Genomic DNA, 576,716 nt, shown 5'->3' on the forward strand with positions numbered 1-576,716 from the left:
TAATACAAATTATTGGCCCATCACAAAATGTTCAATAATGCTATATTTGGAGAGTTTGGTTTTATGCATCTATTATTATTCAATGTAATCAAAATAATCTTCCTTTACACAGGTAAACAAGAAGCATGATAAACAGCAATTGCAACTTTTTTTTTCTTTTTTTTTTTTTTTTTGTCAATGCAGCTTCCCACAAGATTGTTAAGTTAAAAGGCAAGTGAATTTTCTTCATCATAAATATAAATTTTCATGGAACTGAGAAAATTACATATATATAGACAAAGCTAGTCCTATGCCATCATTTAAACATGGTGAATTAGACATTCACAGTAGCTATGGGTCTGAATAATTCACATTGTATTTTACAGATAAAGAAGCAAAGAAAATTATTTAATTAGTGTCAATCAGAGGAAAAACTTAGGTCTAATATCCTCTCCTAAAGACAGAGGCAGGAAGAAACAAAGTTAGCTAAGTAGCATCTGTGTAATAAAGCAAGATTTATGAAAGCTAATTTACATTAATATCCAGTGATATTTTGAATAAGAAATGAGTACATAGTTAAATTTTGTGGCCTTATGAAATAGCCTGAAGCTGGACAACTATACAGATCCCCAAAGAGAAATGAGAAAAGGACAATCAATTCTTAGTTCCACAGAGCTGAAAAAGCTTAAGCATAGTATCCACGAGTGCTTAACTAATAAGAAAGTGGACGATGACATAGAAAGTACTGAGGAAACAGGGTAACAGATACCGAGTCACCTGGACTGTGGTGTGAAAAAGGCACAGATAGAAATCTGAGTTCCAGAACAGCCAAAAGCTGTTCACACAGCTACGTAAAACGAATGCTGCTAAGACAGCAGACCACATCTAGCAAGTTTTAGCTCTGGAAATCCCTGTGGGCTAGAAGTGTCCCTGTTGCTCGTCTATAACTGAATGAGTTAATTCATCTGCGGGGTAGATGAAGAAATATGATACCATTAAACAGGACATAGAAAGTTACCATACATTTACTATTGCAATACTCAATATTGAGCACTGAGGAACTATGTAGAGTACAGAAAAAATAATGGAAAAAATGAAAAAGGATTGAAAATTTTGCAACTCAAAAAAAAAAAGATTCAGCAACTCAACAGATTCCTATGTCAAGGAGAATGTTAAAGGGTGACTTGCTTGGCAACATAAATGTCATAATTCTTCAGAGTTGCAAAAGATCAAATTGTAAGAAGCTTAACTGTCTGAGCACTGGAGCTAGACAAAGTCAGAACAGTGACTGATTAACCACTAGGATAGCTTAATAAGGTTATAGTGAATTCCCATCATATACCATTTTAAATTAGGACTAGAATGTTTCCTAAATCAAATGTTTTATTTGAAGTGAGAAACAGCTTACAAAAGTCCTATGTCTAAGTTATGCTGGAGGTCAGACTAAATGATCTACTCCTCCCATCTGGTTTTGCAGTCTCCAAAAAGAAATCTCATAATAAGCTTCCAAAGGGAAGGAGATAGCCTTCCAAAATGCCTAGTTAACATTTATTTGTTTTTTTTTTTTTGTTGTTTGTTTGTTTGTTTTTTCTGATCAACAAAATGTATTCTTCAATGTTAGTTTGCAGCATACTTTTTTATTATTATATTCTTTTTTATCTTCCTAGTAAATTTAACAACCAGCCTTTAAAAGTTTTCATTGTCTTTAGCAGGAATACTTCACTTGTTAAGTGAAAAAAAAAAAAAGTTTAGGATTGAGACTTTGTGTGAGATTAGATTAACATAACTATTTATTTCCAAAAGGAAAGACCTAAAGGACAATGCCATAACATGTATATCAAGTCACTTGTCTCAGATCCAGAACTAATTACTAATACAAATATTGACTCTGCTCATCCTGCCAGCAATCCAACAAGATGACTTTTACTAAATATTCTGTTGAATCAATCCCAGCTTCAGATCTATATGAGACTGTTCTACTGATGTTTATGTAGACCTCAGGCCAGAACAAATGATTAGCTCCGGCTGCTTCAACTCCTTCAGCAACACAGGATAGCTATAAGCTGGACCCAGTGACCACATTTGCTGAGTTTATTGTTTGTCTCATCATCAAATTCACTGTAAGTGAAGATATACAGAGGCCTTTATTTTATATCTACTTTTTCTGCTCTCAAAGTTTGAATATTTATCTACTCTTAGCAAAAATGAAGGGGGAAAACAGTGAAAAATAAGGGTAATGTTTTTTGTTCTGGAAAGACTTTTTTAGCAGTGCAAGTTCTAGCTGAAAATTTATGAAAGCAACATGAAACTATGTTATAAGTTATGGATGTTTGATAACAGTTCTGTAAAAGAAACAATTTTTTTCTTCCCTACCCTTTATGACAGGTTCCTCTGAAGAAACCAGTTTTCTCTCTTTGGGGGAAAAAATAGGAATTCTCTCATTTGTTCTTAGTTGTTACCAATGTCAGGACACTTCTTAGCCTCTGTTAGTTACTTACATTGCTCCATCTTCTGGATAATACTGGATGAAAACAAAATGATATGACATAACTACACAAGCTAAGAAGGCAACCTAAGGAATACAAAATCTAGATCAGCTTTGGCAATACCTCATCCAAAGAAAACCAGAAAAATTATCCACAAAAGTCAAAACATTTAATCAGAATATTTCTAAGCTCACATACTTTGGCTTTTCTTCCTACTTTTTTTTTTCCAGTGAAACTGACCTAAATCTTTTAAGTAAAGTGAAAAAAAAAAAAAAAAAAGAGTTAAGTGGCACCTCAATCAGGCTTTCTACATTTAAAATTCTTTGATCTCTTAAAATTTTCTCATTTTTCCTCTCTTTTGGTGTTTTTTGTTTGTTTGTTTGTTTGCTAATGTAGCTATGAAATGGAAAAATCCATTATTCATATGCAAGGCTAAATTCCTCCACTTAATTAATGATATTATCATTGATCACTTCTAGAAAAATTTAAATACAGATTTGAATTCCACACAATTGGTTGGGAAATGTTCATGCCTTCAGTTAAGCCCACATTCCTAAAACTGTTGGCGATAATTGCAATGAAATATAGGATGTGCTACATGATGAAAACACATCTGACAAAATTCCATTTAAAGGCTGAATTTTTCAATTTAACTTTGTGTAAGCAATTTGTCAGTGTCTAACTGTTATGGATCTATTTTTCCTGGTACATATTAGCTACCATTAAAAAAAAACAAAAACAAAAACTAAGTGTTAAAAATGGCACACAGAAAATCTTTCTAGTACAGTATTTGTATTTGAAGCTCTGCTTTTCCTTACTCGGGAACACATTGGGAAAACAGCACATATTAGACTATGTAATACTTACTGCTTTCAGAGGCATAAATCCCCATGCTAAGCTAAGTCAGAATTGTTTAGAAATGTCAGCATTCTCTGGAAGTGAATGTGTAACTACTTAAGGCACAGATGCTTAATGTTCCTTAAGCTTATTTTGTAGAAAGTAAATGTTTTCATTTATTTTATTTCTCACTTTGCTGTGAGAGGAGTCTTCTCTTTTCTTTCCGTAGACACTTTGGTATCATCTTAGTTTGTCCATATTTTCACAAGAGAAAGTTTAGTCATTGATTAACTAGAATAACTACCAATTATTTTAGGAGCTCATTGTCTGGGCTTACATGAACATGCATACTTTGGGTTGACTTCATACTCTGTGGAAAAAAATACTTCTAATTGTTTGGGAATCTGCTACTAACCAGATTTTTTAAACCTCATTTAAATAAAGATAATAATGTCAGTGCAAGATGTTTCTTTGTTAGTTTACCTGAAGGACCCTACAGGAGCCCTGTGCTATTTTCCTAGTAGGATCATAGGATGAGAAGGACATAAGAATTTTGTCCCAGATACCAAGCCTGGGCATGAATGTGGCAGGTGTTCATGCGATACTTGTGCTGGACACAAATCAAGCAAAGTGCCTGCAGCACAGTAAGAGATGCTGTTGGGGAGGAAGTGGGTGGTTCCCTTTTGAGAGGGTGTACTGGGTCTGGCTGGGATGTTAACTTTCCCTGCAGCAGCCCATACAGTGCTGTGCTCTGCACTTGTAGCTAGAACAGCAGTGTTATCACACCGGTGTTGTGTCTGCTGCTGAGCAGTGCTGGCACAGCATCAGGACTCTCTCTAACCCTCCTAGGGGGTGGGCAAAAAATTGAGAAGAGAAACATCACTAGGGCAGCTGATCTAAATCAACCGAAGGGATATTCCATACCATGTGATGTCACACTCAGCAATAAAAGGTGGAAACAGGAAGAAGAGGGGAGGGGTGGGCTCTCATTGTGAAAACATCGGTCCTCCTCCCAAACACCGTCTACATACGTTGAGGCCCTGCTTCAAGGATGTGGTCAAGCATCACTCATTTGTGGGAAGCAGAGAGTAATTTCTTTCCTCTGCACTTCCACATAGCCTTTATTTGCTTTGTTTGTTGATATGTTTGGTTTTTTTTTCTTTTTTCCCTTTTCCCCTTCCCTTTTCCCCTTTCCCTTTATTTTTTTTCCCTTTAGTTAAATAGTTTAGCTAATAATAATATTTCCTTTATTATTATTATTATTATTATTATTATTATTATTATTATTATTGTTGTTGTTGTTGTTGTTGTTGTTGTTGTTGTTGTTGTTGTTATTATTGTTATTATTGTTATTATTAATTATTTCCTTTAATTAAATTATCCTTATCTCAACCCGTGAGTTGTTCTTTACTTTACTTCTTCCCCTCCTCATCTAAGGAGGGAGAGTGAGAGAGCGGTTATGGTGTTTAGCTGCCTAGCACGGTAAAACCACCACAGAGGGTTCAAAATGAGTCTTTTCCAAGCAGTCATGTATGTCCATTGGGAGCAGAATGGTATTCTGTAAGGCATCTGTGACAGACCCAGAAATGAGACTGGATATTATGCCAGTTCATTTTCTTTGTAGAAGCAATATAGAATTTGAACTTATCTTTTCATCAGCTGGTAGTGGAGAAGACAGTAGACAATTTATCATGCGGACTGTCTTACATCTGACCCTTAAAATTCACATTGTCCAAATTCAGCACTTTATTTTGGCAAGCAGTTATGTATTCAGCTTTTAGGTCTTTACTTCTTGGACGATTCAGAACACAGTAATTCAGGAAGTAATATTTTAAAACATCTAGTACAAGAAATGGGGCCACTTTCTCATATGCTATTGCAACCATCCAAAGCTATTCCTTTCATGGTCTAAAAGAAAGGGGAAGGGATAGAAAAATGTTCAGAGGGAACTGCCAGCAAATGCCACACATTTTATATTTTGTTTTTCAGTCTTTTTTAGTGTTTAACTGTCCTAAGGTCTGAAGCATTTCATTTAATATGATATTATTAATTTTGGAAACAAAACAAGATCTAATCTTCTTGCCAAGTAGACAGGCCTGGTTTGATATCTTAGTAATGAATAGCACCTTCAGTCTTGACTATTACTAACTTGTAACGCTAAGTTGGCATCATTATAACGTTCGTAGGTCTTTTCTTTCCAGACCAAAAGAATGAAAGATTTTATCAAGGCATGAGATACATTCCAGCAGTATGGACAATTTCTTTATTGCTGAAAGTGTAGCTTTAAAAATCTATAGATCCTACTTATGAACAAAAAATTCCTTATACAGCTGTATTGTGTTGTTTCCACATTTGTTTAAACACAGGAGTCTGGCTAAGGAATATACAAACGATTCATAAAAACATGCCTATGTTACACATGTGTGAACCACATGGAAAATAACACGTGGCTTTCAAACTCAGAGCATGGGTTTCCCTTTTTATAACTATCCAAAGTAGGAATATTCTAAGTAGGGACATTTTTTCAATAATATTTTTGAAACCTTAACCTCAGAGGGTATCAAAAATGTCTCTCATGAGATATGGGGCCACACATATTGCGGACAGCTGTTTGGAAAAGTTAACACCCTCCTGAAAAAGCAAAAGGGATGAAGTCTCCACAGCTCATTCTCTCTGTGAGTGAGAACCATACCTGGAAGACTGAGCAGAGGTGTCCTTCATTTACCTCCTTATCTGTTAACTGCACTTTAAATTCTTGATCAAAATGTAGAAGTTAGCTTATTCCGTTTACACTATCTTACATAAAGTCAACAAGGACATAGAACCAGTGGTTCATACAGTCATTGTCAACAATGAAGATCCTAATTTTCACATATGGAAACATTGGTTTTGAACCTTAGTTCAGTAAAATCAGTGCATTTACTCCCTATTATCTTTGGAAAACATTGGATCAATGTGTCTAGCAAGTTTCTTGCACTGATGTTAGATGTTTGAAAAATACATCCTCAGAGACTAGTGGTGAAAACTTCAAAAAAGTTGCATGTTATTTCTTAATGATGTAACATACAGTTGGTTAGTTAATTTTACTTTTATAAGCCAGAATGTAAGATCACTCTGTTTACCAGTCACAAAATCATGCAAGGACATTAGCTCTAGCAAAGCTGTGCTCATTGTTTAACTGGTAGAGAAGTCAAATAAAGCTCTATCTTGTTTCTTATGCTGTCTCTGTTGAAGCTTTTCTCGAGTCACTTAGCTTTCAGCTTAATATAAGCAGTAAACCATCCCAGTTTGTTAGTTTGTTTGTGCATGTGAACTGGATTACTCTGGGTATTATCTGCATTTGTGTATTCCACAGTGCTATAATGACAGAAATCTGAATATTAGCTATGGCTCAGATATGAATTCTGCATCCACTCCTAGAACCTGTATTCCACAAGCTGTCATGCAATGAACACTAGAAGGTTGTTCCTTGTGCTGCAGTATCTTCACCAGTATTTTGTTTTGTTTTATAAAGTTATACAACTAATAGCAAAGAATCATTATTTTAATGTGAATGCAGACTACCATACAAAACACTTCTTGGCCTTCCACTCTGTTTTTGCTTTTATGAAAGTGCTCTACTACAGTGCAATATCAAGAAAGCTCGCTCTGGAGTAAGTGCAAACTTAAATTCAAATAGCATTAGCTGTAGATTTGTTTCAATTATTTCAAAGGGATCAAAAACAAGCCTTCACAAGGCCAGATACTACATTAATGTGCACAGCAAAGAGCCTCTAGTGAAAAAAATGGGAGGATGGGAAAGAAGGCAGCAAAGATAGAACACGAAAGAATAAGAATAGATTTAAATAGAAAAGGACAGAGAAAAGCTCTTTTTTTTTCGGATAGCATAAATTGTTGATGGGAAGCCAGGGAGAAGGATCTGGATGGACACAATGTGGGTGTCATCACATAAAAAATAGAATTAAAATAATCTCTAGTGTTTCCTTACAGGAAACCCACAGCATGGTGCAAATAAAGTAAAACAATGCTCTAGCGGTCAGAACAGTGACAAATGGTGACCCTGAGGGCTTCTCCTGTGGCTCCTGTTTTGGGACTGGGAACTATGATAACTACTGCGGAAGGAAGGAAGGAAGGAAGGAAGGAAGGAAGGAAGGAAGGAAGGAAGGAAGGAAGGAAGGAAGGAAGGAAGGAAGGAAGGAAGGAAGGAAGGAAGGAAGGAAGGAAGGAAGGAAGGAAGGAAGGAAGGAAGGAAGGAAGGAAGGAAGGAAGGAAGGAGGGAAGGAAGGAGGGAAGGAAGGAGGGAAGGAAGGAGGGAAGGAAGGAAGGAAGGAAGGAAGGAAGGAAGGAAGGAAGGAAGGAAGGAAGGAAGGAAGGAAGGAAGGAAGGAAGGAAGGAAGGAAGGAAGGAAGGAAGGAAGGAAGGAAGGAAGGAAGGAAGGAAGGAAGGAAGGAAGGAAGGAAGGAAGGAGGGAAGGAAGGAAGGAGGGAAGGAAGGAAGGAAGGAAGGAAGGAAGGAAGGAAGGAAGGAAGGAAGGAAGGAAGGAAGGAAGGAAGGAAGGAAGGAAGGAAGGAAGGAAGGAAGGAAGGAAGGAAGGAAGGAAGGAAGGAAGGAAGGAAGGAAGGAAGGAAGAAAGAGACAGTAAAATGCATTTATCCAGAAATCAATAAACCAATAGAGGCAGCTGTATGTAGAAAACCACCCTAAGACAGAGCTTTAAATCACCTGCCACTCTGAGGCCAGGATAGATGAAGTGGTGGCTGATCCCATGTGCCAGAGCTGCCCTGTCCTGCATCATCAGACAGGAGACTGTGCATTTTCTGGTGGAGACAACATCAAAAGAGCAGGCCACATATGTAACTGTTATCATGGAAAGTGTATATTCCCATTGGCTCCACAGTCAGACACTCTGAAGCCATGGAAAATGCCAGAAAAGATAAGCCATACACCTCTTTGTTCGTTCCACTTGTTCAAATTGTTGTCTGCTCTGCTTTGCAGAGTCTTTATCAGAGTCATTTGTACAAAAGGCATCAGTCTGCTTCTGATAAGTATTGCTGATATCATTACTGCTGAAGGATTTCTAAGGGCATTTATTTATGAACAATGAACAATGAGCAATCAGCAGCAGGTAATTAGTGATTTATCTCCTTATCTATTAAGATATTTAGTTAAATTTGGAAGTCCTGCTACATGTTTGTTTTTGAATTAGAATTCCATCTGGTCATAAAAATACTAGCAGAGCTTGGCAAGCTAGAAAAACTCAGTTTCATCTGCTCGTGCTGAACTCTGTCAGGCACCACTTGCACTGTAGGGCCAGGTAGCAGCAGGAATCAAGGAATCATCAATCATTTTAACAATGCTAAATTTTCATAGACCCAAACGCTGAATCAGTGTAATTTCACTGCCTCCCTAATAGCAGAAATACTATTTCTGCCTTGAATACTGGAAGAGCAAATAGAAAGAATTTCCTTGGCCTCAGAGGAGAGGGGAGAAGGGGAAGTAGACCAGATCCCATGTTTTTTGGAGAAGAATTAAAGAGAAGACATCTTTGCCAGTCTCTCAGTGATGGATAACTATGATATTATCTCAAATACACCAGTCACAGACACGCTGTGAGATTCATAAAAGTCAGATTATCTGCTATCCATCTGAATAGTTTTAAAAACTGTATCTGCAACATCATCAAAGAAAAATATTTTTTGTTTGTTCTCTGCTTGTTGGTATGATTTTGGAGAAAATAAAATTGCAATAGAAATTCCCACTGAGCCAAATCTAATTTTTAAGATGCTGTGCCATTTGGTTTCGTTAAGTTGCACTAAAAACATCTGGCAGAAAAGGTTACTTCTTGATCTTTATTTAAAAATAAAAATAAAAATTCTCATCATCCCACTTCATTAATCTTCAGAGACATTAAGATTTGTTCATTTAATGTTATTCAAAAGTACAAGTTGAAGAATGATCAGTGGGGGATTGTTTTGTTGGTAGTTACACAGAGTCAATAATAGTTCTGCAGCTAAAGTTCTTATAATAAACCTGTTTTTTAGCTCTTCTTAATTATCCAAGGGTAACACAGTTCACTAAGCATGTCACTTGGCACAACTCCATGCAAAGCAGAATTTTCCTGAAAAGTTTGTTTATAAAATAAACAAGAAAAATAAGGGGGAGGGGCGGTGGGGCTGAAAGTGAAAGACACAAAGACACAGAGTGGGTTGGCACAATTGCCCATTTTAAGTCAAGCCCTAATCTTAACAGCCAAGGTTAGATGAAGCCATTGAGTTTAGAGCCACAGGACTCTGTCTAGCTCAATGAGAAAATATCATGCTTTCTCACAAAACATGAATCTTAGTAAGGTGCAATAAGGGACAAATGCAACTTGGACCTGTGGCATTTTGCAGAGGCTTTGAGGTTGGCCAAGATGTTCTGCCTTGCAGCCAGACCAAACAAACTCCAGGTGATATATAAATGCCCAAGACATCCTGAATGCACTGTGAGTAATTTTGTAGAATTGACTGATTTTTGGATCCAATTCTTTAAATACAATGAACATGAACCTGCTAGCAACATGATAGCCATTTTTTTTTTGTTGTTTGTGTGTTTTTCGTTTTGTTTTGTTTTTTAAAAGTTTTACTTCTCTTTTATTTGGCACTGCTATGCTTAACTATTACAGAACTCTCACTGCATGAACAGGTGTAAGAGCAAATAAAACCTTTAAACTTTGCCTTTGTTATCAAGAGACCATCTAGTACCACCTGCACTCAGAGATGTTTAATTAAAAATACACGCGTTAATATTTAACAGAGCACTCCAATATTATCCACAGAACTGCATGGGACAAGAGACATTTAAAAGCATTCTCACTCCGAAAGATTTTTTTTTCCTGATCTTAAATTTTTCTTTGACTGGAATTACATGGTAGAGTTGAAGTTGATACATGTCACGTGTTTGCCTCAATAGCAAAAAGTATTTACAAATGACAACAAAATCAGAGCTGTTGTAAGAATGTTTTTGAATTTCATCTTTAATTTCACATGAGAGATTTTCAGATTTAAACAACTTCAACCATTCTGCCCAGATGGATTTTGAATCTGAAATTTTATTGTTGTACAATTAAAAATATTTAATGATATTATTGTGCTTACTGTTTATTAATTTTACTAATAAGTTTTAAGTGAGTCCTATTGATTTTTCCAGGCAAATGAATTTAAATTAAAGAGCTTCTATGCAGAATCAAGAACATTACTCCAAAAAGGATGTGCATTTGACTTCAGCTTTTTTTTTTTTTTTTTTAAATCTAAGCAGTTTGAAATAATATAGAGTTAGCAAAGAAACTACAGCTATTTCTAATTATTACTGTGTCTGACAGGATGCATATGTTTATGAAATAATCTATGCATAACACAAAAAAAAAAAAAAAAAGCTTTTTTTACTGTTTTTGAAATAGTGTTTACATCAAAGTAAAACATATGTGTGATAAAAGAACAAAGCAGAAATCCCTAGTTGCTAGTCTTATTGCAGAACTATATATAGGATATTTACAACATTTCTTGGTGTGGTTGAACTCTGTGTGTCAGGATGATTAATTAACAGACATGAAAAGTTAAACCATGAAGGGCTGGGGAAGATATAACATCTCCTAAACTATTGGGATAGGTAGAGAGGAACATCAGGCTTTGTCAGTGCCTTGCTGCAAAATTTTATTATTCCTCAAAAGGCACCTGGGCCCAAAACATCAAGTGGAAGCAATTTTACAAATCAAAGGAGATAACCATGTGAAAAAATTATGAGTAACTAGTTTACTCCAAGGACCTGTAATAGGATCTGGAGCTTTCATCCCAGCCCAATTAACAGTGACCAAGACTAAGTCTCATCAGGAATAAATCGGACAGATGTTCCCGTCACAAAATCACCACTACAGCTGACACCAATTGACTTGCTTATTGGTCATGTCAACAAAGACCCAATGATTACATGAGTATGAATTATTGTCCTTCCAGAAAGGCTTTAGGATGGCTAAAAAATGATGCATGTAGTGTGTCTAGACTGTGTCTAAACTGGGAACAGACATCGTTTAGACTCCTGTTCGAAGAATTGCAATTGGCCTGATTCTATTATTGGACACAGATATTGTAAATCATGATTTCTGATTTATAGCAGCTTCGATGATATTAATGGAAACTGTTCAAGATAAAATTCATGGAAGGAAGAACCAGGTTATGACACTAGGCAGAGGGGACTCTTCACCCTTTTTCTCACCCAGAAAGTTGCATGCACAGTGTCACCTGAGGGAGGACAGGCTGTACTGCTGTGCGTCTCTTGCAGTAAGAGCTCAGTTGGTAAATCTGATAAGTGATGAAAGAAGTATCTGATGAAAATAATTGGTGAGCAAATGGGAAATATTTTGTTAATGAGCTTTTCATTTCCTCAGTGGGGGAAGACACAAAACAAGTATTGCCCCTCTTACTCTATGATGACCTTTTTTAGCTATTTGCATATTAAAAAGCATATTGTGAATTATCCTAATTTTCCTTCACTTTTTCTTTCTTGTTTTCCATACCTTCCATTAGTTCTATAATTAGAATAATATTTAGTTAGCTAAAATTACATGGTTTAAGTGTGACTACTGTGTCTGGAGATAATGTGAGCAAATGTTGGCATAAAATTTATAGATACAGAAACATAAATAATTCTTTAATGAGTTCTTTCAATCTTAATGTAATCAGTGGGAAACTAAACCAGTTGGTCCCCCCAACCATTGAAATATAAACTCACAGCAGGATTGGTTGATAGCTGAAAAACTTCATTTTGGATAAGAGCCATTTTTAAGAAAAGAGCTGTTTACGTAGCCAGGAAAGTTTGGCTGTAGTGAGTAGACATCAGAATTGTTTATTATTGGAACCCAGAAGCACATTAATTATGTGATTTGAGTGACTGGGTAGCATCAACCCCTCTGGTTTTGCATGTCAGAGTGCCCTCATCTTGTACGGTGTAAACTGACCCGTAAAGTGCACGTTTGTGCACTAAAGGTTAAAGGAGGACTCTCCTCAATCTCCACCCAGGGTCTGCCAGGGTGGCTACACTTCAAATTTATGTTTTAGGGAGATCAGAGCGCTTTGATATACTGCACAGGGCAGCAGCATAGCTTCAATTTCACTTACATGTTGTGATTTCCTATGAAAGATCATCTGTCATGGGGAGTTCTTGTAACACATTTGCAAATAAGGTCAAACAATTTGTTCAGAGGTGAACACGGTAAGTATAAACACATTGTAAATATTTGAGTATGAGTTTAATGGTGTTTGAGAGGCTTGCACAAAAAACCCCACAAATAAAATTGCTATATTTAAAAACAAATTAGAAACTTGCACATTATTTTAGCCTTTGGTGGGCATTCATCATCATTACGGACATTTTTGTTTATTTTGGTTTGTGTTGGGAAAAGAGAACATTTAAAAAGACCCAGCAGCATGCTGCGAGCTGGGGCCTGCTGGGCGTGGGCCTGGCGCTCCAGTCAGCCCCACCATTAGCAGCATCCCCAGCAGACCTGCCTGAGGAGCCGCCTAGGGACTGGCAGTGGCTTCCAAAACACTGATACAAAAGTCCATTAGAGTTACCAGGGAAATATTTTTGGAGAGTTACTATGGTTAGGGGAGCAGGTCTAGTTTGTGATGTTTTGGGGTAGGAACAGCTCAGTGACAAACAATGAAGTGAAGGGCCGACTTTGCTGGCAGCACAGGGCCTGCTCTGCTGTGAATGGTGGTTTTGTATGAAAAATGTCAAGTGATAGTCTGTACTACTTTTCATGAAGGCACTTCATATTTTGGGGAAAATAAGATGAAACCAACTCCCAAAATACCTTATTATTGCTATTTTTAGGACTGGAGAACCACCTGATTTACCTCAGACATTGATCAAAACACTACCAGAGATTTCTTGTGAATCTAGCTCTGATGTGCCATGTCCAGTCTGTCCGTAGCAAAGTCTCCTTACAGAAACACTTATAGCCATATTCCAGCACACTCACAACAGGGAAATTTTCTTGCTCAAGGTCTTTTACGTCACCGCTACATTTTGATATGGCTTTTGGAGTGAAGAATGTAGTAGAAGATATTTGCCAGAGTCTCTCCCCCAAGTTTAGAACCCTGAATAGTTTCCAAGCAAATCTGCATTTGAAGAGTATTAAACCCATTGATTTCTGAATCCAAAAAGGTTTAAAAAAATGGCCTTAGAAGTAAGACTGAGTGTCATGATTTTCAAGTCTGCAATGTCCATTTTCTGGTTGTTTATACAGAACCCAAACCTGCAAATACTTCTGCACATAACATGAGGAACACCATACCTGAATATAGACATTTGTAAGCTTACATCTTCAGCTACCAAGCTGTTTGAAACAGAGAACTATGTTTATGTGGAACAGTATCTAAAACATCTAGCCCATTTGGGTGGCTGCAGAGTTGGGTGTTGGACATGTCTTCAATGTGTGAAATAACACTTTCAGACTACACACATTTTTCTTCCAGACTTCAGCCTTCAAACACACAAAACTCAGCAAGTACTACACAAAACCTTAAAATGGGGCAGTGGGTAATACCTGCTGCTTCAATTTCTCTTTTAATCTTTGCTGAGCTGCTACTCTTTAAATTGATCCTATAGCTAATTTCCCACCCCAGCATTACCAGTTTCTGTGCTTTGTTATTTTTACTTTATTTTGTATAGTTTAGTATAGCTATTATTTTATTGTTTCTTCTCATTTGAATGCTGGAAAACCCATGTCACAGTGTTGCAATATTAATTCTGTGCACCAGCTCTGGTGATGTTATGGCCATGTCACAGCCTGTACCATGTCATGGTCCTAAAGGCAGCTAGAAAGTACAGACAGCTGTAGATAACATGAGCTCCTTGCAGCATCCACTGTATCTTTACCCTGTCCTGGTTCTGCAGTCAACTGAAATGTGCCTGCAGCCATAGACAAACAGAGCTCCAAACCACCCACCAGCTCTGTACTATGAGATTGTTCATGCATGTAAATTGTAGTATATGAAAAATATAAAAACCAGTAGATTAAAATATAAATGTATAGGTAGGACTTCTAGCATCAAAGTGACTTCTCTGTCCAGTAAAATACTAAAAATGGTATGGGTAAAGAATGCCAGATCATTAATCTTACTCTTGATCATCTTGAGCCAATTTCACTCCAGGGTTTCATTTGGTCTTTCCTGAAGCCTTACTATAAATCACATGATGTACAGCACACAAGGAATACTTATTTTGATAAGGTTAAGTCTATGTATTCCACTGCTGTGTTGCCATTTAAAAAAATAAAAATAAAAATCTAATATGGCTTTATAAGTTGCCATGCTCAAATACACTTCGTACCTGTTACTGTATAAAAAAGGGGATTCTATGTGCCAAAATAGCAAGGAGTGTCGGCAGCTGCTTTGACACCTCTACATTAGCATGTTTGCATGTGCGTAACCCATTTCCTTCATGGCTACACCTGGACGAGGGAGCACCGCACAGCCTTTCATGGTTCCTTGGGGAAAGGTGAGCTATTTCATAGGGACTGACCTTCCTGTCAACCTGTGAGACACCATAAACCAAACTGATGGAGGACTGGATTTAACTGTTTCTTCTCAGCCAAGATCACACCATTCTAGAGATTGCTTTGTCCCAGCACAGAAGTGTGATCTGCTGCAGTAATTCTGCCATGAATGAGAGCCTTTCTTTTGAGTCATACACTTTTGTTTCCAGTCTACGGTGTCTTGGCTTACTACTGTGCTGAGGATTATCCCTGCAAAAAGCCAGAGCCTGGAAAACTGACCATTTTCAGCAGCAATGAAACTAGTTTTTTGAAAAGTATTTCCCTCTCTACATATAAAAGTGGTCTCACTACAGTGAGACTAGGTAAAAAATTGTAATAATAAAAATAATATAATAACATATTTTTATACTGTAATGTAATAGGAAAATGTAGTACCAATAATACTATCATGAATATTAGCATTATTAGTAGTAACATAATATTCTTCTAGTTAAAGCTTAATTTTTCTGGATGTCAGTCAAACATAATGAATTAGACTGTCTTGTTTTTCAAGCAGAAAAAGTCTTGATCTTACAGGAAACTTCATGCAGACAGATCCCAAATGACTGCAGAGAGGGTCTCAGTCAGCCTGGGGAAATGACCCAGCAACACAGCTGTATCGGGACTGGTCTCCAAGAACAGGCCATAGGAGACTGAAAAGGGAGAAAAGCTAGTACTTATTGCATATGCACTAGGAGACCTTTGTATCAATAGTCTGGATTCAGTTTTCTCCTCTTCTGCCATCAAAATCCTACCGAAACAACTGCAGGCAGCAACAGAGTCATACAGATACAATTTATGACAGAATTTGGCACAGAGGGTTTATTGCTCCATTCTGATGGGTTGAGGTCTCTCGAAAGTCTGATCAACTAATTCATAAATGCTTTGTGGAGTTGTATAGTTCTGTATTAAGGGAAGTGAGCTAATATCTTACTATTACTTCATAATATCTAATACAAAGTTAATGAAAAAAAGCCTTGGCACTGCAAAAGCTGTGAAACTATATACACTTAAAATAAAATACTGTAACACAAAGTGGCTCTGAACTCTTTCATATTTTTTAAAAATTCCTCTAGGCCTGGAGGGTCTGTGAAATTTTTATCATACTGGAGCACTCAAAAATATAGGATGTCACACACCAGAGGGTAGGCTGAAATTGTCCTTTGCTCATCCTTTTAATATCCTATTTTTGAGTCTCCTGTAGTCATTCTTTTTTCTTCAGGTCCCCTAAAGGAAGACTGTACAAAGCATGAAGAGCTCTGCCTCTGACTACACTGAATTTTATGCTTCAGCCTTTTTTCATCAGCACCGGACACTTCAGTTTCTACATTAAAGCTTAAAATGTTGTGCCCTGGCTTACAGATACAGCCCTCCCTCCTCCCCAGTTGCTTTCTAGTAGTATTGTGATGTGGACATCAGGCTTCAGATTCTGTTACTACTTCTTTAATTCATTGGCTACAGAAGTCCTCAAAAAGTCCTGTCTTGCAAGAGCATGAAGTTTATAGACATACAAGAGTGATAGCGGCAACAGGGCTGGAGTGCATCAGCAAAGCAAGCAGGGTTCGTGTCTGTGAAGAATTTATTTTATTTGCTTTCCCAGCTTTGTTTCAAGGATACATATACCTGAAGGGGTGGCCCGGAATAGATGAGTCAATAGGACATGAATTTTAAAAAATCAAAAGAAAGGACATCTTTCTGGAAAAGTGAAATGGAAATAGGAAAGAGAAGACCAACAAAGCAGAGAGCATGTATCTACCCAAATGACATGAGGAAAACCTGAGGTTGGAAAGACTTTGGAAGAAGGAAGGAGAACAGCCATGCTTTAGCAGGGACAGGACAGGCAAACTGAATGTCCATTACTGCCTCAACTGTTTCCCGTGAAATGAGAGCCAACTTAAACAAGCTGGCCTGAAAAATGACAGCAGTTCAACAGCTGAGTTACGAACTGGTCTTCCTTGCTTCAGGACAACAATTCATGAGACAAAAGTGAAGTGCTTGGTGTATCTTCAGCCATCCAAATTTAATATGATGTTGTAAGCCTGTCCAAAACCTATTCTAAAGGCTGCTCTGAGGGAGGATAAAAAAGATTCTGCCATTTTCACAATGAAAATGAACTTAGCAGAATTAGCTGTTTCATGTGAAAGGAAACCCTGCTTGCCAGAAACAGATTATTTAAAGCCTTTGATTGACCTGAGAGACTTCCTAAACTTTCTTCCCCCTGCCTCCCACTCTCTGCACTATAAGGGTCTATTTTATTTTCCGATGTATCATGGCAATAAATTTAAAACTCCTGGATCTCTCAGCTCACTCTTCCTAGTTGGCGCCTCATTTGAGTAATAGGTCACGAAGTTGACATTCTTGCAGTGATGTATTGCTTGCTAGAGTGGCACTGACCAGGAAAGGCGGGTCAAATATTTTTTTTTTTTAATATAATCTTCTACAGCTAGAGATGAAATTGCTATAAAGAATGGCAAAAGAGCATATCCATGTGATACTCTCACTGGTGAGAGTATCCATAGGGGGAGAGAGAGACAACACCAAGAGCTACAGAGAGCTATATCTCAGGAAACATGGCTTATTTTGGGGACAAGCCAAAGGTAAAATAACAAGTGAAAATAAAATGACAGGAAGATTCTAAGGATATTTTCAGTACCTGATTACCTTCTGTTTAAAGGTTTGGCTCTAACTTCTTTTTACTTGGCTTCATCCAAAATACCCTTCATAGCAGAGAAAAACTGTTACTTCTGGGAAGTCAAAGCTGAGTTCATTAGACTTGGTTTTCTTTTTGTAATTTTGATTAATAGTGTTTCTTAAAGTATGTGCTGTTTCTGTTGGGCCATTATTCCTGATGGCGTGGTCCTGAAGTTTCTTAGATTGTTGCAATTTATTACTTTTTTTTTTTTAAAGTTTAGTGTGTCTTCTTAATTTCAGAAGAAGCTGGAGTCCACACACGCGCACATACACTCACACACACACACACACAAATAACAATAGTAATAATAAATATATATATATTTTTTTTTTTAATGTGCAAGCTACTACCACTCTTCCCAGGTTTATCAGGCTATGTTAACCATTTAAACAGCCAAATTCAGCATGATATATTTTTATTAGTTTCTACTCCTCTTGATGGTATAAAGTTTGTCTGATGCAATTCTATTTGTTATACAATTAGAGTAGACATGCCCTGAAGCTAAAGAACAGAAAGTATTCTCTTTCAAAGTTCTGAATCCCTTTTCCTGTTATTACTTTGCTGTTTTATTATTCCTCAGGCTACATACAAGTTATGTTCTTGCTTTTTACCTCCTCTGACTTTCCAGACTTTTTGCCTGTCTTTCACTGAAAGAAGAAGTTTTGCAAAACTGTCATCAGGAAACTTATACAGCAAAGCTTGTATTGAATGAGCAGGGACACATGTTCTTGTACTTGGTAAGAAAACTTGCTATAGTTTCAGCAATCTGATTCCAGAAAGGAGATTAATAGATCTGACAACTGTCATAGATGAAGGACCATATTTCTGCTTGATCTATAATAGTACTTTTTGTTGTTGTTTCAGGCCCACATATTGTTTATGCTGATCCATCTCTTCATGCAGAAAACCAAAAGTCTATATTTCATCCTGGCTGAAGTCACCCCATATAGCATTATAAAGTTGGAGGAAGAAATTCTGACACCATTATTCATTCATCACTGACACTGGAAAATTATGAGATATCATGAGAATGTCTGAAGAAAGAAAAATGTTTATATTTGACTTCTTGTTTCTTGACCCTCTGAGGTTATTTGCTTCATATTTTCAACTTTTATCCACATCCTGGAAGGCTAACAAGTCACTCTATTTAATGGAAGCTTAAATTCTCATGAACTTCCCTTATTCCAGCAACTAAGGCACAGAAAAAAACAAATCGCTAGTCTTGGTGATAAAACTGAAAAACTTGGCAGCAGCTTTCCCTCCTACTGATTAGCTCTTTATTCCATGAGTAATCTGATATAAATAAATGGAGTAAATCCATTTACCAGTAGATATTATTCACTGTGAGTAAAACCAGCGGAAATACGTCCTGTTTAAAACAGAATTCACTGGAGCAAGCTCCCAAAATGATAGTCTTTGTTAGTCTTATCCAGATACACAATGTATAAAATGTATGCACATACATACACACACACATATCTGTACAAACACATGCACCTAAACTCATAAATATGGCACCAGGTTCTGAAATAAGTAGCAGTACTTGGGTTACAGTTCCAGTATTAGCATACCTTGCTGTGTAAAACACCAAGTAGTTATTTCTGTTAATCTTAAATCAAGGGAACTTCATCTGTATGAAAAGAGAAGAATTTGTTTATGGCTTGTCTCTTAAATGCAATGTAGCCACAGAAAGAATGCTGCTGTGTGATCACAAGGTGGTACACAACATGAGTTGATGTGCATAAACCAGGTTGGCTAGAGGAAGCATTTCTTGCATCTGATATTATAATTACAAAACCCTGTTGTTTGGGCTGCTTAGTTTTCTTGGTTGTATAGATTCTTGGTTGTATAATAAATGCACGTAGCAGCCTCTTCTTTAGACAGACGGCTTCAAATGCCCTCTCTCTTCTGCTTGAACACTGATTCTAACACTACTTGTAAGAACTTGATTTTGTTTGAAATTTCAGCTGCATCTGTCAAATTTATTTGAAAATCAGCTCGTGTTGTAAAAAAAAAAAATATTGTGAAAACACACAGTATGACTGCAGAAAGAGAGAAAACAAAACAAACAAACAAAAAAAGTCAGCTAATAGCAGTAATTCTGCCTTATTTCTGTATTCTATCACAAATCCCCATGAGAAATACTAGCTGGCATTTGTAAATGGCAGCTGCTGCCTGTGAGCTAGCACAATCAATCTTAATGCTACTGCAACTACACACATAAAGAATAATCAGTGTCTGTGAGTCAACAGGCTGAAGCATATACCATTTATTAGTTTCCTCTTAAAAGTATCTGAATAACAACTGACCAAGGCAGAAAAGAAGGCAGTAGCTTCTTATTTTCATGTCATGTCTAATATGATTACAGAGGTTTAATATGGGGTACTTGAAAAGTCTCACCTTACACATTCATCTCACTTTATTGGTTTGATATAATTGAGACAAATTAAACCAACTTAATAGGCTATATTCCATTAATGTCTTAGTCATTTGGAACTTTGATATCAGCTGTACTCTAGAAAAACAATGACTTCTAAACTGATATTTGGTCCCATACATATTTGGTCCAATGCATACATCTTATTTATTGGTAAAGAATAGAGAATGAATTCCCCTGTTCATTTATACTACTGATCATAGGACAAAGTTCTGCAAAATGGTATTATGGAATCTCCATTTAGAAAAAAAATAAAACTGGAAGTTATTTAAAAAAAAAAAAAAAAAAGTGAGAACTTGTACTAAAAACTTACAATCCAAACTTTTAGATACTCAAGTACCACAGAGAAAAAAATCAAATTTTAATATTATTTCCCTGTTTGAAGAGTTACAAGTACCAGTGGATCCCAAATTGAGTACTCTTAAGACTAGACAAAGTGGTATTTCCTTTAATTTGAAGAAATAAATGTCCTGAATGTATTGCATGAATTGCATCTGGAGCCTTCTGATTTTTCTATGGTGGAGCAAAGATGAAAGAAATGGATGGCTGCTCTTTGAATTGATATTCAATATTGTGTGTTTGAAACCACCTTTAAGTCCCATCTAAGCCAGTTGTTTTCAGCTCATGGGCTGTGAATACAAGGGACTTGTAGACTACTGTGGTGTGGAAGGTAGTTATAAAAAATAATGTCAATGGCTCATATGAAAATGTGTTCCCATCTCTCAGGCTGAATAGGACAGCCCATGCATCTGGAAGGCATATTCTTAGTTTAAGCACATAAGAAGCCCACTAATTTGAATGTGGGCATGACAAAGCTTAAACTTAAGAAAGCATATTTTGCATATTTTGCTGATATTTTGTTAACCTTGTCTTTTGGATGTCAAATGCCCGTAGTTGAAATAATCACTCACGTGAATCTTCACATAACTTTAACTGGTTTTGTTATTCTTCTCCAGACGCTTCCTATTCATACCAAGACAATTTATATTAAGGCATCCAAAACTGAACTGTGGTGCAACTGAAAATGTATCATTCCTAATTTTCTATTAAATCATTATTATAGTGAGATATTACTTCTATAAAGTATTTCTCTAATCCATCTCTTTGTTAGTTTATTTTGGAAAGGCATATTCATTAAACTAATACTCACAATGATTCATATCTGTTTCCTCAGGGAACCTTGTTAGATCAAAGGCCATTACGATAATGAGAAGTTTATTATATTTTCTAACACATACTACTTTTCAGTAGAGCTGCCAGAATGCTGATAGATGGATGGAAGAACGAATGCTTTGGTTGAAAACAAGTATGTCTGGGAGTGTCTATGATCCTCTTTCACTGATACGGACTCAGAATCATTTGTTGACAAATTGCATTAAATCTCTTTTTTCCAAAATAGTTCAAATAAAAAATCTGATCAGAAGCGGTTTGGAATTCCATATAAATTATGTTCAAAAGGTTCATTTCATCCCTTATTTTATGCACTTTTTCAAGGAATTCTTGAAAGACAGAGCAGCACAATTTGCCCTTACAGAAGCTGTGTCAGTTCTTCCTTATCATATTATGCTTATCTTAATGTGTAATCTAGTCTTGAAGTAGATTCTATTTGAGGTCTTATCTTTCCCAACTAGAGTAGATTAAGGAGGTAAGTCTTTGTTCATTGAAGTGCTATGACTTTCTTGCTCTCAAATCCTTGGAATTCGGAGACTGAGCCCTTCAAGACCTCAGTCTAGCAAAGGGTTTTATGCACTTGCTTAACGCTGAACACAGTCTCCCTGCAGCCAGCAGCTCCCTCTCTCATGCTTAAAACTACACGTGTGATTAAATACTTTCCAAGCTGTACTGAGCAAGTAAAAAACCTGAACCCCAGGTGAAGAAAAACAGTGGAATGCAACTATCTCAGGCAATTAGCACTTTTTTCCCCTTTTTAATATAGTTTTCATAAATCATATACAACACTCAGATCATTCAGAAGGTTTCTCTTTAAATACCCCATTTCATTAGTTCTAACTTCCTCAAACATAGTTTCTGTCATACCTAAGGAACTGCCAAATGTTTCCAAAAGAAGCACATGATGAGAACATTTCTTGGTGAGAAAAAATGAAAAGAAAACATGTGCCTAACTTTTCCGAGTCTGTTAGGAGCTCTTTCTAAATTTCTCTCCTTTCCTCACATGTACAGCTTTGAAAAGAATCCTACGCCCAACACCAAACTGCCAGAATTAGCCTTTTCCACATTTTTCCAGTGGCTAGCGGAAAATAGACCCCTTCTACTCTACCTTCTGCTATATCTCTTACTCTGAGGTTGTTTAGTTTCACTGTGTTAGCATCCAATGCAAGTCATTTTTGCTGCGTATAGCTGGGTCTTTTAACTGTTGTAAACCCTTTGAAGTTTCCTCTTTCTGCCAAGAGGTCAACGCAGTCTTTCTTTTGCCCCTTCAAAAGGACCTTTCATTCATTCCTGTGTTTGGTCAAGTTGTTGTGGGTTCTGCTCTGGCCTGGCACCACAAGTCCCCCCTACACAAGCAATTGCTGCTTTCGTTGCTACTGCTGTTTGTACTCCTTATTGCTTCTTTCATTTATCTTCACTGACACACCAAAGGAAAGAGGGGGCTGAAAGGGGAGAATTTGGCTGTAAGCTAAATTGATTGCATGTTATATTTCATGGAAGTCTGGCAGGAAGAGTTGAGTGATCTCAGAGTTTCAGGAATATTTTTGTTCCTATTGTGCAAATCAATCACAGTGAGGCTCAGCCTGGGCTGCCCACCCCCCGGCAGTCCACAGCAGAGTTTGCTGCATGTCAACAAAGGCCTGAATAGAACAAAAGTCTCCCAAGTGGACACTGCATTCACTTGATAGGGTCGCATATTACCCAACATTTAATAAAACTCACATGAATTTAAAAAGGATTCCAAGACAGATCAATGACTGGAAAAGGAATCAATTTAAATGGAAGAAGGGATGCCCTGAAATCAAGGTGATGCCATCACATCAAGGTGTCAGTTACTCTGTTCAGGTGTTAAATATCACGGGTATCTCAGGCATATTAGAATGAATTATTGTCCAATAAACTTACCTACTGCTTTCGTGTGATGGCTCCGCCCACCCTGGATCCATATCGTGGATGAATTCATTTTGGATGGGTTGTTTTTTCCCAAGCCTTCATCAGTAATACTGGCTTAACAGGCAGGTTTGGATCCTCCTCAGCTTTACATGTTTCTGTGTGGCACAGGTATAACCCCATCAGAGCCAGTGGCTTCAGGAATGGTGAGGCTCAAGCAGCACGTAGGCAATTGCCCCCTAAGTGCTTGGGCTGAGGTGCCTCCAGCAGTTCCCTTTCTCTGTGCCAGAGCACTGTCTTAAACTTTCCTGAAAAACAGCACAGCTGCCACTCTGCCCCTCTCATCCTGTCTTCTTCTCTTAAGACCTGGAAGTGGCCTCCTGCAAACTGTAGCCACTCTGCTAACTTAGTCTTTCACCAGGCCCTGGTTACTGCTCAAGAAATGAACTCTTCAGTTCTGGCACATGTCACATTTTAGTTTCATGCCTGAAAACAGAGTGAGAAATAATGACTCTGCATTCTTCCCTAGCCAATGCATGGCCTTAGGCTGTCTAAAGAACATAAGGCCATATGATGTGTCACTGCTCAAAAATTTTGAAGGAATTCAAAGGAGTACTTTATGCTTGTTCCTCCCACGTTATCTAATTCACCACTAACTTTGGCAATCACTGTCACAAGTGAGAGCTGAGGGAACACTGAGTCTGGAATCAACACTCATCTAACAAGTTAGTGCTCCTGCACGATACGCAGCAACTTGCTGGCTGCCAGCACCTTATTTTGGACACAAGACAGACCAGAAAGAAAGAATGGATGCAAGAGCTCATGAAACCTTCTGCCCTGGCCCGACATCCATTCTGCAAAAAACTTCATGTGCCCGGTTTGGGTTTCGAAGGGCAGAGCATGTAATCCCTTCCAACCCAAACCATTCTATGATTCTATAATCCTATTTGCCAGAACCTCTTGTGCTTGGGGTTCATATTAATCCCCCCCACTTCAGCATACCACAAAGTATATAAAACATTTGGATTTTTTTTTCTTTTAGTAATTCCTTTCTCAGTACAAATATATGTCCAATTAACATATTTATGAAAGGAGGAATATGCAGATACAATTTTAAATCAATATAAATATGGAATAAGGGCAACATAAAGATCAGAAGAAAATCTATGAAAAGAGACATATAGCCTACTTTGAATATAAGGATTATTTTCATATTTTCCTCTTTCTCTACTAAAGAGCAATCATTTATTTTTAGAAAAATATGCAGGACTGAGTTTTCCAACTGGCTATCCAAATTTTTTCCACTGATTCCATGTCTCTACAGCCAGAAGAGCAATCGTGCACAAAATGAGAATAGACTTGCCCTTTACCCATTTGTTATGCAGATATTCTGTAGAGTAATTTCATCTGGTCCACATAGAAACCCACATTTTGATGTTATTGGAAGGACTGAAATTTTCAGAAGAGTTTAGGGAATGGCTTCCTAGCATGTGACAGTTAGGTGTCTGGCTGCAATAATCACTTCAAAAATCTCAGCCCGAAAAGCCAAGTGACAGCCATCAGTTCAAGGATCCAGCAGAAAAACTGCATTCTTGCTGGGACTTTACAGAAGCAGGCAGAAAGCCACAATTAACAAACCTTTAAAACTGATCAGAATTTTACCATCTTAAAAGTTAGTATTCTGAAGCTCAGTCAGTGTATTTCATAAACACGGAACAAAAATGAGAGCTTTGAACAGCATGCATTTTTTCAAAATAAAGCCTCCAGACCACCACAGCCCTGTTCGAAGCCACCCAATTTGTCCCAGACTTGCATATTAACACTGTAAAAAGAAAACATTATGACCTGGCCCGCTGTTGCATTCCAGCATGGATGCTAACTGTGGAATACATGGATGCTAAACTAAGTGTTGTTACTACCCAAAAGTAAATAATTCACCTAAAATGCACAGCTGTTTTCAAGTTCTCAGTTCTATAGACAGATGGAAGAATAAATACATGGTATATGCCTTTCCTATTAATCTCAGACTTAATTGTTCTGTTCTCTGCCTGCACCATCAGTTACCAAATCAACTTTGTTGACTGGTACTGAATGAGCCATTATGTGCCAAAATACAGAGGTATTCTGCTAAGAAAAAATGTGCATCTGAAGCTCATCTGCTGTGGAAAAAACTTCAGGGAATAAAATAAATACTTCTTTCACTATATATTGAAATCAATTTGTGAAAAATAATAATAATAATAATAGTGAACAAATGATCACACGCATACAAAAAAAATACTGATATTGCTGCCAATGCATTTTAAAACATTTAAACCTGCTTCTGATTATCTAACATGCTTTCCATTTGGCATTTACTGCTTGTGATTATCTTATGTGCTTTCTATTTGGAATTTACCAAACCCTCCAGAGCATGATCAGACGTAAGCTAAAATTAAATGCTTCCTATTTCCACCAAATACTATTCGGATTTTCACTGTGTTGCTCCTTGGTTAGTTTAGTCGGGGAGGTTGGTGGATGGACTTAAACATGTCCTCACCATGAGCTGGCACACACTGGCAGGGGCAAGAGGTGCAGGAAGAGGAGATGGAGGCAGGCATGGGATGCACTCCACATCCTGGAGTACAAATCCCACAGGAAAAACAGCCTTCAGCTTCACTCGGGACTGCAGCAAGCCCTCAAGACTCAGTTTGATGAAAGTAGACTCTTTTCTGAATATATACAAGTTGAACACAGCTCAGTCCGGTTAATCAGATACGCGTTTAATTTTTGGCTGGAGTCACTGGTAAGCTGCATTCAGGTTGTGCTGCTTGGAGAAAACCGGCCAAATGACCTCAGATTGGTTTGGCTCTGCTTCTGCACTGAATGTGTGAACAAATACATCCGGAAGGAATAATTTCATGTTTACTTTGAAATGTATTTCCTCCAGTTTTCCAGTAATCCACTTGCTGCAAATATTTGAGCCAGTAAAGTCTAATCACACAAACATTATGGAAAGCAAACACCAAACAGGTGTGAAGCAAATAAATTCATTTAAAATCCGGGGAAGACATTCCCAGAATTTGACCAATACCATTGCCTATAGCTGCTGAGAGATCTTCATTCCTTTTTCTGACTGAGGACTATTTTCCATAATTAACTGAGATGTTGATGGATTAAGGATTTGATCTTGACTTTTCTCAAGTCTGGGTTGCACTGTAAGGAGTGGGCAGTGAGGAATATTTCTGTCTACTTACGCTTGGGTTTAGCCTGTTGTGAAACTGTAACCTCATGGGGATTTCGTGTGTGCTGAGTCTAGAACTGTGCGAGTATACAACGTTGTTATACAGACTGAAATGAGGATAATTGCAATGATTGCATGGTTTAAATGAGACCTCCTGCATTTGTTGCTGCCTACAAATCAACAGAAATGTTGATTTATTTATTTTCCATTTGAATCGTAGGAGGTAATCGGCTGGAAAATCCAGCGCAGAAGACACAGTGGTGTGGGCTTGCAGCCAGGTTCAACCCTACCCTAGGAACAGCGGGGCACCTTGGTTTTGGTGGTGTCAGGAGGCACCCAGCACCAAGCAGGGCTGGCTGGTGTAAATGAGTGTTGGCAGGGCATCAATACACCCCGAGTAAAGGTGAAATGTAATTAGCCCATATGACTGTTGATGATAATAATTGCAGGTAACTGGCTGCATAGTATTAATCCAAATGGCAGTCACTGTATGTTGAGGGCATATGTTATCTGCAAAGGTTTCATATTTCTTTACAGACTAGGAGTTATCCATTAGTAAAACAGAAAGTGATTACATTAATGTGCTCCCTGCCTAGACTGCCTAGCAAAACATGTTCAAAGCCCTTTTTTTGCTAGAGTTTCCCCACTGCGCAGCACTGCCCCTGCATCTTTCCAACCACAGAAGGGCTCCCAGGAAATGGCAGAACCTCCCAAGTAATTCACTGCAGGGAAGTGCAACAAGTAAATACTTGAACTGTGTTGTCCAATGAAAAGGAAACAAGACCATCTTGCAGTGGGAGAAGGGGCATGAAAAGATGTTAATCGCATGAGCGGTAATCTCTTTGGCTGCTCAGTGTGCCACACTTGGGCTTTGTTTGCCTTGACTTATCTGGCTTACTTTTCCCAATCTGTGTGATCGTGGAGGTGGTGGAGGGCCTCTCTAAGTGTGCACGAGATCAGCTACTGGAGAAGGGCAATGAAACGTTAAGGAGGAAAGGTGGTATCATAAAAAAAAGCAACCTTCAAGGCCACCTATCTAGACAAAAGGGCTCAGACGGGCAATAAAAGCAGAAAATCATTGAGACAGCAATGAATTATGAAGGCTATTAAAACCCACAACTGAATTTACAGAATCAGCTTCCCCTGATGTATTATAAAAATGCTTTCCCCAGGAACTGGAGAGACCAAAATTTCTACTGCAGATTAATTACAGCTTTATTTAGCAGAACTGGGGAGGGGGAGTTCAACTCGGTCAAAATTGCATGTATATTAGTAGTGTTAAACTTTCTGAATTTCAACTACTGCCAGGAAATCATTAACATTACATTTAACAATTTCAGGTACTTCTGGTTTTGAACTCCAATTTTATTATTTATGGAATCTTGATTGCAGAAAAAACATACCCAGCACTTGTATTTAGATTCTGTTTACAAAGGAGCTCTGTGTTCTCCCTGGAACTTGCATAAGAACAGAAAAGTAGATTATGTGGTTTCTTAATAGTTCTTCACAAAGAGTCTTCTGTTTCTAACAAATGGTTTATGCAAATGTATTCTCTGTACTGCTTCAAGCAGTATTCATGGAAAAATGACATTTTGCAATGGGGAACAAATGAATATTCAGTGCGTCATTTCTAAGGTGAGCTCATGGACAACTTGTATTCCACAGCCACTGCCATTCTGCAATTTTGTAATGTTGACAGAGGGCAGAGAAGTATCGACTGGCAGTGGGAAATGCAAAGCGCTGGCTTTCAGCCCTTCCAAGAGTATTCCAAGAACGGCAGTTGGAGATTTTGTATTGAGGACTAGACAAAAATTTTCATGGTAAACTAAAGGGCTGTTTCACAAAGGGGCTGTACGGATTTAAAAAATAAAATAAAATAAAATAAAAAATTAGCTGCTTCTTCGAAGTCACAGCTACTGCTGGACTTTGGAAGGGCAAGAGGGTGAAGGCTTCACAAAAACCCCCCACAGATATTAATCCCTGGTGTGAATGGCACAAAAAAAAGAAGCAATTTGGAACGTACAGACTGTATCTTACAGGGCTTATTCATACAAGCAGGCTTGCTGAAGTCAATGGCTTTGTTTGTACTGGGCTAGGGCTAGCCAGAGAGCAAAGGCTGCATGAGGAGCCCTCGTTTTACAGTCCAGTCCAGAAAGGATGGGTTGGCAGTAGGAATTTGACCTTTCATGATAAAATAGACTTCAGCCATCAGTTCACATAGAAATGCTTTCTATGAATGATATTGTATAATGGTATAGAGCAAGAAACTGAAAGGAGTAAGAAAAGCGAGTTAAAGTAGCTGTACTGTGAATGTTTTAAGCCTCCTTTTCCTCTCATGCATCTCATGTGACAGCAGTAAGCTTTTTGAGTTGAGTCCCATGAGTGAACATAATGGTTTAGGGAAGCCAGACAGGCTTGTCTCTCTCCTTTCTCTTCTGCACTCCTGCGTTATTTAGCAAACGTTTTTCTGGTCTGAAGATAGGGCACAAGTCATTCTCAAAACTAAAGGAATCTCAGCTTGTGCAGTTCCTTGGCTACTTGTATTTTTTCTTACTGGTCTTCTACAATTACCAGAAAGCTGGATGACTATATGTGTCTTTGAAACTCAGACATTTAAAGATAAATAATTGTTCATAAAATTTTCATACATTTTGAAAAGAGGATCAGATCTGTGTTTGTTTAGAGCAAAGGTGGTATTGAGTGTATGTAACAGTAATTAATACCTTTGATCACTGGGCTTTTCAAGTTTATCATATTAAGTGCAACTGGAGATTAGAAAACAATAGCTATTTTATGCATACACGTGTCTTCTAGTAAGTATGATTAACGGGTGACCTCAAAAGAAAGATTTTGGACATACTTTAAAACTTGCGTTCCAAGCAGTGAATTTAACAGCAATGTTGATGGGAAATCAGCTATCTAAAAGAAAAGTTAAGAAAATAAACACGTTAGATATTTCATATACACACGGTTATTTGAAAGCAATAGTCCAAATTTAATGTTCAGTTACGTAAACATTCCTGAATTAGTTCAACCTATAATTCATACATTCAGCAAGGTAATTTTGAACCAGAACTTAACAACTGAGACTGGAGATCCTGCACTACTGGATTATGTAGAATTGAATCTGCCTTATTTATTTTTCTAAACTATTCCTAAAATCAGGAATTTAGTGCTTAGTCCAGATCTAGATAATAGTAATATATGTCATAAAGAATGCAGTGTTATACCTTTTTGGTTCCATCAGCAGGGGTACGTTAGGAAACTTTCCTGACTAACAGTTCAAGAGGTGAGTAATAAAAAAAATCCAATATACACATATCAATACCATCCACTGCAAGAGGTTTACATTAATCTTCAAGGATGGTGAAAAGCCCTACCTTCTCTGCAGAGGCTGAAGCTTAGCTAAATATATGGTTTTGATGTCCTTGTGTTGACTGTATGTGCTAATATCAAGATTCTAAGCTGAGTATTGTTTCCAACATCCCTTGGACCACATTTCTGGCTGACGAACAAACAAATATTGAAAGTAATTCACAGAGGAAAGAAATTACTGAAAACACCAAAGACATGTTCCATTTGTAGATTTAATTAAGATACCATGTCAATAGAAAAGCATTCACTCCCAGAATAACGATTTCCTGCTGCTGTATGTGCATCAAGCCAAAGCTGAGGAGTTTATTTTCAAGGTGGGAGATACTGGATCTACCACAGCTACCAAGACAAATAATATGATGCTCTTATAGAGAAAGACTGGAGTTGTTTTAATAATTTAACCTTGCGAAAATCCTGAAGTGCAGCTTGCCAGAGAGTAGGAAAGTGTCAAAAGGAGGGCCAGGTCTGTGCTTACTCTGGGTCTTTCCCTCAGGGTCAGTTGTTGGCCACTGTCAGATGGTGCAGATGGGGTGGCTGGCTTTGTGGTCAGACCCGTCAGGGGCATTTCAGAGTAGATGGAAGTTGCCTGAACAACAGACTCAGTGTGACCACAGTTATGCCATTCTTGATCGCAGTAAAGAATAACTAATTTCACGTGATCCTTTGAAAGGCAGCAGGACCTATGGAAAGCTAAGTAATGCTCAGTGTGAAGAAGGGTGCTGTATTTTGTGTCATTTGTCCAGTTTTCTTTCTGGGCAACATTCAAAGGAAGTCCAGCTTAGCTCTAAATTATTCATGTGATGAAGCTGCAGCATGCTCACAATGTAAAACCAGGGCTGAGAAAGCTGCAGTGCTCACTGTGGGTCACAGGTGGGAGAGAGAAGGAAATTAGAGAGCAAGGAGTAGGTGGAGAACTCTGACAGCTCCTTGAGGGCACGACAACCCATTGAGACTTGTGCAGCACCCCAATATATAAAGAAAGCCTTTTGTGACATCTGTGTAGGGCCACAGTGAAAGAGAGATTCAGGATGTTGAATCTAGAGCTGATCACTCTTTATCTCATTGGTGCATTCACCTCAGGCTCTGCACAGCACAGGCTTTAGAATGGTTAATTTATTTTTAGCCAGCTGGGTTATTCTCAGCAAGTAAAAATGAGATTTTATTTTGATTTGCAGTTTCCAGGGACTATTCCCCTCTGACAGATAAACAAATAGGTATGTAGCCATCCACTAAATGAAAGTCCTCAGTCTGCTCAAATTATTGCATGTCAGGTTGCAGCTAAAGTCAATATTCTCATCTTTCCATCAGGCTATTTGCTTTTTATAAATAAAACCCTGAAGCAGACAAAGCCAGAAAACACTATGTCCCAATAACTTTCCCCAAACTGGCACAACTAAGTACTATGGTGTTCACAAAACACATTTCTGACACTGAGCTTAACGTGAAGAAAAAAATGGATTAAAATTTGACCAGAATCAACAGCGAAGCTATAACAGAAATGGGAGTGTAAACTCAGGCTCCTATTATTGTAACCTCAAAGTTTCTCTCAAATTCCTTCTTGGAAGTCATGCTTGCCCTACTTAGAAAGATACTAAAATACTTCTTATATAACTGCTCAGGAAAGGCCGTACATAGGGAATAAATTACCAAGCTGGCATTAATTTCATTTTACCCTAATGCTCTGCAATATGACATATTTTACATCAGCTCCACTGCGTAAGGTTCTTCTATCTATCAACTTAAAGAGAAAAGTTTGACATTAAATTTATTTCTTGGATAATATACTGGATGCTTCTGAAGTCTACACTGAATCATGAAGTGATAGTGTCTGTTGAAGCCATCAGTTCTTATTGACAAGTCTGGTTAAATTATCAGGTTGTATGTAATTTTATTTGAGTGTAGGAAAATGAAGGTTATAGCCAAGAGCTTGGTGGGGTTTTCTTTCCTGAGATGATGATTTATTCATTTTGGCTTCAATAGCTACGGTGTCAGGCGTATTTTATATTTTTCCAACTTTGACACTTCAAACATTTGATTTCCCTTTGCAACTTCCAACCTAAAACATGTTTCCCATTATAGATATTCAAGTGACTGCCTTGCACATACTGACTCATGGGGCTGGTTTTTATTTTCACAAAACATATAACCCTATTTGAATAAAATACAGATGGTGTCCAATACATTAAACACAGCAAATTTGCCATTCCTTCCTTCATCCCCTCCATGTTCCGTTCCTCAGATTTTCTGTGGCTCTATGAAATCTTATCAGCCTGAGCCTCAACAATTCAAGAGGGTAAGGCAACAGAAATTTTATGCCATTCATATTTGGTTTGCTACAATAAATAATGTGTAGTTTTAAAATTATTATTTTTCTGTAGGACTCTACACTCAGACCTCTGCTTTAAAAGTGAGACTCATGCCCCTCAGAAGGTATTGAACAGGGAGCATCACATGATCCTTTGGTAGAGTTTGTATCAATGGCACAGAACATGGAAGATGTGGACGCTTGGCATCAAATGACTTCTTTCCAGGTTGCCAGCTGAGGCAGAATCTATGGCTTTTTACAGCATCAAACAATTTGGAAGGAATAAAAAAATGTAATATACTAATAGCATAGTAAATTACCTGAGGAAATTAGCCAGCTGAAACTGGTTGAAGAAAATTTGTTCCTGGTTTGCTATGAAAGCATAAGAACCATAAAATACACATGCACAGTGGTTATTTGGAAAGCACAAGATCTAGATTTTTGAACAAATTCTGTCAGCATCACTAGATGGCATTGGAGGGTGGCTTATCTCGTCATAGCAGAAAGGTAGCTTTTGTCAGCAGTCTACAGTAAGTTATGTTAGGAACACTGGTCGTTAAGAAATTTATTCCAAGCAAGCTGAAGGCATGTTCTGTGCTACTTCGGTGAGTAAACTGCAACACAAAGCAAGAACCAAGGCCGGCTGGTCTGTTACTGAGTTGCTGGAATTTCACACACAAGGAGGCCACTACCTGTGAGCTAGAACTGGAAGACTGAGGCTCAGGCAAAAATAAATTGCAAGGCACTGTAGAAACTGAGAACTGATAGTACATGGGCTGGTGACTGCAGGGAGGTAAGAGTTAATCTGTTCCTGACATTTAGAGTGGGATTTTGGTACTGCATACTTGTTTCTCCACCACACTAAATTTTGACCACCATGCCAATATTTATTACATAAATGGTATCTCTGTTATGTAGTTCCCATATCCCTTTCTGATTACTGTTAGAATTATATATATTTGCCATCCTGTATTGTTTTTGCTTACCATCAGCATCCACTTGGGAATTACTGTTAATTTTAGTCAATTGAATCAGTTGCACCACAACTACAATGATTTCTGAACTGTATGAGTAATATTACACTCATACAGTTCTCTTTTATTCACACTTTTTAGTAGTTGCTAAAACGAACCGAAGAGAAGTCTGTTCTTATGTAACCACATGATTCAAGGAGCTTGGTCTTTAGAAATGAACCATATATCAGAATAATTATAGGTCATGAAACATATGTTGCAATATAAGGCAGCAAAATGTAATTTCTTTCACATCTGCCACCTTGACCCACAGCCTAAGTCATTAAGCATTAATTCTCCAGGAGGAATATGCAGTCTGTTTGCAAACTCATTGCCTATACAACAAAGCAGACATTATTTTTTGCCTATGTAGTACTCTGTCCGCTTAAGATCTGTTATCTAACTTTCATCCTGAATCAGGAATCAGAGCCATATACAGATGAAAACCTGATGTTTAATTGAAGTGTTTTCATTCTTGTAACAGGCATTGGATTTGCCACTCTTGGGACTACAGGCTGGGATGGTAAAATATGTAAAAACGGTAGTGTTCATTAGTAGATCAGATCAGTAGCTTGTGTCCAAGAATGAAGTAAGATCTGCTAATAGGTCATACAAGGTTTTAATAGGTCACGAACTCACACAAAGCCAAGGTCTTGTATGAAACGTGAAGTACATACACTTCTAAAACTGCCGCTGTGCCCCCGGTCATCTGTTTGTCTGACTGGCTGCTTCACATTCCTTCTAGTGTATTTATAGAAGCTCCAATTTGTAAATACTAATTTGAAACGTTATCTTCATACATGCTGGGTACTTCTGAATGTTGAAAATTGAACTGTTGTTAGGACGTACTTGAAATCAGAAGAAGGATGATAAATGAGGATGACTTTAAACCTGTTAAACAGTAAGTGTAAATATGTTACTTACTCCTTTCCTGAGGTTATTTATTGAATACTGTGTCTTTAATATGTTTAGTCTTGCTAAAGCTTCCACCTTAAGAGTAAGGTTATCATTATCCCTCATGGAAACCTACACATGTGCACATACACATGTATGTGTACATATATAGGGGAAAAATCAACGTATTTTTCCCCACTTATGTGGTCAAAGCATTTAGATTCAAGGGACAGGTTTTATTTAGTTCCTACTCCATAGCCGCTCATCTAACAGTCTGATTCTGTTTTTTGAGAACATAAATCAAAGATTAACTGAATTACCCTGGTAAAATCAAGCTAAGTAAGATCAGATTCTGGCTTTATCATTTCAAGTAGTTGCTGGATAGTTTAGTCTTCCTTCTTAGCCTCACAATCATTTGCTAAAAAACTGTGGTGAGCAGGGATTTTTTGTTTACAAGCCACAATTCCTAATAAATGTGTTGTTTGGCCTCTGGCTTGACATCAAAGACACTTTCATAATCAGGATGGCTCCTACTGAATTATATTTCCCTTCAGCTTACATGGCGAAGTGGGGCACCTATTAAACAAAGGCGATTGTTGACCACATGCAACTACAAAGAGAAGAGATGTGATGTTTTGCTTCCTTCGCATTTTTAAAAGGCAGCTCTTAAAACCTTCCATGTCAGCTTGAAAAGAAATACTTGTAGTTACTTGCAAACAATTTACCTGTCAGAGTTAAAATGCTAAAGTCCACGAGGCTGAAGGATGGGTATGGACCCTTCACATACTGGGAGCTCTCAGAGGCAGTCAGCCTGAGTCAGCCTGATGCATCTCACTCTAGTTTAAAACTCGTAAGAGAAAAACACACTGTCTTTTAAAAAGAATTAGATGATTACATCTCAAAAATATTAAACAGACTATGATTGTAAAGTCTTCATATACTGCATGCAATCTTCATATACTGCATGCTTTTCACAAAACTTCCTCTTCTTTGAGTTCCAATTTCTTATTTCTGCGATTGATTGATGAAGATTTTGATTGAGTCTTTTCAACTCAAATCTGTCTGGCTTCTTTCAACAGTGTTTCACATTTTGACCCAAAAGTTAGAGATGTGATTACCTGGATAAAATTGCTGCTGCATTTTTTCCTTTGTTGTTGTTGTTCTCTGGTAGTAGGTTTTATTTAGTCTTTAAAGAAATTATTGCTATAAATACAAGAAAAGGCTCTACATTGAAGTTTCAACACCCCTGTATTCATGTATGCCTCTCTGACAGGCAACATAACATGATTTCTGGTTGTTCACTATCACCTGTAATGCTTTGAATTACAATTTCTTTAAATACTTTTCTTAATCTAAACTATTATCTATAAAAGTGTCTTATTTGCTCTAAATTGTAGCCGTGCCTGAAGTCACGGGGCCTTATAAGCATTAATAGGGTCAGCACCCCACGTCGACTAGTTGAAGTGGAGTAATGGTATGTATTTTTGCCTCTCTAATTGTCTCTGCAATGCATGTCTCCCACATACCCCCCACTGGCTGTTGCAGCAGGGTGTGGGACAGCAGCAGTGTAGCTCTGCAGGAAGTGCTCCATGACCATGGCAGAGAGCCCCCATGGGTAACTTCATCCTTCAGGATACTTGTCCAGAACTGACTGGTTAACCACGTCTATACCTTTGTTCACCTGGTATAAACACGAGTTTGCACTGACTTATTGTAAGCTGTGGTAAAAGTGGTCTGTTAGGGCCAATTTCAGAAGCAGAATGACTTCTTCACCATGCACTGTGGACCTACTATGGTCAGGTTCTCCTCCAGGACAGTGATCCCCAGCGATTACCACACCACGTGCAGTAGCTGTTCATAGGAAGACCTGGCTTCATGCTGAGCTGCTGTCCTGCACCCCACTCTGCCTGCCTTCTTACAAATCTTATGGGAAACTTGGTGGTCACGACTGCAAGCAGCACTAAGTAAAACACCTCTGTGAAGCAGGAAGGGGCAGGGAAAAGTAAATTAAGCAGCAGTACTTGCACTAAACTCCTTTATTTTGTGTTGGAAGAATATCTGAAGTTTTCATTGACTTTGCACTGCACATCTAACCCCCTTTACTCCCTATACAAACTTACCTGAGCTCCTCAGCTGATAACACAGGCTTTCAGGCTTTTTTGTTTTCAGGCTTTTTACCAGGGTGATGAACATTCATAGTCCTGTTGCAAATTTCACTACAGATTTCTCTTAGATTTGGTTTAACAACCTCAGTTTCTAGAGCTGAATACACAAGACCTCAGCATTCTACTGAAAAAAAGGCACATTGGAATTGGCAGAAAAGCTTTGTGAAATGACCAGAGAGATAACAGTAGGCTCACAAATGATACGGGAAAATAGAACACATTTTCAGTCTGGTCTAAGCAAAGACCAAAACTCATAAGGCAATTTTATTTCCCAGGAGACTGAAAGGGCCTGACCACTGGAAGATGGTAGCACCCTTTTCTGCCAAGCAGGTGGGCAAGTCCCACTGGTCTCTCATTGGTGGGAAGGCCTCTCCTCCATGTTTTCCTGGGCAGTGTTACATACCGCAGCTGCCAGTGGCTCCATCCACGCGTTTAGCACGTCTCCACTACATCCCTCGGGATGTCAGGTCAGAGGTGATGCTGAGCAGCGCCTGCTACATTGCCTAAAATCTGTTCCCAGCACCGGGGACAGCGTGACCCCTTCATGGGACCAGCACAGGGACCACGTGCACATCTTGGAGGTGCTTTGAGCTGCAGCCTGGCCAGGGCATTGCAGCCCCAGTCTGGAATGAGTGCTCAGCACAGCCCACAGAGAGCTGCGACTTCATGGAGCTCTCACTTCTCCAGATGAATTCAACATCCTGTTTAGCACTTCATTTTGTATGTAGCCAATTGGTTTTTCGCTGGGTAAATAATCTCTGTTCAGTGTGACACGGACATAAATAAACGTACACGTACACACATGTGCGTGCACGCACACAGACATCAGTCATTTAAAGCTGTGTGGGTGTCTTCTTTCATATTTCTACCTTGTGGCTGGAATAAGCCAGGAAATGTAAAAAGCAGTCAAAATGTTGGGGTGGAGGAGAGAGAGATAGAAATGCCTTTTTCCACAGAAAACACGGTACAGCTCCCAGGCTGAGGGGCACAGACCTGCCAGCTTCTTTTGTGCCTTGCCTCCTCCTCTGTGGCTTCTCAGGGGTTTCCGTGCCACAAGCGCCAGTCAGGCACTTTGCTGAATCAGACCCACAGCTGCCAAAGACACTTTCTCCCCATAAATTCAGACTTCTACCAGTGCTTATTACAGCTATTAAACTCACTCACTGTAGTATCACGCCTCTCTTATTAAGATTTTAATCAGCATTTCCATTGGAAAGCCTTACTCTCAAAGAGTTATAAAACTGCCTGTATAAAGTTGATTACTGCTGTAATCCAGAATCCAGCTTCTTGGCTCATGGCTACGTTTCTTTCTTGCTTACTTGATCTCTGTTTGCAAAAGCTGATGTAAATTGGTTTGGCAAGTTTAATTCCAGAGATAAAAAAAAAATAATCTGACTTCAGAGGTGTTTTTTTTCAGGCGTGCAGAAAATGATGAAATGAAACTATCCTAAGTTGCCTGCCTACAATATTAAGGAATTGCCCTAGATATCTTTTTTCTTTTAACTGTTGATAAATTTTATCTAGGAACATAGCTAAAGGAGTTAAGCTATCCACATTGTTTTTAAATGCTGAGTATTTTTGGAATGGTGTACAGCACTTAATGGGAAGGCAATCACAGAAGGTTAAAGACTTTCCAAATACATACCAGCACCTCAGTGCCAACAACCCAGATCACTTCAATGAACTGTGCAGTATGTGTTGGCATGATTTATGTAGCAATTTTAGAAGAATCTGTAGTGTTTGTTTATTACCACAGTGTGATTGATGGGTTCCTAAGTGCACTGCGACGCAATCAGCTGAGCTATTACAGCGGGTAGTTTGATAATTTGTGAGTTACGGCCATTACAGCATGTCACTTCAGTGAATTGCCAGAAGTCGTTAGGGTATCAGTGACCTCAGAGAAACTGTGGTGAGACAAGACCTGCTGCCAACCATGTCACTATCAGACCATCCCTCCTGTATAATCACTAGGGCTATGAACACTTCTGTCCGGCTTCCCTGCTCTCCTGCCCTCCTTCTCTCTCTCTTCTTGGTAAAGTACAGAAGAAAAAAAAAAATTTAGCACCACTGCTAATTACTTCAGGTTTTGTTTTCATCCTATCCCCTTCCTAATGTTCCTAATGTTAAAAGACTGGTGCTGATATATCTCAAACCACAGAGAAAGAAAGGTTGCTAAGGTGTTGTTTTATAACGGCCACTTCCTTTGTGACAGGCAAGCCCATAAAGCCACTCCTAAACCCATCCTTCGTGGAAGACACTGGTGCAACCTCAGTTTGTTCCTGGAAATAGTATCCCAGGCTTATGTGACTTACAATGCATTACAGCTAAGTCTTCACTGGATTTCAGCATTTATTTGCGACACAAGAAAACTGAATATGAAAGGGATCATATTTATCTTTTATTTTATTTTTTTTTTTACAAAAATAAACAATTTAAGAAACAAAAGCACATTTTTTCCTGGCTGTACAAACTACAAAACAGTATGACATTGGTCACTTTAGCATTTACTTTATTGCTTTCACTGAAAGCAAATTCTCTAGACACACCATGCCTATAAAAAGCATTTTATATAGAATTAAGGCTAGCATTCAATTACCATTATTGAGGTCATTTACTTCATTCACTCTAAGAATTAGCAAGCGGTGCCTTAGAAAACCAAGGATTTGATGATAAAAAAATATGAATAACTGCAAGATATTCAATAAAATAGTCCTGTTCTACCAGATGGATTGCTTTGCCAGTCTGTCAAAGATGTAGCTTCATGAACAATTCAGACTCGATTCAACAAAAGTCTTAAGCACAGGCTTAATTGTAAGCATATGCTTAGGCCTATCCCTATTCAGCAAAGCACTCAGCACTTGGGTAAGTCCCTAGCCTTTCAGTGGGACCATTCATATGCTTATGTGATTTGCTAGACCTACAAAATGGCTCTTTTAAATTAAAAAAATACAAACCTTTGTGATAACATTGGAAGCAAAAAAGAAAATTAGCTACAGTCTTGCAATTCTAAACATAACCAATTCCTTCATTTTGACAAACACGTTGCTATTGCATATTTGATAAAGTTAACATGAATGCTGATTGTCTTCAGTAATTTTTGATATTTAGCTTACAAACTGATATGTTTCAGTTACTCAGTTGTACGTGCCCAAATAAATATCAATGCAGAGGATACAGACTTCTCTTAGAAATGATCAGTTTCCATCCCTGTACACACATGACAGGTCAGAAAGGTCATGCTAACCTTGGTTAGAAAAGCTAGAGCTGCCAGTTGATTTGTAACCAAAATTACATCCCAACAGTGTATCGTATTTTGTATTTTGCTTTGTTTTAAAATCACATTTTCAAAGTGTTGTTTTATTGCACATTCATCCTGGTCATGCAGGTTATTTCTTTAAAGTTTTGTTTAGCACTCTATAGTTTAGAATGAGTAATAGTGCAATTATCTCCCCATCCACAGCCGTTCTGTACATAACAGCTGCCTATATCTATACACAAACAGCTCTTGTCACTCACGCATCAGACCAAGCCACTTTAGCTGTCAGTCTGTCACTTTCACATATGTTATCTTGTCAGGATCAGGCAAGATATGATTTGAGGCCGTCTTGAAGAAGACAAGCTGCCGACCTGCACGGAATAGGAGAGGAGAGGGAGGAAAAAAAAGGTAATTAGAAGTGATGAGCAAAAAGTTGCCTGCTTTACAGTACTGACATTTCATATTCACGATCATCCTGTACACCATTTAGGCACCCTCTTTCTTAACTTCAACTGTTATAAAACTGAAATGCTTTCACTTCAAGGTGCACTGATCTCTCCTGGGCTCTGTATGTTTATTCTTATGTGATTATGGTCAATATATGGCCGCATACAGCTAACAAGGTACAGGAAAGAGAGGTCTGGAGATTTTAATACAAATTTAACACAATCTTTAAAGAAAAAAATGTATTTAAAGACTCTCCCACTGATATAAATGGGCCTGGATTCAGGGCTTAAATAAGGGGCAGACATTTGGTTGTACAGGAGCAGAATCATCTTTGCACACTCAAATCTTTGCTGTACTGACCAGCACAAGATACATTAAGCATTACTTGCTCTGAAATACCTCTTGTTGATCACTTCGTAGTTCTGGGTTTTTACACATTCTGGAGCAAGGCATTTACTCCTCATACACAAAAATAGATAAATAAATAAATCCATATCCATTGAGAACCCCCTGGCAGTGCAAGACATCCTGCCAAGTCCAGCGTGACTGATTTTAGTAAGGTTTCACTCACTGCTGTCCATGGGAGCTGCAGCACAGGTCTTGTACATCTTTGCTGAACCAGCATCTTATTCACATCCCTATCTACCTGCTCTCCCCCAGACACAGCAATTCCTTGGAGTAAAGGCCACAGAGGTATTCTCCACAACTATTCAACCTTTACCTTCACTCTCTAATATTCAGAAGAAACAGTTGCTCTTTACTCCCAGCCTGCCTCCCTAGGGGGCCCCCATAACACTATTTTCTTAGAAGTATCACATGGCAAACAGGATGCCTCAATTACTAACCAAATTTCCATGCTGGACATTGCAGGGACTCGTGTGCTCACATGCCAGGGATGGCACAGAAAGGGAATGAAAAAAATAACACTTGAAATATGGCTGCTATGCCTCATTTGCTTTTAATATCAAAATCTGAGACAGAAGCTGCTCTAAACTTCCTAGGAATTTCCATGTGACTCATTTCCATGAGTCTCAGAGCCTAAATAACTTGCCATGCTGAAATCTGTGGAACAGCAAGGCCTTAAATCAGCTTTCCCAAGGTTTGGCTCACATCAGTCACCCTTCCTCTCAAAGACAGGAGTAGGGTAATTGACCTGGCTCTAGCCAGAATTGCTTGAGATTGCTCAAGCAGGAGAACAGCACTGTGTGCGTGGAGAAGATGCACAGCAGTCACAGGATGGGAGAGTCCACAGGGCACATGTGCACAACCAGTCATCACGGGAGAAAAACCTCATGCAGACTTCAGTGGGGGATTTATCTCATGAGATGACGACAGAAGAGCACAAAGTTAGTCCAATCCACCTGATACACACAATCATGTCTCTTTTTAGCAGACACTTGTAACATTTGTGTTTCTTGGAGTGCTGTGGAGCTCCCTGAAACAAGCCTCGGTCTGGTTCAGCAGCCACGAGCCAGGATCGATGCTCCATTGATGTTAATCAGCACAGACTGGCTGCCTTCAGGGGAACCACACTGAGACTGCCAGGCCCACAAACCTTTTGGAAAGTGTATTTATCTTTTCAAGAAGCATATTCTGGTAGACAAGAAAATGAGTTGTGGTAGCAAATGGGATGTTCCCCTAGAAGTTCCTGTAGTTTCCCAGCTGAAATGCACTGGGCATTTCCACCTCTAACTGGTTCCCACCAGCACCAGAACATCTCCTACACCAGCTGGGAAGTCCCAGCTAGATGCGTGGGAGAACCTGTTTGGTTTCGTGTCAAACTGCAACAACCATATGAATTGGAAAGGTTTATGTAAACCCAGATGTTGGACCATGGCCTGCACATTTAACTGCAGAAAAAGGTCACAGATTTCTGTTGTTATCTCTGTCGCTGTACTTCAAAATAAAATTTTGAACTCCGCGGTTTGGAAACCTATGGTGCATATCCTAAAGCCCTCTGGTGCCTGCTCCTTTGGGTCTACCAGCAGATTCCTGCTCCTCTGAAGGGAAGCAAGGAAATGTCCCACCAAAGACCAAAAGACCTCCATTGACGCATCAGAAACTCTTCTCTCTTGTTGCTGTCAATGGTGGCTTCCACAGTTCAGCACATCATGCTCCACAAGTGGTACTGAAACTCTTGAAGCAACCAGCATGCATGACTCAGCTGCTGCTGCTCCTCTTCAGCAGTACCTGTGACCTACCTGTCCAAGTTGTCTGGTTAGTTAAGACGAAAGCTTTGCACTGGGAGTAGCTGTCACAGATCTCGATGGCTTCATTGACGTCAAACACGGAGAGGAGGCAGCCTTTGTGATGGTAAGATGGCCAGCATCTGTAGTTCTCATCAGGAATAAAGGCTTCAGGCACCCGCCTATACTCTGAAAATAACCAGAGTAGAGCAATCGGTCTGAAAGCTCTAGCAAAGTGCTTGTTCTTAGCAGGCAAGGTTATTTTAACAGCTTAGGAGAGGGTATATATGATGGAAAAGGTGACTGTACCAGCCGCATTTCACTCCCAAACGTGTTTATAGCTCTGCACCTTACTTTCCTTTTACTTTCTTCCTTTCTTCTCACTTTTTTTTCTTCCCCTTTCCAGAAAGTGTCTGTAAATAAACAGTCTGTGCACAAAACGCTTCCCCACCGTGCCAGTGAGGCTCTAGTCTTACCAGGATTTTTAGGGGAAGAATGTCCCATTGAACCAAGAGCATCCACTCGAATGAACCGACTGGCTGTCCTACTTCTCAGGGAGTGAGACTGCGGGGGGGAGCCCCACCAGGCATCCCCAGCCCTCCCTTGCGCTCACAGCAGCATGCTATTTTTCTCCAGCCCCTTTAGAGAGGGGAAGAAAAGACAGCCTTTTAATTAAGCAAACTTTTTTGTTTTGCTTGCTCAGATGAGCACAAAAGGGGAGTTGCTCGATGGGCCCCTGAGAGGAGGAGGGAAAAAAAAGCTCAGGAAGCATGTCGGCATGGTGGCTGCCCTGGCCTCCACGCTGCCTGGTGCTTTGCTCGTCCCCTTGGCTGCCGTTCAGTCTCCCCTGCCTTTATGAGCTCCCCTTGTTCTCTGTTCACAGCTCCTCTCGGTTTCCCAGCCGCTTATGGGGGTTTCTCTAATGAATGAACCAGCAAATTAAACTAATCATTTAGACACATCTCTATTTAGCTTCCGGACATACAAACGGATGGTTCCCTCCTGTCTCTCTCCCCCATCCTATTCAAAAAATAAATACATTCTATATTTCTTCTCATTGTATCTGTTATAGAAACTAGAGATGGCTGCCCTGACTCACAGCCTATTCTTCATTCACTTTCATTTAGGCATTTTCTTCCTGACATTGCAGATACAGCCTGCAAACATTTCATTTTAGAAACACCACCAAGTGCCTGTGAATCTAAACTGCTGGTCTTTCAATTGGGAAAAGAATTGCACACCCACAAGTGCTCATTCATACTGCACAGTCTGACACAGTGTGAAACAAATGCAGTAAGTACATTCTTTTTTAGGCCTGACTCATTAAAATTATCATAAGACACACTCACAAACAGGAAGCAAAATCAGAGCTGATCATGTCCCACTTACATCAAAGGCAAAAACCCCTTTCATTAATTCAGGAAATGCAGACACACTCATGAAGAAAAGAAAAAGACTAATTAGTTTCACATTAGAAACATTCATTTCACCATCAAAAATACATATGCAGTCCTTTTGAAGAAAAGTTGCCACATGCATTAAGCTGCTACTGACTAGCTAGGTAAAGATCCCTTTTTTTTCTAATTGTTGTATCAGCCATATAGCAATAATCATAACTGAATGTAAGTGAATAATGTTCTCTTATCTCTGTATGATTACTGCTGAATATTGATCAGTGCCTTACAACCAAGGTCAGTAAAATGATGTGTGCAAAAATTTGCAAATTAAGCTTGTAAATGTGAAATGACAGAGGAGGACCAGCAATGACTGTAATGGCAAAAGCAGGGTCCTGGCTCACATGGCAGGAGGGGATGCAAACCTCCCAGCTGGTACCTAGGGGCCCAAGCAGCCAAGGTGGATGCAGCAGGACCCTCGGGGGAGCATTCTGTTGCGGAGGAGCAGAGGGCAGGACAGGTGAGGGTGTGCAGACATCCCAACCCAGCAGGGTGCTCCTGCCGCCCCAGGAAGCCAGCACAGGATCCCTTCTGAGATGATCACAGTCAGAAATTACCCGAAACTCAACACAATGCCAGCTGAGTGTTGGTCTGTGGAAACTGCATTTTTCTCCAAAACTCACTTTATCTCGAGTAGGGCAAGGTAGCTGCCTTCGCCCCCTACACACCAAAGGCAAACATCCCTGGAATCTCTTGTTTACGCAGCCACAAATTAGGGAGCTGACCCCTGAACCCTTATTTGCATGAGTTGAGAAGAAGTACACTTTTCTCACATGAAGTGCAACGAGAGAGAAGAAGGACCCTCTTGAAGCATGTCCCTTTGATGGAGATGTGTCCTTGCAATGACCAGAGCCTCCTGCTGCTCCTTATCCCCCACCAGCCCCAGCCAGCTGAGAGAACCCTCACTGTACCAGGCCTGCATCACCTCCTCACATTCAAGTCCAATTTATACCAGAGGGAAATGTGCTTGTGCATGAGAGACCGAAACGCACAAGGAACCCAAACATCAGTACTCATTGCATCAGTTTAAAGAGCTGTTCCCCTCTTACATAAAACCTGTTTGATAAATCACAAACAGGAGGAAAGCTCTCCTGTGCAGTTGCTGTGCACTGCCTTTTGCATCCAAAATGTTTCAGCCCTTTGTTTCTTGTTTTTGGAAGTCAGTAAAGCCTTTGTGGTATGTTGTGTGAAATATACCAAAACAAAAACACTGTGGAACAAAATCGTCTGCTGTTATGAATGCAGGGCAAGTCAGACATCAAGGCCAACCACACCAGATCCCAGTGATGGAGCTGGGCTTCCCCCACACCTTTAAATGATCATCCTGGTCACCCCAGTCCAGTTACTCGCTCAATTTAGCAATTCCCCACTGGGTTAGAGACAGCTCTAGCTCAGGTTTTTGTCCTGCCAAGACCTGAAACTTGCTTAAATGGAGTCCATGGAATTTGAAGGCTCACGGCAGTAAATCACATCATAAAAAGGTCAAAGTTCTGGTCGATTTCCAGACTAATGGTGTTTAAAACCAATAAATACTTGCCTAATACCATAAATGCAGCCATAAATTTACACTTTTGCATATGTATACATAGTTTGACACAGAGTATATAAAGTCTATCAAGGCAAGGAATAGATCAGAGAAATGCACGACACTCCTACTGCTATCGCAACAGATAAACAAAAAGCCTTTTTTCCATCTACTGATTTTGTGAGGGCTGAAGCAAATAAATGTAATGCAGTAAGCCTGATCTTGATGTCACTTATGACAGATTTACTCCAGCTTAACATACGGGAGCTGATTCGCTGCTCTCAGCTAGACAAATAAATCCTACCGGGAAACATTTTTCCTGCCACGTAAACATTTTGATAGTTCAGAATATCTTGCTATACTGCATCTGGGCAAGTCTCAGAAGTTTTGCTTTGCAATATTTTTAATAGTTTTAAAATGTTTTTAGAAGCTTGCTCTGGACAATCAAAACACGCTGTTTTAGTTGGTCCAAAATCTTCTTAAAATTTTCTTACAGTGATAGCCATCCCCACAACAGCCACAGCAGTTTTCAAAATGTGTGCCTTCTCGTGACAGGTAAGACAGGCAACGTAAAACACAATCTGCAGCCTCACTGCCGGTGCAAGAGCTCCGAGAGAAAGCCAGCACTTGAAAATCTCATTCTAACGTCTTTCCATCAAAAATCACCTGTGTTGTCCCAAAGCTGACTATAATCTATAAACATACTCATTTTCACTCTACTAGACTGAGCCATATAAATAACTCCACAAGTATATTATAAACTATGTGAAACCGCCTGTGGTTTCCCCCTTTTAGGTTGTTTGAGTCACCCTAAATCTGACTTTAATCAGTCCTAATGACCGTTTATTTCAGCCACAGCAGCCAGATTGCACTTTTACTACCAACTACAGCTACTCGTTGGAAATTTGCCCAGTTTTCTTTTCTAGTTATCACCTGGCAATACAGCATGGGTCAGCGACATTGATGCAGTAAAGTTCATCCTTGAAAAGAAATCATGTTACTACTCCTTTTCTTCCTTCCTCCGATCCTCAACAATGGGAAAAAAAAAAAAAAAAGCACACTGGCAGTCGAATCTGGATTTTCTTTTAATTGCTTTCTTACAAGCAAGCAGAAAACAGCCTCATCTTGCCAATCATCTTAGTGAAAATAGCACAGAGCAGTATTTTGCTACACAAATGGTCCCACAGATTCCCAGGGAAATTAAGGAATGCAGAATCAGATCCTAAATAGATAGTAATGCACTTATGTTTTTAGCATGTTTCGTTTTCTGCTTAAAACTTCCTCATGCGTCAGTGCCTCACATTGTTGTTCTGACAAAAAGCCTCACGCAGCCTCACGTACTGTTGTGCTAGGGAAAGTCAGTTTTTGTGTACCAGAGAAAACAGCCCGCTAGGTGTATCCTGTGTCTCTGTTTTTAATCATTTCTGACAAACCCCAACTGTTTAGAAGGACAGGAAGGCCTGCCAGGACACGGATTTGCTGTAAGACCGGGAGGTAGCACCGCTGCTCTGGCGTGCGTTTTCATCCTTTGGCTGTTTCATGCACGCAGCCTGCAAGCTAACGCTGCCTCTTCACACGCACCTATTGTGCTCACAGTAGAGCCATATTTAAATAGGTATGTGTGGTGACACCACAGCACAAGTAAATAAGAACGGCATGTTGTGACATTTTATTCCCATTCACATTACACGGTGGGAGTCATCTCCCTGCTGCAGTGAGGAGTCCTGCTGCACCCACCAGCCCCTGCAGCATGCACCGCTCATCCCATGCAGCTCCTGCAAACCACATCTGCCCCAACCACCTATACATGCAATGAAGTTGGTAGATGAGCCTGAAGGTGCATGGGGTCATGTACGTTGGGTATTTGAGCTCAAAGCCAGGTGCCAGGTTGCCCACGTGACAGCCCTCTGCAAGACGGAGGCATCCTGCCCGTGCACCATTCCCTCTCAAGCCCACTACAAAGCAGCCTTGACGTCCCTGGGATTGAAACGCCAAATGCACAAGTGCAAGATAAAGCAGGAATCCGGGCTGCAAGGACTGCCATATGTTCCCAGCTGAGCCTGCAAGCGCCATCACCAGAATACTTTTGGTCTCCGCGTTTTGGCCTGCCGTAGGATATACAAACAGCCTCCAACAATATTCCAGTGACCTTGCAAAATTTCCCTCTCACACATACACATGTGCACAAACATACACACCCTGCTTGACTCCAATAATTCTTGGGTAGATTTACAATTTCCTAAGCAGGTTGCTATAGTGACCCTGCAGAATATTTTCTCAAAACACTGTTGTACTGTAAATGTTTACATACAGTGTAATCCTGCCAAATTGTCTTAAGACAAAGGAAAACATCAAGTGTCTTTGCTTTATGTCCAGCCTTCCAGCTTTTTTAACATTGTGAACGTACTTTCAACTAACAACAGACGCTAATTATGCCTTTCTGTGGACTTGCACACCCTTAGGCCTAATAATGGGTCATCTATTAGCTTTAATGAATAACAAAGCTATCGGATTTACTAGTGTTAGCTGATTTCACGCATTTCTGAGTAAATTCTGAGCTAACTGAAAGGCCGGGGCTTAGCTATAGAGCCAGACACCCAGTTGGTACAAATCAGTGTCACTCGACTGAAGAAATACAAATTTTGATATTGAGGCAGGGCTTTGCTGATCAGCATCAGTATATTTCTTATAGTTTTCTTAATCTTGATAATTAAAGGAACAACTTAATCATTTTAGATAACATATGTCAAAGAAAATACATGGTTTCTGGTTTAATTCATGTTCTTCTGGATTCTAGCAGAAGAGACCAAGAGTCAGCAGAATATAAAAAAAAGTATTTGCTCATGGTGTTTTTTTAAACACTGTAATGTTCCTGTATCAACATTAACAGTAGTGTGATTTATGATTACAGAACACATACATAGCTATCGAATGTCTCCCGTGCCTCTACTCTGTTTCTTAGATACTAAAGCAAAGTCCAGAGCATAATATAATTTACAGCACTATAAAATGTTTTACAACTGGAGCACAGTGAAAGCCTAATATCCAAGACCTTCTGTAATATGACTATGTCATCTTGTTAAACTTTCTTTATGGGAGCACTAGAGTTGAGAATTTTCTTCATGTCACTTCCCCACCGATTATCAATATCACCTTTCTCACTTCATGTTGTTCACAGGAAGAGGTCTTCCTTTCAAAAACATAGGTTCAGATAGATAACAAACTGTTTCCTAAAAGTTTATGTTTTAGTTACAGCCTTAGATCATCTGTCCAAGATCATGATCTCTTCTTTCCTAGTAAGAATTTACAATGCCTCATCCAAGGCAATGCATAATTCAAAACATTTAGACCTAAGACAATTTCTGAAGCACCATTACTTGAATCATCTATGTTTTTTCTTTAAGAAACAAAAAAGTTGCAATTCTTGGATTTGAATTCTACTCTAAGATTTCAGATTAGATCTTACACCCGGAAGGCCTTCTTTTGTCACAACCCTTCAGATGCCAGAGGAGACTAGCATAGTTAATTTTTATCATGTTTATTACTTGAGATAGTAAAATCCTCAGGAGACAGTTGCCCTGTAAGATTTTCATCATCTGAAGCAAAATTGATGTGGACTTGTGCCTGCCAGTCTTGGCATACTGGCATACAGATGCAAGGCTCTGATTAACTCTGATCTGGCCTCAGAACCAAACCATAATCTCTAGTTTAATCTTAACCTGGCACTGGATTGAAAAACACTCTCCTTGAACTTTCATTATGTTGCAGAACAAGATGGGAAAGGTTTAAAAAATCCCGTAACCTCAAAAAAATATTTTTGCTTTGTTTTCAGAGAATAATACAGGGTCCTCCTAGACCCCAAACAGGGCCAAAGCACTACCTCAGCTGACAACATGGGCAATTATCGTGGTTGTCCCTTTTCACCTATCTTCCCCTCCCCTACCCATCAAGAGTTATACAAAATATTCGACCTGTTCCACCATTCAGCCCTAGTTTTGCTGGTCAGGAAGCCAGCTCAGCTGGGAATACCTGCCAGTGGGAAGAGGACGACCACTTGGACAGCAGTCTTTTCCAGCTCCCCTATCATCCTCTTCTGTAATTCCACTGTACCACAGAAGAATTCCTCATTTACTGAATAATCCCTGGACTGAGGATATTAAAATGAATTCTAGCATGGTATTACAAGTCAAATATTAGTTGAGGGAGGAATGTGCTCGGGATAAAAGTGATACGAATGAGGAGGCTGAGAGGGGTATTTTCACCCTCACAGTACAACTTCTTCATACTTTTCTGGCAAGGAAAAGGAACCTTAAAATAGAAATAAATTACAACTCCTTTTCTGTTTGGTTAAAGTAGCTTTAGAACAAACAAGAAACAGGCCTGCACATCTTAAAGACATGTCAGCTAAGTCTGAAAACATATCTCATCTAAATGTAATTTCCAACAAGATATCTGATTTCTCAGGTTTGCCATTGGTTGAGACCTTTTTCATCTCAAGGAATTCAATATTACACTCATGGTCTTTAATTTAGTGCCCTTTTAGACTGGCCAAATACAATACACAAAGTACCGATGGATTTTCTACATCCTTGCTTATGCTGCAGAGTGCTAAAGGCCATAAGCAGTGCCCTAAAAATGAAAAGGGCTACTTGCACAGAAGGGTATTACTAGCCATGAACAAGGATAGTGGATTCCGCATTGTATTCTCCAGGACTCTATGGAATTAAACTAACACAAAAATGTGTAATTATTATAGTAGCCAAATACACATAGAGTGCTGCTCCATATGAGTAGAAACTTACATTTACTAGTGCTGTCCTAACTTTTCCTCCCTGAGACACTTTTATAAACATGACAGACCTCTAAAATTCAAAACTTCATATTGTCCTGATATGGCAGTTAAATCTGGAATCAACCAGTATCACAGAAAAACTTCAGCCCTCCTGGCACTTCTTCAACAAAGGACGTGTTTGTACTATCGATTGTACTGCTGAAAATAATTTTGCTGTGTTGACAGGCATCACTCAGCACAGACCATGATGAAAAGCTGAAAATTAGAAAGTTAAATGAACACCTGCAACAATTTTCCTGCCAATTTTACAACAAAATAAATATTGAATTATTCTGATAAGTGGGTCAAATTCATCCCTGGTGTCATGGCCCTTTGAGGTTAACAGCGCTACGACAGGAATGAATTTGGCTCCCGTGTCTCTTTCACGGAGAAAATGCTTCACTGAACTTTTGAAACCTTCTGTGCCAACATTCATCTTCATTTAGAACCCATCTTTCCTTCTTTACTATGCTTTTGCAGCAAAACAGCAATTTTCCTATCAACTTGCCGTCAATTATGCTGACAGTTTGACATGAATATTGTACATACACAAAAATAATTTGCAAAACAGATTTCTCAATTGTTATATTTAACAGGAATTTCCTTCATACATAATCTTCTTTGACACGTTCAATTCCACAACCTATTCTTCCAGGAAGAACATGCATCCCTACATGTCCCAGCTGTTTAAATTGCATCTTATATACCTGTGGTGCTGCAGAGATTTTATTAGGAAGAAAAAAAAAAAAAAGCTGTATGCAACTTCATTTTGATCCTGTCCTTTTTTTTTTTTTTCTTTTTTATTGCAAACAGTGCTTTTCTCTTGTGCAGCAAGCAAGAACTTTACTCTTCCAATCTACAAGTGCGTAAGTTGCAAGAAACTCCCGTAAGTCTCAGGAAATCCACAAAGGGTTAGGGTATCTTTATGGGATTCTTATTTCAGTCTTGGTTTTGGGGTTCAAAAAACAGAAGAGAATTGTGTGAGTGTGATGAAACACATTTTCTGCAGACCCTCTATGGAGAGCCATGATCTGCTGGGCTTCCTTTTCCCCATATAGCCTGTTTATTTCTATGGATGCCCAACCACCTCATTCAGTGAGAAGGGCTTCAGATGGCACCAAGGAAGCATAAAGCAGACAACTGATTATCATGTGCATGATTTTAAAGGCCTGTAAGCTCCCTGTTTTCTGCACATTTTTTCCTTTCCAACCTCAAATACAAGACAAAGCAGAGTCTCTGATTTCAAGTTTCAAGAAATACTTTACCAGCTTTCGGTATCCGGGTGGTGTTCTGTAGGTACTCTCCACTCTTATACAGATTCAAAACTCTTTCTAACTGAGCAGCTGTTTCATCTATTCCCCAGTGAAGTTCTCCTTTAGAAACACAGAGAAAGCATGATTCAGATGAGAAGCAGCCTTCACAAGGCTAAAGAGAGGCTGCATTCAAATAAAGCCCTAAGCATCAGAGCCCAGCAGTGTCCTACTCCGTGACAATGTTGTGATGTGGACACGAAGTCTATTAGCTACTACAAAGTGACCACCAAATTGGATTTCATACCTGACATGAGCTAGGCATGTCAAAGGCTGGCTCGTCCAGATGGGAAGCCTAGGCCTGCGGGCAAAAAAACGCTGCGGTGAGCTCCCAGCACGGGATGAACCTCAGCCAATACAGGGAACTCCAAAGGATTTGCTTGCTAATTAGTTATAGCCTGGCATCATACAATTCCCTGTGGAATACACACAGTGCAAGACACAAAGCCCCTAGAACAATGCACCAAAAGCTCTCAAATCAGAACTGCAGGCACATGTGGCTACTCTTGTCCCACAGGCACTACCTTGGCTATTAGTCAAGGTCTATGGTAATTTCACTTGCCTCTGGCCTCTGAGGTATAAAAGCACCAACAGTACCATTGGCAACAGGGAAGTATCATGTCTTTATAATTACAATTCCTCTTGCTAGAGGCAGGGACTCCTCCAGATGCCACAAGGAGCTCCACACTAAGGACCGAGCTTTCCCTGTGGGACGGAAGAAATACAGAAATTGCACTCTAAATTCAATTCACTCCTGTGCAGAGGTGTCAGGAAGAAACACAGACATCTGTGAAGCATAGTTAAAACCTCAAAATTTAGAGTTCTGTGGTATATAGAGTCATTCTTGCCTTCTTTTATGGGGGAAAAGTAACCCTGGATATAAAAAAAAAAAAAATCTAATTCCCTTACAGGGAACAAAAAAGCAGTATCTTCTATATCCCCCGTGTGACACATACAGAAAAAAAGAAATATTTGGCATTAACCCATTCAGTGTGGTTACCTGTGGCATTGACTATCTTATCCAGCAATGGTCTCAGCGAGGATGGCGCACTGTGTGGCAGAAGATACGTGAAAAAAAACCTGCAAAGGAAAAGTAATCCATATTGAAAAATATAAAGATTACAAAAATGTGATAACTCCCAAACAACATCAGGAATAAAATTATTATTGCTTGTAAGCTGTTGACCTATACAAGAAACATAATCATATTCTATACTGAAATAAATACATAGCTGAGTATTCACACAGCTGTCTGGCATACCTAGACCATGCTGTTATGTACAAGGCTGCCTTGTAACTATGTGTAAATGTTCCATTAATGCAGAAATTTGCTATGAAGGCCCATGGATTGTGATTCTTTGCAAAGCTGCCCGTATCTTGACATGCTACAAGAATGCTCACAAACCTCAAGGTTTTTTCAAGGCTTAAAAGTGCATAAATCAGATTTCTGCTCATTTGAAATAACTGACTTGTTTTCTTTTCTAGTGTTTTTAGACTGTAAAAATTAATAGTCAGGAGAAAACCTCCTGTTGTTTCTGTGCCACTGCAATTCAGAACATCTTCTCTGTCCTCACCATTTATCTAAATTCATGACGCATTCATGTGGATAGCCATATTAGGATGTATACTCTCCGTTTTAATATTTTTAATTGCAAATGGAAAAACAATATGCCTTTATTTCACATCACTGAAGTATACTTAACTACACATTGTTCCTTTAAATTTCTATTACTCTCCCAGTATTACTAACCATTGCAAACTCAGTGTCATAGCAACGCAAGATAGAGATGGACAGTTCAGGATCTGACAATATAAACAGAACTATCAGACATAAATATTAGGTAATGAGCATAACAGTAACACAATTGGGAAATTGCCCTGCTTTACATCTAACCTGTGAAGCAAAGTAAACGTTTTTTCATATACAGAGACCACATTGTCAAACAGAAACCTACAGTGACTCATACTCAGGAGTGAGACTAGCAGATGTCTTACACAAGCACAAAATAAAAAAATTGAGTTACTGATAGCAAAAATTGATCACAGACAGAGGTATTATTGCGCTGACATAGTTCACTTACACAATGAATATTTCTTTGAGATTTTAAATCCCTTTTAATCCCTTACAAAAATAATATTTATAATTTTCACAAGCAGGTAGATTTTCCTAGCCATGAGTATGAAATAGCCAATATAAATAGACATGGAACCCTAAAGAGCAACATAACATTTGTAACGAACAATTTACCTAGCAAATTTAACCTTATTTTTCTGCTCAGAGAGTACCCATAATCAGAGTCCAATTGATTGTGTACAGCTCTTTGCAAAAACTTGGTAGCTGCCATTTATTTTCCTAAATGCCAGATAGATGCAAGTTGTGGAGCTCGTTGTTTTTCTGTGGCTATACAACTTGTCCTAATGCAAACAACCACATGAAATTCTGAAACATACAGGCACTGGCGCCTGCACAACTTAATTATATGAACATTTATTATTCATAGATTGTAGGGTCAGTGGCATCATTTGTGATCTACCTAACACAGACTGTCAGATTCCTTTCAGTCTGCTCCTACAGCCTTTTCCTCATTTCTTTTTTCTTTGGAGAACTATCTGATCCTAATTTAAGAATTGTCAGTGATGGAGATTATCCTTACTTTTAAAACTGTTCATTGCTTTTAGGATTTTCCCCTGGACATTTGGAGGAAAACCCATAGAGACGGGTTTATGACAGAAGGTAACAATCTGAAAATTAAGATGTGCCAAGGCATGTAGAGATTTTTCTTCTCAAAATATTTCCTCTCTTTTAATTATTTATTTAAAGAAATTGAGTAGGTTGCCTAGTTATCTTTTCAAGGCTAAGGCCTATTATGTTTTAAAATTACAAGGTTTTTATGCATTATTTGGCAGACTTCTGCTTTTGACTTCTACCTTACAACAGCTCAAGGAACCCTTTTGCTGAGCATAGGCAAAGAGTACTCTTAATTTCCACCCGTACAGCTACAGAATGCATGAAAATATGCAATCTAGCACCCTACAACTACTGAATCGAAGATTTTGCCTTCTAATACAAGTGCATAGAGTCTGTAGCCAATGCGTCTTCATTGACAATTGCAGCCTCCTATAGGCTGAATCTGCTGTTGAACAAAAAATGATTGTCTCCATCACGTGAAGTAAAACCAGGGGCTGAAACCACTGGGATACTGTGTGCTGCATGCTGATGTGCGGTTCAAAGGAAATGTGAAGAGCTGTAATAGGAAAAGACTGCTTCCTTCAGTGAGACCGGCAACCTGCCCCAAGCCCACCACACCGCAGACATATCTCCATTTAAGTCTGCAATGGACTGATGCCTATTTAAGGTTTCTTAGCCAGACCAGTAAAATGGTCTTAACCAGAAGTTAGCTAGCTAAGCAGGATCTTTAAGCCAAGCAAATGGATACGGAAAATTTTGCAGGACACACTAAAATCTGTGCTGCACAACTGCAGATGCCTGTCATGTGGTGCAGCCCATTTCAGTGTGGTCAGCTAATGCAACACACATGCTGGTAAGCACCCTGGGACCAAAGCAGAAGACTGTCTTTGGAGAAGAGTCTCCTCGCTGTGGTCTGGCAAGGAGTGAATGGCATGATACTTGAAAGGGAAGTCAGTCTAAGAAATGAGCGCAGCATTATGGTATTGCTTTGAGATTCTCCATCCTCATATCTGGATTCCCTTAAACATTGAAGATGGATGCTTCAGCCAAATGCTTTCTTCCACACAGCTGAGTGGTCCATCATGAATTGTCACCTCTGCACCCCTGTGCTGTAGGCACTAGGAGCATGTCACAGAACCCTGCCCAGCACGGTGGCACTGGGGACTGTTATCACCCTACCAAAGGCAGACTCCAGCAAGGCAGGGGAGCACCGAGACAAAGTGCAAGACAACAGCTGAACTCTTACTCTGCCTCTGAAGCCAGCCCTATCCTAAACTGGTGGTAAAGAATGTATGATAACCTTTATTAACTCACACCAGAGAACAACAGTGAGAATTGCCTCACTACAGAGTTAATGGGCTCCCATCTCTACAAGCACCTCGGTTGTACTCATAAAAACCTGTACTTGTACGAAGAACTCAGTGGAATTAAATCAAAATAAAATTAGACTAAGCGGTGAATCACACTCAAAGCATGCAAATATATTCCCAGTATGAATGCTAGGTTATGGTATTTTCCCAAATGAAACGATTATTCATAGATCTTGGATAACAGATCTGAGACATTTATTTATTGATGTGAATAACCATAGATGCTGCTGCAGGCTTTCTTCCCATTTTAAATTCCCTTTTACCTTATAGAAAACTGATCAGGTACCTGTAAGCATTGTAGAGATTCCTCTTTTCGTTCATGTTTTGGCACCGACCCTCGACAGAACAAGGCAGAGTGAAGTTTCTTGCTGGGAACTCCATAAAGCAATCACTGTTACTGGTGCAAGAGCTTTCTTCAATACTGGCATCATCTAGATCTGTCACCTTCAGCTCCCCATCCACAATCACAAACTGTCGAGGGCGAAAATCCAGTAATGTCACAGAGCCAAGAGGAGAGTGAGCCAAATAATGCAAAAGCCGAACTAAGCTGAGACATATCTGAAATGCAAAAACATGAGTACCTTGTGTTATTTTCTCAGTACAAAGTATATAAATGAAACTACTTTAGCTGAAGATAGATTCATAAATACATGACTTAATATGGGCATTATAACTTATCCTCAACACTGAACGTTGCAACTAAGGTATTTTTCATAGGATTAACATAGTTGATTGTAAAGCCCTTGGAGACTTGAAACAAAAATAAGCTTCTTTACCAGTGCTTTCCCACACTATTCATGAAGCACAGCTCATTGTTGCTATTCTTACTTTTAATAGAAATAAAAGCCTTAACTTTTAATAACACATTACATACAGGCCCTGACCATGCAGCCTACAGTTCTGCTCTGTACAAACTCCAGGTCTGGGATTTTGGCCCAAGTGCTCTGCTCCTGCTGCTCAGGCTCAGACTGCAGAGGGTGTCTGTATTGCCTCCCTATTGATCACGCCTTTTGGCTGCCATTGTAATTGTTGTCTCCTGTTTTCCCTTGTGTTTGTCTTTTCCAGGGGAGAATGAAGCAAATACCCAGAACAAGCAGCTCCATGGCTCCTCTGTAGCTCTAAGGGTGAGTGTCTGCCATGGTGGACCCTCACGTGCCATTTTGAGGCTGGGGTAGGAGTTCTGCACTGACGCTGCACTTTTTAATTGCAAGTTGGGAACTCGAATAACTATCATCAGACAGGAAACTCACTGAACGCTGAACTCAGTTCCCTTACCAAAGTACTGTTTCCAATTCATGCATTCCTTTAAAATCCACCACATAACATATTAATGCAAAAGTAGCATTAATATGAACACAGTTAAATACTGGAATTTTTATTCTATGTATTACACTAATAACAGGTCTTATTCAGTCGAGCAAGCTTTTTGTTGTTTGTATATGATCTTTGTTTTTCTTAAAATACACTGCCAATGCCACATATATTGAAGTAGTCAAATCAAAATTCGATCTCTGGGCATAAACAATATGCTCAGGGGAGCACCTAAACGCATACTTCATAAGAATGCAGAGGCTGAATATGTCTGAAGTTCCAACTCACAGACCACATGTCTGTGGGACATTAGGACTACCCCACACTTCCACAATCACCTCCCTGCTTGACCGGACTGGAACATTTTTATCCTACATAAATGATACCAAAGCTTACATGGCGATGCCTGTAGTGTAAATGAACACAGGCGTAGTGATGAGATGCCGGACCTGACCTCCCTTTCCTCCCTCTGGAAGTACACCAAATTCCTGTACATGCTATCCCACAATACGCTGCATATAAAGGCACATCTAGCCAAAACTAACCTATAATACACATAGCTTTGACTGCCAGCAAAGCCAGAATTTAGCTTGAATAAAAATACAGGTTGTTGTCTGAAATTATCACCTTTTCTCAAACACCAAAAAGATACTGGTCCTGCACTGGCAGGCTCTCTGACCAGACCCCTATGGACTGATGGCCTGCATACCTACTGGGAGTCTGGAGTGCGAAAACCCCTGTACAACAAACCTTGAGCAGACAAGTGACGTCTGTGCTCTGCATCACAGCTCTGCTGAGGGGAGCAGTGCTGCCCTGGGGACAAAGCTTGCTTCACAGTCCTCCAACACCAGGAAATCATTTGTAGGAATAAAGTCAAGCCATTTATTTAGCCCTTTCCAGGACCTGGCCACCAATATGCTTCATGTATCAAGAAGGTATGATTTTATTTCCTCTTTCTTCTCTGTGTTAGTTGAGACCTAGACAAGCTACTGAGCATGAAATTATCTAAGACAGCACTCCTTCACCTCCCTTTGCAAATGCTTGCTCAGAAATATCCAGGCTAAGGGAACCTTCCCAGTTTATTGCCCATAATCTAACGTATCTCTTAGTAATTGACCAGACATGCAGTTGCCATCACAGTCATTATTTACATTCCATGGATGAGATGAGACAAAGGCGAGTCCTCCTTTTAGGGAGCTGTGACAAGCACCTCCACCATTTATTACAGATGTATTTCTTCCAGAAAAAGGGAGCTGAAGTTGAGCTCTCTTGCCTTTCCCAGACGTAATTCAGAAGGCAGCATGGCCAAAGACCATGCCTGATAGACATCTTGCACATAGCCACCCAGCCCTGAGAGAGCACCAAACTTAATAGTACAGATACAGGCTGTAGCACACTGGTTAGTCCCTGAGCACAGTCAGGGAGCACTTTTCATTTTCTGGTACAGATGTAGCCATACAGCTAAAAGTGTTTTAGATGAAAACTGCTTCTGCCTTGAAGTGTCTTGGGGAGTTAACCTTAGCCGATTACACATCTCAGTATACACTGATCGAGACAGCACTGTCTTGATCAAAGCATTGCTGCAGTCTGGCTTCATTTTGGACAAATTAAGTGTGACCTTCGTGCTCCTGGTAAATTGCCAGCATGGTGGACAACCTGGCTTTCAGATTTGTGTACATTGATTTCACTCTCCCCCACTAAAAGACGAACAGAACAGGAAGCGGTAGAAAACAATTATAAAATCAACCTAGGATAATGATCAGGATAGAAATGTAACATACTTCTATTGTTTAAATTCCAGTTGCAGAGCATAATGTTTAACACCAAAACTGCTGGGCCTCAAGCTTTAAAAAGTAAGAAACATTTACAGATATAATATAAAAAGCATATACCAGCTACAAATAGATAACATCGAGAGACAAAATAGCACAACATCTTAAACACTAGGGAAAGGGAGTGTTAAATTCTGTTTCTAAACCAAGACATAATCACAAGCAAAGCAAATGCTTAATAAATATGAATTATACTGCATCATATATAACCTCTGTTTCATGCTGGATGTTCATCACCCTCTTAAAAGTCCTTTTAAAAGAACAGTTGTTACTTACTCGAAATCTGTCTTCCCAGGAAGTCTGTAAAAGCTGAATCATCTCTAACGGCGAGCCTAGTTCAGTGATGGTTGTCAGTGTGTCTGGGATGTCATTGCTATCTTGGTAACAATAGCCATAGAGCTGAAAAAAATCATGAGGCAGTATAAGTGTAACATATCTTGGCACACTTTTACTTTTCTCAGTGGATGAGGTGCAAAATAAACATTTCTTACAAGGCATTTAATTGCCTTAAGTCCTCCCCAACAGCTTTTGTATCCTCTCATTTGAGGAATGCTCCCTTGAAACCCCCAAAGGAAGCTCCTGATTAGCTAGCACAGCCTCTGTAGGCATCACACAGCTCAAGGCAAGCAAAGTGGCCCCTGCACACCCCTCCATACAGGATTTTATCCCAATAAATGATCAAGAAAAAACAAAAAAAAAAGTCCATTAATGCAGAAACAGAACTTTATGAGAGGAAAATTAGCTTAGCCTATGCAATACCTGGCTAAATAAGATAGATTCTTATTTTTTCTTTAAATAATACTGCTTAAAAGACATCACAAAATATATTTTAATTACATTTCTATAGGACTACTATTTGTGCATATAGTGGCAACACGTATTTCAACGAAACACAGCTTGAAAAGCAACTGAAATGCCAAAACTTATCTTTCACCAGCCAGAAACTGCTTCTTGCAATACTTGATGGACTTTCATGTGCAGTACCATTAAAGAAGGGCAAATATTCCAAAACAATACCTGCCAGCAGATCCTTCAATTTAAAAGAATTTAAATGGCAATTTCGGCCATGCTCCAGCAGCACCTTCTTGCATTTGCTCTCCAAGGGCATCCGAATGATTAATTTTCACTTGCACAAATAATTGCCCAAGAAGAACATTTAAAGGTTGTGGGGAAGCAATTTCTTGCTTTATATGGAGAGGGACAGTGTCTGACACAGCTATGGGGACAGGCTTTTACACACTCTGTGCCAATCCCTGGCAGAGAGGCAGTTAAAGGAAACTGATAAGGATCTGATTGCAACTTTCCAGCCAGAACAGCATGCACATGAAATAAAATTAAATGTAATCTCTGCCCCCAGTCAAATAAACCTTACAGTAAAAGAGTCTGTGTGGGGAAAAAAGCACTTTAAAGGACGCTCTTAAAGTGTCCTGGTTCTATTCATTCCTGGCTTTCCCTGAGTAATCTCATTTTTTCCAAACCAAGAAGGTTTGGAAAGGGAAGCTGACAAGGGTCTCCTGTGAACTGGGGGGATGTGGATATGGCCCCAGAGAAGTCAGGCTCATCCAAACAGCAAACAGAGCAAATCCAGCAAGAACGCCAAGAGCCAGAAGAGTGAGTGCAGCCACTGGATAGAGCAGGCTGAGGCTGGCAACTGCCACTGCGAGCAGGTTTGAGTATCAAGCACATTCCTACAACTAGTGACCCTCACAGACAGAAAAGCAAAGAAAGAGGCTAAAGTCAGCAAATACATGATTTGTTAGGAACCACACTGCTTGCTCTGACTATAGCTGTCTGCATTTAAATGAAAAAGTGTTCCAAAAATGCAAGTGAAGTAAACAATTTTTCTTTTTGGTGTAAAAATGGCACTGTATTTCAAAACAGCTGCTTAAACACGGACATTAACCTAAACAAAAAAGAGCTAGAAGATTTTATTCTAAAACATGCCAAAAAGATTTTGGCATCGATGCAGAACAGAGGATTTGTGATGGATGCTGATAGGAACGTTTGAAATGGGAAAACAGACCTTTCTCTTCACTGCCCCAGCTATGACAACAACTGCAACAGCAATAATTTTTTAAGCTAGAGCCATTCAGATGGGACTTGAGTTTGTTCCTTGCCATCTGTGACACAATTTTTGTGCAGCTTATATTCAGAAGTTAGAAATGTGTGTGTGCAATCACAGATGATCACAATGGCACAAGTCTGCTTAAAGCTTCTGAATAAAAAAAATAATTAAATGGAAATGAAAAAAATTAACACACTATATATTGTTTCTCAGAGAATTACAAAATTTTCAGCATGGAGGGATCATGAGCTGGATTCTGCAATTTTTACTAGGTATTTTTCTTCTCTCATGTGTGAGGGCAGACAAAAATCCCACTTATGAGTGTCAGAACCTAACATTTGTTCCTCTATCATCTGCAGAAATTAGCTCTTGTCTGTAGTACACAATACCAAGGGATGACCAAGGGATACAGTCTGGGAAACAACAGTATCTCAATAAATGTTGATTCACAGTATCTGTGAACACAAAAGAGTTACCAGTCTTCCTTAGCCATTCTCAATATTTGTGAAAACTACTCCATAAATAGAAATAAGGAAGACAAGCAGAAATTATATATTAATTGAACTATTAAAAAAAATACTGTGTATACATATATATATACACTCATACAAACAAAATAGATAAATCAGTCTTTCTATGTGCAGATGATCACAAAAGTAGAAATCAATTACAGTACCTATCTGTATCTATTTTATCTCACTCCATGAATTCCCATAGTTATAAAAATTTAGACTTGTTCTCAGGGAGCTGGAACTTTGCTTTAAAGTCTTTCTTTCATTTGGGTAATCAATTTGTACCTTGGCAAAAGTCCTCACTGTCTGAGTATCTGAGTGTTTGGGGTATATTTTACTATATTATTGCCCATTTAATCATTTCAGTCACTGTGGAAGCTTAAACGAGCTGGTCCAGTTTGGTTCTTTATTCTCAAAAGAAAAATTTCTTGCGCGAGTACTGCTGAACTTCATCAATCTTACAGCTAAAAACACAGCGCTGAGTAAGTTCATGTAGGTCTAATTCAAAAAATATATAATCTAACCTGAGCTCTTTATTGCTTTTACTTAAGTGAAACCTCTCCAGATGCAGTGTTATTATATAATTATACAGAGTTATAAAAGCACAGAAGTTTGAGATATAAAGGATTTATTGGGCCACATTTATACTTTTTTGAAATGAAGTCCTGAAACTAAATGCAAAAATGCACATGTAATTACATGGTCATATTTGTATGTGCAATTACCATGATTACAAACTGGGCATGTCCCAACAGCCAATTAAGCATCTAAAATGGTTACATTCATCCCCTCCTGATGAACCACCACCCAGAACAGACGCTACAAAATACAGAATATATATATATAGATGCAAAATGCTCCAGTACTTCTCAGGCCTTTCATTTCAGAAGTTGGCTTATTAGCACACAGACACAACACGTAGAGAGGTATTACCCAAAACACTTTTTTTTTTTTTTTTTCCCTTTTTGTTTTTCATCCAATCCATTTTAAGGTCTGAAATGAGACAAAATGGCTTGTGTTCCAGACAGTGAAGTAAGAAGCAGAGCCGGATGCATAGAATAACAAGAAAAATAACCACATGGGGAAGCTGAATATAGTTGGAAGCCGAAGATGATCCAAAATATCTCCTCTATCTGAAATCCCGTTAGGCCGGACGTCAGTCTCAGTGTCGCAAAGCTACACTTTAGATATATTAGAGTGATGGCTTTCATACGCCTTTGCAGCATGGTTCCAATTAAACGAGTGGAAAGAAATACAATCCCACATCTTTCTGACATATCAAGTCACTGCATTTAAACACCACCCCAATATATTTTTGTGTAGAATCTAATAGCAAACAGTCACAATATCAGGATGCCTTGCTTTCTGTTTAGAAAAATGGAAGCCAAATATGAAATGTTTAACTGTTCTCACATCATATGCCGTAACTCATTTAGGGCAGTCCTATTCACAGCATTCTTCATGAACTGTTTGGGTTTCCTCAGCCACACAGGCCCAGTCCCACATGCCTCCACGCACCCGGTGCTGCCACAGGCCTCAGTGGCTGCAGACATATGGGGACAGCCCCCAGGAAGCTATAGGGCCCCCGGGTAGGAGCCCACGGCCACCGGCTCGGGCTCACCTCCCTCCATAGCCAACACAGGACAGAGGTGCCCCTCTCAGGCAAGCCAGTGGGGGAGGCAAAAGCAGAGGTCAGACCCCGCACAAAAGCCAACAAGCTTACTGTATAAAAACACAAAATAAAGGAGCTTATTAAGCTGTCATCAGTGGGGTAAGTATAGGCAAACAACAGGCCCTCCTGCATCAGCGTAGACACCCTCGCTGGGCTTTCAGAAAAATAAACGCCAGGGCAAAGCCTCGGCCAGAGTGCTATGTGCCATGAACTGAAGGTGCTCAACCAGGACAGATGCCACACCAGTGACCTCCCAAGTGAGGTCCCTGCTGGCTCCACTCCTCCCAGGTTGGGATGCATACTCCTCCTATGCCTTCCTAGTTTTCAGCCCTTTGTGATCACAGGTTTTAGATTGTTTTCTACACACACACACACACACACACACACACACACACAAAATTCCCCTGCTTTCCCATATGAAACACAAGCTCTTCCCCACTGCAGGAACCATAACCTGGAGGCCACCTCTGCCACAAGTAGTACAAGTGACAGGCTCAACTGCATTACACCAGAAGCAATTTCCAGAGGCTTCATTCTCATCTCTTTCAAGAAGGACTTGCCCAAACTCACAATAGAAAAGTGCAATTAAAAAAAAATAAAATATGAAGAACAACAGCAGCCAACACTTTCCACAGCCTGTTTTCCAAAACACATGGATGCGTGGTTACCTAATGATGCTGGTTGCATCAAGATTACATTTTGCAGTGACTTGGGGCCCTGGGGAAATAAAAACACTCACTGATACTGGTAGCCATTTGACAAGCTGTTTCTTTGGGCTGCTACGTGTCAAAATGAGAAAGGCACATTTTAGAAGCTCTTGCTACTTCACTGCTATCAAAATGAACATAATCCTTTTGACTCAACCAATTCCTGTATTCACCTTTCCTTCCTGGAGCACTGGGACAATCCCTGAAGAGCATGACACAGGATTTACCAATACATAATTTGAGACATTTATGTCACTCTACGACCTAGTGATTGCTCAGGCTTTAAATGTTTCTATCTATTGCTGATTGTACACACACATATAAAAATATATAGTTTGTGTGTACATAGATAGATTTTTTTTTCTATATAATATATATACATGCTATTTGCATTTATATTTATCTATATTTAAATAAATATGTATTTGCTACCCCTGCTCATCCCAAAAGCATCTGCAAACCTGTAACATGCCTCTCCCTAAAAAAAAAAGGACAAGTTCCCTGAAAGTCTTAACCTTTATATTAAATATTAATCTAATGCCTACCATGCTGCTACAGGATACATAGAGATGCATGAGAAATTAATGCATTTTCCTCATTGAAATCTAGAAATCAAGTCCTGCTGAGCTTCTCTTGAAAAAGATGTTTATACTGAGAATATTTAACATCGCTCTGGACTGTTGCAGACTGGGACCAAAACTGGATGCTGAAAGCTGAGAGGCAGAATTGCTGCTGCTGCTGCACACTGAAACTGACAGCAAGCAGGGGCAAATTTTAAATATTAACTCTAAATTCACAGCTCTGACTAGGCTTTTATTTATAAACGTGTTATTATTAATAGCACTGAACTCAGAAGAGCTAGAAGGTACAGGAATTCCATACCTGGTTCTGTTACTAAACATGGAAGTACATTAATAGAAAAACTGGAATGCATTATTTAGAAATACACACATATGTATATCTGACCGTATCTACTGGTATATCCACAGATACCTCTATATATTTTGTAAGTATGTGTGTGTATACGTATCTATATATACCTGCTCATCTGACATATATTATGGTGGTTATAATCTTAGGATTTAGTAACGTTATCTCCCTTTTACTCTCCCTGCTTTCCTTATAGCCTGAAGTGGAAAATTCTTCTACTAAAAACATTTATAGCACTTTGAATTTGCATTGCACTGCACAAGCTCAAGGCCCAACCCTGCAAATATTTAGTCACACAAGTAGTCTACTCTTGTAAAGCCTTCCAGTGAAGACAAATAGATCACTCATACAACCACAATTTCAATGGGAAGGCGCTGATATCACTGGAGGCGCAGTTCATTATCTTGTAAATAGCCAGACCAGAATCTACCCTGACCTCCATCCACAGCAGCTGCATTCAGTTCCACTGCCCCAGAAGTTTAACCCTTAATTATGACATTATTTTGCATTACAAAACGATCAAACAATCTCTGTGCACTTTGTGTTCAGAAAAGCTTGACTTGCCAGGATATTCATTAGACCTGCCTGTGCAATTCTTCCTTCTTAGGCGTCTGAGGCATATCAGGCTGTACTTTGCCACGGTGAACTTTAAAATTAGCTTAGGGTCTATCTGTAGCTATACAGTCCAAAAAAAGAGTTGAAAAATCAACTCTATGCATTGTTCCAAATGTGGCCAAAAATGATACAGAGCATGCACGTTCAGCGTCTACTACCTAACTTGACTGGTTCAGCTAAGTGTGATGAGAAATAACAGCTCCTTCAAAATTAGTCCAGAGTCAATATTAGTATTAGCACAGTGCTCATGAGAACCAGTTCTTGTTAAGCTTTGCATGCCCGTCACACAAAAGAAAAATTGCAATGGGAGTTAGATGCCACAGGGCACCCATCTGAGCTAGCAGATGACTGTGTGTGTGTAAAAACCCAGGAAAAAGACCTTGGGGAGAAAAACAAACAAACAAAAAACAGCGTGCATATCTGACACAGGTACTTCATAAACCAGGGATGCAGCACTTCAAGGTGTGGGTCCACCAACACTCTCTATGTCCTTGCATCAAGCAAAGGGCTGGCAAGCACAGGTTTTCCAGGAATCTGGGGTGGTCTAAGTCTTTAGCTCAGACAGATTCCATATGTTACCTTGAGCAAGTTATTTATACCTCCTACATCTTGCACTCACTGTCTATAGTATAAAAGGAACACGAATACTTAGCTTACCTACCTACCCCATATTTGGGGTGGGGAGAGACAAAAACTGCAAAAACCACACACTTTGCCTTGCAATTCAGGTGGCACCACACCAGTCAGAACTGATTTCCAGGGCAGGTTATTCCAAGGATAGAGTGGCCTTGTTGACTCGCTGCCACCCCTCTGAAAAAGATGAGCAGACAGGGAGAACCTGGCCACATCCAGAAAGCCCAGCGGTGGCCACTCATCTCCCAATATCGCCACGCTGAAGGAGCAGTGCTGGGCTCCCCCGAAGGAAACTGGATGAGGTTGCAAGTCATCAGCTCCCATAAAGGAGGCAGAAATTCAAACCAGAGTCTTCTGGAATGATTTACATGGCACATAAAACAGAGAGGCAATCGTAGAAATCATTCAACAAATGATTGGGATTAGTTTTATGAATGCCGTCTTCAAAAGTGAGTGAGGAGGATGTAGCCCTTTTAACTAATTTGGCGGCATGTGCTCTTGCCTTATGGAAATCCCTTTCTGCCAACAGCTTTTGCAAGTTGAACACCCTCTGCCATCCCATGCAATTCAATGGGAAAAGATAGGTTTTGGCGACTCGAGTGTCAAGACGTACAGCTTGCCTTACAGTGACATGAATGGTTAGAGTTGGTCTGCAATTGTATCGGCTCTGTGCTTCCAGCAGCTCTGGTGTTCTTGTTAACAGATCCTTTCTTCACTCTTAAAAGTGCAGGATAACATCTGGGCCTTTTGGGAAGCAGTCTTGCAATAAAGAAGCACTTTGTGTAATTCTTCTTTCCTCGCCAAACCGCATCTGTCTGCTCCCTCTGCCCTTCTCCACTCCACCCCGAGCTCCTTGGGGCTGTGGGGACATGTGTTAGCAGCAGCCAGCTGTCTCCACCGAGCCATCAGTAGGTGGCACTGCCTGCTTTTCTCTCTCCACCCATACAAATGTCCAGTGCTGACATCCCAAATCGACCAACACCAACGACTTCAAAACACGCGCAAGTGACTTAGAGGCCTCGTCTCCTGCCAGGCACGCCTTGGAAACAGCAAGCAGTGACATGGAGAGGACAGGGAACAATGCAGTTCCATCCCTGCTGGGGTGAAGCAGTGGCAGCAGCTTTCCAAGGAGAAGGAGGTGGTGAGCAGCAGTGGGAACCTCCCAGCCACATCACCAGGATTTGGCCTGCCCAGGGCCTGCAGATCCTCTGATTCTAGTGTAGTTAAATGGCTGGCATCAGGCTGGTCTGCCATCGTGTGCAGGGGCCTCACTTTAGTCAGTATGTCCTAAGAGCAGCTCAAAGGAGCTGCTTTACAAAAGCATTAGAGGAAAAAAAATCTCAGCCCCAGACTGGAAGGTTAATTCCCATTAGGTGTTTTGCTCCCGTTAGGTATGCTGCCAGCAACTGAGACACTCTGCAGCCTCACCCCAAACTGAGAAAGCCCCAGTCAGTCACCCACCACCTGGTAGCAGCAGCCAGGCCAGCCATTCTCAGATCTCCCATGGTTAAGGTCCAGCCAGCTGCAAATAAAGGCTGGTGGCTGGGCATCCTGCACCATGGCAGCAAGGTTTGTCATCCGGCTTCCTGCACCATTGGCACCACAAAGGGGACGCGGTGCTCACCCGCAGGTGACAGGGAAGAGGTCCCTGAGCAGCTGTTTTCACCGTGGCTTCATGGCTCGATGTCCCCTTCCCCCTGCATTTTGTGAAAACAACAACGGAGTCATGCAAGAAGGACGACGAAGGACCAGACCCTTCAAGAGTCTTTCCTATGCAAATGCGATTGCACTGGAAATTAATTGTATATTGACTTTCTTCACACTTGGAAAGACTGTCTACTTCCACCTGGAATAAGCAAACTTTATACAAAGCTTCACCTCTTGAATTCTCATGCTAAAACTAAGACCGTGCCCTATCCCACTGACTATGCATATGTATATGGAAGCATCAGGGTAAAAAATTTGTTAATTATCACTTGTAAGGAGAAGAAAATCAGATTTTAAATTAAGTATTTAAAAATATGATCAGCTAGCACGTCTACTGAGTGCTACTGAGCTTGTCAACGAGTGGCGTGTTATTTTTAGTACTATTTTATTCAGTGAATTTTCTAGGGCGATAAATATTCTTCCTGTAATCAGGGCCGTTTAAAATCAATTAGTAACAAATACACTAGTCTGAACGGAATCAATTCATATAGAAACTGCTTTGACATCGGAAGCCGGCTGGTGCCTTGGCGTTGATGCCATCTCAGTATTTCACTGCTCGTGTTAACCTTAAAGGAGAGCTAAATAAGCCAAACGAAACGGCCCTGTCTGCGCAGGCAGCAAACTGCAGGATGTGTTAGCAGCTGTTTTCTCCCATTGTCTTTAGACAAAGCCAGCACTTTCCGTTGAGCTTTTGTGTTTGTTTTTAAGAAAGTGGTAGCTCCCTCTTAAATGAATCATTGTGAGCCTACGCGAGAAGTGCTGATAAATAGCTGTCAGAAATAAGCTTGCACTTTTCCAAACGTCTGCAGTTTCAAACCTTCCTTCCCTGCTCTTCGGCTTCAGCGATGCAAAGGAGGAAAGAATTCCTCCAAAGAACAGCTTCTGCCCATGAATGGCAGCACCCTTAATTCTGATACTCCGGGGCTATAATTACATTATTACAGCAAATCAAACATTGCCTTTGTGTCTTTACAATCGCGCCCATTGTTTGAAATTAACTGCAAATGGTTTGATTTTCTTGCCTTCCTCCAATACGGGCAGGGAGGAATTAAAGCGCACTAAATCATCTTTCGCACTAAATGCACGGAAAGCCGGGCTCCAGGCAGCAGCATTTGAACTTTGCGAGAAAAGAAAACCGCAGCACGGGGGGAAAGGAAGAGCTCAGGCACCGCGCTTGACACGGAGCGACTGCAAAGCAATTAGCGGGCCGCTAAATCCTCTGGTACAATAAATCAGTGACCCGCTTCCCCCTCTCCCCCAATGCCCTTCGTTAGAAAAATCAACTTAACGAACTCCCCTCCCTTCCCCGCTCCCCAGCAAATGCATTTCCACCGCAGCCTGCACCTGCACTTCCCAGCGGCTGCAGCGGGGCACGGATGCTTCGGCGGGAGGGGAGAGGGATTTAGGGGAAGGGCAGAGCACGTAGAAGCAGAGAGGAAGGCAAGCTGCCCTTAATCGGCACTGCCCGGTGCGAAACCACTCTCCCTCTCGCCGGTTTTCCCAGTTTCTTTGGATGGATTTGATTTGCCACATCTGCCGGGGCTGACACATCTGGCTCCATCCCCGGGCGGAGGGCACGGTGGATATGTCAACATGTTGTCTGGAGGCAGTGGTACGTTCTGGAAAGAGCTCTTCCCCCCCGCCTCTATCATATATCGTACAATAATCGAGTGTTTTAAAAGGATGGCTCAAGGAAAAAAAAAAAAAAAAAAAAAAGGAAAAAAAAAAAAAAAGCTGATTTTGACAAGAGACAGGCCAGAATGGGAACTGCTGAGACAGTAAAGAACAAGTCTGTTATCTTACAAACTACACTTCAGGCTGTCAGCTGCCAGAGATTTACAGGAAAAGCCCCTTTCCTCGGACAGAACCTACATGAAACTTCCCTTCCAGCACGAGAAACTCACCGACGTATTCCCTCAAATAGCCGCGGCCCCTGAGCAGGTGGCAGCAGGCGGGCAGGGAGCAGTCCCCTTCCTGCCCTGAGCCGAGCCGAGCCGAACAGGGCTGGCTTGGGGGTGGCAGCCCCCTGCCAGCTATGGGGAACATCTGGCTGGTACCTGGGGATGCAGGGAGCTGCCGGGGGAGGCTCGCAGGGGTAGGAGATGAAGGCAGTGAGCTCCTGGGCTGCAACTGCCCAGTCAAAACCCAGAAGAGAGGGGATGAGATGGTTTGGGCTTCTGAACCGATTTTCTCTCCCTCAGCCTCAGACCCCGACAGCGATTTCTAACCCCAAACAGGGCCCTGGGCCAGCTGAAAACAAGGAGGGTTTCAGCCTTGAGGCCAGCAGGTCCCATTGCCTTTCAGATTTTAACACAGCCATAATCAAGAGATTTCCCGCTGCTCGTCGGTGCCCATTTTTCCCCCTTCTACCTCTCCAGGATGACACCAGAGACCTTTTCCCGGCCCAGAAGGCTGCCCCAACCGTGCCCAGATCCCACCTGAGTGTTTTAGAGTCTCCTTCCCAGGTAACACCTTTTCAAACAGCCAACTCCCGCTCACACCGCAGCAACCTCGGGCTGCCCTACAGCGAGATATGACCAGGGGAAAGGTCGGTGATTTAGGGGGCTCCCCGCTCGCCCCGTAGCCAGGGGGGGAAGGGAGGGGGGGATGACAGAAAAAGAAAACGCCATGACAAAATCGCAACAAAAGAGAAAAAAACGTGTTTGTGATTTAAGCATAATCTATTTTTAAACGGGGTGGCATGTAAGTATGAAGCCCTAATTAAGAAGCACGCGGGATTGCTGCCCGCCGGAGCGTTTTCCCAGCACGGAGCCCGGGCGCACTTCTCCTCCCCGGTGCCTGCGGCAGCCCGGCTCCGAGCCCACCTGCGGCAGGGCCCGGCCGCCCCTTTTCGGGTCCCCGCACCTCACCTTCCGTTCTTCGGGCGAGGAGCAGCAGCTAGTTATAAATTAGTTTCTCCAGAGCGGTGATTTACCCCCGAGGAGGACGCGGAAAAAGACTCAGCGTGGCTACGGGTGCCCACCCAAATGACCCAGACTTTCAAAGCGCACACAGCTCGACCCCAATTGCTTGGCGCTGAGCAAAGAGAAAAATCCCCTTGGTTTTACAACGGTGGGGCGTACCGCCTGCCGCCAACTCAGTCCGTAAGGATGGCTGCACCCGACAAAACTCATCACAGCAACAGAGGAGCACGCCACATCCTCACTGGGAGTGCAGTTTTTTGTATATGGATTTTTTGTCTTCATGCACTGGTTAGAGCTGGCACCGCAGGAGAAAGCATATGGAAATGGAAGGAAGGAAGGAAAAGGAAGGAAGAAAGGAAGCCTAATATCTATTTTCTTGTCGTGGGTAAATCACGGCTCCCCTCTCTTTGAGCAGTATGTGAAACTCGAGAGCTTTGATCGCTGGGATCTGAAGTTCTCGTGGGGGAGCTGGTACTCCTGCTGCTGCTGAAGAAGAAACACAAAACTCCTGTCCTCGATTCAGCTCAGAAAGCGCCTACTGCAAGACCGCCTGTTCCAACGCTCACTTTCTGTCCTCCTGCAACCTTCGCGCTACGCGGAACGCAACGGGGAATTTCCATGGCAGCATTTCCATCCGAATGGACCCGCGGAGCTCCACACCGACACCCAACAGCCCAACTACGCGGCGTTTGGGGCAAGGGATGCGGTGTCAGCCAGGAGCCCAAGGTCCCGGCCGGGAGCCGTCGGGGTACCCCCTCCCGGAGGCAGCGGGCTTGCCTCCCCGGCGCCCTTTTATTCCCACGTCTGGCCAGCGCTTTTCCACCTCCCCTTCCTAAGCCCTCACCCACCGGACAGCATACTCACGGGGAAGAGAGAGAGAGAGGGAGGAAAGCCGGCAGTAGTGGGGTCGACCCTACACCCGTCGGTGGGGTGGGACCGCGCCGGTCCCTGCGCCTTACCCCGACTCGGGGGCGCCCTGTCGGGGATCGGTCGCCCCTGGGGCTGCCGGGGAAGGAGCGGGGGGCCGCGGGCGCCCTACCTGCAGGACGTTGGCGTGGCGCAGCCGCTGCAGCAGGATCATCTCCTTGACGATCTTGTAGGCGGCCAGACGGTAGCAGTCCCCCAGCGCCGAGAACTGCCGCACGCAGTGGGCGACGTCGTGCCCGCCGAAATCCACCGCCTTCAGCGCCACGGCCAGCGAGCGGTTGAGCACCGCCTTGTACACGGCCTTGGTGTAGCCGGAGCCCAGGTACTGCACGCCGCTCACGTCGCGGATGTCGCGACAGCCCAGCAGCGGCGGCTCCAGCGACAGCTCGCCCGAAGCTCGGCCCCGGGGCTGCCCCGCCGCCGCCGCCCGGCTCCGAGGCGCCCCCGGCCGCGGCTGCTCCGCCGAGGAGCGCGGCGGGGCCAGGTCCATCAGGCGCCGCTCCCGGGGCCGCAGCGCCCGGCGCCCCCCCGCCGCCGCCGCCGCCCCCCGGTGCTGCCGGTAGCGCAGCACCTCCTCGTAGCGCTCCCGGAGCTGCCGAGCCAGGGCAGCGGCGGCAGCGGCCTCCTCCTCCTCCTCCGGGGGCTCCGGGGGGGGGCTCGGCGGGGAAGGGGGCGCCCCGTCGCGGGGCGGCGGCGGCGGGGGGGGGTGCTCGGAGCCGGGGATGAAGAGCACGTTGAGCAGGGTGCCCAGCAGGAAGGCGAGGCAGCAGCCAGCAGCCACCGCGATCTTCCTGCGCCTCATCGCCACCTCGCTGCCGGCTTCTCCAGCCTCTCGGGTCTCTCTCCTTTCGCCCCTTCCCCGCGAACCGGCTCCGGGGTTATTATTATTATTATTATTATTTTTTCCGCCCCCCCCCTCCCCGGTTTTGCCGGGGCGCTCAGCCGGACCTCACCCCCTTACGGCGCTCCCGCATGACACTTGCCTCCCTGCTTTTAAGCCTCCCAAGCACTTATTATTAGCGGGACCGGAGGAGGGCGGGGGGGCGGGGGGGATCCCCGGCTCGCTCCCCCCGCTGACGCTCCCTGATTGACAGCCCGGCCCCTTCCAGCCGCCCGGCCGAGCTGCAGGGGGGCCTGGGAATCGTAGTCCCCCGGAGAAGCCCCGCCGGCCTCCGGCTAGCCCGGGAGCCGGGACTACATCTCCCAGGCTCGGCCGAGCCCCCCGGCGGGGAAGGAGCGGGGCGGGCCGCCGGGGGGAGCGGGGCGGAGCGGGGCGGAGCGGGCGGGTGCCCCCCCCCCCGACGGGAGCCGCGGCCCCAGCCCCGCTTTTCGGGCTGGTGCTGGGGTCGGGGTTGGAGTTTTGGGGGGCTGCAGGTCCTTCCCACGCGTGGCGTGGCGCCGAGCATCGCGCCCCGCCGTGGCTGCGCGGGGCCCCCCCGCACCAGGGGCTGCGCGTTTCCCATCTCTTCCCCCCCTAAAATAAAGGGGCCGCGGCTCCCTCCCGGCACACGGCCGGGGCTGCAGCTACAAATCACGGCCTCGCCGGGGGGTAGCCCCTGCCCCGCTGGAAATGTGAATTGCAGGGCTGAGCGCTAATGACACGGTTATCCATCAAGCCCACATTACGATGCTGTTAGCAACTAATTAACAAATACAATCAGCCCGAGAAACTTCCACAAAGGCAAGTCCATCAGCAAGAGAAAAGCCGTAAAAGAGTCAGGCGAGGCAAAGTTCGCCACAATGGGAGCGGGAAATCATTTCCAAGAAGGGAAAGGAGCGGGCCATTTAGGTAATACACATCGGGGGGACACACACGCAATCCAAAAAAAAAAAAAAAAAAAAAAGAAAGAAAAAAAAAAGACAAAAATCGGCCCTGAGGCTCAGACTCCGCTCCGCTGCGCGTTGTTCCGCGGCCGCTGCGCGCCGCCCCTGGCCTCGCTCCGCCCGTCGGGGCGGTGCCACCTGCAGTCCCCGGGGGGCCGCCGGCCGGGCTATCGTTATTTTTTTTTTTTTTTTTTTTTCCCGTTTCTCTAATGGTTTCTGCTCTTACCTAACGGGAGCAGCGCTTTGCCGCTCAGCCGTGCCGGGCTGGCTTCTTCGCAGCTTTCCGCAGCCCTGCGGTTAGTGGGATTTCACGGGTGCAGAGGGGGACGGGTGAATATTATTTTTTTTTGCCAAGTAAGCCGCTTCGTAACAACGTGAAGCGCGTTTGCAGAGGAGCTGGGCCACCTGCAGCCCTCCCGGTGTTGATCGGGACCCCCCCCAATACGCCCGCAGGCGGCGGGAGGCTCGGGTTGCCTCGCCGCGGCCTCGGAGATGCTGCGGACCTCCACGGTGCGGAGGTCGCCCGGCCTCTCCGGGGATGCTAGCGGGCTCCCCCGGGGCCACCGGGCACTCCCAGGGCCACCGGGCTCCTCCGAGCACCCCGAGGCCACCGGGCGACAGCATCCAGCCGGCCACCGGCGTCCTCCCCGTCGAGGTCAGCTTGGGGAGAGGGGAGGCTCGGCCGTCCTCCCGCACCCCCGGGTGGCTTGGGGTTGAGCCCCCCCGTCCTGCTCTGCCCGCGGGACGGAAGTAGAGGGTTTGTCGGCTCCTTGAGGAGGTTTTTAAGGAGACTTCCCCTGCCCTCGGCTTCTCCCGGCAGCGCGGAGGCTGCGCGCCCGCCGGCCGTGCTTGCGCGGGTTACGGCAGCAAAAGCCGACTGCAAAACAGCTGCCCCCGGCGCACATTAAAGCGGGCCACCTGTTTTCCACATCATGCCTCATCTCAAAGCCGGTTTTCTTCATTATATCGCTCCCGACAGATACCATGAAATACATCGCTCATTTAGATATGGGAGCCGACCTCTGGAGGACGACTTGCGCCGAGCGCTTTGATGTCGGGAGCCGGATTTCAAAAGACAGAAAAAAGCCGCTTCCATGGTTCTAATTACCCCGTGCCCGGGCCTGCCGCTGATTAGGGCGGCACGGCTCGGCACGGCCCGGTTACAACGCGCCGCCCGAAAAATAGCCCGGCAAGCAGCCCCCATCGGCCCGGCGGGAGCCGGCTGCTCGGAGCAGGGCGGGCAGGAGGTGTGGGAGCGGGTGCCCCCTGCTCCTGCCCCCAGGCTTTTGCAGGATGCTGCCCTAAAAGCGTTTCAGGGCTCGGCACCACTCGGGCGCACGTCTTATCTGGGCAGCGGGATTGGGAAAGCTGAGTCACTACGGAGGGGTGAGGCCGAAGGGGGTTTTTATTCAGTGTGCAACAGGCTGTGCTTGATTTGGTCCTCACAGCCCCTATTTCTATCGATATTCCTAAAGCAGAGTGATCAAACGCGGAGAAATTAAAACCATGCTACCATGCTAAATAAGATTAAGGTCGTGGCAATATATTGACTGCTCCCAGAGGAAATCACTCTGCTGCTGCAGCATCCAGAGCCCTCCCAGAGGCCAAGCTTGTGCTTCAGGATGGTCAAGAGCCCGTATAGAAACCCTGCAGGGGGTCACCTTTAGTGCCTGTGCTCTTGTCCCCCTGGGCTCCCAGCCTGGCTGGCTGATGGAGGCCATGAACTTGGCTAGGCAAAGCCCAGCCATTCTTGTTTTTAGGCCCCCAAGCTGGTATTTGCAAGTGGATCCCTCTGTTCATCTCAAGAGATCATAGAACCATACAATATCCCGAGTTGGAAGGAACCCACAAGGATCATTGAGTCCAACTCCTGGCACCACACAGGTCAAGCCAAAAATTCAGACCATGTGACTAAGTGCACAGTCCAAACACTTCTTAAACTCTGACAGATGCTGACTCCAGGCCCAAAAAATAGGAGTGCCACATTTTCAAGCATGGGTAGCTTCGGGATCTCAGTTAAAAACCACGGCTGGATACATATTTGTGGGAGCTGGGATATGTCAGAGCTTCTGCTGGGGAAGTTTGTTCTTCCTGAAGTGCTACACAGTCACACTGCTCCCCTTCAATGCTTCAGAGTTAATTTTGTTTTTTGAAAGGACTTCATAAACTTTTGAATTCCTGGTCATCTGTTCTGGCTGTTTACCTGGAAGTGAAGCTTTTTTTTGGAAAGCCCAGCCTCCGTCATGAGGCCTGAAGTCCCTCAAAAACACAAGTCCATGTCCTCATGCCTATTCAGTGAGGGCCCCTCCATGTCCAAACTCTCCGTCATTCCCTGCTCTGCCAGGGTCTTGTCAGCCTTCAGCTCAGGGTGGAAAGCCTCCTTTTCCTCAGGGATACAGGGCCAGAGGCATGCCCTTGCACATATATATTCTGTAGTCTTTAGTAAGTGTTCTTACATGGCAAAATCTTTATAACGCTCTTTACTTTAAAAAAGATCTCCCTCTCTCTCTCTTTTTAAATGTTCCTTCTTTTCCTCTCAGGAAACCCACTCCCTTGTATACTTGAAGCAAGCTGAGATGAAGCCAATTGTATTAGTTCTGGCTGGAACAAAAATGCATAATGAAACATTGAATGTGTGGTGTGAGTCCAAAATAAATGGTCACTAGCAGAGCCAGCAAAAACCTGCAAGCACAGAGTGTCTGAGAAAAGGAAAAGCTTGGATTCTACCTGCGGTTCTCTACAGTTTTTCCAAAGGGAAAAATGAGCTCTGGCTTTAGAGAGCTTGGGAAGAGATGCTGGGGCATCGTGCCTTTTTTGATTGCATTTATCAATGGTGATGATTGTTGCTTTTTTTTTTATTATTTTTTATTTTTTTTTATGTGTGTGAATACAGTATCTGTAAGTGGGTAAAGGTGTTTTATCTCTTATCCTGTATTCTCAAAGTGCAGCAGCTTGGTTTTTATGTGCCAGATGTCAGTGTGCCCTGATTCTTCACCAGGCAGTCAGGATTAAAGCTGCCCTGTATCAGAGAGGTGTTACGAGGATAACTCCATTAATGCGTGTGGAAATCTGGTACTGCAGCAATAAAAGCCCTGTAAATATTTACACAGACAGAGCAAGCTCATGGAAATTTTACATTATTAGCTTAACTTCATTACAAGAAAGTAGTTTAGAAAGTCACTCGTATATGACATGCACTTTTATTTTTAATTAAACATTGACAACATATTCGGTGCTGTTTCAAGCCACAGGATTCAGAGAGCTGCTTGCTGTTCTAAATATTTTACAATCTGTGGGGAAATATCAAGTCTCAAGCAAAAGAAAGAAGTAACATAGCTGCCTTAAGAATAAATCTTCCCAGCCAGACCTTTTACACTTCTAAGAGTTAATAAAATAGTAGGTAAAGGACAACCAGAGGATATAATTTATTTGGACATTCAAAAGCCTTTTGATAAACACCCATACAAGAAACTGTTAAGGAAACTTGGTAACCACAAAGTGAGAGGTAAAGTCCTGTCATGGTGTAAAAAAAAATGGTTATAAATGGGTATGGAATAAATGGCCAATTCTAGTAGGGAAAGAGATTAATAATGAGGTGCCCCAGAGATCAGGACTCAGAACAATATTTTTTAATGCTGCATTAATAACCTGGGGGTGAACAGTGGAGTGGCAAAAGTTGATGTCAATAGAAAAGCAGTTAGCTTAGGTCAGGAGCAACATCAGAAGAGTTTAATAAAATCACAGGACCATGTGCAGAAGTATGAAGGCAGCTTGGAAAGTACCTTCAGAACTTACAGCAGCACTACCACTCCTCGCGGTACACTGGCACCGTCCCCTGTACGGATGTACAGGGTGAGGGTAGGTAAGCTGGGGATGGGCAGGTGTTCACAAGTCTCAAAGTCTGCTTTTTCACTCCTCTCAGTGGCTGCCCAGCTCCCATAGTTTGTAACGCCAGAGGAACATCTGAGCTCCTGTATGGCAAGCCCCTCTACCAGTCTGTGAATGATGTCCCTGTGAGCTTCTCCAGCAACTGTTTAACAAAGGTCGTGTGAGTTCCCATGGCTGATTCTTCTCTGAGGACATGCCAAAGGCTCTAGGTCACCTCTCACTGGCATTTTAAGAATTACTTGTTTGGTCCGATGAGAGTGGCACGGCAGCAAGCTTCAAGTCCGCTAGGTCTACAGACATCAGCTCCTGGCTGCTGCCTGGCAGTGAGGAAAACGAAACCCAGCAGCACAGCTGGGGTGCAGCTATCTGTGTGCAAACAGCAGTCCCAACCTCTAGAGCTACACAGGGTAAATGCACAGGCAGCTGTCTGAATTTAGAGCTCCTGAGCTTTCGGGTGGGTTGTTTACTATGTGGCTTTTTCTTCCCACTGGTTTTGCTCTTGCGGTGTGGCTGCGCCGTGTTACCCCTCGTTGTTGTGAACTGCAGCATCCCAGCCTAGCAAAGGCCTGAAGTCTCACTGCAAGCTGTTTGTTTCAAGTCTGGTGCACAGACAGATGTACTTACCAGCAGTCTGGACAACATTTGATGGTATCTTTGTGTATCCTCATTGCTGCCAGTCCTCTCTTCCAACTGCTCTGTCTTCTCTGCAGTGCTGCCCAGACGCAGCGCCGGCTCTGATGGCTTTTGAAGGCAATGACATTCATGGAAACTCAGACTGCTGTTCTTCACAGGGCTTTATTATTGTTTTGTTTTTAACCAGTGGGTCATTTCCAAGGATACTATTCTGGAAAAGAAAGCAACTCATAAAGAAAGATTTTTAAAAATCCTCTTGATATGACTTGTAAAGTATTTTGAAGTACCAGCCACAAAATAAATTGTTTTTAAATCCCCTCTTTCAGCTGATGATTTACATTACATTGGAACCGCCCCACACCCCATCATCTGGACCCCACTGTAGTTGGTGGGGTGTAAATGCAGCTCACCAGGGGCTCTGCTCCCAAAGGGAACTAAAAGACATAGCACCCCAGGGGAGAAGCAGAAAGTCCATATGCCAGTGAGAAGAGCCTTGTCTATGACCCTGCAGCACCCAGAAGGCAACCCAGGGCCCCTTGCTCTCAGTTCTTGTCCCTGCCAGTGAATCCCACCCTCTTATCTTGTTCAATCCAAGTTCTACATAGCTTGAGTGCACTCTTGGGTTTCTTACTTTTACTTCTTTTACTTTTTTTTTTTTTTAATAATCTAAAATAAGCAAATAATAATAATAATAATAAAAACATACATGTAATATCCATTCAGCCTAATTAACAATAACCCCCAAGTTCAATGCAGAGGAATGGGCTCAATGTGTGAGTAGGCTTTGTTTATGGAGCTTTTTGAACTGGCACCAGCTGAGGACCTGCTCAGAAGTGAAGGAACAGCTTCAATAGCCCTGGGGCTTACGACCCAGCATGTGTGACCAGTGATGCTGCCAAGGATGAGGTAGGAAAGGAGCTATGTGCCAGGGTTGTGTGTTATATTTGTTGCCAGTCCTGGGTCATATTTCTCTCTGACCACAGTTCACTGCGTTGAGTTATTATGGGAAACAAGATGTTCAGGCCACAGTGTGATAAGTACGATGCTACACGAGCAGTAATGCAAGCGTGAAGGTCACTGAATATTTTGGGATTGCTGGTTTAAAATTGGTGTATTTTACCATTTGCACCATCAATTTTCTCCATAAGTAAGATCCAAAGAGAAGCTTTGAGAACTTGTTTGGAGGAATCCAAATACTTCAGAGTCTGGGGCAACTCGTTGTTCTGGGTATGCTGCAGCCTACCCTGAGGCAGAGCCCTGGTGTTTCCCTGGAAGTGGCTGCCCTCTGCCTGCCTCGCTGCCCTGGTGCAGTGGGAGGAACTGCTGCCTCGGCTCTGCTTTTGTTGCTGACCTCCCCGGGCTCCTGGCTGGCCCAGCTGATACCTCTCCTTCACACAGTCTTTGAAACCCTTTCTCGCCCAGCTCCTCCACTGCAGCCTGCCAGGAGGTACAGGGTGCCCCTGCCATGCCCATCCCGCAGTTCACCACTGCCAGCCATCAGGGGCACCGCCAGCCACCGCTGCTGCTCCCTCCTCCTGCCAGCTGAGAAAATGGGAACCATTTTCAACCCCAGTCTCATCCTCTGGGCTTTGAGGACCACGGTGGCCTGAGCCACTTCCAGCAGGGCAGTGCTGATTCATTTCCTCCTGACCCCCAGGACAATTATCAAAAGCTGGCATTTTGTTAATCCAGGCATAATTAATCACCACCAGTGTTTTGATTTTAATTACTCTGTTTCCATAGTCTTTAAGAGCTTTAGGATCTGTGAGTTTTTATATGTGGTTTTAGAAGATACCAATGCTGATATTTTGCCAGGCCATAAAATCCTTTGCAGCAGCAGTAGTTTTTTAGAGGGCCTAAAGTGTTTTGGATTAAAATCAGGACAAAAATGCAAGGGCCAGACTGAAGAGGTACAGAAGGAGGTTGTCTGACTCTCACTTGTTTCAGCAACACAGAGCAATAGGAAGGATTAGGAGTCGAGTATTTTGTGCAGAGAAAATGATTTCTTGCAATCTACCAGTTTGCAAAAACACGGCAAAAAAAAAAAAAAGAAGACCTGAATCTGTAATTTCTTCCTTTGCCTTTGCTATCAACCGATCCCCAAGGATGTTGGAAGGACAATCATAGTAGATTTTGTCAGAGATTTGAGTGTCATTACATGGTACTTTCTATGAGAATACCTGAAACCGCATCCAGGAAAGATGTCAGGTCATTTCACAGCCTCTCATTTGAATAAACAAGATGTTTGAATTGTTTCTCAGAGTCACTAAAAAAAAAAAAAAAAAAAAAAAGGCATGTGAAAATGTCATAGAATTTCCTCTTTTCCTTTCCCACCCAAATACAAAATCAAATAAAAGCAAACACATGGGACACAAATATAGGAGCAGCCTCCTCTGCACATATTCTCTGTGATTCTCAAGCTGTTTCCAGATGTACGGATTACAACTCAACCAACTGCTGCTTCAAGATCAGCCTTAGGATATTGATAGAATGCCTCACCAAGTCAGAAACTGCTGTGAAAACTGATGTGCTTGGAGGTCAGGCTTCCACCTTCTGCTGTGATGCTTCTGGCTGCACCCATTTGGTGACCTGTTGCCATCTCTTCACTCCAGATAGATGATTTTCCGGCCTCCTGAAGTATGGATTTAAAGTCCCTGGAATGTAATGACACATTAACAATTAAATATGCGATTTTTTCTTTCAGTTTTCAGTCTGAATATTTTTAAACCAATGGTTGCTCTAGCGTAGGAAATGTATAACCCTGACAGTAAGAGCAATGAAGGATACTCATGATAGAAAAAAATACAGCATCAACTACAAAATGTGTAAAAAACAACTGCCAGCTAAAGGCAGAGTGCTTAAAAACACTTCAGGGTTTACACACAAAAACAGGTCAGGATTTTTACAGATCATGTAGATGCACATCTCTCATAACTATTTTTGCTAATTGGACATTTCTGTGTGCAACTGGATGCTGGATGAGACTTTTCAGACATAAATACTCAGGTAGTAATACTGAGTACATATGCACTACAGCATCACTGTGCTTGTACAGGGCTCCTGCCCTAGGCTGTAGTTGTTCTTACTGACTTAACACAGTACTTAATATTTCTGGATTATGCTTCAGTGCTGGTCCCATATTTTTGAGTGATACTGATCTGAACAAGACTAGAATGAGGTTCTTAGGTCTGTACAAGAGGAACTTCGGCATTGCAACATCCAACTGCACAGTGTACCATCACTTGCAGGGTTTGCATCTTCATGTCATGCACCAGAAGAGGCCGGGTATCCTAGGAACAAGAATTGCTTACAAAATGAGCTCAGGACAACCATTAGGCTGAGAAAAGAACTGCTTAAGGTCATCAGTGAGAACAGAGAGCAATATAGAGTTAGGTGCCCTGTTTACAGTTAAAAAGAGATGTCTCGGCACTTGGGATTCAGACCCTGAAACACTCCTAGGCAGGAGGATCCTGTGAAAAATCAGAGACCAAGGCTCTGGACTGTGACCTTGTCATGTAACTTGGTGGCTAGGATTGTAACCTGTGATGCAGGAGACCTAGATCCTTCTGCTGCCTGACCAGAGTCTGTCCCTCATCCCTCTCCTCTTGCTGCAGTACTCTGCATGAGAATAACTACTCACATATGGGATTCCCTCCATCATGCCTACTCAGATTAGGCCCTATATTAATAATTATTACATAAACTATTTTGTACTGCAGTGTTTTTTTATCAACCACTGCATAAGAGAATTTGGAATTGGTCCCTGGTTCAAAAAAATGTTGAGCAGAAGAGAAGACAGAGACATGCAGCACATGCATTTCCAGCAGCTATGGCACATCCAAGTCTAAGAACACAAAAGGTGGATTTGAAAGACAGTTTGCTGATGTCGGCTTTGGGAAACTAAGTGCACTGACTCACGGACACAGGGGCAACACAGAGCTCCGTGTGAGGCCAGCTGAGCCCCAAGGATAGTTGCAGAGACCGGCCCTCCCCACGATGCAGGGAGGCAGCTGGATGACGGAGCAAGAGCGCAATGCTGGGTGCTCCCACCTGCACGGGTTCTGCACGCATCCTGAGGAACGGGAGCACCCTGCAGCAGCTTTGTCTGGCAGAGGCTGACATGCCACAGGGCTTAGACACCTCTAGGTTAAGGTTCAAAACGATACCTGAGGATTTTTCAGGCTCTAAAGACCATTAAACAGCTGAATTTGGGGAACTAGTGCTTCTAGAGGGGGGTTAATGACTACATCCCTCTATGGAGGTTTTTTTGTCAGAGCATTTTGCAGATGCCTTGTGGGTGTATCCTCAGTCAAATGCAAACTTTGCAGGGTGTTTTTATGGCAGTCTTTCTCTAAATCATAATAACTACCAGCCAATAAAGTCAACAGTGTTGTTTTGCAAGTAGAAAAGCTGTCTACTTGTTTAACAAAACACTTCATCTTTCCTTCATAAAATATTCCTTGATAATTTGTTTCTATCTGTTCTGAGATTATTTTTTTAATGCTGTTATTAGGGGAAAATAACTTAAAAATGCTTTAGTCCTCAAATCTAGGTCAAGGTCTGGAGCCACATTTGAATCTAGCACAGTCATGTTGATCTCAACTGTTTTTCCAGAAACGCTGAGCATTTTGTATTCTTTGAGCACCCCAATGGGCTGAAAATATTCCTGAGAGATTGGTAGGCTCTCAGCTACTGCTCCAATTCACAGAAATTAAACCTTCCATCATCTGGTTTTTATATTTGGAAAATGTCAGCTATACTTCCTATCACGTATATTGTTGCTCCAATGCACTGAGCCTTCTGTGAATTTCAAAACACATAACTCAGCTCTCAAGCATTTCTTTTGTAAATATTGATAATGGTTTCAAGTTCTTTATTAAATAACTTTTTAATGAGTTTGAGGACAAAGAACTATTTTTTCACAGTCTCATGAAGATAAGAATCATAACATATCTTTCTGTACCATGGAACACATGGTTCTCAATACCTCATTGTGCAGCATAGGTTTTCCTCACTTTTAAAAAGCTTACTTTAACTAAAAAAAAAAAAAAAAAAAAAAAAAAAAAGCCCAGAATTATAAGAAATAAAATCTGACCAATCTGACCAGGTCATTCTAAAATGTCTGAAATCACATGCAAATTCAAATTTTATGTGACAGCTTTGCAGGTCAGTGTGTGCTGCCATTTGGAGCAGCATTGGAAGGTTCCCTTTACTCTTTTAATTCACCAGCAAGAACTACAAAATGCCACAGTCACTCCTGATGTGGTTCAGTGCATCAACCTCTCCTTACTGAGCAATATTTATTGCCTGCATTTTCACCAGAAAGGATCCCTGTGCATACAGACAGGATCGAAGACAGTAAAATATTATGGTGAGGTTCAGCAGGGGAAGTTTCCAGGGAGAGGTTTTTTATCAGTTTACAGGCATGGCCAAAGTACTGCAAGGGAGTTCCTCTTCGGAACAGGCTGTAAACAATTTACATTGGGTAGGTAATAGGAAGTCTTCAGAGTGCCTTGAAAAATATTAACTTATAGGAGTTCTGACCTCTGTCTTCTAGACCTGGCCCAGAGGACTGATGTTTACTAGTAAGCATTCAGCTCTCTAGGAAACTGCATGCTGTCAGGGAAAGTAAAGTTATTATTTTAATACATTTCAATTAAAAGTTGGACTACGCAGAGGTATCCTAAATCAAATATGCTGTACAACTAATTTTCTTTCTAAAAAAAAATGTTTACCTTTGAACTTAAAAACGTTGCCTTCGGGCATATAATATTCCAGCCAGCTGTAGTTTAAATGCATGGTGCGGGTTCCATAGCTTGCTTCTTCATTCAACACTCAAAACCATTCATGTTTCCTAAGCAGAATTAAAAGCCGGCTAGGAACAGATTACCAGTCCCCTGATATTAGCCATTCTTCTCACACATTCCCTTGAAGACTTTCAGGTCTAATAATAACATTTTCCTGTGCTGGTCCTATTGACAGCTTGAAACCTTAATGATGATCCATTTGAAATGTAAAATACTTGGTCTTGTTTGTACATTTATTCAAGGGAATTTGTATTGAATTATATTACTGTGACCACAAAGATAGACGAGGAGACAAACAAGGAATCTTAGGTGATTTTAGAGGGTGTCTTAGGCCTGGCCACAGCTGGAGATGTTGCCAAAGTTACACTTTCCTAGAAGGCTGAGAGATGTCTCAGTCTTTCCATTCTCCTTAGTTTCCACCTGGGGAATTCTTGTTCAAATGAAGTACAAATGGCATGCATTGGCACTGTTGATCGTGTGTGTTTGTTTCTGCAGTTGGGATGCTACCAAAGCCACAGGACATCTCTATTATCAAACGTGTAACCCAAAGATAAGGGTTGGAAAGGAGCTGTTGTTTACTGGCTAGCAGGTTCTTATTTGCATCTATTATTTTAATAATGCTGAGGCTTGTCTGCAGTATTTAGGATGTGTTTGGGTACTGCATGCATTCCACAGGTATCTTTTCAGCCATTTCCAGTTAAGGAGTATATATTACTGGTTTGTGAATTAGAAGAACCATTCCAACTTCCATCTTTGTCATGGTGCCAACACTTGGGAAATGACCTCGTCCTAAGAGCTGAGCACCTGCAACTCTTGTTAAGATCCTCTTAAATTCACCCATTGCTTTTCAGAATCCTAAATGGGCCTCTTACAATCTACCTGCTTCAAATTCCCTGATGATTTATTGGCTCAGAACACAGATTACTTGTCTTGGTATCGGGGATTTCCTTTCTTTTTAACAGGAACATAAAAACACAAAGAAAGCCTAAACTCAAGTAATGTGAAAATGTGTTTGATTCCAACCCATACATCCAAAGTTACAGCTAAATGTCTGACTTTAACTTGAAATGTGATGCCTTAACTCTGCATATGATCTTACGACACATAAAATGTTTGGAAGCCTTTGAAAAAATTGAGATATTCTTGGCTTTGGTTCATTCTTATTATGCTTTAATACATTTATATATTGCTCAATAGATCTTTACATTTATCAAGATTTGGCAGCAATTTTCTGGACTTCTGAAATCTGTGTCATTACTGATTGCAATGGTCATGCACTGTCAGAAGTCTGTTGTGGACTTTGCAGATGCTGGGTCTTTACATGAGAGGATCCCACACAAAATAAATAAATTAATATATAAATAAATAAAAATGCTATAGTCCAAAAGCTTTATCCAAATCTTCCTGAAACCCTTCTGTTCTGTTTTGGTGACATGCAGTACTGAAATTTATTTTAGTGACACTGAGCTGTTCTTGGTGAGCAGTAAAGTACAGACACCTGCAAGTTTGCACTGGCCTGAAGTTGTCCTACTTTTGCCCTTTTAAATTCAGACAAAGCAATAAAATTTAATGTACACGTGCATTTACTAAATTAAAATTAATGGTTTAATTTCCAGACTTATTACTGACCATGAGCTTAAATGAAATTAGTTCTCCTAGAAGAAGTCTAAGTACCTGTAGAAGCGAATACTGTTTTTTAGACACAGTAAAAATGTAACAGAGAACAATGAAAATTTTCTGCTCAACGTGCTCAATTGCCTTAGTGATCTCAGGCTTTTTTACTAGATCCTGTCCAGAAACAGTCTCTAAGCTACATTCAACTGGCACAAGCTTGAACTGAAAGAAAAACATCAGTCTTCTTGAAAGGTTTAGATGTAATCCTTTCTAATGAAGGATGTCTTTCCATTGCTCTACATTCCCCTTTAATTCTATCAGAAGTCTTCTGTAAGAACACCTAAGCAACTTTATACAAATCTTCTTTTAAAGAAGAAGAGATCACGCCTTCATCAAGCATTTTCAGAAATGTTCTCCCAGGGGTGACTTGTGCATTATGAGAGTAAAACTTTAAACCATGTAATTAATTAGTGGTTAGAGCTAGTTGGATGTCAATGGAATTAGAGAGCTTGCAGTCAGACCTAATTAATGTACTCATGTAGTTTGCAGAGGCAGCAAGCTTATGCTTCCATTCAGCCAGATGCTGTGTGACTCCTGGAAGGAGACAGTCCCTTTCCTACAAGCCCGTTAATTAAAAGAAACTCCTTTTCATTCTGCAAAGCTATCTTCAAGCATTTTAAACAATCCAAAAGCTGATATTATAACCTTTTTACTGATTGCTCTTTAATCAGTCTACTTGAAATGCATGGAATTCCTTCAAGGCTAAAGTGGCACGAATGTGTTCTCAGGTAAAACTTTAATCATTAGGAAAAAGCATCTGAACTAAAACGCAACTCGAAAACAGTGTCAAATAACCTTAAACCATAATTTCACTGGGATCCCATGAACTCAGCAGTCAAAGCTAGTTCCACCAAATGCTCCCTTTGCTTACAGGCCTATTCCAAAATTGTCGAAGTATTATTATTACAACTAGTCATAGTGAACGGTTAAAGTGCGATTGCATACTTTATATACATAGTTAATCTGTAGACTGTTTATTCCACTTGCAGCAATTTCTACAGCAGCGATCTTTCCTCAGTTTGTACTCAATATATGTGCTAATAATAGATGAGTAAAGTTGCAAAATATGAGTTGTGTATCAAACTCCCCAGAAACATAAAGAATACATGGCCTCTCCCTGTGCATCTTCTGTCTAACATGTTAAGAGACATGCAAGCAGACTACATCCTTAACAATCAACATCTAGCAGCCTTAGCAAGTTCAGAAAACAACATCTGGAAAGTTGGCTTGGGATATGGATTACAGCTTTTTTGTTTTTTCACAAGGTGTGCAATTGTCCTAGGCAAATAAAGCCCTTAAGCCCCATAAGGAGGTCTAGAGTATGCAATTACTTTAAAGGACAATTTAAAGGACACTGAAAGCCTCACAAAGTTTTACAGCCTTTATGGCAAAATCTTCTGGCTCTTAACTGCCAAACTCAAACAAATGATAACTGTTTGTCTCTTGGGGAAAAAAAAATAAATATCCTGATGAATGTTCCTAATCCTACATATAGCTCAGCACTTGCAGATCTCTGGATAGAAGAGTAGAGGTATTTTTCTTTACTTCCTTCTATTAGTTACCTGTCAGGGGAAAAAGAGTGGTACAGCTCTTTTCCCTCTGATTTTCCCTCTTATTTTCTCCCTGAATATGAGCTCCACAGTGGTGCTGGAAAACAGAAGTGTCTCTATTTTGTAATGCAACAATGAACCGAAGGACATGTTCCTGAACTTAATCACCACATATGTGTAAGAAAGGCAGCATTTTAGCTAGGACCCAGAGGAAAGAAGCCCACGGTTATTTTGCAAGCTGTTTTTGTGTGGAAAAGATTTAAAAACAATGCTGCTGAGCAGCTAATGCCTTATTTACTTTCCCGTTTTTGTTTTAACCCAGACTGTCTTACGTACAAGGAGACTCCAACACACTCATCCAGCATTTCTTGCCTGAGGCAACAAACCTAGCAATTTCATCTATCAGTTATACCAAACCACAGCACACTTTTCTAAGCTTAGCTTGTTATTGTCTTTCGGGCTGCAGAATAACCCAGGGCAATGGAACAGTTACTGGCACTATAAATGTTTTCAGACACTGAAGCTAGTAATATGCAACCTTATTTGAATTAAATTACCTCTTTAAGAGAGTCTGAAACCGGATGACTTCATATAATTCATTATGTTTAAGAAGGCGGTTTAGTGTGGCAAGTTAAAACCCATTAAATTGCTCTGTAGTTTTCTTGGCTGTGGTTGTTTTTCTTAAGTGAAAGTAATTAAACATAAATATTTACTAATATCCCAGGCTGTGAAACTCTATAGCCAGTAACAAGAACAAGGAGAACCGACCCAGCATTGGCTTCCTACATTAATATCCCACGCCGGCTGAAACATTCCTGCTGACTTTTCAACAAATAGGACCAGCTGATGTGGATTCTTCTGATGGGGAATTCAGAAGCTGGGCAGTTAAATTTATTTAAACAAGGGGAGGAAACCACTACTCGGATGCAATTTATAGATAGATAGATACATATACAGGATTAATGCAATGGGCTGTAAGACACTGCAAGTAAATTAGCTTTTTCCCCATTTCCTGTATAAAGACACGCTCCAAAAATCTGTTGATGTCAATGGAAAAAGTCTCCCTGAGTTGCATGGGTTCTTCATCACAGTCTCACTGTAAGAGAGCCCAACCACAGATGCAACATTTCTTTCTCCTGCCCTGGCCACCCCATCTCACTACTGCTAAATCATCTGCCTCCAACCAGCACAAGTGATGTTGTAGGCACACAAGGAACCAGACCATAGAACCAGTACCAGCAAACAGTGCCAAAGGTGGTGCTGCCAGGTTAATGGAAGGTTTCTGTTGCTATAAAAACAAAAATTTCCCCTAGCTGAGCTACTGGTAAGCTGGTGATATAGCAGACATTGGCAGAGGCAGCAAACTACATCGGCCTAAATAGTATAAATATGCAAACAGATATGTTTTGGAAGGGCCTGCCAGGATGCCAGAAAATGGTGCAGACAGGCCCAAAGTGCCCAGTAAGTGTCTCAGTTGAGATTGCTCCAGATGCAATTTTCAGAAACTGGTATATAGGACTTAGCCTTGCAATCATACTCTGTGCTTTCTCTTTGCACTCTGTTTGAAACCTAGCAGCCTCTTGTAACTATTCACGACTCAAATTCAGCAGAATTAAATTATTTAGATGCCATGGTACCTCACTGAATTGATTTATGGACAGATTTTGCCATTAGTATGCATACCAGGTCTGGTTCATGCTTATAAAAAGACTTCTCTTCCCCACCATCTGATGAAAGGACTGATAACGGGCCTAAGCTCTCCAGTGTTGCCAGAAAAATGCAAAACTGCTAGGTGTGAGGAAAGTATCGATGGTGGGCCAGGGGTACTACTCCCAGAGTGAGACACCATGCACTGTGAAAAAGAGCAACAAACCCTTAAAACAGATGGCCCAATGTGACTAGGAATGGATATATGCCTGATCCTAACTGGGGTCATAGATGGGGGAACAGTGAGCATGCAGGGCTGGGTGGCTCGTGTTGGCCATGTGCAGGAGGGCTCCTCAGGCCTGAGGGTGGGTGCTGAGCTCCATCTCCCCCCATAAACCATGCCCTGCCTGTTGAGGAAAGGCAGCATGAGCAGCAAAGCTGCAGTTCTCCCCCCACCAGCCCCTTCACAGAGGCACTGCAAAGGTCCACGTCAACCCTGGCCCAGCATTTCTTTGCATCTCCTGCCAAGCAGGGTGCCAGTTCATGCAAAGTATGCTGCTGAGACACATGGTGTGTTTCAGCCATCGTTAATTCCAAAACCTTTTGCCAAGAAAGAGCTTGTTAAAAGCTGCTTTAGTCAGAAAGATGAAATGCTAAGCTGCCTGCCTTTGCAAGACAATAGCTCATGTGAGAGGCCTGCATTACTAAAATGCAGACATTTTCCTTTGGAATAAGCTGGCTGGATCATTTCAGTCTTTTGGGGGTCTAAAGTGTAAAGGAACTGCCAAAACGATTAAAACCTGAGTTATATACGTGGCTGGGAAGCAATCTGTGTGTTCTGCTGGAGCAGATCAACTCACATGTGCTCCCAGCCCTGGCCGGATGGCTGCCAGGCCTCGCATCAAGCCCTCATGGCTGCTCAGCCCCCAGCAGCCATACACAACTTGTCTCAAGCAACACTGTGGCAAGAGGCTAACTTTTCTGCCAATTAATATTGATAGCAAATAAAACATCTGACATCTGCTGACTCTGTTGGGTTATAAGAAAAAAGTTAAAGCTGCGTTTATTGAATGAGCAGGCCCTTTGCTAATTTATAAATTAGTCAGCCAGTGACCTTCAGTCATACTACCCCAGACTAGATTTGTGTCAGATTTTTGTCATCAATTCAGTAGAATTTGGTCAAATTAATATCTGGAAGGCCAATTGCCAACAAAAAATCAGGTCTGAAAGTGGTAATTCAGTAGATGGCATGTTTCTGTTTCAATTAACACTAAGCAAATGAATACCTAGAGTCAGGCTTAGTATTTTTATTTGAACTCTGGAGGCAGCTTTCCTGAATCTGACAATGTAGTCGTCTCCTTTTAGCATTGGGTATGCAGAGGGCCCCTGGGTGTGAGATGCTTCACTTAGGACTATACTTAAATCTTAACCATTCCTTTTCATACAGGATAAAGATACATGTAGACTAACCTCTGGCCAGCTCACAGACCCATGGAGCAAGCCCACAGCTGCCCTAAAGCCTTCAGCAAGTGGCAGGACAGAGAAGACTTGCATTGAACTGAGCCCTTCAAAGAAGTCTCTGTATCAGCATGGCATAGCTGAACCAACTTGCAGGGCCACCTGCTAGCATAGCTGCCACCTTGCAGGGGAAACTGAAATCAGGGGGCCCAGCCATGTCCCATTTAAAGCACTGTGTTATTTCTGGATGGAACAAAGACAAAAGTCTCTTCGAAGTTTGAGAAGACTTCCTTGCACTAATGCACCAGGCAAATATGGTTCCTAATGCTGTAGGGAGAAGCTGCTTGTTTGGCTCATATTATCATCTAAAGGCTCTAGCAAACTCTTGCTAGGTGTTGTAGCAGTTCTGACAACAAATTATTTCTATACCTTCAGAGGTGTTTCTACATGTTTATCCTTTTCTTGAGTTTTACTTGCTCTGGGTGTTTTGGTTCCCAATGTGTTTCAGCTAAGCAAAGCAATGAGAAAGATAGGGAGGATACACATTTATTTCCATCACACTTAATTAGGAGTTTCCCAACAACCTGTGTGGCAAGTAATAGGCTTAGAGTCTTATTTGTACAGTAACGCTTGATTTACTTGTTACTCCCCTTCTGCCTTTCTTTTACCATGGTGGCACATTATTGTTTCAAACCGCTGATCTTTGCTGTGGTCTCTTGTTTCCCACAACTTGCATTGCTGGGATGTTTACTTCCTGGATTTAATTCTAATTTAGCTACTACACTAATCCTTAAATAAATCTTTTTCAGTTCAACTCTTTCCCTTAACCCTATACACCAATGTTTACTCTAATTTAAATAGGCAGGATATTAGATTAAAGTTAATTGAGGGAGTCAACACACTAGTCCAGTTTCTACAGGTTTACACGCCTGAAGAAAATATTAAGAGCAACCATATAGATTAGTTTTTCTCATAGAATGAGGGAGAATAAGTTTGGAGAGTGTCTTACTATTTAGGTTTTAGAAACCCAAGAAATTTGTATCACATGTTTCTCAAATCATCAAACCTAGGATAATAACAGCACATGCAATTAGGCTGAATTGTCACTTTTTTTTTCCATATTTCAAGGCTGACAATTCAGGAAAGCATTTTGAATACAGCTTGAGGAACTACAAGTTTCTGTGAGAGCAAATGACAGAAAAAGAATTTCCAAGCAGTACAACTAAAATGGGGAGGGAGGGAAAAAAAGAATAAAAGAAAAAAAGAATGATATGTTTCAAATGTTATATTTTCTTAAAGATACAAAACTGAATTTTAAAACAGTTCGTCTAGTATTTCAGTTTCCAACTTGCAAAATATTTATACCAATATTTGTTGGTGCCAGTTTTTACGCATAATGATAAGCAAACATAATATAAATAAATATATAAATAAATAAATCTTAATATAAATATCTAAAAGTCAGAACAATAATATTTTACTCACTTAGATGTTATCATAATTAATACAGACAACTAACTAACTAAAATCCAAAGCCCACTATCCCAACCTTTAAAAATTCTGTCCATAGCTTTTTTTTTTTTTGGGGGGGGGGAGGGGACAGGAGGAGGGAAGGGAGGGTCTAAAGATAACTTTACTCCTCTTTTGGGTGTGCTACAAGCTCTAGTTATTCTCTTGCATTGTGAGGGAATGAAAAGCTGTGATGGTAACTTTTTTTTCTAGTTATTTTTTGTGATTTAACATTGGCTCTGCTACTTCAAGTAATAATTTTCCTGTGTTCTGTACTGCGCAGGCATATAAGAAAATGACTGAGTATCACTGCAGCTGTGTATTTTGCTTCTGTCTATACAAGATTTATCCAAATGCATAGAAATTGAGAGGCTGCAGAGCTACACATAAAATATAGTTAATTCTACTCTATAAATAAACATGGAAGAAATTTCTCCTTTTGAGAAATCAGGATTTACTTTTGACTACTACAGCATGGATTGGTTCCTACTACATTTGGTTCCTAGATCTGAAAACCACACAGAGTTACACTGCTCTCCTTTTAAACTCCAGATGTCTACCTTTCTTTCATGACCTCTCATAGCAAGCTGGGTGCTGACTTACACTCATTAATAACACGATCCAGGGCAAAAATCAGCTGAGAAGGGCAGCAAATCTGTTCTGAACTCCTCGTATCAATTGCTTGTTCGTAGCCAATGCATAGATTTATGCAATAAATTCAGTCACTGTACTATGCTGAATTCTGTTAAACTCCCAGTGCTCTGGGGCAGAAGTTGTAGCTTTTCCCTGCCAGGTAGGTGTTTACGAGCCTGGTAGCACCAGAAGCGTTTCTGGAGCCCACAAACATAATTTAGCTGCAGTAATGTGAAATTACTGAGTCTGTCTCGTGCCGACATGTGTTACATGCAATTGTAAAAAGGAAAAAAGTTTAACAGCTTAGCCACAAAGGAATGTTTATATCTGATTACACTAACTGCTAATTTAATGGTAGTTAATCAGTGGCATGTAACACAAGCCAAGCAGCCCAATGGATTTATTGATGAATGGCTTTTAAAATTGTTGTTAGAAAACTGGTGCATTTGTTACATTAAACAAGCGAGTAAAGAGCCCTATGAAACAGTAGCACATTTGCTAAGGGCAAATTTCTGCTTCAGTTACTATGGTTCAAATCCCAGATTTCTCCAAATTCACATTGAACCAAAAGGCCAGTATATGAGCTGCAGGCTCAATCCTGCACAACACAGAAGAAATTCCTTGAGGGTGATATCAGGAGGTGCCACCTAACTGGGACACTGTGAATTTTCAGGCAAAACCAGGAACCACCCTGGAACCTCTTTCGATCTTTACCTAAATTTAGCCTTTTTTTTTTTTTTTTTTAGGCGGGGGAGGGGAAGACTGGGAAAAGACAACACTGAGACTACAACTTGAGGTTTAAATACTGGAGTGGGATTTTTATTCTGCCTGGTATAGGTGTGTCTCTACCCTTGCACACCAGCTACAGGTCTATAAAGTGCAAGGAACATTTTTCCTTCCCCCTGAAGTCCGCAGGCACTGAGAAGTGGATGCAGCACTAACAGCTGCACAACAACATCATCTCACAACGTGTGAGACTGTGTACACATGGGTTGAGGGGGGCTGATTTAGGGGAAAGGAAAAGGAAGGTATGGCCGCCTTATCCCCTCTGGCAAGTATTGATTTGCCTGGATGCACACCTCACCTCCCCAAATCTGACCCACACAGCTGCCACTACCACACAGCTTGTTTTTCTTAGAATGAAATATGAGCGAAGAGAGCCAGCAAAGCAGAGCTGGAAGCAGATCCCCACAGAGTGCATCCAGGCCTGAGATTAAAAAGCTGAGCAAAAGCTTTTAAAGAAGATCAGGCTGAACCTTCTCACTCGCGGGGGCTTCTCTGAGTGGCTGCTGCTCTCTGCTCCCCCCCAGAGCACTGCAGCATCCTGCCTCAGCCTTCTGACCCTTAGGCCAGCTGTAATCATTGGGAGTTTTTACTCCTGACTTGGCTGGGAAGAGGCCAGCTGCCAAGTGAGAGGCATCTGTAAAGGAGTAAAAAGTTTAAAATTATGTCAGTTATTTATTAATGTGAGACAGTTTACTGAATGCTGCCAAAATTTAAGAGCTTCTGTTTCCCTGAGAGCTTCAGTTCCTTCTTGTGTAACTGTCAGGAGCGTGTCCAACATTGCCTATTTCATGAATAATTTTCTTTTATTATTTAACTGGCAGATTTCAAAGGCAGGCAAAGAAAAAAATAACTACTACATTTGGGCAGACCTGGCAAATGAGGTGCCTCATGACCCAGTGTTGTAACTACGGGGTATTCAAGTAAGGTTCAAGTGAAACATAAAACCCAGCCAAAACTTTGATACCGTATTAAATTCACCCCGATGATATTATTGCAGGGAAAACAGACTAACTAGCATGGCAGTAATTTATTTTTCAGAATTAAGTGTGAGCCAACCCGTAGAGGAGGCAGTTCATTAAACCACCTCTCAGCTTGATGGCGAGCACGGGGAGCCCCAGTAGACCTCCAGTTCTTGATAAAAATAGTATCAGCTATGCTAAACCAGTTGCTCTGTTAATAAAAATCTGTCATTAACGTTATGACTCATCTGATCCTGCATGCCACAGGTATAGAAATGCACATCTGGAAGTGACAAACAAGATAGAGGAGGCAAAGAGAAATTAGATTTGGCAGGCATGAGAACATTACCATAGAGTTTCCAAGTGGCCCTCTCCTGGTGGCAGGGTTGGGCACAAGAAGTAGTCCATTTCTGTGTTGAAGGAAAAAAAAAACACACACAAAAAAAAAAAAACACACACACAACTACACCCACAGGAGATACCTATTCTCTTCACCAGCTCTTAAGAAGGCATAGGTGACTAGGCTTTAGCTAGTTGAGCTGACCAGCAGTAGGGGCAATAATCCTCTTTTGGGTGGGTATTGCTCAAACCCATGTCCTTTTCCTCTGCACTCCTTCCTAGGGCCACAGTTGGGAAAGCACAGGCAGCTGAGGCCCAGAACTGAAAGTCAAAATTCATTTGGAATTAAGAGTCAAACACAAAAAGAACTGATGAGGTGAGTGAAAGATATATAGAACTAAAGATTTAAGTATCAAGACTGCATTTTCCAGAAACAGTAAGAGATTTCTGATTTCCCAGAATCACTTAGAAGAGAAAAACTCAAGCATAGGCATCTCTCCATTTAGCTAGGGATCTGGAGCCAGCTACATCCTGAGTAAAACACACTGCAAATCTGTATTTGCAGCTGAAATAGACCAGTTAAGTGCTTACCAACATGTCCTTTGCATCCCCTGTAGATGGAGACAAACATCAGCTTGGACTGCATGCTTTCTCCTCCACCCTTCCCCATCATTTACCATTCACGATGTGCCAGGCTAATTCCCCATGATGTGTATTTTTGAACATACCATTAAAAAGTTATGGTGCTGGTCATTTCTCAGGCAAGAGGGAATACTCCACACATAGGAAGGTTTGTTGCTTGTTTATTTCCAGAGCTGACTTTTTATTTCTTTCCAGCTCTGCACATATAAAAGAGCAGCAGTGGTAGACACAGACCATGCTGTGGAATTTGTTGCTGGTCTGGTATAAACAGCCCGTCCTGTGTATTGACCTAATGTAAACAGCCAGTAGCCTGTATAAACAACCAGCAGTTGAGCTCAGGCTAAACGAAGCCCCAAACTATGTTTGGGCAGCAAGAAATCAAACATCAATACATGTATTTCCATCCTGTAAACTGTTGTTTCTCAGCTTGCCAGAAAACTTTTTGCAAATTTCTTGGAGTCTGTGTGTCAAGTATCTTGCAGTTTCTCTAAAGGGTAGGGCGCCAGGGGGACACTGCCAGTGTCTAACAGCCTTGTTGTGCACTCAGCTGAGCATCTCCCAAAATTAGGCTTCAGGAAGGAGGAGGAGCCCAGAGGCAGTGGCTGAAGGAGCCTTGGTGAGGGAGGATGGCACAGGTTCAGTCCCAGCCTCCTAAAGACAATTCTGTGAGTTTCAGATCTTCCCACTGGAAAAAAAAAGTCAAACTGATTTTCCAGAAAGCTTTTACATTTATTATTATCCATAGAGCCATCATCTTTAAAGAACTAGACTGTTCTGAGAAGTTGTCTAATTTGTTAGAAGACTAACAAATAGTCTCAGGGTCTAACAAATAGGGGTAGGAGTCTTTGAAAACAGCAGTCTCTGAAATGCATTTTTTCCTCCTTTAGTGAGAGGCAGCTCTCAGTTTCAAAATCCCCATCATTCTTAAAGAAATGTATTAAACAGCCTTTAAAAATTCAGTTCATAGGTCAAGATTAATCTTTACTGCAGATTTGACTACTTAGCTATTTTTCTGTCTTACTCACAGGCAAATTCTGAACTGAGCTGGAATTAAATGGAAATGGTGAAAGAGGTGAAAGGTGCAAAGGGCAGAGTTTTAGAAAAGAGGACTAGGAGGAAGACCCTCACATAGCTATACTTAGTAACTCTAGGGAAGAAAATAAATAGTTATTTTGGGTGGCTGAGAGAAACTACAGAAAGAAAACAAACCTTTTATCTTGAGATACTCCATCTGACTTCAGCCCACCTTGGCAGATAGCTGTTTGCTCTCTAGGAGAAAGGAACCAGATGGTTCTCATATTTCTAATGGCTGCGTATCTATATGACAAACACCATCACGAGGTTAGCAGTAACTGCTGGAAGCTCCATTGGTGCGTGTGGGGGCAAATGATTAAAAGAATGAACATTTTCCTCTTCCCCTCCCACCCCCCCCCCCCCTTTACTCCTCTTCTTTTTGTCTTTTCTTTTTTCCCCTCAAGCCAAGCTGGGATGAGAAACACCCTCCTAACAGGGGCTGCACACCAAACACACAAGCTGCATCTTTCCCCTGGTGGGGTGAATGGAAGACTCCAGTCTGATGTCATTTCACCACTTTTCACTACCATTGAATTCATCACAAGGATTAAGAGATGGTCCACAGACAAGCAGTCTAGTGTAACTCTGCCTCTTGCAAGACTCTTGAGTTTTCACAGACATGAGAGTGAAAATTTTGCAGATTTCAGCCTGAGGTGAACCCTACTGTGGCATAATGCATTATGTTTCTGTACTGCTGAACCATGTAATGAATCCCAGGGTCAGTGCTAATGCAAAACTAGTGGTGATGTGCTAAATGGTTTAACTGCTCATAAAATGGTGGCTAACCACCTGTCCAGTTATTATCGGGCAGAGGAAATTTAGCTGTAGTAATAAAAGTGCACTATATTGAATTACAGCTTTGCTTAAAAGTGGCTAGCTATACTAAAGAAAATGAGAAAGTTAAAATAGCTAATTAAAATAACTACATTACAAATAAAGACTCGGAAAGTAGATTGAAGTCTTCACCTCATTGTCCTGAAGGGGTGTAGTGGGTTTACGTGGCAAGGCTTTGGTAGCGGGGGGCCATAGGGGTGGTTTCTGTGAGAAAGATCTAGAAGCTGCCCCATGTTTGGGAAGGGCCCCATTGTTTTCCAAATCTGAGCCAATAAGCGATGTTGTTTTGCGCCTCTGTGAGAGCATATTTAAGACAGGGAAAAAACTGCTGCGCCACACAGCAGCCGGGAGAGTCAAGGGAGTGAGAAACAGCCTTGCAGGTGCCAAGGTCAGTGTAGAAGGAGGGGGAGAGGTGCTCCAGGCGCCGGAGCAGAAGTCCCCTGTGGCCTGTGGTGAGGACCATGGTGAAGCAGGATGTCCCCCTGCAGCCCATGGAGTACCACGGTGGAGCAGGGTTCCACGCTGCAGCCCGTGGAGGAGACCACGGTGGAGCAGGTGGCCCTGCACCGACGGAGGCTGCCGCCTGTGGAAGACCCCTGCCGGAGCAGATTCCGGGCCGGACCTGTAGCCCGTGGAGAGGAGCCCACGCAGGAGCAGGTGATCTGGCAGGAGCTGCTGCCCGTAGGGGAGCCAGGTTGGAGCAGTTTTCTCCTGAGGGATGGACCCCGTGGTACAGACCCATATCTGGAGCAGTTCTGGAAGAGCTGCTGCCTGTGGGAAGCCCACGCCGGATCAGTTCGTCAAGGACTGCATCCCGTGGGTGGGACCCCACAGCACAGGGGACGAGAGTGACCGAGAAGGAGCGGCAGAGAAGAAATGCTATAGACTGACCATAACCCCCATTCCCCCGTTCCCCTGCGCCGCTCGGGGGGAGGAGGTGGAAGAGGGTGGATGGGGGGGAGGTGCTTTTGGTTTCTTTCCTTTGTTTCTCACTTCTCTAGCTTGTTAGTAATGAGTAATAAATCTTACTATCTGTCTTCTTATGCTGAGTCTGGTTTGCCCGTTACACTAATTATTGCGTGATTTTCTCGTCCTTATCTCAATCCTTGAGCCCCTTTCACATATTTTCTCCCCATTCCTCTTTGAGGAGGGGAGTGAGAGAGCGGCTGTGGTGGAGCTCGGCTGCCCACTCGAGCAGAACCACGACAAGGGGACAGGTTCTCATTCAAGAAAGGGTGTCCACAGTACAAATGACAATTCACACTATTTTAAAGCTACCTTGAACTCTGCTTAACTATTCATAAGAGAAGATTAGAGTAAGTGGAGTGAATGTTAAGAATTCACTTATCCTCAGGGCTGTCCAGATAGCTGCACACTTCAACCCTACTTGGGGTAATAACTGTATTTTCATTACAAATAATAATAATAATAAAGCAAAACACACAAGACTTTGCCTCAGATTGCTGTGCAAACTGAAAGGAATGCTCTGGTAGCTTTCAGAAATGGAAACCCATGACCATCCCACTTTAAATACATTTTCTTAAAATGATAAAATAATGTACTATTAAAATAAGCTTACTTGAATATTAAACAATTGGGGGGGAGGTAAGAAAGAAGGACCTCTTAGTAAATATGAATCCTCACAGGAAGGATAGTTGCTACTGCAATACATCTCAGAAATAATAAGATAAATTTGAATCTTTAGGACAGAATGAAAATTAAGATGCCCACCATATGCAATAGTAACATTTCTATCTAGCATTTCATACCAGCACCCAGTAAGCACATTCCCCGAGGTATACGAGAGAGAAAGCTGCATTTGTTTATGAGACTCTGATTTCCTGGATCACTTCAGATATGACTCTTACAACGCAAGAAGCATCAGATACTGAGCTGCAAGGTCATTAATAGAAATTTACTTAGTTTCATTGCTCAACACTTCACCCTGGCGTTTCTTAAACCACAGGTCAGGATCCCCAACAGATTTAAATGCACCCACAAGGCTTCAGAAACATCTTACAGTTCATATAGCATTATACTTTTGTACAAACACTATTGTTAAGGTAATTTATTACCAAAAAAATTAAAAAGGAAAAAAAAAATTGAACTCTTACTGGCAGCATCTCAGTTCCTCAAGGTCAGAGAAGTGAAATACCAGCTGTGGATACTTCTGTAAATACCTACACTAACCAAGGAGCAACCACACTACTCTTAACCGCTAGCAAAGCCTAGCCCTTCAAGGCCCATGCAGTGAGTATATAAATGCAGATCTATTAATTACAGCTGCTTCCTGTTTCTTCTACATGAAAAGATAGCTAATAATAGCAAGCTCCTAGCAGACTAATAATAAGGGTCACCTGAGAAAAGGTACACTCCAAATAGGTCACATTTGCAAAAAATTTTAAAAAGGTCAGCAACAACAAAACTATCAACAAAATCTGAAAACTTGCATGCTTTTTCTAGTCAGTCTAATAAAATAATATATATTTTGTAGTATTAAATACTCCTTTGAGGAGTTCTTTGCCAAAGATTAGAAATCTCAATTAAGACAAACACCCATACCCACACCATTCTTGAGGGGAATGCAAGCAAATGACAATTTGCTCTTCTCTTTCTATGGGGCGCTGTGGCCAGTGTCACCTCTGTGCCCATGTTGTCCTCCCTTGCAGGACAAAGCACTGTTCTTTGCACCTATTGCAGGGGTGAGCCACTCCAGTGCCAGCCAGATCAGGATCTTGTGCACCAACCTCTCTGACCAGACTGGTACCACAAGTAATTACTCCTAAGGGTAGCAGAAGTGCTAAAAACTGCTTTTATTGGAGCAAAATACACACACAGTGTCACAGTGGCAAGGGCAGAAGTTTGACCCCGGAAATCTTAACAGCACAGGCATGGCCATTTGGGTCTCTGACCATGGAAATAAGCTAGCATAAGCAAGAAATTACCATGTGTAAAAATAATGTTGAAATTTTATGCTTCTAAGCTGGTGGGGTTTTGTACATGGGTTATTAAATCCCAATGCTCACCTCAAGGTCAGTAATTTGGCATTACCAGAGGTGCCAAAGCTTCTTTCAAGCTGAGCTGCTGGCTGTGATGGTGGCAGCTTTCAAGTGTCTTTGGGATTTGACCACTTGCACATCATCATACCTATCCTCATTAATACCCACTGTTTTCATAAATTCAAACTAAAAATATTGCAATGGTTAAGGAATGCTTCCTATCAGCAACATAGCATCCTTCTCCATTTTTAGGAATCAGCTTTGTGTTACCATGATTCTGACAGCTTTAGAGTGATGGACATACAACAAAATGTAATTTAGAAGGAGAAGCAAAGTGGTGTGAGACCAGAAATAACTGAAATTGAAGTTCCAGTTTCGCTAGAAAAGCAAAACTTTTATAATTAAACTCCTTTCAGTATGATGGATGTTTTTGATTTGCATAGACAGCTCCATGAGCATACATCTGGGTAATACCAAACTACTGTCCAGAAAACATGTCAGATGCTTTAGATTAGGGATTATATTTTTAGTCTTTCCTTAGGTCCCTTGTTATACATATCATTTCGCAGCAGTTGATTTGCCAGTTGCCATAAAACCTGTTTAAATATTCTGCATGTCTAACAATATGACCAAAGGAAAGCTGAGCACTGAAAACCACACTGGCCCAGCATGACCTTTTTCCTCTGGAGAGCCAGCAAATGCAGCTCTCATGGTAGCAGCACCTTGCCCTGCTGTGGACTTTACAGAACTGTTGTAACAGTTCAGATGGTTCAGATCTGGTCGTGTATGCATCGTTTCAGAGGTTTAAATGACAGATCCAAATCTCGAAACTCTATACTGAACATGATGCTTATCATATGGCAAAGGAGTAGAGACTATGTTTATTATTAATAGCAGCCCATATAAATACAAGTCAAGTACAGTCAGAGATGCTGCTCCCCACCCAGCATTTCTGTAGATTACATTTGCCTGCTGCTTTTTCCATTACCATTATTCATAGCCCTCCGTTTTGTTCAGCTATGAGTGATGGACAGAAATGGACAATGCACGACAGTTTGGAGTGTGGATTTTAAAACATGTGGGAAGAATAGAAATGATATATGTATGGACACTCCCTCAGAGGGTCTCAGCTCTAACACCACAAAAGAGGGACTCCATGCATTGAGTTCTTTCTGGCAAAGAGGCTGAGGGAAGCAGAAATTAGAGTTTACACTCTTGGAGACTCGGCAGATTTTCACTTGGCAGACACGTGGGGCATTAATGCAAGTCTGGCCAATGTTAGCTGCCAAGCTGTGTCTTCCACCTTCACTGCAAGGAAATAAAGATATATTTTGATCCAAAGAAATATACGCGCATGTCTTTATAGATACACATACATACAATTAACCCATTGTTTTCCTTATGGATAAAATACTGGTTTTCAAGCCTAAGCTTGACCCCTTTTACTAGGCACTCTACTTCATCCTCTAAGGAACCCACAGTTTCCTCTGAAATATTTTTTCTTCAAAGGACATCATCTGAATTTATACATAGCTATGTCTCTAAATATGTATGTCTCATTTTTTTTTCTCTTTCTCTACAGATATATATACACCCACATATATTTAAATGGTCTTAAGTACTTATTGTTAGCTCTTTAGTTGATATGCACCACCAGCACAAGCAGTGGAAATGAATTCTCAGTATCTCATGAAGACCAGACCTTTAAGTATGTAGCTACACATTCAATTCATCTTACTGAATTTTATTTTTATAGGACTCCTATCACCTAATGATGATATATCTGAATAGATATAATGCTTTGAGATAATAAGGCTAAGCTACCACAGTGAGGAATGCAGTATAAATCTAGACGGGGAGAAGAAATAGAATGGGTTAAGTGATGTTATAAAGCTCTTGGAAGACAGGAAAATGTACACCAGTAACTTCCAAAATAGTCGTAAAAACTTCCAGGTTCAAAAAAAATGGTGTTCTTGCTCAGTGGCCTGTCTCCTTTCAGCCTTTCTATTTGTAAATGTTATTGCTGTGTGTGTCTTCATTAGTCTCTTTTGACAATAACCTTTAAGCAGTCAGTGTGTTCATGTGATTTTAATACAATCTGCCTAAAACATTTGATATTCTGTTACTTATAAGAATGGTCATTCTGGTGGGTAAACATTTTAGGCAAAACACATAAACTGGATTTTGTTGAGCTAGCCAGATGCATCCAAAAAAAGAAGATGCTTTGGAAGACAGGCTCAATGAAGATTTCATACCTTAAAATTCCTTTTATTTATAGTCTGTGATTTGATGACACCATTGGATACCAATTATTCCAGAAACTAACGAGCTGTGTAATTTCCCATAAAAGAACAATCTCAAGTAAAATATGTCAGTAAAGGAAACACTGTAATCTGGGGGAATGTGCTGTGTTTGTTTTGTTGTTGTTTCATAAAATAAACAAAAGGAAATCATTTCAAAGCACTATTTTGAAATTACGTATAATTAATTATTAACTATGCAAAGCCTCTCAGCATGAGATAGACTCTCTAAGGAATGGTAGCGTGAGGAGGAAAAATCCTCTCATTTAAACAGAGAGAGAATTACATCCAGCAAATGTTGTGGCCTAGACTCCAAGGACTCTCCCAGGAAGAGTGGGATGCTGTGTAAAAATGCTTTCTGTCTTCTCCCATGACCTTTTAGGCAGCAGGTCTCCAACAGCTGCAGTTCCTTCCTTTCTCTGAAAAGGAGCTACCATCTTCTCAACATGACAAACCCAGACTGGAATCCATCTGTTTGTGCAAGACATGCTTTTGCTGTGCCCAAGGTGAAATAAAGTATACCTGGGACTACTTTTCTCCAAAATTCCTCCAAGCGCAGGCAGCTGTGCACCTGCTGCCTGGCACTGTTGCATATGTACCCTGAAAGGTGCCTGCACCCCAGTCCACCAGCACTGGAAATAGATCACTCAGCGTTGGTTCAGAATACCTTACTGTGTATCTGGATGCTTTTAAGGTAGTAAATTACACCCATAATTGCAGTAGAGAAAAATCACCAGCTTTCTTCTCCGGATAACTTATGGGAAGGGGGTTGAGCCAAAGATGCTCAGATGAACAGAATGCCCGGAGTACAAAGATAATTTTTCCCATTCAAATGGTACAGACCAAAATATTCTCTCAAGCACCTCATTATTCCTATTAAGGTAACATTTTGATTTGAAACATCTGCGGGTTCTTGAGGCCTGAGTGAACTTGACATGCTCAACCTTTGGCAACTGTATTACGCATGGCATGTATGTCTGTATACGTGTGCCTTAAGGGAAACATAGGGAAGGATTGGAATCACTCTTCAAACTGCCTCTGAATGTAGGGTAGCACCAATATTCCAGTCCATGGTCCACAGCAAGTTTGAGGAACACAAGCTATACCTCCAAAAGGATAGCCATAGAAATCATTTCTGTCTTTTCACTCAAAACAGACTGCTGCCCTTCCTTTACCACTGTGAGATGACAGATCCAGGCTGAAGCCCATCTGTCTGAAAAACAAAATAAAACAAAACAAAACAAAAATAACAAACCCACAGATTCCTGAATTTATTTCCCAATTACAGCAGGTATCTAATATTATCCTCCCTTTCCAAGATAACAAAGATTTTAGCTGTAAGCAGGAAAAAAAAAAAAAAAAAAAAAAAAAAAAGAGTAACAGGGAAGAAAAAAAAAACACAAAACTTCTTTCTTACATAGTTATAATTTAAAACCCTGCAAAATGCAGGCATTTCTCAATAACTAACTAGACTTGTCTCTGGTTAGCATAAAGGCATGCCTACTGCAAAGTCTTTGTATAGAAATCCTTGAGGAGGAAAAGATATATTCTCAGCAAAATAAAATGTTGTCAGCTGTTTAAGCCTTAGTGGGAACTGAAAATGTCAAGCTTATACCTGTTAGGCATCATTTAAATTGAAATATGGACCTTCTTCAGTCTTCAAAGTAATGCATTTCAGGTGATAATGATGGATTAACGTTGAGAGAAAATGACCTAGCAGCCTGTTAGTTACTTTTTTCAATTGAGTGGGAGCACACCAAATTTTTCATCGATCTGCCAATTGGAGACAGCTGAGAAATGACGACTGTGCTTACTACAGGGTTCATACATAAATATTCACTGATGAGCACATTAAAATATGGGAAAGCAGAGGAACAGTTTGTTCAAATTCTGCTGCGTTTAGACTCGTGTTCAAACAGCTATATATTTCTAAACAGCGAGGGTTTACAAGTTCAAAGAGCTGCCCCCTTCACAGTCAAGTTTCTTATAAGTTTCTTACAACATCACACAAATGCATTTTACGAGGCAACTCTGTTACTCACAAGATTAATTCAGTGCCCTTTAAACTGTGGGAGTTGTATTCAAATGTGGTTTAGATTAAAGTGATTTAGCATTATTCCAACATCCAACAACATGAATGTATGTTTTCAATGGATGAATCTGAAATCAGCTGTTCTGCATTGTTAAGCCTCTTACAACAAGCTATTTGGATTTCTGGCTGTTCAGCACCCCAAAGGGACAGATTAATCTCTGAACCCTGTGGCTGACTCCTATTTTGGTTTCTCAAGCGTCTGCTGTTCATCTGGGCAGCGCTCAGACAAATAGGACAATTTACAGGAATCAATAACAAGCAATCCCAGACAGTGGTGAATTAGAGATAACTCTCAGCCTACGTGGATGCAGATGATAGATGCACCCTTTGCTTCATAAAAACCTTTGCTGAGGTTGTTGGGCCTGGCTGCTACCTTGCGGTGCTATTCCAACCAAAGTAATCCTCTGTGAGCAGAGAAGAGGCATCTGCAGTTCTGAGGACGCACAGCCTCAGAGAAGTGATGAGGATTTTGCCCAAAATACAGCACGTGCCACACAGTCCGTAACAAAGCTGTGAAGAGCACGTTTGCTTGGGAATGTAGCATCAAGTTCATGAATGCACACTGCGATACACCCCCAGCAGCAGCAAGGACAGAAACACAACAACAAAGCCCTTCATAATGTCATTAGTGATATGTAATAAAGTGGGAACAAAAGGGGTTTTCTTTCTGAAGGGAACAGTTAGCTTTTCCACTTCAGAGACCAGAGAGAGACGACTTCTGTTACTGAAAGCCCTGAAACAGGCAGGAAATGGAGCTCCATGGATCACTCAGGCATGAAGGCTGTGAATCTGAGATCTTTTCCAGAGAGAGAAAGAGATGAGAAAAAAGAACAGGAAAATAAATGTAATTCAATAACTGCTTAGAAGAGAAAATCTCTGCCTCTCCTCGTCAGTGAAACATAACAGTCATAGCAGGTGCATGAAAAGTAAATCCACCACACAAATGTGAAGCAGATAGACCTTACTGATGTATCTGGAGCAAAATATGAGAAGGAGCTGTTTAGATTATTAGAAAACTAATTCACCAATATGTTGATAAATCACTAGTTTGAATTTAAGTTGGTTGTTGTTTGGAGGAGTCTAGTTACCTACTATCATCTTCCAACACTGCACAAATCAATCTTGAGGAGTCCTGCCAGTATTCACGGTCCTCTGGGTGCCTCTGTTCAGCTTTCTGAGGGCTCTGCAAAATGAAAGGAAAAGGTAAATCACTAAAAAAAAATAGCTAGGAGTGGCTACAATGGTTCAAAAAAAAAACACTGCAGTTACAGGAAAAATAACTAGTTTTGCTTTTTTGAATACCTATTAACACAGATAACATTAAAAGTAACTTGCAAGAAATATTTGGATAGTGAGAGCAAGGGGTCTCCACTAGGTCAGAGATGGCACTACTCTTCTTTTCCATCCAGTCCTTTTCCTGCTGTCTATCACAGGTTTGCAGATACCAGAGATGTGTGCAGGTCTGAAGCAGCCAGGCAAAGGTGCGGTGCTCTGATGGAGCATGCAGTGAGGTTCAGAGGAGAGGTACCCAGTCCACGGAGGCACATGGGGTTATGCTGCATGATCCAGAGCAAGGACTCTCTGTGTAGACACAGTTTGGCCTTTTCATGCTCTGGTTAAAAACTAATGGCAAACAAGCTGCTAGTGAATAACACAGACTGAATAGAACATAAAACAAGCTGTAGTGTAGCAACAATCATGATTTATTATCAGAGGGGGAAGTTTTGTACTCTGTACTTTACTGCTATTTTCCCCAAATGTTTTTTTTTCTGTGTAATGAATGATCTCAAATCAAGTTAAGAAAAGTACTCAAACCATGTACAAAGTTCCCAAGATCTCTTCTTGGGTTCTTGCAAGCATCCTTTGAAATAGTGATTTGAATTCTAATAACCCATTATTTGTCAGAGAGTCAGGATATGGAACTGGCAGGATCTTTTTGCAAATTATGGAATTTCTTTAAGATGATGAAGACCTTATCCCACAGCTCTGGAGATTTGCATAGAACATCCTAATCACCCAGTCCTTTAACCTGTGTTGTCCCCATGCTAAGATTTCTGCTACATCCAGTTATGGCAAGGAGACCCTAGGTGACTAGTTGTTACGCTGACATTGCTTAACATTTGGGTAACCTCACTGCTGTTTTGGTATCAGGAGTCTGACCAGGGTCTCCCTGGAGAATAAGGACTCTTTTTACTCAGTGGCTGAAATGCAGATTTTGCTGTCCACACAGCAGGTCCCGAAAACACCAGTAGTACTACAGGGATACCATACCAGAAGACAACCAGCATGTTGGCGGGGCAAAGCCAGTGTCAAAGGGCCAGTGGAGGCAAGAGCCTACAGGAAAGATGTGTGTCAGGCAGAAGCACAAATGATGGGCTTCATCTGAGAAGTCCATTGTGGCAATGAAAACATGAGTGCATGATGTATGAGACGTGTTTTTTTTCTGGGAGCTGCACCAGTTTGGAGGGCACTCCCAGTGTTCTGCTCACACTGCTGGCTGTCTTGACAGGGAAATGCTCCTGGCTCTGCCCCAGTGCCAGGAGATAAGTGAGGTTGCTGTGATGCTTTGGGCTCCTTCCTGAGTGGCATGCCTGGCTTGGAGAGCTTTCACCTTTGCTTTGGAGCACTTCTCCCAGGGGAAAACTACTGAGCTCCAGCTGTGGTTCTGTGGCTCACTTTGGTTACCAGCTGTGATACCTGCAGTGTCAGTGCCAGCCTTGGTGCCTGACCTCAGCAGAGGTCAGATGAATGTGGCTGTGAAAACCACAGCCTGCTCTGGGGAGTGTGAGGCAGCCTGCTGCTTCACGGCTTCAGAGAAGGGAGGTAATAGTACAAGGCAGTCAAGTCAAATATGGGCTTTTCCAGGCAGGCATGCCATGTATCCCGCAACCAGTCTCCCACCACAAAGAGGATCCTGCAAGTTGTCTGTTACTAAATTGCCATCTGTGACTCCACACTTTCCTGGGAGCATTGGCAGCACTTTAATTACTTTTTCTATCCATGGATCTAAAGAAGACCACAATATTAAGTCATGTCCATTTAAAAGTTTGCCGTCTAACCTCTCCCAGCATTATGGATTAGTTATTAATTCAGCTCTGCATTCAGAGTGCCACCTGCCTTCCTCAAAGAGATGGAATGGTAGAAGGACAGGAAGAGGCAAAGGAAACAACCACAGAGCTACATTAACAACTGTGAATGTGAACAAAATGCAACAGCCCTGCTGAATGCTAAAGACAACAAAGGTAAATGCAGAGCAGGGCTGAGCATTGCAGAGGGGAGAGAGAACCACAGACACAGCCCATGGTTTTGCCCCCACTATGTCCAGCCTCAGCTCTTGAGGCAAAACTGCCCCGTAGATGTCAGCACACTTCTTCGGGATTTGCCTGTGATGGTCCCAAGGGCAAGGAGAGGAGCTGCGCTCCAACTGTGACTGAAGCATTAGTTTCTCCAGTAATAGCAATGGGAATCGAGACTACAGTTATTCTCTCCTATTAAGAATTTTCTTCAGATTTGATACAGTGACTTAATGGTGCTCTCATACTTTCATTCCCACCACAGGCACCAGACGAGAGCTTCTGAGGCTGATCAGATGTTGAACTTTCACAGCGGATATCCCCGGAAGAGTGTAGGACGATAATTTTGATACGCTGGAAAATGTCACAGTCTTGAACAGTGATAAAACATGCTTTGTTGGCTGGGCTTGTGTTTGCATTTTTGTTCACATTTCTTACCATGGCTTCACCCTCACCCCGGGTCACTTTGCTAGTGGTTGCGACAGCAGGAGAATTTCTGTAGACCACTGAGCTGTTCACAGCTGGTGCCTTATCACATTGGTGCTTTTCCCACTTTTCCCACTGCTTTCTTTAATGTAGCTTATGTGTACAATCAGGTACCATCAGGATATTGGGCTCTAGCTAGTTTTGTAGCTCCCGTGTTTTTAACTCTCTGGCTCCTTTATGAAACTACCACTTTTGAAAACCTTTGATCCAAAATTAATGTGAAATATGGTCAGCACAAATGTTGCCCTGAAACAATAAGTAAAACCTGTGCCATAAGAAGAGTCTTGCTCTTTCCTGCTGTGTGGATATCCCCATGGGATTCAAGCAGGCATAAGCTAGAATAGCCTTAAGACAGCTATAATATACACCTAGGAGAAGATGGGTCTAAGGGCTAGCTTAGGAAGAGAGAAATTTCAGGACTGTCATAGTTATTGTTTACTCACCACTTCTGGCCCTACACAAAGCACAGATCATATGGAACTAAGGGTGAAAGCCAGAAAATTTAATATAGCTTTAAATTATGGCTAGCAAGGAACACACATCAGAAGTCTGGCAATTACTTCAGTTTACATAATCTCCTCAAAATCCAGCTGCTTAGCAGAATTATCCAAAGTAAACTACTATTGGCATTCCTTTTTTTCTTAACAAAAAAATACATATTTTTAATAACAACAACAACAAAAAATCTCAGTGTGCCAGCTTTGTGCCTTATTGGACATACCTGTTTCTTTTTACGCAAGCAAAACTTCTTCAGTGAGAGACTTGTCTTGGACATGTTCACAAGTATCATGTGAATTTCTGTGATATGTTTTAATTTACATCATTATGCCACCCATTAAAAGATGGGCATTTGTCCTGTACCTAAGACATGTCGAGAACAAGTGCAATAGAATGATCAACATGCACTATTCAATAGACACACAATAGAGGAAGAGAAACATACAAAGTAAACAAAATTTGTTAAAGGCAAGCGCGTCCAAAAGCAATGAGACAAGACTTTGATTCACGTTATTTCCACTGACAGCTTCAAATTGGCTTAGGCTAGCATGTGTCTGAGTCCCGGGCTGACAAGAGGCTGGTGAACCTTGGAAGACCCAGGACTTCTTTTGGCTTTGAATTTCAGTGTGGAAGTGAAACCTGATGCTGGGCAAGTTTCACCTGGTTTCAGGTTTCACTGGAAAAGGGGGAAACAGATGAGTAAATCCAGGTAGCTGTCTGAAGGCAATTACAGCAAGACATGGGTTGTGAGCCGCAGCAGCACAGGGAGAGCGTTCCTATTGCGAATTGGAAAGCATCATCAGATCAGGAGCTTCTGTTTTCCCCGCATGTACGAAGCTGCTGCATCTAATAGAGATGCACAAAGTGTTTTTGATGGTCTTTGACCAAACTCCTGTTTGTATGTGACCTGTCTAAGCTATGGGGAAAAACAAACCAGAAGTGTACCAGAAGGCACAGCCAGACTCTCTGGATTTTCCCACAAATATAGTCTGCCCCAAAGCCTCCTTCCCAAAAAGCTATGGGATGGTAAAGCATTCATACGATAGTAAGATAAATGCACAACAGCTGGAATGTGAGACCTGGCACCAGAGGGCTTTTGCCAACCGGCCAAGGAAAAGTGTGCAAAGCGAGCAGGAATGAAATTACATGCCTCATCTGTCTGCACCACGTAAGAGCGCGAGAGAGACTAACCCAGAGTGATAGATCAGTAATTCATCATTGTAAGGGAAGCAGTTTACAAAGAGCATACAATCCTTGAAAGATGTGTAACACATTGATTGAATTCCCTGCATAATATTTTACCAGTAAGAAAAGCCCCAAAAGAGATTTAATTATAAACCCTGCAAAAAATAAAAAATAAAAAAAATAAAAAAAATATCATTAAGCATTACAGCTGCTTCATTCTACCCTTCCCAATTGCTGATTTTTATCAGCAGATTAAAATGCTTCCAGCTGAAAGACCAATTAGCTGATTCCATGTTTTCTGCCTGTCCTGATCACAGGAAAAGTCTGTAGTCCGAGGGAAGCACAGCTCTAAGTGACTGGAAGGATTACTGCCTACGCTGTATGGTTCACAGTAACAGAGAAGATGCCGACCTGCAGCTTACCCTCTGGCTCTGTTACGTTCACTGGCCACAGTGCCTGTCCCCTGGCTGATAGTGCTCCTTTGTCACCAGTGTCCCTCTTCCCTGTCACACACACACGTGCTCTGCATGCACGGATTCTCCACAGGAAAATTTAGTGGTAAACATGCAAAAGAGCACAAAAATTTGTGTACATGTACGTAGCAGGGTACACTGCAGCCTCTCAGGGAGAAAAACTGTGACTACAGCACTGCAGACATAGGATCACGTCCGAGGGTCCCTTTCTGCACCTGAAAATTTTTCCTACCAGCTTTTATTAGGCCCTTTACATTTTCCAACCATTCTCCAAGTCTGACCATATGAAAATCTTGATCACTGAAAGTTTCACAGAAAAATTGGAAAAATTGACGGTGAGGATGCCTTGCAGAGATCTCTAAGATAACTCACACCAGCATTACAAAAACAATACTCACATAAACCATAATATAAAATATAAAATGCATATAAAAGAGGAAGGAACAACCCAAAACCTGGTTGAGAGGCTGAGAAAAAGAAATAGCAGTCTTGTCACTCGCTTTAGTGGGGGCAGAATTACATCCATGGCCCCATCCAGCTCTGCAGGAAACAGTAAAAGCTTTCTCATTCCAGAGCCTGTGCTTGGATAAACAGACCGTATTGATTTCTTACTGGAACAATGCAATGCTTGCCATCTTCTAATGACCACCAAATAGGCAACTTTCCCTGCACAAAGCCAACATTACACTGCTGTGTCTTTCCTGAAAAGAACTATGAATGAAAAATCTTCAGACTTAGATGCAGAGATGACAGGGATAGACATTTTCCTATCCCCTTCAGTACCCCCAGTAAAACATCTACATATTTATTAAAAAAAAAAAAAAAAAAAGCATCAAATTGTATAACAATTCAGAAAATCACGCATTGAAAAAACTATTTTCTGGCAGACATAGCAATATGTATTTTTTGGACTAACATTTGGTCTCTATGTTTGTGTATATATTTATACATATACATATCAGGCCAAAACATTTACAGCCTGTTTAAAAATATCATCCTGGTTTTAATTTTGAGAAATATTTTGTTTTATTTTTCCTCTGGCTTCTCTCTCTTTTTCTTTTTCTTTCTCTTTCCTTTCCTTTCCTTTCCCTTCTTTCTTTCTTTATTCCTTTCTTTCTTCCTTCCTTTCTTCCTTTCCATTTCTTCCTTTCCTTTTCTTTCCCTTTCTTTCTTTCTGAAGCAGCTGCATTTAGAGCACAACACATCATCTTTAATGAAAAATGGGAAAGCTCCACAAAGGCACACTCTGGACTAAGTCACAGAGCTTTTGACTTAAATTAAGGCCTGGTGCTGTACATATTTTATTTTGTGTTCTGTGTGCAGAAGTGGGTCTGCTGAATGTGTAAAGTTAAGTATGTATTTTCATAGTTTAAAATTAACAAAGCCAGATCCCTAGCATATATAGCGTAGCATTCATTGAAACAAGACCAATATTGCACCAGTTTGGAACACGGCCCAAATCAATTACATGTAACCTGTCTAAACACCTATATGTAATATATATATACACACATGCACTTTATGCATATATAAAATAGAAGCTGGAAAAATATCGATAAAATTATTTGATACATCTGGTCATTTCTGAGCTTTTTCAAACTATACTGTTCAAAGCAAAACCCAAAGCCAGTATTCAAACAAGAAAACACACCCTAAACATCCCTCACTTAACAGATTTGTGGCACATGTTCTGTTCAAGTAAATAAATAATTTGTGTGAAACTTTTGAAATATAATTTTTTGGATTAGTTGAACTTTCCTTTTTGTATTTAGAAGAAGCATAGTTCCCCCACCCCTCAACCCATTCCCAGCATTTTACAGTGAGAGAATTTTACAATGGCATTTAGCAATAGAGCTCTGGTCACTGGATGTACTTCAGTGGTTGTCACAGCCAGGGAGTATCTCATACAGCCATGCTGCTGAGGGATCAGATCACAATTTACTTGAGAGTGCAGCATAGAGGGAACCAGTGCATACATGGGTTCAGTGCTCCCAAAAGCTCCAGCCTAAATATCACTGATGGGTTGGCTGGAATGGGCTCCAAAAAAAAGCCTGACATACCCCAAACACAGCTGGGGCACTACCAGTGCTATATACACCAGGAAAATATTACTGTTGAAATAGGTTCTATATATATGTATATATTTAAATCCTTTAAAAAGGAACAGAATAACATTTAGAAACCACCAGTTCTATATTTTGCCTCAAATCTAAACTTTCTTATACTCTACTACAAGATGTCATCATGACTGAAGCATGGTATGTAATAAGAAAGCAATTCCAAGCTGCCAACAGAGATGATCTAAAATAAGCAGCACACTGTAAATCCACAAATAGAAAAATTAAGGCTTGCATTTAACATTTTTTCCCCACAACAAATCTTAAAACTAGGCTGAAATTCCCTTATCAGTATTGAAGCTGCATACCCTTTATGATGCAGGTTGTGAAACCCTGATCTAAACAAGTCAACGGGCTGAGAGGAAATAGCAGGGATCTCTTCATGCACTCAGCCATGGCTCTGTGAAGGCACACATTTCCAGCATGCAAGCAAAAACCACGTAAAAGTTGAAGACCTTGTAACACCCTATTCATATGTATACCCTAATAGGTAGAGAGGCCACACAAGTCTCTGATTTCAAAATCTGATTATAAATCAGACCCTTATATTTCACCAGTTTTACACGCCATCTGACCAAAAAGCATTTCACAATGGCACTGGCCTTCAAAGCTCTCCGCTGAGAGTAGTTACTGAGCTTGCATAGGCACCAGTCACATCTAAGCCACTTTTGAAAGCAAGATGTAAGAATTTCAGAAAACAAAATATCTTCTAGCTTTTAGGTGCTATCTGTGCTGACTGTTTCAGATAAAAATTTAGTGCTGATAGAAGCCTTTACAAGGATACGTGATTAAAATTTCACTTTCTCTGGAACAGTGCTTATTCCAGTCATTTAACACTTCTTCCTGTGAAAGTCATTCCATTGGCTTCAGGGGACAATTTTTACAGCTCAATACAAGAATGAATCCTGCATTAGCTCAAGATAAAATGTGATCCCTACTCTTTAACTCCCACAAATGTGATGCAGGACAGAGTAAGGCATGCTAGACAAGGTGGTGGTGTCTTCTAGTCAGACCTTAATGTGAGCTATTTTCTGGGAACTGTGTTTAAATTCAAGATAAAAGAGGCTGTTGATAATGAAAGCTCTTTTCTTTTGTACATAATAAAAGAGAGAAAGGTTACAAATTTGGTGGCTTCCAGCTAAGCAGCCCTTTTATACCTTTTCAGCTTTAAGACTGCAGCCCTGCAAAGACGAAGCACGTGTTTGACTTTATTTATTACGCTGACTCCAATGTGGTTACTTACCATATCTAAAAGTTAATCAAATAAATAAGTCTCTGCCTGGTTGAGATTAATTCCCACATATGCGTTGTCTGGGACACACATTATAGTTTATTTTATGAAAACCAACTGCTATTTTAATTTGCTGATTTATTTTTTTTTAAGAATATTGATAGCTGTGCCATTGAACAAATGTAGAAGTGCATCATGAGTAAGAATTTATTCTCAGATACCAGATTTTAGCCCTGCTAACACCAGATCTGTTACCTGCATACAATGTTGTAAGACAGGGAAGAATCAGATGCTGGGTCATTTAATTCTCTCTTATTTAAATCTTGATTCATCATTATGGACACTAAAGATGAAAGTGCCACTGTCCATAGGCATGCAGAAATCACGCATTAAAGATGAAGTTTTAGCCTAGAGGTCTTCCCAACTGCATTTTCTGCTGGGTGCAATGTACTTTGTTAATGGTAGCATTGCTTGCATAAAAAGAAAAATATATATATGTTTTATTTTGTTTCCTCTGATTTTTCTCCAAAAAGAGTCTTTAGTGACAAAGCTCTGCTTTAACATTCATGTTTCATTTTGATGTTCCTGTTCTTCTGTTGCTTATGTTCACCCATCCAATCGCTGGGCTATTTTACCCTCCAAAATTGGATGGCACATCAGCAGCTATTCCCCCTCCAAAAGCTGTCAGAAGCCTGGTTTTAAAATACCACAAGCAGAAAGCTTGACAACTCCAGGGAAGATAAAAAACAAAAGCACAAGAGATGCAAGGCGACATCCCACTGACTTCCTCATCTGTCTGTCAGACAGCAGCCCTGGCACTCGTGAGCCGGGCCACCCACCTCCACCAGGAAAGCCGTGCTAAACGGGGCCACCTCCAACAGGGAGACTGTCACTGGCTCAGTGTGGAGTTGACCCACGGCGACAAAGGGAGGAGGAGAGCCAATAAATCACACGTCAAGCAGGGACGGCTCTCGGCAGGGCTTTCGAGGGAGCTCTCGGCAGGCGCTGTGAGATAAGAAAGGGGTTGTGGCAATCCTAAGTGCTGTTTGTGTGTGTGTGCGTGCACCCACTGCCAGGAGGGAAACACAGGTTTCAAAGACTAAAAAGCAAAGCAGGCAGCAATTTTTCTTGTGAACAGAAAGAATAAATGTTTTAAGGCCTACAAACACTGGAGGCTGAATTAGACCTGCCTCTCCAGCTTTGGACAGCAGCTGAGATCCAACAGAGGAGCCCAGGTTAGCATGTGGCAGATTACGGTAAACGAAGTCAGCTCACGAGCTCCTGGGAGCATTCAGACTACTGCAGGCATGAAATCCTCCTCCAGAGAGAAGCTTTTTGGCTGGTGCTCACCTCCAAACCACTCTCCCATGGAAGACCATAAACCCAGAAACTTCTAAGCCAACAAAGATTTGGCTTGGCCCCATTGTCTTCACATCTCCTGACTTTCACGTGGAAGGTTTTATCTCGGCTAAAGTTGTTGCATCAAACTCTTGACAGCTAAAGTGCTTAAGTTTTACAGATGCAGACTTTTAAAATACAATACACATGGGAATTCATAGGAATAATATATTCCTGATGAGAGTTTTAATATTTGTAAACAACAACACAGGCATATGAAGCAATCCTGAAAAAAAGATACTTGAGATGCTTCCTTAGAACAGAAAGAGGTTAGGAGGGCTGACAAGCAGAAAGAAAACAGCTCCTGGAAACTTTCAGCAGAAATTATGTAAGTAAACAACACTTTGAATTTCTGGGGTTTTGTCAAAAAGTTATTTATTTGGGTTTCATTTGGGGCAACCAAAAAAAAAAAAAAAACCCACATTTTCAGCTTTTGCTTTTTTATTTCACGGAAATCTTTTAAAAATTATATGCATGCATTTCTCATAAGAAAGAATTCAAGAGAGAACTGGGCCCATCTCTAGGGAGTATCAAGGCGACTTAAGTTTCATGTCCTTATTGCATATTGAAAAAGAAAAAAGTGCCTAATGTAATAAGTAAACCCTGATTTTTGCAGGCAATCTTTTCCTTGCCAAGTTTCACACTGGAACAAACTGCAGATCCCCCATATATTTGCTTCTTGTGAATTTTTGCCAAATTAGAAGATATAGTTTGCTTGCAAGTACCACCTGCTGATTTTGTGGAAAACAGGGAAAACTCAAGTTTGACACACGACTTCAGAAAATTTTGCTTTTTACAAACAAAACAGAAAACACTTCTCCAGCATCATCACATCCCAAGCCAATATAATTTGCTAAAAGTTAGAGCATTTTTCTTTTAAATGAAAACACTCTGGGGCTGTTTCCACAGAAACCACATGTGAATGTTTGACAACTTTTGTCTCATACTTTCAGACAGAAGTCAAGACGAAAGTTGTACTTTTCCTTTAATTACTTTAATGTGATATAGGAATTAGCACTTTAAAAAGCACAATTCACTAGTATTTTTCTTATTAAACACTTGTGCAAATAGCCAATGGTAATAGTTTTTGGTTTTGCTTTTTTTTTTAATTTAGTAAACAGTTTAGGTTTTTTTCTTTCATTTAGATGTATTTTGTTCAAATTTGGTTTAAATCTAGTGAACACTTCCATTTCTAGCACTCTAAAGTGCTTCCATAGTTCAGTTAGCTTTCCTCTGTACAGGCACTAGCATTCGAAAGAAGAACTACAGAGTCCCAGCCTAACATGCTAATTGCTTCTGCTACTTGTAATTTATCTTCTTTCTGATGTCCACATAAAATAAATTACTTGTAATGGCAACAAAAACAGCTATCAAATATATGGCACTGTCCCACTCGGCATTGTTAAAGCCTCCTTTTAACAACACAAGCACAGATCCTGTTGGTCTCACCTGCTCAGCTATTAGTTTCAATTTGTCTCCCAGCGCTTGCCAACACGCTGGGGCGTGTGAGCAGTCCCAGAGGACCTCTTTGGAAAATCTCACCACATTCCCACACCTCTGACAATATTTCACTATACCTCAGGGTAATTCTAAACAATCTTTGCATTGTCTAATGCCATCTGTTCAGCATTTCGAAGCATAACTGCTCAGTATTCGCATCGCACGCGTGGTAACCAGTTTCTGTTATACCATACCATTCGTTTTTGTCATACCCTTTCCTTCCAGTTCATTCCTTTTTCATCGCCAGCCAGCACTGCATATCATACAGATGCACGGCATGACAGCCAGGAGGCTGAAGCAGTGGAGGGAGCATCGCGTTGCTCTGTTCTTGCCAGGAGCAGCATGTTCTCGGCTCCCTACCTAGGGGGGACGGTCCCGTATCACTGCTAAGAGAGCTGGCGGGTGTCGCATGACAAATCCCTGCATAGCGAGCCCAGATTACCACGGTCAGTAACAGGATAGCGTGCCTGCCTGAGAGGAAGCAGGCACTGAACCTAAAGCCAGGTAAGACGGTGCCGTTGTAAAGTACTGACCACAACCATCCCCACAGCCAGTCACACCCCGGCATCTCACCCCATGATGAGGGAGCGTGACCAGCCAGGAGCCTATTTCTATGCCCACAGGGCTGGCACTGGACAGGGATGGAAATCCCCTCTTGGCTCCGCTGACGGCTGGCTGCTTGTCTCTAGCCCTGCACTTAATCTGGGTAAATAAATTACATCAGGATTCCTCACTTGTAAAACAAGGATGGTGCATGGCCTTATTTGGGAAGTATTTTGGAGCCGGTAGTGAGGATATTCCAGAAATGCTAAAAACATCGCTATTGCACTTCTGCTGCTGCTTGAATTGGGCTAACATTTTTAATTAAATTATTTTGTTCAAAACCTCCTAGCTTTTAGACTCCTCAGTAGATAACATCAGTGACTCCTTTCCTTAATATTGCATGTCTTCAAGTACTTGCTGATGTCTGAAGTCAGTGCATTTCCAATACCAGAGGAATTAATACAAAGTTCTCCTAATAATTTGAGATCAAAAGCCCTCTGGAAGAGATGGGAGTCTGTCTGTGGTCATGCTTGGATTCAAGAATGCCTAAATATTAATTAAAAAAAAAAAAAAAAAAAAAACCTATAATTTTGAATGTTCGTATATTGTTTCTTCAGCTCTGGAACAAACCATAAATTAATTGAAAGGTCTACTGAATCTGCCTTACCATCATCCTGAACTGAGATTTATTTTATTTTATTTTTATCCCTTCCCAAAACACTGTTCATTCACCTAAAGCCTGGCCATCACTATTTTTGCAAATGAGCACATGTGGTGACATCCATCTCCAGTAACCGTTGACCTCAGGAAGTTAAGAAAACAAACGGTTTCAAAACCACACTGTGAAATATGGCTGCTGAGATCGCCAACACATTCCTCTCATTTTTCATTGGCCTCTCCTGTCGCTGTCACAGGACAAATCACAAGGCAGGAAATGCCAGCCCTGGCTTGATATGGCAAAGACAGACTAGACTTAAGTCTGCAGCTAGGCTTTTTCCATTAAAACCTGATGGCAGCACTACAAGGTAGCACCTGTTGGGCACACCCCAATGCCCACGTTCAGAGATGAGAGGAACTGGAGCCAAGGCTCCCAAAAAGCACTTCAGGGAGCAGTAAACCCCAGGGATCCCAGCAGGTCCCCTGCAGCATGCCCAGGGAAACACCTGAGCAATGCCAGCTTTGGCTCCTTATGACTCTGTGCTTAGGTACCCAGAAGGAAAATTTTATTTGACATTTTTTTTCTCCATTGGCGAGGTTATCATTCATATACAACTGTTTCCATGCATCTGAGTTTCACTGGAATTAGTCATCCAAGATACTGAGAAAGAAAAATCTTTGCTCCTTCCCACTCTGAAATTGTCACTGCTTGCACATGCCAATAAAGGTGGAAGGGTGTTTTCTTCTCCCCCCCCCCTCCTCCCCTCCAGAGGGAGGACTGGGACTCAGGAGCATCTTCCTCCCATTTACCCAGCAGCTTATGTTGCAGCCAGCAACATGCACCAGCAGCTCAAGTCCTGCCCTGCAGTGCCAGGTGCTGGTGGGGGCCAGATTTGGAGCCAGGTTAAGCTGTCCAGCAAGGAGCTAGAGGAGCACTGTGCCTGCCTGCACCAGGAAGGACTGGTGGTCCTGCAGAGGGGGTTATTGGCTTCAGCTAAGTAGTGCTTAATAGGAGCTACTTAGCTTCCCTGTTAGCAAACAGAGATAGCTCTGCTCAGGTGTGACTCCCTGTACCTGGTAAGTGGAGGCTTAATTGAGTCATTAAGGGAGAAGCCTTGTGTATTTTTTTTTTTATTTTTTTATTTTTTGGTGGGGAGGAATCAAATTAGGTTTGTTGTTTAAATTTCATTAATCTGAACAAACAATGGTATTGTTATTACATGACTCCCAGAGGAAATAACAAGAAAGCAAGGCAGGATGGATCAGAACCAGTCCCTGAGTAAGGTGAAATACCTCACACTTAAGAGAGGGGAATTTAGCAGGCAGAGAGGTTCCTGAAGCTGCATTCTAACACAACTCATAGCTTCAGTGGAAGTGTTGAAAGGTAAACAAGCGAAACAAGTGCTCAGATCCATCTGAGGACACGAGTCTTTCCAGAGTCAGACCTTGTCTTGCACAGAGCTGGGGAGTAATGTTCTCTGCAGAGGTGAGGGTCCTGCATCCAGCAATGTCTGCTGTTATAACTGTCATGCCAACTATACTTACTCACAAGCAAAAGAGCTAAAAATAATATCATCAACATTTTAAAATATCTAATCCAAATAATGCTGTTTCTAATCAAAATGTCATGCTTCTTGAAAATACTTCATACTGCTGGTTTGAGTTGGAGAAATAATTTGACTGCCATGAGGCTGATCAGGACAATCAGGTATCTTCCTTTACTATTCATATTCAGACTTATGAGATGTGAAATGCACAAATGTGTATAATTCTGCGCAACCCCCTTGGAAATAAAACATGTGTATTAGCCAACAGCATGTTTTAATAATTAGAGGACAGCAGCCAAGGAATAGCAATAGTGGTATTCAGAATGCATCAGACCCAGTTTATCTTTCCCTTTTTCTTCTTATTTCTCTTGCTGTCATCTTGTCTTTTAGGAGGCAGGGGAAACATTTCTGAGCCTCAAACCTCTGGTGTCTGAGGGAAGTCATCTCCAGCTTCCAAACTGTGCTTCACCCTCCCCAGGTGGGAATGAAGATTCCTATGAAATACTGCAAAATTGGTTCAGAGAGAGACAACAGGCCTGTTCTGCAGGTTTGTGCAACTCCTTTTGTAGGGACTTCTCAGAAACAGGCTAGAGAAAAGCCAAAGGATACAAACATGTTGAATCAGTCTTAAAAATTCAGGACATCAGCCTCAAAAAATATCACAAGGTCTCTGAAAAACAAACCAAAGAAACAATCCCTTCCAATTCTTTCATTCACCTTCCGGTTTTTGAAGAATTTACATTCACATGGCGTATTTAAACATTTCTCCTTAAGTGCAAGATGTGCTTAAAAAAAAGATCCAAAATGACCCTAAGAGATTCTCACATAATTACATATGTCCAGAAATTAAGACTTTAAAAAAGAGGAGAAAATATGGATACCCTAATAAAATCGCAAGCTGTCAGGAACCAGCTCACCCTTTGCTTGGTCTCCTTTTGGTGCAGTTTTGGTTCATACGGCAAACGGTTCTTCTCTGGTTGTTGTCACTAAAATCCACATTCTCTGATTTATTATTCAATGATGACCCAAAAATGTATACCTTTTATTGTGTGAATCCATCTAACAGCGTGTAATAGTTTCTTTTGGGCCACTACATTAGTCTCAAAACTGGTAACTTTCACAGCCTGCTAATTGCACCCTTTACAGGATGATAGTTACAATTCAGATTATTTTTTCTCCTCTCGTTGGATTTAGCCCAAGACCCAGTTGTTCCCTACACATTCAGCTTCTTCCTGTTTCACCTGCCTGCCTTGCTCTCATGGAGCTGGCAGCCTCCAGAGTCTCTGCCGACAATGCTTGTTCATTGTCCAGCTCCTTTGTCCCACAGGTCTGGTCCTGCACTACGTCCAATAATCAAGATTTGACTCACATGCCTTGACCACAATCCTATTGAATCTTTGGAAATATTACTATAAATATCAGGAGGTATTTGGGCTGCAAATAACATGTAATTGGTTGAAAAGACAATGTCAGCATCTTTTACTTTTTAAGTGAACTAATGGACAGCATATTGTCATATCAATGGGAGAAACATAAATTGTTCCGTCCCTCTTTCTGCTGCAGAGCTAGAAACAAAGTGCCTCATCTCTGCATACCTCTCTATGCCCCTCCAGTCCCTTATTTATCTTCTTGTATTGCAAGCTCCCTCATAGTATTCATTACCTTACTCTCTGCCTTTACTATGTTAAGACACCATGAAATCATTTGGTGTTAGATCTCTGGATATTGCTCCATACTGCGACACAATCAGAATTAAAATTGAAAGAAGGTACCTCTTTTTCTCAGATTTCTGAGTGGGAGAAGCTGTTAATTAAAGGTAGTTCAAACAGCAAGAGCCTGATGGAAACCCTTATTTACTGCAATAGCAATACACTTCTAATCCAGCTTTCCCTGCAAAACACTGCACAGCATAAAACAGAGCCTACATGTAACAAACAGTTACAAAGAAAACACATTGACTTCTCTGAGCAACATGAGCTGCCAAAAATGCATTCAGCCTCTGTGGAAAAGACCTTCACCTCTGGATACAGCCCATCAGTGCACACCCTGTTAGCAATTGCTAGCTCTTAGAAAATGACTTTCATCTGGTTGCAGAAAATAAGTATGTAAAAGCAAGTCTGGCAGGCCTCAGAGCTTTATTCACTGCAGTTTCAATTAGATAACCATCCGTCACTCCATTGTGCATACCAGTCCAGTATCTTGATGACACATGGCCTCTACCATACCTGACAGATACTTTGAGTATCCTATCATTGTCACTACGTTTTCCTATCTTTAAGGGAAATACTCGTGCCTGGCATTTTTTTCTTCTATCCTATGGAAGGATGTGGGGGAGGTGCTTCCAGTCTCCCTTGCTATTCCTACAGGCAATCAAGAGGTTTTGTTTTATTCTTATTTCTTTCCTTATAGGATGTTGCAGAGAATGGCTCCCCAAAGTGTTCAGTTATTGCTCACTTGAGCATTGTTCTCACTAATTCAAGCACTTATCAGCACAGAGAAGTAAATATCATGAAAGCAGAGTAAGAGAAAAAAAAAAAAAAAAAAAGAAACTTTTATTACAGCATTTCTACCACAAATGCTTTCTTAAGATTGCATGACCTTCATGCATTCAGCCTCTTTGTCCCTGGTAGCTCCCCAAAAGAGGTTTCCACAGTGGCTGTCCCACCATGTCTTTCTTGTTTTAGAGATGCTTTCAGCTCTCTGCAGGTGGTACGTTACTCCTCTGCACATCAGTGCCAGTTCTAATTAGACATCAGTTTTCCTTACCCAAACTATTTGACAGCTGTCTCTGATGCTTCCTGCAGACTCCACCCACCACTGATGGTGACAGAGTGCTCAGGGACAGAGCTGCAGAGCTGGCCCAATAAGTCAAACTATTGGCCATTTTGATCACAGAGGCTGATATCTTTTAGGTGGTTTCAGACCTCATTCTTTGAAACTAAGGGGTGGCACCCAAAAGTTATTGGCTTTTGCAGGCCTTTATCCTGCTATTCCTATGGCTCCTGCAAAGAATCACTCCTACCAACAGGTCACCAGGAAGAGTACAAGACTCAGCCTACCTCCTGAACAGTCTGTGGAGCCAGCAGCCTGCTCTCACACTGGCTTCTGCAAGAAAAACATACTCTTCTGGTAACACACACGCTATCATGCCATTAACACAAGTTTCATATGCTTTGAAACACAACCATTGAATAGATATAAACTGACCAGTCTCTCATATTTCTGAAAACGTTACTGGACTACAAAAACTCAGACAAGCCCATAAAATACAACTTTTCTGGTAGGTAAGTAATGACAGAAAGTGAAACTTTCTAACTTCAGTAGATCCAAGTTTCTTCTTGACAAAGTCACTATCTGGCCTTTTCCAAGCAGCCTGAAGGAAACACCTCTATACCATGAACAGGCAGATCTTCACACTTACTAAAACATCAGACTTCAAATTTACCTAGAAAGCTATCAGTACAAAATCGCCTTTGCTCCATGATAAGGCTCTTTAATGTAAGCAAAAGCAATAAATGTTCAAGCACTGTTTGTCATTTATTAAGTCCCCAATTCACTTGGAAAAGAGTGGTAAAATCAAATCACAGAGAATAAATATTCAGCTTAGTAACAAGAACTCTGTGAGTTCTGAGAAAATGTTCACACGTGTGCATTGCTAGACAAGTTACTGAAACATGGCCAAGCTGTTTGAAAACACAACAAGCTAAACAAACGCATACACACAAAAAAAATAAAGTTATCTTGCAACCATAGGGTTTGTGTTCTCCCTCAGTATTCTGATGCTAACAGAGAACTTACTAGCCTATGATGGTCACCAGAATTTAGTCCATTTGGACACCTGTCTTAAGAGCATGAGCAGGTGTACTGGAGAGGGCCCTGGTGCCCTTGGGCTTTCCCTTGGAACACGACATAAAGGTGCTGTGCATGACCCCATACATGAAAGAATGGAAAGTCTTTTCTATTCATCTTAACATAGCTTAATACTGGGTACAGATAAATGCAAATAAACAATGTGTTCAAAAAACTATAGATATTTTTGCTGCCACGCTTGTAGAATTAGGAGAATAGAAGTTAAAAAGAATGCTGTGTTTGATTAAGAAGTATCTAGATTTATACAAGTTTCATGGGCTTCTCTCAACTCTTCAACTTACAGGCACTGTAATAGGCAGGTCCAAGTTTGTTGCCTAGTAAGCTAGTTTTTGAGCAACCCTGTGTTCCTAAGATAGTAGGAACGTCTTTAATTCTACACCTTCATGACTGACAGTCAGGATTTAGATGAACAACCTTCCTAATATTGATTCTAGTCTTGGAGAATCAATATGTCTTCCTCCATGCCATCCCATCAAGAGATTTCTTCATCAAAAAATTTTCATCTTCCATGCACTAATTCAGTTCAATTACCATTGAACATGGTAGCCAGTAAGTGCAATTTTAATTTGTCCAGACAGTAAATAAAATTAAGCAATGAGTATTTGGCTAAACCCTAAAGCCAAATGGCTAAACATGTGAATCCATATGGGAATGGCTTGTGCTGGGTAATGGTCTAATCCCAGAATGAGGCTTCTTTTCATGTTATACACTTCACGCTCCCTGCCATTTTATACCTTCTTAATCATGCCCTAATCTCATAATCAGACACAATGATAACCAATCCATCTGGAGTGATAATAGATTTATGGCTCACTGAAAGATAGCGTGATGGAAAGAACTAGGGACTAATCTCCTACATCCTATTTGCATTAACAGGGAAAATGGCAAACTTTGTTCCCATTGCTCTCACTGAGTAATACCAGCAAACACTGAGGAAAAAAAAGATAGTAATCACTGGAAGTACATGAGATTTAAGACCAGTATGCACAGGGACTGAAGGGATAAGATCCAATTTAAAACTAACACAGGTCTTCAAGGCACAGCTATAGGTTGAGATCATGGGGAATAATATCAGGCCACTCTAGTGTTAGCACACAGGATGAGCCAGTCTGTTGCTTGACAACGTATGGTTTGTGTACTACTCAGCCTAATCCCACACTGTGGGCCAACATGGAAATGGTCACTGACTTGCTTCCTACCTTTAGGGTGTTACTGCAGTCAATGGATTAGGGAATAAAAAATAAAATTAAAAAAGGAGCTTTCCTGGCAATAGCTCAGCTCCTTTTAAAAACTGGCTTCTCAATTTTCTTTGATCATAATTTTGTTTGTTTTATATGTTTTTGAAGGCTCTCTGATGTGACAATCCCCTATTCTGCTGTTTGCATCCAGATACAGCTTTGTGATGAAAAGCTTTGTTCTTCTCTAATATTGCAACAGTTGTGATTGTTAATGTACTCTGCTATTCATCTCTGCATGAAGTTATCAGACCTTATTCTTTACTGGCTTCCACTGATGAACATCAGGAATCTTTCCAAAGATATGACACTAATATTGAAGTAAGCAAAAGGAGGTCCAGACTTCGCATGCTTCCCAGAAGCTACTTCAAGATGAGGGAACTTTATATTGTTGTGATTGTCTTTTTGCAATGAATGTTTTTAAAAAAAAGTTTTTTAGGCATTTATAGCTGGCATGCAGCCATTACTCTACATGGAGTCGTGGAGTGGGTAGACAAGGTATTGTCTCACAGCTGCAGATAAAACACTAACATCACAGTCATATTTTTAATATTGTTAACTCTAAGATTCAACCGGTTCTAACATAACAGTTCTTCAAAACATTTTATATGCTGGCATTGATCACAGTAATGCTAATTCATTCCTGTTGAACCATCCAAAGCAGATGACTGGAAGCGATTAAAATCTTCATCTGCCCTCCAGCCCCAATGGTGTCATTCAGGCAAGAGGTTCTGAGCCCTCTCAAACCCACCACGCATTCCCCAAATTGGAAATTTTTGGGGAATAAGCTCTCATTTTTAGCACAAAGCTACTGGATGCCAAGAACTGCCATTGTGCAAATGACATGCTCCAATACTCGTTTTACTGTTCAGATCCCAAATCCCCTATTTCCTGTTGACTCTCATTGCTTAAGCTAATATCATTCAGCCTACTCTTTCAACTGGGTAGAAGGGCTTAGTCAAACCCTATTGCAGGCAGAGGAACACAGTGCACATGTGTAACAGAGTAGAAATTGTTGGCTCAGAGCATATTCATTTGTTGTGTGTAACTCAGTAATAAAAAGCAAATGCAGAGACTTCATTTTATATATAATAAAAATACTGCAATATTTTATGTGTCTCATTTTAGCAGCCCGTTTTTAAATAACAACCTTATTTTTTTCCAATTGCAAATCTCTGAACAGAGGAGCAAAACATTAAAGTATTTTTAGTTTATGGGCTAAACGTCCAGCCCAGCAGTTTGCTAGTAATATATGTATACTGATAATAACCACAACTAGCAGGGGATGCAAAGCAGCCTCGGTTATTTCTCTTTGCTCTGTGAGAACGTACTCCTCCTGTTAAGAATTTAGATGTCAGCCAGGATTTCTAACTGTATCAGTTCACACTTCCCCGAAGAGAAGCAAAATGGTAGATTTTTCTTTGTAATACCACAAAGCCTGTCTGAACACCATGGCTCAACTGCTCAGGGTAACTGAGGAAACAGCACAGAAATTTTAATTTTTCTTTTTCACATAGTAGTTTTTTTAAACATCAATAAACTGAGTACTGCTGGAAATTTGTCATTTTGCCCCGAGAGAAATCAGTACATCTCTGAGCATTCAGGGCATTCCCTCATTCGTCTTTCTCCAATGAATGCCAGTGATGCATTCCCTGGAACCAATGGTGAGGGACCTCCTAAGCTTAAAAAGATATCTCACAAAGTTTAAAAGTAGCTAAGTGGAGATCTCTTTGCATAAACACATCTGTCTTTTCCAGAACATTTGCCTTTTATCTCCTGAATGCACATAGGTCTCTGCAGAGCCTGACATGGACATGACCCACAGTGGGCAGACATCACCCACGGTTTGGGCAAAGACTATGCACAGGGCTCCTCAAGACACAGGCAGGGACATAGAGCACCAAAGATGGACAGACGAAAGGTTCCATTTTGCTTTAGGTAAAAAGTTAAGGGACCTGTGTAATGAATGCACACTGAATGAAATGCCGCTGGAGATATCAACCTAGAGCTGCATGAGATTCAGTATTAATTACAGTGTGTCATAGCAGCATTTTTATACTACCAAATGAATTTGTGGTTTCCACCGAGACTCTCCAAATGATATTGGTATCATTCTAATAAAATCTGTAGTGAAAGACAATAACATCCTAGAAGCAGATAACACCTTCAAAAATGAAATTACCTCAGAAGTGCGAGCACCAGCTCTCTGTAGTTTACTTCTGAATTTCATAATCACAGTTTACACTACTATACCTTTCTTTTTCCCTTCAGCCACTGTATTTCTACTAAGATATATTTAAAGGATACCACAGACATCTTAAAGGAATAACCATCATCCTCAAAAAGTTGTGTCAGTCTCTACAAGAGACTGGATTTGGAGAACTGGAATGAAGTGCCTTTTTCCTTTTCCCAAGACAGTTTTGGAAAGAGCAGGGTGTATTGTTTCCCTCTGGTGCTCCGAGGTGAAGACAAATTAGCCTTTGCTTCTGACAAATTGGTTTCTTGTTTTCAATAATAAAGTATCCTAATTGAAAACGTAAACCCTGATTTGAAAATCCCTTGTGTTTTCACACACATTGCTTTTATCGTACTCATGCTTCTTCACTTCATCATCTTTGCAAAATGTTTATGAAAAGTGAGATGGTCACAATGCCTCCCAGTAAAAGTAATGCTAATCATCATCAACCTGACTTTACAGGTGGGGACAGAACAATGTACTCAATTACAGACAGAAAACAGCTTTTACCACAAGCTTGACTCTTTCCCCTACTGCATACTTCCAAGCAGCAAGGATGCCAGCAAGTCAGCTCCTGGCTTGATTGTGGCTTCAAGAAAAGGGGCTTGGAGGTCTCTACCGGAGCTTACTTTGTTCATAAATATCTGTGAAGTGCTTGGGGATGCAAAGCTTGAGTGACTACCTACAAGATAGTACAAACCAGTAACTCCTCTTCTGAAAGACAGAAGAGAAAGAAGGGTGTCCTCTCCCCAGTGACTTGGTTGATGAGGGGAGATAGGGCATTTCACAAGAGGAGCAACGTCACATCTTCCCTTCCTCTTTCCTTTGAGCCCTGGAAAGCAGTCAGGTAATTAGGCAGTTGTGCTGCCCCTGAGAAGCAATGAACAAACGAGCTAATTAGCCCCAATTCATTGTTAAGCTTGAAACCAACCAACAGCAGCACTTTTCAGAGCAAATTTCCTTGCTGGTGACTTTATTTTGTTACCATTTTTACTGCCATCTAATTGAAGCCACTGATGGCTAATTGCTTCATTTATCATCAAGTTTACAGGCCACACACTGCAAAACTAATTAGAGACCAGACATTGCGTTTCAGCCTCCCTTTGAAATACTGCTGGCATTTACATGAAATTTCAGTTCATTATGTTTTAAAGAAGCCAAGAGAGTGGGAACGGGAGGATTATTTTTGAAAAGCAGCACTGAGATTAGGCAAGCCCAGATAGAGCTCTAGTGCACCATGTACTTTAAGTCTGGGGAACAGGGTGGAGAAGAACTAGCAGTTTTCTCCCCAGTTTCTGATGCTACTGAGTGCAAACCCAAACCCACAGAATGAATGTTGTACAAACACTAGCAGCTAGCTCTGCACATATAGCTCTCGACCATACTGATTTTCACAGGGAAGTGGTGAATTTTGCACTCGAGGTGAGAAATACTGCCCTAAGGATTTAAATCTGACAAGTGCCAAGGTCTTGTGAAGGTTCCTCTGTTTGGCGTGGAAAGACAGGAAGGCAGACTTTGGCATTCACCATGCATTGATTCGACAATAAATCACCCGAAGCCTGCAGACATTTGGCAGGTCTGCAAAGAATTGCTGTTATTTTAACTGAAATCTGATAGATTTTCTACTTTTAAGGTATTTTCAGATAAATGCCTCTGATTTGGAGCCAGCTTTGCTCTTGCCTTGCACAGGTTTCCCCTCTAACTTCACCAGGGCTACACTTTGGACAGAGGTTCACCAGTTCTGGCTCCAAGTGAGAATAAAGCTTATGTTCTCCTTCCTGCTTGTTGTTTGATATTCTCCTGTTGCAACTATTCCTCTTCCTTCCCCTTCTTAGGTCCCCTACATCCTGACAGGCTCATTTCTCCCTAAATAAACTTAAAGCACAGAAGCAAAATTCATTTGTTGCCTGGGAAACACACAATTCAGTATAAGGGGCTGCCATCCTAAGAGAGCTATAGACCTCCAAGGAAGTTTTTATATCAATAATTGTAACCAACCAGAAGTACCAGGTTAGTAAAACATTCCCCACTATGTGCTCACTACTTTTCAAAGTTTTTGATGAGTTCTTCATTTTAACCAGTTATTCATTGTTGTTGTTGTTGTTTTTTTTTTTTTTTAAATGGACAATCTAAGTCTTATTTTCATTTTTATTTTTTTTCACTATTACAGCAACAGAATTTGACAGAGTTTCAGAAGGGAGAAGAAATCCCTGGCTAAGGTTTACTGGTGAACTCTTCATCATATCATCACTCTGTCCCATTAGCTCTCATTCTTCATTTTGATTCAAAGACTCTTTTCTCTAAAACACTTTCTCTGAAACAGTCCTCTCTCTTCTGGCCTTCTAAGTGTCACTAAATATATTGCAATAGTGTATTACTACATTCTGCTTCTGGTTTTGATACACAGTATAAAAAAACCTTTATTTCTCCCAGGAAAATATTCACACTGCTCATTTCCTCTAAGAATTACTCCAAAGGGTGTCCCCCTTTGGGAGGCTGGCTGGGTGTGCTCCAAGACACATTGTCACCCCGCGCTGTGGGGTTATTTTTCCAGTTAAGTTATGATTGTTCTTAAAGGCTCCAGCAATGATCATTTTGTTTCTTTGCCAGAAAAATAAGCTATTTTTAGCAGGGCAATAATATTATATATTGTCTCAGATATGGATGTAGAGCATGTGTTAAGTGCAGTCATGCATCAGTCTCACTATAATTCAAGCTCTGGGAGTATTTTACCTGACATCATGGAAGTAAACTAGGTATCAGTATATGATTATTATTTTTAACAAGGATTTCTTCCAGCTGCTCCCTAACAAAAGCAAGGCCAGGGAGGCACACCATCAGCTAACTGATATCTCAGTCAAGGGCCCAAAAGAATAAATGCAGAGAGAGCCTTGTGCTCATAGCCTATTCTGAAACTGCAAGGAGAGAATCTTGCAATAATCCAAGTAAGCAGTAAAAGATACTTGTGACAAGAACCTAGTCCCAAATTACAGATGACAATTAATTTAAAGTTGATCGTGGTCTGAATTTAAAAGATCATAATGACTAATCCTGGTCAAACAGGATTTGACCTGCCTGGCCTCTCCTGCCAGGCAGAGAAGGACCTGGGAGTGATGGTGGACAGTCGGCTGAATATGAGCCAGCAGTGTGCTCAGGTGGCCAAGAAGGCCAACAGCATCCTGGCTTGTATCAGAAACAGTGTGACCAGCAGGGCTAGGGAGGTGATCGTCCCCCTGTACTCGGCTCTGGTGAGGCCGCACCTCGAGTACTGTGTTCAGTTTTGGGCCCCTCACTACAAGAAGGACATGGAGGTGCTTGAGAGGGTCCAGAGAAGGGTGACAAAGCTGGTGAGGGCTCTGGAGAGCAAGTCCTACAAGGAGCGGCTGAAGGAGCTGGGCTTGTTCAGCCTGGAGAAGAGGAGGCTCGAGGCGACCTTATTGCTCTTTACAGATACCTTAAAGGAGGCTGTAGCGAGGTGGGGGTTGGCCTGTTCTCCCACGTGCCTGGTGACAGGACGAGGGGGAACGGGCTAAAGCTGTGCCAGGGGAGTTTTAGGTTAGATGTTAGGAAGAACTTCTTTACCGAAAGGGTTGTTAGGCACTGGAACAGGCTGCCCAGGGAGGTGGTGGAGTCACCATCCCTGGAGGTCTTTAAAAGATGTTTAGATGGGATATGGTTTAGTGGGAACTGTTAGTGTTAGGTTAGAGGTTGGACTCGATGATCTTAAGGTCTCTTCCAAGCTAGAAATTCTGTGATTCTGTGAAACAGTGGGTTTTCCTGAAGTGGGAACAGATGATCTTCAGGTAGTTTACAAGACTAGCTCCAGTTGTCTTTATCAATGAGCATGCTTTCCTCCATTATTTCTGCAAAAAGTCCACTCTAATCCCCTTTCTTTAATAGCATTATTAGTGCTATTACCACAAGGCCTTGAGAGAGAGTTTATCTCAGCTGAAAACAGGGCTGAGTTGACATCTACACATGGATTCCAGCATAGCCAGAAGAAAATCTTAATCACACTGTAGCCCTCACATGTATGCTCACCACAGCAAGCAACAAGAACAGCTTTAAGAAAATATCATTAAGCATCCCCTTGTGATAGAAAAGCACTTTTCCTAAACTACCTTCATTTTTGGAAGTTTCCTAAACTCTCTCTTCATGAGCATCTAAGCAAGTTTTAGAAGAAAAAAAAAAACCTCTTGGGATTATCAGCCACATAGGGACCTAACCTCCAGTACAAAAGTTTACCATTTTAACATTCTTCTCCAGCATCTAAACTCCATACTGCAATTTGATATCTCTAGTGACAATAAGAAAAGCAGTCTATGTTGCTGCATAAGAAAAATAAACCAGCAATTAACAAGTTCCTATATGTTTCCTGTTTACATAATACAGCTCTTTCGCAGGACAAGAGCCCGGAAGAAACTGATAGGCCTGGAAAAGATTTGCAATAAAAGCTATTTGAAATACTCACCAATGCAACAAGACCAGTTGTTTCCTCTGTGAAGAGTGTAAAAGGATGGATTTAAATGTGGGTTAAAATGCTGTCAGAACTGACTAGAGGTGGCAGTGGGGAGGGGTTTCAACACATGACACTTGTGGGAAAGTTGTTTTGCACCACTGCTAGTGGGTAGGGCAATTTCTTATCACAACTACTTTATTTTTTTAAAAAAAGAAGTCTACATGCAAAGTGTATGCAATTCACAAATGTGTTAAAAGCAACTTTAACAGCATAATAGTAAAGGTATATGTTGATTTGCTGCTTTTTTATTTTTTAAGAAATCGTAGGTGAACTTACTCATCTATTAGTCTTGTCATATCTCCAAAATAAAAAGTTGTAGTAGTTTTCACTGAAGATCACATACATGTGTTGGTATTTGGCTTGCATGCTTGAGAACCTCACTGAACAAAAACTAACCTATCCTTGCTGTTATGCAGGATACTGTGTTCCAAGACCTCCAGTGACACCCATTAAGGTTTACACTTCTCAGAGTTTTCAGCAAATTGCAAGCAATTTGAAACACTTTTTATCAAGTGCTTTCCCCCTCACCCCAGACACATTTGACTTCGGTTTTCCCTCTGAGAAGAAATTCAAAAGATGGATCTCCATTTCAAGAGAAGCCATGAATTGCAAGAGGAGCTTGGAGAGTTCCATTCTTCAGAGAGGACCTCAGGAGCAGACCATCCAGGATCAGATTCCAGCACAACAGCGAGCACAGCTAACGCCACATGAAGAGTCAGCTTTAGTCTCACTTCTGCCATTAGTTCAGTAGATAAACTTTTCTTCACACTTCACAATTCCTCACTTAAAAAGGACTTAGTATCACCAGGCCTTTTTGTAAAAGGCTTCAAGAGGAAAAGCCCTGTACCTGATTTATATCTGATCTTTTTATTATAACTGTATTAGGAGATATTTTAAAATTTTTAAAAAATGCTGCTGGAAATGTTAGCACTAATATTCCTGCCTTGTCTTAGTTTGATTTCAAATAGTTAAAGTCATGAACAAAATTTAATCTAATTCAAAAAATTAACATACATATCAAAATAGCTGTAATATTGGGAGGGGAGAGGGGGAAGGTGGAGAGTCTCTTTATTAATTCAAGAACCAGGAAGTCTTGAATAAAACTACCCAAAGTTCAGAAAAGCTACAGAGCATAATTTTGATGCTCACTTTGTCCATGCTAAAAGGTTTCAAGTAATCAACTTATTTTTAGAACTTGAAATATATTGGGATAAAATTCAACAGTCACATGTCATGCAGGAGAGCAGTACAAGCTCAGGTCAAAAAGAGTGAAGCCCATAGTTGAAGGCATGCTGTAAAATTTCCCTGAATGTGGCCTAATTGAGAGAAACTCAGTCTAAACTGCGAGGCTGGTCCCCATTGATTTCAATAGGAGTTGGGTCAGAGGTCCTACAGACCCCAAGCTCTAGTCCCCCATAAATCTACACGGTTCCATAGACTTAGGGACGGTTTCAACTGTATCTGCTCCAAAACCATAACTTCATGCATCCATGTTAAATTCCTCTTTCCATCCACTTAATTTTTAAGGTTTAATTTTTCATTTAATTTTTAGGCTTTAGCTTTTAAGATACACATTCGTGGACTGCCAGATCTAGACAAAGCAGCTACAAACCTGAGGACAGTTTCTACATTTAGTATCCAAACTGTCATGAAGAAAGCTTTGTCTTGTGGTTGCACAATGGCTTCCAGCATTGGTGGTTTTTCTGTTTGGTTGGTTGATTTGTTTTTTAATCTTTCCAAGTTACTTGTGTTCCACTAGTTGTTATATTTAATCTACATTAGCCCAGCAGTGTTTCCTCTTGCAGTTTATTAAGGACTATTATTAAAAAGCATTTAATATGTACAGAATTATTCCTCAGATGTCCATGCCAAGTTTGCAGACTTTATATTAAGAAGTTTTCAAGTAAACTGCTGGCAAGAAAAGGCTGGATAAACTAAAAATCGGGGAAAAAAAAATCTCTTCCCATGTTCTAGCTCAGAAAATTGTGGAGTACATTTCAGTCACATTTCCCAGGATGCTACTGAAGAGAATGGCTTCAAATAAAAATGATTGCTTAATCTTAACTGTAGAGTTACTACAGGAAAGAGCTATAATCATCAAATTAAACGGGTAAAATTTAGGAAGAGTGTGGGCTGAACCATCCTAGGATAACAGGTCAGTTCTATGATGTGAAGAGGGATATGGAAAAGGAACAACATCATAATAACATACACTTTTAGCGTTTTCCATCCACAAGAATTTCAAAATTCTGCCCAGACTAAACATGAAAGTCCAGGTTCTGATTACTGCTCCCCAGTGTAAACCCAAAGTGATTTGACTGAAGTTATTAGGGTCAACTCTTCATTTACAGAACTGAAACTGAGATCAGAGGTTTGGCCCTATTGTAGGAATACAGTAATAGTTTTCATTTGTGTAGCGGTCTCATTCAAACAGCTATAATTTGAAGCAAATTCATTTTCCAGCATAGAGAGAGCTAGAACTGATAAAGCTGGCAGTCACATATATACGAGAAAGAAGGAAAAGCTGTAATGCTTTATAACATTCATCCAGAGATGTAAAACAGGCAAGTATTCCTACAAATATAAAATATTATTGCCTTGATTCAGATCAGTAAAGAGTTTCTACAAGAAAATGCTAAAATGAAGAGTGGGAGGAGGTAGAGAAATGGAATATGTTGAAACACATAATGTTAAACTACAATATTGTTCTCTGTCCTTTCAAGAACTCTTTTCTGACAAGAAAATAAGCTTTTTTGTGCAGTACCCTTTATTCCCCACCACACCCAGATTCCTTCTGAAACATAGCACATAAAGAGTTTTCTCAGCTTTACAGTCATTGTCTATGTAATTTTATTGTGCTATAGGACTTTGATACAAGAGATCCTTCATATATTTTTAGATTATTTATATAGGCCCTATTCTAAAGCTTTGTTCTCTGGACCCGATCTGATGCCTGTTGAAGTTCCCTAGAGTTTCTCTGGCAATTTCAGTGAGGCTTAGCTCGAGATCTTTATGCCCATAGAACTCGGATAGAGTTTTTGGGCTTCTTCACAAGAGGAAAGCTGCTAGACCATTTTCACACCCTGCAAAAATGCTCCCTTGACTTTTTTTTTTAATCCAGGGCAAAGACCAAGGGTCAAAAGATATTTCATGAAGAGGGACATCTCTGGTTCTGTCTGCTTCTGCACAAAATTGTGCCCTTCCTAATCCAACTGTGTGTCAGCAAATAACTTAAAACTTCCCAGGAGAGTATTTATCTGATGTCAGGTCAGTAAAAGTGGCTTTAGAACTTAAACTGCTGGTATGTAAAGAGCAACAAACCCTGCAGTTTATTTGAGCAATGGAGTCAAAAAGCAAGCATGAACCTGGAGGAAAAATGTTATAAAAAAGTTCACTTTGAATGATTAACATTAAACTATTTGTTGTTATTTAACTAAACAGGGTTTGCACACACCATTGATCAAGACTGAAAAAGTCCTCTTGTATTTCTGTTTTTCTCATTTCGGACAAATAAGGGTCACCACCAACTAAAGTCACCATCTAATAAGCAAGCTGGCTAGTTCTTGGACTTCTGGAATTCATAATTTTTAAACATGATACTGTGGTGCTTCAAACTTATGAAGCTACCAGTCCAAAGTACTATAATCCAAGTTTTAAATTAGGTATGGTCAAGGAAGGGACTTTAGTAATTGACACACAGCCTTTAGAAGTTTTTCCACATCTGATACAAAAATCCTTGTCTAATTAATATCCAGGGAGCAATTCTCAGGCTGCATTACCATATAGCTAAGCCACAAAACAAAGACTGAAAATGCAAGAAAAGTATGTCAATTTATATACAGGCTGTCAAGGGGACTGCTAAAATTGAAGGATAACAGTCCTTCAAGGTGATTTGCAATGACTAATAAATATTAAGATACTATTTCTTTATACTGAATTAAGGAGGCCCCTTATAGTCTGTTCATTAAAGAGAGGCCAACTAAAACCACACAGAAATACAGAGGACTGAGATTTCTAATCAAGCCTTTCTTTGTCTGGCTCCTGTGTTCTTTCCAATCTGAAGCAAAACACATAGTCCAAAGGTCTATTTTATTTGAAAAAAATAAAAATATTCAATAGTCAGTTGAGCAGTAACCTTACCTCATCACTCAGCACGACAATATTTGTTCAAGTGGGGACCGGTGCTTGAGCATCTCTATTCCTCTGAGGAAAGGAGAAGGGAATGATTTTAGCCTCTACCCCTCTGTCAACAGAATTTTACCCTGACTATTGCTAATCTCTACCAACCCCCAGCACAAGGAGCAAGCAGCAGCCCCAAGGAAGGCATAAACAGTCTGTGGCTCTGCTAACCAACCACAAACCTCTGGCTGCTTCTGGTTCATGACTTGGCTCCCCATACTTCAACCTCAAATGAGGTTAAAAGCGTGTGCTTCCTTGAGCATGGTACATTGCAAAAGCAGCCTCTCCTTCCTGAGCAAAGCAAAACACAACAACAAAAAACACCTGCTGCCATTTTTTTGTGTGCAAAAATAAAAGGCTTCCTGTATGCTCTCATAAAAATACAGGATTGCAACAGGGGTAAGGTTTGAACTATATACTTCCATCCCCAATGATATAATTTTGACAAGGCCTAAATAATTCCCAAACCAAAAAGAGATAATGCTAGGGACAGTTAGTTAATAGTCTGTAAAACAAAGCATCTTGAGTTCTCACTAAAGTCAGTGGGAACTGGGGGCACCTACTCCCCTCTCCAGCCAGACCTTCCCCTTAATGCACAACGGGAACTGCTTGGAACAGTTAAGAGAATTTATGAAGTGTATATAAAGAAGACACAGTTCTCCTGTTTATTTCTGTAGCAAAGATGAGCTTCACTTTTACAGAACCAACCATGTTTAAACAGAGAAGGAGCTAGGACCCATGAGCAAAATGCAAAGTTACAGACTGACAGAAAGGGATGTGGATGAAGCCATCTCCTCTCCTACACCTAAAAATCATATGCTTTCAGCACATACAGAGGGAAACATGCACCCCATGCATTTGCTTCCTTCCCTGGCTCAGGTCGTCATCACAAGTAACAAAAGAGAACAACAGATTCTAGCACCTCCCTAATGGTCTCCACCTGTCTCTGCTGCATACAATATAGAAAGAAAAACAGTTCCCAGCAACTCTGAGGATAACAGCATCAAAAAATATGAATGTATAATCATCGTCCAAAAAAAAAAAAAATTTATAAGTTTCTGGAGTACCTTGGTTATTTGTACACAACGAACAAAATTTTAGTTGCTCTGCTCTCTGTCTTTAGACAGGTATGGGAGTGACCTATAGATAAAAGATTTGTTCTGTGCAAGCCCCTAGCATCTTGAAGCAGGATCTTAACTAAAAGATGAATCTGAATTCAAGAGCAGTTTACAAATCTATTTTAAGGGGAATCATTTCTTTGCTCTGCTCCTCAGCACTCTTCACCCAAAAAACATTCTGAAATTCAGAGGCATATATCAGCCAAGCTGGAACTTGCTTTTGGGGGAACCTCTTGTACCAGGTTACACATACACACCCATTTCAGTAGAATTCTTCATTTAAACTAACAAGTAGCTTAGTTACCACTGCAAAGTTCTAAGTGAATACACAGTAGAATTGCTCTTCAGATTATCAGAAAATAATTAAAATGTTCTAGACAATATCAATTCCCTCTTTCAATAACGCTAACTTTGGCTTTCCTCTGTATTTTCTTCCAGTTTCTACAAAAACCCAGCTTTCAAATTTACTCACCCTTGGATGTAGGAACCTACTCTGAGTCTAGATGAAAAAAGAAAAAGAAAAAAATACAATAGGCAAATTGGGATCTATATAGCTTGTGGAAGCCTACTAATTAATTAAATTAAAAATTAAATTAATTAGTATCAATTAAGCACTCAGAACCTGCAAGCCCAACACTGAAGCGACTCAGAGAACTTCCACACCCTTGAATAACCTGGAGCTTTGTCACCACCAGTAATCAGTTGGTGTTTATTATTATTTTCCCCTTGTTATTTTCCCAGTCTGTGGATTTTCAGCACTATAACACAAATAAAATTTTTAACATGCATTGCTTGCAGATCACAGTGGAAATGAGGGGCTGTGTAATCTCCTAACTAAAGCAGAGAATCTATCCTCTTTTGCATTTATAGCCCCATACTGAGATGTCATCAGGGAAATCAGTGAACCTGCCTGGGTCTAATTTATCCTTCATAACACTACCACCTGCCTGTTGCAAGCCCTACTTCACAGTTCAAAAAGTGTTTCAGATGGCCAAATAAAGGAAATACTAGAACTACAAAAATAACGTAGTCAACAGGGTATCAAACCAAATGATGAGTACTCTTTGGCATGAGAGCCAGCAATACTTTTTCATGTGATATGTTAAAGAGCTAGAGCTGAAATCTGGTGCATGGAGTCAGAAAAATAGTTGCAAAGTTGGGTGTTATCTATATCAAAAAGATGTTTTTAAAACCAGGTCTATGGAAAAAGTGAGATGTACTCAATACTGAGATTGGCATCATCTGTTTATAAATCTTCCCCTAGTCGTGCTACAAGCTCAATTAAAAGGGAATTTCCATTGCTTTCACAGCATATGCAAATATCCAGAGCAAACAGGAGAAGGAGGCACAGCAGCCCTTAGAGAAGCAATGGAAGCATCCTTTGCCCACAGCTGGAGGACATCCAGGGTAAAGTTTTCTCATTCATCTCTGTGCTATCTCAGAAGGGACTGCAGCAATTCTTGTGCACAGGCAAATGTCGTGCATTTTCCTACGCGCCAAATACTGTTGGATTTGCCTGGATCAATAGCTAAGGAGGCCTAAATATTTAGCCAGAGCTTTGTCATGGTACAACTTCTTGCTCCAGGCTTGCTGTTCACATTTTCTTAATTTTGGAAAATGACTCAGGTAAAGGAGGGAAGCATGCCACTGTACACCTTGGGCCCATGAGCAACTACAACATTTCTTGATACATCACTGGCAAAGGAACCATCAGTGTTTTCTTCTCCAACATAAGCTCTGTGATGTAGAGGCCTACTGCTCCCCCTCACCTTTTCCATCCCCTATTTTCCTCCTGACAAAACAAGTGACATGACAGTTCTTAAATAAATCAGCCCCCAGTTGTGTTTTATGATGTCATGGTGAGCGCAGGCCTGACCCTTGGTAATCAGCATCTCAGCACACCGGGGCACTTCCTGCTTCAGCTGCTCCAGCAGCCAAGCAAACTTGCCTACACTGCAGAAATGATGTGAATTACCTCACCTCTGTGTATCGTAATAACCCTTACCACACATTATGCCAAATGTTCAGCATTGGGCTGGAAGGAGCCAAAATGCAGACAAAACCCAATAATGTCTAAAACAGAGTTCAAGCGAAGCTGGGTCCCTGCCAGGCTGCGGAGATCGTTCCTCATGTCAGCCTCAGCTCTGACTCTTGCGCATATAAACTAACGAAAGGGGCAGGGAATAAAACGGCTTTTGAGTTATTCTCACAGAGCAGGTACTTAATAACATCCACATTTCCAGCATTTGAATGCTATACTTTTATTAAGCAAAAAACCACTCCCACCAAATATCCCTCAGTTGCAGTAAAGGCTGTGAGCATGATTTTATTTCAGCCTGTGAACAAAGCCATATGGATTTCATCTGAGGGATTTGGGGGTTTTGATTCTTATAAAAGTCATGATGTCAAACAAAACTTCAGATCAGTCCCAAAACATATGCGGTGTGACAGCCAACAATGAAAACTACACAATGACATTCCTCGGCCTAGCAACATCTTCAGGCCCAATGCAAATGTGGAGGGGCTCAAGCTCCCCAGATCTGGTTGGAAGGCAGCGTCTGGCACTTGGGATGTGCCACTACCTGGATGGGAACACATGGTGACAAACTCAGTGCTCACAGCCACGAGCAGTTCTCTACCTTCCTACAAAATTCAGTGTTCTGAAGAAGGGACGGTCCCATCTCCCCCACCATGTATTTTCCAGTTTTTAATATGCCTTCATTCATCTCCCTGACCACAGTCAGCAATGTGAATACCCCTAGTTTTGTGCCGTGCATAGCCCAAAGCCCTGTGAGGTCAGTGGGGACATTCCTTGGAGGGTTTTGACTGGTAATGAGTGAGCATCTCCTGTGCTCTCCAGCTGCTTCCTTGACATCCTTCCAGAAAGAGAAGAGGCCTGCTCCAAAAGTACGTCAGAGTCTTCAAAAGCCAGGTCTCAAGGGTCTATGAGAGGTGTCTCTTAAGCCATGGCTACATCCGGTAGGAGGGTAACAAATAAAGCAAAATTAAATAGCAAAATAACTATTACACAATGCAAAATTACTACCTGGTTTTGCATCTTGTAAGAAGCTTTTTAGAAGCACAGCAACACATTTAGGGTTATTACAGATTCAAAACAAAATTCAGGATATGAAACAAGATCTAGGTTTATTGGCTTTGTGCTTTCCTATTCAGCCCAGCTGAATAAAAGAAAAAAGGAAAAAAAATCCTGTTTACTTTTAATGCCAAAAAATTACTAAAACATTTATAACAGCTGGTCATACTACTGCACAAACCACTCAATTTATCAGCTAACTACCGTATGTTTGAAAGAGACAATGCAAGTTTCTATTCCTAATAAAGTACAAAATATTGATTAGTTCAGGGACAACACAAGAATAAATTACTCACATTCATAATTAGCTTTGCAGTGTCCAGAAATTTGAGGTACTTTTCACACATCACTTATAAAGATTCTTTCTTTCATTTCTATTCAGCTTTACCCCAGGTTTTTTAGAATTATGGCCAAAATAAACAGAATATTTCCTTATAGTTCTCCCTCTTGCTTCCTGCTTATGAAAGAATTTTCACTCACAGCCTCTTGCACTTCTTGGAATCAAATTTCTTCCAGAAATCTGCAGCGCTGTTTTCCCTAGCAGCTAAAATGCAGCATTTTAATTATGAGTATTATTACAGTCTCCCTTTCACTCCCCTGTCCCACATTCCTCCTCCTCAGTTCTGATGGCTGGTCCCTCTCAAGCCAGCTGTTAGAGGCAAAGCTACAAATTTACTGCTGGCTTCCTCACTATAATGTCCTCTCAACACTGCTTTATGAGTGCTGGTCTCTCAAAAATAGAAGAAAGAAAAAGAAAGACCCTCAAATTTGTGACATAGCTCTTCCATAGGGTCTATTTTTAGGTGTGCTTTATAGGTTGTGAAAGGCTTAATCTATCCCCAGGTGCTGGAGCGCTTGTGGCAGTGGCTGCCCCCAGCACAGCTAACAAATACAAGGGCTCAGGGATGTCTGTGCTCACTGAGGCTTAGCCGGGCTGAAGCATCCCATGTTGCAGTCATCAGCGAAGGCCAAGTAGACGACACAATGCACATGTCCTCTACACGTGGATTATGTCCTCTAGTGACTAGAGTAAAAAGGTAATTCTTTAAATGAATTCTAGAATTGCTTATAGGAATTGAAAGAGATTTCATGGTTGAGTGTGAGTTTCCCGAATGCCGAATTTGGGAACAGGGAATTCCTTAAAAGGACAAGGGAGCCCTGCTTCCAGAGGCATAACAGAGTAAGCTGCTGACACCATCTGAGAACTGTCTTCAGATTGAACTTCTTGCCAAGGAAGGACTCAGATAACACTGTCTATATGAGAAAATATTCCAGGCAATATCCCATCACATTTTAAGTTAAAACCATAGATGTTTTTATTTTTATTTTTTTTGATAGTGCTGACAACAGATATATTTTAGCTAATAGAACTATCCAGGATGGAACAGAAGGACACCACAGGCATAATGTTTAATTTCTGGTAATACGCAGGAACAAATTTCTGTCTTGTTATTATTTAATTGCCTGGACTTTCTTTCATGCAATATAAGCGTCTGTGTGAGCTCCTAAGTACACATAAGTACACTGAAAAAACATATGCATATATGTGTATAAAAATGTGTGTGTGTCTGCTTTTGGAACAGACCATTCCAAAAGAAGTCTGAGAATGAGAGTAAGACAGTACAGAGATGGCTGCACTCCATGAAAGGTTCATAAGAGTTGAACACAGATTTTTTGTGTTCTGGTGCTTTGCAAGCAAGTGTAAATTCAATGTCCTAGGGAGGCTCTACAGAGCTGGAGCTAACAAGGTGAATGCATTCAATCGTACAAAGGCTTTTCTTAACCTGTCACAGCCCTTTTGGAGTTATCTTCCAATTCATTGTATTCTTTACAAGAATGTCATGGTACCCATAATTTAAAAGCATTATGTTATATAGTGATAAAAATACTGTATGCCATGCACAGGAAAGTTACACATAAAGCTTGCACCAAATATGAAAAAAATGAAATAATTTCTGACAGCAGAGAGATTAACGGAGGCTTCGGCTTCTCAGAATAATGTATTGACCGAACCTCTTCAGTATCATTTACTTCACCAGTTAGAATGTGCCATTTTGTGTGCATTTTAACAAACTAATAATCTATCATTGAGTTTTATTTTTAGGACATTCTAGTGTGGCATTAGTGTGACAGAATAAAGAAAAGTACATATATTTCATACTTCTTGAATTCAGGTGTTTGAATTTTCCAGGGTCTAAACTTATTATTATATGCTAATAATAATAATAATAATAGCTAAAATGCCCTTATGCTTCAAGGGAATTCTAGCTGTGTTTCACCTCCTTTATGTTCACAGAGAAATTTGTTTTCTGTAAAGATTTGCAGAACATATATCTTGGGCCAGTAGCATAAGTTGTCTTAATAAAAGAATTGAATCAAATGCATAGGAAGCTGAGAAGCAGAGATACTTTATAAACACATAAATCATCCTCCCAAACAAGCAAAATAGAGTTATGATCAATCACTAATCTTGGATAAGTGAATTCAGAATAGCAAGCACAAATTGTGTACGTGCTGTTCCTAGATCAAATATGTTTGGAAACCTCAAAAACTTGAGAATTACAAATGTCAAAAGTAGCATTAAAAAAAAAAAAAAAAAAAAAAAGTTGTTCAAGGGCCAAAAGAAGGTTCACTGAATAAACAGATCACAGTGATTATTATGACAAACTTTAGTCCAAGACATGCTTTAGTCTGGTGATCATTCTTCCAAGAGAGAGCAAGGTTACTAAAACATTTTGTCAAATTGACTGGTATTTTTGAACAAATGGTCACACTTTCGAGCAAGGAATCCTGTCTTGGAGTTTGCAAAAGAACAAAAGTCAAGTTAAATACAATTTGGGAATAATTGCTCCAAGCTTCACTTGCTTATGTTGCTCACTTAAAGAAGGGCTTGTATACCTGACAGCTTATCCCTTTCGCCATCTACACACAAGGTATTTCTCCCTGTAAGGCTTGCCAGGTCTGTATTTGCAATTCATCATAGAGCTACAACAGCAGGCTACCACTGCTTTGAGGGCAGTGATGGCAGGAGAAGTTCAGCAGTTTAAAAATCCAGAAAGGTTTTCCAAGAACAACTGTTCTTCAAGGTTTCAGTTTGAATCACTCTGTTCTATGATGAAATAACTCCAGCCCTGAGAGCCAAAGCACTATCCAACCCAGCCAAGTAAATCCAGTTCAACTAAAAAAATCTTGACACAGTCTTGAATAAAGACCATATATCCTTAAGAAAAAAATTGAAGAACAAATAAGAACTGTGAAGATAAGATTTGTATAGCTGCTGATGAAAAGTCATCAAATTGGTAGTACATGACTGCTACATGATTGAACCCAGCCTTTCTGTCCTACCTGTGCAACTGTTTGATATCTGAGTCTTAAAAGGAGGGCAACCCTCTCTTCCTTGAATTATCTGCATAGCTCTCTAAGGCTAGCACCCTCTGACTCTAACACCAATATGTTTCTCTTACCTTTTAATTTATTCATTCATAAAAACCCATTTTTTTCAGATTCAAAACTTAATTTTCATATGAAACAAAGAAAAACCTGTACTGGAGATATCGTAGTGATGTGGTACAGAAGATCACAAAACCTTGGTTTGATTAAATTAGATTTTTTTTTCTCCTGTAGTACTTTCTCCAAAACTATTTTAACAGGGCTGAAAAATCAATAGATACTTCATTATATATAGGCACATTGCTGAATTAAAGAAAACAAATTCTTTAAAGGTCGTGTGTCTAGATAATCACACTATCTTCTGTAATTTTACATGACTATATGTTCCTATCCCTCCTCTTTTCATTTTGTAGCTTTTCCCCAGTATTATAGTCATCTATTCTATGCTTCCTTCTGTTCCTAGTAGCTGATCTTGCAAATGCTTTCCCATACAAGGAATTCCACTGACTTCAGTGGGAGTCCTCATATAAGTAAGGCTTTTTAGTATTGGACCCTAAGGTCTGCGTTTTTTTGAAGCAGGAAATCCTCTTTATCGGTTTTGTAAAAGATGATAAATAATAGCCCCAAGGGAGACAACTCACAAGAAGTGGATGGCTTAACAAAACTTCCATCTGGCATACACATACAATTAGGTTTCCTTAGACTCCATATTTTTTCCCAGTTTTTCCAGGGGAGGAGGAAAAATGAAGTTTCAGGGGTGGGAAAGTTATAAATGATATTTCATGACAAATATTTCTTAAAGTGGATTTTTTTTCCCTTAAGGTTTCTCTCCCTCATCAGTAAGCGGCTGTGTTTAGGCATGCTTCTTTAACACTATGACCATACTAAACCATTCCCTTTATTTATGGCATAGCATAAATAGCACCACTGTACAGAGCCTAAGGACAGGGCTCTACAACAGATTGTTCGACCTCCTCCTGCAGCCCCAGGAGGCAGAAGAGAGGTCTTTCAAGGGCACCTCCCACGCCACCAGCACTGCCACCCCACATAAGCCAAAATCCTCCGCTCTCTTTGGAACTGCCAACACTGAAAATGCACAAACACGTAGTTAATGATTTTAGCAGAGACTTGATTTTGGGGCCTTGTGTGTCAACTGTTTTCACATTTACCCTCTTCTTTGCAACAACAAGGGCTATAAACTTTAAGGTTGTCTTTTTTTTTTTTTTTTTTTTTTTTTTTAACGAAAGGTTTGGAGAAGGAATGAGGGGCAGTCACATGAATCCTCTCCTGGTGCCCTTGTTGTGTGTGCAGCATTGCCAAGCTAGGAACAGCTCCAATGATGGGGTAATTTGTCCTGTTTTATTCAATTAAGCTTATTTGCATATCTGAGATTAATCTTTTTTCCATTACTCTAGCAACAAATGCACAGCAAGAGACACCGATACACTGAGTAGGAAATCATATGTTTGTGTATGCCCATCACTGAAGTCAATCACAATAAAAGATATGACAAATTATGTGATTCCTTCCCAAAATTGAAGCCTGTGATGTTTATGCAGAGCATAAGGATACTTATGCCTTTAATACTACAAGCCTGCTTTTTATTTACATAGATGAGTGAAACATTGCCCTGGCATTACACAGACTGAAGTGTGCAAATTCTAAACCCTTCCATAGTCCCTGGATATAAGAGTGCATTCATATGTTTGTATTTAACATGAACAAATTTATGATCTGATGTGGATTCCTCTGAGTACAGATGTATTCCAACTATTTGCTGAGTCCTAATTTTAAAGGAACAAATGTGAGTGCTTTGGGGGAAAAATGAGTTATTTTCTATTTATTTTGAGGGTTTTCAATGCAATGCAGGCTCTTTTTTTTATGGGAGGGGGTGCTGAGGGGTGTCTGTGACAGTTCAAAGGACACAGGTACAGAAAAAACAGCATATTAGAAGAAATTCAAGACTTGGAAAATAAAATGAATGCCTCCTGATCTATTTTTTCATTTTTTTTGCAACTGCAGATAGTCCAAGTTTTATGAACACTGCAAATAGAAACATACACTGAAAGGTTGTCTTTTACTGTTGACGCTGCCAAAAGTTGCATAAAGCAAAACCCACAGCATTACCCTCAAAATTATTTTAGACAAAATGGCACGTTTTGGAATCAGGGCTTCTGTAGGAAGGCAGGGAGGGAGAAACAAAAATTATTCGTGTCTCTTGTACCTAACCATGCATCTGTCTGTCTATGGAAGTTTCCCCATACCTTGAGGAATCCCTTTGGACTCAGCTCGTGTTCTCTATTGCCTCTAGATACCCACTGAGGATGTAAAACCTGCAAGGGTTCTGCCTCAGTATGCTCACAATCCCTTTTCCCCAGGTTGTTTCCCTTGATGTTACATACAGGGAGACAAGGGGCACTCTGGCTTTCCCAGTGTCTAGTTAAGTCAATCATCTTAAAGCCTTTTTGTGCTGATAGTATAGCTTAACGGCCTCTCTGCAGACCCCAGAGCATACATTTCAGTATGTGGTTCAGGTTAGAGATAACTACATTAAAATAGGGTATATTTTAGGCTTAGGATCAAGGTTTACATTTGAGGCCAAATCAAGGGAAAAGTCTGATGTTTCAGTAATCATGAGAAAGGTCCTAATCATACTGATATGCTCTCAGTTTCCACATTGCTGGTAATCTCACAGATCAATCTGATTTTCCTGAAACTTTTGCCATCTTGAAAAGGGGGAAATGGAGAAGGGCAGCTATTTGTGTAGTTTTAAATCTGCTCTGGAACAGAATTGAAAAAAAAATCTGAATCCAAACACTTCTTTAAATTGAGTGGGTATTGTGTTCCTGGTTTTTATTTTGTCCTATTTCTCACGCATACAAATACATATTTTTCAATAATCAGTCATCTGCATCAAACTTATATGTCCCAGTGTTGTTTCCTTTGATGTAGTTGGCCAAATTCCCACTGATTTCAGTTGGAGGAGGGTCAGAACTAATGTGTGTTACCAAAAACATGCAAACCCATATTCTGGCTGGCAGGTATTTAAAGAGCTATGGAACTTTTAACAATTCAAAGCGTATAACCTGTCTTTGATACGAGTTAATTTGCCTGCACATCGGAAAGGAAACACACTTCATATCACTTGTCTTCCTGAAATACCCTTTTGATTTAAATGTTTTGTCTTCTGATTTCCATCGCGCCCTTTCCCCAGGAGACATTCTGCTTTGTGCAATTCAGCACCTTCCTCCTAAAGACTCTGAGAAGCAGAGGCCACAAGTCAATGAACTGAACCAGAAAGAATTTTTTGCTGTCCCTCATTATGCTCTTTACTGAACCCAGAGGACATTCTAGTTTCAGGGAGCCAAATTATGAACAGTAATCATGGACCATAAGATCTAGGAAAGAAATGTCAAATGCTAATTTAACAGTCAGGATGGTGGTTTTTGCTGGTGGAGCAATAGAGGACTAACCATTTAGTTAAAGATGGCCTGATAAAGCACAAGGGGTCCTTACCACCAGAATTTTGAAACATGGAAAAAGCCGCTATGTAAGAGGACTCCAGTGCTTTTATCAGGGACAGTAGTACACGAGTGGATGCAGCAGGTATGTGAATCAGACTTTGTTCAACCAAATGCACACAACAGCAAACAGTACTAAAGACGTGCATTTTCCTGTTTGCTAGAGGTAGAAACCCATGGAATGACAAAATGTTTTGGGTTGGAAGGAAATTTAATGACCATCTCTTTCCAACCCCCTGCAATGGGCAGAGACACCTCCCACCAGACCAGGCTGCCCAAAGCCCCATCCAGCCTGACCTTGAACACCTCCAGGGATGGGGCATCCACAGCTTCTCTGGGCAGGCTGTGCCAGTGCCTCACCACCCTTAGAGTAAAGAATTTCTTCTTAATGACTACTTTAAATCTACCCTCTTTTAGTTTAAAGCCATTACGCCTTGTCCTGTCATTACACCCCCCTGACAAAAAGTTCCTCCCAAGCTTTCCTGTAGCCCCCTTTAGGTACTGGAAGGCCACTGTAAGATCTCCCCAGTAAGATCTTCTCTTCTCCAGGCTGAAGAACCCCAACTCCCTCATCCTGTCCTCACAGGAGATGTGCTCCAGCCCTCTGATCAACTTTGTGGCCCTTCTCTGGACTCATTCTAATACTTCCATGTCATTCTTGTGCCCCAAACATCTGCAAATCCTAAATTCAATTTAAAATGGAACTGCTGGACTTTTCTTTAATGGTGATCAAGAAGAAGGTCCACTAGGACTCTACTGTGGCAGTGAGAGATGGCTGAGACTCTAAAAACTGCCCTGAAGATAATTTAAAATTAACTTACGATGAAAGTAAGGTGAATGCAGCCTAGGCAAGTCCAGAAAAGCAGCTGTCAGGAGGCAATAGTTTTGCTAGGGGCTTTTAGGCTCTGTGTTTAATTCCCATGGAAAGTAATTGAGAGATAGTAGTCAGAGTTTAGGTGTCCGTTTATTTTTTCACAAAGCAGAGTTTGATCCCTGTTTAAAGGCCAAGCTCACATCATCTGGAAAACAGGGCTCTTATTTTTGGAGGTAACATACTTTATGTTTCTGGCAGCAGATCCAAGGTAAGAATTTTTCAAGCTCCTTTGTGTTTCAACTTTTTAACTTCAGTTCACTTTGCTACTCTCAGAACACAGCATTTATACGTACCACAAAATCTCAAATTACCTACAGCTTTGGTACATATGTTACCAGATAAATCACTGCAAATACATATATATTCTTGTGTATTACTCTTCCCTGAGGAAATGAGCCTGTGCAATCACACACTTTGTCTCCTTCTAACTTCTGAAATCTTTCCCAAATGTCAACCATATTTGACACAGGATTACAGGTCACAGAGATAACTAACTTTGTAGAAATGCAGTGATAATCAGAAGCCAGGTCAGTGCAATAGTCCAGACAGTGGGGCAAGCAGAGTTCTGCAATTAAGCACTCAGCATAACAGTAGGCACCTGGCCAAAGAACACGCATGGACTGACCAGACAGTTGGGGTATGAATGGCTCCAAATAGATGTGACGTGTATTCTCTCTTCCTTTTCAAGTGTCAGTGTTTTTTTCAGCCAAGAAATTTAATGGACAGAAGTAAATAAATCTGAAGTAAACTGTGCTTCACTTGACCTGTTGCTTACAGAGCAACTTGCTCAGGAAATGTTAATTGATTCTCACTGGAGCTTGTTAGTGCATGTGAGAATTGATTTTAATTATGTATCTCCTTTTGTCACAGCTCTGTTCTATTATCACATGTAGTCGAAAGGAATTTGATATGTGCAAGAACGAAGTATACTGTGCTACCAAATTTGTATTGAGTTTCATAAATGACAGACTTTTTCCTTGTACGGTAAGTCATTTAATGCCTGGTACGAAGGAAGAACAAAACCCTAAGGTATCATATTATCTGTAAAATACCCTGTCTGTAGTTGCATTTTCTTTAAAACTGAATTCAGAAAATAATTAAAACAGATGATCATCTTTCCTGATCCTTCAGGTTTATGTCAAAGGTCAACAGTATGAATCTGTAATGGATTTAACCCTAATTAATTAGCCAAGGTAGAGCACTTGCACAGCAGAATAAATTATATGCTTAAAGAAGACCAATAGCAAATAGTTGTGAAGTCACTTTATATTTGATTTCCCATGAAAAGACATGTAAATACCTCTATCAAGTTAACACAACAAAATGACTATTACAGGGCTAGTCCTAAAATTTATAGCAGTGACACTTATTAACCAGGTATTTCTCTCCAACTTTTACTGAAAGATAAAATAGAAGAAGCATTTTCCTTCACTACTTTTAGTGTATAAGAAGGTGGATTTGAGGATCTTGTCTATGTTTTACTGCACTGCAAACTCTATTGCCATGACATAGAGCACAGAGGGATTACAATGATTATCAAACATCCCTAAAGAAATGCAAAAAATAATTGCAACAAAATTGGTGTATTTGTCCACAGAATAATGAGTTTTATGAGTTTTCAGTGAGAATCTGGGCAAGAAAAGGAGTATTTCAGAGATCAAGTATAACATTAAGAACATAATCCACATTCTGTTGAGAAATGTGTGGAAAAAAATAATCTTAACTTCAGCTGGAGCTAGTTTTTGCTAAAGGAAAATTTATAGGGCAACATTAAAATTTCCTTTTTTGAGCTTCCAGCATATTCTCTACCTTGAAAAAGAGATTTTCCAAAGAATAACACATACATCTAATCATGAATAAATCTAATTACACTAAACAATGCTTAATGTAGATAACAGAACTGTTCTGAAGAATTTGTGGACTTCTGAATCTTTTGTTCTTGAAAAGTTCTTTATAACAGAACTCATTAACCCAAATTCTGCCTGCAAATCTTGACCTTCAAGCTATCATCCTTCTTTCCAGTCTACATTGCAGTCACATAGTGAAAGCAGAAGACAGTTCCTGGACCTTTTCTGCTGGATTCTGGTGTTTTAATTATTAGCTAAAAGAAATTCGAATCATTTTGCACAGTAAAATTCAGAATGCAGTGAGAAAGTCTAAACAGCATTAGCCTTATGCTTTCCTAACTCGGGTCTTTAACACAAAGAATATAAAATCATTTTCAAACTCTCTAAAGAATAATCTGAAATTCATTGAGATCAATGTTACTCCTTTTGGTGACTTTGCTGGGCTGCCTTTTTTCTTTGTTGTGATTATACAAGAGAAAGTCTGCCTTACTTTCATTTTTTTGAGGATTGAAAAGAAGCTGATTCATGGCACATAAATTGCCATAAATCATTATGGCAATAATCATTATTATTGTAATACATATTTGGTTGCTCATGAGCATTCTGTAGCTGTGCAGATTACATAGTGTAATAATTGAAGGAAGAAGAGCCTATCCAATTTTAAAAGAGAAAATGTATAGGTTTTGTTGGACAAAAACCACTTTTACATATGTCATAGAGGGAAAAGTGCTAAATCTACTTGTGCCAGAGCATTATGCAAATACAGTAAAACTTTGAAGATTTTAGGCAATTCACACAGTTTTTCCTAACCTTCCTTTATGAGGATACAGCATCCTTGGTCTCTGAAACCCCTTCTACAAGGCACAATGTATTAAACTTTTTAAAGATTATTTGTGGAAAAATGGTTTCTTTGTCATTCAAGATGTGTTTTTAGGCCTATAATTTCCTTCAAGTGAGCACAATTCCACTAGCAGCAGTATATTATTTTGACAGTAAGTCAGTTGGCATAAGACTTCATTGTGTATGCCTTTTGTTTATATAATCCTTCCTAACAGTAACAAGGTGTTTACTGTTCAGCAAACACATTTTATTTTAACTGCCAACAGTAAAACTGTCTGATAAAGTTTGATTTAGCTAAAGAAAGCAAGTTCTCATTTAGCCCAAATAAATCCATGGTGCTATAGACAGCTGTTTGGAGTACATAATCCCCCGAGCTCTTATAGTGAGGCAACTCTTGCTATTGAATGAGCGAGAGAGAGCAGGCTCAGCTGTTCAGGATGTGCTCCATTACAACTGTAATCTATAGCATCGTACTGCCATATTGTGAAAGCATTACTCACATTCAGCGGCAGTGAAGCAAATACTCCTCTGACAGATGCTCTGCAGACTGACAGCTGACACCCTAAGCTGAGGCCTATAGATTTTTCACTAAACACGTCCTGCAGCCCGGATCGATGTGGCCTGGCTGTCTGCTGCACCCCATCCTCCTGCAAGGAGATCAACATCTAATACCGCTCCTGCAAGATTCTCAGGGAGTTAACTGTCTCCAAGTGGAAAAAGTTCAGATTTCAGAGAAACAATGAACACAGACACTTCTCAAAATAACAGCATTTTGATGCTTGAGAGAAGGAAGAATTCGTAAGCCTAAAGGCATTTTTTCTTCCAGTTTATGGCTGACTTTATCCTGGAGAAATTTGCCAAAGAAATGCGATTTTTAAGGCTGATATTATAAAAACTTTTGAAAGCAGCAGGGGAGAAATAGCTGATCTGTCACATGGAGTCCAAAAGAGATGTTTGTAGTAAATGCAAAACAAAAAAGACTCCAGTATTTGCTTTCTGCCAAAGTAAGAATATGCAGTTAGAATACGTACACAGGCAGAGATCAGGATTTGCGTAGTAAGCCAATGCTGCATTTTTTTTTTTAAGAAAAAGCTGTAGAATTAATCATTTTACCGTAACCACTAACACAATCTTCTAGCCTTAACCTCAATGTACTGGTAAAGTATTTTGCTTCTTCCCACCCCCCCCTTTTTCTTTTATAGGTCTACTTCATTAACACGGCTCCTGCTCCTCTTGAAGTCACCAGCATTACTCCTGTAATTCACTGAGAACAGAAGCTGGCCCATAAAGCCGTTGTGGCTTGGAAAATACTTTCAGGAATGATAATTAGTTCAAAGCTGAAAAGCAGTCACTTACCTACAGTGAATATAGGCACAAGTACAGAAAAGAAGACAAGCTGGTTTTGAAGCATACTGGGGAGATTTAAGTATAATTTCTGTGCTGGAATTTAGTGACAATTGGGTTGTTTTTTATTCTCTTTTATTACTTGTGCCATCTTCAAACGGTCTAAATGCCAAGATAATAACCTTACAATAGATCTGGGAGTTCCTGAAAGGGCAACTATCTCTGCTTCTCATTTTCATCCTGCCACAGAGCACATTGTGTGGAAAGACAAACAGATGTGTATGCCTTCTTGCAGTAGGATTACCAGAGCAGGGTTAATTGTAAGAACTGAAATTTCTCCTTCTGACTGAGCAGCTTCATGTTTTCAGAGTATACCTTGTGGCTGCTTTTCAACATTTAGAGTATGGATTCACTCCTTGTTTGGTGTGTGCATTTAAATTCACATTGCACTAGTGTTTTGTAAATGTATATGTAAAAGGCAAGTGATTATGTGCAAAGCGAAGGAAGGCTACTCATTAAATACACAGAGAAGGGGATATCTGGCAAGGTTGTTGCAAGAGAGAGAGGCAAATAGGCAAGAGTGCTCATAATTTGATTGAGAAACTTAGTAATACCACTAAAAGATCACCTGTTAAAGTTATTTTCTCACTGTTTTTCACAAACTGCTTTTGTGTTCTAATTCCTGAGCACATCATGGTCTGTAGAAGAACAGACACACTGTGTGTTTGCATAGTCTCACCAGAAGTTCCATTCATCTCTGCAATACTGGTGCGTGTAACAATGAAAACGCCATCGAAAAACACTTGTACTGAACATGGTTTGCTCAAAAATGTGAGAAGGTTTTCTCACAGCAGTTTTACTGATGTAATTGAATTTGCATAGAACACCTCAATGTACAATGTTATGCACTTATTTGGACACATGCACCGGAAATTAGCCAGCAAGGATGTCAGTGCATGTCAGCTTAACGGATGCCGTGCTCGAATATGTGGTGCATCTAACTTATAAATGAGGAAGATCTTGTGTAGGAGCACATTGCTGCAAGTGTATGCCATTATTTAATCCATGAAACCATATATTATACACTGTACATTCAGAAGAGAAAGGATTTGTAGATAATTACCTAATCATTGCGCTCATCAGAAAATCAATAGACATTAACATAACATGTTCAATGGATTAGAGAGATCTTTGTCAGAAATGAATGTCCTTGCTTCACATGAATTAATATAGGTCCATTTAGGCAAAACCACTCTATTACACTGCATTGTACAAGAAAATATCAAAATCTCATCAGTGCACATAGCAGAAAGCAAAAGAAATCCCAAATTAAAAACAGGCAAAGAGTAAATCTAGCCACCAGGGAGGTGTAAAATGCAGATGGCTCACAGTCAGATTACCTAAACCATGTATCTCGTCGCAAAATCATCCTAACTGTTCAGAGCAGGCTCTCCATTTCGTCTGATCCTTTTAGAACCAAAAGAAACTGTTTTTATAATGTCCTATCTCCCCTTTAGGTACTATTACTGGGGAGCAATTACATGTTTGATAGTCAGCACCACCTCTGGTGATCATTCTGCTGCTGACACTGAGGCTAACGCACAAACAAAAAACTGTGTCTGCAAATGGTTTAACAAATGCAGTTAAGCTGATAACACAGCCTCTTCAAAATAGAGAAGATGAAAATGTCTGAACTGAACCTAGTGAGCTTTTGGAATTATTTATGCCTTGAGACATACTGTGCCCATGAGTATGTCTGGATCCAGGTCCATGTAGGCTGTCTGCAAGGCATAAACATGTACGAGAAAAAGTCCGGGATAATTTTTTGTTCTAGTTCCATAGCAAGCTAATAATAACAATAATGTTCCCATTTTTACAGCATCTTATAGCTAAGAATTTCAAGATATTTTGCAGTGACGATGCCACTTTAAAAAGGAAGAAACAAGGAAGTAGCTAACTTCTTAGGGTCAGTTTCACCCTGCTCCAGGTATTAACATAACTGTAGAGAGGGTTCACATTGGCTTTGGGAGGAAGGCCCTGTGCTCACATTTGCCAGTGCTCCACCAGCATGCAGGCAGCTCAGCTTGCATCCCCCAGGGCTCCCTGTGGAAGGCAAGCAGCAGGCAATGCACAGCACACTGACCATCAGGGGTTGCTGCATGGTGCTGGTGTGCTCAGCAGAACAAGGAACTCCAACTATGTGCTAAGTCCCAGCATCTTCCTTCCAGGAGGCTACGGAGAAGCAGAGCTGTGAATTATCAACAGATTGTCTGTCCAGTTTCATCTGTTACCTCCTCAGTCCCTCCAGCAGAGCAGAGAGGTTGGTGGAGGATATCCCCACCATGCTGCCTCCCCAGAGGAAGCCAGCAAGAGAACTGGGAACCAGAGAAATACAACTGCCAGCAGCAGCAGCACCAGGACCAGTAGCAACAACTAGTTATGAAACATAATACTTTAGGATGCAAGTAGGGAGAAGATATGCACCAACAAACCCAGACACAAATGAACTTCTTAATAATGCTGCCCCTGGGTCTTTAACTTGCAGCCATTAAGATAAGCCACAAATAAGCCAGTAAAAGTCACCAGCTTCCTACTAGACATAAGGACTTAGATATGGACTATTGCTCTAAGTATCCCAAAGGCTGGGGTCAGGCATTTTACGTTCCTGTCTCACAGATCTTACAGAAAATATTCACACAAGCGTGAAGCACACCTGCAGCAAAACCAAGAAAACCCTCAGCTCCCTGATGTTTTCCAGTATACAAAAGATGTAGGACTGAAATTGAACCATACCTCTGAAGGGCCAGCATCAGCCTTCAGAAAAACTTAGATATTACTTTAATTCTACTTTGGGAGCTGAAATACTTTAAGGACATTGACTGATATTTGTCAGAGGTTGATTTTTATTCTGCTGCAGTGAAATATGCAATCATTAGCAGCAGGACCAAATAGTCTGAACCAGAACAAAATAGCCTGTTTCCAAATACCTCACTGGAGGCTTACTTTTTTTTTTTTTTATAGACTTTGGTAATTACCAAGAAAGACAGGCTCTCTTCATGCTTTAAAGTTTCTTAGAAGCATCTTTATATCCTTTTTTTATAACCACCTACCTCTACCATTATATTAAAGCAAACCCTGCTGAAAGCTGTTAAGAGGAACTTATATAAACTAAATACAGCCTATAGAGATTGTGGAAAAAAATAACAGGAAAGACAGCACACATGACCATAAAATAATTTAACTCTTTTAGAGAAGAATTCAGGGGTATCTGCTTTATGTGTGCACTGCAAACACTATATTAACTGTGGCAGTAGAGGTACATCAAATAAGAACCAGATAAATCATCAAATTCTTTACTGTTAGGATTCTATATTAAATCATGCAATGGGCTTTATATTATTGCTTTTTCAAAATCTCAGTGAATTTTCTGACCCTTGCTTTTGAGATTGTGGACATGTGATTAAGAGCAGTGCATATACAAAGAGCATGCAAATACAATTACGTTTTGCAATACTTTCAGATCTGGCCTCCAAATTCCAGCTTCAGATATGTTTAATACCTATTCGTTATCATTATTGGATGCAGTATCTCTTGATTCTTTGAAAACAATTAGAAGTGGAAGAGACCTGTTATGCCAAACACAGATAGATGTTTATGTTTATATGTGTATATGTTTATACTGTCAAGATAGACAGCATTTTAAAGTCAAGTATCTTTAAACATTTGACAGGATGGGGTGGCTTCCCCAGTTCCTTCAGGAAATTATTCAATTGCCCAAAAGAGCAAAGCACAGGGGAATTTTCACCTGACACTTCATCTAGGTTTTCGCTATCCAAATTGAACAGTTTCATACATGTGGAGTCATCAGGCGATAGCCCCTCTTCCATGCACATTAAGACTGCTGCAGAGAAGATTGCTAAAATGACAGCCAAGCATATTGTGCTTCTTCTGTTGCCATTGCTTCAGCTGCGTAGCTTCCAGAGTGAACTGTACGTGTACTCTCTCAGGGACCTGTAGTTGGTACAAGAAAATAAATATTATTTCACATCAGAAGCAATGGTACTTGTATTTTATATCTCTTGCATATACACGTGCATGCAGAGTGGTAAACCCAATTAGACCAAAGAGGGCATATGCACATCCTTGGAGAGAGAAAGCTCAGTCCTTACAGTGTTAAACATTTTGGCTACAACTGTGTATATGTTTATACAGGCATGTGCATGTGTGTTCTGTCTTCATATGGTGTCACTGCATTCAGGACAGCTGAAGCTATAAGCTTATCCCTTCTGCATATTTATGTGACAGAAATGTGGAAGCTCTCCTCTGATTAAACAGAAGTTTCACAATTCTCTTCATTTCTCTCCCACCCAGAGAGAAATGCATTCTGCACTTCATGATCAGGACTTCAACATTTACAACTGGATCATTTCTCCCTCTGTCTAGTCTAGGATTTCTGAGCCCTTACTTGGAGCACAGCACGAGTCTATTTCTCCCTCATGCAGCATGCAGCCAGAAAGGACAAGCTACAATCCCTCCCTGAGTTCATATTCATTCTCCTCAGAAGTCCTGTATACCAGAAAACAGAAAGTCTTCCACTTTTCTACGGATGTTTTTAGACCCTCTTCCAGAAGCTGTTGGTCCAAACCTGTTTTTTGCTTAAAGTCTGCACTGAAACAATGCAGGGAGAGCAGTGTTTGCTCTCGTGTCTTGTGTTCTATTTTATTAACCTGTGCATTGACAAGGTAAATGCTCGGGCACATGAGCCCAGTTCTAGGATAATAAAATCTCAGATGAAATCACTTCAGACACCAAGGGAAGTCCTGCCACAACGCTCCCTGGGACTGTTTCTCTGTCAGTTGTACACAGTTCAACGTCCCCATCCTCATCTTCACATTGTCACAACATGGGAGAGCTCAGTATGACATTTTTTATTTTTTTTTTTAGTAAATGAAAACACCACTAAAATGGAACTGGGCCAAATTCTCTGCAGTGGAAGAAAGAGGTCATCTGTGTAGACTTCAGGGTATAGCTTTGCATCTGTAACTGTAAAAAATGTGGCCAAATGTTTTCCTGATCTCATTTTTTAAACGTGTTTATTTGATTTTATTTTGCCAGCAAATTTATGCAAGTATGATTTATATGTAATAATCCCCATATTTTTTTAATTACCTTGCCATAAAACCTGAATAACTCCCCCTACTTTGATCTCCAACACATTCTGGAGAATACTGCAGCAGGCATGCCTAAATCAGTTAAGCCATGCACAGAGCTGTTCCTGGAGGGAAGCTTTCCCACATCAGAAGATTGTGTAATAAAACTTAACACAGCTCATTAATTTTCTCTCTTAACCAATGCATCTGACAAGAAGTGACTTTGAAAACCTAAAGGAATGACACAACTCTTATGCTTTGCGTGAAACATCTGTTTCCAGCTCCTTTGCTATTAAATTGACATCTTTTTATTTGAAAAGTTCCTTTTATTTCCCAACTTCCTGCAATTGGTAATGTATATATCCCAAAGAGCTTAAATTCACAGCTTTTAAAACTTGATTAACTAAATGCTGGGTTATTCCTGTCCCAGAGGAAAAAATGCCTCTCTCTGCACAGACAGATTAAGTGGTACAACTCAGTTTTTTAATCAATTATTAAGAATTTGTTTATTCAAGCAATGTCAGACTTCATAAAGCATCAAAACAGACTTCAAATCCCCAAATAATGTAAACACCAGTGTGATTGCATATGAAAAATATTAGCATTCTCGGATCTGGAAAATCAATAGAACGTGAGCATGTCGTACCCTCTCGTCCATGAAGGCCACGGACAATATCATGTTTCTTTCTGACTGTGAAAACCTACAAAGCCAGTTGCAGAAGTCTTGTGTGAGGAGTTGAGGTGATTTTCAGCGGAAGCAAAACACCCTCGTTACTGTGATTTTTCCTTGAAAATCACATCATTCAGCTCCACATCCATATTATGTTGCTCCATTTAGTTTGCAGTTCCTCGTACACTGAGGAAGAGAAGACAAAAAAGGCCTGGCAAGCCTTCCCCAGACCATTTCATGTTATACGTAGATATCAAGCACAGCTGAACTCTGGAAGCTGACTCAGTTCTACTCTGAAGAACAAGACAAATGTATTTAATAGCATGTTGTGTTTGTATAGAAGTTAAGTATTGCTTTGGTAACTCTGGTAAACCAGCTACACCCTACCAACTAACACAATTTTAAGACCTTTGAACTTGTTTATACACTTCAAAAAACTTTAATCTCCAGTGTAGTTTAGGATTAAAAGAGACATCTCCAGGTGGGACAGATTAGAATTCACAAGTAGTGCCACAAACCGAGTACGGTTGCCTTTGAAAGAAATCAATGTTTATGCAATTTTCTTTGCCACATAGTTAGCAAGGAGCACATAGAATTAAAGGATTAAAGATTCTCAGCAAGTGTTTATTAACCAGACATGATTTTAAAGATTAATTGGGCAACACCCTGAAATTACACCTGCCTCAGTAAAAGTACTGAAGTGCACCAAGTCCATGCAGGGGGATTGGGGATGAGGATCAAAATCAGAAGCACCTGAGGAATAGCTTGTTATGAAGAGGAAGCTCTTCCTCCTCTTCCTCTTTCCTGGGCTGTCATCGTGTTTGCGTGGTGCGCGAGTCTGAGCCCAAGGCTCGGCTCCTCACTGTGAGCATGGATGTTGCACTCTCGGTCTTGTTTCTTGGGGAGGAATGCCAAGTTTTGCCAGATCTATTCTTAACCCCTGTCAGTCCCAAGTATGGGCCATGTTATTACACACTCCACAAAGATGGATTGTACTTGGTTAGCATGTCCCTTAAACTACCTTTATGCTGTGGTGCTCACTATCAAAGGAAGCATGAAGGGTTGCAAACAGTGCTTGTATTTTACAGTCCCCGTTAGATAAATGCTTAACAGGAAGACAAAAAGAAGGAAAGGGGAAGAGTATGTCTCAACTAATATTGCCAAGCTATGCAATAAGTGGGAAAATAAGGCAGTATGTGTCCAAGATGAACACAGTTTACACAATTTATAGGAGCAGGGGAACTGAGCAAACAGAGCAAGTCAGAGATTTTTGACACGTGTGAGGAGGAATGCACTCCTTAACCCCTGTGGTATGTTTATTTTGGGGAACCAGAAGATGGCTGAAAGGTACATTATAATATGAATCAACCCTAATATTTGCACTTTGGTGCCAGCTTGGTCCATCACTGGGACTTTTTAAAGCATGGCTTAGGCAAACATACAGGAATAAACTTGCATCTGGCAGGGAGTGGACCACCTGCTCTCTCCCAGCCCTCTTTGCTCTGATTTTGATATTTCTCTCACAACAGCTCAGCATGTTTCAATTTCTATTTATTTTCTCGTAACAGGGATAGCCAGCCTTGCTAATCTACATTTCATACCAACATTTCAACAGGGCGGAACAAGGAGATGACCCAAGGAGCTGCTCAAGAGCTGGTCTAAGCTGCCTTGCCACCAAATCTCAAGGCTCCTGGGTGATACAGCATCAGCAGCTGTAACCCACTTGATCTGTCCCACAGAGGGGCTTCAGGTTGCCCAGAAGTCTCCAAGCACATGACAGTGACCTACTTTGGGAGCCCTGTCTGAGCTGTTCAATCACTCTGACGATGTTACAGATTGGATACCCTTGCCCCATGAAGCAAGTGATGAACATCACTGTATTAGCAGCACAGAAATAAATAACTTGCCCACATTTGCACAGGAAGATTATGAGCAAACTGGTAATAATATCCAGATTTGCTGCCTCCCACTCTGCTGCATGACAGAAATGTGACACACTTCCACAAGCTGTGCCCTAGCCTTGAAGAAAGGGGAAAGAGACAAGCAAAAGTCACACAGGAAAAACAAAACAAAACAAAACAAACAAACAAACAAAAACACTAAGCAGTGTATGGCAGTACAAATATCTCTTCTGAGGCAGTGGTTTAATGTTTGCAAGTATTAAGGAAAATAGAGGAACTGTCCAAACTTTCCAGGAGCAATTTCCCATTAGGGGGTCTGAGGGAAGAGGTTCATAAGGCAAAGAATGAAAGCTTTCATCTGGGTTATTTTTCCAACCATATAAAAAAGATGATAGAAATTGCAATTCAGAGAACTAGTGGAGGAGAGATGGAAGTAAAGACAAACTGAATCATGTTTAATAAAAAAGTTTATAGTCATTGCCAGCAGGATTCTATCCAGCTGGCACATCGTGGTCCTATCACAAGCTGCACTCAGTGAATTAGGGGCTGTGTTATTACTCCAGCAATGTCACCTGCAGACCTATTTAACCTCACTGTAGGGGCAAAATTTTTTCCTAGGCTACCAGATACTATTTTGTCATTATTAAACTTAATTTCATATGTCCTGCTCCTACCTGATATTGTCCTTTATAGTGGAAGAAATACAGGCTGTCATCAACGATGTCGAGGACAATAAAAAAGAAGAGAGAAGAACAACAGTGAAACTGGCACCATGCAGAAAGCCAACCTAAAATTTATGTATGACTTTTTTCCACTAATATTCTGAAAGTGAATCATTGCAGTGCGTACACCTGGTTGTAAGTCTTATATAGAGAGTATGAGAAAAAGAAAATGCTGCCCAGTCTCTTTCACACCTCATCTTAACATTTCTCTCACCACCATTTTCTTTCTCTCCTATTTCAACATTTTTCTCTTCCACAAAAGCAGAAATTCAAAAAATAAATTGCAGTTTTTTTTCCCTTAGTGTATTTTTAAACCCTTATAGTAGAAAAATTCCAGTATTATTCATTGTGCCTTACTTACTGAGACTTTGCATTTCATTTGTATCCAAGATATTTAAGAATAGCACAATCAAAGATACTTAGCCAAGGAAATTAGACGATAAAGAGCACAATATGCAAGACTTATAAAAAGCCATATTGCTGTGCAATGTGACTACATAGAATCAGTTCAATTGACAGGTCAGGAACTATGATACAAGGCAAGCATATGCAAATTATGAGTTACTCCTCAGTGGATATCAGGAAACATGATTAGTTCCAGCACAAAGTTGTCCAACAGGTCTAAACTTATTGGAGAAATAACTTTATTACAAGGCATCATGCATGACTTGGGCATGTAACTGCATTCACAAATGAAGCGAGACTGGCTTTGAGATCCACGTGAATGGAAAGGTTTGAAAATTTGCCAACTATATGTACAGATGATGCCAAGTTACTCTCAAATCTATATATCTGCCAAATCAGTTGCATATACTGTGTATCAGTCCGGTGATACAGGAAGAGAGGCAGTAAAGCCCTGCCTAAGATGTGGGTGCCATTGGAATTTGGCAGCTGTGCTCGAGCTGTAATTGGAACCAGCACTGCCCTGAACCCTCCAGCCCTGCAAACGAGAAGGGAGATGATCTCTGAGGTCGTCTGTGTCATCCCCTTACAGCTCTGGGCTGTTTTCATAATGGGGCCTTTGAACTCTTTGGTGTGTAGGAGCGGTTCCCAACATGTGTCCCTGCCTCTTTTGCAGGAGCAGAGGCACCTCGCCATAGCTCATGGGGGGCGGCTTCCACCCTGGCTTTGAAAGACACCGTGGAGGTGTGAGGTCCTGTAGGCTCACAACTGAAGAGGCACAGCACCAAAATGTCAAATTCCTGTTTATGATCAGGTAGATTAAATGCGCTGCATTCTACTGTGTCACCAATGCTCTATTGCCTACATTTTTAAGCAACTGTAAGGTTAACTTCTCTTGGTACCATAGAACTGTTAACGACTGTGCATTCCTATCTAGGCTCACATTACAAGTACAGCAAGACCAACAACCACTAATAAACATCTTAAGCTGCTCCAAACAAACAGTTCTTGATTCTTTTATAGGACTAAATTATATAAATTAACAAGAAGATGCAAGAAGCAATGCTTATGAAATGGTTTTAATGTGTTTGCTTTGCACTAAAGCACAACAGCTTGTAAAACTGTTTTTACAATTTTTGTGGTAACACAAACCAGGAAGCATTTCAGTGCAGTTAATTCTCTGAGATTGGCTAGAAAAGTACCATCATTTGAAAAATTTCAGTGACCCTTTCTGTTAAGGAAAGTAGTAGTTGATCTATGCCTTTCCTGACTAAGAATGGAATAAAGAAAAGCAATGCTTGATATTGATATAGCTATTAAAACAGCTACGGTCAGCTAAATTTTGTTTTCCATCTGGTGTTTTCATTTACACCTATGAAAAGTGAATACAAAAAAAAAAAAAAAAGGCTACCATTTGGATTAGGTGTTTTTTCACAGCCAGTAAGTGCAGAAGTGTAGAACTCTGCTAGGCAATGAGGAGCTAAGCCAACTCTGCATACATTAGAGGTATCATTTCTCCTTGGAAGGGCTGTCACACTTAAGTTCTCTTCCACACTGTCTCTGAAATCGTTGGCAAATCATATAATCATCTCCACACTTTGGTTCTCCATTTATAAACTAGGGATAATGTCTTCCAGCTTTGAATGTCACAATACTATATTTCTGGAAGAAAGTCTATCATTTGTTTCAGCTTCCAAACCTCTACTCCATGAAACAAATTCTAGAGCTTATTAGAGGCCTTTGTATAATTACCCCCTTCTGGCAGGAAGTCTGTGAATTTGCTTACAAGCACAAAACTTTCCCACCAGCACATTCGTTAAACTGGCTTTAGCTTAGATGGGGCATCACTGCATTTCTGGTATATTATAGATGATTCACCTTAGCAGCAATAACATCTTAGAAGGACCTTTTTGAATTCACAAATTCTCTTCTACTGGCATTTACATCCAAATTTCCAGCTGAGTGGGAAAACCAGAGGAAGCAATGAAGCCAGCAAATGGAAAGCAAGCTAAAGAAAGAAGTAAGCATGACTAGCAACCACGGAGGACAAAATATTAAATTATAAAAATTATCTTTGAGTAACTTTCAGTGTTTTTAAATCTGACAAGAACAAAAGACTTTCCTTTTACTTCCTTGTTCAGCAGTATCACTAGACCACTTGCCAGACATGGTCCGTTCAAGAACGGTTATCCTTTACCCTCAGAATCTTGCTATTCAGGTTGTGTTAAAACCCCTAAGACCTGCTGTACCAGCTCCTGTTTCCTGTCTTCTAAGGTCCAAAGCTTCAAAGCTCCCTTCCTGCAAGCAGACAAGAAACCTTTCTCCATAAAGAATGAATGTGCAGAAGTTTCTACAGAATATAAATGTTAAGAAAAGTGTACAACAGTAGGAGCTATTATGAATGCCAAAATAATAATAATAATAAAGGAAATCTTTCAAACATGATCTAAGCTGACATTAATGGGTCAATGCTTTATATCTGCTAGGTTGTGGCAGAGCTACCAGGACCACAAACATGGCTGTTGTGGGACTTCTCATGCCATTTTTGGAAGCAGAAACTCTGCTCCAGCTGGGAAGGGGCAGAATGCGTTCTTTCTTTCAACTGTATTTTGCCAAGCAAGTACTGCCGTTCTGGCCTTGTACCCAAACTTTCCATGCTGGGGCTCAGAAAAAGCCCTTCTCCACCCAAGTGCTTTCCAGGCTATGTCCTGAGATGTCCCCCTCACAGAATCTCATTTGTCATCCTTGTGTCCTCTCTCATATTACTGTCACTCGGCAGCAAATTTCTGCTCTTACTTTTCAGGGTTGCCAAAGCTTCTTTTCTCCTCAGTTTACTTGTCTCTATTTTAGGGTCTGCTAGGAAACATGAGACATTTTGTACCAACTATGATGTTAACAATTGCAGACATTGCTTTGCTTCATCATTTTAACAGAAAACAGCAACAGCAGTAAATATGATATGACAGTTGTAATGATGAGAATTACTGTCCTGAAAGAGAGCTCTGAATGGCTTATAAAGATCCCAATTTTTAAATGAAAATTAGTTTGTACTCTGAGGCATCTTATCATCACAGGGCAAATTACATTGAGTACTAAAAGAGCACAGGACAAGGCTTACTGTACCTCTGAGCCTGATCTCTCTAGCAGACTTGTACTTAAAAGGGGTGTTCAGAAACTGCGAACAGTTCAGAATAGGGTTAGAGGGATGGTTCTGTAGTTGGTAAACCCGTCTTTTCCTGAAAGACTAGAGAGACTCAAACTTATCCAAGATAATTTAAGTGCTTGACTTGATCATGGTTTATAAGCCCATCCATGCCAAAAATATTTCTCATCTTATAAATCATCCAATCTACTTTAAGCTTGCAGACAAGCATATGAAAAAGTCCAAGCTAGAGCAGACAAAATCAGACTAAAAAAATGTGCATTTTTTACTAGGGAGGTAAATTAGCACTAAAATAGTCTACTTGAGGACATAATATATTCCTTGTCACTTGAAGACTTAATAACAAAACCAAATGTTTTTCAACATTTGGTTGAACTCAAGCCTGTGAGTTTGATGTGAGAACAACTGGAGGAAATGGCTAGGAGGTCATCGTTAGGCTTTGTCCTCTCCTCATATTCTAGGAATCAACACAAAAGCTGCAGTCCTGGGGTGATATTTTCATGCCTTTAATTGTACTTGTCTGCTCAGGCAAACACTGCCAAATTCTACAGATATAGGATAAAACAAATGAGATGGATCTCTGCAAGCATCCCAGTGCAATGGTAAATGAGTTGACCTTGTTCACCGCAGAACTATTACATGAGTAAAGTCAATACAGTTCTGATTAATTAGTGACCAGCAGTGGCATTCACCAGTGGTAAAGGTCACACCTGACATAAGGCTTCTACCAAAACGGCCAGCTGAGCACAGCAGCTCCACGCATGGCACTTGGGAGCTTGGCACTGCACAAGAGGTGGGTGAGCTTGTATTTAGAATCATGGAACCATAGAATCATTCAGGCTGGAAAAGATCATCTAGTCCAACCTCTAACCTAGTACTAAAGTCCACCACTAAACCATGCTATTAGGTTCTAAATCTACACATTTCTTGAAGACCTCCAGGGATGGTGACTCAACCACTTCCCTGGGCAGTCTGTTCCAATGCCACACAACCCTTTCAGTGAAGACATTTCTCTTAATATCCTCCCATGGCATAGCTTGAGACCATTTCCCCTTGTCTTATCACTTGGTGCTTGGAAGCTAGATTACTGAGCTCAGGTCACCTGTCCTGCACTAGCATCTGCTCTCCCAGCCCAGGTAATGCAGACCTGCACCAGATAAGCCTAGCAGGGCTGCCTCAATGACAACTACTGGCTTTGGTCTATGGAGCAGAACTGTCTCCTCTTGAAGTAGCTGTGCCAGCCCAGAGAAGTTATGAAGGACAACAGCCCAACACAACCAGCCTTATGGCACAGCAGACCAGTGGGGTTATGACAGGTAACATTTCTCAAAATCACAGTCCTCTGTTCACTAATATAGGCCCCTGCTTCAAGAATACACTGTGGTACTCACAAGTCTACAGCCTATTTTAGTTTCTGCTTATTTTGATGTTAAGAATGAAGCACTGACTCTGGGTTGACCCTTTGCAACTAAACAGTGCAAAAGTTTACTACAAATTTATGTTACTTGCCAACAATCAGTAAAGAAGTTTTGTACTACACTAGAGGGAGAAAAAAAATGGTACCTCCCAACAACTCCTAAGTCCACAAGCCTGTCAGAAACATTATATCTTGTTCAGTTTGATTAAAGAGTTAAAGAGTGGGCATGTGGGGGGTCTTGTCTGGTAAAGTAGCCTTTGCTTACCAACATTTTATGTTTCCAGCTTTAGAACTCTTAAGAGGAATCAGCAAAAGAAGGTAGGAAGCCAGTGAAAGAGCACAGGTTAGAGTCCAGTATAAATCAGTAAGAGCCAGGGCTGCTGGCTCAAAAATAAAAATAAAATAAAATAAAATAAAATAAAATAAAATAAAATAAAATAAAATAAAATACCAGAATATCTCCCACTTCCACCCACCAACCACCCATTAATCACAACATCCTAAAATCATGGGCTGCTTCTGAAAAATTCTCCTTAGTAAGAAACCCAAAATCTAGGTTAGTACTTCATAACTTATGTGTTGCTCATTTATTTTGACAAGTTCAGTTTAATCCTTATGCATAATTCTTCCTAAGATACTAGGAAATGGAGATGGTACATTTTGTGAAATATGAATAATTATCTGAGGAATCACTACTGCACCCTGCTCTAAAGCCTTTAAGAAATTGAAAACACTGGTGTGTTTGTGGTCAAAAAAATACAGTACTGCACAGAATTCCAAAATATCTTACATGCAAGTATTTCAGTTAGTTTCAGTCCAGTTAAAATCGGTGGACATTCTGCTATGTCAAGACTATGGCTACTTGACAGATGATTGTTCCTGTAGGTGACTTCACCCCCAAAAATTGTACTTTTCTTTCCCTCCGTGTTAGCCAAATGGATCGACTGATTTTTGGGGGTACTTTGTAGTGACATTCTAAAGGCCTGTTATGACTTTTATAGCTAGTTACTTTAACACTGGAATTACACTTAAATGTGTGTCCACCTATACTGTATATAAATTGAATAAACAGTATGTAATTTGCTTCAAAAACACTGCTATCTTGAAGATAATAGAATGTGATTAGAATTTATCCCCTTCTGGCTATTTTCCCATTGAAGACTTACAGCTTCAGCTGGTAACTCTAACCTGCAAGAACTGTAAAACGTTGTGGTTTTGCCAAGTAGGACAGGGCTTAAATTACACTGCAGAGTAAATCAGCCAAAACATTACTAGCTTGTATGCATAGCTCAATCTTTAGGGATTTTTAGGATCATCCACAACAGGCAGAAAGCAGGTTATTGTTGATCTTAGACCATAATTTGAATATAGGAAAATATATTAGATAATTCAGCTGTACGTATCTCTAGAGAAATTAAAATAGAGAAGTTCTTAAACTGCAGTATTAGAAATTTAACTAGACAATAAATCTAAGGATGTGGGGACTGTCAAATGTCTTTTTAATTACCCTGTTCTTGCTCTAACATAAGAATGATTACAAAATATGTATATTTAATTAAAATTTTGGTTAGATCCGATACCAAAAGTAACACTGGAGTTCTTGATCTGCAACTGAGTGTTCATTTTATTCCAAGACATTGCTTAGGAAAACAGCCTCTTCTTTATTGAAGTTTCATATTTTACAAGCAAATCTGAGTGTTTTTAAACTATATTTACAATTTCCTAAACATATACACTGTCCTAATGGGAAAATAAACTCATGATATTATTGTGAGTTAAAGAGTCTGCTACTTGTTTAATATCTTGTTTTAGACTTCCCATAACTAGATATAAACGTCACAAGAAAAATGCAACTTTCATTAAACAAATTGCAAAATAGTCATCCCCGAGAACCCACTGGGGTACGTTTGTAATCAAATAACTTAACTCTCCACATTACTAATGCATATTTCTGGCTTTCTTACTTTTCTTAAAAGGAAACTGCTCACTACTAAAATATAGCTTTTAATTTGTGGAGGGTAAAAATTTAGTACTTAATAAGCATACTTACCAAAGACTTTTAAAAAATTAATAGAAACCAAATAAATCTTGGCTATTAAAAAAACATATTTGACACACAGGTTGAGTTATACCAGCCAGCACAAGTACACAGTAAGATTCCAGATGTGCTATTTTCCTGTACACTGACAGCTATCAAACCCACCCCTGCAATAAAAAAGTCATGAAATGGGTTTTTAATCAGGTCTAGATTTCCATTAGCCCATGAGGACTGATGTCTGTGTGTTGTGGTTTTTATTCTTTACAGCACATGCCATTGCTCTTAATATGTGGGGAACACATATTAAGTCTAAACCTTTTTTTGAGTAACCTCCTGAAATGGATTTTTTCATATCTAAATTGAAGCCAAATAAACATTATTAACAGCTGTATTTTTACAAAGTATTTGAAGGAGGGGTTAAACTCAGGATTGTTCAATTAACATTTCCCAGGCAGCACGTAAGATCAGCATGTCTGATGGATGGACAATGTGGAAAAAAGAAAAAAAAAAAAAAAAAAAGAAAAAAAAAAGGCACTGAAGTATGAAAAAATGTCAAGGGAATTCAAATAACATGATGACTTTCCATACAAATAAAATAAAACCAAAACTTTCCCTTTGCAAGACATTCAGAGTCTGACATTGCATTAATTCACATCTTCCTGGAAACTGTTAGATAGATATCAGTTTCTTCTTATATATTTATTGTAAACATTGGTACAAGATGTTCTGATTGTTTCCAGGAAAATACTATTAGTTACAGTTGTACAGAATCAATTTCACATAAAATCATACAGCACAGCTACAGAGAAAAAGAAATCTGTAGGCATCTACTGTAATGAACTAACCACTGTGGTTTATATCCATTGCAAAACTTTAGCAGAACAGTTGGCACCAGCAAAAATATTGCAAATTAAAGATATTAGAAGAAGCTGTTTAGGAAAAAACATTTAACCACAGTTAAAGGCTAACAGAAAAATTTAAATGATTGCTATTGTTTGTGTTCTAATAGGATGTAATTGACCTCAATCACATAAATAAAACAATCATGCAGACCAATATTTGGACTCATTAAAAAGCTGCCATATTTTATTAATTTGACTAGATGTCTAGAATTTGACATCTTATACCTTTGCAGTGCAAAGATCATTTACAATTACTGCCAAAATAATAGCTTACTTCATGAAAAAAAAGTGATAAGTAACGTGAAGTTTATAAAGCTGCCTGCTTTCCTGATACCCCAGTCTAAGTGTAAATATCCAGTCCTCCAAAAAGCAAAAAGAAAATCTAAAGGAAAAACCTTACTCAAAATTTCACTGTATGAATCAACAGCAAAGCTGAAACTGCCCCTCAGCAAATGCAATATGAGCTTTATTTTTGACGTGGCTATGAAGAAATGTGTTGGTTCAGTAACTTTAAAGAGCAGGTTTCAATTTTGCCACATTAAATCTGTCGTTCGTTCTTTTTTCTTTCTCTTTTTCTTTATGACCAGGCCATCTCAGCAGGCCGGTCAGGAAGGGCAGGGCCTACACTGCTGCCCAGGCACTATGCTCCTCGCTCTGCACAAACAAATTTAAGCAGGTTTCCAGCTGAGATTAAGGAAGTGTCTTCCTTCAAAACCAAAGCAGGCAGATCCTCACCTCATGGAAATTATCACTGGAGTGCCACAGAGAGCAACAACAACTTAACTTGGTTGAAAAACCCTCCAAGGGGACCTGCTCACTCATTATCCTTCCAGCCCACTCATGGCAAAAGCCACTTCTGAATAACACAAAGTTGTACACAGCTGGGTACATTTTCCCTAAGGGAAATTATATATATATATACACACACACACATATATATTAATATATATATATATATATATATATTAATATATATATATGTTATATATATATAATATAAAATAAAAAATACATAAAAAGTATATATGTGTTTCCATATATATATATATGGAAAGGGATTATGTTTTGCTCAGCAAGTTTCCATCAAAATTTAACTTTTTTTTTTTTTTCCCCGGTTTGTCCCCTCTGAAGCATAAAAGAAGTAAAGTGAGTGCAAAACCCTCCTGTGAATATCAAATATGAAGCATAATTCTCTATCCCCATAGGCAGGTGGGTCACCACTGCCCTACGCTTTGTGCCAAGGCAAGCAAATGCAGAGAAACAGCAACACTGGCCTTGCTTTTGTAGGTGGGAGGGCTTCCAGCCCGGGGCACAATGCCTGAAGCCCTAGCATGCACCCAGTGTGGAGCCCTCTCCAAGCTTGGAGGAGTCAGCCTTTCATCTCCCCCCTCATGGACCCCCTTGCCACACTCCAACGCAATTTCACATCAACATACATGACAGCACTTCTGTTCACAACACAGGATGGGATTCCTTCAAGTTTTCATCCACAGCAATGTTGTTGGTTTAGTCTTAGTCAGATCTATATGACTGAGTGCTTCGATTAAGTGATGGAATACCCTAGAAATACTTATGACATCCACACTAATACCAAATGAGTTCATGATGATTTACGTTTATTAGAGAAAAGAATATCAAAAGAATTATTAATAGTGCTACCACAAAGATTTGGAAATGGTTGACAGCCCAAGCTCAGAAACTGAGGAAGTGGATTTGGAGTCTGCAGAGAAGAATATGAGGTTTTCTCTTTTGGTAAATAGCAGCCTGTACAAATACTAAATCAAACAACCACTTCATTAATCTTTCTGTGATTTGGAGGGGGGGGGGGGGGAAGGAGGTTAAGGTTTTTCTAATAAAAGTCATATAAGCCTACTTTGAAATACATTAAAATAATGTTAATATCTGTGCATAGTTCTTACAGAGTCTGAGAGAAATTCTTTCCATTTTTCTAACCTTTCTATTTATTTCATTTGCTTGCAAAGCTAACCTGATTATTGTCTTATTGTCTGGTTTAAATAAACCAGAACTAACAAAATAACAAGAATAAAAACTAGACTAAAATTTAGACCATTCTCTGAAGGAACATTTTGCTTTGGAAAATTATATATATATATATATATATATATTTAGAAACAGAGAAATGTGAAAATATCAAACCATTGAAACACAGCCAAGTTAAGGTTCTCCTGGGCATTTTATACCACTTGGCAAATGTATGTTAACAGTAAAGATGATGAACCGCAAGCCTGAACTGCATAAACTGCATACAGCTATTGCTTAAGCCCAGTATATCATACTGATAAATAAATAAATAAATAAATAAATAAATGTATTTTTTATACTAAAGATAAATCTCCTCTTTCATGATCCCTGTTAAGAAAAGTACACCAGCAGATGAGTGATGAGAACATCATATAGTTGGCGCAACCTTTCTTGTGGAGATGAAAAGCAAAAATTCCCAACCCTCTCACAACCACACAGACTGGATAAGCTGTCTATGGAGAGAAGCATTACAGAAATGGTGCACATTATCTCAAACAAGATCTGAATTACTGTGCCAAGGCCTTGATGTCTTCACAGATTATTATAGCCAACACAGTTTCATGAGGGGAGACCTCATGGTGGCCTGCAGCTTCCTCACAAGGGGGAGCAGAGGGGCAGGTACTGATCTGTTCTCTCTGGTGACAGCAACAAGACCCAAGAGAATGAAGTTGCCACAGGGGAGATTCAGGTTGGATGTTAGGAAAAAGTTCTTCACTGTGGGTGATCATTAAGGCTTCCCAGGGAAGCACTCACAACGCCAAGCCTGCTGGAGTTCAAGAAGCACAATGCTCTCAGACATAGGGTTTGATTTTTCTGCATAGAGCCTGGAGTTGGACTCAATGAGCCTCCTGGGTGCCTTCCAAATAGGGATATTCTGTGCTTCTGTGATCAGTCAGATGGGTATCAGCAAGCATTTCTGGAAGAACAAGAGTCTGAGGATATACAGTAAAACAGATCAAATATATATATATATATATATATATATATATATATATATATATATATATATATGCATAGCATTACTAGTCCTTGGGTCCCACAGAGCCAATTACATTGACATTATCTTTAGAACGGGACAGGATAAATCTGTTTAGACTACCCTTTCTCCCATAGGCATCTCAAGAATTACCAGCCATGATAAACCCCTCTGTGGCTGCTCTTCTTACCTTCATCAAGTTGTCTTTTGGACAATGTAGCAATGGTATGATGAGGCCCTGCCCCTTTGGACTACAGAGCACCTCCCATCAAGTATGTGGCTTGTCAGTAAGATTGGCCTCTTTTCTTCCACACTTACATTGTGAATCCAAACAAATGAATACGTTGCCGGGGGAAACAAAAAACAACAACAGAACACCAAAAAAAACTCCAAGCTCAAAGTACCAAATTATACAAATACTGATGCTTTTCCATACTGACAACAAGCAGTACAGACCAAGACCATCAGCTTTTCTATCCAGCAAAGACTCTGAGGCTGCCCGAGGAGAGCTGCTACTTGGAAAGCATCTGTAGAAAACAACACCTGAAGCAAATCAAGGAGCGCTGTCTCAACCATCCATTGTGATGGATCTATCTTTCTGAAAATCTTCCCTTGTACTTTAGTATCGAATGTATTTTCTGACACTCGCCTGATTTTTATGCTTTGTTTACAGCAAAGTAGCATTACCGATAGTGTGCTGTGCTTGAGAAAGGAAGGCATGCACATGTGCACCTGCTTTTATGTTTTGCAAAGAGCTTTAAGATGAAGCTGATTGTGAAGGCACTGTACAAATTTATACACTATGGCTAAGTCAGAGCAAAAGGAAAACAGGCTGCCTAGATACTGAACTTTCAATTTAAACCACAAAGGTAGACGGCAAGCACTAATTCAGGAACAGGTGGCTTTTTGCTCATAATATTTTATGGCTTTCATTGCTTTACAGTGGAATGAGCTAACCCACAGCTCCCCTCTTGACCTACCCAACATCCTCAAGTTTAGTGAAAAACAGGTGTTTGGTATCTTGGCTTTTCCTGAGCTCTCCCACAATCCAGCAACTCTTTAGTTGTCTACAACTCTTACTTTCACTTGTTGGAAGGCAAATAATGGAAAGCAACAGGTACACGCTCATCAACTAAAAACTTAACCCACAAAAGCAGTATTTGTCTTTTATATCCTGTGTAGGTAAAAATGCAATAAAAGAATACAGAAATTCAGAAAATTCTCATGGAAACTTCTTATAATTGGACAGTATGATGAGCCTGCAGCTGTCAGGGATCAGTAATAAGTGCTGGGTTTCCCCTCTACCAGTACCAGGCCAGAGCTAAAAACTTAAATACAAACTTGCAGACAGTAATTTGGACATGAATATTGCAGCTGGCAAGTCCTTGCATTTCATGTCCCTGGAGCTTTATGTATATATTAGACATTGCCTTCTATTGACACCATTAATATTTGTATTGGCTCTTCTAGGAGCTTGCTGAGTCTTTTGCTGCAAGACAATGCCATGCAATGAGAAAAATGCAGTTAAAATGAATGGAGTAGTCTCATGAAAGCTAAAGCAGTTAAGGAAAACAAAACAAAACAAAACAAAACAAACAGGAATTTGATAGAAAATCCTAGCAGGTAGGTCATAACTCAGAGCAAGAGTAATATAGAGTGACACTCCTCTAAGCTGCCAGAGTTTCCATTTTCTTATATGGTGAAAGAATGCACAGGGGGCACTCACTTTATAGGTTTATCTGCTAAATGAATGCGGAAGAATAATCTTTTCTGAACAGTATTTTTTATTTGGTATCTTTGGAAAAGTCTATTGTTCATTATTTAAAATAAATAAATACATAAATAAATCCAAAGATAGATTAATAGACCTCTAGGCAGAGAAGTTGTGAAATCCATATACTGCTCACCAAGGCAATTTGAATACTTAAGATGCATATTCCATATGGATAAAATTACACAAATTCAAGTTGATACTTATTAGGAACTAAATAGGAGTTATTCATCTGAAGCACCTATGGCTTATGCATTTGACAAACGTGGCTGCAGAAAGAGATGCCTACTATTATATGAGACTGGTATTTTGTTTAAAGCGTTTTCTTGGACTTACTGTTTTTAAACTATGTGATCCAAGAAAAAGGAAAATATCTGCCTTCTTGTGGTAGATCAGTCCATGGGGATCTTTAATTTACTTCTTTTCCAACCTTAAACATTCAAGAGTAATGGAAGTGCAAGCTAAGTAATATTAAAAAAAAAAATAAAACAAAATAAAAATTGAAAAATGTATATACATAAAACAGATCTGTGAAGCTGAAGTGAAATATTTCAGATTAACTGGCTAGTTGATTAATGAAGCCAGAAGGAAAAAGTCCAGATCAACCTTAACATTGTGCGTGTGTGTGTGCAGGCGCGTGTATGTGTGTATGTTTCATGGAGTTCAAGTAACTGATATTTATACACTCTGATTTCTTTTGCCCTCATCAGTAGCCTACATCTTGCTTAGAATTATTTTAGAACTGATTTGTTTTTCTCACAGTAAGTTTCAGAGTTGATGTTTCAATATTTAATCTTCTGTTTGTTTGATTTTTTTCTCCTGTTTTTCAAATTGTTTTGCCAAAGCATTTAAATGACAGTTACAAGTCATACAAGCAAATGCTTAGTTGGAAAAAAAAAAAAAAAAAAAAAAAAGTGTTAATTGAAATTCAGTCTGAAAACATTAGAGATCATCAGAATAACTATGACACCAGTCTCGCTAATAGCCATGAATGAGAAATGTAAACATAATGTTTGTTTCACATGTAGCAAAGCTATAAAGTGTACCAGAGTAAAGAAACCCACTTTGTAAAAGCAATTCATAGAATAAAAATGGACACTTCCATCAGTATGCCAAATAGAAGTTTGTGCATACTTACGTCTGCATTTACACATTGGCACATGTGGGACTGGAAGTCAGGGAACAATGTGAATAACACTGCAAGGGTTGGTTTTGAAAGCCTGTTTTTGGCAGTGCACATTTGTGTGTTCAACTGTGGTTAAAGGTGTGGCAAGAAATAAGTGAAGGGATTGATTTGTGAGTCCCTGAGAAGGAAAATTTTGCAGGGAAACTAATATCTCAGACTGAGACTCAGAAGAGCTTGTGGAAGGAGGGGTGCAGGTGTCTCAAAGCATCCCAAGGGCACCAAAAGGTTTCCCAGGAAACCTGCAGAGGAGAGCAAAATCACAAAGCATTTTAACCAAATTTGTTCACATTTTTGGTGTAGAAATGCTGAAAGACCTTTGTGAAAAAAAAAAGCCTGGAAGAAAAATAAAGGTAGAGTGCAGGACAAGTGATAATTTTAAAAATTTGCTAGTAAAAACTGTTAGAAAGTCTTGTCTTCTACTTCACCTTTTGATTAAATATTTATTTACTAGTTGCACCAATGGGGGCTTAAACTAGATATTAAGAATTTCTTCACAGACAGGGTGACCAAGAGTTGGGACAGGTTGCCCAGGGAAGTGATGAAGTCCCCACCCCAGAGATATTTAAGAGATGAGTGGACATGGCACTAATAGACATGGTTTGGTGATGGGACTTGCTGAATCAGGTCAATGGTTGGATTTGGTGATCCTGAAGGTCTTTCCAAACCTAAATGATTGATTCTGTGATTCTATTATTTTAGGGTCTCTGAAAACAAATATGAGAGAGGGAGCGGACATACTGTACAGATGCACTCCTGGGGAATCTTCTGGATATAAACCATAGGGCAGAATTTGTATGAGATGTCAGCAACTGTATAAACAAGGATCTATGGAAGCTATGTACTGCTCAACAAGGTGTATCTGACTTTTACAATTCATAACCCATTATGGGTGAGGATTGATATCTTGTTTCTTTAGATTCATATTTGAAGTCTTTCTAGATATTTCTACCATACAAAATAAACCCACTCTGCAACTTAGAAGAGCTTTATGAGGCAGAGGAGTTGAAAGTTAACAGCTTCATTTTCTGGTACCAATCTAATAAAAATGCCTGGTTTTAAAATATGTCCATCTTAAAGCCACAAATCAAACATTATAGTATATTTCCTACAAATATTTGTAATTATCATGAGGTAGTACAGGAGCCTTAAGAATGCAAAACAAAAAGAGCTCCTGAAATAAAGCCTATTGACATTACCTCATACTTCATCACTACATACACAATAGTACAATACGCAGCATAACTTCTTGCACATGTACAAACTCAAAAGACCTGATGTGTATAGGAGAATAAATAAATCCAGAAAACTGATGTCTGAGAAGTCAAACCACTTGTTTAAGAGTCTTTCAAATCAGTCTACCCAAAGACATTTTTCTGTCATTAAGGGTATATGCAAAAAAAGCTATTCTGGAACTGCTGTAGCTGAACCAAGCATTGCCTAAGCACTATTCTTTTTTTTTTTTTTTTTTTTTTTTTAATGACCTCCTGATCGTTATACAATCTTGACTAATTTCTGCAATTAGAGAGGCTCATTTTCAGAGACTGAGATGCTAATGTTCTTGAATTAGTTTTTATGGTTTGGAGCTTTTAATTTGAGATTTAAAAACCATCATAGCTCACAAAACCAAATAAACTGCAGCTAATGAAATTCACAGAAGTGAAGTGCTCACAGAACATTTCTCACTAGCTTTCCTGCATGATTTATTGACAGCTGGTTGTAAAAACAATTTTATTAAAGGTCATAATGTTTGGTTAAAAAAAAAAAAAAGTTTAATTTATGGTGTAATTAGCCTTCCTGCAATAGGCATGATGCCAGACCCATCACTTACAAACTTTGGCTTTGAAATAAGCATTTGGTGGTTTTAATTATATCTTTGAGAACATGTTCAAAGGCAAGACCTCAGTGATGTGGTGTTACTTTCTCTCTATAGCCACTTTATTGCCATTATAATGGCCACAGTAATAGATTTATTTGTACTGATGGATATGTAGTGATTGTAGAGCAGGACCCAAGAGGAGCATGGTTGGGACATGCAAGAGGTGGCAGGAGCAGGAGGCAGCCAAGCCCTGTGCTCCCTAGAGGAAGTCGTTTGGGATCTGCTTTGTGTCTGAGCCTGCTCCTAGGAGCCAGGATAGTCTGAGATGTGCAAGAATGGCTGGGCTGTATGAGTAGTTATAGTTTTTTAAGATATCCTTGAAATGTTGTCTTTGCCCTTGTCTGTGCAATGGCAGAAAGCCAAACAGGAGCCCTGGTCCCCCACCTCTAGGGGAGCACTGTTGCTCCTCTAGAAAGCAAGCTCTAGCACCAAGATATGGCTTGTGCATTTTCTTATGATTCCTCATTTTATTCTTCAATTCTCAGATTTACTCTGCTGTGGGTTTTGTTGTTGTTCAATTGTTGTTGTTTTCCTGATTCATTAAATTTAATTTGTGGCAAAAAATGATTTCAGATTAAGGGAAATAGTTTGTCATCTGCCTCCAGTAACTCTGCAGCCTTTCCCATATTAGATAAGGGTTAGACTGTTGGACAAGAATAGAGCCATGAATACTGACCAAAGTACTCACAGACAAGGTGTTAATCACCAATTATCAGCTTGAACCCTGAATTTTTATTTCCACGCCTTTTCACCTTGTTTTGCAGTTATTGTCTTGAAGGCTTCTAAGATCATCAATTGCCATGACAGAAAGCTCCAATACCAACAAAAAGCTCCCAAATCGCTCCCAATTTAATGAGAGTTACTATTCTGAACTTCAGAAAGTCAGAAGTCATCATTGGCTTTTCTTTTACCAAAATCTGGAGTAGGCATTGCAAAGCTGGGAAACAGAGAAAACATCTTGGAGAAGAGTCCCTGTAAGAACAGTTCCTGTGACAAGTGTAAGAGGCCCAGATCCTGCAGTGCCAGGTTAACCTTTCCATCCTCCGAATCGTTCCACACACTGCATACCCTCCACAGCATGTGCTGTCAGGAAATGTTTTAATCAAATGAAAGACAAAAAACTAGCTGGACTTAAGAAAAATAAAAATAGAATAAAGTTTATAAATCTAATACCTAAAAGTCTAAGGCATACTTGCTTTTGACAAAGATCGTCGTACTAGGTATCACTCCAAATCAGCCATTTGGTCTTGCTTTGTCACCCAAAACCCTTTCAAAAACTGACCAACATATCCAGCCACATCTCTGTCAATTTAAAGTGGGGCCCAACAGAAAGGAAGCTCAAAAAGCAAACAGTTTGGCTGCAGAAACTCTCCCAAGAGGGATTTCAATTATTTCCCAGTGGGAGTCCCAAACTGGGCATGCAAAGCCAGAAAAATCAAAAATGTTAAGATAAATCCAGCATTAATTCCACTTCTTGACTAAAACACTGTTGAAAAGAAAAAAGGCTCACAGCTGTGGGGCACCTGAAATCTAACACAGAGCTGTCCAATCCAATTAACATTTTTCCCACTTGTGACTACATTTGAATTCACCATGCAAAACATCTCAGAAAGCTTTAGTAATCAAATCAATATAAACACTGAAGTATGGCCTAAAATTTGTTAACGGTGAATACACACCCATGGAGTTTCAAGGGCAAGTTGCATTCTGTGTGAACATCCTGTCCCAGGACTAGAAGCATTTGGCAGAACAAAGCAACAGCGTGTAAAATTTTGTTTTCAAGAAGCCAAAATCACCCCTGCCAGGCCCTGCCAAACTCAATTCTGGCAGTTTTGGTGGCACTGCCTAATATCTCCTTGGAGAAAATGCCTCAAGGAGGCATTAATGTTGGGCATTAATGAGCGAGATGACTCTCCCCAGGGCTTTGAGGTTACCATTAAGCATGTAAAGCTGTGTCTAGACATAGCTGAAGCCAAAGCAAAAGGTAAACACATCCCTTTCTCTTTTGAAAAGGTTTCTTTGTGTTTTTCCCAACTCACTCAACCATCATTCTATTTCTGTTGCTCTATTTTCTAAGACACGTCATCACTTAGAAGACATGAGCAGGGCCAGGAAATATGAAATTGTTCAAGAAAAGTAGTTTTTCCCTGTGCCATAGAAACCATGAGGCTCAGGCTGGGGAAAAGCAGCCGAGCATTTGAGTAACTTCTCATTAAAGCTCTTCTCTGCTTTCATAGAAAGTCTGTGATCACCAATTAATTCTTTTTATTTTGCTTTTACTAAAATAATGTGATATGGGTTTACAGAATCTCTGGAGAACACGAGACAGCCCTTGTAATTTAATCTGAGAAATACACATACTTCATCAAAAGAGCAGTTGGTTTCAATGATCTACTGAGAGTCCCAAAGGTTTCTTTTTCTAATTTTTGAATAGAATTATTAAATATTATTTGGCAGCATTGTGCTTTTTCTGGCTCAGCTTCTTCAAAACAAAAGTTTTATAATTAATTTTGTTTCAGTCTAGTTGAATGATCTATAGCTAATTCCAATACAGTTAAATCCTTTCAATGCCCAAAGTCTTCTCCTCTTCCTCACCAGTTTTCAACTTTCCCCACCACCACCCTCCACACGTGGGTCAGGTATAGTTCTGCAAGAGCTCAGAATGTTCTTCTACTGACAAAAAAGATATTCCTCAACCTGTCATGGATTGAAGCCCATAGTGAGCTTAACTCTTTTTTTCTTTTATATATATATATATTGCATCACATTCCAGTTTTCAAGGCTAATTGACATGTGAGACATAGCCTAAAAATTATTACAAAATTAAATCAAATGAAATGAACATACATGGTACACTAAATTTAATTAGGAATCAGCTAATCAAGAAAATGGTATTAATTAAGATGTTTCCTATGGAGCCAAGGGATATTCAGAGGTAATCAAATATTACAAAAACTATTCCCTAAATCAAATAATTCCCCATGTCCAAGACTTCCAAATAAATAACCACCAGTTCTGCTGCTTGCAGACATTTAATTATCCTAGCATTTACCAGTCTCAGCTATGTCACCACACAGTTTGTTGCACAGACATTTGCAAGCCTGGCACATCAGGGCCCAATACTAGACCACAGTATTAGAAGTGAAGAAGTCCTTTTCTTTGTGTTGTTTAATTACTGAGTGCTAACACTGCATGCTGAGCACCACTTGGTATTTGGTTTTGCATAATGCATTAACATTACATATTCATATGACATTTCTCTTGGAAAGAGTCCAGTGGAGGGCAACAAAAATTATATGGGGCCTGGAGCATCTTCCCTATGAGGAAAGGCTGAGAGACCTGGGTCTGTTCAGCCTTGAGAAGAGAAGACTGACAGGTTATCTTATCAACGTTTACAAATATCTCAAGTGTGGGAGACGGAGGTATTTGACCAACCTCTTTTCAGTGGTTCGTGGGGACAAGGTGCAATGGCCACAAAATGGATCACAGGAAGTTCTGCACCAACATGCAAAAGAACTTCTTCATGGTGAGGGTGATGGTGCACTGGAACAGGCTGCCCAGGGAGGTTGTGGAGTCTCCTACTCTGGAGACATTTAAGGCCCGTCTGGACGCCTACCTGGGCAACCTTCTTCGGCAGGGGGTCAGACCCAATGATCTCTTGAGGTCCCTTCCAGCCTCTACAATTCTGTGATTCTGTGACATATTAACATTAATACCACCCTACTGCACATTTCAGATAAAGCCTACTGCAATTAGAACAGGTAGCATTAAACACTCATTAAGCCCTAAAATACAATGCTGAAGGAGGTAGCAATAAAGAGAAAATTTGGAGATCTTGCTTTACCAAAATACATTGCAAATAATCTTCATTTCTACACCAAGAAAACAGTTCTGTTTCACACACATGCTGATTCCATTACCTTCCCTGTATCTAGAGAGCTGCAGAAAACAAAACTAAAAGCACACTAACTATATGAAAACAAGATAGCTATTTTAACTGCACACTCTGCAACACTAAGAAATGTTATGTTTGTTCCCAGCATTAAAGACTGATTTACAGTGACAAATGTATTGCAAATTGCACAGTTTATTTTGCAGGACCATAAGAAATCAAGGGGTCTAAAAATTGTGCGCTAAGAAATCATTTAACCTGACAAATACTGATGGTTCAGACCCTTATTTTTTAGAATTTGTTTAACTCAGAGCTTTTCCAGAGATTTTGTTGGAGACAAAAAAAAAAAAGTCTTTAGAGAAAATATTAAAATTTGGCTAGTTAAAATTAGGCAAATTCATGTATATTCAGATTTCTTCTGACTTAGTGCTGCACCCTATACCCAACCTGTTCATCCTCCACATTGACATGTTAGCTGAATTTTCTGACCTACCCACCCCACATAACCTTTCCAACTCAGCCAGCCCTACCTTGTTCGAAGCAGAGGAAACAAGCCCTGACTGTTCCTCCTCTTCATTTAAAAGCCTATTGCTCAACTAGAGATAAGTTTTCTAGCTCGTCTAGCTTCGGCTGTTCCTAACTCCTTTTTTTTTTTTTCTCCATTTGTGCAAACATCTGAACTGCATTCAAGCTATTCTGCAAATGTCTTCCTCCCTCCTTGCCTGCCTCCCTATAAACAGCTTTGTTCTATCATTGTCCTTCAGCCAAAGGCCATTTGCACATGAGACACTGTGTGCCCTCCCCAAATGTTCTCCAGCACTTCTTCAACCTACCCCTGCCTACACAAAACTGAGTGCCAGAATGTGATGGACAAAGGGATTCCCCAAGTGTAAAAGACCTGAATAAGGTCATCCCCAGTGCCAAAAGTACCATGAGAACAGGTGCCAAGCCCAATTTTAGATTTGACCTTTAAGGGTTTGTTAATTCTCACAGCACAGGTAAGTTTTATGATGAAGAGCTGTCATTTAGGGCATAGGCTTCATTCCACATCAACAGGCAAGAAACTATCAGAGAGCAGCTATTTTCAGAGTCAGAGCTGGAGTGGGCTCAAGCACATGATCCAGCACCACAAGATCCTGTTTCCCCAGAGCACTGAGCTGTTCCCCTGCCACAGGCTGACACATCTATTTCAGTTTTGCACGAGTTTTAAACAGTTAGCATTTCTAAATTCAGTGTAATCCCATTTCCTGAAGAACTGTTGCAGCTGAAAGGGGGAATTTTTTAGAATTCAGATCCCAATTTGCTACTGATTGAGCAAATAACTAACAGGTGCCTCATCTCCAAGCTCCACACTGCAAGTCTGTTTCTCTTAAAAGAAGTAGGTGCTTCTACATAAAATGCCCTAATGGTAACACTCCATCACTGATTCAAGAAAAGAAGAGAAACAATTGTTAAAATAGTAGTTCCAACTATGAACTGCCAACAGCTGTCACCCACACTTACCAGGTAGAGTTACAGTATTGTTCCCTTTTAAAACAAGTTTTCATTTCAGTGAACCACAGTGAGACCATTAGCATATAAATCAGCTTTCTCCAAAATGGAGAACAAATCCACAGTAGACATTGGAGCAGCAATACTGAATGGAAATAAGAAAATATCCACAAGGCACACTCTTCCCCTGATACATTAATGTAACTCCTATTAACAGTAAAGGCTACAAAAACTATTTTCTTAAAATGTTAGATCTCAAGAAATCTCATTAGAAATCTGAAAACATTCTTAATGCAGGTGGCCTTCAAAGACAAGGTAGATTAGTGTCTACGAACTGGTAGTTGTGTAATTCCTTATGGATAAGCATGTGTCAGTCAAGCCTATTCTTTAATCCATAAAACTGAAGTGTCATAAAATCAGTGTCATAAACAGTATGAGTACATAAACCTTCCTTCCTTTTCTAAAGAGGGATAGATAAGGTCAAAACATTTTACGTTAACATATTGATTTCATCAAAATGGAAAAAGTTAATACAGCTGAACATAATATTTTTTTTTTTCTGAAGAAAATTCTGATACTGGTTCTTCATTTCAGCCTAGGATAGACTAAAAACAGCTATCACTCCAGTTAAAAATAATACCTTTTAATCAGCCCTATCCATTACTTCTACTATATTTAATATTTGCATCTTTTACTAGTAGCAGTTACTCTTAGCTTCAATCCCATCAGCAAAAACAACTTCAGAATACAGCATATTTGCTAAAAATACCATATGTCTTTTGTCTGATTACTTTTTTTTTTCCTTCTAAAATATGCTGCACATCTTTTATAAACAGTCCTTGAATACTTCATGATAAATGGTACTGCAGTAACAGAGAGTATCATTATTCATGTTTATCAATGGCATGTACACTAGGCAAGTAGTGAAACTCAGTTTTACACACTGGTTTACGGTGAGCACCTATGTGTTATACCATTATCTTACTTCATATAATGCTAGGTTACTATTTTTGTGGAAGAACAGAAGAGATTCAGGCTCTTTCCTGCACCCTGCCACAGTCCAGAGGGTACCTTCCCCAAAGACCCCTGAAGTCAGCAGCAGTGTCATTTTGATAGGCTCTCTTCCTGCGTTCTGGTTTGTTTTTCACTACTTGTTTTACTATTTGTTTTTACTATTTATCTTCCCTAACTGGGGTTAAAGTAACTGATGTTTGTTGAGCACACTGAAGTTTTCAGTGAAGTATTAATATTTACAGAGCATTTTCTTCTTGGTTTGTAGAAGTTGTTTTTGGAATTCCTTTTGTTTTTCTCTTTGGCTCTTGTTCTCTGGGAAAGCTGTCTGAACAGTTCAAACCTACAGTGGAACAAGAGAGGAAACTCAGCTTTTTACATATCACTTGTTTGTGTTCAATTTCTTTACGAAACATCTAAAGCATATTTACATTTACCAACTGTGAGAAGTAGAAATGAATCGTCAAGCCGTGTTCTATCCCTTATGAACTTGGTCTGTGTGAAAGCCACATTAACAACAGTTCCTTCCTGTATGTCTGCTTGCCAGATGGAAATTTATCTTTAAAATCTGTACAGTAGTGTGATATTACTGACATGTTATTTCTGTGCAACGTTGTCTGTGCTATGGAGTTCTCTTGGAGAAGAATAATCAATCCATTTTAAACTCAAGATATAATTGCCCATTAATATCCCCTGATACTGTGAGAGCCTTTAATCATGCCTAAATATAAAATAACTCATACTGAAGTTTGTTTTTTCTTTGTTAATAAAGCAAATAAAAACATTTGCAAAGCAAATTTGCAAACATTGCAAGCCATGAGGCTGATGCAGTTCCCTTAGGAAGACTATTGTATTCATACATTTGTTTGAAGACACTATTTTAATTTACTCTTTTAGGAGAATTAGTTCAACTATTTCATTTTAATTATATCTTATTATATTAAGACTTAGGTAGAGTACTTAATCATTGAAAAAATACTTCATGATATGCAGTATTTCAAAATAAACGAAGCTTCTAGGAAGAGCATTTTTTTTTTATCTTTCACTGTCACTTTCACCAGAACACCTAGTAAGACTAATCATGGATTCCCTATCAAATTAATCACTTTCTGCCTTGCCTTTCCCACTACCCAGTGCTTAATGAGCTCACAAGAAATTTACTCTTTTGTGTATCAGTGAAGGCACTCCTGATTTGTTCTAATGTGAGAGCATCTGTCAGAGTTATTTCTCCTGTGGAATACTCACATCACGAAGAACAGCTCAGCTAACACTCTGGCAGTCTTCTTATACTGATGACCAAGCCCAGGGGAGAATATTTTTTCTTCTGTTCTGGCTTTGCTACAAGAAATCCATCCCATCAAGTAGTGCACAAACAATAGAGTGAAACAGATTGAAGATTGCCATCAACTTCACTGAACAAGCACTAGGCAGAACCACGAATTTCACCTCCTAACAAAATGTTTTGTATGGCTGCATAAATATCTGAGGAGAAAGCCACTAGCTCTGGGATTAAGCCCAGATATTTTTTCATTTCTCCCAGCTGGCGATGTAGTGCTCATTTGACATGATGACACCTGGTACTAAAGGAGTGGCTTCAAAGGATGCACCTATTCATCCAAAGTAGTAGAGACTTAATCATCAGTGTATTTGGACTCTAGCAAAAGCCTGAAATATTTTAACTAATGAGTTAATAAACAACATTCAGCAACAAGAGGGGTTTTGAGAGAAAAAAAAAAAAAAGGTTGTGATTTCCTCTTGATTGGGTCTCACTGCTGACATAAGTCTTCTCTAATATGCAGCCTGGTTTCTCTGTGCAACAGGACATCAACCTCTCCATTCCTCCGTGTTTGAATAGCATCAGAGTTTACCCTAGCCTAAATCTTTTCTAATAATCTTCTCTGGTGGCTCAAATTTCTAGCTCAACTAACAAAGAGAGTTTTATTTTATTGCTTTGTCTTTGAACCTTGAAGCCTTTACATATTTCTTCGGATGAGGTGAGAAGGTGTAAAAGGAGCAGTGTTCTTACCTACAAACATTTTCTCTGGAAAGAAGGGAAAGAATGAAGGGAAGACAGCATTGATTAGAGTAGCTAATGTGCTGATTCCTGACATTTATCGTGCCAGCTGTGTCGAGAGTGAGTTTCACTGCATTTAAGCACAGGAACTATCCCAGACCAGGTACAGGCAGAAACCCTGCACTGCCTTTGTGTGCCTCTTGCTTTTATACTTCTGCTACTTATCTTCTGCAAGGAGAATCAGTGAACAGGACCTCAGGACTAAAGAAAAAAAAAAAAAGATAAAAAAAAAAAACACACACACAACTGAGAATATGTAAATGCTTCCAAAACCAAGCTGAAAGAATGACAAACTATGAACCCTAGTGCCTTTGAGGGATGAATTATGTCCATGCCTTGACTTCAACACACAAACTATCTACACAGCTCAAGGGCTTGCTATCTCACCTATCTCAGGAGATCTACTGTCTCTCTTCCCAGCATAGCTTTTCCCTAATTCAATAAAGCCGTGCTGTCTGGCTGCCCTCTCTCAGGATGTATTGCTGAACATTTTTCCATCCCTCCCTTCTTCCTTCCAAACCCGGCTGTTCCACGGGGCAAAGGGCAGGAAAGCACACGGGCTGGGCCACGTTTGAGATACAGCATTGCAGCTAAAGGAGATGTAAAAGGGGAAAAAAGTTCTGCAAAGTTGCAGATTAATCCCAAACTTTCCCCAAACAACTTTCCTCTGGCATCATTCTGTGCTACAAAGAATACAATAATCAGGCAGAAAGAAGGCTTTCTCGTGAAAGTTAAAAGGCAGAGACTTGTAATAGAAAACAGGTTAGAAATTTAACTACAGAATCATTATTGTACTTCCATAATGCACAAACCACAGCATTCAAGTTTTATATAAACTATCAAAATCTGCATGAGTTTCCCATCACATATGCCAGTAGGAAAGCTTTATGAAAAGCATTTTCCCGTGCACTTATCAATGCTGCTCTTCTTATTATGCCAGTCACGGACTCTTTGTTTAAAGGGCACAGTAGGCATCTTCCTCTGGTTTTATTTTTACTCTTCTGGTGCCCTCCAGATTAATGAGGACTGAGCCCCTGCTCCTGCTGCTGTCAGACCTCTCCTTCATTTTTTGCTGACAGCCAAACCTGCCCTTCCTCCTTTCCATTTGATGTAGAATTTATATCGGCCACATGGGAAAAGGAGGAGCAGCTTCAACCACTGGCTTTAATCTCCACGTGAAAGGCAAGGCAACGATGGGGCAACAAGGAGCATTGAAGTCTTCAGTGTAAATGTTGTTGCTCATTACAAGCTCCCTCTCTAGGGATAAGAAAAAAATCTTCAAAGGGGAACTGCACCAGTCTCACACACGCCGGCGTTCCCTCTCACACACACACGCCTTTCACATCTCATACATGTGGTTTCCACGCAGGAAACAATTACTGTAATTAATAGACCCAAATAACCCCACTGTTCATTTAAAAATGCACTTTAAATTGACAGAGGCATGAAAAAAAGTGGCTGGGTGCTTGGGTCTCATTACCCATGTGGACTAAAAACCTGGTTGTGTACATAGACTGTCAGCTCTGTATTTTTCCAGACCTATCACATCAAATTCAACTCCAGCACAAAATGAAATATGCCCAGGGTTCGAGTGTTCTCTAGGAGGCACTCAGACGCCATTGCTTCTTCCCGCAACACTTAGGAGCTATTTTGTCTGGACTGAAATAAATGTGACAGACACTGGTGGGAGGGGGGTCTTTTGTGCCTTGGGAGGTGGTGGCTGACATTTCCTAGGGAAGATTAAATCAAGGATTCTCATTTGCCCAGCTGGGAGCATTTACATTTGCTTAAATTACTGTTTCTCAAAAAAGCATCAACATACGCTATAATTTTTACTGTGTTTACGTAGCTCTGATTTAGCCACGTCAGACAGAAGATTATGATTTCGTCTTAATTGCCTTCAGTAAGAAGCATGGCACGATCATGTCAGTGAATTGATAACTAATATTTCCACTGGTTACAATCATTTCCCTCCCACGCACTACCTGGCCACAGGTCCCTTTATGTGTGACCACAAGTCTGCAAAGCCACGAACTGCCTTTGGGCAGGAAGGTGGCCTCCTGCCATGCTCCACATCCAGGCAAGTGGCAGAGGGAGGGAAGAGGCTTATGGAGGAGCATCATCTGACTGCACAGCTGTGGAAGCAGGAAGGAGCAAAGGTTTCCCAGGGCCCCCAGTGCTGAGCATCCTCCTCACATGGGCCCTGTCCAGCCCCCAGCCCTTCCATGCTCTGGGGAGACAAAGGAGGCCAATCTTGTTGCTGAGGCTAAAGGCACTCACCCTTGCACAGAGAGCTCTCTGGAGCAGGTCTGGTTTGTTGCGAGCCTGAGATATGGTGACGCTTGCCTGGCTGGAATAAAACAGCAATGTATTCTTTTCACCTCTTGTTTCTTTTCTGTACCAGTGCTGAGGAAACCCAGGCCATTTCAGCTGGTACAACAGCTTGATGTGTTGTTCAGTTCACATATCTCACATGAATCATCCATTTAATTTTGCACTCTTACTTTAGCTTTCCAAAATAAAGAATTTGGGGTGGTGTTTTTTTTTTCTGTGTGTGTGTGTTTTTGTGTGTGTGTGTGTGTTTTATTTTTTTTTTTAAAGGCCCCTGGGAAGAATACGTTAGATTTTACTTCTGGTATTTGTCTTTCATATGTTTCAGTGAAATTAGTTAGATCTGGAAAATGTTGCCCTTTACCTGGTAATTCAGGAAACCAAAGAAACTAATACATTTATCAAATGAGCAGAAATGGCCCTCTGGGTTTCAACAAAGTTTCCTTTTGTTGTATATACTAAATTCCAGTTAATCAATTTTCTACACATCATAATGTTTTAGAACAAAGGTTGAAATGACAATGAAACTTGATTATTATAGCTCATTGCCTGCAGAAGAGAGAAACATTTTATAGCGTCAATGTACACAGAAATAAATCCAGGAGCTCTTTTTGACAAGAAAGACCACAGTAGTTCAGTTCAGTTCAGATGGTTAAAGGCTTTTGTATTGTTCTAGGGGCCAGGAGCAAGCAACACTTTAAAAATACGTATGATGAAACACGAGCATAGGAAGGTGAAAAATTATGTTTTAATTGGCATCAAAGTGAAACTACCTCATAATAGAGGTTGACAAAAGAATTAAAGATGTGCCTAATAATCCACACACACTCCATATGGCATTCTTAAATCTGCCTGTAATTTATGAGTAGAGAAATGCTTTTTCTCTCTCGTTCTCACTTGTAATTTGGACACACATAGGGATACCTGATGGCAAAATAACTCATGTGTTTGTCAGAACAGTAGGTGGGGAACAAAAGGCCCTGGATATATTCACTCATTAGGGGATTCTTTCAATCTGCCTCTTTGCTGTGGTTGCTGAGTTTATAAGGGAAGCTTGGGTGCACTCTGGAAGCTGAATACTGTTGCTTGCTATGGGAGCATGCACTATATATCCTGGTATATAACTGGAAAACAGCAGCAGCTTTGCCAACTCAGTATTTTACAACAAGGCTTACGTGGTTGGTGCTTTTTGGTTGGTGTTTTGTTTTGTTTTGTTTTGTTTTACCACCTTCAGCTTCTAGAAGCAAGAACAGTATTGGGGTTTTGTCTTTATAGCTTTACAGGAATCTACATTTTACCTCATGTGGTAATGAGAAAAACTTGAATATAAGACCCAAACATACCTGAAGGCATCAGAAGCAAAACAAATAAAAGGGATCAATTACACAACTTCTAGCTTCCTAAGAAAATAGTGTTATACATGTACATTCATATAATCCTACCGAACCCCTTCCTAAAAGCATTATAGCCCTCTGACTAATTTCACCCATATTTAAAGGGTGGGAGCAGGTCTGTGCTCGGCCCCACGAGCTATGTCCTATCTACCATTCTTGCCACCAATGACACAAGGCATTCAACCACCTATATATAGGTGGTCGGTGAGGTTAGGGATCATACTGGTTGCATCTGATTGCTGAGATCAGTCACAGCTCATAGGTAAACACTCAGCTTCCTTGTAGATACACCAGATAAAATGGGGTGTATGCACACCCGGCTCTATGCATCTGGAGCTGAGTCCCACTCAAAGGCCCACATCTCTCAGCTATTATATTTCTGTTTTTGTTGCTGTTGTCGTTGTTGTTGTTGTTGCTGTTTGTTTGTTTTTGTTATTTTTGTGAAAACAAGCACTGTGGTAAATACATGTAGTCTTCTAAAGAGAGAAAAGCTCCTTGTAAGGTCTAACCACAGCTTTGTGCATTTATATTAGACAGAGCCACAGGGCTGTCAAGTCCTGCTGCTTGTGAAAGTACATGTTTTGAAATCTCTTAACTCTGTGTGTGTGAAATCTCACCGTGCTACATGATTTTGACACTCTATTTCCAGAACATCAGGTCTCCAAAGATGACATAGCCACTTCCACAGGGGATGAGAAAGGTGTGTAAACATCACTAGCAGGGAGTCACAGGCCTGTATCTGCAGAACTCCGTGTGACAGATGCTACTGCTCTGAAGATGTCAGGGTTAGGAAGAGGAGATGAACTGGTGTGTGGGAATACAGATTGCTTGTGTTCCCCCTGAGAAACAAAGCATCCCCCCTACACCATGCAAACCAGACAACGCGAGCCACAAAAGTAAAGTACACTGACTGCCACCCCATGTCTGTCCTACAAAGGTCCGCATGCACAGCTGAGCTTCGTGCTTACTTAGCAGCATAAAACACATAAGGTATGTATCCATACAAGCCTGGGCTTTCTGCAGCTCCCTGAGCTCAGCGGGAGAAACTCAGGCCCCTCCACATATGTGTAAGCCATGGCTACAAGCCACTGATGGAGGAATATGGGGAACTGAACTTCAGCTTGAGAGGATTCCTCTCCTTTTGCAGAATATTCCCACATCACAGCTGAAGTAACAGCTGCGAACAGTTTACAGAACTCAAATGAAGGAAAATTTATTTACTTTGATTTTTTGTTTTTGAGTTGTTGATATTTCAGTGATAAAGCTGCCATATATAAATACGTGAACAACCACAATGCCTCTGTAGGCTCATCTATAGGGAGGGGACTGTGTCATTTCACTCCTCACAGAAACTTGGATATAAGTTTCATTTTATTACTAATCCCTGGCATAGAGCTTTATCTTCTTATTTTAGTTTCCCTGACTTTCCTATGCAATGCAGCACTACCCATGCAACTCTGGGTTGCCTGCTGATGGGAGGCAGGTCCGCAGGAATGTACTGAGCCTACAGAACAAATTCAGGAGCTCTACAGAACAAAAACTTGCATATACTTTTACTTTAGGGTTCCTGAGTTTTTCAAGAGACATCACTGAGCAAATTTATAGGATTGTTCAGGAGGAGATCTCCATACACTACAATATATTCATAAATACCTTCAAAAAGAAGATTTTATCCCCTGCTGGGTGAAATACACCTTTTTACCTCTCCTTTCCTTTTGCACAAAACAGGGGAAGGATGACCCTAAAGTTCCAAACTGGACTACACAGATAATCATATTTCACTAGATCCTTGTAAAACCTTTTGAACTCTAAAGGCACTGGAAAAGCAACATGCATTTCCTTTGGCCCTACCACTGAGAGGTCAATCAGCTTAGCATCTGAAGGAAAGGAGTGTGATTTAAAAACTCACTATAAATCTATGGAAAGTTCATGAAGAAATAGATAAACTTCAGCCCATCTTCAGAGATTACTGATACCAGACTACAAGGTCTCTTCTCTCCATCCTGGAATCCCACTTTGGCCTGAGAATATAGGACAGGCATAACCTGTCTGAAGCCATGGACCTCTAAAGCTAGTTGCAGTGCTTCTCTAAAAAAAAAAAAAATATGAAAAAGAATTAGGAAAAAAAAAAAAAAAAAAAAAGAACATGGAAAAACTCAGACTGGGACAGCAAAAGGCTTCAGAGAAGGCTGACTGTGTTAATTTAGTATCTGGATAAAAAATCAAGCTGTTAAACAACGAGACTCAAGGAAATAAGTCAAATTCGGGGGGGGAGAAAGACACAAATGACTTAAGGCAAAAAGCTGAACAGCATAGATAATGCTCACTCTACCAAGATAAACAGTTTCAGTGTCTGTATATGGCTTGGCTTTTTCGAATGAGTGTTGGGTATGAAAGGAAACAGGAGGCAGAGGAAAAGAAAGGACACTGCCTACAGGCACTAAGGAAACACACGCAGGAGAGAAGGGAGTTAAGCCTGAGATATGACTTCTTGCATGTCCTCAAAAGTGGTGTTCCACTTCAGCTTGAAGAGCTCCTCTGCCCAACAGGGTGAGGAGGGGGGAATTTAGCAGGCAGAATTCAGATAAGACAACTGTCACATACAGATGCTCAGAAACCTCATCATAAAATCCTCCAGGGTGGAGGAATATATCAGACAGAAATAAGTGCAGACCACTTATTTCCCAGAAAAACACATACAGTAATATTTTTCACAGATCTATTCCTACAGAATTGGCATTATTTATGCAGTAATAGATGAGCACCTCACCAGTGATTATATGTTCAATGTGCAATAAAAGTAATGAATAGAGGTCTAGAAGATATCAGTCTCACCAGCATTGCATCTCTGACATAAATCAGCAAAAGCAGTTTCAGCAGTGAATTTAATTCTGGACAATCAAGAGATATGCAGTAGTACTCCTTATTCACAAATATAAGCAATTCTTTTGCCCTAAAATATGGGACTAGTAACACAAAATACAGTAGCCAAGAGTAGATTTCTTACAGTGTCTATGTATCTGCAGAGAAAAAGGGAGGAAGAGATCAATACATGCACAGTACTCATGTATATATCAGATCTTCTGATCTTATATATCTTCTGATCTTCTTGGACTTGAGCTTCAAGCCTCTTCAAGCAGTATGGTGGAACCACAAAAAGCAATCCTTTCAGGTGTTTCCTTCCATAGGGAAAAGGAGAAGGTTCTATGGAATGACAGATGGAGCAGCCCTGCAATTAGCCACTGTATGGAAATCAACTTAACCATATACTGGGAAATATCCAAGACTGCTTCTAGTGCTCTATATCGTTGCATGGAGGAAGTCTGTTTGTTCTACAAAAATGTGAAAAGATTTCAAACCTAAATTCATCTCTATTCGATTTTGTACCTGGAAGTGTTATTAAGATGGGCTCTTTCCAGAGCTTCTGTCATGGAAAACCTAATCAACATACACCCAGACAAAAATCTGTGCTCCATTTTACACCAAGCTGAAGCAAAGCTGCAAGTACTAAATGATAAAGCCTTTAAAATAAAATAAAATAATAAAATAAAATAAAATAAAATAAAATAAAATAAAATAAAATAAAATAAAATAAAATAAAATAAAATAAAATAAAATAAAAGTGTTAAATATACACAAAGGAGTTTTTGTTCATAGATTATGGGAATGATTATTCTTTGGGACCTCTAGAACTTCAAAGCTGCTGGATAAATACTAAAAAACATGAGTTTTGATGATCAGTAGTTTTCTTCTGGGAATTAAGGATATTCAGTTCTCAGCAGAATGGAGTTGCTGCCACAGCTTTTATTACTTAGGAATGGGTTATTAGCTCCTTTAGCATTCCCTAGTTCCACTAAATATGGTAGAATTAACCAATTTTGTCTGCTCCTACATCTAAAATGTTCTCTCAGAATCTTTTAATGCAGAACTGAAGGTCTGGCATGTTAGTCTGTGGGTAGCCTTTGTACAGTATGGCACAGTCCATATTTCCTGCACTCAAATTCTGTGATCGCCAAGTACTGTGGTGCAGGGCTGAGAATTTATCTTGTAGTTAATATCAATCTTATCAACAGAGGCAAGATATCAGAGAAGCTAGTGATCGACCTGGCCAGGAAGTCCATAAATCTTTCCATGACATTCCTGTGAAATTTCCACCAACACAAACTGCACAGACAGCAAGAGTCCATGGGGTAACTGCAGTAGATATGAAATCATGCTCATTCTTCCATCCAGCACTGCAGAGACATATCATGCTAATTCTTACACATTACTGCTTAGTTATGATCATTCTGTTTGGCTTGGCAAAATAGTTATAAAAACAACAGAGAACTATCACTGGGGAAGAGGGGGGACTTAGATCATGTTCCCATGTCATTTTTCCATGATTTCTGTTAAAAGTATAATTCCTGCTAATAAATTGTTAGGACCTATTAAAACTATGGTACGAAAAATCTGCAAGACGGAGAAAGAGAACATAAAACCCTTCCAGCTAAGATGGAGCTCACATATATAAAACATCCCATTAATACTGCCATTGCTTTGCAGACCCAGTACATTCTGACCTTTCTCTGCTGAAGTAGTCATGATACCTCCCTATTGTGGAATGCATAAAGATACACATATAAAGATATATGTGCATATATATAAAGAATACTCTGTAATGAAAGAGTATTTTGGTACTGTATGAGAGAGATGTGGGGAGCATGCTATAGGTCTGAAACTGGACAAATAGCAGTGAGATAACATATCAGAATGGTATTTTCATATAGGAGAGTTCCAAAGACTCATATTTCATTCTGAATGCAAAGAAAATGGAAGTTCTCTTACAGCAAAAATCCTAGGCAGCACCTATTGCCTCAAGGGGGTTGTGAATCATAGGTGATGTGAAAGCCTATGCTTCACAAGAGAAAATTTCAGTAATATTTATTTTTATCATACTTATCTCAATCTAAATGTGTTATTCTTTATACTATGCAAAGGAATGTGTATGGAAGGAGACTGTCCAAGAAAGAAAAAATAGTTGAAATTTTCACTAACGAGGCATGCAGAGAATAAAAGACCTCAGAAAGGTAAAGAAACTGCCTAGACAAGTGAGCAGCAGAACTACAAGTTTCTTCACAAGCAGTCCAGCATTCCCTGCATTGGATCATTCAGCCATCTACGGAAACCAGCCCCTCTATGGGTAAACTTTGTTAGCATTTCCATCCATCACTACACTGTTCTTTGATCAAGAAAATGAGAAAGCTTTGGGGGATGGGAGAAAAGAGTAGATTTTTTTGTAACAATCCTACTAGCCTTAACTGGTGTATTCCAATATGAACAAGGTCTGTTTGGCTTGGTCTGAAACTCTCAATTCATGCAAACAACTCTTTGAGGTTCCTAAAACTCTTGCATAAAATGTAATCTATACTCTAGCCAACTATTTTACAAATACTATTCTTCAGTATGAAATGGTTAAAAATTGCTAAAATTAATATTATGTCAAGAATCAAATTGTTTAGAGAATCAACTATATCTACATTTTGCTAACAGTAAACACTAATTAACAATATCTGCTAGCATTAACATACATCAAAACTGTCCCTTTTCCTCTGGGCACTGCACTGGAAAATATCAGAACAGCAAAAATATTTGGAATGTTTCTTACTTTTTTTTTTTTATTAATGATAAAATATTGGATGTCAACATGCAATGCTTTGTGCATTGCATCAGACAGCTCTAACAGTAATTGTGATGAATGGGAGTAGAAGGGCCAAGGTTACAGGCATTTAAGAAGGCTCTGTGGATTGAAAATATTAGGATTGATTAAAGGTCAAATACTTTATGGATTTATCAGTGTTGTATACATTTTCTCATGACACAGAATCACTTACACTACCTACAAAATGAAATAGAAAAGAGCTGCAAATCAGATCATTTTTAAGTCTTTAACTTGCATACCGGCTTAGCCACTGAGTGTAATTAACGGCACTGAAATGTTTTGATTAGTCAAGCAATAAGCCAGCCAAGCCCCCACACCCCACCCTCCAGTAATTCCTTTAGCTCCATGCATGCTCATAGGTAACAGTCATTCTCAATTAATATTTAGTGTTTACAAACATATCAGCTGGAAAAAAGATGTGTTATTACAGTGTTATTTAAAAGCTATATTTACTTAAACAAACAAATTTTAGTCAATAGACAATCTCTGACATGATAGTTCATCCATGCAATATCTTCCTTGCTTACTGGGAAAATAATTTGAAATGGATATCTATACATTCATTATCTTTGATGCCAAGATTTTTCTAGGATTCAGACAAGTAAATGACTGTCTCCATTTATTTCACAGTGGAGCTGAACTGGCCTTCCTGAAGTCTGTATGTTGATTAGGACAGCACAGAAGCAGCTCAAAACACAGCAACCTGTGAAAAAAGGGCTTTAGACCAGGAGCTTTCAAACATTATGCAAGACAACTCTGCCAGTTTTGGTAACACCAGGACTGAACTGATAACTCAAACTCCAGAACATAGGTAAATAGGGAACTTTTCAAAACCTTTTAAAACAAGCGATATTAGATCAACTTCAGTGGCCCTATTTCTTGTGCTTCAGAGCCTGGTGGAGATCCCCAAAAGGAGGGATCACTGCTTTTGGTAAGTTCTGCTCAGCGTTGCTCTACATCAGTGGCCCATCAGGGAGCTTTTTGGTGTCCTCTCAGCACAGCACAACCTCCACGTTCAAGACCTGGATTGGGGCAGTGCAAAGCAGTACACTGTACCTTTTGAACCGTAAAAAACTGACAACGCTGGAAGTAGAAACTTGATAGGAATCTCAATCTTGTGCTTTTTAGGATAGTCTTTACAATGTATATGTCATGCATTTGCGCAGCTGACAAATACCTAGGGGCTCTGAGAAAAGAGAGAGGAAGGAGAGGGTTTTTAAGCCAAGCTTTTCTTTACATAGGTCATGATTTCCTTCTGTTCTGAAAGGCACTCACAATGATGAGCTCCTCTCATACTACTGACAGTCGTCTTCACCAAATAAATCCTTCCCAGTTACCTGAGTTTCCCAAAAGATGGCATAAATTGCTGTGTAACTTACTACCTTAGGCTCAACATGGAGAAATATTCAAAGGATCCAAGAGCCTTAATCAAAAGATCCAAGAAGAAAGGCCCCTGTGGGACAGACTACTTGTAGCTAGATTAAGCTCATCTGAGCTGAAAGCATCTTTGTTTGCACGGGGTAGTTCTAGTATTAGCCTTGTGTTCTTTAATAACTGGGCAAACCTTGTTCTCAGGTACACTGAGGGGTATGAGATCCAACCCCAAAGGCTTTGCATTCATGAAAAGGATTGAAAGGGCGGTTTGAAGTGTGTGTCTGTCTCTTCTCTGGGTCAACAGCAGTGAAGAATAGGCAGTGTGTGCACTGGGGCCATTCACAGGGACCTCTAGAAGGGATAGAAGACTTTTTTGATTTGAACAACTTCATCATTTGCCCTTTCTGTCTCCTGCAAGAAGAAGCTGGTCTTCCTGGTTTTCTGAGAGTATGGATATGCATCTTCCAGTAAATACCTGGCCCTATAACAAGAGCTTTGGGATGCTTGCAAGAGAAATAAGAGTTAACACAATAGAACAGAGGAAACCAAGTTTAAATTTTGGTCTCTAGCATGTGCCAAATTGTTGTAATTATGATTCTATTAAATTTGTAGCAAACTCCCAACAGGTGGACACATGAAAATTCAGATTTCTCTCCTAAGCAAGGAAGCTTTAAAGAATAACACCCAGTTAATAGAATAACATTTGATTAAAGCAGGCTTGAATATCCTAGCTGTAAAGATTAAGCACAGACATGTGTGTCACACATGATGCAGTGAGTAAATGATGTAATGTTGATAGACCCATAACAACAAAAAACATTCCAATACTGCAATTTGGCAGGAAGTTTGATACCATGGAAAATACAATCACATGGATATAACTTGCATGGCGTGTGAATCAATGTCCTGTTAAAAATAATATTTATCAGAAACTATCCAAAATATTTAATTACATTTCAAAACAACTGCTTTCCTTTTAAAATAGCATTTCTTTAAGCAGGTTTTTACTGTGCAAGCTAGCTTTCATAGTTGATTGTGTTAGGGCAATGTTATAAGCTGCAAGCTGTTTCACATGTAGTCATTTATCATATCCTTGTCATTTAAAAAAACAAAACAAAACAAAAAAAAAAAAAACAACTTTCTCAGAAAAAGAGGTCCAGCATTATTTTGCTTTTCTTTAAAATTTGAATTTAGTTTATATCACAGGATCCTTGCTGCGCTGAGAGTTTTCAGGGGAACTGAATCATTCAGTGGACATTTGGTGGGTCAGGAGTACCAAGAAAGCTGAAAATTTTAAAGAAAAATTGTAGGTATCTGGAAACTGTGGTAATAATCAACATGGTTTTACCAAAGACAGATCATCCAGACAAAGCTTGTAGCTTTGTTTAGAAAGTGAACCAGTCTCACAGACAAAGGAAGATCTCTCTGTCTAGGCTTCTATAAACATTTGATACAGGGTCAGAGAGTAATTTACTAGGAAAAATGGAAAAATAATCAGGATTAACAGGGAACTAGCTAAGAGGAATGAAGGAATGAATATCTGAGAAGTTTTATTGGCTCCATAGGAGGCTACCCATGAAGATGATCACAGTTTAGTTTTGAGACTGAGTATGTTTGATGCTTGCAGCAGTGTCCTTAGAATAACAAAATGAAACTGTGATGATAAAATTTGCTGATGACTGGCAGTACAGGAGTGTCAGAATGACATCCCAAAAGACCTTGAGGTCATACAGTTAACGGAAAGGAGATTAAATTGCATTGTATGAGATGCAAGATCGTGTATGGAAAGAGAAATAACAAGAACTTATGATGTAAGCAGTGTGTCCAGCTGCCAGAAAGAGGTCCTCTTCGGTTGTTCCTATGGACCTGTGCATTCAAATCAAATACAGAATGCTATTGAGCTGTCACCGCAGTGTAGCCCTCAAAAAAAAAGCTAAACAGGATGAACCCAAGCCTTATCCAGCAAGATATGTCCACAGTGAAACAGAAATGCAGGGGTTGCACAAGCTATTGCAGAGAACGATCAGTGTTAAATCATAATGTAAATTGTTTTTGACAACAGTGCTTATAGGGCTTGCTAAACGAGCCATGGAGAAGGCCTTCTTGCTTCAACTACAGGAAGCACCACGTTTACATGCTCTCATCCTGATGGGGGACTTCAACTACCCAGCTCTCTGCTGGAAAAGCTACATAGCACGCAGTAAGTATGGAGTGTGTTGAGGATAGCTTCCTGGTCCTGGTATTAGACAAAGCAACCAGAGGAGAAGCGTTACTGGACCTGGTGCTCACCAATGCAGATAAACTCATTAGAGGTGAAGAGTGGAGACAATCTGGGCTGCACTAACCATGCACTGGTTAGGTTTGTGATTTCAAGGAATACAGGCCTGGCAAAGAGCAAAGATAGAACCCTGAACTTCTGAAGAGTGAATTTCCAGCTGTTTAAAGACCTAGTGGATGAGATCCTCTGGGACACTGTCCTTAGGGACAAAGGAGATGAGCAGAGCTGGCAACTCTCTAAGGATGTTTTCCTTAGACCACAAGAACTTTTCTTCCCCCTGTGTATGAAAATGAGCAGGGAGGATACACAACCAGGATGGCTGAGCAAGGACCTGCTGAGCAATCTGAGGCATGAGAAGGAAATACCCAGACAGTGGAAGCAGGGACACATGGCCTGGGAAGAGTACAGGGATGCTATCCAGATGTGCAGGGATGGGATCAGGTATGCCAAGGCACAGATGGAAATGAGCTTGGCAAGAGATGCAAAGAATAACAAGGGATTCTCTACGTACATTGATGGTTCTGATGTAAAACAGCTCAACTCGCAGTGCAAGCTTGCAGCCCAGAAGACCAACAGCACCCTGGGCTGCATCAACAGAGGAGTGGCCAGCAGGGCAAGGGAGGTGACTGTCCCCCTCTGCTCTGCCCTTGTGAGGCCCCACATGGAGTGATGCTTCCAGCCCTGAGGTCCCAGCACAAGAAGGAATTGGGGCTGTTAATGCGGGTTCAGAGGAGGCCATGAAGATGACAGGACAGAGATGAAACTGCTTGCACTGAATCAGGTTACCTGGTCACTAAGCACAACCTGTCTACGGCTACACCAAGCTCCTCAGCTGAAAAACAAAGTGTGCCTGAGAGTTTCTCAGTTGCAGGGCTGCTTTTTCTTTTTTACCAGATCAAGCCCATTTAAAATTTAGCTTAGATAAAAAGCCATGTACTAATACCCACAGAGTAATTAATATCTTGTTAGGCTTCAAATACCCAAAGAGCAGGTGGATTTGAGGTATCTACACTAGAGCCAACTTCCAAACTTTAAACAAACTGTAACCCAAAATGCTCAGGGACAGCTCCATAGCTGATATACCACTTGCCACTTTGAGTCCACCCCTGGAAATTAAAACATTCTTTCTCAAACTTTTTTTTTTCTAAACAACAAGCAGGCCTAAACTCAATTTGTTTTCACACGAAGCCAGCTTGGAATATTGCTCCTAAATACTTTCTGTGCATAGCACAGTTAAATGACAAGGACATCCGACTTCCCAGTTCACGTGCCTTTTTTGAAAATGCTCATATACACACCATATTTAAAGGCTTGTGATAATATGAGAAACGCACACTGACAAAGCTATCTGTGAAAAGAAGTGTTTGAGGGTCTGTTGGCTCCTTGCTTTCAGATGAAACCTACAAAACATTCTCATCCCCAGGTGTCTCTTAATGACGATTATCAAAATCCATAAAATGGGCATAGTGAGAAATCCACAACATACATCCAACACTAGAAAGGAGATATTAGTTAGCACAGAGAAACAAGGAGTTTTATTGTCTTGAACATATCATACGGTGTAAGCTTAATTCATTTATTTACTTTTTCTTATAGTCTTATCCTTTTATATTATTACAGCGCTTCAGAAAATCTCAAGGTCCAGGGGGAAGTTTAATGTTTGCTGTTCTGGGATCATTTGAAGCCATGCATTCAAAGAGGACAAAATCACTTTTAAGTCTGCCTGTAGGAAATCTATCTTGGCAACCAGACAACTAGAATTAGTTATTAAAGGCATGTCAAATGAATAAAGACACCTCTGTAAGGAAAACCGCAAAAGCATTTACTTTTTCTAATATGAATAGTGGGCTAATACCAAATCAGCTTTCATTTTCCACTCTCCCTTCACCTCCTAGACCAGAGGTCAGATCCAATAAAGACTAACGCAACTGAAAATCATTTTGTTTTTTTGCATCTATTACATAGCAGATGTATATTAAATAGCACTGCCTGGAAATGAAGCAAACTCACATAATCTGATGTGGCAATCTCCTTGTGGAACTGGTTCACTGCAAGGCAAAGAAGTCTGTGGTATTATTAAAGGTCAGGAGGCACACCAGAAAGTGTGGGTTTTTTTCCCCTTTAAAAAAAAAAAAAAAAAAAAGTAAGCTTTCTAGTTCTGTAATGAAAATTAAGATACTGAGACAACTATGTTCAGGATCAGTCTACCCTTTTCCCTTACACTGAAAATTCATTTAGTCAACTTTGTAGCTGACAGAGTCTGGAGGAGTAGGAAATATTCCTGGTTTTACCAAAGATTTGCTACGTGATGCCTTCCAAATTCCTTAGATCAAAAGAAGGGACTTTGGGATCTCCTTCTTTATGGTGCCTACACCAGAAAGCAAGACCTCTGTGCCATGTAACTGTTACATCTGACCCTGCAACTTTACTTGAAAATGTGTAATTTATGTACATACCTGCTGTTTTAAATCTTCCTTATCAGAATACAGTCAGATTTGACCAAGATCCAAAAGCAAGTGTAATCTTTTTCTAGACTTCTTTGTTAAATGCTGGATAATGTCTAATCAGAAAGGAGCCAGAAAACCCATGAGTGAGCAAATGACTATCCCAATCTGGTATTTGTTGAAAGAAGCATCTACAGATTGTGGTTTTAGTTAGATCCACTTAGTCAGGGATATTTATTTGGAACAAAGTACCCTAAAAAATGCTCTAGCTGTAGATACAAAAATAAACAAACAAATAATAAATTAGGTGAACTGTTGTGACATCAGGTAGCAAACACAGTTACTAAATTTCTCAGAACTGAACACTATCGAAGGCCTTCTTTTTAGGAAAAATATACTACTTCTAAGACATGCAAAATAATTCACCTGCTTAATCAGATACACGGGAAAAATAAAAAACATGGGAAAAGGAAATCTTGTGGATGGAAAAATACTTCAACTACTTATAGAAGAGCTGCAGGATAGCTATCAAATACTCAGAATTCTTTTGAAAAGGAAAAATTCCATCTCTTTAACCAAAAAGAAAACAAATGAACAAACTTTTAATTTACAATTGAGTAAAACACAGCCCAAAGGTGTTTCCACCCTTTCAGCTACACATCAGCTACATAAACCTTTCCATACGTGCTAGGTATTAGCCTCTTTATGACTTCCCAGAGGTTAATTTCTCAACCTTCCTCAGAGTCTTACAGCTCAATGTCATATATGCCACCAATACCCCTTGCATTGTCCCAGGAAGGAAAATCCTCAGCCATACAATGTACCAAGGTAAACATTGGAAAAAATCATCCCTGATTTCTCATAGCATGTGTTGACTTTTCTTTGCATTACACTCACAGCTTAGCTCCAAGGAATTTCTCTATCACTCAGTTCAGATACAGCTAACAGAGGGAATCCATCTGAAATGCCTGTTGAAATTAACTCTTTGGAGCCAGACAAAACTGCCAGGGAGGATATTCTCTAATTCTTTTCTCATTCCTACTCATAAACAGCAAGATCACAAAGTCATCTAGTTTGGCTTTGACTCTTTCTAATGTATGTATACCACACAGCACAGAATTACCTTGGATACTTTGGTATTGAATCTACTGCATTCTGTTTTGCTGACATGTATTCCAGATATCCCCAGTGTCAACTTGAATATGTCAAGAAAGGAGATGTCACCACTTATTTGGTATTTTGTTAACTTTGATGAACTTTTCTGCAGCAATGACCATCAGTCCTGAAGAGGTAGGTTGACAACTGCCGGGCATGTACCTTCACACCTCTCTATTTCCTGACTGTTGACCACATTACCCTAACGCAAGACCTGAGCACTAGAGGCCTTTTTCAGTTGTTTTTCATATCCTGAAATGGCACAAAGTTTCATTTCTGAATCTTAGCTCTTTGCTGACATGGTGCTCACTATAACAAAGGATTTGTTACATACTGCAGCTCCCAGAATGTCAGCAACGGTGTGGTGTATTTACATGAAGACACCACTCTATGGCAATCACCACAGCATATCAAAATAGAGGCCCACTGCTCCTATGTAGGACATCTTTTTCGTGAAGATGAGAAATAATAGCCCAATATTTCAGCAGTAAATCATATAATTATTTAGATTTAAGATATAAATTCCTTCCTAAACCTCCTGTAGGAGGCTGTTTCATGTCCTGAAGCATGAAGATTTAAACCTTCTCTATCACAAATTTGAAAGTACTTTTATTCAGATGAGGCTTGAACATTTAAAAAAATCTAGTTGATAAAGCTTTTTACCTGTTTTGATATATTTTTTGCATGAAAATATCAGGTGAACCATAGGTATGTATAAAAATATAATGTCTTTGGTGACTTTTTTTTTTTTATGGATATCACTGCATATTTACTTGCAAAACACAGAGCTGGTTCTGGATATCTCCTTGTTGCTATAATGAAGATCTCTTTTGCTTTGAAAACATACTCAGAGTCTGTGGCATGCTGGCAGCCTCCAGCACTATTCTGCTATTTCAACTTCAAAGCAGTCACCTTTCAAAAAGAGTGGCTAGTTGTGCTCACAGGGAGAAAACTACTGATGCTAAAGGTGGAGATATCCCATTTAAGCAAGCCTGAAGGAAGTATGTTTACTGAAGGAAAAAAAAATAATCTAAATTTTCTTGTGAAAATCAGTGAAAGGAGTGCTCTGCTTTGTAATGCTGCTCTTTATACAGAGATCTCTTCAAGAAACAGCCATAGTACAAGGCTTCAAAGGAACAGTTGCAAAATTATTTTGATGTTAACATGCTGCTTATCACACACACATTTTTTCTGTCAAACTTGATTCACAGCCGATCAGATATACCGCAGGAAATCAGGGAAGGAAGGAGGGCTCCTAGCATCCCTCCTTCTACTTTCCATAGGGCACAGTACAAGAAACAGCACTCTTTCATTTCAACAGATTACACCAAACTTCCACATTATTATAACTCCACCACTGAGCATATGCTTAATTTCCTGTGCATCCGCAAAGTACCAGTGTCCAACAAGGCTAGGCAATACAGCTTGCAGTATTTTCTCACATACCAAGACAATAAGGAACCACGTAAGTTGTCCAACAGATGTCTGCTGTTAAGATGTGTTTTTAATAACAGAAGGACAAATCTAATAAACTGAGAATTTTTATTATGCGTTTCAAGTTGTTGTCTCTAGTGCTTACAATGGCATTGCATATCTGCTGTAAATTACATAGCAGTAAATTAGAAGAGAAACAAAAGGAGTAGATCCAGAAGGCACTCCTATTCCTCTCATTAGTATTTTGTGGGCTTAGAAACTAAACAAAGTAAAATTAATGTGCAAGAGGGCTTACATGCCATAATGAATTTATAAAATTAATTTCCCAGCCTTCTGAATCCCCTTTACTTTCATTGATGTGTCTCCCTCACAATTCAAAACAAACAAACAAAAAATGTATTACAATCTGAACTGCTGCAAATGAATACATGCTCGAATTTTAGGCTACTCTGTTTCTAGTTTGTTTATTAAAATAAAACCAAATATTTCAGGAGGAGGAATATGTGCTTGCAACAATTTGCTTACAGCATTGTTGATGGAATATGACGCCTCAGAGAAGGCAGTATGGGAAGAATTGGGGTTTAGTCATAAGTACAGAACTGTATTCTACATGATAACATGCCAGACACATGAGTACATAGGTAGAAAAGGAAATCATCAGAGAAAGAGAGTGCAGCATCATTCATTATCAGAGCAGATAGAAGGTGTGCTCACTTTTTCCTCTATAATGAAAGGGTTTTTTTGTTTGTTTGTTTTGGTTTGTTTTTTTACCCAGGTTTAATAAAGAGGTCTTTGTACTTTTAGAACTGCAGAATGATTTCTATTATTCTGATCTCTGTTTTCTTCTAATTTTCACTTAAAACATGAACAATTTGTACACAAAAATATCTGAGTTTTTCTAAATCCATGCATCGTCATGCTCCATACCTACCACCTCTTGCCACTGCCACTGGAAAAGACAATACCTAGGACAAGCTCACACTGCCAATTTGCAAGCTGGCAAAAAGCTGGTAATGGTAACATGAAGCTAGCATTAACACTAACATGATATCAAGGGTTTTATACGCAAAGCAGTTTTTCTCACATTTTTTAATCACAAGTTATGGCTGCAAGAGACTGTGGCTATTACCAAATAGATTCTTTCTGTTAAACTTCCTTTTTATATATTTGAGTCTCTGCACAACCCCTAAGCAATAACATAAAATAGCATAACATAACATAAAATAAAATAACATAAAATAAGTAGAGAGATAAGTGCCACTGCCCACAGCAGTCCCACAGAAGCAAACTTTCCATAGATCTGAAGAACTAGTGATAAACTGTTTCATCTTTGGGTCATACATGCTATATTTCAGGAATTGTGATTCCAGTTTAGCACACGTTTTTTAAAAAAATGGGTTATGTGAATAGCCTAAAATAGCACAGAATAGCATAGAACTTTGTGCACAGAATCCCAGCCAAAGGCTATGATTTCCAGTGCATGCTATAATCTCTTTTATATTTTTGCATTTGTGTGGCTTATTCCTATTCCTAACTGAATATTTCACTTCAGCTCTGTATCAACTGAACATTTCTAATTTTTCATAACAAATGATACAGTATGATTAAGCTGCATTTCAGCTCAGAGCTTCCCTGGTGGTAGTGCACTAACACTGGCATTGCTTGATGCTGCAGGGAGAGCAGAGGGAAGACAACTACTTCAATTCAAACCATGTGAAAGCCAATAGCTGCACGAGTGCCTTGTTCTGCTCGACAGTCCAATTTTGGAAGATTGTTTGAAGAAGTAATGCAATCCATTTGCTCAGTTTCTCAATAATTAGGACTGACAGTCCTGCACTACAACCGCTGTACACAACATTAGTGCTGAAGCTTTACTCACAGTAAAGTATGGTGGGGGAGGTGGCAGTGAACCTTATTTTTAAGTAGCTTGATGCTCTCAAGTTCATTGTTCCTTCTCCCTTGTATGTGTTCCTTCCTTGGGAAAATGTTAGTAGCCTGCCAAAACAACAACAGAACAGGAACATTATGAGCAGAGACCAACGCTGCTGGCAAAGCAGCAACAGCCACATGTGATAGCTGAGAACCCCCAGAGCTGTTTTAGCAGGTGAATTGGAGGGATGACAGCCATGCTTCAGCACATAGATTACAATGCCTGTTTACTTGCTTATATTTTTCTTTCCCATCCTCAGCTTCTTCCACTGTAAAAACAAGGAAACATATAAACTTCTGGCAGGAACACTAAACAGAGTTACAAGAAGGTAAGGGCCTGCACCTTAAGATACATATAAGTACACTGCCCATCTCTTGGGCAGACCCTGAGTCTTTTGCAGGAATAGACAGGCAAAAGGCTGGAAGCTCATAGTGCCCAGGCCACTAGCTAAGACCAGAGCCAGTACTGCTGTATGCTGTACAGCAGTGTAAGAGCAGACCAAAGGGACTCAGCACAGCTTATGTGTACAGCTCCTCAAGCTGCCAGTAAAAACGTAAAAGAAAATGAAATGTCTAAATGTCTCCCTCTCCAGTGGTAACAGAATTTGGTGCTGGAACTGTTAGCCTGGAGAAAAGGAGGATCAGGGAAGATCTTAACGATGCCTATAAATACCTGAAGGGCAAGTGCAAAGAGGACAGAGCCAGGCTCTTCTCAGTGGTACCCAGCACCAGAACCAGAGGCCATGGGCACAAAGCGGAGCACCACAGGAGGTGCTCTCAGCACCAGGCAGCCCTTCTGTGTTGTGCAGTGATGGGAGCACTGGCACAGGCTGCCCAGAGGCTGTGGAGCCTCCTTCTTGGAGATGTTCGACATCCATCTGGACACGGCCCTGGGCAGCCTGCTTTGGGTGTCCCTGCATCAGCCTTCAGAGGCCCCTGCCAGCACGGAGCCCCTGCTCCGTGGTTCTGTGAACAAAATTTGATAGAAACACTCCTCAAACCTGTGTGTAAAGCTCGTTCCTAAAGCCACCCAAACCACACAGAGACTTTGCGTAAGAATGTACAAAATCTATCAACTAGACAGGTCTCAGTTTGATGCCAGTTTGCCCAGTGGTTGCCTAACTAAATCAAAAGTAAGACAAACCAACTTACTACATTCCAAAAGAAGTTCTGTTTCTAAGAGCACACATGAGGAAAGGTAGAAACAATTCCCTATTCAGGTCCCTAATGCTTAATTCAAGTGCCCAATTCACTAATGATGTTGCAGACGGACATAAATTATCTCTCTTTACTCTTGAGTGAATGGAGAGACACAGAGGTTATTCACACTGAGGCTTTGCCTTCGTCACAGAGCAAAGGTTTGTTGTATTTTACTATGGGGTGTACACATCAGCTGCTAGAAAGAAAATCACAAGAAAGAGGCACCATACAGCCCTTACCTATCTGGGAATAAAAGTTAGCATTATGTTGTCTCCACTGGGATTCAACGTGAACAATGAAATGCAGTGGGTAGTAATTATTTGTGGGATGTGTATTTTAAATAGTGAAGAGCAGATTTACCTCCTGATATAGGATGGCTGGATAACAAGATAGCAAAAGCTGCTGTCAAAGTAACCTGAGAATAAACGTGCCTTCTGCCAAGCCCTGGCTGTGATATCCTTATATATTAGTATCATCAATTTTGAGACTTCATTGCCCTTCTACGACTTTCTGAGCAGGAGAGGATATGTGGCTAACCATTCTCCTGTGTTGTCTATTATGTGTAAAACTTGTCCAGAATTATACTCAGTGGTTCCTGATAACTCATTCTGGTGTAAGACCTAGGTATCTTCTGGTTACTACCATTTCTGTAATCATTCTCACCTTAGCTGGTTACACTGATGAAGGCATTGGTTTCAATCTCAGTCTCACTGCAACTCATACTAGAAGAGCCTCATCACTTTCAGAGTTACTACTATCTGACAGTAGTGTAAGTGGAGAGACTTGATTTTGTCTATAACTTAAATATATATATATATATATATATATATATATATATATATATATACACATATATAACTTCTTGGGAAGCATCAGAATCACACAGAATCACAGAATTTCTAGGTTGGAAGAGACCTCAAGATCATCGAGTCCAACCTCTGACCTAACACTAACAGTCCCCACTAAACCATATCCCTAAGCTCTACATCTAAACGTCAAATCTGATCTGAAAGATATAACAAATTTTTTGAATGCAGACTGGTCCCTTGAAAAGATTTGCACACACTTATCACACTACCACTTTGATGGAGCAGTTCAGACATTGAAAACGTAATGTTTTTTGACCTTTTAATCAATTCCATTTTGCAAGTACTCCATCTGAGAACCACAAAGGCTATTTACAGGACCCATTCTCTGGAGCTGATGGAAACTTTCTGTCAAATAAGCATCTGCAGAGACAGATAAAACACATAACGACAGGTTATGTTTGTGGAGAATCTGAATGCATTGAAAAAATAAACCTGGACCTGAAAGCAGATGAGTTAGAACAAAAGGACCCAGGAAATATGTAAGGCAGCAATTAGAGCCGTATTAAATAGAGCTATTATATAGAACTATATAAATATTGAGGAATTTAATCAAACCAGACAGTCTAATCAATGAAAAGCATGCCACATGCTTTCTGAATAATTGCATTTCCCTCCTCCCCACTTAAGGTAATTGCATTCCTACAAAGCTCAGATGTCTAGGGCTACCATCATTTTCATATTTGTCACATGGGACTTCATCCTTATTCTCCTGAAGTCAGCAGCAGCCATCAGTGATTTCAGTAGAATCAGGAAGGACAGTGATGATGGATGAGCAAGTGACAAGTGGATTTCCATCACAAACAGCTCCATCACCTTTTATTTTGTTGCCTTTCCCTAGAAGAAAGAATTACCCCACCTGGTGACATACACAACCTGAGTATTTCTTCGTGGTAATGTGTACTTGGACACCATGCAAATAGGTATCTTGTGCACCACTCTCCTTCTCAATCTGGTACAACTATGTCATTTACTCAAAAGTGGTGAGGAGACAAGAATTAGGTATATATACATCTTAAAGCCAATTTGGACAGAAACATGGAAACAAATTAATTCATTAAACAACTGCACCAATGATAGTTATTTGCCAGTTCTGTATCTACGGTGCTTTAATCCAGTGAGATGGGTGAAATGCTTTAGCGATGTTTCTGATCTCACATCTGAACCAGTACTCATAGGTGTGATGTTAAATTAAGTTAATTTAAGCATAATCTAAACAAAACAAAGGAAAAATAAACAATTTTTATTTCTGTGTATACCTACAGTTCCCAAAATTACAACCCTTGGCAGAAGAGGTTAGGTAAATGCATCTTACACGCCTATCTGTTTTCCCATGTGCCAGTAAATTATGCTAGTCACACCACATGAGGAAGAGCTAGACAAGTACAAGAGCACTACTTTTGTGCATCCTTTAGGATTTTAGGTCCAGTATTTAGAAAGAGTGTAATTTGTTATAAACTCTTGCATGGACATAGGGCTGAGTACCTTGGGCTAGCCCTACTGTAGAACAGCATCAAACTCTCCACGCCTTTGATCAAATACTCCAACAGACAACCCAGCACTAATAATGGGGACACTGTTTGGAATTACCATATTTTCCTGGCTGGCAGCCTAATGCCATTTTCCTGATTGGAGATTACAGAGATTTAATTAAAGCTACCATGTTTTAATAATGAACTCATTTAATACAAAAGCTGCTTTGGAAAAGGACAGTCAGTGTAAATGCCAGTCTGTGTCTGGGACCTTCATTAAGTTCTTTTGTAGCTAAAACAACAACTAGGCCTTTGTTAGTAATGTCCCTGCAACAGAACAGTGGTACTGAAGCTGTAGGAGTTAACTCTTTCATTCTAAATTGTATTATCAATTCCCAATTCAATGTTTTTTTTCAGCTATAGCGAAATAACCTCCAGTGGACATTACACCTCTACCTGACAACTCTCAGCCAAGATCTGAGTTCCAAACTGTTTGAAGGAGTAATTAAAATAGAGAGAAAATTGAAGTGCGCTACTTTCATTAAAGAGAAAAATGCCTCTCTTGTAGACAGTATTATGTCCTATGTTCAAGGTACTAATAGGTAATCAGAAATTCTTTTGTAAATAAAGACTATTTACCCTTTTATTCTCAAATAATAAATGCAATGTCATTGGTATATAAATATGCAGAAAGTAAAGATGCTTCAAGAATTTATATTTAGAACTACCTGTAGTTGGCATATGTACAAAATAGGCTCCAATGTTTAGAAATTCCTTAATGAATGCCATATCTCCTACAGGCTTTCTAAAGCCTGCTCCTGATTTAGATCGAAGATCATTGTGCAGTGCCACTAAGTAACATCCAAACAGCTTCAGTCTCAGCTTCCTCTCATCTATCAGCTGTTTTTCCTTCACTGTTTCTCCACCTAATAATTTCTCTTCTCCTTGTTCCCCATTTGTCTTTTCCCACCAGAAATGGGGAAGATGCATTTTACTTTAAATCAGAAAGCTGCTTCTCTCTGTTTTTTATTTTTTTCCATTATGCCACTCACATCCTGATGGTCTGACAATATACTTATTCCCATATACTTCCCTCATCTGGGTTTGTTTCCAGTAAGCCTCCCAAAAGCACTGTAATATTTACTAGCATACATTTTGGCATACATGAAACGTATGATTGTATTTATATTCATGCCTTTTGCATATATACATCTACAGACCTTGAAAATGTTACAAGTGTTTTTCCTAAGCTTTTTAACAATTTGACCTTATTGGTGTTACCTGCTTTCAATCCCTGCATGGCTCTTTTTTTCATCCATATCATTATAAAAACAACTCAGAAACGTAAAAACAACCAGATGCAAAACACCACCAACCAAAAGAATCCTCTATTTAGATTAAATAGATGGCTTGAAATACATATATTTTGAAATATGTTTCAACTGAATTTTATTATCATGCCCCCTATCAGCAGTGGTATCATTTGCTTTGGAAAGCAGGCTGGTGATTTAGTCTCTGTGGTATTTATAGTTGTTAATACTATTATCAGCTCTTTTATATAAACAGCTATTTGTTGTATTGTTTTGTTTTGTTTTTAACAAAGTAGTCTCAAGCACATCCTTATACATAGGATTTACATGAGGAATGTTCTAAGAGAGAAATGCAACATCAAAATAATGTCAACTGTTTCAAAAAAAGCCCACAATATTAAGTTAAAGCTGAGGTTCCATTTTAATTATTGTCTGGTGAGAGGCACTCTTCCATAGATTTCAGAATAGCTCCTGATCACAGGTAGTAAATGTATAGTGTTAAATAGCTAGAAATACCTAGAAGAACTGCATTTAAAATACGTAAAAGTCAACGTGAGTGGATAGTGTAATGTACATTTTAAAAGACACATATTTTACAGCAGCTTTTAAAGTTCCCTCAATTCAAAGAGAATTTAGAGACTTGATTCCCTCCAAGACACAATAGAAGAAAGACCAATTTAAAGCACAAACTTAAAACCAGGCCCTTAACTCATCACAGAGGTTACTGACCCCCCCCTCTGAGGACCCTTCTCACTGGAAGAGCAAGCACCTGAACTGGGACAGTTGGCTAAGTCTTAAAAATGTGGCCAGAACATAAAATAAAACTTCTGATGCAGCATCCTTTTAAAAAACAATACTGCCTATATACAACCAGTGCTGCCAAACTGTAAAATAGATAAATGCAGAACAGAAGAATACACCCATTTGGAAAATACAGCAAAACGGTATTAAATTGTGTAAAGCAATTAGAACTGAACCTTTGCATTCTTTTCAGATTACTGAACCATGTATGGCTATTCAATTTTTTTCAATTACAACATTGTGCAGAGCTATATATTTCAAAGTGCTTCTCTAGGAACTAATATATAGTTCAACCAGGGTGGTATCCACAGTGTCACCACCAAGGGCAAATGGATAAAGTTACCAGAGGGAATTATTCTTTTGTGGCAGGTTGATTTAGTCTTTTTAAATGACAGCAGCTGAACAATCAACTCTTATTTGTTTCTGTTACTAACAGGGAGGTGTTAGGTGGGTCAGCCTAGTAATAAAGTTTTTCTGTGAGAAGAAACTGCCAGACTTGATAACAAAATTACAGCATTGATAATAGTAGATAGAAAGACCAGGAAGTCCTTGGAGTTGCTCAAATCAGTCATTGGAAATAATCTATCTGCTGTGTTTAGGGACAGCGTTTTAGTCAGCAAAAACAGTTCTTTTACAGTTAATCAACTCTAGTATTACTTCTAAATGAAGGGTGAGATTTGAGAACAGAAAAAGGGGCTTCAGACACCAAGGGATATATAGCTAATATGTGCAGCATTAAAAATTAGTCTAATAGCTAGAGATTTGAGAGGAATAAGTTGTCTTAACTTTGTATACATCATGTGCAATATGGTGCCCTGCCCCTGGGACAGCAAATATCAATGGGTAAAATATTAAAAAAATAAATAATTAAACTCTCAGTAGGATACTCACAAACAGATCATCAAGATGATGGCTGCCAGTTTGTCAGCAGCTTGGAGCACAACTGTCACCTTAACTCTAGTTGAACTCACTGTAACCTGAAAAGCAACAGTCCCAAAGCCTGAGGTAACTCCAAGGAGGATTTCAGTTCCTTCACGCACCGGGCCGACTCCCATCGAGCATGGCAGGGAGGCGATGTGGGGGGACATTTCTGCAAGGCCAGCAGAAGTTCAGGAGTAAAACCAAGCTCTTCTCTGCACCTGAACTCAGCAGGGCTTCTGCCTCAGCCCCTACTCCAGCAGCTCTCCTGAGCTTTATCTGATGTCCTGTAAGTTTGGTCCAACTGGCCTCTGGAGTGGCTGCTCCTGCAGGCCTATACACACAGGCAAGACACTACCAGTGCAAATACAATGCATCCACCTACCGGCTCCCAAAACCTCCTCCTTCCTCCCACGGACCCAGCCAGGTGGCTCACAGGGAGGCCTAAGAGACCCAGCTCAGCTCTCAGGAGCAGTCCTAAGCAAGGCTGAATGTCAGAAACCCTTCACCCCATGCTAAACAGCTATGCCCAGACTATACTCCATTTCCATAGCCAGTGCAGCCCAAGTTCTTCTCCAAACAATACAGTCCAGCTGCTTGGTGTACAAACTCTGAGACGTGTACCTACCAGGCCTTTCATGAACCCTACCTCCACAGCAAAGGAAGTCGTCCTAGAGACAAACCCATTCCCTGGATTACTTCATACCTTGCTGGGAGCTTTCCTCCTACCCAAAAGAGGTGTTCAAACACTTGAGTAGCTTGAGCTGCCTGCTTTTCCATTAAGTTCATTCTCTTGACATGGGGCACATAGTTTTGGCCTAGTAAAAGATGCTTTTTCCCCAAGTACAATTACAAATTTTATACTTAACACTTTTGTACTCATATACGTGTATGCTGAGAAACCCTTAGCTGTAAAACTTCCATTTCACATGTTGCCTGCAGCCTTTTCTGAAGCACCACTGTGTTGACAACATTACCATAGTGACTACATCTAAACTACTGCCGCACTGATAAACGTAACTGAGTTAAACACAGAGCGCTATTTCTACATCTGTATTCTGCTTTGTGTAGAAGTTTTGCATCTACTTCTGGCTTAGGGACTCCTGTGTCATGTTTTATGCAGCTACATAGCTTGGCTGAATCGAAGCTCTTGCCCCTGTATTCAGGACTTGTGGGAGTTATACTGTGTCGCATCCCCTCATCCCCCCCCCCTTTTCTGAGTCAGCCAACAGCTAGCTAAACAGCTAGCTAAATTGTTTCCAGATTAATTTACCTGCTGTGCTGGTGTTCAGTGCTCCCCTGAGGAATTCCTCTTGTTTAGTGGCACTTTTATAACCCTCCTTCTCCACACTGTGCACTCCTCATGAACACTTCCAAACTCTCTCTAGGTGGTGGTAGCTCCTCCAGTTCCTACATCTCCTTCCAAATGCTGGGCATTGTCATGACTCAAAACTGCAGCAAAACAAATAACAGGTTTTTGTGAATTCAAGCTTCAGGTTTTACCTGTCTTTTGATCGTCTGCCTTTTCATTGTAAGGTTTTAGATTTAACAACATATCAGCACAGGCATCTTTTTTTTTGCTCCATAAATGTTGTTCTGCCCAGCAAATTCTGAATGCTTCCCTAGGACTGCTTTCAAGACTCCTGTTTCTCTATGAGTTTTTTGTCCTCGGTATCAACATGGACGTCATCTGCAATTGCTCAGGACAAAAGAGATATTGTTAGAGGTCTGTTTCATGTCAGACAGGACTTTCTACCTGATTGCAAAACAAGCCTACCCATAACACAATAGGCTGTGCCAAAGGACAATATTCCCCATAACCAGCCCAGTGGCTAGCACGTTCACAGGCTTCATGCATCAGTGCTTCTCAGCCCCAGCTAGTGATGTCCTAACCACCACAGTGACTAAGAGTCTGAGGTCCTTTCCCTTTCTTGCCTTTTGACAGAGGATAAACATACCCTGACCTCATAAGATTAAACCCTACATGTGAGATTATCCCAGTGTTGTGCAATCCTGTTCAGGATTAGTCAGAGCCCAGAGAAAGGGAATTATGAAGACTTTCAGTTAAGGAATGCTGCTTTCCATTCACATACTTTTGGACTGTGTGCATAGAATCCGGTCATTTCTGACAGACTCTTTTATTATTTCTCGCCCTCTCCCTCTCTCTTTCTTTTAACAAAACCTCAGGTTTGGACTTGAAAATACACTGAGATTTCAGTGAATCACTTGGGAACTCCCAACTCTGCAAAGCACTTGAAGAATTACATCAGTCTGGAGAATGTAGAAATATAAAGGGTTAAAAAAAGATATTATGAAAGACAGTTATGCTTAAATTGCCTAAAACAGAGAGCTACGGGAAACCTGTAATACTTACATCCATTTTAAGAGCCTGGCCTTACTAGGTGGAATTCATTCAGAGAGGCTTAAGAGGTGTGATGGAGAAATCCAGACTCAGTTATAAAAAAAAAAGGCACAGGCAGTAGACGCTGAAGAGACATGGCCCACTGTGGTGATTCTCCATCACCTGGCTGCTGAGCTGTGAAGCAGGAGTGGCATCGTTCCTATTTAGTGGCTGCAAATATACTGGCAAAACTGAAAGAAAATCAAAGCCTAGGGTGAAAAGGTGGGATCAAAATAATATGAGAAAGATTGAATAGCAGAGATTTTATTGCTTGCTAATGTATTTAACAAACCCAAATATGTGACACACTAGAGCATCCCTGTTGCCTAATTGTAAAACCATATATTTTCCTAAAGCTAGGGAAAGCCACCATAGATATAGCACTATTGTAGTCTTTCCTTGTAAAGCAATTAAATTGCACCATGAAGAAATGTTAACGCTGGAAAACTAAATTTATATAGAGAACTGGGTGTCAACCTGGGGGTTGAATTTACTGCAGGCTCCTAAAGAGAAGATCTTTGAAACCAAACCCAAACTTTATTTAAGCATTTCTGTCTTGTTAAAGTATTTTACAAGGTGTTACCATATCCAGCTGAAGTTCACACACAAATGATGTCATTTGCAGCCACACTTCAGGAAAAACAAGAAATTGTTTAAGAGGAGTTTTATGATAAGCCACATATCAGAATTAAAGATAATGATAATACACTGTAATTACTGCATAATTTTCTAAAATCTGCAAGTGTCAGTAAGCACTGAACAAGATGCTACAACACAGGGAAGACATCAGAAGGGAACCTCAGGAGTAGTTTTTCAATGCATTAACTGCTCTAATAACACTTAACACTGCCCATTGCCATGTCAGATTTTTCCTTGAGCAGAAATGTGGAGTGGAAACATGTGACGGAGCAGTTACAGGAGAAGACTTGACAGGCTGTGTACTGTCACCCTTGGCCAGACACACTTACCCTCTGCCTCATGGTAGTCATAGCTACCTTCTGCCATCGGTCTGGAGCCACCAGCCTGAGCGATAGGGCAGATGCCCGTGAGAGGCATTTGCTTGTGTTACCTCTAGCCACCACACGTGGTAGTAATCTGGGAAATTAACCCACAGCATCTGCAACCCAGCACATTTCATGTTATCTTGTTCCTGTTGTGTTGCTGTGTGGCTGAATTTTTCAGAGGTTTCTGCATCCAGGCTCTGGTGATGGAGGAGTCCAGTACTGAAGACTGATACAGTGTCTGGGTCATAGTCACAACAGACAAATGGCTGCTTTGCTAGCTGAAAATACCACAGAAATGAGAAATGTAATTAAGGATGAGCTCTAACTAGAAAATAAATGTATAAAATACTTTCCTGCTAGTCTGGGTGCCAGCAGGTCTGTTTTTCTTTTGATCTGAAGCAGATTTGCAGGTGCCAGGAACAGTTCAGAGTCATTTTTCTTTCAGATCCCGGTATTGTTCTTCCATTTTGCTCAGTCTGACTGTATCCCTGTAGACAATGGCCATCGTCAAGTCAGACCACACTCAACCACTTGCTTTAAGAGGCTTCTACCTGTCTTTTCACAATTTATCATCTCTCAAGTTTCCACCACTGTAGTTGTTACATATTCTGATTTCATACTTTGTTCTCCCTCTGACATTTTTGTCTTAAGTTTTTTCTTTACATCGGACACTTCTTGAAGAACTCATAAATTTACTGTGTATCTATTTCATTTAAAGCTGTAGTTTCAAGTCCATGAAGTAATGATGTTGATATCACTGACTTGATAAATTTCTCTTTTGATGATAACACGTTTTTTTCCACAGCCAGTGCTGTTGATTTTTTCTAGCACTGTACATATAGCATATCATTTTTATCTGATGTCCACCCTCTCAATAGAAACACTAGCAAAAGCACCTTTCTACATTTCATTTTTTCCCACAGTTTCATTGCCGCTTCATTTCAGCAGTTTGGCCACTGCTTTTCTCCCACAGTGAAGCCACTTTATGGCACCTATCACTTACTGCAAGTCTAGACCAGCTATACCAAATCTCTAATGCATCTGAAGGACATTATCAGTAATGTGAACATCCATACTGTGAACCTAGCCACATGACCAAGAAACAGCCCTTGGTGGGTCAAATGCCATACTTTACAATACAGTAGTCACCATGATGACTTTTAAGACATTTGCTAGACTAAAATTTCATTCTAAATGATAGAGAATGCTTCCCTTTCTAATGAGAACCCTACATTGGTCAAAAAGTCACTCATTGCCCTTACAGTGTTTCTTCCTTTGGAAGAGAGCAAAAGCTGCAATGAGAATTAGAGCTGGAGTATGTGGAAATGGCATCAATAATCTGACATGGTCAATAATCAGTAGAAACAAAGCAACTAAGTTTAGAAAATTAACAGTTATCTCATTGTGTTTTTTCATTTTTTTGTTCTGCCACCATCTTCTTCCCTTACATAGTAGAATTTCTTTTTCAGAACTTTACGTAGAACTGTGGTGTTGCCTGTGAATGTGACTTTTTGTAGCAGTCTCAGGAAGGAGAAGCGAATGTGCATACACCTTAACGTTGTTCTGTACCATCCCAGATCATGAGATTATCTGACAATATTGTATTCCCAGATTCTTTTTTTATTTTCCAAATTATCCAAGACCATATTTTTTTTCAAAAACAGATTGACAGCATGGCATTTATCTGATGTGTTCTGGTCTTTTGAAGGTCAGTAATATGAACACATTCATCTCAATGAGATCTACTGCTGCAAGGTCTCATCCAGCATTACCCCAGTAAAGGGCAGGAAAAAGTGCAGCAGACCAGGTCAAGTCAAGCCTTCAAAGCATGGGGGAGAATAGCTGTGTGCCTTCCAATAAGTTCCCTGCGTGCAAAGAAAAAGAGATCACTAATGCTTCCTAAGAGGAAAGCCTTCCTCCTGCTGCAGTTACAAGAGTGTGTGAGAGAAGGAATAAGGGGGGGGGGGGGGGAGGGCAGGAGGAGCACACAGGATCTACATGCTAGAATGTGCTACAGGCTCCAAACAGACATAATCTGTCCCTTGATTCCAGTCTCTTAATTCATATCTGTAACTTCCATCAACAAAAATCCTGAAATATTTGTAGTAAGCACTTTTGCACATTTAGCTATTAAAATCAGTGACAAAAAAAAAAAAAAAAAGAAAAAAAAAGTCCAAGTTGCACCAGATGCTTCCTCACCATGCAGTGGGTGTTCCTGAAAGGGAACATCAGCTTGCTGCACATTGATTCATAGAGCTGTTTTCACTGACACCATGCTTCCACAATGCTGCATAAATTTTCTGGATGATCTAAATCAAACAGACTTCCCAAATTACTTTGTTGCATGCATGGTGCAGAAGAAAACAAACATCTATATCTTCATTGTTTTCCTATAGGAAAATCAAAAATGAAATAATTAGATTTATTAATAAATGCAACAAGGCATTTAACTCTCAGTAATTTTATTTTCTACCGCAAGAGTTCTTGCAAATCATCATGTAAGATACATCTACTCAATTACTATCAACTTGTCTATGGAAAAGGCTTATTTATAGACACATGACAACTAGCATACAGGCGAATGCCAACAGAAGAGGGTTATCTTGGTTTGTTTGGCAGGGTTGGATGTTCTTTTTGTAATGGTGGCTTTTTAAAAATAATAAAACAGAGCTTTCCTGGCAATTCATATGCCTATAATTCATAAAACCTGTAGTCTGGTAGTCTTAAATGGCTATCCAGGGGTTGAAATAAAAGGAAAATGATCCCTCTGCCACTGAAACAACACAAATTTGTGGTCTGTGCTACAGCTTTATTGGTTGGAAACACTCCCAAAGCTAAAAGAACATGAATTATATTTAATTTTGCTAAGTAGACTTAATATCCAAGATGTGCCTAAAATAATTAGCTAAATTTAAAGTTATTTAGGGCAACAAATTCAAAGTTGTTTGAACTTAGGTTAAACATTAGTCTGTGATGCTGTATATGCCAAACAAACCACAATTGTGAAATATTTCACTGTTTTTATTTTTTTTTTTTTTTTTTAAACTTACCACAACACATCAGCTTCTCTGGAAACTGCAACACAGAGCGTGATGTTATGCTTCTCAGATTGAGGAAGTGCTCTGATTGACTGATGATCATTTTAATATGGACCTTTAATCTAGTTAAACCACAGAGCTCAGCCAGAGCAGATGTTCAGTGTGTTTCTGAACTGACAGCCCTATCTCCTTCAGCAAAAACATATACACTTTTACTCCACTCCCAGAATCTCCAAATACAGGATTTTAGGACACACCAACCTAAGCTGTAGCTAAGACACAGCTGCACTCCTAAAAGCAATTAGATACAGTTTTCCTCATCTGGGCTTTCAAAATTCCCAACTCAGGCATTTTGTTATAAACAAGCATCTGGTCGTGTCTCAGTAACAAAGAAAGATAAAGTGTTTTTGACAGATCTTTGCCCTCTGGTCAAACTTTGCTTTTCACTAGTGTCTTTCATTTACTCCTTTTTGAAGACTATTTGCACAGGCCTCTAACAGGATGTCAATAAACAGATTCACCGATATGGAGAAAAGTGATCCAATATAGCTTTTAGAGCAAAGAAGGAAAATTGGGAGCCTGTAACAAACAAAAAAAATACATAATCAAGTACAACAGATCAAAGCTGATAAGCTGCCATCCCTCCACTCTCAGCCATGTTCTCTCACCACAAGCATCAGAGGTTTCTTTCCTTGTTAATGATGCAAAAAAACAGCTGGCATTTTAAACTTCACCCTGCACTACATCACACGAATTAAGAAATGTAAGATCATGCTAAGCCTCTCATTTACTAAAGACCATTCACCAATACAGCAATGTTGTAATGCTGACATTTTACTGACTCTCCCTCTTTAGCATGTAGGCTAGACAGGACCAATGTAAGTTGGGTACCCTTGAAAAGATGGGTGACATCAAGCATACACCAGTTTCTTTAACAGTGTGGCAAAATGCATGAAAATAACATGTTGAATCTAACTGGATATTAATTAAGGATCCTATCCTTAAATAGCTTCTGAAAAGCACCTTACAATCCTACTTCCTTCTGACGCTAAGAGGAACTGAGGGAATTCATCAATCTGAATCTTCCAGAAAACATCACTGGGAGAAGTTTTATTTACAGTGAAGTTGCTGGAGGTTGCAAAGAGCTTCTTGAATGGACTGGGAGACGTCACCGACATGCAAAGTGTGTTGGGAAGCAATACTCATACTGTGCTATGGTCTCTTTCAGGCATTCTGTAGGCAGAGTAGGAGTGGGGAGAAGCCCATATGAGGTCAATTTTTAATTTTCCTGTCAGAGCTTTCATCACATACCAACAACTATCCACCTGGCTCTTGGAAGTGTTTGGGAAAAAGAGAAAGAGAAGGGAAGGGAAAGGGGGAGAGAAGGAGAGGGGAGGGGATGTTGGCACAGAAATTCTGGCATCATTTGTAGACAGAGCTCAGCTGGAGAAAATGGATTATGTCTTATTCAGCCTACCAAAAAAAAGACTACACACACACAAATTTCTCTGCTGAAACTGCCTTACTGGCTGCTTTCTTAAATCTGTCTGCAGATGCAGCCAGAAAAAGCAGTCTTTTTATGCAAAATCATACTCTTCATATCTCCCGTGTTTGAGCTGCACCAACATATTTTGTTTTCTCTTCAAGAAACAAAGCAAATACTTTGCAGCAGCAGATAGGCTAATGGTAGTAATCAATCCAATCTGTGATACGCAGTTCTTGGAAGGTAAATATATTCTTCTTAAAACAACAAATGAATGATTTTCTTTGCATACCCTTTTCCCAAAAGAAGGGATAACAAAACTCTTGCATTGGCATGATACTGAGATTTCTCTCCTGGGCTCTGTAAACAATACATTATAAGACATTATCCACATGTACTGCAAATTCAGCCTGTTTTTATGACTAGGCTACTACCAGAACATGAATGATAAGCCAGTTTCTTCCATGTACTCCTGATATTTCTCCTTAGAAAAATCAAATTTCACTAACAATGAAAACTGATATTTTAACCAGAGGTGATTTAGCCTTTGGGGCTCAGTGAGCAACATCCAACTATCTGTAATATTACACTGTTCTGCAGGTTGACGGCTCATATTTGAGCTCCAAGTGACTGAAAATAAAACAGCCTCCAATGGCTCCCTAGTCATAAACAGGAAGAAAGGGGGGGGGGGGGGGGGGGGGGGGGGAAGGAAAAAAAAATATCTACATGGACTGAGGACTGCTATTTCCCAATAGAGTAATATTCAGCCAGGATTTGGAGGTTTAGCTAGTCCTGCACAGATGCCCATTCACACAGCTAATTAACTTAAAAGCTCATACAGTAGCAAAGCAATTTAATTCCACGTCTTGAAGTTATTATTCTCACTGAGCTAGACCAAGAGACCATAGATACTAACTCCACTACTGGGATGGCTGCTTTCTGCCAAGTTGTGACATTTGTCTTTTGCACATAGCGCAACATAGCATATAGGCAGCTGACCAGTCTCCAAACAAGCTAGCCCATGGGGAACAAAAGCAGTTTAGCTACAGAAGTGTGAAGCCCTGCATACGCTAATATATCCTCATGCTCTGCCGAAGACCTAACTGAGTACTAGGAGGGCTGAATGCAGTACATTAGGAGGTGCATTTAAAGGCAGTTCTGGTATATCCAGATTATCCTGCAGTGTGCAACATCCTATATCACCTTACAACCCTCTGACATTACACTGATGGGCACCAGCTGAGAGCCACAAGTCTTGCTTCCAAAGAAGGCAAAAGGAATTTCTGCATTTTCAACTCATATTTTATATTTCTGAAGCCATAACTAGAGGTAGATGTGTTCCTTGAGAGATGAGAAGCTTTTCAGGGCAACCCCTTTCATATCTTCAGGTATCAAGGCGGGAACACACCTTTGATCACCATGTACAGAACAGCTGACAGTGAGTGTTATTTCCTGCCTGGAAACACAGAGGCTATCACACTAGTTAGCAAAAGTTTTAAAGCTCAGAAATTGCAGCCAGACATCACTATACCCCAGAGAGTTTCGGGTATGTGGTAACACACCTTCACCATTACTAACGCACATACATGCATTAATCTATGGGGCTGCTTCATGAATTATTAGAACTCCTAAATTATCAGAACTGCAGTACAAATGCTCTCATAAACTGTTTCAAACTGAGTTAAAATGCAGGTATTTCAGGATGCTTCCCCAAAGAGAGGAATCTATTCTTGAAAGGAAAACGTAATGCCCTGCAGTATGCCTAGCAAGGACTCCCAGACCTGCAGCTATCTGGTGTAGATGTCCATCACTGGTATTTTGTCAGAACAGGTTACCTTTTCCCTAAGCAGAAAACCCTACTGAAAGCCTTATAGGAAAAAGAAATATCTTCATGTTTCTTGGCTTCATTGCAGTGCCACTGTAGACAAAAGATGCCCAAAGGAACAAATGCCTACACGCGAATAGTCCCTAGTATCTTGTTCTTCCAAGGATTTCTTTTCCTGTCAGTGAAGGCCTCTTAAAATATTCTAGCCATATCTGACTTGCCATCTGCTTGAATAAATTAGCCTTTAAAATTATTTGTCAATCTATCTACATCAGCAACATTTATTTCATTAATTGGAAGAATTAGCTCTTTGTAGCAAGTCAAAGGTTGTGGAGCCAAAATATACTGTACTTTCTCCCAAGTGACCTGGAGACCCTTGGATGAACTCTTGGGGTGCCATTAAAAATGAATAGTTATATAGAAAAAATAGCATTTTAATGTTTATTTAACGTAGCTACCTTTCCAAAAAAAAAAGGGGGGGGGGGGGTACTTTCAACATTTTTAAACATCTGGTTGCCTTATTTTTTAGTTTGTTTCTCCAGTGGTATGAGCAGAACGTCTTCAATTTATAAAAGACAAGTCTACATTCTTATTCGAATGGATGGTCTCAGGTTACAAGCAGTGCAGAGGAGGAGCAGATATATAAATACCTTTAAAAATCATTTTAGGACTGACAAATTTTAGAGGGACAAGTTCTACTGTCACTTACGCTAGTGAGATCAGTGAAGCTAGTCTGGAGATACAGTTGTGTACCCCATAGCAGTCATGACAGATACGTCTGCACTTAAGCATAAAAGTATTGTATAAACTAAAGCACAATGAGTTACAGCAGCTACATAACAATCATTTTCTCTTTTAAGTGGTTAAGAGTTTTATCCAGACACTATTGTACTGGAGAAGAATTTGTTACCGCAAGCCTCCCAAACATCCACACAAAAACATATATATACTTACATACTTGTTTACGCAAATATTTTGTAGAGAAAATTATAACACCAGAAATTCTGGCATACATTATGTGTTTTAGATGTAGGTTATACATTGTGTAATTCAGTCTTAAGATCTATAAACTATCAACTACCAAATCCATTTTAGGCCTGTAAGTAGAAGATAAATAAGATGAAATAGAAGAAAAGTACTTTTTATCAGGAAACACAAGTAATCAAAATCCTTCCCTGTGCCCAATGTCACTTACAGAAATGTTTTGCAGCTATTAAACATTACATTTTTCTTAAAAGAAAACATATTCATATCATATTCACATTCATGAAGAATCTACTATTCCCACCATCTAATCTGACCTCCTCCATAACACAGGCCCAACAATAAAAAATTAAGCTGATAGCTACTATTACAAACCCTAATTATCTATTTGGAATATTAAAGTTGAGAGAGGCAGTACGGAGTAGTGGAAGAGAGCATGGGACTGAGACTCCAGACGTTTGGGGTTTTAGACCCAGGTTTACTATTGCTGTGAAAATTTTGGTGAGAAAGCAAATTGTGCTTCAATCTTCTTCTCTGGGTAATGTGGGAAGTGATTCTGAGCTTTTCATAAAATGCCTTTCAATCAAGTATTGTGTATCAGGTATTTTGATAGACTACAGCAAATCTATTAACTTCTGGTCTTGCTTCAGAGATAGAAAGTGATGGAGCAGCTGTCACAGCCTTACCTCTAATTTCACTCTTAGAACAGCAGCAGCAGCAACAAAGCTTTGTGGTACGTTTCTAAGTTGAATGTGGTCAGCTTCACCTTCTACTCACTGGATCTTGTTTGGCTTTTTGGCTATATAAAAAAGCCTGCCAAAAGTCTTTTACCCATGTAAATAAACTTGAAGCCTTGAAATTCTCCCATTAGTTTCCTTGCTTTATTTAGCTCATAAGCATCAGATTATAGAGTATCAATAGACCTCAAAGCATCCCCAGAACTGTTTTTACATATTTCATTTTATAATCTCCTTTCCTAACAGGCATTTTAACCTGCTTTCCTTACATCTATATCTATGACTGTATTTATGACTATATTTATTTACAAATAATTGGAGAAAAAGGGTTAACTGAATTGTACTGGGCTAACAATTAGCATGGTTGCCTTACTGAAAAAAAAAAAAAAAAAAAAAAAGAGAGAAAGAAAAAGAAAAAAAAAAAACTTTTGACCTTTGAGATGATAACCCTTACATAGCTTTTACATAGCTTTTACAAATTGTTTTTAATCTTTGCAACAGAGTGTTTATATCTGCTACTAATTGCCTTACCCTAATCTGTGAGCAGTTTGTCAGAACATTTAATTTTGTCAACAAAATGTAAAATTTAATCTAGTTACTTGGCAAGATCAGTTTTAATTACTTTTATACCAATTACTTTATAACCTTTAGCTAATTTATGTCCTAAGAAGATTTTAATAATTTTTGTTCAGAAGTAGTGTCAGATTATCCTGACTACAATTACACAGATTATTCTGTTTATTCTCCTTAAACATAACCTCCCATAGCCTTTTATTTTGTATTTGTATTACCTGGAACATTTGTGATGTTTCAGATCTAACATTTATACTGAATTCTAGTAAAATAATTAAAATGGAGTAGTAAATCCACATCACTCAGAATCCCAAGGCCTAGATTTGTTAGTATTCAAAATTTTGTGGCTGTTTTCTGTGAACTTGCAGTTTCTCCAGGAGCTCATTCCTGCCAGAGAATATGATATTTCATAGTCAGCAACACAAGAGGTGCAGAACCATCTGCTTTCTGATTCAGTGCTAATAGCTCGGCTATCATTTCTAGAAAAGAACTAAAGCTCACACATTAAATTATCTTCAAGGGCTTAAACATCTCACATTACTATTGTGAGCTAAAATTGGGTAAATCATTTTAGTTCTCTGTTGTGAAAATGAATAGTCTCTTTGGTGCAGTTATTTGGAATGCTGCAGTAAGTGATGTCCTTCATGGCAATTTAGCATGCAATGCAATAAATGACTTTTATGGCTGGTTAAATTATAAGGCAAGGCTGGGGTGTTTAATAACCACGTGAAGCTGTTTATTGCACATAGAGTCTATTGCCGCTGATACTATATTTTCATAGAAGAAAGCATAAAAAAAGCTTCTTTTTTTAAACACAAAAACTTATTCCATAACCCAACAGTTTTGGGGGCCTTGAAATTCCTCATATAAAGGAAGTGTGAGCCAATACCATATTATGTTCATGCATCAACTGCATTTTCAAAATGAAATTTCATTTTCTAGAAAGTTAAGCACTCTTACCAAAAAAAGACTGAGTGACCCTCCACCACATGGAACAAGGAAGGGAACTCTTCTCTCTGGGCTGAATGGGTGGGTACAGAGACCATTTTCCGCATTGAAGTTTTTGGCAACCAAAGTAACTACCTGCAGATTGGTGCAGCAGAAGTAGGAGTAGGATGATATGGATGATGACTTGTGCAAAGAAAAATAGCACTTTTCTGTAAATTGGACCATACAGCAATCCAGCCTTGAGATGTACTAAGTACCTTAAGGACAAGGGTTTTGTGAAAAAGCTGGGGAGTCTGTGCCATTCTGACACCATTGCCTCTGACAAGCTGTGACCTCAGCTGCATCATTAAGTGGGAAGAGAAAAGTGAATTGGTGTTTTACTAACAGAGCAAGACAGCCCAGAAGTATTGTGGGATATATAACCATACATAACTTTAAATTAATATATAAAGTGGGTAAAGTAAGCTATAAAAGGACATGTTTAAAAAATTATTCTTTGACATTTTTCTTCAACGTGACTAACATCTGTTGGTCATTTTGTCCTCCAGCCCAGGGAGGTTCAGACTATGAAAGAGGTAATGAGCTGCTAGCAAGGCTTCACTTTGCAAGAGCGTTTCTTTGATTTTTTAAGAAAATTTTTTTAGTCATAATTGTAGCTGCCTCTGACCAGTCACAAAATAACAATCATTAATTGGGCCTTTTTCTCAGTCTAGTCTTGCAACCAGCAGACCAAGGTCTTCCAGCCCATCCTCAGCTGCAAGCGGCAGGACAAATGCTGCCACCAGGAGATCCCACTTACAGACAATCTCTGTTTTAGGGCCTGTTGTAATCTCTCAGCTGAAGTAACAAAACCCAGGTGCTGTGCATAGCAGCTGTTTGTCACCCTTTCTGAGATCTTGGCAGGTCTGAAAGTGAAGAGAGATCTGAGACCTTGTGCAGACATAACTAATACATTTCATTCCCAAGAAAATGAAACCACGCTTGGAGTTCCCCTAAGTGATGGCTGTAACCGGAGACACGGCGCTGTCAGCACCCATGTGGGAGCACCATTTGATGGAACTGGGAACCGTTGCGTAATGCAGACTCAGTCCCCAGGGGCCAAATGTGATCCGCCTCCAAAGAATAAAACATTTCTTCCTCAAATCCCTGCTTTTTATGGGTGCTCGATTGGCTGTAGGTTATGCTAAAAGACTAAAATAATAGCACTCAGCTATGCCAGCTGATCCTATCCTACTCACTCAGATGTCTTGGTACAGAGTGGATGAACAATCAGAAGAGAAAATAGTCTTTTACAGAAATATTCCTCTGTCAAAGACATAAGACGCTCCCAGCTTTCTTCTAATATTTTAACCCACCACAGAACAAGGGCTACTCCTTAATGCAGGCAGGGAACCTCAAGGCATTAGCAGCCCAAAGCAAGTTATCAAGGTCCTTCCTACCTTTGCCTCTACTGCACATTTCAGAGCTGTCGACGCAGCTCCTTGTGTGGTCTTGAAACTGATGCTGTTCCACAGCAGCCAAATGAGAGGGGAAAATCTGCTTTTTTATTTATATAAATCTGGCTAAGAGTTTTTATTTATTTAGAATGGAGTTTAAACTGCGCTTGACTCTAAATAAATAAAACACGTTATTTTCCCTCCCTACTGGTTGCCACCAAGCCGTGTGAATTTCAAAGACCACACAGACAGCAGCGGCTGTGTGGTAAGGTGGGGACCAATGCAAAGGGAGGCAGCACACCAGAGGTCTGCAAGCCCTGCAGGTGAAGGAAGCGTTATGAAAGGCACATTATACAAGTACGGATAAGCCTACCTCTGAAAAAGACATCAGTTGCTTGTATATTGTGCTGACGTTGATCCTTCTCCTTCCCTGTCTATGAGTGCATTTCCTCTGCAGGACTGAACAGTACCCAAGTCACTCCTATCCACCACAGTGACAACTCCCTGTGATTTACAGCAGCCCTGTGGAAGTGCGGCAGTGGCAGGACAGGCAGGAAGAATGGCAGGACAGCACATACAGGAGGGTATTTCTCATTTCAGTTTTCAGTTAAGTGGAGAGAAAAGGAAGTAAATATCTTCATGATTTCTTCCAGGCAGGCCATTACTGAGGACAAACCAACTTCTGTCAGATCCTTGAAAAAATAAATAGTGAGAGGGAAGAAAAAAAAAAAAAAAAAAAAAAAAAAAGATGAATGTTCTAGGATAAGGGATTGGACCTTTTTTCCTCTCTAGTTAATCGCAGGCAATATTTTGGTAACACATATGTCTTCTTTTCAGCCTTTAAGTCACAAATTCATTGGACCAGATACAATTCATCTTTGGAGTAGCCCCTGGGATGAATTTAGATCTATCTTAAATGGAGTAAGTTCAGGCGAAAGACAGATGAAAATTGCACAAGACACTCGTCATTCCCTACTTCAGTGGTGAGCTTGATTTCATTGTCAGCAAATATGCTGACACAAAGATGCTAGTTACATCCCACATCTGATAGTTCCTCATTTCTTCACATGGTTAGCAAATGAATAACTTCAGACAAACCCACACTTGATCTTTTGGAAACACCAGCTTCCCAAGGTATCTCTCTGATAGGGAGGCACCTGCTAAAGCTCTCAGTGTTCGGAAGAAGGAAAAAAAGCAAAAGGGAAAAGTGCCAACTTCTCCTAGAATTGAGCCAAAACCAAATGTATTTGTTGTTCCTACACTATCTGATTACAATGAATGCCATGCAAAACCAAGATTTTATGGAAGGCCTCCATTTTGGACCTTCAGACAAACAAAGGATGGATCCATCTGACACTCTGCTTGCCCCTGAACTGCTGCACCACTTACTTAAATTTTTATTTCTCCTCTCCTTCCAACACTTCTCCTTTTAAAAGCCAATACAGAGGAAATCCCAAAATCCATCTTTTTGGCAAGCATCTTATTGCCGTTGGCCAAGGACTCCACCATGCCAAGTTTTCCTCCTCACTTTGTTGTTGTGTTTTGCCAGTTGTTAAATGGAGGAAGAGCTGATTGCAGACAAAGCCATTTTTCTGGTGGACTGTGGTCTGCATTTGGTCCAGAAGGCTTAAACTTGATCTCAGTGGCCCAACAGAGAGACCAGCTTTTGCCTTCAACATTGTAGTTATATTCGCCAATACCAAGCTGAAAAGACAACTGTTGGAACAAGGAGTTGCAATAAATTATCATTCATAGAATGTCTATAGAGCCTACTTGAGAAGGCCTGAATTTGCCAGTCTAGGCAAAAATACAGTGGGCAACAGATTTATGAGGCAGACCTGTGCCTGCTCCTGATTAAAGTAAGCTATTTTACAAGTTTCAATACAATCCTCAGCAGCAGCATCTGCTGACCTGGTGTGAATGTGAACCTACAAATGTCTTTTTCCTGGGATAAACATCAAACACCAGCAGAAGTACTCAGGCACAATTAACAGCAGATACTAAAATTTTCTCTTCTATTTATTGAGGAAGGAAGAGGAATCAGTGAACATATGGAAGAGAGAAGAAAGCCCAATGGGAAGACTGGCAAGGCAGAAATGGTCAAAGGAGTGCAGAAAACTTACTGGGAGGTCAAACCAACTGAAGAGCCTATGTTTTTTCTCCAAATAAGGCAGACATTCAGAGTCCATAGCTTGTGAGGCACTTGGCCAAAGTCAAAGGGAGACATACAAAACCCTACCACAAGACAGACAGAATGAAAGAAAAACATCCATATCTCAGCAGAACAGCCCACTTGGCTCAGCATTTACTGTTGAAGGAAAGGTCAGCAGACAGCCCTTATTCCGTGATGATTGTTGAATATGAAGAGACATGAGCAATGGGCAACTAAAGAGCAGAGAGGACTAGAGTGGCAGCAAACCCTCCCCAGCTGGGAAGGGTGTTGGGCAAAGCACATACCTCCCCGTGCTCCCAAGGATGCTTAAAACCAGAAGCAATACTGAGAGGGCAAGAAACTCGTAGCCCTGTCTGGACTCGCAACCTCCTTCCTAACCCATTCAGTTCAGATAACGGTGCAGCAAAAAAAAGATTTCCACAGAAAGCAGCTTAGCTTTTTAGGCTGTCTCCTACTGGCACGCATGGAGAATGTGTTGCTGCATGCTGAAGGAGGACTCTCAGGCTCCCACGCGGATTTGGGATCGCTGCCCGTCAGTTAACGTACCTGGCACACTTCCACCAAATCTGTTCATCATGAAAGCTCCCTATCCTTTTACTCCCTTATTCTCCTGCTTCTACCATCTGATGTCCTAGGTGTAGCATTTCCTCTGAAGCTATCCCTGCCCAGCAGTACTCCTTTGTCCCCTACTCTCACTTCCTGTGCCTAAGGTGAAATTAGCTTGAGCACAGTCAAACGTAACAGCAGACCACAAGCAACTGGTGCTCAGAATGGCTGCAAACATAACACAGATCTGTCAATTCTAGTCTGCAAAACCTTTTCCTACCACAGCATGGGACTTTGCAGAACGCAGACTGAATTCTGATGCTTGTTCATCCTGAACAAGGATGAATATACCGCCAAACTCAAACCACGAACCAGAGACTCACCATCTCCTCTGCTCTGAGTCTTCTCACTAGATGTAATAGTAGCACCTTTCTAAACTGCACAGATGTGTTCCTGAAGAATTTTTCAAAATACCATGTCCTAAAGGACAGCATTGAGGGTGCGTGTTTTGACCTTTTCTTTTTTTTTTTTTTTAATCTTTATTCTGATTTCTGGGTGGCAAAAGAGAGAAGACTTAAATTTAAAATGCTCTTGAGATCCTATGAGAAACCTCTTTATATTTGTGTGTGGTCTAGCAGTTTTGTCAGTTGTCTGACATTTTAATTTCCTGTTCCCCTCTTCTGGTGGGATTCTGATTTCCTCTCAATTCTTCTCCTTTCTCCATTATGAAAAACCTGACAGGCATCTCCATTCCTACCATCTGTTTCCTATTCACTTTTATAAATATTAAAGCAAATAATTAATTTGGCAAAGATGGATGAGGTAGCCTAGCTCATCTTCTGTCAATATACAACTGCTACTATCCCTTCCCAGACCTTCTACCTCTTAACACTAACTCCTTTGCACCACACTGGCAACTACTATTCATGGTCTAACTCATCAATGAAACCAGTCCAGGTTTAAATGCTTTAATGTTTTTACATTAGAAACAGCCATTCAGAGCATTGTATCCCCATGAAATGCTGTGTCATTACTGTCCAGATGCAAACTACTCTTTGAGAAAGTGTCTTCTGTTGTTTATACAATCTAAAATATGAAAGAACTATCCATGAACAGTGTGATAAACACCCGTGCTGAGCAATAGATCCTCTGTCCTCAGTGACCAGGTGTGCACAGCACACTGCTAGCAGGGATATGGTGTTGATGGGAGCAGAAAAATTGGGTCTACCTTTAACTCTTCTGTTCAGCCATATCAACCAATTCTTTTCTATTCCTGTTTTATATGCCACTGCAGCTCTCAGTGGCAATGGTCCTTGTACCCATGAGATTCCTCCTGAATGTCCAGTTGCCATTTCCACGGGGCAGACACCAACCTTTTCTGCTGTTGCTGCCTATTGCGTGCATGAGGACTATGCTGATCTGTGACAGAGCCACTCAGTGTCTCCATACAAGGAATAAGAAGTCATAACACAGTGCTTAGGAGAATTTCTGCTGCTGCAGGGGCATGTATGTCCTGAGTGTTGAGACCAATTTAATAGAGTTTAATTGTTCTTTAACTGCTGCTGAAAGCTAGGTGTACATTCTGCCTTTAAATTTAACAAATAACTTTTGCTGTGAAAGATCGTGCTAAGCCACAACCCATGCTAACCAGAGACATCACACCTTCTTCTGTGCGCAAAAGTGCTAAAATCCCTTACTTATTATTCACTTATTCCTCACACACTGATACATTACAATGACAATCACATTAATAATTGTCAGAACTAAGATGGATGCAGATATCTTGCAACCATTTCAGCCCTCAGCACAGAGGGGAGCACAAATGTTATCCCTTCCTGTCTGTCCACCCTTCGTAGTTAAAGAACTTTAGCATCAACCCTGTAAGTGCACAGGAACAAGCAAGCCAGGAGACAGGGGTGGTGAGCTGGCACAGCCAGACTGCGCCTGCCGCCCACTGTGTGCTGCTTCTCCCCTTCTGCAAATGACCACAGGATGCTGGCACTCCCCTCATCTCACTTGGCCACCACAGTACTCAACAAACTTTCCCCTGACCAGTTTTCCTCACCTCAAACTTGCAGTTGCAAGTCTGAATTCATCTTCTGGATGTCTTCCAAGATGAATGTGCATGTAGCTTTTCGTTGGGGTAAAAAAAAAAAAAAAAAAAAAAAACTTTTCAACCCATTTTTCCATATCACCACAGGCTGCCCTAGAGATGTCTCCAAGGTAGATATATGGTGAGGTTACACATTCCAAGTCCTCACCGGGAATGGGATTGCAAAAGAACATTGCAATTATTTTAAGTTATGGAAAAAGTAATCAAATATTTCACTCACCACTAAAATGTCATCATTTTATGTATTTCACAAAGAATTCTCTCATTATGTTAGATAGTCCTGGAGAGACTCCAGTCTCTGTGGGTTGCATGCATTCCCCTGTTCTGTTCAGAAATCAAAAGCCTTAGTCTGTTTTTGAAGAAAGCCAAGCCACTTGGTGCCCTGCTACTGACCCAAAACTTAACAGCAATACACCTGATTTCTCTTATAAACTGAGTTGGCCTTTTCTGAAGGTATTCTTCACACAGCTGCAAGCACAGCACTCTCCCCACATGCTCTGATAAAAATAATAATTGCACATGAAGAAAAAAAGAAAGCCCAGAACAATAACTACATCAGCAATCCTTTGAGAAAAATTACTGAGTGCTCCTGAACAGCACAGCTAATCACCAACACTGAATAAAGAAGGCAGCAAGCCTGTGAGACCATTAGTATCCTGACTTTTCATTTTACTAGACCTCTCTTTTTAATTTTGTTACAGCTCTGCAACAGTACAACTGCATCATATGAGCACTGCAGCATTATCAAGAAGGCTCAGAGGCTGAGCAGGATGACTTCAGATATATAACTTATCTACTGGAAATTTGCTGCAATGTTTTCCACAAGATCATCTTTAAATATCCTTCTGCAAAATCCCAGAAGTAGAAGAGAAAATATGTTTAAGGAACAAGGATAACACACGTTCCAGATTATCTAAAGTACCACGGGAAGAAATGACACTGACTGCACCTTAGAAACAAACAACAACAACAACAAAGTCAGATTCTTTTGAAATGTCATAGGTTTCTTTTGAAAATAACAATGCAATGGGACAACACACTTTAGGGATGCACGTCTTGTTCAGGATTACCAGGTGTAAGTAATAGTTTTTAATGCAGCTGGTGGTGCCTTGTCCTAGCAAACCTCTGACTATAATAGAAAGTATTCTTTGAAGAAAACCTCTGATCCTACAGACTCCACTCATACGAGCAAATCCTTAGCCCTGGCCAGTCACACTCCTGTACATGACTCACAAAAGAAAAGGTGTGTGACTGAGAGAAGTTATTAACCCCCTCTAAAGTTGCCTTCAGTGGGGAGAAGGAGAAGGAAGAAATCGTGAATTATTCACAATTTTCAGTTTATCCCTAATCCCTTAATTCTGTCGCTCTGAGAGTAGAGAATTTTACTTAATGTCATTGCCAGAAATAACAAGCTAGAATTGCATGTTTATGAAATGGGGTCTTAGTTACTTATTAGGATCAACTGGGTTTGAATTAATGTTGGCTCACATTCAAGAGCACTGAGTGGACTGAATAAGCATTACAATTTTAAAATTCGTTAATGGTTGTTTGTTGTATATATTTTATATACCAGAAACATCCAGAGATGCTAGACCTTAGCTTTCTTTTGAACATACAGACATAGAAAACCATGGCTAACATAGCATAACATTCTTTTGAATTTGTAGGTCTACTTACACAGTTGATTAATGGATGAAGACAATCCTGAATATAACAGGACACCTCTTGCTTCCAAATTTAAGTTGTGCTGGGGTTGGTAGATATATCACATCATTATCACTTGTGGTTTTGGCTCAGAAGGTAGGTGATAAAACAAAATATGGTGGAAGTAGAGTTTATGTAAAAGTGATAATGAAATGTAAGGAGAAGAGAATCCAGGTCAGGTAAAAATCATAACTGAAACTGTAGATAGCATAGGGCTTTGAAAAACTTACTGCTGAAGGCCGTTGAATATGTGAAAATTACTCTGCATTTTGAACGATGAAAATTGCACACAAAATGCTTGCTCCAGATGACTTATCAATGATCTGACGCTCAGGAAGTACAACCCTTCCCACATATTTTGATGCACATTGCACAGGACTTTTTCTGATACTAATTTTTGTTTGTTTGTTCAAAGTGGAAAAACAAATAATTCTTAAGTTTGCATGACAGCACAGCTATATTTCTGAAGATTTAACCACGTGAGGGATATTGACGTAGAGGATAACGTGTCAGGAATCATTGAGCATAAGAAATAAAGGAAGTATGACCACACTAGCTTTCTGTTTCAAATTAGGAACAAGCTTTTGAAGAAAATGTCTTCATCATCCCACTTACCATGCTTTGGTTTGCACTTCAAACAGCCTTGAGGCTCACAGACTGGGTGACAGAACTAAATGGGAAGCTCCACTCCAGCAGCACACCTACTGCACTCCAGCCACCTAGAAAGAGTCCAAGGTAAACCACCTGAGATGCATTCGGTGTGGACATCAGCTCCTCAGCCCCGAGTGTGCTGTTCTGGAGATCCACAGTTTTTGTGGCGTGGTAATAGGAACACTGTTAGAAACAGATGAGCAAAACTGAGCTGTGCAACCATGAAATTTGATGGTTAGAATGCCCTGAAGTGACACAAACAGAATGTTTCCTTTCCCTCTGCTCCCACAAAGTGTTACATTTCAAGTGAATCATCTACTGTAAGGCCAGTCCCGAAATCCTGACACCTGAACAAAGCCCCTTAAAGCTGATCTTGTCCCTATTGAAGTTTTCTGTCAAATTAGATCCAAAGAAAAAAAGTCACTTTTAAAAACAGGCACAATGCAAAAAATTACTTATGAAAATTAAAACAAACTTACATGTCTGACTGAAAATTACAGCAATAGCAATAACATATGCCAATAGTAATAAATATTACAAGATGTGATTTTTCATCAAAACAGTGGAAATTGACTAAAATGATTGATCTTGTCTGAGCACAGTTTTTCTAATAAAACAAACAAATAAATAAATAAATACATTTGAGTAAAAGAAATCTCTGTGTTATACATAACCACAAAGTAATGGTGAATCAGGCCATGTACAGCCAAACTTACCACAAGCTGTGATGCTTATGCAATTAACATGCTCTGCATCATTCCCCTGAGGACACAGCCCTGTCCTACCAAGTGTTGGCTACTTTTAAGCAGAAGCAAGGGAAAGTCTGACCAGTCTAAGCCCTATAGCCGCAAACTTCAGGGAAATAAATGTCATCCCCCTCCCCTTCTGGTAAGAAGGGAAGCATGATACTAAAGACAGTTTCATGTGCAAGGGCTTTCAGCCAGCGTCTCTGGCAGGAACATTATCATAAGCAGAAACTATTTGGGCCATGAAGAAGCATTCTCCTGCTCTCACAGCCCTACAGCAGAGGACTCTGTAGCAATAGAGAAATTTGCTACTAGAGATGTAGCAGAGCTGAGAAGAAGACAACGAAACACCCTGGTCTAGTAAAGCCTTGCCACATTTCAGGGGTCCCTGGCAGAAGGAAGCTGCAACAAGTTGGGGCTGGCACGGGATTTCCATAGACTGCTGCACTGAACTTTATATGCTAGTTCTTGAACAGGCCAAAACTGGTTAGGTCAAAGCCCATTAAAGATTTTCAAAAGCAACCTGTGATTTTGGACCCCTGGCTTGACTCACTCAACAGACCTGATGCTGAGAACTCAGTATGTTTGGAAAACAATGTCTGCTTGAGGCATCTCGAGGTTTCAGGCATGCCACTTGTTGCACTAGTTGTTCACAAAAGCACATAGAGAAAAGGAGAAAAAAAAAAAAAAGTTGTAAATATCAGATACATTTATTCCTGCACTGCAGGAAACATTGACAGGTAATGAAAACCAGAAGTCATGTTACGGTCCTGTCTTGAACACAACTGTATTATAATTTTAAGGCTATATATGTCCCCCCACCACCACCTTTTTTTCAGCTCAAAATATATGGTTTTTTTTTTCTTTACTTCAGTAGATTAATGGCATCTTCTGAAGAAACAAAGCCAAAATTTTTGGTTCCCTCCATTATTTCTTTGCCTGCTTCAGAACTATCATCTGAAGACAGAAGCCGCAGAACAAAGGTGTTGAGAAGGCTAAGGAAAATAGGAGAAACATGTCAAATTATAAATATGAATGAAAAGTATTAATTAAAGTAGAGTAGTTTTTAAACAAAATAACATTTAGCCATGCAAGGCAAATAAAGGTTGCTGAATAACCTGAAAAATGTAAATTTTACTATTTTTATGCTGCTTTGGGAAATTAAAACATTCCTGTTTTCAGAAATATTAAAACAACAACAACAACAAAAACACTATGTCCATTCAGAAGATTGCATAAAAGATAAACACATACTAAAAAACGGCAAACACCACTTTCCTGAAAATCATTTAGAGAGCTAAAGCCTTTCCAAATCAGATATCCACCCTGAAACATCTGAGCAAAGCAATAGACTTCTTGTGGCTAGAGGATTTCAAGGAGGAATCATCAGACCTAGCATCATTTTGCAATCCCACATAACATTGATTTCTTCATATACTCATCTTCGTTCTCTCATCGTTCTGGCAGCAGTAAATCACAGCAGTTTAAAAGAAGGTCATGTACACATCTTCATATTTCATGCATGATCCCGTTGCACAAGACAAACGATCTGGAATACTTTGCTTGAGGGTTGTAAAGTCATCAGTTCACTTCTGGATTTACTTTAATACATCTCCATGGAATACTTCCATCTTTTTCTCCTTCAGAAGGACTCTGTACACTCATTTGTTCCCTGACTACTTTCAGGAAGGTCCAAAACTCATCCAAAATTTAACAAACCACAAAGCCTTCTCTTACAGGCAAGCACAATACATGAGAACACGCAGTCTACCTCACTCCTGACCCCCAAGTGGAATCTCTAGCTCTCATTTAGGCACCTCTTTTCCCCGTGTAGCTTGTGTGGAGATGTAAGCACCTCAGAATAAGACACCCAACCCACACACAGCTGGCACTGCCACTTCACTGGGAACTTCCAACCTCCACTATTGCCCCTCAGGGGCTTCGGTCCAGCTGCTTCAGCATGCTAAAGCCCAGGAAATCCAGCCTTGAGCCACCTCCCCAGGGCACGCCTGTGCCCTTTCCCTCAGCCCACCAACAGGACTGCCCTAGGTCTTGTAATTCCTTTTAGAAGCCCAGCAGAACTTAGAGAATGGAAAAATGTGGTACTCAGGGACCTGTTCAATCTCAAAAGTGGCCAGGTTATGGTTAGCAGGGACGATGCTGGACTAGAAATTAGTAACTGCAGCTGGATCAGACCTGCCTCCATGCTAAGTTAGTCTGATGCTTTTTCTCCCTCTGTGTCCCAGGAAATCACCATTATTCTGTTTTTCCTACCAACCATGATGCTTCAGCACTTTGTTAGGGAGAGTTGCGTGTGGGGCTGTGCATATATGGCAACAATGTCTGATAGTATCTGAGGCTGCTACAGAAGACACCTCAGATCAGAGCCTAAACCTGAGCATACCTGTCCTTGACATCTTTTTTTTTTTTTTGAGTTCAGTTTTATTTTTGCATCTCTCCATTTTGTAACTGCTAGTCAGAAAATTTTACTCTATGTCTCTGATAGTTTCTCACAATTTCCTACAGTTATTACTAGGGTTTTGTTTGAAAATTTGTTGGCATTTACTGATTTTATGTGTGAGTATTAACTTCTGCCTAACATAAAACAGAAAAAAAAACTGCCTATCAGGATATTTATTCTCTATTTGTTCATAAAAAACACATCTGCTTACATTTTCATTACATTTTTAGACCTACAAGAAAACCAAACTGAAGACAGGGTACGTAATGATCACTGGTACCTAGGCTAGACTTTATGTTAAAACAGAGGTTTGGATTTTATACTTCATGCCAGACCAAAACACTTTGCATGCTACTCACTTGAGCTGCAACATTTATTGTGGTTGAAATTCTAACCCTTCCTCCAAGTGGAACTGTCATGACCTACACGAAAAACCCCAGAGCTACCAACATATCAATCAGGGGATAGGTAGGATCTCTCGAAGAGAGCATGGGCCAAGGGATTGCTCCAGGCCCCATTTTCATGCTCCAGAGAAATGCAATTGTATTGTTTCTGCTACTGCTGCCTGCCGTCTCCCTGCTTCACACATGGTAGAGAGCCCTCTCTGCTCCCACTCTCTCACGCCTCCAGCCAGGCAACAACTTGTAATAAAAAGCTGACGCCAAAAATTAGAATCATAACTGTATATTGAAACACTCCTCTGAAGTGCTTACATCCTCAACACCATATGGATCCAGCAAAGGATCTCAGGGAGAGAGGAGGAGAGAGAGACGAGAGCTTCTAGCTGAGAAGCACGTGGATTCATGCTAGCAGCAGCAAAGAGCTGTTGGAACTGATTTACCGCTAAAGCTGTTAACCAATAACTGACTTTTTCTAATTATTGGTTTCACAAACAATAACCAGGTTAAAATTAGCAATCAGAACATAAACTATTCTGATAGAAAAGGGAGCACCATCCTGTGAAGGCTGGGAAAGAGAGAAAGCTCAGAAGGGGAAGACATGAAAAAGCATCTTGGAGGTGGGAAGTGTGTTTTGTGTTGGGGCAGAGCTGCAGGACACCACGCAGCACACGTTCAGCTCCCTCTCCCACCTCAGGAACTGCCAAATGCCACTGTGGTGCCAGTGGGGATGAGCTGGAAGCCAGAGCAGATAATATGAGGTCTGGGGTCATGTTTTCATAACAGAGAGAGAGATGGAGATTTAATGGCAGCGATTCAAGTCTCAAATACATAATCTGGTTTTGTACAACTTTTCCTTCTCTACTCTCAGTTTGCAATTACAGACCAAAATTAACAACCTAATCTGCCATCCACACATTTATGTTCTCATATTTAACCACTGCACTGAAACCATCTATCAAAAAGCCAAGTTTGTTTTAAAAAATACAGCACCACTGAGACTTGACAGATCAAGAAACAGAGACACAAAGGTAGGAAACAATTTCAAAAGAGGGAGGGATCTGATTTTGGAGCGACCAGCTTATTTATCACAAAGCAGATACTGTTTTGTTTTGGTTTTTATTTTTTAAACCTTTGGTTTCAGTGACTGTAGCCAAATACAGGGGAAAACTGGAGCCTGAATGCAAACGTCTGGCTCCTATCCTTTCCTCAGACCACCATGCTGGATTACCACCACTGCTAACAGCACTTCCACTGAGAATTGGCAGCTGGGCCCCTTGACAAAATATGAAGATATGTTGATGGGCTTTGAGTTGAAAACACTGAAGTATACACGCCATTTAATAAAGAAAAGCATCTAAATCTTTTAACTCAAAAGTTCTACTGGGAAATAAGCAATAGACATTTCTGTGTTGCAAACGTCAGGACTTCCATTCTTCTCCTATAAATCATACACAGGGCTCAGATATGAGGGGGGAAATTCCCAGCACAATCCCTCAGGTCACATGGCACAGAGTTCTGGAAAAGGACAATCCTGATCAATCCATATCATTTTCCAGCCTTTTCATACACCCAAAGAGAAAACAAAGACCACCCCAGGACAGGAAGTGATTTTACTCAGCATAGTGGAAATTAAGGTACAAATTATAGGAAATGCTTGTACAGGAAGAATTTCGTTTCCTACACACTTGGCAGTATCACCAACTAGGAAACAATACCGGCTGTTCAGAGATTGCACCACCCTTTCTAACAACTTTGTGCAGAGGTGTTTCTTCCAGCCTGCAAAATGTTGGATAATTTTGGATCATACTAAATATGAAGGAAGCGAGGACCACTGGCATAAAACAAAAAGGTGAAGATACAATCTCTGTAATGGGAAGTCCCTAGACTGCAGATTACCGGTTATTTCAACAGTTTAACAATGAAAGATCATTCTAATAATGCTCTGTTTTTATACTCCTCTCTGGACATCCACTGCTTCCTGTACTAATAAGGAGAGAATTGGTACTTTTCTCAGATTTTCTTGAATTTTAGGTTTGGGGCATATTTTATTCCTTTTTCTGCAAGTAAAAGAGTTTCAGTTACTAAACAACCAAAATTTCACAGTCATTATTTTCAAAGGACATAGAAAATGAGGCTCTAAAATCTGTATTTAAGTAACAAGCAATTCTTAATCAGAACAGATCCTAATGAGGTTTCCTGACATGCTGCAAGACAAAATAGCAAGTACCAAGACAGTCAGACTGACCTCGGCTGATCTCAGGCAACAGACTCTCACATGAGGCTTCTGGCCCACAGCATCACTTTCCTCCTTCCCTCCTTTGTTTCACAAGATAGGATACTTCACTAAATCTGCAACCTCAAGCTCATTTCCATGGCAACTCGTGGAATAACAGAACATAAGACTTTAATCATCGTTCTCAGACTTCACCAGGAGAGAAGACACCAGGCTGTGAGTCGACAGAATTGCATGACTCACAAATATGAGAAACAAGGGAAAGCAAAAGTGAGATGGTGTGCTGCAGTGCTCAAGGGACGAGCAGGATCCAAACCACGCTGTATAGATCCTCATCTGGATCTAGATCTTGGCTCCCCTATGGTCTGGCAATATTAATAGTCTGTGCTTCAGCCTGTTGCACTCAGATTCAGAAAGAGATGAATCAGAGCTCCGCAAAGACCACGTATAGTCACGCTCTTTGCTCCGCTGAGCCAGTAGCTCAGTACAGAATCAGCCCTAAGAGGCAACGAGGTCCAGGTCAACTGACCCAGCATTCAACTGACCCAATTATTTCTCCTAATTGCACCTCCCGTGGAAATTTTTCCTTATCTGAAGCCCCAGTTGAAAGACCCTCTTTTGAGGGTGTGAGAGACTGCTTATTCTTATGCTTCACTCCTTTGAATGTTTTCATTTCCACTGATAATCCCATTTTATTGCTTGGTTTCTCTTTCTCTCTGAGATAAAGCAGCATCAGCACTAGAATCTTACTGCAGATGGTGACCCGCATTCAGTGAAACCTCTGTGAAATGTTTCCAGAATAACAGATATCACAAGACTTGAATATAAATATTTTTTTCAAGTATTCAATTTTGTAAGTATACATCAAATACTCTGCCTTCAGAAGAAGGTCATAACCATTCTTTGGATGGCAAAATAAATATTATAAATACTAGGAGAAAAGAGGAAAGATGCAAATTGGGATAAACTAAAAAGGTTTCAAGACAGTGAACACTTGAATCAATTTTACAGTTATATCTCAAGAAGAGGCTAAGTGTTCAATCTGTGGGAAAAGCCCCAAAGCAATCTTTGATCATAAAAAGATCGCTGTGCTATATCCCTCGAATAAGTATAATTCCCCTGGTTCAGATCTGCTTGGACTTTGTGTATAGTAGCTAATCTTCTTTGATTTGCTGTGTAAACACAGTTGCACATACCAGGTGGCATTCCTCCATCCTGCTGGCATGGATGTTTCTCCTAAGCTGTTACCAGTGCTTCATTTCAGTGGTTTCATTAGGGGGGGGGAAAATAAAAATGTTCCACTACAATGTTCCTAGGAGCTTCAGGAAGAAAGACTGAGTGCCATGTGAAGATGTGCAAGGGAAGTATGCCAAACCCAAAATCTCTGTTCACAAAGACTGATGAAAATCATTCCTTAAGCTGCAATTCTTGTAGCTTCATATCTGTGGACTTTGTGCCTGTATGGATCCACAGGCACAGGAAAACAGAAAACTATCCAAATATCAATAATATGGAAGTCCTGCAAAGTCACTGAAACCCACATAGTTCCTGTTTGAAAGCATAAATTAACTCTGAAAGCATAAATTAACTCTGATTTGAGAGCCCTGTCAAAAATCTGTAACTGAGCCTGGTCACAATAGACATCTCATATGCCTGAGGAACCTAGCAGCAGTCCTCAAGTTTTGAGGAGATCTCAACATGCATCCGCTCCCACAGAGAGAAGTTGATGAGAGCCCATGCCCCTACTGAACACCAAGCTCTGCTGAAAACCCAGGAGTCCAAAGTGACAGCTGATGGCTTCCACATTCCCTTGAAAACAAAATGAGCTCTTCTGAACTTCCCCCGCAGTGGCAGGCAGCTCAAAAGGCACAAATGATTACTGTTGTAACACAGTCATAAACATTAAAAGTATAACTTGGGAAGGCATTCGGGAAATAAGCTTCAGATTTATCCCTCGTAACTTCAGGCACCACCAGAGAGTGGTCACTAACCGAGTGGTCACTTTACCCTCCCCACAGACTGGAGGAAGGCTGCTAATTGTTGTCATTGCATGTTGTCCCAAGGCAGGTGACAGGAGCAGAGGTAACCATACTGCCATACCTCAACAATGAAGCATGCTGCCTCTTCCAGCTTGCTGCCAAACTGTTACTTTGTAGATTCACCAAGGAAATTTTGTTATAGCCATTATTTTTCTTGAATCTGGAAGGGGACTAGAACACAGACCCATTGTTTTCACCTTGCACATTTGTTAATAAGTGTAAGACCACTGTTATCCCTGAAACAGTTGCAAAAGGATAGGAGATATGACAGCTGGAGAACAAGCAGGGAAGGTATAATGGCTTCCTTACGTTTGACACAAGAGTACAAATTTGAACCAGTGATAACCATGGTAGATGATGGGGTATGTGCGGACAGTTTGACAAAGTAGATGAAAATCTTGACTTCATTACTACCTCTGCTATGAATTTCTTACATTAACTGCTTCTAGTAAAATCTGCAAGAAAAATCAGCTAGTGCTTTGCTTTTGACATCAAGAAGGTTATGATAGCATCTTTGGTGCTTCAGAATTCTTTTCCATGGAAGAGAGATTATAAACTGCTCCCTATTGCCCAGAGGTCTCCACAGATAAACATCAAAAACTCAGATGCTATAGTTATAAGGTCAGACAAGGAAAAAGTTACTATTTTCATTTCTAAAAATTCAATGGAATAAAATAAACACATACTTTATATAGTGCTAATGAGCTTAATTTTCTTTTTATTGTTTTGCTCCCTATAGCATAGTAATTTTGTTTCTAGAGTTTTCTTCAGCTGACAAGAAAGACAGATATCATAAGAGGCAATGTCAGGTTGGAAACAGTCATCTGTTTTCTAGCTAAATCCTCCTCCAAAGACAGCAACTAGCAACTGGGATGTATAGCAGCTGAAACTGTAATGGTGCGTACAATGTTTAATTGTGCATATGTGATACACACTATTTAGCTTTTCCTTTGTTTAATGCAGCACACAGAAATTCCCAGGAGGCTGGGGAGGGTCATATCCATGCCTGAATGAGAAAAGAACATTAAAATTATCATTATAGGCCTTCCTCCCTTTGACTTAGCCGGGTGATCCTTAGAAGATTTAGAGTTCAGGTTCAGTTCAGATAAACATCCAAAAGTTCACAGGTTTACCCAAACTATCTGAATCTCTAGAGCCCCAAAATGAGCTGGAAATCTCCAGAACTGCCTTTCCTTGGGGATTTCCTGCTCTTCCACTTTTGGACTGAAATCAGAAGTGAAACAAAAAGGAAAAAAGCAAACAACCACCTAAAATGCATTAAGCATTTCAGAACCTCAGCACAACTCATTAAGTTACACTCAAAGTTCGAGACTACTCACATGGACTTATCAAGTGTTTTGGTGATCCCTCATTTCTTATTAGCTTTTATGTCTGACTCAGAGCATGTTTACTTTTTCACCTGTCTTCTCTCACTCAGTCTTTCTTACTCTTTTTTACCATAAGAGTTTTGTGAGTGGAACCCAGAGCACATGGTAAAAGGACACTCTGTTCTTCTACACACTTGCAGTACATCTACATGGCACATTTCAGTCTTGCAGGGAATCTCTATCCATCCAAAACTTTTATTAAAGCAAGGGCTTAGGGGTGAAGGGAAGAGACAGGGAGTAGAGTGAAGTAGTTTACAAAGTGCTGACATTCATAGCAGATAGGCCTCTCATTGGCATAGGAGCTGCTGGTTTCCCTCTTTGACACCGATATGGAAAAAAATATCAGCAGCCACACTATCAACAAGAACACAACCCTCTGATCAGCCTTTGTTCGCTTTCCCAGAGCAGATTCCCATCTATGCAGTTAACTGTGGCCATTCATTTTCTCTGTTGTAAAAATGTGTTTTCAATCACCTTTGGGACTGAGACTGATGAACTGTGCTAAATGAAGAGCACATTGCCTTGTAGTACTTTCCATCATCCCCTACACCTGGAAAGCCAGAGAGGGGCATGTGCACCCTGGCCACGACCACTGTTCGCTTGGCATGCTGTGAGGAGCTCACCTCCTCACAAAGCTCTGCAGAAACATCCTCCCCATTCACTCAGCAATGTGCTCTGCCACCTGCATCAGGCTGACGAGTATTCTCTCAGTCATTTCTTATGCTAGCAAGTGGGGAAAAATATGATTCATAATCTAGGCACTGTTGAAGGAGCATGTAGTCCAATCTAAAAGGTGTATATAGAAGTAACACTTTCCCTGCTACATTCATCCAGCTACCAGCAAGGTACCAGCTTAGGGACTTACTAAGAAAGTTTGCATCTGCACCATCATATTTAATAGCTACTTGCAAACCCATCATCTTCAAATTTGCCTAACACTTTTCTGATCTGCTTATGCTTTTGTCCAGGAAAATATTTTGTGGCAATGGAGTCCATGACTTAATCACACTTCCACTTGCCTGACTAAAACCAGCTATCTGAGAATTTAAATGAGTGTTTGTAGCTCCTGTTGAATGAGAAATTCTGTATAGAGAATTCCATCTATTATTCACCTTTTCTATTCTTCATTCACCCTCCTTGCTTTTAGAGGCAATGATCATCCCTTGCCTGCAGTCAGTGTTTTCCAGCCTAGGGAGCTTGTCAAGCTTTTTGTCAGGTAGAAGGCATTCCATAGCATTTTTATGATCCATCTCTGCAGTTTTTCTTAAAAATCCTTTGCATTTTTCAATGACAAGATTTCCAGAGTTGAATGCAGAAGACTAGGTATGACTGCACTGTGGCATAATGCTCTGTGCTTTGACTTCTATTTCCTTCCTACGAAATGCTACCTGACTGTCAGAGCAGTCCATAATGACACCTGAGATGGTTCCCCCCAAAATGGGTATATCTATTTCCTGCATGTCATGGAATAAGTATAATTTGCACTAGTTTCTTCACTCTTCATTTACTGAGATAAAAAAGTAACCTGTGATCAGATTCAGCCATTCAGCATCATAATAGTGCCTACAACTCCCCATGGTTGACTTGATTTTAGATTTTCCTGAATAGTTTTGTATTATGTATTATTAGCAAATCTTGTACTTTCACTATTCTTCCCATTTTTAGATCATTTTTAGAACATTTTTGAATGACATGGAACAGACCTGTGTCAGTAACTTCCCCCTCCTGTGATTACCATTCCTTCATCACTACAATATTCTAGCTAACTGGGGAAGTGTTTTCTACATCATTTTCACCCATTTCTTGGAGGCTTGCCACATCCATCCTCGTAAAAGCATGAAATACCTCTTAACTGACATGGGTTATGAGTTAGTAAAGCAAACGTGTTTCTCTTCCATACCTCATTGCTGTGTCTCAGTAAACGCTATGGTATATGTTAGCTCTTTATGAAAAGACCTTATGCAGAAAGCTCAGATTCCTCTTCCCTCTCCCTTCCCACCCCTCGCTTTTTTGATGTTCTTGGTTGGCTCTTTTGTTTGTTTGTTTGTTTTGTTTTTTGTTTTCTTCAGACCAGTTCAGTGTTTATCTGGGGCTTGCTTTTTATCACCACTGGCTCAAATGCTTGATATTATCCAATATCCCCAATAGTGTTCTGTGTTTTTAGCCCCATCCTTCCTCTTGCACTAGAAGCCCAGAGCCTGGTACAATTCCACACCCTCCAGAAAAAAACTACCAGTTAAACTGGCAGCTGAGACTCATGTTTGCTGCAATTTTTCAGAGAAACGTCTCTTGGGACACGCTCAGCCACTGATGAAAGAAAGGCATGAAATCTACCAGCAGCCCGGTGTCGCTGTCCCCGGTGCGTTGATGCTGGGGGAAGAGGAGGGGCACAGCCAGGAGCACACACAGTACATCTTCTCACCAGATGGTGCATCAGACCTGTTGGAGTTTAACTTCTAATTAAATGAAGAACTAAGGGCCACATTCAGTCACACCATCAGTTTGCTCCAAACCAGATGTCTGCAAGATACCACAATAATTGTATTCATGTGAGCCCAAACCCAGGCTGCGGGTGGCCACTGCCCAAGCCTCATATACAATCTCCACCAGGACAGGAAGTCTTCTCCAACGGCAAGCTGACAGCCCTTTGTTCTGGGCCTCTGTGCCCTGAAAGCCTCCTCTGTCCTCCATGGCACACATGAAGGCCAACACTCCTGCAACACACCCCTGTCTAACCAGGCATAGAAAACAGGCTGGCTGGAAAGGCTCTGTAGGTTTACCCAAAGCTTCCTGAAGCAGCACGCTCCTTGCCAAGGCACCTAGTAGCTGAGCAACTCACACACAGTTTCACAAATTTTTCCCAGCAGCTCAGCACATTGACCAAGAAGCCCTCTGTGCCAAAATCCCAGACACGCGCTGTAGTCCTGGCTCAGAGCAAACAGGCAGGAGGTGTCCAAATTGATAAGCCTACTAGACCTTCAGAAAACACGGATAAATCTATGAAGCCTTAAAAACCCCCTGTATAACATTTTCAGTAGACAGACAGAAGGAAAATTAAAAAAGTTCCAGGCCAAGTCACATGGCAGCCCTAACATCTTTCCTGGAGCCCTGCCTCCAGATCTCCATCAGTGCCGCACAACAATTTCAGAGAAGCGAGGTCCGTAAGGCTCCAAAGAAGCAATAATGATTTATTTGGATAAAACCTGAAGCCAGCAGCCTACCTGTAATGTTATTTGTCGAGCAATGGCAACAGCCTAGTACAGATTTTATATCCTGGGCATTGACTCAGTGTCAAATATTTAATGAAAAAAATATATGTATATAAGAAAAATAAAAAGTAACTGATCCAAGAACTGGCAGTGACTGTACTCAAGGATCCAATCCCCCTCTCGCCTCCAGTCCCCTCCCCACTCTGCACCCTAACTTTCCCCTCCCTCTCTGCCTTTCTCACTTGGAAGATGTTATTGTTTTACATGGCATGTTCCCAACCTCCTAGACCAGGACAGTAAAATTATTCACTGACTTTACTGTACTCTTCTACCAGTCGCTCATTTTTTAAGCTTTCAGCCCTCCTTCCCTCCACCCCCACCCTCCTCCACTCCCCAATGAAATTCTCTTTTCCCTCCTCTCCCTCCCTCTTTGCTGGGCAGAATCTGGAAAAAAGAAATCAAGGCCAAACTCAACAGAACTACTGCTGCGTAATAGCAGTCCTTTTTCACACACAGATGGTCAGTCAGAAGAATGAGCGCTTTATAAGACAGACATCATGCTGGTCTTTGCAATCCTGTTCTCCTGGACCTCAGCAGGAGTTTTTCATCACCAAAGTGGATAATAACTCTGTCAGACACCTCATACACACAGGTATTAATAAAAAAAGAAAATACTGTAGTGACTGATTTTACAAGAAACTGGGAATCTTAACGTGATAGTTAAAAATGCGCATGATGATTACGCACAACCAATAGCTATGTCAACAGGGGTTTATGGCAGGTTGCTAATAAGCAGGGAATGTGCTTATGTATACATCTATGGTTTTGCACTTTATTGACAACATTTCCGCGGCCAAAGTCTGTGTACCATTGCATAGCCATGTACACACACACTGTATGCTTGTAAACACCTAAGTGGCCATGCACATTGCCGTGTTTGCATATGGAAATGCCGTTTGAGCAGGCAGCAGAACTTTACACAATCACCATCTGAAACATGACAAAATGCTAGCACTTATGCATGCCTTTGTTTCTGAAATTTGGCTGAACATACAAATAGGAAAAAGCAATCACGTATTTAAGCCGAAGAAAATTCCTTTTACTCCAAACTGAATTTTGATGACTCAGAAGGTAGGTTTCTAGCACTATTAATTCAATGCCAAAGCCTTGTTTTTTCCTGTGATAGATCCAGAGTGTCAAGATCCCATACAAAGACACAGCACCAGCATTCCCTAACCCAGAAACACAGCTCCCTTTGTTTCAAACAGAAAAATATTTTCAGAAGCTCTTACATTTTCCTACACCAACAAAAGAAACAAAGCTTAAAAACAAAAAAAAAAAATCACTACAGTAAGTTTGAACTAGGAGCTCTGTTCTGAGTCATCCTTTTTTTTTTTTTTTTTCCAGAAATGAAAATTCTTAGCACTTTTGTAGCTAAGCATTTTAAAACTCAAATTGAATGAAATTGTGTGAACTCATTTCATTAGTCATTCCCTTCATTAGCCAAATGAGAAGGGGCAGCACTTAAAGCTTTCGCTCAAAGAAGTTCTCGTGCTAACGTATATGAGAGCTATTCTGACACTACAGTCAAAAAATTGATTCATTAATGGTATAAAAAGAAATTACACCATCATAGAAGCTTAAAGATAATTCAGATGACAAACAGAAATGAGTTTGCTAACATCCTTTTGTTGCCAGCAGACTGTAGCCCACCTAGCACTAAGCAGTTATGGTGTACATGGAAGGAGAAATCCCTGTCAAGGACACATGCTCTCCACAGGTGAAGCAGTACCCAGTCTTGAGCTTTCAAAATCTCCACTCTTCCTTGGGCATGGTGGTAAGACGTATCCTCTTTCCCTGCCTTTGCTACTCTTTTTCCTGTTAGGAAGTCTTCTCCTGTTCCTCCCTCTCCAAGTCTTCATTTCACAACCACTTCTTCACACTACTGAAACTCCCAAAAAATAAACACCATCAACAGCATTGCACCAGTGATTTGTACTCTCCCCTGGGTGCAAAATTAATTCATGATTTTGTTCAGGAGTTGCCAAAGAGCAGCATATTACCAATCACTAAAAAGCTGCATGGACAAAGCTGTGAGCGAAGATTGCCAAGAACTGGGGTTTGCTGTGCCCACCTCCATTTGGTGCTGCCAAGTCCTCAGCTTCATTCTCCAAATGTAATTAAATAAACCAAGTCAGTCTTTTCAGCATCAATCTCATCCATCATAAATTAATCTTAGGGGCATTTTCCCATGGATTCAAGCTGCCTGACCTGGATTCCATGCTTCCTGTTTACACCAAACATAAAAATTAACCATAAAAATTAATAGCAAGTTTTCAAAAGGAGAGCTCACACATATGGAGCACAGAATAAGATTTCAGAAAGAGAGATAAAAAGTGTTTAGCCATTGGGGGTGGAGGGGAAGACAGTTGAAACAGCAAGTCTCTGAGTGTTACAAAAAGTCTTTTAAAACAAATTTATGGTATACTGTGGTATAGCACAAATAGATTGTGTATTGACTTCGAACGCACAAAATCACACACACTTCTGTTTTCAATCAAACTTCTCAAACTTGTAGACACTTTTTAATGATTATTAATGCCACACACTTATACCACATTACCAAAACTCTCATTAAAGGGGGTGAGAGAAAAGAAGAAACTCAACCTACAAACAAGTTTTTCAACAACACCTATCTCATTGACTGAAAGAAAGAGGGGAGAAGAGAGAAAAGTATTTCAGTTGGTTTTTGAAACCAAGAGACCTCTTCCAGTGGTGATTGCATTAACATCTTTCTATCTCCCCTTCACTCCTGCCCTGCTTCTCTCCCTCTGCTGCTCTTGCTGCCAGCAGCTCCCGACCTTGCCCTCCAGAACAAAATGTTCTTTCTCCATCTGGGCCTCGGTCACGTAAATTGCTCTGAATGGCAGGATCCCCAAGCGCTCATGAAGCTCCTGCCAAAGTTAATGAGACTTGGCACGAGGTCTTCTTACAGCGAATGATTTGCAAGAGCAGCACCTCACTCACTATTGGAGACAACACAAAAATCACTTCTCCACCAGCAGTTTTCAGCCTCGGCTCTAATTTCTACATAAGTCAGGAATCTTTTTTGCTTTATACCTGACTTGACAGTTATTAATACTACTGCGAGTACATACCACCTGATTTTATATGATTTAGAAAGAGCAGAGAGAGCAAAGATAACAGTTTCATTATAACTTTTAAGTGCCCATAAATCTTTCTACATCAAACCATTCCCGACCTCCCGAGAGGGGCTCTCCAAATACTGAAGCCATGCCTATTTGGCAAGAACTACAGACAGGGATTTCTTTTTTAGCCTCCTTCGTCTCTGCAGAGGGCAAAAATCTTGGACAGAAAACCTTGGTCCAGAAGCCTTTTTCTTTTCCTGCAGCAGTTAGAGGCAGAGCAATGGTTTTAATAGAGTTCTCTAATGACTCTATTGCTACTTTTTATGACTATTTTTTGGAGCAATAAAGTGGCAGAGGCAATGATATTGAATCATTGACTTTTCTGCAGTGGAGAAGGGAGCATAATGAGTCCATAAAGTTATTTTCATTCAAAAGCCAGCATCCAATGTGTTTCTGGTTCCTGCGACACACGTAAAAATCCCTTCTCACCTGTGGACTTTCTTGGTTCACGTCAAGCAGGCTTACTCTACCCACTAACTGGCGAAGTCCCACCTTGATTTTAACCTGTTTTACAGTAAGTCCAATGACTATTTCTGAGAGCAGCTGTAACAGAGAGGAGATCAGTATCCCCTGACCACCTGAGGGGGGAGTGCAGGAGTGATGGGCACCTCTACAGCCAGGTTTATCCCACCTGTATAGAGCATATATATATATATATATATATATATATGTATGTAGAGCACAATGCAGTTCCCTCCAGCTGATCACATCCCAGGTGGGTTAAATTGTTCCATCCTTCTTGACTGAATTTGAAGAGGGTCAAGGGTCCTAATTTGGTGACAAAGGCAGAAGTGGATGACTCTAGACATTTGCACATGTAGTTTTTTCTAGCATCAGGGACCTTGCAACTGAAAATAATGCAAATACTCATTCGCTACACATCATTATAAAATTTCAGACTGAAACAGGGAGACCCATACAAAGGCTGTGAGATAAAATCCACTGAAGAAATGTGATGTTTTTTTTACCACTGATTTCAATGGCAGTGGGATTTCACTTCTACTTATAGCCAAATGGCTAGGTTGGGTGTGAGATTCCCCTATGTATTCAGTAGAAAGCTTATTAACTTTACAAGAGTATATCAAAAATAGCTATCTTAACTGATCATGGCTATATACTTGTATGTCGTTAACCAAAACCAAATGTTTTCCTCCACAATTCAGTTCTCACTACAGTTGTGTATGCTAGGCTGGAGCAAACTTTGTGACATACTTCTGTGCAATGCTGTACTCCAGCAAGGCATGTCAAAAATGCAAACTGAATAGTAAAATTATTTCTTTTCCAAAATAAATAGTGGTTTTGGTTAATACTGGTACACAAAAGGCAGGTATTTTAAATTAAGGAATCTGGAGGGAATTGGTTCCTCACAAAGCTTCAATTAGCTTTCAAATTATCTCTTTCACAATGTGTACAAATATTGCTAACCAGACTTCACTGAAAAATGGATTCTCAATAATTTTATTTAGCTAATAGTTAACACAAGGATAACAACACACATGCAAATTTAAAATAAAAACATATGTGGGGATTTTTTTTCCAAATAAGGATTTGAAACAGATGTGCTCTTTTAACAGTACTTCTTCACCCAATGCTTTTCTCTTCACTGTTTGTATTTTTAATGTTGTTTTTTTTTTCTTTTTTTTTTTTCCAAAGGTACAGTAAGATATAATCCTAATAAATTATTTTCCCTTTTATCTGACGAGTGAGGTTTTTACATAACATATTATATCTTTATTTCTTGCTGGCATAACTCACATCAATTGGCATTTGCACAGAGAGCTGACTGCAGTTCAAATATAAGCAGGGATATTATTTTCTTTCAAAATGTATTTAAAAACCAACATAACAAAGTAAGTTACAGGATGAAAACAGTATAATACTCCTGTTTGCGCAGTCCTTTCTCTTCACTAAGCCCCTGCTTTTAACAGACACTGCCATCCTATTCCTTCTCTCCTTATGTTTTCAAATAGCAGTGCCTAACACTTAGCGGGAAAAAACTGCTGGAGCAACTTTTCAGTCCCAGAACCAGAAAACATTGGAACAGATATTTGATTCTTTTTTTGCTCTTCAATACTTAATATGTAACATTTGGGGAAGAAAAAAAGGGGAAAAAAAAAAAAAAAGGAGCAAATATCTACTAAAGTAAAATTTCATGGAGCAGCTTAAATATAAAAGTTAATAATGAATCAGCTCCATACCAAATATATTACACCTGACTGTGTTTTCTGAGATTTACATTTCAGGGTATGTTCACCCACAGTGCTCTCACCTCAAGTTATTCAGCAGATTATCAATACCAAGAAAGATGCCAATATTCAAATAGCAACTTACGTTCTTACAACAAAATGCCTTCAGATTTTTTGTTGTTGTTGTTAGGAAATTGTCTCCAGGTTTTTCAGAGACATTTAATTATGGCAAACTCCATTAGCATTCACTTGATGATGAGATGTCTTGGCCCACCCTTATGATACAAGGTGCCCTTGCACAAAAGCACTTTTGGTTCAGCATAATCCAATTCCAAATAACATGTGTATCTACGTGACTTCATATTCAGATGCTCTAAACAAATATTCTCTAAAATGTCCTTCATTTACAAGAGATATACTTAAGGAATCAATAAAGCTAGGCAACATTCCTAAATGTCTACTGAGTCTAAATGGCAGGGTGTGGGTAGCGGAGGACCTGTGTGGAGGAGATCCCAGGCTGCTCACCACCAAGCCCTGCTAACTGAGCACCCCAAAACTTCAGCCTGTCAGGGAAGTCTGAAAAGCAAGTGAGAAGCAGCAGAAAGCCCTTAGGTTGGAGTCCCCACCCTCCTGTGCAGTCCATCACCTCACCAAGGGGACCACAAGAGGCTGTGGTGATGCCTGTGGTGACAGGGCTGAGAAGGAGAGGCGTCAGACTAAAGCCAGGCCTGGAAAAAGAGGACAGGTGCTTCCCCAAGTGTTCATTTATTTGTCTTTTTTATTATTATTATTTCCTCAATACTAAATCAGTAATTAAAAGTTGGCAATAAATTAATAAAATTTCCCAAGTTGAGACTGTTTTGCCTGTGACAGACTTAACATTTAGGAAAACCCTTACATGTTCAACTGCAACTCTGTCACATCCACCATGAGCAACTCTACACTGTTGTCTTCACTTTTTTTCACATGCAACATGTGACAAAGGGGTTTGCTTGTTTAACTATGCTTACATTAAATCTTCTGAGGAAAAAAAAATAAAATTGATTTCTTGCCATTTTCATTGATATTTCTAATAGCTTTATAACAGAATAGCTTTAGTCCATTTGGGCTTTGCAACTTCTTTTTTCTTCTTTTTTCTTTTTCTCTTTTTTTTTTTTCCTAAAAATACATATATATTTGGATTTGGATTTCTTAAACAAACACACACACACCACACCCCCCAAGAAAAAATGATAATTTCATCAAATATCAGAAGATTTTTAGGGTAAATATAATAAAGATATATTTCTGACCCATGTAACCAAATCTCTGACTTCGTCAGGTCTTTGATTCAAAATACTTGACTAAAAATGCCTTTTATATATATATATTTTATACTTAAAATATAAATGAAACAGTGTTGCTGTTGTTTTTTTATTCTTCCTGATGCAGACACCTGACTAAGTTTAAGCCTAACTATTAAAGATTAGCAAAGCTAAAGTGACCAAAACTAGGGTCATATTTAAAGGAGTCTTACAAATATAAATATTAAAATGGACAGAAGAGCCAGGAAAATTCAGTAACTGGGTAACTTATTAAGCCAATGGTTAATTTGGATACCAAAGCAAGAGTTAAAATATTTTGGGAGCTTTGGCATCCTTGAAAAACTGCAGTTTTACAACAATTAGATCGAAGTGGAAAGAGCAAAAAAAAAATAGGTCTGTGTTGCAGACCTGGCACATCTCACTTAATAATCACAATAGAAAAGCAAGCTGCAGTGGCCTTACACCAATCTAAATAAATAAATAATAAAAACTGAGACCAGGAGATGGCACTTTAAAAAACTGCTATCAGTCTCAGGACCAGACTGAGTGAATTACATGTTGGCCTTTGAGCAGCAAATCAAAGCAATCAGCAGAGAAATCCAAGCAGCAATTGAACATTGGCCATTGGAAACCAAGAGCAGCAGCAGTTCACTGAGATTTTTCATTTTTTTAAAGTGAACTCAAGTAAGGCTAGTAAAACTCAGCAATTGCTAACATACTACCATAACTACAGGTTTAATAATGTCTCATAAACTTTTAGAATTTGAAATTCATTGCTGTGCAGCAGCTTTTGCATTCAGTTTGCAACACACCCATTTTCACACTCAAAGACATCAGAAAAGCAGATGAAAGTTTATTTTTCTTTTGATAAAGAAGTTAAGCAGATTTTGGCAGCTTGCCACCAATTTGACCCCATCCCCCAACTTCTCCCCCTGCCTAAACACTATAAATTAATCTTACACTGGTTGAGAAAAAGAAAAAGAAAAAAAAGAAACTGAAAAACTTCCAACATTTGAGTCCTTTGGCTGAACCTCTCAGGGGCATATCCCATGGTGACAAAATTTGGCCTTGACTGTCTCAGCTGGCTTCTTCCCCAAAACTATGCCTATAGAGCAAACTTCTCCCTTAGACTCCAATTCTATTTTCTCTTGGCCTTGATATTACCATCACACTTTCTGATTCAAATTCTCCAGAAATACCCAGTATGACTCTCTCCTTCTGGAGCAGCTGTTGGTCTCCATGCAAACACAGAGGTACTTCACTCAGCTGCTGTCAGTGCAGGTTTCCACTACAAAGCCTAAGGGGAGAGTATGGTTCCTACAGAGTTAGTCTCACAAATTAGCAATTACACCCAGGAATTATGACGGGGAGGGTGAAATCATAGTTGATTTTGACTGTAAGGCAAATTGGAGGAGGTTCCTAACTTTTCTGCATAACAATGAATGTACAAAACAGTAAAAAAATTATACAGGGGAGGAGACTCTGAGACACTTTCCATGCATGTGTGCAATGCACACAGGTTATCCTAGGACAGATTTTCACTTAATCCAAAGAATATCAACATCCCAATTTTCTGAAATGTTAACGAATGTTCTGAAACTTTTTTTTTTTTTATAGTGATTCTGCAATAATTTCTCCCATTGGTAAATCCACAGCTTTCTCAGTAGTGCCAGGACCTCATAGGACAATATAAGAAAAACAGAACACGAACACAAAAGACTTGGATATACATGACTTGGAAAAGTGTATTTCTATCAATCTGCTGCTCTTACCACCTGTTTTTGTTCAAATATTAACAGGTCACTGCTGATTACTTTGGAATGAATTCTTTCCCTATACTTTTGCATTAAATAAAAATGACTGATATACTGACAAGATGCAGATTTATCTGTAGGATGATGAATTGCAGTCTCTATTCAGGGAGAATAGTTCTTTCCATTTTCATGAACTAGGGTCATCCTTAAGTGTCAGGAGACAAGATGCCAAAGGTAGGCTTCTAGTTTCCACACCAGGACATTGTAGTGGCTACTTCTCAATGTCTGTCTTTGCAAGATCTAACTTCCAAGGATTATCTGTAACAAGACACCAACATATAGTTTGAAGAGACTGCCTGAAACATTTTTTCAGGACAGACTGAAAATAGAGGAAAGTTTCAGAGCTGTTAGTAGGTCTGAATTTTGTGAAATAAAAATCTGGTTGTTATATCACTCTATGAAAAAATATTTGTATTGGCTCTGGCTTTAAGGTTACATTTTTCAGCTCATGCAAGTGGCAGGAAACATGTAGAATCTAATCAAGAGCTAGTCCACAAGGCTTGTTAAATGAAACGCTAAATAAAGACTTGTTATGAAAACAAAAAGATGCAGCTCAGGAAATGAGCTTGGTCATCTCACAACTCTCTGTTGTTCTATAGCCAAGCATTGGCTAAACATTAGATTATCATTACAAACAACGTATAGAGAAAAAAAAAAAAAAACTGCATTCAGGATTTACCTTAAATTTCAAGAGCACATAAGTGATTTATGAGCCTCAGCTCTCTTTTCAAATCTGACTTAAATGACTAATTCAGATCTTATTGAAAGCCAGAGAATATAGGCTTCCAAGATGCTTGTGCACTTTTTTGAAGCCTTTAACCTAAAATATAAAATACAATTTTATGGATGAGCCAGAAAAACTTGTAAGAAAATTTTATTTACAAAATGTGAATTCATACTCAAGAAGAATCTTTTCAGTTGGTGCTTCTCTGTGGAGGAAACTATTTTTCAATGCACAAGGTCAGTGTTACTAGAAAATAAATAACATCAAAGAGGCGGAAGAGAACAGGGGAAATTGCTCTGCAGAAGAAAAACAGTGAACTGCAGTCACAAACTTCTCATGAACTCCTGAACTACCAAGTTAACCAAGGTAATCTATTCCTATCCTCCACATTTCTGGTCCAGCCCTTCTTTCCTTTCTTTGGCTTCGTTGCTTTAACTTTCATCCATTTGTACGGGTGAATTACACATTGCCACATCTAATATGATTTCTGAGTGTCCAATGAGGTTCTCAAATTTGTACCCATCAATCTGAGACTATTTCTTCGGATTAGACAAGTGCAACAGCAGTGTCCTGTATTAAGATAGTTGCCTCTGTTTTCACTACTTGACAACATGATTGCATTTACTTTCAGTGGAAGCCTACACAAACGGGTGGCTTTTGAGCTTGGCTCCAGTATGCACTTTTTAGCTCCTAACATGGCAAAATTAATAGCTATTTTTATTTCATCTGGCAGGGAGTTTGCAGTTGATGTAGGATTACATCTCCTGTGACCACATGGTTTCTCAGATTTCCCAACTGTTTAATTGCTATATGCTACGTGAGGTTGCATTTTCAGAGAGAAAAGGAGCTATCTTACACTGCCAGAGCTCTGCAAACCAGCCAGCATTCTGGAAACATAGTCTTTGTTCAATGACTATTAGAAAAAAAATAAAAATAATCAGATTTCAGAGGATATAGAACCATAACAAACAGTTTACGCTTAAAACTTATCAGTCTGATAAAATTAAATTGATTAGTTTAAATCAAATATTAAAATTCAGACCACATACACGTGAACATTATGGAATGATTTGTGTATGTATCTTCCATATTTTCATTGCTGAAAGTAAAGCTCCATAGTCAACTGATTTTGGGAAGGGGGAAAAGGAAGAAGTGGAAAAAGGGAAAGACAACCAAATGAGTTGGTTGTCTGAACAATCAATGAAACCTGGACAATCAATGAAAACAAATCCTTGGTTTGTTTTTACTTTCCTCTCTTCCTGAATGAATTAATGAAACTGTTGAACTTTGGCCTCTTCTCCAGGCTAAAGCAGCAAGGGGACTGAGTGACTTAATATCCCCCGCAGCCCACAGCGATGCTGGTGGAACATTTTGATGTGAGAACACTGTGTGCTCGTTTGGCATTGCACTCCCTAGAGGGAATATGGTAGACAATGTATAGATTAAGTTTAGCTAGAACTGGACATTAAGAAACATATACTTTGTGCCTTGATAGTAAAGGTCGAGAGAGGTCATTCTAAACTTGGTTTCCTTTGTAGGTTTATAAAGACTACTTTTCTCATTCTTTTCTTTCTTTATATGGCATAATTGTTGAATAGCAGACAACTATTTTTTCTTTTTTAGCGATGCAAGTTAAATAACATAGAAAGATTGTGTTAGGAAAATAATCAGGATTCTCTGAAGCACTTCTAAAATCCTTTCTGCATATGCCTAATAATTGATTTCAAGTGCCTGATGAAAAGAGTCAGGCCCCGTGACACAGTTTTTCTTTGGCTTCAAAATCAGAAAAAGAAAAATTTCTGCCATAAGAAAATCAAAACTCTTGGTCCGAAGTGAGAGCTTTCTTGGATTTTCTTTTTCTGCATGACATACCACTATTCAGAGGGATACTCAGCATGGCACCAGCTAATAATAATAACACAAGGATACTGATATTTGGTGGCTGCTTTGCAGACAATAAAAAAGCTCGCTTTAAAAGTGCAGTGCCTACAACAGTTTCAGGTCATTTCCCAACTGGCTTTTCCTGTCTGGTATGCCTTTCAGAGTTTTGGCTGTGTTGACACTACAGGTTAAATGAAACAAAAAAATCCAAACAGAAGCCACAAAACTCAGCAACTCAGCCTTTTTGATCTACCTAAGTGCTTTTAAGCCTGCTCATCACCATGGGATCCAAGTGCCCTTTTTCACATTTCAGTGTTTCCAAAAGGGTCAAGCAATGGTAAGATCATAATGTTTGAGAGGCTGTTACAAGAAAAGAGGCTGTTACAAGAAAAGATTGCTTCTTTAGAGAAGAAATGAGTCCTCTTTGCCAGAAACAAACCTGAATGGGACAAATTAAAGGTGGTAAAGGACAGAATGGCCTTTAGCCAGAATTGGCAAAAAAAAAGATTAATAGAGTTGGCACCATATGGAAACAGAGCTTCCATCAAGTAAAGAGCTGGAAGAAAACATTTTCCTCTCGCCTTCAAGAGCAAAGAGGTCACAATTCTTTCAAAAGGATTCCCTTGGGATAATGTGGATATGGACTGTCCCATACTTCATGGATTGAATAACCATCTGAAAGTGCAATAATTTGAGATAAACTGAGATTAGTTTCTTGCATTGACATCTGCTTGGAAAATAACATGGAAAATCTAGTGCAAGGGTCATTTGGCTTGCTACGTTAATGATAACACTGCCAACATCCAGTACCAAAACAATGAGTAATTTGTAAAGATTTGCCATATTACATCCTGCTTAATAAATCCAGAGGCATGAACATGACAGCATATTGTAATATAGTAACATAATATTGCTAATTTGCAGGGCCAGATTCAATCCAGGCATAAGTAAACCCAACATTGATTTCCATATACATACTTCATACTGAATAAATACGTACTTGGCTAAATACATTCTATCCCAACTATATATGCAATAAAAAATAAAAATTAATAAAGAAGCATGCTGTTTCTTTCTAGTTATTTTTATGTAATCATGTAATAAACTTTTTTTTTCCTACATATTTGCATCTATATTTTGGCAATAAGAAAAGTATACATTTAAATGCAAGGCAAGGTCTCTGGAAGTCTGTCAAGCACAATGCTCTAGTCAGCATAAGTTAACAGCTACAGTCAAGACATTCCTTCAAAAAGTCACAACTTTGGGATGAGGGAATCGTTGCCAAATGAAAGATAAGGCCTGCTTTCATAACCCAATATACCCAATTAATAATGGAGAATACAAACTGGCCAAGGTAACCATAGAGGGGTAGGATAACCAAGCATCAGCTACAGCATGGGGGGATGCAAGTTAATACTAATTTTTTTATTCCCACCAGCAAGTCACTGGACTGATCACCCACCAGTGTGCCTAGAAAATATCTGTCTGTCCATCTTATACTGTTACTCGGGGAGCCAAAATGAGTGTGTGGGATAAAAATCCTGAACTGGGGAGTCTTAATTGCATGGTTTTATCCTATGAGATTCCTAGAGAGAGGGAAGTTTTTGTTTATCAGAGATCATCCATGGCACTGCTGTTGGGATAGGCTAGCCACCATTTTCTTCTCCTCTCTTACAGGATACCTGATGAGACTGTAGCCAGAGCAGGAATTGATCTGGAAAGGCCATTGACTGTGCATAATGGAGGACAATTCCTAGGTGTCCACATGATAAAATGGAGAGGCACAAAAGAAATAGACATAGATAAAACAATTTCCATTCTTGTTCCAATAATGGGTTAATTTTCTGTTTGAAGAGTGAAAGTTTCCTCTAATTACAGTTCCTCAGTAGCAAACATGGGAGAAGTGACACGATGCTATTTCGGTATCCAAGACCCCAGTTTTGGCCATGTAATGAGTGCAGGTGGAGGCAGAGGGGGAAGCTGGGCAGCATGGAGAGATGGCTCGCTAATCCTGTCAGGAGGAAAAGTGTTTCATGTCACTCAACGGCATCTCCACAGGGCAGTTAGGGGAGAAGCGCTGACAGCCTCTGAAAGGAATCATATCCAGTCATCCTCCAGCAGGAAGAGGCTGGCTTTGACACAAAGCTTATAGGGTGGGTGAGATGAAAGCGTGAGGAAGGGGTCTCTGGGCTCCACGTAGGATTTCGCCTTCCTCTGCCCCATGAGGAGAGGGAAGAGGAATGCATTAACAGTCCCAACCACTCTCAGCTAGCCTGTCCTTTCTGACCCCTTCACCAAGCAGTTCTCTATCTCTCTCATTCCCTGCCTTTCAAAACTTAGACTTGCTCACCCTGCTGCCAAAAATAAAGACAGAAATAACATCAGGGTTGAAAGTAGTTTCAACATCAGGAAAAGCTACAGGGACAGACTGGGGATTCTTGCTGCATGACACAGAGAGCATGCTGCACCACAGCACACCAGCAGATGAGTACATTTTGCAACGAGTTGTACAGACTTGTCCTGCTCTTCCTTAGAAAATATTTAGTCGGCTTCTTTCAGTCACTGGGGTGCTTGAACAGGATTTTCAGCAGTACAAGCAGTAAGGAGGCGAAACAAAGAGGTGAAACACCTCCAGAAGTCCCTGGGATGAAGTCCCAAGAAGTCATCAACAGGGTTAAATAATAATGCACTTAAATTGGATAGTAGATTTCTGTAAGCAGAGTCACTATCTCCAATGTAGAAATCAGTAGGCATGCAAACTAAAAGTAATTTACATCCCACCAAAAAGAGAATGTGAAATTAAGTAGAAAGAGTTTCTTCACATCGTATATACCAGTGATGAGAGTTTGCAATGCTTAATCTGATGGAAAATCACCAAAGAACAACAAAGTGCATGTGATCCCCCATTCTGCACCAAGCCACGCCACTCTGAGTGTCAGGGTACACAGCTGTGGCCAAGGACTTAAATCCTCCTGCCAGAAGACACTTAGAGTCATGCTTTTAAAACATGTAGGTGTCTAGGGTTACAGATGAGCTTCTGGATTTTTGCACATGGTATTCTTAACTGTCTCAGAGGTTTACACAGCACTTTTACTGCAGCACGCAGTCTGCTTGCTGCCATTCTCTTGAACTGTGGCAGCAGCCACGTGTCTCTCTCAAAGACTGTTGTCCTCCTCCTCTAGGCCCTGAGCACCCCTTTAAGGGGGCTATAATTCTTGCCTCAGAAAGCAAGTGAACGATGGCTTATTTCTAATGCTGAGTGATAACAGAGAGAGTTGCCACTTGCCCAGCAGTGGGGAGTAATTCAGAAGTCCAGCTGCACCTTCCCTTCAGTTGTGCTTTGACGTCAAGTTTTCCTCCCTTTTGCAGATGAAAGCTGAAAGGCTTTACAGGAGATATGTCTGTTACTGTAATATAAACAATAAATAATAATAGGAAAGCAAAAGTAGACTGATTTATTGAAAGCTATTCACTTCTATAAAGTAAATAACGGAACTTTCAATTTAAGTGGGCATTTTTACTGCCAAATAAATCTCCTCGCACAGATATGAGAGACTTTCATGTAATATACAGAAAAGCAAAAGTTTGAGAAATTAAGATAATGCAAGTGAACACCCAGAGCCAGATTCTTGATGTAACTGCGATTTTATACCACCCTAGGACTGTTTATATAATCACCTACCATTGAATGATAACAATCTACACTAAGATGTAGCAGAAATAAACAAACTGATTTTGAGCAAACAAAAAAATAGCCACAGGCCTATCAGCAAGCCTTTACATCATGCAAAACTCCCAAGAAGTTGGTATTTGCTTTGCCCAAGTAAGGACTTTCCAAGTAAGCCCCTGTATCAAAAGAGAGGTGGCCAGCAGGTCAACGGGGGGTGATAGCCCCCCTCTGCTCTGCCCTCTGAGGCCCCTCCTGGAGTGCTGCGTCCAGGTCTGGGGCCCCCACCACAAGAAGTGTGTGGGGCTGTTAGAGAGGGTCCAGGGAGGGCCACGAAGATGATCAGAGGGCTGCAGCACCTCTCCTATGGAGACAAGCTGAGAGCTGGGGATGTTCAGCCTGAAGAAAAGGCTCCGGAGTGACCTTATTGCAGCTGTTCAGTACTTGGGGGGGGGGGGGGGGGGGGGAGTGTTATAAAAGAGACAGCAACTTTTTACTCAAGCAGATAATGACAGGACAAGAGAGAATGGTTTTAAATTAAAAGAGGGGATATTAGATTAGAGGTTAGGAGGAAGTTCTTCACTCAGAGGGTGGTGAGGCACTGGCACAGGCAGCCCAGAGAAGCTGTGGATGCCCCAACCCTGGAGGTGCTCTAGGCCAGGCTGGATGTGGCTTTGGGCAACATACTCTGGTGAGAGGTGTCCCTGCCCATGGCAGGGGGGTGGAACCAGGTGATCTTTAAGGTCCCTTCCAACCCAAGCCATTCTATGATTTTAAGATATGAAATTTAGGTACTACATCTATTTTTATGCTTCTAAATGCCCTGTTCCAACAAACTTTTGAGTACCCTACAGTTTCCTTGGGTTACAAAAAGAAGTGGCATTTTTCAGCACTGGACTCCTCATTTACCTTCACAGATTCTCACAGAGACGGGCCTGTGGCCTTATACGCATATCCAGAACTGAGTTGCAGGTAGGTCTAGTACTGGCCACCACTTGCCCAGTTGTAGTTGTCCCAAAGCACTAATGGCCAAATCATTGTAGTACAGAGAGCCCCACTGTAAATGAGAATGCAGAGATCTGACGAAGCACAACAAGGATATTCGCACCCGGCTTATTGCCTGAATCAAGTTGTATATTCAGAGCCATCCAGTTTCTAGTGAAGAAACCTGAGTTTCTTACCACTTCTGAGGAATGCTCAGACAGCAAACTGAGATCCTATCCTTAGTATTCTTTGTTGATTTCTGCACTGCCATCTCCATGCCGTACTGTGATAGTTACCACATCATTTCTTTAGTCTACGTGGATTCTTTCAACAATCCACAGAAAAGGGAATGTGAAATCAACCCTCCTGACCTGTCACCAGATCCACCCTATCTATCCTTTTCCAATGAATTAAATACTATTTCTTTCTGATCTCATTTTCCCACAGTTAAAGTACAGTTGACACTCCCTGAAGCAACATAACAAATATGGGTACACCTAAAACACATGAATTTGGGAGTGATATGGAAAGTTTTGTGTATGTGAACATTGAATTCACACACCACTGACTTTTATCTCAAAGGACGGCCACACAAACTGCTAAGCATGATTCCTAAGTGGTGAGATACCACTGCACTTATTAGATTTCCATCTGAACTGATGGAGAGTCTTAACAAACTTATGAAATGTGATATATCCTCATACTTAGCATGAACTTTGACAAGTCACAATTTTAGAGCGCCAAAATTTGAATTTGCAGAAAAGAGATTTGCAAATCTAAAGCCTTTCTAGATGAGCAAAATAAGAGAATAAGACAATGATGGGAGAGAGAGAGGGAGAGGAAAGAAATACCTCCTGTAGGGTTTTTTTTTTTGGGTGTTTTAATAATTTACTTAATTTTATTTTCAGTTAGTTTAAACACCTACTGCTGAGGTTTCTATTTGTTTCCTTAAATATTAGTATTAGTGAACACCTAGATAAGATTATTTATTATCCAGGTAAAAATACTATGAATCTTTAGAAATATATAGCAGCCTTTTTTTATCCTTTGTTGATCTCTTTCAAGAGCTTTCTCTGTTTGGTGAATGCACACAACAAACCCATGTTTCTGTAGCCAAATCAAGTGGATTGTAAACTTCTCTCTAGACTTGGAGCAGGCTTTGAAGTCAGAGAGTCAGCGTGATGAAATTAAAACGCAATAGGACATGAGTTCACTGAGTTCACATACCAGTGAAAATCTGTTTTAAGATTTGAAACTGAAGTTAAAAGCATAGTAAAGATACAAATTCCTGCTAATCTGAAACTTTCTCTTTCTCACCTTGTCATAAAAGCCCTTTGTGCCTGTAACCACAGTCCCTTATCTATCCTCCAGACTCAGCCAAAAGGAAGCTGACACCTCATCAGAAGATATCTAGGGAGAATGGTACTACTCGAATCCTACTTCTATCTTCAGAATGATATTTTAGTCTTCAAGGGATGGCAAAGGATTTCCACAAGCAGATGGATCAGCAGAAAATGTAACTGAACAGCTCATAAACAACATGTCCTTCTCATAACCAGCTAGTTGGTTTTCTGTTTCATGTTCTTACTTTTAAGTACACAGCTGTAACTGTGTCTTTGTCTAATACCTATAAATTTCATTTCCCTAGCTGCTACCCTGGAATTAGAACAGCTTTAAGTAACCATCATAAATGAACATAGGTTTTCACTACATGACCAATATTACTCTTTTTCTGCTGTGATAGTTTCTTAACTTTACATTATTAAATGTTAGTTTTCCCACTTAGAAGAATCTAAGCTCTATAGCCTAAGAGATCAGAGTAGATAATGTCAGTCACTGCTGAATGGAAGAGAGACAACCCTACCTAGGTACTGCGTGGTAGAAACCTGCAATGTGTGTAGGACTTTGCAGAGTAAGATTTAGCAGGCACCAGTTACGTTGCTGTAAAAAATACCCTTTTTCAGTGAAAACATACGCATAGCCCTTTCTTTCCTGCTTCCTAGTTTTTTAGCTATATTCCATTTTTCCAAATGTTTACATAGTATTTCTGCAAAATAAATCTTGGACTTTAAAGATTTTTTTGCTCAGTCATTGCCTTTGACTACTTGTTATATCAGGGTGCACCTTTGATACTCCTTTATTGTTTTTTGTTCCAAGACAAACAGTTCAGCAGGGGACCAGGTAATGGTGAATAAAGAAAAATGCAAAATGAATGGCATATAATAATGTTCTTTATCCAAGAACATCTTTTATTGCACATGCCACAGTCATTAAATATAATGTTCTCTTCTCCCAGTACTTAAGAAAAAATGAGTCTTGGAGTCAGCAAACCATCCAAAGATGTGCCTACCTTTAAGCCTGTAGAAAGTTTTAGAAATGTTAACTGGAGTAGTTGTATGCCTGCAGTTAAGCATCCCTAGAAATATTTCACTGACTTCTGAGCCAAAATGTGTTTGCATTATAGTTTGGGAATAGCAAAGGACAGAGAACAAAAGGAAGAGTTATTCAGAATTTGGACAAATAACTGTAAATACATCTTTTGGTGTTATTAAGCCAATATTGGCTCTGTTCAGAATTCACTGACTGAACACGCAGTCCTAATAATCACAGCTGAAAAACACAGACCATGGACGTTTATTGATTTAGACAAGATCACTCCTCACAGGAGAGAGTGCCTCTAGTTTTACAGACCTTTTAATTCCCTGTACACCATTCCTTTCCCTTTTACAAATCTCCTGCTGTGAAACTCTAATGCACTCTTGAGACACTAGAAATCATGGAACTAACCCTGTAAATTGTCCATCAGCCAAAAGAGGAAGCAACTCCCAGAATCAAGGAGTTCAGTTCATGTTATCCACGTTATGTTTTTGTTCAGAGCATAAACCATATACCACCACATACTGCCAGAATCTGAAATGCTGTTGCAATGCAGATAATACCTACAGATTGTTGTTTTTATTGGTGTTATTCTTTTGCCACATCTCCCCCAAAAAACATAGGTACCTAATATCTAATGCATCTACTGGCCAAAAACGTCATTTCTTATTTTAAGCAAATCCAACATTCCATGCAAATGGAAGTAATTTCTGCAGTACAGAAAGTCCTTTCAGAAAATGCTGAACTGATTAGTATTATGGAAAAGTGGAACTAATTACTATAGTGATATAACAAAAAAACAAAGCTAGAAATTAAAGCCATCCAATTCTTGCAAAAAAATAATGGCCAATTTCCCACACATAGAGCCTTTATGAACATTCATTAAAAGGCAAAAGCAAGATAATCACATATCCCCTACCTAACCCATAAATGCAGGCCTCTGCACATCTTTAAGAAACAGGAGTATATAGAAGAGCTTACACAAAAGTTTCATGCCAAGGCTTGGTTGCTGTTCAGAAACTCACCAAAAGGGCTAGTTTACTCCCTAAAAATTAGGTTTGATAGCACAAAACCTTATCTGGCAGTCAAGCCCCATGCAAGCCTGAGGCAGAGACCTTTCACTGGCCCTTCTCTCCATGGTAAATTTCACCTTTGGAAAAGGGAGGCCATGGGCTTGTCTGAACAACATGTGCCCCTTTTTTGAAGGAACACCGTCAAGGCTGAGAGGCCAACTCATTAACCTATCCCCCAGCAGTCCCATCTGGATGGTCTTATCTGTAGGAATTCAGTCGTTCATTTATTTTTTCAACCACCATTTGTGACAGAGTTTCTTAAAAAGCAGACTCATGACTTATTATTAGCACATGGGCAGGTCAGCACACAGGTTTATTTGCTGTTAACCAACTTCCTACCATGCTGTGTTTAAAACCTCCAAAGGGACTCTGAATAGGTTGTAAATGTAGGAGGTTGAATTCTTCAAGGTAAGAACTTATGATGGTACCACGGTCAAAGCAAGTCATATTTTGCTCTGATAACCCATGAAAATTGCTATGTAAAGACATATTGCTCATACACGTTAACTTCTGACAATTCCCTTTTTAAAGGCACTTTGATAACCAACCTGTAACCCTTCAGCTGTACCACTTAGGAACATAAGCAAATACTGAGCTTTGAAAAAGTACAACCTATCTGGGGGAAAAAAAAAAAAAAAAAAAAAAAAAGAAAAAAAAAGAGGAAGGAAAAAAAAAGTAAAAGAAGGAGATAAGCCAGGGTCAGGAGAGAAAGTATATATCCAAAAGAGTATATATACACTAAAGTATACAAAGAAAAATTCCTACAGGCTATCGAGAGCAATAAATACTTCCATCATTCTTGTCAGGAGTAAACTCCAAGTGCAAAGATAGGACCTGTAGAACCTTGATGCTGGGAAAATAATTTTCTATCTGGAATGTCCGTCAGATCCTAGGCTACTCACAACTTCACCCGTGGTAACACTCAAAGTACCTGTGTGCCATCTTGTTTACGCACACTGCATGCACACAGCTGGCCACCACACCTCAGGAAATTATTCCTAGTGGAGTAAAAATACTGAATCACCTTCCAGAAAAGATTATCCACTTGTTTGCTTTCATCTTGTGCAGAGCACTGAGAAGTCTGGAAAGAGATAAATGCCGGTTATACAGGGATTTACACATTTCATCCAGACAATTGACTTAAATTTCAAGCATGAAGGCAAAATTGATCATTTATCAAGTTAATCTTCATGATGTATTTAGTGTCTAACAATAATACTTTCAATTGCTTTCACAGTCTGCAGAGCACCGGGCAGGGGGAGAACACCTGTTAAGAATCAAGAAATAGAAAAAGGTATGCAGTAGATTGAAGTTATAAATATTGGCCCCAATCCTGCAAACACTTGGCATCCACTGATCATCAGTGTGAATAAAGTTACAACTGACCACCTTCATAGTCTGATCATTGTCTGTCTGTCTTAAGCAAAGACCACCTTCTTAGTTCATTGAGAGGCACAGAAAAGGATTAACCACTCAGCACTCCACTATTTATATCCTAACAGAACAAAGGAGCAAATGAAGATAACTTAATTACTGCATTAACTTAAATTGTTGGGATATCCAGCGGCTTCCTTTCACCATTAGTGGCTTGATGTTTAATTGTTACTGAGAAACTTTTAATTGAATTGTCACTTTTGGTAATACTCCTGCCAAAAGCAAATTTTTTTTAATAATAATAGTAATAATAATAATCTCAGATCAGACATTTCTCTACCCTCAGATTTGATTGTTTTTTAAATCATGAACATCTCCAGCCAGATAATGGTCAGAATCTTTTCTTTCTTGAATGAAAATAAATAAATAAATAACAGTTTCTTACGTAATACTCTGGTTTCAGCAGCACTATGCAAAACACAACTAAAGCTATGAAACCTCTGATCAACACTGAAGACTTGCTAAGTAAACATCTTTAAAGCTGAATTAGTCACTTTCCAGTCAATAGTTCTGCATCTTCAACATCTATACTAAACACTGTCAGTACATTTTGTTTTAGCTGAACTGAAGTATAAACAATAAACAAAACACTCAAAAGTCTACATGGGTTTTAGAGTACAAATCCCACTGACTTTCAGTAAAAGCTACGCTTATAAAACTCTTGAGCATATTTTCAAAGTTTTGTTTTGTAAAAGAGTACTGCCAATTTTTTTTTTTTTTTTTTTTTTTTAAACTTTTGCTTTGCCTTTCCAGCTATCCTTCCTACATGTCCCGGCTAATTTCATTTTTACTGAATCTTTTCAATTTATCTGTCAACAAAGTGGGAAAGCTGCTAATTCTTAAAGGCAAAGGGTCCTTACTCTACCTTTGTAGGTCTAGAAGAGTGGACCTGTAGGCCAGCTTCTTGTCTGGCTGTAATCAACACACATCTATAGTTGTCATTTGAAAGGTGCTGAATTACATTGATACTACATGCTGAAGGGAAAAAAAAATAAAAAATCAACCCTTTAGATCTCTAAAGCACCATCATCTTCCCTCCCTCTAGCTCTACCCTCTGATTTGATGACCTCTTCCAAAAACAGTGGAAGGAGAAAAGAGTGGGGTGGGGGGAACACCATTCAACCACTACCAGGGATCAAGCACAGGAATGGAAGAAGGTTGTTATTTCCCAACCCACGTGTCATGACAGATAATTTTTCATTCTGATTTTTTTACAACACCTTGACACAACAGAATCCTGGTCAAAGAAGCTTTTCAACATTTCTGTAATCCAGTTATTCAATTAACAGACTTGGAAGCCCCACTGAAGTAATCACTGGTATCATTGCAAGAGATGGGGTGCTGTAGCTCCCCAGTCACAGATCCAGAGTAATGCAATTATTTCTGTTTCAAATGTAAAAGATTGGCATCTATACAACAAAAAAATGTAAGATAGTGTTTTAATTATCCAAATGAAAGAGATATTCAGATTCAAAAATAATTCTTGCATGGACTGTCTAAACTCTATTTAGACATGGCATTTCACTTTCAGCTCAGTAAGCCTGAGTACAGATCACTAACACGTGTGAAAGACAGAAATCGCACAGGGACCAAACCTGTAAATTCACATTTGTACATTTTTTAATTCTCTGGGGTTGGTTCTGGATTACTTCTGATAAAAAAAATAAAAAAATAAAAAGAGAAGATAATGATGTCAGAGTCAAAATTCACACATCTGGGTAACAGCAGAGCTGTTTTGTCCATTTATACTCAAGAATGGGCTTCATTTCAAATGGAAAAATACACAGGATCTGTACTAGTTAGTAGCAACTTGAAAAATAGCAAGAAGTGCAAGCTAGGCTATGCAAGGTACATGAAAGCTACTTCGGCCTGACTCGCTTTCTTTTCTGAACTGCCGCTTCGCTAAGTGGCAAGCAGCAGAGGTCAGAGGCCAAATGAAAAGGATAAGCGTCAATGGGAGGCCCTGTGGTGCGACACAAGTGCATAGTGGTATATTGTCCACAGCCCATGAAGAACTTGTCAACAACTCAGTGAGAATCCCTCAAAGGAGCGTCTACTGTTTCATTGCATCCCACTCCCTGGAGGCAGTGGCAGATACCCAGGGATGCAGCAGCTATACAAGCAAGATGGCTCTCCAGGAGCTCTGCTGTCTTCTAGTATTTCTTTTATTTCTCAGCATAAAGACCATCAGTAAAAAACACTTCCAAATAACTAGAAAGTTATACACAAGCATGAACTGTAAGAAACAAGTTAGACTAAAAATGAAGTATGCTTTAGAAATCTAGATGCGAAGAATAAGTAAAATAATATTTGCTAAATTGGCTGAAGTTATATTAAGGCACTATAAAATCTTGTTGTGAAATCCTATTGTCTAGTCTTTCATTTTTCTGTGAAACCTGAACTTACCTAAGTACTACACCAGGCTTTGATGAATCAGAATTTCCTACAAGGAAAATAACTAAGATAGCATCCTTCTCAGGAAAAATTAATTATCGAGTTATCCTTTTGAAAGGCAACATCTCTAATAGGAAGGCTCTCATTTCATTATTTCTAATCACTGAAGTTATCAAGGACAGAATAATGAGCATATACTGTTAAATTGGTCATATTTTTTAATCCTGGTATAGAGTTAATAGAGTTAGCCTACAGAGAACAGAAAAAAAAAATGGCTCACAGTTAAGATGAATTCTTGCATTTCTAAAATAACCAGTTAAAAAGTACACAACACAAACACATTGCCTTTGTTCTGGTTTTATACAAATCCTAAAGCAAGTGAGTAAGAGTCCATGCAAGGGTTTTTAGGCCTAACATCATACAAACAATAAATCATCATCCTTATTCTATTCTTAAAAGAACATAAAGTGAAAAATGTTGAATTGTGTCTATAACAATATAGACAATGAAGAGGTTAATCAGAAAAAAAGAGACCAGAAGAAATTAAACAGCATCTGTTTGTTGGATGAAGCACAACACAAAGTGTTTGTGGATGGACATGCAGACATTTATTCATACAGAAACAAGAGGACTAATCAGAGAGTGAAAATATGAAGAAGAAAATAAAGTTAAAACAATATTTTGCTCTCTTGGCAAGGAGTTTGAAAGAAGTTGGAACTTGCACTTCTGCACAATGGGTAAGGAACTGTAAAGCAGACTGTAAAAAAGTTGTAAAGCAGATTTTGATGAATTTCCTCTGGTTCACAAGGAATCCAACTGTTACGTATTCTCTACTTTATTTTCAGACTCTCCATTAATCACCGTTTAAAATGCAATAAAATATGCATTTAATGAAGATGGTCCTATGGATTCCCACCTGTTTAGATACTACTACCTAACTCACCCTGGAGCACCCAGGAACTAAGTAGGAGTGGAAAATTTCCTCCTGTGGTGTGGGTTTGTAAATATCTCTTGGTGTAGAAATCAGGCAGAGCAGACAAGAGGAACAGCTGGACAATTCCATGTTTATCTGAATGAAATACAAACAGGGTCAGGGGAGGTTCAGGCTGGGTGGTAGGGAAAGGTTATTCACCCAAAGGGTGGTCGGGCACTGGGACAGGCTCCCCAGGGAAGTGGTCACAGCACTGAGCCTGCTGGAGTTCAAGAACCATTCGGACAACACTCTCAGATGCACGGTCTGATTTTTGGGTGGTCCTGTGTGGAGCCAGGATTTGGACTCAATGATCCTTGTGGGTCCCTTCCAACTCAGGACATTCTATGACTATGACAGAGCGGTTCCCGGTATACCAGCAACCTAGCTTCGATGCAGCAGAGAAGTGTCAGGTGGCTGTATTATTTTCAACTGTTTGTAGTGGCCTATGGGTATTTTTTTCAACTCTGATTACCACCCATGTTATTCCAGATCAACTGTTTAGGGGTTACGGCATTAACTGAAACATAGAACTGAAACATAGAAGCTTCTGATCCAGTAGACCAAAAGTTCTCCGTCTTTGGAGCCTACTAAAACCAAGTTTATGACTTAGCGGTACAAGCACTCAAGAACACCTTAGCACTTTCTTTTTTATCATTACAATTCAATCCTGCTTTTTACTCTAAGCTTACCTGGAAACAACCTAACTACAGAGCGGCTACAGAAAGCTGATCTATTCAGAGAATGGAGATATGGTGAGCAGATTTGCCAAGAAGCACAGACCAGCACTCAGCCAAGCTGCTGCTATAGGAGAACGCTTAATATAGGTGTACATGAAGTTTATTGCATTCTCTGCACAAAGCCACACTTCTACCAGCTGTTGTTAGAAACCTGAAGGAAACCATTGCTTTTTTGTCTGAAGGTTCCTCAGAAGAATCCAAAGACCTGGGAAATTACAACTAAAATCATCCTTGGAGGCCATGTGTATTGCTTGTCTCATATGAGTGCATTTCCCATCAACATCAACAGGAAATGGACATGGGAGATGGACATGGAAGCTGTAGACCTTAAAGGATCACTACACTTCTGATTCCTTAATGCCTAAACCCCTAATAATATTTGGGCTTCTAAATGAATTAGACACATCTTTCAAATCCACTTTAAAAACTGACCTTGGTCCTCTTCCTCCTCTCTTCAAAGCTGAAGAAGGCTTCAGCTTGTGCATGCAGAATTGGGCTGTCATGAAAACAGCAGAGGTTTCACCTCTCTTGCAACAAAATGTCTCAGAGGCATTATATTCTCCTTATATGTGACACGATACAGTTGGACTTTGTCCTTGCCTCGGTTTTAAGTAAGAGGTCAAGTTTATTTTTCCTCTCTATTTTCCTATATGGGATTAATCTTTCAGAGGAGAATGCTTATTTTTAAAAAGACAAACTTCTCTGCTTTCATCACTGTGGCAGTCCATTGTCAATCTGCAGCTCCACATCGCTCCCAGTGCTTAAGGAGCTCTTCGTCCTACAGCACAATGGCTTCGGCCCTTACCACGTGCAGTCTGTGTCATGCGTGGCATCCATGGCATGATTCCCTGTGGTTACACTGCACCTGGCTGTGTTACACAGCAGCACACTATCATTTATTGCAGGTTATGGTTCTGAACACATCGGAAATCACTCCTGGGATATTCAGAGTTTTAATGGAAGGAAGGAGGAGGAAACCAGAAACTTTTTTTTCTATAAATCCCACAAAGTATCCATAGCATTCTCGTAAGTGATAGAAACAGTCATTCACAAACCTCAGCAACTGCTAGGGGAGCACAACAGGGAAACAATAAACTCTTCATGTTTCTTTATGGAAAATGGAAGAGAACATTATTTCGAACAAAAGTATAATTAGCAACCTGGTGGGCTGACTCAAGAGAAAACCAAAATGACTTAAAAAATTCACCTGGTAAATCTCTGTTCCTCTGTTCAACTAAGGCTATCAAGCAAAACTCCAATCGTGCATTACTAAAGGCAACTTGACTTCATTGGATGATCAACACAATAAGGAGACATATAAGCAATAAGAACAGCAAAGCAGAAAGAGAAAAACATATGAATTTTATTGATAGACCTTCCAATCCCTGCCGATCACAGTGTGGGAAAACAGAATAATGTGCTGAGCTCTAAAGATGAAAACCACGTTGCAAGAACTAGACATCATTGAAAAACTAAAAGATAAACAACATCTTTCCCTTCAATGGCACCACTACCGTGTGACCCTGAATAAATTATGTGAAAATAGATTTACAGGCTCATGCCCTAAACTTATTCTTCCTCTGATAAGAAAACATGCAAACATAATGATCTGGAGAAGAAAATGAAATCCCCAGGACTGGATCAAATTCAGAATAAAAACAAAGAGGTTCTTCAAAAGCTAATCTCTCAGAAGTCTCTGCACAACATGATACTCTCTCAAGGTGCAGATTTCTCTACCTTGCTGCTTAAGTATGCTTTACTATGCAAAGCATAACAATGAGGAGCATTTTTTTTATTCAGTTAAAAGGTAACGAATTATCTTAAGTCACAAAAGAAGAGAAACCAGATACTAGAGTTTTAAATAAGAAGTGGTAGGAATCAGACTCTCAGACAAACACAGAGATATCACTCTATTAGCTATTAGATATATTTATTACATATATATATATATATATATATATATATTAGTGAAGTAAGGAAAAGAGAGAAATTAAAAGGCATTTCAAAAAAAAAAAAAAGTCAAAAGTTTGAGTTATATATTAATCTAGCATAATGTTTTCTTTATCAGCTATTATGTCAGGCACTTCAGAATAAACATATTCAGATACCCAAAGCATCCTCCCAATTAAAGGAAGTGAACTTTATCAGTAAACTGACCTGTAAATGAAACCAACTGCCAAGGGTGTTCCAGAGAGCATCACCCTAATGAAACTGGAGCTGGCAGTCACCTTCCTGCTGCTTTCTCAAAAGCCAGAAGAATATTAACCGACCCCAGGGATTTACAGTTCCTCCTACCCAGAGCCTCCCCACACCCATACCCTTCCATTCTGTTCTAAGCTGGACAAACCATTCCTCATTCCCACAAAATCTGCCTGCAGAAAGGACACCTTTCTGCACCACCAGTATAAAATGGGAAATGCCCCACTGCAGTTGGCTGCTTGTGGAGTCTGGGATTTGGTGAGGAACAGCATCCAGCTAAAGCTGCCACCTTAGAAATACAAGAACTCTGTCTCTTGCAGATAAACAGCCACACAGAAACCCCAGTGACAACAAACTCCCGGACTTGTGTTTAGCCAGATGGAGACTTTAGGGCTGGTAGCGAAGACAGATGTGGCAGAGAGCTGTAGAAGCCATACATCCAAATAAACCAAAGGAGTTTCAAGTTCATATCCCCTGCAGAATGCAGGCAGCAAGCATGAGAACTAGTATTGCACATGAAGGGGAGATGTTTAAGCCCCCCCTGGCACAAGCTCTGTGAGTTGTCAGAAACCCAGAACTCACATCTTGGGGGCTGCAAGTCCCCATTTCTTCTGTAATTCTGGTTTACAATTTGCAGCTCCTGTATTGGCAGGGTCAAGGACAGGACCCAGAGTTCTGACTCCAAATCCTCAAATCTACCAAGATGTCACTTCTTTCCTATTTTATCCTCCTGAAAACAAGTCCAAGAAGAAAACACCACCAGAACCATTGCTCCCTCACCACAATTAACCGTCTGACAGGCAGGTAGCATCCTTGCAGCCCAGCGTCTTTCAAATGCCCTCTTCCACATGCTGTAGCTTGACAGATGGTGAAGGTAGTAGGTAGGTAGTCCTACCTTTGCACGGACAGCAGTCACACATCACACCCACGTGCCTTTGGGAGCCCCTGAGCACAGCTGGCATGAAAGCAAGGGAGCTGGTTTCCTCAAGTCAGAGCCTGGCACAGACAGTGGCAGAAGAGCACACAATAGACATGAGGCGAGGACTCTTACAGCATACAGCTCTTTCCCTGTTGTGGACCCTACCCTGCATAACCACAACTCTCTAGACAACTCAAAGAGGAAGGTGAGGGCTAATGCAGTACATATTTACTATGCCTTTTCTATGATCTTTGCTACTTAAATTCTGCCTGCCCCTCTACCTTTTGCCGGTCAGCTCTCACGAGTCCCAGTTAAGGACCAGCTCTACAGGGTGTTGAGTTGATTAAATGTCTTTCAGACTAGTTCTTCAGGCATTCATTGATTATAGTGGCTTTCCTGGAAGTCTCTTGAATCAAAACCTACAAGTTAAACCCCAGGTTTATTGCCTCTCCCACATGGTTTCTTTCAATCATCCAACATTATCTCCAGAAGGTCACAACAAGAACTTTATATTTGATGAAATACCCAGTTCTCAGACTAGCTTCTTCCTATGAACTTCTCTGCAGAGCAATCCAAGTTTCTGAGTTGGTATGAAAGACTTACGTAGGCATATCTTGCATTCTAGAGATACCAGCTCAAGCACATGATTGATCCTGTTCCAGCTGGTCACTTAGGTCCAGGTACAAAAATGCAAACAAAAAGTAATGCAGAAAGTTAGTAATTCTGATATTTACAGATTACAAACTGTGTGTCTTTAACACGCTCAAGTTGTTGTGTTGTTGTTGTTTGTTTGTTTTGTGTTTTTTTTTTCCAGTTGGATCTGTGGAAAACTTAAGGATATGTAAGAAGCCTGCAGACTGATATCTCAGCAGCCTATGCAGCTTCTGTTGTTTCCACATACAGATTGTGCAGGAGGTAGCCACTACACATTGAGTGTTAACAGTACTGAAAACTTGGTAATTGGGTAAATATACGAGCCTAGAAAGTGCTAAATTCTTTGTGTTTTGCTATTTACATAAATATGAGGCTACAAAGAAGAAACTCAGAATAACTTTTTCTCTTAATGAAAGACCTTTGTCTCAGCTAAAGGCTCTTTAGGTACATGTACCTAAATTTCCCTGTACTGTGTAACACTGATGACTTTTCTTCAACCCACTTCCAAAAATATTTTTTGCTAATTTTCAGTTTAACTGGTACTTTTATTAGTAATAAATAAACTTCATCCTAATGCATTTCTCATGTAACCAAACAACTGAAAAAAAGACAAATACTGTTTTTATTGTTTCAGAAATAAAAGTGCATATGCATGATGCAAAAAATATATTAAGTAATCCAGTATAATCTGGATAATTATTTTAAATGCCTACTCCAAAACCTTGAATGTGTCAGCCTACAAGTCTACTTCCTATGTTTTTCTATCTGCAAGATCTGCAAGTAATTTAGTCTTGTTTTCACAGAGCGCAAAGACATTCCATTTGTTTACACTAGAGACAAATTTTACTCAATTGACGCAATTCCATTGATTAAATAATGGCTTTCTTCCTCATTTTAGGCAATTTCAGCCTTATATCATGACATAAAAGAGGTAAGTGATTGTCATCTGTGTTCATATTATGTGACGGGCAGATTATCAGGTATGAGCCTTGCTGCCTAATGACAGGACCTTTTCAAGGACTGATTTAAGTCTGAACGCTCATAACCTGTTCTGAAAACTAGGCAGATGATTAAATAAGTCAACAAAGGGTCAACTATAGGCCAACTACAGGTGATTTAACTGGGGAGACCTCTAGCAGGTCAAGTGAAATAAAGCAGATATAATTTGTCCAACGTATGCATTAAAAACAGTGGGGAAGATCAGCTTCTGTTTATCTGCCACCTTTATGATAACCCTTCTTTAACAAGGGTATTGAACATACCAGATCCTCCTTACAGCTTTTTTTTTTTCTTTAAATGGAAAAATCACGCAAGAGTCTCCATATTCCCCCTTTAGCATGGAGATTTATTTTAGAGAGAACACAATGCTGAATTGGCTGTTACTTTTGGAAGATAAGAAAATAAAATCCTTGGCAATCCTAGTAACTAGAGTACCACTGGAATGCTTTCACAGCAATTGTGACATTTTGCACTAATGTGCTTGCGCAATGGAAATTGTGATAGTGTCATTTTGCCCATCCACAGGCTCTCCAAAACCCTCCCGTATAACATAGCATTTTGGGGGGGGTCCTAAGCTCATGCAAGCTATCAGCCACTGCGTGGGAGCCCAGGAATGGCTCAGTGCCTAGGGCCAGCATGCAATGCCCGTGGAGAGGCAGGGAAAGCCTCAGCACAGGAGCAGAGGTGAGGGGGGCAAGCAGAGTGATGCTGCCCACCTGCACATCACCTCCTTCAGCACCCACCAGAAAAGGCCCCTCGAGTCTGATTTCAGTGAAGTACCAGTGACATCTAGTGGGCAGCTTTTCTACAGTGATGTTTCTAATGGGGCAAAACCGGGTAACTTCCCAATTTCTTCGAGGGAGGCAACACAGCAAGGCTCAGTGAAGGTAGATTTAAAAGGGAACTTTGAAGGTTTTCCAGCCCATTCCCCTGTCTAGTGCAGAGCCGACTATACCTGGGTCATTCCTAACAAACGCAAGCACAAACAGATCTTAGAAGCCTTCAGTGATGGAGCCACAGCCCTGCTTCTTCCCGAGCACCCCTGCAACAATTTAGACAGTGAAACTATACTGACCAGCACTACATAAAGTTGTTCATACCTATCTACAATTATAAGCACCTCTCCATATCTAGGTTGAGTTATTTGCTGCAGTGTAACACCCTTTTCCTCCCCCCCAACTCCTGTCCTACCCATGAGAGGCATGAAGAACAGCAAGCACTTACACCTCACCTGGCGTTACCTGGCTGAGCAGCTCTAGCACGATATGCAAGGGGCCTGGACAGGTGAGCTGCCTGCCTCACCAATCTCTGCAACACATGCAACCTCAGCTTCTCAGAAATGCAGGCTTTGTCCATTGCAGGGAGGAAAAAAAAAAAAAAGAAAAAAAAAAAAAGCACATCCCTACCAACAGGTCAATAGGTCAATGCCCCAGCTGAACTGAACTGAAATACCCCTGTTGCAAAGGGAAACGCACAAATCCATATTTATTGATCTCATTTTTTCAGGAATAGTTTCAAAAATAGCCTGCTCGAAGCACACAGCTCACACGGAGATTTTAGCTCCAAAAGCTAAGCTTCAGCAGAGATACGCGCAGCAGTAGCTGGGATCTTACAGTGGAAAATACAAGGTCACTGCAGCTCTAAGTATGATTTACCTGCCTTTGCCTGTATATAGCGTACCAGCAGCTAATCCCTTCCTAAATAACACCGCTCAAATGATATTTTATTTCTTAAACCAAAGTACGGACTTGTTAGGTTTCAGCAGTAATTCCAAACACTAAAAACATCTAAAAGCTACAAAAACAACAGTAATTTATTTTCTGAATAAGATTCTATATAAGCACTTCACAGATACTCCTGAAACTTGCTCGAAAAACACAAAGCTTTCCTAAGCCAGTATCCAGAGCCTGGTGGTTTAGGCTGCTGTGTGTGCTTCACACCACACAGCAACATCTGCTAGCAGTTAATTTGCAAAATGGGAGACTGTCACCACAAAATGTAGACCTTTTAAAATAAACACAAGAAAAATATTACCAAGCAAAAATAAAACTGCATAATAAATATAAGTGGGTGGTAGCTGCACACTGGTATAGAGGATTTTATAGCAGATCAAACAAATCACCACGCTGAAACTGCCCACCACAGTTCCACTTTCAAGAGACTACCGTTGTCAGGCTGAGAGCTGGACCTCTCTCATCCCCCCCTTGCCATCTTTCCCCTGTAAAAATGTCCTAATTACCTATTTTCTTTCATGGGATCAGAACATTAAAACTATTAACCTCAAAACCCAAGTTTCCAAAGTACTCTGTCAGCAAGAAAGGCTCAGTCTTTCTTCTTTATGAACTCTAACTATAGACAAGCAGGGAAATGTGGTCCCAATATTAGATGAAATATGGCTTAAAAGCAAAATCAGAACTCAGTTACAGGTCCTCAGTGGAAGTGTTGTTCTCTGATGGGCAAAACTGCTTGCATTAAATAATGAGAGCTGGAAAAAAATGTAAAGTTTTGCCTTATGTCTTTATATTCCTCAGTATGAACAAGAAAAGGGCAATTCTGCAATTTTGAAAAGAAATATATATATATATATATATATATATAGTGAATAATTAACTTTAAAATGAAAAACAAAAAATCCAGTGGTCCAGGTGGTATGAACGGGGAAAGGTTATATTGTGAGCCTTTCCAAATAAGACTTAGTAGATGTTATAAAACCTAGTCAGGGATCACAAGCTCCACATTCTGCATCCACATGCTGCTGTTTGCATTTAACCAGGAACCCCATTGGCAAAATGAACTTTTCAGCTACCACTATCATTGTGAGAATGGGAACTCCCACATTGCTTTTTCTCACAATTTGGTGCTCTTGGAGTTTCAAGGCAGACTGTTGTGGCATCCTTAGTCATGAGAGAGCACGTTGCCTCACACAGGCCAGGCTTGTACTCAGCACTAACAGTGCAGGCCTGCTGATTGATTGCATGGGAATCTACTCCACAAACTTTTAAGGAGAAGGGTTTCAATTTGTTTTTTGCTAAGGCCTTCAGAAATCACACGAAAAAGAGCAACCATAAAAAAAAAAAAAAAAAAAAAAAAAGCAGAGCATTAAGACTCAACTTGAGCACACAGTTTTATTGTGCACAAAATGATTTGGATTTGGGTAGTAGATTGGATGAAGTTCACACAAAAAAAACATTGGAGAGAAGAAAAACAAAACAAAACAAAAACACTTGTATTATTTTCATTGGGGCAGAATTAAATCCCTGAAATCCCTGCTGAACATTGACCCTGCTGGAGGAGATAGTCAAAAACCCCACAGAGGTGAGCTGACTATTTAACATTTCTTTTTTTTTTTTTTTTTTTTTTTTTTTTTTTGTTTGTTTGCTTGCTTTAATCTTGTTTTCTCCCTCATTCTGCCTTTTTGCTGGAAAAAAAAAAAAAAAAAAATAGAAGATGCAAAGTGAATGCAGGTAGAGCTATTTTCCTGGCTCCAGCACCTGGCTGCTGCTCTCAGCAATGGAAGCTTTGAGCAGAGCTTTCAGGTGACTCTTGGCAGCTCAGGTACTCCCAGCTCCCCACCAAATTTTGGGACTCAACTCATCTCAGGGCGAGAGGTGATGAAATAAAAGCAAATTCACTGAGGCCTATCCATCCTGTCCCCAGTGCAAGGCTGAGATAAGCCCAGAAGTGCAAGCTACACATGAGTGAAGAGGGCCTCTTCCATGGTGGAAGCAGGCATTTCACAGACATTCTTGAGGAGAGAGCTAGAGAGATTTCTGGCCCATGGGTTCTGCCAGGAGCTGCAGGAAATGGCATTCCATGCAGGAGAAAGCTGACTTTGGCAGGCAATTGAACGTACTGCAACTGATAGCACTCAGGTCAGATGTCAAAGGTGGACTGGTGCCAGAATGGTGATATATGGCTGGCATGAAATGGCTTGGGGCGTCACCACCACCTTCCATCTGAAGATATCAAAGACACAGTCAGACATGAACAGATAACATCCACTCACACTTGGAGAAACTGGAATTCCAGTGCTTCCAAATATTTCTATCCCCAAGGTAGTCCCAATGAATTAACCCTTGTAGAACCTGTAAGCATGCAAGTGTACTTGATTACCCACGGGATATAAGCAGGAAAACAGAAAAACAAGATTCTGACAAGAATTTTCACATGTGCTTAGCAACCAACTTTGCCATTTGACTGGATGAGGTATCCTGAAGTTCCTCTTCCTTCAGTTTGGTAGATCTAGCAGACACTTTCCCCTTTGCTGTGGGGAGTGAAAGCTGCCCCTGCCACCCCCCTGCCTCAAAGCTGTGTCTCAGTCCCCCAGACAGCCCTGATTAGCCCAGCCTGATTTAACCATGTTAGAGCTGTACTGTTTCCCTGCTCCTGCTCTTCCATTGCCACAAACGTAGCTACTCCTCCATCTTCATCTGTTTGCTCTCAGGTTAGGCAAGGTCAGAGCATGACGTCCCCTCAGGCCCCTCGACACTTGAAATGTTTATGTGCAGGAATAACTCTCTGCCATTCAACCAAACTGGATTAGAGCTCACTTGACTGAGCCTCCTGTGTTTATTTCATAGCGGTGATTTTTAAACCAGATCTGTCCAAGGGGGAACTGTGCTGTGTGTTGGCTGTGATTTTGCCCATAATCCATAGGAATCATAGGTTAGGAATAACACATAATTTGACTCTTTTACTGGAAGTTGTCACTATCCTTTTATTATTACAAAATAAAGTTAATGATCCAGCCAGGCATTTAACTTTAACAATCTAATTTTAATTGTCCAAAGGGATGGACTCTTTTAGATTGGGCGTAGACATCTCACATCTGTACTGAGAATTGGGAGCCTTCTCACCATAGTAAAAGTGAATCCCTGGTGGCTTATCTGACTTGCAGGCTTTTACAACTCCAGATCTCTATATCCATGCACCGCATTGTTTCTCCAGAAGTTTTACTGCTACATATTTTCATAGTTACAAATTATCTTTCACATTTCTTCTCAGTTATTCAAAGTAGGCAGTTTTCCCAAGTATTTTAAATGCTTTACTCTTATATAGCCTGTTTTGAAACTGGAAGGCAACTATGAAGACACACACAAGTCACTTTAGCTTTTGCTCTTATATTTGATTCACTGTTCAGACTCCAGAACTGTTGTTTTTACGTCTGTCACAGGGTATCTGTCATCACTTGTCTTCAGAAGCCCAGCAGGGTATCTTGAACAATACCAGCCTTGCAACAGGGAAGAAGGTTCCTTTCTTCCCAAGGTTTTAGTGGCAAAGTCTCAAACAACAGAGTGAAACATTGTGTGTCAGAGCCCAAACTGGAGTAGAGAAAAAAAAAAAAAAAAAAAAAAAAAAAAGCAAACAGAAAACAGCTTTTCCACCCACCCACTTTTGCTGCGAGTCCAAAGTCTCTCTGAGTTTATGGCAAGCACCCTGGAAAATATAAGATTTTTCCAAATTAAAAGACCACATGTCCAGACCACAATTCCTTTCTAGACAAAATCATAGAAGCTCCCCTTGCATTCACAGTCTACACCAGTGGAAACAAGAAATGCTTGCTTACCCTTTTTCCTAGGATCCTATGGAAAGAAAGAAGAGGGAGAGAAGGAGCAGCTTCAAGGAGGTCTGCATGGTGCTGAGCCCTAGACGTCACCGCACCACTCATATACAAGCAGCTGCCTTGGGAACACTTCTGTTCTGTTGGTACCTGGCTGTCCTTTGTCTACAAAGAGAACAAAAAACTGTCGTTTTGCTTGGTTTCATACTCCCTTCTCAGCGCAGGGGAAGCATCACTGCACGTTTGGTGGTCTGCCCATAGTACTGCCACTCTCCTAGCTGTTAGGCCTTCTGGCACAGTGATCCCAAGCACCAGAGAGCCATAGGTGCTTATCTCCAGGCAGTGGACTGGGTAAAAGTCAGCTGAACATCAGCCACTTCTCCCACTGTCCACTCTGCTTTTATCTGCCAGCTGGTGGTGGTGGCAGTGCTGGTCACACGAGAAGAAAAAAGCCTGCAGGCATGAGCAGGCCTTGGTTGCACAGCTGCCACCACAGGCCAAAGGAGACACAGGTGCTCCAGCTCAGAATCACCACACAGCTGTGATCCACCCTCAGAGCCACCACGCACCTCCCCTGCCCTTCTTGCAGCTTTGGGATGAAGGAAAAAAGATAACTCAAAATAAAATAAAATAAAAATCTCCTTTTTCCCAGAAAGCTAGCCCAGATGGAAGCCCCTTTCCATAAGCTTTCTCAATCAGGTGGCCATTAGAGCACATTCAAGGTCCGCTTGCACCACTTTTTCATCATACCCAGGATCTGCTGCATTGTGTCTAGGAATTGATAAAAATCAGCATCAGGCTCCCAAATGACAATGATTTCTTTTCAGGGATTTGTGGCTGTCTCAGCAAAGTCTTTTTCAGAAAGACTGAGGAACGTTATATGCATCTATAAATTCCTTGCCCCTTCAGACTAAGGACTACTTCTAGATTTTTTTAAATTACTTTCACATTCTTTGGTTAGGTCTTGCAGGAAAGAATCTAAGGAAGATCTTATCTCAACTTCGGCATGTAATGACCTTGCTGCTCCATTTCATCACTGGTTTTCAGATCACGTTATTAGGGATAATATTGGGAATTATGGGATTATCTTAGACTTCCAATTACATTTTACTTTGACTAATTTATTCTGTCTTCCCTTTCATGAATGTTCGATGTAATATATGAGACAGAGGGTTTATAAGAGTCTAAAAGTATTAAGCTTTCACCTAATCACTATTGTTTGAGGTCTTATGGAAACTCAGTCTGATCTGCAGCTGGGTATTACTAATATCTGACCCCAGACATGTGATGCTACATTAAAAGTGCTAGTAAAGTATCTGGTTAGCAGATTCGTGAAGGGAAAGTTAATGAACTAGTACTATATGTACGCTGCTGTGCATGTAAGTTATATCTGGCTGCCATGTGTGCCCAGAAGCAGTTCTTTCTCCAAGTATGCTGAAAAGCTCTGTCACCGCAAGTCAGGCGCACCCCTGATATTTTTCATAAGGCTCCAGAGGAAATTAATGTTGGTTCTTCAAGGTTATAGCTTTTGTATGATAAAAAACCCTACACCAGCTGTATCATATGGAAAACAGAAACAGATCAGAACAGAGACAGGTAACATAATCCACATGCAACTGATAATTCAAGCACAGGTTTGATGTTCAGCATTTGACAGCATGATAGAGGAGGCCAGGGGGTTACCTCCTTAAAACATCCAGTGTCAGTGGGAGAAACGAAAGCAACTCAAAAATGTGCAGACCGATCATGATGGAAGGTGAGCTATAAAAAAGGAATAATTGTTATTGAAAGTGCTTAACAGGGTAACAAAGCTTTCACGGATCAATACTGAGTCAGAGACAGAGCCCATGTGGTTATCGATAAATGGGATACAAAAATCATCACACATTAACTAGCGTAGGTGTGGAGATCTAGCACAGATCAAGAATGCAAAAGCTCAGCAGACAAGACAGAGACATATCATCACCTCTGGTTTACAGAGGTAGAACTATTGGGCAACATCCTGACAGTATCTTACCCAACACCTTTCAGGCTATCCTCTCCCAAAGTCCAGAAAAAAACATCCAGACTTCCCAGGTTGAAAACCAGTATTTCATTTATAAAAGTTCACCCTTCTTTGACACTTATGCCTAAAACACAGAGAAAATTGGCTCCTACATCATTCATGCATATTGCTTACTGTGCAAACCTTCGTGTTCCCTTTCCCGACTTGTTTGGCTGTCTGGAAAGATCTTGGTTTGGGTTGCTCCCTGCACTACTCTCAGAAGAGAAGGACAAATGGATGGACAGAGGGGGAATGTAGTCAACAGGCCCAGTTCTTTGTTGTAATGGAAGAGGAGGGATAGGTGCTGAGGTTCAGATTTTTAAGGCAACACAGGAGCTGTCCTGCCTGTCAGAGCAGCACCAGCTACTCACAACAAAGCTATGGCTCTGCAGTGAAGTTACAGATACGCTGAAACGTTCTGCCTGAAGTAAATAGGGCTTAAATATCAGGTTAAACATTTATGCACTACAAATGCTTCACCTAAAGTAAATGCAAGGCCTAAAGTAAGACCTGAAACTTTGCAGTGCCTGCAGCAAAGTCCCTAGTGATTTCAGTGTGCTTTACACTAGGACACATGCGACAAATCTGCAGGTATCAGGAGGTTTTTGTTGTGAAATGCGCTGAATGGTGTACTGGACAAACAGCAGACACAACAGCAAGGCGCGCTCTGCCCTTGCCAGAGTTCCAGCTTTACGCACAGGATTGAAAGGCTCGCAGTTAATAAGATGACTGGATGCTTAAAAAATGCCTCAATGAGACACGGAGCTAAAAAGCTTGGAGGTCACTCCTGTGGTGTCACATCAATATAAAACTGGAACGATGCAGCGATGAGTCAAACCCAGGACATACCAATCAACTCACGTAAGAGTTTATTTCTTGACGTGTTGCACATGAGACTGGTGAGAGGATCAAAGTGAACTCCTCAGGCAGCATTTTGGGTAAATCACCCCTTCCACCTTTTAGATCTGTGCTTATTTGCAGGCCCTTTTTCTGGAATAAGGCAAGACTTAACTATACATATGGAGGCTGACTACTTTATGGGAACGGAGGAGGTGTGTTTATGGTGAAATCCATCTTGTGCCCAAAATTCAGCACCAGATTTTTCAGTAATTATCTGTACCAGCAGCTTGTGAATGCACCCCCTAGATCCCAACTCAAATGTTACAAACATTTAAGTAGAGCTGTACAGAATTTGTAATTGTCCACAAAAAAATTCCCCTCAAGGATCCATCATTTCTCCTGTATCCTAATTTGCTATTTTTACATCTCTTAGTTTGTCTCATCAGAATAATTCTTCTTTTAACCAGGTTTCATATCAAAGGAAGTTCTATCTTCTTCAACACACAATTTATCAGAGAGAAAATGAAGATTTATGACATCTCGTCTGCCTGAAACAGGAAATACTCTACCAACACAGCTCAGCATGTCTGCAACAAGTAACTGAAACTAATTGTCCCAAGACATGGGACTCAGTTACAGAGAAGATCCCATACTTCGCCAAATTTATAAATCTTAGGAGTCCAGTTTTCACATGGCTGAAGTACTTCACCACCACAAAACAAAGGCTTCAAACTGTGACTTCCCTATTACAGCAGACAGATGCTACAGCAACAAGCATGCTAGACACACCTGGCTTGGTACTTAGAAGTCACAGACAACAAAATTCAAATCCCCATTCCATTGATTCCAGCTGTTCTCTGTCACCCAGTGCATTACAGCTTCTATCTGCTCCCAAACACACGACTCAAATCATCCATCCTGGTGATACAGAGGCTAGGACAAGTGGCATTCACCTTCCACAAGCTACCAAGCTGCTGTCATGTCCCATGAATTTAAGGTGGAATAAAGTAATATGAATTGATCAAAACTCTGTATTCATACTTATAAGTTACTTACACTTTTTAGCTTTTTGGTTTTGTTTTTGTGTTTTGTTTTAGTCATTCCTACACAAAATGGAGATAATTTAGTTTCTCAAATCCTAATGAAGGACCTCTTGCACCTGATGACAACCTCAGAAACAGAATTGATTCAGGGTAATAGGAATGCAATTCAGACTCCAGAATTCAAACTAGAAACAATTCATCAGGTTTATGCCTGACCTGATGCATGCTTTCCTAGCATTACATGTAGCATCTAAGAATAAAGCATTCCACCTCAAAAAGGAAATATACATACAAATAAAGACTTGTGTGGGAATAGTCCGTGCTGTTTCTCCCTGCTTAGAAGTCTGAAAATGCTGCCTCAACTTTGCGATGCTTTCTCAACTTTAGCTGCACTATGACCTTAGATGACCCAGACTGCTATGAACCTGGCCATTGTGCATTTGATACAGAATACTAAACAAGTGGTGTCATTTTCAGCAGTGCTAAATCCAATCTGACCTAGAAAGAAAAGCCCTTACATCCTATTACTAATCCCTTCGTTTCCATCTAAGCAGTGAAGCCTGTAAGCAAATAGCACCCAGACTTCAAGAAAAGCAGAAACACAAACTGAGTTTCACAGAATCCTGAAAACTCAGACTTCAGGAGATCACTCCACATTACACCAGTCACCACATTATCCAGAGGCACATTCCGATGTATTGCCCAAATGCTTTCAGACCATTCCGTGACTGCAAATAAGTTTTCCTCTCTCCTCGGGGTCTATTTCTTTAGGACCAAATTGGAGCAACAATATTTTCATTATCTTTTCCCAGTCTATTAAAAAAGCACATTTTGCATGAATTTTGCAAGATGTTTAAAAAGTGTTGCCATTTTCAAATATTTTTCTTCAACCTGCCGGACATTCCACTTAGCATTTTTCCCTTAAAACCATGATTCCCAGCCGCAGCCACTTCATCAGCAGAGAAGCAGTTGACTTTCCCACAGTCTCTCCAGCAGTCAGACAGCAAACCTGCACCGAGATGGTTCGATTTCATTGGAGTCAGCACCTACAGAGCAATGTGGTTTAGGTTTCTTTTAAGCATTTAAGAATGTTTTTCATAATAATGCCAGATGGCCTTGCAATCAAAACCTTCACATTCAGCCCTTTGCCTCCAAATTCAGTGTTGATAGTGTGTAGATTTGAATTTGAATGCATGACACAGAAGCCATTTCAGATTTTCTCAAAAAAATAAAACAGATTACCTCCATAGTGACAAATTATCCAACTGCATTAGCTGTTCTCTGGCTTCCACATGCCTCTCCAAATATTATGTGAAGAAAAGAGGAAGACAGAAAAAGAAAGAAAAAAATCTTTCACAGAAGAAATTGTTCCTTAATTACAAACAGGACACCCTTAAGCCAAGAACTGAAGAGAAGGGCAATCTATTCGACCTTTCCAGATCATTTTGCTTTGAAATATGGGGTAGGCAGAACCAATTGATGTGAACAGATTTAGTAAGATAAACACCAATGGTAACTTTTTTATATTTAACAGCACTAGGTCTTCTTTAGGACAAAGAATAGGAACGAGGAAACTTGTTATGTACTTTTGCAAAACGTAGTATGTATTTAAAAAGAAAATATTTGCTTATCAGTTGCGGCTGTATAATGTCAACCATACGGTAGCTACATGATATTTTAACCTTACCCCCAAGCTACAAGGAAATTGAGTAGATAGTTGGTTTTCTATTGTCTTTAAAGTAACTAAACATGAAAGGTCAGACTTATGGAGAACAGTAGATAAGCTGTCCAACAAGGCCAGCAGAGCTGTGGAAACATGCTCATGTGCAATGGATATCCCGATGTTTGCATAGAAACATGCCATAAATGTAACATTTAGCGATGGTTTAAAGTATCCCACATGAATAAGTAGTGGAATTTACACAGGAAGAAAAGGATATGAGAGACTGATTCAGAGACTAAAGAGATGGCTGTGTTAACCCGCTAAGGCCAATTTTAATTAACTTCATGCTCAACTACCATAGTTACTGGTTTTATGATCATGCATCACAGTCAATAGAATTGTATTTCCTTTTAAAAGGCAAATAGAGTGCCTGCACTGAGACATCCAGCCTCAGAACAATATCATGTATATGTTTTAGCCACGGTGTATTTGCCTTTTGTGATGACAAAGTGATGAAATGGAGAAAATGTGCCTGGACTAGATCCAGGATCCTCTGAAGTCAACTGGAATAATAGGTTTCCGCAAACTTGGACCTGAAGCTCAAGAAGAAACATAAGGACAATTTGAGGTGCTCACTATTAAAATTTATCAAAACTTGCAATAACTACTCAAGGGGAATCACGTCACGAGTTTTTTTCATGTCGGTATAGAATAATCCAGTGTTTTGTGGGAGAGAGGTTAAAAAAAGTGTGGTGCTGAGAACAGAAGATGGGTTTTGAGAGCCAGATCTAATTGCCACAGCAGTAGCCACATGAAGATAAAGTGAGGCAGGGCCCATCCCTACAGGATTTACAGCTCCACAAGCCAGGGACTGTGCCCAACACGTCGGGATGGCAGGAGAGGTCAAAATATTTCTCCTACGGAAAGGGTAAACATTTTAAAACTTCTTTCTTTGCATGTATGTAAATATGTAGGTATGGGTCTGTCACAAAGTTATCTTGTGGTTAATTATATAACTTTGTTTTTATCACTAACATCACCGATAGCTGTACTCTGTAAGTTGTCAGAGCAGTACTTGCTAACTGCTGCAGAGTACAGGATTTTTGCAGTGGCCAAGACAACTAACATTGCCACTCAATAATGACAACTGCTGCTCAGTTGAATCACACATTTCTGTGCTTCATGGAATCAAGAGACATATCCTCCACCCAGCTACCAAAAAGAGTCCCAAAACAACACTATTGTAAAACAAGCTTAGTGGTTCCCTGTCCACAACTCCCAGGTCCCCCTGCAGCTGCTCTTCAGTAGCAATAAATGGAGCAGCACAGGACCTCAGCAGAACTGCAGAGCTAGCATGAGGCAGTGAAGCAGCCCAGCCTGGCCCTCAGCCGTGCTCCAAAGCTGTCCTGAGACCTTTTCTGTGTCTCAGAAAAGCAGAACTTTTTCTGCTCAGTGGAGCAACATTCACGGAGGTCAAAGGAATGGGATTCATGGGACACCACTGACTCTTGCAGTGATCCTAAGCCAAAGACTACGCTATACTTCACACAATGGTGAATAGATGTTGGAAAATCTCTAATTTAATTGAGGTACAAGCTCCAATTTGAATAAACTCTGTTTAATCTGATATTCCCCCATTGCGGACTTCCAATACTTAATTTTTAAGAAATGTTATATAACTGCAGCTTTGAGTGGTCCCCCTGACTTCCATAAGGTTGGGGTTTATTGGACACTGGCTGGTTCTCTCTCATACAACATACAGTACCCGTAAGCTTCAGGTTAATTAACTCACATCTGGTTTTCCACAAGCAGAAATACTAAGCTCTTCAGCCAACGGCTCCAACTAGCTTGAAGTGCTTTGTGCTCTCACTTATCTAGGGAAGAAACTAGTGCATCTTTGATTTTTAAATCTATATTCTTAAAGTCTGATGCCTTGTTAGAAGGCCAAGGGTTATTAATTTCAAAAACAGAAGGTAGAGTTCAATGAATAATGAATAGCAGCTGTTGGAAACAAATCTTTGTAGCCCTGGGACTGTCTTTCCCTATGTTACAATTACACTTTGATTGACCTCAACAATAACTAACAAGCATGCCCAGCTGGATCATAAACCAAGTATATACTATGTCCAGATATGGTGTAAAATTTCACATCAATGAAATGCTCACTGTCAGTCTAACTTTGTCCCATCATATGTCAATCAGACTTACAAATAAACTCAATAGAGCTGGGACGCGCCTTTTCCTGGGGAGAAGTTCCTTACTAGCAATGAATTCAGTTTAGAAAAATCGCTAGTACATGGGGATGGCTTTGCCTCTGAAGAAAAGCCTTTTGTCCTGACAAAGTATGGCAAGGGATGACTGTGAGTTATAACTGTGAGTTATTAAAGGGCCTGAAGAAAGAGACCAGCTTCCAGCAACAGCTACATCCCTGCAGTTGGGAGGCTCAAAATCAAAACAAACAAAAACAAACAAACAAACAAACAAACAAAAACAATCTGGGCTGATCGAGCATCTGATGTGTTTTCTGCACAAGTGGCTGTGCTACATTGGAACTTGGTGCCTTCAGGATCCATGTGTGGGATGCCCATGGAGTCCAGCAGGGTTTACTGCCTCCCTCTTTAGGATGGCCACAGTGCAACACCCAAGCTTGAGATTTAAGCAAATGGGAATAAAAATGCAAGGATGAAATCTTTATATAAGCAAAACCAGAAAAATCTGGCTTGTGCTGTCTCATGAAGGGATTACTCACAGCTTTACATCCCATCTTATCTGATAGGAGCTGTTGCCTATAGCCAAACAATATTAGGGATGAGCCACTGGTGAATAAAATACTCCATCCTTGGGATTTAACTACGTTTTCAGCTTTCAAATGCATTATCCTCCTTCTTGAGGTGAAACAAACAGAAAAGCAACATTTCTTCCATTGAATCACTGGACTTCTCATTCTCCCATTTAAAACAGATATATATTACTTGAATTTTTATTTCTATTGCTAAACATGACTGATCTGTTTGCCACCATTTCTTTCTGTCCATGGATTACACTATTACAAACCCCAAATATTTTTATAGGCACTTTCTTAAGGGGCAGAGCAGAGCTTGCAGAAATACTGAGATGCCAAAAAAAGACCAGGTTTAGTTTTCCAGCTTTAATTTCCTTGATGTGCCCTGTGAGACCACGTCATGGTACTTTGTACAACCTGCAGTGAACAACAGTCGGCTCAGCTTGCAAGATGTCCGTACCACATTGCAGAACCATAGCTGCACGTCCTACCTCTCTCCTTCAGCAAACAAGGCCAAGCACATATCATTTTGCAGCTTCCCCTCTCCCGCACCTCATTTAATGAGTTGTGCATAAAACAGACTGCATGATGAACATTAACATGGATTCTGCCTCCCCTTATGCCGGGGTTCCTCTTTGTTGTGTTCTCCCCAACTGATGCTGCTGCTCTAAAATGGCTCCTCAGCGATCTCAAAGTCTTAAAGATTATCTGATCTCAAAAGTTTTTCTCAGAGAAAAGTATTGTGAGCTGCACATTCCCACTGATTTCAATGGAATCAGAAATGTAATTAATTAAAATACATTTGGCAATGCCTCAGTTCAAGAGGCAGGATGGCAGGTATAAATTGTAGCTATGGTATCATTTCAAAAACAGTACCCTGTTACTCCTAACATAAAGGGAACAAACAGAAAACCCCATACCTCATCCCCAAAAGATAAAATTCCATGGTGCCACCACCATCCCCAGCAAAAATCCTGTTCCTCAAACCATTCCCCTAGCAGATCAGCAGGCTGACGAAGAGAGCTCACAGCCCGCACTAACAGTTGGCAGGTCCCAGCCCAGGTGGATGGATTTGGGAAGTAAATTCCACAGCTGAGGTCGGGTGTCTCTGGCTGATCTCAGTTATAAGCGCTGCCTCGCAGGAAGAGAAGCAGTCTCCTGGGTGCCTGCTTAGGGCTTTGCAGGCTAAAGCTAACACCTTGAATTCTACCCAGGATCTTAATAACAAGCAGCAGACCCGACCTAAAGTGTTCTTGGCATGAAGCTCCACTTTGTGCATGAGCTCCAGTTTCCAATGGTCTCAACATACAGTCCTGTATGGACTGCACAACAATAACATAACACAGCCTCAAGGTGTCAAAGGCATGGCTAACTGTGACAAGGTTTCTCCACTGGACAGAAAAGGCACATTTTTCTTAATATCAACATGATTAAAAAAAAAAAAAAAAAGGCGAATATTTCTTCAAAGACTTTTCCCAAAGTGTTTTTATGCCCTGGACACCGCCAGCCTTGGAGCCCTTATAAAAGCTCTATTATGGACCTGGTCTCTGCTTTGAGAGAGTTTTCTGACCCCACACTGATGAAATTAATAAAGTTGCCTAGGTGTGAAAGCAGCGGAGGGGGGGGGATCACATCAGCCCCGGAACTCCTCTGGTGTGAAGATTAGCTAGGATATCCCAGAGAAATGTTAGTGGATAAAAATGTCTATCTTTGTTCTCCACAGAGCTTATTTCTGTCACGCCCCATGAAGGTTTACGGTCAGTTAATTTGTCCGCATTTCAATTCAGGGCTGAGCTGTACGAAGCTCTATTTTTTGGAAAGCTCATTTAAAATCATATCTAATTGAGCTGATTTTCTCTGCATTTCTTATTTTGATACTCACACTTTGACTGTAATAAAATAATTAATTCAAATGATTGTTTAGGACTAGACAAGAAACGAAAATCATACTCTTCTTTGCTCTAACAGACTTTTTGGACCAAAAGCATTTCAGCTGAGATAAACAAATACTGTGCATCCAGTTTGCAGTAAATTGCTGCAGATATAAAAGCAATTCAAGCCCCCAGTAGTCCAGGTGGGAGTGTCCACCACAAGCTCTGATATAACAGACTGCCTGCATTATTAATTTATGAGTAATAATATGCAGTAGGGATGCAAATTAGGCATGCCTGGAGATTTATTAGAATTTCCTCTGTGATAGAAGTGATCTATGTAAGTAGGAGGCTATGTGTTGAATTACCAAGAATGCATCAAGGTATTTTCAGCTAAGTACCTTCTTCACAAGTGGCGAGTCAACAACATAAGGCTCCTGGCCAAAGTAACAAAGCTGCTTCTCCTGGCTAAAAAGCTGGAGATCAAAAGACCACTTCAGTTAAAAAGCCTTCTAAGAGGAAAGGGGTCACAGAAGCTATCTAGGGAGATAGGCTGACAGAAAGACTGAGGTTAAGACTAAGGAGTGGGAAGGGTTCCTCCTCCATTTTATTACGAACAGCAAGCATTAAACAAAATTCAAGCAGTCTGGTACCTCAAAAATAAAAACGTTGTTTCTGAAGTAAAAGAATGTTAAAGTAAAAATACCTCCAAAAATATATTTTTGCTTTAAAATCCATTTATTCTAAACTACTTAGCCAGAAGAGAACCTCAGGTCACTCTCCCTCCCCTGGAAGGAAGAAAAATGAGAGATCAGTCATTCCCACAAAAATGGTTACACTTAGAGACAGATACACAACCAGGGGTTGATCTGAAAATCAGAAAATATTTTTATATTCAGGTGCAGCTTAAAATATAATCAAAGCCTTAACAATCCAGGCAAAGAGATTTCCAAGGTGTTGTGAGCTCCCCACCAACAACCATCTATGACCACTGCTCCTCAGGATATGCTCTCCACAGGCACTTTCAATGTCTGTGTGCTTTCCTGTTTCTAGTATGTGCCTCCAGGATTTTTCTATTCACAGCAATACTCATAGGGGGTCCTCCCATGCCTTTTCCCTTACCTGGAAAGGTATATTACTTGGAGCCCATCTTCATGCTCTCGTCTTCTCTCAATTTTCAAGTCAAAAAGTTCTAGACTACAAAGAACTGTAAAACCAAGTATAAAATGTGAACGCAAGTAGAATACAACTCTTGAAGGATACCAATTATTGCTATGTAACTTCTCAAGAGAAAGACCATGTTTATTCAAAACTAGTGACTGCAAGCTGTATCCAACCCATTCACAAGTTCCCAGAGTCAGAACCCCAGATCTTCAGTGGAACAAGGGTGGGAACAGAAAAAGCATGATTCTGAGATATTTTAGCAATTGTACTGTGCTCCGTATGGTATCAATGGAGCTCCAGGCAGCCAACCTGCAGATTCTTTAGAAAGATAAATGGCCTGGTTTTACTATAGTGAACTCCAAATACTGTGAAGACTATGGGTAAACCATAGAAGATCTTAAGAGACCCCATCACGATCCACTCTCGAAATCTCTGCACAGAGGTGACTATCACTTTGGGGCTTCATTCTAACAGAGACAAATCATTTTAGGTATTATCTAGAGAACCAGAGAATATAAAAAAGGCAAAGTCTTTCTTATGTCTTGGATGTATGGGAAAAAATTGAGGCAGCAAGATTTAGGAAAGAAAGTTGGCAGACTCATGTTTTTGTTCTGGTGAAACTTAACTAGCTTTAGGAGAAGCATTGGTCAGATTATGGGATACTCCCACTGATAAAGAAGATTGTAGAGGAATAAGACAAACATGTGTAATACAGTGACTGCTAAAAAAAGCCACCTTCTTGGAAAGGCATAGCAACGACACGTTGTCAGCAAGTACTAAGCTCAGAAGTCACTTAGATATGGGTACTTAATTAAAACCCAAATTATATTCTTGAGAACTTGAAGAATTCTCTGTTTAGAAAAAGATTTTGATATAGTAAGCCATCTAGAAGACATAAACCTTGGAAAGCTTATAGATAGTCCAGTATCCTAAAGGACAAAGAAAAACTCTCAGGGAGTCCTTATGCAGCCCTAACTGATCATCAGCACAAGAAAAACAAAATGAGTTTATTTGGCTAGGTAATCACATCTTTTAGAAGCAATACTGCTGTTCTGTTCATCATTTGAGCAGAACAGCCGCAAGGATTAGGAAAGATGATGTGCTTACACACATGAAAACCAAACTCTAAGAAAAATAAATGGAATTTATATGAAATACATCTATAAATCCAAACATCCCTTAAGATTTTTTTCCACTCCAGTCATGACAGGCTAGTATTTGTTCCTAAGTCTGTTATAACTTGTGTCTTTGTTAAATTAGTAAGATCCCCCTGCTTTTGTCAACAAATGTTGAGATACTCCAAACTTGAAAGGTCTGTCATGTACGTCCTAATGTGTCCTGTACGCTGTACCCAGCACATTTTACCAACACATACTCCACCTGCATTGTAGGGGGAAAAAATGTACAGCTGTTTGGATTGGACTTGGCAGGACTGGAAATAAACTGTAAATATATTATGGAGATTAACCAATTGCATAGCCTGGACTCCAGAAACAGTGACCTCTATTAAAAAAAAAAAAAAAAGTTTCTACTTGGCAAAGAAAGAATTCCTCACATCAAATCCTATTGAGATGCACCTCCCAGATACGGCCACAACAGAAATACACAATATTCATCATAGAATCACAGCCCCACTTCAAAAGGACACTGATTTTAATTGTGACAGAAGACCAAAATATTTAGGCATAAGAAAGCTATTGATTTTTTCTTCCACTGACAGCAGCAAATATTTTTACATTAGGTCACTGGTTCAAACTTATTTCAACTGTTTGGGCACCATTTAATTTCATAGCCAAGAAACTAAACACCCTATCTTGAAAGTACCTGAAGACAACACACAGAATCTGAGGAGAGGCTTTCCAGTGTTCATAGACTCATCTAAAATACAGTTCATTAACATGAGTCATTAGAAGATAAATAAATAAATGCAGGAAACACCACATTATAATACAGAAATATCTCAAAAAGATGTCTTTCAAGAAAAAAAAATCCAGAACTCCTACCAACTACCTCCAAGTTAAAAGAAAACAGAGGTCATATGTGAATCTAGAGAATAGTAAGTTAATAAAGTATCCTCCTCCAAGCTTCTAGGAGAAGAAAAACAGAAGGGGGTGTTAAATCTTTGAATAAATCTCCAGTAAAGACAGCCAGAAATGATGCTGCTGTCAGCCACATGAAAGAGAATAGAGGGATTTCTCTTTTTAAATTAGTCTTTATTGTCTGCTTCGTAAATCGTGATCACATGTGGTATTTATTACAATGAAATTTTATTGTTGCCATAGCCCTGTTTCTTGCATTTGGTGCATTCTATTAATTTTAAAGAGAAAATGTCCAGAATTCCTTCAGATCCGTGACTGAAACTTTTTGGCTGTGGACATGGTGGAGGGTCACAGTGACAGCCAAGGAGATTGCAGAAAATATGTGTGCATTCTTTAATTCAGTCAATGCAACAGGAAAAAAAAATGTAGATTGCGTTATTCCATCTCTCCATTTCATCCTCGCACAGATAACTTTTTATAGGTGGGATGGGAATTCAAGTATAACGAGAGTTTTCTGTGCCTGTGCAACCTGGGGACTTGCACAGCTCACTCTAAAGCCCACCAGAACCATTCCAGTTCTGCACAATTATTTAAGCCCTTCTACAACTGACCAAACCCTTTACAAACCTGCCAAACAAGCAAAGCCAATTCACAGATTGACACAAATTCACCTCCCCACTGAGGCCGGGAATCAACACACATATAAAACTAAAAAGAAGCACTGATAGCACCATGGATAAACACATTCCTCGCATTTTTTTCAGCTGGAAATTGACCCGCGTTTGGTTTGAATTAAAGATTCATCGCAGTGCAGCAAATAACTAAATGGGAAGATATGAGTCCCTTTGAAGAGCGTGCAAATCAAATTTGGGTGATAATTAGCAGCAGACAATGGAAACTTACTGTTTATTTGCACAGAACCTGATGTTACTGAAATGCAGCTTGAATTTAGGCACGCTGAGAACCAAGTGACTGAGTTTTCAGGAATTAATTTAGCAGCTTAATATCTGAGGTAAAAACAACCATACTTTTTACAAAAGGAGACAGATGTACACGCGCTTAAATATTTCATTTTAGCTACTGTCCCCTACTGTACAGTTACTGCACTTTCAAGACTTTTTATGCGGTAATTTTTTCCCGCAGAATACTCCCCTCTTGGGAAAGTGATGCATAGTGATGCCATAATTGGAGAGGAGAATAAGCTGCTCGCAGTCGAGTTATAATGAAGTACTACCTCCTGTAACGTCTGCCCAACTTAGTCCCTGTTTGTTTAACTTAGTTTGCCAGGGAGCATAAATACATGTGTCATCAGCTGCGTGTTTGGCAAACCGAGCAGTTTTTTCCTGAGATGTGTTTGGCCTCAGCATAAGAGGAAGCACAGTTTTGCAGCACAAGTGAAGATGAGAAAAATGGCTCTCCAGCACAGAGCAGGACAGAGCAGCAGCTCCCAACAGATAGATTTGGCCACAGCACTGAGGGGAAATTTTGGTGTATTTTTCACTTCGCCACTTCTTTTTTTTTTTTTTCTCATTAGTCCAAGCTGCCAGCAAATATAAAAGGCCTGGTTAAGGAAGAAAGAAAATAAATAAATAAAAGCAGTAGCATCTTTGTGATGAGGGGAACTAGCACTAGTGCAATCAGCAGAACAAATTACACAGGCTGTGGGGTGGGAGCAGCATCCCGGGGGTGCTGCAGTTTTGAGAAGCAGGGAGGGCACCTACCCAGCTGGTGTTCCCAGCCCTAGGCCACCTGGCCAAGGAAAGACCACGAAGCTGGACCTCACTCCAGCCCAATCCTGTAGGGCAGCAATCAGAGCTTTCTCTGCAGCACCCCAAGGTGCTGCTGGTGGAGAAGGTGGGACAGTCGCTGCCTGCCCAGCCAGCCAGCAGCACCATGCAGCTTAGGGCAGCTGCCAGAGGCTACAGATGGTACCCCTGAAAGAGCTGAGCTATCCTCCCACATAGGGATGCACAACGTATAGATTCAGCCAGGTGCCAAGGAAAAGCTTTGCCTCCTCTGGACAGACAGCTCACATAAACGGATGCTTAGCACTGCTTGGGGTCGGTTATCTCTGTCCAAGGTTATGTTCGTCAGGATAAATGCAGTTTTCTTTGGGTAGTTTTGGAAGGAGCACCCATATACTTACAATACCCACCAGAGACAGCATACTACTGCTAAATTTCCTTATTACTGAAGCAGAATTATTTCTGTTAACACGAACACTGCACTATCGTGCCTAAGGCCACCGGACCTTTCAGCCTCTGTAGAGTAAATCCAGCCCGGGCACCTGACCGATTTATCACACTAGCAGGTTATCACTCCTCAACTGAGTCCTCATATATTTTGGCAAAATTGAAGGATGTTGCTTATTTCCTTTAGTTAAATAAATACAAATAATACTAGTTAAAACAAATAAACAAACAAAAACCCCATAACACTGACTAAACCAACCAAACAAGTGTCCGCCCCCACCCCCAGAAAACAGGAGCTTTTGTTCAATAAGAACAGGACAAGAACAGGTCCACTGACATTTTCTCTGATGGAAGCAGTGTCTGTGAAGTCTGCACCCCCCTCACCTTCCACTGCTTCTTACCAGGAGCTGCAGCTCCCAGCCCTGCACTTGGGGCAATGTGGTGTATGTGGCTAGGTGGAAACAGCCAGCTCACAGAAAACATTTGGGTTAAAGGAAGCAAAACGGCATTCTGTGTAAGCACCTAACTGCAGCCTCAGACAAACCTCTGCCAATAGTGGTATGGGCATAGTCGATCACATTACAGATGAATAAACGACTCACAAGTACCTCTCAGACCCTTTTCCAGCCTTTCTTCCAAGCAATTTACTATTTTAGTCTGCAGTTCTACTCCTCTGTTTGCATACTATGCCACCTAAAAACATCCCATTCTAATGGCTTTTTATCTTCCTGTTCTGCTTTCACGGTCACCTAAGCACTGAGCAGCTTGAAAACAACCCTAGCACCACTGTAAGCGCCTTGAAAGATAACTCACATCACCTGCCAGCTGATGACCACCTAAACCAGAAGTATGTTGTCACGTCTACATGAATATTAACAGATTTATTTTTATTTTTTTAACAGGACTTAACTGAATTGAATTTTAACACCGGTATTTTCTTTTTCGTGCTGTTTCATTGAGAGCAGAGATCACAGGCAGAGAGAAAAATCAGTCGATTGAGTAATAGGTTTTGAGACAAGGGAGAGGGCAGACAACAGCAAAACGAGCCTCTTGGCAAAAGCAGAGCCCTGAGCAGACACCTAGCCCAAGTTAAAATATCCTCCTTCTTCCCTTGGCAGCAAAGCAAGCATCCTTTGGGGAGCCCTTGGCAAAGGACAATGACTGTAAAATCCCTGTTATGGTTTATAAAGGAGGGAAGCAGCAAGGAGCCCGTTGCACGGAGGGGAGCAGACGCCGGGCTGCAGCACGAGCTGCTTCCCCCACCTCGTGGAGGAGTGGGAAAGTGGTGGGGAAACTGCAGCCACCAGGCTTGCATCACGTCTGGGGATCTTAAATCCAGGGAAATGCCCCTTCCCCAGCCCCGCCACAGCTCCAGAATTTGGGGAAGAGTTTCCTCTTCTGGCTGATCTAGCGTAAGCAGTTAAAAATCTTGGGTTTGCTTTGTTAGTATAGAGCATAGTTAAACTTACAGGAGATTTAGAGAAGCAACCTAGAGGCCACTACTGAAAAGGGATGCTCAGTTCTTTACCTCAAAACTTACAACACTTACAGATTTGTTTCATATATAAATAATAAAAAAAAAAAAAGTGTAGAGTTTCCCCTCATTTGTGGTGATTTATTTTTTAGTCCCACCATGCTCTAGGTTTCAAACCCTTGTACCAGTACGTTCCACTGCTGTTACACCAGCTAGTAATTACTACACTGTTATTATTCTGGAACAGTTTTATTCTTAATAAAAGTTTTTATGGCCTCACTTGGAGTTTTTCTTTGTCTCATTATCTGTCCTTTTTCTCTTGTACTTCAGGTTTAAGTGGTGGTAGCCAATTCACCTTCTCTCTGTCAGTCACTGTTTTGGCAGGTTGCCTTTTATTTGATTCCTTTGTAAACCTGTTCAAACATTTTCTTAATTTCCTATCTTTCAACTCCCTCTCTTTTTGCCATGCTTTTTGGCATGACAGAAAAGAGCACTTTATTCAAACTAACGTTAATAGAATTGTAACACGACCAGATTTTCCTAGCCCGCTTCCACAGCCTCAGACTTTGTTTGCTCTCCGACTGCTCACTTATCTCAATCGGATGTTTTCATTGAGGTGTCTGCACCGACACCCACCCCAACACAAAGCAAGGTACCAGGCAGCTGAACTAACCAAACCTATTAACTGGGTGTTAATTGCATAGCAAGCAGCAGTCAAATTAGGTTTGAAAACCAACACTCCATTAAGACAGCTGGGAAAAATTCACACTTCTCAATGCTATTGTGTCTGGTTACAGAATCTATACATGCTATTTCTTTCTGCAAAAAACAGGCAAACAGGAAAAATAAATGAGCCTGCAGAGTAAATGTTAGCTTTTACCTAGCCTGTAGTGCTTACTTGCCCCCATGCCTTCTTTCTTCTCTCGGGGAGGGAGGGGGAACACTCCCAAAAATATGTTCTCTGGAGGTAGAAGTGATTTAAGCCTAAGCCCACTTACCTGACCAAAGGTAAAGCAGGCCAGATCTCTGCAAGGCAATCACACACCCAAGGAAGGCTTTACCATCTGCACCAAACCAACACCTCGCTGCCCTCACCTGACAGGAGCCTGGCACGGGCAGGCTGTGCCTTCCCACACATGGCACAGCAAACGCTGTGCAGTCTTAAATACAGTTTTTGCAAGAATCTGTTCCAAAACTCCATGCAACCGTACAAACCTGCTACCAATTAGCAGAGCTAGCTAAGTTTCTCTCCCACCTCTGCAGACAGCAGCTCACTGATTGGATTTACCATTTCCCCTGCTGGGGCTGCTAAGTGCCTGGCCAGCTGGATGGCAGACTGCTCTTCGGCGGGATCAATTACAGCACAAGGGCCCTAAATAAATAATGCACTGTGCTGCAGACCAATTTCAAGGTGCGGAAGAAATAGGGGCTTGAGTGCCTGCACACGACCTTCCCACCTGCCGCCTGTGCTCCCAGAGCAGCTGCGGGATGAGGGCAGGCCTGCTCTCAAGGGGGAGCTGGCAGCCACGGCAGTGCTGGGTGGCACTGGGTAACAGGCAGGGACTGCAGGGGACAGAGGGCATCAGTTATCCTTCGTGCTGAAAGCAGGCAAAGCCTGTTAAAATGAGAAGTGTTTGTGCCATGCAATAAACGCTTTAGGAATGACTGCCTGGAGTTAGGAGTTACAGCACGGGCTGGACTCTCCAGCAGAGGATCGATGGCTGGCACTTTATGGCAAACACTCAAGAGCCAGCTCTGCTACGGATGACAGCTACTTCATTGCTGTGTTGGCTTCACAAAGATATGAGGCTCAAACCAGATTCCACTGGACCAGGTACCAAAAATCTGTGAAATAGCTGGTGCTGTGAGCAAACACACGTGGAGTATGAAAGGAGCATCCGACACGAGTCAAGGCACTGATCTGCTCGGGCTTGGCACCAGCCAGCCGTTCCCCAGCAGGTCAGGGAGGCAACAAATTAACACATCTTACACAGAGTACAATACCCAGTGCCTGTGCCACCCTGCACACTGAGACAGGCATCCTTGGAGGAAGAGCGGGCAGTGCTAATTGGGAAGCTGACAGCCAGAGATACTTGCAGGTCCCAAAGGTCAAAATGTGGTGAGTCTGCATAAGCACACAAATGCACAGTATGACAGAGTACTCAGGGCACAGGGCAGTGCTAACTTGACAGCACTTAACCTACGAGTGCATAAAAATGAAAAATATCCTCCCTTTGCAAGATAAATAGCCATATAGGCAACTGTAATTCTGTTCATTTTGTTCCCCCACCTAAATATATACTAAGGAAATGAGTGGAAACTTGCTCTTTTGACACGTTTCTGACACGTTCTCTTCCCAGGTCACAAAGGACTGAAAGCAACCCTTTTTTTTTCCAATACAACCATCACCTGTGTGACCCTCAAATGTTCGATTCAAAAGTGCAGTCAGTGAAACCAAGGTTATAATTAGTGCTACATACTTAAATGTCCATTCTTCACGAGTCTCGCTAAGCATTATTGGCACAGTCACAGAACGGCTGAGGTTGGCAGGAACCTCGGGAGGTCGTCTGGTCCAACCCCCTGCTGAAGCAGAGACACATGGAGAAGGTTGCCCAGGACCTTGCCCAGACAATTCAGCCCCATGAGATTTTTATGGCAGCCTTAAACATCCACTTAGTCAATCGATGTATCAGATGTTGCCAAAATTGGCTCATTTCCTCATTATAGACCCATGTCCTGTAGTTGGTGGGAGGAAACATATGCAATGGTTATTTCAGTGCCCTCAGAGACTTCAGGCTTTATCACTGCAGACAGCAGAGCAAGTACCCTGCCTACCAAGATTTTAAGAAGTTAGGGAAGTAGAAAAAGAAATGTGAACAGAAGACCAACTGTCCCCATTCTGCACAACGCAAAATATTATCTGAGAAAAAAAAAAAATGTACCCAGAATGAGAATTTGTTCTATCTGTATGACTCTGAGACTTAACCTAGTTACTCTAAAACCCACCAGAACCATTCCAGTTCTGCACAATTATTTAAGCCCTTCTACAACTGACCAAACCCTTTACAAACCTGCCAAACAAGCAAAGCCAATTCACAGATTGACACAAATTCACCTCCCCACTGAGGCCGGGAATCAACACACATATAAAACTAAAAAGAAGCACTGATAGCACCATGGATAAACACATTCCTCGCATTTTTTTCAGCTGGAAATTGACCCGCGTTTGGTTTGAATTAAAGATTCATCGCAGTGCAGCAAATAACTAAATGGGAAGATATGAGTCCCTTTGAAGAGCGTGCAAATCAAATTTGGGTGATAATTAGCAGCAGACAATGGAAACCTACTGTTTATTTGCACAGAACCTGACATTTCTGAACTGCCCCTTGAACAGACACACAGACAGTTGAGTATGCTGCTTTCCATTCCCATAGCTCCACTTTCCTCTCTACTTTTCTTTTTGTTCCTAAGTTTTTCCTAAGTCCACTGCTATTGCCATCTTTTTCAGTAAAGGAGGGAAAGCAAGACCCAAGTAAATATCCTCTTTCAACTGTTCTAAAAACAAACAAACAAACAAACAAACAAACAAAAAAAACCCTGACCTTTAACTACTTATGTCTGCTGCTTCTTCTCCTCCTCTCTATACACGTAAGAAAACTGGGTTTCAGGTCACATACTTCCTTTCGACTGCAGCACAGAAAAGTACAACTGTATTTGCCTACAAAATTTGGAGGCTTCTTTAACCTGGTCTCACCATCCGTAGCATGGTTAATTCCAACCTTCAGTCTTGCATTCTTTCAGTGACTGCACCATGGTATCAGAGTTGCGAGAGCTGAACTGCCAAAAAACGGCTATTAGCACCTTCTATTCTGAAAGAGCATGGCAGATAGCTAGATAGATAAATAAATAAATCCAAGTCTTCCCTGTCAACAATCATCTTGCCCTGATATCCACATTAATATTTATTTCTACTGACAGCCAGGTAAGAAAGAAAACACCTTAACCTCTTGGGATAGATGCTAAACACACACTCAGGCAAGTAGCAGGGGGCCGTCTTAGCTAACTAGTCTACAAATTCGAGATGAATTCCCCCCCAAATTACTACGACTCATTTAGAGAAAATGAGAGCACAGATAAACCATTACAATTATTTGTATGATCATCTATGATCACAACAGCTCTGATATAAAATGAGCCATCTCTGACAGAAGACTACTGCAGAAACAGTTGAAAGAGTCTTTAAGCTACAGGTTTTTGAGGATGCTTAGTTACTTAGGGGCTTGAAATTTGACTGCCAAAGGACAAAACAATAGCAAATCAGCGTAGGGCAGGCTTCCCTTTGGGCTTAGACAAATCAAATGCAGTGTAAGTCAACTTTAAAAAGAACAGGTCTTCAACTCCCTCGGAAACAGCTGAAATTTAGGTCTCAGACTGTCTGTCACAGAATTCAAACTGCCCTCCTCATCAGGAAAGAGTAACATTCTTAGAAACTGAATATTAAATATTACAGGTGTCATAAGGTTGTGCATGTCTCCATTGAACGCTCAGAATTTACCTTTTATGGAAGCTCTCTTTTTTATCAGTAGGGAAAGTTTAGCCTCACAGGAAAAGAGAAAAAACAGCACAGTAACAAGCAGACTGCACATCTTCTTCACCTCTTGTATGGAGTATTATCAATGATGATCACTCCGTATCACTAAAACACTTGCAATCCCACAATATTTTAGTCTACTCACAATTTTTAGTAACCTGTTCTTGCTCAATTTAAAACCAGACCTTGCAGACTTGCAAACCTTGGAGCCTATTCTCCTTCAGGTTCATCTGAATTTCTTCCTTTGTGCATAAAGGTTTCCGAGTCCCTCCTTCCTGAGCACTCAGTGTTTAACCCTTCACAGACACAGACTTATTATTTGCTCCTGCTAATAAGGGCCTTCCAAATCCCGTTCCCTAATTAATTTTACCTTGAAAGCAAGGTGACACAGAATTGGTCAACCTAAGCAATATTAACCACGTGCATTTGTATTGTTTGCCTTTTATTGGTATATCAGGTACACCTAGCAATATCAAGCTGTGAGATGTACTAAAGCAGGTTTCTGACTTTGTTCTGCTGCTCGCTTAAAGGATATGCGTAACACACACATCATTCACGGTATATTTTAAAACAATAAATAAAAAAAAATAAAAGATCCATTCAGAAATTAAAATATATACATTTAGTTTCTGCGTATTATTGCATTTCAGAATAAGACTTTGGAAGGAGAAGTTCTAAAGAGAAGTGCAATCAGCTTCAAATTGAACTGAATTAAAAACAGATTATTCAAATTCAGTAATAGTGCAGCAATATTAATTATATTGTTTACATCACTTAGAGAACCCAAGAGGCAAGTGAAAACAGTTTATATATATATATATATTTTTTTTTTGTCAGTGCTGGCCCAGTGGCTGAATGCTGCAATGTAAGAAAAGCAACTAAATACCCATATTTAGAATATTATCCCCTTGAGCTCAAAACAATAATCGCTGAAGCCAGACTGGGCCAAATTCTCTGTCACTTTCTCTCTTTTTGTGTAGGCAAACAAGTGCACGCTGCATGCAGCTCGCTTCAAGCTGCCTGACTCATGAGCAAATGGAACTCATTCACAGAAATAACAATAGCATAATCTGTGATTGCACTTTCAGAAGCTATTTGAATAGTTTAAAAAGCAGGTACCTTTTTCCAGTGTCTCTTATGTGCCATCTGAGAATTTCAAAAGGCTGTACGCTTCAAGTTTCTCTGAAGGAACCGCCATAGCTTGAAGCCAAGGAGAATCCAATTGCTGAGATGAAGCACCAGGCTGTGCTGACGTAGCTCAAGAATGACATATTTTAATGATCTCAACCCCACGCTGTTCCAATTATGCTTCACAATTTGTAATTTCAGAATTTCACTTGAACTGAATGCTGAGCATTTCATGACAGTAATCCAGACAAGATTTTATCCTCATATAATCGTTGGCTATTTTAGCATTTAGTTTGTATCATTTTGGCCACTGTACCACTTAGCACTTGCAAGGATTTCTTACCGTAATTTGTGCATGGTTTCACATCTCAGCATGAACATTTGAAGTCAAAGTTCACAGAAGAAAATAAAGCTCCGTATTTTCAGAACTATGCAGCAATTATTAAACACATATAATGTTTAGAGGAAAACAATTAGCAGTTTGATTATATGAAAACATGTCCTAAAATCGACACCCAAAATAACTTGATTAATTATATCCTGCTGTCCACTTGCATGCTGAGATGTTCACCATTGTAGACTCTGAAAGTCCTTGCATCACTTTCTACCCAAGGGCATAAAGTAAATTTCATTGATTTGTTTGTTTAAGGGAGTATTACCATCATAGCCCTTAACTGAAAATCATTTTTTCCACTGATTTCATTGGACTGGGGATCAGGTCCTAAATGCCAGATTTCTAGAAAGGCCTGTCAGAGGTCTACACCACTTCTACCTCAGTGGTGTCCAGAGACAGTGACAAGACTGTAACAGGAAATTAATTAGAATGAAACATCAGTATCTGAATGAGTTGCAATATTGATAAATAAGTGACAGTGAGTAATTCATATACCCAGGAGTTCAGCACAATTCTGAAAATTTGGCATGACTGCACTATGTAATGATGTAGACTATGCTATGCAGACATAAAAGCTAGCTGAAACATTAAAGCTGTCTAGACATACCAGCACGGACTAATCTTGCTTCTCCTTCAAAGCACTGAATTATAAGATTGCTGTCATTTCATTAATTTAATATAGTTACAAGAATTTACCTCAAATTCAAACACCTCCTTTTCTACACATTTCTTCAAAAAAAAGAAAAAAAAGAATTAAAAAAAAAAGGAAAGAAAAAAAAAGAAAAAAAACAATCTTGCAGTATAAAAGCAGTAGCGAAGAAGACAGAGCACTACACTCCAGACAACTAATAATCTGCAGAAATGATGGCACACACCTAAACAACAGCCAGGATGCAAGGCCAAGCTCAGAGTATTCTCAAGAGGAGCCTTAAATTCTGACTTAGCTTGTTTCTGTATTTGTAAAACACATTTCCCCCATAAATTGTGTCTTACCTTAACTCTGAAAAAGATAAAACAGGGTTTTATGCTACGCATACAACGAGGGCTTTTTTTTTCTTGTAAATCAAAAATACTGCTTCAATGGGACACTTTATGTATCCTTTATCTTTTTCTTCCATACTACAGCAAGATTACTCAAGTTTGCTTGTTTAACTGTTGCAACTGGTTGTTATGGATAATTGTTTCATTTTCCAATTTCCACTACAATAACTAGCTGCAAGACTAGCAGCACAGAATGACAGGTGCATATAAACAAATATTGAGTATACCCATCACTAATTTGAAATCTGCATACAGTTCCATCAGTGCATTACAGATAATGTTCAATCTCTGCCTGACCCTGCTTACTTTATTTTCTGCATTGACTTCCTTTAACCAAAATGACAGCTGATCCCCAAGACAAAGACAATTTCTTGCATTTCTTGAAGCTGTTTCACAAACATGTTGTTGTGAGAACTCCAAGCAACAACATGTACAATTTTAAAGCGAGAAGTCAAAGGCTTACATAAAAAAAAAAAAAAAATCCTAAAGAGGAGAGGAATTTCTCTGAGCTTTAAAATTACTTACATACCTGCTCTTGTGTCAAGCTTATCATGGCGATTTTTTTCTATGTATCCTCAAAATGAAACATGTTCAGACTTTCTTAAACAAGCTACGTGTTAACTTGCATGCCCAGATCTTGAGATATTCTGCCCTGAAGACTGGAATAAACTCAGGCAGCCCCTTCCTCCCTCAAAATGCTATTAAAAGGTGATTAAAAAATATACCACCTTCACGTAACAAAAAGATATTCTGTAGTGAATACAGCTACATAGTAAGCTGCACATCCAATGTTTCACAGCCCAGCACGCACCTGGTAAGCCTACCGGGAGATGCTAAAGAGGAAAAAAAAAAAAGCAAGATACTTAGCCATCCTAAACCAAACAGATTAAAATAACATATAGCTGATTTTATTCATTTTGTTATTGACTGAACCCATGTGAGAAGCATTCAAAATGCAAGTTTATTTTGTCTCATTGACAAAATAACTGAATACTAACCATAAAGACTGCTACCTTTCAACACTGCAGGCCCTATTCCAAGATGAGAGGCAGTGCACTTCAGCAATCCTTCGTTTTCATAGCCTCCGAAAATAAAGTGTTGAAGTTCCACGCATAAGAGCTTTACTAGATCAGAATCTCAGCATGCTTTCTGAAAAATTCAATCATAGCAAGAAAAAGTTCATCACCCCTATAAAAGCAGGAGGAAGCATTACATCATCAGCAACCGAAATGTCTTCTCACAGCCAAAAGGAAGGAATGTGAAATACCACAAACACTGCTATCTGCAGCCAAATGTAACTGGCACTACTCTGAAACCTGCAGCCTGGACGAGATGGCTGGCTGACAAACATAAACCTCTCTTTCTTCCATCTCTCTGAGGTATCAGAAGACGATGCCTCTATTTTGTGAAAGCATACCAGAGAAGGAGAGTGTCTCTCAGCACCCTCAGCGTGGTAAGCTTTCTAATGACAACGTAGCTGGGCCACTGTCAATCATGTTATTTTGCACTCCTGTGTGTAGTTACACCACCACATGAACCAAGCCTTAATAGCAGATGTTCAAAAGTTTCATAAAGAGTAATGGAAGTTGGCCTATTAAATATTTTATAATACATCAGAATTTTTTAAAAAAATAAAAAATAAATTAAAAAAAAGCACAGGAGTAGGAACATTTTGCAACCACGTTACTTAAATTTTAGAACAACCCACTTTTGGTAATGTAAATATTCAACTTGGGTAAATCAAGACAATCACAGATGCACATTTTTCCCAAATCTTTGGCTGTATTGCAATGGTTGTTTCAATTTGTAATCTCCAACTAAACATTTCCTATCCATGGATTAACAATATATTTACTGACTTGTGTCTTTTAACAGTATTTATCCAACATAACAAAATAAACTGCAATTTGTTATACTTTTTTTTTTTTACAAAACATTTTATAAATATTTTTACAAAATGTATACAAAGCAATTTCAAGTGAGACATACTTTACAAATGAAGGTATTTAAGCAAATAAAGTCCATACCACACTGACAATAAGTGACACATCCTCTTTAAGTGAAGTCAGTCTGTAAGGCCTCCCTAATCTAACAGATAAATTATACTAAAATCTTCAAAATGAACATATTTTTCTTAATTGCCAGTTCAAAATTTGTTTTAATATTAGGCAGTATTAAATAACATTGAAATCACAATGCTGATCCAGCAAAATAATGAAAACATGTTTAAAGTCATGCACATTCACAATACTTTGCTGGACTTGATTCCATATGATTAATTTATACTTTTTTTCTTTCAAACACAACAAAAAATACATTTCTTTCATTTACTGCTTCACCACGTACCAGAATTCCTTTAGAACTGAATTCAAAGGAGTAAACAACAGAACATGAACAATTCAACATTTATCTTGCTAGGACTGTTCACTGGGTTCCTTTCGCAAGTAGTTCAGAGAAATGTGTCTGACCAAATCAACAGTGATTGCTTTTTTTGTAATTTGTCATTTTTAATATCCATTGTCCCCCATCCCCAAGTAAGATCCAATAGAAGACACATAGCCTGATACGTCTATTATATATTTGCTGTACAGATGCTGTACCCATTCTGAGGTGGTACAAAAATCAAGTGAATCCATGAATGTGCAACTTTTTTTTTTCCTATAAAAGAAAAAATTAACTAGTTAACATACAGCTGTGTAACTTCCTTCCTAGATAGTTTAGAATGGTTCAATTTCCAAAAATCATAACACAAACGCATCGTGATACACAGCCATAAACATATTATTAAATCTAAAAAGGCAATAGGTGAAGACTATATTGTCAGTTTTGCCAATAAGAAAACAACTAACTGCCTGAGAGTCTATTCTATGGACACCTAACTAAAAATTTAAAACTGGCAATACTTATTACTTTGAATATCTTCTACAACACTTGGGAATGTTGGGATTTTACAAACATGTACTTTAAAATTGGCACAATCTTTTTTAAATGGCAATTAGTAACATACAAAAAACAGTATCTCCATTCACTTTGAAGGGAAAATGAATTTTAAACAAGTTCATCTTTCTCATGTTGCTTTCTAGATTTGGTTTCCTTTAGTGGTCAGACAGTGGACTGTAGCTCAATACTGAGTTGCACTGTGATCTACTATCGCAAGGATCTAATTCTGCTTTCTTTTGCACTATTCAGATGCACTGAGTTACATGATAGCAAAACTCTACCTTTTGTTTTCTTTCCTGGCAATCTAACTGACAACCACAGTTTGTCACGATGAGCCTCTAGATTATGAAAACTGTCATTAGTAAGTCTGGAGAATGGCTGGTTTCTCTAAGAAATTTCTAAGAAATCTCTAAGAAATTTCTCTAAGAAATTGTGGGGAAGGTCTGGGGGAGAATATAAGCATACCTTAGAAATCACAAAAGCTATATCCTCCTGAGCAGACATATGTACTACATGCACGTGACTAACGTCAGCGTACTTATGTGCACAAAAGCACTCATGACCAAAGTAAACTCGGATAAAGCAGCATGGGCAGCAAAAAGAAAGATGGCATAGATTAAAATAAATAAATAAAATAATAAGATTCTATCTTATCAACATGACAGTGAGCCAAATACAAACCATGCAATGGTTTCACTTGGCTCTACAATAGGAGTTAATAATTACACACTTTTAGATATGTTTTAACAATGGGATTGCTGATCGACTTTGGTCTGTACATATCTTGATAATTATGACTGCTACAGTGGATGATTTTAACATTCTCTGACAGAAAAAAGCAAAAAAAAAAAACCAACAAACAAACAAAAATAAACACTGGCCTTTAAGTTTCATCAGAGTAAGGCTAATGTCCTCTTAAAATATAAGCTACAAATATCATAACAGTTCTCAAATAAAAGTGCTTTTGACACTTGGTCTTAAAAAAAACAGCAACAAAAAAAAAAGAAAAACCAACAAATAAAAAAAAACATTTATACCACTTCAGAAAGACTCAAGGCTGACTACATCCAATTATAAAATGCAAAATCTCTTCCTCAAGAGTTAACATATATATGTATTATATATATAAATTCATGGCTCTATCATGGCCTCATCCTGTACACTTTGCCATTCATTGGCTTCCATTCTACCTTCCTTAGTCAAGCATTTATTACTTCATATCATGCCACTGTGACTAAGATCATATAATATCATCCCACAGACTAAACTTACCCACTACAAATATATCGAGTACTAGTTTCTGCTCAGAAAGCAATAGAAAAGCACTTTAAGTTTAAATTATGAAGCCTTGTAAACACACTGATGACATCCTTCCAACTTAAGAATCCTAGAACACAGGTTCCTTAACAAAGCAAATTATCACTTCTGAATAGAGGTACAGTGGGTTTCCAGAACAACTTAAAAATCTGATGATTTGTGGAAAACAAGGGTAGGGGAGAATTGTTGCTTCCATCACTTTTTAAAAACATTTACTTAATAAATATATCCTTTCAAATGACTGTGATTGTCAGTATATTACCATGTTACATAGGGCCTAACGACCTGCAACCTTGTTATGTTGCAGTACTGCACAATTATCAAAAGCACTATCATAATAATACTTGAAATAGTAAGGCCCTAACAGACTGCATTCTAACAAGGATTAACTTTACTTGGATATCTCACTGTAACCACAATGAGTATTGCTCTCAAACACAGAACAGAATCTAGTTTAGAAAGGTTAACCTTAAATGTATGTCAGGCTGTACTTGTGGTGTCATTCACATTTGCTTCTGCTAAGAGAAACATATCTTGTCCATGGTACTGTAACTATTAACACTCTAAGATACTATTTACAGCTGCTTCTAAAATAGAGTCAGTTTCTACAACACCTTCGCTGTGGTCTGGAATAAACTTTTCCAGGCAGTTTTCCTGTGAAGCAATAGGTGAAAAATTAGGAAATTCTAAGTCAACAGAGCCACTACTCGATGCCTCATTTTGTGGCGGTCTCCCAGCTTTTTTAAGTTCCAAGATGTTTTTAAATGTCGTTTCTAAACTCTTACTCAGCAGTAAGTCTTGCTGGGGTTCACCAGAGCCCTTCATGTTATCAGGATGTAAAACCTCATTCTTTGGAGGGCTCCGCAGAGTTTTGTCTTTGAGGGAATTATTACATGTTACCTTTGAGAAAGACTGAACTGTATTCCTTGATATTTTATTGTGTGTTCCATGACTGCCTCTTGATACAGTTTTTGACAAGTCTTCAGAACTCGAAGAATTCTCAATGGACTTGTTAAGATCTTTACCAGCCATCTTTTCTTCAGAAAGGGCCTTGTACTGGCTCTCAGAAGAACAATTAGCTTTCTCAAACTTTAAAGCTTTAGTGAGGCTCTCCGATTTTTTAGAAGAAGCTGTTCCTTCTTGTGGTGTCAAAATGTTGTTAGGCACTAGAGGAAGTTTACTGTGATTTGTGGACTCTGCTGAGCTGGATTTTGGTCGGTCTCTGGCTTGGGTTTTGGTAGTCTGACTTCGAGAAGATAATGTTTTGTTAGACTGATGGTCACTTTTGCTGGTCTGTGCTTCGTCAGCTGTTTTATCAAATTGTTTGGCAGAACAACAAAAATCGGCCTGATAACCATCTGAAAATTAAGTAGCAACATTTTACATTAACTACCTATATACCAAAAGAACACATTCCATCTTTTCCTTAGTACTGAAATTCAAGTAACATCCACAGCCTAGAGATTCATGTCTTTAAGAAACGCTTAAGTGTTCCGCTGCACTAATGCTTTAGGGCAGGAGATTATGACCAAATTTACCAGCATGCTATGCACATAAAGGGCACTGTAAAACCACATTAAAGGCACTTTCAAGCATTCTAAATATCCAAATGTGGTATTAGGAAGATGAGTATTTCAATCTAAACTGCCATATCATACCTCCTCTGAATATTTTTTAAAATAGGCTAGCAATCAGTGCCTCAGTGGGGCCAGAGATATTTTTAAACAACCCACGCTTATGCTGCTTTTGTAAGATTCAGAAGACAACCATCACTTACCAGGATCCACTAGTGCAAGACGCTTCTCTCGGGACAGAGATGCCCTTTCTTCCTGGTTAAACATCCTATCTATCATTACCATTTCTGCAGATGGATTTATCCGCTGCAGGAAAAGGAAAAAACAACCATCTTTGAGGTAACTCATATGTCTGTACTAAATCAAAACACTAATAGCTTAGTCACTACTCAAAGAAAAGAATGACTTTCATTATGTGTTTGTGGAGAACATTCACAATTTCATGGCATCTTCAATGATCTTGACCCTGACTAAAAGAACTAATGAAACTCAACCACAAATTATTATTCACATTTTATGGTATATTTAATTTGTTAAAGATTTGAAAACAGAGAATTGCTATTCCTGTCATAGCAGTTATAACTTTTCACAACTGATTGTATTTACCACTGGACACCACGATTTTTTTTTACATCATATACAGCAACTTTCTTTTTCAGAGGGAAGAACAGCAAAGATCTTGCAATTGGGACCACCCTATCATCTTGTAGCTGCACTTCTCTCCCAGCAATACTAGTACTTTCAACTAGCTGGTGCTGTTGCATTTTGCTGACCACACCGTCAAGCCAGTAGCCCCATCCATCACAGAAGAAAAGTTCACTGGCTACCAAGTCACAACACCAGTAATCCTGAACACTCTTTCAAATAACTTCATTCCAAAATGAGTGAATAGGACACACCATGCAAAATACCAGATGCTAAAAGAACAGATTTTCGCCTCTATCTCCCCCTTTGCATCTGCAATTACTTCCAAATATATGACAGTTACTATCTTTTTAATGGGACTGCCAGATTCTGAAACCATGCTAATTGCAACATTTTTATTAAGAATTCCTGCTTTACTACACATTCCTGTTCCTAAACGATTGATTAAAATGTCTTTTATACCTAAATTCTGTACTTTTCCAGACTCAAAAGCCAGCATGTTTGAAGCCACAATGAGATTCCCTGATCCTTGTAATATACATTCTTAAAGTAAGTTTTTTCACTTCACACCTGGGACTGTGAAAGCATTTAAATTGGAAGCATTTATGATGAAATGTCAGACTCCACCTAGCTTCTAAGGAGAACTAATTATTTCCTAAATTATAATAAATTTGGCTCCAATTATAATATGTCTGGAGGCCTTTGAATGGAGCTTTACAACATTCTTTCAGGCATTATCTCTTGCAGAAACATATCACCTGACTACCACAGCCTCAGAGGAAGAGCAAAGAGCTTTGTTGATGTGTATACTAGCTTACACTTTGTTGATGTGTCTCCAATGTCTATGATATGAGTATATGGCAGCACCCTTGCTTAGACAGTATGTAAAAATAGGGATAAATAGCAACAACAAAATTTATCTTAATGCTAGTTCTCACATTCCTGTATTTTTTACAAACTGAATCACATCCTATAAACATTATTGTATCTGCATTATACACCTTACCATTGCATCTTCTATAAGTAAACATCTGTATTTGTTCAGCATAGCTTGTGTCCTCTTCAGAAGCTGTGTAGCTACAGATTCAAATTCACTGTCCACTAGAAAGACAAGAGTATACTTTCAAATACTGTTCTTCAGTAACCAAAAGGTTTAGTAAAGTGCACAAACTTTGAAATGTTCCTTCCGTTATTACTCTAAATTAGATGAGGAATTCTCTCAGTACATTCGTTACAATTTTATTGCCAATTTTAAAGGAAATTACCTTTCCTTAAGTCTTCGTCTGTTGGCAGCGATCCCTGGCACACATGATATGAAAGGAGTCTCTGAACTGCATCATTTAATGATCTGAACTGACTTTTATCTGGCGTCACAGCATTCACCTGATCCTTCTGTAATTGTTGCAGAATACTACAATGAAAATTAATGGTATCTATAATTAGCACATACGAACACATAATTGGCACAAATAAAAGTTTATACGCTATCGAAAATTAAAGAGATGAAAGTTAAGAGAAAATATCTGCAATAAAATTAAAAAAGAAGAGAATGACTTACAAAGCTCCTTTAGTTAACTGTTTAGCAGCAGGCCTTTTCTGTCCAACTAAATGACCATCCACCTAGGTACAAAATGAAAGACAAATTACAGTATGTGCCCTCCTTTGTAAAGCCTAAGTTTCAACATTTGTTTCTGCCAAATAAGTATTTCAACAGTAGTAACTGCAATCACCAAGCAAGTATAAACACTTAACCATCTCATGTTTTCATAGGGCACTTTATGAAATACTCAACGAAATACTCAGTGAAATACAGAAGTCACTTCTACTGCATCACAAATGTAAAGTTTCCAGGCAATTTCCACTGTGGTGCACATACACACTTCACTAGAGAAGAGGTTTGTTTTCAAATTTAGCAGGTGAAATGGTACAACTAAAAACTTGAAAATATATATATTCTCAAGAACTGTCTGCATGTCTCAGCTGTCATCATCTTCCCTGATTTAAATGAATCGGAGTATCTGTTGAGGAAGCAGGCTAGGGTTCCATATATAAATTTTCTAAAGCCACAGTGGTTGGGAGGGAGGCGAAAGCAGTCCCAGAAATTGTTTCAGCGTCAATGGTGCAGGTATACCTATCAGACAGGTCCATGTAGTCATCTCCTTGCACACTTATGAAGCCACAAGGTTTTGCAGTGGAACACTGCCCTAAGATGTTATGTTTTTTGAGATGGGAGAGGTTCATGTTCCTATCGTATGACAGGCATTACTGCAATCTACATATTGTCCCCAAGAAGCCATTCTGAAACAGCCTTTATTTAAAACTTTTCTTTTTGCATGACACTGATCAACTAGTCTAACAAAACCAGCCACAGAGGAAAAGTTACTTCTGATTTAAAAACAGATTGGGGGAAAGCTCTTTTGAACTGCAACATGATTAGAAGGAACCAAAGAGGATGTGGTGCAGAGCATCCTTCTTAACAAAGTAGGAGTGGCATGAGGCAGGCACAGTGCAATGGTACTTGCTGGTCAAAAAGGCTCTAGCTTCAGAGAATAAAAAGTATTCACCACCACATGAGAACACACATCTGACCAATAATTACAAAACCAAGCTAAACTCATAATTGAGTTATGCATCTTCTGCTCTACTTGTACATCAATCAGTAAGACAACGAAAAACACGTATGCCATACTACATTGAAAGCCTCACTGCAAGGAACAAAAATTCTAAATCAAAGCCTCTGTTGTCTTCTTCTGTGACTTTGCAGTTTAGCTCTATCCACAACTAATCCCAAACTTTCTAGCGTACTTCAGACCCTCACCTCTTGCCCTCAGCTACTCCAGTCCATGAATGTAACAACTGTGTCCTTCCTCCAAAAGTACTTGTATTCCACCTCTAAAAAATCTGTTCTCCCCTTTCAGCCCCAAACCTTGGAAGCAGTGTTAAATTTTTCTACATAGTTGCCATATATAGGAAAACTTCTGGTGGGAAAAAAAAAAAAAACACTGGGGAAAGAAGACAGTGCAGTAAAGAATCAAAAAAAGGCCAGATGGAATTTTTCTGCTACTTCTCAGAAACCATCCCCTCCCAGACAGCTACAGAATAGCAGAGTTTGTAAGAAGTAAGAATACCAGCAGGTCTAACTCATGCTCAGCTAAATGAAGAACTGTGATGTCACATGAAATTATCGTCAGGACGCCACAGAGTCAGACTCCACTTACTGAGTAAATCTCAAAACAGCATTCATAATATCAACTGGCAAAATACCCATTTTTTTTGTGTCAAAGTAAAATTTAACAAGCTTGAGTGCCTTCCTGCATTGTAAAACAACCTGCAAGGACTACTACATTATCACTATGGAGCTGAAGCGTCTTTAACTTCACTGAAGTTTGAAGGGAAAAGGAAGCATATAAATGAAAGTATTTTCTACCTGTACACTCTGCTGAACTGACGATGCTCCTATTCCTTTTTCTTGTGGCTGTGCTGTTCCTAGAGACTGCTGTATGACTTTTCCTCCAGAGTCCTGTCCTATAAAGAATACATTAAAAAGACTCTGTCATCCTATGCAAGAACAGAACAATTTCATGTACCTGTCCTGATCATTTTACTTGAGCTTTTAGCTTTTAGGTGAAAGATGCCTCATATGCTTAAAAACACTAGTGTAACTACCCTGCAGAGAAACCAACACACAAAGATGTAAAAGGACTGATATTCTGTACTGCAAAGTACAAAAAACATTACATATAAGCACCTCCTACCACTGCAGTGGTAAGAAGAAATTCAAGTACTACAAGCATAGGGGCCAAAAAATTTACCGAAAAAAATCACACAGTACTTTTTATCAAGATTTTCTATACTAACCCTCACTGAAGGATATAAACCTAAATATTGTAAAGCTCTTGCAAGTACTTAAACAGCGTAAGTTCTTCTAACTTCACAAAAAAAATCTAAATTATAGCTGGGCAGACTTCCTCCAATTGCCTTACACAGGAATGCAAACAGCATCTTACCCCCCACACACACATTACAACCAACACAATTATTATTTTTCTAAACATATATTGTGCTGATTGGAGAGAATGCCTGGAGAGCTTGCATATCAGCACAGAACAACAAAAAATAAAAAATAAAAAATAAAAAATAAAAAGCAAGTAGATTATGGGACCTTATTCAAAAGGGTTACTAACATACAAAGATATTAAGGTTACTGCATTCTTCTGTTTGCTTTGAAGACATTATAATCTGGCATTGGGTTTGGCTTTTTTAATAGCATGATGCTACTGAAAAAGCCTAGTATTTTGCCATAAACAAGAAATTATCTATTCTAACTGAAAATTACAGATTTATTCAAAAACAAACCGAGTGATGGCAGCCTGCACAAAACGTTGTGATCACTATTTTTATTTCCTCTGGACCTGAAGCAGCCATCACAAGAGAAGCTACAGAAGCGTCAGAGAATTTTGTAGCTGATGTCTGTATTTTCAAAGTGACCTACCTCTACTTTTCCAAGTTGGAAAAAAAAAAAAAAAAGAAAAATAGAAGAAGGTACAGTTTGGGATTTTATAGAGGAAAGCAGAAACTGCTTATAGTACAAATTCAACTTTACACTCTACAAAATATGTGCCATGGTTGAGAAAAATAATAGCACACAGCCAATACTGAAAAACTTAGTTTGCAACTAAAAAACTGAATTCTGATAACCTTTAGGACTACCAGCACGAGCCATCAATGAAAGCCTAACACTGTGAAGAAGCACTTAATTCTGTTGCTGGAAAAAATGAGAAAATGATTTTAAAAAGACCTTAGTTGACCTGATAGTGTGTTGCTCAGAAGACTTGTTAGCTGAGGCTGTCTCAAATTATCCTGCGTCTTCGATGCAGAAACTGGTGATGTCTGGTTCATAGCTTTTTTCTGTGCCACATACATTAAAAACAAAAACAAAATCTACAGTCAGATCTGCACATCCAATCTACACGTCCTTCTTCCACCTCAAACCTGTAATTGGTGAAGCCTCAGCCATCTCAACTTCTCAACGTAAGCTCAAGAATCTAATAAAGTTAATCAGAGAGGAACAGAAACTAAATGTGGCCCTCAGACAGCTCAGCTTTTGAGTCTCAGAACTGCAAAAGGTGACTGAACTGTCTCAACAAAATACAAAGAATCAGTGGAACAAACTCTGCAATGCTTAGTGACTAAGTGATACACTGTTTATGATACCATATAACATTTAAAACATAGGTACAAACTAAAAAGATAACGGTGAACAGTAGAACCTGTTCTCTATACTTAAAATCATTTTGCCATTTCTGGCTCTGAAGTTATAGCAGAAAAATAAAATTATCATTTACAACAATATGAAATACTGTGCTTCTGAAACTGCTGAAATTCACTGACCTCAATACATATCCTATAAATATGAAGATAGAGGAATATGAAGAGAAAGTCAGGCAGGCCTCTACTCATCTGCAAGCAAAGCTTTACAACTTGTGGTAGCATTTTTGGCAAAGACTAAAAAAATTGGTCCCACAACATGTTTGCCTTTATTTTCTAAGTAAAGCTGCTTTATATCCTTGCCTATTTTGGTCTCAGTTGATGAATGCAATGTCTTTGAGAAAAAGAGAAAAAAAAATGGTATTTGGTACAATTGCATTCTGAGACAATTACCAGTATTTTAGAATGACCAAGGGAAAAAAAAAAAAAAAATGCCAGCAGGGGATAATAGCTTATTGCTAATGACGTGACATGTCATTGAATTAAATATTGACAAGGTGAGGAAGTTATTTACGAAAGCCAAGAAATTTAAATTCAATATATTCTGCAACTGCATCAACAGGATAAAAAAGACCAGTTTTCATCCCAAAAGCACAGACTTTGTTTAATATTTATCAGTACTCTTCTTCCCAAGAAAACTTCCGATCTCAAATTTGCACCAGCCAAACCTTGAAAACACATACGTAATTCTTAGTGAGGTCAAAGGACTTGTAGGCGCTAAGAACGTACCCAAGACTTTAACATCGGTCTCTATAGCTAGATTTTCAGGAGAGCCCAGAGTTGTTTAACCTCATGGTGTCCATTTCTTTGAATGGGAACAGAAATACATCAATATACCCATTTAGAAATTATCACTACCAATGAAAACTTCAGAATTAATGAAATCAACAATCATTAGCTCAGTGAAAGACTTTACAAAATACTGGGTGAAATGATGCATACAGGTTACAGTGATTTTCAGCAGTCCCACAGTATTTGTAACAATATAACCTACCAAAATGAATGTTTTCCATATAACATTACCACTTTGTTAACCAGATTTTAGCACAGTTTAGGAGCATTTCTTTGGCCGCACCCCAAAGCAGCTTGCATACCTGACCAAAGGCGAACTGCTGCTGCGTCACTCCAACTGACGTGTGACTGAAGGTGCTGTTAGATTTGGAAGAGGATGCTGGAAGACGATGCGATGCACTGACGGGAACTTGAGTTCTGTTCTGCGTGAGCTGATCTCCCGTGAAGTTTCCCCCTGACGCCACGGACTGAACCGATGGTCCCAGGCTAGGATGTACCGAACCAGAAGAACTCACAGCGGCGAATCGATTGGAGGCTGACATGTTTGAGACTGTGGACTGCCCAGGTGACATCGTAGTGAAACTCGATCTACCTTGAGAAACATTAGCTTGACTGGGTGACAAATGCAGCACTGTTGGCGACGCCTGCTGCAGTGGCACCTGTCCACCAACGATTTGTGAAGTCCCGTGGTTCACTATCACTTGGTTTCCAGGAGCTGTGAAGGTCTGGCCAGAAACAAGCTGAACAGCTGTGTTCTGATTATTCAGCATCTGCCCGGAATACGACTGGTTGGCTCTCAGCATGTTTGTGGAGTTCCTGTTGAGCATTACATGCTCAGCAGACACTTGGCTAGGAACCAGCTGGGAAGGCTGAGTCTGAAGAAGCTGTCCATTTATGGCCTGGACGTGATGAACCGAATTGGAATTAACAGACAGACTCGTAGGTATGAGAAACTGGTTCTGAGGTGCGTGAGGCTGTCCCATGGGGGAATGGATAACAATACTACCTCCAGCATTGCTAACTGTCTGAGGTGTAACTGATTTTCTTGTGTTTTGCTGATTAACAATATTAACAGACATATGGGGACCAACTACTGAACTCTGAGGTGAGTTTGCGGAGGCAAACGGAATCCCTTGCTGCACATGATGCTGCTGTATTCCCAAGTTATTCACATTGTAAGCAGTTTGCTGACCCATCTGGATAGGCTTTGGTTGGATATTAATGGGTACTTTGTTAGAGTTTGGTGCTAAACCTCTTTGAATGATGATATTATGGACAGGTACGGATGTCTGAAAATTTGTGCTGTTAAATGGGACTGTTACAGGTTGTGCTACTGGACTTGAATTTGAGTTACCAAACAGCGAGTTACCATTTGGAGTCTGTCTATGAACCAAGAGGCTACTGCTCATGTTTGCAGGTGTTTGCTGACCATTGCCTTTCAGTATTATCTGAGATCCATCAAGGTTATTAATGGTCATCATGGAAGGTTGATTACTAAACGAACCAATTAGCTGTATCTGCCCAGAACCACTAATCTGGTTGCTATTAGACAAATGCTGGCTGGGAACACTAATTCCGACATGTTGCATAAAGCCATGTTGCACACCGACTGTATTGCTTGCAAAAGATGCTCCAACAGGTTGCTGTACCACTTGAGTAACTCCTATAGGTTGCAACGTCTGACCTGAGTAATTAGAAACATTAGAAGCCTGAGTAAAGGATGCTGATGAAGAAGGATGAAGCTGAGCTTGTGCAAACTGTTGGCTAGAACCTACGCTGGCATCCAAATATGCCTCTTCTGCCAAAGTCTGTTCGGTAATATTGGCCTCCTGCAAGGACTTCTGAAGAATATCAAAAGGTTGATCCTCACTAAGATCAGGTAAAGGAGAAGATACAAGTTCATCTTCAAGAAACTGAAGGCTACTGGACAGCTGCAGTCCATCACTAGGCCCCTCTCCAAGTTGACTGCTTACACCTTTTACAGATGACTTAGGATCAGTGTTCTGAAACAGAAAGCAACAATAAACAAATCATTTTCAGAAATTACCAGCTCTAAATTGTTTCCCCATTAAGCTTTTTCATGCACACAAACTTTTGCTATAAAATTATCTTCTTTGCATAGCATGCTTATAAGGGGAGGTTCATCCCATACAGCAGGCCAGCACAAATGTGTGCATCACTGACATCCCACTCGTGCCCTCATAACAGACTGCTGGAGACACTTCTCCAGGCTCCCAACACCACCACTCGCAGCTCTGCAGCTGCACTGTTTCAAGAGGATCCGATACATGCTCTTGAAGAACCCTTTTCCCTTCTTCAAGCTGAGCACAGTGTGGACAAAAGGGTAAAAGAAAGGAGCTCCATCTCCAGAATACTGCCATACTACAGTTGCACAATGCAAATTAGTGGCCAGTTCAAAAAATTAAGGAACGACGTTAATTCTTTGTTTAGAATAATTTTAGAAATGAAGGACTAAGAAAAACGGTGCTACAGACTTGGCAGTTTATTTTATTAAAAAGATTACAGAGAAGCTATTAGCATTGACACTACACCAAATATTAAGTAGCACCTTGAAAGAAAAATCCTTCAGAGCTACATCTATAAATACTGTGAGATGAAAATATTTTATTTTGGCCTACTGTCAGATTTTCCTGAAACAAAACTATGCCTAGAATCTCTAAGCAACACAAATGTCAGGTTTCTAAGAGGGTAGGAATGACAAATTTAAATGGGATTAGAAAATTGCAATACTTCTAAGTTAGATTGAGTACGCCTTTCTAAATTCCACAATCCTCTTTCAACTATTCAAAAACCAACAGGCAATTTCTTCTTTGGCCAGGACTGCAAAATGTGGGCGTGAAAATATCAGTCACATTCATATTCCGAGCCTTCACTACCTGAAGGTCATAGACATTAGTTTTCACCTCGTATAAACAGGTGAAGGCACTGCAAGCTGTAATTATCACATGCAGTAATGTCCCCACCCTAACTACAGCTCCCCAAGCATACTCAATGTAGAATTTTACCCCAGTCTACCTCTGAATCATCCTGTGTAGTTTACAGAACTTTGGTCACATTATACAATATTAAGAGATTGTTCTTAGAAATCAATATAATATTTTAAAAATATAAACATCAATTACATACATATATGAATTAACAAAAGGCATTAAATTGGTACTTAAACATCACTGGTACTTAAATGTCTTGATGTCTGCACCTCATGAACACCTGAAATTACAAATTAGGTCCTTGAATGTACCTAGCTACCATCAAGCAGAGCACAAACGAATCACTAAATCGGGCTCTACTAGGATTCAAGACTCACATGTTCGTGGGGAGAAATCCTTACTGCATCTGTAATTTGCCTCCAGTGAGAGCAACCAACGTGAAATCTTTCAAGACTGTATAATTTAGAGGCTTCCAGTTAATGCTGTTCCAGTCAGAACTAACAATACAACTACTGCTAATAATAATTACAATAGCAATAGTAATAATAAATAATAATATTATATGTAATCAAGATTAACAGCTTGAAACTCCCTCTCTGGAATGGGAAATCCTGAGGTTCACTGCCTGCTCCCAGGACAGTTTAACATTTAAAAACAGTTTTACATGCATGAGCTGGAAACTAGCGTCTTCCAACTTAACATCTGAATCACTGCTGCCCAGATTCATAAGAGCCACACTGAACACCATCCTACTTTCAAGGAGAAATTAGCACCTCTGCAACTTCATGAATCGGCACCACCAAGACTCTTATGCTCTGTGAATATTCTGCTCTCTGAAACTGTTCTGCTATACCACAGTAGAAAGGTGGAAGAAGTCACTGAATACAACCCAGGAAACAGGGCAATAGCTAGGGAACTCTCTCATGAGAGATGTAACACAGACTTTATGACAGCCCAAGGAAACAAACCTGGAATCAGCAGAGGTGTTCTGTAATCATCCAACTCAGAGGGGAAGGGAGGGAATAAAAGCAGACACTGCCTTCTCTCCCTTTAGTCACCACAAACTTGATCTTGTTTGTGGCATATGTTGGCTGAGAAGGCTGAGGCACTGAACCCCTTGACACTGAATCTGTAATCTCTGCCACTGAAAGGCATGAGATGGGCACCAAGACAGTCAATGCTATGTCATGGTAGCAGTTTTGAATATAAACAAAAGCGGAACTTTCAGTAAACTTTCAATAGCTGCAAGAATTTTGATGACAAAAAGGTCAGAAGCCTTCATCTTTTCAGGTGTCTTAATTTATAAGCAAAGCCTGTGAAACCATCCACCACTGGGACTTTGATTTTAGATACTTTGTCCCTTCACAATGCGCTGTAAACATCTATCTTCGCAATCAAGTCATTCTTCATGCAAGTCAGCACAGGGCTTCTACCCAAGGGAAGAAGGAAGAGAAGAGAAGGTATTGGTATTCATTACAGAGACACAAAAGTACAAGAGCAGAGCACAAAGGGAACGTGTTATGGAGAGCTTAAAAAAAAAAAAAAAAAAAAAAAAAAGGTAAGCCACCCTAGAAACAGACACTAGAAAACCCTGTGCCTCTTATCTGTCTTCTAGATTACCTATCACCCCCCATCTCATACATCAGAAAGCTCTTCTGGCATTCACCTAATGTTTTCGTTTCTCCCAACTGCTATTCCCTAGCCAAAAAATCCATCTTCCTCAGTACTTATTTCCTCTCAAAATCACTCTAAAAGCTCACACTCTGAAAATGCACCAGAAGTAACCCCCTGACCACTTACTTACTCATGCCTATCAGAAGAACGTCTACAAAGAACAACCTGGCTATGGCAACAGCAAATGTGTATGTCATCCTTTCTCCCCAAGAGCCCGGTATATTTTTAGGATGTGTCCTCAAAACTCACCTCTGCCAAGCTGCATGTAGGAAACTGCTGTCTGATAACGGCTAGACTCATACCATGTTGACAACACTGTTACTGATCAGCAGAAAATTGGGCACACCCTACTCGGTACCCCACTTCCCCCACAACTATCTCAACAGGCTTAGCTGTCTTGTTTTGATCTTTCAGCCTGTAAGCTCTGTGGAGAAAGAACTGTCACTCAATTTATGTTTCTCCCACAATATTTAATAATGATAATGAAAGGGGAAGGATAGGGCAAACACATCATATCCTAACACTGTAGGCAGACAAAAGTCACTGGTTCTGTATGAACAGATAAACAGTTTTCAGGAGTCATTTGTGCCAATTATTTAAGGGTCCTACACATCTACAGTATATCCACATTATTCGCTAGGAACATGGGAAAAATGTGCAGAGTCAAGACAACACTACAATAGACAATTACCAAGGAAACCCAGCTGTATATACTGAAATAACTGAATTCTGGGATGAAGACATTATACCTATATTTAAATTTATATTTAAATTTAAAAGAAAAAAAAAAAGATAGAAATGTGGGACAGAAAACATCTCCACAAGTCATTTAGTCCGACCGTATTTAAAACAAGTCTGTTGCCAGCACTCAGTCAGATCAGCCTTGGCTGTGTCTCCACGGATGGCAAGTCCATAACCTCTATGGGTAAAATGCAGTCTAGTGCTGCAATACTCCTCGTAAAGAAAGAACACTGAAGACTACTTACAACACCTAATGAATTTCAAGTGACTTCTCTAACACTGAAGTGACAGGAAGAAAACATCCCCAGCTAGCTATTCAGTCCAAAGAACAGCAACAACAAAAAACCTTAATTAAAATTGCTAGCTCAGATACTACATAGAAGTAAGAAAAAAATTACCCCACAATACACAGGAAATGTATGAATGACTAACTTGAAAGTCTATGCTTCAGCACTGCTACATCTACAATCACTAAACTTACAAGTCTTGTTCACTGAACAGAATTACACTGCAGAATATTTTCATGGCTCAACAAGGTGTTTTTTTGCATATTTGTGAAAAACAGCCCAGTACTGCTATATGTATTCTGGTTAAGTCACCACTGAAAACCTAATAAAAATACTTACACAGCGCAAGGTGATTTTATGCTAGCACTCAAAATTTTCATATGGAAAAGGTCAAAGCCCAAATCTCCTTTATTTGGTTATATAAAAGCCAAATAAAGCTGTAAAAGAAGCATGCAGTTTCAATAAAAACATGATTTCTCTCCTGACCACTTACATTGGAGTTGGCAAAAATTGAATTTGAGTTGGCTACAGAATATTCGGCATTCGTCAAGTCTTCATTGCTCTGGTAAAAGACACAAATCATGTTTAGAAATAATACACACAATTACGGTTATGCATGTCTAGTACACAGGAATACTACTTACAGATTTACTACTAGGTCCATGTAGAAAATAATTCAGTGCCTGTGGGTCCCTTAAGAAAAAAAGAAAAAAAGTTACCACTTCTAGGCAACTGAGCTAATGAGGCTGATTTAACTGAGACAGATACTCTTAATTCACATATACCAGGTTCTGCTGGCTCCCGTGAAAAGCTGAAGAGTTTATACCATCTGAAGATCTGTGTCTTTATCAGTATGATTTGCAGATGCTGATCACATCTACTGTCATTACACAAAGGCATTTCAAGCGATAAACCCACAAAATCTTGGTTGCACTCTACCTCCTTTTATGAGAGTACTACTCTCATTCTCTTACAATTCAGTATTTCACAATGTGTAATACAAAACCTAAGGAAAATACGTGACCAAATAACATGAGAACTACAAGAGGCACCATCTATTCTACTGGGATCAACGATAATGCCTGCTCAGCTAACATCTAAATCAATAGGAAGTTTATAAGCTTGAATCCTTTACAATGTTTTCTGACACCCTATTAACAAAAACCACTTGTTTTTGATAGAGTAACCGTCTCTTCACTTGGAGAAAAAAAGCTGCATCTTTTCCAAGCAAAATCAACCATACAAATAACTTCTTACTGAAATACAGTTTCAGAGCACTTCATGAATTTAGCACTATCACTGAATAGAACTCAGATTTAAAAGGTGGTCTGACAGAATGAGCATTGGAAATTCAAATAAATTAAAAATATTTTAACATAACTGCACATACAGACCTCATAAAAAATGTATTACATGGAATTATTTGGGATTACATGGGAAAATAAAGTGGGAACAAGTTAATTAGTCCTCTGAAAGCACACATACACATGCTCTTTGTTTCATTTGGGAAAAAAAAATAAATTCATTCACAACATTTGATAACCTAACTTATGTTAAACAGGTATTGCTCATCAGGGACTTTATGGTACAATTACATTTACAACATATAAGTGGTTACAAATACTGCCAACCAAAAATATTATTTTCATAGGAGATGCACTGAATGTCAAGAATTAAGAAGAAAGATCACTATACAAGATCATGAGTGTACCGTACTTATAAGTTTTATTGATACATGATCAGGCCATTTAATACCAATTACACTCACTGGCCAAGTCATGAAAAATGCAATTAAAATTGAAGAACACTTCACCACTTAAATATTGTCTTTTGCAACTGATGAATTTTAGAAGGCACTTACCAAATATCAAAGATCTGATGGGAAAAAATGTTGCCCTCCATTCTTCTAGCTGCTTAGGGCACTAATTGCTGCGAGCAGCAGGAAGAACACTGCAATTTCTCAAACACTTATCTGGATAGAGAGCACTTCATTTTCTGGACCACGTGTAAACTTGTACCGGGATCCTCATGATTCACACTCACAAGGCAGCATTTAATTGTCCAAAGCAGCCAATTATCATCCTTATGTTCCAGGCAGGATGTGCTTTCCTTTTTTACAGCTACCATCAGTAGCACAGTATATACCACATGGAATGGAAGTGTGAGCCATTACTGGCAACACTTTTGCCATAGCATCTACAGAGTAACCCCCAAATTATAACAAACACTGCAACAGTATTTTGTTTTCTCTGAAGTTAAAGCTCTCACTGGTTTTGCCAGTTCTGAGCAGGTATGAAGCATAAAAGGCCTATTTATTTGCTACATTTAAGAGTAAAAAAATCTTTTGTATGAAGTTGAAATGATCTGGTAATAGCTGCTACATGACTGATACCACACTAATTTCTGAGTGTTTGAACAAAGTACCAGGTATAAATGCTCAAGTTTCATCTTTTTTTTTTTTTTTTTTTTTTTTTTTTTTTTTTTTTTTTTTTTTACTGTATTACAGGGTATTACCTGTTCTTAAATACCTGACATTAAAGCTAGGCAAAAAGAAAAAAAAAAAAAAAGGGTAACTTGTCATACAAACAATCCACAAAAATCTTGCTTGTTAATTATTGTTTTATGAGATTCCCACAGGAAATACATTATCAACCTGCAAACAAATCTGTGATGGAAGTAAGGAAAAAAATAAAAGTCCCCAATCAAGCATCTTTGCGCAAAATGCTAATAAATCCTGTTTTTTTGTGGATACTTAACAGTACTAGGTAGCAATTCTTCTAGCTTCTTTTTATGTATACATGCTATTAGCAGAAGTTAAGTATTTGTTGAGAAAAAAAATCGAGTTTACTTTTCTATTTAAAATACAAGCATATTGTTAACAAAGTTTCTAGTTTCACTGCTCAAAAAGCTAAGTTGTTTTTTTTTAATACAAAAAGTAATTCTTTGCAATGAACTTTGTAACAGCACCCCTACCAACGTGCTTGTGCAATGACCTGGTATTATCACTAGCTGAAAAGAAACTCCAGCTTCCACTCAACCCTTAGCTGCTCTTGAGGAGGATGCCAACAAGCAGAGTGACCACTAGCACGAACTGTGACTGAAGGCTGTGTTAAACACATATCTCTGCATGAAGGGAAGCATAGCTTTTATTTATTTATTTATTTTTATCATTTCAGCACATCATAGATACTCATTTCATTTGCAAGGCACCTAGAATCCCTTCCTAGAAGATAATTTTGTAAAATGATTTTTCACACCTTTTCTGAAAGAATTGCATAGGGAAAACTTACCCAATAAGATCAAGGAGACAGGATTCATCATCATCATCATCCATGACAACTGAAACAAAACGGAGGAGGGAGATATTTGACACGCATCAGACAAAAGATTGCTTTTAACAATAAAACCATTCTAGAATATCTCAATGATTTGTAGCTAACAATTCATGGGAGTCAGGTGATAACTACTGGTAAGCTCTTATATATACATGCACCTTCTACGGAGGTCCATACAAATTTGAAACATTTATCTCAAAATCACATTGTCACATGTAAGGATCTACAAAACCCCATGCAGTACCTTATCATTTAGGGTTTTTAAAAAAAAGTTAAATTGGAGAAAGACAAATGATTAACCAAGCTGATCACAGAGAACATCCGTGACTTAAAAAAGTAAAGACCAACTCCGAATATATCTCAAGACTCTCACTGAAATCCTTCTATGGGAATTTCTTCCCAGCTATTCCCAGCGAGGATATATATGACCACTCCAGAGCCTACACAGACAGTTACAAATTGGTGGCTTTAACCAGACAAAAAGATAAAGAGATTTGGTCAGTATCATAACAGTGCTTTCATAGGCTAGAGAGAAAACTACAGCTAACAAGCAGCAAGGCATTAGAAAGAACATTGTGTTTTTAGAATGCCCTTCTGAGCTATTGCTAGCCGCAATACACACAACTTCAGTGTCTACTCAATACTCAGAAGTGTGTTTAAATGAACGTGTGATTAATAGTGGAGAGTTCTGACAATCCTTTGAAGAACGGGTGGGGAATTTGTTTGGATTACCGAAGTGATGCAAGCATCCAGCAGGCGCAGCACCTTTTTAGCCTCACAGCATCACAGCCGCCAGCTCTCATGCTCACGGCTGGCTCAGTCTGGTACTGGCTGTACCAAGGATGTTCCCTCACTCTTTCCTCTGACTGCTGGTCCTTTGAAGCTTCTGTTTGCATTACCCTGGTTCTCCCATTCACCCTAGCTCCCACAATTTCATCTGACTGTAACATCTCCTCCCTTTTCCCTGCTCTCAGAACTTCTTTATCCTCCCTTATTCTCTGTGAGATCCCACCTAACCCACCAGTGCAATTACCAACCGCTGCGAGCATTCCCTAAACCTCTTTGTACCCCGGTTTCCATTCAGTTATCCAGCCTCATCCCCACGATATCGTGCAATCAAATCGAACTGATCCCTGCGCATTCCATGTTCGGTTTTCCCTCAGCTCCCCCTCAAAGTCCACCATCAAACTTAACACCCAAATTTACTATGGTTTGGCTTTAATTCCTTGTGCTCCACCTCTTGCTTCTGGCAAAACACAAACTTACTGCCCCTGAGCAGCTCCACACCAATCGCTCTGTGGGCTCCCTCCCCTGCAACGCCCCTAATGATGGAGCTGATGAAGGGACCTGCCATGCAGGAGGCCGAGCACGCCAGGACCACTCTGCCAGCAGAGCAGGAGGCCGGGGGGATCTTCCCAATGCGTATGCACAGGGAAGGGTTGAAACACCTATTGAAAGGGTACAGCAGAGGCGGAGGGTCCATCGCTGTAAGGGTGTCTCAGTACCACTGCTCTGGGAGGACACAAAAACTGAGTCTGTTTTGCCCATCCCAGTAACTGTTGAGTGATCTCCCTTGTCCTGATCTCAACCCCTGAGCCCCTTCTATTGTATTTTCTCCTCCTTTCTTTTCCTTTGAGGAGTGGCAGTGAGAGAGGTGCAGTGGTGGAGCTCAGCTGCCCAACTGGGCAAACCCACCACAGCTAGACAAAATTAGCATTCATGAGCCAATTCTGCATTTTAAGGAAAATGCCTTCTCCCCCGTTTCAGTAGCAAACCTGCTCGCTGCTCCTACCACCAACTGAGCGCTGAGGGAACGACTACAGGACGTTCGATGATGTCCCCGTGAATTTCAATGTAAGTGTGCATTAGCAAGAGCAAATCAGTAAGTGATTAGCATTCTGCTTTAATTGCACTGGCAGTACTATTTGCAGAAAGCTATCGTTTGCTTATATAGCATATACAGCTCCCAAAAACAGGTTTCAAAGGTTCCTGGGTAACTGGGGGAAAAAAAATCTATTGAAAGTCAACAGGATCTTTTTTCCACACTGCAAGCCTATTTCTGAAAATCCCATCCCATGTCACTATGGCAACACTGACACTGTTACTTGAAATCAAGAGGTAACACTACCAACACAAATAAAATGAATTTGCTAAGTTCACCAAACTCTTAAACACTTGCATTTGTAACAACTAGAAGAGAAAAAAAAAATGCATGAAAATGCCAAGGAGATAAAATCCTAATGGTAATACATCCTTTTCACTATTCAGCCCTTAAGCTAAGCATTTAGTTAGCTTAATTAGAAAAAAATAATTTGTTGATGTTTTTCTCATTCCACAACTCATACAAGAAAAATCTACCCAGAGTCAACTGTTACGACAATAAAAAATGATGAGAACAGCTACATTTTGGTAAACACCAAGAATTGCTACCAGCCTCTCCAGAAGCACATCCTTCTAGCAAGTTTTAACAAAATCCTTGCCATCACTAGCAGAATTCTATACACAAATGACAAATTTGTTACCTTTTTTAAAATTAAAAAAAAAAGGTTTACCAAAGAGCTGTCAGTAACGACTGCCAAGCTTTGATAGAGCTGATGAATGTAATACCACAGAGCCAAGGTCACACCTATCGTACTTAGCTCTCGCTACGTTCAAGTCTCTCTGAGCAATCACAGTCGGAAGGGCTGCATCCTCCCAACACCTTGAGAACTGCAAACCAAGCAGAAATCACATCACTGCCACCTCAATATCCCCCCAGGGACAGTGGTGTAACACCGCACCAACGTGATGCCGAGTGGCAGCGCTTCCGTGAACACCCCAGGACAAACATGCAGTTTGAACACCACACTCACAGGTATGCGGTCTGCCAAACAGCAAGCGAGTTCACAGCCAAGCCACAGCCACTCGCTACCTATTAGGATTCAACTCTGTTCTCTCTTTGCTATGTATTCCCAGGATCTACTTCACCACAGAACTGCAGGTTTGAATCTTTTTGACTGATGCTCGTGTTCAATGACAATTTGTGTTCTCCTAACCTCGGGACACCACCAGAAAAGGCGCACAATCAAACCAAGTCCTTCAACGCCCAAAAGCAGCTCCTTGTTCAGTCTTTTTCTAAAAGAGGGCAGGCTGAGCAGCACGAGACCTTGACACAGATTATCATTTCAAAGTGTGTTAATAAACATAAGCCTACCATGACATTCTCCTAACATTTACCACAGCATAAATGGTAGAAAAAAAAAAAAAGTCATTTTTCTTGCTAACTGCCCTTTATCTTTTTACATACAGGTTCAATTTTGTCCTTGGTGGTATTTGTTAACATATAGTGGCCCAAATTAATGACTGATGTATGGCATGGGTATAAACCATATTATACCAAGACAGCATGACAATGCAGCTCGACACAGTGAGCAGAAACTGAAGGATGAAAGCTACACAGCCTGCACCAGCGGTGTGCCAAGCAGAGTGTGCACACGACAGTCTGCTGGGGCACCTGAAGAAAATATTAAAACTTCAGTAGTACCCATATCTAATTCATAAATAAATACACATATATTAGGGGCTCAAATATGTATTACTGATGAGGTGTGTCATCAAAAGCATGTGGAGACCACCAGCACAGGCTCTTCAGGATGGACTCGCTCCTGGATTTGGGTCAGCCACCCACAGGGCCCCCACAACAGCCCCTGCCAGAGACAGCTGGGGCAAGACAGCCACTGGGGCATTCACACAGTCCTGCAGCCAGCTCTTACACTGTGTCCTAACAGGTACCTAATTATCATCAACGCAGTTCAACAGTGTCGTTTTTTTAATTTAAATACAAAGTTCACTTCATCGTAACTAGGACAAACTCAGCCCTGCTGGTGCATCCAGCTAATATACCGATAGCAATCCTTGCTAATTAGCAGTCACAACCCAACACAGATATCCCCTGTAACTTGTTATTCACCAGGCCTCTGCTATTTTGCTACATGCCCCTGGTACTGGAGGAAGGAGAACAGAGCGCACGCTTCCACTTGGGTCACTGGCACCAGGGGGAAACACGCTGCCTGCTTGTAACAACATCCTGACTGATTTGTAGAAAATAACCAAACTTTTCCTTATCGCACGCCCCTGAACAGATCATAAAGTACGCAAAAGTAATAAAGCTGACAATGAACTACCAGCCACACGGGTCAGTCCTCTGAGGGGCTGCTACTGCATGGTCTGAAAGCCTCCCCCTTCCAGCCAGCCCTCTAATCTAAAACGCAGCACAGACCAAGAAGCAGCCCCGCACCCCTCCTGTTCACTTTCCCCAAGTCAGCTCCAGGCATCCAAGAGTCACTGGGAACAGAAAATTGGTCTGACAAAGTACATCGATCTGCTTCAGCTTGGATTAACTTCCCGATTGGGTTCTGGCCTGTCACAGGGCTACCAGATCACTTGTGAGGTCCCACCTGAAATACTGCGTCCAGTTTCGACCCCCGACTTTCAGATAAATGCAAACCCAAGAGTCCAGCCGAGCACCAACACAATACAAGGGACCTAGAGCACAGCACCAAGGAAGTTCTCCCAAGGGAAAGGGGTTTCCTCAGCCTGGCCAGGCGGAGGCTGCGTGCGGCCTGCCACTGGCTGAGGGGCGCTAAGAGCAGCCGAGGCAGCCTCTTCTGCCCAGGGCAATGCAGCACGACCTGTGGGGCTTCCAACTGCATGTAAGGAAAAAAGAAATTCACAAACGAGAAGGCTCAAGCAGCACAGCTGTGGAATTACAGTCCTTGGTTACTTCCAAAACTCACGTGGGCCTGACCAACCCGGCCTAGCCTTGCAGCGAGCGCTGCTTACAGCAGGGGACGGGGCCGGAGAACTTGCCCACGGTCCTCACCAGCCCCAGTTCTTCATCACCGTGCTACACAACCCAAAGTACCCTGCAACACACACGTTTTTTATAGCCTGCACGGTCATTACAAATGGTTTGTCCAGAAACAGCCAAACTAAACTACTCATAGGTACTTCATAGACCGTACGCTATTCTTAACACAGAAGCAATGGCAGAAGTGTTTGGGGGAGGCAGAATGATGCAAAATATGAATCCCAAGAAAGTTTAAACACTTAATTTTTCACAAGGCCCATCATCTTTAGTTGGTCACGAGACACAGATAACCATTTCTACTCTCCCTACATTTCTAAACCTTCCACAGCCCTACAGAGTGCAGAGAAATGCCAGGTACAATCCTGGGCAGCGACCCAAAAGAACCCCTTCCCCAAAACCTGGTGCCAGTTGCTGACATTTCAATACATTTCACTATTATACTAGACATTAAGGCAAAACCACTGTAACTACTTGGCTTTAAATTCACTCCAATTATCTTAACGCTTGTCACAAAGATTTTCCTTTCTCGAAGTCATTTGTAACTTCGTTACCAACTTCATGCATAATTTCACACACAAAGCCGTAAAATATCATCTTCGTGGTTTGTCAAAATCCTAGAAGAGTGGTTACTACAGAAAGGCATCATTTAGAGCAGTAATTCTCTGAAGTGTGATATCATCAACATCAAAACTTGGTAAGCCACAAGTAAATTTATTTATCTGTAAAACCACTGTAAAAAGAAATCAACGAACTCACAACTTGCTTGCAACTCCATGGTATCGGTTCCTGACTGGCAGCACACTGGACCATGAATTTGAGAGTCAACGCTGGCATTTGGAAATCGTTTTAAAACAAGGCAATGACTGCTGTAGCTACAGCTTTATAGTGAGAGAGAATTCAGACAGCGTAAAGCAATGTACTTGGTAGCTACAGCAACCATGGTCCAAGTTAGGAGATAGCCTAATCCTCACAGGTTCCCTAAGACTTTGTACACCACCACTCAGAGAAACTCTAAAGCAATCTCCATTATTTACAGTAATTATAATACAACTGAGCCATGAAGTTGTCTGTACTGTTGTGTTGTTCTACACCACTTCCCAGAATTACAATCTACAGCCCCAACATGAATAATTTCACTATAAATAGCTGGAGAAATAAACTGTCACCGTAAGAGTAATCATCATCAGAATAACGAAAATAAAAGAAGAAATCAAACTTATGGTAATATCCACTGTAGAGAACAGCACTGTAGTGAACTAAATTTCAACATCAAATGTATGACACTTGTATCCCTTATCTTCTTTTTGAATAAAGATAGAAGGTAATTCTACCAAAGACAAACATCCTCCCCTTGTTAATCACATGAAAGAGACCATGGCGGCGTTATGACTGATGCTGCATCGACTGCAGAGGCAAAATGCCCGGGTCTGAAGTCCTTCCCTCACACAGATTTCCATCACACCTCCCACTAGCAGTGCCAGTATTCTGAGGGTATAAAATCAAACCCTTCTTAACATGTATTTTGTTCTTAAATCTCAAGTCCACGCTATTTGGAACAATCTAGTACCTTGCAAACTGGGCGATTTCAGTCTCTTAACTAACCAAGCACGTTTGAAGATCAGCTTAAGGGCTGCTCGCCACATCCGGCCCTTTCAAGAAGCTGATTTTTACCCAAACAGAATACAAAAAACAATTACGAAGAGCTATTTTCACTTCCCCTCTCTCAGTGTAAAAAGTTAGTGCACCAGAATAATGACGCCATACTTAACGAAAAACAAGCAACTGCTGAAAATCTTGATTGCAAATAAGAATCCCTCAGATTTTCCTCAGGCAAAAATACAGAAGACAACTATCCGAAGGTTGTCATTTCGGGACAACAGAAACAAGAGAGCAAAATAAATTTCTAAAACATATTTTACAAAGCAAAAGGGATCAGCAACTTTCTTATAAACCACACAGTGCTTATATCCTATAACATACATATTTCTTATGAATACTCTCCCTTCCAAAAGTAATCAACAAAAAGCAACTATTATGTATTTGCAAAATCTACCAGGAACTGTACTCTAAAGAAAAAACAACAAAGGAAGAAATTTGGGATCCTGAACTAGTATCAGAATGCAATTTGCAAGTGTGGACTTTCTCAAGATATGAAAACATGGTTTCATTCCAGTATTGTGAACTGGGGTAGTACTTTCCAGATGAAGACACAATGCTTGAAAATCAGCTGCGGAGGCCGGAGTTTAAAGCACTGCTATTCTCAAAAGCCTTCTGTATGTGACACTATGGTAGGAAAATTGTAATTTTAAATATTCAGAAGAACAATGTACTACCTCCCTGTGATGAACTATTCCAAAACAGGCGACTCGGATAGGCCACTCAGGACTCGGATAAATAGCAGCACTTAGGAAACACGTAAGTGCTACCACCTCTTCTGAACTCAGTGACCTACACAACAGCACGCATCCCCACGGTTTCTGGGACCTGGCAGGAGACGAGCAGCTGAAAGGACGGGCAGGGTTTTATACAAGTGTTAAATGCCAGCTCTGCATACAAAAGGGCAAAAAAAACACACACTAAAGCACAGCAGTGTGCACAATAGGCTGTTCATTCATCCCGTAAATTTGATTTCCCATTATCATACCACAAAAAATCATTCTTGATTTGAGTTTGGCAAACACCTTAAGGTATTCAGGCTTCCAAGAACAAGTGGCATTTAAATGTATGAAGAAAAAATGGGAATGTTCACTTCAGCTGCTAGCAGTGTGTATGATAGGGAAAATTAATCCAGCCATAGTCAAGCACTCTGGCTATATCCATGAACCCCCAGTGCAGCTGGCCAAAATCTGGTTTCCCTCAGACACACATTACATGTTCAGAACTGAATTTCTCATTTATTTGATCCAAATTTTTCCTAGGGCACCCAGAGCTTTTCCTGCCAACACCACACTCTTGACAAGGCTTTCACCTGAAACCAGATTCTCAAAACGACACGGAGAAAATCCAGAGTTACTCATAGTCTGGAGGTCGGGCTGCTTGCCGGCCCCACGGGACCCACAAGGTTGCACGCTCCACTCAGCCCAGCGGGAACTATCCTCATTGCCGTGCTGTTCCCTACTTGGGGCTCCATCTTCTGAGCTGCTCCAGCACCAAGAGTTCTTTCAACATTTGTAAAACATTTGGGAACTCCCTGGCATCGTCCCACGAGAGGAAGAGGAGGAGGCATACTACTGACCCTAACTGAAGTTGACCAGAGATCGCTATGCCTCTCAGTTACTATGTTTGGGAAATCAACTGGATCTCAAATATGATAAACTGACAGATGTGTAACAAATTCAGCAGCACAGTCCATGACACTGCCCCCAAATCACACTGGTCACGCTGCAAATCTTGTCCCTCTTGAAGCCAATGGAGATTTTGCAGCCCATGTCAATGGGCCAAAGATTTTCTTCTGTAGTCAACATCTCAATAAATTCAAGCTTCAATACTAGATCCTGAAAATCCCTACCAAGAACAAGCTCACAGTAAAATCACCGTGAGTTACACCGGATCAGCCCACGATCCACAGGGCACACGATCAGCCCTCACAAATAGGATCCGTCTCCTGCAGTGAGGTTAATTCACTGGGAGTTCATTAATGAACTCCTGCCTCCACCCCTCCTTCATACCTCCAAAAAAAAACGTGGTTGTATTAAGTTTTGACAGATTTGCCCATTCCTTCTTTCCCTTTTGCTAACCACTTCCTTACTCAAAGTAACATCAGAAACGGCTGGAGCATTTTAGAACTACTGCAAGTAAAGGAGTTAAAGGAACCAAACTGGCAGTCCATTTGTGCTAGTTGATACTTTTTAATTTTGTCCAAAAGTTCAGCGACTCTCCATTAAAACAAACAAATTACAGACACAGCAGATGGCTTTTCCACAATGAAAGTGAACATTAGAAAATAGAGATCCGCCTGTTCATTTAATTACGTGATCTTCTTGAAAAAAATTATCAGCTAAAGTCTCAGTGTTCACGCATTTACATTGATATGAGGGCTCTGCCAATGCTGTTGATCCCAGCTTTATAGCTCCAACAGTGAATTTTGCTGGTTTTCCTCTATTGCAAGAAAACAAAACGTTTGTTTTTTTGCAGACAATTCCCATGCCTGTGCTGGACAGATTATGTCACCGTGTAAAAACCTTCCAACCGCAGATGCAGCTTATTGCCGCAGAACGACTAGAATAAATTATCCCAAGTCTCTGAACAGAATGAACAACATCATCAGAAAGGCTGTTATACCTGGACCAGACGTGTTACTCAGACACGGATGCCACTCTTTCACACTCCCACTGCTACACCTACATTAAAAAGTACCAGCCATTAGGCTTATCGTAAGTGTAACACAGCAGGAAAGGCACAATCACTGACCACTACAGCCCCATTGTAAAACATAACCGCAGTTACGCAGACACAACTTTCTTCCTGGAATCCACGTGGAAGTACACCAGCAAAACTCTGAAAATACATCCAGGGTGTAACACCCAAGCAGCATACCACCATGGAGATACCTGCCAAGATCTTCAACTCTGGATTAAGTATGCTTCACGTGTACGGAAAGCATCTTTTCAATCACAGAATCATTAGGGTTGGAAAAGACCTCCAAGATCATCTGGTCCAACCAACGCCCTACCACCAACGTCACCCACTAAACCATGTCCTTAAGCACCATGTCCAACCTCTCCTTGAACACCCCCAGAACGGTGACTCCACCACCTCCCTGGGCAACCCGTCCCAGTGCCTGACTGCTCTTTCTGAGGAGAAATGTCTCCCCATTTCCAACCTGAACCTCCCCTGGCGCAACTTGAGGCCATTCCCTCTAGTCCTGTCACTAGTTATCTGTGAGCAGAGGCCGGCCTCCAGCTCCCCACACCTTCCTTTCAGGCAGCTGCAGAGAGCAATGAGGTCTGCCCTGAGCCTCCTCTTCTCCAGACTAAACAACCCCAGTTCCCTCAGCTGCTCCTCACAGGCCTTGTGCTCCAGGCCCTTCACCAGCTTCGTAGCCCTTTTCTGGACACGCTCCAGGGCCTCGATGTCCTTCTTGTAGTGAGGGGCCCAGAGCTGAACAGAGCACTCAAGGTGCGGCCTCACCAGAGCCGAGTACAGGGGGACGATCACCTCCCTGCTCCTGCTGGCTGCCCCATTCCTGACACCACCAGGATGCCTTTGGCCTTCTGGGCCACCTGGGCACACTGCCGGCTCATGTTCAGGTGAGCATCAACCAGCACCCCCAGATCCTTTTCCTCTGCACAGCTCTCCAGCCACTCTGCCCCAAGCCTGCAGCACTTCATGGGGTTGTTGTGGCCAAAGTGCAGGACCCACATTTAGCCATGTTGAACCTCATCCCACTGGCCTCTGCCCATTGACCCATCCTGTCCAGGTCCCTCTGCAGGGCCTTCCTACCCTCCGGCACATCGACGCTTCCCCCCAGCTTGGTGTCACTGCAACTTACTGGGGGTGCATGCAATTCCCTTATCCAAGTCATCAATGAAGACATTAAAGAGGATGGGCCCCAACACTGACCCCTGGGGAACACCACAGGTGACCGGTCACCAGCTGGATGTCACTCCGTTCACCACCACTCTCTGGGCCCGGCCCTACAGCCAGTTTTTACCTCAGCACAGAGTGTGCCTGCCCAAGCCATGGGCTGCCAGCTTCTCCAGGACAACACTGGGGGAGACCGTGCCAAAGGCCTTGCTCAAGTCTGGGCAGACTACATCAGCAGCCTTTCCCTCACCCACCAGGCAGGTCACCCGGTCATAGGAGATGAGGTTGGTCAGGCAGGACTTGCCTTCCATGAAGCCACGCTGGCTGGGCCTGATCCCCTGGTGGTCCCACATGCTGTATGACTGCACTCCAGATGAGCTGTTCAATCTCCTTTGCTGGCACCAAGGTGAGGCTGACAGCCCTGTAGTTCCCCAGGTCCTCCTTACGGCCCTTCTTATAGATGGGTGTCACATCAGCAAGTCTCCAGTCATATGGGACCTCTCCAGATGACCATGACCACTGATAGATGATGGAAAGCAGCCCAGCAATCATACCCACCAGCTCCCTCAACACCCTTGGGTGGATCCCATCTGGCCCCAAGAACTTGTGGCAGTCCAGGTGGAGCAGCAGGTCTCTGTTTCCACCTGAACTGTGGGGGGTTTCTTCTGCTCCTCATCCCAGACTTCCAGGTCAGGAGGCTGAATACCCCGAGGATAAGTGGTCTGGATGGCTAGTAAAGGCATGCAAAGAAGGCGTTAAGAACCTCAGCCTGTTCCTTATCCTCAGCAGTCAGGTTCCCCTCTGCATCCAGTAAAGGATGGAGTTTCTCCCTGGCCCTGCTCTCACCGTTGATATATTTGTAAAAACAATTTTTGTTATCCTTAACCACAGTGGCCAAGTTTAGCTCATGCTGGGTTTTGGCCTTACTGATTTTTTCTCTGCATATGCTGGCAACTTTCTTGTACTCTCCTTTTTGAGGAAATACACTAGTACAACTGTTTTGGCTTTGGTGTTTACTTTTTTTCTGAGTACAATTAAACTAAATAAATAAACTCTTCTGAAAAAAGATGCTGGCAGGGGAGGCAGGAAAAATGTACTTCTGTGGGGGTGCCATAACTATTAAGATACAGCAGAACCATACCTGTCAAGTGCACTACTACATAGCCCTGACCTCACCTAAGGCCACAGACACGCTGAGTATTTGTAACTGAAGAATACAGGAATAACATACCACACAAGCCCTCACAGTAAGGACACAGTCAGAATATGTTTAATATGTAACAGTATAACACTAGTGAAGCCAAGGTGCAGCAAAAAAAGCACAACTGGGCCAGGGCATCAACATGGTGAGCTTCTCCATTCCTCAATCAACACAAGCAAGCTAAGAGAAATGCAAGGTGCTATCTGAAACAACACAAAATAAAAACAAGCCCACAACACAAAAAAGATTTTAAAGGTTAGACCCGACCGAAGAAATATATGAGGTCTATTATTTTTGTATATATCTAAATTCTACCTTCCAAAGATCGCAACTCAAGATGAAGAACACTTTTCACTTTAATGGAAGCATGTCAGAACAGAGCGCATACCTGGTTGTTTGGCAAGTATTATATACTGGAAGAATACACACTCGCCATTTTTAATCACATTTTTGTCGTTTCCTCATTACTGTCACACATTAATGAAAATTCCACACAATCAGCAAGTCATTAGTGCATATTACAGGAATTTTATTGTATAAAAATATACCACCATTAAAAAAAAAAATCACTCCTATCTTACTCCCAAGACTACTGTTCGCAAAAACACAAAATAATTGCTTCAAGGTAAACATCATGTATTAAATATTTCTGAAGTATGTAAGCAAATACTACACTCCACACATAGATTTTTAACCAAATTACTGGTTAAGGGTTTTTGACAGGTGTGTCATTAAGAGGGAAAAAAAAAAAAACTAAGACACTAACAAGGTTGTTCTTACGACTTTAGAAAAGAGTTTGTCTGTAGGCAACTTTTTCAGAGTATTTCAAGCAGTAAAATGTGTATTTCACTAGAAACACAAATGAAAATCCTTCAACACCAACAGGTGGAGGATTGAATCCCAAAGGAAAAAAAAAAATAAACAAATAAACCTCCCACTTCCTTCAGAAATGAGCAAGAGGCATGGGGAAGCCCTTCTATAATGTGTCAAAAAGCATAAATGTAAGAATTAAGCAAGCATTCCACACTCCTTAGTGGGCTCAGCATGAGCTGGTCTGGCAGCATCCTTGCTGTTCCTGAGCAGTGACGTTGCTGTTAAGCACCACAACCATCGATCAGATTGTACAGAAACGTGTTAAAAAAAATAAATGAGAAGTTTTGATCAAAAAATATAAGGCTATTTGCAACAGTCTCCCTGAGAAACCTAATAAAATGGTGCTGCCACATTCAAATTGTTTGGAAAATAAATGTAATTTCTGGGGGAGCAAAAAAAAAAAAGGAGCAATAAAAATTTTGGATGGCAAGTTATCAGCCCTAGCCAAAAATTAAAAATAACTAGATAAGTAAAATAAAGTAAGCGTTGTCCAATCACTACAAAGCTACTTGCCCTTGATTTTTTGCAGACATTTCTGAAGGTGTTACAAGCTCTTTTATGATGACTACTTTGCTGTACGCAGTATGTTAGAGCATTTTATAGAGATGGGTTTAATGGTATCACACAATGTTGGGCATCAGATCATCAGAAGGGTTGCCCTTTGAAAAGGTTTGACCTTTTTTTCCCTTTATAAACCCTGAATGCACCTCAAGAAACGTGGATGTTACCCCAGCAGACCGAACTAGAGTGCTGCTTGCAGCAGAGCCCCTGACAGGCGAGGCAGGGCGGCTGAGGAGGGCAGGATGCGAGCAGAGCTGCGCGAGAGGAGCGCAGGGCCCGTCTCCAGCAGACCTCTGCCCACAGGAATCCTCCTTTGTGCCCGCCTCGACGCGCACAGCCTAGAATCCCTCACCAAACCCAGTACATCAGTATCGTAAGGAAGAAAAAAAAAAAAAAAAAAGCAGTTGTGGGATGTGGGGGAGAGGCTTTCCCTGCCAGAGACAGAGAGAAACGGCCCGGGAGAGGCGCGCCGGCAACGCCCCTCCACGGCGCAGCGACCAGCGGCGAAGGCCTTAAAATGGCGCCCGTGGGGGAGGAGAGTCACGGCCAAACTGCGCAACAAACGCTGGCAGGCAGCCAGACAGCGCCATCTTCCCGCCTCGCTCCCACTCCCACACGCACCGGCAGCCGCTCGGCACCGGCTGCCAGCCGAGCCCGGGCACGGCCGCCCCGGCTGCCGGCCGCCCTCTGCCCCGAGCCGGCCTCCCTTCAGCCCCGCTGAGCCCCGAGGAGACGAGAGCAAGCGGCTGGCGGCGGAGAAGCAGGGGAAGGGAAAGGAAAGGCCTCGGCGTCTCTCTCCTTCCCCCGCTGGTTATTTAATAGCAGCCCCAAGTAAATTTTAAGGCGTCTTCTGGGCGCCGTACGCTTTTTGCCCGGTTTTTCACGTTAGCAGATCGCCATGATCCGTAAGTGAATTTTACAATGGGTAGGAAAAGCAAATTAAAACCGGGTACTCAGTAACACTTCCCATAACGCAGCAAAAGGGAGCTCCGAGGACTGCAGAAAATCCCCTCCGCAACCCACCAGCCATTGGTTTTATCCACAAGTAAAAAAATACTTATAAAACGCTTGATCTCCTGCGGAAGACAAACGCAGCCAGCACAAATAAACAGATCCGCATCTACCCAAAAGGAAAACCAAACAGGTTACTCCAGAAAGAGGCGGTTTATTGTTACGTTTAAATAGCCACATTACAGTTAAATATTCTCTCTCTGGAAAAAAATAAAAAATAAAAATAAAAAAATAGCACTACTAAAGACACCGCGGCAGACTCGATCCCGAAGCGGAGGAGCAAGCGCCTTAGCCCAGACCTACCGCCCAAGCCTTTCGCGCACACACAAAAAGGAGCGCCGTCTCCATTCCGGGTTTAAAAGCGGGAGGCACAGAGCAATTCAGAGGAAATTGCAAATAAAGAACCAAACAAATCAAATCAAATCTAGTGGCGGCACCGAAAACGAGGAAACGAGTGAAAAATAAATCCCCAGAAGGCACAAATCTGAGACACGAGCTCAAAGAAATGACAGGATTAGGGTGGTGGCGAGTGGACGGGGGAAAGGAAAAAATCGAGCCAGGGCTGAAAAAGAAAAAAAGGAAAGAAAAATCCTTCCCAGCTCCACAGCCAGGAGAGAGACGAAGTGTCTCCATTTTCCCGAGGAGGAGGAAGAAAGAGTGTTTCACAGACCACAGAGCTTTAGAGAAAAGCAAAGAAACGAGGGGGAAAAAAAAAGAGGGAGGAGATTTGAAAAGATTATTTTTCTTTCTCCCTCACACACTCTCTCTATCCCCCTCTCTCCCGCTCACTCTCTCTCTCACACTCACACATACACACACACACACACACACTCTCTCCCTCCTCTCCTCTTTCCATCCCTCTCTTGATGGCCATCAAGGGGGCGGAAAATAAAAAAAAAAAAAAAAAAAAAAAAAAAAAGACAACAACAACAACTAATTTTAAACCGGCTCAATCAATGAGTCATTAAAAGAGATTTTTCTTCCCTCCTCTCCTGAATTTGCATGGCATCAGCAAGAAAAAAAAACCCACCCCAAACCTCTCCCCTCTCTGCAGCTATCAGCCTGGACCTGAAACCTTATCTCTCCCTTCAACCTCCCCCCCCGCCTTTATTTTAAGAAACAACTTTTTTTTTTTTTTTTTTAAGTGCCCTCAGCAGCCACCACCGCCAGCCTCGCTGCAAAAAAATATATAGTTCATTTCCATGTGAATCCACATCTGCCCAAACAACAGCCACCCACAAAATATCCCTCTTCTTCCTCCTCGTCTCCCCTCTCGCTCGCTCTCTCTCTAGATATATATTTATATACATAGCCCCAGAGCCAATAGCTCTCTGGGCTGAAACCTAATATCCTGGTTTTGGCAACTCCTGGCTGTTAATTTGCTCCTCTTTCTTTTCTGTCTGTCTGGAGATAGATTTCCCCCCTCTCTTTTCCCTCCCCGAAGGAAGGGAGGAAGGAGGTTGTGTGTTTTTTTTTTCCTTGAAATTTTTATCACAAAATTATAATACACTCAAAGGGAAACTCACCGTCATGAAAAAGCAGTGCCTTGTCAACGGGGTTTCTTCGCCATCACATCAGGGGCTGGCAGTGTAGGAGAGAGAGAGGGAGAGCGAGAGAGCGAGGGAGGGAGGGGGGAGAGCGAGCGAGAGCGAGCGACAGAGGGGGAAAGAGAAAGAGAGCGGAGCGGCGCGGCACAGCACAGCACGGCGCGGCACAGCACAGCACGGCACGGCGCGGCACGGCGCGGCACCGCACGGCGCGGCCCCCGCCGCGGCACCCGGCACGGCTCCGCGCCGCCGGAGCCCCGGCCCCGCCGCTCCGCCGCCAGACAATGCCGCAGCGAGCGCGGCGCCACACGCAGCCGCCGGGCGGGCATGCTGACTGCCCGCTGCCGCGCCGCCCGGCCGGCCCTAGCGCAGGCCCCGGGACAGCTGCGGGGTCGGGGCGGTTGTCAGCAGCCCCCCCCCCGGGCTTCAGAAAGCCGTACGGCAGAGCTCAGGTGCTGGGGGTGAGGGAGAGGCCGGGGGGCTGGGGGGTAACCGAGAGCTGACGAACTGGAAGTAAAAGTTTGTTTCGCCCGCTCGCCGCCACGTCGAGGTTGTAAAACCACTGCGGGACCCCCCGAGGTACAGCGCAGGGTCACCTTGAAAGAGCTAGGATGGGACCCTCCTGCGAGTGGCAATGCTTTAAGTCTCTTGGCTGTTTCTCTCATCTCCCGTGGCAGAAACAAAGGGCACGAACTCCAAGTGCTGTAAAAAAGTTTCAGGTAACTTAAATGCTTTAAAAAGTTTCAGGTAACTTAAAAATGCTGGCGCGAGGCAAAGCGTACAGCACCGACCCTTCGCTGCTACGCTTACACAGTTTCTCGCACTTAAAAGCATTAATAGAATAATTTTGTTCAAAGCTTTTTGGTGGTGCAAGGCTAATTCAACAAGATATTCACAGGATTCATTAAAAATACAATCACACATTCTTTACTCAGATGACCTTACAAGCCTTTACATATTTATTGACCTTTACATATTAAAAAAAATATAATAAAAAAAATGAAAACTGACTCTTAGCATGAAGAGATATGTAAGCTAATGCTTTTAAAACACGAATCTTTTTCAAGACCATTTTCCTGCCGGTACTTGTAATTCCCAAAGTCTTACAGAGAGCGGCCTTTTTTTTTTTTTTTTGCTAAAAATAAAGTAACTCTTAAAACTCCTTTGAGAAAAGGGTTTAAAGTAGCATTCTTTTTTATTAGCTTTACAGCTCAAAAAGTACCCTTTTGGTTTTTAAACACAATGACATGAAAACGCAGATGGGCACTGTACTAGGTGGAACTCCTCTAAGAAACAGACAGATTTTTTTATGTTAACAAAAAAAGCACCTACTTTTTATTATTATTATTAAAATCTGGTTATATTCAACCAATTCATATTATAATATGAGAAGCAAAGGTCAAGCCTGGTCCCAAACAGGCGAAATCCAAGACACACCTGCACTTACTTGCATGCCCACCGCAGACTATGTAGGTGCTGTTTCAGCCCGCTCTATAAGCAGAAAGGCCAGGCCATAGCATGAGCCCGGCAGAGCCATCGCGAGGCTGGACAGACTGAGCGCACACACAGCACTGCGGAGCGGAGCGGCCAGTTACAAACTTCACTTTTGATAAAGGCAGCGCAGGTGTGAACGGTCAACGATAGGGATGTGGACACCGCATGTCAAAGAGCTCAGCGTCCTAATTGCTCTTACTGCTGACACTAGCATTAGAAAATCGAATAGGCCACACTTCAGGGACCCGAACTTCAGCACACATTTCCAGGGGTAAAACTCTGCTCTGAATGAAAGCCTGCTCAGCCTTGCTGACTTCAGAGAATTTTGCGCAAGTAAGAACCTTTGAACTGGGGAGACACCACAGTTGTTCTTCTGATTTGGTTAACAGGAAGGAACTGCTTCAGAGGGGCACCACTCCGAGGCAGATAACTGATCGGTATGCTATCAGCCTCCCAGTCCTACAGAAACCACAAACAGGAAACAGGCAATACAAACACGGAAGAGGAAGAAGTAGGACAATGATTTTGCCTCATCATAAGAAACACAAGGAAGCCTCTATAAATTCTCAAAGATGATACCATAATTTACACTTATTTCCCCCAAATGACATTTAAAAGCAGCACTAACAATAATCTTGCTAGGCAGGGACAGTACAAAAATGGAAGATGTGATGTCTCCGCAGTGAGGCACCTGAAGCTGTACCATTTCTCAGGACCTACACAAGTCAGCGAGCTTAAGGTTGAAAACCCTTTACATTGCCATTGAGTGGACAAAGTCAAACCAGAACCCACTAAAGCTTTGTGTGTTTTCTGCAGTAGCAAATTTGCATATAATTCTATATTTACTGCAACTGTTCAGAACCAAATTTGACTAGGTAGAAACAGTTACTTTAAAAAAAAACAAAATCAAGACTTGGACGTGACTTATATCACACTGAAATACACCCTTAAAGCAAAATTACCTTCAGTAAGTTACCTCCAATACTAAGAAGTTTGAATTCGGTCTTCAGCTGCACTGTACTCACTTGCTGGTGTGCAACAGCATTTTCCAAGCCACATTTGTAAAGTTGTGCTTTTGTGATGAGCTACTCATGCTTTTTTTAAGAGGATCACATGATGCATCTGAACTATCATTGCCCTGGGAGCTCCCCCTCTTCTCACTGCCTTACTGCATTAGCGCCGAAGACCCCAATGTGTCAAAACTCTTACACCCCAAGGTCACCTGTCCAGAGCTGTCCTTTCCAACCAGCCCTATTCTCCAAATGGCATGCAATGCACATTCGGTTGCTGTCTCTCTGTAGCTTCCTCAATCACATTCATTCATTCTCTCATTCATTTTCATGTAGCAGTTTCAGGAGGAGTAGGGGGAAATATGGAGAAAGACCAGTGTCAAAAAGGAATAGGAGAAATCTCTGGAAGACAGACGTTGGCGTAGTAATTCTTAAGTACAGCTACCAGGAACACTGTGTGCACCCGTCACACAACATAATACTTGGATATATTTTGACATCAGCTGTCAAATTGTGGCCATGCAATTTGACAACTGCTGCTCTCATAGGTGTGCAAAGACACCAAATCACATTTGGAGTGAGCTGAGATACGTAGCCCTGAAACGACAGAATGTGTAGAAGCGAGAAGTAGGCTGAGTTACTGAGAGGAGGAACATAAGGACGCTCCAAAACTCTCCCCATTCATTCTGCCCTCTGGTTTCTCCTAGGTCAGGAGCCCATTTCTCCACCTCTACGTTACAAACATTCTTATTCTTGTGCAAATCTACATTACCACCCCAAAAGCAAATCCCGAAGCAGAAGATTCATATGAAAGAATTTAAGGACTAAGCATTAAATGAATGAATTCCACAGTCATCCTAAGAGTCCTGCATGAATAGCTGTTTTATAACCTCGACCCACTGCACCCTCTCTGAGCTATATCGGATGGAAAAGAATGTCATTTACTCCACTGCAGTCTTGCTTTCCTCGCACCAAGTGTAGATTGTGGACTACTTCAGCTCTATTTACGGCTCTCCTTCCTCCCATTCTTCTTTATCCCTCCATCCCTTAATATGTTTCTCGTGTGAGCTGATCAGCAGATGCAACACTTCAACTGCATACTGCTTTTAAGAATTACTAATTTAGATGAGCATAAATAACTCTGAGCTTGAAGGCACAGTAACAAATAGGTCATCATTAGAAGCTACAAGCAATACAGAAGTAGAGGTCAAAGCACTTGAAAAGTAGGGCACTCATATAGTGCCAGGAAGGAAGACAAGGAATTCAACTTCGTATGTAAATGCAACATGCCATGTGAAAAATTCAGTTCTTTGATATCCATATGAACTGCCAAATTTTGAATAATTACCACCAGTACTTATAGGACGCACCAGTAAAATTTTCCTAAGCATTACATATTTCAGTTAATCATAGAAAGCATGTCTTCAATATTAGAATCATTAAGGTTGGAAGAGATCTCCAAGATCATCTGGTCCAATCAATCCCTACCACCAATGTCACCCACTAAACCATGTCCCTAAGCACCACATCCAACCTCTCCTTGAACACCCCCAGGGATGGTGACTCCACCATCTCCCTGGGCAACCCGTCCCAGTGCCTGACTGCTCTTTCTGAGCAGAAATGTATCCTCATTTCCAACCTGAACCTCCCCTGGCACAACTTGAGGCCATTCCCTCTAGTCCTATCACTAGTTACCTGCAAGAAGAGGCCAACCCCCAGCTCCCCACAGCTTCCTTTCAGGCAGTTGCAGAGAGCAATGAGGTCTGCCCTGACAACCCCAGCTCCCTCAGCCGCTCCTCACAGGACTTGTGCTCCAGGCCCTTCACCAGCTTTGTAGCTCTTCTCTGGACACGCTCCAGGGCCTCGATGGCCTTCTTGTAGTGAGGGGCCCAAAACTGAACACAGCACTCGAGGTGCGGCCTTGCACAAAACATTACCTATAAAATGAGTGTCGTAATTGCGTAACATAACACACAATAGTTGCTTGACTCCAGTATCAGTCTCCACGTCAAACACAAGACCACCTAGCCAGTACCTGACCAGAAGGGTGATTGGTTAGGGTGTAGGTAGCAAGAGGAGGTAACTAAGAACAAGTGATTTACACCAATACCAGGAGAAAGACAGGTTTATGTGACTGGAGGTTGTGTGAAGGCCAACAGGGCTGTTCCGTGATGAATCATGAACAAATTCTGGAGAGGTAGAACTGAGCTATGAAAGGTGATCAGTAGAAACAAAAATGTAGTGACTGGACCTCTCACTGAAACAAATTACAATGGAAAATTATTAGTGGAACAGATCAAGAATAACTATATCATGCTCCAGGTTATTTAAATGGAGTCTCATTCTTCAGTTTAGAGTACCTTAAAAAGGAGAATTGAATTTGAAAGATTAATAACTCCTACTCCTGAGTTAAAATAATCTTAAAACCTTCAGCCACTAGAGTGTACTGAGAAAAAACACCTCTGAAGAGACAGAGCTTTACTACAGCATCTGGAGAAATAATCTTCAACAAATAACACTGCCAAAATTTGTAGAAGAAATTTAAACTACAAAAGAATGGCAGAAAATTGGGAGGAGATTGTATAGTATTAATAGCTAGTTTAGCAGAGACAAATGGGAACAAATCAGGTAAATTATGAGCACACAGACACAAGGCTTAAACATAAAATATCAGCAGTAGTAGAAACAGCAGCCAGGCAATGAAGCTGACAAAAGGGCCACTCCTTATACAACTGAGGTGCCATGGATTTAATAATAATAATAATTTTTAAAAAATGTTAATGGAAGGAACCTAAGTACAAAATGCAGATCTAAAGCATGAAACCAGGCATTACAGGGATCACAGAAACACAGTGAAACACTAAGTCACTCCAAAAGTATTCGTGTTCAGGAAAGAAATACAAGCTTGCTAAACTATCCTTTATAGTTTAGATAAAAAGGAAGTCTTAATTAAAGACACTATGAATAAAGCTTAATCTAAGTCACAACTTCTGAGAAAAAATGGTTTTACTTGTATACTTATTGAGCCCTACTAGAAACCAACAGTATAAGATTTGGATGTGAATTAAGATTGCTGTATTGTAAGTCTTAATATTATCATTAGAAAGTTCATCAACATGAATGGAATTTATTCTCAGACTTTCTTTAGAAATTAAGGTCAAATGAGGAGGCAGTCCTTCAAAATGATAACTGCCAGATTTTTTCATTGGATGAGCAAAAGGCAAAAAGGCAAAAAAGTTTAGTTTTGTTAACTATGAATAAACTATAGGAGAGCTTACAGAGAATCAGTAAACTTGGATAAAATGATTTCAAGTTCATTCCATTGAAGTTACTCAGAAAGAGAAATGGAATAGGTTTGCAACTAAGATTCACAATTCCAAAAAACTGGAAAACTTTGAAACACTATTGAACCTAAGCAGTCCATGGAACTGGATAGCCCTGTAACTGAACATAGTTTTCTGAAATGCCTTAAAAAAAAAAAAAAAAAAGATATTTAAAGTAAGGCACTGAAAAAAAATCTCCTAGGGAGGAACATCAGAACTAATAACTACCTCAAAGGATGCATAGCATAAGCAGAGAGTCCGTAAGACAGCATCTGTCATTTACATACTTGGGCCTTTGGAATTTAATTAGGTCAATTAGCAAGTTAGGGTCCTAAGTATCAGTTAGAAGCTAGAGCTGGACCAAACCTAAGATCTCTTCTCTTCTTGAGCTTTTGTGTTGAGTGTATTTGGGCCTCACTCTATTAATCTGTTAGTGTCTCTTGCCATAAAATGGTACACTTTGATGTCTGTCTTGGCCTTTGGAGGATAGCTCATTTTCACAGAAATGAATTTGTTTCTTCACCTCTGGCACTGGGAACACCAGGCTCTCGGAAGGGACCAGCTCAGACTTGTTTCAAAACAAGTGCGCCTTGACTGGTCGGAATATAATTAGTGTCTTAAGCATTCCCAAGGATTACATTTCAAAGCTTTTGCATTACTCACTGCAATTAAGATGCACCAAGTAAGTTTTACAGTTGTTGTTTCAACTCTCTAATTAGTGATTTAAAAAGTACACATATTTTACATTGTCTTGCCTTTCCATATGGCCAAATATATAAAAAATATATTAGTCCAAACAAACGTTTAAAAATAAAAATAAAAAAGGTGTGCCGATCATGTTAAAGGAATTTGTTAATGTTTTTTCAAGAGAACACAAAAAAATACAGAGCCTTGACAGTCTGTTTTAGTGAAGCCCCAATACACCATGAAAAACGTAGTAAACAGTATCTTCAATGAATCATAATATAGCTTACATCTAACGTGGCTGATCACAGTGCCAGAAAAGTTCAAAGAGACCGTACTAAAACTGGCAGTGGAATACTACTGGAAGTTGTGGAAGTCAGTGAAGTACCTATTTTGTAGCCAGAAGTAATTACGTTAATCTGCTAATCTCTTCTGGAGAAGCCCAATCGCACAGGCATTCAGAGATCCCATCTAGCAGATAAGAACTCCGTACAAGACACAGGCTGCCGCTTTTCTTGAAAACACAGCTAAAAGATGAAACAGCACTTTTGTGTTTTATGGTGCAACACATGTACAGTACACTCGTTGAGATAAAAAATGACGGTGCTGGCGTATGTACCAATGGTAAGGAACAGCTGTATTTTCTTCCTTCCTCTGTTTGAGAGAATGCAAACCTACATCTCAAGACTACACCACAACTATAAAGTTCTTAGTTTTCACAAGCTCAGGAACCTCGGGTTCAAGAATCCATTGTGTGGATTCTTAACAGACACCTAGTTGCCTATATTGATCTTGAATGTATTTCTTTCTTATTGAAATAATGATGGAATGAGACAGGATGTTGAACCCTCACTCAACCTATGCAATGTGCCTCACTTCAAGAAGACTGCTCGTTAATGCTATTGACATAGTTTAAATCAGTACAATATTTCCAGGTAGACAGCATTCAAGAGTTATATCCATGTGATACATATTTAAACCTAGAAGCATGTGTAGAGTTGCTTATTTTTTGGATTTCCACAGTGCTTTTGCAGTTCCAAGTAAGCATGTGCAACCTGCAATTTCCCGTAAGATAAATAACAGTATATAACCCAAGCAACAGCAAAAGATGTGACTGGAATGAGTATTAACTACTTCCAAAGCAGGGAGGAACTAAAGCATGTCCAGGGAAAAATATAAATAAATAAATTATAGGCAGAACTATGTGCCTGGCTTTTATCCAGTATTCTCAAGCAGCTAGACTGCTTGCAGCAGCTTACCGAAGTGAGTCCAAGCCCAAGCTATAAGGCTGATATTTAGGTGTGGTTACTGCTTGGGAAATTGTAAATCCTCTATTTTCTATGGCTTATATTGGAGCATGTTAAACAGCTTTAAAACATAAATATTGCTGCCAGCAAAGTCAGGAAGAAAATTGTCAGCCTTTGCTTACCACAAAATATATATATATACACCAATATCAATTATACCAAAACCTCAAATTGTTAGCGTGGAAAGTAATTTTGGAGTATCGAGATGAGATGGTTGGAAGAATTTTATTGCTCCTTTTTGGATTTTTCATTATGGTCATACACTTTACTGTCTTGTAGCTGGGGTTATTTTACTTCTAACCCCAAAATAATTTGTGTGCATTACCAATGTGAAAAGATTCCAATCTGTCCCAGAAGCTTCTATTCACAAGTGTACTTGGTCCTCATTAACTGAAACCTCCAATCAGCTCCAGAAAAAAAAAAAAAAATCTCTTTCTGAGTGACTGAATGTCATAAAAAAATAATCATTATACCGCAGCATAAAATAGAGAGTTATATTTTTTGACCAGTGTACATTAGTGTTTGCTTGTAATTTTTTCCTGTATAAATGTATTTTACATGTTGTATTTCATCCGCGTGGTCACATCTCTTTAAGAATAACAAAGCCATACTGCAATAATATTTACACACACTGAAAAAACAGCAGAAGTCTGTTTTTCTATGAATATTCTCATGTATGGGATAAGAACTTGCACCACAGTTACTATCAGTATTATCTACACTGGTGGGAGCAAAAAGGCCTGCTGTGAAACTTACACCCTTTTCCTATGAAACAAGATACAAATAAGGATCGTTTTTGTCTTACAGTGAATTAATTTACATTTACATTACTGTAGGAGTGGATTTGACTACTTAATAGCAAAAGTTCCGAAGACTTACCAAATGTATCATTTAAATATACTGGTAGAGAAAATCAAGTGAGAATGCTTCAAGATTTCCTTCTCTTTTTCATGACTGAGCATTCTCCTTTTCTATGACATAAGAGCTTTTCATTGATATGCCTTAAAGCCTCATACTTCAGAAGCAAAGCTCTGCTCAGGTTAACCTTGCAGCAGTGAGACAGTTCAGTGCCATAACGCGCTGAACACCACATTGCCCACCCTTATCCATCAGCCTCACAGACCATCACCTCCGGCTTGCTGTGGAACAATGTACAAATACTTTGCAATGACCTTGCAGTACTTTGCACACTCTACCAACCAGGCAGCTCCTTGGCATCCCTTAATTTTATATTTTGTGAGTGACAAAGAAAGAATAATCTGTATTTTAGTGCAAGCCCCTTGTGCATTGCAAGTATTACAGGCATTCGCCACCCTTCTTCTGTCACCCTAAGCGGGCTGACGTTGCGTGTGTGGGCACTCCTACCCCCTAACAACGTGGTACCATGTCTGACACGGAAATTAAGCTGTGTTCCTCAGGCAGGTGACGATGGCAAGTTTTAGAGGCTCTCTATGCGACAGAACAGTCCCAACACTTCCAAGCAAAAATCATGAGGGAAAAGCCCCTCAAGCCCTCACGAGAGGGCTGCACATTGAGAATACCCTCTGGGCTATCGTGGTTTTGTACGAATGGGTAGCGTTAGGTCACAGTTAATGTACTGCAGGTAACATTGACGTGCCAGGAGAAGGGGCACACAGTTTGTAGGAGCAGGATTTATTTCCATGTTCTGTCGTGCTCTTACACCCTCTGCCAGCAGCTTGTGTGCCGAAGGGAAGGGAAGGGAAGGGAAGGGAAGGGAAGGGAACGGAAGGGAAGGAAGGAGCCGCCCCCCCCCCGCCCTCCCCTCAGCGGGGCCGCGCCCACCACAGCGCCCCTCCCCCTCCCCCCCCCACCAACGGCCCAACGGCCGCTGCGCGCGCGGCCGGAGAGGGCGGGGCGGGGCGCGGAGAGGGGGCACTTCCGCGCGCGCACGGCGCGGGGAGGGAGGGGCGGGGGGGGCGGGGCCCTGCAGCCCGGCGGGAGGCCTCAGCCCGCGGGGCGCCCGCCGCCCGGACTCACCCATCCCGCAGCGCCGCGCCGGCCCCTTTAAGAACCGCCCGGGGCTCCTCCCTCCCTCCCGCCCCGCCCCTCCCCGCCCCGCCGGCCAATGGGCGGCCGCGACGCCTCAGGGGCTGCGGCGGGGAGGCGAGCGGGCAAGATGGCGGCGGCGGCAGCAGGAGGGGCGGCGGCGGCCGCGGAGGAGCCGCCTCAGGCCCCGGCCCCGGCCCCGGCCCCATCCCCGACCCCGGGCCCGGTGCTGCCGGAGCGGCTGCAGCGGCGCGAGGCGGAGCGGCAGCAGGGCGTGGAGCGGCAGCGGCGGCAGCGGGAGGCGCGGGCGGTGCAGGAGGAGCGCAGCGAGGTGGTGCTGGCGGCGCTGTGCCGGGAGCGGCAGGCCGTGGAGGAGCTGCTGGCGGCCGGCCCGCCCGACGAGGCGGCGGCGCGGCTGCAGGCGCTGCAGAAGCTGCTGACGGACAGCGTGCGCTGCCTGGCGCCCTACGAGCTGCGGCAGGCGCAGGAGGCCGTGGCGCGGCTGCAGGCGGCGCTGGCGGAGCGGCGGCAGCAGCTGCAGCCCAAGAAGCGCTTCGCCTTCCGCGCCCTGCGCAAGGGAGCGGCCCCCGGCGCCCAGCCCGGCCCCGCCGCCGAGCCCCCGGCCGAGCCGCCGGCCCCCGGGCGCGGCGTGGCCGAGGGGGAGCCGGGCGGGCCCCCGCTGTGCGGCTTCAGCGGCGCCGAGGGCCGGGAGCTGGAGCTGGGCCCCGCGGAGCTGCTGCAGCGCGACGTGGTGCTGGCCGAGCTGCGCGGCTGCAGGGTGCGGCTGCGGGGCAACGCCAACACGCTGCGGGTGCGGGACTGCCGCGGCTGCACCGTGCTCTGCGGGCCCGTGTCCACCTCCGTGCTGGTGGACGGCTGCAGCGACTGCCAGCTGGTGGTGGCCTGCCAGCAGCTCCGCACGCACCGCACCCGCGACAGCCGGTTCTACATACAGGTGACCAGCCGCGCCGTGATCGAGGACTGCAGCAAGGTGTCCTTCGCGCCCTACGCCTGGAGCTACCCGGGGATCGAGGGGGATTTCGAGTCGTCCGGGCTGGACAGGAGCAGGAACAACTGGAACCTGGTGGATGACTTTGACTGGCTGGCGAGCGACAAACCTTCACCCAACTGGTGCCTCATCCCCGAGGAGGAGAGGGTCAGCAGCTGGGACTGACCGCGGGGGAGCCGGGTACCTACCGGTGGAGAAATCCTGATGTAAACGCATTGATTCATAAGCAGGAGGAGTTCTGCCCTGATAGGCCATAAAGTGATTGCAGGTGGTATTTAAATTATGAGTTACAATGTACGACTGGCCTCACTAACCAAAAAGCACCAGTCAAATGTAGTTTACTATTCTTAAACAATTTACTGCTATAATCTTTATATTTCACTGTGGAATTAGCCAACTACTGTGGTACCTCATTGCTGAGCATTTTTAATTAACGCGGGGCAAGGGGCACAGCACACAAATAATGGTGAGCCTCTATTAGAGCTGTTGTGCTGCTTTCACTCACCCAGACAGAATCAGAATTACCTGCAAGTAGTACAAGTTGGAGTCAGACAAAAAGACCAAATGCCTAATCTGACCTATTTCTCTGGTGCTGAAACTACTGACCAGTCATGGGTATGGGGGAAGATGACTGGTGAGGCAACAGAGACAAAAGATGAGAGGCGGATGTTCTACAGGTGGGGAAGAGTGTATCAGACAGGTGAACCAGGCTGTGATGTAATGGGGAGCCAGGTTCTGCTGATGGGTGATATCCATCAGTTGTCTTTATTTAGACTTAAGCAAGATAAAGAGGAAAAAGTCTAATGAAAATTGAATGCTCTCCCGCTATGCTAATGACTGGTTGAAACAAGCAAACCTGTAGAGATTACAGAAATATTGAATCTTCGCAGACTGAAAATGCTATGTGAAAGGATGCTCCTTCTGCAAACAGTTTTAACTTGAAACAAAACCAGATGTGGGCAGGCTTCCTAGGGCACGCAGTAGGTGCTGGTGAACATGACAGAAGCCTCAGGGCAGAGATGTCTGGGTGCATCCCACTGGTCTGTGTACCAGCCAGCAGGCTTGGCTGTGATCACAGATAAACGTGATCATCGATCATCTCTCTGCTTCTGTATATCAAGTGCAATGTTGGCAGAGGGAATTAAAATGTGACAAGTGGGATATTTCAGTTCTAAAATAGTACATTACTTTGCATAAAGGCCCTTAGTGCACAGTGACTTTGAGTCCATTTCTTCTGTCATATTCAATTCCAGTAAAAATATCAGTGTTATGATTCTTTTTGTACAGTGACCTGTTAATGGTGAAATAACCAGTATTCAAAAACATCCTTAGCTTGTGACTCCTTACCTTGCCTAAGCAGCAGCTCAGAATTGTGTATAAGAACTCTGCAAAATGTTTGTTGCCCTGATGTATGTGCCTCTAACAGAAAATGAATACTAATTAAACTATCAAAAACTGCATCATTGCCATGAAAAACTTGAAAATTCACTTGAGTACTTGACTGCTTTCGAGCAACAGAAAAAAATTAATTTGTTTTCAACATATTTAATTTAAAGGGGGAAGGAAAAAGGTTTTTTTTAAATATTTTTCACAACTTTTCAGTTTTGTTTACTTTTGTTATGTATACTTTCTGTCTGAACTGGATTTTGCATTTCAAATATATTTGTTTTGGATGGAGTTGTTTCTGGTGATTTTTCCCTACAGTGACAGCAGCATAAATCCATTTAAAGAAAACACCCTTAGTCATGCCTTAATGTACGGAGTTGTTAATGTCTGGTGTCAAAGGGATATGATTAGATGGAGTCCCTTAAATTAGATGGATGTGTTGAAATTAAGTACAGAGCCTGAATGTGTAGTTAATATTTCTTCCCCACGCTTGCTGGTAGTGACAAATCCATCCCTTCAGCATCCTCTAGTCTAGCAGTAGCAAACTGTTGAGCCTGTAAAAACCACAGAGGTGCCTTTGTTCTGCTGGGTAGAGACTGTGTAAGCAGCATGTTCATGTCCTGTGGTGCCAGACAGTGGCTCAGCTGGACAAGTGGATGCTGCTGCTGGGCTGCAGCAGGTGTCGGGGATGTGCGCTTCTCAGAGACCTCACAAACTGGCTTGTAAACATGTAGCTGTGTTAGCTGTCCCTCCTTAGTTCATGGTATTGTCTGGAAAAAAAAAAAAAACAAAAACAAAAACAGAACAAGTTAAAAACACAGAATTTAGACTTGAACTTGTGTCTGAAATCTTTTTCAAAGGTCAGTTACTAAGATCCGAGTTCTCACACGTTCCTCTTCTCAAAGTACTTATGTCAAACCAGAGTTATTAGATAATACCCTTCAGGAATATAACCTTACAGCAAATTGCTGAAGACATTCCAGGCAATTACTTTCCATTAAAAGATTAGCGTTACTTTTGTAATATATAATAGGTAAATTAATCCATTTCTCTAGCATGACACGAGTCAAGAATATGCAATTTCAGAACAGCAAGTATGAGAACAGCTAATTTTTTACACACTTTTATGAAGCTATTTAATATATACACAGGTAATTGCACATTTCCATGCACTTTAAAAAATGTTCATTTCCCAATACAGAATTATTCTAGGAGAAATTTAAGTTCCTGAAACAGAAATGTTACATTAATAGTGCAGGATATGAATGCAAGCACTAGAAGTTTTTTGCTAGTGTATTCATAGGCTGTATCAGTATAGAAATCACAACATTCCCAAGTCTTTTTTATGGAAGAAACAGAAGCACCTATGCATTGCTGTTTACTGAGTTATTTTAACAAATAACTACATCTCCCCACGTAGGAGGAAATCACAGACAGCACAGGCACTAGCAGGTTGTTGTCTGTGTATCCCAGAAGGAACGCTGCTGACAGCAGGAGTTCAGAGCAGGCAGCTCTGGTGTTACTCACCTGTGCAGGAACAGCCAGCCTTCTGCAAGCCTTACCAGGAAGCAAAAGGAGGACCAGCAAGTGCAGTGCAAGTGAGAGAGGAACAGGAGCTGCTGTCCCAGAAGTACAGTCAGCTACTTGAAGAGAAATTCATTTTTCAGTCAAATTTAGCATGAAGTGGGAACTCAGATGTATTGAGAATTGTGTACTCATTCACTTTTATTTTTTTGACAAAGTTATTTAAAAGCATGGTAGAAGTAAATACAAAAATGTTTAACCAGGTAGTTATATATAATAATCATATTTAAAATTTCCCAGCTGTTACTAATTTTTTCCTCTAAGATGGGAAAAAAAATCTTTAGCGATGTACTCAGTGTACATTTTGGAAATAGGACACCAGGGATGCTTTGGCAGCTCTAGACTATAGGGTTGTGTAGAGTATTCCACTGCAACCACTTACTGACTAAACAATGAGCACCGTAAGACTAAGAGGCTGGTTCACAAGACTTGCAGCTTGATTGTATTTGTTTACCTTTTGCCTCAACTGCCAAAGAAGGCATCAGAAAAAAAAAAACTCTTGCTGCCAGCAGGTAAGGCTGAAGCACTTCATTCAAGAGGTCAGAACACTTCTTGAGCAGGTACGTGATGAAATAGGTTCACTGAGAGCACCTGGGGTTTATGATGGGTTTAACAAGTCAGGACCCGCGTGCCATCTTGTCTCTAGATGAGTTTATGACAGAGCAGCTCGTGCATCACATTCCAGCAAACCTCAAAGGCAATAAGGAGCGTGTCACGATGCACCCTGAGCTGTTTGGACAGCGACTTGGCTACCACGCTGTAATTCTGAAGCTTGCACCTGAGAACCATCAGGCAGGGCTGGGCAGGGTTTGTGCAGCAGCAGGTCCCGGGAGGTGCGCCGGGCTGTCTCTGTTCTCCTGGGTCAAGGAGACACAATGCCAGCCTGGCCAGAGCTGCTTTGTGCCTCTGCTAATCGCAGCTTGGAGGAGGAGGGCAGCACGCTCCCTTTCTTCCCTCGGTACAATGAGCAATGCTGACGCTGAGAAAATTGCCCGCCAGCCTCCTGTAGGCCAGGAGCTGGGATTGCTTTGTGTCTAACCTGCTGCAGAGGGCTCGCAAGAATCTCCTCCTCCCGAGGTTATCGTGTTAAGGAGGCTTTGCTCAGCCCTGGGTTGTACGGAGCAGTTTCACAGCTTAGTGGCCAGCCGGCGAACTCAGGCTCACGCTCGTGCTGCGGGTGGTGGGGAGCTGCACCCCAGTCACGTAACCGGCACAACACGAGACTGGAGTGAACGATGTCTCCTCAAGGTCTTCAGCTCTGGTTTGTTTCATCTCCAGAATAAATAAGGAGCTTCGTTAGAAATACATCCCCTATAGTAATAACAGCAACAACTTCTGCTCGGCTTCAGTGGCTGGAAAACAAACGCCTGCCAGGGGCACGGTGTGACTATATCATGAGGATAACAGGAACACTGGCACAACAAAACTAGGTGAAAATTAGCCCTGAACTAATGGTCAGAAAGCTTCTGAACCATGCAGAGCACTGAGGCATGGAACAGTTTTCCAGGGTCATGAGAGCTAACTCTTAAAACATTTCGAAAAACAAGCTGGTTGGATTGCCATGCTCTAGCTGGTGACCTTACAGAAATCTGCAGATAAATGTAACTTTGTTAGCAGCAATCTAACTCAGCTTTTTACAGCTCACGTGTCTGAGAACAAAATAGTTTTATTCAAAAAAGAGTTCTTCAGCACTATGCAGATCTTTGAGTGTTGGTATTTGTTGATGTTTTGGGTTGAGTGGTGAGAAAAGTTGATCCCAGAAAAGCAGCTGAGAGTTTTACTGCTGGTTCCAGTGTGGCAAGCATTTCACCTGGCCATCGCATCCTGAGAGAGGCTGCCCCTCTTTTCTGCCTGCACTGGCTCTCTGAATAGCAGGACCACAAGGGAAGACATAGGGCTGGATAAAGAGAAAATGCCAATCTCATTTAGATGGGTTCTGGGTTCTAGCAAAATTATTGCCTGAAAAAAACAGGTAAGAAGTACACATGACAATTTCTTACATATTTTTACCCATATATTTGAAAGCTTAGATTTATACTTTTTTAATTGATTTAAAAAATATGTTTTCACTATTTGGGGAATAATTATATATAGACAAAGATCAAGTGTCAGTGCCTTTACCTGGAAAAGCTACAGGTGCTACAAAAATACTTCAAAAGCTTCCCGCTAAACAATTCCTCAGTTCTTTACACTGAACATACTGAGCCCCAGGCCCTTCCATATCCACCTAATTCTGTCTTTCCAAGTGGATTTCTCCCAGCACGTGGGAGTGGGATCTGGGGGCAGACTTGCTGGATTTGAGAGCTGCCTGCAGACAAGTACACATCTTTCCCTCCCTTGCATATCACCCTTTTGCTGCTCAGCTCTCCCCTCGTCTCCTACTTTCCATCAGGCCCTCCCCACTTGTGACTGAGGCTTTTTTTTTCCTGTGCAGCCTTCTCATTGCAGATCAGACAGCCACACAAGAGAGCTTATAGGCTGCACTGTTCCAAAAAGCCAATTTCATCATACACAAGGACAGATACAAATAGCAAGAGAAGCCTGTGGATTTTCAGCGTTTCCTTTCACAACATGATCTAATTTATCTGAGTTCAGGTTCCATCTGTTTTGCTGTTTTCCTGTAATAATGGCTATTGTGATCCTTTTGGAAGCTTCTTTAAATTCCCAACATATTTCTTCCCTATTTCTGCAAGTACAGACGTTGATTTATAAGTTATTCTTTCAGCAGTGAGCAGTACATGCTAGGCATCACAATCATACAAATAAATACTCACAATGAGCATCTCGTGGTCCAAGAACAGACTGTGTTTTCTGCACACACTGTGGATGAAGGACGGGTGAAGTGCTGGGAACTGCCCAGAGCAAAATCACGCTGAAGACCCCACCGTACACCCCAGTGCTGTTGGGGAGCCACAGGGGCCAGTGCCCCTCCTCACCTTTCCGGGGGCACACAACAGCCCAGGCACTGGATTTAGCCACTTGCCTCCATTCCCAGCCTCAGGGCCTGCAGGTACTTCACATGCCACAAACAGGGCAGCCCACCCAGTTACTGGCATAACGCAGGAGAGACGAGTCACAAATCAGACTTGTTCCTACACACCACATGGGTATAAACCCAAGCAAAACCATGAACCACAGTACATAAACAAATTGCTTAGCTCCACACAGTAACATCCTATGATGTTTAAAAGGGGCACCTTCATCCTTGCAGTGACACCTAACCACTTCTAAAGGAAGAAAAAAACAAAGCAACCACCAGTAAGAAAGCCAACTGTTTCACATCATAGAGCAGCATGAACGAAGCATATTAGGCCAGGAAATTATTTTTACTACCAACTAAAAGCACTTTAATAATTTAGGCACATAGGGTATACCTGTATAAAGGGAATTTGCCTTTTATATTTCACTTTCATGAAGATTTAGTAAGGAGCATGGTAGGTCCAGGGCTGGGCAGCAGACTGTATAGCTAATAACAGATTGAATCATAGGCATTAAAAACAGCTTATTCCTCCCCTCCCAAAGTTAACTGGTAACATTGTGTGTTACATTTAGGTTAGCTTTTTTGGAAAGGTATCAGTATTGCATTGTTATCAGTAGATATTACAATTCTGGAACAATATTTTGAATTTGAACACTTCCACAGGGAGTCCTAGCAGATCAATAATCATTTAAATATATATATATATATATATTTTTTTTTTTTTTTCCTCTGGAACAGCATATGAATTGTGTGTTTGCGTTTAATATGCAACCTCTGAGGAGACCATTAACTCAACCATCCTTGCTGCAAGTAGCCTTTGTCTTCTATGGATCAGTTTCAAGATTTTCTATTTGAAATAGGAGGTAGTAAACTTACCCAGTTAAAGGCCAGTCCCAGCCAGGGTAAATATTTACAAGAAGAGCGGATTACAGACAAAACCATCTTTCTTTGCCATGCTGTCCACACTCCAAACCACATTTTTTTATGATCCCCCATAACCTTCCTCTTCTCTAGGTTACCGTGCTGAAGACACCCCTCAGTTCACCAGTTTGCTGAAGGTCACGCAGGGCTTGCCACCTCTGTCTGGGATGGGCTGGAAACATCAACTCTCAACTTTTTAAGCACTGACTTCATTTTTATTTTTTACTTTAAGCAAAAGCACATGAATTACCATTGGTAATCCTCTTTAAAACTTATCAGTATGGTAACTCAACTTGATAAACAAGTAGCTTTTACTGCATCAAGTTGTATCAGCCTATTGAAACTACTTAAATAAACACAGCAAACATCCAGCTCTGGGTTGCTTTAATTGTGCTCATTACTCCCAGTGATGACTTTAAAAGAATCACCTGAAGTCTCAGAGGCCTAATTGTGAATCACCTTCCTGGGCATCAGGTGATTCAGGGATCATCCCCCAGAAAGTGTTAACCACTTACAGGTGGTTTATCAGGACCTCTCCTGATACCTTCATTAAGGTGGTGGATTTGGAGGCCCCAATGAGCCCTGAGGCTTATGCTACATGTTCTGTTTCACTACCTGTATTCCTGAAGCAACAGGAAACATCACAGTGCACACAATCCAATCACATAATCTTGATTCATCATATTTACTGTGGGCATCTGAATGATAAATTATTAAGGTAGCAGTGCTAAGGCTTATCTATGCCCCTGAATACAAAGTTCCCAGTACCCAGAGTGACACCAGGCTTACATCTGCTGTGGGCAGTTTTACTATTTCTTGATCTATTAATTGCAGAGCAAAACATGTTTCACTGTATATCCCTCTGATTCATAGTCCTTTTTATTATTATTATTTGTTTGTTTTGTTTTGTTTTTACTTACCAAAGTTTCACTCTGTCATCACTGAAAAGAAAGGGGAAAAAAAAAAATCAGGTTCATTTATATATAATGGACTTCAGGCTGTCAGATAAATACACCCTCCAAACTACCTTGTATTCCCCAGCTGAGCTCCGGAGAAGTCAGTGAAATGTAGCAAAGTGCACTGCATGGGTAGGATAAAAGAAACCAGGAGAGAGGTTATTTCATTGCTATAGCTTTCTGCACAAAAGTACTTAAGAGACTCTCCCAGGAAACAGCCCTTTTCATCCACCTCTCAGCAAGCAGAGAGAACAGCCCCGATGCAGTTTCCTTCCTCCTTTCCCTTACACGCTCACCTATGAGGGAAGCAGTGACACAACCAACCTGCTTTACGAAAAGCCCAGTTACTCGCTGCTCTCCAGGTCCAGACAGGCCAGGGGAGGGCTGTCACTAAGACCTGCTATTGACTTAGCACAGGAAAACACAGCAGCCTGACCCTTCATCATCACTCGAGAAACCTCCGGTATCTCAGGATCTCAAGCAATAACCAAGCAGCACCCATCGTACCAGGCAGCAGCAGTTCTACAAAAGCATTGTTTTCAGAGCACTGTGTTTTACTTTTCCACTCACTTTCCTGCCAGGCAGGCCCCGTGCTGGCAGCGGGTGCCACCACCTTCCCCAGGACAGCCAGGGCACGGGCTCCATCCCCACCCTAGGGCAGCCCCTTTCTCCCTCCCTGTGCTGGCTCCAGCCCAGTGGGATCAGATTTTCCTTTGTTTAAGTTCATTTTTCTTCACTGCAGAGCTTTTCCAAGCGCACACGTGTGTGTTATTTATTGAGTTTCTCTGAACTTTTCCTCTCGCTTTCCCTCCTGTCAAGGCCCGGAGATTGTACAAAGCCTGAAAGTAAATAGAAAATGCCACGCTTGGGTTTTTTAGGTCACTGTAAACGACATGCTTAGCTGCTTCCAGAATGCATAAGCCACGGGATGTCGTCTCGGGTAAACAGGGGAGGATGAGGACTGGAAAGGTGTTTCTGGCTGTAGGTATGAATAAATCAGGGTCACGCAGACGAAGTGTATTTATGTATTCAAAAAGCATTTTTTTTTTTTTATCTCAGAGCCCTTTTCCCTTTCCCTCAAACCATCCATGTTCTTCTGTTAACAAGGATCTTTTTATATCGCTGGGTTTTCGCATTCTGCCAAGCAGCCTATCACAAGAAAGCCCAAATCTACTAAATAGTAAAATGAGGGATTATTTCCACTCATCTGTTGACAGACATTTCTCCAAATTGGATCAAATGATTAAAGGTATTAGAATGACGTCGTGCAGATCCAGATCAAATCATTTGAAACCTTGAGACTGTTTCTCCTTTGCTTGGAAGGAACCACCAGAAATAGTTGTAGGCACTAATTGCCCATTATTCTTACTAATGAGAAATTGTTAATTTGGATCTTTGAGTATTTGCTTGCTTGAACCCACGCACGGGGAGCTCAAGATGGAGGGGCCGTGCAGCATCTCGCTTCAGGCTGTGCCGGTCGGAGCCTTTCTAAACGCCTGAATGGTTCTTCCTCGAATCGCTTACACGGAGAAGAGGGGTTCAGGCTGCGAAACCTTTCAACACCTCACGTATTGCGAAGATGGCACTGCTGAAAGTCAAATTCAACCAGAAGAAACGGGTAAAACTAGCCCAGGGACTATGGCTCATGAACTGGTTTTCAGTGTTTGCTGGAATCATTGTTTTTAGCATGGGGTTGTTCCTCAAAATTGAGCTCCGCAAGCGAAGCGAAGTGATGGACAATTCTGAAAGCCATTTTGTGCCCAATTCTTTGATATTGATGGGTATATTATCCTGCGCCTTCAACGGTTTTGCTGGCAAAATTTGTTACGACTCTCTGGATCCCACTAAATTTGCCAAGTGGAAACCTTTGCTGAAACCCTACCTGGCACTATGTTTCCTCTTCAACATACTCATTTTCTTCGTCGCTCTGATTTGCTTTCTCATGCGGGGCTCTCTGGAGAGCACGCTGGCTCAGGGGCTGAAGAATGGCATGAAGTTCTACCGGGACACAGACACCCCCGGAAGATGCTTCATGAAGAAGACAATCGACATGCTCCAAATTGAGTTCAAATGCTGTGGAAACAATGGCTTCAAAGATTGGTTTGAAATTCAGTGGATCAGCAACAGATACCTGGACTTCAGCTCCAAGGAAGTGAAAGAGTAAGTGACTTAGTGGGGTTTGTATTGCATAGTATCATGATTTGGTCAGCATTAGGCTAAAGAAACATACATCACAACAGATGCTGACTGCAGGGTTTTCTTGTATAAAATGTTTTTCTTTTTTTTCTCTGCTCTTGCCTTAATAGAGATGCCAAATGCTCAGTGAGATTACCTTCTCCTCTGCCAGATTCCTCTAACATTATCCAGAATGTAAAATGCAAAGCAGTAAAATGCAATTCCCACTCTTACATGGTGCAATGTAAACAGACTTAAAAAATATCTTTTTTTTCTATCTTTTACCTCTTTATAAACTCATTACACCAAGCCACACATTCCTACTCCCAAAATCAAGCGTGTGGCTAACAGCAAAGTATCAGAACCTCACTGTACCTAAAGCAGATTTCCACAAGACCTAAGTTCCCATGCAGAGGCCACTGGGTTGACACCGCTTCTAAAACTCCAATTTAGATATTGGTAAGTAATGAATCTCATGAAAAGAAGCAGAAACAGAAATGCTTTACCAATAACTCGTGTGTTTTCAATCCTTAAGATTTAGAATTCATTCTTAAATTCACTCAGTGGATTGCTTCACCACTGTGTCAATTTGGGTCTGTCAGCATCCATCGATATTCCCAGCTTTATATACTGTCTCTTACAGTCAGGTGCATTGTATGTTCTTACACATGTGAAAAAAAAAAAAGTATAAAATCTATATTCATGCTTATTTTTTTAAACTTAATATGAAAACTCACTAGCTTCCTCTATGCTAACCAGAACTGATTGTTGACCAGAACCACCTTAATGGCTCTATTGTCGGTGTAAAGAGGTATTAATCTCAAAATAAGGTTAGGCGCAGTAAGCGCAAGTAAAAAATAAACATGAGAACAAATGAACTTTTGAAATGAAAAAATTAATGCTGAGCATAAATAGCCACAATCTTTTAATAAATTAAGCCGTAGAGGAAGAGATTTTTATTCTGATTTCTTTGGGAATGTCACTCGTTAGGTTGGTACTGGATGGTTACACAGAGAGGCTTGTAAACTAGGAGCCATCTGCTTTTTAAATATACTGAGTATGTTAAAAACGTCTGAAGTACTCTTGAAAAAAGCTTTGTGCATCTCGTAGGATCCCTGCTCGACTGTGTAAATGCTACTTCATTTGTGTGCCTCTCTGCATATTGTTTTGACTAGCTGGTGGTCTGCAGATTTTTACAATTCTCAACCAGGACGGTATAGTGAAAACTCTTACAGGGTTAACCTATCGCACTGCAGGGTTATAACAGATACATTCACTATTTAATAAGGGAGTATTTGTGCTGCGAAGGTATGCCTGTGGGTATAAATAACTACTTGAAAACATAATAAGTTCACCTTGCCAGCATTATATGGAGATTTGAGAGCTATAACTTAATCCATTAGCAGTGGAAGGACAAAGCACAGAGGGAAAACAAGGTTATATTGTCCTTAATAAACGATGTCTTATTTGGGACCGAGGCTCACAGCAATTTCTTTGTGCTGCTGAAACAGGAAATAGGGCATTAAAATTTCACAGATTGATGTTAATGAGTGAATTCAAGGTTTGAGCTACATGGTGAGGCACAAACTCTGCTCGTATTCCTGGTGGGATCTTCTGGCCCCTTTCAAGTCAGTTGCAAAGTTCTCCTTAATTCTAGGGAAGGTGGGAGTCCATCCTCAGCAAAGCAATTTTTAGGTTATTTGTAGAATTAAGGTCTGGTCCAATCTCTCTGGATCTCGTGGAGCATTTACACATCAATGGGAATGAACCGCATTTGGTGTTTAGATGTATTTAGGCGCTGATTGCAAAGTGGAATTTTGCCTCACTGGGCTTTTGTCATCATCTCTCTCTATAACACAAATTTAAAATATTGTTATTAAAAGCTACAAGTAACTCTCAGTGTTTGTTTGTTTGTTTGTTTCCTTTCTAAATCACCAGGGCTCTCCATTCTGTACCATTTTCTAAGTAAAATGGTATTTATTAGAGTTACAGTGCTCTTATTATAGTTTTCTTCTGTAGCCCCAGTGGAGCTACTCATGTTCTAAATATCTCCTGTCTAAACATCTTGATAAGGCACCGGATTAAATGTATATTTATTGAGAGCAACCATGTTCTCAGATGAATTATAGTCGGGAAGCTCCTGCAAGGACTTCAGGAATTTCTGAACATCTTGTTGCTGAAACACATTTCATGTTTTAAATACTGGATACCTTTCCAAGCCAATAATAAATGCATAGCCCCTTCCTGGAGCTATTGTCACAGAAGAGAAGATACTAGATTTGCTGGATCAATGGTTTATCAGGGTATAGTGGGTCCTAAGGCTGTTGTGAGTCACGTCGCCTCCAGCAGTCCTTCCACCCTAGCTATGCAGTGATCAATCACTCTTTTCTGATTGTTTTTCATTAACTTTCTCACTACTTTTCTTAAACATCACATTCTTTGAGGAATTCACTCAAGAGGGCTTGTGTCCATAAAGAAGGGTTACCTATAGATTCAGAGCAACCTTGACATGGAGAAGGGTTTTAGGGAGGAAAACCACCCAGGAGGAATGTTACTCTCTAAAAAAGGGATGCAGAGAAGTTGCATGGCTAGGAAGCACTGTGGAAAATCTGTGTTTCATTTGCTTCCTTCCATGTTCAAGTTCACTGCAGTGTGTCTTTACATGTATGTGTGCATTGACACGTCCTTCTGCCTTTGCCTGCACGCAGTCGAATCAAAAGCAACGTGGATGGACGGTACCTGGTTGATGGCGTCCCCTTCAGCTGCTGCAACCCCAGCTCCCCGAGGCCCTGCATCCAGTACCAGGTCACCAACAACTCGGCTCACTACAGCTACGACTACCAGACGGAGGAGCTCAACCTCTGGGGCCGTGGCTGCCGGGAAGCCCTCCTGCACTACTACAGCAGCATGATGAGCTCCATGGGTGTCGTCGTCCTCCTCGTCTGGCTTTTCGAGGTAACCTGTTGGCACGGTGCCCTCTCTCCCTCACCCTGCTTTGCCAAAGCTTTAACTTGGCCAGACCTACATCTACTTCTGACCCAAAAATCTGTGTACAATACATCAATCACCTGCCACTGTTCTGTGGCAGGGAAATCCCACATAGCAGTGGACATCTTCAGCAGGCCTGGAAGGTCCCAGCCTGGAGATGGGAAGCCTGGTAGTGGGCTGAGTGTCCCCAGAGCAAGGGGAATAAAAGGACCAGCTTTGTGGCCTATGCAGAGAGCTCAGCTCTCCAGGTATATTATTTCTACCCAGGTTCCCACTAGTAGGGAATAGAAAGTACTTGGAGCAGTGCATCAGAAAGAGATGGCATCAATTTGTGGGACAGAAAGTGTAATTAAGTGTTTTATGTGGTGATAAAAATAACACAGGCAGAGTGTCCAGCTTCAGATCAGCATTTGATTTAAAGTCCTCCATCAGTTCCATTAATGGTTTTGGCCACAAACACACACACACACACACACACACAAAGGGTTTAGGCAAAGCAGACAGATTAATTTTATTTTAGTGTACTTCCAGAAGTTGTTGTATATGTGTAAACAGGTGAGAATACTGCCCAGTACAGATGAGGGCACCAAAACCTGAAGTTGTTAAATACTGTCCATTAGATGTGAGAAAAACATGTCCCTCTGCCCTTAGGAGACAGCCAATTTTCTCGCTGTGGTGTTTAATCAGTGCTAATGCGAAAGGAGCATGGGATGGAAGGGGCACGAGGGCTGGCGCGTGAGGGCTGGGAGGCAGAAGGGAAGGGAAGAGAAAGGAAGGGTTGCTGCAGGGTGCTGAGCAAAGCAAGCTGCTTCTGACACTGGAAACGGCTGCTGCCCAACTGCATCGCCTATCTGAAATGGTTTGGCTGTTTTTCTCAAAATTTGGAGAAACACAAATAGAAAAAGATGCACTGTATTTTGTTCCAAGCACAAGTCTACTCCTCCCTGGGAGGAACATGCTTTTTAAAAATAAAACAAACATTTACCCAAATAATCTACAAACTGAGTGGGAAAATAAAACCATCACAAAGTTACTCCATGTTGTGTTATTGTAAAAATAACTACTCTGCACACCTGGTAGATGTCCTACCTACTTGTAGCATCGTTATGCTGGTCAGAAAACAGAAGTTTTTGGCGCCTATCAGCACAGATTCAAGTGTTGAGTCCTTGAGGAGAGGGCAATTTCAGCTGTATGTGAAAATCAGAAGGGGATTCAAAAGCTCAGGGGAAAATTGCACAGAAATACTAAAGCCAGCTGTGAAAAATCATGAGTAGAAGCCATAACATAACTCTGCTGCCTTCTGGGAGAGCAGTGATAGTGATACATTAACATTAATAGCAGCGATAAAAATACAGCATTTTATTTCTAACTTTTCAAATTCCACGCTGGTAGTGTTTTCAGCCTGTGGAGTAATGAGAAATATGATCTTCTCTATTTCCTTCATCCATTTTGAAATGAAATGTGAGATTTTTTTTTTCAGGTAATCAGAGGACATTCAGGGCAAAGCTTTAAAAAAATCTCGCAAGCACTTGCAGTCCCAGGTTATATTAATTGGCCCTCCCGGATATTTATGACTCGCCTAATATACCACAGTAACAGGTCCAGTTCTTGGTCTCAAACTCTCTCTGCTTTTAGGGGAAACTTTGAAGGGAGGAAGCAAAGCAGGAAGCAGACAGCAATTTATCCTCCCTTGGAATACAACCACTTTCTTTAAGTTGCAGTCAGGGTAGAAAATGGTTTTCTACCGAGTAGCAGCGCAGCAGAGGCCTGGGCTCCTGGTGAAGTCAGGCTTCAGCCTCACCAGGGTGGAACACGGTGGGAGTGGGGCTGTGGGCTCTACATGCTGTGTTTCACTTTCAGCCAGCTTGCTGAGAAATTACGGGAAAAATGCAAACACAAAAGTGTGTCCTGTGTTACTTTGCCTCTGGGACTGGTGCAAGCCAGAGCTATTGGCACCTCCTGTGTGGCCAAAACCACTGCAGGGCCTGCGAGGGCTCTGCCAGCAGGGCCTGGGGCACTGAGGGCTCCTCACCACTGTTACCTCCAGGCACCAAGTCTCTGCGGCACTGCCTTGGGCTCTCAAGTGTCTGTACAAACCTGTTTTGAAGTGTTAGGACTTCTATTTGGAAAAACTAAATATATGCAGCCTGCTGTATTTTCTGGAAGTATATTATTATCTGCATACTGCTTTTACTAGCAAAGCTGTAGGCTTCCCTGGAGTGACAATCAGTCATGAGGGTGACAAAAAAAGATCACACGGTGCCCTGGCTAAGCCGCCTCCGGCTAAACCCTGGCAAACAGATGGGCTTGGTTGCAGAAGGTCAAGCAGAGCAAGCCAGGCCATCTTTGTGACCTGCCTCAACCAGCGAAGAGAAAACTGGTGGCTGGAATAAAGCCTTTCAAATCAAGGGTGGGAGGGCAGCAGTGGTCCCCAGCCATGCCAGGGCCTTCACCTGTATAAAATGTGTGGTGCCAAATTCATGTCATGCATGGCACCACAGAGGGAGCACAGCACTGAGCTCTGGGAGGTGGGAGCCCAGGAGAGGCACAGAGTGGGATGTGCACTGCACATCATGTGCCAGGGGGGAACTCAGCACCAGAAGAGGCACACAATAATCTTGAAAACCTGCCCGTAAGCAGCAGGGGAGCAGGGACAAACTTGGAGAACTGAGTAGGATCTACAGGTGTAGATCAAGAGGCTAAGCATGCTGTGGTGCAGGGGGATGCACTAGATGCAGACCTAACGAGCCCTCCCAGCCCTGGAGAAATGTCACAGGCCTGTTCTTCCTGCCACTCTAAAGCTGCTGTAAAATGACAAGAGTTTTCATGACGGTTTGTTCACTGGCCAGGGTAAATCATCACTGAGTAAGACTGGGCTAGCTGTGGGACCCTGCTCTGCTGGACTTCTGGAGGCCATCTGGTCCAAGCCCCTTGCTGAAGTAGGGACACCTAGAGCAGGTTGCCCAGGACCATGTCAAAGCAGCTTTTGAACATCTCCAAAGACTAAGACTCCACAACCTCTCTGGGCAACCTGTGCCCATGCTTAGCCAACTTTATGTTGAAGTAATGTTTCCTGACATTCAGAGGGCACTTCCTGTGCTCCACTTTGTGCCCATTGCCTCCTGTCCCGGCACTGGGCAACATTGAAAGGAGTCTGGCTCCATCTTTGCATCCTCTCTTCAGGTATTTATGTATGTTGATGAGATCCCTCTGAGCCTTTTTGTCTCTGGGCTGAGCAGCCCCAGCTCTTTCTCGCTTACATTATTGGAGGGGTGCTCCAGTCCCTCAGTCATCTTCATGGCCCTATGTTGGACTCTCCCCAGTGTGTCCATGTCTCTCTTGTCCATGTCTCTCTTGAGCCCAGAAACTGAACCCAGCACTCCAGGTGTGGCCTCACCAGTGCTGAGCAGAGGGGAAAGGACCACTTCTCTCAGCCTGCTGGCAACAGTTTGCCTAATGCAGCTCATGAAAATGTTAGCCTCCCTTGCCACGAGGGCACGTTGCTGACTCACGTTCAGCTTGGTGACCAGCAGGACTCCCAGGTCCTTTTCTGCAGAGCTGCTTTCCAGAAGGCAGGTCACCAGCCTGTTCTGGTGCCTAGGGTTTTTCCTTCCCAGGTACAGGACTTTGCACATCCCCTTGTTGAACTTTGTGAGGTTCCTCTCAGCCCATTTCTCAGGCTCATCAAGGTCCCTCAAAATATTTCTACAGACTTAGCTCAACTCTAAGTATCCCTACAAAACTGAAGCATGCTGAGGCATTTTTGAGGTAGCAAACAAGTCCAGCTTTCATTCATAATTTCTCTGATAATGTGATCCGTGCATTGCATGCAGTTTTAAGTGTCCTAGCCAGGATTTGCAAATGGAAAGAGATGGGACAATTGAAAAGCTGACTGCATGGAAGGTTTGAAATACATAACTTACAACATAAATTACTTCAGCAAAACTGATGGTTCAAGGCCCTATGCTATCATATGGGAAACAGATTAATTTAACAGATTGTTGTCTCCAATTTTCTGGACCCTCTTCTCATCTGGCAGAGAAGACAGGCTCAGGTCAGAGGAGGTGATGAGAGGTTGAGCATTTCATACAGCTTTTAGCAAGCCTCTTACACCTGGGGGCTCAAAACTCTTTCTGAGTAGGACTTTTAAGAAAAGGAAGTCTTAAACTGAGAGAAAATGCTACAGAATCTCATCCAAGGGCAGATCAGCTGCTGCCTTGAACACAAGCATCTTCTTCTTTAAAGCAAAACCATATTTAGTGACTTAGAGCCTGAGAGTACATCTAATTTTGCTGTCAAACGGTGGGACTTAGTAAGTCAATCACAAGAAAAAGCTACTGCTGACATACAGTGAGGTAGCACAGGCAGAGAGCAACATGGAAATAAGCTTTTAGGTCCAGACCTGTTAATATATTAACTTTACTCACAATAACCACTGTTACGAAAGATATTAGTACCGGGAGTGAGAGCAGGAAAACTGGGTCTCACTGAAAGGAAGATGTCAAACACTATAAATCTTGAGACTAGAATGATATGACTTTCCCCTTCTTGTGGCCTTTGTAGAGTGGTGCTTCACTTGGTTAAAGTCATTGTCGTATTAGGTAGGTCCACAACAAAATTAGACTATTTCCAGATTCAGGGTCATGAGAACCTTTTTTGAAGACCAAGGAGTCAGGTGTCCTGTCTTCCTATGTTAAAGAGGATGAGAAGTTGCATTTGGATACTGAAGTATTTGGTGAAGTTTGTTAGACCAATGTTTTTCCCTTTTGGTTTGTTTGACCAATGATTTTCCCTTTCTGGCCTTTCTAGTGAAGGTAGAAAAACATCTGAAAATGTTGAGGGTAACCAATGGTAGCTTTAGTCTTCCAAGAGTTTGGAGACACCGATCATACATAGGCAGGATGACCAGGGTAAAAAGTCTAACGACTGGTCCACAGAAACACATGCTTGAGCTTGTTTCAAATGAGTCCAAAAACCCGATGTGAATTTTGCACTTGGCCACGCTATGTGCCTGATACCCAACTTCAAGTCTGCCCAGCTGCCTGAGGCAGTTTGCAAGTTTCCTCCATCTCCAGTTCAAAAGCCTAGCAGCAAGCAGCACCTTGCAGGTCCAGGGCAGCTCTCAGAGGTGCCACCATGTAAACAATTCCAAGGATGCCAACTTCTTTAAACCCATCATGGTTTTGGAAGACCAGATGTAATCACTTCCTTGGGAATTTGGATAGGATAACCAGACGCATCATCCACCATTTTCAGAACAAATCCTATGAGGTTGTTAGCAACAGTAAGTGGTCACTTGTTCTCATTGGTGTTAGAAGATGAGAAACTGACTAAAAACAGCCTCTGGAGGCAGGGTGGAAGACAGGGATAGGAAGCTTTTTCTGACAGTCTCTGTCTTCTCCTTTGCATGGTGCAGACATCGGTGATGGTTGGCTTGCGCCTTTTGCACACCGCTCTGGAAAGCATCCCAAATCCTGAAGACCCTGAGTGTGAAAGCGAAGGGTGGATTCTAGAGAACAGCCTGAAGGACACTCTGAAGTCTGCGTTAGAGAGCTTGAAAAAGATTGGTAAGTTCAATCAGGTGGAAGCAGGCGCCGAAGGGGCTGAAGGAGAAGAAGCTGGGAAGACTCCAGCCATCACAACGGTCAGTTGAGCTCCTAAGTGATGTGGACTTTGATAAAAGAGGAATGAAAAAAACTGAGAACTGTGAATACCTACTTTTTAAAAGCTGTGTATCAACCATCAGAATACACATTGCTACACATGCTTTTTTTATATATATATATTATCTAAATATGGGAGCATACAGCATAGTGCACATTGGGATAATGCATTTATCCACATTACGAGTACACCACATTCATAACTTCTGGGGGAAAAAGACCCCACTAGGACTTGCAATACTCACATGTTCCCTTACCAGGGATGGTTAGTTTTCAAAAAATAAAAAAAAAAAAGCTGTTGTCACACTGATCCATTCCATTTTGTTTTGAAATTAAAAGTGAAATTTGAATGTTAGTATTTTTTCCTCAGGTTGGTTTATCATCATACTCTACGTACCTTAGCTTTTAAAGACAAACAGCTTGGTTTTCTGGAGAATAACATGTTAGAAGTCAAAGGAAGAACAATTTCCAGAATTGTATATAACGTAGTATTTTGACAAACCTCTCATATAATGTGATTTCTTGTTAATGTGCTAAGCAATGGTATTTTCTGCTGTATTCTTAAGGTGTACAGAATAGAACAAATTGCAAACTTATACTGATAATTTATGTACTAAGCAAACATTGTAACTTAATGAAACAGAACAAGTATGAAAACAACACCAAGGTAAGATTTATGGGTTTTGTTTCTGCTTTTTTTTTTTTTTTTTTTTTTTTTTCAGCCAGTATATCCTGAATGAGTGTATTGTAGACTTATGCTTCATCTTGTACTCAAACAAGCAGAAGCTTAGAAGATTCCTCTTCTAGTGGGTGGAATCAATGCTATAAGCATGTGCCAGCTATGGCTATTCTGGATGTTTTTTAAAACTATGTAATCTCATAGCTTTCTCCAGGGTATTCAAGCCCAACTACTTTTAAAATAAGAAGGGAGAAAAAAAAAAAAAAAAAGAGTACTTGGAACTAACACTTTAAATATTTTCCAGGGTCCTAGCAAATGGATACAATTCATCCACAAGTACTCCAAGCCTCAAACCTTGAGGCCAGGGAAAAGCAAGTTTAAATCAGTCCCCAGCATGCAAATTTTGCAACATATATTTTCCCTCATCAGTGACATGGTGCCCACCATTATATCTTTTAAGTCAAAGGAAAGGTACATTTTGCATGTGGTACATCTCTGCAAACGTTGGTCATAGCTGGAGGACTTTTTTTTAATACATAACTGCAACAAAACGTGGAAAGTTGGCTGTGGTGTGCAGCCTCCAGTAAAGGAACAGGGCATCAGCTTGTGTCTTTCTGCAGCTGCCACATAAGCTCAGTTAGGGGGAAAGAAACCAGAGAGCAAACCCCCACCTGTTCCACACACCAGCCCTGACATCTCTGTCCCTCAGCTAAGAGCCACGCTCCACACTTTTTTATTGCTCAGCTGTGCAAAACCTCTCCTTCCCTGGGGTATACCTGGGAGAGTTTTCTCAGCAGGTCCTGTCCACCTGGCCAGTGGCCAGTCTTCAAACAAAGCCATGTTTGCAGCTGCCTCATTACTGCACAGCTCGTTAATTTTCATTTGCAATCACGTGTGCACTTGCCCCAGCAGAACGGCAGAATCACAGTTCCTCCGGCTTCTGCTCAAACTGGTAAGTAACTCTGAGGATGGGCAGAGCAGTCCACAGGTCGGAGGAACGGGTTTGTACATCAAGCCGTGGTCTGCGTCTCAATGGCCAGCTGCACGCAAGGCTCGATTTTGGCAGGTATTTATGGCACCCTTCCGTTTATTTATTTTATTATTTTTTTAAAAAGCTGACCAAAACTTTTAGTTACAACAAGAAAAAAAAGGCTAAGTTGAGTCTGTCCTTGTGCACGTAAGAGCAACTAGAACGAGGGCACCAACATAAAAAGCCAACTTGCAATTCACCACAGCCTATCATCGATTGCTTTGCTGAGGGAAACTCTGCACAGCAGAACTGGGTAGAACAGAGCAGATGCTTTCTTCTTGGTAAGAAACCCGTACAGGCAGCTGCTCAGCTCAGCTGGCCCGCAAGAGACGAACAGGGTTTTCAGTGGCGTATGGCATGGCCACGTTTATCTGAGAAGAGCTTTTTGGAAGAAATACATGATGAATAAGGGCTGCATTACAAGGATTACAGTTTTCCTTGCAAGGCTTCAGTGTGCTGTGATCCACAGCGGTTAATTGACCAGGTATCAGGTTTTTCAAAGTGATGTAGATTTATTGCTGTCCTATAAATTTGGCTGAGGCCATTCCTTTAGACAGAACTCTCCATTTTCTGTGGTCTCTATTTTATTCACCTTGTTGCCAGAGACATAACAAATTGTCAAATTATTCTTTCAAGACCACCTTGGAGGAGCCAGTTCCAAAAGCAACAGTGTCATTGTATATCTTGGAGGTATATCTAAGAGACCATCCAAGACGCATTTAAGAGGAATAAAGCTGGAATTGGGGTTTCATGCACATAAGAATGAATAGTATGTATGCTAATGCTGTCTAAAATAAAGCCTCTTGGTTAATGAAGATCTTTGTAACATCTCATGATTATTGCAGGATTGTAACATGATTGCTCTGTAACATACTACTTGTAATATATCACTCGTCCAATATTAAATATATTTTCTTGTGAGATGGCAAATGCTGTTCTAGATAAAGATATCTCTGCTGCCTGCAAATGTAAGTTTAGGTATTAAAATTATATTGCAAGAAAAATCTCTTTAAAGAAGATGTTTAAATACATACAATTTAATACAGATTTCTTTAATTTGCATTACTGCTTTTTGCTTCTGAATTTATTTTTTGACCCATTTTATGCACTCCTATAGGGAAGCTTTTCACCTTGACAAATAGCTCTGAGAGAAAAACTGCCACTTGTCGTATGATCGAGGTGTGTAGACTCCTAAATCGCTTTCCTCTTTCTAGAAATGGAATTTGGCAGACCGTTTTAGAGCATGGTAGACCATTCTCTTGAAAGAATTACATCATCTTCATGGGTCTGGACTTCAAGAGCTCAACTGAAATCAGTGGCATCCTCAGGATCATCAGGAATCAGCTAAACTGAGTTTATAAACCCTTTTTTTTTTCCACCCCATTTAATTCAAACTTGTAACAGACATTCCAAAGAAAACATTTCCACTATTTTAAATTTACACCTAAAGCTTACATACCCAGACCTGCTGGCCTGAAGCAACCCAAGAACTTCCAGAGCAGTGCCCTGATTTTCAAACCAATAAACTTCAGAAGGATGTGAGCTTAACTCAAACAAACCAGGCCACTTCTTTTTCGGTGCCTCCATATGGATTACTGGCTTAAATCCAAGTACCCATGTCTGAGATCGAACCCCAGGCCTTGTAGTGCCAACTGCTGAGAAATATCATTTATTGTTCAAAACGTATGGCTGCACAGGAACAGCAGCTACGGTGACATTTGTTTGAATGGACACAGAACATTCATTAAATGCTTTAAAGGAGAAAATATAAACAGCTTCCTTAAAGCTATTAATGCCTAAGTAGCCTTAATACAATTGATGAGATTAGCCTCCATGCATTACATGAGCTTGGACATTTTATAATACCAGACAACTGCATGCACGCAGCTTAGCAGAGAGCATGGGAATGCTATATCAGGCTCCTGGGGATTGCGCATGAACCAGTGCTCAGGGGAGGGTTTCAAGGCTGACATAAAGAAAGGAGGATTCCCTAAAACTATTTATTTTCACCTGACGTGTTTGTTCAGTTAAAAAAAAAAAAAAATAAAAAGCATTGTTCATACAAGGATCGAAGTAAAATGGGGACGGATCACAAATACTTATTCAAAAAAAAAAAAAAAAAAAGTAAAGAGCATTATTAGAGATTAGTTAATTAAGAGATAAGGCCAGAAAAATAGAATGGTGACATGTGGTAACAGCCCCCTGCAACAGACAAAGGCTTAGGCAAATGTATTTCTGGCAACAGGAATGCAGCTATTGCAATGAAATCTGAAACACTGAACACTTTTTTTCCTTTTTTTTCTTTCTTTTTTTTTTTTTTTTTAAATATTAAAAAACAGCTCTGTTGTGTTGGGTAACTGACTGAAACACTCCAGTAGTAAAACGCCACCCTCTTCAAGCACCTGCTGTTGATAGGCCCATGTCACTTCACAGGTATTACTGAGTTTCGACCCAAAGCGTGTCTGTGAGGTGGGAGAGCTGCAGGAAGCACCTGCAGAACGTGAAGGTCACCGACTGATTAAGCTCCTTACAGGGCACATTTCCACACCCTGCTGAGAACAACTCACTTGTTCCCAAAGCCAATTTTCCCAGTGCAGAGCCTGGTGTGGGAATCAGGTGTCCCAGGAAAACTCAGGAGAGCAGGGATCAAAGAGCAGGTCTGCAGCCTGTGGCCTGGTTAAAACAGCTCCTCACCAGGCCGCCAAGCCTCAGCAGCTCAACGCTGTGCTCCTGGCACAGCAGGGCCGGGAGCCACAAGCCCAAAACATGGGGACAGACACGTGCAGGTGGGTGAGACACAGCCCCAGCGGGGGACAGGGCAAGGAGGAGCCCAAAGGGCTGGTTCCCAGCACAGCTCTGAGGCGCACAGCTCCCCAAGGGGCTACCTTGGTAGGAGGGTGAAGGTAAAGTTTTGTTCTTTATGAAAGACATCAGATTTTTCTGAAAACCAGGGCAGAGCGCTCAGGGGTTTACCTGCTCAGACACAAAGGCCCAGAACACAGAGGTGTCCTGTTATGATTGCTCTCGGCCTTCCCAGATGAAGTTACCTCTCCAGAGAGCACAGCTCTGCCTCAGGCAAATGCTTTTCAAGGGGGTGGGAGTTCTCCTGGTTTACACCCAGGCTTTGTCTGGCACAAATAACAAACCAAAGATAGAAAACACAGGTGCCAAACACAAACAAGGAACAGATGAGTGAACCTTTCATTAATTACATAACTTAAGAGCAGAAATAGCATTAATTCTGTAATGTTGCTATATTTTAAGTAAACTATGACAACATCTTCTGTTTTAACGCCAGCATTTTACATTAATTAGGGCCTAGAATTTAAGTTCATTCTCCATTTGTCTTTTTTTATTTGTTTTGTTTTAAAAGTACTTCAGATTATTCTCACAATGCTAAAAACGGAGTAAATTCATTTCAGGAAGCATTTGGTTGAGGTGAAGACCCGCGTTGCAATGTCTAGATCCCAAAGCAGTGTTTCCGCCATTCACCACCGCAGCACGCACCTGGCTCCAGTGGACATACTCTGCTCTGTGTCTCCTGGCAGTGTCCTGCCCCGGGTCAGGAGCGCTGCTCATGCAGGCACAGGCTCCTTGGGGGCATGCCCCCTCCTCAAGTATTTTATGGCCGGGTCACTGGTGAGGGGCCAGGAGTGGATGCTGAAGGTGTGAAGAGAAGGAGAGGAGAGACCCTGCTCTGCTGTCACTGCTGCTCCTGCCTCGGCACGAGCCATGCACCAGCACTTTTGCTCTTGGTTTTGCTGTCTTAAATGGGCAGGACACCTTCCAACACCCATATAACCTTTATTCCACACCCGCTCAACCACTTGAAGTATTAACCACGGGGAAAGGTTTGCTTTTAAAATATCTCCCTTACTCTGACAGTACCAGCAGTTAATCCCTCGCCTTCCTGCTGAGCACCTGGCGCACATGCTGCTATCACATCTACCACGCTACTGAGAAAAAAAAAAAAAAAACACACTCAAAATCCCTCCATCCTGCTCAAGCTTGTAGTAAAGATGGAGGAGAGCTTAAAGTTTACATTAGGAAGTAGCATACAGAAGCACAAAGCACTTTGCCTCTGAGTTCATGCAATGGTCTGAGCTCCCAGCTGCCGGAGCATTTTATGAATTACCAAAGTCTGACATTTAAAGATTTAAAATACATGCAGGTGAGACTCCTGGCCCGTTAATAGCATCAAATGGATGCCCAAACATTACTGCAGATTTTTTCTTCTAGTATACTCATGCTGAATTGCACGATCTAAGGACATCGATACGACCACTGCAACAAAATGCAGGCTCCTCGGAGCTGCCCTTATGGGGCGCAAACAGCACTTGTTATGCAGGCGTCTCTTGTGAGAGGACACCAGTGAATTACATCAGCTAACATATTGCTGATCTCCCTCTCTTCGCTATTTTTAAGCAACACTTTCTCTGACTTATTAATGCATTTTACCATCCTCCACGCTCAGAGTGCTGCACGTACAGAAATGTTCCATACGTTACTCCTCAAAACCAGGGCTGGTTTCAAAGCGATTAACCTTGTTTTCCTGAGTCACTGAAGCACCCCCAGAGGTTGCACAGATGGCCTTCCGAACCCGAGCTCAGCTGTCCCAGCCTGCCTAGTGCCCGCTAGCGAGCCTGGCTTTCGTTCAAGGATCCTACGCAAAGGACAGGCTGGAAAACTCACCGCCTCCAAGCTCATGCTGTCTGTAAAGAGGCTGTGGAAATGTATATTCACAAACTGATGAAAGTAACATTTAATCGTTGCTGCCATGGAGACGAAGATCAGTACTTGCCATGTCTTAGCTCCTACACCTGGTGCATTGCGGAAACTCTCCTTTTTCTCCTCCAAGAGAAGAGCGTTTGACAAATCTCTCCATTAAGACGCAAAGATAAAAGAGTTGGGCATTAACATTTGCATGCCAGGAGAGGGGAAAAGGTGGCAGAAGAGCAGAAAAACAGTATAAATATGCAGCAGCTTCAAGATAAGAATGTGCAGTTTTTCATACAAAGATTCATAGATGAAATGTTTAAATTGCTGTGAATGAAGTATGAATAGAAATGTACACGCACAGAACAGCAGAAGAAATCATCAAGCAAGGGTTAAAAGAATGACCCATAGTGATAAACAGGGATGTGACTAGCAGCAGTAAGTTGGTAAACACTGATCAATGCCTGCACATCCAGACCAGGAAGCCTGAGCTCCAAAAAGGCCACAGTACAGTTGACTTTCAGCAGCTGATCTGCACTTCAGTTGGAAGAGGGAGAAAATGAGGTTTTAGCATGTTGTGTGTGCTCTATTGTTATATTCTAGCCATAAAATACTTCAAAACAAGTTAACTTGTTTTGAGATGCATCTCCCCTTTAGTAATCTCATCTTCAAAAGTGGAAAACAACTGAGACTTTGTGCTAGAGATACTTTCACAGCAGGTTGAGCATCCAGCTTCTCCTCTAGGCATTAAAGGCCTAGGATAAAATGGTCAGAGCAATGAAGCCTCTAAACAAAACACTAAGTCATTTAGTGAGAGGCCAAGCCAGGAGCCTGCGCGTTGGTATGGCTTCACATTGTAAGTACAAGCACAGCAACTTGATCATCTCCCATGGCCAGACCGCTAACATCCACCCTCCTAATGACACGAGGTTAACCATGTAGCGTGGTGACACCGAGTCCTTCAGCCCTTCCCAGCACTGGAGTGGAAAAGGAGGCCCAAGTCTGACTTGATCAGTCAGCAGCAGAAAGACCAGGGCGAAGGACACGGACAGAAGCTGGAGGCGACTCGGGGAGAGGTGGAGACAGAAACAGGCTGAGAATCCACCTGCTAGCAGCACTGCACCTCAGCCAACAAATTCCCACTGTAATCACAGGTAAAGTAGTTGGAGAGCTGTGGGGAGCACGGGTTGTTGGCACAAGTCAGAAGGCATCAGCTGTTATCTCAGTCATGTACTTCCACCAGAGTAAGAAAGAGCCTCCTATGGCAGATTAGGGAAAGTACCAAGTGTTATCTTCAAGTTTGAACACAGTAAAAAATGCGAATATGAACCTCAACCTTCATCACTTTATAAAATACAATTTGCAATCCTTTAAAGAGATGATTAGACTTTTTGAAAGGTCAAGAAAGGTTTAGCTGACTGAAGCAAATGACACTAATAATATAATCATCTTAATTTTTTAGCCAGGGAATTGCAGATGTTGCACATCCAGGTATTTGTTAGCTTGTGATTAACAAGGTGACACACTTGAAGGAACAAGGTCAGCAAAATTCTGGAAACAACATTTAAAAATAATTTATTTAATTTCAACGCCAAAAGCATTTATCTGATGCTTTCAGCTTTTTGTTTTCTGTTGTGATTATTTTCTGTTTTGGACGTTGTGTTGTTTTTGTTTTGTTTGGCTGGCTTGGTTTTGTGTTCTCCCTCCCCCAAACACACAATACCTTCTAGACTGTACATGGAATCTGCAAATAAAGTTATACCCAATTTATTACAGATATTATTTCCCTGATACTGAAACAATGTTATATATAAATATTTTTACAATTAACAAACACATGCAAAACAAATCAGAAAGTAGAAGTCTTGAGTAAAGAATGACTAAGCTTACAAAAATTACTGGTGTACTTCGCAATTATTTGCAGTCATAATTTTACCGACCTAATCAATCTCAGTCTGATTCCAAAGAAAAAAAATCCTTCTTGCTGTCGCTATTTTGCTCTGCACAGAGAAATTTGTCAGTATCATCAATTATCTTTTCGATATGCTTACAGGGAAAAGGAGTTTTTCAGTGCAGTAACACATTATCTAAAACAGTGGCATACAGCGTAAGACGACTCTCTGCAAAGGAACAGTAACATCACCAAAAAAAGTGATTTTTAAGTACCACGCGCAGAAAACTGTTGATATATTAACCAGCTTACAGAGGGGAAGGCAAAGATGAAGCATTAATGCCGTTTTGTTTCATGCAACTTCCACGTGTCTCTTCACAAGAAGTGACAATAGATACAGGATTACATCTACAAACGGCAGTAGGGATGCGAGCAGTCTCTGCTGTTTTGAAGAAAAAGGAATCTGCATTGGCCAAATTTCTTTATTTCATATCTTCATTCAAGACTGTTAGCAAACGTTTGCCCTGTACACCATGAATATACAAAATTTATCTGAAGCATTAAATCTGTAAAAATAGAAACAATCCAGTCAGAGCAAGTGTAACTGAAGACAGAGCAGACAGTAAAGGGGTTGCTTATCTGGGCTGAAGATGTAGTCAGAAAGTGAGACTTACCTAAAAGAACCACAGATTATTAAGGAACAGGACTGTGTGAATTAAGATTTAACTAATTTGTCAGAATATAGGAGAGATAAAGGTAAAGAATTTTATTTCAAATCAATAAGCATAATGTCGCCTTTTAGAGACACCTTGGTGGTCTAATTACATACAACTAGAAAACTCACTGCCTTCAGGCACCCTCATATCAAGTGCAAATCTGCGCAGTTATAGAATATATTTATAAAATATACTATATGCAAACATCTTTACAGAGCTTTAAATCAAGCCAAAAAGTAAATATACTTGATGGTACAACAGAAAAAAAATGAACAAATGCAAAAATGTGGGCAGTTTGATTGTGGCCCTTCAAAGCTGGAGCAAACCATTCAGCTCATCTGCAACAAAAAGTAGATAGGATTTGCACCTTAAAAGTTGACTCTTAACAAAAGTGAAGAAAATATCCTCTGTGCTTCTGCAAATTAACAAAATTAGCTTTCATTACATTTTTACGCATTGTCATTATCTTAAAATATCTTCTAAAGCACAATGTCAACCCTTGAATACCTAGAACCAATCACATAATTGACATGAAAGGGTTTCCCAGCTAAATTCAAATTACAAACTACATAATTCTAAGGAGTGCAATGCTCTGGAAAAAAGCTTTAAATTAAATTATTTTACTCATAAAGCTAGTGTTAGGATCTTTTTTTTTTTTGTTAAAAAACAACTGGAAGCAAGAAAGCTGCGAGAGTACAAATGACAATCATTTTAGATACATCAAGTGTAAGAGTGAATTATCCATTGATGCAGACAGAAACATCCATTTGCTACATTATTTGCTTCCTTACTTCATTCCATTGCATGTACACACAGCTTAAGTATTAAAATGCAGAATAATAAATAATAAAACGGCTCAGATTACTAGCAAGGGGCAAAACACAATCTGTAATTGTGCTCTATCTAGTTTCTGTTTCAGCAGTCATTTGCTCTTGTAGTTTATAAGAAAAAACATAGTCAGACTTCCAAAAAGAGTCATTCTTTTCTATCAGAAACTCAAGTTCATTTGCCCAGGTTTTATAACCCAAGAGGTTTCTGTGAAGGAAGCACAGTGCAAATTATATGACTAATAAAACTTGCGTACATAGAAAGAAGTTTACTTGGTTAATGTTAACTGGTGTCTTTATGAAATACATTGTAAAACAAAGATTAAATAAAAGGACTGGGTTTATTTTATTTTCTCAGACCTTTTTTCCTAATCCCTCCTTTGAAAAGCTTATTGGGTTACAAAAGTCTTAAAGTTCCAGTCTTCAGCAGTTAACCATTATAAATGCTGCCAATCAATGCCAACTAGTGTTTGATTTGCTTCTTGTGCATGTCCAATTTCCTCTGTGATACTGTGCTGCTGCCAGAGTTTTTGAATCTTTTTAAATCTTTCTTTGCACAGATGTAAGGGATTTCCACGCCTGAAAAAGAAATAATACTTATCAGAAATGACAAAACACTGCAACTAAGCACAAACACTCAGGCATGACACAAAATATTGAGATAACCCTTTAACGCTACTGCCTCGACAGAACAAACCAACAGATATCTTCATTAGTGAACTGGAACGCTACCCGATCTGTTCTGCCACCCTCACTGCTCAAGGGTTCCCTCCAGCTTTTGGAAATCTCACGTACAGTTCACAGAAATCTGAACGTAGGCTTTCAGCAATCTTTCCATGCTGAACCAGCACATATTCTACCATTTTGACAAATTTCAGAAGTAGCAAGTGTAAACAGTATCATCCCTAAACTATTCTCATGGGAAGCAGAGACAGAAGACAAAGAATCAACGCATTGGTATAAAGTAATCTCACAGTACTTTCACTTAGTATTAAAAGTAGCACAGATGATACAAATAAATACCCTACATATATATACACACACACACACAAACAGTTTTCAGCTCTAGTTTTTAGGCAACTTTATAGATGCTAAAAATTATTTAATTTTTTACACTTCAAGACAATTGTTTTTAACTTAGGAAAGATCTTCCACCAACTTTTAACATAAAAACACAGTACCATTGAAATGTTTGAAAATATTATATGCAGCACATGTCAAAATATAATATCATCTGTAATATTTATTCAAATAAAAAGGTAGCAGAGTATATTTTACAAGCCAGTTAGCATTAGAACTCCTGTCTTTAAAAGGTATTTTTAAAAATAATATTTACCGGAGTCCCTGGTCTGTCTCTCCATAGTCATCAAGATAAGGAGGAGGATAAAAGCAGCCCTTTGTTTTTCCAGCTAAAAATAGCACCTGACATTCCCGTACTCTAGAGAGAAACACAGACAAGATTTTACCTATTGATTTTTAGGCACATAGTTTCTCATACTTTCGTAGATACTGTTTTTCTAATTCTCAACTATCTTCATTCTGTGTAGCCTGCATGGGAAGATTTTTAAAGGTGCCTTTTTTTTTTTTTTTTTGGAAATAAAGATCTTACTCTCTTCCTGTTATAACTCTCAACAGTCATGTATTATTTACAGTCTGTATAAAGTACTCCACACAACCACAAGAAAACAAAGCAATTTCAATTCTCACTAATATTTGCCAAAGTGCAAACAGTATTATCCAACCTTCCCTTGTATGCACATAATGACCTGAGACAATTACTGCAATATTACAGTCCAATGCTGCCAAGAGAACTGCAGATTAATTGTACAGCAAGACAACTAGAACAAATTTAACAACAACAACAACAAAAGGGCCAAGGAATTCACCTTGTTTAATACTTGAGTGGAAATTAACACATAGAACACAAATCTACTTCAACATTAAATATGATTTTTCCATCTTCAAAGAAACAACCTGTGGACATACCAAAGTATAAAGAGGAAAAATATACTCCAATTTTTAGGCAACTTTGTTATTAACAAAAACCACCCCTACGATCAGGTTTATAGAACTATTAATGTCCACACACTGTCTAACCTAGCAATATAAGCAGAGGTATTCAGTTCCTTACCTAAGGAATATGCCCACTCCAGAACCACAAGTGTACGTATGTGCAGTACAGGCTCCAACATCTTCTCCTTCTAATTCAGTTTGACAACAGTAGCTCTGAGAACACAGCATGGTCCCACACACAAGGCACAATGTTGGAGCTCTGCTTTTATCACCACCTGATTTTGGACACCTTTTATTAAGCAAAAAAGAAATCCTGTTGTATGTGTGATCTCTGCATCGTAAGAATATTCAACAGATTTTAAAAACGTTTATACAGTTATACACATCCACCCTTGCAATTTCTATATCACTGAAATACAGCGTTTTTGCTGGAAAAGATGACACTCAGTACTTGCCATTAACTCCATGAGTCTATGAAAGCTTCAAAAAACCTGTTTAAGTTAAAGGTTTTCCAGTTCATCAAAAGGAGCAGAAGACTTTAGGGGTCCTCACTATAATTGCGTACAACTTACGAGAAATTAGACGCTTGGTTAATGAGGCAGCTGTAGTCATCTGGAAGGTCTATTAACTTGTTGGATTCTCTTGCATAGCTAGAACAAAACAATCAAATTAACCACTCAGAGTTTAATAAGCAATACACAGTGATTTCATGGACAATCATGTTTTCTTAAGTCATCTAAACAGCATCTGCAATTAAATTTTTATTTATTTATTTTTTTAAGTTTTTCTCTTCATCACCATTCAAACACTAAGTGGCAGCTCAGAAAAAAGGAACCCACTTCTAATATCTGTTAGACTACCTCCAGTTTTCTTGTACTGTTTTTTTTTTTTTCTCATTTTTTTTTTTAACTGATTTGAGAATGTAGGCAAAACATTTCATATATGTACTTTTAGGAACACCTCCTGATAAGGTCACTCCAGGTGTTAAAATATTTTTTCTGATCCCTTATCAATTTGCTTTACATTTTCCTGCTGTCACTAATATTGAATGGAAAATAGTCTGGGTCTCCAACTTAGGCAACTTGCATCCTGAAACATTCCTGCAATGAAAAGCACCTACTTAATACCAAATATTAATATCCTTAGAAATAAAGTTCCAATGCCAAATAATTTTTTAGCAGATACTGTACATTTTAATATTCTTTGTCTTTACAAATAATACAAATTAGTCTATGAAATGTAAATAGAGATTAGTAATAAGCAATGTACTAGAACCATGCTGAGTAGAAAAAACACTAAGTTATATACAACCTGACTTAAGAAACATCAAAAGGAACGAGTAGAAAAAAAATCTCAATCACAACAACAGAAAATGAATTATGCAATCAAAAGTATTCTTACTGTTTAAGATATTTTGTTAACAGCCTGGTATTTAACAGCTGAAGTGATTAAGTTTTGTCACTTAAAATTATTGCACATTCAATATTAAAAGTGACTTTATGTAATGTGTAAAATAGAGTGAAATGCAGGGGTATGTTTGTAATGACAGCACTGGGACCTTAATATTCACTTATAATTATTTGGATAACTGATGACCACTATTTTTAACCTTCAAAAATAAAATACTACAAATTCTAGGCCCACTACACTTTGAATTCAGAAAACATTTAATGTAATTGCTTAGCAAAGACATGTGCATGAAAAGCAAACTTTTTTTAAATAAGTAACTTGGTGTTAATTTTACTGAATGATTTGTATTATTTAAACAGATTGTGTAAGATGATCTTCAACAGTTAGTATTTTTCAACAGAAGTTATACACACCTGCTTGCAACAGCATACATTTTAAGATCACGTACAAATCTACTATAGAAAATGAAAGAAGAAATGCCATAGCCTCTGATTACTGTAGATCAGCCTAAATAACTAATATTTCACTTTGACATTAAAATGTACTAACGTAACCTGTTATTTCACTTCCCTTACAAAATCTCAATATTTCTTTGCTTATCCACTAACGTAATGGATTAGTGTTTCAGCCACTCAATAAAACAGGACTAATATTATGCTCCTAGAAACATCCTTTCAGAAAAAAAAAAAAAAACACAAAGAAAACTTCAACGTTAAAGTTTCTCCCATCTGCTTAAAATTTCTCCATGTTTACCTGATAGCATGTCTCTTGCCTTCCAGATACCTTTTTACTTCATTGCTACTACACCAACTACAAGAAAAAAAAAAGCCTTTAAATTAAAGAGATAATACATTCTGAAAGGAAGTAAAAATTCCAGAGTATATCTATTCCATAATCTCTACAAACAAAATGTTTTTTGTTTTTTTTTGGTAACAGTTCTTTCACAAATGGCTTTAAAAATCTAATTCACTTCCACTTCAATATACAGACTCCTGGGAGAATACTTACAATATTATCTTGTGCAGAACTTTCTATTATGTTTAAACTAAGCATAAAATCCCACCTTACCTTTCTACCAAGGTGTTCAGAATCTCACTATTTTCTTGAAAAAGGCAAGTGAGGTTGTTTGGCAAGGAAAGATAACTACACAAACGTTCAAACTGGCTTGTTCCATTCACTGTAGGAAAAAAAGGAAAAATCTCATAATCGAGTTTTTTTTGAATGACGTTATCTACACTAAACAAAATACAGCCCAAGATGGCACAGCTGTATTTCTTTTTTTTTTTTTTAAACTGTATTTCTCCATGCCCAAAATGCAGTATGAAGTATGAAAGAACTCTGATAATGGCACCAGACAGCAATGATGGAAAATTGCTGTCTGCTCTAACCTCTGCTCTGCACCTTTTCTTATCATACAGATACAGTTTTGCACTAGTTGCAAGCCTTCATTCAATTAGTTTTTCTCAGAAAAAGTTGAAATGTAATTCATTCTGTCAAAATATTTTTGTGTCTTTTGGAAAGTTGGTTTAGTACAAAGAGCGTTAAGCAGACAGTACCTTGAAGTTCTGAGGGTGCTGGGACTCCATTTAAGTAATGAAAAAACAAAGCAGAACATCTCAGAAAAGGCATGATTCCAGCTTTTAGATTCCTCCACAGGTGCCAGCCTGAGGAAACTTCTTTCAAGGCACTTAAGAGAACACAGAAAGAAAATTCTTTTATTTAATCATTTCATTTTAACAGCCGTATTTACTAAGACTTCAGTCATATTTCGTAGTAATTTATTGACTTCAGTTCAAACAAGAATTATATCTAGTGCTCATTTCCAAACTGACTCTAAGAAGAACGCTAAAATAGATTCATAAAATTTTAAGTAACTTGAATGGTAAATTAAGGCAAATTTTCTTGATATTTCAGATCCCAGCAAGTTTTCTCAAGCCAGTCTTTCAAGTCTGAAAGACTGCCTCTTTACCTTCCTGTACACTGGCAAAGAAATTTATAAAGCGTAAGCACAGCTACTTCCTCTTCACCGCTAGTGTCTTCCTGATCCATGCCATTCTCTTCTGAAAAACAAAGGAATAACAACAAAAAAAGTTACTTCTACAATTCAATCAGCAGGAATGTAAATTTTCAAGTTTTGAGAAAAAGACCAAGACTAAGCAAAACACTCCACTGGCCAACTCTTCTGCAGTACATCATAGTTATCCCAAGTTTTCTGCTGTACTTATGTGGTAAGTATACGCTACTGTCAACTCCATAAGGTGTTGGTTTACTTGTTCAACTTGGTTGGGTTTTTAGTATACTTGTTTGGAGTTCTTGGCTTTTGGCATGCTATACCTTATCCAGTTCCTCTTGCCAGAAGAGGCATTGACTCCTTATTCACTGCAGCTTATTAATTATGGAAAACCTAAGCCAAGTCTCTGCAATAAAACTTCCAGGCACAGCTACATTAGCTGGAAAGCAGGACTCGTGACTAGCTATGCCAAAAAACAAAATAAAAACCTCCAGCATTAAGTAATAAAGACAAAAGAATGAGCTATCATCAGTACCATTAGTACAATTTACCCATGCTTTATATGGACTGAACGAGACAGCACCAACAGCTTTATTTTGCTACAGTAAACTGCATGTATTTTAATTTGCGTGCTAATTACCATTAGCACCTGAAGTGTTTTCTAAGTACAGACTCAAGTAATCATTTCAGTAAAAGCTGAAAGAAAGTAGCATTACCTGTTGATGAGGTAAGTAAAATTTGTATTATGTGTGCCATTGTGACAAGATGAAACAGGTGAAGATCTCCAGTGCCAAGACTAACCCCTGAAAAATCCTGACAATGTATGGCAGGGAAAGAGAGCACCAAGCTTACCTGTAAAAATTAAAAATTAAAAATAAATAAATAGACAAACAAGAAAGAAAACAGATATATTCCATTTCCTTTTGAATCTTTTCATTTTTGTTACTTATGCTGCAGCTATACCCTTTTAAGGCAGCATACACTCATAAGGCTAATTCTGAAGCTAAGCAGCCATTACTTAATGGAATGATCATTATTTTTTTATTTTTTTTAAGGAGGTCCAAAGAGTATATATTTGTTTGTTTTAACCCTGCTTTATTAATATATATTATGGTATACTTACCAATAAATGAAACATGTCGATATCAAGTATGCATGGAAGATTTCCATTTTTTTCATTAGGCACCAGTGCTAAATATGTTAAAGAGAAAAATAAGTTTTACCAATTAAAAATTTATGTATACGAAAACATTTTAGTGTACGTCAGTTATGAGAGCCATCTCCTTGCTTAATATGCTTAAGGTACTTAATATACAGATGTGTCATTTTTGTCCAGAAGTGTGAGAATTCAAGAGTTGTTCAACATTATTGAACAAGATTTTTGTCTACTTGACTACACTGTATTGAAATGAATGAAACAAACCCAAACTAACTACCATAAAGTTAGTGCTGCCATTAATAATACAACAGTGACTGTCCTTAATTGGTACTTTTTCCAGCGGGAGACAAAGTGCAATACTATTTCAAGTTCTGACCCACGAATATGCTCAACTATGAGTGACTGAACAGAAACACAAATCACTGTCACAGAATATTAATAGCTTAAGATCTGACATATTTTTAAACTATTTCTATTAACGAACATTTCATCACCGCTCAGATTTTAAATATCTTTACTTTCATAAGCTTATAGGCACAGACCTCAGCCCAAAATCCCGAAATGTACTTCCATAAGAAAAACATGACCGGAACAAGGGACTTCCAATAAGCAAGCTTTTGTTCAATAGGTTATCTTTATGAATAGCTCACAGAATTCTGACATATCAAAGGATAATGATAGTTCTCCTTATTCTTAACCTTGTAAAATAAAAGACTAGGAAACACTTTTTCCATAAAAACAAAAGCAGTATCTGTACTGTATAGAGGGACTGAAGGGAAGTAGAACTTCAAAGAAAAATTGGTTCAAGATTTAAATACAAAGAAAAAACACCAAACCATGCAGAATGGTGTACTACAAAGTTCCAGTCAAAGAGTTGGCAATATTTTTTTGTTCAGCTATGCATACAAAATGGCTCAATCAATTATACTGCTATGAACTGATATGAAATACTTTCTCTCTCACAAAGCTGTCAACTGTTTGCTGAAGTAGGTAGTATTAATTCCACTAGTAATATCAGTGTATGCGTGCATTTTAGAAATTTTTCTGCTCTACTGACGGTAAATATTAGAAGTATCCTATTTGAAAATACTCCACTTGTTGCTCCTCTTCTCTCAACTTAACTATAATTTCCCTTTAGAAAAGACAAATTCCACCATGGAACTTAACATTTTACACTGGAATCCCACTAATGTTCAAACTACTCTATTTAATTCTCAGTACTGTTATTAACCAGTAAAAAAAATTACTGTGCTGTTTAGATAGCATAAGTCTGATTTCAGAAGTGTCAATCACCTGGAACCTTTAAAAAAGACATCATGTACTCAGCCAACTTCAACATTAGGCTGAGCTTCAGACCTTTCAGCTGTGTTTATAAACGATTCAAACTTGGAACACTTTAGATGTTCTCAAAATTTTCAGCTACTGTAATAAGAACCATCTTATCACAGATTGTACATTTCTAAGGTAGAAAAGTTTGTAGATATATTACAGACCTCCACAAACATCCAACTTCCTTTCAATTCTATATTAACCTTAATTTCTTCCTTTTTAAAATTCCAGTGCATCATTTTTCATTTAAGTGTAAAAGACCACACTTTCTTCTCTTTTGTTTGAGTTATCATTCTAAAAGTAGCAATAAAAAAGCTGGGAAAAAAGATCAGTAGAATTCCTTCACAGTAAGATACCCATCCTTCATCTTAGAACTACAGACTAACAGAAATGCATTTTTTTTTTCCACAGTACAACTAAATATATGGGTACACCTGTGAAAACTGTAGCTTTTGGTCTGTTACTTAAAACCTCTACATACAAAACAATCTTTGTGTAATGAAGACTAACGATCTTCCTGTAGGCATCTTTCTGTATCTTTACTTGTGTTAAAAAAAAAATAGAATAAGGTGGTGAACTTACATGCTAAGAGAGTACAAAAGTGACCCTGTACAGCTGAAAGAGATGAAACTGTCCAGTGAGCTGCTGCAAATCTTGTTAATGATTTAAGGCAGTCATCCTTTAAACACAAAGAAAAGAAGACACTGCAACAGTTATTCAAGTTCTTTAAGATGAAAACAGCCTTTTTACTTACAGCATTTTTTCAGGCTCCTCAGCTGTAGCTTATTGGAGCTGTCTGAGCATCTTTAAGCACACAGCAAAGATACCGATGTTCACGCAAATATACAAGTTCCCTTTAGTATTATTTTCACTGCTACCATGAGAACCCTTACCTTACTGAACAGTGTTTTTATGAAAATACATAATAGCTTTGATAGATAATAGATTGATAATCAGATACTGATTTTGAATAGTTTAATAATCAGATAATGATTGACTAAATAGTAGGATCCAACAAAGAAAACTACCAAATAACCACAACTTAGACATTCTGCATTAAAGAAGCACAATTCTCTTTCTTCACTAATTCAGAGAAGAATTGCTACTTAATCCTTACCTGTCGACAAGGTAAATGCCCAAACAATGGTTTATCTTCATCAGCTAAAATTCGTTCTGGAAAAGACAAGAAGACACCAAAATATATTAGCACTGTTAATCTAACTGAATTCCAAAATACATATATAAGGAGCAGAATGAACACATTAGTACCTATGGTCTGTATCGTGTAAGCACAGCTTCCCCAGCACATTATTGGTACACGTGGATCTTCTTCATTTGGATGAACCTTCAAACCTACTTTGTATGTTGCTGTACCAAAAGTTGTCAACATCTCTTTTATACTCTCAGAATATGGATTCCTAAGACAAAAGAAAACAGTATTACTAATTCATCATTTACCCTGCTGTCAGCATAGTATTTTTAATGATTATCGTTCATCCTGTAGATTTGTAATATTTAACTAAGAACTATGGCGTCTGTCTCTGAGTCTTTGGATTCTTTAACCTCTTTTCTGTGCTAGATACACTCCCCATTATTTTTTGATTGGGCCCAGTCTCATTTTTTAGTGTTAAAAACATCCAGTGTTCAAAGATAATAGTCAAGACTAAATTGTGGGTTACTGATGACAACATCCATCATCAGCTAGGACAAGCATCTTGCATTTTTGTGTGCAATTGACAGATGCGTGTCCATACCATATAAATAATTAACATTTTCTTCCTAAGTCAAGAAGTGGTAGACTGAAATACAAGCATAACATAACAGCTGAAATTACATATTAACATGCTTTGTTTCCCAGACTTTCTTAATGTTTTACTTCTTGTGCTGAGCTATAACAATGACTCCTGTATTACACGTAATACAGAAAAAAACGCTAATCCTGGTGCTGAAATTTATATGACTACAGGGTCTTCTCTGCACACTCGCACTTCACATCAAATTCTAATAAGTCATCTACTACTTGTAATTTGAAGTCCAATACCATCATAATAATAGGATCAACTTTACTAACTAGAGCAAAATTACTATTTTCACCTCAATTATCGAGCTCATAGCTTACACAAGTCACATACTATTTTCACTTTATCATTTTAAGAGGAAACTTTAATGTTTTTTTAAGACATAAAATACATACTTCGGTTTGTAATCTGGTCTAAAACCTTCAGGTAATTGCAGTTGATCCATTTTTTCTGAACTACTAGAATTACCTGTATAAAAAAAAAGAAAGAAAGAAAACACTGATTATTTATCTATACGTAGTTTGCACATTATAAAAAGTTGCAGAAGCACATCACCAGAAACTGAAATTCCAGTCTATTCTTGCCACTTTTCTATCATCTCTCAACTCCACAGTGGTAGAACCGTAATACTGAGTCTTTTTCATGAGTAGAGTAACATTTTCACATATAGATATACACAGTTCTTCAGACTTACTTGAATGGTCTTCATCTCGAAGTAAATACAGTGCTTTCATTTGCTGGGATATTGTTTTGATCCACTGAGAGAGGTTTGGTTGGCCTGAAAAGTCTAACCTGTCCAAAAATATATATAAACAGAACACACATTATTTAAGGACAAATTATATATAGAATATTTCATAGGTATTCCACTATTTTGTTTCTAAAAGATTTGTCCACATTTTTTTTATCTTCAGTTGTTTTCCTGAAGGTCCTACACTTTTTGTTCTCTCATACCATTACAAATCATAAAATAACCAAGAATGATCCATAAAACAAAAGAAGGGAAGCAATCCACTTGATGATTGAAAAAAAATGAAACACTAAACATTTTGGAAGACAAAAATAACTGAAAGAGAATTTGCTATTCCTGAGATTATAACAGCCTTTGGTTCAGGTAGGAGGGTTTGGGGGTTGCTGGTTTTGGTCTTAAACTGCGCAGAATCCTAGAAATTGCTCTAACAGTGAGAGACTCAATCTGTACTTTATAATGTTTGTGACTCCCATTACAGTTTCCACTAGTGCTAAATTTGTTAAAAATTACAATATTCGCATCTCAAACGTACAAGCCGATGCCACAACATAAAAGCAGGACTCATGAAATAAGTTTATAACAAATAAGAATTAATTTTGAAGGTACTTTTCATAGACAAAATACTGAATTTAGTTAGGGATTGTCTGGAGTTTTGGGATTCTTAAGTGGTTTGGGAAATTTGTGTGTTTGTGGGTTTTTTTTGTTTGTTGGTTGTTTTTTGTATGTTTTTTTCCCCTTTTTTTTTTTATTCTGTGTGAAGACATTTATAAAGCAAACAGACCTGTTAAACAAAACTCTTGGTGGAGGAAGCAGAGGAATAACGGTGTTGCTTAAACATTCACAAAGTGGGCAAAGAAATTCACCATTTTCTACATCATAACTTGTATGTACTCGTAATCTTTGTTGTCTTCGTTGCTCTTTTGCTTGAACAGCATCAAAATACCTATAGAGAACAGCAAGATATTAATCACATCAATAAGATATTACTTTAACATAAAAACATACGAATACTTAAAGACACTGGTTTGCTTTTTCCCCCAACCATAACAAAGAATTATCTAAAGGAGAAAGCTCTACCCTCTGGCTGATTACTTATTACCGATTGCAAGCTATCCCCAGTTTTTGGTATCCAAAATCCCCCCAGATCCTGAAGTTTGTTGGACCATCACAATTACATTTTAGCCAGAACTTTAGCAATACCCTTTTATGAGAAAGGTGGGGGAGAAAGTCAGAAAGAATGTTGAACAATTAAACAAAAAAAAAAAAATCCTGTTTCACGCAAAATTAAGGGAGCATTACTCATGTGCATATTCCACTGAAGACCACAACAGAGCAGCACCTGGAACAACTGGTGGTTTATCTCTGAATCTTCTGTGAAAATGAACTGAATACACTACTTTGATATTCAGCTCTGCTTTGCATGCAGCTCTGGGGTCCCTAGCACAAGAAGGACACAGAAGTATTAGAACAAGGTCAGAGGAGGGCCATGAGGCTGATCAGAGGGCTGGAGCACCTCTCCTATGAAGACAGGCTAAGAAAATTGGGGTTGTTCAGCCTGGAGAAGAGAAGACACCTGGGAGACCTTACTGTGGCCTTCCAGTGCCTAAGGGGCCACAGAACAGAACCTCTGCAAGCTCCTAACAGTCCTCACATGAAAGGCAAAACTTGAGATTGGGCACTTCAGAAGCCATGCCAAGGACCAAAGCAAGGGCCTAACTGAAGTCAGAGGCATGAATATCTTGCATTAACCATATAGCACCGGCACCACATAGCTCAAAGCACCTTTTTATCTTTATCCCCTCCCCTCAAAAGGATAAAAATAACTGAAAAAGGTTAAAAACACAGAGCAAGGCATAACAATGACTTTATGTCAAGGATGAGCTTGAACTAGGTCACATATGCTTCTAGTTCTAATGAAACATGATGGAAGAGTTAAGAGTGCAAGGGATGCACTGTCACTTAAAATTTCAGTACAGAGCACAAGGAGCAGGAACATGTCTATTACTGAGTAGCAAAAACCCTAAAACATTTGAACACTGAAGCTCAGATTAGCACGCACCACAGGGGATTATGCACATGGATAAATACCCAAAGGGAATGGAAGCTGTCATGTGCAGCTTCAGATTCTCCATCATTGTGATGTCAGATAGAAAATGAAACTTTTTTTAAAAATGTTTATAATATTTAATTTTAAAGCAGAAAGCTGCTTTCATTCCTTTAAGACATTCCTTTTTAAGCTTACTATTAGGGTATTAGCTTTGCAATTAAACTTAATGCATGCAAATAACATGACATGCTATTTGGACTAAACTTAAACATAGCTTTTTACCTTTGCCAACAATGAGCATGCATGATGTGTCCACAGCTACCTGTGTGCGTTCCACAGGACAGATCTGGGTGCATGAATAGTGGGTCGTATTTTTCTGTATTCAGAATAAAAACAAATAACTTTTAAATTGACATTTATCAAAAAAGACTTAACTGCAGATGTTACTCCCTTCACATTAAAGTTTATCACAAAAGTATAGTTTATTTGATGAACCACAATGGATATTATTAATTCACAACTGAAACTGTTGAGCTCATTTTGAATCTGTGTCATTTTGTTTTGAGTCTGTGTCATGTACTTAGACTTCAAACCAGGTTTTGGGAGCTTCTGGGCCCTGGTAGAAGTGGAAGATTTATCAGCGGTTTTGGTGGTTCAGTACCATTAAATAAGGAGACTGAGAACATTAAACTTCAGGATCAGAATGCAAGATGATTCAGTATTTTTTGCATGTGTTTGCATATATAGAATCCAGAGAAAGCTTCGTAACAATGGCATTAATCAAGAAGTAAGCTGTTTCACAAAGATACCTAAATCCAAGCATTTTTTAAATTATCATTGCTAACAGGCATTACAGATGATAAAACTTCGAGGAAAGAAAGGTACCATCTTTGTGCTTTTACAGCCATACATCAGCGCTTCCTTCCTCTACAATGCTATAAGTGTAGTTTAAGAACAAACTTCTGAACTTGGATGTGTTTGGTTTTTTAATAGTTAAAAATAGTTTGTCATAAATGGCTGTCAGAACTTTTTTTAGATAATGTTTTGCAGTTATTTCATATTAAGACTTAGAACACATATTTCCACATCACTACAAATATGGGAGTTTTGCCACTGATTACAATGAAGTCTTTCACAATTTCACATTCAAGAAGATGACACTACTGCCTTAAGAGACAACACGGTCATTACAGTGACTCTGACATTCATTAATATTAAAAAAGACTGAATACTACTTACCAGGATCTGGAATAATTCTGTTTCTGTTTTTAGACAACACAGTTGATCTCTGAATAAATGCTGCCAAGACCATAGCTCTGCTGTCCACTTTAACTTCTTGTTCTTCCTGACACAGTATACACATAACAACTTGCCTGTGTTCAGCTACTCTAGTTTGCTCTGGACCCAAGGCTGTGAGTTTTGCATCTGAAATTACAGGGCTAGAACGTTCAAAGAAAACTAGTGAGCACATGATTTGGAAAAGAAAATACAATCAGATTATGCTTTAAATGTCATTAGTAAGCATTCGAAATTTATGTTAAATGCTCTGACAAAACATAGCTTTTTGGAGACATAAGAATACATGCCAAAAAGTTATACAAGAACACTTTTCTAGAAAAAAAAATTACATCCTCTCAGTGGTGTATTACCCATTCCAATATAACCAAGAAACTGTATTTGTGACCCTCCATTACCATTATATGGTAATTGCCTGACATAAATTCTGAAAGCAGTTTCCACTTCCCCACAAAACCACTAACATGCTTCAGTTTGTATTTCCGCCTACAAGCAAATTTTCTTCCAGATTCTCAGAGGCATAATGATCATCTAGTTCCAATTTACTATGTTTAATAACACAGCCTTTTCAGTATTATCAACAAATTATTGGATGACTTTATACAAAACAAAATTATTTGCTTGTTTATTTTGAGTACTGTGAGAATGGGAGAGAAGGGAGAAAGCAACATTTTTTCACCATCTTGTCAGTAACTGCAAGGAAAGTGTTCCACTTACTGCTCTTTTTGGTCTCAAAAAACACTTTTGAATAATTTTCCATCAAGACTAAAATAGGTACTTTTTAGTACAGTAACAATAGACCAAGCTGATGTAAAAGTTAAAAGGAAAAAGTTCAAGTAAGATTTCATTACCTATTATCATGTCCTCCAGAAGCTGAAGTATCGAGCTCCTCCAAAGTTTGCTGAAAGAGTTCTTTGTTTTCATTAATGAAGTGCCGTTGCATCTCCGACATCTGAGCCATTATCTTCTCCCTACGCAGTCTGGCAATCTCAGCTTTTCGTTTCCTCTCAGCTTTGTCTTTATCACGTGAACTCTGAAATTGTATTATTAGATCAGTCATTTAAAAAATAATGTTAAAATGGACTATTTATGTTAACTACTGCTATATGTACTTACACTAACATGTAAGCAATTAGAATCTGATAAAGAGACAAGAGAGACTATTGGAGTTTTTGCACCCTCTTTTCTTAGGCTCATAAGCATAGAACAGCTTGGGTTGGAAGGGACCTTAAAGACCATCTAGTTCCAACCCCCGTGCCGTGGGCAGGGATGCCACCCACTAGATTAGGATGCCAAGGGCCTCATCCAACCTGATCTTGAAAACCTCCAGGTATGAGGCATCCACAGCTTCTCTGGGAAACCTGTACCAGTGCCTTGCCACCTTCTGAATGAAGGATTTCCTCCTAATATCTAACCTAAATCTTCCCTTTTTTAGTTTAAGAGCATTCCCCCTTCTCCTATCATTATCTGACTGAGTAAAAAGTTGCTCTCTATCTTTTCTATAAGCCCCCTTCAAGAACTGGAAGGCTGCTGTAAGGTTTCCCCAGAGGGACCTTTCTCTTCCCCAGGCTGAACATCCCCAGCTCTCTCAGCCTTCCTTCATAGTAGAGGTGCTCCAGCCTTCTGATCATCTTTGTGGCCTTCTCTGAGGAGAATCCACATCCTCCTTGCAAACTGGTTTGCCTGATCTACAAGCTGTAAGATAGACTTAACGACTCCAAAGTGACATTTCCCATATTTGATTCAAAACAGCAATCAGAAGCACAGTCCATGGCTAGTCACAACCTAGACATGTTTCAGATCAGCTGTTACAGCTTGTTTTTACCTCCTCCATAACATTTCCTTCTGTCTCAGCCACAGGACTCGTAGAAGAGCTCTCTCTTAGTTTCTTAATGGTATTAAAAGTCTGTAGAAGAAAAACAAAACCTCAGTTTGCAACATGAATATAACAACTATGCATACTATAATGCTGGCCAGATAATACGTAGTGTTAGATTTCAAAAGAGGAAAAAGAGGTAGGTACAACAAATCAACATGGGAAATAAGGAAACCATTGCAGTACAAATCAGAAAGTTTTAACAAATCTTCTTTCCATAGTTTTGAGGAATTATACAAAAGATTTACCTTCAATATCCACCTGATCATGTCCTTGTGCACTTCCAGATGAGGTGCATTTTGCAGTGTTTCTAGCATTGCTAGTATACTAGGGGAATTATTGGGTGCCTCTCCTGGTCCTGAGAAAAATGAGAATGACAATTGATTTTATTTTTACCTGACAAACTAATCACTTGCTACTATTAAAGAAAACAGAATACAACCAACACTTGCATATACTCAACACCTAACGAATTCCTTCAACAAACAGACAAACATGTAAGTTTCATTCCTCCCAATCTTTTTAACGAATACCCTCTACTTCCTGAAAGATTACAGGAAAATGCTTTAGAAGCCTTGCCCACTTTTTTTTTTTTTTTAAAAGGCAGAATGCACTTTATGTACTCCTTGAATGTTTACAACTTGGGAGTTGCCATGTCAAATTCTTGCATCTCCCACCTTTTTCCAATGGAAGCAGCTTTCATATCTTAACTACAGGCACTAATTAGAAGATACAAAAGACAGTAAAGATTAAATGATTAAGAATGCAACTTCTATTTTTGTAGTTGTGACATCTGACCACATACAGCAATCTTTGTTAAGAACATTAATGATGATATTAAGAAGTAGATTTCATGGGAATTACTCTACTTCTGGATTTCTCTTCTCTACTACAGAAGAGATTAGGTATTGCTGTTACCATATCTACCATCACTGCTACAGATATGTGAAGAATACATACATACTCAACTTCTGTTAAATTTAAGAACTGTTTTGTGTACTTATCTACAATATTGGAAACACTTTTTGATGGATTAACAGACATACTCCTCCCGTAAACACCATTCCAGAAGAAGGGAATATAAGGTACTAGCATTTTCAGTTGCTTAAAATTTGCTATGGAAATGAAGACAGACATACTTGATATTTTCTGAGTAAAGGTGAATGTTACAACATTCTCCTCACTGAGATTCTCCAGATGTTGTTTTTCTTCTTGTAGTGCCATTCCAATCAAATGCAAAACCTAGAGAAAAGTTAGCAATTTCAGTCCTTTTCTTAAAGCTTTCATATAATCTCTTTACATTGTTCGGGTAATTCATTAAAAGACAGGGAAGGCATACAGTAAAGTTATATAAGAACACCATAGCTGAAGTTATTTCTATATATGTAGTTCCAAAGCTACATTACATGGGATTAACAGTATGTGTCTACAAATTCTTGAAACTTCGCCAGATATAAACACTTCATACCACTGGTGTCTTTCTGTTTGCTGTGCTGTCTAATCAGTGGGAATTCAGTGGCTTGGGATACATTTCAGTATTTTCTCATATTTCTTAAGCTTTCTTCCTAACAATTGCATGTTACTATTGCAAGTTTCTGGACAGAAGCATGAAGCACTTTTAAAATCCTTTTTATCACGTACAAAATTTAACTGACAAAAAGTTAAAAATTATTTTTTTTTTTATTTATTCTAAGACTCTAGAAACACTATAAAATAATAACTTTTAGGTCTATAAAAAGGTGTAATCTACTACAGCTGATCTAAGCAGCATTATTCCCCCATGTGAATTTTGCTAGAAGTTTAGCCTTCTTCCATTCATTCTAGGAACTGAATCAGAGACAGAGGGGTTTTCTCCTAGTCTTCTGTATCAGAAAACACCATTTATTTCTCATTCATAGTACTATGAATATGTTAGTAAGCAACCCAAATCTATAAACCTATGTTAAAATGCTGAAATCCATGTTCCTCTTTTAGCACATGCATAGTTTTAAAACAAGGAGACATACCCTTTGCAGCATGGACTCTGACCAGGCATAGCCATTGTGCTCTACTGCCCACTGTAGTATAGTACCCATAATACACAGCATGACATCGGACTGCAGAACATTAATCAGACTTGCAAAAAGTGGGCAGAAAGGAGGCAAAGCTGGTGGTGGAAGTGCTGAAAGGGAAATTCATGTTTCACGCTTAGGCATTTAAAATTTGCACCACCCATATAAAACATGAGACTTGCAAAGAGCTTAACATTTTAACCCAGGAAGCCATACAGTTGCTTGATAAATAATACTGCAGGTAATAGGCTGTAACATTCAACATTACTTGAATGTAACAACAGCTGAAGGAATAAGTGCTTCATTAGGCTGTTTCTACTATGGATCAGATTCCTCTCTGTGACCAGGAAGATAGAAAGGAAATTGCTACATTTTCACAAATTCCTGGCTAACCCAAGAACAGAACGTTAGTCTTAAAATTTCAGGTTTGACAGATTTTAAAATATATGGTTTGACAGGTAATTCCTCCCATCTTCTCTCAAAAAAATACCTGTATCTTCTCTGTTCTGTCTTTTCAGCTTTCTCTGTGCTTCTTCGGCCTGAAAGAGAATGATGCCAATACTACTCAAGAACTGTAGAAACATAAAACTAATAAAATAATTTATATTGTCCTTATTATATTGTTGCTGTTTCTTTCCTCTTTTCCTTAGCCTTAAACAAAAGGAACAAGTTTCCATGTCTTTTGAGTTTGTATTACTTTCTACTTGTGAACATCATATAATGTCTGCATCTTTGAAATTAATCTTTCATCTTGAAATGGTCTGCATTCTTTATTAGCATAAAGATCATAAGACAAATTTGAACTAGAATGGTAAATGTCCATAAAGGTAAAGTGAAAATATAGACAGTTAAATTACTTTTAGTTAAATACCATGTAAGAGAACCCGCAGACCAACTCCTAAAGCCCCACTGACTGATTTCAGAAGCTCTGTATAGGACATAAGATCCGATGGCACAGAAATCACTGCAGCATCTCAAATTTTGACAATTCTCTCAAGTAAATTATCTTTTAAAAAAAATACCATCTGATAATACGCCCTCACACAGTAAAGCTCTGGGGAAAAAAAAATATGAAAGGAAACAAATACAAAAGGTTCAAATTGTTAGTTACCTTTGATTGCTCTGCCCTTGAAAAGTGGTAGAAATACAGATTGAAGTTCTTGGTACATTCTGGTTTTAGTTCATACAGCCCTCTGCCAGTTAATCCAGGTTTCCTACCAGGAAAAAGTATTAAAAAAATATGGTGCATTGGTTACTACCATTTGAGCATAAAGGGTTAAATAAAACAGCTAGAATACATTGCTCAATAGGCACTCTAAAATGAGTACTAAATGATGCACTTGAGTAAAATCATGGGAAAAACACCATAGCCCAGACCTCCTTTTTTTTTTTCTTTTCTCTCACTCTCACTAATTTATATATTTAATTTTAAGAAATAAAACATTAGAATAAAGGGAAACATACTTGAAACAGGCCACTTCTTCAATCACACTTTCCATTCCCGTCTCTCTGTTCTCCTATGTTGAGTGGAAATGCAAGACTGTGTTACTATAGCTCTTGGATTAAACCCATTCAAACACCATACGACACTAGATGAGCATGCAAAACACATCCAGTACAAGTAATTTTACTGACGCTCCAGAGAACACTAAAATATGTAATAAAAGATACGTTCATGAATGCTGTATTTGCAAAAAGTATTTTGAAAAAAGCATCCCAAATTAAATATTGAATTTTTACTACTTTTCCTTGTCATAATAAACTTTAGAAGAAAACCTTAAATGTTCCTTAAAATCATACTGCTCCTCTAAATTTTGACTTTTCAAATTAAGTTTAAAGTATTTAGAACAATGAACAATATTTCAGAATTTATCATTAAGAGTAGTACTAATATAGTAAAAGAATATTTTTTGAATTTTGACTACGCCCTGAAATATGTTTAAAGATTACTTAATAAATATCCTAAAGCACATAAGACTGCTATCCTACAAAAGCACTCATATTGGAATTCAAGTAAATGAATGTCCATGCAAATGAAGCATTTATGTTACACAAGTCATTACACTGCTCCTGATTTCATGAATTCTCAATTATTGTCAGGCTCTAAAATAACAGTTTACATTTCTGGATAGTTCCAGCAACCCAATTGCATGCATCTATTTAGAGTTTACAAGCAGACTGCAGATACTACTGGCCAGATGGCCTGATTAAGAAACAGTATTTAAAAGAGAAGAGCTGAAGAAGCCCTCAGGCTCCTGCCTCTTTCATACAGTTTCATCTTCTCCAGCCCTCACCTACCTTCTCCATGACAACTATTACTCTGTACTCATGTTAACTTTACTCTGCATGATCACGCTGCTCCCATTAAGGGACACTAACTCACGTAAAAAAATTCACCAATTCACCTTATAAAATTGAAGGTTTTGTTTTTCAAGCTACTTACATCTTCAGGTAATGCCTTTACTAATTCACTGTGAGCCATTGGCCTGATACTCAGCTGATGGATGATCTCTCGTTTGATTTCATCTGTTGCATTTACCTGTCCTATTCCAGGACTGAATCTTTCTCCTGTAAACAAAATATAATAGTGCTTTATTAGCATTATTTTACTATTTTAAAACTTTTTTTCTTTTGTAATTTAAAAGGAAAAGACTGGAAAATAAGTCTCCTGTTAAATCTTGTGTTCATCCACCCATGTTCAAAAGTTAAGATTACGTTAATGTAAGCTAGTTTCAAGTCTTTCCTCACCAGAAAATCAGAACAACAGCATGTTCAAAACAGAACTGAACTTGAGATAACAAGGAAGAATGCTCATTCCAAACCATTAAACAGACATGAAAAAATGTATTAAATGTATTGTGAACTTACCAACAATCATTATAATGAGGTAAAGCATCTCTTCTATAAGAGTATTATTTTGTTGAACAACATCCTGGTTGAAAATAAAGAAAAACAATTGAATTTACATGTTTCAATTAAAGGTAACAAGTTATTCCATATGCTGAAAGCATTTTCTTGTGCTTCAAAACATTATCTTTTTTCACTCTTAATAATCCAAAAATTAAGCTCTACTGTAATGAAGCCACAACTGCCTTAAAATTCTTGAACAATGCAAAAATTATGCAGCAGTTTCTGACATTTATCATTTCGACATGTAAAATATTTGTGGATTTCAGAACTGGTCAAAATAACTCTCGAATTTTTAGCAAGAAACTGAACAGAAGTAGCACAAAAGCCTTCAGCATATTTTTGAAAACAATTTTGTAGATTTTTCCATAAAAAGTGTACATAAAATACCTTGTTAGTATTTTCTGTGCTAAATCTTTTGCCATAGTCTGGAGTACTAAATATCTGATAAAGTTCAAAGCGACTCAGCATTATCATCAGGAAGTGATTTGGATCCATCATAGACACACCTGTCTATTAAAGAAAAAATGATTATAAACACAAACCAGACTGGGTGTTATTTTAGAATGTATTTTATATTCACATACAGTTCACAGTACATTCTTTGTAAGATTCATTCCTCTTTATCCTGGGCATGGAGATTTAAGCAAGGTACTCTCTTATGACTCCAATAATGCAACTGACAGCTCACATTTGACTATGCAGGGTGATATGCTTTATTAATTTTTGATGAAGCCTTTTAAATGTAAAATATTCAGGGTTATTCCTTCCATATCAATCTAAATAAAAATCAGATCAAGACTTTTGTTTAATTTAGTTTTGTCTCTACTATTCTGTTCCTGCTGATCCAACTTTTAGAAGGCATAATAAGAAGTAGTATATAGCACAAAGACTTAAAATAAAAAAATAAAATAAATGTATTCCAGGCACCAATAGAAGGGCTGGAAGATTTAAACAAGCTTTTCCAAGCATTCTGGCAGAGAAGAATGTTTCAATACAGTCACACATTCTTATTTCCATTTATTTGTGAAGGACTATAACAGTACTTCCTCCACAAATTTTTCCATAAATACACAGATACAGTAAGAACAAGTCCTTTCACACAAAAAAAAAATCCTTGCCATTAAAAGGTTTTGATGAAGGATAAGCAGATGTACACAAAGCCTGCGTCAAAAGACACTTGATAAAATGCAAACTGGTATACGTGGTTACCTGAAGCATTACTATGTCCTTGTCAAACATCTCTCTCCTGCATTTCACATTATGATAGTAATAAATCTGAAAAAAAAAAAAAAAAACAGAAAGATTTACAACCATTATACTCCATCTACACGTATTTTTCATCTAGAAAAATAAACTTTGTTATACAGTATTAGTAAATAAAAAGCTGAAACAGTAATTTGAAAAAATATACAAATGTATTTGGAAGCAGAAAGTGTTTTTATATAGCTGGGTATTGGCAATGTCTAGATTGCATGTGACTAGAAGGAAAAATCACGTGGAGCTGTAAGTTTTTATGTGTGTGTGTGTGTATAAACACTTCAGAGACAGCCCATGTGCTGTCCAACCTTCCATGTGCTGAACTTCCCTCTAGGGGGACACCATTTTTCACCAGAATTACATAGAGCAGACAGGCATGCCTTCCTTCTCTTCACCAAACCAATCAATTCAAATGCCATAAAATCTTCTCAGAAAACATCCTGAAGTAGTTGTCTGAACTTGAGCTCTCCATAATCATAAAAGAAAGGAATTCTAGATTGTGGGAGCCACAGTACCTAAGCTAAATTCATCTCTTTACTTCATGATGGGATTGTGGAATCCCACAACCAGCGGGATTAAATAGATATATTCCTCTATGAAAAGCTATACTGAAATTTCAGATTTGGTGCATGTCTGTAGTAGGTTGAGTGCTGTTATTAATTGTACATGAGTAGAGCTTCAATAATGATAATCACCTTACACTAGTGTTTGGTTTTTTTTTTTAAAGGCAAGAAGCATCAGCAGGAGGAGCAGCTTAAGTCAAGTACTCCTAGCACTAAAGTACACTTTAGATCATTACCCTGGTAGGTGGCACTGACACTACAGAACCCATTTTATAGTAGGTGTGCTTGAAACACCTCAGGATCTACTTTGTAAAAACATTAAAATTAGAGATGGACAGAGACTTTCTCCAGAATCATGAAAGAAATAAGAAATGAGAGAGAATCCAAGGAACACTGCGCTCTGTGCTGGTTCTAACGCTTCTGCACAGCCTCTAGATTTCACTTACCTTATACACATATAGGATTATTACTATTTCTGTTTTTATTTTAATATTTGAGACAAATATTTATGTGAAGGCGATGAAAGTGTTATCAAAGACGCATAAATTAATTCTGCACTTCTTGCTATTATTGGACAGTATACAGCAAAAAGGCTAGCGGACATTAACTGCGCTATACTTACACACAGAGGACTAAATTCAGTAAGAACTGTGGCAATCCTGAGACCACAAAAAGCGGCTTCTGACTGAGACATCAAAGATCAGTTTAAAAACAAATATTCAAATGATACAAGTGCTGATTTAAGTAGTTAACTCTCACAGATCTTACTGAATTTAATGCAAGTAAAGTTCCAAACCAATTTAAAAATGAGAGTTTTTGAGGTCTGAAGTTACCTTGGGGAGCTATCAGAAAACAGTGACTACACAGCTACTACGTACTTACCTGATTAACAAGAGAGAAGCCGTTTCTTCTCCACATCCCTGCATGTACTTGGGCACACAGCACCAGGCATCGGAGAGGATGTTCTATCAACATAGGTGGGCTAAGTTCACTCTGCATTAAAGTAAAATGCAATATTTTGATATATAAGGAGAAAAAAGGAAATGGGACTTGAAAGGGTGAAGGATGATATTTCTAATCATTAAATGGTATGGGAATACAGGAGAGAAGTAAATCCAAAGCACATATTACAAAGACTTGACAAATTTGTTTACAACCTACCCAATCAGCTTTAACCAGCCTTACACAGTTACTGCTCCACAGAAGTATTCCACAAGGGCTTTAGTTTATTCTTAAGGACAGTAGGTTTTGTATTTTAAAACAACATTATCAATAATAACACTGTCATTTTATTTCATTCAAAGGTTAAACATTTCTTCTGTTAAAAGGCAGAGATTTCTTCTGCCGGTTACCTTTTCCCCTCTTTTAATTTATCCTGTTCTTTTTAACTTCCTATTAAGAGACAGTGGATCAGTAAGAACACGCAGGAAGGGAACAAGAAGGGAAGTAAATTACAACCTATACCAAGGAGAAGGGAATCAGGTCCTGACAGTAGTTTCTAAAAACAATTTCTACTATAAAAAGAAGGTAGTGAATGAAGAACCAAATACAAACCTTAAACCTAAGTCTTGAATTACTCAAGAGAGCAAAGCTAATTGTGTATGCTCCAGTCACGAGTATCTAAATATTAATCTCTTAAGAGATAAAATTATCTAGCAAAGATAGTCTCTGTAAACAGCATGCATAGCAAAAACAGTCCTTTGTTTTATTTAATAATATCCTATGCTCATAAAAGCAACGTCACCTTCAGTATTAATTACATTTAATGAATATACTACATTTAATTACATACCAGGGGTAGCAGCTCTGGAAACTTATATGCCACTTCAGTTTTACTCAGCAAAACATGCAAGCCTGTATGAATAAATAAAACACATACATACATATTGCGTACAATATTTACTATAATTCAGAAAGGACAAAAAAAATCACCTCATTTTCTATCAGACCATTTTCTGGACATAACCACAAGCAAGTCTGCAAATGATCACCCTGGAGTTACACAAGTATTTCCTAAGGAGACTTGTTACAAAGCATACATTTTATGGAAAATTTTTCCCACTGTATAAAACTTGCAGTGAAAGAGTTTTGTCTTTCTTTTCTGTGTCATATCCCCTCAGTGATAGCCAAGTATCCTTGGTCTATCAAGACAAGTTATCAACAACAGATATGTCATCCTTCCTACCAATCTTTAGGTTTATAAAATACTGTAATGAGGCCCCTATAAAAGGCTTTCTGCTTTGCTTTAAAGCTATGAGAGTTTTGCTTATAAATCCAAAAATTCAAAGTTATTCAAGTTTGAGCTGCATAATATTTTACTTAAGAACTATCTTTTTCACTTCATTACCTGTTAATTTATTATTATCTGATTCTGTTTAAATTAAAATACATTTTTACTTTTTTTCCTCCCTAAACATAACTGTTCAGCAATTTAGGCCAGTAAATTAGTAGAAAAATTAGGCCAGCAAAGTAGAAAAAAGACATGGCTTACTTTTCTGGTGACACATCTGATTAATCTGTTCTCTAACAGACTGTTGATTAGTCTATTCAATCTGACAGCTAACCATATTTCAAAAACAGTCATCTACAGACCGTATTTTGTTGCATTTCTTTTGCATCATGTAAGTTACAAAAGCAGCTGTAACTTCCTACAACACCCACCGCTGACAAATGCAGAGGCATGAGACAATCTTCCCCAGGCCTGAAACCATAACAACTTCTCCATCACTTGGGAACATTTTGCCTTAAGGAAAGCTATCAAACAGTTAGGAAAAGGCTGAAATGCACCCTATTCAGACTCTCAACAGCTGTTGTGTGGTTCATTATGTACATACAAATGCAAATTATATTTATGCAACATTTTTCATTTCCTGAAATATTTTTAAACTAGTTCATACCTGCAAGTAAACGAGAAACTGGGAGATGAATGCTAACTTTTTCCTGAGAAACACAGTATCTGATGGTCTCAACTGAATGTCCACACATACTGAGAACAATAGGCTGTTCTCCATCTGTAAAACCACTATGACACTGCATCAACACAGTCAAGCATTTCTTGTAAGCTTCAATTAACACTTTTTCCTAAAAGGAAGATCACAGTTTACAAAGATTATAAACAACACAGAGCTCTGAGCAGTAATACAGCTAACAACAAGCAGGTATTGATATATATATTTTTTTAATCTTTATAACAGTCCTACAAAATTAAGATAAGGAATCTGACATACTGATCTGAATTATTAAAGGGGACACAGACCATGAAACTCATCCAGATATGCCTGACAAAACTGACTATTGCTAAAACTTGCAACACAGATGCAGTAAAAACCTGATTTACAATCAGGCAGCATTAGGTAGATCCAGGGCATGCTCCTCTAACTCCCTCTTCTCTGATAATACTAATTATGGCCCAAATGTTGTGATGATCAGTTTTTTGATGCAACTGAGCTCTTTTTGCCTTTTTTTTTTAAGGCTTAACCACATGCTTACATATTGGTCAGTTTAAGTCCTAAAAGACGTGTTTAAATAGAAAAAAAGTGTACCTGCTCACAGAATATTTTGGCTTATTGTGCAGTTACATTGTTTTGTTCAACTGTTACACATATTAATGGTTCATTCCCTCCTCTTGCCACCACCACCCCCATAGCCACATATTCGCATGGAAAAAACAATTCAGAAAAAACTTACATCTAAAGCACACCAGTCCTGCATCATTGAAATAACAAGTGTTAATTTCATCTGCAGTGTAAATGCTGCTTCCCATTCTGGTTCCATTTCAATGTGCTGTCCTACTTGACGAGTTATTGGATCCATACCCTTAAACAAAAAGAGTTGTGCATTTCAACAATATATCACTGAAATAACTTCGTTAGCATTAAGTGTGGGACAGTGGTTACCTGTCCTTATAAATATATTGCTAATACAAGAAAAACTCGGGACCATCTTGAAAGGAATTATAAACATCTAAATAACAATAAAATGAAACAAGAAGTGGAGAAGAATACCGGGACAGGTTTTTCAGGTATTAGCTCTGTTATTAACACCTTGAGTTTTCTTTACAAAGAACATATGCATACATCAATCATCTTACACACCCATTTTGCTTTTTAAATGTGGTTTCTAGGGATACATTAAACGTAGGTAAATACCAATTAAAGATCAAGTACTCAAGTACCTAATCAGATCTCAGTATAAGTAGTAAAAACAGCATAGTCATATACCAGCATGACCATATTAAAAATTTATCAGACTATCACAAGCTAAACATCAAGAAAAGCATGCCACTGAAGTATAGAAAACTGGGAGTGATTCTGACTTACACCTCACTGATCGCATAGTCAGTTTGTCTTTGTAAAAGCCACACTGGTTTTAAAATACTCCTCAATAGAGCACACGAAAAGGTTAAAAAATTCACAGTGAAGGTATCTACTTGTATGGCGCAGACTACATATTCTCTAATAAAAGCAGCAACTCTGATGACCCCAAAGTAGTATATGGATCTTTCACTAAGAGGGAATATTAGTTAAAATGGGATAGATCTCATTCATACAATTGTCTTATCTGCCTGTACACCTGCAAAATATGCCCAAAATGACACTTTTCCTTTTGAACCACTCTTTTTTTTTTACTGCCTTCTACAACAAACAAAAAAAATCAGGAAAAGTTTGGTGAGACATGTTTCAGGAAAACATGACAATTCCAGAAGTTACTAAAACATACTGCATTGTGTTTACAATATAGTACATTAATTTCCTCAGTTTTTACATCATAATAGACAGCTTCCTGCTTTAATCTTCAACACAGTGCAAATTTTGTAATTCACAGATTTACATACCTGCATACACTTGAGTAATTCTAAGAATGCATCAAAACCCTCTAGGAACTTGTGTCTCAGGTCTTCTGACCACTCTGTTGGTTTGCTTATCAACACATACCTGAGTACATTAACAGATACAAGTGTTAATTTGAATCTTCCCTCCTCCCCTGCCACCCCAAATTGATCAAATCAGTATGTAGTTAGTATACTTACTTGAGATCCAAAATAAGGCTCTGAACACGCCTGAATTTGAAAGCCTGCAGAGCAGTATAACGTTCAAACTGAAACCTGCCTTGGATGTCACGGTGTCTTAGATGGTCCATAAAAGTTTTGATGATAGTGGTCATAAGATTTTCTTCTGTTATTAGCATTCGAGCCTACACCAAAGTATATTGAAATTTGCTGTAATTAACAGACACAACTAACAAGAGGTTCACACTGCACCATCAAGTTTATAAAATACATGACATTTTATCCAAAGTAGTTACATTAATAATTAAAACCAAGGAACATAGTAAAAGTCAGTCTTCCAAATATTCACAGGAGAAAAATGTAATCTAGCCAGAAATTATCATAATTCAGATCTCTCCCTCTTCAGATCCCTTCTGTACAGAGATTTGACCATGGTAAGGCTCCTGCTAACCTATGTAATTATGACATAAAACATATTATTATGTGTCTTATAATTAACTTGTACCTCCCTTTAAGTATCTGTTGTGTCTTCTCATGTAATTTAAGTATGAACCCTTTAGGGCAGTGACAGGTCTTCTGTTTTTCTCTTTACAAACTGTTAAGCACTGTGAACAGCAAGTCTTTTGAACTGCTAAGGACCTGTACAGTGCAATTTCCACATGGAAATTATGTGCAATGACCTTTAATTTCCATCAGGGGTTGTCACATATATCCATGTGTTGCACAAAACAAATCAACAGGCATCACAAATTCCGATGCTGCCACATTGTCTTCCACACCCAGCCTAACGTAACCCAACCCACAACAGAGTAGGGGGCACTAAAACGTTACTGCTATCTCCTACTTGTGAACTCTTCCAGAACTTCCTCATTCTGCTGGCTCTCCTAGGTAAACAGTATGAGTCATGGGACCAGAGAGCTGCGATATGTGGCTGGGATATTCAGGAAGATCAGCCCCTCTCGTCTACCACAATGACACTGCAGCTGTTGACTAGAGCTTCTGGGTTCTACAGCCGATAATGATACTACAAATTCAGTTTTTAAAATGCTACTGCAGGGGAAAAATCTAATAGTTACTATTTAAAAAAAATTACTGTAAACAGAACCACCTATCATCCCTCAAACCAAACAACCGCAGCTACTTGAGAGCTCAAATTCAAATTACTAATGTAAGTTTGAAAATGTTACTGGGGTGTGGTGGGTGGTATTACGTTCTTCAATTTTTTCATTCAGTTGAGAATGACTGCAAAACAGGCCTAAACCTAGGAAAAAAATCATTCTTACTTTGTATGGGAGGAGCTTATCATAATTATCATATCATCCGTCTATTCTGTCTTCTGTAAAATTAGTCAATAACAATTTTGTTCTACTTTATTTTTTGCATGTTTTTGAAATAAAAAGGAAATGTTAGAAATTCCTAAAAAAGATATACGTGTATACACACACATTTTATTATTCCATCTGTCAAACAAAAAAGTAACACACGAGCATTTGAATAATCATAGTTGGATAAATCTACCTGTAAGTCTGAGTAACGGCAACATTCTTATTGTTAGCATCAAAATTAAGAGGTAACACAACATTGCCCTGACACATGGAAACAGAATCCTGAAATCCTGTCAGATTTCCATGAACAACATGCCCCCTAGGAAGTTAAAAAAAACAACTTTGCACAGTATCATAAATACTACACTAGTATTAGATTTTAGAGCTCAATTGAATTTCAAAAGATTCAGAAGCATTCATTGTCAAAGCAAATCTGGCTATGTAAAATCAAACTTTTATTTTCAGTACAGCTCCACAAAATTACTTTGTACTACAAGGAAAGACAGACTTATCTGGAGACTGAAGCAAAAAAGGTTATTTTCCCCAAACAAGCGTAAGCTGGTGAAAGACCAGCAGTATTAGTGAATTGGGTGAAACATAGCCTCAAGCACTGCAAAAAGAATTAACTGGAAATCTGAAAGAAGGCATAGAGTCTAGAAGTACCAAAGGAAGTAGTGAATATCATGAGACAATTCTTGCCTGCAGTTAGGTTGACTGGAAAACTATGATAAACAAAGAGGATCATTTATTGGACTGAACCCAAATGGTATGCTCTGAAACTGCAGTAAGCAAATCACAACGTAGATTTCTACAAACAGAAACCATGGCTTGGTATGATGAGAAACGTAAATGTTATGTGTGTGCCTCTAAATAAACATTCAAGTATATTAGAGTATATATATATATATATATATATATATACACATACATACATACACACACAAAAAAAAAAACAACAGAACAAAACAAAGCCAACCCTAAAATAAAAAAAGAGAAATCAAAAATACCCAGCCCATTCTGGGAAGTCAGATCCAAACTTTGCAAGGGTGAACTGCTTTAACTTCTCAACCCATTGCAACATATGTAAACAGTCTGACTCCTGCGCAGCAAGCAGTGCCCTGCATTTCCACAGTAATGTTAAAGAAATCTGCGGTCTGGATTCAAGAACCTCTTAGTGGCTTTTAACAAAAAAAGATTTCCTTTTTTTTTGGTCTTTCAGTACTTACAAGAGAAGGCACTGTGAATATCTGTATCGAGAGGTCAGCAATTGAGAACTCTCTGTCGTGGTCATCTTTCATAAAATCACTCTGCAATCGCTCATAGTTCTATTAAGAAGGAGGCAAAAAGAGGCAAGGAGTGCCAACTATCAGTTTTTAAAAGAAAGACAGGCACTACTCACCAGAGTAGGTACAGTGAAGAGTTGGACAGACAGAGCAGCCACCGATACTGCCCGGTCGTGATCATCCTCCATATAATCTCTCTGCAACTGCCGGTAATTCTAAACAACAAGGGGAAATTCACCTCTAATCCACACTGACCTGATTTTTTTTTATTTAAATGTCTGCTCTGGGAAACTTTAATTCCACGATAAAGGGAAGAATAGCTCTCACAGATTATTATACAGATACCTTGTACAAAGAACATGACAATTTATCTGCTCACGTGTGAGGTCTACTCACTCATTTTCACAATAAAGGCTAATATTTTGTTTGTTATTCAAAAAATTATTTATCTGCAGCAGCGTGAGCAGAATTTTGCAGTGCTGATTTCAGGCATTTTAGCGTTTCTGCAGTAACTAGTACTTAATCTGCATAACAGAATTTCAGCACAATTTCCAAGTAGTGCTTTAACAGCTTACACCTCAAGAATGAGATGCAATTAGCTCTCAAGAAAGAAATAGCCTGCACAGTTGACGGTGAAGACAAAAAACATCTGAACTGCTTTAATTCTTTGGAACGTGGAAAGCTCATTTTCTTCCCAGCAGATGAGATGCCATTATAACTAATATTTTGAAGACAGAAATAAAGTAGTCAGCATTTCATTTCAACTTTCCACATCCAAATAATACTTCTGCATCATTTGAAGTTCTATATGCTAACTAAACTCTTCACTAGACAGTTCAGGTATTTAATAGCTTTTTATAATAAAAATACTTACTCTTGCAAAGCGGATAGCAAAAAGTTTCTTGCATTTCAAATCCATCAGGAGACTACTCATGAATAACTGGTGATATACATTTCTAGCTCCTGTCAAGAAAAATGAACAACACATTACATATCACTACTTTCTATCAATGTATTATGGAAACGTTTAGAAAAGAAAACTTTTACAGGGTGAAGTAAGTCTACATTTCAGAGCAGAAGCTGCTTTGATCAAGTCTGTCAGGTTGTAGCAAAGAATGAAGATGAGCACATAAAACAAAATGCTTCAAGTGGCATTATTTATTATTCCTGTATCAAGTAATATTCAGCTGTTGAATAACCTAAACCTTCAAATATTAGGCAAGTCAGTCAAATAAGAACTAAACTCTACTCGTCAGAACAGAGGATTTGGATGGACCAGGAAAGGGACAAGGGGAAGCAGCTACATGGAAAATCCTGGGAACTGCAATAATTTTTTCTTTGTTGTGAACAACTCTGCAAAACAATCAGCTTATCTAACTCTGAACATGTAGTCTGCTTGAGCAGCATTTCAGAAAATACTGCCAATACAAATACAGATTGACCATACATAGCTTGAAAATAGACATCTGTACCATTTCTTTCTGAAGACCAGTTAAGTCAAAAGCCATTGAAGTATTTGCTTAACACAGTAAAAAAAAAAAAAAAAAAAGGTGCCATTTTGGTAGATATGATATTGGTACTGAGATCCAACAAAGCAGACAAACCCCTAATCAGTCTCTTGTTTATTAGCCTTGACTTCAGACTACTCTGAAAAATAAGACCTAAAAAACCTCTGTCTCCAAACAATCTTTGTTTTCTTGTCTTCTATATAAGTGCACCATGGAGAGACATTATAACAAACTAAGCAATTATATATTATGGTAAAAGTGATCATTAATTAGCAGATATAGTAAGGGAAAAATGTCATGCATAACAATCGTCGGTATTTTCCAAAAGCTGGACAAAACTCACCCTTCCACAGTTTAGAATCGTACAGCATCAGCTTGTCCACAAGGGAAGAATTTTCACCATCTGGCCCCTCCTGTAGACCAACCTGACACAATATTCGACGAAGGCCATCTTAATGAAGAGAACAGGTGGAAGTTAGTAATAGCTTAAAAACTAATTTTGTGTATTATTTTGATACCTGGAAGTTCTTAAGACACAGTAGAAGCCGCATATCCATCTTTTCCTAGACAACTGAGTAACGCTGCATGCTTTGCTGGCAGACACACAAACATTTTATACTTTGCAAGTCTTATGCTAGCTTTAGAGAACATGAATGAACCTTACAAAAACTGCCAAAACAATGATTTGTTTCGAAGTTATGCAAAATGTCCTTCCTTAGGACTGCTGCTGGCTTACTAACCTAAGTAGTTACACATCAGGCTAATTTTCTGGGTCATATTTTTCCTGTTTACAGTTCTATCAAAAGGAAAATATAATTCATATATGACTGCAATTTTTTTAAATATACTTACTAGCTGTTATTATTGTAAAACTTCTCTACATTTTCTTTTTCTTAATGGTAAGGAGTAATAATTGCTATGAAAAGAACATACAAGTTCTACACTCGCAGTCAAGCCTGCATCTGCAAAACAACACAATGCTCATATGAACAGTGCTCAACCTGGCTTTGGACTGCAGGTAATATATATTTACTAACAAAATTACGACTTACAAGCATTAGACACTATCTCTGCAACCTGCTTAGCCACTTCAGGTTCCCAGCTAGCGTGAGCTGGCAGTGGCTTGGTGCCATGAGTCCCGTATCACTGCAAAGTGCAGTTCCGTGAAGTCTGTCAGCCCCCATAACACGGTCGTGTCCCCTGCCCCCACAGAGCTCAGCTCTACCTCCAATCTCCATCTGGCCAGGGAGATTTTAGATGAAACCACCAAAGCATTGCAATTCTATCATCCCACATTGCAGATTGAATGGTAACAGGCTACTTAAAAAACGGAGCAGAATGTGTATGTTTGGGTGCGTTTGTTAAGAAGCTATGGGAAACCAAATACTTGAACGAGCTGCTACCATAACTTTTCAAAAGTTTGACATGTGTGTTTTAAAACTAAATTAATACAAATAAACTACTCATCTATCAAAAATAAAATGATATAGAGCACCCATGCCTGAAATCTTGGCAACTTTTTCAAGTATCAATCTAATAATGCGTATAATCTCTGAACAAATCCTGCACCTATACAGAAGAATGTATACATGGCATTACAGTGGCAGAGAGAGCTCTGCTAGTAATTCTTGTTAAAATTTACAGGTGCATAGCACACATTAACTGCATTGAGTGCACTTAATTGCGTCCAAGTATCTGCTTCTCTACCTATTGGCAGTTTGATGTATTTTCCTTTTACTTCAGCTCATGCACAACATCTTCACAACTTTGACTCAAGACAAAGGAGGAACCACACCAGAACAAACACTGAGCCTTCCCATAAAAGTGATACCGTGCATCTTGATTCCTTTGAAGAAGCCTCTTTCTAAATATCTGATTAATACTTCATTGGTTTCTATACTTATCCCAGAGCAGTCCCCACATCCTTGCATTCTCTCTGTTGTTCTGCTTGCACAGCAACAAACCATAAGTAATCACTTTCATCATCATTCATCAAGTGACTTGTGATTAATTTTGTTTTGTCTAAGCAGACAGGTTATTTTCAGCTTACTGCATTCATTTAAAAAGAACTAGGGACTGAAAAATAGCTTGTCGGCATACAACGTTTGACAGTGATTCTCAGCTCAAAGTTCAACATCAACTAAACAGAAAACAGTATCTGAGAAGACTAACCAAAACTGGTAGCGCTTTTACACAGAAGTCAGAACTGCACTTCAGTATCAGAAAACAGCATCAATTCCACCAAGATATTGTTTTGCCTTATATATTGCATATGTGAAAGAAGCAAACAACATTGTGAAGCAAACTGAATTCCTGAAGCAAATAATCTCTAGCTTCTCAAAAAAGTTCAAGTTTGCCCACCTGAATATCCAATAACACTGCCAAGCCAAGTTAGTAGCTTCAGACCAAAGCTCTGATGAGCAACAATGGATGAATGCATAACTTGTACTTTCAATGGCTTCGTCTGACGACTGGTATTTCTCTTTAAAATGGGAAAAAAAAAAAAAGAAGGTAATGCTTATTTAATGAGGGCTCGCATACATCACCATACAGAAATACAACATGCCTATGATTAATTTCAGTAATTTATAATTTTAATACATATTTCAATGACTGCTATCTGCATGGAGAAGAAGCTAAATCAAAAATCTGAAGTTTGCTTATCCTATTAATATTTTAATGACATTATTACGCAATAGCAGTGTATTTAGGCCAATCCATTTTCCACTCTTCTGCTCTTATCAACAGAAACACTGATCTGCTGCATTTTACTGATAAGCAGTCCCACACATAGCCTAAGACAGCCACGCACATTCGTTCTCCACAACCTAACATGCAAGTCACACAGCAGCACACCAAGAAGAGAATTTTACCATTCACAGACAATTTCCGAAAATGAAAAACAAAATCAGAATTAGAACAAGAATGAAACAATGTCCCTTCATCTCTGTGCTAGTAATGCCTGATTGATAAGGTTACACATAGAAGTCATTTGTTCTTTGGCTGCATAGGTGGCAAGCTAGGTATACGGCACAACTTCATCTCCAAAGATACAATCCTGTTTTCAAACTACTTTAAATAGTACAGTACAGTAACTGTAGTTACAGCATTTCTTTCCTAGTGGTAGCAGCATCGTACACAAATTCTTTCATGTAACTAAGTACTGCACTGCAGCAGTTAAATGAAAATTAAAGAAAAATAATCCCATGTTCTTACATGGAAGAACCTTATAATATAGAGTACAACTATACACACATGCATTCATATATACAAGAAACGCATTTGTAGCTTAGCACTTGGATTTAATCACTCAGTTGCAATTTCAGTGGTTGGGGCTATCACAAAAAGGCAAACAATTTGATATTATAGGAAAAAAATAGTTTAGCTTCACTGATCTGAACTGACATGCAATTAAAAGATTACATTTGAACTTCCTGATCTCTTTTCTGAAGACAGATGCAGTCTAGGAAAAAATTCTTAGGAAATGAGTTAGGGTGCAAGTTAAATTATAGGTATAAAAACAAAGAAAAACAGAGCATAAACCTGTGTTTTTGATACATCTCCTTTGTATATCCTAGTATCTCCAACATTTTCTGTTACTGTAAAGAGCCGTGACAGTAACAGTATCACAAAACTATGTAGCAATACCTCCTTTTGGAAACATGCGGCAAGTAAGTAGGTCATGTTACTTACCACTATTACTGATTTTGCTTGATCACAGTACTGGAAGTCTCCGTATCGCACAGATCTACGTCCCTTGAATTTAGTAAAAAAAAGGTAATGTTAATACTAGGTTCTGACCAAGAAAGTCAAATGCTGTGGTTTACATTGGTATAAAAGATACAGTAAAGGTTTCAGATGCAAGTTGATTGCACTTGCTTTCATGCAAATTTCATTTTTTAAAAGAAGTACTGCATGTAGCTAGATATTTGGGTTTCCAATATGTAACTTGTAGTTTTAAAAAGAAAATAAAACGATGCCATTGTCCTGGTTTCAGTTAGAACAGAGTTAATTTTCTTCCTAGTAGCTGGTAGAATGCTATGTTTTGGCTTAGGACGAGAAGAGTGCCAATTATACCCCGATGTTTTAATTGTTGCAGAGCAGTGCTTATACCAAGCCAAGGACATCTCAGCTTCTTGCTCTGTCCTGCCAACGGGCAGGCTGGGGGTGCAGTAAGAGCTGGGAGGGGACAGACCCAGGACAGGTGACCCAAACTAGCCAAAGGGGTATTCCATACCATCTGACGTCATGCTAAACAATATATAGGGGTGGCTAGACGGGGGAGGGGGCCGGACTGCTCGGGGTTAGGCTGGGCATCAGTCAGCGGGTGGTGAGCAATTGCATTGTGCATCACTTGTTTGTACACATTATTAGTAGTAGTACTATTAGCATCACTGTATTATTATTATTATTTTCCTGTCTTATTAAACTGTCTTTATCTCAACTCACAGGCTTCACTTTCCATTTCTCTCCCCCTTCCCAGAGAGGGAGGGAGGAGGGTGAGTGAACGGCTGTGTGGTGTTTAGCTGCCGGCCGGGTTAAACCACGACAGCCATATATGCAGTTACCTGCTAAACAAAATCTTGTGTGTACAGTAATTCGTGATTTTAAGACACAGCCACTACATTTCAATGCCTTTAAAGTAGATATTAAAGCTAACTGACCTTTTTAACAAATGCTACTAAGGCACGTAGTTTATTTCAAAACGGTAAGGTTTCTACATTCTATGCTGTCATTACGTAAATTAAAATAGAGATAGTTGGTTTAATTTTTGCTGTATTACAGACAGGACAGCTTACTCAAACTGTAGTCCTTGTCTGATGCCAAAACAGTTTCAGGCATTGACTTTTTTTGTATACATACACACACACGTGCAGACACATGAATTCCTGAAGCAAATAATCCCTAGCTTCTCAAAAAAGTTCAAGTTTGTCCACCTGAATATCCAATAACACTGCCAAACCAATACATACAAAAATTTGTATGTATGTAGAAGTAGGACAGATGAGCAGCAGGGAAAAATCTCCAAAGTCCATCCAACAATAAAGTGCATGTGTTTAAGTCAAAGGAATCTTTATATAGGCATTGATATTACAGAAATAGGGTACTGGTAATACAAAAAATAAATGTAGTTCAGCGTTACATAATATAAAGCAGTTGAATTTCCTTTTCCACTGCCTTTTTTTCAGTCTAACCACTTCAACACCCGAAAGTGATGTTCTCATTGCCATTTTGAAAGAGATGCTCCTTGTTGTGTTGTCCATCCCCTGCGTCGGCCCCAACCCCCCAAAAATGCATGAGGAAACAAAACATAAAAGGACACTTTTTCAAAGCAACAGTCTTAGAAGACAAACAAAAAGATGCAGCTGTCCCTAGAAAGTTAGCCAGAGGAAACGAAGCCTTTTTGTAAAAAAATTCACACAAGCCAGACGACGCACAAAACTGGCAGTGTTTCTGAGACCTATGTACTAGGTCTCAGAAATGTATGTAATGATTCTGAACTCATTGTTCTCTCTAAATGCTGTATAGAACACTCTACCTTTTCCTGCCGTTTTTCATCTAACCATTACAAAAAAGAAACATTTAAAAACCACAAATAATTCCATAAGCACAGGAACAAAAGCAGCCAATTATGGATTTTATCCCTCACAGTGGACAGCTGTTACTCTCTTCCCTTGCTTGGAGCAAGTACAATGGATCTTACAATGAAAATTCCCTGGTGTATAGGAAGCCATGAGCTAAAGCTGCTGCCTGCCTTTTGCAGAGGGGCTAAGAAACATTCTGGTATCTACACTCATAAGAGTTACTAGAATACAGTGATGCTGAAATATATATTCAATCTTAAATGCAGTTGGGTTGGTCAATAAGTTAGAGACCTAACACATGTGGCTCGATCACATTAACCATACTCTTTGGGAAAACAAATTAAGTAAGTGTGGACATATAAAATAAACACTAGGGTAAGCATAAAACTTCTAGAAAGGAATTTACTTACATCTCTATCTACTGTCGTTGCAAAACCAATAGCTTCCTTCTGTGTGCAGTTGACAGCTTTCTGAAGAGTATAAATAACTTGTTCATAGGTGTGGACTTCATCATTAAAGAGCATGCAGTAGTAGGTATCATTCTTCTCACTTCAAAAGCAAGCATCGGATTTATGTAATTCAAAGTAATATAGTTTAAAAGATCAACTTGTAATTTAACGTTTTCCACTAAGCAGACAACCCAAGCCTGGGCTTCCTTTGCTACAGAGTTATATTCCAAAAGGACTGACCCTCTCTAACTTTTATAGGAACATGCAACTTTCCTGCAGAATTAAATCCAAAATGAGCAAAACCTTAAGACAGAACTTAGGTCTGAGTAATATTTTTGAGAATTCGTTGATTCTGAATCAGCAGTTTCCTAAGGAAAACATATTTCCTTCCAGTGCAGCTGTGCTCAGTACATTCTCCCATAACTTCCTAGAGGTTTCACTGGTCTGGCATTATTTTAACACACCTGTTTCCCCAGTAGTACTACAAATTTCTATTATTCAACAAAAGCTTGGCAGTCTCTGAAAGAGAACTCCACAATCCTCAAAGCCACAACTTTTTAAGATTACATAGATTCAGTACAATCTTTTGAACCCCATCATTTTGTTAAATAGCAGTCTTCTTCATACAGCACAAAGTTACTAATAAGCCAACACACAAAAAAACTACATATCTATGACTATACTTTGTTATACTATACTACAATATTATGCAATGTTTCAAAATTTGGAATAAATGGCTCACAAAAAGCACAAAATGCTTTTGCCATTAGAACTCAACTTCATTGTCACCACTTGTTTTAGGGTATTGTATTGTAGTAATATTTCCTTTACAATATTAGGAAAACGAAGTTATCACAGACACATTGCTTCATCAACTCCATGGAAAGAAATGGGATGTACCCAGAAATAAAAAATAGAGGAAAAATAAATCCATTAAAACTTAGCCTATAGCCTACAAAATAGTCCTGATAGAATTTTAGGAAAGACAGAAAATAGGCTTAAAGAATTCACATTTTTTCACTTGAAATATCTGCAGGCCTTTAAAAGGCCTATATACTTACATCATTTCTAGGCCAGGCAATTCATTTTCTTTTTCCCATGTTAATATATCTACTGCATATTTAAATGTGATAGCAAAAATATTATAAGCTCTTGCTACCATATCTTCCGGTAAGTGCACAAGAGGATCCTGAAAAATAAGTATAAATAGCAATTGAGAAATTAAATGGCATTCAGAATAGGGAATTTTGTCAAATTCAAACTTCTTTGTGTCAAAGATGATGTAAGCATCTTTAATGGTGCCTTTCTTTAAATAACTTTGCATTTGAAAGGAACAAAGTCAATAATCAGCCTGTTTTCTTTTCGTGTTCTTCACTGAAAATCACCGAAGTGGGAATCTAGCATTCAATGCCCAAATGCTAACTTGCCTATGATCACCCACTTAAGTTTTCACACTTCTGTGTTTTCACTTTCTTTCTCACTTCTGCATACCTTCTAATATAACCAACCCACTTTCAACCTCAGCCGTATCAGAACCTCCTTTTTTCCATAACATCTTCAAAAAATATAATTTGAAATCACTATATTTTGTTCCACTTATCAGTATTAGTAAACTGCAGAACACAAAAAAATATACATTCGTTGCCTTCTTTTATATGTACCAGGCTTTTAGAGGCAGAAGTCTTATCTGTCCAAGACCGTACAACCACCAGCACACTGAGGTCATGAGTTATGATGGAAGTCTCTCACACTATGGTATCTGCCCACACGTCCATCTTGTTCAGGGACACCCATTCCCTTCTGCATGGGAACACACCTCCACTTGTGCCTGTTCTGCACTCTCCAGGGTGCCCTCATTTGACATCTGCAGCAGCCACTATAAACTCAGCCTCCCTTCTCTGCCAGAAAGGAAGGGTTGCTGCTGCTAAGGGAACTGAAAAGGGGAGAAGTCCTCCTCAGCCTGCAAACTCAAAGGAACTTCTTTCTGGAGCAGAAAAAGAGATCCACTGCCATGTTACACACCTGTAATTAGTCGCCTTTCCCACAACAGCAGAAGCTGATATGTCAGCCCCCTGTCAGCTAGCAGATAACATTGCCATTTCCTTCCAATCCATTTCATGGGATTTGTGTACAAATAGAAAACATTAAAAGCCTCTTCAGCAAAGGGTTTCTTCTTCTCCTACTGCTTTACAAATAAAAGCGTATCAAGACACAACCATCAATTCTCAAAGTTTTGATGCTCAAATCAATTCCTGCCTTTTCTACAAACCTGGGAAGGGAAAACTGCATGGCCTGCAAGCCACCTGTTGGACCACATGGACTGATACTGGGTCACTGACTCAATTCAGAATACTATAGAAATCTGTGTAATAGTTAACAGAGAAAGATATGGAGCAGTAGCACAACTTCCGTTGTAGGATTACAGTGTACCACCAAGTTCTATTTCAGTACAGCTTACACTAGATCAAAATGGCCACAATAAACTTTTCAGAAGAAGTCTGCATTATTTACAGCAGGCCCTCAGCAGTCAGCAATTCACCTGTACTGTGAATTGTTGTAAACTCCAGTCATCCTGTACATTGTATTCATACTGTAAAAAAAAAAGTTTACTTACATTGTATGCTGTTTATTCAACCACCCACCCCAACATACTCTAGGGATATTTGGAAGTTTTACAGGAATGTTAATAACCACCATTCCTCTTTTTTGATTAATTTAAAACTTATTTAGGATGTGCAGAGTTATCAGTCACCAACAGCAAAGGCAAACCTTAAACAGCTGCACTGCCTCTATTCCCAACACCTTCAGCAAAGACATCTCTGGGCAAGGAGAAAGCAGGCTACCAGTGCGCTCAAACAATCCTTGATCTGCCTCAAACACAATGCTCCACAGGAGGATCTCGATCCCCATCACTTACGGGAAAGAAGCACAAAACCTGCCCAGTACCTAAAGTTTTTCCATCAATCAAATTACTGCCATCTTTCATTGCCACCATAAGTATCATTGCACACTGCAGTAGCAGCCCACCCAAGATCGCAGAACACGTTTTCTGAGGCTGCCCAGTAATGTAACCTGGCAGGTAGGCCAAGCGGTGAGTCCATGCAGAAATTGCTAAGGGTTGAGACAGTGAGGACAGATTTTACAAGGACTACTGTTACTGCAAATACGGTTAGAGTAGCTTCACTTAAAGCATCAGATCAGAAAAATTCGTGTGAAATTTTTTCTCATATATTCTCTTCAAAAAATGTCACAAATTCTATTGCATAAGAACAGCTTTAAGTGGTCAGACCAGAAGTCCAACTGGACGCTATCACTCCTGAAGCATAATAACAGATACTAAGGAAAGAATATAAGAGCAGAACGCACCTCTGGTCTTTGCTACCTTAAGACAACAAGACTTCCCAAGTCAAAGATGGTAACTGCACTTTTACATACCCATCAGTTATTTTTTCCTCCACAAATAGGTTAAATTGCCTTCTGTACATACATAGACTTTTAGCAAGCACAGTGCTTTCTATGTGGCATTAATTTCAACAGCTTGAATTCATACTCTAAGTAGTGAAACTTTTTTTTTTTTGCTAGCTTCATTTAATATATCTAAGTCATTATGCTATAAGAAATTGTGAAGAGATGTTCTCTTATTTACCTTCTCCATAGGAAACAAGCTTTTGTAGACGTTTATCTTAACTGTAAGGCATTTTTGTAATAGCAAGGTATTTTAACTCAAAATATTTGTGTGCTTTATTTTGTGAGAATCAGAACATAGGTTACACAGATAGCTTAATTTGGCTTATTCACACGATTACATACAATTTTTTTTTCATCTGGAAGGCAGCCTCTCAGAATAAGACAGAAAAACAAAGAAACAGAACCAAAGCTGCAGAGGCAACCAACAACATACAAAATAAAGCCTTCAAGTAGAAAATGTCATTCTAAGTAACTCTAAGTTTGGTAAGACTGTCTAATTCATAGTACGGTTGAATATTTCTATTAAATTTACTCTAGTCTCCTGTGAACGCTCATGTTTTGGCATAGAAGACTAAATATCAGCTCATTGGAATGGTTTCTTATACACACATGTGAACAGTTAATAGTGTTTTGAAACAGGATGTCTTAACTGTTACTACCTCTTCTTCTGCAGTCTCTGAAGTGTTAAGTTCATGCTTTTGACAGTAAGGACCTTCCTTCCAAGCCTCTGTATCACCACAGTCACAGAAACCTCCTCCACTCGATGTTGTCATCTGAAATGATTTTTAAAACAAAGTCATGTGAACACACATATAAGCCATGCATGCACATTAACACAAGTAGTCACAGCTAAACTACAAAAGCATGACCACAACACCTGATAGCTTTTTCCAGTACCCTGTTTAAAAAAGTAAAATCGTGTCTGTTTCTATGATGGCTGAAAGCTTATATACTTCAACCTGCCTATGCCACAAGGAAAAAAAAAAAGGTCCAAACACTCCTATTCTACCCACGTCCAAGGCTGTGTATTAATGTACACAGCTTACAACAGAACAACATGGTAGTAATGTGCAGCTTTCCTGAATTACCTACTTGTAATGCCACCTTTGCTACTTCAGATTCTCACATTTTTCATCTGAGCAAAGCTTTATCATTTCATATAACATTATTAAAAGGAACAGATGCACTGTTTGCAATAACAGGAGTTCCTGGAAAAAACTTACAAACTGTTTGCATCATAAATCTTCATAAGCATAGTAAGCAGTAGCTGAATACTGCAATGATGTACCGTTCACATTATTTTAATAAACTTTTACTTAAAGCAAAGATAAGCTCAAATTAATAAACGTAACAGTTTTTGAACCACAACTATTAAATAATTCATAGAATAATTCTTTCTTCACCTATTTGTGTCAGGAAGGTATATTCTATACATACAAATACACCCTACAGTATCAATAGAGTTGGATGGACATTTGAAATATTTGCTTACACTTTCGGATGTCATCTAGACTTGCTAATTCCCTAAGCAAGCTTGCAGGCTAAAAACCTCCTAGAAGCATGCTGACAACAGCAATTGGGTTGGGTTTCTTGAAGCAGGTTTTTTTTTTTTTTTTTTTTTTTTTCCCTTCTAAATTCTAGCACTCAATGTAAATCAAATCAACGCATAGTTACACTAACAGCAGTGCAGTGAAGCATTGTCAAAAACCGATTTACAGAAAGGCTGCAATTCACGTCCTGGTTTAAAAACACACCAAGGACTTCTAGTTAAAAAAAAATAAAAAAAAAATAAATCTACACTATTAGTAGCAGTAGACATAGGCATCTACAGTTTCAATTTGTTACTTTCACGTTATATTTAAAAACAACTAAAATTGCTGATATTGTAAAGAATTTAATATCAAACATTTAAAGGAAATAATTTTAAAACAATAGTAGTTTAATGGTAAAGGTTTTTCAACACCGTCTAAAAATCATCGTATTCAAAACAAGCAAAAAGCAAGTTTAATGCTGTAAAGCACACTCAAGGGCGTATATTAAAAATAAACACATCCGTAAGTTTAGTTGTTGTGCATAAAATGTCCTTGCTCAGCATTTAAAAATACTAAACTTCAGAAGGTACACTCAAATTCAAACACTCGAGTTCATACAAGATTATTGCACAGACCAACTCCAAATGTCATATGCACCCAATGTTTTGAAACTAGGGATATATTCTGTAAATACACATTTATAGTTTGAACTATAAAGAAGGAGTTTCATAAACATACAAAGACATTAATGACTACACCACATACTCCAGCAGTATTACTAACCCTGTATCGGTGCTCTCTGTGAATACTTCCAAGAAAGCACTCCATGCACAACACACAAGTTGGGTCAACTGCACAGTCTCTGACAACAGGAGAGAGGGAAAAAAAGCATTAAACAAATTTTTAGACTTTTATTACACATTCTACAACAGGTAATGGTCAAATATCACCAATATCAGCCTTCTGACTACTGTATACGTTATTCTGAAAGATGAAAGGGATAGGGTCTCCAAGGAGGGGGAAAAAATTAAAATGGAAATGGAGAAAAAAAAATACCTGCTCTCAAAACGGAAGAGTCTATAGAAAGTTTGTTCGGGTAACATTTATACTTGGTTAACTTAGCCACTGTCTTCCAAGAGGTGAGACAAGCATATATGCAAGTAAACAGGTGGATTACAGCTTGCAGTGCAGACAGGTACACAGTATAAACCTAAGCAAGTTCTCTTGAGTACAGAGTACTAGCACTAACAACCTTCAGCCATCAAAGACTTTTTTTTTTTACTGAACACCGAATAGAAAGACAGTACACAACAGATTACATCAAACGTCTGCTTCCAAGTTTAGACCTACAAGCTCACTGAACAGGTCCAAGAATGCAATTTCCTCAACCAGAAGACTGGAGAGCGTAATTAAGTCCTGTCTACAAGCATGGCTGCATTAGACAGAAGTAATATTTCTATGAAAAAAAGGATTAAAAGAATGAAGGAAACAGTTATGCATTATTTTTAATTACCTCCCTGAAAAAAGCAACACTGAAAATACATGAACTTATATACGGCAACTGCTTTCAAGCCACCTCAGAATTAAGGGACACAGGTCATGCAATGTAAAAGTGACCACCAGGAAAATCAGTGTCTCATGATGGTTATTTTAAAAACAACAATTCAGAGAAATAACTTATTTTGTTCAAAAGATGACACTATAGATCCTATGGAATGTTATTATCAAGAATTTTCTTAATTTCATTTCACTAAATAAATCTGACCAGTTAATCACTGGAAGATAATCAGGCAGCCACAACTTAATATGCATGAAGTACCAAGTCATTTTCATGTTTCTTTCCTCCAGAGGAACCACTGAAAGTAAAAATGTCAAAGCAGAAATATAGGAAGCTCTTCTGTTTTACAATAATTTATGCTTGTGAAACACTGCATTTTTAAAAAATACTAAAGGAAACCACTTATTGCAACAATTTGGAGGAGATTAGTTCTACAAAATTGGGTATCAATTCTTCAGAGCGCTAAACTTATGACAAACTCAGTACCATTGGCAAAGTAATTTCTCAAACAAGTGAGGGGGCTTGATAAACTAAAGCAGAAGCAGAACTGTAAATTTCACAAGTGGAAAGGAAAGCTGCTGCTTTTAACAAATTTTGTTAACTCATAAAACATGTATTCTCTATCTTCAATAGAAGTTTCATTTAAACTCTCATTGTTGCTCATTACCAGCTATAAACCAAAGCAATTTCTTAAAACACAACAGGAAACAGTAACAGGGATCTAAGGAACCCACAAATTTCACCTCCTCCACCTCAAGATGAGAGGCCTGAAAACCCTTCTTAAATGCCTCAACTCCATGATATGCACCTGCCCAATTATTTCTGATTAATGCCATGAAATCACTCAGTTCACCTGAATTACTTTTTTTGTCTTGCATTACTTCTGTAGAGAAATCAGTCCACAATATACTAATTAGCATTTTAACATTTACAATCCCATCGTGTGTTAATTTTTCCCTGGTCCAACCCATCACAAAACACAACCACAAATTTACTTTAAAAAGATATTTGAGGTATTACCTTTTCATTAGGACAGTACATTTCTATCTAAACTTGTTCTGTAACTTCACAAATGAGACATGCTTCAAAATTGCATTTTGAACTACCTGCAAGAATATGTCGGCTCTCCCACTTTAAAAACACGGCCGCAGAGATGGGAAGGCTTGTTCGCTTGCTCAAGCTTTGGAAAACCAAATGCAGGATCTTCGCCACAAAGATACCATTCCATTGGTCCCAGCAAAACGTGTTGTGCCAGCATGTCTTCTCTTTGCGGAGCAGGGTTGGGACCCCTACAGTAAATTTTTGGTACATAATAGGCCAGATGCCGGTATACTTCTTTCTGAAGCTCACTTCCTTGCAGCCATTTCTTTTAAAATAAAAGGAAACAGTAAAAAAGTAACGTCAATAAAAATACCAACCATAGTTCTATCCATCAGGAAGCCTTTTTTATTTCTAACTTGAAAACCTAAAATGGCATTACAAAACCAGAAAGCCTTGCTTCCTTGTAAGTGTTAAACCTAGCAGATTACATAAGACAGACATTAGGAAAGGAATCATCTGTTCACCAGCCTGCACATTTTATCCTTTTGACACAAAGTAGTTTGTTGTTGTTGTTTTCCAAAACACAAGATCTAAGAGTTCAAACTCTTAAAGGTTTTCCAGCAGGATGCGTGACCAGTGAAACGTCCCAGCGCTCACCGTGACTTTTAAGGGTATGCTGGCTGCATTTACGCGGCGCGCAGACTGATGCTGCCAGCTGGGGACACAGAGGCGCAGCGGAAGCCTGGAGTTGGCACGGAGCAGGCAAAGACAAAAAGCACAAGGAGACTGGCAAACACAACATTAGGTAACCATCCACCTCATTTAATTTCAACAAATTAACTAAGAAAATAAGGGGGTCTATTTTTGTTTCTCCTACCACCAAAATAATAACTCATCTGAATTACTATTTCAAGTATGTTTCATGCATGAATTCTCTTGGTCAATCAGTTAAAATCTGTTCTGACATAGATTTTAAAAGCCAAACTGCTGTACCTGCTATAACCTGCCAACAAACAGCTTTCTATTTTTTCCCCCCTGTACTTCACAGCTCTTTCTAGGTGTGTCATAGTGTGTCCCCCATATACACACACACCAGAGGAGTATAAAATAATCCTCAAAGCCAACACTCGTTTTACTCCAGCCTCGTGGATTACATTTTTATAAAGGTCTAAACTGCAAATTAAGGCTGCAAGGCTTTTATAATAAATAAATGGGAGCAAGCATTTACTGCGAGTGTGCACTTTATATCCTGTATGATATAAACAGCCGTAGCATGCCACTTCTCATCGTCATGCCATTTCTCACTCTAAGTATGACAACCAGATACCCCCAGGCAACTCCAGATAAAGAATCCAGAATCAACCTGAAACTGCACATGAAAAGCAAGAATTAATTATACCAAAATAAACAGGTTTGATAATCAAATGCTTTAGCTTGGTTTACTCTGAACTGCATACGATGAACTCTTAAGAAGTTATGCTTGAGATAACACAGTTGTGGTAAGTTCTTCACAAAACAAAGAGTCAGCAAAGCATTTACGCCATTCAGGGGTAGCAGTTTGTGGTATGTTTTGTTTGTTTGCTTGTTTGGGTTTGTCATTTTGTTTTTAATGCACTGCAATGTTTTCGTTTACTATTTTTTTCTAATTCAGGACTTCATATTAAAAAATTTATTTGGCAATACAGCTCTTAGTATAAAATTATGCTTTCCTCACTTCTCCTTCCCTCAGTTTGCCTACTTAAAATCAAAACCAACCGACTAAATCTTTCTGTGTTGATCTTGCTTTGACGGTCAATGCCAGGATTTTTTCCAACGAAGTCCATGGGAAAAGATCCCCCAAACCCCCATCCACCTAAAAGTTTAGAGATAATCTCACCATTGCCACCAGGATGCAGACAATATTGCACCAAAAAAAAGAAAAAAGTCTTTGTTAAGAATTTAATTATTTGATTTTGTCCCCCCTGCTCATGAATCTTTTCATCCTCTTTGATCATATCTACTACTGCCAGGAAATGACCCAATCACAGTGGAACTGACATTGCCTCTCCCATGATTCCTATTAAATAGGAACATTTTGAGATGATTTTCCAGAGGATACGTTAGTAATTACACCTGCACTTTTCTCAGCAAAGTGCCTTTAATTTCCACCTTTTAAATCAGTAGCACATCACTAATTTCTGCCTAGAAAACAGACAGTGCCTATTAGCTGCACTACAAGCTCAGGCAAATACCTGGCCAGAGAAAATTCTTGTTCCTCAAGTAAATGGCTTTCCCATCCCCAAAATTCTGGGAGTAATTGCCTGAAAGTTAGGCGTGGCAACTCCGAGTGTCATCACACCTAACTCTCTTTGTGGATCCAGTTCTACACACAACTGCGCTCACAGTTCTGAATCCTGGCTAGGAGAGTATCGGAAGGCAGGAGGCATGGGCTGCTAGGACAAGGGAACAAATGTCACACCAAGAACCACCAGGAAGGCAACTCAACACGCTGTTGTGCACATGGAATTGCTATTAAACAATATCTATGTATGCACATATAGGTCATGCTGCTTTTCTAAATGACTGCCTTGGAGGTACTGAAGTGCAGTAAAACTACTCAAAACTTTGGCATGTATTCTTCAAGGAAAACAACTTATATTGAGGCAAACTTTCTTTGTCTTCGATCCTGAAGTCACATGTAAGAAAAGCCAATGTTCTGTTCTCCCAAGAAAGCTTTTTCTGAGAAAGGGAAATGTATTTCTCATTTCCTCCCCCCTTAGACTTATTACTCCCTGGCAGTAACTTCTGACAGCCTTGAAATAACCCAAAAAGCATTTTTCAAATAACATTTATGTAAGCAAATATCTAATGGTCCATCAAGTGTTCCTACTAAACCCCTATCTCTGTAAGAGATACTAGAAGAACAATACATGTAATACAAACAAGTCATGAAACAATTCAATTTACTCTTTTCAAAAGCTAAAAGGTGTAATTTAAATTATTTATGTTTTTGCTAGCTACAAAATAGCTAAATAGCTAAGTAACAGCTAAAAATGCACCTGCACTCCAGGTTCATGTGCTGCTACAGATACCGGTAATTTATCACTTTTGATTGTTATTCTGTGGAAATTTATAGTTAAGTTGCTGCAACGAGAAATTGAAATGCAAAGTGCTGTAACTTGCTGTGGACTGGTGTTTGTTTTCTTGGGATTGTGTTAGCAGCAAAACAATGCCAGCAGCAAAGGAGGGCAAAGGAAGTGAAGGGGAGAAAAACAGTGCTAGAAGCCAAGTACCCTGGTCACTTATACAACCAGGCAGCACTGGTTGTGCTTAGCTGCTGACACAGAGCAGAACTGGCAGCTGTAGGTCTACAAACCGTAGTTGTGCTGGAGAATAAAACCGAGAAAGCACAGACTGAGGTTACGATGGCGCCTGTACCTACGCAGCAATCCTGCCAGTGTGCTCCGCTTGGTGGACCTCGGCTTTATCAGCAGCGTGACCCAGAAAAGCAGCCACCGCTCAGGGCGATAAGGCCGCCCGGGCTGCGTTTGTGCTAAGTGCGCACATTTGCCCATTTCATCATCCCCCTGCCTGCGCTTCAGGTACACCGCAGCCGGGGGGTGCGCGGGGCTCCGATGCACGAAGGGCTCTGTACAGAGACGGGAACCGGGGCAGCAGCGGAGGGCTCGGGCCCCGGGGTCCGTCCCCATCCCCCCTCAGGGCCCCCCCAGCGCCCCCACCTCCCCCCGGGCAGACCCCCACGGCCGGCTCGTCCCGCTCCCGGCCGCTGCCCGCGCTCACCGCGGCGATCTCCTCGGCGGAGCACTCCAGCAGGCCCCTGTCGAAGGCCGGCACCTCGGCCTCCAGCTCCGCCGCCATCTTCTGCCCCCGCCACCTCCGCCGCCGCCGTCACGGAAGCGACCCCCGGAACCGGGCCCTGCCGGCCGCTCGGCCCCGGGAGCCCGCTTCCGGTACGCTGCGTCACGGCGCCGCGCCGCGGGGCATGCTGGGGGTTGTAGGCTCGGCCCCCCCCCGGCGCCGCGCTGGTTGCCTGGGGGACGGCGCGCGGTGCTAGGGGCGGGGGGGGGGGAGTGGGGAGAGGGGCCGGCGCCTCAAGGGGGCCGCTGTGGGCAGGCGTGTAGGGATGTACAGACACACTGACACCAGTAAACACAAGTATCTGCACACGTATGTGAGCACACGTGTCCCCACATATACACACACACGTACACATACATGTACAGACACTGCCATGGGTGCACCCACCCCCCCCACACACACACCCCTACACCCCCCCCACACACACACCCCTACACACACCTACACACCCCTACACACCCCTACACACACACACACACACACACACACCCTACACACACACACACATCTACACACACACACACACACACACCCTCTGGTTAAGGCTTGGGGACACACTTTGATCACCCTGACGGCTGACCATGAAAGCAAAGAAAAGGTTCCACCCACAAAAGAAACAAAAATCTGTAAATGAATGAGGCCAACGTGGTGACTATGGCTTTAAGACAAATGTTACCAAGTGCAAAAATTGCAGAAGCTCTAAATCCTCTTCTTCAGCCCTCACGGGTGCCACACACTGCCCAAGCGGCAGTGCTGCTCATTAAGGAAGAGTTCCACATCTGCAACTTAAAAACCAGTCACCACTACCAAAAACAACAAGCAAACATCCCCCTCAAGCCTATTTAGTTTCAGATAATGTGTCCCTGCTTTACACAAGCCTTTCCTGAAAAATGTTGTATCGCTGTTGTACTCGCAGGCTCATCTGCATGTTGGCACCTCAGCGTTGGGCACAAAGTGGGTCTTGCTTCCATCCAGCACTCTCCATAAACCGAAGCGGAGACGAGGAACCTACACCAGCAAGTAGTGCTGGGGAAGTCTCTGCTCCCAACAGTTTACACTCCCAAATTTACACAATGTGGAAGAGGTGAATAAACAGGTAGGAAGTGGAAGACAAACAGAGTTATAATTGCCTAAAGTGCTAGCCAGAGACGGCCGTACATGTTGCCATTGCCAAACTGTACTCATTTACAACAAAATTATGCATTAAAAGTCAGTTCCAGTTAGCAGCTTATATTCCTTAACATTTTTTTAACATTCTCATAGTGCACACGCATAGCTGCTTTTCCCCTTTTATGTCTTACTTCTTCTACTTTCTCCTCACGCTCCTCTCAACTAATAATTTAAATACGAAGTTACCCAAGGGAGAGACATTATCTTCTGTCTGTCTGAACAGTGATAAATGCATCTATGGCCATATATTAATAAAAGAAAGAGGGTGGGCTGCGTGCCATTGTCCAGCTACTCCCAAACAGATTTAACGCTCCTTGCGTCAGGGGGCAGCAGTGCACACTAGCGCATTACTCATACTATATAAGCACTTGTTCCTGAAACCTCAAGGGTTTATAAATCATCACATTTACTTACATATTTTGTTTGTGAGTTCTGGTGAATTTTGAGATGAAGGAAACATACACGTCTGGAAAGGCTGATGGCAAAAAAGAAAAAAAAAAAAAAAGAAAAAAAAAAAGATGCTTTTAGCCAGTGCTATGAGAAAATCATAGAAGGATTTAGAATACTAATTGTATTTAGAATATTAATTTAACCTCCCAGTATTCTACGAATAAGCTTAATTTCCTTTTGTCTGATTGTACCCTTACTACACATAGAGTTCATCTTTTTACTGCATTTATTTTAAAATCATTTGCCACTTTTTGAATGATTTTTCTTAGAATATGTAAAATAATTATCTATTCCTCAGAAGATCAGCAAAGCCCACACTGCTTCTTATTCATGCACTGTTGATGCCTAAGGAATACAGAAGATGACACATCTCTGGAAGAAGGCAGAAGGTGAAAGAAAGCTGTGATTTAATGGTTTCTCCTGCAAGGTGTATAGAAAATGTGGAAAAATCCTGGGGTTTAGTAACATGAAAGGAATTTTATTTTTCCAAGAAAGGTGCAGGACCCAAAAAGACAGCAGGCTGTAAAGCCGTTAATTCAATATGAGTCTAACTAGTTCCTGGCTATAATTTTTTATAACTTTGGGTAGATTTCATAACTTCTAGTCTCTGCCGTTAACTCCATAATAAATGATGTTATTCAAATTCAAGAACAATAATTAAGGTTGAGGACACACACCACCTCTATCTGCTGCCAAAAAGTCTAACTTATTCCAGGATTATTATCAAATAGAAATTGGAGAAAATAAATCTATAGAATGCGATGTTTTAACAAGGATAATATTAAATCTTCATGGCGTTTCTCTGCTCTAGCTGCTGTGTTTCTGGGTTTCACCTTGCTGCCAGCATAAAACACAGTGCACACAGTGCTGTAGATGATGTTTATGAAAGATGCAGATATTGGCTCTCTTTCACATTCTGGCCTGCCTGTTTAAGCACCCGCTTGCCTCTGCCATAAGAAAAACAACAACAACTGAAAGAAAAATGCAAAACAGAACCTAAATGTCACTCTGACTGGAGGTCAATTCATTTGATTAGATTCCATTATTTTTGATAAATGCTGCATCCTTTAAAAACAATGTAAATATAAGCATAATTGAGCAAATATTAATTATGGCAGTGGAGACTGGCAGTTCCTATCTAAAAACTATTTTAGAAGCTACTAATGAAACAGGATCTTCCATACTAGAAGACTGCCTCTCGACACAAGCGCGACAGATGTCATCTGCAGCGGCCAAGCTGAAGTCTTCAACTATGTTGAAGCTTCAACTATGTTGAAGGAGAAAGGGACTCCAGCAGTGCATGCTCCAGAAAGGTGCTCTGGTTACAGAAATGGTCTTCTTGGCTGAATACTGCTTGTGTGGGATCATCTTCAGGGCCAGTTGCAGAGTTCTCCACAGTATTTGAGAGTAGGAGAGGATGAAATCATAAGATAAAGGGACACTGGAGGGAATTTTAAGTGTCTGGATTTCTGGCGTGCTCACTGTACCTTAAATGCAGTCAGTTTAGCATTGCTGTATTAATTTGAATGCAAATAGAAAACTACTGCATATCTAGACTGCAGGGACAGTTTTCTTACAGACTCAGATAGGAAAAAAAAAAAAGCTACTTTTTTTTTCCCACATCTGTGGGGTCTTCTGGCAATCATTAGGAAAGGTAAGTCTTAAGAGGATTCAGAATTGCATTCACCGGGAAAAGGTTCATCTCCTGGTAGAATTAAAAAACAAACAAACAGAAAACATCATTTGAAAAGCATTTCCTTCCATGTCTGCTCTCTAAAACAATGATGTAGTTGTAACTTAATTTCAAAGTTTAACTGTTAAAGCAAATGATCAGCATTTTACTGCATGAAGTTGATGCTACATACCTATATCTAAGATCATAACCCTGCAAAGACATTTCTCTTTAATTTTCCCAAAGTCAGCAATCCTTTTGACTAAATAAAGCATGTGTCTAAGCGTAAGACTCATATTTATATGTTTAATAACAGTAATTTTGATAGAACAGTTTACTTAGTAGATACTGAATGGCCAAAGTAGTGATTTTTACACTGCAAATATGTTTTTTAAAGCCATTATCATTCCCTCCCTTCTTCCTCAGTGCCGGATGAGGTAGGCTTGTAGTCACCATCTCCTACATTGTCTTTAGATAAATTCAGATAGTAATTCTTTTATTTCTGTGCTGCCAATTCCAATGACAAATTATGCTGACCAAAATAGAATTTTGCCTGTGATAATCTTAATTAAAAGATGAATTGTGAATGAGGTGAACAATGACACCCAGTACTTGGTGGATTGATAAGACATAGTTCACTAAGCAAGACATTATTCAGAACAAAAGAGCACACGGTAATCTGCAAACACAGGTTATTTTAAGAATTTGGTTCAGAATTAGAGTATTAAAAATACTATCTGACAAACCGTAGGTGATGCTTTGTTCTTTTGCAGGAAAAATGCTGTAATATCAACCCTTTTAGTAATAAATCAGAATAAGCATATTTATTTTCCCTCCTTTGCCTTTGCATGATCTTAGGTTATGGGTATGTATTTTAAACATGAAAAACATGATAAAAGAAAAATTTTCAAGAGCAGAGTATATTGCATAATAACAGTGAAAAGAAGGCATAGTGGAAAGCACAAAGATACCGTGGCCATCTTCCCCTCTGGTGAGTATGCTGTGCAAGTCTAGCAAAGGCTGTTACATAACTGATTTTTATTGCATTAGGCAACAGCAATATTGCTAAGCAAACCGATGTGCAGAATTAGAAAGCTTCTTCCACGGTGAAAATGAAGAAAAAAGACAGTGAAAGGGTTCTCACTTAACATCCAGTAAGAGGGTAGGGCAAGAGGGTGTGCATCTTCATTAATGTCTCATGTCAGGGCGACAACATGATTTATTCTCATCACGCAGCGTCTTAGAAAAAAAAAATACAGTGCAAATTCAGTCCATGATAATCTTGCTGCTTTCTGCAGTGTAATGTGTCAACCGTATAGAACTGAAGCGGGCGAGTTAAAATGCTAGCCTCGGAGAGAGAATTCGTGGGAGCTAAGATAACAGTCAGTTAATGAGTTATACGGGGAGGAAAAATGAACACAGGAGTGAAGGAAAAAATATACACACAGAAAATTTCCCTGACTTCATGTGTTTTCACTGTAAATTCAGAACGCTGCTGGTGTATATTTAGACACACCAGTAACACAAACATCTCTATGAGCTGGTGCTAAGAAAGCCTATACGTGGTCAATGTTGACACCCAGGAAGGTGGAAGAACCACTTGAAATGTTTGCTGCAGCTAACGCCCTTTCCCCCTGCTTATTCTCCGATGCCTATGAATGTGCAGGCTTATGAAGTGACCTTCCTCTTAACTGGCCTTTCCTTCATGGGGCTTACTATAGCCAAATTTAAGGGACCTAATGTTGTATTACAAGGCATAGGGCACGGTGAGGTGGGTAGGACGAGCAGAGAGGTCAGGATTAAAGGCATGGTGTAAGAGCCCAAGTGCTGCTCGCTTCCTCTCCAGATGGTCCTCACCAGAAGTAGACCTTCAAAGCCACGACCACTTTGGTGGCCACCTCAGAGGAGCCTCAGCCTCCAGCAGAAGAAAAATGTTGCTTTTTCATATTCACAGCACTAGGTGGCAACACGCTGCACAGGCATGGCAGTGCAGAAGTCCTCTGCTGCGGCTTCCACTCCAAGCCCTCGGCAGCTCCCACTCGCTCCAGTCTGCGACCGGAAGGGTGTGGGCGATGGGACTGGAGGAGCCGTACAACTTCAGATTTTTTTCCTCTCAAATCAGGCTTTAACCTCTTGGTGGCTGCTACTGAGGAAATGAAGGGCACTTTCGGAGCGAGCCAGGTGTTAGAAGAGGGGAAACGTGTGGTGAAATTCCTGGGAGCAGCGGGTAGGGCCTTGGGCATGAGGAGCCACCTGTAGAGGTGGCTTGTAGGACCACCTGTAGAGGTGCCCAGTAAAACCACCTGCAGAAGTGACTTGTAGAACAAGCAGTGGGCCCCTGGCAGAAGAAACCAGAGCACACAGCTCCTGCTCCTGCAAGGCCCCGGCCTACAGCTTGGCAGAGGAGCTTCTGGGCGTCAGGAGGAGCCGGACACACGAGGGTGGCTGACGCTCAATGATGTTGTTTGCTCCCGGCTTGTGTGGACGAGAACTGATACCCAGCTGCTGGAGGAAGAGTCCCTGGCTCAAGCTGAAACTGCGTTTCTGTTCAGCTACGCGGTGGATACGCAGAGGAAACGGGAGCCCACGAGCAGAGACAGGGTGGATGAAAGATTTATCTGGGAATATGAAAATGCTTTGAACAAGTGAACTAACTCTTCATTTTTCCCCCTGGTTCGCATAACAGCAGTTTTAAATTAGAACAGGTTGTAACAGATTTAATTTAGATCACCATGGTGCTTAGTGCAATGTTACAGCATTTTTGAGTTTATCTTTCTCCCTGATTTTTAAGGGCTGAACACTTTTTAAGTTGTGAATTTGTTAGGAATGCATTGCTGCTTGGCGGTCCTAACCAATTAGAATTTTTTTTTTTTTTTTTTACCACAACATGATTAATTTTGTTAGATAAAACTACCAAAATACAACCGAAGGTAGAAATAAAAAACATTTAAGTGCTGTACGTCCACAATTTACTCTTCAGAGATGCATTTAACGCTGTCTCCAGCAGAACGGCTTCATCCATTTTCCAAACATTCATTTGTTTATTTCAAGATCAGTCTCAGTTATAAACAGACATTAAATCACCTCCAGGCCCTAATACGTTGTAATGAAGTATTGTAAACCATGTAGTATGTTGGTTTAAACAATGTAATCAAAAAGCAACAAAACCATTCTCTCCTCCGCCCCGCTGCCTGGCTGACTTGTGCTGTCTGCTCAAAGAAAACTTCTTTTGAGTTTGTAAATGTCAAGGTCAACCAGAGGTCAAGTTTGTGCTTTTGAGCCGTGGTTCCTTTCAGGTTATTGGCTTTGTTTTATTACTGAAAGGAGCCATCCATTTTGGCATCTAGAGCAAAGAAGTCATGTAATCCTATTAAACACAAAACCAACACGTACAAATAGTGGGGAGGGGCTGACAATAGCACAAAAGCCCCCTTTTTCTGCCCATGGTTAAGCCTGCACCGAGTAATTAGCGGCCCTTCTGTGCGCCCATCCGTCCGTCTGCAGAGGGAAAAGCACCCAGCCAGCTCCCAAACCACTCGCCCAAAGGCTGGCCATGAGCCCCATGGAGCCACCAGCAGGCAAGGGCTGCCTGTGGCCATGGGGCCAGGACCAGGACTGGGACCAGGACCGGAGCTGCCTGCCCGCTGCTGGCTCAGGCAGCAGCACAATGTGGGACAGGCAGGAGTTGGGCAAAACCCCAAGCGGAGGATCCTCGAAAGAGACTCAAACCAGCAAGGGAGGAGGAGGGACGCATCTGTAGAGAGTTAAGGATAAAAGGAGGCACTTGAGGTTATTAGAAAATAAACTCGCTTTGTTGGCAGTAGAGGGGAGAAGTGGAAAGCCGGGGTCACAGCACGCAAGTGGAGATGTAACTGGATCATTATGTACTGGGCACAAAATCTAAGGCATAAAAAATGAACTACAAACATCTCACTGATTTCCTTATGAAGAATGTTTATGCGTAGTGCAGCGTCAGTAGAAGAGAAAATTAGGAAAGGGAGAGAAGGTATAATCGGAGGTAAAACTGGAGCAAAAGCGATGCAGGATAATTTAAGGAAAACAGTCCTCGCAGTGGTAAGCAAAGGAAAAGCTGAGAATTTTGGTGTTCAATTAGTCACGGCCAGCTGTAAACAAGGGGCTTGCAATGCCATCAGCTCTATTTGTTGCTTCTTTGAGGGCAGTCAGATACAGAACGTGAAAACTACCGAAGCTGTGCAAAACCCAGTTTTCGTAAACAATATTCATAAAATTGTTTTCACATCCCTCAGACGAGCATATAGGTTATCTCAGCCTTAAAATCTGTTTGCTGGCAAGGCAAGACATTACCATCCTAAAGCATATGCAGCATGCGAACTGACTGGATCTATTACTAATAAAAAGAGATGAGCTGATTGAGAGTGCAGATAGCAATTGCAGATAAGATGAAGAACTGTGTGAAACGTAGGCAGAAGCTGCAGAAATGAACACCAAACCAGACATACAATTCAATACGATAAACATTACAGAAGTGGGAATGGGGAGCAGAGAAATCTACATTACCCAGATTGTGAAACAAGCCTTACAAAAAGCCAGGCAGTAAAAGTTTCCAGCCTATCATATTGCAAGGTCAGATAGACAACAAAGATGCTTGGAGTTCAAGCGTGGAACAGGTCCAAGATCTTCAGATAGCCTGTAACAGGAGGGTAAAAGCACTGGCACATCACTAGCGAGGGACCTCCACGCAGGACCGACCCTTACACACAGACTCAAGAGGTTTCAGCAGGCGCTTCAACAAGAACGGCCTCTAACGGTGCAGTCTTAACAAGTCTGGGACAAGCCTCACTCAACCCTGTGCTCACTCCCCGGGCTGAGCATATTTTAAGAAGGCCACAAGTTCAGAATGAATAATTAGGGGCTGATTTTTTTTTTTGTTTGTTTCACCCTCCTTTGTTCCCAGTACATCATTCAAGTAGTGCAAAGAAAGTGAAATACACCCACAACTGCCTATCTGGGGATTTCCTCAACTGATGCACCAGCAGGTATAATTAGCTGCTTTGCCTCCCTCTGGGGTACAGAAGAATTATCAATGTTTCAATCTTCAGCTATCACTAGCTGCCAGATTATTCAGCGGCGTGGGACTCAAAACAAAAAGGCAAGGAGCTGTACCTGTCCTTCCGAGGGGCACAGAGATGTTCACACTGAGAGGATGCGGACGTGGTAAAATATATAACCAGAAAAACACAAATGTACCTCTTGCCTTTGCTAGACTTTCTGAATACAGAGGAATGGATTATGCAGACCAACGGATCGGCTAAAGCAAAGGTTTGGTTTGAGAAACCTCTTTTCCCTCCCTAGAAGCAACTCCCCATATTTCATGCTTTTCTAGCACACTGGCAATACTGTGGGTACCACAGACTAAGGGACGAGCCTTCCAGCCCCTAGGTCACACAGCTGTCACTGGAGGGTTCCCAGGGAGCTCTCAGATCCAGGAGAGCAAGTCAGTACTACACGGGGCTAGAAGAAAGCTTCAGAAACTCTTACAATAAAATTCCACATCTTAGTGACCCAAAAAGAGTCTTTTTTCCCCTCTGAAAACAATCTTGCCCCCGGTTTGCACCATTAGCTCTCTCCACAACAGAACAGACCCAAGAGTCTGAGACGTTTTGTTTCACAGACCTAAGCTTGACCCAACCTTTTGCATCAGGAACACAACCCAGATTGTTTTGGGGACCCTCTGTTTAATTTCCCATCTTCCATATTTGTTTGGAGAGTCACAAGCCATCTGATTGGGATTGAGGCAGTTTCCTAGTCTTTAGAAGCAAAATTTGTCCACCAGAAAACATACTGTAAGGCTCCACATATTTACTTATTCCTAGATTTAATTGTCATCTGCTGCCCTTAAGCTGCTGCTGGCAAAAATTCCATGGCTATAGAGCAAATTGGTTTTCCTCTATTACATGTGGTTAACCTGCTTTATGAGTGTCTCAAAGTTCCCAGTCTCCCTGCCGCTATACAGTAACTCCATCGCATTTTCTGCTTTCTGCTTTTCAGTGGAGGACTCGGCTCCTCAAGTGTTTTGGGGGAAACCAAACAGAAACACCGACACAGAAATGTAAATGTGCTTGTCGTTTACTGTAAGTGCGTTTCCATCACCATAAAAATATGTGCACCAATACTGCTTATTTCAATTTGATGTATAGCGCCTTACATCACTATCTATAAACACACATATTGTATATATACTGGATATACAATATTAGCGCAGGCATGTTAGTTAACAGTATTTTTTTTTAAACCATGACAGCTGTATCCTTACATTTAAAAGGTGATATCTGCTCCCAGCTACCTATGTAAGAAACAAATAAGCAAGAAGCATCAAGACCTAGAGGTGACCTGTAAACATTACTATAGCAGGCTTGTATAAAAATTCAGGTTACATTTCTGAATGGGAAAGTCCAGAGCAGAACATGTGAATGGTTCTTTTCTTTTAAACGAGGCTGACATAGAGTACATTCAAATCTGAATAAAATCAGCAAAATAACATGCTTCTGTGCTGAGGAATACAGAAGAGAAAACTGAGAAAATGCTGAAAGTGGGGTGATAAAAGTACTAAGATATTTCTGATCAGATAGCCTTCTGAGCTCTTTCCAAACAACACGTAGTATGCTATTTACAATGTTGTATCCACTTATGAGGGAAAAATCCTGAAAAAATAATACTGTTGTGTCTGGACTGAAACTCACCACATATACTGGAAACCTTTAATCTAGTTTTTCGCTGTCGATGTGGACTTGGACATGGTACCCATTGTGGTAGGGAACCACACTGACTTAATCATATCTGTATTTAGATATTATCCTTCTGTTACAGAAAATGACCTAGATTAACTGAAATTAGAAGTTAAGATCCCAGGCTTCATTCTACTCCCATCACCCATCTTTTCCATAACTGTTTACCTTTTATCTTTAGAGTTTTTTTTTTTTTTTATGTAACCACTTAATTTTTCCTTCCCATACTCAGAAGGTATGACTTCTCTCACTCAACAAACACCTTGTAAGTTAACACAGCTCTGTGTAATAAGCCATGCTCAAGCCTCTTTTTGTTTATGTCAATTTTACCACGTGACGGGAATTTAAAGCCGAGCAAACACAGTTCATGAGGACTGCTGGTGACACTCAACAGAAGTTGTAGGAAACTCAACTTGAAATCTGTCCGTGCATTTCATTGGAGTTTGAGCTGACGGTGTCTCTCTGTAATGGCAGTTTCCATCTGTAACTGAACTGAATCTTTATCTGTGTACAGGACTGTGTATTTCTTCCCGGCAGAACAGCAGAATGTCATCTAGAAGATGTTTCTTCATGCAGCAGTTTTCAACTCTTACCACCAGGAGTGCATGCAAAGATAGGAGGATAAAGCTTATTACTGCTTGCACATCAGGCAAAGCTCCATGCTCTTCAAACTGGGCATATAACCATAGGGAAAACTTAGACGGCTTTGTTTCTTATTGTACCACTGCTGCTAGTTTCCAGGATGATGGTGGACTATTTCTGTTCCCCAGGTTATCCACCTGTAAAATGAGGAGAGCATTATTGGGTCCCTGATTGTAAGATCCTATCAGACCTACTTATACAAAAACCTGTAATAGCATGAGATTTAAAGTTTAGAATAGTTCAAACCACACCATCAACTTAAAATCTGGAAATTATTTTAAAAAAAAGAAAAAAAAGAAGAGATTTTCAGTTGTGTTATTTTTATGAAGACAAATGAGTTTTAGCTGTTTATACATCCATAATTTATAAACTTACATAATTTATATATGTATATGTTATATACATTTGTAAATTTATAAATACATATGATTGTATATTTTATAAAATAAAACATCTCTTTTTTTTCCAGTGTGTGAAAAACCCACACAAACTTGAACATTACTCACTGGGACACGATCTGCAAGATGGTCCATGTCACTGCATCTCGCGCACACGCACATACATGCCCACACATTGCTCCTGACAGGATGTCCGTAGAGGCAGCTCTTCCAAGAGAAATGGGAACCGACACAAACTGAACAAAACAAGAATGTCCCCTTTAAAACTCCCAACATCTCTAGCTCGCGTTCCTCCCTACAGCTCTCACGCGCTTGCAAAACAGTAATAAAGTCATTGAAAAAAAATCTCTGACTCGGCACTATTTCTGATTTGCATATCTGCAACTTCTTTACCAAAACATCCCTAAAGCACTCTTTCAGGCTTTACTTTTTTTTTTTTTTCTTTATTTTTTTTTTCAGCTTATCCCTGCACGTGACTGAGCTGAGAGGCAGGAAGGCTAAGGCCTGGGGTCCCACAGAAAGCTGCTACGTGTCCCCATCCTGCAGCACCCCAAGTGCCCCCATCCTGCAGTGACCTGGTTCACCCAGAGCCGGACCAAAGCTCCCTCAGGCCTTCCTGGAGGAAGCAGTTAAATGATGTCCTCATATACAAACTGCTCTAAACTGTACGAAAAACTCCACAAAGTGCTAGTGAAGAGAAAACTGTCAATTGTGGAGTTACAGAACTGACTGCAGTACATGCAAAGGAGGCTGCAGTCACAGATCTGGGGGGTTCTCTTTTCCTCCCCTCGTCTCTTTTTCCTTCTTCTTTTTCCCCCTCCTGAAGTGGTAGCTTGCTTCCTGAACTGACATTGTTACAGAGCATCTTATCTGCTAGATGAGGCAGAAGCTATGGCTTCATGACAATTAAAAGCAGTTTAAACCAGTGCTGCTGCAAATCCCACTCTGGGGCGCACAGCCTTCCTTGCTACTCGTCCGGCTGATTCAGTGAAGCAATTCAGGGGGAAATCGCACGGGCTTTCTGTCGGTGCTGGGCACTGATCTGGCTCCCTGTGGGGAAGCACGAAGCTTTGGTGTTGGTGCAAACAGGAGAGAAAACCCCACAGCTGGGGGCAGTGACTTGTGGCGGGGACAGCAGGACTTTAGCTGTCACGATTTAATTTGGTTTGAGCTGTCAAGGAAAGAGACCCACCGGGCAGGGCTTCCACGAGCAATTTAAATGACAGCCACATGCTTTCAGACTTTTCCCTCCTGGACACATTTTCTGCACAGTTCATTCCGCTGCGCAATCAGCAAACCGATCTGGCTGAAAGTGAAGGGGAAAAGAAGTCTTACCTCCAGTCTGTTTTCACGCTCTCAGATCAGACACGAGGCTGCTGGTGAAATCTGTAACTTCACCAGGCAGCTGGGATCAGAGCAGCAGCTCCACTGTACAACAGACAGCTCTCAGCAACCACGCTGGGATGACTGCTTGTCCCACGCAGCCTGCTCCTTTAGCCAGGCTGCAGGACACGTGGTAGTGCTCAGGGATTCAGAGCCCTGCTGAGTTCCTACTAAAAGCTACTCAGCTCCATTACAAACTTGACCTTTTTTTCCTAACTTGCAATGGAAGTGGTAAGAAGTGACACCAGAGAGTCAGAGCTGCTCGATCCTGGAAGCTCTCAATACCTTTCGCTTCCCGGAGAGAGGAGGCATGAGTGAGGAAGACCACGCTTTGATATGCACAAAGGCAAGGAGGATGGAGGCAAGGCAAGGGTAGCAAACATTACCTGAAGGTCTGACAAGCAGAGAGAGCTTCCTGAGCGCTGGGATAACTGGAACGATAGATACACTTGCTGATTTCTGAGAAAAAACGTCACAGATTGTCATTTGTTTTTCTGTATGCAGGTATATGGGATGCTGTGGCTACTTCCCTTATGGTGCACAGGGAACACAATCACAGCAAACACACGTTCAGCTTTTTAAACTTTTCTTGTCCTATTAGTGTCACTCCTTCAAGGCCCCGGTATTTCTCGTCTATAAGAGGGAAGAGACAAAGGTAAACAATTCACTAAATCCATTCTGACAACACCAAACTGACTCAGAAGAGAAAAAAAAAACAGCAACATCATGCTGGAAAGCTGACAAGTTAAAATGAAAAATCAGGTTCAAACATTTAACCATGAAGTGATTGATAATTACATCAAAACAGGGGGTAGCAGGGGGCATACGCGCTATTTCTTGAAATCCCCACATTGACTCTTTTTCAGGAAGATAAACTTTAACTGAGCAAGTTATAAACTCAATTAGAAACACCACAGCCCACATTATGTAGGATGTCAGATTCTGAAAGCAAATTTGCTTTTAATCTTAAATCCTGTATCGGTATGCTGTATGGACCACAGGTTCCTTATTAAAACAAAACTAACCCCACCATGAGTTTTGTTCAACCAACTTGGCAATTAAGGCCCGGTTTATTTATTCATTATTTAAGCTAACGTCCATGATTCAAAATTCAGTCTGGGAAGAGGCATGCAAAATTGAGAAACTGGACAGACACTCGTGTTTTGGCTGCTGTGACTCCGGCCAGTGAGACGCTTGCATACATGTGATTCATTGAGGAGCCTTAAGGGATTTGTTTTAACCGCTCCAGCTGTTGAACAAAGGTAGGTTGCCTTCTACCATAACCATGCTTTTCTTTAGTCTTGTCTTTTTTTCTTTTGGAAAAAATAAAAAGCCCACAAATTCAAGTCAAAGCCTACTAAGCAAACTGGGAAGCATTTGGGAAGATAATGACACAGCAACCCTGTACTGGAAAGGAATTAGCCCAAAGGATGATCGGAGACCTCTGCCACTTCCCATTTTCTGTACTTCTCTCATTCCTAAAACAGCCCTACTTAGAAAAAAATTAAAATTCATTAATCTCTGACAAAAATCTGACAGAGCGATAGCAGTTACCATAAGATGCTTGCTGCTCTTCTGTTGTTTGTAAGCAGTGGGAGGTTTCAAGGCAGCTGAGCCGCCCCGACTGCTCGCTGCTACTGGGGCAAGCGGCTGCCCCCAGTCCCTCCCCATCCCACTCGTGGCCGGGCGCCCCTGCAGCTCCAGCACCCGGCTGCCATCGCACAGAGCTAACTGCTAAAACCGCAGAAAATCAGCCCAGAAGGAGAGGCTTCTTCTGCTTTGGAGAGGTGAACCAGCCTGCCAAGCCAGCGGGCAGGGACGAGGGAGTGAGCTCTCCCTCTTGGGACGGCGGCGAGCTGGCAGTGGGCACTCGGCCAGCCTGGGGCATGCAGCCCACACGTACCTGCCAGTAACCATGGCCAAAATGTTGTTAAGCAAAATCATGGCAAGCCCACAGAATTATCCCAAGGTTCAATACTGAAAATAGGTATATTTTGTTACTCAAAACCGGGAAGCTCAATCCTCAAATCCTCCAAGATTAGAAGACGGATCAGGAAAACTGCAAGCGTCAATTACGGCTTTGTGCTTCTGATGGAGACCAATTCATAAATTGCAGTATGACTACAGAGAATGGGGTCTGGCCCCCACCTTTTTCTTGAAATATTGTCCAAAGCTAATAAACTACTTTATTCCATTCAGAAGTTTTACGGATGTGCTTGTTATGGCAGAGTAATAAGGCCGAGCTTATGGCATGTCAGAAGGCTGCCCGATAATGACTTTCTGTTCCGATTTAAGTTATACTACGTGTTTGCTTCTACTTGGAGAACTGCAACACAAACCCGCACACTTTAGGTAAATCCGGTATCTCCTGGCCAACTCAGTACAGGTTTGTTTGCGTGGATCGGCTGAGCAAGTCAAGATGCTGCGACAAACCTATAGCGTTACATTACATTGCTTATTTTCCAAAGTCATTTTGGAAATCACAAGCAATACGGGCTATTCTGGGCTTCAGACTAGACACAAAAAACAAACAGAGGCAAGGCACATGTTGAGTTGTGGTTTTAATTCTATTTTCAACACAGTTTATATGACTTAGGACTCCAGCAAGCAAACAAGCTAACCATTGAATCCAAAGCTCAGCATAGATTCTGCATAGCTCAGCACGGAGAAGTTACAGTATCTGAATGGTATTTTTCACTTAAGGAGAAATAAAATTAGAAAATGACTAGCTGGCTGGGAGAAAAAAAAAAAAAAAAAGAAAGAAGAAAGACATTTCTCTCTCGACATTTTAAACAACTGAGACCTTTGCATGTAGTACAAAGGAAAAGGAGTTTAACAGCCAGAGGGTGATATCATGCTTCTTCACTCTTGCTCTAATCTACACCGTAAATCAAAACAATCTCATAAAAGGTTAAATTATTAAGAACGGTGGCCCAATGGAAGTGCCATGCAACCAGGAAACCAGGATGACCATAAAAAGAAAATGAGGCTGCTGGTAACCATTACCACGTAGGGCTGAATCAGGAGCGCTAACACCAAAGACCTATTTCTGTTCCTGGTACAAGCCGTGAGAGTTTTACCTTTCCTTTTCTTCCCCCCCTTCCCGCTCCGTGAAGGCAGGGGCAGGGGCAGGCCCCATCCCACCCGCGGCTCCGTGTCTCCCCAGCATCCCGCAGCCCCTCACCCGAGAGGGTGGAAGGAGGGGGGGGCTGGTGCCGCAGCGCGACGCCGGCGGGGCTAAAAACTGAGGGAAAAAGGGCCGCTTTCGGGCAACTCGCGGCTGAAGAAATGAATACACCAATAAATGAATCCACCGCAGCCAGCAAGTTGCAGGGGGCTGGCTGCGCGGCAGCACCGACTCCACGCTCAGCACCACGCCGGGCTCTGGGGGGGGGGGTGGGGGGAGAGGGGGCTCGGGGGCGGCTCACCCGGAGCCCTGAGGGGGGCAGAGGGAGGTTTGGGGGGGCTTTGGGGGTCTCTGCCAGCCGCTGCCGGGGCGGCGGCGGCGGCACCTGCGCTGAGAGGAGGGGCCGGGAGTGGAGGGGGGGGGGCTTGCCGGGCGGCGGAGCGGGCCCCGGGGGCGGCGGGCGCCCCTCGCCCCGCCGCGGGGCCGGGCGGCCGCCGCCGGCAGCAGCGGCAGCAGCGCCCCGACTTCCTGCTGCTGCTGCCGGGCCGGGCAGGGGCCGGGGCCGGGCGGCTCCGTGGCGGTGGCGGTGGCTGTGGCTGTGCCGGGCGGCGGAGGGATCCCGTCGCCTCCCAGCAGCCTCCTCCCCCTTTTTTTTTTTTTTTTTTTTCTGCTTCTGCTTTTTTTTTTTTTTTTTTTTTTTTTTTTTTTAAAGCCTTCCCTCCTCTCTCCTCGAGAGAAAAAAAAAAAAAAAAAAAGAATTTGACAGCGATTTTGCTGACAGCGGGGATTTTGGCGCATCGCGGAGAGAAGGAAGAGAGGGGGGGGCAGAGAAAAAAATAATAATTAAAAAAAAAAAAGAAAGAAATAAAAATTAAAAAGGAAGAGAGAGCCCCGCGGGTGGCGCACAGCGAGGCCGTGCCCGAGGTAAGCGGCGCTGCCCCGGGCCGGGGGGGGTGGTGCTGGGGGGGGAGCGCGTCCCGGCCGTGTGCTGGGCAGCGGGGCCGAGCCGAGCCGTGCCGGGCCGAGCCGTGCCGAGCCGTGCCGGGCCGGGAGCTGCGTTTCCTGGCGGAGCGATATTGGTTTGGGGGCCCAGCGCCGCCAGAAAGTAGGACCCAGCGCCGGGAGGGGGGGTTGGGGGGGGGGGGAGGTGTGTGTGGGGAAATTCACAGCGCGATCCTTCCCTGGGCGCCGCCAGAATGATGGCATGGTGAAAGAGGGAAAGGGAGGGGATTTCAAGCCAAAAAAGAAAAAAAAAAAAAAAAAGGAAAGGAGAGAAACCCGAGCCCCGCGGCCGGCCCCGCGTGCACTTGTTGCAGACTTCACGCCAGGTAGGGGAACGCTTGGCAAGTTTCATTTTTGCATGAGCTGGGGCTTCTGCTGCAAAAAAAAAAAAAAAAAAAAGTTTGCAGCTGACTTCTCGGGCCGCAGCGGCCGGGAGGCGAGGCCCTGCCTCCCTCCTCCTCCTCCTCCTCCTCCTGCTCTTCCTCCTCCCGCGGGGGGCGGCGGGGCGCGGCCCCCACCTGCCCGCCGTGGGGCCGGGGGCTTGGTCCCGGGGGGGGGGCAGCACGGCGGGGGGGCTCCCCCTGGGGGTGTCACAGCATCGGGGCTGGGGACCACGGCCCTCCAGGGGCAGCCCCACGCGTGGCCGTGCCCCCCCCTTGCCCCCGCGTGGCGCTCCCCGCAGCCTCCTCCTCCTCCTCTTCCTCCTCCCGAGGGAGGCTGCGGGGTGCGAGGCTGCGGGGACGCGGTGGGGACGGGGTTTCTGCCCCGCTGTCCCCCTCCAGGAGAGGGGCAGGCAGCGAGGAGGTGGCTGGAGGGGCGCAGAAGGATGAGATTTTCCTCTTCTGTCCTAATTCCGGGGTGTGTGTGTGGGGGGGGGGAGGGGGGGTAAGGAAGAAAAACTGCTAGCCAGATGTTTAAATACCAGAGCGATGATTTGCAAGGGAAATTAATTGGCAGTTAACCAGTTAATAAATGGATAATGCCTACTCATCCTTCTGCCGACTTCGCAGATCGGTTTTCATGCCTACCAGCCCAGCCCTGAATATTCAGGGTGTGAAACTTAGCGGTGCCGGCACGGCAGCCCGGTAAAATCTGACTTCTTGCTGCTGTCCCAGCGCGGCCACGCCGCCCATAATTCCTGCAGCCGCCGCTGACGTCCGTAGATTTTTACAGACTAATCTAATAACAGCAAAGTAGATATGATGACCCATAACTAAACTATTTATGGAAAACATTGCAAAGTGCTTAACTGCGTGATTAACGTGGTGAGCAGGTAATCACCGGGGGTAAAGTTTTATATCTTCGACCGCTATAATTTTGCTGTGTCTGCTGCAGAGACGGGAGTTCACTGCTTCAGCTTGGGCCTTGCCCCCTGCGCTGCTCCGCAGGGCGATGCTGCTGCTCCTGCGAGCATCCCGTGGGGCGCCCTGCTGGGACCTGCCTCTCCCCCTCGATGTGCGGAGGCACCGTCGTGATAGCACGACCTGCTGTTGTGATACCGACCTGCTCTTGTGATACCGGTGCGTGCGTGAGCCGCTCCTGCACGCTATACAGGCTGCCGTTCTCCGTGATTGCTTATCTGCTTCGTGGTCCGTGGGGATGTTACGTCGGCTCAGAATGGAGCCGTTTCCTTAATAAGACATATTTATCTAGAAATAACCATTTCGCTTTGATACCCGCTGGAGTGACGTGGCATCAAGTTCTGTGGTATGTTACCTTCTTTTCTGAGGCTTATCCCAGGCGCATGTTTAACATCCAGGGTGCTACTTCATCAGTGCTCATGGAGGCCTAGATGGTGTGGAAGTTAAGCTGCGTGGCTTTGTAATTAATAATGTCATGTCAAATAGACCGCATTTATTTAGAACTTTGATAAGTGATTTTTTCATACGAAGAAAACGTGTCATGTGCATTTTCCTTCCATAGCTGATAGTGCTTTGGAAAAAGTAAGCGCTGGTGTATGCTGCACGTGAAAATTTTGTCGCAAATAAATGCCTTTATGATATTTTCCGCTACAGTCGATAAGCAGCTTGAGTTTCTGAAGTTGGGAGATTCCAGCAAGGAGCTGGGCAGCGCTGTCGGGGTGGCAGTCAAACCAGTGTGTCTTGAAAAGCTCAAATAAGAGTAATGCAACTTTAATAGAAAAACAACTCAGATGAAGCTGGCCCGAGAGAAGAGTGCAGGATCAGCCTCTTGGCGAAATGATAAGGGCAGCACTTAATCACCCTGCCATCGATGCGTGTCCTGCCCGGGGCACCCGCGGGGAGGGATGGGGCCCAGGGGCAGCCAGGTAGGGATCCTGCCTTGGCCAGGGTTAGCGTAAATAAACCACAGCATGACTAACCTCCCTATCTAACACTGACTCACGTTGCATTTGGTGAGGCTGAAAAAGGCTCCATGTCTTATCCACTTAATGCTCTCGACCTCTGTGTTGCCGCTGGTCACGTGCCTCTGGTTTGTGTTTAAGACCGGAAAGTGAGTCCTTGTTTCAGGTTGCTTCACTTTTGGGTAGCACTCAGCAGGGCTGGGTTGGAAAAGGGAATTCCTAGGCTGGGAGCTCAGGAGCTCCATTGCTTGTACTTCTTCAGGCCATTTTAATTTTTCCAGTCATGTGTTGAGGTTTGTCATTATAAACTGAGATTGTAACTTAGCATCTGGTAGGGAGTGTGAGAAGAGTATAAGGAAAACAGTCACATAATGTACTGCAAGTTTCCTAAAGCAACGTGAGATAATATTCTGCTGTGAATATTTTAAACTCTTTCTGTAATTTTTTGTTTGTTCCATTCTAGTGGGGAATATGTCACTTAGAAACTTGCTTGGCAAAGCGGTGGAGAAGGCGTTCCTCTCCCTCTCCCAGTTCTGTAATGGGACAGTACTAACCTAAAGAGAGGCCCCCCGGTCTGTAGCGTCATTGTGAGATTCTGGTGTTGGAAGGCTGCGTCTCTTTATGATGTGTCATAGCAACTTGTGAGATAAGGCAGTTTCATTTCAGCTTCCTTAGAAATACTAAAAAAAAAAAAAAAAAAAAAAAAGGGCAAGCAGTGTTTGGTGGATGTAAGGTAATTGTTGAAGGGGCAAGAACTTAGCCCTTAGGCTTTTTTTGAGGCTTTTTGGCTTCCAACAAGGGATCATGATCTATCTGGCTTTCCTTTTAGAATCAGAGGGACCCTTTTGCCTCTGGTCCTCCTGTGTGGTGCAGACAGGAGCACCTCCGAGCACACAGGTTAATTCTGCCTGGGGCAGCCTCCAAGCCCTCGCGTGTTTATGTACATCGAGCAGCTCCAGTGGTGGCACTGGCTTCCAAGGAGCTGCTGAGAAGAAGGACCATTGCCGTGTGTGTCAGTGTTTGTAGGAAGGGGGGCTGAGTTTGAAACTAAACTAAAAAATGGAGGCAGTGAGTTTTGCTGCTTGTGGAGGTTTAAAACCTCTTCATAACTTGTCCGGTGCTGAGAAACCTATTATTGTCATCAATTGCAGGGCGGTGAGGGGAAATTGGGCCTTCTAAGATAAAGACAAAAATAGCACGTTCAAATATATTTCAAGAAAGGCGGCTCTTCCTTCAAAGAGTGTGTCTGAGCACGGCTCAAAGGACGGTGGCCAAAGTTGTGTCATTTTTTTGTTTTAATTTTTCTTAACTCTTGAAACCAGGCAGATTGAAGAGATCCAGTGACTTTTGAGCAGGACATGCTCAGGAGTGAAGCCACCTTGCAGATTTTGGGGAGACGTTGCCCCTTAGGCCTTGAGGTGCGTGGTCAAGCCCAGCCAGGATGGCGCCGCAGGCAGCACAGCGTGTCCCATCAACACCGCTTCGTGCTGGATGTTGGCTTCTGAGGGGAAGAGCAATTAGGACAGGTGTTAATTTTCTGCCTCCCCGGCTTTGCTGTGTGGTGGTGTGGGCATGCTGGAAGCAAGGGGCTTGGAGCATCAGCGGGCCGGGTCCGCCAGGCTTCTGGCTATCGGCTCACCCTTAGAGCACATGCCTCGCATCGATCAGAAGAATTGACCCAAGTCCTGTGACATTTCCCGGCTTTTCTCTAGCCCTCAGTTTCAGAGAGTTCTGCTGAGAGAAAGAGGACATTGATTTGTGTGGGGAAAAGCTGGAAAATGTGCTCAGGCTACAACCTGCTGCCTCCGAAAGCAGAAGGCAGGCGCGTAGTTCGTCTCACTTTCTTCTCAGGGGGATAACGGCTTGGGAGGCCCACAGCACGCTCTTAATGGATGCCCCGTTACCCTGTAATGGGGTATTTTTTAGAGATTAGGCTCTACGTATGACAGTGGGGCTGCTGCAACATTTTGGACGAGTTCTGTAGTGTTGGGTGTATTTTGAGGTTCTGACTGAAACAAGTCTTGTGGTTTTAGCTTACTCCGTAACAAAGGGTAACGCGTCTCACACAAACAGCCCACCTCAGTTTTCGTAGTTGACTGATGATTTGCTCTGGAAAGACCCAAAATGCTGATATGAGGTAGGCTCGAAAGGTAGCTGATTCTTTCTTTTTGGCTTGTCTTTCTCCCATTTACAGTTCAAAATTTGCTAGGATTTTGTCCAGATCACTGATATTCAGCTTTCCCTCGGCTGGTCAGTTTACTTTCCAGGAACATGGATACAGATGCTGAGTTTTCCTCAGCTACCACTGAGGCCTTTATAAATCAGCTGTCCTGGGCCTTATCACAAATTTTCTCAAGTCTTTTTAGTCCAGCAAGAAAATGGTTGCTGCCTTTCCCCTCCCTCCTCTTGTCAAGTGCTCATTGTAAGATTTTTGATAGAGACTGCATTGTGATATGTCCTTGAAGTGCTGTGCTGCAAGGTTTTGTTTTGCCTTTTTTTCTTTTCCTTTTTTTTTTCCTCCTCTCTCTCTTCATGTTTAGACTTCATTGCATTTATAGCAAAGCAAGATTGTTGTAGATGCTCTTTTTTGGTATTTGTTTTGTTGTTGTTTATCAAAAATCTTGTGTTCTGTGATGAGGAAAAGCTTTGACTCGGGTACTAAAACCTCCAGCAAATCCTGAAGTGTTAAGGCTGCAAAAATACGGATTGGGGAAGGGTTGCTCCAGCAAAACAGGTATGGGTTAAGTGTTAAATTATCAGCAGCTCTGTTTTAAAAGGTGGGAGATTTTTGTTTGCCCTGTCTCAAGGCTTTCAGGCTTCCTCAAGGATGACAGGGTCTGTCTGAGATGCAGAACTTACACCAGGTACTTTCTCTTTGAATATTAAATCCTAAATGATTCCTTCAGCATAGGGCTGTGAAAAACAAACCCTGTGAAGTAAGTGGCTATTCAATTTAAAATTTGGTAATGGCTGAAAACTTCTCTGTCTTAAAGTTGTTTGATTCTTAGCTGGCAATAAAAAGGTGCTGTACAGACCCATTTTTTGTCTTTGTTCTCTGCCCCCCCCCCCCCCCTTATTCTCATTGATGGGGAAGTTTCATTTCCTTTATTTATATATTTTTAGTGTATGGGTGTTTGGGGGGTGTGGGGAAAGATAGGAGGGAAGTCCGTGTTCTAGTTTTTGTATTTAAAAGAAAAAAAGAAAAAACAAACCTCTAATCCTAATGGGTTTAGCAATGGCCTGAAATACATTCTCCCCTTTAAACCAAAAACTCTACTGGTAAAATAGTACATGTTAGGGGATCGAGGGGTTTTGCAACAGTTCTGTGTGGGTAAGAGTCCTGTCTGAGCTCCAGTTGTATTAACAGGAAAGTATTTTTCCCAGTATTGTTATGTTTCACATGCCAAATCAAAACTAGAAATGCCTTTTCTTGGAAGGATCTCTATTTACATTTGGAGGGTTATGCCAATTACAGCTATATTAACAACCTTTTTTTTTTTTTTTTTTCTCTCTCTCTCTCTCTCTCTCTCTCTTAATCTTACACTTGACCTAAATAGTAACTTCTTTCATTTTCTTAACAGAACATGCAGTACAGTCCTAGCGTGTAGTTTTGGAGCAGCCAGTGGGGTAAACACTGCTGTCCTACGACACAAATGCATATGGGCACTCTTGCAGGATTATGGTTTTAAGGGGGTTCTAGTGAAACAAATGCTCTAGGAGCTTTGCATAAGTTACAATAGCCCTCTGCTATGCATGCAGAATTGAATGCAATTTATCATTAAGTAGGAAGTATATTATTCATATGCTGTAATACTTTCTTCCAAGTGACTCCACTTACTTTAATTTTGAATACAGTTTTTAAATCCCCCAGATTTGGAAATGCTGCATTATAGATTTGTGAAAGTTTGGAGGCATAAGATGAGATGCTATTAATGCTCACTTTGATCAGAGACTGAAGATTATGTGGACAGTGCAGCGATGCATGACGTGGGAATAGGTAAATGGGGATTGTTTGGCAGGAGCGTGTAGCTCCTTGCCATGCCAGGAAGGTTGCTGCTGACCCTTCTGCCTGCTGGGCTTGTGCCCTCGGTGCTGTGTCTCTGCTGCTGCCCTGCAGGCTCCTTCTGGGAGACAGAGAGGGCATGCTGGTGGAAGAGCCTGTTTGTACCAGAAAGTCCACCGACTAGTAGATAGTACTGCTATTTTTTCACGTGGAAATTTCATAGTTGTTTGCTCTTTTTTGAAGTTAAGCCTTGCACTGTTAGCAAGAATAGTGGGGTATTAAATAAGAGTTGGATACTGACTGGTCTGTGAGTGATTCACATCTGCCACAAGTCTTAATACTTAAAGACCCTATATAGCTAAGCTGAGCTTTCTTTTCCCCAAAAATTCAGGCCACCAAAGTCCTGAGATGTTTAGGACGAGTTCCTTAATTATCTTGCTGTTGCTGCCCTTTGGCCTGCCTCTTGCTTTGTCTCATCCTCAGCGTTGGAGCTGGGCTTACCTTGCGGGGAGGTGGTCAGCTTTGGGTTGAGCATGGGCTGCTTTCAGCAGCGAGAGCACCTCGCCTCACTCTCTCTCTGGAGGCTGAAAGTATCACCTTTGCAATGGCTCCTAGGTTGATGTGGGACTTTAAATAAACACGAGCTCTGTGGCCATTACCAAAGCTGTGTCTGCTGAGTGCAGGAGGTTACAGTCCCCTGAACCGCAAGTTTACATTATGTGTAGCTCAAACCCAACTGCTTTGAACACAGCAGTTGGGTTGCTGCTTGTGCCCTTGATACAGCAGAGGGAAATAGGTGGAAGCCGTCCAGTTGCCAACCCTTTGGATTTTGATGGAACAAAAGAAATAGTTAACGCTCACCTACATGGAAGCTTTGCAGAAGCCTTGGTACTGCTGCCTCGCTGGCCTGCCACGCCATTCGAATTCACGCAGCGGTCTCCCACATGGTTATTTGCATCTGTCCTCCTATCTCTGTTTTATATCTGCAATTTCAGTACGTGCTTCCAGAATTATTTTTTTTGTTCATTTCCAATCACTCTTCAAAGATAACTGGCAAAACCAACAGGCTGGTTGTGATTTTACAGCAGTAGAAGGTAGACAACTTTGATCTCCTTGTTAAATGAATTTTCTTCATGTGTGGGCTGGGTGTGTAGTGTGTTGATTTAGTTTTTATTGATCAGTGTAAAAACGTGAATTCAGCATCACAGCAATGATAATAAACAAGTACTTGCAGTGATATTCTAACGAGTTCCTGGCAAAAATAGGGCAGAAAACCATCTCAGAGATTGACATGCTTTAGTGGTGAGATGCTGAACCAAGACACGTTTGATAAAAAGGACTGAGTAAAACTGTTTGAAGTTCTGACTTTCTTTGGCAACACAACTGATGCGAGCAGTAGCATGCCAAACAGGGCAGAACGCGGTATTTTTGTACACATTTGAGCGTTAGCAATGGCTTTCTTGCCTCTGTCCAGAAGGACTCCCACCGTCCTCATCATGCCAAGATAGGGCAGGCTGTTGGAACCAGGTGTCTGCTTTGTTAGAAGGTTTCTCTGGACACAGGCAGCGAAGCACTCGTCACTGAAGTCTTCATCTGCAGGAATGCCCCGCAAAGCATCCGCACATGCTTCAGTATGCCTGCACTTGGCATTGGGTACAGAGGGGAGGTAATGCAGTATTAGGTACTAAACATTAGGTACAGAGAGGAGGGAGGTTGCTGAATTAGCAGACAATTTATGTATGGAAAAGTGAGATTCATATTCATAACTACATTGAACCCATATTTATGAGTATGATAGGAGCATGTCTTCATTTAAGGTGGCAGTAATTCTTCTAAGCCAGCATGTTTGCAGAAGCACGGGCAGGTAGCTTCTCCCTCTTTTTCACTGATGCTGTGTGTTTGCAAGACTGGAAGAAACTTCTCAGTGGGGATGATGGGCAGTAATTCTTTGCATTTTTTCATCAGCCAGGCTTATTTTATGCTGTCAGTGAGTAAACTGGTATCTGAGCTGCATGGATCAAGATAAAAAAGTATTGTTACTGCCTACGTGTGTTTGAGAGAAGTAGAAAATGAGAAGCAAAATTTACCTAAAGAAAAGTGTTTTTTTTTCCAGCACTATGAAATTTTGAAAGAGCTAGGTCGTAATGAACTTTAATACTTTTCTAAAGTTGCTGCTATTATAATGAAAAAGCATGAATAAGAGAACATGCCTTGCAGGTAAAATGAAAAAAGGCTTCTCCATTTATATGCTTGAAAACCAAAAATGCATTGCAGAGGATGAATTTTACCCTTCATTTTGCTTGTAGTAAGAATTAGTCTTTGAAGTTAAAAATGGCTTTAAATTTAAAGAAATAATACACCTGAAGAGGGAGGTACACAGAGAAAAGACACTGGGTTAAGTGCTGTTTTGTTAATGAAAAGTCTGTGTGTTAAGCCAACTGTGGCTGCCTGCCTATTGAGGTTCTGCTCAACGTGAGCAGGGGGTGATAAAACGAGGTGCTAGCAGACATGTATTTCAAAGATTTCCAACTGTCCAAAGGAATTTTAATCTGACTATCGAGTGCACAGATATAAATGAGAACCTAGGACTGCAGAAGTGCAATAATTTATGAAGGGAACGATACTTCCATGCTTCAAGTCTGGTAGCATGTGATTCCTAGGCTAACTACTCGATCGTTAGTTAAAGTAGGGGTTCATTAAAATAACATGGGCTCATCTGGCTTTAAAGACCAGCTCTCAGCCAGTAGGCGATGGTCCAAAACTCATAAGGTTTCAGCGCAGACTTTGTGGAAATGGCATGTAGATGACTGCATAAAGCTGGTTGATGGAGAGGCTTCCGTTGGATTAAGTGTGCTCCAGATTGGGCCAAATTTTTCAATTTTTAGTCATCTGTGGCAATGTCTATTCATATTGTAGTCGCTCAAACTACTTCTGTGACTGTTTGGAAGAAGGTGCAAGATTGGGTCAGTGTATTAAGGCAGCTCTTAGCTGTAGTTATTTTACTCTGTAATAATTGCGTTCTTCTACTTGAAGAGTTGTAATTACAAAGCAGACGATGCGCTTCAATTATGTGAAGAAAATCCTTAAATTTAAGCCCCACGCTATACTTAGCACAAACAGTTTTTCAGGAGGAACTTTTACTTTCAGGTTATTTTGGGAAAATCCGTCCTGCTAAGTATGTAAATTGCAAGAAATGAAAAAAGAGAACAAAAGAGCGGGGCACCTTATTTTAGGTCCCATCAAATGCAAAGTCGAATGCGCCCGTTCTAGCGGTCTGTAGCATGTGTCCGTGTTCTGGGGCTGCTTTTGGTACCGGTGGGCCAGACCACTTGGCCTTGCTGTGTCTCAGCTGCTTTGCACAACCAGGTTGCCAAATGATCAGCCAAAGGTGGGGACTGAGCATTTCCTTCAGTAGCAGGGAGCCAGGGGCCACATGCCATGGGGGCTTGTGCTCATGGGGACCTTTGTACTCATGGGACCTTTTTTGTTCGCTTTATTTGTTTTTCTGCTGCTGCGTGGGCGACTCCATGGTTTTTAGGTCAGTCCTGTGCCATAGCAGGAGGGCTTTGTACCTGCACCTATTGCCTATTAAGGCAATGAGAACCTCTCCTTGAATGAAGCGCAGCCAGACTGCAGATCTGTCTGCAGATCAGAGCGGAGGGGATGGAAGAAGCGGTGTTTGAGTGAATGAACGAACTTTCAAGCTGACTCAGTGATACACGTACAGTATATGCTGTAGAGATTAGTCACCACTTACTGTAAGTCTTTCTTTATGGCGCTTGGTGGACAGGCGGCTGTATCAAGCTGCCGTGAGCGAGCTTTGTAGGCTGGGAATTCAGGTAAATGTTATTTCCACAGTATTTTCCCATTGAACAACAGCAACAACAAGAAAACACAAAACCTGAAGACCTGTAAATTACTGAGCTAAAGGCAAAAGAAATCTTTTAGTTATCTCATAGTGTTGCTATCTTTCTTAATCTCTGAAACTAGTAGGGAAGTGAATAAATTATGCAACAACTCTTTTTTTTATTATTTAGAAACCTGTGCTTACATGTTGTTAGTACTGTTCTGCCCTGTCCTGTGCAGGTTGGTTTGATTTTTGTGCTTTTTTTTCATTAGGTAGGTTTCAAGCTGCATTTGGTTGAAACACCAATTTACATGATGGTAACAGAATAACAATTACAGGGAAGGATATTCATCTGTGAAAAAGCACTATTTTCGTTTGCCAAGTAGAAACTTCAGGAAGATTACCCTCCAGGTTGAATTTTCTCATAAATGTTCCCAAGTTCTGAAAATATTTACTGGCATAATAGGTATGCATAGCACTTAAGGCAAAGTTTGTATTTAAGAAGTGACTTTTTTGTGGAAATGTGGAAAAAGTTTTTTTTTTTTCTTCCTATTTAAAAAATTGAAAATATTAAAAAATATATATTTTTTTAAATGGTTAAATTCTTGTGCAGCTTTTTCTGAATTACCCAAAATTAGTAAGTTGTTTGTTTTGTACTTCCAGACTTTTCTTTCGGTTTGTTCTTTTTTGTTTGGCTAAACTTTATTTTTTCTTAATTTAGCTGGGCATTTTTTGTAATTCTTAGATGCCCTTTCTCTCTGATCCTAACCTGTTTTGCTTGGCTTCTTAAATCTGTCCTTAGAGAACTGTAAATTTCAGCCATGACTGTACCAAAATTGCTGTAGAGTTGTTAGAGCAAGATTATTATTATTTTTTTTGATAGTTTGCTTAAAATTACTTCCTCCCCAAAGAGAAGAAAAAACAAACACGGTGCTGAAGAGTGAGAACCAGACGGTGCTGGCACTGCAGGGTGGGACTGCCGTGGAGCTGCGTGCCCGTACAGGCGGCTTGGCTCCCTGCTCGCCCGATGATCTGATCCCGCAGCGCTGTTGGAGCCCTCTGAAGAGCAGGAACGAAGGCTGCAGGAGTTATTAACTTGTGGGTTATCTCGCACTGTTTATTTGAAATGGAGGCCAGATGATTTACATATCTCTGCATCTTGGATCTGAAAAAAGATCATTTCTTTTTTTTTTTTTTAATGGAAGTGACATCACGGCTTATGTCAGCCGGGCTGCATTCAGGCCTTTTTCTCCTCCCCGTTGGGCTGTTAGCTGAGCGCGAGCTCGACGTCCTGAGTCTTTCCCTACATCACGTGGCTTGGTGATAACTTCATCTCGGTTCAGAGACCCATAACTGCGCTTTTGTACAGTTAAATGTGAGAAATAAAGCTCTGGGCTGAAGCCTTTTGACATCGGTGGGCACAGAGCTTACTTTGTTGGTGGGCCTGGCAACCCTTCAGTGGGGCTGCGCGGGTCTCCCCTGTCTGCGAGTTGGTGTTTTGGAAAGTTGGTTGCTGCCTTTGTTAATGTGAGCCAATTTTTAAGTAAGTTGCTTCCCATGGGAAAAACAAACACATGCAGGAGAGAAAGGGGAGAAACGCGACATCGGATCCATGTGATGGTGTGTGGCAGACGGTGCTGGGATGATGGTGGTACCAAACACACGCAGAGACAGAGCAAAAGGATAGCGATCATCCAGGCTCCTAAATTTCCAGCCACACTGTTCCATGTGCAGAACTGATTCCAGTTACTTATAAAATAAAGTAAACATTATAACAAAACTGTCCATTGCCATGATGGATGTGGAGGTTTGCCTTCCCTCCTGCCTTTCATCGTCTTCCCCCTGCTTTGGGAGGAAGGCGAGGAGGCCTTTGGGCCAGGTACATCAGCAATTTTGCATCAGGCTTGTGGCAGGCAAAAGTTACAGCTGCCCATTCACACACTGTGCATTTTTTGATGCTCCAGCTCTCCTGTAACAGTCCCCGTCAGGGACTTGGCAGAGGAGGAGGTACATGGGATGCCCGCAGGGAGCAGAAGCACATGGCCCTGACCCGCCGTACCCAGGGGAGAGATCAGGGGCTCGTGTTGGCGTTACCCTGCCTGCAGCTATGTTGGTGCTCGCACACGGCGTGGAGGTGGCCTCTGAGAAAAAACTAGAGAAATTACACGTCCCTTGTGTAATTTCGAGGGGAGGACTTCGCCAGCGCAGTTCCCCATACAGCCATATGCTATTCTTTTCTTTTCCATATGTTCTCTGATAATTGTCGGGAACAGGTGCCTGCGAGCCGAGGCGGGGCGGTATTTTAAAATTAGACTTCTAATGGGGAAAAAGAACCGTGTGAGTTCAGTGCTAGCAAAAATGTCAGGTTGAAAATCTTGGCCGCTGAAGTTCATGTTTGTCATCGGGCAACGGGATGGCTCGTAGCAGCGATGGTTCAGCTGCAGAGCTGTGACTTCTGAGGAGGAGTCAGTAGTTCTGGTTTTGGATCTGCTTTGGCTAAATCTGGGAAAAAACACCATTCCTTATGTGTTCATCAGCCCACAGGTTCTATGTTGGGCATGTGCTGCACCCCTGCTTGGTGGCTTTGGTGGTGTGGGCTGGAGGAGACTTGAAATAAAATTTCTATTTTGCTTGTCTCCCACTCTTTGACCCCATCTTCCCCTGTATGTATTGCTGAGCATCCTGAGCTGGTTGTGTGCATGTGTACTGGATCACTGTTGGTTACTACCGTGATAGCCATTTTTGACCCTGGTTTTCCTTCCATCATCTGAAGCAGAGCAACTATTAAGAGGAGGATGTGGAGAGATTTGCAGTCATTCTGGTCTTAAAACAGTGCTACTGCATCCACTGAAAATCATTCCGGGGCGTTGCACAGCAAAAATCCCCCAGTATTCCAGGTACTTTTGCCACGTCATCTTCACATCCCCATAATTAGCCCTCTGAACAGCCATTCCTTTCATGTATCAGCTGGGGAACTTTCAGCCAGGTGTAGCAGATCTCTAGGAGCCCAGCAACTCAGAAGTATCTTGCATGTGAAAATGTCAGGGAAGACATTATACCCCTAATATTTTTGCGGTGCTTTTTGTTTTGTTTTGCTTTGTTTTGTTTTCATTTCTGGTAAAGAACTAGTAAAATATAGAGCACATATGGAAATGGCAGACGTTGTTGTTGGGTTCTTGATTTTTTGTTGTTGTCCTTGTTTCTAAAATTAAGCATACAGGAGTCTGCAAGATCCTGCAAAGATTTCAAACAATATTGTACAGTCATGTGTTCAAGGAACCTTTTTAATCTAGTCACACACACGCACACACACACACAAATACACACATATAGTGAATAGATCCAGGTTTAAAAAAAAATTGCAGTAAGGAGAGATGAACCAAATGGAGAAAGACAAAATACTGCAAAATATCTGTGATTGTACTTAAAAAAAGTTTAGGTTTTGCTGCTGGCATTCTGTTGATTCCTTTTTTTTTTTTTTTTTTTTTTTTTTTAAGTTTGTTTGTCCTTCCCTGTGTAAGAAAAGAACTTGTGGTATCAGCTGTTCTTGTCCTTAGCAAAATGTTGGTAACTGAAATGTGGATCATGTGAGCCAAGGGGTCCCTGTCTGCCGGAGAACTAACCCTGGCTTTTTCATATGGGTAGGTTATGAATCCATTATGGTCCCATCCGTGCACACGAGGAGTAAGTTTTCAGTCTGCTGCTGCCGTATGTTGCTCAGCTCGGTTGCAGGAGGAGCTGTGATCTCACGGCTTGACCACAGACGCGCTTGGTGACGTTCCCATGGGCCGAGCTGGTTGCAGAATTGGGTCAGCAGGACGCTATCCTGGGAAGCTGCCTGGTGCGGGACCCTGCAGGCTCTGACACCTGCTAACTGTGGTAACTCAGGCTAGCTGTTGTTGTATTTACATAACAGCTTTCTTGAATGATTTTACTTTTACATCTCCTGGACTTGAGCTACTACTACAAGACTTCCTCCTCCTTGAGGCAGTTCTGGTGGCGTGACCCACACCACTTCAGAGCAAGCGTTACTCAAGTCAGGCGCTGAATCAAGCTTGCGCTTTGCAGCTGCAAAAAATGTACGGCACGTGATGTAACTGTGGGTGATACTCTTTTAATTGTTTCTGACAGTAAACTTAGTAAAGAGGTCTTGATATGTATATATCTGAGCGTATGCACTGCACATCTGAAAAGCAATGAGCACACATACATATATGCATTATATTGCAATAGTTTTCCATGGGGAGTTCTGTTATTGTTGTCCCTTTCACAAATTGCGAACCTGTAATTTTTCATGGGCTGTTCTTTGGCCCACTCTGCCAGAGAGGCTCCATCTATCATGTTAAAAAAATCAATAAAAAGTCTAGAGGTTTATTTATAAAGTGGAGCGTAGAGAAAAGGTGCAAAAATTCCATTAAAATGGCAGTTTAGCGCTAGCTATATCTCTTTGGGACTAAGCTCCAATATTTTAAACTATTAAAATTGTTACAAAAGTGCTTTTAAAGTACCACAAATCACAGTAAGGCTTTCTAGTTGAAACTTGCCTTTATATAGTACATAGAAGTCAGCTTATGTATGTTTTTGGAATGTCTGATGCTGCCCTCAAATGCCATTTTAGCATCCATTTTAGAGCTTTATTATACTTAATAATCTTATAGGTTTACACTCAAGTGAAAGTACACGGATGTAAGAAGTCAGAATTTATTTTCTTGAGTGTATGTGTGTCTTTGTGCAGATGCAGCTCTGTGCAAGTTAATTATTTCTGAGGAGTCTATAGGCTTCTAATGTAATTCATCAGAATTGCTTGGCTTGGCACATGTTACTTCGTTAGAGGAACTTACAAATTCACATGGCTGTGGGTTTTTTTATTGCATAGCAGTTTTCACCACTGATGTGTTGGTCATCAACTCCATCTTTCCTATCCAAAGAAATAAATGTGTCCTTCTGCTCATAAATGTGATGCTGAAGGGTTTATGGGATAGTATCCGTATGAAACCTCTCAGATATCAGAAGCAGTGGATTTGAAGTGTGAGCTTAACCTCCCCACAGTATCCTCCTGACTTGCTTTAATAGCTGAAGAAGATTGGTTTTGAAACTGTTGAGTTTTAAACAAAAATGATGCTGAAGGGCTTTATGTTGTCATCTTTTTTCCTGGGATGAGGAGGTTTAGTTCCAGAAAAAGATGGCGAATTCTTATTTATAAAGGCTCTGTGTGTTGTGGGTTTTATTGTCTGGTCCCTGAGGAAAGCCTGTGCGACTTGGGAGGTGGTGGAGGTGTGTGGGCCTGGGCCGAGGGCAGGTTCCCCATCTCCAGGAGGGAGCACAACACTCTGTAGGGGCTGCGCAATGAATGTGGCAGGAGGCGAAAGAGAAACCCCAACTCACCAAACGTGTGCGTGGTGTAAATACAGGCCCTGTCACGCGGTCATATCCCTGCATACAACTGAATAACTCAGTCCATCATTCCTGCATTATTCATCCATCAAATTTTCCTTTTCTTACTAAATTACAGCCGCATTCTACCTTTCTTCTTGCTGTCTTTCTCTGTGTATGTTTTCTTCTTTCCTGGCTGTATGAAGTTAGGGTAAAGTAATGATCCCAGAAAGCTTAAAAAAAATAAGACTATTAACATCGCCCTTTTGCTGTTAAGTAACATTTGAAATTTCAAAGGAATTAGCCTATGTAATTACCATGTGGCTAGAAATCTGTTGAGAATTCATACTGGTGTTTGGAAAAGCTTTCCGGGGAGAACATTAAAGCTTGAAAGAAAATGCCTTTTACTCTGTCCCTTTCTCTGGCCTTTTTCTAGGTGAACACTACTAAAATCTGTTTCATAAGGTGTTTTTCTGTGTGAAAGGGAAGACTTTGGTTGTGTTACACAGCTCTGAGTATAAATGATGGTTAGCTTCCCTGCTTTTGAAATAAAGTAAGCAAGTAACGTTAATGAGGATAAAGGAGAACAGCGTCCGTAAAGAAACAGTTTCCTGCAAAGCCCTTCCAGTCTGGAGTCACCAGTCTGCCAGAGACAGGGCTGCAGGTGGGTTAATTGGATTTGGCCAAATTGTGATTGCTGCCACTTGAGGTTGGCTTAGGCTCTTCTGTCCGGTCCCTTCCTCTTCCTCCTCCCTGTCTGGCGAGGGAGCAGTATCTTGGTGCTGTGTGCTGCTGTCTTGCCCAGAACCTGCAAAAAGCCACGAGATGGGGAGAGGAGCCTGGAGACTGATGGAGGGTGTGAGAAGAGACAAAGGAGGGAGATTGAGGAAGTGTTGGGCTGAGGTCTTTGAAAGACATTTGTTAGGCCAGGGTACTGCAATGGTGTGGTGGTTGCTCAAAGTGATTTAGGAAGGGTGGTGCCCTGGAAGGGAAGGGAGGGTCTCTTCTCCTCCAGCCATCCCACAGCTGCTGTGGAGGTTGCTCCCTGGCTGCCTCTCCGGCCTGGCTGGTTCAGTCCATGGTTCCCATTTCTCCGTGGGTTCCCATTTCATAAAATCATGGAATCATCCAGGTTGGAAAAAAACTTTAGGATCAGCAAGTCCATCCATCCATTTCTCCTCCCTCTCCATGTTCTTATCTTCATAAGAGGCTTCCTCCATGGTTTTCTCTCGGTTTCACGGGGTGCCTTTTTGTTCCTCTTTCATCCTGTGTTAGTGACATGGAAGCATACAAAAGATAGGTTATTACAAAATACTTCCACTAGGGTAAGCCTGTTGGGTCCTGCATCTTGGTGGCGTGCTGCTGCTCTGGCAGCATTTGGAGGGGTCTTTTTCCTGCTCAGCTCCTCATCCTTCAGCACGCAGGGCTAGGGTCCTGGGCTGCCATCCCACCTTCTTTTCCTTCTGCGCCTGCTTTTGTAGCATCTCTGGCAGGATTTGTGGTGGAGGATGTGGGACTTGTTGGTTAGAGAATCTCAGTATCCTCCGAGATCCCCCAAAATTCAATCTGTCACGTACACATGTTGTTGGAGAGTCGGGTAGGTGTGGCAAGGTGCTAGGAGAAGGCCAACAGTCTGTGGAGGAAAACTTGCTGCTTGTCTCTTCACCTGTGGCGCTGGCCTTCTGCAGGTAGTGCTAAAACCACCTTTTTTTGTTGAGCATTGACCATTTCTGGTGCTGTCCCTGAGGAGAGAGGTCTTGCCCGGCGCGCTGAGCCGGCCCCGCGACCAGCCGGCGCGTTTCGTGTAATCGCAGAAATCTGTTGGGCTGGGGCTGAGCGGCTCCGACTGAGCCCTGGCTCGTGGCCAAAACAAGCTGTCCGGGTTTGTCTGAGGGGTGGCAGCCGATGGCTTCAGCTTCTAAAATTTCTCTGGGAGCAGCTCTGCCTCTTGCCGGCTGCTTGAGTTTTGTCCTGTCGTCTTCGCGTTGGGACACGGTCCGAACCCTAAAGAAACCGAGCCTTCTGCCTGGCCAGATTTCCTATTCCAGTGGTTTGGGGTGCGGGGGGATTCTCCTTTCCTCATGTGGTGTGGGGGGAAGGGCCTCTTTTGCGGGCTTGCTGTAGGGAGGTTGTGAGTTTTTAGGATATTCTGTGCTTTTTATGGGTGTGGATGCTGAGCAGGTATCCAGTGGCTGCTTATGAGTGGGGAGGGCTGTCCTTCTGCAGGTCTGTCTGATGTTTCACGGTCCGTGGCTTGCTTTTATAACACTCCCCCTCTGAGGTACAGAATGAGGTCGCTATTTAACCAAGCTGGTGTAACTGTGTGCGTGTTTGGCTTCGGGGGGCTTCCCCACCCAAGCTGCTGGTTTTGCTGCTTCTCCGGTGGTGTGTGAAGGCCGGCATCGGCCCTCTCCAGCCTCTGGGCTTGTCTGCAGCAGGCAAGACAGAGCTCTCTAGTTTTTTCTTTCTTTTTTTTTTTTTGGCTGAAGAGAGGAAGTGGTAGATACCAATCTTTCTCTCTCGCACACCCTGCCATGCACATCTTGCTGGTGGCCACCCAAACTGCCCCCTAGAGATGCTACTCTACCGTGACTAATTTCCTGGCTTTTATTTTGAAAACCGAGTCATCAAAGCTTGCACAGATCAGCTGGTGCAAGCTCCAGTCTGCTCTGTATGTGAAAACCTAGAAAGCATACTTCTGGGAAGAGATGTTGGAGACTTTTCTATTTTTTCTTCAAATCACACACACACAAAGGGAGGGCAGTAGTGAATGTTCAGGATGTAAATAATTTAATTGGAGTGTCTTGGTCTCAAAATCGAGACTAAGTGCATCGGGAGTAGTAGATGTAAACTCTGCCAGGTACGAAGACTAACCAAGGCTGTAATCGTTAAAAATTTATACTGCTAATTGTAAATCTATAAAAGCTCTGAGTCTCATTTGTGAGATGATCCACCTGTGAAATAAACACTATCATGTCCTTCCCTTGCTGTTTATACCAATACTTGTCACTAGTATTTTGTGGGCAGCACCACTTAAGTGACTGTGCACGTTAGACATAACTGTTGATAACTATTGGTTAACCTTCCATGAAGAAATATTTTAGCTAATAAACGTACAAGCACATGAATTTAGCCATTCCTTGCATGTTTTCCCAGCTATAAAAATGTTTCAGCAAAGGAAAACATCATTTTTCTCAGCGAGTAACTGCTGCTCAGGAGAGAGTTCGGTGTTTTTTCTGCTTTTTTGTTGTTCTTTAAAGCGCACACACAAGAAGAATGCTAACAATAAAAATCTGTGTTTGAGGTATTAGTGATTTGCTCATGTAGGGTCAGGTATTTTTGTTTACTTTCTTGTGTGCCACTTGCTCAAAACCAAACAAATGCTAACATGCTCTTGGTGTGTATACAACTGCAGATGTGAAATACAAAGCACTGAGTAGAATAACAAAATTAAATTTTAATTGTAGTAGATGCCCTGAATTAACTCAGTTGCCAGCGGAAGTGCATTTAGAAAGATGAAAATTAAGACAGGTCCCCCCTTGATCTGAGCAGAAAAAAAAAAGTCAGCAGAAATCTTCTACAACTATGTTTTTAAAGCCAGTACAATTTCAATACCTGAAAACCATTTTTTCCTGGATTTTGCCTTTATTGACAGAGCTGTAAATGCAGAATAACTTCACTCTACTTGGTAGAGTTCCTGCAGATCTGCATCAGCTTAACAGCTATCAGCTGAGCCTCACTTCCTCGTTGGCCAGAAAACCCAACCCAGTTCTTTTTTAAAAATAAAAAAAATAAAAAAAATGGGGGGAAACTGGCTGGGCATTAATCTTAGATAACCAGGTTCTTGCTTTAAGGAAAAATAATAACAATAATAAAAATCTTTTTCAGACAGATTGTTCCTTAGGAATGCTGGGAGGAATGGTGAACCAGGGAGCTTCCTGTTAGCAGTCTCAGTCCTAGCATTTGGCTCCAAAAACCCAAACCACAGCAACCTCAGAAGGTAACCCCCAGCTTCTCAGAAGGCTGCACGAACCCTGCCCAGAGCATCCTCCGTCCTGCAGCCTCCCCAGCACAAGCAGTGGGGCGAGGAGGCTGGAGAAGCTCTCAGAGCCTCAAATACTATCGGGAGGCTGCTGCTGCTTTGGTGGGAGCCCCAGGAGAGGGAGTGGGATGGTTGGGAAGCAGTGCTAGCTAACTGCTGTGACATTAGGAACCCAGCCCTTTTTTTTTTGTTTTGTTTTCCTTCCCTCTTTTCTTTCCAGTGAACAGCTTTGAGATTGCCTCGCTCTTTAGGAATTGGTTGATACCATTTCATTTGTGGGAGAAGTGAGTCAGCCCTACCCCAGCATAAAGTATTTCACAAAAAAAAAAAGATATATTTTCCTCTTTTCTATACATTTTATGTCTAGATAGTAAATGATGATAATGATAATGATTAATTAGTAAATAATTAGTAAATAGTGAAAAATTAATTAGTAGAATAGTAAATAATGATAATGATTAATCTTTCCTCCTTTAAAATTGCCTTGGAAAGCTATGGCAGTGAGCTGTGACATGGTTGTGACACTTGCTGTCTTGATATAAGCCCGCATCGGGGGCTCTGCTCCTGCTTGTGCAGCCCTGCAATAAGCTCCAGTTGGTCGGACACGTCTCAGTTGCCACGTGCTTGATTTTGATGCTTTCTGGCACATTCTTGTGGTGGGATTTTGCTGGATCAGGACCATGAATGAGCTTCTCAACACGCTGTGGGTCACCCTTGTCTGAGGGGGGTTAAGAACAAAAATTGCATGCAGACTGCTAGAGACATAGCAAGTAAAAGCAGTCCACCTTCTATTTTAACTATGGGTGGTGTAGGTTTTACTGAATTGTTGCTAAAGGAGCTTGGTGAGATTGAAAACGGGCCTGTCCCACCTTTCTCCAACCATCCCAGCGCTGAAGTGCTGCAATGCTGTTTGTATGTTGCTGCCTTTAAGAAAAGTAAAGAGAGACAGCAGGAAATGAGGACGTAAACTCTGCGCGCTTCTCAGAAGCAGAAGGAAAGTGACATCACTGCTTTTCAAACTTGGAGCAAGCTTCACTTCTTGTAGTGGTTCTCGCCATATCCACTTCACAAAGAAAAATGCGTATGTTATATAGCACTGATGTGTCATGTTCTTAATTTTTCACAGTGCTGGTTTATGCAGACGTCTTACGGTAACTGCTTCAGAATGGTTTCTGTTTTATCGAAGACCTGATTAGCTAGGAAGGAATGGGAAATCCAAATCTTAATAACAAGTACTACTGGCAATATTTATTTTTCTCTCCCTATTTAAATATGTTTTCCTTTCTTTTATTTTTGTTTGCATATTATCCACTGAACTATTAGTCTATGAACCAGTTGTAATTTAGAATCCTGCATAGTAATCCATTTCAGCAAAAAAGTGCTGCGAAATTTGCTATTATTTAAAAAGTAAATGTCCTAAAAGTTCTGGAATCTTTTTCTTTTTTCTTCCTCCTTTTGTAATTTTTACTCTGTGTGATTATTTTCAAGGGGTTCTGCTGCCTTCTGAAAAAAATGATGCTCAATGAATATCATGGGATAATACAGAAGCCTGTGTAGGATGTGCACTGACCTACCTAAGAAGCCCAAGAGAGATAATTACAACCTTTCTTAGTCTAAATACAACCGTGCTTTGCAAATGTTTTTCCATGCAAAGAATGTGAGCCAGTTACATTTTGGAGGCTGTATGTATATGGAAAAGGGACTATAAAGTATAAAGGAGATGCCTATTTCAGGCAATTTTTGACGAGTTCCAGATTAAAAAAAAATAAAAATAAATTATAGCATATTAAATTATTAGGCATCTTTATTAGGGTGTGAGGAAGATTTATGCTGTAATGAAATATTGCTGCAACCCAATTTAGAACTTGACAAATCTGGTTTTATAGGCCTGAATTATAAGGGATACCTCATTATTTGAGGGGAAAAAACTTTTATTGTTATTTTTGGCACCCTTGTCTCCTTTTTGGTTGGGTTGTGCTCTGCAGGAGCTGCTCTGGGCAAGATGTCTCAGCTGATGCTTTTTCAAGGGAGCTGTGCAAGATGAAGTCATCATCAAGGATCACATCCTGGCAAGCCTTTCTTACCACATGTGGTCACTGATTTCAACTCAAAACTCATTCAGTCTTTGTTGCTCCTCTGGACCAGAAACATAGGTCTTCTTAAAAGCATGGAGTTCCACTCTGTTGTCAGATATATCAGACACAGCATCAGTATCTGATAAACACATCAGTATCTGCAGCTATGCCAAGTGTAGCTACACCAGAATTACACATATACTGCTTTTTTTTTAAAAAGAAAAAAAAAAGCCTTATTCCTTCTGGGCTGTCTCTCCATTTGCACGAAGGTTTGCTTGGAGTTAATGTGTTTGCTGTATGACCTGGTGTAGGTGTAATGGCTTGCAGTGGACCATAGTATTTGTCAGTCTGCTCAAAATTTTGGTAGCATGTTCTTCTCTGAATGACTTTTGAGACTGCTCGGGCAGTTCTTGTGGCTCATCACAGGTATTCTCCCTGCTGAGAAGTAAAACTGGAAGCAAACTGAGTTGGTGCATTTGACTGGAGTGGAGAACATATCTTTGCTGGAAATAATATTTTTTCTAGAGCAATGAGTTCCTTGTGTGCAGGGTTTCTGTTTCCCCGGCTGCCCTGGCATGCAAAGTGATTGATCTTGAGCAAATGACACACTTGTAGCTGCAACCATGTAGGCACACATTGGTGAGCATGTGACAAAGGAAAACAAAACGCACGGGGCAAGCTCAGCCGGCAAATCCTCCAGGTGTCTTTTTTTCTGCTCCCTAGGGGAGAGGGGCACAAACTTGTCCCTACTCTGCTAGTGACTTGCTTGCTCGGTGGCTCTGCGAGTGCCCTTTTGGTGTGTTGTGCCTGCTGAATGGGATGAGTACAGCGTGTCTGGGTGTAAGTAACGCTTACCTGCGGGAGAGCGCCCTGTCACGCAGAGTGATGAGGATGACTTACTGGGAAATGAAGTCTTGGGAGTCTGAAGCTGGAGCAGGCACAGCTTGGCGTGTGCCAAACGCACGCTGTGTTACGTGCTGGGCTCTCGCTGAACCATTTGCTGAGTTGTAGGGACCCTGCTGTTTTGTTGGTCTTTTTAACCCCCCCCGTTTAGGCATCGGTAGCCAAGTGTTTTGCCTCTCTGTGTAGCCTTAAATTGCACTTTTTTTCTGATGCAGTCATCAGATCAAATTATTTATAAAATGAGGACATCCTTTTGGACTTCAAGTGTAAACAGTCCTGTAAGTATGTGCACAGGCAAGGAGATTCTTGTCTGTTTATCCGCAGTTGAAGCCCAGATATTAATAAATACTAACGTTAAATAGTGCATTTTTTCCCCTCAGTCTGCTTCTGAGTTCTCCCTTTAGGGCTCAGATTTCTTCTCGGGGTTACCCAGAGGAGAACTTCCACCTCGCCCCTGCTGGAGTTACGAGTTGCAGTGCGTCTCTGCTGCTGTCATTTACCTGGAGCTAGGGCAAGGCAGCGAATCCTTTTGGATTTGGGATTCTCAGGTATCAGCAGTGCCAAAGCCGTGGCTGCAGTTGCTGGTGTGTGCATTTGAGGGTCGGGTCTGCCGTTTTCATGCAGCGGGATGATGCTGGGTCTGTTCCCTGGGAATTAACATCGAGAACTGGGAGCCCGCTGAGGTGCCCTCAGATGTTTTGGCACCAAGCTGATGCTGGGCTCTGCTTGCTTGTAAGACACCTCAGTGGGCAGCCGAGTGCTTCAGGGGTGGTGGGGAGGCACTCTGCAGGTTGGAGGTGGCTGGTGCTGCCCCGGTGCTCGCCCTGAGCATCCTCCTGCGTGGAGGCTGCTGGTGGCTCCGGGGGAGACGGGAGAGGTGCAGACGCGGCGCTGTGAAACAGAGGCTGAGAAAGGAACGTCTCGCAGGGGTCTTTAAGGTACCGGCTCCTGCAGGGTGACTTCATGTGTGTTGTGGTGTTTATTTTAGCTCCCTGGCTTGTTTTTTTGGGGCGGGCTTATTTTTTAAAAAAACAAAACTACAAACAGGCTCTTAGCCAATGCCAGCGCAGTTTGCAAACCAAAACCAAATCTGAGCAGAGCACTACTCTCGAGTGAGCTGCGCTAATCGAAGACGCGCTTCAGTTTCCTGCCTCGAGCTTCTCCCCGGCTCTGGTTGGGTGCATGTACGGTACGGCGTGCTGAGAGACACCTTTCAGGCCCATCCCGTTAAAGAAATGTGTGCTGGCAACCGCTCCGAGCTCCGTATTGGATGCGTTTATTGCCTGCCTACTCATGGTTAGCAAGCAGCTGCTTGGAGTCAGGTAGGCTACAGACGAGTCCTGGGTTTGTGAATTAACATCTCAAATGGATCGGTTGTGCGTCCTTCCTGCGCGTTGCACAGATTTCTGTGTTCCTGCGATCAGACAAAATATGTACTCTGACAACAGTAATAATAATCCCCGTAAGAAATGTCACACAGTGCACGTTGTGTGTGAGCAGAATATTTTATGCAGTGAGGATGTCGAACTGATGCAATCCTGAGCACTCCGGCTCTGCTGTTTGCATAAAAGCAGCACCTCAAAGCCCCTGTGATCTGTTCCACCAGCAACGCCGGGGCTGACTTTCACTTTCCTTACTGTAAGGGGATTGGTATAGGAGGGAATTTGCCATCCGCTCTTAGTCTACGTTTTTCCAGACAAGTTGGCCTCCACAAACGTTACAGCCTCCTTTTTCTCTGCGTGGGAGAGTACAAACTGCTGCTGGAGGCAAGGGGGAGAGATTAACATTCATCTGTTTTTTTTTTTCTCTTTTCTTTTCTTTTCTTTTTTTTTTTTTTTTTTTTTTTCATCCCGTGGGCATGGCGGACTTATGAATGTGCTGCTCCTTCAGGGAGCGTTTCTGCTTGTTGCCCTGATGAGAAGGCCGCAGAGGAATGGGTACGGGTGTGAATTTCATGTCACTGGTAATCAGGCACATGAAAAAGCCAAGCACAGTGGCTCTGTGGAAGAGGTCAGAGAGGAAAATGGAAGGACCAGCAAAAGCCTTGGGCTGCTCTCTGAGTGGGGGCACTTGCTAGGAAACCTTTTCAGGAGTTTGTGCATGTTGAGGGTTTAATGGAAGGCCCACCTCTTTGCTTCAGCTTTTCATGAAAAGTGGTAAAAGTTTTATTTTGCCAGGGCTCTGTGTTGAGCAGAGAGATACTTCTTCGATCCTTACTGTGATTTAGTGTTGCATGCATAGCCAGAAAAACTGATGGGGAAATATATATCTATCAGAAACAAAAAATGTTTAAAAAAGAAACGAAAGTCTCCACTGGCATGGAAACCAGAGCTGAGATTATCAGCGCGTGTACAATCACAGCAGTGACTGATAACGCTCACGCAGGATCAGGAGGCTTAGTTTCGCTTTGGCAGGGGCAGGAAAGGTCTCTCCAGCACGTGCTTCTGGACACCCCACTGCGAGGGGAGCTTCCGTCTGTCCGTCCAGCCGTCCGTCCAGCCTTGCCCTTCGGTGTCCTGCTGTGAGGGGCAGGTACTGTGGTGCGTGCACGCCGTGAGGGTGATGCATCTGCCTCTGTCTGCCTCCTTCCGCAGAAGCACCAGCCTCCCCGGCACTCGAATTGCCTGTGCAGAAGCAGCAATAGCCTCGTGGTCCCCAGGGTCTCCCGCTGCTGCCAAATTAGAGTATCTCTCTCAATTAACAGCCAGGCGTTCTTTTCCCCCCCCTCCTTCTCTCCCCCTCGCCCCATCCTAATGGGGAGTGGTTAATAGTTATCATTTACTAATTTAGGGATCTGGAAGGTTTGTTCTCAATGCGTTGCAATCAGGAGAGCTCGCTCCTCGCCCAATTAGTGGGCCCTGCAGCCGGGCGGGCAGCCTGCCTTCCCGCTGTGGGGTGTCCGGAGGCGATGGGGCCGCGGGCCTGGGTGGCCACTGGGGGATTGCAGCGCCTGGGGAGCCACCCCAGTGTCTCGCCTGAGCTGCCAAAGGGGTACGAATGCGGTGGTTTTGGATGGATGTGGTAAGGATTTTATCCAGGGGATGGCATGGGGATCGCTGGAGGGTGATGGGGGGCTGCCATTTAAAGGTTTGGAAGGATGTTGCTAATGGGCATTGCATGAGGTGAGGTCAGTATGAGAGGAACAAAAAAAAGCAACAAAATGAGGTGAGAGAGGAGCAAAAACCCCATTCAGGTAAGGGCAGGGCAAGGGCAGTGCTGCCCCATGAGGGGCTGGTTCAGTCAGGGTGGGTTCGTGCGGTCGTTTCCGAGGCTCTTCAGGAGCATCCTGTGGGGCCGGGCTTCCCCTCTCGGACATGTCTCTGTCCATGTTCCAGCCAGATTTTGGCAAAGTAGGAACAGCACCATCCGCGTCTGACTTTATTTAAAAAGAAAAAAATAAGTCTTGAATGCCAGCCATCTGCTGTTGGCTTCGTATACAGGCCGTGTCCCCTCAGGGGATGGAGGTGGCGTGTCTGGCCAGAGAACCGCCACAGGAGCACGTCCATCATGCCGAAAGAGCCCTGCCCAGTGACAGGGAATTTGGGTCCCTTCCTGCTGGAGGGATCCACAACACGTTGCTTGTGAATCCTTGAGAAGAGATTTGAGCCTCTCTGTGCAGGGGATGCAGAGTGCCGGTGTGGTTAGGAGCTGCCGTACTGGTGATTGAGGCAAGAAGATAGTCGCCGCTTTTCTTCTTGCAGGCTGGTCGTGGGGTGTAATGTTGTTTTGGAAACGGTTTAGGTTGTGGTTTTCTACAAGTTGGCTATTAAAATAGGCCCACTATCTTGATGGGAGCCAGTATGAGCCCTTAGCCTGAAGCAGGAAATGGGCAGACTCGTTTTTCTTTCATTCTTTCATCCCAGTGACCCCCAGCAAATGCCCAGTCAGTGTTGATTTGCTTCTGAAGGTGCTTTTTCTGAAGTCAGTGTGCCTTGCTTTTCTTTGTTGTACTTCCCCGTTTCTTCCTATTATAGAAGTCAAGTGCTGACTCTGTTCCTATAGCTCCGGGTGAAGGTGAACACTAGCAGGGCAGTAGACAGTTAAAAAAAAATCCATTAATTAAAATATTTACATTGGAAGCTGCAAAACATTTGCTCGTTGAGTAAAACAAACTTCCCCATTGTTCTTATACCATTGCTGCAATTTCTCTGAAAATAGCCAGGAAGAGGTTGAGCTGTGAGGAATTTTACTGGGTTGGCAGGGGAGTAGGAGCACAGGGGTGCTCTGCTGGGCTCCTGGTCAGTGGCTCTCTTCTTCCTCAAATCCTTTTGTCCTATGGACAAAAGATCTCTTCTTCACACACACCCACAAAAGAAAAAAAAATACCACAGTGAAATATGTTGGTATGGTGTTTCTGGTGATGCCAAAGCCTAAATGATCCATGTCCTTATGAATAAAAGGTATTTCTCAATGAAGCAAATGGCAACTGAAAAGAGGAAATAAGAGGGAGTAAATTGTGTCAGTAAAAGATGAGGAAATGGTTTTCAGTGTATGACAGGTTTCTTTTTAGCGCTACAAGTCTGCACTGCTGTACACTTCAAAAAGAAGAGCACAGCACAGAGGGGTGCCCAGGCTGGGACCCAGTACCACTGCTCCCATCCCGCTGCTGGGGAACTGGAGGATGTCACCTTCCCCATCACCTGGCGCTAGGCCCCTGCCATTCCCAAAGGGAATTGCTGCCTGAGGGAAACCAAGCCAGCATGCAAAGCAGGCATGTCAGATCCAGGCTTAAAAAGCAGTGTTTCCCTTGCATCCAGGTTTGTGCTTTAGGCACAGGAATGCTCTTTGTAGAGTTGTTGCAGGAAAAAAAAAAAGTAAATGTGAAAATAATTCATTTGAAATCCTTCCATTCCTGCCTTGTCTCCTCCCAGACAACTAGATAGAGAAAAAAGTTGTTTTTTTTTTTTTTAATTTTATTTGTTTCTTTTTTTTTTTTTTAAAGTCATCACCACCACCCTGTTCTCTCACAGAGCATCCAGTTTCACTTGTGCATTTCTGGTCATTTTCAGCTTGGCAGTGGACTAACAGGCTTCTAGTGCTGGTGGGCAGAGCGCTCAGAGTGCTAACATAACATATGGAGGGGTTTGTCTGGTGGGTTTGGAGATTCTTGGTTCACACTTTTTTTTCTAGGCAGACTCTTAATGCTTTTCAAGGTGTCAAACTGGACATCTCCCTTCTGCTGTGTGGGTTTGCTAATTGGATGGATTGCAGGTCATGCCCCCTTAATTTAATGGTGTTGCAGAAGCCTGTTTGTTTGAGCCTGTTTCTTTGAGCCCCAGTCTGTCAGGATTTAGATCTTATTAACTCTGAAGTTGCAGTTTTGTTAGTTAGGTGCATGGCACTCTTTCCTTGTGACCCCAGGTACGTTGAATTGTATTATGCTTACCTAAAAAAATCCTTCTGTTCCTTGTCAGTTTGGTGTGCAAAGGTGGTAAGACGTTACTTGATCAGGGTTCAGCATCATTTAAACTTGTGCATGAGAGCTTTGTTACATCCATGTCTTGCATGCTTTACCATATTTAAGAAGGACTGTGTGTTGACAGTTTCTTGGCCTGCAGATAAAAGGTGCAACATACCCAGGTTTGATACACTGACAGAAAATTGTCTCCACGAAGTATAAGGCTGCTGTGATTATTTCTGGCCATTACCATTGGTCTCATTTTACAACTGTGCACATTATATAATTTGATGTTCATTTAATTTAATGAGAGGATGCTGCAGACTTATTTATGACTTGGTAGGGCAACCTGTACACTTTGGCCACCTCTTTTAACCTTTCTGAAGGAGGAAAAGCATGTTTCTTACAGAACATGTTACAACATCTTTAATACATTTATATCCAGGTTTCCCAGATTCCTGCAGACAGGAGGGCGACTTGCCTGGGGTGTGGATTATACTGGAATGGGAGCAGAAGTTTAACTTTTTTTCTTGAACTGCTTCTCAGCTTTCTATTATAAGGTTATTGAGTGGTATTAATGGAGTTTTCCTTTTGTTGCAGATGGAATTTTGTGACTTGCTGGATTCTGAATAGGGCGAGGAGATGTGTCTGATAAGGTAAGAGAAGAGGGTAAGATAAACATGTTCTTACATAGAACAGTCTCCCTGGTCTCGTGTTCTGGTTGAAGACAACTGTTTCATTCCTTGGCAAAGCCCTGCAAATAATTGAGGTGTTTATTTATATATTTTTTCTGTCTCTGATCTCAGAGCAGGGATCATTTCAATTCTGTACAGCTTCACTAGTCCTTTCTCCTGGTGAAGTGATATACAAAGTCTAGACAACAGAAATACAACTCTTTCAGGCACGAGCTTAGCCAGGTTGGTCATGCTTACCTTAATATTGTAAAGTTTCTTAAAACTTACATGTGAGGTAGAAGCATTTTTGTTTGGGTTCAGGATTCCCCCCCTCCCCCAGGACTTCTGAAAAGTGAAAAGATCTTTGAGCTGTTTTAGCTTCTATGCTTTAAAACTTGTTTTTCCTGTTGCAATATTTTCAAAATTGGACTGTTTTGAATAGGATAGAATGTATATCAGCAGAAAACCTTTAGGTTTGAGTTTGAAACAAGTATTTGCTGTCACTGATATACTGAAGGAAGTAAGTTTGCAGAATTTTAATAACAGCATTTGAAAAAGACTGTGTTCAGATAGGTGCTTTTTCTCTTTCAGTTTCTGCTCCAGACTTTTCTACTGTCAGAGAAGAGTAGATGTCTTTAAAACTAAAAGCAGTGGAATAACTATATTCAGACACCAAACAGCTGAATACAGTAGTAGCATGATGCAGGAATTATCAGTCTTTCAACCTGCAGTCCAGCCTATCACTATGCACCTCATTCATTTATGCATTTCATTTCGTCTCCTGTTTGAGCTCTGTGTAACTTAGGGGCCTCAAAATCCCTTTTGTTCTTCGAGGCTGTTGGTTGGAAAGTGTAGTGAAAACAGCTAAAAATATTATGTCATCGTGCAAGGATCAGGATTAAAAGCCTTTTTCCTTCAATTGAGAGATTTAGCTGTTGCAGACAGTCCTTTTTTTTTTTTTTTCCATTTTAGTTTTGTTTGCTTAGTGGAGTTACTGTTTTGGAGGGTGGCTACCCGAGCAAGAACTGAAAACTTTAGGTGGCTCTCAGCCCAGCGTGGAGTATGCAGGAATCAAAAGCTCGCTTGGTTCTTAGCCTTCTGCAAATATTGGGCATTTTCCCCTTTGTCCATTCGAACCACACCCTTTCATCCCACCACTGAATTACATTATAAATATTTTATTTAATGGCTTATGAGGCCACCTTTGAGTAGACGGTATGTATATAGCTGGTAAAATACAGCTCTTCAGGTGAGAGGTCTGGCAATCTGCAGCGCTATTATGTAAAGCACCTCAGCGCATACCTCGCTTGTTATGTAAACCATCTTCACTCACTCGCACGTGTTGGAACCGGCCTACTTCTGTTCCAAGGGTGGTGAATTACGAATTACGGCTGTGTTCAGGACTTCTTAGAGCGTGTTCAGCCCAACCGTGCGGGCGGCCCGGCTGCCGTCCCCTCATGTGCCCGCCACTGGCATTGCTGTGGTGGTGGCCGCCGTAGGGGAGCCACCGCCTGCGCAGAGCCGATGTGTGGAGTCGAGTGTGGCCTATATGGGTTAAATGCTCGTGTTCAGGTTGGTTTGGTTTAGCAGATTTTGTCGATTTTGGGGAAGAATTTTATTCATCTGGCAGTGGCAGGCACTGCTTTGGTGTGCTCCTCAGCACTCACTCAGCTGCTCGTGTTTTCCTAGGCTCCTCATAATTATTTCGTTTGTCTAACTCAGTCATTTGATTTTTGTTTAAAGTATCGTTCTTCACTGCAAAGTGGATATTCCTGAATGTACGTGCTTTAACCTGAGCAGCAGTTTGTTTTAATGCCTCTCGTAGGGCAAGCTTGCTCTCTCCTTACCTCATAGAAAGCTACCGAGGGAGCTTTGCGTCTCGAGCATGTTCTGCTGCTTCAGGCCTTGACACCTCTTCTTGCCATGGTTTTATTGCCAGCCCCAGGCAGGTACAAATCGTGAGTCAGGTCCCTAGAAATCACAGGACTGGCTTCAAAATGAGATTCTGGGAGAGAGAAGTTAACACTTCCCACTGGCTCTCGTCTTTCACCTCTAGAAGAGAAGATTCTGTCCTGGCAGTGTGTGATGCTGTTTCAGGGTTGAAATTAATCCTGAGCTACAAATATGCCTGTCTCATTCTCATCTTTTGGCGTTCAGAGGGACTTCATTTATTTGTTCCTTCCCTGGCAGCCTGGGGCAGAGAAGTGTCACTGTCCCACTCCCTGTCCTGCCTCGCAGGAAGAAGCGGCTCTCCTGTTCATGCTCCTGCTTAAGGCCATCATTGTCAGGCACCCCTAGTTCTTAGAGCCATCCCTTATTACTGTTAATTTTTTAAACTACTGTGTTCCCTCTCCCCATTTGCTTCTGTGCTTTCATCTTTCCAGACAGGCATCTGGATCCTGCTCCAAACTTGCCCTTAGGTCCTGTCTGTGCCTCGTGCCCAAGCTTTCCCCTGATTACTTACAGTTTTCATGGATATTTCCTAACCCATTCCCTGCTGCTGCTTCTGGAGTGGAACTTAGGAAGTATTCATGAGAGCATCATGAGATGTGGCGAGCTTTTGCTGATGTTGATGGGTGCCAGAACTCTCACCCAGCATTTTCTTTTCTTTCCCCTGTATTTCCCTGTGCCTTTATCTCGCTTTCTTCCAAAAAGCCGGGGACCCTTGTGAACGAGAAGTTGAGCTTCACTCGGGGTCTGCCTGGTAATTTGGATCAGAATCATAAATTCATTCTATCAGAGCTGATCTAGTTTCAGAGGTGCATTTGTGAGCTGAAAATGACTCTGATCGCTGTGATGGCGTTGTGTCATATTGGAAAGGAAATGACAAGGAAGTAACAGTTACCAGGCCTATTTTCACCCTCTGTTAAACTGCATCGACCTGATGGATTGCTGCGCCAAGGCCGCTTGTCTTAACAGTTCCAAATTAGATTACCAATTAATATTGATTATCTGAAAAGCAGTGTGTTGATGTATATTCTGTTATTAATGGCTGGGGCATGCTATGTTCATGCATTTTATAATAGCAATCTGTTTTGCAAACATTTCTGGTTGTTCTTTTTAAATGAGTCTTGGCAGTGAAAACACCAGTTTAATTCAGAGTATCTCACTGAAGTATTTGTGTTCTTTTCTCGTTTTGGGTGTTTTGGTGTTGTTTTTTAGTGGGAGTAACACTTGATTTTGATGAGACCAGATTCAGGCAAAGTCAAAGAATGATTTTTGTCTAAACTGGTGCACTGTGGTTTCTTGCATTAATTCACATACGTGCAAAATTGTGGCATTGCTGCTAGATTACTTCTGCTAATGTCCTCTGACATTGCGTATGAATTATTTTTGTCTCCCCAGAAGCCATCTTAGAAAAATGTTCAAAATAAGAAAGCTTATTTGAATAAAAGAGTAACAGATATTTTGAGTTCCCTTTCTTGTGTTATTTAGTTGTTTTGTCACAGTATGTGGAAAGTACCTGGAAAGTACAGGGAGGAAAATGGGAAATCTCTCATGCATAAGGAAAACCTCTAGATAACAAGTTGGGGGGAGGGAGGGTGGAATATCTACATAAATGTAGACATCAAGGTAAATGCTTTTTCCTTTTCTTTTTCTTCCAGAAAATTTGAATATTTGCTCAATCTGATGTTGCAAGTTGTAAATGCTTAACACTTCTGAAAGAATAAATTACTTCAGTGCCTGACTGTGTAGATAACTGTCAGCTTCAAAGGATGAAGTGAGTTAGAAGGAATGTCTGGAGATCTCGGCATAGGCTAATATTAGGCAGAATACTGAAAGTGGGGGGGAATACATTCAGCTAACATAACAGAAGCCTAGATGTACGTTTATGTATAAATTAAGAGGAGCCATGTTATGAAAAGCAAATTTCTATGGTTCTGCTTTTAAAGTGGAATACTCAGTTCCCCCTTCCCAGCTCTGTCACACTAGGTTTCCCAAGCTTGTTGTTGTAAGAATTGTGCTTCTTTGATAAACAGCGAGATGGAAAATTGACCAATCTTATACTTCTCAAGTTATCTTTACGATAAAGGTCACCTTCCGCTGTTAGAGTAGTGCTGTGAGCTGCTTCGTTCTGTAAGAGGCAGGTAACTTTTTCTGCAGTCTTGACCAAGCAATTAAGAGAAACTGAAATTAGCGCTGTAAAACGCACAGTCAAGCTATGGGGCTAAAATTGAAAGAGCCATTTCAGTTTTTGCTTGAAAAGTGAACTGATCTGCAGTTCCCCTCTGAGCTTGTAAGCACAAAGAAGGAGCAATGTTGGCCTCACAGTTTCTGGGGTGCATATTTCTTGTTTCTCAACCCCTCTGTACCATCTCTGCCATTTGTCTGGTTACTCAGTGAGCTAAGTCGGGGTACGAGACCTGGACCAGCTATGAGCTCCTCCTTCTCCTCAGGGTTATTTTTCTGATCCGTGTCCCTGGGCTCAAACAGGCACAAAGGGGAGCATCAGGATGGACCCAGGGGGCACAGCAGCATCGTCCCTGCTGCTGATGATCTCTGGGCACCTCTGCAGCTCTGACAGCTCGACCAGAGCTTGGAGATGTGGTATGCAGGGTAGGGGACCCTTGGCCTTGGGAGCCTGCTGCGTGCCCGCTCCGCTGGGCAGGGCGGCCGCCGGTGCCAGTGCGTGAAAATAGCGCTGGAAGCCAGGAACTTGTAACTGCAGCTCTGCTAATGACTAGCCTGTGGTTTTGGGCAACTCCCTCAGCCCTCTTTGAGTCAGCTCCCCTGTCAGTAAAGAGGGGATAATACTCCTTTATAACTTACTGCTGAAATGATTAATTGCTGCGCACAGTGCTTCAGGTACCCAGGTCCTGCCATGTATTGTTACCATTGCTGTGGTGAGGCCGATCTCAAACTTTGTTCAGAAACCCCAGCTCCAAAAACACAAAAGTTTTGGGGGGGTGTTTTTTTGTTGTTGTCGTTGTTCCTCTTAACTATTGAAACAGATCAGATTGACTCTCGGTACTGAAGTGCTAACCACCAATACCGGCCATCTGGATCGTGCCCACCTCTCCTCCCCTTCTCCTTCCTCCCCACACCTCCTCTTTTGCCTTTCTTCTCTTCGCATCAGCCGTTTCCTAGATGAATTAAGGACAAATTGCCAGGAGATCTAAAAGGGAAGTTTTAGTTGAGGCTGAAGGTGAAATCCTTCAGTGCTGCTGAGGCAGAGAGGTAGGGAAACGTTGTTTTTTTCTTTTCCAGCCCATTCTGGGTGGCAGCCATGCAATTTCCAAGCTCTGGCTTCTGTTGCCAAGCCGAGATATGCCAGTAACTCACTGGTTCAACAAAAAAAAAAAGAAAGAAAAATCTAAAAATGTTGAGGCGAGCCCAGTGAGTGCAAAGTTGCAGAATTCATATTTGAGATTTAAAAAGAAAAAAATCTCTAGAAATTAAAGAAAAAACTAGTCAAGGTCCCGGGGCTGAGCTGGTGGCCGTGCTCTGAGAACACCAGAAGCTCGCTTGCACTTAGCTTCCCTCAGAGATGTGCTTTTCTGGCTCATGATTGACCCTCAGCTGTGGGTGGGAATGTCCTGTTCCCACTGGAAGAGATGGATGCTGTGAGGAGCTGAGGCCTTGCCCCATGCCACGCGTCTGAAGGTGGGAAGGGAAGGACAGGCGGCCGTCACTGGTCCTTGCTGGGTGGCAAGCTGCTGGCAGCCCAGGAGGCCAAGCCTGCTGCAGCTCCTGTCCTCTGCTGGGCTGCTGTCTTTGTTCTTGGCCAGCATGCCCTGAAATGAAATAAATTGCTCATGATGTGCTGGCATCATAAACGCCAAGGAATGGGCTGTAGCTTTAGGAAACCTATATTCTGTGGAGTACTTTCATAGATGTCTGTCCTCAGAATAAGCCTCTGTTGTCTGCTCATTCTGTCTTAGTGCAGATCATGAACTCTTGCTTGGTAATTTCTGCAGAAAGCCCCCAACTTCTGTTGTTACTTTGCAGAGGTGTCCACTCTCAACTATAAATGACAGAATGTGACATGTTGAAGTTGTAAATTGTGTTCATTTCTCTCTGGAAGGATTTTAGGCAATTCTCTTTTCTGTGCTGTATACATTTTTGCGTACTTTGATTGTAGTAGTAGAGCGTTGGGCCAAGCATTCAGCAGTATGTCGAGCTCTTTTGTGTCTGTAACTGTAGGGGGGATGCAGTGCAGGGCCTTGTCCAGGTGTCCTTGTTTAATGCAAGTTGCTATGAACCGAAGAGTGGGGAGAGGAAGATCTGAATGTTACAAGCTTCGGTGCTCAGATCTGCCACGAGCGATTCTTTGGGAAGCTTGCTTTGTGTCCTTCATCCAGCCACACAAAAATTGGCACCTCCAGCACTGATTGACACTAGCTGGACTGATCCACAGCTCTGCTGCTCTGTCCTGGAGCGCTGGGAAAAGCCTTAAATACTCTGAACGGAGGCCATGGAGCACTCTTAAGACCCGTAATGATGAACTATGATTTTAATATTGTAGTGGTGCATAGGGAGCAGCCTGTGCTTCTGAAGATGTCCTCCGAGAGCGGTTCTGGTAGGAGTTGCTGCAGAGGTCTGCATTTCTGAATGTACGGCGTTGCTGCATGGGGAAGATGTAAATGGCAGAGCAGTGGGGCAGAGTTTTAGTCGGCTGGGTAAGACGAAGTGTTTCTTGTGGATGCTGCGTTTCAACAGCTTGCTGCCGATGAGTTTCTGGGCGCACCGCACACTGTATCAGTTAGCTATAATTAAGTACCGTCAGGCAGAGGAGATTAATTCTGAACTCTTCAAAATGTTTTCCTCTGCCCAGCAGCATCTTTTTGGGGCCTACTTTTGACTAATGTATTCCTTATCTTCTGAGTAAATTTTTGTAGAGACATCTAGCCAGTTTGTCAGTAAGTCACTGATAACCATTATCCTCTTTGATAAGCAAAATACGCTGACTCTTTAACTCTCAATATAAGATGTATTTTCTGAGTCTTTAGCTGTTCTAGTGGGACCTTCTTCTCTGCAGTGAACAGACCAGAAATACATGTTGCTCTTGCTGTTATTTTTCTTAGATAATGCTCTCCCTCCCACCCAGCCTTATACAAAATAATGCTCTTATCCATCCAGCGGCTGGGTTTCCTTGCTTAGCTGCAGGGTCGTGCAGGAAGTTCAGTGTCTAGATTGTGTCTGCCGTGACCCCCAGGCTTTTTAAACAGGATCGTTGCTTTCCAGGATGCAATTCTTGTGATTCTTTTTGATTCCCATAACTTTGTAACTTTTGTGGCATTGCTGTATTCAAAGCTAGTTGTCATTCACGTAAATTATATCTATCAAACAAATAAAAAGCCTTTACCAGAAAGTAACCTGACTCACTTTCTGCTTACGGTTGTTCCAGGTTTTGTGTTCTGTGCCAGTGACAACTGCAGTCATACCTTCTTTCAGGTGCTTGGTACAGGCAATGGATAGCATTGCTTCAGGCCCCCAAAATGCCAAAGGAAAAATGTGAGAGGAAGTGGGGTACATGTTGTCATTAGAGATAATACTTAAAGGATTTTGAATCTCGAAATTGAACTACTTGTACTTTGCAGTTTGGGTTTGTGTGAACATAATTGCAACTTTGAGTTCTTTCTTTTAAATATCGTATGTATGTGGGGGTGTAGTTGTTTTGTTTTTGCTAAGTAGCATTTTTCTGGAGAATTGTATTCATACCACTTGTGTTTTTTTGAAGGTAAAATTTAATGTTGATACTTTTTTTGGTCTAGTTCTTAGGAGATTGAGTACCAGACAGTTGCGCATTACCACCGACTAATAGTCAAAAGGTACAGTCTTGCAAAGACTTGACTAAAACTAAATGAATAGCTCTCAATTTCCTGTGGGTTTTTCTTTTTTTGTATGTCTGTGTGCTGCTTACCAGTAAGGAATAGAGCAACTTTCTGCTTCTGAGATAATGTTATTTCCAATTTTTATACTGTTGAAGTAATTTTTGTTAAATGAGAAGAAAAAAAGTTAATAACCTTGAAAAGGAATTTCTCTGCAAAGTGTGCAATCAGGGTTGGGATCTTTTTTGCTCTTCTGTTTCATCAAGAGGAAAAAAACTGTGGTGCTTTAGTACTTCATTAGCCTTTTGCTTTCAAATGCAGAGCCTTAGCAGTATGCTGCTTTCATGATTCATTTTAGCATTTGCCCGTGAGAATAGTATTTGAACACCTCTTAGAGATGAAAAATGTCAAGACCTTTGTTTCCACGACAGTGTTGTACACAGCTTTGTTTTATTCAACTCACTGCCCATTTCTGAAGTGAGTTGAGGAATCTGCTTGGGGTGGCCCAGGAAGTCTGTGGGAGCTGGAGGGATGGTACCGTCCCACCAAAACCATCTTCTGGTAGCCAGGGAATGCTCTCCTTTGTGTCTGTCTTTTGTAGGCTTAGGTGGATTTTTACCTTTGTTAAACAGTAGTGGTCTCACTTTGATCCTGTGCATTTCATAAACCTGAGTATTACTCCAATTACATGCTTTTTTCTTATAAAAGGAAAAGCGAATGCTTGCTGGCCCTTATCCTAGTCTGTGCTATGTAAGACAGGCAAACAAGTAGACTTGTTGGTGTCCCACTTAAACTTCCTCTAAATTTCTTGAATAGACAAGTTGAAAGAACAAATTATCCCCTGTTCTTTTTCTCTTGTCTTTCTTCTGCTGGATTGCAGCTTAAAATATTCTCTCTCTTAGTAGGCTGAAGCAGGAGTGATGAAGTCTTCTCTAGATGTGTCCTCTCAAGTTGAACTAGCTATACCATTAATCCCATTAACAAAACGCAATTGAAGTAGAACTTTTTGACATGATGCTATTGGGATATCCAGCAAGCTTTTACTGAATGAAAAATGTGAAAAATGTGCTTGGAATGTACTTGTGCAGTTTCCTGTGTAACTTTTGCCTTTGATAGGCTTTTGGAAGGACCATGCTGCCTAGAAAACTTTGTTTGTACCAAGAGAGGCTCTTAGGGAGCCCTTGAGGGGTTGCTGCATTCTCTCTCTCGCCATGGATAAATGCACACTCTGTGGGTCACTTGCTCAGAGAGACCAGCTGTTCCTGAGCTTTGGGTTGAGGGTTGGAGCCAAATGTGTGTTCTTGTTTCTTGAATTTCTGGATATGGTGTGAGGGAGTGAAAAGGACGGCGTGGTGTGCTCTGAATGCCCCAAAGAAGAGTGGAATCTTGAGCCCGTACAGCCTTGTGGCTCAGCCTTGCTGAGAGAACAAAGGAGGTGAAACTTTTTTTTAATTTAGCCTTACAAGATACATAAGGGTCATCTGTCGGTTGATCTGAAGTTCAACCAGCAGCTTCTGGTGAGACCTGTTACTGTGTGAGGTTTGAGTAAGAGTAATAATGGTCACCATTCAGCAAAACCACATCTGGCAGCGGTTAATGACAAGGTATCTTCTGGCATTATAAAAGTGCTGTGTTAAAACAAGGAAGAGGATCGTGTGCCCAGATGCCCAGATGTGTGCCCAGATGATCCTAGTGTTAGAGTCCAAGCAGGTAACGTTCTTTAAGCGCTGGTGAGTCATGGACAGTCAGGGGCTCCTGTGCTGTCTGTCATGTAAGGCAACTCCATGGTCACTTCGCTTGCCTTCTTTGTGTACATGATTTTATTTTTCATTATGGATTAAATTTGAAATTATTTCCTTACTCAGATATTAACATAGTATAAAATGTTAACCCTTTTCTGGTTGCTTGTCTTTTATATATGTTTTTACGTACTTTTTATTAAAGCAATCCTGTTATGTAATTACATAAAGTGTATACGAAGAACAGTTGAATGTGAGAGAGGCAGACTGACCTTCTATGTTCTTCTTCTCCTGTTTAAAACAAATTGAGACTTTTGTGATATTTTACTAGCAGTCTCTTGCTTATCCAGGGAAATTATTTTTAAAGACCAGACCCTGGGAGTATTCTTTTCATTTGGAAGGGGTTACTGTTAGCTTTCCAGGCTCAGCCAATGTGGCTGGTATCGGGGATGTAAAAACATGGCCACACAGGTGGTGAGAATGTTGAGTAAGTGTTTTTCTTAGGAGGAGGTGAAGTTATTTCTTAATGATTTAACTGCTTAATCTTAGGAAGTCCTTGGAGGGGAAATAAAAAAAAGATGTCTGGGAAGTTCTGCCAGAGATTTACGCAGGTGTAGTGAGAGAGGAGAGAAGGGACTATGCTTTCTGAAGTTAAACGTGGGGCAGGAAGTGCTGGAGCAAGCGTTGGCCAGAAATGCTGAAATACAGAATGAATGTGGGGAGGCAGAACACGAGTTCTTTTGGTGGTTGCACTGCCAGCAAGCTGCTTCAGCCTGCCTGTGCCTCCGAGCCTCCACCTGCGTGGAACGAGCTACAAGACATGCCTCACAACTATTGTGAAGGTGCTAAATTAATGCTTTCAGTAGAAGATCACAGAAGGCTTTGAATAAAGCTTTACAAAGTGCAGAGTGTTCTTACTATTAATACCAAATAGTTTGTGTGCATCTCTTAAATGACAAGGAAAATGAAATGTGCCAGATTTGTGTAGCTGGAGAAACATTTGCTCGTTATTTTGGAAGAGCTGGTAAGTGCAGATGGAGAAGAGAGGATTGAATCTAGGTATGGAGGACAAATCCCATGGATTGTCATCATGGATGTGGCTTTGGACTCCTTCATCTTGTTGCCTCACATCTGTAAATCCTTTTGTAGATGGCTGAGCTTTTCTGAGCCCAGTGAGAGGGAATACAATGTTTACCAATGCAGAATAATGCATCGCAGAGGAAGCTGCTGCTGAAACTTCTTAGTTGAAGAAAATGTGACAAACCAGGAACTGCTGTAGTCCTTTTCTTAAATAGGAAATACACGCAACCACAAAAGACAAGTACAGTGCTAAGTGACTGGCTGGAACCTATATTAGAAATTCGGCATTTAAAGAAACAGTCTCTCAGCCTGCTTTGTCATTTGGATCGTACTCGAGAAGCTGCAAAAAGGCCAATATGTATCCTGCCAGCAGAACAACAACCAAGCTGCATATCTGTGGTTGGGTTCTCCTTTCAAGTGACGGCCTGACCCGCTCTGCTCGGTGGAACTGAGGTTTGGGCCCACCTCGTAGCGAGGAGGGACCTTGCGGCCGGTCCTTCTGAGGCAGAGCTGTTCTTGGTCGCAGTTCCTCCATCTGCCCTGCCCAGGCTGCCCTTCTGCACCCACAGGCCTGATGCTTGCAAAAACCTCTTGGTTCGTCTGAAGGCAGCTCATGGAGAATGGGAGAGATGAGCAGATGGCTGGAGACTCATCTGGTGCTTCAGTTATTTTAGCTGCTACCGGCGAGGTGCGGACTTCCTGCGAGCAGGTGAGAATTGAAAGCCCTGCCACCGCCTTGATTTGGATACCAGCACGCTCAGAAATGAGGAAATTTCTACCCTTTGACTTATGATGGGGATCAAAACAAAACACAAAACTCCTATTCAGAGAAGTGAGTCCTCAGCTTGGCTATTTCAGGAACAGCTCCATGATGATCTCAGTGCTCCTCTGATTGGCAAGTTGGCCATCCTTTGAACTCCTGAGCTCTAATGAAGCTTTTTTTTTTTTTTTTTTTTTTTTTTTTTAATATGAGCTCTGGTAAGTATGTTGTTAGCTAATCAGTTAAATATCCTAGGGAAGGCTTTGTGGCTGATGATTAATTCCAGTAATTAATTCTGTTGTTGAACTGGGGTTCAACGGATAACTGTACTGGTTTTACTTCAGAATTGCTAACCCGAGGAGATATGTTGAAACCTTGACTTCGTTAAAAAGTTAAAGCTCTATTAAACTTTAGCCTAGGAAATGAGCCTTTTAGATCTGTGTTGCGTTGTTTCCATGCCCTAAATAAATCCATGTAGGCTGATCAACAGTGGGTACTTCAGTTTTGAGTCAATCCCGGCTTTTCAAGAGTCATCTCGGAGCCTGTAACATCATCTGACGTTTAGCTCCTTTGTGATGTTGGGTTCAGACTCTTCTGCCTCTGTTCCTCTTTGTGCGTGCTGCATTTCTAGCACAGCATCACAGTACTGGTGCCATTTGTCTAGAAGATAAAGGTTTTTTACTCTTAAAATAAGGCAAAAAAGTATAACTGTATTAGTACTTTTGTTTATAAATATGAATTATCCTTTTTGAGCTGAAAGCATAAGAAGCACTAGGTTCTAACAAGTTGTACTGACTTAACTTCAATGGTGGATTTTTTAAATATTCATTAAATGCTTTCCTGTATATAAAAAACAAAACAAAACATTTTTATACTGGAATAATGAGTATCTGATATGACAGCATGGAGCAAAAGTTTATTATGCATATACAGATGAGATAAGTTAACTTGTTTAAACTGTATTGTAGACACAGTGCTCCTGCATTTGAAAAAGTTTCATGACTCCATATAACTATATCAACATGTTTCCATAGTTAATTTCCAGCCTACAATTATATTATCTTTTGTCTAATGGAACATCATCATATTAAGTAAACTAATAACCATAATGTTAATGTTGCTGATGCTTTATTAGATACTTTAAAGAAAAAAAAAAAAAGGAAAACAAACAACAAACCGCAATCCTGCATTCACTTAACCAGGATATATTTTAACTCATGAATCTTCTCTGTGAGGGGAAAATTGAGGTTGCATTTGAAGTACTGTATCAAGTGCTCAGAACGGACCAGTATACATCAGTATGCCGTACTGGTGCTTGTGAGAACATCAAATACATGTTTTCAGTGCTCCTCAACACTTCTGTGCAAGGAGGAACAAATGCTACACCAGGACTTCTGACACATATACGTATGTCTACGTTTATGACACAGATACAGAAATAATGGCAGTAACTATAAAGGGGTGATGAGGCAAATGAATTATTTGGAAAGCAAAGGAAGAAGTAACTGCAAACCTTTAGTTGGTAGAACTGATACCAATTTATTTCAGGATCACTAATCATTATGCTAAACAAAGTTAGTTATTGTTAAATTTGAAAAAGACACCAAAAATCAAGGATATAGTAAATAATGACATGTCCTTTTGTCTCACACAGGATTAATTCCCTTTTTGTATAGGCTTACGTTTATATTATGGCAGCACAGACTGGTCCACCTCTGTATGTTATGCAGAGGGAAGGACTTAACTATGTTCTGCAGGGCAGTTTACAGTGGGAAGGAGTTGGGACGATGGTAAAAAGCTAACAGAATGCAGACACCTTGTAAAGCTGCTAAAAGACTGGATGCAGTCTTTGGACACAAAAGCTAAATGTGTATGGTAGGAGTATATAGTATTACCAGGCTATAATGGCACAAAATCATTACTTGAATACTGAGTCCACTACTTACGTGCCTGCTTTAGAAAAAAAATGCTAACAAAATGTTTTCAGAGAGCTGAGAGATCGATTACAGTTGGAAAACCTGTTTTACTGTTAGATAACTTCTTTTTTTTTTTTTTTAAATTAAAAAGAAAAAAGCCTTGCATGCTTACTTTAAGTGACGTGTCTGAGCTGTATTTTGCAAATATGTATAGAGGGGAGAGAAGGTACAAAGCTCTCCTGTTTAGCAGGAAGAGTAAGTAGCAAGATGGAATAGCTGAAACCAGATGAATCTGGGCTAGTTGTAACAAATTATTAAATGGTGTGAATTTCTCAGCGAAACAACTCCCTTTGGATGTGATGGATACTTTATCACTTGCTTTTGAATCGGCAGTAAATGCTTTCAGCAAGGGGGACTACTGCTGATGGATGTATTCTGAACTTCAGACAGTGATGTACCTGCGTATAGTCCTGTGGCCCACCTGGGGAGGGAAGACCAGCCAGGTGGTCACAGGGGGCTCATCTGTTTCAGGATCTGTGAGAGAGGGATAGAGAACACCTGATACGAAATGACATTATCCTACAAGTCTAGTGTTTGTGTACGTGCTTTTATTTGTTCCTGGTACCACTTGCAGTAGGCTGGTATTTCTTTGTTTTATTGTTTCTTTTCTCTTCACCAAATCTGCTGCTGTTTGGGTTATGACTCAAAAGGAAGAAAACAGACTTGAAGTCCTGCTCACCCACCTTTGTGAAGAGGGGCATCTGTAGTTAAAGGAGAATGAGTTGTGGGGGGGGGTTGCTGGAGTCAGATAAATGAGGTTTTGCATCTGTACTGCTATCATGTTGGGGAAGAACCATCCAGTAAAATAGAAAATGAAATACTGAATGCTCTTTGTAAAGCAGCAGCTGTTCAGACAAACTTATGATCAAGTGCTTCATGCAGCTTTTGCTTGATCTTGTGGGAAATAGGTGTATCTGCATGGGTCATGGAAATGTACTAGGAACCTTCTACCTTTTACATAGGTTATTCAGGTTCATTCTGTGTCAGCCGCAACTGGATTTTTTTTTTTATGGCAACTGTTTGTTTACATGTATAAATAAAGCTTGTATTAATCTAATCTCCTACCGAGGCATATTTCCATCACTGTGTCAACCCTGTGGCACAGTTTGTGTAATAACTGCTGCCCCAAGTTTTCACAGAAAAGCAGAGGTCACATGTGGAGTTTTCTGTCAGCTTCTGCATTTGCCTCTTCAGGTCACAGCAGAGGACACAAGGTAGAGCTGTGCAATGCTACCCAGACAGTGGACTGGAGTTGTCAATCCGGTATTATTTATGGGAGTGAAAATAAAACTGATGCACTATTTAATGTTTTAAATGACTTGCACTGTTTTGTTCCCAGAGTGGCAGTTCTTGTGTAGAAGTCTCGACACAGGAATCTGTGTTGGTGAAGAGACTGTTTGTGGAGAATGAGGTGGTGTGATTTAATGAAAATTCAGTACCTGTTGCGCTTCTGATGTTACAGCATAGCTTTTGGTTCACTGATCTTGGTGAGAATGGCGGAGAAAATGCCACTGCCTGTTTTGTGGAACTGTCTGCGCTTATGACGCATATTTAGCATGAATAATTTATGGTCCTTCATTGCAAATGGAGTGTTCTGTAGTATATTTGTAAATAATGAATTCTTTATGGCAGGACATCTGTGTCTGTGCTCCGTGGATCCTGTGTTACAGAACTGGTTTTCTAAATATGCTTCATGATAAGATAGCTATCCTTTTTCCCAGACTGTAATAAAGTACTTTGTATTCCTGCTCTATTATCCATTTTGACTCTGGCTCATAAATCATAAATGTATAGGTAAAAGTTTGTGCTGTTTGTTGAGAGTTGACATGATGTTGATTTTCTTTTATAATAAGAAGCCAGGTATCCTCAGACATTCTGATTATTTTTTATTTTTTTTTGTGCTGTGTAAAATCAAGTTAGTGGAGGACTTGTGTGCCATATAAATTAAGTTTGCTGCTCCTAACTTTTCTGAAGAGTACATGTTTTTATAAGACAGTGCTTTAATTCTTACTAAGGAAAAAAAGAAAAATGTTTCTGGCAATGCCACAGAGGTAATGAAAATGCTAAGTACAGTGAGCAGTTCAGAATGGTCATTAAAAAATGGGGGGATTGCCTGTTTGTCCCACTATACAGCTTTGGGACTAACTTCTTCAGATGCTTATCTGTATGATTTGAACAGGACTTAGCTGAAGGCTTAATTAGTATTACAATGAGTTATGTAGCAGGAAGGGAGTGAAACTTCTCTGGATTTTTAGGATAGTCAGTGGAAGCACGGAGTATAAACCATCTCCTGCGTACCTTCTGCAAAATGTTATTACTTGACTTTAAGCATCCCTCTTGATTGCTCCTTGCTGAGGGTTTGTGGAAGGGACCTGCTCCACCTGGTCCCTTTTCCGCCATTTCCCAGCACAGTGCCAGTGAGTACTGTTAGTGTATTTGCACGTGCCTTTGCAGGTGAAGGCTCCTGTGTTGCCATCTGTCTGTGATTTGGGACATGAGAAAATGGTCTCAGGCTGTGCCAGTGGAGGTTTAGATTAAAGACATGAGGAAGAATTTCCTCACAGAGGAGGTGGTTACACCTGTGTGTGGGCTGCCTGGAGAAATGGAGGAGTCCCCATGCCTGGAGGTCTTTCAGAGATGTGGATGTGGCACAAGGGGATGTGATGGCAGTTGGTAGATCGGGTTGATGATTGGACTAGGTGATCTTGAAGGCCTTTTCCAACCTGGATGATTCTGTGATTTTTATGATCTCCGCTGTGAGTGCGGGAAAGGGCACTGGTGGCGCAGGAGGAGCTGCCATCTTGGGGGACCACGGCTCTGCAGCCCAGCAGGGGGTCCCTGAAGGGCTCACCCTGGCCTGCACTGACTGAATCTTTTGGGCAACTGTCCTCTCAACCAAGTCATGGAAACGATCCAAGCTGGAAAAAAAAAAAATTCCATGAGGAAAGGGCTCGTGGCCTGGTGCATCGCATGGCCTGCAGACAGTCCCTGCCAGCTGTGGGTCTCTGGTGAAAAATAAAAATGAAAAATAAAATAAAAACCACACACACATTTTCTTTTTGCAAAGAGAAGGAAGCAGCCTTCCATTAAATCACCTCCTGCCTACCCCACCTCCATCAGCGTGTGGTGCCCTGTCCTCCTGTCTCCCACCCGCCACTTCTCCTCCCTTCATGTCTCCCTGGACCGGCTCCCCGGGGCTCAGCACCAGGTACTGGTTGTCAGTGACTCCCTCCCGCCGCTAATTCACAGCCGAACCCCTTGGTTCCTTCAGCAGGAGGAAGGAGCCACCCTCCATGCCTGTCTGCCCCTGCGCTGCCGCAGTTGCCTAGCAGCCAGGCGGCACGGCGAGGAGCGCGCTCGCCCCGTGCTGAATCATCCGCCAAGGGACACGAGAAGACAGTTATTACTGGTTGCACTCCCTAACGTTTTTTTTTCCCTCTCTCTCTCCTGCACGCACGTACATGTGTGCTTGCCCTCACACACGCACAGTTAGCTGCCTCTGCTTGACGGCTTCTTTCCTCCAGTTTCTTGCAAGCTTTAATGGAGTCTGCCACGTTTGGGCAGGGTGCTGAACAGCCCCGTGTGGCATAAAGCAGTGACCATAGGTGGCAGTGACCGGGGCTTGGTCCATATTGTCATAAATAAACTGCAAAAGTTCCCTCGGGTCTCTTGGAAGAGCAGAGCTGATGAGATGCCTCAGCTGACAAGGCTGCAGTTTTGGACATCAGCCTCTTCTTCAGGGTTTTCCATTTTTGGCTGCAGGGCACTCAGCACTTCTCGCCAAGCCCTGACAGTCGCCCTGCCAGGAGCCCACCTTTGTGTGAGGCCTCACCTGCCTGAGGCTGCCTCCCTGAGGCACAGCGGCCCCTGCTGCTACCAGGGCGAGGAGAGAGCAGCGTGTGCCCTGCCTCGGCCACCCTGGTGCCGGCTGGTTGGAGGCTCAGGCCATGACTAAGGAACAAAAACACCCGTGAGTGCTGGGGGGGAGCAGCAGGTGGATGAGTATCGTGTCGCAGCAGCTTTGGTGAATGAGAGGGATGGAGGCACAGCTCTCCAGAAGAGGATGGGAAATACCTGAGCCTGTCCGCCTACAGTTCTCACCAGCCATCATGGTGCTTGATGTGATTTGGCACTTCACGTGTCTTTTCTGGAGTGGACTGCCCATCCTGTCTTCACAGTTCCTCCACATTTCCTTCTTTCCCTCTGAAGAACTGCTCACCCTACCTGCCATGATGCCGGAGTCCAGGCTTTGGACAGGAGTCAAGTTAAAACGAGCCCAGACTAGATCAGTCTTGTCTGTGTACCAAGATGTCATTTGCAGAACGTGTTTTGTTCCGGAGGGTTTTCTGTAAGTTTGAGCTGGAGAAACTAAAGATGAAGAACGTCTGTAATCCCTGGTATATTGAATTAAACAGCTCACTGCTTATCTTGCCGAGGTTGTAACTTGCCACTACTGTTCTGGAGCAGGGACTGTCTTCAAATAATACAGCATGCATGCCTGGCACAGTCGGATCCCTCCCTGTTTCCTTCTCCCCCATGAACATTTATTTCTGACTGACACCTCTGACTAAAGCATAAGTGAGTGATGCAAACAGAAGCTGCTGGGTGTAGTAGGCTAATGTTTAGCTAGTTTCATGTGTCATTATACCTTTTGTTTTAAGGTGGGTTCCTAGATGGCCATGAAACTAGAATTGGAGGAACAAACTTACGATTTATATGAAGAAATACAATGGATACTGCTTGGATTTTATTTTAAAAAGGATAATTGTGTTAATTTGCTTGAGACACAATTATCTCAATGGGATTGATTTGTTTAATTAACTTGGGATGCCTGCAGGTTAAATAGTGAGTATAAATAGGAGGACAATGGGGAATGCATCATTCATGTTTGTATTGCAGAAGCATTGACTCATATGTAAATGAAGTGCTGCAAGCCTGCCAGGCTAACCTAGTTCTGGTGTGGTTTCAAGACACAGAAATCTCACACTGTCATGCATAACACGGGGTTCATACATTCAGGAATAAGTTGACGAAGAACGTGCATTTTAGTACTAATGACAAGAATACCTTGCTCCCTTTGTAAACACCTTGCATGTGAACAGTTTTGTGAGTGTTGCAGAGGAATGGTGTCTGAAGGAGGCCGTTTGTGCCAGACCACTGCAATGGCACTGCCCTGATGCGACCCAGCTGCTGCTTGTGTCTGCCATCTTGCAAAGTAAGTGCAAGTTTTGTTCCAAACTCTTCAGAGACCACTCTTGAGCAAAGTGAGCAGTATCTTTGAATCGGCTACGCTGGATCTAGCATCCCTAGGCTGACACCTCATAGCAAAGCTTTGTATTATCCTCTTGTTCCCAGCTTCCTCTGCCTTAACCGTATGGAAACGGTGCTATGGAAACTTGAAGAACTAGATGAACTTTAAAGTCTCTTCCAAACCAAGCCATTCTATGAAACACCACTCGGCACTTATACTTAGATACTTAAGATACTTAGGTATATTAACGGACCAGGTCTGCAACCTGTGTGTGTCCTTTTCCTACCATTTGGAAGGGCAATACTAGATACTATAAAATGTCGTTTGTCCTAAGGTGGTAGCTGTGTTGCAGCCCCACTGGGGAGATTCTGAACCAGTTCTGTGGTGTTTGGTCCTGCACCATGGAAGTCTTGCACCCTGCAAGTCTTTACCCTGTCTAAAGCAACTTACCTCGTTGTCAGGAGCTATATAAAACTGCAGTCTTTCTCTGAGTCTTTGAGGTCTTCATTATAGCTTGCGGCAAAAGATGGTGCAAACTGAGCACTGAATAAAAATAAAATGAAGAACAGCAGAGCACCACCACAGAGCCAAACCAACTAAACAAACATACATTTCCTTTCAGCAGCTGTAAGTGTATTGCCGTTTCAAAGATGCCCTTGCTTCTACATGAGAAGAGTGTATAGGAGTACTGCAGTCTCTTCCACTTCTATTTTTGTATATCCTTGATAATGTATCCATCTCCTGTTAGTGTAGTTGCTTCAGACTTCACAGCCTCTTCTGTACAGGAATCGTTCTTTGTCCCTAATTATTTTTGTTTCCATTTTCTGAACCTTTTACTACATCTGCTGTCTCTTCTCGAGATCAAATGATAAGAGCTGAACACAGCATTCTGATGGAAACGTGCTACTGACTTGTGCTGTCGCACAACACTGTTGTCAGTGTTTTCCCTTAGATAACCATGTGAATGCTTTCGTCTCTAAAATGGAAAAAAGAATATTTCTCAGCTGTATCTTGGCATATCTAGCAGTGGTTTTCATTTATTTGCTGAAGACTTGATTCAAATATTGAGTTGCTCCAAGTTGCTGTTAAACCCAACAATGAGTTTTGAGCGCTTCACTTTTTTCATTTAAATGCACTTTGCTTTCTATTGATCTGTCGTAGATTTAATTTGCCCCTTGGCCTGGCCTTGTGTGGTTCATCTGGAATTCTTTCCAGTCTTCTGTTTTTGACCAACTGTAAATAATTTTATCATCTGTGGAGTTTCAACTGTTCAGTGGTGGGTTTTTTGTTTTCTTTTTTTTTTTTTTGTGTGTGTGTGTGTGTGAGGGGGTGCCTTCATGTCATTCCAGTTTGTTCAAGATTATATGAAACATTGCTATCCCTGATACAGAGCTGAGGGCGTCTCTCCCATGATCTTTTTTTGCCTTACTGAAAGCTATTTCTTTTGTTCTCTTGTATTTTCTTTGTCTCTCAGCTGCTTTCTAATCTACATAAATGCTCTCCCTAATAAAACTCAATTTTCTTAGTAGCCTAAAAGGATTTCGTCAAGTATTGTTTGCAAGTCAAATTCACAGCCTTTTAAAATCCGTACTTATGTTGACAAGTCCAAAATACTCATGAACAGTAAAGAGAAAAGTAGGAAGGCTTTCTGTAGTGGAGAAGCTAAGCTTGAAAAATCATATCCTGTTGGAAATATTTACATTAAGTGCAGCAAGTCTGTAGCTCATCCACCTTCAGGACACTATTGCCTCTGTTTGCATTGCTCTTTGTTATATCTTAAATGTTTTATTTATGATCAGTCCTTTTTGAATGCAGAAAACCATTTTTCTACATCTTCCAGGCTATTTCCAGTGACAGTAATAGTCCTGCTTTATTCTGTGTCTACCTGAAGGAGAGTTGTGGTTTGATGGGGGATGGTGGTGGTTAGGGTTAGGTGTCTTGGCTTCTAGCTGGAGGTTACTCAGCTTTTCCACCAGACGAGTGTCTTTAATCCAGGGCATTTATATTTTGACCAAAAATGAAAATACTGGAATTGTAGAAGAAATGACGTACTCCTTCCAACGGCCATCAGTCCGCTGGGTGCTGATACCCTGCTTTGAATGGAGGCTTTGACTCTTCTTGGGCTTAACATAGACACCGTTTTGCCCTACCTTATAAATGTATGTTTCTCTCCTTCCTGTAAAGTAGGGTTTACCGGGCTTTTGTCTGTAGTTAAGTTTAGTGAATAATGTCAGTTTATCTTTTTCAAGTAAATACTACGAATGCAAGTAGTAGCGAGAACTCTCAAGCATCTGTGGTTGTTAGGAGGTGTTTTATTCCTCATTGTAGCATCCCAATCTGGCTGGGTTAGCGTAGGATGGTAATACCTGAGGATGGTTTGAGATCTGTTGAGGGAAACCATACATAAAACGTGTACAAGATTTCTTAGAGTTGCTTTGAAGCTCAAGAGTTAGGACACAGCAATTGTTCTTCCCAAGACACGATTTCTGACCGAGGTATGTAGCCTGTAGTTAGTGGGTTTTGTTCATGTAAACCAGTATTTCTGCCTTGAAACCACTGCAGGAAAAGTTCCTTGTACAAGGTTTGTTTTTAAATCTTTTACAGTGTTGGAGCATTAAATAGCTTAACACAGCAGGAGCTTATTCTTTCCAGTCCATAGCTTTCCTTTAGAAGAAGTGGCGCTTTGAAAGTGATGCTGCACAGACGAGCACGGGCATGCACGTGTGTGCACACAACCAGACAGCGGCGTTAGTTTGGCTTTGAAATATGGTGAGAGGGTAGGAACGTGGAGGGAGCAACACCAGGCTGGTCCGATCAGGGTGTCCAGCAGTCTCTGTATTTAACCTCAGAAACCATGGAGTGCCATGCTTTTGTACTTCATGTGTTCAAAGCTTCACTAAGGCAACTCGAAAGACTTGTGCTACCCCATAATATTTATAAATTACAAAGCTCTCACACAGGAAAGATGTAACATGCTTTCCTACAAAATTACAAGCGTGAGTGGTGCATTTTACAGCCGTGCAGGTTTTTTGAAGGTAGGCTCAGAAATCTGAGTAACGGAGTGTAGTGGACTAGCGTAGGCCAGCTAAGGAAAACTGATTGGAAGGAGGAGGTACCTGTGTGACAGCAGAGGCCCTGAGGTGGATTTAGGGAGTTTGTTGGATCAAATTTGGAGTTTATTTTTAAAAAGCTTTCCAGGATAATGTTGAGAGACTATAAAGAACCATCAGGAATGTGAACGAAAAACTGCAAAAGATAACAGGTAGAGAAAAACCTTCCGAGAACAAGGATGGTCTGGAAGAGGATCAAACAAAATGCTTCTCGATTTTCATGTAATGGGCTGTATTTTGCTAGTCCTGAATGCAAAGCTCATCTTTTTTGTTTTGTTTTTACTGCAGAAATGCCTTTTTTTTTTTTTTTCCCCTTCTGTGGTATTTTAGAAAGCCACATCTTCAAGTAGAATTGAGTTTGACTTGCTTTTGTTGTTTCTTTATATTGTTGATATTGAGTTATCTGCTTACTGGATGCATGCTTTTCATGCATACCATCTAAGATGCCACCGAGGGATGGTATCCTTGAGGGCTATTTTCCATGTGGTTCTAAAAATAACATTCCAAAATTGAAAGTGCTTTTTCCATATTATTTTGTAAGGATTAAAATCATTTTTCCCCCTTTCAACTGAAGTGCAGAAAATAGGTTGACTGAAAGGCTGACTATCAAATGAAATTTGTGCGTGTTTTAAATAACTTTTCACATTGAATCTCCAGAGATTTTTCTCCCTGTATCTGCAGAAATGTCAGCGAAATTTATCTTAGTCCAAGTTTTTACCAGGGAGAAATCTCAAAAATGTGCGCATTCATTCCCTCCGCCCTTCCCTTTCCTCAGTTCTCCGCCAAGTTGTGCCTCTTTGCCCTTCCCCTGGGTGCTTCTCCCCAGTGCTGCTTGCCCAGATGAGTTCAGGCCTGGGACAGACAAACACATCTGCTTTCATCAGCCAGCTGTTAACGCTCCTGTGTGTACGGATTTGTGTTTGCAATAAGCCTCCTTGTTTATCGTGGCTGGTTTGTGGAGATGGAAGGAGCTTCTTAGCACTACAGAATATTCTGTGCGAGGGGAGGTTGCTACAGTTAGCAATAACTAGTTCATAAAGTAGGACAAAGCTGTTTTTACAGGAAAACTTGCTCTATTTTGCATCTGTTTCTTTTGAGTGATGAGTGAAAAAAATCATGATTTTTGCTTTTAATTCTGCGAATTCCTGTAATGTTCAGAAAAAAAAATGTGAATAGAACTTACAAGATTATTGCAAGATTATGCAATGGTCCCATATTTGTGAGCAGTTCAGGGGGAAAAAAAAGTCCCTGTTACTTGTACTGTCACTTAAATATGATATGAAAGAGAGACACTTCCCTCCCCTGCTTCCTGCCTCCTTTTATGTTCTTTGCAATATGAATATACTAACATCTATTTGAAAGTTATTTTTGTCACCTAGGCCTTCTTCTTCACATCCACCTCAGAAGCAAGGCGTGCATCTCAGCACTGTGTGTTTGTTTAATTTAAGGGAGAGCAAAACTCATTCAGATGACTGCAAAGCAGGAACAATTGCGTGCCTGAAAAAAAAAACACGATGGCATGCAATTGTTTACCTCACCTGTAAGGTGTTTTGTAATCGCTTTTTTCCCAGATCCAAAAGATAATTTCCTAGGAGATAACAGTTAATAGATGCAAATACTGCGCGAATTATACTCGCCTCAGTCTACCCTGTGCTACAACAAAGGAAGAAAAAAGAAAATGGATATTGGTCCTTGTTCTGCAGTGTGTTGAGGGCCCTTGACTTGCCCTGAGGCAAATAAACAAAATGGATAGATACAATGGAGTAGATTTTTTTTTTCCTCCTTTCCTTCAGCTCCTCACCACTTCTGGTTTTGCATAGATGTGATGGAACTGTTGTTTTTGAGTGTTAAATAATATACATACTTATATAAGAACAAGCTCTATCCATTTTTTGTGGGAGTGGTACTGCGTGCTGGGATTTTTTTTTTTCCACCAGCCACACGACAGCAGCTTTACGGGCTGCTGAGATTCTCACAAAAATTCTCCTTCACGGCGCTGCCCAGTGGAAGAGGCCGGGTGCTCGGCGCCGGGCACCTCGTGCCACTCAGCTGGGCTGTGGCGATGGGCGAATGGCACACGGGGCGCTTCGGTGTGTCCAGAGCTGGTTCTGATGTAGGTAGGGGGTTTTAATGGGTGGCTTTAATGGGGTGGGTGGGCGGTCAGCCTTACTTGCATGGGTGCTTGGGCATGGGACGTGTTTGGGGGTTTCGCTTGGGTGGGTGGGTTTGGTTTGTTTCAGCGTTAAATGATATTCATGGTTCTCCAGCGTAACAACAGAGCAGCGTTGGATCTTTGCTGTTTTTGCCTTACAGGAGCCTTTACTCTGTGTTGAGTGCAGTTGCACTTGCCTTGTTGCAGCCTGCTTTCTTGTAACCTGCAGCAACGTGCCGCTTGTCTTCGTTAGCAGTGGGTTGTTGGACCTCAGCCTATAGAAAACGAAGTGACATCTGGCCCCTCAAAAGCTGATATTGATTAACTTAGAGGGAAAAGGGTTCACCGAACTCACTGTCATCTCAGTTTATGGTATAAACTGCAAAAACCAGCAGTATTAATAGCAGTAGTTATTAGGAGTTATAGTTCCAAGGTCAGGCTCCTGACTTGGTCAACTGATTTCCTTAGCAAGACAGAGGGGCTGTCCTTTAGGGCGGCTCAGCAGGAGCTTCACTTCAGTGCTCCAGGGCACTCGCCTCTGCTGGGAACTTTGTCCTTTTCATTGCCTGTGTGGGGTACCTGGAGGGATAAGCCAACCTGGCTGGCAGTGCTATCAGTGGCATCCACTTCCCAGTGTAGTCAAGTGGGACATCTTCAGAGAGAATAAGGAAAGCATTGGTCTGAAAGATTGTTTAAGTAGCCTGCCCAGTGGAAAATACTTTTTTCAGCAAAGAAATGTCCTTGAAGGAATGCTTACAGCTTAAAGCAGTAAGTCCCTGCATTTCTTTCTTCTGTAAATGCAGCAGGCCTTTGTGAATTGATAGCAATCAGCTCCTAAATCTGCTCACCGGTAAGAGCAAAATACAAACTGAAACTACTCAGTCAAATGGATTGCAGAAGTGACACACATCACTTACTCCTTTTGGTGAAGTGCTCGCTAGCATCTGAGCATCTGTATAAACAGATCCCTTCTGCACCGCTAGCAGCTGTTGATAGGCATTTTCTAGGATATTAGAAACTGCCTCAAAACATCCTGCCAAAGGAACGCCCAAAATGTGCTGGGTTTCTTTTTGTTGTTGTTGTTCTGTTTTGTTTTTGGTTTTATTTTTATTTACTTTTTAGGCATTTATTTCTTAAGTGAACTGACAAACCAGAGAGGAGAGCTTTTGGCGTACTGTGAGTGTTTGATGCAACCTCGTGAATTTCAAGATATGGAAAATTTTGGGTCTGGCGTGATTTGGAAAAGTGCTGCTGAGAGGCCAAACTTATTTTGTTTCCATTTTAAAAATGAAATGAAAAATAGCTCTTAGAGTTTTTCGCTATGATGTTCCATTGCTGAGTAAAAGCATAACATTTGGCCAGGGCCAGTAGCTGTCGGATGGAAGTTTAGCCTGGATGAATTCATTCTCGTGTGGAGGGGTTGGGTGAAATAACGTGGTGCAATTCTACTTTTTCCTATAAAACCCTTTTACTGAACAAGCAGGTCTGCTCTTTCTTCCTGGAGATTGTGGCTGATGAACATGGCAGTAGTGAGGAAAGTTGTGGGTTCATCAGCTGGGGAGGAGAAGGATGCATGTGCTGCAACTCCAGCCTGTGCCTTGGTCATCGGAGGAGCTGTACAAGGTGGCCTGCAGGGCCTGTGAGGCACCTCTTCAGGGCTTTGCTGTTTGGAGACACGAGGCCAGTCCTTGGCGAGCACCTCTGGTTTCAGGGAGGTGTTTCAGCCACCCTTGGGAGGGGGTAATTGCTCGTGACCTGCTTGTGTGTACACTGGTGCCTCCCACGTGTGTGCTTCCACACATCTTCTCCACTCCTGTGCACCTCTCCTGTCCTGCTCTGGCTGCAAATAGTAAAAAGGGGGCTGAGCAGACCCCAGCCTTGCTTTTCAGGGCTCTTTCTCAATCTGTCCGAAATCAGCGAGAGTGGACTTCTGAGCACAAGAGACAGATTCCTATCTCTAGTGGTCACTTGTTGGTTTTGAGGGCAGGGAGGATGCTTTTAATTTTATAAATTCCTGTTGAAGTATCTATGAAGAAATACTCGTATATTTGTGGAAAAAGAACTATTTTAGATAGCTCTTTGGGGTAAATGTACTTGTCATACAACTTTCTTTTTTTTTTTTTTTTTTTTTTTTGCCACGTGGTCTTTCTGAACGCATCTGACATGATCGTTACTCATTTGTGCCATTTGTTTCCTGTCTAATTATATAAGTTAACAAAGCACTCCAGGGTTACCTTTACTTTTATTTGCTTTAGAAATTGTACCATGAAAAACGTTCTCGTCGGGTTGCCTGCTGCTGAACGGAGAGCTGTAAATAAAGTGGTTTCTAATTGAAAGACAGGAGAACCACAGAAGCATTATAATTAATGTGCTCTCTGTTCTTTTTCTTTCTTTCTTTTTTAATATTACCACATGTCTTTTTATAAAGCGAACCGAGTTTCTCTTCCTCCTAGCTATGCTTACCTTGAAACAGTCGCTTGTTACTGAACCAAGTACTCCAGAGCTCTGTTGGACATTTATAACCTTTTATATATCTGCCTACCTCTGGTGCCATTAAAGTTTGTGTACGCTTCTCTGGGTAGCTGAGTGGTGCTAGGAGGCATTCCAGAAGCTGCCCTCTCCCTTTTTTTAAACTTCACAATTCACTTAGGAAGAAGAGCACTTGTGGACAGGAGTAAGGAAGAGGTATTTTGTGGGAAAGCATCCGTGTGAGCATCTTGTGATCTGCAGGCAGATGTTACTGAGAACTGATTTGCTGTTTTTGACTGGTAGGGTGGGCACATTTTGCCACTTGTGTTTTAATGGAATGCTCCATCTGCTGTCTAGCCAAATCTCTTTCTGAACAGGAAGGTTTGTGCCAAAAGTAGCATCAAATCAAGAGAAAAGAGGTAGTGTATTTTCTTCGGTTCTCACTAAATGTTAAAACTCAGTGTATCTGAGCGGGTGGGCGACTCCAGATCTCTTTGTGTATCTGCTTATTTTAAAACATCAGATACATGTAATTCCAGTTGGTTGCTAATTTGGAAACAGAGGCAAGTTCTTTTTGTTTGTAAATGACTGTTCTGTTGTACTTCAGTTCTCCAATTTGGTATTATCTGCTTTATTCAGAGAGTTTTCCTCACAGAGTATCTGATGTGATGAATTCCTGCCTCCTGTGATGAATGTTATTTTTACCATTTTTTCCAAGAGTGGTGCTCTGCCCCTAAATAAGTACATGTGTGTGTTCCAGTGTTAGGAAGATACAGCATGGCATCCGTTCTGAAGATCTAGAATTTGTAATACTCATGCACTTTGCTTTAATCATCTCTGGTTATATAATTTTTAATTTTCAGATTCTCTCTACTGGCATGGCACTATTTTGTTCAGATAACGACAGTCATGAGTCATTCAGCAAGTTATTTGATTCAAATGGATGATTTTTTTTAAAGCACCGTGGGGAGGAAGGGGAAAAAACTCTTCTTACTACTTCACCAGAGACAGGAGTAGGAGCTATCAGGATCTTTCCTTCCCCATGCTTGGTACAAGCTAACAGATGCCAGCAGCCACCTGAAGCCAGAACTAGTCGTCTGTGGTGAACTTTTAAGCATGGGAATGGAGTTAAAGCCCTGACATGTGTCAGGGTTTTCCCTCTTATTTCAAGTCTTATAGTTTAGGACTTTCCACAAGACTTGAACCCGCTGGAAATTGTGACGTTCTGAACTCCAGGGCAAGTTCCTTCCCATCTTAACCCAATACTCAGGAGACTTCATCTGTTTGAGGATGCAACTAAAATGAGACCAGAAATGAATCTGCTGTCTTGCTAATGATTTGTTGTTGTTGTTATTTTTTATTGAGCAACATCATATTGTTAAGAACCTCTAAGAAGCTCAGAAACAGACATGAGGTCTGGCAACTGAATGTATCTGGAAACATTCAGATAGCATGAACCAGAACCCCCTTGCTGACTAGGTGTCCTACGCTCGGGGACATCTAGAGTATGCCAGTATCTTGTGTGTGTGAAAAACCTGTACCTTGTGCAGCAGACCAGTGAAGTCACATCCACGGAGTTAAGCTACGCATTTTTCCCCAGGTTAAATGAGCTATGTAATCCCCCCAAGAAATAAAAATAGTGATCAACCACAGGCTGTAGGGCGAAGCTGCATGGCTGTAGCAATGGAGGAGGTGAGCAGAGCATATTTGCTGTTCTTTGTGCTGTGAAAAGAATGAAGAAATGTAAGCACCACAGATCTTGTCTTCCTCAGTAAATTCATCAGAAGCCTCAAACTAGAGGTGTCTAAGGTGTAGCCATCTCAGGATTTCATGACTTAAGTAGCACTGTGTTGTCCAGAGACAGTTACTAGTAATGGATGTGGCTTGAATTTGTAGCCCAGATTACTGAGAGCAAGGCAAAAACGAGTACTCTTTTGATGATCTTTTGTCTCATGCAGTAACTTTTTATCCAGAAATCAGGACAAGAAGCCTCGTTTCTGAATCTTCCATAAAGACAATTTGATTTTGCAGTTTTTATTTTTTCTAGGTAGGTCCATTGCTTATTAAAAGTGAAAGCATTGTTTTGCATAAGCCGAAATAACATTACGGTTGTTCTGGCCTAATTCTTAGCATCTGAAAGAAAACAAATGCTTGTACACTAGTATTTGGAGGCAGCTTTAAATCACATGTGCAGTACTTTCACTGTGTCTTAGCAGTCCTTCTCCTCCTTTTAACTGAAACATGGTAGTAAGAACTGTACTTTGCAAGATAAAACAACACTTGTAGTGCTGAAGGCTGTAGACACATCGGAGAAAGTCCTTGAATAACATTATAGCCCTCCCTGAGAGGTCTCTGCTTGAGGTCTTTGTCAGGTGTGACCATGGTTTGAACATTTACCTGACACACATGCAGGCTGATGCTTTCCTCCTGTGGATGAGGCCTGGGAGGAAGGCTGTTGAGGCACTGTGCTGGGTTCGGGCACCGCACACGTACCTCAGCCTTGCTGTTGGTAAGTCCTGACTTCCAGTGCTGGGACCTATATAGTTCTTTTAAGAGAGCTCTTTCTAGCTTTTATTTTTCTTCCTGGTAACATTGGATTTATTTTCATGCAGCTATCCAATTAATTATTGAAGTTGTTTCTAAGAGATGCCTTTCTTGAGCTCCTGTGGCTTACATCAGTGCTGCAAAACACCTCGCCGCCCTGAAGAGACTGTGTGGGAGCACGGACCCAAGCTGAGGACCGTGAGGTTTGAGCAAGAGGAGCGATGGTGTCTCTGTGGTGTTGAATGCCAGTGTTGTGCCTTTGGAAGTCAGTCCGAGGGACAAAGGCATGGCTTCAAGAGCTTCAGGCCACACAGTGCCAGCCTCCACCTGGAAGCGTGCCACATGCACTCAGCAGGAATGTTTTCACTGTGGGAGAGGTTCCTGGAGACTCGTGCCTCTGTGTGCCTGCTCACGTGGACTTCGCTCCTGTCTGTCGAAGCTTCAGAGAGATCTTTGGCTGCATCACTTGGCTGAGAGAGGCTGCCTGCTCGTGCTTGGTTGGCATTGTACGAGTTGCTTCTGCTCCTGACTTGCTCTGTATGACTGCAAAGTCTCTCACTTTTAATTTCTGTTGCAGTTGTTTCTTACCTACTGTTTTAATTGTGGTTTGTAAATCAACTCAGAACACGTCCTCCCTCCTCACTCCCCGTCTCCAGCCCCGAGTTATCTTTGCTGGTATTTGTGGTGATGAGGACTGTTAGAAATGGCACTATCTGTCACATACTTCAATCATGAAGGAGTCCGCAGTCAGAACTAAAAATACATGAGGTTCACAGCATTACTTCTCAATCCTCTGGTCATGGTGCATGCAGCTATGGATTCTTGGGCGGTTCCCAAGGATGCATCAGTGGGGAGGTTAGCATCCATCCTGCTCCAAGTCTCAAATTACTTTTCCAGTCAGATCTCTTGGGTAGATAGATACTCCAGAGAGGCTTCAGGCTGCTGTACGTGAAAAGTGAACAGAAGGGAAACCACGAGTGTGTCAGCAGCACCATCTTCTTTCCAGAATCCTGTGATAAATCAGATAACACTGTTCTGAGAATTGCTTGCTTACTAATTATTGAAACAGCATTACCTTTTCTGCATCTTTAATTAGCATTTCAGCTTGAGTCTAGGACTTGATGATAAAGGGGCCATGTATCCCAGAGGTTCAGTAAATGATGAAAAACTGATTTGTGTCTGCTTACTCTCCTCCGAAAACAAAGCTGAGCTGCTCTTGAAGTAGAAATGGTGTCAGAAATAATGTGCTCTAAAGATGGAGGTTGCTTTTATTTTTTCTCCATTTCCCCATCAGATGGCTCGCAGTACATGTAAACAATGCAATAAATAAATACTCTGATAAATCCAATCTTAGCTAAGATAAGCATGGAAAATCCTTTTATGCATTTCTAAATCAGAGGATAAAATGCATCTCCTGCAAACTGGTAGGAGAATTACAGAGTAAGTCTTTAAAAGCATGGTCTGGAGCAGCCTAGATTTCCAGATAGCACACTCTGAAACTTAATATCCACATAAAACAATTGATGAAAAATGTTGATGTAAAAAATATCGCGTATCTATCTGAGAGAAACTTTTTGAGAGAGCTCAAAATCCAGGGCCAGCTCTATAAAGTGGTATTGGGGTGGCAGACACCAGCCGTGTGATCACTGCTGTCTGTTGGAGTTTGAGGCCCAGAACTTGGTACTTGGGCATCCGAATAACCCAGTGCCTGAAGTAAGAGCTCAGGTAAGAGACTTACCTGAGCAGAATTTATGCTGGGCATGTAACCCAGTTTGTTTAAAGATACGGGAGCTTGTTCTGGTGTTGTCGGGGGTCTTTTGCAGACGGTTTAGGGAGATAATTCACGGAGGCTTCTCTAGATGACAGCAGATGGGAAATCACAGATCTTTGCAGAAGTCTGATGGCTCGAGAAGAGAGAGGAACCGGTGAGCAGACTGGGTGGCTATTCCAGAGACGTACCTGACAGGCTCGAGTAAACAGGACTTCAGAATACGTCCCCTGCTACCTCCTAGCAACCAAAACTTTTATGAGGCTCATTCGGCGCAGATCCATTTGCTTGGAGGGCAATTACGTGTAATCCCTGCAAGAATCAGGTCGCTGTGACCTCGGGCAAAAAGGAGGCTTGAAAGGAGAGATGATCCTTGGGCTCCCTGCTGCAGAGCCCCCAGTTCCTCGCCGTTGTGCACAGTGCCGTGCCAGGACACTGGCTGGGCAGCAGGGAAATGCAGGCAGAGCCTTTTGGCTCTTGAATTATCATCCAGGGTAGTGTGTCAGGCGGTTTGTAATATTGCTGAAATGAGGATGAAATGGTCAGGTGTGTATAGTTTTCAGTTACAAGTGTGATGTTTGGTAATGTGCCAGGAATTATGAAGGATGACTTGGTCAACCAGTACGTAAGGTAGAGCCATAGACAACAGGCAGGTTTATCAATATCACCTTCTTGTTACCTGCTTAATTTGTTCCTGGGAGAAGATACAATGGTGTTGAGCTGTGCCTGCTATCCAGAAGGTTTCTTCCTTGGTTCTTGTTAGGTGCTCTCTGGAAAATCCTTCCTAGCATTCTGCTAAGAAGCTAGTTGGCAGTTTTGACAGAAATCTGACTTTAACCATTCATTTATTTAAGTCCCCTTTCTTAGGATACTCTTCTGTGTTGTTTTTTTTTTTTTTGTTTGTTTGTTTGTTTTGTTTTCTCCTCAGTTGTCCACAAAATAAAAAGATTAAAAACCAGAACCAAAAAAATTCCCAAAGCAAAAATAAACCAACCATGTAACCCATGGCCAAATAATTCTCCTTAGTCTTGGAAGGGAAAAATTACCTTCATCTGTGTTTCTCTGCTTGCATTTCTCTCAGGTAAGCGTTAAGCAGGATGAACTTGCTCGTTGTAGAATGTTATTGATGCTGAAGTGAGAAAGTAAACATAAAGTATTCCTGTAAGGTGTCCTGTGTGCTTTGTCACAAGCGGACAAAATTGGAGAGGGCGTTGTGCTGCCAGACATGCATTTAGTGTGGGAGATACCTTGAGAGGTAGGTTAGAAGGACTGGGAGCAGGTATGCTCTGAAAGTTTAGGCAGTCCAAGACAAATTGTAGATGCCCCTTCTCAAAGCATCAGAGGTTGTGTATCTGTGCCAATGGGAAAATCAGGCAAATGTTCACAGCTTAACCTAGGAGATCTTTTGGGAGCGTTCCTTGTTGGTTTTGCAAATATTGAATGCAAAATCTGGATTAGTTACAGAAGTGCATCCTTACATTTTGCTTACTTCACCATTCTCCCATGCCTGTAAGCTAAAGGCACGATGATACCAGAAAACACAGTCCTTTTTCCTTTTTTTGTGGCACTTCTGGTTATGGGGAATACTGGGAGAGGAGCGTGGGGATCAGCAGATAGCACCTTCTCCACAGAAATGTCTGTACAGGGGGAAGAAATGGATTTGTATGGGGATGGCTAAGGACTTTGAATGTAATGAAGAAAAAGATACTTCGTGGAGCTAATACTTGTGGGGAATAAATTCATCACGCAAAGCTGAGAAAGCTCCTGAGTGTCAATGTGCCTCTGAAAATGGTAAAAGTAATTCTAAAAGTTGAATGGCATGGCATTTAATTATGTGAGGAACCGAAGGGGCTAAAAAATAATAACCTGGTATATCAGAAAGCAATTTAAAATGTAAGCTAGGGAAAATGGAATATTTCTGTCACAATAAGATGAATTCCACCACTGGCTGCATTGATTTAGTGCCTAGAGTTTTGTTGCAAACAGATCTGTAACTATGGAGGAAAAAAAAGCAGACTTTTGTTCCCTCAACCTCCCAAGCCAACCCATTGCACTTCTCAGCAGGAACGGAGAGGAAGATTTGGGTAAATACACAAACAGGACTTAAGAATTTAATTAGCTCTGTTGGTTGTTCAATCTCCAGTTGTCTGATTTAATTGTCCCTTTCAAAGGGATCATTTGAAGCAGAGCTCCATATGTGATGTGAATGTCAGTAAACCCAGCTTGTTAGTGTACAGTACGAAGGCCAAAGCTGAATTCTTGTGGGTATTCGCAGCCTTCAATAAATAGTGCGACGGTTCTGAGGAGAGATCGTTCCTTACGCCCACTCGCCCTTAAGATGTTTCCCTTCAATTCAGAAATGAATATTCAGTTAAAAAGTTATTATACATCTTGTCTTTCAAAATATTCTTGGCACTGCATAGGAGTCTGCCTGCAAAGGGGTGGGATTTTTCTCCTCCTTCCACCTTCTGCATGGAAGCGCTGGAACCGAGCAGTGCCTGGTAGACTTATAGGTTTGTCTGCGTGTTTGTTTGGCTTCCTTTGGGGCCTGCCAGCCCTCCTTCCTCGGCGCTGGGCCTCCTGCTCCGGCCTCGCAGGGCAGAGATGGCGCGGCGGCCTGGCGTGATAGCTCCAGGCCTTCGGCTGTGGGGCTCTTGAGTCTGTCAAAGTGAAAGAAGGAGGGCTAAGGCTTGTTACAGGGAGTGCCTGCTGGATGATGTATCTTTTATTTTGAGCGATGGGGGAATTTCATTTAGGAGAGTGGTTGTTTTCCAGTAATTTTGCGAAGGGAAAGTGTAGTTTAAGGGTTTTTCAGGGAAGCGGGGTTGTTTACTGACATCGTTCTTGGCGATGATTTGTTTGAACAGTTTCAGTCGCCTCGTAGCTTAAGTAAGGAACTGAAATCTTTGCGAGAGTGTAGGCTTAGGGTATTAAGAATAACGAAAAGAAGGGCTGACAGAAATGTGTTGCGGGAGAACTCCTTGTACTGAGTGATTGGATGATAAAAAGCCAGAGGAAATTGCTCGCAGATAAATGAAAGTAATGTGTGTGGGAGGAAGGGGGGTCACAGCTCTCCGTACGCCGTGATGAGTTCTGCACCAGGTGTTACTGCTCTGGAGAGGTTTTGTACTTACAGTAGTTCTGTAAAAATGGCAGTGTAATTATCGGTAAAATAGGTGCCAGGACTCATTTGTGGAGGAATAGAAAACAAAACAGAAAGCGTAAATGTGCCTCTGTGTAAATGTGCGATGTTCACCTGTCTTAAATACTGTGTGCGGTTCTGGTAACTCCTCACCTTGCCTCTCACCTCCCCCACTCCACAAACGTTGTAAAGAAGGAAAATCTCAAGTATGGAGTCACAAAACCTAGTAGGAGACCTCAGTTTGGAACGTGTCTGATTAGGAGACCTGCAAAAGCCATGAATGACAAGAAGAAGGGAATGGAGAGTGAGCATCTGCTGTCCTTTCCAGGAGACTAAGGAGCCCTGAGCAAAACGCGCATGAGAGTACTAGGGATTTGGGGTTTTGGATTAGGTATTTTTCATTGTCTTTACCTTACCAGTACGGTGATGACACTTGCATTCCTACACAGCCTTTCTGGGCTCTTGTGTGTTTTTGGCCTGTGGAGAGGAGAAGAAATGAGCTTGCAGGAGGACAGAAGAGAGCTGAGGTGAGGCTGAGGAGGGCAGCCTCGCTGTGTGCTGGAGGAGTGAAGCCTGCTCTGAGAGAGGAGGAAGAACATGGACCTTGGACGCAGGATCACTTTTGCAGAAAGGACTGGGGAATGGATGGAAAGGAAGGAAGCAGCCAAACACAGGAGCTGTAGAAATAGGCAGGCAATCCTCTGCCTACTGAAACACACTTCCAAGGAGGGGATGGAAACAGGAGTGTCAGGATCTGAGATTCTGCTGTCAGCAAATGCCTGTCAAACTCGTGAGCATTGTGCCAGCACTCCATCCCCCAGCAGATGACAGCCTATTACTGGTATAATTTTATTTTGTTCACCTTGACTGCTCTGTGTTGAGGCCGTGTTACTGACTGAAGAACCATTATAACTTTTAGACAACACCTCATAATGGAATATTCTTTTTAAGTGACACCACATAGGTAAGAAGATATAAAGACACTCTCAAGATTAAACACCAGAATGAAAATACGCTTTTATAACGTCATTTTAGACTTGTTTTACATAAATGTACTTTTTGAGGTATCTGTAAACTGAATTGGTTTTTTCCTTACAACATTGCTGCCCAGCTTGGTGCATATGATGGACTTGCTGAGAAGACAGATTAAACATGTGTAGAAGAAAGCTGTGTTGGATCTCCAGTTCATTTGCAGCAGGTGTTTGAAGTTATGTGGTGAGAGATGCAAGAAATGGCAGTAAAGAATATTTTCTCCTGGACAGGATGAGCTGAACCCTGCCCAGGGGAACTGAGCCAGTGCCACAGAGCTGCCATGTAATGTGCTCATTGAAAATGGGCATCTCCTGGCCAGGCATCTGCTACATCTGTGGTGGTCTCTTCCCAGGTTTCAACTTGGTCATCTGTTTTTGTGTGACTGGGAAGCATCTAACTCGATGCCTCGAGCTCAAATCAAAACCGCTTGATCTATAATCTAGTGAATATAATCTAGCGCAGTGCAGTATCTGTTATCTGAAGTGCTGGATCCTACATGTGGAAAACTACTTCGTTTTGGAATTCATAACTATCTGTACTAGAGCATCTCATCTGTAAGATGTGCCATTTGTCTACATTCATTTCCACAGCAAATCTCTTAATGCAATATTGTTGGAGCATTTAGAAGTTGTAGAAATGAGCATGTCAAAAAAAAAATAATTACATGCATGAAGAATCCTGCCCTCAGAAGAGAATTTAAATTTCTAGAGGGCTTTTCTAGGAAATAAGGTGCAGTCAGAAAGCTGAATGCCAGAAAGACTGGAATAGAGACTGTGCTCTTCTGTAGTAGTTAAGCAAGCCAATTTAATGGATGACAATAGTTCTGGTACTTTCAACATTTTGTTGCTGGTTTTGCCACTTGATGTTGTTGCCTTTAGGTATTAGTTGTTACGGTTATGTTCAGTTGTTGTTCATCCGCTTCATACCTTAAGGTGGCTTAATTTCCCTTCCAAAAAATAATTTAAATACTGTTTAATTACGATGGACCAATTCAGATAAAAGGATGCTCTTGGTCAACCTTGTAACAGAAATAATGGCAAACAGAGTGGAGAAAACTCTTGTGTCTCATTGGGTTAGAAGAGGTTTGTTCAATTTGCAGGAAGGTTATCAGCTGGTATCTGTGTATGGTGCGTTTGGCTGCCACTGGGCAGGAGGAGAAGAGAATCACAAATGAGTTGTGTTCTTGTAGGGTCACACTTTGGATGCTCTGATGGTGTGTGGGGAGTCTGAGTTCCCAACTGCAAGTCAGTTAAGTTCCTGATGCCAAATGATATAAAAGTCCATCTTGTTCAAGTAAATATTGTTGTTGTTAAGGTTGTGTGTCCTGTGTCATTGGATTCATTTTACTTTGATAGAGGGTATGTGTACCCTCATCTTTGATCTGTCTTGCTCTTTTTATGTCTAAAATCTGCCAAGCAATAGCAGCTGTAGCATTATTTTTGGAAGCACGTGGCCTGTGCTGGACAAAGACAAGTAGAGTGCAGTGTATTTGCCTGGCTTTGCCTTGGTGCCACCGCTCATCATGGTGGGGCTGTGTAGTGTCTTCTAGACGGAGCTTCGTCTTGTCCTAACCTGCTGCTGGGCCTCAGAGCAGCAGCAGAAGTTCAGGAGGGGGCCAGTGTCCTGGAGCACCATGTAGTCACAGCAGGCTGGAAGATCTCTCTGAAGGCTCTTGACTTGGGGCGTGTAGCTGAGGGGAGCGGAGGTTTGCAGCAAAACTGGCGGCCCAGAGTTGCCACCACAGGGCACTGCTGCAAGGGGTTTGCTGGTGTTTGTGTGATCCCTTCTAGATAACCTGCGTGTCTTTTTGCTTCTCCTTAAGTCTGTTGTGCAAAGGGTTTAGCACCCACTGATTTAGCCCTTGTCAGTTGTCTTCCTGCGATGTTTCTCAGTAACTTGCAGGCAGGTGGAAGCTTTGGGTTTCTGGGGTTTAACATGGCTGGTCTAACTGCGGGTAGCTCCCTGGCAGTTCCCTGGCCTTTGGTGTTTTGTCTACAGTTTACTGCCATCTTCCATTTTATCCCTGGAAAATACCTAGTGTAACTTTCAGCGCGGAGCTTTGCTGATCAATATGTTATAAGCGTAGTCAGGTTCAAGAAATTGCCTTCATTACTATCTTGAGATGAAAAATTGATTTAGTTGCATTCTCTCTGTGCTAATTCGTTGGTGCTTTACATTGCCATAAAAGGTATTAAGAGCTCCTTATTTTCCAGCAGTGTCATCAATCCTAATGAAGAGAGAAGAATGAGAATTTATATTGTGTGTATGGGATAGCTGATCTCTGACTTAGCTCTTCATTTGTAAACGTTGCTGAAGACTTTGCTTCTCTTCTCCTTACTGTGCTTAGGTTATAGCTGGAATCGAGGGGCTGGGATAGGAACAAAACTGAAGAATATGGTGAAGGAATACTAATTTACACTGCTTTTTAATCAACTTCAAAAACGAGATGATGAAAATTTAATGAAAGCTATTGTCAAGGAATTAAAATGTTACTTGTGAATTTGTTTGGTTTGGTCCTGCATTAATTAATACTGGGACTATTTTTAATATTTATCAGTCATTAGTTCACTATTTTTGGCTCTGAAATGTCCAAAGTTTTGTTCTTTACCTGTGGTGTTATGCAGAAGAGCTTTGCACGTGCCTGCTAATTTAAATACAACTGCGTGTGGGTAATCTTGTAGCTCTGCTGATGAATGTGAGTGACTCAGTGGCATAAATGAACATAAATGAGCAAAAAGGGGGTGTAGTGGGAAAAGAAGCCAAAAGAAAAAAAATAATAATAAGGAAAGGGTTTTCTTGGGCATTCCTGTTGTTGCTTTTCCCACTGTCCATAGGGCTGATCTCTGCAGGAAGCTGCCAGGGATGGTCTGTCTGCAGAACACTTTGGCATTTTTAGGTTCAGTACAAGCGCTCATTGTTCCAGAGCAGATGGATAAACTAAAATCAAGCCGAAGCGTGTACTGTGACTGTGGTCACTGCTAATGATAAAGCAGTTATTTTTTAATGATGTTTAAAAAGATCTTGGCAAGTTCTAAACAGCCGTGTTGAGCTGAAAAAAAAAAAAAGCTTTCCCTTTTGTCTCCACTAAAGTTAACCTTGGGTTTTCCATCCACTTCCGAATATTTCTTGTTACAAACACAGGTGATAGCAGTCAGTCCTCTCTGAGACTCATCGTGCATCTACAGGTGTTGAAGACCAGGATAAAAAAAGAAGTTGGCTAAAACATAAAGTAGATGCAGCTTAAAAAAAAGTCTTATGTCAACATACAAGCAGATTTATTAGATTTATAGATGTTACTCTCAAAAGGTGGGCTTCCCTGAGAAAAGCCATCAGCAGATAGGATGCAAGCAGGTAAGATAAGGTGTGCTTTCTGGGACATCCGCAGCCTTTCAGCTCACATGCAGAATGAGATCTGGGCACGCACAAATTGCGGGTACTGTGACTCAGTAACTTCGTATGTGAGAACTCGCTTGTCTCCAAGAAAACCCATGTGTCCCTGTGCGAGGCTCTCAGCATTTACTGTCAGCTGAGGGGTTCTGTAAAAGAATCACCTTGGGGGCTGGTGAGGCTTCACGAGGAGCTCTGTTATCTCCTGCAGTGTGTGTTTTGGTCAGGTGTGTTGGGGTTGTGCCGTGAACCCCCGCTTTCCTTTGGCTTTGGGGGGGGCGTGAGGTGGGACACTGGGGTTGGTGCTGGGCCAGGTGAGGGAGCCACTTGTGTTGGTTTCCCCTGCTGTGGGGGGTGAGGGAAGGACCTGCTGCTTCTGGGGGTTTTGTTTCTTGCTGCGTGCAGTCGTGTCACAGAGCCTGGGACCCATCACCAGAGATATTCAGAGAGCGCCTTCAGCAGGCCTGTCTGACGGGAAGGTGACAAGCAGCCAGTGGGCGAGAGGAGGAAGATGCTGGTTGAGCTCATGGGGTCACCTGTGCCCTTCTCCTGCGAGCCACCGTTCATATGGTTACCTCTTACGGCTCGAGTGACTTTCCAAAACCTCCTAGCAGGGCCTGATGCGAATGGAAAGTTTCCCATTGACATCAGTGAGCGGTGAAATCTCACCTTTGGTTTCCAGGCTGGCCTCATTCAGGGCCTTCCCTAAAAGCCGTCTTGGCAGCAGCACCTACAAAACAAATACGTTGCTTTCATTTAAATAATTGAAGATGCCTCGTCTAGATATCTTGTCTGAACTGGGTGACAACCTGATTGTATCTCCCACACCTTTGACTTTCATTAATCCCTCCCTTCCTTCTCTTGTTTGTGTCATGCTTGCCAGCGAGGTCTCCTCTCCGTGAGAGCATCCAGCCTGCCCTCGGGTTCTGTCAAAGAGCCGTGAGATGCTGCGGAGTCTTTACGGTCTCTGCAGTAGAGACACAACATCTTGTTTTGTTTATTGAGTCAACGTAACCCATTCCTCATTTTTGCAGTAGGCGCCAAGCTGAGTAGGAAGAAAATATGAATTTTCTCTTATTTCAGTCTGTAGCTTGAAGGACCATGAATGTATTAATCCCAGAGATTTGACAACAAAGCAATCCCTTGCTGTCGATATGGAAAAGTAGGTACTTTACTGTTTTTTAAGGGAATTACCAAGCTGATAGATGTCTTCTGCAGTAATGAATTGAAGAACAGAGTAGGATGAAGATACTATACTGAACAGAAGTTAATATTTGGTTGTGTTAACAATAGGATGCTCATTCTTGCAGGTCTGCTGATGATTTGGGATGAGTTGGTAATATTTTATAAGTTAACCATGCAGGAAAAAAATGAATTTCCATTCTTTTGTTTTATGTTTAGATACATCACTTTGAAATCACAGCATGAAAGCAGCATGAAATGTTATGGAGAAGACGGCACGGCAAGATACAGCAGTCTCACAAATAATCAAAAATCAGGTAATGTTGCAACATCACAAGTCCACTTTCTACTAGGCTTGCTTGTTTAATGTGGCTTGGTGCTTTTTGACTATTTCCCAGAATTCGCAGTTCTGAGTCTCTGTAGCTTTACTGATGGGCTTCTTAAATATGGCTAATTGTGTGTTGGCTATTTCCTGTGAAACACTGTTTTATGTACCTCAGTATGTATGGCACAGGAGATCCCCGTGTTTTTACATCTTTCTTAAAGGTCTTAAAGGCCTGCCTTGGCTTTATTGTCTAGTACAAGCAAAGTCGACGTGACCTTAATTAAAAGAAGTGAGTCTGTGGTGCTCAGTTCAGCATAGCTGCTCAATTTTATCAAGTCCCATTGCTAGGTACCAACATGATGTATTTTAGAGGTACTTTTCAAAGGGTCCTGCAGCTGCATTTATGAAAATGTGATTTCCTTTGGGGGAGATGCTGGATCAAAATAGCTGTTCCCTCCCTATTGAAAGCTTAGCCATATGCTATTTCCCACATGCTACTCCTGCCTGTTTTTTTTTCTTTTTTTTTTTTTCCTAATTGTTTATTTGTCTCAGGATGTTTCCTTCTTGCCTGTTTTTGCAAATCCCAGCATATGTTCTCTGACTGCTTCACGGCAGTTACAGTCACAGAAAAAGGCAATCACCTTACAAGCTTCAGAACATAAACACTACAGAGGTCAGGAAGAAATTGGCAAAGTGCATTATAAGGGTGCTCGCCTTATACTAAAATATTGTTTGCCAACTGCTGAGGCTGGAACAAGAGCTGATGGATTGATGTTTGAGTGGAAAGGCATAAATATTCCCCCCTCTCTCAATTCCATCAACAAATTCATCAAATCAACAGTAGTGACTAGACATTGTAATGTACCCATGTCTGGCAGTGGGCAAAGCCTGACCTCTCTCCCTGTGATCTTCATGCTGGGGTCTTGGCAGGTCTGCAGAACTAGGGTCTTTCTGAAGAAAAAAAAATTGCTCAGTTAAGTAATACAAGTAAACTGGAAAATGAAATTGAGGGCAATTTGGATCACAGGACATGTTCATCTTCGAGGAAGCATGTGGAAGAATTGCCCTTGATGTAGGACTCAGCAGAAGGTGATACAATTTCTTAACACATCAGCAGTCAGTAAACCTGAATTGGCTGAAGACATTTCAAATAAAGTTTCATAGACAGCTTCAGCTTTGATCAAATATACAATGATGTATTGGTGAATATTAAAAAACATTGTGTTTTTATCAGAGGTGATCAGCCCCTTTAATAAATGCTGTCTTCTGTAAGCTTTTTAGTTACTTAGTCTTGGGATATGCAATTCAAATGCCCTTCTGGCCTCAGCCAAGGTTTTATATTTTATTTTTACTTTATCATATTATATTTGCACATCATTTAACGTTTGCCATTTTTATGAAATAATGCTGTGCTTGCTTCAGCCACAGTTCTGCAAAACCTTCAAAGTACCTTGAAACCGTAACGTTGCTTAACTGACAACAAAGATGATTGGAGCGCTGAAGCAGCCTTCCTCATTTCTACGGGACCCATGGAACTTTATCTCCCTTAAACTAAACTGAGTTAATGGCTTTATTTAGGAAGTAGCCTCCTCTTCTTGAATAACAAGAATTCTGTTAGTTTTAGGAAAAAAAGTTTTCATTAAATTACCAGTGCCTCAGAATGCATTTTCTACTTATAACTTAGATCAAAAGAAGAGGAAAATGTTTCTGCTTGTTTGTCTTCCTCTCTCCTCCCCCTTTATTCTAGAGACTTTCCTGAGATGATCAACTGTTGTTTTTTCGTTGTTTTTTTTTTAAACTTTATTGAAGTGGAGAAATTGCTCGGTTCCCCTCCCAGTGCCGTTGTTGCTTTCCCCTCCCCCAAGTCCAATGTGTTTTTTATTAAAGTGAATTAGGACATTCTCATTTCTCTTAAGAGTGGAAATGGGAACAGCTCAAATGTGCAGCCACATGAGACTCACCAGCCTTTCCAACTGCACTGCAGAAGGAGCTCAGCTGCAAAGGGAATGATAATTTTTGAAGGATTTGTGCAACTGTTGAAGAATTACCAGTGTTAATAATAAAAAGCAGCTAATCTGTTTTTCCTCTTCCGTTTTGAGTGTTTAGCTTTCCTGATATGCTTTCTATAAAACCAGTGTACTAAGTATTTTGCTTCCTTTCCATCTTTTTGCTTTTGCAATTATTTTATTCCTGTATGCTCTCCTATGTCAGAGTGTTTTTGTGGTGGTGTTTTTGCCTAACAACTCCATCTTTGGGGTTTGTATGCAGATGTGGGGCATGGATTTGAGACCTCTACCATTGAAAGATAGCATTGAAGTGCAGTACAAAACATACAAATAGTTTTATCCAGGACTGGGATAAAGAGGTTTTCAGCATGAAGTATTTGTCCTTGAGATAGCTATATAAATTGTTGGTGGCCCTTGAAATCCACATGGCTGTTTTGCTGCTTGTTCTAACCAAAATAGCTACAATCCTGCATCTTTTAACCCTTATTTCCAGTGTTTGCCTCTCTTTGTTGTTACATCCGACACTCATTCAGAAGTTCTGAAGGAAAAAAGGTAGATGTGATGTTTGAGTTACTATCTTCCTACCTCCCTATCTCCTTTTCTCTCTGCTAATTCTCCCAGCTACCTTGCCTGGCATTAGAAAGTATTGGTTCTGCTTTAGTTCTGTGCCTCTTTCCTCACATGCTTATTTCCTGTGCCAAAAAACTGGAGCTGGGGCTTGAGCTGTAGCTAAACGAAGAGTTATGGAAGCAAACCTCGTGTCTCGGCAGCCTGCAAGAGCACGGGTGTCTCTGAAACATACCGCTCTTCCTCTCCCAGCTGAGTTAAGGCTTCTGAAGACGTAGGGATAGAGCCAGCTCTGTTCCTGGAAGCTGGCTTTGGGAAACGCAGCTGTGTCCCATCTCATAGATCTCTCCTGGGTTTTAAAGGCGCTCTCTCTGGTGGGTTCTTAGTGGTGGTTTTATGCCAGTAGTGCCCAGCTGAGAATCACTCCTGTCTGTGCTATCATTTACTTAAAGGATGGCGTATAGTTAGCTCAGGTGTCGGGGGCTCCTGGTGCTGTCAGTGTTGGCAAAAGAGAGTGTATCAGGGAAGGATCTACTGTGTACTTGTCTCTGTCCTGAGAGAAATCGGAGAGAGAGAGATAGATGATGTGAATGATGGCTGGCTGGATTTAGGAACAGCACAGCAAATCATCTCACAGTTCTGAGTTACAAAGCAAGCCAGTAAAAACATTCCGGTAAAAAAGCTAAAATTGAGTAAGATAAATCCTGTTTTGTTTCTGTTGACGCTAAGTGGTAGGAAAAAAAAATGAAAGAAAGGAAGGAAGGGAACAGAGAACTTCTGGTTTTGGATTTTGACTTATGTGTGGTAAAAACAAAGCTTATGTTCTGATAGCAAAAAGACGGGCACCTGAGAAAGCCCTGTCTCAGCCTGTCTGACTAAAGGGCAATAAGGTGTCATTAAAACGTGACTCTGGTGTTGGAAGAACAAAAAGTAGTGATGCATTTCTCTAAGCAGGCGTGCTTTGAGTTAAATATTATTCAAAACAAACAAACAAACCAAACGAAAAACCAATCAAACAAAAAACAGAACAAACAACCACCCAACAAAGCAAAACAAAGTTGTTTAAATTGCTGAAAATGGTAAACTTACTGCAACTGATGTGTTACAGTCCCTGGCAGCACTGTGCAAATCAGCATCTGCTAATGCTATTGCTTGTGAGTAGCTGCAAGTGCTCTGTCCTGCAGAAGCCAGTTGAGTGTGGAAGAGTTGTTGGTTTGTTGTTGTTGTTTTGGTTGTTTGGTTGTGGTTTTTTGTTTGTGTGTGTGTGTTTTTTTGCTTCTGCCTTCTTATCTAGTCTTCCTTTTTCGGACTAACTGGTAGTTCATCTGTAAAAACATGTAGATTTTTTTGAGTAAAGTCATTGCTGAAAATTTTGAAGTCAGTTGAAACTATAGGATCCAATTCCATTTTGATTTGCAGCCATGCAGCATACTGAGACAGCTTAGATCAGTGCCATAATAATTTGACAGCCTATTAATGAGACTGCTTCCTTCAGCGTGTGCTTGCCTACAGTCTTTTGTTATCCCTCTCCATTAACTTTGTTCTGAAACTGGAGTCGGCTGGCATTCGGTCCTGTTTTTGCAGCCCACACCCAGCACAACTTGCGCGCACTGACTTATTTGGTGTGGATGTCTAGCTCTGAAATTCGTGCTGGGTTCAGGGAGCTGAAAAATGTGACTGTGACTTGATATGTTGTGTACTAGAGTTGAAATTTTCTGCAGGTTTCAGGTTCTGTGTTGTGTGATAGAGCTTTTTCTTTTTTTTTTAATATGTTACAATTATCCTCCCCTTTTTGCTGCCTGCCTTTTTCTCTAGGATTTTCTGTCTCTCCAGTGATACAATTTATGAAGGATGTAAAATCGGATCATCTTTATTGAAGACTGATAACATCAGAATATTCTTCCATTTTCTGTATACCAGAATTAAATTATGGCGCGCTTCCAGGAGCAACTATTGCTTGTATTGCCTTAGAGTTGCCTGTGTTTTGAAGAGGGAGACAGTCGGCGTGTGTAAAGGCATTTCGGCAAGCTCAGCATGTCTGTGGCTTTCAGCCTGTGCAGCTTACAGGGACCACACTGAAACGATGAGAGAAGAGTTGGAGTGAAACCTCGTCTCTGCTGAAATCAATTGAGCTTCCATTAGTTTGAGTCCAGATTCCATCCATAATGTTAAATAGGGCATTTCTCTTTCTAGGCAGTCTGCAGAAATGTTTCTGTCCTTTTGCATTTGTTTTCATGTTTCTTCGTAACGATTGCGTAATTGGGATATATCTGCAATGTCAGAAATGTAATAGGCTCAGAGCGTAAGTGACTGCTGGAAAGGACAGGAGCACACGGCTGCAGGACCGCTCCTACTTTAAAACTCCTGCTGCTTTCCGAAGTTGAGTTGTTTAATTTAACCATTTAGTAGTAAGCTGCTGTTGTGATAAATGGCAATTAGAGGTGTTCAGAAGTGTGTGCTTAACAAAAAGGAGAAAAAAGCCTTTTCTTCCTGTCACTGGAAGGAACAGAAATCATTCAGCACGCTGCCAATGGCTTCTCACTTGGCTAGAGACTAACTTCTGTGCTCCTACAGCCTTAATCATGTTTCGTACAGCATCGGAATACTCCTTGTTAACTTTTAATCCAGCAAACAATGTATTCTGTGGGCTTTTCGTTAAATTTGATTGCAGATACTCAGCATATAGCGTCATGCCCTTGAATTTAAGCCTGTTCAGGTACTAAAAACAACTCTGATGTCTCAGGGTCTGGTTTATTACTGGCTGTGCCTCAAACACGAACACCTTGACCAGTACATGGAGAACCGGGAGAGGTAAACCCCCAGGTGAGAGAGTGCTGTAAGTGGAGTTTGGTGTGGTTTCAAACAGCTGCCCACAGAGCTGCCGTGGCTGCGGGTGGTGGCATCAGCCAGCGTGGTGCTCCTCCTGTGGCAGAGGTTCAGGGACCTGCCTGGCTGCTTGGGTCGTTTTTCTAGCTAAATTGTGTTATTGGCTGCTTTAGGAGTAAGTGCTCCTACTGCCCTAGCCCTGAAGCTCTTGTGGTCTTTTAATTGTCTCCTGAAGATATTTACTCTCCTTCACTGGTTTGTGTCACTGTTAGGTCTCGTCCTTTGGCTAATGCTTGTCACTTCACATAAACTGCAAAAAGAATGGCTAAAACTGAGAGCTCGGTGTAAACTGTAATGCCATCAAGAAGCGAAGATAGGACATAGGTCCTATGCAAAAGGTGTATGAATAGGTCCACTCGTGCCCTGGTCTCAGGGAAAGATGGTCAGAGTCCCAGCCAAGCTTTAGGAATTGGCAGGCATGAAAGGAGATGATATTCCTGTGCAGGATCCCCCCTTCCTCTAAAAGCTGATGGCCTTTCAGTGTGAAATACCACACAAGTGTTTATTTTTATGCCCTTTGAATGCTTTGTGCAGGCTTTGTGTAGTTTCTCTTCATAACTTTTAATAGGAAGTCTTTGAAGTTGGGTTGTGGCTAAAAAAAAATCTTGTTGGCAGGCTGGCCGTTCATTGTTGACTCCTATCTTTTTTAATTGTACATCCATAAAAATCTGGAAGGGAGCGTGCGCGGAGCAAATACGAAGCGACGCATATTTCTGGAAGGGGAAATAAGCTTGCAATTATTCGCTGCCATTATTAGTCACGTGAAAAAGTTACATACTAATGGTTGCAGATGGTGTACACAAAAACTGTCTGTACGCACTGAAAGCCTTCTTCCTTGGGAGCTATGGTTTTCTGTCATACATTGTGCTACAACGGAAAGGGGGTTTTGTGCCCGCAGCTATATATTGCTCTTATTTGCTGTTGCTAGCACAGGACTCGTTAATATGCATCTGGCAATGGTTAAAATTGTCTGTATCTGTGGCTTCACGTTTATTCATCCACATCAAGGATTCTCTTAGGTTAAAAAAAGGTAAGGAGATCGGTACAAAGGAGCCTTTGATGGAAAGTGTTACGTGTAGAAAGGCAGATGTGAAAGGGCAGGGTTGAAGTTGTGGGCTAATATTGTTGTGTTCTTGTTCAAGTTCAGAATCACGGTTTGTGTTGAAACGCACTCGTGTGTGCAGGCACATTGTGCCTCCCTGCATGTGGATGATTGTAGGCACAGCGATCGCGTCGTGTTGTGGGATGGAGAAACAGCCTCGTAACGTGACTACATTTGTGTTGTTGTTGTGCTGTTCATTGAAAACGGTACAGGCGTCGGTGAAGTGTTGTTCTGAATTGCAGTTTGTGTGGTGAGAAAGATAAATGGTTGCATTTAGCATGAATTAGTCTGTTAAAATAATGCAAACTGAAGAAAGGTAAGAGAGGAGAAGAGAGGCTGGAATTCAGTGCTTCTGGTGTAAGGTGAGCGACCATAACAGATTTCCAAGGACTTATTTGCTCTTAGCACTGATCAGATTCCAAACAGGTGAGCAAAGAAAGCTGCAAGCACAGCTGCATTTGGGTAACTGTGCTTGTGATTTGGGGGTGTGTTTTTATTTATTTATTTACTTGTTTTAGGGTTTTTGTTTGTTCTGTCACAGCAATGAGCATTGGTCTTGCATCTTACTCTTCAGTGATGCTTTGTTTTCATTCCACTGGTGGATGCTTCCTGTAGGTACCCTGAAAGCTGTGAGAAGCTGTGGAAGGCTCTGTGCAAATCCTGGATGGCAATTACGTATTATTTTTTTTTGGAGGTCCTTTTAATCTGAGTACTGTCGGCTTTGTTGAAAGCCCTGGTTTTCTTTTACCCTTCTTTTCAGGCCTTTGTGCAGGCGTCTGTTATTTTATGCTAGAAAATGGATGTGTTGCTTCTGACGAGAAAGCTGTAATGCTAGAAAAGGTGATTTGGCTCGATAGTTAACTGTCTGGCTAAAGCTAGTCACAAGAGAGCAATATGTGGCCAGCTATGGCTTGAATGCTCATATACTTCAGGAAGAAATAACTCTTGGTTTAGAAGAACGGGCCTTTATGGGTCTGGCAGAATGATTTTATCAGAGAACTAGAGAAGAAGCAGGATAATGGGATGAGATGAAGTAATCTAACTGCTCTGGAATAGCCCAGCTGCTACAATTTTGCATATGATTATGTGTTTTGAACCAGGAGATTTTGCGGTTTGCTTTGAGGCAGTAAGGAGAACAGTTTATGTGGAAAGCCAGCACTTACCCTGCCTTTCTGTTGCCCCACAGGTGCCTGGCGCGCTGAACCTGTCACCGGTCTGTGTAAGATTTGCGCTGTGGTCCATTTTTTGAAGATGTGAAGCAACGTTGAGTCTGCGATTGGAATTACTGACAGACTGGAGGAAATCTTAGTCCTTGCAATGCACACGGACATGCTGAACTATAAGTAATCCTAGCTTCTCTTCCCCTCCCCTCCCCTCCCTCACTCAGCTATCTCAGGGTTCATAGAGATTTCAATGGTTCGCGTGCCTGTAAGCTTGGAACAGAAGTGACCAAAAATGGGGGACCAGCAATTGTATAAAACTAACCATGCTGCCAACAGCAACGAGAACTTGTACTACCAACAGCACCAAATGAACTCCCTTCCATCGCTAAACCACAGTTACGGGACATCTGTTATGGATGCTCCCCAGGCGTCCCCTCTGTCCCCCCAGTTTCCCCAAGATTCAAGAGACAGTATAGCTTTGCCTGTAGGTTCAAAAAGTCTTGGGTCAATGGATACACCTAGACAAACATGGACGCATTCTGGCTCAGGAAACCATGTCCCAGCGAGGAACAATTTGAGTAATCAAAGCGCAATGTGGAGCCCCCTCGGGCAGGGGGAGTCTCACGACGGATACCAATATCCTTATTCTCAACCCAGCGAAAATCGGTCGCAAAAAATTACCAGTGGGGTCCTGCATAAATTGGACTCCTTTACGCAAGTATTTGCTAACCAAAATCTGAGAATTCAAGTCAACAACATGGCTCAGGTTTTGCACACCGAGTCTACGATGGTGGATAATCCTGGTGACAGCGCGCTCAGGCAGCTGCTGTCCCAGAAGCCAGCGGTTGAGCAACAGCCTGTAACTTCCAGTGTACAAAGATATCAACCAGTGCCACAACAAACGCACCAGAATTTTGCAAGCACACAGCAAAAGCAGCAAATGCAAGTCATGCAGCACCAACAGTTGTACTACGACTACCAGCAGCATTTATCGCAGATGCAGATGCATTCCGCCTTTCAGCAAGGGCAGACGCACGTGCAGCAGGTGCAGTCCCAGCAGCTCCTACCGCAACAGATGCAGCACTTGCAGCAGGCTCAGTACTACGCTCAGCCGCAGCAGGGACATCAGCGGCTCTCGATACAGGAGATCCAGCAGCAGCAGCCACAGCCAACTCGGCAGCAGCAGCAGAGGCAGTGCCCGATGCAAATAGCTCAGTATTACCAAACGCAACCCGTCATGCAGCAGCTCCAGCAGCAGCAGCAACAGATGCAACTGCAGCTTCCTCCGTATCACCGGGAACCCGATCCAAAGACTATGCACGAACCCCACCAGTACCCTCAGGACCCGAGTCATCCTGTGCAGCTCATCCAGTTGGGAGCGGTGCCTCAGTATTGCTACCAGGACCCCCACGAGCAGTACAGGCACTTGTACCCGCAGGGTTTGCTGCAGCAGCAGCACGACCAGCAGAAGCAATACCCGAGTGAGAGCAGAGCTCCCTCTCTGAACTCCCACGTCGGCCTCACGCCGCCAGAGACAGCGGAGGATCCTGCGCGGCCGGAGATCAACTCTGTGGGTAACACTGTCCCTCATCGAACTCTTTTGCCACCCTCGGGAGCTCATCTGAACAACAAAAGCTCTCAGCAGGACTCGCCCAGCGCCGGGTGGCCTCAGGTAGGTGGCATTTCAGATCCCTGCTCAGACAAACTTATTCTGTAGAAGAGCAGCCAGGTATGGAAATGAAACTGCTGCGGGAGAGCTGGGAAGGTATGATGTGAGCAGTGGGCATTGCTTGGGTGATTTGGGGAGCTGTGGTAACAGACTTTGCTGTCTGCATGGCTGGCTTGGCTACAGGCCAGGCTGGCAGCAGCATGAAACCACTGCTGTGGGGCTGCTGGCTCCCTCTGGAGAGGGTTCGGGGAGCTTGGGGTCAGGTTCAGGGGAGGAGAAACCCGGTTACAGCAAGGTCCTCCTGCTCCTTTTTTGACGCCTGAGGGCCTGAATGTGCACGAAGACTTAGCTCCTTGTTTCCAAAAGTAACACTGCTGGGTCAGAGGGAAGGCTTTGAACAGCAGGTGGGTGCAAGAAAACTTGTGCTCGCCATGCTCACAGGGGCACTGATTTGCTGGATACATGTAAGGCTCTCAGTTCAGAGACCTGTAGTATTAAGAAAATCATATGCAAAATGCATGCATAAAGCTGTGAGGATGTTCATTTATGTATTACTATTTCCTGAAAAATTCTTTTTTGCCTTTTTCCCCTCGTTTTCCCTCTCCTCCTTTGATAGCAGGTGCAATTGTCAGACGGCAGACTGCAGCCGCTGTCGCCAGAACAAAGGTATTAATATTTTGTGTTAGTGGTTTAAATATGAGAAATACAAAGCAGTGCTGCAGCTTAAAGGGAGGAGAATGCAGTCTGGGTAGGTCATAGATCTTACTCTTCTAGAAACATCTTTTTTTAGCTTTGTGGATATAAGCTTGTGTGATTTTACACTCCACACCCTTCTAGCAATAAAATCAAGCGCTTTGTCTTTCCCCCCCCCAAAAAAAACAAAATAAAAAAAGAACCAGGCAGAGGAACAGCCTGCACTCGGTGTTGCATTTGTAAGAGAAGGGCGATGATGCATTTAGATTTGTATCTTCAGCAGCAGGGACCTTCTATTTTTCTTAAGGTCTTGCCTCTGCAGGGCTGAGGCATCCATCCCCCAGCCCTAAGCAGGGGCAGTACATCCAAGTACTCGCTGAGTGCTGTCACAGAGGGGAAGTGAGGATCTGTCACAATAGATCTCCTGGCTTCTCAGACTTCTCCATGTCAAGGGTCACCTTATAAAAGCATGTTAGAGGGAGTTCCTACTTGAAGGTTTCCTTCTCCCCATCTTGGGAACAGCTGGCCTAGGTTATCACCTGTGTATTCCACAGTACTCACCCTGTGCTTAGCTGTGGCTTCATAAACATTTAGCTGTAAAATTTTATTGACTTCCTTAACAAAAAAGCTTCCTCTGCAATGAAAGGAACATGCCAACCTGATGTCTCTTCTTCTGTTCCATGCTAAAAAACAAACAAATAAAAAACAAACAATAGTGGCCAGAACAGAGAAACACTTCCTGAGAGAGCTGATGTGAAGAACAAGCTAACGTGTTCAATATGCTTGAAGGAGTTTAAGAGTTTGCCTGCTCTGAATGGTCACATGAGATCTCATGGAGGAGTACGAGCATCTCCTAACTTCAAACAGGTAGCAGTTCATTTTACTTCAGTATTTGACTCTCTTCTTTCGATGTTGATGTTTGCTTGCTTTGCCACGCTTTGCTTTGCTGTGAAAACCTGTTCTCCTTGGCGCTGTTTTATGTCACACCCTGTGGAAGTAGAAATGCACAGAATTCTGCTAATTTACAGGCCAGAAGTCTCGCTTAAAAGTGAGAGAGTGGTGGAGGACAGAACAATGTTTGTGCCTCTTTGTGTCTCTGCACATTACAAACACACGACGAAGTCATGGCACAAGCTTCTGAATTTTTCCCCTTGTGTTTGTTTATTATATTAGAAATATCAGGAACATCAAGTCTTCCTTATTTTCATTTGGACTACTTAGATGACTAAGGGATGTTTATTGGAAGCATTCCCAGGCTTTAATTGAAGGAGCAGGATTGTTGAATCTTTGACAGCTTTCTTCCCGAGTGTTTTAGTTCTATAGGTATCAACAAATACCAAATGAAAAATGTGGGTTTAAATTGTTCTGAATAAAAATAACTTGCCTGTCAATCAGTTTTTCAGTGTCCTGATATTTAAAAAATCCTCTCTTGATGGGGAGAACTACGGGAAGGCAAAGAGCTACCACAGTTACACCATCTGTATCTCTTTGTTTTTAGGTGGGTGATGGGGAATTCTGCCTTTATAGAGATCTAAAAAAAGGGGCACATCTTTATTGCCCATTCTGTGAGTGATCTGTAAAGATGCTTAATGTGGTTGTTTATCACCGAGGCTAAATCCTGTATAGGAGTTGCAAGTAATCTGCCAACTTCGTTCAAGGCAAAGAGTCCAAGAAGCAAGGCTGTTGTGTGTTTCGTAACCCTGGCCACTTCTTTTCAGCCACGGTGCATACGTTGTGTAGTTATCGATCCAGAAGCAGCCCTCCCTCACTCGGGCTGAAAGCCTCTAATTGTCTGTACAGGATGAAGGAGAGAAACCACCACAGCAGCCGCTGCCTAAAGAGGTGGATAGCCTCGCGCCCATCATCATGCCAGTGTCTGTCCCTGTAAAGCTTCTGTCACCCGAGCCCAGCACGCAGCCCTCTGCCAGCACTGCCACAGTCAAAGACAAGCCTGCCAACTCTGTGTCAGATGATGAGATGCCCGTTCTCGTGAAGATGACTTACTCTCCACCGTGCAGTCCCAAAGTGGCCAACCCCTGCTCGTCCTCTGTGAGTGCTGCATTTCTTGCCACTAACCGTGCTGTGCTTGTTAAATCCCTTTGCTTATAGTGCTGCTGTGTTCTAAAATGTCCGTGTTTTAGAGTATTTTCTGGAATCCTAATGATGCCTAAAAAACAAAAAGAGGCCATGGCATTGTATCATTTCTTCCTCGGTCCTTTGAAAATACTAATTTTCTCTTTACTGGGGAATCAAGACTTAGCTGAAAATAAGCCATTTGAAATTGGAATGTGATACTCTTTTTATCCCACTAGAACAAAGGGATTTAGTATCTTTTTACTGTTTTTGTTTTTTCCTTTTCAGGCTGCTTTGTTTTTATGTTATTGCTTAAATTCGGCAGTTTTATTTCTTCCTGTTTTTTGAGTCAGATATATGTGCTTCTCATTTCAGCTGTAGATACGAAGGCACTGTGCCGTACTTAGTGCGTGCTGTGAGCCAATACGAAGCTTGCTGACTTGGAGTTTTAAAACGAAGTCATTTTTCCCTTTCCTTCTGCATGCATCAGATCTAAGGGTTAATCATTGGGAATTCTGACATAGGAAAAATGGCTGTGCTTAGTGCTTTCATTTCGCTCATAAAACTGAAATTGTCAAATAGCACGAGGAACTGATGAGCCCTTGAATGAGATGTGAGAACGCTCTTTATTGTTTTCCTGAAGAGTCCTGGAGCAAGCAGTATTATTTTGTTCACAGTCCAGTCCAGGAATAGATGCTGCTCATTGTTTTGAATCCGTGCTTGCAGACTACGCCATGATAAGGGATTACTGGAGAGTAGAAGTACTCTACTTATCCATAATATTATCTATATAATAACGTGAGAAATATTCCAGTGATTTTTATTTTCTCACCAGTCAGATGGCTAAATGAGGGGACAGCATACACCATCATGGGTGGCTCTTTGTAGTATCTGTATATTTATCCCCCTCCCCTCACCCTTCACTCAGACATGCCCGCTAATTTAAATACACAGAAAATCTTTACTCTCTTCCTCTCAGATGGAAATTTTACACACAAACTTCCACTCTGCTGTGGAAACCAGCATCTCACAGTACTTAGCTTGTAACTTGCCAGTGCAGTTTCTCTTTTCTATTTCTAGTTTCTGGAGAGGAAAGGGACAGTCTTTTCTGAATCCATGAGCTCTGAGTGGGAGATCTTCTCTAGAGACATCAGAGTAGGTGGCTTGGGCTTGTGTATTTCTGCAACGTTTATAAAATGACTGTGATTAAATCTGCCAGAGTTTGGCTAAATGCATGTTCATTCACTCAAAATTAAGCTTGGTAGTCTTTGTTATTGCCCAAGCAAACTAAATTCAGTTTCCTGAATTTAGATCCTAGATCCTGTCTTTTATTTAAGCAGCAGCACTGGAAACATTCAAACACCAGAAGATCTGCAGTTCTCTTTTCTTCTGTAAAGGGATTGTGCCATTGGAGACTAATTTTCTTCTTTAACCAAAGAACTGAAGCCATGTTGCATTTGCACTGTGCTTTGAGCTGCCCAGAAAATTGCTCACAAATTCATGGACTCAGTAGAAGTCAAGCAGTAGAAGGAAGTAAGTCTTCAGCAAGACTATGGGATGCTGGGTGTGGTGAACCCAGCAGTCAAGTGAGGTCCATTAGGGTCTACCCAGAGTGGATTTGTTGAGCTGGGGCAGGTGGAAGCATAAATTCTTGAATAATGGACATCAGTTTCTGGAGCTTCAGAGTAGTGTTGAGGTGATTCTGCACTGAAAATCCATGGACACCAAGATCTCCTTGAATATTCAGTGTGGCCTTTTTTGAAAATAGCGTTGGTGTACTTAGATGTACTTAACTGTTTGAGATGTCACCTTGGCTGGTTAGTTGATCTTACACTAGTGAGAAGAATGCCAGCTCTTTCACATTTAAAGAGCAGAACAAAACAAGCCTTTAATCGAAGACATAGATCTGGACTTATATTTTTTTGGGGGGGGTTGGAGGGGTTGCTAGTTTGTTGTTGTTTTCTTAAGTTTAGAGTCTTTACACTTTCACCTCTGCGAACGCTAAATGTTCACCATCGTGGCGGGCTGTCTGTGACTATAGGTAACCCTCACCCTCTTGCTGTTCTGAATGCTCGTTATTTGTAAAATTCTCTGCAAAGCTGCACTTTTTCTTCTGCTAAAGGAAAAATTTTCTGAAACTTAACTTTTTTGGAGAGCAAAACCATCAACAGCTGTTGGAGAGGATACAGCCATGATCTAACAGAGAGGACAGGACCTCTGTAATCAAAAACATTTCCACAAGCTGGAACACATTAATGTAAGGGATAAAGGGTGACAGTGCTAATGCTTCTTTAACATGATTTTTATTGGGTGAATGTGATTCTCAGGAACCACCCATGGTGTAAAGATATATATTGTATAAACAGACATGGTAGTAATTCTTTTACATAGTAATAGTACTTATAGATGATGCAGACATTCTGGAGTAACCCTGTTTTGTCTGTCAAAAATTTTCTTCCGCTTTCCAGTTTAATCATAGATCTCCAATCTGTGCACCTTAAAGCAGCGTATTTACTACTGTGTTCATCTACCAGCTTTTGTACGTTTTTAAAGCATAATCTGAAAACCTGTTTCTTACCCATCCTCAGGATAGCCAGATCCTAGGTTTGCACAACTGTTGTATCTTCTGCTTTCTGTGATTTCTAGGGATTTAGTATTAAATGATTTTTAACCTTCAAATTTGAGGAGTGTTTGAATGCCTGAATTTCCCAAATGGTTATCTACTACCCTTTTTTTCCTCCAAGAAAAGAGGAGAGAGTTAAATTTAGGATTTGTTGCAGCTGGACTGTGCTCAAGCTGATGGGAATGTAGTGATAAGAGGCGAAGAATTTGAATTTATTACATTTTTCTTCCTTTCCTGCTGCTGAGTGCTGCAGTAATTTCACTGAGCTCATACGTCCTTCCTAGTCAAACAAAATAAATGCATTGGAAAACATCTCGTATAAACTTCCTAATAAACCGTGGCTGGATAGTGAAGCAACTTGCAATAGCCTTTGTGTACTCAGTGCTAATTAAAGTGCCCAGGATGTTCAGGTGGAGCTGAAGGGTGTGGGAGACCCATGGCCTGAGGGGACTGCTCTTTGCACCTTCAAAAGCTGGCTGCAGCCTCTCCAGGTCTGTGCCTCCAGCTCAGCCCTGCTTTGACCCAGAGGGATCCCTGTGGGAGGTGAGGGTAATTCTTCCAGGCTCTCCTCTTTCCTCTGTGGTTTCTGGGTAGGACCAGATACTGTACTGACCAGTACCTGAATAACTGCCTGCTGGTAACAGCATTTCTGTGGCTGTATTCTGTGCCCTAGGCTGCAGGGGATTGCGTTCAATGCAAACCACATGTAAGCATGGCTAAATATTACAGTTCTGTATGTTTTCCTTTAGGAAATCAGCAAAAAACCTCATCAAAGTGCTTCAAAATTGGAAGAAAACTTAAAACCATTGCAGGACAAGAAGAAGTATCGGCACAGACCCGAACCTCTCTTCATACCTCCTCCTTCCTTCAACTTCAGCATGTCCCACTCCGGTGCCATGCTGTACCAGAGTCAGCTTCGCTCTCCCCGCGTCCTCGGAGATCATCTGCTGGACCGGCCGCACGAGCTCCCCCCCTACACTCCACCACCGATGCTTAGTCCCGTTCGGCAAGGCTCCGGGCTCTTCAGCAGCGTCATCACGTCATCTCACAGCACCTCGCACGCTCAGCTGCCGCTTACGCCGCTCACACCCACTCCACGGGTGCTCCTGTGTCGGTCCAGTAAGTGCTGGGTTTACAGGGAGGCAGTGTGTAGCAGACAGCGCCGAGCTCTTTCCTGGTGGTACCACACTGAGGGTTTTATGTGTGAGCACGCGTGTGGCTGGTTGTGTTATGTCACAGGACAAGTCTGTCTTCCTCAGTGGTTTTGCATTGGATTTGGGAGCGGTGGTGTTACAAGCACGAAGTGAACAGAGGGGCCTAACCAGTGAGAAGGGCCGAGATCTTTCACCGTGGGCTGCCTCCAGGAAGGACTGCTGTGCCTCTCCATGCAGCAAGGCCGTCTGAGATGGAGGGAAGAGATTAGTTTGAGCCTTGGGGTTTTGTTTTTCTTTGGTGCTTCAGAAGAAAAGGTGGCTAACCATACCTGATCATGGTGGTAGAGACATGGGCGTGACATTTGTTACCTTTAACGATTTAGACAGTCTTTATGTCTAAATATTGAGAAAGGGTAACTTTTCCATAACAGAATGGAAGAAGCCTCCCAGTTGAAAGGAGGTGGTAACTGTACTCTGAGTCACTCCGGACAGGGTCACCAAAGGCTTGTGTATTTTGTGATGGTTGCCTGTGCTCTCATAGCAATACCTTAGAGCTCCCATTGCCCTTCTTTCAACTCCTTCTTAGTTTTGTAAAATGAGCAGGTTATTAGCACGAAAATGCAAGGAGTAAGCTAAAATCTTACTTACCAGACCACCACCTGTGTCCTGTAATCCAAAGAAAGTGAAGCTCCTGTCACTTTTCCCACTTCTCTCTTGGAGAGGTCGGTAACCTATCTCTCCTCTCATCAGAGCCACTCTGGCTTGGGAGACAAGCATGTGACAAACTCTTTTTAACCAGTGCTGATGTGGTTTTGGTTCCCTGTTCTCCTTTCTGTGCTGCAGTACCACACCAGTGCTGCTCAAATGATGAAAAAACATGCTGGGTGGCTTTTTGTTGGAGGCAGCAAGAGTAAATGCCATAGCCTGTCATGCTTTGGGGTAGGCATGAGTAGACTCACAGATTTATCTTACGTTTTCCTTCCTGTCTGCCTGCTCTTTTTTGGAGAAAATTGGGAAATAGAAATCAGGACTGGCCATCTCCACCTTCAGGAAAGTAGTTTGTGCATGAATCTTTTGTCTTCTCATAACCTCATTAAAATCTAGTTGTTAGTTTCCTCAAAAAACAAAGCAAAATGGAAACTCCTGACTGGAGGGTTGGGGGGGTGGGGTTGCATTTTGATGCAGAATTATTTACAAAATCATTTCATCTCACAAAAGCTGTTCTCGGCGCTTCAGTGAAAGGATGTTTTCAGAACAGTTGAAGTATCAGTACTTCTGACTTGCAGAGGTTACGGTTGTGAGTCGAATAGGACAAAACTGTAGGTCAGGTAGGAGGGAGAGTGAGGAAGAGTTAAAGCAATAGCTTTTCTGAAAGGGGGAAAGACTGCGTGGAAAACAAGCCAGAAGATGTTGTAGCTATGAATGAAGGTACATCAGAGGTGCAGCGTTGATTGGAACAGTCAAAGGTGGAGGGGAGGTATTGCAGAGCTACAGCTACAAAAGCCAAAGTAAGAATTGCTTTAAGGAACCTAAATCATTGTGTGTTCTTTGTGTTCAGCTGTTTTACCACCCTGACTAATGTTTTCCTCCAGACCAGCAGAGTATAGAGAACTGTTAGTTATTGTTGATGGTATGTGCTTTAAAGTGAACTTGTTTTAGCCCCTCAGCTATTATTTAACCCTGTGTATCGTGCCTGACTACTCTTTTACACAAGAAGTACGCCTGATTATGCAGGAACTAGGTAATTTTGAGCCAAACACATCCCAGGTGCTGCTAGCTCTCCCAGATGTAGCCTGATGTCTCACCAATTCCTGCAGGATGTTAATAGGAAGGTGGCAAAACAGCCTGGGTGGTGGAGCATCAGCAGGGATACTGTTGTTACCAAAATACGTCGTAATCACCCCGCACTCCAATCTCTGTTTCAGATAGTATTGATGGAAGTGTCATTCCAGTGACGCCTGGGCCCGGAGAACAGACTGTTGAACCGTAAGAAAAACAATATTGCTTTTGTCACTGCTTTTATAGACTAGCTCCAACCTAGAGTGCGTGCCCTGAAATATTTTGAACCGGGCACGTAGTGTTCAGCTGCCTGGATGCATGTTGGTCTGGATGCGTTTAAGGGTACTCGGCGTGATGGCCAAGGGCTCCTGGAGCAAAGTGCCCGTGGGAGATGTGGGTGTCGTGGTTCTGAAATGCTAGGAGAGGCTTGGTGGGAGCCACTGAAGGTGGAAAACAGTTAATGATGGCTGGAGAAAGGGTCACAAGGAGAACATATGCTGCTCCAGTACTTTTGTATTTTATATATATACATATATGTAGATATATATGATTAGCATGTATATATGCCAGCTTGGGTTTTCTTTATCTGTAAGGTACGGTGTCTCAATATAGTTTAAATTGTGTATGGAAATTCTGGTTTCCCCCCGAGAGATCAGTTCTCTCTAATATTCAAAATACTTATCCCACTGAGAGCAAAGCATTGCGTAAAGCAGTCTGACACAATTTCCTGCCACTCCAGTGTAATAAAAGTTTTGTTGGGAACAAAGTGAACGCTAATGTGACTTCCGTTTTTTTCTGCATGTTGCATGCTTGAATACTTGTTTGTTTGTTTGTTCTTATAGACGAATCAATATTGGGTCCAGGTTCCAGGCTGATATTCCTGAGCTGCAGGACAGGTTGCTAATGGACAAAGATGTGCACAAGGCTACTTTGGTTTGGAAACCATGGCCAGAACTGGAGAACAAAGTCTTCCAACAAAGGGGTATGATGACTTGCTGTTCTAAACACCCATACATCACCCTCTGCCTGCTGAAGAAATTCCCATCAATTTCTCATTTGTATACTGTACAAAACATTCAAGAGAGTGTTAATTACCAAGAACTCAGGGCAGAAGACCAGAACTGCATGTTACAGATTCAGAGCAACATTCTGGGCCTTTAATGTGGATGAAATGTTCTCTGGCAGCCAACAGGGAAAGGTTATTGCTGGGAAGAGATTTCTGGGCACTGCACTGCCTGGGGTAAGGGCAGAGATCACAGGTGAGAGGCAGCTCTTGGTTCCTAGGCCTCTCCTGGGACCATAATAGAGATGAAATTTGATGGTGTTATTGATTACTACAGTCCTGAACAGAGTTTATTCCTGCTCAAGTGTAGTTCATTCATTTCTGTTCCTCTGCCCTGACTGGAGCTTTCTTGGTGCAGCAGCACCGCTGACCATATCTATCTGTGCAAGCCACTGCTCACAGCCAGGTCTCTGCCTCTGGCTTTATAATACTCCATCACATCCCAGGGACATGCTCTGAAAATCCAGTCACGTCCCCTCCTCAGTGAGTGATCCTAAAACCAGGAGAAAAACTACCCTGGGGAGGGAAAACGTGAAAGCTGCTGCCCTGAACTACGTTGTCTGTAGTTACAGAATCATTGGCTCGGGTTGTTTAACTGACTGGTACAGTATTAGCAGTAAAATGTTGACTTGTTTCTAACAGTGGAAGACCTCTTAAATATGAGTTGTTCCAGTGTGTTACCTGGTGGAGGAACTAACTCGGAATATGCTTTGCACTCCCTCTTTGAGGCAAAAGGAGATATTATGGTAAGATAAGCTGAAACGGGAGAGATGATCCTCTTTGCAGATAAATTAGCATGCTTTATTAAATGGATTTAGATATGGTTATATAATAAGGAGATTTCTGATTGATTAGCAGTGACGCTTTAAGCATCCTGTAACATTTTTGGGGAATGACTTTTCCCTTTCATTCTTTAATAAATTTAAATTTCAAAGCAGTCCTTCTTTGAAGGCTTACTGTATATTTCAGATAGATAAGATTGCTTGGTTTATAGCCTTGGGACTTTGTCTCCCAGTGCTTTCTCCAGACCTGATATTTCACAGGGTTTGTGGTCAGAGAGAGCTTAGTCTTCTTCTAGCCCTTATAAAAAAAAAAAAAATATATATATATATATATTTTAGCAGCAATCACATCTACTTGTTTATTTGGTACTGTGAGGTAATTGCATACAGTTCTCATACAAATGATGCATTTCAAATGTTTGCATTAGCTTTGTGACGGGAACATTACTAAGAGGCAAAACATCCCTTTTGCCCAGTGTTAAGGAAAGACAAGGTCCTGCCCCAGTTCCTGGAGAGCCAGTTTAAAATAAAATGCAAGAGAACATGGGCCTGGAATGAATCTCACAAGATAAGCTAATATGGTGTCCTTTAACTTGCATCCCACTTCCGTCAGGCTCCATTAGTTGTATCTGGGGGCTCTGAGACAGGTATCTGGGTCTTATTGTCAGGATTCGACATTTGCTGTATGGGAATATGCATCATCTGGGGGAAAAAAATCAGGAATATACAAATCATCTTTCTCCCTGATCCAAAGGAGAATTAACTATACTTGTTGTCATTCCTGACAGATGGTGACTTAAACAGGTGTTCTAAAACAATGCTACCAAATCAACCATTAAATATTAGTATTAATTAATAGTATCAAGTTAAACACTATGATCGTATTTGTCTGTGACAATCGGGAGGGAGGGAGTTGCTGCAAGCTGCTAATAGCCACATTTATGCTAATGAAGGCTGGAGAGGTGTGCACTGGGTGCTCTTATGTGAGCTACAGTGTTAAAGGGCCTTTGGTGTGAGTTTTGTGTGACAACAAAAAAAGATAACATTATTTAATATCCTACCAAGTAGTCTCCTGAATGCAGTTGTATGCAGCAACTGACTGAATGTGCTAATTTTTTTTTTTTCCTTCTGCTTATTCATTTAGGTTACTCTTGAGAAGCTGCTGTTGAGGAAGCCAGTGAGATTGAAGTGTCATCCTTTGGCAAATTACCACTACGCCGGTAGGTTTCCTTGTGATCTCTGCATCTGCTGGTACACAGAGCCCGAGGCTGGCATCCCCGTCCGGTGTGCGGAATCGCACTGCTCTCTCTGCTGTCTGCTGCAGGGATGGCAGCCTCTGACAGAGGGCGATGTGGACAGTGCTGTGTGGTACATCCAGCCTTTCATTTACGAGTTTTGCAGTTTTACCTGACTAATGACAGACAGAAACCTTGTAGTCATGTTCCTGTGTAGGGTTCTGCAGATTATAAACTGCCTGGAGTATTTTATTTTTTCTTTTAACTAAAATTTAATTCGTTGATCTTCCTTTAAAACAGCTTCTATTCATACATGATTGATTTAATAGCAATAAGGTCGTCTTCCTGTGCTGTGTAACTGTCTGCTGTCATGCCTTTCTCTTTTGATGTGATGGTGCATGATAAGGGAATGTGATAATCATGAGCATCCGTCCAAAAAGACAGTGCTATAACTCTCACCAGTGTCTTAGTGCTGAATACAGAGCCTCTCTTGGCATGGATACAGCCTAAAAGAAACAGGTTTGGGGTGGTGACAGCTTTAACAAACACAGCAAGAACCTCATTTTGGTTTTGAGGCAGAAGTGCTCTGTGACACACACAGGGTGGCGTTAAAGTTATTGGGCTTCAGTTTTGTCACCTAAGCATAGCTCAAGGTAACACATCTCTCCTCTGCAGTCCTCCATATTATTGCTCTGGGCTTTGCAGTGACTGACAACTGCTTTAACACAGAGCAGTGTTTTATTTAAGAGACTTGAGACTTTACCTTCAGTTTAGGCTCAGCAGGAAACAAGCCGAGAATCTTCTGGTGGTCGGTCAATCACAATATTCAGGGCCATATACTCATTTCCAGTTGTAGTCACTGTGCCACATAAGTACAAAAACAAGCTACTTGCTGGCTGTAGCAGCTCACTGCAGGGATTCCCAAGCAGCAAGGACTCTTCTGCAAAGAACTCCTAGTTGAGGCCTGAGAACCAGTACAGAAGTATGTCTGATGGCCACTGGTAACAGGAGTGAATAAAGGTGAAGGTCAGGTTTGAGTCTTGGCTGGGGGAGATGCCTACTGCCTTTGAAGGCAGCTCCACTGCAGTCTTAAGAATGGACGTGGAGCTGGCTGGAGGAGGAGGATGTCAGCCAGGAGCTGTAACCAGGTCCCTGAGCGTTCATGTCTGGAGGGAGAACACCAAAGCACGTGTGTGATGTGGTCCCAGGGAGGAGAGTAGGGGGATGAAGGATATCCCAGCAACCTCATCCTCGGTGAGAGATGGAACTGGCAGAATGAACAGATGAGAAAATACTGCCTGTGTGGCAGAGGGGGGGATAGTTTAAGCTGAAGCAAGTTCACAGTAGTTTCAGAAAGTGTTCTGTTGTGATGCTGGGAGGAGCCAGGAGAGACTTTAGTTTCATCTTTCACATGAGATGATGCTAATCCTTGTTAACTAGCAGAGAGCTCTGGACATTAGAGTAACAGTATTATAAGTAGTATAAGAAATAACTAATTTATTTCTTAAGCAGAAAAGGAAGTTTGTCTGCTTATCACAGCATGAAACAAAATCTCACCAGCCTAGGTTTCACTGCCATAAAACGACAAGAGAAGCATTACTTACTAGTGCTCTTGAATGCAACATGTGATTGCAACTTACATTGACAGCTCAGCTCTAGCACCATGCAGCTCTTGAATAATAGATTTTGTGGTTGATAATCAGGCACTCAAGACGTATGTGGATTTCTCAAAATCTAGTGTGTGAATAGCTTTATATAACTTCAAGTTGTTTCAGATAACTCATTGGGCTTTCTGCTCTGTATTCAGAAATCACAGCTAACAGGCACAGCTACTGTTAAAGCTGGAGTAGACCAAAACAGAGCGCGGCACTGACTCCTGAGGATCAGGTGATTCCACAAATAATAAATATCCACACTCATCCTACGCATTGCCCTAGAATAAAGATGTGAGTGATAGCTCATCATACAGTCACAGAATGGCTCGAGTTGGAAGGGACCTTAAAGACCATCTAATTCCAACCCCCTGCCATGGGCAGGGATGCCAGTGAAACCTTCGTCCTTGAAACCTGTTGGTTTGTGAGGGGAAGCAAGTTGTAAAACTTCAGACGTTTCTGTTGTCCACCAAGAGAGCTGGGCATGTTGACCTCGGGCTGCTTGGAAGAACACCCTAACCTCTGTGTCCTAATGCTTTGCCATCTGCCAGGATGGTGCATTAGGGAAGAGAGAGGGAGCACGTACCTCATACAAGAGGAGCGCTTTTACAGATGTTTGAATGGTTTTTCATTTGAGCAGCAAAATTTCTCAGGTCTGATGTTCTCATGCAGTGAGAATTGCAGGAATCATAGCATCATCCAGGTTGGAAAAGACTTTCAAGACGTCCAACCATCATCTTAACTTGCTGAGTCCCAGCACAAACCCAGGGCCCTTAGTGCCATGTCCATGCATCTCTTACATACCTCCAGGGATGGCGACTCCACCACTTCCCTGGGCAGCCCATTCCAGTGCTTGACCACCCTCTCCATGAAGAAATTCTCCCTAATGTCCAACCTGAACCTCCTCTGGCACAACTTGAGACAGGAGAAGTGGTGTCTGCACTTCAGGCAGTCTGAAAACTTTGATAGGTGCTGTGATGGTGTGAGGCTCAGACCCAGTGTATGTGACATGTAATGGATTTGAGCTGCTTCTCGAGGGGGCTCACAAGTGGAGGCGTGGTTCCCTTGAAACCCACAGATTGGGCCTAAAGACCCCCAGTTCATAGAATATATTTTTTTCAAACTATCAGTTCAATCAGTTCAAAACCAGTATTTTAATATGGCAGATAAAATAGATAATCTCTAAGCATAAAGATCAGCTTTAGAATTTGATCTGTATTGCAAAGTCCAAAATTCTTTCTTGCTGCATTGCAGATCTCTCTCTACACGTTCTGTATATCTCCCTCAAGCTAACAAGAGCAAAAGCGGTTTCCCAGCAACCAGAGTTAAAAACAGCTTTTCTTCTGTTTCTTTTCCTACACAGGATTTATTCTATTAATTAGGTTACTTCCAATTAACCCTCGTAATCTTATAAGGGTCTCTGCTAATACCATAGCTATTGGGGAAACTCTGTAAGGCCTGAATTTGCCATAGATGTACAATAAAATTAGTTCATAAAAGTGATTATTATTAGTATTATTTCAGGAGAGTGGGGTAGAGACAGGAGAGGGTGACTGGAGAGGATTGCTGAAAACTAAAATCCATCCTGTGGTGTTTTCATGCTTTCTAAAATGTTTTAGTAAAGTAGACCAGGACCCTGGACTGGATCAGTGCATTTACCCCTGCTCAAAAGGAGGGTAAATGCAAATGAATGGCCGGCTTTGTAAAAAGGGAACGGCACTGGTTTGGGATGGAAAAGATGGCAAGGCAGTGTGTCAGCAAAAAGATCTTTGGGTGGTAACAGAATAAATAAAATTTGCAGCTTGAAGCTGGTGCTTTTCTCTGACGCTTAGACAGAGAGCTTTAGCATAAATCTCTGTGGAAATAACTAATGCGTGCTTATAGCCAGTACTGGAAAAGCCTACAGAAAACAGGCTGCAGAAAAGTTAATTTGGAGTTTTCAGTATATAACGGAGTGGTGAGATACCTGCTCTGGGCTTTTAGGAGCCTGGGAATTGACACTGAGAAGCAAAACATTTGCAGTTAATGAAAAATGTATATATTCTTTATAGACATAAGTAACCTGCAGAGTTCAATACCGCACACGGTGCCAAGCCCTAGTTAATTGAGTTCAGTGCAGAGGCAAGCATTTCTGTGGAGAATGGTAACATTGACAGGAATATTAGGGATTTCTTTTAATGATGAAACTTTCAGCTACTCTCAGACTGTGGTAGAATCTTCTCTGAGTCATTTCAAAGGCGTCTGCCTTATGGCTTCTTGCATACCCTGCCTTTAATGTATGTAACACCCGCTCTTACAGTCAGGACACGGGGGTTTGATGCAGTAGAGCACTTCTGTGTTCCTTCTGTAGGACTGATACCGAGGAAGCACAAATTCATTTCAGTTTAAGTGTTGATTTCACATCTTCATGGGCAGTTAGGCTGGTGAAGCAAACAGAATAATAATATATGAAAGCTTTCTGTACAGCTTCCATTAACTGATCAGAAAGCACTTTGCATGTATTCCACACTGCCGTGCCATCTCTATCTGCTTGTGGCCTCAGTCACAAAGAATTTCTCTTACCTCAAGCCATACAAGTGAACAGCTGCTAAAGGACCTTTTGAGAGTTGCTGTCTGGAGAACAAAATGCTAGCTGAACTTCTGAGAAGCTGAATATAAAGTGGCATATATAGGAATTAGGCAGTACAAGCATTACATATAAAATGATGAGCTCTGGCTTGATACTTATCCATTAGAGTGAGACCTTGGGATTATGATGGTAGTTGTATGAAAACATCAGCTTTGTACTTCACAGCAGTTTAAAAAAAAAGCACAAGTCAGATGTTAAGAGAATAGAGCACGTGGTGGTGCCGCTGTGCACGTCTGTGGATTATTATCAGCCTTTCTGTTCCCTTTGTCACTAGATGGGGGTTTTGGTACTGAAAAGGTTCGGAGAGGAACAACAGTTGTGACCAAAGGCATTGAAGCATCTTGGCCTCTTCAGGAGGGGAAAGAAAGTGACAGAAGGGACATGAAATCCTCGGTAGCGTGCAGATGCTGGTAGAGAATGGGTTCATTTCTCTTTTCCACTTGAATAATGAGGGGTCATCCAGTGAAGCTAGTTGGGAGCCAGGAATCAAAGAAGAGGAGCTGGATCCTTCATGGAGATGGTTTAGTGATCTGCAAACCCCCCTTGGCAAAGCATGTTGGGGATGCAAGAGACTTAATTAATTGAAAGGAAGAGTGGGTCAGCACTTAGAAGGTTGGTTACCACATAAGCAAATTCCGGCAGATTCAGGAAATCCCCTGAGCCATAAATGGTCAGAGGTTAGGAAGAATTAGGGAGAGGCGTTGTATTTGCTTGCCCTGATCTTACTGTTTCCTAGGCAACTGCCTGGGGCTGCTGCTGGAGATGAAGTGCTGCTGAGGTGGGCTTCAGGCCGGAGTCAGCACAGCCAGACTTGGTTTGCGTGGCAGCAATCGCCAGCCTGTGCTTCAGGTTTCCCAGTTTTTGGTCCAGATATTACTTCAGCATAAAGGTGGAAGGTTTTTGTTGTTTCTAATGAGTTCACTGTGTGTGTTTTATTTTTTTTTAAAGGCTCTGACAAATGGACGCATCAAGAAAGGAGGCTGTTCAAAGAGGCACTGTCCACCTACAGCAAAGATTTTATATTTGTACAGAAAATGGTAAGGTTGTTTCTGTTCTGTTAACTGTTTGCTTCCATCTGCTGCATTCTGCTCCCCTTCATCTTCCCTCCAGTGACAGACCCGCTTACTGCAGGCACAGACGCAGCAGCAGGTAGAAGGGTGCTGTCAGTGGGGTTTTCCATTTGCTGTACCTATGCATGGAACTGCAGCACTGGTAAAAAGATAAAAATAATCTGTTCCTCTTGTTAAATTTAAAAGTTGGCATATCAGAAATCCAAGGCTCCCCAGTTATGGTGCCCCCCAGTGCCTTCACGTTCCCCGGCAGTTTGTTGAAAGCTGCCCGTGTCACAGGCACTGAGCTCACACCAAGGGTTGAAACATGCTCATAAAGAGAGAACGTGTTTGGGCTTAATTTTCACGTTCTGTCACAAAGCAGAAAAGATGAGTTGTGTCTGTCTCGGGGCAGAAGTAAATCCCCTTGCTGTTAGCTAAAATGTTGGAAAACATTTGGGTTTATGGGAACCAAGTCTTAATTCTCAGTGGTATTGTACGCTTGAGCTATAAATGTACTTTCTTGGTCACTATCTGACCAGAGTCTAGAGGATCTCAGAAAAATGTACTGAAGCTGAAACAGTCAACACAAATTTGACTGAAAAGCAATAATTAACAAAATGATTCTGCAAGACTTTTTGTGTTGTATTTAAATTGACTTTATTACTCCATTTGAATGTTTGATAAACAAAACCTGCCTCTCGGGATCTATTAAACTTGTCTTGAATTAAAATGAGAAACTAAGATTGGACTATTTCTGCAATTCCTTAACTACAGGTTAAGTCTAAGACGGTTGCACAATGTGTGGAATACTACTACACCTGGAAGAAAATCCTGCGGTTGGGACGGAAACACAGAACACGTTTAGAGAAAAAAAGAGAGGAATGCATGGTAAATGGAGAAGAATATAAGAAAGTTTAACAGTTTCTAACTTTGAAGTTTGTACTGTTTTGAGCAGGAGGTTGGGCTAGATGACATAGGCCTCTTCTGACCTAAATTATTCCGCAATTCTAAATTATGTTCTGTGTGAGCATTCTGTAATCTCAGCTACACCAAGATTTTGTGTTTCCGTAGTGAGATAAAAGTGTGTTAATCAGTGCATTATCTAACTCTAGTCCAACAATTATGGCTTTGCTACTGATGAAACAGGTAACCATCTGTAAGTTATTCCTCTGTGTGTGTGTGTGCGTGTGTGCATGTGCCTGAAAGTGCTCAGCCATTCTGGTACAACTAGCATTTACACGGACTGGCAATGAATTCTTGGTGTGCGAGGTCAGTATTAGGTTGTTGAAGCATTCTTAAGAGACATGTTTTGTTTAGAAAGCCATTTAATTCAACTATGAATGTAGTGTACATCCCCATTCTAAAAATGGGAGTATTGCACTTTGGTATCTGTAGCCTTCTGGAGCCACAGCTCCATAAAACAGTCAGAGGGCATTCTGAGTGCTGCAGTGAAGCTTCATGAGCTGTAGCTTGTCCACTAAGGAGTGGTGGTTCCATCGAGACCAGAAGTTCAGCCAGAATGGGAAAAAATCCCAAACCCTGGAAGCAGACTTGGCTAACCTGTTTCAGCAGTTTCTACATTCTACGAGCCTGTGCTGTCTGTACTTGGCCATATTTCTAGTATTTCTTAAACGCACTCTATTTCAGACAAGCGGAGAAGAGGAAGTGTTAGAGGAAGATGAGGAGATTGAAGAAGACAGAAAGGAAGAAAGGGAAATGCAGAAGTCTCCTGACCCACCAGCTATCCCTCTTGTAGGACCTATAGACCTGCCTGCCCTTCAGAGTCTTTCACTTTCTTCATCCTCCTTCATCTGTGAAATGCCAAACTGCGGCGCTGTACGTGCATTTCATATCTTTAAGTAATAGCAGGGGCTTCTTATGTTAACGAATAGTGATTTTTGGAAATCAATTTGCATATATTCCTGGCCAGTGATACCTCCTGAATATCTTGGGACAAGTCATTTCATCTGCATTGAAATCTTATACTATTAAATACAGCCAATATGGTGAGCTCTACACCAAGTTGTATCCTGAGATGATGTAGGGATGACAAGCACTATATAGTAACAGCTCTGTTTGCTTTTTTGTTATACAACTGTAATAATAAGATAGCTCATTGGTTTGCTTTTATTATAACTGAGTTACAAGTTTTTATTATAACTTGTTTGTGTAGCTCTAGTGGGATATAGCTGAAAGCAAGCAGCGTATGACCAAGTAGATGGTGTGTATCTGACACTACAGTTGTTTTTTTATCATATGCATTCAGCTTTCTGTAGTTCCTGTTCTAGTGCAGTTTTTCTTGATGTTTTTTTCCTTCCCTACGCCCCATTAGGTGTTCAGTTCCCGACAAGCGCTAAATGGCCACGCTCGCATCCATGGAGGTACAAACCAGGTGACGAAACCACGATGCACTATTCCAGGCACTAAGCAGAAATCTGGTACGCAGAGCGGATACTGCTCCATCAAGAGTTCACCTGCCCACAGCACGACGAGTGGTGAGACCGACCCAACAACAATTTTTCCTTGTAAAGAGTGTGGCAAGTAAGTGGATATGACTGTCTGTGGTATCGCACCGCATTTGCCTTTTTACAATCCAAATGAATAGTGTTGCACCAAATTATTTATTCTGCTGTAATGGTCTCAAAAGAATAGTTTCCCCTAAGATGTCGTGTTCTCCTACCAAAACCTTCAGAGGTAGGTTTGCATGACATTTTAGATGCATCTCCTGCAGCGTTTAATCCAATTTTCATGAATTTTCTCCTCTGCTGGAGTTCCTGCAACTGACACTCTGGTTTCCTACTTCATCACAGGCTTGCATGTGACTATGATGAGCAACTTTCTCTATTTCTGTGCTCGAGTTTGTCCATTCTAGCAGGGGATTCCTTCACTTTTTGCCTGTTGTGCAAGAACGTGGTGAAAATAAGTCCAGGGAGGATTTCAATGTGTGTAGATACTGAAGCAATTGTGGGAGCTGCAAAATAGCTTCAGCAGTCTGAGTAGGCCATTTTGATACCGTCAGGATGTACAAATCTGGAAGTCTGTCCCTGAAATTCTCACCATGGCACTGCAGGCTTCGCTGACTTCTATTTCAGAACAAGGAAGCAAATGTACTGATAGGTTGTTGAGTCTTTTTTGGCTCCCTTCATCATAAGCAATGCACTTTTATCTGATTTTTTTTTCTTTTTTTCTTTAAAATTTTAGAGTATTTTTCAAAATCAAAAGCCGCAATGCTCATATGAAGACACACAGACAACACGAAGAACAGCAAAGGCAGAAGGCTCAGAAAGCTGCAGTGGCAGCAGAAATGGCAGCTACTATTGCGAGAACTACTGGGCCAGTTGGGCATAGTTTGATCCCTCTGGATCATATGAGTTTGGTTAAACACGTTGAAAATGTTGGTGACATTGACGACGATGTTGTTCAGGAGTTAGGTGATGTCATGGAAGAGAATGAAGTCATGGATGCTGACCTTTTATTAGATGATGAAGATGCAGATCTACTGCAGGATGATGCTGAGTTGTAAATAAAGTTGTTTGATAAAGACAGCTACTGAGCACACCCTGAATGCATCGATCAGGAAACCTGGACTGTTCGTTTATTTCCCACTGATTGTAAACTACCTGTTGAGAAATGATAATTCTTTTATCCAGGTCTAGAAAAGAAATCTGCTTTTTTTTTTTTTCCCTTTTTTTATTAATTTGTGTTTTGGGGGGAAAAATAAATAATTGGTACAAATATTCTTACAAGGTGTTTTTATCTGGGCTTATTTTGCTGGTATCTTCCAAGGCCACTAATTAGAGAAGCTCGCAGTTCTGCTGTCATTTCCCTCCAGACACTCACAGTAGGATCTTTAGTCTTTAACCCTTCCAAGTTTCACTTTACCCCACTTACAAGAATATCTTTGCACACTTCTGGTGGAACATTTTTCTTGCCTGCACTGGATCACTTCCAGCATCTTCTAGAAGCTAAATGTCATCTCTGTTAAGGAGATGATTACATTCTTTTTCTTTGTGCTGTCATTTCAAGGGAGGTAGAAGAAAAAAAATCTTTAACTGTGAATTAAATACAGGAGTGACTGTATCATCTGCAGTATCACAGTACTTTTTCAGTTCTGTCTTGCCTTAATGCATACATGTTAGTCAGTTCATAAAAGCTTTGGTTACCTTGTGCGTTTTAGAGCTTCCTTTTTAAGAAGGTTTTGATCTGCTGATTTTAAAATGACCTAATTCAAGGATTGAAGAAAGAAGACAATTGTGCTATGGTTCACATCATCTGATGGGAACACTGAATCAGAGCACTGCCTTGGTAATCAGATTGCACTGGAAATACATTTTGCTGTGACAATAAATCACACTGTTGAATAGCCATCTCAGTGGTTTTAGGAACATATGCTTGAGCAATGCAGCAGCTTACTCTTACTGGGCAAATGCAAGGAGGTGTTCCTGCCTGTGGAAGAGATTGATGGCGTATATGCCTTCAGCATATGTTAGTTAGTATTCCTGTGCATGAAATGTTGCTCTTGTGCCATTTTCAGTCTTCCTCATTGCATCAAATTCAAATGGTATTGATTTAGTAACACACACTCCGAAGGTGAGATGATGTTGCTGTTTGTTTACTGTTTCTCCTCCCATAGGCTCAGACCCACATGCCAGATGTCTAACTCCATTTATATAAATTTGAATGTGGTTCTCTAAATGAGATCTGAAAATAATCGTACCTTGCAGAATCTTGAGCAAATCTAGAACCTCTGGAAGAAATGGAGTTAGGCTGAGTGGACCTTTAATTACAAAAAAGGAGTACTGACTTTAGAGCTTTCACAGCAAGTAGCACTGATTTTCTTGTAATCTCGCACAGTAGAGGGTACTGCTAATTTTATAAAATATTTTATAAGACCAATTTCAGATCTTCCAGTTTCCAATTTTTTATGGGTTGGGTTTTGTTTTTTTGTTGAGGTCTTTTTGTCACATTCCTAATGTTTTAAGACTGAGAGATGGAGGGTCTTATTTTCTACTATCTTTTTTTGTGTGTAACTATGCAAAATGAGGGTAAACCACAATACTTTTGTATAGAAGTACTGGACCACAATTTCAAAACCAGTGGGATTCACTGGCAGAGAGGTGACTTCTCTGTCAAAGCCAAATACGTGAAGCCAAATGACCTGAACTTTTTACTTCAGGTCAAGTGTTCTGAAACTAAAGATAAGCCCTTCAGGAGAATGGCAGTCACTTCTCAGTTTCAGGTTAGTGAAGTTCCTGTGTATGTGGTTTTAGTGTTTTGGGGGTTGTTTCAGAGACTTTTCGGTTATTTTTGACCAGTGGGTAGAATTTTGCTCCCTCTCATGCAGAAAGGACAATGTTCTCAATTGCTGTACCTGTGAATTTCAGGAGATCAGGCAGCAGCCTTCTTTCCTTTCCTGAGCTGCCAGTCAGCAGACTCCTGATCAGTTCCAGTCCACGCTGTGACACGTCACTGTTTGCAGGGCCCGCGTAGCCCAAGTTCAGCTGGGTGCTGCCAACTAAATCCACGGATGGCACATTTTGTAGGGTGCACAAGTCTTAGTGTTAGCAAAGTTAGCAAGCTTTCGTGAGCTGTAACTTGAGTTGGCCTGTGGCAGAAGCAATCGAGCAGTCTACTCTTTCTCTTTCAAACCTGTATGCTCTTGAACTTCAAGGAGGTTTTGGAGAAAGGCTTCCACCCTGGCATTTCCCGACTGCCGTATCAGTGGTGGGAAGCAAACCAAGTGTCTCAGCAAAGTGGTTAACTGAAGTCAGTGAGAGTTCTGCTTGAAGAACAGAGTGAAGTGCAGTAAAACTTGTGGACTGGATTCTGAAAAGCAGCTCTGTGTCAGAGAAACTACAGCGGAACTTTTCTAGCACCAATTGGACAGGTATCTGCTAAACCCAGTGATAAATACGTACATATATATGCCTGGTTCAGTAATACTAATCAGGTGCTGTTTTATTCTACAGCCAAGAAGATGATAGAACAACAATAACCAAAGAAGTTATTCATAAAGAAAAAAATGCACATGTCTTACACAGTACACAGTTTAGGCCTCGAACATTGACTTCTTTAAGTGTTGCATTGGCTGATGTGAAACAGATGCTGTTCTGCTTATTTGTACATAAATTGGACAGTTTTATTTCAGGGAAGATGTTTTCTTACTGATGGTTGATGATGGAAAACTGTTCACTATTGAACTTGGTCCTCTTTGCTAAAACCTGTACATACAGAAAACATATTTTATGAGAAAAATCTTATTTTCAATATTTAACTGTTATTTTATTAGAAGATGGTTGTAAATATTTTAGGTGCTTTAGTGTAAAAAGCAGACTGTTAATTTTAGGTGGCAGAGGAAGTAACAAAATAAAAAAATATATGCATTTTATATAGCTTGTGATCTCTGCTGGTTTCAGGTTCCTGCTGTTAGCATTTAACTTGCACACAGCTTAATTGCAGGTTATTGCTTGCCTGGTTGTGTACTAGGAGGGCTTAGTGGTGCGAATTAAGTGCTTGTTCACGTCCCCTGCACCCTTCGTGCTTGGTGAAAAGGGGTGAAGAACCTGGGTGACGACTGAGGGGGTTTACGTGACGAGACGCTTCTAGTCCGTTTTATTTTCGCAAAACCCAGCCAACAGCGTTTTGCTAACAGGTTATTTGAGCATTTTTCAGAGGGGTGAACCTCAAAACCCAAGCTCACGAGTAACTTTTCGGATGGCTTCTGAAACGTTCCAAGAAAAAAAAATAATGTGTTCACCTGCATACGTGTGGGTGGGCAGAGGGGAAAACGGCGCATTATTTGGTGGGGGGGGGGGGGGGGGGGGGTGGATAAAGTTGACGAAGCCTGATCTACCGTCTTAAAAAACAAGCCACCTCTGCAGGCCGGGGCTGGGAGGAGTGTCCCGTAGCCTCTTTCTTCCCTGCGGCACTGGTTTTCCCCTTGATGCCTGGAAAAATCGGAGAGATTTGAGGGCGGCCGCGGAGGGGCAGAGCCGGTGCGGCGGCGCCCTTACCCGGGGGCCGGGGAGCGCAGCCGCGGCTCCACGTCCCCATCCCGGTCCCCATCCCGGTCCCGGTCCCCATCCCGGTTCCCATCCCGGTCCCGGTCCCGGTGGCCGTCCCCCTCCCGGCGGTGCCGCAGTGCCGGCGCCTCACGGCGGCCGCGGCTCCTCCGGGGCGGCGGGGGCGCTGTGCGGCGGCTCGGCACAAGATGGCGGCGGGGTGCCTGTGGCGGCGGCTCTGGCAGGTGGGGGCGTGCGGCGGGGCAGGGGCGCCTCGGCGGCCCCCCGGCCTCCTGTCCCTCATCTTCTCCCTTCCCGGGGGCGAAGGGGAGGCTCGGGGCCGCGTCTCGGCCGCCGCCGTCCGTGCAGGGGGCTCCGGGGGGCTCCGCTGCAGCCCGGCTGCGGCGGGTTGCTCTGCGGGTCGGGGGTGGCGGCGGCTGGGGCTCGGGGTCGCGCACCGAGCTCGCGTCTGGCGTGAAGCTCCCGGTCGCGGAGCTGCAGGGGGGAAAGCAGGGAGGCTGGCCGGGTTCACGAGGTGAGGGAAATACAGCGCTAGGAGTTTCCCGTTGGGTTCCCGAAGCCCTAAATGCTCGCGGTGCATGTGCTGTCTGCACCTTCCAGCCAGCCGTCTGCATCCCGTCCTGCTCGCTTCAGGATCTCTCCCCCAAATAACGGGGCTGTTTGCCACTGAGAGGGAGCGATAGTTACGATTTGTGCAGGGGACTGGTTCAAACAGGGAATTAAATTAAATCCTGTTGCAGTTTGATCATCTCTTCCACCTCCCACAACGGCCATTAGCAAGGATACGTCAAATATTTCAGTCGGACAGCAAAAGAAGCTGTTAGAACAGATTTTAATGCACGCCGAATGCTATTTTGGTTACCTGGGGTACACCAAGTATCAATCAAAATTTGCGCAGAGCACCTTTCGTTTTATTTGACAGAAGCTTTAGACTCAACACTTAGATGCACAGTTAGCAACACAAGGGGGCTGCGTGTGGGGGGAGCAGTGCTCACAGAACTGTGAAGGCTGTGGGGTTCAGTACGCGGGGTGTAACTCTGATATTTCATGGTTGGTTTTATTCATCTGTATTTTACAAAGACTGTAATTTCTGTCTCCAGCAGCACAGGGTGTAGGTGCTATAAGCATGTGCATCTTTATGTGCAAATAATGTATCTGTAATACAAGGCCAATTAGATACAGTAACAGACTGTGTATGTATCAGAGACTGCGTACACACAAAGCACAAAAGCACCAATACAACTTCTAGCTACAATTTTTTTTGCCCTTTTTTAACAGCAGTTTACTTACCCCATGTCTGCCCAATCCGTGGTCTCTCCTTTGCCATCTGGGGTAGGATGCAGCCACACGCAGTTTAAGCCCTGATCTGAACAGAAATTTTCTGTGCTTGAGGGGTTATCAGTGCTCTGACATGATGTCAGGTGATGGCGATGACTGTGGGTTTTCCACCTGAAAGGAAGGTGGTATTCTGATTTCACATCAGGAGAATGGAGGTGCAAGGGTCAACGTAACTCCATCAGATCTGTTTCTTTAATTTGGGGTATTAGGTCTCAAGGGGTTATTAATGTGAACTTGGAAACATTTTGGTGGGCATCAGCTACAGTGGCAAATCTTCTGTGCTCGTAAAGTTGCTCATTGTATTGTGTACTTAAGATGTAATGCCTGTGATCATCTGACAAAGTTTGGATTTGCCTAACGGGAGACACTCAGCCTGTTCTTCAGATAACAATTAGCTTTGTAAACAGGAAAGCGTCCTGCCTCTTCCTTCCTACTGAATGCAGAATTTGCTGGGTAAACAGTGACCGAGGCAGAATTACTTCAGAGAACGGCTTCATTCACTGCTGATCTGTAATTAATGTATAATGCGTACTGCATTATAAGTTATACGTGTATATATGTTATACATTGCGTTATACATTATACATGTATATAAATTGTACATGGACCTAATAGCACCATAAAGCTAGAGTTATACATATTCATGAGTGACTAAGTTAAGGTTACATGGACAAGCGTTAATTCTGACTGGTGCGCGGGGAATCTGTCTTCTCTCTCTGAAAGCCATGACCCCAGCACCTGTTAAATAAGAGTACTAAGGGGCTGGATAAGTAGGCTCAGCTCATGGTGCTCCTTCATTCTGCACAGTCTTGAGTTTTTCTTAAGCAAGAGGGTTCTGGTTCCTTGTCCCCCCGCCCCGAGTAGTCTCTAACTTTGCCAAGTTGAGTTACTGGTAGGAAGCTAGAAGCCACATGAACATTCAGAAGGGAGAGATTTATCTGGTATGACAGACAGCAAGGTTACATCTTGATTAACAGTTGGGTTTCCATTTTAACACCAAAAAATCATGCTATCTTTTCAACAGTTCATTTAATTGTTATAACCATTTGTATTTTCTCAACAGAACAAATGTTCAAAACACAAGGAACATTTTCTTAAAAAAAGAATGGAAAATTTCAAATTAAATTCAGAGGTTGAATTTTTGCGTAGTATCTTTCTAAGATACTATTTTCAACTGCTTTTACAACAGCAAGACCTACTTGGGCTTGTCTCTTGATAGAGCTAATAGATACTGTCCTATGGAAGCAGGTCTAAACAGGAAACTACTATATGCCGAAATGGTATCTGATGCCACACAAAATACGTTTTTCTAATAAAAAACACTTTATGATTGCTATTCAGGTGCCTCGTTAATAATAGCTGCATGCTGTTAGCTTCTTTCCTGCATGCGTGTGGGTTTTCTTGGTTATTTTTGTGGTTGATGATTTTTTTGTGTGTTTTTGTCATTGTTTTTATGATCCTATTGTATACTAAAATATGATTCTGTGCTCCTGTTTTCCTGTGTTTTGCAACAGAGCAAACTTACTTAGTTGGTAGATCAAATGAGTACCTTTTGGTAGATCAAATGAGTATCATCATGGTGCATAAAAGTAACTTCTAATAAACCTGTATTATTAGCTGGCTACTTTCGGTTTGAGGAGAAAAAAAAAGCCATTTGACTGTTTGTTTTATACAGGCATCGGCTCGTCCTGCCAATTATGCAAGCAGAATTATTCAAAAGCAATGTTTTCTTCCGTAAGTTTAAAAGATCTTTCTCCTTTCCACTTTACCCCCAATTTCCCTTAAAAAAATCTAACTTTAACACTAATGTTACACTTTTCCCTTTACCATCTATCTAGAACCAGTGACTTGATGGGAGTACGATTCTCTGGATCCCATGCTCAAACTCAGGAGCATAAAACTAATCCTCTGGTAAGTGTTTCATAGAAAAATATTTTGCAAATCGTCTTAATAATAAAAAGGATATACAGAAAAAAAAACATCCTTCAATTTCATCTTTTTAAAGTTCTGTCTAAATTACGTCAAATTTGCCGTAGAGAAAGAAAACATTTTAATTATTGGTATTTGGGATTTTTTTTTTTCCCAGAAAGATTCCTGAAGCTTAAAGTTGCATCTTTGTCACCTTCTTCCTTCTCTCTGCAGCTGTAACTCTATGAAAAAACAGCTTTTTGGCCACATTTAGTTCAGCACTTGCAGCATCTTAGCCAATCTTTCTTTCTGTACTTTAGTACTTTTTAGTACTTTTCGTACTTTGTTTCTAGTTTGGAAGCTGGGAAACCAGGGCTGGTGAGGTGGAAAGTTCTTGGAAGCGTGTGGTGTATATCTTATATATAGAATGTGGTTGCCTTGATTTTGTCTAGGATTTCAGACGCATGTTAAATTTCTCTGATAGATGCAAACAAGCCAAGTTCTTACAGGCAGTGTGCTAGATCCACAGTTAGATTCCAGCCTTCCTGACACATCTGCTGCATACAGCATTTACTGCTCTAAACTGCAGGAGAGTAAACCTGTGAGAAAAGCAGTGCTTCCTGGACACACCAGGGCTTTTTGGATGAATGGTGTCAGAAATTAATGCTTGAACTGAAAGTCATAAATTTGTAATTTGAATGTCACAGACTTGTACCTGGACAAACAGAAAGGATACTTCTCACATTTACCAGGGACAATAAAACTAAGGACTGTCAATCGAGGTAATACAGCCAGCTTCTTGCAGGTAAAAGAATATGAGCAGCTAACAGTGTGTGAAGTTTTTTTTCTTCCCTGTTTTTCAAATGTGGCACACAGGCTAAGAAAACATAGAACATATTGCATGGATTATTTAAGGAGAACATGGAGTGTTAACTCTTATCCATTCTTAAACGCAGGTGACTATTTCAGAGGAGCCAGAAACACTGTACAAGAGACTGTCCCTTTTGGTTAAAGGCCACGATAAAGCTGTGTTGGACAGCTATGAATATTTTGCAGTGCTTGCAGCTAAAGAACTTGGCATCTCTGTTGAAAAAATGTAAGTAACTGATCTCTAGCATGATGATGTGTCAGGTGCTTTTCACATTGTCAACTGTAACTTAAGTTCTGTGCTTACAAGTATTTCCTTTTTCAGAAGAAATGGGTGTAATCTGACATTTCTCAGGTTATAAATCTAACACTTTCTAGATAGCAGTGCAATGATGGGGAAGCAGCAGCAGTGATACACACAGCACTGCCACAGTAGGATTGCATGTTAAGTGCATGAAGAATACCAACAGTACTCTTGTTACAGCTGTTGTAGCTTCCTTGAACTAAAGCTGGTTAATACCTGAGAATGAACTGTGCCCATATGGATTAATACTAAACGTACCAGCACTTAATACTGTGGATCTTCAAAACGTCAAATAAGAACAAGGATTTCACCATAATCTCAGTTAATTTATATTAGCATCCTTTATATAACATTAAGTATTACAACATTTTCTTTGTGCTTTGTTCAGACACAGACCTCCAAAGAAGATAGAACGATTTACTCTTCTAAAATCTGTACACATTTACAAGAAGCACAGAGTTCAGTATGAAATGAGAACACATTACACATGTTTGGAGGTAAGAAAGATGTTAAATATATATACATTAATTGGGCTGGGGAGGAGAGTACCGAGAATAGCAGAAAAGAGCTGATCTAGGTACACCAAATGTAACACCAGTTACTCTGAATGTACAGCCTACATAATTTTTGGACTAAAAGGCTGATTTTGATCACTATCTGAAAGAATGGTTAAAAATAAGATAGATATCAGAGTTACTTTTGTATGATTTATGTTCCTGGTTTCCAATAATCCAGGGAATAGGAACTTTCTCGGGAAGGGAAAAAGATGCAGGTAAATCATTGTCACTACCAGTCAACGAAGGTTCTGTTCTCTGTGAGTTTGCCTAATAATTTTTGGACACTTTTGCCCTATGCAGCATCATGTAGCAAACTAAAAATTGCAAGGGGGAAATACAGGAAAGGAAGTGTGTACAAACCACTCGCTCTGTGGCTGATGACGCAGACTTATGTATGGTTTAGAATGCAGCTGTGGTTGACTTTCTTAGAAGAAAGGTTTACTGCCAGCATTTTGTGGCCCCTGGGTCTCTTACTGTGTAATTGCACAGAGCTTAGCAAAATGGGACTTTGCATAACGTCCCCAGACAGTCGGGCAGCACTGCCCGCAGACCAACAGCTTTAGCTGTCTGGGAGAAACCAGAAAATCAAGAATGCAGTGGAATTCCAGAGTGGCAGGATTTATAGCCAGCTTGAACTTTGAGAGCATACAAAAGCTGTGAATTTTTGCATAACCTCAAGTTGATTTGATCAGATAGTTGCACTTCGAGCATAATCAATGCTTATGATCACAGGCAGTATGCACAGTTCTGTGGTATGAAATTGCTATTTCATACTTGCATAACTGTTATGTACAGCTTAACTGTCTCCATTCTCGCTGTAAGATGCATGGTCCCATAGCAAGAACTAGAGAAGCTATAGAAAACTCATTTTTTATATCCTGTTTGAAATATTAGTTGCTCATTAAAAAACATTACTTCTGTTTTAGTTAAAATACCTAACGGGTAGTACTGCTGCAGTGTACTTGGAGTATGTTGAACGAAACTTACCTGAAGGAGTTGCCATGGAAGTAAAAAAGGTAAGTTTCCATCTCACATTATTAACTGCTGTGAGATTAAGTCCAAATGTAAATACTAATAACTGTCAGTAGAGGAAATGCACGTAGTTTGTAAAGGACCTTTTTTCAAAGTATTGAAAGGTAAAGAGGCTGTATTGCTTGAAAACGCCACTAGGTGGCATTTTTAATCTGATAAATATCTCAAACCCAACTAAATGAAGTTGTTAGATGTTAACTAGTTCGTATAATAAATGGTTTATTTCTTTTCCTTTTAGACTAAGATAGAGAAAATACCTGAACACATTCAGGAACCAGTTTGGGATACACTACCTCAAGTAGAAGAAACAGAAGTCAAATCATGAACTCGATGGGCACTTGGCCATTAGTAGTGTTCCTGTCAACCTCATTTACTAAGACACTGCTGACAAATAAAAGTTCTCTTTTACAAAGAAATAATATAAGCTCTTGTTTTACTGAGTTATTCTTGATCATAGCTCCAGTACTTGTAGACTGAACAACTGTGAAGTGTAGAAGTTTCACTGCACTCTGTGGTCAAGAACTGTGATCATCTGTAACATTTGTAAAAAGTTACCATTTATTCATCTATAATCTTGATCCCTATGTGATACTGAATGGCTTCTGAATTCAGAAATACTTTCAAAAAGTTGCTCATATTTGTGTAATTTTAAGGTAATGAATGCCAGATTTAGACTTTTTTTCTCTATTACAAAAAAAAAAAAAATAAAAATCCACTTGTGTACACAGCTTACCTATTAACTTACAGTAAGTCAGGAAACAATCTTAGGGAACAGTGAGTCGTGAGAGTTTTTTAGGCTCTTGTAGTTCCAACAGACTCATTTCCAATATTATTAACTACTTGCTAAAAGAAGAACACAGTGATTGCAGTACAGATGTGAGATTTCCATGGGCTTATGTCTCTAACTTACATGAAATGTCTGTAGAACTGTGTTGCAAAGCAAATGGATAATAGAATGTGTCACTGCAGGTAGGACAAATTGCATTAAATTCTTTGTTTTATTGTGAGGAAAGTGTTATAAATGAGGTCTCAACTCAATCTGAATTTTGTAATATTTATAAAACAAATATTTCTAAAAGGTATAAAAGGCAAGTAAACAGCGCTGAGTGTGCAGGGAGTCTACACTCCACCAACATGCACACACAAACATCAAACATTCTAAATATACAGAACATTGCTTTACATACTAAACCCAAGTATGCCTATACATACATACAATCAGGATAGGTAACAAACAATCCTTTAAGTTCCATAACTTACTAAAATCGAGTACACCTATACATATATACGATCAGAAAAGGTAAATAATCCTTCAAGTTCCATGACTTAACAGTCTTCATTTTCCATTCCTTTTGAACAAGATGTCTTGCTTTAAGTACCAGGACAGTCTTTGTTCCTAAGGACGTGTGATTCCCCATAATGCGCAACTGCTAACCAGCGAGAGGCAGTTGTGTGCGTGGCTCCGCTTCTCTCAGCTTGAGCTTATCTCCAGCTACAGTGCGCCTGTTTCCAGCGACTTTCTGTACGAGCTTCTCTGAGCAGTTTGCTGAGTCTGGCCGAACGTAGCTTCATGAGGCAATCAATGTGCCTGTTCCCGTCCTGGTCTCCATTCTGCCAGCCTGTTCCTCTTCACTTCTTTTTCCTGCTTCTTTATTGATGTAACTTAATCGTGCTGCCCTTTTTCGTTTTTTTTTTTTTTTTTTTTTTTTTTTTTTCCTTCTCCACTCTGCGCCCCACCCACCCACTCTGTGCCCCTTTTCTTTTTTCCTCCAGTGCTTGGAAGGGAGCTTAGAATCCACTTAAGTAATTTCACAGAAAACAGACAAGGTGAAGGAAGTACTCAAACTCCTCAACGGTAACAACCACAGAACCCAGGAACACTTACCTGCTGTCTTCTGAACTCAAGTCACTTCCAAAGTGCTTTGCAGTGAAATAGTGCCACCAGGGTTTTTCTGAAGAAGGCACCACCAATGTAACTAGCTCATAGAGTCTCTATTTCACAGGGAGGGCAGAAAACATGAAGGAAAAGCAGCCTAGTAGGGAACAGTGAGCCCGATTCACCACAAGAGAAAAACACCCTAGGCTACCCAAGCCTCAGTCTCTCCTGGGGAGGCAATTCCCACACCCCTCCTCAGGCTTCCTATACAGCAAAGGTCAAATGACCCACACCTGGCAGGTTTCACTTAACAAGGTTGGAGCCAAGAGACCTTGTGGAATAAGCTCGTCTACCTGGCTTCAAAGTTTTAAGGTCTATTACTCCTTATCGCTAGTAGAAAGAACCTGACAAGGGGCTTAGTGGTTACAGGTGACCTAATGAATTAACTACAAAAGGTGCACAAGGGTCATATTTCTGTTAGTCATTCTGTGAGCAAAATTAGTACAGAGCCTGTTAAAAAAATAAATACAAATAAATAAAAGAAATTAATAAAAAAGAAAATTACCTTAAAGGCAAACTTGCCATCATAGATTTTCATCTGTCTAGTCATGACAGATAAAGAATTTAGCAATCAGAATTCCTTTTCTTGATATTAATGTTATTTACATTTTCTTCTCTGAGATCCCTTCTTTATGCAGGACTTTTCTAAATCTAGCCCCATGACCTCTGACTACACTATTTATAGAATCATAGAATATCCTGAGCTGGAAGAGACCTACAAGGATCATCAAGTCCAACTCTTGACACCGCACAGGTCTACCCAAAAGTTTAGACCACGTGACTAAGTGCACAGTCCAATCGCTTCTTAAATTCAGACAGGCTCGGTGCAGTGACCACTTCCCTGGGGAGCCTGTTCCAGTGTGCGACCACCCTCCTCTCGGTGAAGAACCTCTTGCTGACGTCCAGCCTAAACCTTCCCTGCCTCAGCTTAACACCGTTCCCGTGGGTCCTATCACTGGTGATTACGGAGAATAGGTCAGCACCTGCCTCTGCACTCCCCCACGCGAGGAAGTTGTACGCTGCAATGAGGTCCCCCCTCAGCCTCCCCTTCCGCAGGCTGAACAGGCCCAGTGACCTCAGCTGCTCCTCATACGGCTTCCCCTCTAGGCCCTTCACCATCTTCGTCGCCCTCCTCTCGACACTCTCCAGCAGTTTAATGTCCTTCTTGTACTGTGGTGCCCAGAACTTCATGCAGTACTCGAAGTGAGGCCGCACCAGCGCAGAGTAGAGCGGGACAATCACTTCCCTCGATCGACCAGCAATGCTGTGCTTGATGCACCCCAGGATATGGTTGGCCCTCCTGGCTTCCAGGACACACTGATGCCTCATGTTCAACTTGCTGTCGACCACCGCCCCCGGATCCCTCTCTGCGGGGCTGCTCTCCAGCATCTCGTCAGCCAGTCTGTACGTGCAGCCAGGGTTGCCCCGTCCCAGGTGCAGGACCTGGCACTTGCTCTTGTTAATCTTCATGCGGTTGGTGATCACTCAGCTCTCCAATCTGCCCAGATCTCTCTGCAAGGCCTTTCCACCCTCATCTGAGTCTACAACTCCTCCAAGTTTGGTGCCATCAGCAAATTTGCTCAAAACACCTTCTAGTCCTACATCTAAATCGTTTATAAAAACATTGAAGAGGACCGGCCCTAAAATGAGCCTTGAGGGACCCCACTAGTGACCATGCGCCAGCCTGATGCGGCCCCATTTACCACAAACCCTTGAGCCCTGCCTGTCAGCCAATTGCTCACCCACCGTATGATGTGTTTGTTAAGTTGCATGCTGGACATTTTGTCCAGTAGGATCCCACGGGATACTGTGTCAAAAGCTTTGCTCAAGTCCAAAAAGATCACGTCAGCTGTTTTCCCTTGATAAGCTAGATGGGTGATCTTATCATAAAAGGAATTCAGATTTGTTAGGCAGGACCTACCCCTCATGAACCCATGTTGGCTGGGACCAATGACTGCATTGTCCCCCAGGTGCGCTTCAAGAACTTCAAGGATCATCTTCTCCAGAATTTTACCAGGCACTGATGTGAAACTGACAGGCCTGTAGTTGCCACGGTTTATTTTCTTGCCCTTCTTGAAAATTGGTACGATATTTGCCAGCTTCCAGTCCACTGGGACCTCTCCAGATTCACAAGATCATTGAAAAATAATTGAGAGAGGTCCCGCGATGGTGTCAGCCAGCTCCTTAAGCACCCTGGGATGAATCCCATCCGGACCCATGGACTTGTATAGATCCATGTGGAGCAGCAAATCCCGCACACATTCAGGGTCGGTTGGGAGTTGATCATTCTCACCATCGTGGTCCTCCAGCTCAGGGCACCCGGGGTGTATTTACTTTGGCTGTGTAGAAGCTATCACGCATAAATGCCAGGCTCCAGATCCTCACTCACTATTCAGGTCAAGGACTGGGCTGCAAGTTTTGGCTTTAATTTGGTTATGTGCCTACATTGCTGTTTCCTGGCAGGTCATGGGAAGAAGGTTGGCTGGCTTGCAGCAGCTTATGTGCACGTGGCTTTTAGGCTGCAGCCAAAGTGTTCCTCTAGATTTGGAAGTTTGAAGATGATTGGAAAAGCCATCTGAGTGGTTAGAAAGCTGCCTGGCAGAGAAGGACCTGGGAGTACTGGTGGCTGGTCGACTGAATATGAGCCAGCAGTGTGCTCAGGTGGCCAAGAAGGCCAACGGCATCCTGGCTTGTATAAGAAGCAGTGTGGCCAGCAGGGCTGGGGAAGTGATCGTCCCCCTGTACTCGGCTCTGGTGAGGCCGCACCTTGAGTAGTGTTCAGTTTTGGACCCCTCGCTACAAGAAGGACATGGAGGTGCTCGAATGAGTCCAGAGAAGGGCAACAAAGCTGGTGAAGGATCTGGAGAACAAGTCTTATGAGGAGCGGCTGAGGGAGCTGGGATTGTTCGGTCTGGAGAAGAGGAGGCTCAGGGGTGACCTTATCACACTCTACAGATACCTTAAAGGAGGCTGTAGTGAGGTGGGGGTTATTCTGTTCTCACATGTGCCTGGTGATAGGACAAGGGGGAATGGGCTAAAGTTGCACCAGGGGAGGTGTAGGCTGGATATTAGGAAGAACTTCTTCACTAAAAGGGTCGTTAGGCATTGGAGCGGGCTGCCCAGGGGAGTGGTGGAGTCACCATCCCTGGGAGTCTTTAAAAGATGTTTAGGTGTGGAGCTTAGGGATACGGCTTAGTGGAGGACTGGTTAGTGTTACGTCAGAGGTTGGACTACGTGATCTTGGAGGTCTCTTCCAACCTAGGTGATTCTGTGTGGCGGTCTCCAAGCTGGGATACAACCACCTGTTAGTTCGGCATAACTGAATTTTGTGTTCCTTGCACTAGCTGTTCCTTCACCTCCTCTTCAGAGACAAGGACACGCATCTCTTTCACGCTCCTTCATTAGTAAGCAAACCAGGATAGATTAAAGCCCCTTTCTTCATGTCAGTAAGATACCTGCCTTTGGTTTCGGTGAAAATTCAGGCCCTAGAACCTGAAGTTTCTTCTGGATAGTGTTTCTTCTGTATAGGGTAATTTCATTTCCCTGTTGAAGACTTACAAGGACGTAGTAACAAAAGCAAAGGCATAAAACAGTCCAGGAGGCATAGGCTGCTTTTGAGCCTGCAGCAGACTATAGGTATGATATTATCATTTCAGACAAATACAGTCTACGTAACGTGAATGGTTTCAGCATGCTTGCACTCTGCCAAAAGCCAGAAAATGGGACCTTCATTTTATGACCAGATGGAAAAGAAAAACAACAACGACAAAAATTAAGAGAAGGAACTTTTCCTTCACCTAAATTTTATTATTTTGCAACTCCTTCAGGTGTCCACAAGGAATTATCAACACCCTCCTCTCCCCTTCCCAACCCCCCCCACCAAAAAAAAATAAAATAGAGGGACATTGTGGCATAGAGGTATAATTTCAGTTCACACCAGAAGACATTCTTCTCACTGAAGTACAGCTAAGCCCCACAAAGCATCAAAACAAAACAAAACAAAAAAAGCCAAAAAGAGATGTATTTACGAGTTAGTTTTATGTGCCGTCATTATTTCCTTGTCTGGTCTCGTATTCAGGGCAAGATCGATCTGGAACGTGAAATGCCGTGCAAGGTTGGTTGGTGGTATGAGCGACAACATGACTTTAAAATTTTGAGCTGTTTGTATAGAGGCAAAGTACAGAAACTAATTATAATAATCCTGGTATTCTCTTTTTTTTTTTTTTTTTTTTTTTTTTCTTCTAGAAGTAGTAATGAATATATGTTAGCCTAGGAGCATAAAAATCAGCTGCTTGATGTAACTGGTGTGTGTCTTGGTGGAGCAGAGGCTCGTGGCGCACCCAGCGCAGTTTGCTTACCTCTATTCCTTTAATAAATTGTAAACTTTGATTATAGTCCTATTTTGAAGACTGAGCCATTTATAACAGTAGTGAGGACTTCCCCCAGCCCTTCTATGTCCCCTTTAGCTCCCCTCCCTTCCCCCATCAAACCTAGTTTAAAGCCCTGGTAATCAGCCCAGAGAGCTTGCTCCCCAGCACACTTGTGCCCCACTTGCCCAGTCCTGGTCCCCAGATTTTTGCGCCAGGAACATGATTCCACAGAGCCTTCAAGCCTTTCTGTAGCTTTAAAGATGCTGAAATGGTCCCTGGCTTAAGAAGAACTATTTCCCTGCCTGGCACTACGAATCGTTGCTTAGGGCTAAAAGCTGAGGCTCTTGTCTGTTACGTGAACAGCCAGGGAGACTCGGCCTCCCTTCTCTGTTGAGTTCGGTGCTACCTAGCCTTAACATTTTCAGTACTCAGTAGCGTCCCCCAGGCTCTTGTATTTTGAGAGGGATTGCACTCCCCTGACATCATACGGGAATCCCTGTTTTCTGTCGTTGTTGTCCATTGCCATGTAAATTAAGGTCATGAAAGTACCTTCTACTGTTTCTTCTTCCCTTTCATTTGTTGTCTGGTTTCTACCAAACATTAACATATTTGGTGAAATGCCTTAAAACAACATTACTTTTTAATTAAAAACTTTTTTTTTTTTTTTCTCTCTAGGTATGCCAGTAGCTGTAGAAACACCGTCCAGAAGACACTTGAGTTTTTAGGGCCTGAATTCTCACTGAAACCAAAGGCAGGGATCTTACTGACTAATAGGTGGCTGGCTCTGAGCTGGGAGACTGCAACAGAAACACAGAACTATCTAGGTTGGAAGAGACCTCCAAGATTATCGAGTCCAACCTCTGACCTAACACTAACCAGTCCTCCACTAAACCATATCACTGAGCTCTACATCTAAATGTCTTTTAAAGACTTCCAGGGATGGTGACTCCACCACTTCCCTGGGCAGCCTGTTCCGATGTCTAACAACCCTTTCGATAAAGAAGTTCTTCCTAAGATCCAACCTAAAACTCCCCTGGGGTAACTTAAGCCCATTCCCCCTCGTCCTGTCACCAGGCACGTGGGAGAACAGGCCAACCCCCACCTCACTACAGCCTCCTTTAAGGTATCTGTAAAGAGCAACAAGGTCGCCCCGAGCCTCCTCTTCTTCAGGAGGAACAAGCGGCTCCCTCAGCCGCTCCTTGTAGGACTTGTTCTCCAGACCCCTCACCAGCTTCATTGCCCTTCTCTGGACTCGCTCAAGCACCTCGATGTCCTTCTTGTAGCGAGGGGCCCAAAACTGAACACAGTACTCGAGGTGCGGCCTCACCAGAGCCGAGTACAGGGGGACGATCCCTTCCCGAGCCCTGCTGGCCACACTGCTTCTTATACAAGCCAGGATGCTGTTGGCCTTCTTGGCCACCTGAGCACACTGCTGGCTCATATTCAGCCGACTGTCAACCAATACTCCCAGGTCCTTCTCTGCCAGGCAGCTTTCCAACCACTCATCTCCCAGCCTGTAGCTCTGCTTGGGGTTATTGCACCCCAGGTGCAGGACCCGGCACTTGGCCTTGTTGAACTTCATGCAGTTGACCTCAGCCCATCGGTGCAGCCTATCCAGATCCTCCTGCAGAACCTTCCTACCCTCGAGCAGATTGACACACGCGCCTAACTTGGTGTCATCTGTGAACTTACTGAGGGTGCACTCAATGCCCTCGTCCAGATCATCGATGAAGATATTAAAGAGGACCAGCCCCAGCACCAAGCCCTGGGGAACACCACTAGTGATTGGCCTCCAGCTGGATTTGACTCTATTCACCACGACTCTTTGGGCCTGGCTATCCAGCCAGTTTTTAACCCAACGAAGCGTACGCCAGTCCAAGCCAAGAGCAGCCAGTTTCTTGAGGAGAATGCTGTGGGAAACGGTGTCAAAAGCCTTGCTGAAGTCAAGGCAGACCACATCCACAGCCTTTCCCTTGTCCACCCAGCACTTCACTTTGTCATAGAAGGAGATCAGGTTTGTCAAGCAGGACCTGCCTTTCATAAACCCATGCTGACTGGGCCTCATCACCTGCTTGCCCTGCAAGTGCCACGTGATGACTCTCAAGAGGATCTGCTCCATGAGCTTCCCTGGCACTGAGGTCAAACTGACAGGCCTATAGTTCCCCAGGTCTGTCCTTTGGGCCTTCTTGTAGATTGGCGTCATGTTTGCTAGCCGCCAGTCAACTGGGACCTCCCCCGATAGCCAGGACTGATGATAAACAATGGAAAGCAGCTTGGCCAGCTCCTCTGCCAGTTCTCTCAGTACCCTCAGATGGATCCCATCTGGCCCCATCGACTTATGCACATCTACGCGCCGTAGCAGGTCGCCAACCGTTTCTTTGTGGATAGTGAGGGCCACATCCTGCTCCCCATCCCCTTCTGCCAGCTCAGGGTACTGGGTATCCAGAGAACAACAGGTATTGCCGCTAAAGACCGAGGCAAAGAAGGCATTGAGCACCTCCGCCTTTTCCTCATCTTTTGTAACAAGGTTTCCCCCTGCATCCAGTAAAGGATGGAGATTCTCCTTAGTCCTCCATTTTGCGTTGATGTATTTGTAAAAAGATTTTTTGTTATCTTTAACGGCAGTAGCCAGATTGAGCTCCAGATGAGCTTTGGCCTTTCTAATTTTGTCCCTGCACAGCCTCATAATATCCTTATAGTCCTCCTCAGTGGCCCGCCCTTTTTTCCAAAGATTGTAAACCCTCTTTTTTCTCCTAATCTCAAGCTGCAACTCTCTGTTGAGCCAGGCCGGTCTTCCACGCCGACTCATCTTTGGGCATGTGGGGACAGACCGCTCCTGCGCCATTAAGATTTCCGTCTTGAAGAGCGCCCAGCCTTCCTGGACTCCTCTGCCCTTCAGAACCGCCTCCCAAGGGACTCTACCAACCAGTGTCCTGAGCAGCTCAAAGTCAGCCCTCTGGAAATCCAGTACAGAGGTTTTACTGGTCCCCTTCCTGGCCTCGCCAAGAATAGAGAACTCCACCATTTCGTGGTCGCTCTGCCCAAGACAGCTTCCGACCACCACATCTCCCACCAGTCCTTCTTTGTGAAGAGAAGGTCTAGCAGGGCGCCACCCCTGGTAGGCTCACTAAACAGCTGCGTCAGGAAACTACCTTCCACAGAAACCTCCTAGACTGCTTTCTCTGGGCTGTGTTGTGCTTCCAGGATATGTCAGGGAAGTTGAAGTCCCCCATGAGAACAAGCGCCGATGATTTTGCAACTTCTGTCAGCTGCCTGTAGAACTCCTCATCCGTCTCCTCATCCTGGTTCGGCGGTCTATAGCAGACCCCGACCAGGACGCTGGCCTCGTTGGCCTTCCCGCCGATCCTAACCCACAGGGACTCAACCTTGCCATTCCCAGCCTCGAGTTCCACAACATCGAAAGATTCTCTAATATAGAGAGCCACACCACCACCCCTTCTGTGCTGCCTGTCCCTTCTGAAGAGCTTATAGCCAGTCATTGCAGCACTCCAGTCATGAGACTGGTCCTACCACGTCTCCGTGACGGCAACCAAGTCGTAGCCTGCCTGCTGCACGATGGCTTCCAGCTCCTCCTGTTTGTTACCCATGCTGCGTGCATTGGTGTGGATGCACTTCAGCTGGGCCATTGCCTTATCCCCTGGCCTTGCCATTGTTCCCCCTGGCACAGCTCCAACAAGCCTTGAGCGAATGAACGGCTGTGCGAACGGCTGTGTGGTGCTTAGCTGCCGGCTAGGGGAAACCATGACAACAGCAATGTAGTCATGTAACCAAATTGAAGCCAAAACTTTCAGCCCGGTCCTTGACCTGAACAGGGAGTGAGGATCCGTATCCTAGCATTTATACGTGATAGTTTATGTGCAGCCAAAGTAAATACTGCAGTCAGAGGTCATGGCGCTAGATTTTTAAAAGTCCGGCATAAAGAAGAGATCTCAGAAAAGCAAATTTAAGCAACATTAATGTCAAGCAAAGTCTTTCTGATTGCTATATTCTTTATCTGTCGTGACTAGACAGATGAAAATCTATGACGGCAATTTTGCCTTTTAGGTCATTTTCTTTTTTTTTTTTTTTAAGTTTATTGATCTTATTTTAACAGGCTCTGTACTAATTTTCCTCACAGAATGACTAGCAGAAATATGAGCCTTACGTGCCTTTTGTATTTAATTCATTAGGTCAACTCTAACCACTAAGCCAGGTTATTTCTATTAGCGATAAGGAGCAATTGAACCTTAAACATTGAAACCTAGGTTGATGAGCCTATTCCACGAGGTCTCATGACTCCACACATGTGAAGTGAAATCTGCCAGGTGGGGATCATTTGACCTTTGCTATAAAGGAAGCATGAGGAGTATGGGAAGACTTGCCACTCTAGGGGAGTATGAGGTTCAGGTTACGTAGGGTGCTTTTCTACTGTCCTCGTGAAATGGAATCAGTGTTCCTAAGTAGGTTACTTTTTCATTGTGTTTTCTACAGTCTCTGTGAAATAGTTTGGGACACTTTATGAGCTAGTAACATTGGTGGTGACTACTCAGAATGGGAAAACCCTGGTGGTGCTACTTCCCCATGAAGTTGTTTGGTAGTAAGTAAAATTCAGAAGCTGGCAGGTAAGTGCTCCTGGGTTAAAAATTTGATATGGGTTGGGGAGCTTGAGAATTTCTTTGACCGTGTCTGTAACAGGGCCCCGAGTCCTCCAGTATATTGATGTTACCAAAACTAGCATCCGCTACTAAGACTAAAGAACAATATCACAGATTATCTTCACTTAATCAAATCTGCTTTCCACAGGTAGCAATTGTTTATGGCACCAATTTGGTCAGCTAGATGTACAGAACAGGGAAAACCTTAAAACATCTAAGATATTGCTTATCTTCTCAAAATGATGTTGTGATGTGACTAACTCCTGTCCCTCAGGAGACATACAGTATGGTATAATTGCCATGCTCGTGCAGTCTGGCTTGTCAAAGATATAATCACTTAGTTTTTTTTTTTTCTGAGTGTATGAAAACACAGCTTCATATAAAAGCCTGCCTCCTGGAAGTGAGATGTAAAAACAAGGTGAAGTTGGCAAAGCATAAAGAAGCTAGATAATGCTTGTCAGTTCTTGTAAAAAATTAGTTCTTATTCGTGAATGTTTACTTTGAAAAGTAAGTATGTGCTGAAAGTTGCATGTTGACTGTTTGATTCTGCAAAGCTATCATATCTCTGCCTGAATTACGTCCTAGTTACAAAGGTATGCCTCTGCACTAAGTGGGCAAAGACAGCATAGAAGAGAATAAAGGGGATTTGTCTGATTTTATTTTTTACATATTTTTTTTGTCTGTAACTATGGACCTTGTTTTTTAATTATCACTATTATTTTTTTTTTTCCCATTTCCAGCTTGGATTTCTTGAATGCTTCTCATATTCAGCTATGGGGGATAAGCAAAACACAGCTACTGAAAAGCATATTTGCACTAAGACTTAGGATTTGTCTCTCCTGTCTTAAGTTGAGGTTCATAACCAACTATTTTAGGTTTAATGACTTTAGATTCTCATCCTCAAGCATATATCGTAGGAGTGCATGGCATAGATCTGATGCATGCCACTGTACCAGTGCCTTATTTCTCTCTGATAAATATAGACTCTAAAACTCCCTGTAGATATTTAAAATTAAGTTGCCGTTTACAAAGAGGGGTTTATATTGACTTGATTGCATTTCAGACTATGGCTGGTCCACTTGGAACTACCTCCTAGTGGACATCTAGCTTTTAGATACCTTTTTTTTTTTAAATTTCAAGGAAATATTTTTTAAATTTTAAGGAAATATTTTTTTAATTTTCAAGGAAAAACGGATGGGTAATTAGACTTGAGTATCTAGGCAGTACTATTCCACATAGCTACAGGCATCTTAGGAACTTGGGGTTTTGTAAAGTTGCTGTCATGTGATCCAGTTCCTGGGTCCCCAGTTCCTGGGTCCCCAGTTCCTGGGTCCCCAGTTCCTGGGTCCCCAGTTCCTGGGTCCCCAGTTCCTGGGTCCCCAGTTCCTGGGTCCCCAGTTCCTGGGTCCCCAGTTCCTGGGTCCCCAGTTCCTGGGTCCCCAGTTCCTGGGTCCCCAGTTCCTGGGTCCCCAGTTCCTGGGTCCCCAGTTCCTGGGTCCCCAGTTCCTGGGTCCCCAGTTCCTGGGTCCCCAGTTCCTGGGTCCCCAGTTCCTGGGTCCCCAGTTCCTGGGTCCCCAGTTCCTGGGTCCCCAGTTCCTGGGTCCCCAGTTCCTGGGTCCCCAGTTCCTGGGTCCCCAGTTCCTGGGTCCCCAGTTCCTGGGTCCCCAGTTCCTGGGTCCCCAGTTCCTGGGTCCCCAGTTCCTGGGTCCCCAGTTCCTGGGTCCCCAGTTCCTGGGTCCCCAGTTCCTGGGTCCCCAGTTCCTGGGTCCCCAGTTCCTGGGTCCCCAGTTCCTGGGTCCCCAGTTCCTGGGTCCCCAGTTCCTGGGTCCCCAGTTCCTGGGTCCCCAGTTCCTGGGTCCCCAGTTCCTGGGTCCCCAGTTCCTGGGTCCCCAGTTCCTGGGTCCCCAGTTCCTGGGTCCCCAGTTCCTGGGTCCCCAGTTCCTGGGTCCCCAGTTCCTGGGTCCCCAGTTCCTGGGTCCCCAGTTCCTGGGTCCCCAGTTCCTGGGTCCCCAGTTCCTGGGTCCCCAGTTCCTGGGTCCCCAGTTCCTGGGTCCCCAGTTCCTGGGTCCCCAGTTCCTGGGTCCCCAGTTCCTGGGTCCCCAGTTCCTGGGTCCCCAGTTCCTGGGTCCCCAGTTCCTGGGTCCCCAGTTCCTGGGTCCCCAGTTCCTGGGTCCCCAGTTCCTGGGTCCCCAGTTCCTGGGTCCCCAGTTCCTGGGTCCCCAGTTCCTGGGTCCCCAGTTCCTGGGTCCCCAGTTCCTGGGTCCCCAGTTCCTGGGTCCCCAGTTCCTGGGTCCCCAGTTCCTGGGTCCCCAGTTCCTGGGTCCCCAGTTCCTGGGTCCCCAGTTCCTGGGTCCCCAGTTCCTGGGTCCCCAGTTCCTGGGTCCCCAGTTCCTGGGTCCCCAGTTCCTGGGTCCCCAGTTCCTGGGTCCCCAGTTCCTGGGTCCCCAGTTCCTGGGTCCCCAGTTCCTGGGTCCCCAGTTCCTGGGTCCCCAGTTCCTGGGTCCCCAGTTCCTGGGTCCCCAGTTCCTGGGTCCCCAGTTCCTGGGTCCCCAGTTCCTGGGTCCCCAGTTCCTGGGTCCCCAGTTCCTGGGTCCCCAGTTCCTGGGTCCCCAGTTCCTGGGTCCCCAGTTCCTGGGTCCCCAGTTCCTGGGTCCCCAGTTCCTGGGTCCCCAGTTCCTGGGTCCCCAGTTCCTGGGTCCCCAGTTCCTGGGTCCCCAGTTCCTGGGTCCCCAGTTCCTGGGTCCCCAGTTCCTGGGTCCCCAGTTCCTGGGTCCCCAGTTCCTGGGTCCCCAGTTCCTGGGTCCCCAGTTCCTGGGTCCCCAGTTCCTGGGTCCCCAGTTCCTGGGTCCCCAGTTCCTGGGTCCCCAGTTCCTGGGTCCCCAGTTCCTGGGTCCCCAGTTCCTGGGTCCCCAGTTCCTGGGTCCCCAGTTCCTGGGTCCCCAGTTCCTGGGTCCCCAGTTCCTGGGTCCCCAGTTCCTGGGTCCCCAGTTCCTGGGTCCCCAGTTCCTGGGTCCCCAGTTCCTGGGTCCCCAGTTCCTGGGTCCCCAGTTCCTGGGTCCCCAGTTCCTGGGTCCCCAGTTCCTGGGTCCCCAGTTCCTGGGTCCCCAGTTCCTGGGTCCCCAGTTCCTGGGTCCCCAGTTCCTGGGTCCCCAGTTCCTGGGTCCCCAGTTCCTGGGTCCCCAGTTCCTGGGTCCCCAGTTCCTGGGTCCCCAGTTCCTGGGTCCCCAGTTCCTGGGTCCCCAGTTCCTGGGTCCCCAGTTCCTGGGTCCCCAGTTCCTGGGTCCCCAGTTCCTGGGTCCCCAGTTCCTGGGTCCCCAGTTCCTGGGTCCCCAGTTCCTGGGTCCCCAGTTCCTGGGTCCCCAGTTCCTGGGTCCCCAGTTCCTGGGTCCCCAGTTCCTGGGTCCCCAGTTCCTGGGTCCCCAGTTCCTGGGTCCCCAGTTCCTGGGTCCCCAGTTCCTGGGTCCCCAGTTCCTGGGTCCCCAGTTCCTGGGTCCCCAGTTCCTGGGTCCCCAGTTCCTGGGTCCCCAGTTCCTGGGTCCCCAGTTCCTGGGTCCCCAGTTCCTGGGTCCCCAGTTCCTGGGTCCCCAGTTCCTGGGTCCCCAGTTCCTGGGTCCCCAGTTCCTGGGTCCCCAGTTCCTGGGTCCCCAGTTCCTGGGTCCCCAGTTCCTGGGTCCCCAGTTCCTGGGTCCCCAGTTCCTGGGTCCCCAGTTCCTGGGTCCCCAGTTCCTGGGTCCCCAGTTCCTGGGTCCCCAGTTCCTGGGTCCCCAGTTCCTGGGTCCCCAGTTCCTGGGTCCCCAGTTCCTGGGTCCCCAGTTCCTGGGTCCCCAGTTCCTGGGTCCCCAGTTCCTGGGTCCCCAGTTCCTGGGTCCCCAGTTCCTGGGTCCCCAGTTCCTGGGTCCCCAGTTCCTGGGTCCCCAGTTCCTGGGTCCCCAGTTCCTGGGTCCCCAGTTCCTGGGTCCCCAGTTCCTGGGTCCCCAGTTCCTGGGTCCCCAGTTCCTGGGTCCCCAGTTCCTGGGTCCCCAGTTCCTGGGTCCCCAGTTCCTGGGTCCCCAGTTCCTGGGTCCCCAGTTCCTGGGTCCCCAGTTCCTGGGTCCCCAGTTCCTGGGTCCCCAGTTCCTGGGTCCCCAGTTCCTGGGTCCCCAGTTCCTGGGTCCCCAGTTCCTGGGTCCCCAGTTCCTGGGTCCCCAGTTCCTGGGTCCCCAGTTCCTGGGTCCCCAGTTCCTGGGTCCCCAGTTCCTGGGTCCCCAGTTCCTGGGTCCCCAGTTCCTGGGTCCCCAGTTCCTGGGTCCCCAGTTCCTGGGTCCCCAGTTCCTGGGTCCCCAGTTCCTGGGTCCCCAGTTCCTGGGTCCCCAGTTCCTGGGTCCCCAGTTCCTGGGTCCCCAGTTCCTGGGTCCCCAGTTCCTGGGTCCCCAGTTCCTGGGTCCCCAGTTCCTGGGTCCCCAGTTCCTGGGTCCCCAGTTCCTGGGTCCCCAGTTCCTGGGTCCCCAGTTCCTGGGTCCCCAGTTCCTGGGTCCCCAGTTCCTGGGTCCCCAGTTCCTGGGTCCCCAGTTCCTGGGTCCCCAGTTCCTGGGTCCCCAGTTCCTGGGTCCCCAGTTCCTGGGTCCCCAGTTCCTGGGTCCCCAGTTCCTGGGTCCCCAGTTCCTGGGTCCCCAGTTCCTGGGTCCCCAGTTCCTGGGTCCCCAGTTCCTGGGTCCCCAGTTCCTGGGTCCCCAGTTCCTGGGTCCCCAGTTCCTGGGTCCCCAGTTCCTGGGTCCCCAGTTCCTGGGTCCCCAGTTCCTGGGTCCCCAGTTCCTGGGTCCCCAGTTCCTGGGTCCCCAGTTCCTGGGTCCCCAGTTCCTGGGTCCCCAGTTCCTGGGTCCCCAGTTCCTGGGTCCCCAGTTCCTGGGTCCCCAGTTCCTGGGTCCCCAGTTCCTGGGTCCCCAGTTCCTGGGTCCCCAGTTCCTGGGTCCCCAGTTCCTGGGTCCCCAGTTCCTGGGTCCCCAGTTCCTGGGTCCCCAGTTCCTGGGTCCCCAGTTCCTGGGTCCCCAGTTCCTGGGTCCCCAGTTCCTGGGTCCCCAGTTCCTGGGTCCCCAGTTCCTGGGTCCCCAGTTCCTGGGTCCCCAGTTCCTGGGTCCCCAGTTCCTGGGTCCCCAGTTCCTGGGTCCCCAGTTCCTGGGTCCCCAGTTCCTGGGTCCCCAGTTCCTGGGTCCCCAGTTCCTGGGTCCCCAGTTCCTGGGTCCCCAGTTCCTGGGTCCCCAGTTCCTGGGTCCCCAGTTCCTGGGTCCCCAGTTCCTGGGTCCCCAGTTCCTGGGTCCCCAGTTCCTGGGTCCCCAGTTCCTGGGTCCCCAGTTCCTGGGTCCCCAGTTCCTGGGTCCCCAGTTCCTGGGTCCCCAGTTCCTGGGTCCCCAGTTCCTGGGTCCCCAGTTCCTGGGTCCCCAGTTCCTGGGTCCCCAGTTCCTGGGTCCCCAGTTCCTGGGTCCCCAGTTCCTGGGTCCCCAGTTCCTGGGTCCCCAGTTCCTGGGTCCCCAGTTCCTGGGTCCCCAGTTCCTGGGTCCCCAGTTCCTGGGTCCCCAGTTCCTGGGTCCCCAGTTCCTGGGTCCCCAGTTCCTGGGTCCCCAGTTCCTGGGTCCCCAGTTCCTGGGTCCCCAGTTCCTGGGTCCCCAGTTCCTGGGTCCCCAGTTCCTGGGTCCCCAGTTCCTGGGTCCCCAGTTCCTGGGTCCCCAGTTCCTGGGTCCCCAGTTCCTGGGTCCCCAGTTCCTGGGTCCCCAGTTCCTGGGTCCCCAGTTCCTGGGTCCCCAGTTCCTGGGTCCCCAGTTCCTGGGTCCCCAGTTCCTGGGTCCCCAGTTCCTGGGTCCCCAGTTCCTGGGTCCCCAGTTCCTGGGTCCCCAGTTCCTGGGTCCCCAGTTCCTGGGTCCCCAGTTCCTGGGTCCCCAGTTCCTGGGTCCCCAGTTCCTGGGTCCCCAGTTCCTGGGTCCCCAGTTCCTGGGTCCCCAGTTCCTGGGTCCCCAGTTCCTGGGTCCCCAGTTCCTGGGTCCCCAGTTCCTGGGTCCCCAGTTCCTGGGTCCCCAGTTCCTGGGTCCCCAGTTCCTGGGTCCCCAGTTCCTGGGTCCCCAGTTCCTGGGTCCCCAGTTCCTGGGTCCCCAGTTCCTGGGTCCCCAGTTCCTGGGTCCCCAGTTCCTGGGTCCCCAGTTCCTGGGTCCCCAGTTCCTGGGTCCCCAGTTCCTGGGTCCCCAGTTCCTGGGTCCCCAGTTCCTGGGTCCCCAGTTCCTGGGTCCCCAGTTCCTGGGTCCCCAGTTCCTGGGTCCCCAGTTCCTGGGTCCCCAGTTCCTGGGTCCCCAGTTCCTGGGTCCCCAGTTCCTGGGTCCCCAGTTCCTGGGTCCCCAGTTCCTGGGTCCCCAGTTCCTGGGTCCCCAGTTCCTGGGTCCCCAGTTCCTGGGTCCCCAGTTCCTGGGTCCCCAGTTCCTGGGTCCCCAGTTCCTGGGTCCCCAGTTCCTGGGTCCCCAGTTCCTGGGTCCCCAGTTCCTGGGTCCCCAGTTCCTGGGTCCCCAGTTCCTGGGTCCCCAGTTCCTGGGTCCCCAGTTCCTGGGTCCCCAGTTCCTGGGTCCCCAGTTCCTGGGTCCCCAGTTCCTGGGTCCCCAGTTCCTGGGTCCCCAGTTCCTGGGTCCCCAGTTCCTGGGTCCCCAGTTCCTGGGTCCCCAGTTCCTGGGTCCCCAGTTCCTGGGTCCCCAGTTCCTGGGTCCCCAGTTCCTGGGTCCCCAGTTCCTGGGTCCCCAGTTCCTGGGTCCCCAGTTCCTGGGTCCCCAGTTCCTGGGTCCCCAGTTCCTGGGTCCCCAGTTCCTGGGTCCCCAGTTCCTGGGTCCCCAGTTCCTGGGTCCCCAGTTCCTGGGTCCCCAGTTCCTGGGTCCCCAGTTCCTGGGTCCCCAGTTCCTGGGTCCCCAGTTCCTGGGTCCCCAGTTCCTGGGTCCCCAGTTCCTGGGTCCCCAGTTCCTGGGTCCCCAGTTCCTGGGTCCCCAGTTCCTGGGTCCCCAGTTCCTGGGTCCCCAGTTCCTGGGTCCCCAGTTCCTGGGTCCCCAGTTCCTGGGTCCCCAGTTCCTGGGTCCCCAGTTCCTGGGTCCCCAGTTCCTGGGTCCCCAGTTCCTGGGTCCCCAGTTCCTGGGTCCCCAGTTCCTGGGTCCCCAGTTCCTGGGTCCCCAGTTCCTGGGTCCCCAGTTCCTGGGTCCCCAGTTCCTGGGTCCCCAGTTCCTGGGTCCCCAGTTCCTGGGTCCCCAGTTCCTGGGTCCCCAGTTCCTGGGTCCCCAGTTCCTGGGTCCCCAGTTCCTGGGTCCCCAGTTCCTGGGTCCCCAGTTCCTGGGTCCCCAGTTCCTGGGTCCCCAGTTCCTGGGTCCCCAGTTCCTGGGTCCCCAGTTCCTGGGTCCCCAGTTCCTGGGTCCCCAGTTCCTGGGTCCCCAGTTCCTGGGTCCCCAGTTCCTGGGTCCCCAGTTCCTGGGTCCCCAGTTCCTGGGTCCCCAGTTCCTGGGTCCCCAGTTCCTGGGTCCCCAGTTCCTGGGTCCCCAGTTCCTGGGTCCCCAGTTCCTGGGTCCCCAGTTCCTGGGTCCCCAGTTCCTGGGTCCCCAGTTCCTGGGTCCCCAGTTCCTGGGTCCCCAGTTCCTGGGTCCCCAGTTCCTGGGTCCCCAGTTCCTGGGTCCCCAGTTCCTGGGTCCCCAGTTCCTGGGTCCCCAGTTCCTGGGTCCCCAGTTCCTGGGTCCCCAGTTCCTGGGTCCCCAGTTCCTGGGTCCCCAGTTCCTGGGTCCCCAGTTCCTGGGTCCCCAGTTCCTGGGTCCCCAGTTCCTGGGTCCCCAGTTCCTGGGTCCCCAGTTCCTGGGTCCCCAGTTCCTGGGTCCCCAGTTCCTGGGTCCCCAGTTCCTGGGTCCCCAGTTCCTGGGTCCCCAGTTCCTGGGTCCCCAGTTCCTGGGTCCCCAGTTCCTGGGTCCCCAGTTCCTGGGTCCCCAGTTCCTGGGTCCCCAGTTCCTGGGTCCCCAGTTCCTGGGTCCCCAGTTCCTGGGTCCCCAGTTCCTGGGTCCCCAGTTCCTGGGTCCCCAGTTCCTGGGTCCCCAGTTCCTGGGTCCCCAGTTCCTGGGTCCCCAGTTCCTGGGTCCCCAGTTCCTGGGTCCCCAGTTCCTGGGTCCCCAGTTCCTGGGTCCCCAGTTCCTGGGTCCCCAGTTCCTGGGTCCCCGCCTGTCAACTAGTGTCTCAGGCTGTGGTGTATGAAGATGCACTCCATCTGCTTTCAGGCTAGCAATGGCAGTGGGCAAGCTGCCTGACCTTAACATTTTTCATTTCATTTTTCACCAGAGTTTTGCTGGTTTCCCACCATTCAGTCTTGGTCTAGGAAAAAAAAAAAAAGTGAATTCGGATCAAAATAAAAGGATTTCCTTTCCACTAGTTCCGTGTTCTTAACTTGACAGGTTTGATTATCGACTTAGAAGGCAAATATCTGGCCAGACTGCACGACTTGTGCTCGCAGCGTGGGACGGCTCTCGTAAAGGTGATTCAGGGTAGCTTCTGGAAAACAAGACATCAGATCTCCCAGACAGCTTTCTTTGTGCTAATGTAGGAAGGGCGAGTAAGAGTAAAGGTCCAGATACCGTAAGAAGTGGAAGGTGTGAAGGAAACTTCCTTCTGGCTGATACAGCTCCATATCTAGTTGTCAAGTATGAAGAGAGCAGCGCTAAGTTTCTTGGGGAGAGGAAAACAAAGAGGCTGGGAGATTGTACAAAGAAAAAAATGGGATGAGCTATTTCAGGAAATCCTAGGAACTGGAAATAGAGATGGGAAGAGTGCTTTAAGCCAAGACAGAAACTTTTTAAAACTAAAGCCTAGGAGTTGGATGAACCAAGAAATGAATCCATTTTGATTATGCAGTTGTGTCCAGCGTTATCTTGGGAGATATGGTTTCCACATAAATGTGTCTGGGGCTTGAAGTTTTCCTAACGCCCTTCTCTGTGTATTCCCTACTGTTTGGTAAGCGCTGAGGTCACACTGCAGACAGCAGCACGTCCTCTCCCCACTACTTAGCTGTCTGTTTTCACAACATGTCTAGGAACAGAATGGCTTGGACACAACTGCGCCTATGACCGAGTTCATTCAAGCTGGTGGACAAGGTAAGAGCTCTGGACAAGCGAAGGGGAGGGAGGGATGGATGGACATACAATATGATCACTTTAATCTCATTTCTCTAAGAACCCTTGCCGAGAAAACAAACCAAAACAGAACGGAACAGAACAAATGAAGCAAGCAGCCAGCTTGCTGGAGACATTGTCTGGGAAACAGTGAAAACACTTGCAGACAAAAAGCATACCAAAGGACTAACTCTTTGAGCTTAATTCTAATCAAACAGCATAACCTCAAAGTCCTGTTTCTGTTCGTAACAGGCTGGTACAGTAACATGTCACATTTGATGACTTTGCAGCAGAGATGTCAGGAGTGCAGCTTGGGATCACCTCCTTCTACTGAGAGTTCAGTTTGAAGGGATGAGCAAGTAATTTTTCCTGGGTGGACGGAAATCTAAAGTCTGTTTTCTAACACTCTTCCAGACACTTCTCTGTCCATCGGCCTGTCCTGCCAACTCTGGTGCGAGTGTGAAGTTGTGGCAAGAGGGGTTTCCCGTTCCTATTTGACCTGGTGGACACCAGCTTTCCTAGGAAATGGCTGATGTTGCTGAGGAGGCGGCAGTATCAAAGCCCTAGATTCTGAAAGCAGCAAAGCAAGCTAGAGGAAAACTGTATGTCCGGGTAATTTTCTTTCTTTTTATTTTTTCATTCTTCACTTGTAAGAAAATCTAAGTCTTTAAACCGTTTGTTTGAAAACACAGCTTTATGGAAATGCTTCTGGGTGTGCTCCTTCCCCTTGTTTGGAGCCTGCTTAACCTCGCTTCAGCTCTAGGACACCTATGCTCGAATTTATGCTTCCCATGATAAAGCGGCGTTCTTTCGGTATTCTCTTCTGTGACGGTTGCAGGTGAGGTTGAAAAGAGCTGTCAGTACGATTCTTCGTTTCCTTTGCAGTATCCAAAACTCCGTATTACAGCGGATCTTCTCCTCTGATCTGAAAAGCTTCACGGGCCAAAAGAGAATTGAGATGAAGAAGGAAATAGAGAATGCTGACCAGTCTTTGCAATTACCACCCGTAAGTGTTGTGAAAGAATCCGGTGCATTTCTGTAGTGGTAGAAAGTTAATAAAGTCATGATCGTGCGCTTGAAGGCAAGCAATGTTATAAAAAGGAAGAATGCAAGGCCCTGCTTAAGGACAGTCTTCAGGCTGCTTCTCGATCAACAGCTCATTTGGTTGTTCCACAACCTCATCTCCGCTTGCTTAGAAGTTGTGAAGGTCGGAAGCACACTCCGTGTTTTTCATCCATCCCCTCTGTGTATCTTTTCCCTGACAGCAACTTCTGTCTTGGCTCTTCACATCCAGCCAGAGCAGTTTCTTTGCCTCCGCAACCTGCAGGTTGTCCTCGCGTGTGTACCTGTGGTGGACTGAGGGTAATGCTTGTAACGCACACAGATGCTGTATTCACTAGCACTTTGAGAAAAGAGAGCAAGAAGCTAACCTGCGCAGCAGTTTCTTAGGTTTCTGTATCTCTCTCTCTCTCTCTCTCTCTCTGCGCATATATTTCATTACTTATTTACTTTTTTAAAGATCCTTTAAATATAGTAGATCCTTTAAGAAAGCTTACTTGTCCTTCTCCTTTACTTGTTTTTAACGTTTACTTTTCTAACCAATCCTTAATGTTACAACATTGGATTTATTTAGTTCTCAGTTCTTAGAAGTTCTCAAAGCACATCAGTGATTTCTCTATTTCTCAATCTTTCCATCTGCATTGAGACCTCTTATCTGAATTTAGGTAGTAGGTGAAGAAGAACACTGAAACCAGCTGAAGCCGGATCAGCATAGATGCTTCTGTGCTAGGAAGTAATTCAGAGTGCTTCCATGGTGTACTTTAGACAGATTTCCTCCGGTCCTCTGGACTCAGCATCCCCAAGGGATATTTCAAAGCTCTCTGAAGGACCCGTCATTATCTCTGACACTGCAGTCTCCATTAGGAAGGGGTAAATATGCCTTGCCCTTGTGCAAAGGAACTACTCAGTTAGCTGTTTCTAACCCAAATCTCTTTGTTGTCTTGTGTTGACAGACACCACCCGGCTAGCCAAGCTAACCCATTGAAAATGGAAGGAGTGGGACATCTTCCAAAGCCTGCTGCTGCTTCTAAGCAGAACTGCACTGTAGGTGGGGACACAGCAAGAGGACACGTCCGGGCCACGGTGGAACTGCAAGGCACCTGTCTAAGCCACAGAACGAAGTCAGCGATTCCCAGTTGGAGACTGTTGCTCGCCTAGTGACACAGCAGCTGGAGCGCTTCTGGTTGCTGCTGATGGGTTCCCGTGAATCAGCCAGGGATATGAGCTATGAGAACGACTGAAGCAATCTGAAGATACCTGAAAGAAAGAAAAGAGGAGGGAAGAAGACAAGAGGGGAGGGAAGGGGAGGGAATAAAAGGAAAGGAGGGGAGGGGAAGGGAGGGGAGGGGAGGAAAGGGCAGGGGAGGGGAGGGTAGGATAGGGTAGTGTAGCATAGCATAGCGTAGGGTAGCGTAGCGTAGTGTGGTAGAGGGGAGGGGAGCGTAGGAGAGTATAGGGTAGTGTAGGGGAGCGGAGTTTAGGGGAGTTAGGGTAGGATAGCGGAGGGGAGCGTAGGGGAGCATAGGGGAGGGGGAGCATAGGGTAGTATAGGGGAGGGGAGTGTAGGGGTGTGTAGGGTAGTATAGGGGAGGGGAGTGTAGGGGTGTGTAGGGACAGGGAGCATAGGGGAGGGGAGGGCAGCGGAGGGGAGGGCAGAAGAGGGTAAGATAGTGTAGGGGAGGTTAGGGGAGGGTAGGATAGGGTAGTGTAGCATAGCGTAGCGTAGGGTAGCATAGCGTAGCGTGGTAGAGGGGAGGGGAGCGTAGGAGAGTATAGGGTAGTGTAGGGGAGCGGAGTTTAGGGGAGTGTAGGGTAGGATAGGGGAGGGGAGCGTAGGGGAGCATAGGGGAGGGGAGTGTAGGGGTGTGTAGGGTAGTATAGGGGAGGGGAGTGTAGGGGTGTGTAGGGTAGTATAGGGGAGGGGAGTGTAGCAGAGTGTAGGGACAGGGAGCATAGGGGAGGGGATGGCAGGGGAGGGGAGGGCAGGAGAGGGTAAGATAGTGTAGGGGAGGTTAGGGGAGGGTAGGATAGGGTAGTGTAGCATAGCGTAGCGTAGGGTAGCATAGTGTAGCGTGGTAGAGGGGAGGGGAGGGCAGGGGAGGGGAGGGGAGGGGAGGGAAAAGAGGGGATGGGAGGGGTGGGGAGTGCTACCATAAATAAAATTGCCAAATACATGACATTTTGGACTCGGAGCCAAATATTTGTGTTGCTGAAGGGATGCAAGACACAGACTCCTGATGGCTCTTGAACAGGAGGCGTTTATTGCCCTTTTTCACTCCTACATGTCCTCTCCCCGTAGCCCCACGTGCTGTCCACGCGCCCAAATCTATCATACAGTTGGTCAGAGACCCTCAGACACGCACCTGGAGCCAGCCAGCAATTGCCCACTGCCCAAAGGTCCTCTTTAGCACTGTAGCCATTTCTTGATCTCAGCCTGGCTCAAGGTTTTGTTCCTACCACTTGTTTCCTCATTACCTCTAATTCAGGGACCTGCGAAACAGTGCGAAGCCACCTGAAAATTCCCTCCCCACACGTTGCCATTCATTCCACAACCTGATTTATCGCTGCCATCCGCGCATTGCACAGTGCCATGACAGGTTTGGCATGCACAGAGG

At 41.4% G+C, this 576,716-nt stretch overlaps 7 protein-coding genes and 4 long non-coding RNA genes across 42 annotated transcripts; 5 read left to right on the top strand and 6 right to left on the bottom strand.

Moving 5' to 3' along the window:
• Positions 1-9,558: 9,558 nt before the first annotated feature.
• On the top strand, positions 9,559-21,433 carry LOC119716655 (uncharacterized). The gene is made up of 2 exons (XR_005265035.2): positions 9,559-9,786; positions 18,434-21,433. It is a non-coding gene; the product is annotated as an uncharacterized lncRNA (long non-coding RNA).
• A 16,993-nt stretch (positions 21,434-38,426) lies between these two features.
• PKDCC (protein kinase domain containing, cytoplasmic) lies at positions 38,427-72,535 on the bottom strand. 2 transcript variants are annotated; one of them, XM_005015296.6, is made up of 7 exons: positions 71,057-72,188; positions 58,529-58,651; positions 55,396-55,667; positions 52,051-52,130; positions 51,006-51,113; positions 41,946-42,119; positions 38,427-39,668 (listed from the first exon to the last, which is right to left on the bottom strand). In XM_005015296.6, the coding sequence occupies exons 1-7, from the start codon at positions 71,744-71,746 to the stop codon at positions 39,583-39,585; spliced, it is 1,533 nt and encodes a 510-aa protein (XP_005015353.5). In that variant the 5' UTR covers positions 71,747-72,188; the 3' UTR covers positions 38,427-39,582. The 2 variants fall into 2 exon arrangements, with proteins under 2 accessions (XP_005015353.5, XP_038033473.1); XM_038177545.2 differs by lacking the exons at positions 38,427-39,668; positions 41,946-42,119; positions 51,006-51,113 and adding an exon at positions 51,396-51,755 and having other exon boundaries at positions 71,057-72,535.
• Positions 72,536-75,945: 3,410 nt separating this feature from the next.
• On the bottom strand, positions 75,946-301,103 carry LOC110351925 (uncharacterized). 12 transcript variants are annotated; one of them, XR_011808259.1, is made up of 12 exons: positions 297,170-301,103; positions 279,066-279,224; positions 231,460-231,563; positions 212,254-212,471; positions 211,153-211,331; positions 205,638-205,741; positions 203,263-203,378; positions 149,744-154,598; positions 104,681-104,775; positions 79,789-79,943; positions 79,470-79,555; positions 75,946-77,500 (listed from the first exon to the last, which is right to left on the bottom strand). It is a non-coding gene; the product is annotated as an uncharacterized lncRNA (long non-coding RNA). The 12 variants fall into 12 exon arrangements; XR_011808260.1 differs by lacking the exon at positions 205,638-205,741 and having other exon boundaries at positions 104,685-104,775; positions 154,441-154,598; positions 297,170-300,160; XR_005264832.2 differs by lacking the exon at positions 205,638-205,741 and having other exon boundaries at positions 154,393-154,598; positions 297,170-300,157.
• A 3,980-nt stretch (positions 301,104-305,083) lies between these two features.
• On the bottom strand, positions 305,084-349,351 carry BICRAL (BICRA like chromatin remodeling complex associated protein). Of its 8 annotated transcripts, none has more exons than XM_072035767.1 (12): positions 349,115-349,351; positions 324,805-324,853; positions 322,159-322,207; positions 322,008-322,076; positions 316,164-317,864; positions 314,610-314,709; positions 313,229-313,326; positions 311,360-311,421; positions 311,067-311,212; positions 310,808-310,902; positions 309,360-309,462; positions 305,084-308,940 (listed from the first exon to the last, which is right to left on the bottom strand). In XM_072035767.1, the coding sequence occupies exons 2-12, from the start codon at positions 324,846-324,848 to the stop codon at positions 308,138-308,140; spliced, it is 3,270 nt and encodes a 1,089-aa protein (XP_071891868.1). In that variant the 5' UTR covers positions 324,849-324,853; positions 349,115-349,351; the 3' UTR covers positions 305,084-308,137. The 8 variants fall into 8 exon arrangements, with proteins under 8 accessions (XP_071891868.1, XP_005015356.1, XP_005015354.1 ...); XM_005015299.6 differs by lacking the exon at positions 349,115-349,351 and adding an exon at positions 340,397-340,786; XM_005015297.6 differs by lacking the exon at positions 349,115-349,351 and adding an exon at positions 339,174-340,365.
• An 812-nt stretch (positions 349,352-350,163) lies between these two features.
• On the top strand, positions 350,164-352,928 carry TBCC (tubulin folding cofactor C). Its single transcript, XM_027454139.3, has one exon. The coding sequence runs from the start codon at positions 350,322-350,324 to the stop codon at positions 351,414-351,416; it is 1,095 nt and encodes a 364-aa protein (XP_027309940.3). The 5' UTR covers positions 350,164-350,321; the 3' UTR covers positions 351,417-352,928.
• Positions 352,929-356,158: 3,230 nt separating this feature from the next.
• Positions 356,159-358,552, bottom strand: LOC140002151 (uncharacterized). Its single transcript, XR_011808264.1, has 3 exons — positions 358,078-358,552; positions 357,596-357,687; positions 356,159-356,180 (listed from the first exon to the last, which is right to left on the bottom strand). It is a non-coding gene; the product is annotated as an uncharacterized lncRNA (long non-coding RNA).
• Positions 358,553-360,657: 2,105 nt separating this feature from the next.
• Positions 360,658-369,910, top strand: PRPH2 (peripherin 2). The gene is made up of 3 exons (XM_005015300.6): positions 360,658-361,238; positions 363,962-364,208; positions 369,658-369,910. Exons 1-3 carry the CDS (start codon positions 360,658-360,660, stop codon positions 369,892-369,894), a joined length of 1,065 nt encoding a protein of 354 aa, XP_005015357.1. The 3' UTR covers positions 369,895-369,910.
• Positions 369,911-377,878: 7,968 nt separating this feature from the next.
• On the bottom strand, positions 377,879-428,955 carry UBR2 (ubiquitin protein ligase E3 component n-recognin 2). Of its 2 annotated transcripts, none has more exons than XM_027454142.3 (47): positions 428,773-428,955; positions 425,058-425,317; positions 423,177-423,255; positions 421,521-421,634; positions 418,455-418,582; positions 417,355-417,493; positions 415,053-415,115; positions 413,721-413,841; positions 411,703-411,810; positions 410,726-410,814; positions 409,795-409,893; positions 407,265-407,428; positions 407,070-407,169; positions 405,923-406,051; positions 405,133-405,316; positions 404,028-404,089; positions 403,118-403,228; positions 401,625-401,690; positions 400,803-400,925; positions 400,374-400,437; positions 399,949-400,073; positions 398,970-399,022; positions 398,617-398,719; positions 397,996-398,044; positions 397,461-397,615; positions 396,594-396,696; positions 395,703-395,812; positions 395,404-395,484; positions 394,430-394,611; positions 393,522-393,721; positions 392,565-392,658; positions 391,017-391,178; positions 390,179-390,276; positions 389,880-389,952; positions 388,955-389,103; positions 388,803-388,858; positions 388,268-388,364; positions 386,321-386,388; positions 385,914-386,049; positions 385,156-385,246; positions 384,743-384,873; positions 384,255-384,363; positions 383,940-383,996; positions 382,349-382,426; positions 381,895-382,065; positions 381,100-381,201; positions 377,879-380,342 (listed from the first exon to the last, which is right to left on the bottom strand). In XM_027454142.3, exons 1-47 carry the CDS (start codon positions 428,848-428,850, stop codon positions 380,201-380,203), a joined length of 5,256 nt encoding a protein of 1,751 aa, XP_027309943.2. In that variant the 5' UTR covers positions 428,851-428,955; the 3' UTR covers positions 377,879-380,200. The 2 variants fall into 2 exon arrangements, with proteins under 2 accessions (XP_027309943.2, XP_027309944.2); XM_027454143.3 differs by lacking the exon at positions 409,795-409,893 and adding an exon at positions 409,968-410,066.
• Positions 428,956-438,234: 9,279 nt separating this feature from the next.
• Positions 438,235-444,704, bottom strand: LOC110351926 (uncharacterized). 3 transcript variants are annotated; one of them, XR_011808266.1, is made up of 5 exons: positions 444,413-444,704; positions 441,719-441,965; positions 441,142-441,255; positions 440,058-440,185; positions 438,235-439,688 (listed from the first exon to the last, which is right to left on the bottom strand). It is a non-coding gene; the product is annotated as an uncharacterized lncRNA (long non-coding RNA). The 3 variants fall into 3 exon arrangements; XR_011808265.1 differs by lacking the exon at positions 441,142-441,255 and having other exon boundaries at positions 444,413-444,699; XR_002400105.4 differs by lacking the exons at positions 441,142-441,255; positions 441,719-441,965; positions 444,413-444,704 and adding an exon at positions 441,285-441,443.
• A 465-nt stretch (positions 444,705-445,169) lies between these two features.
• On the top strand, positions 445,170-546,304 carry TRERF1 (transcriptional regulating factor 1). 9 transcript variants are annotated; one of them, XM_027454147.3, is made up of 17 exons: positions 445,171-445,383; positions 474,026-474,081; positions 513,683-513,780; positions 521,536-523,184; positions 523,801-523,847; positions 524,591-524,741; positions 525,675-525,923; positions 529,320-529,689; positions 531,650-531,710; positions 532,346-532,485; positions 533,209-533,312; positions 534,493-534,568; positions 539,813-539,901; positions 540,691-540,804; positions 541,564-541,752; positions 542,249-542,457; positions 543,118-546,304. In XM_027454147.3, the coding sequence occupies exons 4-17, from the start codon at positions 521,805-521,807 to the stop codon at positions 543,437-543,439; spliced, it is 3,501 nt and encodes a 1,166-aa protein (XP_027309948.1). In that variant the 5' UTR covers positions 445,171-445,383; positions 474,026-474,081; positions 513,683-513,780; positions 521,536-521,804; the 3' UTR covers positions 543,440-546,304. The 9 variants fall into 9 exon arrangements, with proteins under 9 accessions (XP_027309951.1, XP_027309948.1, XP_027309950.1 ...); XM_027454144.3 differs by having other exon boundaries at positions 445,172-445,383; positions 523,798-523,847; XM_027454146.3 differs by lacking the exon at positions 445,171-445,383 and adding an exon at positions 445,420-445,564 and having other exon boundaries at positions 523,798-523,847.
• A 677-nt stretch (positions 546,305-546,981) lies between these two features.
• MRPS10 (mitochondrial ribosomal protein S10) lies at positions 546,982-553,363 on the top strand. Of its 2 annotated transcripts, none has more exons than XM_027454151.3 (7): positions 546,982-547,162; positions 549,952-550,010; positions 550,115-550,187; positions 551,141-551,280; positions 551,744-551,852; positions 552,839-552,928; positions 553,183-553,363. In XM_027454151.3, the coding sequence occupies exons 1-7, from the start codon at positions 547,127-547,129 to the stop codon at positions 553,267-553,269; spliced, it is 594 nt and encodes a 197-aa protein (XP_027309952.1). In that variant the 5' UTR covers positions 546,982-547,126; the 3' UTR covers positions 553,270-553,363. The 2 variants fall into 2 exon arrangements, with proteins under 2 accessions (XP_027309952.1, XP_027309953.1); XM_027454152.3 differs by lacking the exon at positions 546,982-547,162 and adding an exon at positions 547,203-547,452.
• The last annotated feature ends 23,353 nt before the right edge of the window (positions 553,364-576,716 follow it).

Source organism: Anas platyrhynchos, chromosome 3, assembly GCF_047663525.1.
Source record: "Anas platyrhynchos isolate ZD024472 breed Pekin duck chromosome 3, IASCAAS_PekinDuck_T2T, whole genome shotgun sequence".
Classification (NCBI taxonomy): Eukaryota; Metazoa; Chordata; class Aves; order Anseriformes; family Anatidae; genus Anas; species Anas platyrhynchos.

What these genes read in the sequence shown, in the direction of transcription:
- PKDCC (XM_005015296.6), bottom strand. Translation starts at nt 71,746, where the DNA reads ATGAGGCGCAGGAAGATCGCGGTGGCTGCTGGCTGCTGCCTCGCCTTC. An exon ending in GCCACGCCAACGTCCTGCAG is followed by an intron (nt 58,652 to 71,056) that starts GTAGGGCGCCCG and finishes GATTTTTTTCAG; the next exon opens with CTCTATGGCTATTGTTACCA. An exon ending in TAAGATAGTCAATGCCACAG is followed by an intron (nt 51,114 to 52,050) that starts GTAACCACACTG and finishes GTGTTTCTAAAG; the next exon opens with GAGAACTTCACTGGGGAATA.
- BICRAL (XM_072035767.1), bottom strand. Translation starts at nt 324,848, where the DNA reads ATGGATGATGATGATGATGAATCCTGTCTCCTTGATCTTATTGG. An exon ending in CAATTTTTGCCAACTCCAAT is followed by an intron (nt 317,865 to 322,007) that starts GTAAGTGGTCAG and finishes TTTCTGTTTCAG; the next exon opens with AACACTGATCCTAAGTCATC. An exon ending in TCTGAGCAACACACTATCAG is followed by an intron (nt 313,327 to 314,609) that starts GTCAACTAAGGT and finishes TATTCTTTATAG; the next exon opens with GACAGGACTCTGGAGGAAAA.
- TBCC (XM_027454139.3), top strand. Translation starts at nt 350,322, where the DNA reads ATGGGCGGCCGCGACGCCTCAGGGGCTGCGGCGGGGAGGCGAGCGGGC.
- PRPH2 (XM_005015300.6), top strand. Translation starts at nt 360,658, where the DNA reads ATGGCACTGCTGAAAGTCAAATTCAACCAGAAGAAACGGGTAAAACTA. An exon ending in AGCTCCAAGGAAGTGAAAGA is followed by an intron (nt 361,239 to 363,961) that starts GTAAGTGACTTA and finishes GCCTGCACGCAG; the next exon opens with TCGAATCAAAAGCAACGTGG. An exon ending in TCCTCGTCTGGCTTTTCGAG is followed by an intron (nt 364,209 to 369,657) that starts GTAACCTGTTGG and finishes TGCATGGTGCAG; the next exon opens with ACATCGGTGATGGTTGGCTT.
- UBR2 (XM_027454142.3), bottom strand. Translation starts at nt 428,850, where the DNA reads ATGGCGGCGGAGCTGGAGGCCGAGGTGCCGGCCTTCGACAGGGGCCTG. An exon ending in CAACGACAGTAGATAGAGAT is followed by an intron (nt 415,116 to 417,354) that starts GTAAGTAAATTC and finishes ACTAAATTCAAG; the next exon opens with GGACGTAGATCTGTGCGATA. An exon ending in GAAGAAGTGGCCTGTTTCAA is followed by an intron (nt 398,720 to 398,969) that starts GTATGTTTCCCT and finishes TTTTCCTGGTAG; the next exon opens with GAAACCTGGATTAACTGGCA.
- TRERF1 (XM_027454144.3), top strand. Translation starts at nt 521,805, where the DNA reads ATGGGGGACCAGCAATTGTATAAAACTAACCATGCTGCCAACAGCAAC. An exon ending in CCAGCGCCGGGTGGCCTCAG is followed by an intron (nt 523,185 to 523,797) that starts GTAGGTGGCATT and finishes CTCCTTTGATAG; the next exon opens with CAGGTGCAATTGTCAGACGG. An exon ending in AGGCAAAAGGAGATATTATG is followed by an intron (nt 533,313 to 534,492) that starts GTAAGATAAGCT and finishes TTATTCATTTAG; the next exon opens with GTTACTCTTGAGAAGCTGCT.
- MRPS10 (XM_027454151.3), top strand. Translation starts at nt 547,127, where the DNA reads ATGGCGGCGGGGTGCCTGTGGCGGCGGCTCTGGCAG. An exon ending in AGCATAAAACTAATCCTCTG is followed by an intron (nt 550,188 to 551,140) that starts GTAAGTGTTTCA and finishes TCTTAAACGCAG; the next exon opens with GTGACTATTTCAGAGGAGCC. An exon ending in TTGCCATGGAAGTAAAAAAG is followed by an intron (nt 552,929 to 553,182) that starts GTAAGTTTCCAT and finishes TTTTCCTTTTAG; the next exon opens with ACTAAGATAGAGAAAATACC.